This window comes from Amphiprion ocellaris, chromosome 21 (genome assembly GCF_022539595.1).
Source record: "Amphiprion ocellaris isolate individual 3 ecotype Okinawa chromosome 21, ASM2253959v1, whole genome shotgun sequence".
NCBI classification, from domain to species: domain Eukaryota; kingdom Metazoa; phylum Chordata; class Actinopteri; family Pomacentridae; genus Amphiprion; species Amphiprion ocellaris.
Window position 1 is genome coordinate 28,608,269 of NC_072786.1, and position 576,716 is coordinate 29,184,984.

At 38.4% G+C, this 576,716-nt stretch overlaps 3 protein-coding genes and 1 long non-coding RNA gene across 44 annotated transcripts in view; 3 read left to right on the top strand and 1 right to left on the bottom strand.

Annotated features, from left to right (window-relative positions):
* The first annotated feature begins 74,181 nt into the window (after window positions 1-74,181).
* Window positions 74,182-122,525, top strand: LOC111563448 (uncharacterized). The gene is made up of 5 exons (XR_008600164.1): window positions 74,182-74,322; window positions 76,849-76,955; window positions 77,081-77,140; window positions 121,559-121,732; window positions 122,139-122,525. It is a non-coding gene; the product is annotated as an uncharacterized LOC111563448 (long non-coding RNA).
* Window positions 122,526-149,523: 26,998 nt separating this feature from the next.
* On the top strand, window positions 149,524-463,884 carry celf2 (cugbp, Elav-like family member 2). Of its 38 annotated transcripts, none has more exons than XM_055006331.1 (16): window positions 149,524-149,768; window positions 215,289-215,324; window positions 332,984-333,180; window positions 358,334-358,416; window positions 392,204-392,252; window positions 400,863-400,997; window positions 410,372-410,451; window positions 425,957-426,205; window positions 429,171-429,234; window positions 435,531-435,665; window positions 438,161-438,202; window positions 439,903-440,028; window positions 447,577-447,774; window positions 450,531-450,674; window positions 455,916-456,088; window positions 458,155-463,884. In XM_055006331.1, the coding sequence occupies exons 1-15, from the start codon at window positions 149,716-149,718 to the stop codon at window positions 456,041-456,043; spliced, it is 1,719 nt and encodes a 572-aa protein (XP_054862306.1). In that variant the 5' UTR covers window positions 149,524-149,715; the 3' UTR covers window positions 456,044-456,088; window positions 458,155-463,884. The 38 variants fall into 38 exon arrangements, with proteins under 38 accessions (XP_054862306.1, XP_054862307.1, XP_054862272.1 ...); XM_055006297.1 differs by having other exon boundaries at window positions 149,574-149,768; window positions 447,595-447,774; XM_055006295.1 differs by having other exon boundaries at window positions 149,574-149,768; window positions 439,903-440,016.
* LOC129347845 (uncharacterized) lies at window positions 260,143-264,199 on the bottom strand. The gene is made up of 2 exons (XM_055006333.1): window positions 263,331-264,199; window positions 260,143-260,544 (listed from the first exon to the last, which is right to left on the bottom strand). The coding sequence occupies exons 1-2, from the start codon at window positions 264,169-264,171 to the stop codon at window positions 260,411-260,413; spliced, it is 975 nt and encodes a 324-aa protein (XP_054862308.1). The 5' UTR covers window positions 264,172-264,199; the 3' UTR covers window positions 260,143-260,410.
* Window positions 463,885-487,233: 23,349 nt separating the features above from the next.
* The window catches only part of usp6nl (USP6 N-terminal like), a 140,056-nt gene continuing 50,573 nt past the window's right edge, over window positions 487,234-576,716 (top strand). The window contains exons 1-2 of one of the 4 annotated variants that reach the window (XM_055006294.1): window positions 487,234-487,464; window positions 507,090-507,196. In XM_055006294.1, the coding sequence (XP_054862269.1) occupies window positions 507,193-507,196 (4 nt within the window). In that variant the 5' untranslated portion in view covers window positions 487,234-487,464; window positions 507,090-507,192. Of the gene's footprint in view, window positions 487,465-507,089; window positions 507,197-540,037; window positions 540,189-551,416; window positions 551,936-572,755; window positions 572,899-576,716 lie in introns of those variants that run through there. The other 3 variants (XM_055006293.1, XM_055006291.1, XM_055006292.1) reach the window with 3 other exon arrangements.

Sequence of the window (576,716 nt, forward strand, 5' to 3'; positions counted from 1 at the left end):
CACACCACCTTACACAGTAACCATGTAGTTTAACAAGCAATACAAGCATTTACGTCCTATTTAGAGTAAAATAGACAATAAAGCAGGAAATGTCTACTTGGCAATTGATACATTGCAGTGGTCTCTTTGAGTTTTCACTCAAATTGATTACTTACCTCTCATGTCCACTTTAAAAAGAACAAGCTGCCCAAATTCCACACCTGAGACTTCAAAAAGTTAGTCGATGGAGCAGTGGTTGTTTGTTTATTGTGCACTGAGGTACAAGATGTTTGATGCTGTGGCAGCCGAGCAACAGAAGCTGTTTTATGTGTGTAGTTTAGTTTGTGCAACACATAAAGTTTGTCGTATTTTTTGGTTGTGACATTTCAAATCTGCTCAGTCATAGGCAACAACAGCTACACAATGGATGTGAATGCAACTACCTTGTGCGTAACATGTATGAGCACTCTTGAACAGCTGATTAAACCTTAGAATAGCGATTCTTCAGTCAGATGTTTTGTAGGTTTAATCCAAAAAAAAGAAAAACATAAGCTGAGCAGCTATTTGAACAGTTGTATGATTACCTGAGTTCTGCAGCATTCCTAGTCTGGCAAATGTTACTACATATTTATTTTATACATAAATTAACATTCATATGCGTACAGAGGGAGAAAAAAATGCAAACACACCTGCAGGATTTCAACATAAACAAACATGCAGCCACGTATTAGTATTCTTCGGAGAACGTCCTCTGAAAGTGAGAAAAGCTGCGCCACAGCTCATATTAGTCTGGAAAACGACATCAGTTAAGATGATGCCATTTTAATGTGAACGTGACAATCAGAGCATTGCCACAAAATTGATATCTGGCTTGATATCCCACTGACTCAATTATATTCGTTGAACAAAATCCTATCATTTTCAAAATATTACATTTTCTAGGGTGTTTCGGATCTCATGCGGCAAAACATTTTTCATTCATTTAGACATTAAGAAACTCAGATGCCACAACATGGCAGCAAGATGAAGTGTTGTGTTAAATTATTACCCAGATTCAGCCTCACTCTTTCTCTCTTTTTGAACACGGATTTGTGATATATTGTATTATTGCGGCTGGATTGTTTTGGGGTTTTTTTGTGGCAGATTCAACCACATTGCCGGTTTTTACCCAGGGGCTAACTGTACTACTGTAAAAACACCCAAATAAATAAATAACAACTGCAAGAAAGTCAAATTCCGATGATCCTCAACAGCCCACGAGGTCAGTTTGAGCAACTTCAGGCGATGTTTTACTATTTTTAAAACTATGAACACTGTACTTGCATCAACATATGACAAGGCTGTCTGCACAATCTGGAAGACAACCAGGATGAGCAGCAGCCAGCATCAATTTTGGCATTGAGTGGTGTTAGGTCCCGACAGCTAGGGGATGAGGGAAGCAACACGTACGACAACAAAGAGGCAGGAAATCTGTTGGTGAGACGTCAACCGATAAGACGTTTATTTTTTTGTCCAGCAAGACAAATCCAACACAGCACTCCAAATGATCCAACACGGGTCCCTTAGACCCGTGCGAGACAACACCACACCACACTCTGGCAGCTGATCTGGCCCACTGGCCATGACACTCAGGCCGACTCATCTTTTAACCATCCCTGCCGATTGGTAACGAGCCACAGGTGCACCTGGCCACTCCCACTGAGCATACCTGGGGACAGGGAAAAGAGAGGAAAGAAAAAAAAAAACACAACCGACCTTATCTACTCAACACAGAATGTAACAGTGGCCAGAATCAAACTGAAGTTTTGGGCCCCAAAGTGCTTTATTCCATATGTAGCAATTAACAAAACTTGGAATTTTGAGATTTAAGGTTCAGTCAAAGTCAAAAGGGCAGAAAAAGCTCTGTATAAATTGTTTTGGTGCTCTATTTGTGTAGTTCAGAGAAGAAGTTGGATATAAATTTCTGTTTTCATAGAATGAAATCTCCAATTACCCTAATAGCTCAATGCTAAATAAGTGTTGCCTTCAAACCAACCATAATAGACACATTTGGACTCAAAAAACTTTTTCATAGTTCAAAAAACTGCTGTAGAAAGCTCTGCATTGGATTATATAAACACTAGGATTCACCTAAAGGTCTCTGATCATATCCGAGGATGATGGTTGTCACAAATAACTAATGGCTGACCCTCAAATACAGAAAAAAGCCTGTTTAAGGCTCTTTTTTAAGTTCTTTTTTGGGCATAAGTACTCTTTAAGTACAAGACCAACCCCCAGTTATGTAAATTGAGCAGTTATTGATCTAGAAGTGAGTGTATGCTGAGTGGTCAGACACATGGATGCAACACCAACAACTGTTATTTAATAGAAAACATGTAAAGTTGACAGCTATTCAAATACTTCAGCATCCCAAATGGTGGTGCAATTGCAGTGTGGGTAGTACGGTGGCCGAGAGGTGCAAACCAGATTTACATAATGGAAAACACTTTTACAACCTCCAAGACAAATTTACAAGCGACAAAACACTTTACAAGTCCAAATGTAACCGGAAAGGGAATGTCCCAACTCCGGGGTTGAAGCGGAAGTGACGACGAGGAGCGGCTAATGCAACGGACAGCGAGCGGGTGATGTTTTGCCCGTTTTGTGGGGAACATATGAACCGATTGACGCGGTTTTGTTTTTCGTGTGGTCGGTCTTTAGAGTGTTTAAATGGCGCAGATCAGACCGACAGAGTGCATTAGCCGCTCCTCGTCGTAGATGGATGTAGTCTCCAGATCTTAAAAGTGAAACCAAAGCAGAAATACATTCCTTCTAATAACCAGCAGGGGGCGCTTCTTCTGGTTGCAAATAGAAGTCAGACTGTATAGAAGTCTATAAGAACATTGTTTCAATTCTTGCTTGATTTGTGACCAAAGTATTCATTTCACAACTGACTTTGTGGTCTCAGTTGCTATAGTTCCAAGTCTCTTTCCAAACACGGTGTTTATTTGGTAAATTATGGTCCCATTTTTTGTAAAATAGACAAAAAAGTAGGGTATGTTTTATGGCAGAGGCTTCCAGAAATTTGATATCATGCGCATTGTCTTTGAATTCTCAGTCAGATCTATTTGTCACTCATTGTGTTCAGTTTTTAAAAAAAGAAAACAAGATTCTGAATTCCTAATTAGAGCTTTCGAAGCTGTAATCTATTAATCAGTGGCTGACTTGAGAACTGAGGAGAAAAAGTGTCTTTCAATTGAACTTTTTGTTGTGATTTCCTGCCTTTCTGGAGCTAAAACAACAACTCATAATTTCGATTATACGATTTACCGTTAAAATAAAAAAAACTGCGATACTTCGAAATCAAAATAGGCTGACAAGAAAACAAGAATGTCAATACATTTTCTCATGAAACGTTAATAAACTAAATTAAACTCAACAGTCAGGAGGCCTGCATTTTGCTGCAATCTCCATTTCCTCTCAGCATGAAAACAAAGTTCCCCTTATTCCACCCAGTCACATGACATATCATTAGAAAGGCCAGGATGTCCTCTGTTGATCACATCAGCATGTATTCAGGTAGCTCAAATGAGTCAAAAGATATTAGTTAAAAACACGTGCCAACAAAGAACATAAATGAATGGGCCAGGCCTCAGGAGGATACACAGTCTGTGGTATTTAACATCAGGGACTCCCCAAAATGTTTGGTCCAAAGGTGCCTCATGCTGAACAATAATGATTGCTACTGTGTTTTATATAGAACATGGAAATTGTGGGAGTTGGGAAAGTGAAGTAGCAGACTCAAAGAAACACACTGGAGATTCAGATGACTTAGATTGAGAGAAAAGTTTACTGATGTCAGGAGAAGTGATACCAACAGAGCAGCAGGTCATGCGAGCAATGCCAGCATCAGTTCTGAGGATTCTCTCTGATCTTTGGGTATATATTGTAGTTGGGAGAGAGCCAGATTTAGATTACAGAACAATATGGAGACAAATCGTCAGCTTAGTCATGTCATAATGGACAATATCTAATCTTGACCAGGGCAGAGAGTCCAAACATATCTTCCTCATATAGCATCTGCCTGTCAGGTCTGCAGGGGTAAAAGGGGAACCACAGGTGGTAATCTGCTCCAACCTGTAGGAAAATTTGGGAAGATGTCAGCTAACATCTGCAAGGAAATACCTTAGTACAGGGGGTCCTCGACTTACGTCTGAATTCCGTTCCTTTGGCACAATGTAACGCGATTTTCACCCTAAGTTGGAACTCACATACTGTACATAAGTCCCTATGTCACCCACCTATGCTAACTCAGTGGTAAAATCCTGATCTGGGGGATCCTGGGCAGCTCACCAGGTTGAGCTGGCACCCCATAAACCGGTGCTATAGTCCCCATGCAGCGGTCATGGGTTCAATTCCCACCCATGGCCCTTTGCTACAGGTCATTCTTCTTCCCACTTTACTGTCTTCCTCTCACTATGACTGTCAAATAAACCTGCAAAAATGTCAAAAAAAAATCATAATCTAGGACATGAAAACACTGCACAGTAAAAATAAAAAAATGAATTTAAAAGAGAACAATTCCTTACCTTTACCCATGTGGTTGTCTTGCACACTGGGGGAGAGACAGGCTTACACTAGTAGACTGATTCCATTTTCTAGAAAGTAGACATCCCAAGCCATTTCTCTTCAGCTTATGGCATATTGCATTTTTTGGCTGTTTATGGTGTGCTTAACTGATTTCATGAATATGCCGAGCTAAACTTTGCCTAAGTTGCCCTTGGCAACAGACATAAAAACATGGCCGACGGATCAATGCAACTTTAGCACCCAATGGTATTACAACATATATAATAATTTTTTTTCTGTGTAGTAGTCTAAAATTGTAAAATTATCATTTAAAAATGTGTATCCATGTAACAGCAGTAATAGGAAAAGATCTGAGGGAGCTCTGGTGGGAAATGGGTGCGGTCGTACAAGAATTGTTGAAAATTCATTGTGAGCGATTAGCATTCTGAGGCCCACGGTTGCGAAATTGCAACGATTATTTAAAGATTTTCAGTGATAGACGAATGTAAACAAAGCCGCCTTCCTTGTGTAGCGCCGCATGACAATGTATTCGTCCACTTCGATTGCCAACTAGTTCCCGTGCAAAATTTGTTTTAACATTGTAAACATCAGAATGATGGAACAAGACTTTCTTAATAAATTTGTGGGAGATGGTGACATAACCACGAAATCCCATAGGTTGAGGATGTCATAAACCGAGGACCTGCTGTAGAGGAAAGAGTGATGTTTCCGTTACAGAAATGCTGTATCTGCCACCTTACATTTGAAGCCAGTAACGCACACCGAGCTACAACTTGCAACCCCAAACTCACATCTTCAATACTGGCTGCCCTGAAGTTGGCGCAGGAACCCGCTTAAAAATAAAAATAAAAAAACTCAGTGATTCCCCCTTCAAAAATCTGTACTTCAAAGTACACACATGCATGTACACTGGCCTTCCCCGACGAGAGGAAATGCATTGGTCACCATTATTTCGTTCCCAAAAGGCTCAGCTTTCATCTTGACTCAGCATCCTCCTTTTATTTCTCTTTCTTTCTCTCTAATACACACATGCAAAATCAGCCACTGAAAGCTTTTCATCTTGTTCTTTCACACCTTCTTCTGTTCTCATTTTAGACTCACCCTGACCCACATACTTCTTTATTCCACTCCAAATTCCTCCACACTCACCTCTTTTCTTTTTTTTTGTCAGCTTCACTCCAACCTCTACCTCTTTTCTCTCTCGCTCTGTGTCTCTGTTATTTTACGGTTGTGCTTCCACCACTTTAGGTTTCTCTGGATTTTTGTTTTCTTTTGTTTGGTTTATTGACGTAGATGTTCCACACCTTTAAAGTTCCGCTATTTCAATTTTTTTTCTTCTCATTGTGAAAAAATGACCTCTAAAAGTCTGACACTGAAATGCTTCACAGCAGTGACAGCAGCAATATTAATAAACAAGACTGACCCAAATGGATTTATAGTCCTGAACTAAATCTTCTTCAAAACTAGCACTGACAAAACCATAAAAATTCTCCAGATAATAAAATTCAGCAGCTCTTACAGAAAACTCTTGAGCTTAAGTAACAAATGTGCATTTTTATTGGTCATAATGCACTCGGTATTCAAGTCATTTCATGGCTGCATTATTGTTAATTTTGAAGCTCTAGAGGAGGGGTGTCAAACTCATTTTAGTTCAGGGGCCATATTCAGCTCAGTTTTCAGCTCAAGTGGGCTGAAACAGTAAAATCACAACAGCATAAGTGATAAATAATGACAATTCCATTTTTTCCCTTTGTTTTTGCATTCTGAAAATATTCACATTTAAGGAATTATCTTTTTACAAAACATCATGCACCTGAAGTTTCGAAATAAAAATAAATTCAATTTCAACAACATTATGCCTCAATTTATCATTTACACATCACAACTTACAATGTATCTCCAAAATGTCACAAAACTTTTAGTCACAGGCATCTGTAACTAAATAGTACAGTATTTTACTTTATGACCGAAATGACAAAAGTCAGACAAAAAAAGACAAAAAAGTTACAAAGCGACAAAAAATGGACAACAATGAGACAAAAAATTACATAAATGATACAGATGAGACAAAAAATTCCAAAAAAGAAACAAAAAAACACAAAACGACAAAAACAACACACAAAATAATGAATAAAGCAAAACACAAAATGAAAAAAATTACAAAAAACACAAGTGAGATAAAATGGAAACACAAAAGAACAAAAAACATGAGACAAACAACAAAAAGACAAAAAACAAGACAAAATATTACAAAAAGACAAAAAATGAGACAATGACATGAAAAAACACAAAAAGTAGGCAAAAGTTTTACAAAAAATTGACAAATGACAAACGAGACAAAAAAATTACACAAATGACACGTGAGACAAAAATGACAAGAAACAAAACGACACAAAATAGACAAAAACACAGACGAAAGGAAACACAAAAAGGAAACACAAAATACAAAAAACATGAGACGAGCAACAAAAATCAGAAAAAACAAAAACAAGACAAAATATTACAATAATGAGACACAAAATGACAAAAGAACGATGAGCACTCTAGTATTTTATTTTAAGATCAAAACAACTTGTCATGGTCTTGAAATTATTTTAAAGTCATAGTTTTACAAATTTATAAATTGCAGTTAATGTCTTCAAGGACTTTTATATCCCAAGAAAGTACCAGAAAGTATATTTTAATGCATTATTTGAAGGGAAACACCAACAACGTAGTGTATACTACAAAAACTCAACTACACTCAACTACAAATATTAGCATTCTCACATCTATTGAATCATTGCTTCCACCCACAAGGTGCATTTAACCTACAACAATCATAAGAATTAAATAAAATAATAGATGCAAAACAAAAATATGAAGAACATACTGTATTAAACTTTAATTGGTACATGTAGGACAGGATGTGAGTGTGTGTGCATGAACTTTGCAAGTGTAAACTGACATAACACTTGAAATCTGTTTTTACTTGTACATGAAAGACTCTTGTCAACAAAAGAGCCAATTTTAAATGTAGGTTCAGTGTTAAAAAGCAAAAATTAGAAACCGACACAATGTTGAAATCAATGTTTTCACTCTGTTCGAGTCGTTTTTTTTTAAATTCTTGTAAAAAAAAAAAAAAAGTCCATTTTAAACATAGATTCAATGTTAAAAAGCAATGAAAGAGAAAACGTTCAAAGAGATGTGAGAGTAATATTTAAAGCGACATATATTAGCTTTTCAAGTCATTAACTCAGCCCACAGGCCTCCATAGCCACCTTATAATAATATTCCTCATAGAAAAGTTGAATTATGGATCAAGAATCATGCTTAGATAGCATAGACAGAAGACTGACGAAATCACATAATGACAAAGAGTGAATTTTGTTTTCTGACATTTTTTTTTGCCAATAAACCAACAGAAAGAGAACTGAACTGAGTAGCAGATTAAGAATAGGAAACAAAGTGCTTCATTTTTATCTATATTTTGCTTTCCAAGCGAACCGTTCTTCCCAGTGTGTCAGTGTGACCCTCGTCGTATATTTTCATAATGTGAATCGGAGACTCTAATTAGGGTAAGGTCAGCCTGGTAAAGTAGTAATCGCTCCCTATCAACCGCTCCGTCGTGAATGATGGAGAACAGCCTTAAATGCTATTTATGGCCGGAGCGGCTATTAGCCACGCCGGTTAGCAAATGAAACCTCCTCGTGGGTCCTTTAATTCTCCGAGGAGATGATTCCTGCTTACCGAGCCCAGAGGACTGTTGGTGGGGGTGGAGGGGGGGAAGGAGGAAAGATTATAACCCTGGCTAAATTGCGCCTGCACATCTGTAAGTGTGATACCATGCGCTTTTGTGTCCTCGCTGGCATTAATGCGAACCCGGAGCCTCGCGTTTTAATTGGTGGCTTCTCTTTCCGGCTCACAATGCCTGCCGTAAATCCATAATGGGGGGAAAAGACAATGGCACATGAGGTAATTTCCATCCAACCACACCCACCAGGCTCTAATTGCGCCGCAAGGCATGTAAAGGAAAATCAGCGGCTGTGGCGAGGCTGGACTGTCAAACCGCTGGAACACTGTGGCTCTGACAACTTTAATTGGTAGTTGTCGTGTATATCCCTGTCTTCATTAGCAGCCCTGAGACTACCTGCTTCTCCTCCCACACATGTGCTCACACGCAAGCACAGCTATTCGTGAAAAGGTCATTAGATCTGCTCGGTTTAATAGCAGATTGTCATCTGCAACCGCCGCTGTTCCACGGATACTTACATAAAAAAGCCACCTCGAGCTATTTTCATTCACTGAATTCAAATTTTCCTCTCTCACGCGTTATTGGTGAGCTACAGTTTTTGAAATAAGTAATTTTTTTTACTTGTTTGAGTGTTAACATATGAAATTCAGTTGCAATAAAAAGTATGTGAATCCTTTGGAATTACTTGGATTCCTGTGTAAATAAACCCTAACCTTAATCCTAAACCCCAACCCAAACCCTAACCCTAACTCTCACCCTAACCCTGGTCATAAAATGTGTTCTGATATTCATCTAAGTCACAACAACAGACAAACACAGTCTGTTTAAACTAATACCGCACAAAAAATGATATGTTTTCATGTTTTTATTGAACACAACATGTAAACATTGACAGTGCAGGGTGCTAAAAGAACGTGAACCTTTGGATTTAACAGCTGGTTAACCCTCCTTTAGCAGCAATAACCTCAACCAAATGTTTCCTGGAGTTGCAGATCAAACCTATACAATGGTCAGGAGGAATTTTGTACCATTCCTCTTTAGACAACTGTTTCAGTTCAGCCATGTTCTTGAGATGTCTGGTGCGAATCGCTCTCTTGAGGTCATGCCACAGCATCTCAATCGGGTTGAGGTCAGGACTTCAGAAGGAGTATTTTCTTCTGTTGAAGCCATTCTGTTGCTGATTTACTTCTATGCTTACATTTGGGTCATTGCCCTGTTGCATCACCCATCCTCTGTTGAGCTTCAGTTGGTGGACAGATGGTCTTAAGTTTTCCTGCAAAATATCTCGATAAACTTGGGAATTCATTTTTTCGGCAGTGACAACAATCCGTCCAGACCCTGAGGCAGCAAAGCAGCCCCAAACCATTATTCCACCTCCACCATATTTCACAGTTGGGATGAGGTTTTGATGTTGGTGTGCTGTGCCTTTTTTCTCCACTCATAGCATTGTGTGTTCCTTCCAAACAACTCCATCCATCCAACCATCCACAAGAAGCTGGAGTACCTGGAGAAAAGCCACGCATGCCCAGGGAGATCCCTGGAAGGTTGGGAACATGAACCAAGGATCTTCTAGCTGCAAGGCCAAAGTGCAAACCACCAAACTACTGTGCAGCCCTCCAAACAATTCAGTTTTGGTTTCATCTGTCCACAGAATATTTTCCCAGTAGTGCTGTGGAACATCCAGGTGCTCTTTTGCAAACTTCAAACGTGCAGCAATGTTTTTTTGGACAGCTGTGGCTTCCTCCCATGAACTCCATCCTTGTTTATTGTTTTACTTATTGTAGATTTGTCAACAAAGATGCTAGCATGTGCCAGAGATTCCTCTAAGTCTTCAGCAGACACTCCAGGATTCTGATTCACCTCATTCGGTATCATGCGCTGTGCTCTTGCAATCCTCTTTGCGATAAAACAACACAAAAAGGACACAAGATAACAAAAACAAGACAGCAAATGATACGAAACAATTACGAGAAACAAAATGATACAAATGAGACACAAAACTACACAAACTAACCAATACGAGACACAAAATGACGCAAAATGGAGACAAAACAACAAAAACAAGACAGTAAATGAAATAGGCAACACACAAAACAATACAAACAAGACACAAAATGGCACAAACAAGAAACAAAACAACAAAAATGAGACACGAAATGACAAACGAGACACAAAATTACACAAAATAACCGATAGAAGACACAAAATGACACAAAAAACACAACACAGCTAAAGCACAAATGAAACAAAGTGACACAAAACAACATAAGACAAAACGATGTAAACAACAAAACAACACAAACAAGACACAAAATTACAGAAAATAACAAATATGAGACTAATAAAGGACACAAAACAGCAAAAACAAGACAGTAAATTACACAAACAAGACACAAAACAACAAAACAAGACAGTAAATGACACAAACAAGACACAAAACAACAAAAACAAGACAGTAAATGACACAAATGAGACACAAAACAACAAACAACACACAAAACGATGTAAACAAGACACAAAACAACACAAACAAGTCACAAAATTACACAAAATAACTAATATGAGCTTAATAAAGGACACAAAACAACATAAACAAGACAGTAACTTACACAAACATGACACAAAACAAACAACACATAAAACAATGTAAACAAGACACAAAATAACATAAATGAGACACAATATTACACAAAATAACCAATATGAGACACAAAATGACACAAAATGGAGACAAAACAACAAAAACAAGACAGTTGACAGAAACGAGACACAAAGCGACACAAAACAATAAATATGAGACACAAAAGGAAACAACACACAAAATGATGTAAATAAGACGCAAAACAACACAAGTGAGACACAAAATGACACAAAATAACCAATATGAGACACAAAATGACACAAAACAACAAAAACAAGACCGTAAATGACAGAAATGAGACACAAAGTGACACAAAACAACAAATATGAGACACAAAAGGAAACAAACAACACCCAAAATGATGTAAACAAGACGCAAAACAACACAAGCGAGACACAAAATTACAAAATAACCAATATGAGACAAAAAATGACACAAAAAGGACACAAAACAAGAAAAACAAGAGAGTAAATGACAGAACCGAGACACGGATGAAACATCTTTCCAGGACAACCACGCCTAGGAAGAGTAGCAACAGTGCTGAACTCTCTCCATTTGTAGACAGTCTGTCTTACCATGGACATGAGAACATCCCGGCTTTTAGAGATACTTTTGTATACTTTTGAATCCAAATAATCCCAAAGGGTTCACGTGCTTTTTGTCGCAACTGTAAGACGAGATTGAAAGAATATTGCTCGACAGCCTTGAAGAAAAATCACGTTTCTTTGGATTTTTATTGAAATCTGACTATCTTCTTTTGAAAGTGTTTCCAAACTGGAGATTCGAGACGAGTTGTGCTTCCTTATCACGCAGCAAATCACTCATGCAAGCTACTTGCCAGCTAGAAGAACTGGCAGCCAATGAAACCACAGCGTAGCGTCAAATAAAAAGGTTTGCTTTCAGAAGTCGCAAAGAAATCATCAGTTTTTCAACCAGAGTGTGGAAAATGTGAATACTGTTCTCTGCACAATGAACTGCGTGACATTTAGTCTCATTATCGAATCAGAATCTAATTCTTTTTTTGCCTATAGCACATTTTGAAGTCAACCTGAAATTGATGCTCATGTTATAAGTCCATTAGCTTTACTTTTATGTAATATTTTGACCTGTTATAAACCCTACTGCTGCCAGTCAAAACAAAAATATTGAATATTATATAAATTACATCTGTCGTCTCACTTATTCTTTATCTTTCACCCTCTAAACTCCAAAACCTGGGTTTGAAAACTGAGTTATCTTTTTAAAAAATCACCAAATTTACATCATTTGCTAATTATTACATCATATACTTATTCTTTATTTATCTTATCTTATCTTATTTATCATCCAGAAGCTGTAAAAACACAAGGACTTGTCATGTGATGCGTCCTTCTGTTGGGAAACTAAACCAAATCTGAGCTTACAATAGCAATATTCCAACAAAATCACTGTAATCAACACACCCCAATGAAAAATGTGTCAAAAATAATCACAAAACAACAAAAAAATCCTGTCATCCTTGGTGACAACTAACTGTCACATCACAAAAATTCAGATTTTTGACAGATTTTTTTCCCCCCGGCGATCATTTATTGTAGAGTTGGTATGATTTCAGTCCACCAACGTATTCTTTGGTTCAATGCAGCCCTAATTTGGCTATTTCCTCTGTTTTAAACTTTTAGTATTTTGGCCTATTATAAATCCTTACTGATGTCAGTCAAAACAAAAAAAATTAAGTTCCAAATATAAGAATACAGATCCAGTGGAACTGCTGTTGACTGATTTATTCTTGAACCTCAAAACTTGATGGTAGGTTGGAAAGAGGTGCTGTCTTTTTTTAATTAAAAAAATAACCAAAATTACACCATTTATCAGCAAGAAACTTTAAAAAAAAACTGAGAAAAATCATCAAATTATCAATTTTTCGACAGTGGTTGAACTACTCATCTGTGACATGAAGTTTAATCAGAAAAATAAAACAAATTTAACCTTTTAAAGTGTGATATTTCCATTAAAATAATTTTATTCTGCATGTCACCTTTAAATCTTTACATAAATCTACAGTTTGGTCAAACCAAATTCTATTAGAAACAAAAAATTGAGTAACTCAAAATGAAAAAGTAAATTTTCTATCGCACGTAAAGTCACAGTTTCCCCCCAGTATTTATAGCACCAGTGGATACTTGGAAAAATGTTGAATATATCGATTCCAGCTTTTTTCTATTTTTATGCAAAATAAATAATCAAAGAAAACCAACTTTTGAGTTTTCTGTTTTTGTGATTTCTGTCATAACTGTAAGCAGTGACAATGTCAACATTCAGGTGAGCTACCTTTTACTATATTTAATATTTTTAATTAATTGACATCACTTTGTAGAAAACAGTTTTCACTTTGACATTAAAGTCTTTTTTGCAATTTTTTTGATCGAAAAGAGAAATTACTTTGTGATTAAATGTTAAAAAGCAAAAAAAGGGGAAAACCTCTAAGCTGGATAAATATTTTATTTAATCTTGCCCAAGCTGGCTACATCTGTGGTGAATTAGGCTTGTAAAGATGGTGAATATGTAACCCAGTGGTTATCTAGCCAGCTTGTTATTCAGTGTCAATAGGCACACTGTCACTTTAAGAGTCACAACAGTAAGCTCTGCTTTACGGCTGTAGAGCAGCGACCTCATAGCGGGAGAATTCGCAGGTAGCACTTGAATAATGCTGAGAGGGGAGAAGACATGGCCGAGCTGTAGCCAGTCTCCACTAGCCGTCTTTCACCACTTATATTTTTTCCTGCTAGGTGAGCACATATGATGCTATGTGACTGCGCTTGTGTTGTAAAAAGAGGTTGCTGGTGTATGTGTAAACATGAAGGTGCAAATGTGCATTTTTCGGTGTTAGATGCTAATCGCGAGCTAACCGCGAGCTAACCGCTAATTCATAGCTGAAAGCTAACAGCAAACAGGGTTGTAAATGAGTCACTGTAATGATTTCGTTGCTTATATATGTTCAATATTGTATACACTGTACAGACTAAATCAAATTGACCATAATTTCATGTTAAAGAGCTGTCAAAGGGTAAACTTCCACTACTGGATGAATCTAGCACAGGTGTTGAATTAGGTCAGCCATTTTAAAGAGGGTGGATATTTATACACTCATATTTCATTTTTAAAAAAAATTTTTTTTATTAATTGGCATTATTATATAAAAATCTGTTCTGACTTTGACATGAAAGAGTCCAACTTTCAACCTGGATAACTACTTCAACTTAAAAAAAAAAAATCTGCTTTGTATTTTTAATCCATTGGCATTATTATGTATAAATCTGTTTTCACTTTGACATGAACGAGTTTAATATTTGAAAATTTTTGCCAAAAAACCCCCCAAAACTATATTGACCACAATTTGATGTTAAAGAGCTGTTAAAGGGGTAAACTTTCATACTGGATGAAAATTTTATTTAATCAAGCACAGGTGTTAAAATAAATCAGTCATCTGAAAGAGGGTGAATATTGATGCAGTGCATTTTATTAATTAGCATTATTATATAGAAATCTGTTTTGATTTTGACATGAAAGAGTCTTTTTTTGTGAAGGTTTTTGAGAAAAACGCCAAATTAAATTAACCACAATTAATGTTAAGAAGCTATTAAGGGAGTAAATTTCCAAACTGGATTAATACTTTCACATTTTTTAAAATCTGTTTCATATTTTTGATCAGTTAGCATTGTTATGTAGAAATCTGTCTTCATTTTGACATTAACGAGTCCTTTTTTGTAAATTTTCACCAAAAAAAGCCTAATTATATTGAATATATTTTGATGTTAAAAGGGAGGGTGAATGCTTTATTTAATCATCTTATTGGTACCAAAAACAGAGATTTCTGAGGACTTATATCCTGCAGGTCTGTCCAGAACACACAAAGATAAAGGTGTGTCTGTCATCGAGTCCTGTAATCGGCGTCTTGGTTGAAGGCAGCCACTCTGGGTGGCCAGAGAGAAGCTATGCATTATTGAGGAAGGGCTTAGGGGGGGGTAAGAGTGGATTAGTCTGATATTAACCTCTAGAGGAAGAGAGAAAGGGAAGAGGATGACATGATGAGGATCACCCCTGGCCATTTAAACTGCTTTAATTAAATCCTGGATGGAGAGGCCACCACTCAGGCTCGGAGAACGACGAGGGGAAGAAGAAAAAGAAGGCGAAGAAAGGGATGAAAATGAGGAGAAGTGGAGCGAAAGAGGCTGATTGGAGAAATGGGAAATGGGCGAGGAGAGAAAAGGAGGAGTGTGGTGCACGCTCGCTTGCAAAACTCCCACTGTGATGAGGCAGACTAATGAGTTAGCCTTTTGCCATGCTGGTCACATGTGTGTGAGGCTGACAGCGACCGGGGCGAGCTGATAAATCAGCAGCAGAAATGAGATTTATAAAAACCTGATCTCCATCTCAACCTCCTGCCTCGCTCCCCGGCCACCCTGTCACCTTGCTATCTTCATCTGCAGGACTCGGAGGGGCCGGGGGGTGGAGGCCCAACCAGGAAATGTGGCTTTTCTGCAAAATGCCGCCGTTTTTCAGTGTGAAGCGCTTCATACGAGCTGATTACTAATTAAGCGAGCCGGAGGAAATGGCCGCTGACAGATTCGGATTTTTAATTGGACAACATTAAAGGTTTTCTGAATTATTTATCGTCACCGTCACCCTCAAATTGATTTTATTTATTAGCAGAATATCTCCACAAGCCATTGACGGTTCGCCTTTGAAGGTTAGAAAGAAAGAAAATACATGCTTAGAAACGTTTGTGGATACTCTAAATTTAATTCAATGTGACTTTTGATGCAGCACGTTGCGTTGTCGACGCACTCTAAGAAGTAGAAGAACCTCAGGGAACATTTTGGGGTTTTTCTCACCATTGAGTAACCTCCCAGGAAGGTTCTTTGAAGTAATGTTTTGTGGGTTTTTTATGATTATTATATTCTATTTGTTTATCCTGAAACATAAGAAAGATACTGGTGTCTCTAAAGTCTGGACACATGGGAAATCTCATTAACTATAATCATTTTTGCCTCCACAGATTAAATATGGCTTTGTCAAAAGAAGAAAGAGCTGAACTGGTACTTCTCAGTGGACATGAAGGATGGACATATCAAAAGATAGCAGATGGATTTAATGCCCGTCATCCAAGGAGGATTCCACTTGGCTTTTCCACGGTGGCGAAGGTGGTTAAAAGGTTTAAAGAAACTGGTGGTGTCATGGACAAATCCTGTTCTGGACGATCAAATGTAGTAATTTAGCGGCCAAAACTAAACAATTGGTCATGGCTAAAATTCATGCTAGCCCCCAAAAATCACTTCCCTAACCCTAACCTTATCTTTCGATATGTCCATCCTTCGTGTCCACTGAGAAGTACCAGTTCAACTCATTCTTCTTTCAACAAACCCGTATTTAATCTGTGGAGGCAAAAAATACATATAGTTGAGATTTTCTATGTGTCCAGACTTCAGGGACACCCTTTAAGATGTCCCTACATAAAATGGAGAGACTTTTTAAAGAAATCCAATTTAGGAAAATAAGGTGCTTGTCGTTTGTGTCAAGAATCATTTCCACATAAATCTGTTGGTAAAAAAGTCAGACAAGATCTCAATTGGTCCAATTATACAAAACCGAACTCTAAAACTTACATTTGCCACATAGGACTACCTCCAGATTCTCCAGATTTTTAAAAATCATTTTATATTGGACTACAATAAAGCATTATCGCACTGTTAGCTGTGTTATTCATCTGTCAGAAATATGAATCAAACTGATTATATCATGTGCATGTTTAATATAGTCACTTCATGCATAACTCGAGTGAAAAGTAAAAATACAAGGCTGCGCTATTTTTTGAAACATGGAACTTCATGGCACCTAAACACCACTTCCATGCTGCTTATACCCCTTTCTGTAGCCACTTTTTTAATGATACTGGAAGCAAGGGAAGTAAATTCTCAAAAGTCTGATGAATTGCAAAAACGGGACAATTTTCCAAATGTCGATAGCTATTTTGGGCCACAAATACACAACATTAGCCATAAAAGTGACTAAATATGCAGTTTGAGTAGACTTCAGTTTGTTTTGAATACATGAGCCCTGGCCAGGAGTCATTAACCACCACATATGTCTTTGTCATGGTGCCTGACAATGCTTCATTTTAACCAGTACAGAACTGCTCTTAACAGGTGGTTCACTCAGGTACTGTAGCTAATTGACAACACATTTTCTGGCATGCATGACCTTCATCTTCTGACTTATCGGTTAATATATTTTTAATCGGTAGAATTACCAAAAGCAATTAATCGATTTACTATGCATGGCATTGCAGCAGCTGCTCAGCGAATGTCCCAATATGCTTTCAGTCCAAGAGTTACTGCAGATTTGCCTCTGATTTTACCCAGAATTATTCATATCAGTATTATTATTTTCATAATTACTATTTGTGTTTTTTGATTTCTGTGGAAAATAACAGTCATCGAGGTGTTGTTGGTACACTAACTCTGCAGATAACCCATCCCTGGTCGGCAGGCGTTGGAAAATTAGAGCAGAGTGATTCAACATTGGCAAACTTCATTCTTTATTTTTGCAAATATCACAAGATATTTAGCTTTAAAGAGGCATTATACTATTTTGATGTCTCTAACGTCATGGTGTCTTCAAAAGTGAACAAAATAACACAAACATCTTTCCATGCAATCTAAAAATAACACTTTCTGTGGCCTGTGGCCTGAGCTACCTTCTTTCTGACACAATTCTAGCAGCAACTGAACAACAGTATAACGCATTTTTTTATACCGACAACTCAAAGAAAAGATGGTTTTACCTTAGCTGACATGTTTCGTCTGCAGTCTTCATCAGAGCGTCATCTGGCGTGTGCTGACGTGTCCTTTTTTATCAGGTGACCGGTCTGACAGATCTGTCAGAATCTGTCAGATAGGCCACACCCCCCACCGTCAGGTGGTCTCTGGAGGATGGAATCCCAGGTATTAGAGGGTGTAGCTCCTCGTCCTGGTTCATGGAGCAGCTCGCCTGCTTCCTGATCTTGATGGTCTCTTGATCCATCGTTTATGCTTGCTGGTCTCCGATGTTAAAATCCTCTCCCTGTCCCAGTCAATGATATGATTATTTCTTTTGCAGTGATCCGTGATGGCTGATTTTTTGTTTTCTTGTTCGGCTTTTTCTTTTTGTGTTCTTGTGAGGCGTCCAGTTGTTTCCTTTTCGCATTCTGTCTCTTGTTCTCTTCTTCTTGTGTTGAATGTTCTGCCTGTTTCTCCAATGTATGTTTTCTCGCAAGATTTGCACGGAATTTCATGTATGATATTGCATTTCTTGTCTGGTTCTATTTTGTCTTTGGGATGGACTAGTAGCTGCCGGAGTTTTGTATGTGGTGTTACTGCTGTGTTGATGTTGTGTTTTTTCATTATGCCTTGTATGGGTTCTGTTATCCCAGGCGCCTACACCCTCTCGCATACCTGGGACTCCATCCTCCAGAGAGCACCGGACGGCGGGGGGCGTGGCCTATCTGACAGATTCTGACAGATCTGTCAGACTGGTCACCTGATAAAAAAAGGACACGTCAGCACACGTCGGATGATGCTCTGATGAAGACTGCAGATGCTGTTGAAACATGTCAGCTAAGGTAAAACCATCTTTTCTTTGATTTGTCAGTATAAAAAAAAATAACGTTACGCTATGATTATAAACGACAAAATGAACATCATCCAACTAGCACCTGAACAATATCAGCCCCACAAAGGTAGACCTTGTTGCAGGGCTATTGCATTGAATTGCATTAAACTGTAAGATGGTGTTGTTATTTTGTTCATCCACCCTGTAGCTGCAGGCTGTGGTACGTATACTCGTCCAACAGCTAGTCTCTCAGAGCAATAACATTATTAATGGATGGGACTAAGCTGCTAGAACGTGTTGTTATCAAGGCAGAAAAACAACTGAGTTTCACATTGAAGTCGCGCCACGGAGTTCAAAAAACTTCGCCCAGGCGAGTTTGTTTACTGCTGTCATGGTTTCTGTGATGTCTCGTCACAAATCTCAGGCGACAGATTTCATTCTGTTTCACAATAGTGACTTTATTGTCCTTGTCTGATTAGAGTGACGCGTTTTGAAGCATCGAAGTCGACACACGTGCACAAAAACACAGCAGATAACACACAGCTCATATCAAACACTTCATCAGACTCATCTGGGGGCTTAAATGTAATTTTGCCTCTATGCGGTGTGTACACATCGTCTTAGCATTATCAGTCGGCAGTAAAGTGTAGCTCATTAGAAGTGGTATTACAGTATTCTAATAAGAGAAGCCACAGCGAGGCGTGAAGACATGGCGTTTGATTATCTCCACTCCGCCTCGTCAGCTCCACCCCTGCACGTCCTGATCTGTTCCCTCTGATCCGGCAACTTTAATAGGCCTTGGTGTAATGAGGAGCAAGCAGGCCTACAGCCAGGTAGAACAAAGCCCAGGAAATAGATGTGCATATCAAAGAAGCAGTACACAGATGCAGCTCTCAGTAGTTTACCAGCAAGATGACCAGTTCACTGAGGCAGCATATCATTCTGAGATATATAAGATAAAGTATACTGAAATTAGAGCAGAAAAATCTATCATGATACAAGGTTTAATTCAGTCAATATCAGTTATTATTCATCTATTATTAGCTACAACTCAAAGAGGAAGGTTTACTTGCACACTAAGTTCACATTCATACATAAGGAAAACACAATGATCTAGCCTTGATACACTAAAATAACAATAAAAGTTCAACAGAAAGCTTGCCCATGGGAGATGAAGGGAATCTTTGGATTTATCATTGTAATGTGAATTGCTGAGTCAAAACTGTAGTTTTAAATTAGATCTCACTAGGTAGTAATGCTGTATGGTCTTATGGTACGTGTCCACACGATCCAACAATTTCTTTCATCCCATTCATTGTCTATGTGAGATGCTGGTTGCATTGTGGCACGTTTTGGGCGATGTTGCAGCGTATCAGCTTGGAGCTGCTTTGCATAAAGTAGACTTGACTTCTTTTTTATGCAGATTTGGTGAAGGTAGAGGATGTCCGACGACTTTTGGTACAGTGTCTAAATTAGCCGTTGTTGAACTCAAACGAGGACAGCTTCAGCAGCTTATTTCTAGTCTCAAATGCCTTCAGAAATGCTTTTCGCTGAACTCTTTTTGTAATTAAAGAGAAAGTTTGTGACTGAGTCACCATGTTGGTCCAAGGCTTCTACTGGACTGAAGGTCTGAGGGGCTGTGATGTGACCTCCTAGTGGCCCACTAGTGCACGCCCACCAAACCAGTGAAATTCAGATACGGTGCATTTCCATGTGAGAAAAAAATGCTCCTGTGGATATGTACTATCAGTCTTCATATTTTTATTAGTTAGGCTATGTTTCTTACTGAATAATACCATAACATCTTAGCCATAATATTACATTAGTAACTTTACACTGTAAGGTGTCAGGCTAAATATGTATTATAGTCAGGTAAAATCTCATTTTACATGATTTTTGTTGGGTTTCAAACCCATATATGTAAATTGCTCAGGTAAAATCACTTGTTAACTGAAATATTTAAACTTGTCAGATTAATTCCTGACACTAATCACAATTTTCTTCAATGAAAGCACTTTATCACAACAGATGGTGTTTTAAAATGTGCTGAATTTAAAAAAAAAAAAAAGTGACATCAGTTATAAAAGTGGAAGTATGTTTGCTGTCCTGCTAGACTGTGGGCTGACTTGAATTTGAACTCTTGCTGGTTGTCATTAATTGCACAGAAGTCTCTGTCATGTTGCCCATTGCTCGCTAAATCACCGTAGTACTGTCAGCTTGCTAACGCAGAACCACCAGTATTCCAAGTGCTTCGTCGAGTCTCCCTAAATATTGTAAATGCCTCAACCAATAGTCCACAACAGTATTTATCAATCGATTGATTGTTAAAAAGATTGAAATACAGGAAACGTTCAAAATGCTAATGCTAGTGAATGCTGACTGCAGAAGTGGCTTGTTAGCATTCACTGATGTCCTACTAGACTGTAGCTCATCTAGAATACACGTGCAATGGCTGGAATCCATCAGTCGCCATGGAAATCTTTGTCATTGTGGCACCTGCTTGCCAAGATAAAACTTCCTGTAGTCCAAGTAGCCACAACCTCAGGTCTCTACGGCAACGCTCTCTAACCTTTTTTGCACCATGGACCGATTTTAAGCAAGACAATTTTCTGCAGACCGGTCATCGTGCTCAAAGCAAATAATAGCTGTTTTTAACTTATTTTTTTGCTTTAAATTCGAAAAAGTGCCCCAAACAAGTAACAATACTTTTCATTGCTAAATATGTATTTATTTCTTACTTCTGTCTCAGTCTCTCCCTCTTTTCAAGAAAGCTCTCCAGACACGCTTGTTTTTTTACTAATTTTTGGCAGGAATCAGAATGATAGCATCGTTTAACTGCGGGGCGAGTAAAACTGACAGAGTCAAGTGTGGGAAACAAATACAGGCGGAAGCGACGGGAAAACAATCTAGTAATTTTTCAAAATAAAACACTGTAGACTCCACAGAAACTAAAATTTAAAAAAATGAAAGTTTTTATTCTGGTGGTTGGGAACCGCTGCTCTACAGTAGTTAATACAAATAAACTACAGTTTTCAGTATCATCGCGTATCTTCATGTACAGTGCATTTGCTGACATAGACGTCCTTCGTCTTCTGCCTTAACAGCACTTCCTGAGGGATTAATAAAGTATCTATCTATCTGTCTGTCTGTCTGTCCGTCCGTCATCATTATTATTATTGATTGATTAACCGTTAATCATAAACATCCCTAGACTTGACCAACACTAAATATAAATAATAATTTAAAAAAAAGATTGATGCTGCAGTTAAAAGAGAGGTTAGTTAGTTGTACTACTTCATCTGTCACCCTAGAGATCATGGGTATCAAACACACTGCCCATGGATCAAAACCAGCCCACCAGAGGGTCCAATCCGGCCCACGGGATGACTTTGTAAAGTATAAAAATTACAGCGAAGACACTGAACATTGTGCAATAAAATGTCCGTCAGCAGCTTCAATACAAAAGAGTTTGGTTTGGTGGAATCCTGTCACAACTTGTAGATATTTTTTATGTCTAAATTTTATGTATTTACAAGACAGAAGGATAATTTAACGTTCTTCCTTAATAGTTCCCACTTTATTTGTATGGTGTGCTGTGTCAGGATTACTACACAGATGTGGAAATGAATGTCAGTTTTAAATAACTTCTAGATCTTGACAAGTTGTTTCGATCATAAAGTAAATATTGTTCAGTTCCAGATGCTTGTGACTAAATGTTTTGTGCCTTAGACACACTGTGGTCTGTAGGCTAAAATGTGTAAATGATAAACTGAGGCGAAATATTGCTGAAATTGCACCTATTTTTGTTGCCGCTGCATTTCCAGAACCTTCTTCCTACAGTCTTTACCGCTGTAATAACTCCAGGGGCAGGCAGTCATTAGTGGGCCCAGACAGTGGTATTCTCCACACACAGCTGGCCTCCATGTTTGCTGCTGTAATCTGTTGAAACGATTGATTTTCTTCACCTTAGTCTCCAACGCCACTTACAGTAGGCCAAGGCTGCAGGTGGAGATGAGCAGCGAATCCACAAACCAGCGCAGATCAAAGCTTCCTGGTCGCCTTTACTCCGAGAGTTTAACAGCGGGACGGAAAGGTTGGAGAGGTCGTATTAAAATCAGAATAAACCACAAGCAGTCTGTTTTCTTGTGCATATTTTCGCACTGTTTTCCACCTCATCTTGGTACGTTGGTGACTTGTGAACTTTGCTGTTCGGCGGCGGGTTGACAGTCGCAGTAGGGGGTTGCGTTGGTAACAGCCAGGTAGTGTGGTGCAATTCGAGCCTTTTCCTTTTCACATGATTAAATCCCTTTAACTATCCGGGGGAGGCAGGACAGGTATTCCATCTGAAGCCTGTAAATTACCGGGTGAGGTGTGCGTTTTCAAAGGGATGCACAATCGTGCATGCCTCCTGCGCGGTGGGCACCCTGATGAAATCTTGCGCAACCAGCGCCAAGCTCGGAAATACACCAACCAAAAGGGTTGGCTGTAATTTGGTCAGTTACTCAGCAGGGCTTTTAATTTCAGAGCGGATCATCATCTCCTGGCAGGTGTGAGCTCCAATGACTTAGAATATACAGAACCGTGTTGCTATTGATTGGTCATTTTCACAAACCTCTTGTATCTAATTCCAATTTCCAGTTCCTGTTTAAAGACAAGTTTATTAAACCTGGAACTTTGCTGTCTTTTTATTGCCAATTAACCTTTTTTTTTTATCATTTAATTTACATTTTTTGTCTAATTTAAAGTTTTTTTGGGCACCTCACAATTCAGTAACGACTACGATTCAGGGGCTACGATTCGATTATAAAATGATTATTGAAGCATCTTTAAGTTCTGTATATTGATGCACTAAAAACGACACAAAAAGCCCTTTTACTGCTAAGTTGTGCTGTTAAAACTGAAATATTTAAACAGTATTTGGCTCATGCGGCCACTGCTGCTTCTCATTCAACACATTTAATCAGGTATGAAACTCCCGTCCTGTGTAAAAACGCTCCTGTAGCCCCGTCATCAAGCCGAATGAAAGGCCATCTCAGGCTCCCATTGTGCCACAGCACTTTCCATTTGCTAATGATTAGTTTGTGCCCCAACACGAGGGCTGTTTGTACCCACTCTGCAGCAGAGAATCATGTTTTATCAAGAAGAGAGGGGTCACAAGAACAGCCGGAGAAGAGGCTCTGAGTGTCCTATTATCTATTCAACAGTTATGTGTGTTTCTATCGAAGTAGTGTGGCTCTCGCAGCGGTAACATCGCGCCTTCATGTCCGGCACACGGTAAAATGTGGCTGATGCACAATAGAGCAGATAGTCGGGATGAGATGGTTCTTAATTGCGTGAATCTACCAGAAAATATACCCAGTTCTTCACGTGTTTAGACCTCCATCACACCTGAAGCTAGAGATTAAAAAGACTGTTTACATGTTGAGAAACTTCCACTGTACAGGCGACCTCTGTGACAAAACACACATTTGACTCGGACAACAACACAGTCCAACACCAAAATGTGTAATAATATGTTGGTTGACAACACAATGTGTTATTTCTGCCATAAAGGCTGTAAAAGTGTGAAATGTTTTCATTTTTTGGTCATTTTTTTTTTCCTATTGGCCGACGTCTATGTCCAATGACTCACAAGTTTCGCTAGCAATAAGCAAATAAAGTACTTTCAACCAGGAGAGTGCAGTTTGAGTCCAATATGGAGCCAATTCTACCTTTCCATATTGTTGTAACACACTGTTCTGTTTTCAGGTGGTTTGTTTGAGTTTTTAGTTGCTTTTTTTAACCATTTAAATGATTTTGACGCTGTTGTTTGGTCATTGACATTTTTGGTAATTTTCAGGTGATAATTTTGTCTGTCATTTTTAGCCACTGTTTTCGGTCACTGTTTTGCTCTTTTTAGTCAATACGTCTGTTGCTGTTAACACTTACTTTCAGTCACTGTTTTTGTCGCTGTTTTCATTCACTGTTTTAGGTCATTTTTTACAACTGTTTCTTTTGGTCCTTTGCCCTCTCTGGTTTTGTTGCTGTTCCCAGAAGTTTTCAGTCACTATTTTTGTTGCTGATTCCTGTTTTTTTCTTAGTTTTTGTTTTTTTCAGTCACCATTTTGTCACTTTTTTTTAGTCCTTTTCAGTCATCATTTCTGTCGCTGTCCAGTTGTTTTTAATCACTGTTAAAGATTGCTTTTTCAAGTCAGTGTTTTTGTGTTCTTTTTGGTCACTGTCTGTTGCTGTATCCAGTTGTTTTCAGTGCGATTTTTTTAAAGTTATTTTCTGTCATTGTCTTTATTGCCCCTTACATCCTTTATTCTGTTGACCAACATACCTGTTACACATTTCAGTGTGAGCCTGAACTGTGGAAGATACAGTCATGGAAAAAAATTATTAGACCACCCTTGTGCAACAACAAAAATAGCTCATAAGAGTTTAATTTCAAAGCTGATATCAGACATTTTCCATGGTTTTCTTGATTAAAACCAAAATCCCTTCAGTTCTTCCATCAACAGCTATGGCATTGTTCTGCCAAAAACAGCTTTTAGGCATTCATTTTTTCTTTTCTGTCTGTTTTAGTCTCATGATCCACACAGGAGTTAGTACTGATTCATAACCATAGTTTCTGATGACTGCAGCCATGCGTCTTGGCTGCTCTCCACCAGCTTCTGACCTTGTTCTGCTGTCACAGCAGCCCATTCCTGTTCACTAATTCAAACAAAATTGCTTTATTTTTGGGTTTGTGGTTCTCCATTTTGTGTTTGATGATTTTCCACAGGTTTTCAATTGGATTTAGATCTGGTGATTGAGCAGCCAAGGCATGGTTCTAATGTTCTGATTCTCCATCCAGGCTTTAACTGACCTTGCTGTGTGGCAAGGGGCATTGTCTTGTTGGAAAATCCAGTCATTGGAGGCCGGAAACAGTTTTCCAGCTGATGGAAGAAGACTGTTTTCTAGAGTAGCCCCAAACATGACCTGGTTCATTGGTCCTGTTCCACCCAGACTGAAACTACCCCAGATGGTCACTGATCCACCCCCATGTTTTACTGTAGGGCAGACAGTCTGGTTTGTAGCTTCTCCAGACTTCCTCCTAACCAGTAAGTTGGCTGGATGGACATCAACTGAAAACTGGATTCATCCCTGAAGAGAACCTTAGTCCAATCATCAACAGTCCAATCCTTGTGATCCCAGCAAAGAGTGACCAGCTTTCCTCTTCCTTTCCTTGATGAAGGGCTTCTTCCTGCCCTGTGTGACTTCAGACCAGCTTCAACAAGTCGCTTTCCAACTGTCTTTGCTGAACAAGTCCTATTTCTCCAGTGTCCACTCATTTTTAAGGTCCCTGGAAGTCTGATGATGATTCCTGACAGGAACAGATGAGTGACGGTCATCTGGTGGGTAGAAAGACGTTTCCTGACCAGCTAGCAGTTTGGTAGAACCATGCTGGACTTGTTTTTTCTTGGTGTAATGAACGGCTGTCTTGGAGATCTTCAGTTTTTTGGCTACCTGTCTCTCACTCATGATGGCTGCCTTTGTGACTTCACATAATTCTTTAGTTTTAGACATTATGTGAGAGCTGACAAATTCTGAGTTGTGCTACGGCTTGAATGTCAGCAGGAAACCACTCTAGACCTTTGCATGTGCAGTGCTGCTGATGACATGAAATTGTCTCTTATATACCCTGGAAATACAATGAAGGTGAAGCACGTCAAATAGGACATAAAGTATTATGGAATCAGCTGCATTTTTTGTCGTGTTCATTGTATTTTTCATGTAATATACTTTTAGTGGTACCAGGAATTAAAATTAAAAGAAATTGAAGAAAACAAGAGTGGTCTAATCATTTTATCCATGACTATATTACATTTAGTTTTGCATTTTGAGACATGCTTTTTAAAGGGTGTTAGTGTATAGATTGTGACAAATAAGAGAAAAATGTAGATCTTGAGGCTACATTAGTTGGAGGCCACTGCTAAAGACACTGTATCTGCTCATTTACAACCTAGACATGGACTAAACACTTTGGAATGATGTGTGGCTGTTTCCTCATCATGGCTGTCTTCATTACAGCGTCAGTGGAAATGAATTCATTTCTAATGGAACCGACGTACAGTGGAAGTGATTTCAGAAGTGGCTAAATATCCCATCCCTCACGGTGTCACAACACAATAAAACTGTGTGTTTCTTTATGTTCACACGCCCTTCAGCTACATTAGTTTGGTCGTTTCACAGCAGCGCGTTTATCAGGCACTTACTTGGAGCCGGAGTGAGTATTTTTGATTTATAGATGCCGAGCCGATGTATTTGAAGCAGGTAATCACGTGCAATCAAATCCACCTTTCCTGTGGTTACCTGCAGTTATTGTTTAGAGGTTTGTACACAGAAAGCCACACACACTGAAACACTACAGAAAAAGAAGAAAATACCCGATGGTGGTTGGTGGTACTTTATGAAAAATCATACTAACTGCCACCCAAATCACTGGATCCATTTCCACCCTCCCAATGGCATAACCACTGGGTTCCCTTCTCCGCCACAACTGCTGCCCACTTATAGTTCAAGTCACTGAGAGAATAGCAGGCTGCTAAAGCTTCCAATCTGACTGCTCACCGCAGCGCTAACACATCAGCTGGGCTGCAGACATGACCACAGTCAGCTATTACCCAGACTGCCAACCTCTGCTGGTTTGGCAGCTGCACTCTGGGTAACTGGATTCGGTCCCTGAGGCCTGCTGAGGAGGAGGGGTGGATATATAGTACGTCTGTTCATGACACATCCCACTGTTTCTCCCAAGAGTTAGGAGCTTCCATAGTCTACAAGGTCACTCACAGTGTGAGACTTTCATGCTTTTTCAGCTCCTTCCCGCTCTTTTCAGTGACCAAAATAGCAGCCAAAACTAAATTGCCACTCAAAGTTTCTAATATTCATGGTTCCATCTACACCTGGATGAATCCCAGACAGATACAAGGGAACTAGAAAACTCCAAGTACAAAAACAAGAGGCAAACGTGGCAAAACATGCATAGAAGGATTGTGTCAGCTCCAGTAAAGCAAATTTATTCTAAAGATCGTCCATTCGTACTAAATATCATGGGGATATATGACATATCAGTGGGTTTGGGGTTGAATTGCATTTTATTTTTATTGGATTAATTTGGAGCACTTTATCACCTATTTTAGTAGTAATGGAATTCATAAAAATTATATTTAGATCTGCTATCATCGTTTCGTATTTGAAAAAGCAACAACTAAGCCGTAACTTTCAGTCTAATTAAAGGTCCCATATGGTGACAATCCATTTTTAGTGTGTTTTGCATGTTTTGTAAACTTAAAGATGTAAAATTAAAGCTGTAAAAATATGAAGATGCTCACTACTGCTCTTCCTCTAGCCTCCACCAACTGGAATTCATCCCATCTTTACAAGTTAGTAAGAATTTTATCTAATTTCTGTGTAATAAGTAGGAAATATATAGCTATTCAGCTAAAATATTGCATAATTCTGATCCCTTATAAGCCTGCTGCTTCCAGGGTGAGCTATTCAGAATTAGCAGCTGCCTGCCAGGTTTATTTACTGGCTTTAGCTCCTTCTGCTAACTCTAACATGTCTCCACTGTCAAGAAAGCTCTCCAGATGTTCTGCTGTTGGCTGCAAAAGTAAACACAAGAGTCTTCATGCACTGCCAACATCTATGGAAACGAAGATCTGCTGAATTTTTTTTTTCAGCGTAATAATAGGAAAATCCTTAGCTTTAGCATGTTATGCGGCTAATGTGGCTAATGTTACTGTTAGCGTTGATCATATGCCCACAGTTAAGAGTTCTGTGAAAACTGTATATTTGGGTGGGATTCAAAAATTTTAATTTCAGCCTGTTGTGCTTCAGTTCAACCGGTGTTGACATCTGTTAGCTTCTTTCTTGCTCTCTGTGCTCACTTAAACCGCATTTAACAGCTAAAATCCCAATAAAACTATTTTAGTTTACATATTTTTCCATTCCTGTTGTTGGACAACAAAACAAGGATGAAATAGTGGCTGAAATGCAACTTATTAGCACTGCAAGCTGCAGCTCTGCGCCGCTAAAATGCAAATTTTACAGATGCAACACAGTCTGACAAACTCAGCTAGCATACGAGTTAAAAACAGTGACCATGCAGAGAATTTAGTGATATTTCCATGTAAAATGATCACTCAGAGAGAAAATTAGAAGCAGCAGAATATCTTGCTGCTGTACTGTTAATCACTGAACATAGAAAGTCTTCTTCCTGAAGGGGGCGGGGATGGCAGAAACTCAGCTGCATTTGTAGCTGCAGACACTTCAACAGCCCATTTAAAACAGGACTAAAACCAGGAAATATACAATCACAGTGGAATTAATCATTTTTGAGGCATTTTAAGCAGAAATTTGAGCTGAATAATTGAAGGACACATTCTGGTAACGTGAGAGTTTGATTAATTTGCTGAAAAGTGGCACAATATGGGACCTTTAATGTCGAAAACCAGATCTCATCGTATCAAAGAGACAAAGTTTATTTATTATTGCTTTATTTAATCTGCTGTGGGATACATTGAAATGTTTAAAGTGACAGTCAGGGCTGGTGAAATGAGGAAGCCTATTATCTGAATAATACACCACTGAATAAGAGATTTGTTGACATATTATCGTGACTTGAGCTATTTTTGCCAAGCAGGAACCACATCTAAAAGCAGAACCTGCTTCCTATGCATTTCATAAAACTCCACTGCTTGTTAAATGGTGGCATTAATGCGCCCAGAAGAAGACTGCTAGCCAAAATAAACATGGACATCATGTTAAAATAAGGATAAAATCAGCTTTGGAGGTATTTCATAAAGAAGTGCTTTCTCTCTCGGCTCTGCATTACGATTCATTATGTTTGGCGGGAATAGAAGTGGGAAAAGAAAACTCCACTGGGTCATTTTTAAGAAGAGCATCTGTTTAAAGTCAGAGGCATCACGGCTCTCATTAATTCCACTCATCCACAATAAATTCTTGTTTTATTGATCGCATCTGTGTGTATTTAAACCGAGTTAACGCGTGGGAATTTACAGATAAAGAAAATACATTGCCAGTCTGCTCTGTTTAAGTATTGTTGTCATCGATATCACAATTTATGGTGGAATTTTCATTATAATTAGGATCTTTTTTAAATGCTTTATAGTAATTTATTTCACTAGATCAGTTTATTGTATGAATTCTATCTCGTTTATGAACTTTTGTCATCGACATTTTCACAGTTTCTCTGTTTGAGCATCTCTTTGCACAACTTTATAATGACTTTTCATTATAATTATGTTCTTTCTTAAATGCATTATAGTGATTTATTGCACTACATCAGTTTATTGTATGAATTCTGTCTCCTTTAGATACTTTTGTCATCAACATCTTCACTGTTTCTCTGCTTGAGCTTCACTTTGCACAACTTTCAGGTGCAATTTCATTGTAATCAAATGCTTTATTGTGAGTTAATGCAAAATATTGGGTTATTTAGCGAATTCAGTCTTCAGTGTGGGTGTTTCCTAACGCGTGCGTCATCATATGAAGCCAACTGCATGAGAGTTTCCCCGTTTTTAGTGTCTTTTTGTGCATCGATTGCACTCCTGAAAGCCCCCACCGACCGCAAACCTGATTCCCACCTTTGAAATAGAGAGAAGGACATGATTGAACTCCTCTCTTTTATTTTTTTCCCCCCTCATTTCTCTCTGATTGAATGTGTTTTATCTATTCATTGCAAGGTGGGTGGGAGGGGGAGGTGAGGAAGAAGGAAGGATGAGGAGGATGAGGAGGCGGTGCTGGGAAGGTTTTCTGCGCCACAAGTCGCGGTGATGAAAGGGGTCTTTCACTCCTTAAGTCTCCTCGTCTTTTCCTCCTTTCAGCTGTTTGAGGCATCTCATCAATTGGGCCTGAATGCTAGACGTGACACTATCTGGCTCCCCGCCGCTGCCGCCGCCACCTCCCCTCTTCTTGGTATCTCACCCACACATCCTTCCATCCATCCCTCCCTCCGTATCTGTCTTGACTCCGTCCTCTATCTACCTGCGACCACAGACATCCATCCACCCATTCAGCAGCTCACAATGGCGCTCCATGACCACTGACAGGAGGCCAGGAGGAAGCGAATCGAGCTCGAGTTCGACATCAAAGCTCCCATTCGACTTTAAACTCCTTGTAGTTGCTGTTTACTACACATAAGTGATAGAGCTGGGAGCTTAGCGACCACTTTATTATTAAATATATCCCTTCATTCAGATGCCGAGCTCCTCCTGACTGGAGAGCTGGGTTTAAGAAAACTGTAAAGGATGAAATGTTCTCTGTTGGAACTACATTGGAAAATGTGTTGGGTAAATACTTTCTGGAGCAGCTTGTGTGTTGACCAGCTTGTCACCAGGGTGGGATTATAAAGTGGAGGTAGCCATCGGTACAAGCAATCAATAACCTGACTACAGGAATCAAACCAACCTTACCGCTGTAGCTTTCAAACCGTGAAACACAATCCGACACGTTGTCCCAATTCTCAGCCACAACTTCACCCAAGCTTTGTTCCGATTCTTCACATCTCTTCCTCAAAACCACAACACATGTTTGCTGGCGTGACTGTCAGTTTGTCAGTGATGGAAACATACAAAAACTGGATGACACAGACCTTGTAGAATGAAAAACAAACAAGGTGTTTCATTGCTTTTGCTCTGACCAAACAGCACCTCTATGAGAACAAGTTTCCTTCACCTAACTGGTATTTTTAAACCAAAAAACATGAATGTACGTTAACTTTTCTGCTAACTTGCACACTGTCTGCAGGAAATGTTAAGACTCTGCAATCTGCAGGTACCCACAATACCATTTTCTGCTAAAGTTCAGGTCAACTTCCATTTGTTTCCACTTCATTCCAGCTTATTTAGCTTAAAATCTTAAAATCAATCTCTCTACATTGCTTTTACCTCTTAAAACTTATCTGTGTGTATCAAAGTTACATATTTAGAAGCTTTTTTCCATCAGCATCAGAAATAGTTGACTGCCTATTTCACTCATTATGAGTCTTCCAGCATGCAAAAAAACCCAACATATTGGATGTGTTAACAAGGTAAAAAACTTAAATTTTCATGCGAGTCTTTAAGAATCATCCAGTAAAAAGAGAAGTTCAATGAAAACACGATTCGATCAGAAGCCTCGTAACGCATTTGTGGCATGTGCAACTTTTCTACTTTCTTGTGCTACCCAGGACATTTCAAATTTTTTGTGATTTCCTGCGGATTCGCTGGGCAGAAACAGTCGGAGAAGCTCTGCAGGCCGCCGGGGGAACAAGGAAGAGAACTGGCGGAGGTGGGGATGGAAATTAGCCGGGAGTCAAGTTGATGGGGAGGGAAAAAGGTGTTTAAAAAAAGCTGTGCAGTTAAGAGAAAGAAAATGCTGGCTATCGGCGAGCAGGCAAAGATAGTGTTCGGAGATATGTTTAAAAGGGTGCGCGAGGAGATGTATAAGGGGAGGAGTGGAACGGGAGAGGGCGAGAGATAATGAGAGGGAGAAAGGGAGAGCGAGGGGGGAATGAGAAGATAGAGACGATTTCCTATTCCGTCAGACGCACTGTGGCTCATTCATTATATTCCCCAGGCAATTACCCAGGCCACCTGCTTTGTCTCTCCCCTCATTGTTTCCATCTCTTCTCTGTCTCTATCTTTCTCTTCCGTCTTTCACTCGATCTCTGTCTGTCATTCTCTCTATTGCTCCTTCACCATTCCTGTGTGATCCTTGCTGTTTTGCCAACTCGTTCCCCTCATTTCTCGGTTTTTCTCCACCCGGCATTGTCTCTATCCTCCCGCTTCCTTTCTTTTTCTTTTTGGAGTGTGTGTGCTTGTTTAATGTGAAAAAAAAGCTGACAGATTGCTGTGTGTGTGTGTGTGTGTGTGTGTGTGTGTGTGTGTGTGTGTGTGTGTGTGTGTGTGTGTGTGTGTGTGTGTGTGTGTGTGTGTGTGTGTGTGTGTGTGTGTGTGTGTGTGTGTGTGTGTGTGTGTGTGAGAGAGAGAGAGAGAGAGAGAGAGAGAGAGAGAGGGATGTTGGGCCAGTCCTAATGAGCTCAGCCTTGCATTTAGCAGGATGCCAGGTTCTGGGCTAGACGATGCTGATGCTGCTTTGCTCGTCTCCAAATGCTTGAATTCACTGGACGACTTTGCAGGTTAAACCTCAGACCTTTTCCTTTTTCTTCACAAAATCCCTCCGAAATGCTTCCCATTGTCTTTAAAGCTGTATCAATTCTATCTCCCCTATTGTTTTCTGCTTCGATGCTTACTCAGCTCCCTCTGTATGAGCTTCCAAAGCAGCAACAATTAGCAAAATGTGCAGAAATCATGCACACATAGTCACTGTATTTTATCAGCATCAGTTGGAGTAACTATTTTTTTCAGATTCTGCACTGATTCCATCACTTAACCCTCCTGTTATGTTGAGTCAAATTTACCTATTTGAAACTTTAAAAAATCTAAAAAAAAAAAAAAAAAAAAAAAAAAAAACCTCAAAAGTATTTTTTTGGAATGAAGCTTCTGCTTGGCTTAATAGGTCTAATCAACATATAAAATGAAAGTGGTTAATTTCACATATTTGCACCCTGGACAGAAGAGGTGTCTTGTGTTGATTTATCAATTCCATCCATCCATCCATCCATCCATCCATCCATCCATCCATCCATCCATCCATCCATCCATCCATCCATCCATCCATCTATCTATCTATCTATCTATCCATCCATCCATCCTTCCATCCATCTATCCATTGTCTGTACACTGCTTTATCCTCATTAGGATCGGGGGGGCTGGAGTCTATCCTAGCTGACTTGGGGAGAAGGCAGGGGACACCCTGGACAGGTCACCAGTCTGTCACAGGGCAGGGTATCAGTTCCATAAAAACAAAAAAATGAAAATGTAAAATAGAATTTAAAAATCAATATCATGTAAAATTATTGTATTTTACATTACCATTCAAAAGTTTGGGGTCACCCAGACAATTTCATGTTTTCCATGAAAACTCACACTTTTATCCATGTGCTAACATAAGTGCACAAGGGTTTTCTAATCATCAATGAGCCTTTCAATACCATTAGCTAACACAATGTAGCATTAGAACACAGGAGTGATGGTTGCTGGAAATGTTCCTCTGTACTCCTATGGAGATATTCTATTAAAAATCAGCCGTTTCCAGCTACAATAGTCATTTACCACATTAACAATGTCTACACTGGATTTATCATTCATTTAATGCTATCTTCATTGGGAAAAAACTGCTTTTCTTTCAAAAATAAGGACATTTTTCTAAGTGACTCCAAACTTTTGAACGGTGGTGTATATATGTAGATCTTTCCGATGTGCATTAAAAAAGGTTTTAACATGCTTTTTTAATGAAAAACAAGTGAATTATCCTCATGGAACCATGATCTGTGAGAGGTAGCAAACACCACTGCATGAAATATTGATTGAAATGATTAATAATGGAGTTACTAATGAGATATAAACAATGTTTATTGGAATTTTTAGAGTTTCTGACTTTTTTCAGGATAACTAAACATGACCCAAGAACATCATTGCTGTTCCTGAGAAACGAACCAAACAGGAAGGTTAAGTAATGTTCAACTAACTTGGTTTGGAAGGATGGATGTAATGCTCATTCATTCAATCATTAAAATGTCTCACTGTTGAAGGTTACCATCTATTTTTTGCTTCAGTATCTGCTTCCGGTTGCATGCTTAGGCAGCTCTGAACACTTCTTACTCTTCTAATGCAACTATTTCCTCCAGAAATTAGCAAATTGTACTTGAATACAGTTCAAAATTAATGCGAAAGTGCTTTTGAAGAACATTTCCATGACATTGATATTCTTGTTGGAACCTTAGTGTGATCAATAAATTGTGATGCTAATGGAGGAGAAGAGTGCATGACCTTTCTTTTTTTGAGGATTAACATTTCCGCAAAATATTCACAGATGAACTTTTTGATCTGACTTTTGGAAACTACAGCATGATGGCTATCCTTTTTTGCAATTTGTATTCCTGCAATTCAAAGCATTTAGTCAAGACCAGAAAACCAGCGGTCATCGCTGACTTGAAGTACAAGACAGTAAACACAGTCGTTCCCCTCAAGTAAGTCCATATCTAACCCTAACCAGTGTTTTATTGCAGTCCTTTGTTTTGTGAAAACACAACCACCTGCCTCCCAGCTTGCAGTACAAGAACACATCACCTTTTTGCAAAAACTTTGCCAATTGCTATTATTCAGGGAGTGATTTCTTTCAGAAGCTGTTCAGCAAAACAGTACAAACCAATCAGCTGCAGGATTAAAACCGCTGACAGGTGAAGTGAATAATGTGGTTTATGCTGTTTCAGTGGCACCTCTCAGTGGGTGGGATGTATTAGGCAGCCAGTGAACAGTCAGTACTTGAAGTTGAAATGTTGGCAGGAGGAAAAATGGGCAGTTTGAGGAACTGAGAGACGTTGACAAGGGCCAGATTGTGATGGTTTGATGACTGGGGCAGAGCATTTCCAAAATGGCAGAGCTTGGGGTGGTTTTCCTGGTATTCAGCGGTTAGCACTGACCAAAAATGGTCCAGGGAAGCATCGGCGACCAGGTCATGGGTGTCCAAAGCTCTTTGACGGGAGGAAGGTTGGTCTATGAGTAGCTACTGTCGCATTAATTGCAGAAAATCTTAATGCTGCCTGTAATAGAAAAATGTCAGAACACACAGCAACTTAATAAATATGGTACTTTGTACCTGCAGACTGATTAGTGTCCATGCTGACTCCTGTCCACTACTAAAAAGTCCAATAATGAGCATCAGAACTGAACCAGGAAGCAGTGGAAGAGAGCAGTGGATTGGTCTGAGGAATTTTCTTTAATATTTAGTGGACAGGCAGTTGAGTTTATGTTGTTTAGCTAGGAAGAGACTGCAACAAATGGGAAGAGAGTGAGCCGACCAGGGCAGTGTGATGCCATGGACAGTGTTCTGCTGAAAAAAAATCTGAAGTCGCATTGTTGTGGATGTTACACGAGCTCAAGGTGTTGACTCGACCTCCAAATTTGCCAGATCTCAATCCAGTCTGGAATTTACAGACAATACAACTTCCACCTCTCAACTTCCAGGACTTAAAGGATCTTCTGCAACACTTTGGCACCATAAAAGACCTAGAAAACCTTCAGAGGTCTGTGAGATCTAGATCTTGAGCTACTTTTGCAACACAACGGCAACCTCCTCAATACTAGGTATCTGGTTTTAATGTTGTAGCTAACTGACGTATGAATATAGTTTTTAGGAGGTTATTCTTAGTCCTGGTGTTACAAAGGAAAACCAAAAAGATTAATAGGCTGAAAGCAATCTGGATTGTCCAATTTTGCTGCACCTTTATGGCATTGGAATCGACTGGTCAAAGGTGTTTGGGTGGCACAAGGTGAACGTGCATGATACTAGGTCGCTGATTTTAATGTTGTGGCTGATCGATGTATTACTATAGCCTTTAGAAGGTTAATCTAGTCTTTGTATTGAGAAAAACTAGCACAGTAGGAACATGAGGAACAGTACAAGGTGTTGACTCGGCTTCTACATTTACCAAATCTTAAGTCAATCCGATAGCATCTCTGGGATTTGCTGAAAAAACAAGTTCCACCTCTCAAATTCTAAGATTTCAAGGATCTTCTACTAACTTCTTAATGTCTTATACAACCTTTAGAGTCTAGACCTAGACATTTCAGGGTTGCTTTGGCAGCACAAGAGAAAGATTAATCTAGTCTTAGTAGTAAAAAGAAAAACAAGCAAACAAAAGGTGGATGACAAGGTACACCAAGAACAGTAACAAGCTGAAAGCAACCTGGATTGTCCAATTTTTTCCCTCTTGCACCAGTATGGTATTAGAATCAGTGGGTCAAAGGCGTTTGGATGGCATGAGGTGAACCTACGTACTATTAGGCAGCGGGTTTTAATGTTGCAGCTAACTGGCGTAATAATCAGGTCTTTAGGAGATTAATCTAGTCTTTGTATTAAGAAAAACGAGGACATTAGGATCATGAAGAAGAGTTCAAGAAGTTGACTCAGCCTCTAAATTTGCCAGATCTCAATCAAATGTGGAATTTGCTACCAAAACAAGTTCCACCTCTAAAGCTCCAGGTCTTAAAGGATCTTCTGCTAACATCTTGATACCCACTTCCACCTTCAGAGACCGAAGGCTTCTACTCTCAGATGTACGTCGCTGTGGATAAAAGCGTCTGCTAAATGAAATTGTAGAATTGTAGACCAGAGCTGTTTTGGAGGCACGAGGGGAACCAACACCATATTGTGCGAATCTAGTTTTTAGGAGATTTGTCTAGCCTTAGCATCAAAAAGAAAAACTAGCAAACACAAGGTGGACAGTACAGTGGATTAACAGGCTGAAAGCAACATGGATTGTCCAATTTTCTTTCACATTTATGGTATTAAACTCAGTTGTAAAAAGCTGTCTTTTCTCATGAGAGAACTACCATCTTTTCCTCAGCAGGTCAATACTTGGTCCATTCAACGTTGTACAAAATTTAGGGAAACTGAAATATCAATTTGATCAATTAACCAGCAGCTCTCCTCCGATTGAGACATCTGCCGAGCTGCATTCCAGCTCATAAACCAGGGTTTTGTCCTGTTGCTGTGGTTTGGGCCGTGATGTAGGGGGCTGTCTCACTAAAGGTCAGATGCCAAGTCCCAGCTGCCTGAGGTCCAGCAGGGGTCCACGGCTGGAACGACTGGGTTTGGCAATGGGACAGCCCAAGTGTCATTAGGACACAGTGGGCTCTAGCATTAGACCTCATTACTGCTCTCTGATGGATCGGGCCAAATTACATCCTGGCAAAAAAGGCGCTTTTGCTGGCAAAGACAATCACAACTGGAGATCTTTTCCCTCCTCTTCCATTCTCCTCCTTTTCCTATGCCTCCCTCCACGAGGGCATTTTAAAGCCATTATACAGTAAATAATACGTGTTGACAAAGAAGCTTGAATAATTGCGGCCGCTTTACCCAGCAAATATCATTATAATGCATAATATCAACTTCTATTCTTGTGCTTTTTTCAACACCTCCACCAGCTGATTCCCCACCATCCCCCCTCTCTGCAGAGTACAGTATGACTGTCTTTTATCTCTTTTTTTTTTACAGTAGGAAGACACACTGCTGACATTAAACATGCTACATGGAGGAACTCTTCATGAATATTTCACTGTGAAATTAGGTGTGATGCCTCATTCCAGTTCTGGCTTATAAATAAATGCATTTAAGCCATTGAAAACAGCACGGACCATTTGGCTTCCTGCTATTATTTGCTCCAAATTCAGGAGTTGTGCAGGTTTGCGGTCCAATAAAATCTAAAAGAAAATAGCAAAATGTAGACAGCAGCTATACAACATAATCCCTGCTATTGATTCTCTCATTCATAATTTTCCAGCAAGCTCAATTTCTTAATACTCTATATGGAGACGCTTTACCTTTAAATGCTACAAATGATGTTTTCTCTCCCTTTCTTTCTCACTCACATTGTGATCCATCCTGAACACAGTTCATAAATACACATTTTAACACTTACAAGCACGCCTGCGGCAAGCTGCAAACACCCACGCACATCCCAGATTTCATAGATGGGCAGGAATAATTCATTCTTCACATGTCCAATTGGACTGTGATGCTGGATGTGAGTTGTGTTCACGCCAAGTGTGTGTGTTTGTGGCGTCAAGCTATGCTCCATAGCAGGAACATAATGGATCCTGCTTATTCCCCAGCACTGACCTTTGCCTCGCGTGTTATCCGAGAATCTGTGGCCCATTGTTTTGACCCCCAGCAAACAGCGGACTTAAAGGGATCAGGCCCTGCATCCGAGGCTTTGCAGGGCTGCAGGGGGTGCTGGTAGTGGTACTTCGAGCGAGGCGCACGGTGCAAGGGTTACACTGGCATCACTGTCAGCTGATAAAAGGCTGAAACTGGTGTTTTATGACTGAAAAATAACACCAGAACAAGTCCTTCATCTGTGAAATGATGAGCCGCGCCCAGTAGGAATTACGTTTTATTGCCAGTTGCAGGAGCTACTGTGGCCTTTCTGAGGAGAACCAGAAAGTGTTGAATTCAAGATGATGTAAAAAAAAAATCAGTACATAACCACAATATTTCCTTTTCATTCACTAAATGTTCAACAGACCATCGGTTGCCAATATGAGCTTGATCACATACATCATCATTGTTACGACCCAACTCTCTAGAGTCAGCGAGGATTAACAAAAAATGGTGTTACTGGTTTAGTAAAGCAGTTTGTTGTAAAATTAGCACAAACAAAATGGTGGTAATACAACAAAGAAACAGAGCTGGTGGATGTTGCTAAATTAAAGAACCAGCCAAGAAAAGCACTCAGAGAGAGCAAAGGCTGCTCAGCTGTATCATTTCCAACGGCTGAAATCTTGAAAAAATTTGTGGTGGTAATCACGGCACTATAGAATGTGACCATTTAATATAGATGAACCCACTAACAAAATGACCTTGCGCTGAGCACAGGCGTGTACGTTATGTGCGGATACCGAATCACGTGATCTAAATATGTAGTGGGCGGTAGGCATTGATGGGACTTGGAAACACCCCCACAATTTAATCAGTTGTTCCTTGGATCATTTCTGATGGATAAGTCCTGATAAGTCCTCAGTGGTGGATTCGTAGTAGAATCACAATCATGTGATCGTCAGCAGGCAGCTGATGTAGTGTTCACTTGTTGTCATGGTTACAGTGACGCCGTGTCGCTATCTTGCAATGATACAGAAATTTTTAAAAAAATCGTGAATCCAGACTATAAGCTGTGTCACTGCCAAAATCTAATCACTTGGTCCTTGTGTCATTTCTGACCTTCCCTGTAAATTTCGTCCAAATCCGTTAGTTTTTGAGTAATGTTGCGTACAGACAAATAGACGGACAGACAAACCAACGGCAATCGTCATATAACTCTGCCGAGGCTTTACCTCTTTGGTGGATTAATAAAAGCAAACAAATGCCAGCAGAGTTACTAAACTAGCTAAACAAAACAACTAAACTCTTTATCCAAACTCGACACGATAGCAAAATCCACAACTAAGAAAAGTACGAAACACATCATCATACTGCATATATTATCTGATTGCAATACCATTTACCAACTGTCTGCGCAAAATGACATCCTATACAGCTAAACTGCATCCTAATTTTTTCAGAGGATTATTTTTGCAGACAGTAATACTAGAGTTTAGCTGGTAAAGGCGCACCATGACAGAGACAAGTATTAGGGTCATAAAGCGTGATTGGCTAGACATCCCGAGTTTTGACAGGAGCATAATTTCATGTTGAAATAAACTTAATTTAGATAGATAGATAGATAGCTAGATAGATGATAGATAGATGTGTGACCTTTAGTGTCATTAGCCAGGTTGTTAAAGTAGGAACTTTCACCCAGATAACTGGGCTTTGAGCTGTAATGGATGAACGAAAAGCCACGAGTCTCAGACTTCCGCCCCTGGTCACCCAAGCGCTGCAGTTCCCCCAGTGATCCAAGGACCCCCAGCAACCCTATGCGCTGCAGTTCCCCAAGGTCCCCCAGCAACCCAAGGTTCCCTAGGTGCCAAAGGTACCGCAGCAACCCAAGGTCCCCCACCAACCCAAGGTCCTCCAGCAACACCAGGTTCCCAAATACTGGCTCCAACGACCCCAGTTACCCAAGAACTGGCTCCAGTGAACCTCAGGTGGTACACTATCCATTCACAAAGCCAGACTACCAGCCCAAGGTTAGCACCTTGGGCTGGTAGTCCTAAGGTGCCCCATTAGACCAGAAGTCCCAGTAGACCAGTCACCAGTTAGCAGCTTTCTCTCGAGATTTACTTTCAGTTGTCACTCACCTTCTGGAACTATGCGGTTAGGTCTGGGAAAATATTTTGCTTTCTTAGCATCTCTTGCATGTTAGAATGTCTACAATAACTGATAAATTAGTTGTGACATTAATCGACTAATCCAAATAAAACGTTTATTAATTGATGAAAAAACAATAGCTAGGTGCAGTAATAAAATGTGTCAATTCAATGCAGTCGGCAGTACTTTGAGTGGGCACTGTAATATTGTTTTTTTTAATATATATATAAATTGATTATTTTAAAAACTATTATTATTTCACTGTTTTATCTGGAATTTTATCTATCCGTTTTCTTTAAATAACATTTAAAATCCTACTGTTTGCTGTTTAAAATGTATTTTTTAACACAGATCTGCAGCATTTGAGCAATTCTTTGCCAGAAGCAGTAATTAGAGGATATACAGTTAAAACCATCATAAATAACAACTTTTAGGATTCTGTTTGGCAGGAAAAACTGCACCATATGGACATCTTCAGTCTAAATCCAAAATATGAGTATTTACATCCTTCATAAAACATTACCGCTCGAATGTTACCGCAGTAGGACATAATCTCAATAGCCTTCATAATAGCAGCATTACTTACTGTTAAATGTCATAGCTGGTGATTATATGGAGAGTGAGTGTGGTTGGAGAAGGAGAGCTGCTGTTGTAGTGCAGCCGGAGAAAAGGCTTCCCCTTGTTTGTCGTCGTTTTTAAGGAAAATTAAGTGGAAACAGCATTTTACCTGCCTTCCTGTGCCCTCTTTTGTACGCAAATCCCCCCACTGGCTGTAACAAAAGGACAGCTCCCCCATTGTATTCATGATGGACACTCTATTTTGAAGCTAATAAATTGTTTTCCCTCCTCCGGTTTTCCCAGTGGTGGTCGCTGCTGCCGCCACCAGCTTTTTTTTCTGCTTTTTTTCCCCATATTTACGCTTCACAGAACAAACTGGACTCGGTCCACAAACAGTCATGCATGCAAGTGGAACCAAACATGCTGGCTTTTGTCCATGAGGAGCGGTCTGTCATATGTGCGTCTTGAGGCTCAGTGGGCAAGTACTGTGCATTTCCTGGCTTTGCTTTAATGACCAGTCAGCAAACACACTCCAGCAGCCATACAGTGAAGGATTAGCAGCGCAACACACAAATACACTGATATGCAAACACAAACCATGAATGGATCGCGAACAGTGGTTGGGGTTGTGCAGCTGATTGCAGCTTGTAATAAGCATAATAATAGCTGGTGAGAAAGTGAAACAAAAAAAAAAAGCCCATTTGGAATCATTTTCAAAATGAAATTTCATACAACAGTCAACAACAGATTTGTTTTTTCATTTATGAATAGTAATTTATGAAGCAATTTAATGGCTATTCAACATTGTTATGACTGATGTTACAAAAATAATAGTCATTTACCACATTAACAATGTCTAGACTGGATTTCTGATTCATTTAATGCTATCTTTGTTGGGGAAAAAGTGATTTTCTTCCAGAAATAAGGGCATTTCTAAGTGACCCCCAGACGTTTGAACAGTAGTGTGTTTAGATATAATTAAGAGACAGAAAACTGCAGCAAAATATAAAATTTTTTGTAGCTAAATATGGAGTTAGAATTGTTGAAATTTCAGTTGATTTGGTGACCTTGTGTGTTTTAATCATAGAGTGTATATAAACATGGAGAAACACTGCGTACTTAACTCCCAGCTAATGCAAACATTATCAAAGAAATGCAAATGTCATTCATATTCAATTTAATTATGCATTACTTTAAACCATATTACAATTCAAATAGATCAGTGATATTAAAATTCACCTCCTGTACAGTTGCCATAAACGAGCAATTAGCTGTAGAGACCAAAACCATTATTTTTTTTTTTTTTTTTTTTTAACCAGGCTGTAAAGATGCTTATTTATGCTGTGAATGTGGGCATTTTAACATGGAGGTTTGTAGGGATTGGCTCATTTCTGGGGCGAGCCTGAAGTGGACATTTGAGAAACTTTAGTTTTGACACTTCTGCTTTGTTTTTCTCTTCCTTTTGGCATTAGAGTTCCATGGAAATTGACACTTCAAGCCTATTTACCCCTCAAGAAGCAGAATTGGTGTATTAATGGTTTGCGCTTTATCAGTTATATCATTTAATGTTTTTTCTGACTTAACAGATGAAGACATTTTCTGCAATTTTTCCTCCCCTTTTGCAACCTGCAAATTGCCATTTTCAGCAGCCTAAACACTAAAAATGGCAAGTTTTGCTGAGGATTTGCTTTGTTAGGTTCTTTTAGTGAATTAGTCATTTTAATAGCAGTGCTTGCAGGCAAATGTTCCACCTAAACAATATCCCTCAACACCATTTTCCACCATCACTGCATCCTGGGCTTAGCATCATCCAAGATGATTCTGATTGGTTTAAAGAAATACCAACAAGTCAGTGTTTATTTTCTCCATAGAAGAATGTTAATGAGGTGCAGTCAGACCATTCTCTACAGCTCATACAGCTTTGTGTCTATACGTCTGACTGTATGGGACTAGTTAATGTCAGTCTGACGTTTCTAACTAGTAATCTAACAATTCATCAAGGTTCTAAAAAATAGCACTTAGAAAGACAGACTTCTTATATAACAAGGACAATACTGACATAGAGAGGTAATAATAGAGTGTAGAGACATTTAAGGTCAATTAATATGTGCTTTAAAGATGTTTTACATATGACAACTTGAGAGGTATGTACACTACCGTTCAAAAGTTTGGGGTCACCCAGACCATTTCACATTTTCCATGAAAACTCCCACTTTTATCTGTGTGCTAACATAACTGCACAAGGGTTTTCTAATCATCATTGAGCCTTTCAACACCATTAGCTAACACAATGTAGCATTAGAACACAGGAGTGATGGTTGCTGGAAATGTTCCTCTGTACCCCTATGGAGATATTCCATTAAAAATCAGCCGTTTCCAGCTGCAATAGTCATTTACCACATTAACAATGTCTACACTGGATTTATCATTCATTTAATGTGATCTTCTTTGAAAAAAACAAACTTTTGAATGGTAGTATATGTTTTTTGGACATTTAACTGAAAGTAGCCTCTTGTAATCATTGCCATTCTTAGAAGCTACATTTTGTGCTTACTTCTAATCACACTCAGAGAGAAGCATTTCATGTCATGTCAAAATCTTGCTTGTTTTGAAAGCTGTAGAAGACTCATGCATCTCGCCTCAACATGCGCTTCATTTCCCCCAATCTCTTCAAAGTTGGCACAACCAGCAGAGACACAAAAGCCACATTTGTTGGAGTTATGCCAACTGGACATAAACCTCCTCTCGCTAAGGTGTTGTACAACGTTTCCAGAAACATTGGCTGCTCTCTGAAAGCCACCAATTAAGCTAAATGAACTCAACCCGGGATTGTCAGACACAGAGGCCCACATTATCTCCGATGCTACAAGAATGCGACGTCGACCCATTTATAGCCGACTCATTAGAAAGCAATTAATCAGCCATTGTTGTTTACAGACCCGGTTCAGTACTTCCAAACTGGTGTGTGGCACTACAGGGTGACATCACTGCTGAACTCGATCATCCAGGCTTCCCATTGGCTGGAAACTTGCTAAGATCTGGCTCTGGGGCTGCTGTAGATGTGGACCAGCACTGGCCCGGAGCTTCTTCGTTCATCAAGGCCACTGAATTGCTGCCAGTCATTTGGAAAACCAACGCCTCTTGTTCGCAATTCGGTTTCTTGGAAAAATCTGATATTTTATGTAACTGGACCGCGTTTTTTTATTTTTTAAAAAACGGAGCTTACATAAGGCACTCCTCTGCCGGGCAGCTGATAAAGGCAGGACGCTCGCCAAAAAGAAAGAAAAAAAAACTACCCGGCTCCCCCTCCGCACACACTTAGCACCCCAACACTCACCGGCTGCACCACACATCCACCATGGGAACCTGTTACCATGGTTACAGCTGGCAACCGCATCACTAGGGCCCTGGCAGCCCACTATCACCACCACCACCACAACCATTTCCCTCCTCCTTCGGTCTATCTTTATCGCCTCTTTCTTCCTTCTTCTACACTTCTGAAGCTCCTCCCCTCCTCACCCTCCCCGACTCCCTCCCCACCGCCAACTTCCCCCGGCTCCCTCTCTCTCTCTGAGGTGTTTTACTGTGGTGTAGATTTCAGGAGCTGTTTTCCCCTCAGTCTCATTGGACTCATTAGTGTCTTTTACTGAGGCTCCGTCTGTGCTGAGCGTGCAGTCGAGCGCACACACACTTCGGCATGTCCTTGTGTGGATGTGTTTTGTTGTTTTTTGAAATCGCAATTGTGTACCGGCGCGCAGGCAGGTGCACGACGGGGGGTTTTTTGTTTTGTTTTTTGTTCGCTGAGGCCTGAGCAGCCCATAATTATGGGAGCTTCAGGCTGATGCTGCCTATGTTTGATTACAGTGATCAAGGGCCAAGTTATGGAGACTAAAAGTGCCATCACCTCGCGTCACCGAGTGTTTGGAGAAGCAGAAGAGTTTTGTTTCAGGACTCCAGAACCAATGACAGAAATGTGTGTCATTTCGCTGCCCTCCGTTCACCCGCCTCCAGGTTCGGGGAGGGTTTATAAGTGTGTTTGTGCCTCTGCGAGCAGGAAAAACAGAACAAAGTAAAATATTCATGTCAGAAGTTCACATTAAGAGGAGCAAAGTAAACCAATGGGAGCTGAAATCCCCCTCTGTGTAAATTATGAGCATGTAAGAGCTGCCACTGCTAACTTTTTCTCTCTTTTTTTTTTGGCCATTATCGCAGCTCGTCTTCTCAAGCTGGGACCGAGAGTTTTGTGATTTCTACGAGGTACCGATAGGAGTCTGTTTAGCGAGCGTTAGACGTTGATTGGCGGTCATTTATAAATGATGGTGCATAATGTAGTACATCCCCTCCGACGGCAGCGACCGGCTCAATAAAACATGAGGCCTCCAGTCAAGGAGATGAAATATTAAAAGGATATAGGAGCTGCTTCTCCCTGAGGATTGGCTGGAGATGTGTATATATGTGTGCAAATACCTGCTTGATTGTGTGAGCATTCGTAAGACCCTCGTCCAGGCCTGAAGCGTTAAATGTCGGGACGGAGTAAGAAGTCAGGCTAAGCCGGTGTAAGTGAGGGGAAAACACTGGAACAGTTTGTCCTCTGTAAATACGACGATGCTAAACACCAGATTGAGATCTTCCTCTCGCTACTGTGGGCTCATTTTTCACTGCAACATAAAATCCTGCACTCTATGGAAACAACACAACCATGAAGAAGTAGAGAAAACTCAGAAATGTCGTCTGTGCAATTTATGAAAGGTATCATTCCACAAATCACAATGATGCGAAGAACAGAAGTTGAATGTCTTTGATTATTTGTTCTCCAAAAATAAAAAAAAAGTACTGGAAAAACAAAAAAAGTGTTTCTGTACTTGTCTCCTGTCTGCTCTGCCTGCAGTTCAGTCAAGTAGTTCTTTAATTTTAGTTTTCGTTTTTAACAAAATCTAACAGAAAACAGTTTATTTTTGTTAAATCTGTGAATGAGACATGAGGAACTACCTGATTTGAAATGTGGATTTGTTGTATTTTCCAGATAGAACTGCACATCATACGTGATTAGTTCAAGGACCGCCTCGAAACAAATCATTAAAAAAATAAAAAATCATTGAATGTTGAATTTCTTTGATGGATTGTTGATCAAAAATTTTAAAAATAAAAATAAAAATGGAATCAACATGTAGAAAATAAAGACAAAGGTCATCACCAGTACTGGAAAAAATACATACTACAAATATTTTATTACTTAGATGTTTGTTTTCAAACTTGTCTCACCTCCGCTCTGCGTAAACACTGCCTGCAGTTCAACCGAGTAGTCCTCAAATTTTACTTTTTTTAATGTAATAATTATGTTATTTTACTTATTTATTTATCCATTTTAAATTAAACACCTAGCTAAATATCATGATTTTAAACTTGGATTTGATTAATTTTGTAGTCAGAACTGCCTGTCTTACTTGATCGGAAAATTTAAAGTTCTGACATTTTTTTCTGTTTTATTTTCCAGTTTTTGGCTCTGTTTAATAAATGTCACTACTTTTTCTCATCTGTTTTAATACTTATCCCACCTCCACTGAGAGTAAACACTGCCTGCAGTTCAATCTAATAGTTTGTGATTTATTTATTTAATAGTTTTTTTAGCAGCATCTGGTCGAAACCCTTAATTTAAGGCAAATTTTTAAAAGGGATATGCAGAAAAACTTGATTTTAAACTTAGATTTGGTTAATTTTCCAGCGTGGACTGCGGAAAGTTCAAAATTTTTTCAGTTGTTCCCGTTTCCCACTCCGATAAATGGTGTCATTTTGGTGATTTTTTAAAGATAAAACGCTTTTCAAACCTGTGGCCGAGTTGTGCAGTTCAGAGCTTTAATAGAAAACAGCAGGGTTGCCATGTATGTGATAGTTTGAGACACTTTTTCATGCACATTTACCATCTCACCAAGCTTGTTTTCACAACTGTCCAGCCCCTTCTGCCTCGGCTGCATCTATTTTAGACCAAAATTTAAATTGGAACAGGAGGAAAGAAAAAGAAAAGGTGGAGGGAACGTCCTGCTGCCTGCTGGGCCGGTGAATGGAGAGGAGAGGCTGAAGAATGGCTTCTGTTCAGGGAGCTTTTCCACGTTCGCCCCTCTGCTTGTCAGAGCCGATACCTCTCTGGCTCTAATAGGGGCACAGGAGAGGACGGCCAGCATCTGCTGTCAAAACCAAATTATCTTCTGTCAACAAAAAGCAGGAGGGAGAAGCGGCTGCCTCGGCCAGCCCTGTGGTCACACATGCACATTTTACTGCATGGCCGTCACGGGTCACTTAAGGGGAGCCGCTCGTGGTTTTTAAAATTTATTTATGGCGATTTTTGCGGTCGGAGGCGCACAGCTGAACTTGCAGGAATTTGTGTTACTAATATGTTGTCGACTGGGGTTGTTTCGGTGATGGAGGGGTGGGTTTGGTCCGGAGCTGTCGAGCCGCAGAACTGTCTTGGTTTCCCAAGAGGAAAATTAAATCCTGGTGTTGGAGCATGAGAATCACCACGAGTCAGTCGACGGCAACTGGAATCAAATTAGCCGTGCAGCGGATACCACAGTCCACTGTGCTGCCGAGGGCTTAAGTGAAGGATTGCCAGCTGTAATAAACAACCCAGTGATATAAAATACAAGAGCTAAATGGAGCGGCTGTTTGGATATTATGGGATGGAGCACTGAGCAGACAGTCCCTGATGGGTTGACGGTGACCATTCAGAACCACATTTGTTTAGCTACAGGTGTGACCGAAAGAAAACTGAGATCTAAATTCAAGTTTTTATATGATTTGACTCATCAAGGCCCATAGAAATCAGACATGTGCTCAGAATATGAGCGAGAAGACACCAGCAGCGCTCATGCATCCTCAAACCATGATACTGCCTCCACCATGCTTGACAGTAGGTGCTGTACATGCTGGAGATGATGCTTCTCCTGGCCTTCTGTGTACCCTCACATTAGAAGGAGGAAGATAAAGCTGGAAACTGGACTCATCTGACCACAGAATCTTCTTCCAGTTCCTAGCTGTCCAGTTCTTGTGTGCTTGGGTCCAACAACGCCGGGATAACCTCTGTCTCTCATTGGTCAGGGGCTTCTTTACAGCCTTGTAGGACCTTCAGCCATGATCTACAAGTCGACTACATATAGTGCAGGTGGAACTCTGGACAACAGGTTGGTCTGACCACTGCTGCTGAAGCTCCTGTGATTTCATTTGGCGGTTTTTCCTGCTCATGGATGAATCAGGATACTGTCATTCCTTGCTGAAGAAACACTTGGACGCCCAGATCTTGGTTTGTCTTCCAAGCTGTTGGTTTATCTGTATTTCTGCAGAGTGTATCCAACTGCTGAAGGTCTTAATCTGCACTTCCTGGCTATCTTGTGGCAGCTGTACCCTTCCTGGCTAATAATCTGTATATCTTCCGGCGTGTTTCCTGGTTAGGTTCCTTGTTTTAGCCATTTTTGTCTCTGAAGAACTTTCAAATGTGCTGGTTTTACATAGACATGAAACACAGAAACAAAATTGTGTCTTTTATTAAAGAGCACAACCTTCATTAGTGGATCACTGATACCAAAATAACCCAATACTCAAAATTTCACATGTATTTTGATGGACCCAATTTTAAGTTGGTAATGGCTTTTTTAGGATTTGTTTAGTATTTTGGCTGTAACTGTACTAACAAAAATTGCACTTGAAGACCGAAGCGTGATTCTTAATGCAATATCTCACAAATGCATCCACCACTGTGTATTTTTAATGTGTTTCTATGCTTGTCTCATCTCCAGTGTAAACACTGCCTGCAGTTCAACCTAATGGTCCCTTAATTTTTTTGAATTTATAGAATCTGATAAAAACACTTGATTTATGGGAAACTGGAAAATGGAACATGTAAAATAACTTGATTTTCAAGTTGAATTTGGTTAATTTTCAAGACAGAACTGTACATCATGCATGATTACCTCAAGAACTGTCGGAAAATTGAAAATCCGACTATTTTATTTCTGTTTATACAGTTGTTGGCTCTGATAAATACATACATGCCTACATACTTCAAATATTTCACTGCTCAGATTTTTTATATACTTCCATACTTTTCTTTTATCTACTGTGTGTAAACACAGCTTGCGGTTCAACCAAGTAGTCCTTAAATTTTTACTTTTTTTAATAGAATCTGGTGAAAACTGTTTAATTTCAACCAATTTGTAAATGAGACATGTACAATAACCTAATTTTAAAATTGAAATTGGTTGATTTTCCAACCAGAACTGCACATCATACATGATTAGTTCAAGGACCGTCTTGAAACAAATCATTAAAAAAAAAAAAACACAAAAAAAACTGTTGAATTTTTTTGATGATTTATTTTCAAAAAATTGGGTAAAAGTAAAAGAAAAAAATAAGCTGGAATCAACATGTACAACATTTTTGCCAAAAAACTTCACTATTACTGTATTACTGGAAAAACAAAACATACTACAATATTTTACTACTTAGATTTTTGTTGTGTTGTGTGTAAACACTCAATCGAGCCATCACAGAATTTTTGTTATTACAATATCTGGTGGAAACACAAAATTTTTGGTAAATTTTGTCAATGAGAAATGTAGAATAACTTCATTTTAAACTTGGATTTGGTTCATTTTCCAACCAGAACTGCACGTCATGCATGATTAGTTTAAGGACTGTCCAGTTTTTCCAGTTTCTCCCTCTGACAAACGGTTTCATTTCGGTGATTTCTTGAAGATAAAACACCTTTCAAACCTGTCGTCGAGTTTCGCAGTTCAGGGGGTTAATAGAAAATACCAGCGTTGCCATGTATGTTATAGTTTCAGACACGCTCTCGTGCACGTTTACCATCTCGGTTTGTTTTCTCGACCATCCAGCCTCTCGTCCGTCTCCGTCTGTAAGTGCATGTGTCACTTCATTCCTCGGCTGCATCTATTTTTCATGGAGGTAAATTGCATGGCACCGTTGTGCGCTGAACTCTGGCTCTGTAATCCGCTGAGATGACCTCTAATAACGCTCAGCCCTCGAACACATCAGCAGCGCCAAACCCCCAGTCATCCCATCACCGCGGATGTCTTATCACTTTTACGCTTCCAAAGCTCATTGCTTCGAGATTCTGGTCCTTTAAGTCTCATTTGGTTTCTGGTTTCTTTCCATTTCGCTCTTTTCATCTTTGCTATCCATCTGCCTTCCCCACATTTCTTACAATTTCCACTTTTTCTAGAGCTTTTCCCCTTTTCTTCCCACTCTCCGCTCTGTTCTCCAATAATTTTGCTGAATTCCAGTGCAGTTGTGCGTCAGTGTTACAGGTGTTGCAGGTTGTTTGGCAGTGTGAACGGGAAGCTGCAGACTCTCGGGCAGAGTTCGCAGCCTCTTTGATCTGACGAATGCTTTGGCTGAAGACAATAAACAGATGCTTTGATAGCCTGCGGCTCCATCCAGCACCCCGATGCTCCTTTGCTCTGCAGAGGAGGCTTCGCTGTGGCCTCGGGCTCACCATCCCATGACTCTGTGAGTGTGTTTGACAGCAGAGGATTGTTATGCACTTGATCATTTTCACACTCCAGAGATGCTTATTTAGGTTTTTGAAGGCAAATTGCAAAATTTTATACTATTATTACTATATTATTACACATTTTACATTCTTAAAATAATCCAAGAATGTCTAAAAATTCTAATAAAATAAAACGTGCATGAAATTAAGTAATTTTGGTGAGATTCAACATAACTACTGAAGTGAGAAATAATTTTTTAGTGAAAGGAAAACTAAAATATCAGGATTTGTGTCAAACTACACACACTGTTATCCAATGTGTGACTGTTTTGTTCTGTTTTTTTTCTTCAAATCTGTGCAATTAATCCTGAATCCTTGTCCTTATTTCAATGGTCCTTGAAGGTATCATTTGTGAACTTATCTTTTAAAATCAGCAAAATTACGCCCTTTTCTCCGAGCCAGAAACTGTAAAAACAAAACTAACTGTTGGATGCTTTTTGAACATATTATGTATGACATCTGTGATGTTTCATCAAAATATGTTTATTTTACACATCAAACTCAAAATGTGCCAGTAAGAAACCATTTGCACCAGATTCAATAAAAAACAAAGATTCTGTGCTCTTCAATGCAACTGATAAACCATGATAAACAGTCACGTGACAAAAATTCTGTACATATTCAGGTGAACATTTAGAGAAATATAAAACATAGTTGGCCGATAAAATGCCTCCATTGTGGCTCAAAATGAAATACAGAGAATCAAGTTGTTGGAAGATAGAGTCAGCATTATGAAATAATTTGTAAAGTCATTTTTAAGATGTTTCAAGTGTAAAAATATAATTAGTAAAATGTCTGTATCATGTGGAACCACCGTCTTTTTTCCCCAGTATTGGTAACACCTTTTAACACTTGGACTGTGATTTGCGGCATCATATTCTGCACAGAAAACATGCTCGAGTTCTCTTTACTTCTGTTTCCATAGAAGGGCAGAACTTTATATTGCAGTAAATAACAAGAAAAGCACTCAGAGCGCAGTACTCCACCAAGGCTGCTCAGTCAATGTATCATTTCCAAGGGATGAAATCTTTAATAAAAAAATGACCTTGCACTGAGCACAGGCATGTGTTACGCATGTGTACGTTATGTACAGATACCGAATCATGTGACCTAAACATGTAGCGGGCGGTAGGAATTGATGGGACTCAGAAACACCCCCACAATTTAATCAGTTGTTCCTTGTATCATTTCTGATGGATAAGTTCTGATAAGTCCTCAGCGGTGGATTTGTAGTAGGATCACAATCATGTGATCATCAGCAGGCAGCTGATGTAGTGTTCACTTGTTGTCATAGTTACAGTGACACTGTGCTGCTATCTGGCAATGATACAGAAATCCTTAACAAATCCGTGAATCCAGACTATAAGCTGTGTCACTGCCAAAATCTAATCACTTGGTCCTTGTGTCATTTCTGACCTTCCCTGTAAATTTCGTCCAAATCCGTTAGTTTTTGAGTAATGTTGCGTACAGACAAATAGACGAACAGACAAACCAACGGTAATCGTCATATAACTCTGCCGAGGCTTTACCTCTTCGGTGGATTAATAAAGGCAAACAAATGCCAGCAGAGTTACTAAACTAGCTAAACAAAACAACTAAACTCTTTATCCAAACTCAATGACACAATAGCAAAATCCACAACTAAGAAAAGTACGTAACACATCATCATACTGCATATATTATCTGATTGCAATACCATTTACCAACTGTCTCCGCAAAATGACATCCTATACAGCTAAACTGCATCCTAATTTTTTCAGAGGATTCTTTTTGTAGACAGTAATACTAGAGTTTAGCTGGTAAAGGCGCACCATGACAGAGACAAGTATTAGGGTCATAAAGCTTAGACCAGCGAACAAGTTATAAATTAAGCTGGGATATAGAAGGACGGTGATCCTACACTCCAGTAGAACATCTGTCAGCTGTTATTGTGGCTTTTATTTATGTCATTTTTTGCTTGATAGCTGATGTAAATAAAGAACCGGGCATGGGTTTGACATTCAGACCAACAGACAAACCAACGGTGATGGTCACATAACTCTGCCGCGTTTCTTGGCGGCATAATAATCATTTAAAAAACACCCAGAAGCTGCACAGATTTCAGAGGGTTCTTATCGAAAAAACACTGAAAACATTACTGAAAGCACTCCTATAAATACTTAAAACTGCTACTAAAGTATAACAGATGCTAACAATAAATCCTTCTGCACAAAACATGCAAAACAAAAGACAAAAAAACCCACATTTTACTATACGCAAGCAACAACGAGGTGAACTATTATTAGAATACTTGATAATTGTAATAATTGGTTTTATTTTTTAGTTTAATTGCAAACAAACGATTGAAGCTGATGTGGAGCTTTAAAACTTTGACATTTTCTCCATTTGACATCAGCATGTCTTTCTGATTTTCAATAACAGTCATCATTTTGGATGTATGCCTCATTTTTTTGCGAAGTTTAATACCTTCAGATCAGTTGAAAAATTACATGCTCCTGCGTTTCTTGATATTATTTTTCCTCAAAGTCCCCCAGGCTCATAAAACCCTCTAACAGCCACGGAGATGATGCCAAACCACCTTGTCAGTCACCTGAACGGGGCCTTTAGTGAGACTATGTTTGAAAGAAATACGAGGACTTCATGTGATGTTTTGGTCCCGCTAAGCCGGTCATAGGGTACGTATGGACTGGTGTAGGTGTGGCACAAACACTGGACTCTCACTTTCTTTGATGAGGCAGTCTGCTCATGACTAATCGCAGGCAGAGACTGGAGGGATGAAAAGCCGATTGCATATGCTCGACAGTCTGTGTGTCAGTAACGCGCACACACTCGTACAGACAGCGACACATCGCAGAAAAACAAACAACAGAGAGTGTCATGATCCTGTCAACACTTATCATTCTGACGTCCTCAAACTTCCTGAAACGAGTTCTGTGCCATCCTCCACTTTGAATGCATGAAACAAGACAAAAACACCAGGCCCACTGTACATACACGTGTAAATATTACATGCAGATGAATGTCTAAGAGGGATTTTTTTTTTAAGTTTTTGGACCAAGAGTGCATCTTAGGGCGATTTAAGGGCGATATACAAAAGCTAACATGCAGTCTTTGTCATGAAAAACAAGCTTCCATTTTGGTTCACAAATTTCTGGCAATCAAAACAAGATCTGCTAGCTCACAAATATGTTTTGAGGAGCAATGGTGACCCCAGGAACATCATACCTACCATTAAGCATGGTGGTGGCAGTATCATGCTCAAGTGCTTTGTATGTGTATGAATTTTACATGCAGATAAGAAGGATTTTTGGAGTTCTTCAACCAAGAGGGTCTCACTGATATGATTTACAGACAATATACAGTTGTGAACAACATCAATATTCATGAAACAGGGACACAAAATGATGGAAATGACTCCTGACAACAGCTGATTTAACGTTACTCAAACTATCCAGGAGGCTAAAGGGACCATAAATCCCAATCTCCCCTGGTTCGAATCTTGCCGGGGGGGCTTTTTTTTGTTGCATCTCTCTCCCCTCATTTGCTGTCATCTCTGTGCTGTGCTCTAATAATAAAGCCATAAAGTGCCCAAACAACATATTTAAAGAAATTATCCTCAATGTACCCGTTGTTGCAGGACTGCTTCCCATTTCAACTTTAATTTACTCTGTCACTCACTTTTGTTTTTATTCTTTATTTATTGCATTGCATTCAAATATTATACACAGCATTGTGGATACATTCAGCTTAATACTTCCAAATCAGTGGCACAGTTAATTGTCTAAACTCATGCGTTCTGTTAAGATGCCGTCTCTTGGGGTGTTGCCACGTAACTCTAACTTTACAGTGCAGCTACTAAGTTACCTTTCTGTTCATCCTGCTCAGTTTTGGGACATTTTTTTTTGCTCTCTTTTACTCACTGTGGGCTCATTTTTCATTGTGTTATAAAGTCCTGCACCTCTATGAAAACAACACAACCATGATTAGGAATAGAGAGGAATGGGAATGGATTTATGTGCAGTATGATACAGTTATAGTGCCAAAAATCATATAAAAACATAAAGCAGCAGGTAAATTTCTTTGATTCATTTTACAAAATCTGACAAAACCAAGAATCATGTCCAGCATTTTGTGCACACAGATGTTATAAAACAAATAATGGTGCTTTTACACACTATAGATGTAGTACTACTTGCATTTTTCATTTATTTACATACTAGTATTTACTCTGCCCAGACTGCAGTTCAACTCAGTTCAGCTAAATAGTCCCTCAGTAGTATCAGACAATCAGAATTCTGAGGGCTTTTTTAGAGAATAAATGGTGCAAACATAGATTTTTTTTGTATGATAAAATAATTTGGATAAAAATGTATCCTTTGAAGCTTGAATTCGGCTAATTTTCCCAACTGAACTGCACTCATGATTAGCTCAAGGGCTGTTGGAAAGCTGGAAAACCGGCACCTTTTGTCAATTTTTACAGTTTCTTTCAAAATTATTGAATATATTATGAAAAAGTTAACAATAAGACATTTCAAAGATTAATAAATAAGCTAAAGAGGAGTAGAAACTTGGATTTTTTTCTGGAGTTGCAACCCTTTATTGTGTTTGCATTTATCATGCTGGAGTTTCCAGTTTAAATCTTCATTTTTGCACTTTTGTTTGCAATCCTTTGCTTCCATTTTGTATGCATCTTGGCTTATTTAAAGCTATACAGTCTATCAGAATGCAATGGACTTCGATAAAATTAGAATTTTGAGTTGTTTTTACAAAATAAATGGTGCAAACAGTGATTTTTTTTCGTCAATTTTTTAACAGAAACATGTAGAAAAAATTATTTGGACAAAAATGTGCAGTTTTCAAGCTTGGATTTGGTTAATTTTCCCAACTGAGCTGCACTCGTGATTAGTTCAAGGACCGTCAGAAAGCTAAAAAAAAAACTGGTGACTTTTGTCAGTTTTTACAGTTTCTGTAAAAATTATTCAAGATCATTTCAAAAAGTTACCCATAGGACATTTCGAAGCTTAATAAATGTGCAAAGAGGAGTGAAGACTTGCATTTATTCCAGAGTTGCAGCCCTTTTTTTGCTTTTGTTTTTATTACATTAGAGTTTACAGTTTAAATCTACAATTTTGTACTTTTATATGCATATGTTTTGCTTACGTTTTGTACCATCTTGCCTTATTTACAGCTATACATTTTGTCAAAATACAACAGACTGGAATTAAATTAGCATTTTGCTGTTTAAAGGGAAATTAATCAATTGGATTAATTGAATAATCAGTAAAATTGTCATTAGTGGCAGCTATGCTATTGACAAATGGCTTAGAAATTATATAATGTAATGGGATTTAATTGTAAATTACCACCAGTATAACAGCCTCTAATGATGGAACATTATTATTGTGCTGATAAAACCTAGAAAAACTAATTTTTTGCAGCCACACTGTTATTTTAACCATCTCCAGCTAATGCCACTGGATAAGAGTGTCAAATACATGAATATCACAAATATAAATGTAAAAAAAAAACAAAACAAAACAAAAAAAAAACTCCAATATAATATCATGAGAGACAGAAATGATGCAAATCAGCAGCGGGGAAGATAAATAAGAGAGGGAGGGAAGGGGGCAGTTAGCTCGCTGCTCTGTGCAACAGATAATCAGGATTGGGAACGGGGATCTTTAATGGCTGTCAATTAAAAACTAATTAGAGGGTGTAAGCTCAGCTAGATTGGCTATCAGTCCATTTATCATCACACAGCTGTCTCGAGCACACACATTATCATATAGACATTGTGTTGGCCTATATTTTTCTTTTTTTTTTCCAATTTGCTCTGTTTCTGCCCCTCCAGGCTTTGTGCAGGTGGACAGCAGCAGACAGTAAATACATACGCAGCTCATTCAGCACCAAACCAGCTGTAATAGACACATTCCCTCCTCCATCTCTTTCATTTACCCACACAGAATTGCCTCTGAATTGATGGCAAATAGTGGAATTTGACCCAAATGTATTTCTATGAATGGCGGCAAACAGATAGACAAATGAAAACACATGACCTCATGAAATTGCAGGAATTCAAATTCGGCGAACGACTCGCACCGTGACAACCAATTAGCCGCAAATGGATGTATGCATCTCGAGGGGCATCAATCTGACTTCAAAGCGGCGTGTTTGAGTCGGCCAGGTCTGGTGACTTTGCATCTCAGGCCTCGTGTAATGTACTCAGACTCTTGTTCGTAACGGGAACCTTTTATTTACTGGTGAATGTGCACACTGGAAATTTCACATCAGCTTAAAATTGCAAACTGTTTCGTATTTATGTGCCGTTTGTCCCTGCGTGCAGTGACAGTAACCGGCGGTGGCACGATGTATTTAAAGACGTACGAAGACGGGTCAGCTGTTGGACAAGTACAAACGCTTGTTGTTACTCAGCCGACTATTTAGACCAGCGGCCGCCTGCCTCAGTGCAGCGGATCTGATGAACTCTGACTGTGTCGAGTCCTGAAGTCATTCTGGACTTTGCCAGAACATCCCGATTATCTGTTCACCTCTGGTTACTCAGCAGCATCGAGCTAAAGGCGGCTAATGTTAGCAAACATGAGCAAATGTTTGGACAACAAGTAAAGGCTGATTCATGGTCTATTCATACTACAAAATACATGCATAACCTCTCCACTGGTAGCACTGGTGCAACCAAGTACATGATGTGGCTGCTTCCCTTTACTTTCCCCTGGTACGGCATGGTATTTATCAACCTTGCATGCTAATGACTAGTTGTCTTTTCCCTAGTTTTGCATTGATATAAAGATTAATAATAAGTTTAGACTAGATTTTTGTGTGTTATTACTGCTATAAATGATGCACAGGCTACAACATCAGCTTACTGAGAGACACTGCTATTTACCATCTGTCATCAAACGCCTCTCATGCAGGCAGCAGTCGATGCTGCTGTAGTTCACTCAGAAAGGTGTGTAACCTAAATTTACATTGAAAACTGTGAAATAATGTGTTCTAATACTAGTTGTACCCAAGCTGAAGTGATTTTATCAACATGGACTGTTTTCAATTTTTGCAGAGTGTATTTCAAATGTGTAATCCACAATCCATCATTTTCATGTGATTGTGGGAATCTAAAATCATGATTATGATTAGTTTTCATTCAATTTTACAGTCCTGAGAGTAGTACTTTTCTTTTTTGGCCTCACTGGATCAGTCAGTGTTTCCCAGTTTGCAGCTGCACTATTATCATCCGACCTCTCCATGTACCCCAACCTCCTCCTCTCACTCCTCATGTTGCTTTTTTTGTTTTTTGTTTTTTTAATAAAAAGGTACAGATCACTTCATGATTGAACTCTCAGCTAATTCAAAAATGACCAGACATCACAATCACTATGCCCTTAACAATACTGTCATATTTATTTCCGCTCCAAAGTTGGACATTTTAACATGAAGGTCAATGGGGATTTACTCAGCCTCAAGAAACTGCCGTTGCTGGCTTCATTTTTCAGCCCCAGAGGTAGCCACTTGAGAACTCCCCATCAAACAGGCTAACTGTTCCTAGCAGCTGTGACCAGATGTGTTCTTAAAAGCTCACTTGCCAGTTCAAATCATAATTCTGGAGGAAAACCTGTGATTATGCTCAGTGCCAGTGTTTGTGGATTCAGAATAATTTGTAAAGTTCATACTCCTGAAATATTTGTGCTAAGCATGGAAGCTTAAAGTATGAGTTGATAAACTATCCCCAAGAGATTATTTTCTTCTGACTATTTAACCGACACACCCTTAATTATCCAGTTTAAACAACTGAGGTATATAAAAATCCACCCTTGTACAGCTGAAAATCAGCTATAGAGACCAAAACTGCTTTTGTGTACCAACAATTGCTGTGAACATGTTTGTTTCTGCAGAAAAGTTGGATATTTTAACATGCATACACTTGCTCTTGGAGCCAGTTTCAGGTGGCCATTCAAGGAACTGTAGCTTTTGGTATCACAGAGGTTTCCACTTGGTCCTAAGGTGTGCCAAGCGGAGCAGCATAACCCACACCGGGAGACATAGCACTTGATTTCTGGAGATTTTAGGACTTCCCACTGGGTTTTGGCACCATCTTTGGAAAGCATTTACAAATCAAAGCACCTCCAGAGTCCACTGGCGACTACTTTAATTATAGTTTTATTATTGCTGAGTTTTAAAGGTGTGGATTACCAAGAATCTCCTCACACAGTCTCTGCATAACAAGTTTTGCTCTGTTTTCCTAGCACATGTGCAATCAATGCACTTACAAGGATTAAAGTAACAGTCTCAATTTTTGTCATCTGTTGAGGGCCTGCATGGACTCTCACTGACTTGAGCATAAGATGAAATTTACATTGCTAGGACCTTTGCGGACATGCAGATGCAGAAAGCATGAAGTGACCTTCAAAATATGGCAATCAACATCCATTTTCACAATCCCAAGTGGCAGCATTTGTCACCAGTTTAGATTTTGAAAACTTTAAAACCACAGACTGTGTAAAAAAGATGGACGTAGAATTCGTCTTTAAAACTGCATTCTTTCTAACAGCCAGCAGGGGGCGACTCCTCTGGTCGCAAAAAGAAGTCAGATTGTAAGGAAGTATATTAGAAAATGAATGTCTTTATGGTCTCATTTGCAAGTTTCAGCATTTTCTGAATACAGCATGTGAGTTCTTTGAGATGGTCATGGAGGGGAGTCATACTTTGAGTCGTATCGGGAACCCATGTGCAGTATCAGTCGCCAGTTACTGCCACAGGTCCCTCATTGTTCAGCTAACAATAGATCTAAAGCCATTCTATTTTGCAGAACCATTAGTCTTAAGGCCTTCAATTCAGAGGTCAACAAACCAAAGCCTCCATCTACTAGAGCTGTCAGATTTTCTAGATCAACGACCAATTTATTGATTTCATGAGCATTATTTACAGCACCATACCTCGGGGAAAAAAACAGTTGCGAGCCTAGTATTGGAAGAAATTTGATCTCGCTTTACCTGTGTATGACTAGCATGAGGGCGGAATGTCGGATTGGAGTAAATTTGGATGTCAGGGATCAGGTAAGCTAGATGACAGAGCTCACACCAACCTTTAGGTAGGTAGAGGTAGCTGCATCTACCACATACCCAGACCATGTTGATAGGACAGCTCTCACGGAAATCTGAAGGTGCATATACTGTGCCATTCAGATTAAGAGCAGTCAGAGTCAACATTAATAAGAATGGTCAATATGTCAACGTTATATTGTCGGACAACAAATATTCACTTGGCTTTCATGTGCATAAAGAGCTTTCCACACAGACTGTCGGAACTGTGATCTGACAACTGGTACAATTTCCTAAATGTAGGTCAGAGTTCCTCATGCATCATCGTTCTACACAGAGAGGTACTTGCAGTGTCAGTTTCCCGTATGTATGGCCCATGACTCCTCCAGCTATTGTCAGATTTGTGGCGTTAGAGAATGCATTGGGGTGTCTAGATTGTATTGTTGTCCAATTGTTGACCCAATTGAAAAGCTGAAGTGGCACTGTCATGTTACATCCATTATTATTTACAAACATTTCTCCTATGGATACACTTAAAGTGGTGTTTGTTTGAACAGGCCATGCTGTTAGAATGGGGCTAGTCGGAGTGGAATGGGGTCATTTAGAACACACATACCAACCCTGGTTTGTGTGTCATCTGGATAATTGGACTGCTGCCATCTACATGGTCTATCTCATGTCTCTTAAAGATGTAGTGACTACCTTGGAACCTTAATGCCAATAACCAAAATAATAATGCGGCAATCAGAGTGATAACTGCTGTCATACATGTGCACAACTCACACTGTTGCCATCTCCTTTGGTTTCTCTCCTGTTTCTAGCTTCTCTGTAGCTCCATTTTTTTTTATTGTTCTAGCCATTTATTTGCAGCCTGCAAGCCTTCCTTTTCCTGTTTGTAGTCACTCCCTTCACACTCTATTTTACACACTAGTTCTTTGCACTGTGCTTCATCCAATTTACCATCAAAGTTATATTTATTTTTCCACTTTGTTAGGTGTTCTATTGTTTTTGGATCCATTCGATGCATGCATCTGGCATCCCCTGTGAGCTTACTTTCAGAAGATCCCATGCTTTATTGTGTTTTTATCATGCGTATTTTACCGGTCTTTATTTTGTTTTATAGTTAGTTTTGTTTTTATTGTTCTTTTTCAGTTTGGTTCAATTATCTATCATAACTTTTCTTTAGTTATTTAGTTTTTTCAGCAAATTTTAGCTCTTTTGTTGTCTCATCTCCTCATCAATGTTTGCAGTACTGTACTGTCTTCCTATTAGAAGTGGTTTAAGTCCTTTTTCAGACTTCTAAGTTTTAAGTTCTACCAACCTAGAACTGAGGACTTCAGTTTCTTTGTGGTTATAGTCCTTCCCAGACTCTAAGTTTTAAACTCCCAGAACTAAGGGCTTCACTTCCCTGACTGTAAGTTTTAAGTTCCCAGAACTAAGGGCTTCACTTCTCTTGTGGTAGTTCTATCTTATAGTCCCAGACTATGTGGATCCCAGATCCCCTTCAGCAGCCAACCAGTTTGTATGGAATACACCAACTGATCCAGTCAGTGAAACTTTTGCTTCATTATCACCATTAGGTTCCCACAATCTGACAGTTTGTTGACACTGTAAAGGTTTCCCCTGTCAGTCGTTTCACTGAGACACTGCTGAATAACTACCACCCTCGTGATTCTTGCATAGAGACAACAAAATTAGGCTTACTTTTGGACTTGTGACAACTCCGCTTTAGTTCTTTAAGATCCCGTCACCCTCCTGTGGACAGCTAGGGCTGGCCTCTTTTGAGCATCTAAATTAAGAAGGAAGTCCCGGACTCCCCCGTGTCATTTCAACCCCAAAGCCTGTCCAGAAGAGAGATCTTGGTATCCGGCTCAAAGGACCAAAAATGTCAGGAAAATTCTTCAGTGGACACCTGACTTCTCCAATTTAATTCTCAGAGTTGTCTCTCAAGTCAAAGCAAAGTTTTACTTGTGCAAGGAATCAACATGAACAGAGCACAGTCTGTACAAGTCACTGGCGAAGGTGGAAATTATCACAGGTTTTATACAGACGCATAAACATGAGTTACACATCTTGGTATGTGTTGTCTCTAGGTTGCTACAGGCAGGCGGTTAGGACTGGTTTCTTATCCTGCAAACCCCTGTATGAGCAGCTTGTGTCCTTGTTCCTCTTTTAGCACACATCACACAGTATTACAATGAATAAGAACATTCAATCATCAAATACAATAATTTTCATAACATGTTCGTTTTGTGAATTATGGTCCCATTTAGGGGCAAATAGATGATAATAATAGCAGCAGAGTATGCTATAAGGTGGAACTACTTTGTGACTAAGAGGTCACTACCAGGTCCACTATTTGTTTGTTTTTCAAAAGACCAAGATTGCAAAGGCCAATTGTGAAACTGGAGGGTTTAAAATGGTAGTTCCAAGACTAATAGGTGAGGTTACAATGGCTGTTTCATATGCAGACTATGCTAAAATAAATAAATAAATAAATAAATAAATAAACCCATAATTTATCCATTATGTTTTAAGTTTGTAGTGGACAAGTATATTTCCAGCAGCCGTCCCTTGTAAACATTTTCTGAGTTTTCTGTTTACAGGGGGCAAATTGGAACCGTAAACATGTTTACATGGCTGACAAAGCAGCAATTTTGTACTTCAGATTTCCTATTTCTTGCCCTTTAATAGCTTTGAGGAGAAGATCCTTGATGCACTGCTTTGTATGAACGTTGTCCTTCATGGCACACCTCAATCAATAGCGGGTCGAGTAAGGTGTTTGACTTTTTTGCAGTACCAGCTACTTTGTGAACAAAAATTTGCTTTCACCTTCGAGTACAAATAGATGAGACACTTCTAACCCCGAAGGATGTTTGTGCACCTTTCAAACTTTGAGGATAAATTGAGGACATCCTTTAGATGTTCGATAACACTTTACCAAATACAAATCCAATACCAGATTTCCTAATTGAGTGCAAATGCCTTCAAATTACTTATTGAATGCAGCTAAGTTGTCTGTTAAGGGTTCAGTATTTTATTTTAGATATGTTGTGTTTGGTTACCCCCAGTGCAGGATCGTTCTGCCAACGTGGAGCCAAATCCAAAATGAAATAGAATATCTAAATCCAATTCTAGCCTTCGGTTTGGCTGACATGACACAGAGAAAAGCTTTGTTGGACTGATATTAGACACAGACATGCATCTCCTACACTGCAGAATAATGAATGCTGAACTCAGTACTTTGTGTGGTTTATATAATTCGACAAGATATTCAGTTCCACGTTAATACAGTTTTTTATGAACAAAATTACTGTGTTAACACAAAAGAACAATCGGGCAATTTCTAAAGAAATCAGAAACAAGTAAAACTCTCTCCTTTTATTAGGAATACAAAGTAAGAGGCACAATATTGGACTAAATGAGTTCCGGTCCACTGTCAGTGATGGGTCGGGACAAAATGGCTGCTTATTATCTCAATAAAGGAACAGAATGAGTAATCAGAGGCAATTAGCATGATTCCAAAAGTGAGAAAATTATAACTTTTAGCATCTGTGAGTCCGTGTTCTCTTTTAATGATGCATGTGTCAGACTGCCAGATTTTGTTTTATTTATTTGTGCTTTTGAAAAAAATAACAAATTACAACATAAAAGAGTGCACTCTTTGGAACTATTTTCAAAAGCTTTGTCCACAAGATTGTGACCTAATTCAATGAATGCTACGAAAAATGTACAAGTACTGAACTACATTTGATGGAGTTTTGGAAGTCTGAACAGATGAAGCTGATGCAACGTTGTTTTAAAGGAGGTCAACTAAGCTGTAAAATAGAGTCACTACTTCCCATTTCATAAGTGTACACCTCACAGAACGGATATAGGATGCTGTTGCAGTGATTTTATCATTTATTTCTGCGCTATTAGAAACTCCTGCACTTCAAGAAACATTACAGAAATGTGTGTGAGCAAAAGATCAAATGGTATCTAGACATACTTTCTGCAAATGAATGCAACTTTGTCCTGCCGTCAGCTTTGTATTCCAGCTGATTTCTGGTCTTGTGGCTTTTTGCAAATTGGACTTTTTCATGCCCTTTAACCTGACGTGACTCTGTCATGATGGTTATTTTACTGTCAGCCCTGCTAAAGCCTTCTTTCGCTACTCTGCTTCTTGTGTTCATCAGCGCCGGATGAGTCAGCTCCAGTCAAATGAGCTCAGTAAAAAGCCGCTGCAGGGTAAATCAATGTAGCTTTTCAGTCCACATCTAAAGGTTCCCTCTTTCCTTTTCCTTTAACTGAAGCCTCCATCTGCCATTACTGAGTATGTTGCATACTTTAAACTTTAAAAAAAATAAATCAGCCATCATCCTGCATGGGCCAGCTGCCCCTGACCTGCAGACCCAAAGATCATAGTTTAGTTTTGTTCAAGAACTCTTGTGATGACAGAATATTCGTACCGCAGTAGAAAAATACTCCACTTTTCCAACATAAGTGGTGCATTTTACTTTAGTAGGAGTAAAGAAGCATTACCGTGGTGGCGACGGTGCTATCCAGATTATTGCAGCTGTGCAGTATATTATTACTGATGCATTTGCGTTGAAGCTGTCAAAGTGCCCCCTTAAAGCAACCTAATGTAACAACTTGTTGCTTTTAACCGCCTTTGTAGTTTAATCCATAATAATAAACCGTACTTTCTATACTGATGACAGGCTCACTCTGAAATGTAAATATGGCTGTAAAACACATGTAGTGGACTAGAAAGTGCAGTATTTCCTTCTTAAATGGAGATAAGTGCATGTGTGGAGTAATACCTCAGAACTGTACCTAGGTATAGTACTTCAGGATTGTACTTGTATTTTATTCCACCAGTGACTACACATTTACAGAGTTAGCTGGTGTAAACGGTTGTGGACTGTTTGGAATCGGATGTGTTATTGTTGGTCAGTGCCGTAGACCTTTTCAGTGCAACACAACACATCCAGGCCACATTACTTTTATACAGTATCTAATATTCATGTTCAGTCAGTTGTTTATTTCTTTATCCTACACTTTTCTTTACCAGTTAAAGTAGAGTGTGCAACTAGGATGCGGCTCCGTCATCCATCATTTGTCTTCCACTTATCTAGATTTGGGTTGCAGTTGTAGCAGATTAAGCAGGGCTTGCTATACATCCTGTTCCTCAGCTACATTCATCCAGTTCTTCCATTATCCAAAGTGTTCTCAGGCCAAATATGCAGTTCCCCCAACACTTGTGAGTCTACCCAAGTGGATATACCAGTAAAACCTCCAAAGGAAAAATCAGACGTCAGAACCACTTAAAGTTGCTTCTTTAGATGTGCAGGAGAAGCAACTCCACTCCAAGCTCACCTCAGATGTCCGAGCTCCGTACCCAATCTCTAATGGTACGTGTCCACAGGGGTGTTTTTTCCTGCTTGGTCGACGTGCACTAGTGGGCCACTAGGCGGTCATATGACAGCCCTTCAGTCTGGTAGAAGAACCAACATGGCGGCTCGGTCGCAAAGTTTATCTTTTATCATGAAAACAGTACAGCGAAAAGTATTTCTGAAAGCACTTCAGGCGAGAAATGAGCTGCTGAATCTGTCCTCGTTTTAGTTCAGTGATGGCTAGTTTAGACATTTAACAAAAGTTTTGCGAGGCATCGAACCTCCGCTCCACACACCAAATTTGCATAAAGTAGAAGTCAAGTCTACTTTATGCAAATTAGCTCCAGGGCGATGCACCACTAAGTAACTCAAAAAGCAATATAACCAGCATGCAATGCAATGCACCTCATATAGACAGTGAATGAGATGTGAGAAATTGACAGATCCTGTGGACACGTACCATAAGGCCGAGTCCAACCAACCTTTGGTAATAACACATTGCAGGCTCTTGCATCCACAACTTTGTTCTTTTGGTCACCACACAGAGCTCATGACCATTGATGAGGGTTGGAGCGTAGGTGGACTGGGATATTAAGACCTTTGCTTTCTGGTTCAACTTCATCTTCATCACATTGGTCCAGTACCCACACTCATTGCACAAATCTGTCCATCTCACACTCCATTTCCATACTTAAACTCCTTCATCAAGTCAACTCAGCCCTGGACCAGAGGAAGTAATCCATCTCCTCAGTTTTGGAGGTGCGTACTCTCTCCCACCCATGTGTGTGCTGAAGTCAACGATCTAATGGAGCTAACAGAACCACATCATCTACAAAAAATTAGAGATTCGCAAACTGGACATTCTCGTCCTCACCCTGGCGACTGTCCATGAATGGCAGAAACACGATCGGAGAAAAGGGGCGACTTTGGCGGGATCCAACACCAACTAGAAACATGTTTGTGCCAAGAATATGGACACCATCTTCACTTTGGTTGCACAAGGAAGGTATGGCTTGTAGCAATGACCGTGGTACTGCTGTAGTTACACCCTACAAGGTTCCCTGAAGGAGTGTCAAAAAAACCATGTGACTGTTACATGATAACATAGATCACTGTTTGCATCCTGTTTCCAACCCACGACAATAGTAGCTTCATTACAGCTCGACCATGACCATTCCCGAACAATTTTTTGTGCCTAAAGTTACCCGTACTTGAACTGTAGCATGAACAGATTAGGCAACAATTGTTGTTGCAACTGTTATGATGATTCTACTGGGAACTGACAACAACATCATCCTGTTTGATCAAAAAATGGTCTTTGGCTTTTGTTGTTATATTTTTCCATCTATGGCTAAGGTGACAAACGCAACAAAGTGTGTTTAAGACAGTGTGAATAACCCGCACTTCAACAGTCGGAGGAACTCTGAAGCACTTTGCCCCCTCTAAATTGTTTATTTTTCAGTGATACCGCAATTTGTCACCAACCTTGTCAACATTTGTCACTATGGGTGTGCGTATTACTGCATGTGTGTGGCGTCTAGACAGGAGAGGCCTAATCTATTTTCCATGTTCCCATCCGGTCCTGTTGGAGCCTTTGAATGGCAGATAAACAGAGCGGGGCTAAGGCTGAGGCTTCATCAAGAGGATTAAGTCTGCGAGTCTTATCTCCAGAGGAGCCTCTCTGCCTCCTCTTTCTCTTCCCCCTTCCCCATCAGCATCGAGGACTCTCACCGCTCGCTACAGAGTTCACTCCCAGTTCACACACTTTACAGTACAAACCGCTGCCATAAGCTCAAAATCACACAACGTACATCGGGATTCGTGTGGCGTCCCGTGAGTCGGTGTCACGTAAGGATTTCACCGCACCGCAGATACAGAAGAAGTCCATTTACAAGTTTGTTTTTTGGGGGGATTTTTTCTCCAAGAGTGGATTAACCGAGGGAGAGAGATGGAATAAACGCAGGCAAACAGATTAATTATGAAAAAGATGGAAAATGGAGTAAATATGATGAAGTAAGACAAAAATCAAATACACGTATTAAAAATGTGCCGCGTCTGTTGAGGGTGTCCTGGTTATGCGGGGACACTGCCAGACAGAGAGCGTCACAAAATCACAACATTTGAATATGAAAGAAAAACGATATGAAAAGTACATTATCATCAAATTTTAAAACAACTGACACCCAAGAATATGCTGATTAAAAACAAGGACGAAAACTTACTCAGCCAGGCTTGTGTTTAACTCTATTTATTCAACAAGAAGGGTTTAAATAAAAGAAAATATTGTGTCTGTACTGTATATCAGCCTAAAAGCAGCATTTTGCATTTAATACAGCAAACAAACAGATGCATACACTGTGCTTTTACATAAACAGATGCTAATGGAGAGTTTGGGTTGAATACTGGATGTCGGTGTTATTGATGATTAAGCAGGTGGTAGTTTTGCCTCGGTGATGTCTGTAATCAGGAGCTCTGAACTCTGGAGTCGAATGCTTGAGAGGAAAGACACAGATAACTGTGATTTATACAAACAGTATCAACAACTGAGCTCTGCTACCAGCTCCTGTATGGTTCTTTATATGTTTCTCTATGAGAAAACCTTCAAGGTTCCTCATACGTTCCTTATTTTTCACCGTTGACAACATTGGTGACATCGTGAACATCAAAATAGTCACCTTTAGTCATCATGTTTGATAGTCAAACTGTGAAAGGTAACAACCAATTTCCACCAAACATAGAGAACAGTGGATTGCTTGGTCCAGATTGGGACTTTTGCACAGGTTAAAGTCAAATTTAGAAAAAAAAACAAGTATTGAGTCAAAGTACTGTACAACTAACAGAGCAAACCATAAAACAACAATAACTAAAGAATATAATAAGAAAGAAGAAGAGGAAGTGGGTTTTATCTAACAACGCGAAAGCAGTTCTCACATGGAAATTCTAACTCACAGATACTGCAAAGGCTCGATCACCTCTATTTTTGAGTCTAGATCTCAGAACATCTGTGAGCATCTGGCTTGTCAATCTCAGTGCTCTAACTGGGATATGATGATGGAAAAGTTTGACTAAATAACCTGTTTAAAACCCTGAAAAATCAAATATTGAAACCTATCTTGGAATGGACGTGTAGCCAGTGGAGGGAGGCCAGTCCTGGTGCCATTACATTTACTTTTTCATGTTAGAAGATGAACATAATTCAAATTTTCTAAACCATTGTACAAAGAATTATAATAGTCAAACAATAGTATTAAAGGAATGAACAGCTTTTTTTAGCTAGAGTTTGGGAGAAAGACAGGCCTCTAGCCTAACTGAAAGTCTTGACTGAAAAAAAAACGAATTATTTTTGGCTACTATTGAATTTGAAGGAGCTATTAAATATGACGCCAACCTTCACTGGATGGAATGAATGAATGGATGAAACATGTTGGCAGCCAGAAGGATCTACATGAAAATGTAGCACACTTTAGAAGCAGAGTGATCTAACCCAGTTTCTGTAGTTTTTTAGTTTTGTGTTTTCAAGGATGGTCTAACATTCCACTGTAACGCTATATTTGGGTTGTGGGTTAGAGCACTTTGCCACGAAAAATCTAGACCATAAAATATTGCAGAAATTATACAAAACTCAATTGGAACATTTTATGGGTTAGACCACTCTGCTTCTAACCTCTTCAAATGTTCTTTGCAGATGCTGCCACCTTGATATTCACCAACCCACTGTTCATTGAGTGTATTATATGTTTGTTTGCTGTTACAATGATCTTTTTTTAAATGCATCATTCATATCTAGTACATTTGGTCAATTATAGGTAGAATTTCTGTCCCTTTGGATGAAACATGGCACCCAAAACGATTGACACAATAATGTATGGATATAGCCCCCCAAAATGTATATATTGAGACAGTTTAATGTCATAAATATGCGATAACTAGTTGACTAATGGCTTTAAAAATCTTTGTAGACTGAACTGCAGATAGAAGTTTGTCTGACCAGATTTCCCCCCCCTAAAAAAACTTACTTTGGTGGTTAGTATTTGCAGAATTATAGGGTTCCCGTCCTCAGCGTTGCAGTTTTATTTTCAGTCAGATCTCTCTAATCAGCTTCACCTGCATACATGATGTGCTTAGTTGGATTCTGTCGGTGGCTCTGTGTGTGTGTGATGCTGCTGTATGTGTGTGTTCATTGTAGCCGTGAGGCAGCAGCTGACGATAATCTCTCGGAGGGGTCGATGTCGTGGTTGTCACGGCGATCTTCCCGGGGCTGATGTCGGCTGACGGCTGGTGTCACCATCACTTCCCGTCAGCGGCCCCTCTGATGGCTCTCGTTTCATTCTGAGCGAGAGCGAGCGTGTCGACATGTGTCGGAGTAGTCGCTGACTAACTCTGCCTGTGTGTGTATGTGCTTTGTTTTTTTTTTTTGCTTTTTTTTAGCCAAATGAAACAGTTTCTACAGCCATCAGTGGTATTATCCTCTATTTTTACCATGTTATTCCACTCTCAGGACATTATTTTCCTTCTTCCCTCCTTTTAAAGCGGTTTAGCTGCAGGGGAGCACATGCAGGATCGATAAACATTATCTCGCATGCTTTTAATTGTTCCTCAAGGCATGGAGCTGGAGCTGCACGCCGTCCACTCTGGTCAGCATCAGCAGCACCCAGAGCTGATGCTTTTTTATTTCTGTTCGGCATAAAAAACAGCAGCTTGTCCGGCCTCTGCAATGAATGAATGAATAATAAACAAATTCACAAGTGCAATTTATTTTCTATGATGAGTTTTCTGATTAAATTAGACAAGTTTGCTTCGCTCTCAGCAGGTTCATCTGCTCGCCTGCGTGCGTGGATGTTTCCCCCGCCTGCCGATTTGACTTGCCTGCAGATGGCAATGTGTTACATTTCTATAACAGCCTCTTCTTTGCTTCCCCGTGAAGCACAAGTGCTGCTGTTTTCTCCTCCTGCAGCTCAGGGCTGGTATGCAACTCTGCTGAAAGTCGTGGGGTTAGAAAAAACGAAAACGCACTTTGCATTTCAGTGACCCGACTTGTGCAACTTTGGTTTTTTAATCCCCTTTTGAATCAGCCGAGGCACAGAGTGAAAGTGGAATTGAAGGAATATCTGTAACATATTGTGATGGGGCCTTGTTAAAAGTGACATGCAGTAATGTGAGAGAGAGAGAGAAAAAAAAACTCAATAAACATCGCTGTCATCCTTCAGCGCCCGGCTTTCTTTCTCTCTCGCCTTAATTCATCCAAAGCTGAAAATTTGAGTCTAATTTCTGAGCTGTAAGCGTTATGCAGGTTGTCAGCGTCTACAACGATCTGTCATCTCTCAGCTGAAGCTCATGCAACACTGCATTTTCTCTGCAGAGAGCCGGAGAGTGGAAGGGGGGAAAAAAAAGAAGAAGCCAACAGACAAAGACGGAGGGAACATATGGAGTTGCATAGTTTTAGATTTTCTCCTGCAAATGCTTTTCTCAAACTGATTCATGTAGTTTTTATTACTCCTGACAGTAGTAAACAGCTGCTGTGTGTGTGTGTGTGTGTGTGTGTGTGTGTGTGTGTGTGTGTGTGTGTGTGTGTGTGTGTGTGTGTGTGTGTGTGTGTGTGTGTGTGTGTGTGTGTGTGTGTGTGTGTGTGTGTGTGTGTGTGTGTGTGTGTGTGTGTGTGTGGTGGTGGGGGGGTGGTCAGTGCTTTTCGTACCTGTGTGTTTGTGTGTTCAATCTGGATGCATTCCGCCACTCCGTTGTGAGGAGTGTGAGCCGACGCCACACACTCAGCAGCCATGTCCAATCGAAATAGATTGGAGCCATGGAGGCTGGGTAATTCTGGGTGTGCATGCAGTCCTGCTGTAATCTTCTCACCACGCCTCGCCTGGTCGCCTTCGCTCACTTTTTTTTTTTAAATACATAATGAGATCGATAGCTTTTGGTGGGCTCCTGCTTAGAAAACAGAATCAGAAAACGAAAGTCTTCAACTTTTATCTGGCGTCAGCAACTATTACTGCATTTCAACCAGTCTTTTGCAGCCATGTTCTCTTTCGTTCGCATCAGAATACGAAATCGTGTGACATCTTTGGCATTCTCAGAGGTGTTTACTCTCTCGTCTCGGGATGGTCGTCTCTCGTATTTCTTGTTTTCCTCACAGCTGAATTCTCAAGTGACCCTGCAATCGATTATTTCCAACGTTACAAAGGATATCTGAGTTCCTGTAATGCTTCAAAGCTGGCTACAGTAGCTAAAATAATCGATAAAATAGAAGTAACCTGTGTTCTTGTTCGCAATCACAATATTTTGAGCTGTCTGGGGCCAAAAAACAAAAAAATCTGTCACACGAGTTAAATGTTCACAACTTAATTGTCCATTATGTGCAAAAATGCCATAAACCACCTCAGTGAAGCGTAAAAACATTTTTAAAAATGTGGTCTTTTACATAATTTTTTTTCAAATGCAATACTCCAAGATTAGCAAATACATTATGGAAACGCAATCTTCTCAGTGCTGTAATCTCACCATACCTCGTCTGGTCGACTTCTCTCACTTCTTTTTTTTGTAATACATAATGAGAAAACAGATTCAGAAAACGAAAGCGTCTTTCAGCTTTTATCTGACGTCAGGAACTATTGCTGCATGTGAACCAGTTTTCTGCAGCCATGTTCTCTTTCGTACGCACTAGAATAGGAAACCGTGCGACATTTCTGGTGTTCTTGGAGATGTTTACTCTCTCTACATAAGCCGACTCAGGACGATCGTCTCTCGTATTTCTTGTTTTCCTCACCGCTGGATTCTCAAGCAACCCTGCAATTGATTACTTCCAGCATTACAAAGGATATCTGAGTTCCTGTAATGCTTCAAAGCTGGAATGAGGAGGTTTCCCAAAGGAGCGCTGGTTCCATTGTTTTTTTTAATAACTTGACAGTTTGTTCCAGTTATTGGGATTTTACTACTTGGCCTCTTTTAAGAAAGCTCACACCAAGGTGCAAGGTAGAACTGCAGCGAGTAATTGAATAATCAAAACCATAATTCCAGCTTCTTACATATGAATGTTTTCTAGTATCTTCTCTCCTCTGTGATAGTAAATTGAATGTCTGTTGGCTTGTAGATAAAACAATACATTTGAGAGTGCAATTTTGAGCTTTTGGAAACACTAGCTGTACACTAAAGGTTATGGCTATGTTTCTATATTGTCATTTTATGCAAATTTTAAATGATTGGTTCAGAAAGTTTCCAACATTTGCTTTTTTTCTTCTTAATTAAACATGGCTGCTACCATCTGACATGCAAGAATAATTACAGCTTCCCTGACTTAAAAACAATTCCTTAAGACTTATCTCTATTTTTCTTGCATAGATGGCCAAAGTTTTGAATGTTTCTTCTTTCTTTACTTTGAGATTTTTTTTAGCTAGTTAACTGGTTTTGTTTTCATCTTCTACTGTGTTTATTGCAGCTAATGTAGCTAACAGCGCTACCTTCTGATGACACTACACGGTCCAGTTTATTCCCTTCAAAGCAGTTAATGGAAACAAACTTCCATCCATTATCTGAACACCGCTTAATCCTCATTAGGGTCGCGGGGGCTGGAGTCTCTCCCAGCTGACTGAGGGTGAAGGAAGGGGACACCTGCACAGGTAACAGTCTATCACAGGTTCACCTGGACAGGTAACAGTCCATCACAGGGCTACACATAGAGACAAACAATCACACTCACACCTACGGACAATTTAGAGTTACCAGTTAACCTTAGCATGTTTTTGGACTGTGGGAGTGAGCTGGAGAACCTGGAGATAATTCACACATGCACAGGAAGAACATGGAGACTCCATGCAGAAAGATCCGTTGATCTTCTAGCTGCAAGGCAACGGTGCGAACCACAGAGCCACTGTGCAGCCCAGAAACAAACTTATTTATTACTCCACCAAGGAGGCAGAGCCTTGGCAGAATTATTTGACCATTGGTGTTGATTTGTCTGTTTGGCCGTCTGTTTGTCTGTACTAGGGCTGCCACAAACGACGCGTCGACGAATCGCCTGAGCACGATACGTCATCAAAAGCGGAAGTGAGCGCGCAATGCAACAGAAATCACCGTCCGAGTGGAGCGCGGAACACGCATGGACATCCGCGCTGTATCGTGCATATATAGTATATGCATATATTATATATGCACAATACAGCGTGGACATCCGCGTTTACGATACAGCGCGGACATCCGCGCCGCATCGTGCATATACTATATATGCACGATACGGCGCAGATGTCCATGCGTGTTCCCCGCTCCACTCGGACGGTGATTTCTGTTGCATTGCGCGCTCACTTCCGCTTTTGATGACGTATCGTGCTCAGGCGATTAGTCGACGCGTCGTTTGTGGCAGCCCTAGTCTGTACGCAACATTACGAAAAAATAGACCAACGGATTTGGATGAAATTTTCAGGGAAGCTCAGAAATGACTCAAGGACCAAGTGATTAGATTTTGGCAGTGATGCAGATTATAGTCTGGCTCCACGGATTTGTTAAAGATTTCTGTATCATTGTGAGATAGCAGCACTGTAACCATGACAACAAGTGAACACTACATCAGTTGCCTGCTGATGATCACATGATTGTGATCCTACTACAAATCCACTGCTGAGGATTTATCAGGACTTACCCGTCCGAAATTATACAAGGAACAACTGATTCTGAGTCCCATCAGTTCTGCCCGCTACATATTTAGGTGACGTGATTCGATATCCGTACATAACGTACACATGCATAACACACACCTGTGCTCAGCGCAAAGTCATTTTGTTTGAGGGTACATTTATATTAAATGGACACATTCTATGGTGCCGTGATTTCTGCCACAAATTTTTTCAAGATTTCAGCCGTCAGAGAGCACAGTACTCCGAGTGCTTTTCTTCTTCTTCTTATTATTATTATTGTTATTATTATTTGTTTTTTTTGTATATTTTTTGGAAAGTTTGCTTCAAATTTACTTAATACTCATGCATAAGTTCTGTGCATGCTGAAGGCAGTTGTAACCAAGGGAAAAGGGGTCACTGGAATAGTTTTTGTTGGCCATCGATCAGACAACCTGGTTTGTGTTTATTGGACAGCTAAGCTGTCAGTCCAAGCTTATAATCCAATGGAAGCACACCTTGGACCCGCCCTACACCTGTGCAGCTAAATGCATGCATGCACTCAGTCGTGCCAAACCCTGGAAGACCACACGGCCAAGCCAAAACCATCAGCAGACAGTTGCATTTATTTGAACAAACTGTGAAAGACCGGAACCTGGCTTCACATCCAGACCTGCTGCTCGGAGCGGCTTCCGTCTTCAAGCTACTGAATGGATGGTAAGGTTTTGTTTGTTGGACTGAAATCATCAGATTGTGAACTAGAAAACCCTGAAAAGCCTGGTAGTGTGCAGGCCCCAAGCCTGGCTGCGTTAAAGCTGCTGCTGTGATCGGAATATACTGTGCCCACAGGGTTTTTTTGAGGTTTTTGTAAACTTGAACTGTTGTAATGCTTGGAGTTGTACAGGGTGTCCCCAAATCTGGACACATAGGAAATCTCATTAACTGTCCTCCACAGTGTTTAAACACGGCTGTTATATTCAATATATATTTGAGCAATTATCAAATATATATATATATATATATATATATATATATATATATATATATATATATATATATATATATATATATATATATATATATAAATAATGTAAAAAAAATTTTTTTTGAAAGTATGTATTTTTGCCAATGTGAACAAGACTTCAGAGACACCCTGTGTAATTAAATTACTTTGCAAGGCTATTTCTAATTTTCAAATTTTTTATTCAATTTATTATTTTTGCTGTTTTCCTTGATTTCCGTCAAGTGTTTTTTTTTCATTTCGATACAGTTGGTGGAAAGAAATCTGTTTGTTTCAATAATTTTCCTCCAGCTCCACAGCCATATTTAACTTGCCCTGTTCTCTAATTAATGATTTATTTTGCTGTAGTATAGTTGTATGTATCTGTATATGTGAACTACCGTTCAAAAGTTTGGGGTCACTTTGAAATGTCCTTATTTTTGAAAGAAAAACATTTTTTTTCCAAAAAGGATAACATTAAATGAGTGATAAATCCAGTGTAGACATTGTTAATGTGGTAAATGACTATTCTGGCTGGAAACAGCTGATTTTTAATGGAATATCTCTGTAGAGGTACAGAGGAACATTTCCAGCAACCATCACTCCTGTGTTCTAATGCTACATTGTGTTAGCTAATGGTGTTGAAAGGCTCATTGATGATTAGAAAACCCTTGTGCAGTTATGTTAGCACACAGATAAAAGTGGGAGTTTTCTTGGGAAACATGAAATAGCCTGGGTGACCCTAAACTTTTGAACAGTAGTGTAGGGCAACTTGAACTCATTTTAGAGCAACCTTAGCTAATATGGAGCAACTTTGCCGAATGCAGAGCGACTTTAACTAATATAGAGCAACTTGAATTCATGTACACTACTGTTCAAACATTTGAGGTCACTTAAAAATGTCCTTGTATTTAAAAGAAAAGCACGATTAGTTAACACAATGTAGCATTAGAACACAGGAGTGATGGTTGCTGGAAATGTTCCTCTGTACCTCTATGGAGATATTCCATTAAAAATCAGCTGTTTCCAGCTACAATAGTCATTTACCACATTAACTATGTCTACACTGGATTTAATTTAAGGTTATCTTCATTGGAAAAAACTACTTTTCTTTCAAAAATGAGGACATTTTTAAGTGACCCCAAACTTTTGAATGGTAGTGTACAGACTACACATCTGGAACAAGGTTGCTGCTACCACATCCACGAGAACTGATTTGGCGAGCTTGCATTGATAGAAGAAGAAGTTTCTGAAATTAAAAACATCACATCATCAGTGTGTCAGCAGCAGGCTTCTGTTGGAGCTGCTGCAGGTTTGAATTACGTTTTATATTCAGGGACAGAAGATAAATCTGAGGGCTCCACACTCCACAAAACACAACATTCTGAAGCGCAAATCTGTTTTCAGTTTCTCTAATCTTTTATTTTGTTTTTTATTTTTTTTTTGCTGAGATATTGGATCATTTGAACGTTTATTGAAATGAAACCATGTGAGAAGTTTGGAGGAGAAAATCACTCTTTGGCAGAGCTGTTAACAACATGTGAAAAGTGACCCTGACGAAGTCTTTTGTCAGACATCAGAGGCCAGGAAAGTTTTATTTGGAAGAATGTGTTGCATTTGAGAAACGTCTTCTGTTACTCGTGTAAAATCTTCAAATAAATGCAGCTAAGTACAAAGCAAAGAGTCTCCCTGTGAAATGTAAATGAATGGACGTATAAAGTAGTAGGAAATGGGAATAATACTCAAAGTACAAGTACCTCAAAACTGCACATCTTGGTAACTTTGTTAACTTTCCAATCCTGGTGGAGATTGTGAGACGATTTGAAAGCTGGATGAAGAAAGACTCCACAATCATCTCATAATGTAAACACAGTCACTGAGGGGGATACAAATAGAGCTGAAGGCAGCCACATCACGCGTCCAGCGAATATTACACTATCAACAGGTGAATACAAATCCAAACCTACACCATAGGAACCACGCTGTTAAACACTCGCTGTAAGTATGAACTTTACGATGTCTGGCTGGTTTTATTCATCCTGCTGGATCCAGATATATAGATCTACGGCCTTCAAATATCCACCTTACGGCAGTTTCATGCCCGTTGTTGAGGCTTCGTCTATTTAGCTGCATCAGACTGAGATGTGCGCTGCTGATGGGATTTGATGTTTTTGTCTTCCTTGTTGACTGACAGGCCGAAGCTAACTGTCTCCCTTTCTTCCTCTCCATCTATTTACATCTAGGAGGGGAAGGACATTTTCAGGAATAGAAACAGAACTGCTGTTCAAGTAGGGAGGAGAGATGTGCACAGCTGATCTTTATTCATGGCTTCCTTTGATGACAGCAACAGGTAATAATCCTCTGAGGTCTGAAGTGGGGCTGTGTGGGCTGAAACGTACAGTAGAGCCGCTCAAACTTTGTCCGACTGGTGACGTCAGTATGAGATCTGTAACACGTGACCTCTTCTTTTTTTAGGCTTGGCAGCGAATACCATTGTGACGATCCATTATAGGATTTGAGCACTTCACTTACAAGGTAGGTGTCTGAAGTCCACCTGAACTCTACTGATTTACCTCCACATTAAGAAGAAATGCATTTAATATGTTAACCCCTGTGGGGTCAAAATTGACCCGTTTTAAAGTTTGAAAATGTGGGAAAACAAATACATTTTCACAGTGAAGTTTTACTGATATATATGGAATCACTTTAGATATTTTTGTGATTTTTTTTTTGGACGATTTTTGCTCATTTTCTGAAAATATTCGCAAGAATTTTCTTGCCAAATTTTTTATTTATTTGTTTTTTGTTTTTTTTTTAAACTTCTAAGGGAAACTTTTAGGGAATTATTGGAATTTTCTTCCTGAAGGTTTTGCAAAGTTTCAGAAATTTGGGGAATTTTTTTTGCTGAACTTTTGGATATTTTCAGACAAGGAAACAATATTTTTTGGTGCCGGTAAATGAGGACAACAGGAGGGTTAAAAAAAACTTGAAATGTTTGAAAAATTCCATGTAAAATGTACCAAGAATGCCCACATATGCTACCGTTCAAAAGTTTGGAATCACTGAGAAATGTCCTCATTTTTGAAAGAAAAGCAGTTGTTTTTTCAATGAAGATCACATTAAATGAATGATAAATCCAGTATAGACATTGTTAATGTGGTAAATGACTATTGTAGCTGGAAACAGCTGATTTTTAATGGAATATCTCCATAGGGGTACAGAGGAACATTTCCAGCAACCATCACTCCTGTGTTCTAATGCTACATTGTGTTAGCTAATGGTGTTGAAAGGCTCAATGATGATTAGAAAACCCTTGTGCAGTTATGTTAGTACATGGATAAAAGTGGGAGTTTTACTGGAAAACATGGAATTGCCTGAGTGACCCCAAACTTTTGAATGACAGTGCAAGTGGTTCTAAAATGACCCAGTGAGGTTGTTTTCTTGTACTATCTTTGTAATGAAAAAATTCTATCATTTAATTTCCCAGCTGTTCCTTAAAAAACCTGTTTTTGATATCATTCCATTTAGATTTTTAAGTTGTCATTTAGAAATTGTAATATGGGAGGGACAGAGAGCAGCAACAGCTTTAGGAAAAGAGTGGAAAAATGTCACCAAAATGGATGCTGACATTCTTCTATTGCTGCTCGATGTAATATTCTTCTTTTTCGATTACAAAATTGTTCAAAATCTGTTATAAAGTGAAAAATCAACCTATTTCAAACATGAAATTATTCTTTTGTGGGCAAAAATATCATCCAAACAATAATACAAATGATTATTCTTCACCAAAATGACCAAAAATGACATAAAAACACATTGATTCTTTTATGGGTCATTTTTGACCCACTTATGGAAGAGTGTAGAGTCCAATCACTCCTGCATCTCATGGTTTAATATATAGAAAACCTGAACTATTTGAAAATTCCACATAAAAAGTACCAAGAATGCCCACATACATTGAATACATAGCAGAATCTACATTGCCTTCAATGCATTTTTTCATTGTTAGAACAGGTTTATTTTAGATAAAGAAAATGTTCTGGTGGGAAAGGCGGCAATGCAGCAGGCCTGCAAACACACACAGACATGACCCACACTTCCATTTGTCTGTTTGCTCAGCTAACGCTGTCGGCATTTGAGCTGCAAGTCCTTTCTTTATGAGTCCTGAGTGATTTAGCCCTGAGAAGCAGAGTGCTCTCTTAGAGCAGTCAGAGCCACTCAGCACTCAGCGGCAGACAAGAGGATGGGACATTCAAGTGTTGCCTCTAAACCTCGTACATCCAAACGTTTCTCCGGTTTTCATTTTGATCCTTAAAACTAGAAGCTTTGCTGAGAAAATGCAGCAAACCTTGAACCTCAATAGGCTGCTGTATGTGTTGGTAACAAAAAGCCTTTTGGACTGAAAGTGCCCACAGTTGCGGGCCAATTTCATTCCAAAATAATCCAATCATTAAGTTTGTCCCTTTTAATCCTATAGCAATAATGATTGTAGACTATACAGCAGATGTAAATTAGAATGGCATATGTGGTTGGAAGTGAAGGAATATCAGTAGAAAGTTGTCGGTTTTGTTCTAGTTAAGAGTGAAAACGTGGATCTCCTTCATCTTGTGGCCAAACCTTCAGCCAACAGACTCGTGCATGTAGAGTTATCCTCCAAACAGATGGAAAAAACTGCACCAAGGACTTTTTTGAGGTAATAAATGAATGAGTGATTACATGTGGGTACTCAGAAGGGAGAATCATTGGGTTTCTCTCTATAATGTCATGGAAATTGCCCTGAGATGAGTCATGCGATGATTAGGAGCTCTATAAATAAAACTGCATTGAGCTGAACGTAGGCTGCACAGTTCAAACACTTGCATTCATTATTCCATGTAAATATGTTCATTTCACAGAATATTTGTTTCCAGGTTTCAAGTTTTACACGCAATTCTAGCTAGAGTGGCTAAAATAATCAATAAAATATAAGTAGCCTATGTTTGTGTTCGCAATCACAATAATTTGACCTGTCTATGGAAAAAAAAATAAATCATTCTCATCAGTAAATGTTCACAGCTTAATGGAAAAAGGCGTTCCTATCACCCATTATGTGCATTAACTCTTTCTAAAATGCCAAAAACCAACTCATATAAATATAAAAACTTTGCAAAATTTGGTAACTTTTGAAAATTTTGTCTTTTCCATTACATTTTTCGAATGCAATGCTTTAAAATGAGGACAAAATACATGATGGAAAGTTGAAAAAAAAGGTGTTTCCGCCGCCTATTATGTGCAAGAACGGTTTAGAAAATGAGAAAAACAAACTTAAACATAACAAAATTTGGAACATTTTATAAAATGTTGTCTTTTACACAACATTTTTGTAATGCAATACTCCAAAATGAGCAAAAAATACATTACTGAAAATTGGAAAAAAGGTATTTTCATCACTCATTATGTGCGTTAACGCTTTCGAAAATGACAAAAACTCAAACAAGTGTAAAAATGTAACAAAATTTGGAACATTTTTTAAAAATTTGTCTTTTCCATTAATTTTTTCAAATACAATACTCCAAAATGAGCAAAAAATGCATTCTGGAAACATAACTATTAATGTTGGTTGCTATGAAGATCTAGCTGTGCTTTTTATGTCAATGAATGACTTATCTGAGCTTTCTCAACTTGGTGTCGGGGTCATTGTTTTGTTTTCTCCAATTAGCTATAGAAAACAAAGTATGGGCAAGTAAGAATTCAGTTTTTTTCATATAGTCCAGCAATATGTAACTTTTAGCTTTCTATTATCACAGTCTGATCTATAATCAACAGTTGCAGAGATATAGCCTTACGATAAAAACTAAGAAGATCATGCTTGTCAGAAAGCGTATTGCACATCAAATGTAATGCCTGATTGTGCCACCAGATGGCGCCTGTTAATATTTAAAGAGATGGAAAACTGCAGTTTGTTTGCTGTGTTTGTAGTGAGCTGAGGAGATGGTCACTTGGACTGCAGGTAGTTCATGTTGGCAAGCAGACAGCATTGTGGGGGTTTAGCTAGCAAAGGGCACCATGACAAAGAATTCTGTGTGATTTAATGACTTCTGTATGTGATGACGGATTTTAGGACTTTGTTTGACAGTTTTGCCAGCAATATCAGTACTTGGCCAATAAAAGGCATGCTGACTTTATAGTTTCACATTATCAATTATACAGTTATTAACTGATATTGCTGTTTTCTGCTCGAAGCTCATACTTTGAATATGACCTGAGGTCTACTAGGACTGAGGTCCTGTTTGTCAGTGGCATTTGTTGTTGAGTTGCTTTTGTAGGTACTGTCTGTTGACGAAAGTAGCTACAGCATCATATGGGAAAATAACCACTCTACTTATTTTGTGTTCTTTTTATCAATTCAGAAACTTCTTTTGAACATTTTGAAACACTGATGCATACTTCAATGTTCTGTGAAACTCCACCATTCCAATGCAAATGGATTTAGCTGCTTTTCACACTGGCAAGCATTTGTTGGGTAGATCGGTGTCCTCTTCATGTGTGATAAGTCTGATTCATTATGATTTGAAGGTGGACCACAGTTTTTGGCAAGACATGGTCGTCACTCAGCCACTAAAAAAATATGAGACTTTTCTCTTTTTTTGTTGATGTCGTTCAGCTCGTCTAGTTGAATATTCTTTGATAGAAGTTCTACCTACAAGATTTCAGACTTGGAGCGTCGAGCGGCTGTATTCAGCACCAGTCAGCGTCTCTCCCGCTCTGCAGCAGGGCGACAGTATTTACCCATCAGCTAATGGCCTGCAGGTCAGGGGTGATGCACTCACGTCTCCATGGCACCCTTTCTCTTCGACCTCATCTCATGGTCATTCTGGTAACGTAAGATGACCCCCACTGGCATTAACTGAGCACACAAATATGCCGGTCTCGAAACTCACATGCATCCAGAATCATGTGCATGCAGGCGGCCACGTAGAGGCACAGGAACAGCACAGTCTATATGAAGCATTCATACACACACTTTCATATACTCCCACACACACTGCGGATGCGTCCTCTTCATATATGCATGATAGGGAGATAAAGTGAAAGGTCAGTTCCATTAGACGATCACTTTTAATGTCACAGTGCTTGGAAAGAGCAACTGAGATCTCCCCATCTCGGCATCAGATCACAGTGTAATCACACCACAGCAGTCCAAACCACAGCACAGGAACATTTACTTACTGGCATCAGGACAGACCGATATACTGGTGTGATGACTTTAAACTGTCTGTTTGATCCACAGACTCAGTTTTATGTGAATTTGGTGCAGTTTGTTTATCAGTTGTTTGCTTTGCTTACATTTAATCTGTCAAAATCAAGTGGAGAACTTGATATTAATCCACAAAATTGCCAAAAAGAAACTGCAGTTCCTCAAATGGCCACTTGCCATTGTTCCCTGTTAAAAGGGTGTTTTCCTTGCCACTGTCGCCTTTTGGCTTGCTCTGGGGGTTCAGGCATATGGGTTCTGTAAAGCGTCTTGACACAATTTGACTGTAATTGGCGCTATATAAATAAAATTGAATTGAATTGAAAAAATTGGGGCTGCCACCAAAAGTGAGTCAATTCCCATAGACTCCCATGTTAAAATATGCAACTTTACAGCAGAAATAATCACATTTTACAGCCTGATATAAAAACTATTTTGGTCTCTATAGCTGATTTCACCATTCATGACATACATACAGGAGGTGGATTTTTATTTAACTAACCCCTTTAAATTGTATTAATTAATTAGAAGTATGGGTGCTGACATTAATTTATGAGATATTTGCTCTGCTAACATTTAATCTACCAAAATCACGTGGAACACTTGAAATTAATTCACAAAAGTACCAAAAATAACAAAACTGCAGTTCCTTGAATGGCCACTTGAGTCTTTTCTCCTGATTAGCTTATTTACGGTGATTCGGTGTTATATAAACTGCATCAAACAGTTTTAGAGCGTACAGATTTTTACTGTCATGGCTTGACAGTTTTTCACAGTAAAATTTCCGAACATTTCTTCCGGTGTACCTGCAGCACCAGACGGCTGTCTCCAGTCTCCAGCTGCACATGTGGGATGAGTTATCCCCAAAAATGGAAACGGAATCGACCGAGACGTAACTGTAAATGATATCTCAGACTTTTCTTTTCTTCGGACCAGTCAGCTGGTTCACAGTTTATCAGCTGCAGTTAAATCAGTCGAGTCCTGAGCTCCATCACAGCTGTTGGAGTATTATTTTACTGTAAAAGTCTGTTTGCTAAAGAGAAAATATGTTTCTGCCATATCAAGTGTTGCATTGCAGAGTTTTTTCATAGTCTTACAGCAAGAAATTTGCAGTCATTGTGGACACGATGCCTTGAACAGCTATATTTACAGTTGCCAATCATTAAAATATTGACCACAATACAGCAACAGGTGGCCAAGGAAACAACAAAAACACATGCTGTTGCTCTAGGTGGATGAATTATCATCACACATGGACAGAATTTGCAGTTTTGTTGAAATCAAATAAACTGTGGGATGTTTTCCCTATAGGTGAACTTTTTACCTTCAAACACACCACAGCATCTATTCTCCTGGGTGGTATTATAGAGTCGATCATCCAAAGTACCAGAATTCAATCTGTAGCATCAGGTAATTAGTAACATTCACTGTGGAAAATGAATGAAATGAACTCAAAGTATATCTGTATGTGGTTTCTTTACCCTTTCAACCTCACGGACGCACTTTGTGTCCAAATTTGCGTCCTTCCATCTAGGCTGAATTGTTGTTGAAGTATTTACTGCAGCGAGCTTGTATGAAGTGGAACTGCACCACTTGACCTTTCTATTAATGATAGCAGAAGTGTCAGCGAGGAAAAAATTATTCTGACTTAACATCAAATTACTCATCAACTTGGCACTGCAGAGATATGTTAATGTGAAGGTACAGTAATATCCGTGGTGTGATTTTAGCTATTGGCCAGCAGAAGGCTACAGAATGTGAACACTTCACATATTTTTGAATAAAATTATGGCTTATTTTCCCTTTTCTTAGACATACAGTTTCCCACCATCATTGTTCTGATACTGCCAGATTCTAGACGATCTCCCCAATACAGTTACAGAAAGTTATGTCCACTGTTGGCGATCTCTGGTGAGATATTATGTAAAACAGAGGGGTGTTTTTTGCTTGCTGAATTGTTGTTGAAGTATTTACTGCAGCGAGCTTGTATGAAGTGGAACTAAAATGTTGACAATTCTGATTCTCTCATCATTTCAATGATAAAACTTGGAGATTGTTTAGTATTAACCTTAAATCAAACAAAAAAAACCCACAAAACAAAACAGATTAAAACCAAAAGCCACTACTGAAAATCTTCAATTTTGTCATGATTTTCTAGTATAAAAGCTAATATTTGCAAATATGAGAGTTAACCAGAACTTTTGAGCTCTTATCTTGGTCATTATAAGGGTCAGCCCTGATATTGTATATTTTCCATATTTTTATTTATTTTTTTTGGCCTGATTTAAGTCTAATATATTTTAAAAATCTGTAAATTTTGTCATTGAAATGATGAGAGAATCTGGATTGTGAAGACGATTGTGGAAAAATCAAGATAAAACATGTATGACACTCTTATCTTGGTCATTATAAACTTCATCCCTCATATTTGCTTATTTTCCATCTTTATACTGCAAACCTATGACAACATTCCTAAAATTTCAGTGGTGGTTTTTGGTTTTGGTGTGTTTTTTACCCCCTTTAAGGCTAATATATAAAAGATCTGCAAGTTTTATTACTAAGTTTTATTACTTTATTTATTAAAAAAATAACATTTAGCATGTATGGCTAACCCTTATAATGATGAGACAGGAGGGTTCATGCTTGTGTTGCATACGCTTAGTCTTTATACTACTATAGCATGACAGAATTCCTAACATTCAGTGATGGCATTTGGTTCTGTTATGCTTTTTTGCCTGATTTAGGCTAAAATATTTTTAAAATCTGCAAGTTTTAACACTGAAATTATGAGAGAATTTGGATTGTCAAGACTGTTGTGGAAAAAACAAAGTATTACAGGTATGGCTAAACCTAATAATGACCAAGATTAAAGGGTTAACTGTCATATTTGCATAGTTTTAGCCATTTTACTACAAAAGCATGACAGAAATAGCAAAATGAAGTCATGGCTTTTGGTTTTGTTGTGTTTTTTTTGCTTGGTTTAAGGCCAATAAATAAAAGATCTGCAGGGTTTATCACTGAAATGATAGAAGAATCTGGATTGTCAAGGCTCTTCTGGAACAAACAGGCTGTAGCATTTCCGGCTGACCTTTATAATGACCAAGATTAAAGAGTTAACTCTTATATTTACATATTTTTAGCCCAGAATTCCCAATTGTTAGTCATCACATCTGGCAAAAATTTGCTCTTCTGAACTGGTCCAATGGTCTAAGGGTTCCTCCAGTGATCCAGAAGTTCCAAAACACCGTCACTGTTTTGGATTGTTCTTTAGCGTTCATCAACATCCACAGATGCACAGATATTGCTTGAATGCTCCCCAGAATATCAACCACATTAGCGAAGGTATTCTGCCTTTCAAATCCATTGTGCTCGTGCTGTCGGAACGTCGTTCCACCCTTGTGCTCTATAAACCTGCTCCGTCACCACCGCTGTGTAGATGAAGCCTGTTTTAATACCACTTCCTGGCAGCCCGGCGCGTTGTTGTGGATGATTGGCTGGCCCCCCGAATGGCCCTGATTGGCTGATGTCAGGCTGAATTTTTCTGAGGCTAATCCCTCTCAAAACACACAAGGCAACACACACACACTCCAGACACGCCCACACACACAAACACACACACAAACACAGGTGTTTCCTCTGTATGCCCGCCACATTGTCTGAATGTTAATTACATGCAGAAGGCATCTGGGCCCGTCCATTGCTAATCCTCTTTTAATTATATGTGTCCTCACAATGACACAAGGTTTACAATGGTGATTACAGCCGTATTAGACGTAGTGGATAGGTAGCGGTGGTGGGGGGACGTCGAGGGAAATGGCAGTGATGATAAAGCAAATAAGAGAGCTTGTTTGTTCGTGCCCTGATGCAGTGATAGTGGTGCTGCTTTGTTTGTCGCTGTGTTTGCTTTCGTCGCGATATCTTTTATGGGTTGAAATCTATTTCACGAGAACATTTTTTAGCTTTTATGTGTTTACAGACTAGAGATTGGAACAGTTAGCATGTCAAAGTCACTCTGTACAATGGAGTAAGTGGTATCATTAGTGTCGTTATCTATTGGACAATGTAAGAAGCTGTAAACACAACATTTATCACCTTATATTGGTTTTTAATGGAGGATTTTTGTAAACATTTGACTATATACACATCTCTTAGACACAGAACTTTCTTTTTCCATTTTCACCAACTCCTGATCGCTCTCTAGCGCTAAAAAATTTCACTGTGTTAGTCGTTTGTTGCTAGGCAGGTTTGTTTCAACCTTCCAGTTGTGTTGAGGGTAAAAAAAAAAATGTTGAAAGTATTTCTTCGGAATGAAACTTCTTAAATAAATGTAATCAGCATATAAAATGAGGTTTCTTGTGTTTATCACAACTTCAGAAAAAAGGAAAAAAATTCAAATTGTAAAATAAAATTTAAAAAAAATCAATCTCATGTAAAACTATTGTCTTTTATATGTAGGTTTTCCAATGTCCATTAAAAAAAGTTTTAACACATTTTTTTATGAAAAGCGAGTGAATTATTCTCACTGAACCATCATCTGTGAGACTTAAAGAACACCCTTACACTGAATATTGACTGAAATGGTCGGCAATAAAGAGATAAAACAAGTCCATTGGGATTTTTTGGTTTCTGACATCATTGCTGCTCCTGAGAAACAAACCTAACAGGAGAGTTAAGCAGGTTTAACCTAAACTGTTAACTAAAAGCTGCTGCTTGTTGGTGGAAAACAGTCTAAGGTCCCCCTTAGATCATTGATTTCCCCCAAAAAACTAATTTCCATTCATCAAACGTATCTACTTAGAGGGTTTGTTCCATTAAAATCCCCTTTAATATAACATCAGAATACAGAGCAGGACTGAACTTTGTAATTACACTTAGAGCAATGGCGATATGAAGACAGATCAAAATTCAGTATTTTTGCTATTTTCTTCACTCACGTTCACACTAATAGCTGCATATCAAAACAAAAAAACAGAACTTTTCTGAGGATACAAGTTGTTTCTCTGTTTGCCAAAAAGTAATTTGGTTTTTAAATTAAAGCAGATATCATGTCTCAACACAGGGCCTGAAAAGTAAACACAAAATAATGAATTAGTTTTTTTTTTAGCAATAATTTTAAGAAACAATGTGGTGAAAAAAGTACATTTACCTGGTTTTCCACCGTTTGACTTCAATTCATTTTTTTCAAAAATGGCATTTTCTTCCGCTGCAATAGAACAGAATAGAATAGAATTGAATGAAAAAAATAAAATAAAATGAAATAAAAAATGAAGACTAAAATGGAAAAAATAAAATGAAATAAAATAAATGAAAAAATAAAATACAATAAAAACAAAATACAATAAAATAAAAATACTGTATCGATTGAAGGGCAAATTCTGTTGTTACAGTAGCAGCAAGTACGAGTAAAGTTACCATGAATACAAATAAATAAGCAGAAATGTCTGATAATATAAGGTAAAAAAACAAACAAAAACATAGAAAAAAGAAAAATATGGAAAAAATATAGAAAAAGTAAAGAAAATATGAAAAGTGCTGAGAATTATACAAAACAGAAAAAATATTGAAAAAAGAAAATATAGAAAAAGAAAAAAGAAAAATACTAAGAATTTAAAAAGAAAAAATATATAAAAAAAAGAAAAAAGCACAATATCAAAATATAGTAAATTTTTTTTTTAAATTACATAAAAAGTATACTTAAGTACAAAAACTGTTTCATAATATTCAATATGTTCTTCATTTGATATAAAAGTTTTAAAAAATTCAAATCTGTAATTATTATCATCTCACAGGATTGAAATTTGGAAAGCTGACACTGTTGTGGAAAAAAGGAGGTCTGACATGTGTAGCTGACTCTTCTAATGATCAAGAACTTAATTTAAAAGTAACGCCTTGTAGGATGCACAGGGTTTCATAATACAAAATGGTTTTTTTCTTTGATATAAAGACTAATATAGAAAATCTGCAACTATTATCATATTAAATGATTGAAGATTTGAATAGTTGAGACTATTCTGAAAAAAACAAGGTGCAACACATGCAGGTGGACCTCACAATGTCCAAGATAGGAGCTTTAAAGTTAAAAATAGTGACATTATTGTGAAAAAACAGCTTTTTCTCTTCATGTTTTGCTTTATAGTGACATATCTTTGTACATCCACCAGTAGCCGTGCATGAATCTCTGGCCTTCGGTTGGTAACGTGGATAACGTGGAACTCTCCATACCTCTGCTGTCCACCCACATCCTTTCACAAGTGCTGCTCATGCAGATAAAAAAAAAAAAACCAAACAGCGAAGGGATTCCTGCTATTTCCTGCCTCGCTGTGTGTCCTGTTAAATACAGTCTGTGTTGGAGAACATGGTGTTTTAGAACCATGAAGGAACGTCCCTGCTGGAGACACATCCAGGACCTGGATATTTGGACACAAACGCACTCTGTCCCCTCACCTCCTCTGGTCCACAGGGTCCTGAGGGGGCTCCTCTCGCTGTGGAGGAGGAACCCTGAATAAAACGCCCATTTGACCCTCGTCGCCATGAAGCCCGTCTTTGTTGGGCCTCACAGGACCCTCTTTATCCCTCCTCCGTCCTTCTTCGCTGTCGCTCTCAGATGAAATCTTGCCCTTTTGTTTTCCCCTCCGTTCTGTCGTGGCGAGGCCTTTTCATGTGATATTCATGAGCTTTTTTTTTTCTCCCGGAGACGTACAGTGGACAGCACATAGCGACAGTGACCTCAGAACCCCGGCCAAGTTGACCTCCGACCTCCGACCTCCTGGCGAGCTGCTTGTTAATCACATGGGCCACAAAATAAAAGATCTGGAGGCGGAGACGGGTTGCTGTCTGGAGAAACTGCTGTATGGAGGGTGGAGTTTGGTGCACTGTAAATAAAGTAATTGGGGAAAATACACAAAAAGAGCACTAAAATGAAACATTATTGTAAAATAACATGAAAAACTTGTACTGTTAACTGTTAAATCTTTTCTCTTAGACAAAGTTAAATCAACTTCAAATGTTTTTTTTTTTCAGATTTTTTTTTGTGTTTTAAAGACATATGGGTCAATATATAATTGCGGGACTTTTTGTAACATAGTTGGACACCTATAACCAAACACCACATGGCATTTTTACAGAAAGATTCTTCTAAAATATTGTATTTACAATTGAGGAAAATTGAAAGTTATTTCTAATGATATTGAAACCTGTTGACATGCGATAAATCCACACTTGACTCACACACTACTTTATATTAAATAAGTCAGAAAGCCTTAGAGTCTTGCCAGTCTTTTCTTAAGGAGGAAATGACATCATGTGGAGCAGGTCATGTGATCTGGAATTAACACACTTCCTTCAGAGGTGTTTTTGTAATGGGGAACTTAGTGGAAAGTGGTTTCTTGGACACAGATACAATTTATTTTCCATATAAAATTTGATATATTGCCAGAAAAGAAATATCTGTAGTCATTATCTCAACTTAATAAAAAAGAACACAATCAAAACAGTTTCTGAATCAACTCATTTTATTATTGTTTCGCTAATTAGATGTTTGTTATTAAATCTGGACGGTTACTTAGTTTACAGTGATATCCAGTCATTTTTTTTTATCAACAAATGATTGTTTCCATAATAAATACTTATGGAATCCATAAAGACATGATCATAATGAACATAAAAAACATTAGTTTGTTTTTACTTTTGACAAAAATGTATGCAAGTTATATACCATGGACTTCAAAAGTCACCAAAATATCAATACAATTACAAAAGCATGCATGTCCAAAGTAAAAAAAAGTTAACTTTTAAAACTGAAGTATTTAATTTGACACGCCAAACTTAAAGTCTGCCTTTTTTTGTCAAAATTTCATGCAAATTATTTCAGGCCTAACTTCAATAATGTCATTACAGAGCACAGGGCTGCCAAATACTCAGATTTTTCTGATTATTGGATTAAAACAGCAAAATTTCTGTTTAGTTTTAGTGAATTGTATTTTGCCAAACCGGAAATCATCTCATAATGCAGCACAGTGTGGCATTTCCACTAAAGTTTACGTATTTAAATGCAAATCTGTAGACATAAACTGGAAACTTCAACATGATAAATGCAAATAAAAAAGCAAAAAACATGGATTTTATGAAGATACAGCTGAATTCACAGGACAGCAGTTTCCTTGTGTGTTTGTCAGACAATGTTGTGGTGGTTAAAAATAATAATCATGAATTTTAGCAGCTCAGAGGAATTTGTTAAAATGTCCTTTTGCATATTTTCCCATTTATTTTGTGTCTGTGTTCACATTATGTGTTTTTGTGCACGTTGGCCACTGTTTGGGGTAATTTTTTGTCTCTTTATGGTTGCTTTGTGTTTTCATCGTTTTCTGGTCACTTTGTGTGTTTTTACAGTCGTTTTGGTTATTTCTGTCTTCATTTTGTCTATAATTGTATTTATTTAGCACATTTTTCTTTGTTTGCTGTATTTTTTGCATCTTTGTGTTGATTTTGTTTCTTTTTGTTTTGATGTTGTGTGTCTGTTCCCATTGTGTGTTTTTGTGTATGTTTGCCACTTTTTGTGGTAATTTTCCATCTCTTTATGGTTGTTTTGTGTGCCTTTGTGTTTATTTTTCATTGTTTTCTGTTCATTTTGCGTTTTTTGCACTGGTTTCGTTTATTTTTGTGTTCGCTTTGTCTCAAGTTTGAGCACATTTTTCATTTCTCTCTTTTTGTGGTCTTTTCTGCATCTTTTTATGTTTATTTAGTTTCTTTTTTCTTCATTTTGCTGAAGCAACACATTTTAAATGTTTTTCCCCTTTTCCCTTCTCAAATCTTTGTCTGACTTAGCCTTCAAATAGAACACAAGCCTATATTGCAGTGAAAAAAATAAAATATTAGCTCACTTGATAACACATAACTGAATTGCATTTATACAAGTAATCAAGCATTATGAACAGGTTTGATCTACTCAAATCATTTGAATGTTCTTAAATGAACATTGCTACAACTTAATCTTGAGAAAAGTCATCTTGAAGTTTTAAATCCGTCCAACAAAGGTGTCTGCTTTATTTAAACATAAAATATGAAAACATGAAATTGTTATATTTTCTTTCTTCAGTTTTGAATCCTACTTAAAGAAAGTGGCTTCTGAGTTTCAGCAGATATTTCCACTAAAGTTTACATGATAGCAACATGCTAAATACAAATAAAAAGGCAGGATTATTTTGTGAATGCTGCTCCAAATAAAACTGAAGTTTACCTTAAACGCCTTTTAGTATTAAAGTCATTAATTATGTGGACTAACAGGAGAGAAAAGGAGAAAAAAGTGATTTATGGATGGAAAGTCAGCGTTTTTGGCGGTTTCTGGACTGTTAAGATTTCTAAACATCCTGCAAACATGCATAAGCCTTGAAAATGGTTAGAAAGGACTAGAAACTTGCCGTCAGTATGTTCTGCTTTACAATCCCGGCATGCTTCAGTCTCCTGTGTTGATTTTGTGGCATCTCATTCAGGCGTTGAAGTTCTAGAACAGCGCTGAGAGCTGCTTCACAGAGCTGTGGGTCTCCGGAGGCCAAGTTCAACACCAGTTCAGCATTTTATTTCCTAAAAGTTCACATTAAAGCACAGATGAGATAAGGGCCTTTTCCAAAACGGTTCCTAATTTTTAAAATTCTTGCACAGAGCGGTTATCGTCTGGAACATCAGTTTTGTGTGTGTTTTCAGCCTTGGTGCGGGTCGTTGCATCAGCGTCTGTTCAACAATAAAATGTTTCTGAGACGTTTTTTTTTTTTTACTGAACGGCTTCGCCTGTAAATCTGCTGCTGAAGGAATTTCATTAGCGAAGGTTTCACTGGAGGTTGAGCGTCAAATGAGGTCTAAATGCTGCTTTTTGATGGGTTTTTGTTAGTAATGTTATTGTTTTGACCCTTTATGGGGCCACACTGGACCCTCCTGTTCTCACAGACAGCAATGAGGACACAGGGCTTGTGTAATTATCTAAAAATGTCAGAAACCAAAAAATGCCAATAAACATTGTTTATATCTCATTATTAACTCAATTACTAAAAAATTCTGTCAATATTTAGTGCAGTGGTGTTCATTACTTCTCACAGATCTGGGTTCAATGAGGATAATTCACCAGTTTTTCATAAAAATGCATGTTAAAACATTTATATATACTACCGGTTAAAAATTTTCACCCCAACACCCCAATTTTTCCAGTTTTTTTATTGGAAATTCTGCACATTAATGTCTCATTGTGCTCTGAAATGAAAGCATAGAACAAATCAACAAATGAAGTTTAAAAAAATCATTTTAGAAACCAAACTGTATTCTAACCTTTTGACTCATCAAAGCACCTCCTTTGGCAGATATAACAGCTGAACACACTCATTCTTCCCACAATGGAAATCAAACATTCTTCAGAAAGTTCTTCCAACTCTTGCAGAAGTTCCCATAAATGTGTGGTTCTTGTAGGTTGCTTTGCTTTCACTCTTCTGTTCAGTTCATCCAAACCAGCTCCATGGGGTTTAAGTCTGGAGACTGTGCTGCTACTCCATGTTTTCAAGCTCACCATCTGGTTCTTTTAGTAGGTAGTAAGGTAGTTCTGGCAGAGCTTGGACTGATGTTTTGGGTCATTATCTGCTGTAGGATGAACCTCTGACCAGCTAGGAACATACCAGAGGGTACTGCATGGAGCTGCAGAATGCTGTGGTAGTCGTTTAGCTTCAGGGTTCCTCTCACTCTGTACAAGAACCGACCCTGGATCCAGCAGAACATCCCCAGACCATCACACTTCCTCCTTCATGTTGGACAGTTGATGTTCCACACTGAGGAACCATCCTTTCTCCTACTGGACGGCTACAAACATCCTACTGATGAACCAACGATTTAAAATTTTCATTTATCAGTCCATAATGCCTTCTTCCAGTCTTCAGTAGTCCATTGGTGGTGTTTCATGGCCCATTCAAGCCTCTTGATCTTATTCTGCCATCTTAGCAACGGCTTTCTGCTGCAGCTCCACCTGTCAAACCTCCGTTAAACTGAGACGTCTTCCTACGACCACTATGAAGCTGATTGAAGCTGTTGTCCTGTGAGCTCCTATTACCAAGCTGTTGACTCTCAGAAACTTGTCTTCAGGTTCTGTTGTGACTTTGGGTCTTCTAGATCTCTTCCTGTCAGAGTTTCCTCCAGTTTCTGAGCCTTTGATGGTGAAGAAACATGGACTCACTGACACCTGGACTTTCTTCACAATGTCTCTGGAGGAAAGATCTACATTTTCAAGTGTTATGATGGTCTGTCTCTTCTGTTACTAATTACCTTTTCATCACCATTTTTATAGCAATACACTACTTTCTGCAGTACAGTACTGTTCCAGTAATGCTCTGGAGGGTTCCACGGTGTGTTCCAACACTACTATTATGCAGACAGAGGGGGTTGGAAGTAATCTAAAAAGTTTTATTTTACTTGTATGGAGGTGATAAATCAACACAAGACACCTCTGTTTAGGGCGCAAATATGTGAAATGAACCATTTTCATTTTATATGTTGTTTCCATTTAGAAACCAAGAAGTTTCACACTGAAAAAATACTTTTAACCTTTTTTTTTTTTTTTTTTTTTTTAAAATACATTTTTTCACTTTAAAATGGGTCAATTTGACCTGCAACATACCAGGAGGGTTAAAATACATGAGTTTAAGTTTGGGAAAAGTTTGTATTTTGGACAAATTGATTCCACCGGACAGCAGAAGTGAAATACACCCACGCAGTTCAGTTAATATGCACACCAGCAGTCACAACACTTTTTTTTTTTTTTTTTTGCAGTTTCTGAAAGAAAGCATGCAAATCTATAAAACGCCCAAACGGATCGGGGCCGGGGGCGGCGCTGCCTCACCCCTGACCCCGCCAGAGCTCCGGCTCAGAGAGTGGAAGCAGGAATGGAGGATGTTTACAGAGCTCTGTCTGCTGTCTCGCTCTGTCTGCCTCCACCTATCTGTTCTCATTCTTCAGTCCCACCGCTATCGGCCAAAACGCCAGCGATTTAAATTCTATCTGGGCTCCGAAACATCTGTCACCGCCTTATCTGTGGATAATGGAAAGATTTAGTGGCGTTTGGATATTTTTATGGAGTCGACTCCCCTCCGCTTTCGGCTCTGTCGCCACTTTTTGCTCGGCTCCTCCGGCTCACATAGATCATCTCTCAACACCCACGCAGCATGCATACCTCTCACACATGCATACATGCAGTCATACATGCATTAACTCGCAGACCATCCCCCCTCTGAAGCCTTCTCTTCCTCCGTCATGCAGGATTCTTTACTTTCCACAGGGAATCTGTTGGCTGCTTGGTTGGTTCCAGCAGCTTATTCTAAGATGATAAAACCCCCTTGCTTTACATTTATTTGACAACACGTGACTGTGAAAGTATGTTTTCAAACTCTATTAACAGGCTTTTTTCGTCAAATTTGACCATTTATTGCATGCAGATTAGTTCAAGATTGTAGCTGCAGAGCATTAAAGAGCAGAGCTGCTCATTAAGACTCTTTTTTTAACCACTGGGTTTTATTTTGAAAACCTGTATGTCATTGTTTAATGCATCACAGTAGAAAATGTAAAAAAAACTTTATGCATGCTAAAATACAAACCTGTAGGCTTAAACTAGCAACTCAAAAAAGTTACTGTCTGCAGAGTTAAACTGGCTACATGATAAAAACAAATTTTAAATAACAATTTTTTTTTTTATTGAAGTTCCTCTTGAACCCCTTAATATAGTGAGGAAGTTCAGTCTATGCATTAAACAAAGTGCAACATGGAAATGGTGGATGTTATACCATTGCTAGTTTTCCGCTTATTGTGCAGTTTTTGACAATTTCTATGAAAATATCACTGAATTCACTGCACATCTGTCAAATTTACCTTGTTAAATTATCAGATTATGCTGTAAAATCATAATTTCCACCAGCTTCCTCTCCAAACTCTAGTGGCTGCTGTCCATCCTCTGCTTCGTTGGCCGTTGTTCATAGAAGTTTCTCAGTTTTTGCATGTAAACTATTTGAAGATTCATTTCAAGACCGCACACTGTGTGAATTCTGAATAAAAGTTTGCATATTAATGTGCAAATCTGTAGGTTTAAACTGACAACATGATAAAAACTAATAAAAAAACAGGTTTATTATGGAAGTTCATCTGCAAAAGTAATCCACGTCTCTAAACGCCTTAGACAAGTGAAAAAATGAAGTGCAACATAAGCAACTATTTTTCTACTTATTATGCATTCGTTGACTGATTCTGTGAAAATATCGCTGAATTCACTGCACATTTGCAGACCTTAACTTCCATTTTTGGTGAAATTATCAGATGACATTATAAAATCAGGATTTGTAAATAAAAGTTTACATATTGATGTACACATTTCTACTTAAATGCCTTTTAATAGTGCAAAAATTAAGTATGCTGCTAAAGCAACTAATTTTCTACTTATTGTGTAGTTTTTGACAAATTTGGTTAAAAAAAAAAATATCGCTGAATTCACTGCACATCTGTCGTCTTTAACTTGTTTTTGGTGAAATTGTCAGGAGTTGGTGTGAAGTCAAGATTTTTAAATTGCAGTTTATATATTAAAGTACAAATTGGTAGAGTTAAACCGGCACCATAACAAAATACAATAAAAAAATTGGCCTCCTATGTAGGTGCAACTCCAAAAAAAGCTGAAATTTCTCTTAAACCCTTTAATGAAGCGATAAAGTTCAGTCCTTCCACCATCAGACTAGTGATATTAGACATCAGGGAGGGGGATACAATAGCACAGCATAACATCAAAATATCGCGACATCCACACAAATTATAATGGACAAATGTGCAATACCCTTGCAATGTGCAATAAGTAAATTTGCAAACAAGTATTTTATTGATTCTTGTTTTTTTTTTTTTAATCTATTTATGCTAATATTTGCACTGATAATGTGCTTTAGTGTGATTTATTTCAGGGTTTTTTGTTGTTATTTTTTTTTTTGACTTGAGAATTCCAGTGTACCTGCACTGTGATGCACCTGTGCAAATGGCAATAAATTCTATTCTATTCTATTCTATTCTATTCTATTCCATTCCATTCCATTCCATTCCATTCTATTTTAAACAAAGTGCAACATGGACATGGTGGATGTTATAAAACAACACATTTTCTGCTTTGTGTGCAGTTTTTTTTTTTGACAAATTCTGTGAAAATATCGCTGAATTCACTGCACATTTGCCATCTTTAACTTCCATTTTTGGTGAAATTATCAGATGACATTATAAAATCAGGATTTGTAAATAAAAATTTACACAATGTACAAATTTCTACTTAAACGCCTTAGAATAATGAAAAAAATGAAGTCTGCATTAAATAAAGTGCGACATGGAACTCATTTTCTACTTATTGTGCAGGTTTTGACTGACTCTGTGAAAATATCGCCAACTTCTGTGCACATTTGTCATATTTAATTCATTAATTTATCAAATGATGCTATAAAATCATGATTTCCACCAGCCTCCTCTGAACCCTTCCTCCCTCCTGGCCCTCGTGCTTCCTCCTCTTCCTCCTCTTCGCTCTCGCTGCCCTTCACTTGCTTAGTTGCCACCAGCTGGGCTTGGCAGGCTCCCAGGCCGCCCCGGGTTCTGCTCCAGCATGCTGTGTGCATGTGAGCGCAGAGATCTGTAAGTCAGTATACATTTATTTTCACTGAGGACTAATTAATTTCTCACTCAAATTTACTGTAATTATACAAGCCATTGGATAAAAATAATGACCTGAAACTGCTTCTGTTTAAGTTAATCACTAATGCGCTGTAATAATTTATCAAGGGTGTGTGTTTTCCAGAGCAGTGATTAATGTATGTGTTGTGTAACAATACAAATTAACAGAAGGACTGTGGAGCCACTCCAGGTAACCACCTGTTTAAAACATCTTTATAATGCCCATATGGTAAATCATATCCAACACACACTGTATGTCTTATATTCATACAGGATGCAAAGAATAGTGAAGTCTTTATTGGCTGCTGATACTATTTATCTCTTAAGTTTATTATCTTGAACAAAATGCATATAGACAAATGGATATTCAATTTAAAAACACAAACATAAGAGAGCTAATACCTTAAATGGACCCTAGGCCTGTTTCTAAAACTATTAGAAATTATACAGTCTTATACAGCTAAACTGCCTTCTCTATTGTTAGAAATCACACAACCTTTTCAGCCAACCAGATATATATGTGATTGGGATGGTACTTGTCACCCACGTGACCCAGAAAATGATGAAGAAGCTTTAAACTAGTTGTGAAAGGGTAATGTTTTAACCCAAAATCTAAACATCACAATGTAGTTTTAGCACCTAAAGCTAACCAAACAGTGATGGTAAATCAAAGGTAAACAAAAAGTGAAAACAAAAAAAAATTGTTTTAGGAATAATAGTCCCATACAGGATGTGAACACCCATTTTCTTTGTAAAAATCCAGTTGCCTCCTATGTTTTTACATGGACTCTGTGGCTCCTTTGAACTGGAAACTTTTTCTATTACAAAATATTAGTTGTATAGAAACCACATTTTTAGAAGACAGGGTTGGTTACCTATAGAAGCATGAACGCAGGACCTTAAGAGTTGTCCAGGATGTTGGCAGCAGATCATCTTGGGTTCTTTGGGTTGTGAGGTGGAGCCTCACAACCCAAAGAACCCAAAAGGATTTGTTCTGTTCATTGCATGGAGGCGTGATTGCATTGGAATTTGAGGAGTTTGAAGGTCGGGTCATTACCTTGGAGTCGTTGTTGTGTTCGTTAAGTTGTTACTGTGAGGTTTTACGCTGTGTTGGGGTACATCGTCCTGTTTGAGAGGCTGCTGATACTGGAGGGTGTGTTTGGTTTTTATGAAGTTTGTCTTCTCCATAAAAAGAAAAAAAAATCAAAATGTAAAACATTTTTTAAAAAAAATCAATGCCATGTAAAAGTACAGTATTTTATATGTGCGTCTTTCCAACGTACGTTAAAAAAAGTTTTAACATGCATTTTTATGAAAAATGAGTGAATTATCCTCATTGAACTGTGATCTGTGAGCGGTAAAGAACACCATCGCACTAAGTATTGATTGAAATGGTTTGTAATGGAGTTAATGAGATATAAACAATGTTTATTGGGATTTTTTGGTTCCTGACATTTTTTGATATTTAACCCTCACGTGGTCTTAACATCCTGAACACTCCCATTGTCCTAAAGGTCAGAAATGACCTGCCTCAGCTGCCCAGATAGCTCAACTGGTTGAATGGGTGACCCATGAACAGGGGCTATACTACCTAGTTCCTGCTCACCGCCCTTTCTTGCTGGTCTAATTTCCTGTCTGCCTCTCTACTAATGTGTCCAATGAAGCCAACAAAGGGCAAAAAAAAATGACCCGCCTCCACTGACCCTCTAAAATAAAGCACCTTAATTGAATTTTCAACCCAAAATCTATTTCACATGAAGAAAGAACCTGTTGTGCATCACACACTTTCTGTATGTCTGGGTTTTCTCTCTTCAGAGGCAGAAAGACTGTATTTAATTTAGTTTAGTTTAGCAAGAGATAGTACTTCTGTCCTAAGAAAGTGCCAGAAAATAGCTTTAAATGCATTTTTTGAAGGGAAACAACAGTGTACTGTACGCTGAAATTCTACTACAAAAACTCAACTACACTGGGTGTTTGTGGTTTTGTGACTGATTTTAACTGTCAGGTCAAAAATGACTCTGAGACAATCTTTGTACCCTGGTAATGTACAGCTTTGATGAAAATATAAACAAAGACAATTTTTCACTTTTTGTAATGTTGGGGTCACTTTAGGAGAGGTCATCGAATTTCAAGTTGACAAAAGGTCATTTAGCTGGTTTTCTCTGCTATTAAACATAGTGACCGGGTCACTTTTGACCAGAAGGCAACACAAAGGTTAAATATCATTGCTGTACCTGAGAAACAAACCTAACAAGAGGGTTTTTAAAAAGGCATGGATTGGATGTTATCAAGCCATCCATTATCTGTACACTGTTTAATCCTAATTGGGGTCACAGGGGGGCTGGAGTCTATCCCAGCTGACTTGGGGTGAAGGTAGGGGACACCCTGGACAGGTCTCCAGTCTATCACAGGATTACATATACAGACAAACAATCACATTCACAGTAATGGACAATTTAGAGTTACCAATTTATGTTTTTGGTCTGTGGGAGGAAGCCAAAGAAAACCCATGCATGCACAAGGGGAACAGTAAACCCATGCAGAAAGAGCCCAGGAAAGCGGTTAAGGTTAGGGTACGTGAACCGGGGGTCTTCTAGCTGCATTGTGAAAGTATTAACTACCAAGCCACTGTGCAGCCACATTGGAACATGTGTGGTGAAAGTCTGATCTACTAGCATGTTCTGTGTTTGTACACTATTAAAAAAAAGAAGAGTTGAGAAAACTTAAAATTTCAAGGCAACCTTTTGCAGTAAAATTTTTGAATTGTCTGAACGATTTGCTAGTTCATTGTCCTAAGTCATATTTCATTGTTGTACCAGTAATATTTACATGGTTCTGTGAATAGTCACTACTATTAATTCTTCATTTGGCCAATATAAACTTGTTTATTAGCTGAATAGTGTGATTCACAGAGCTACCAAAAGCTAATCTACCCCACAGTCAAATGGTTTTTTAAGGGTTTTTTTGTGGCCTTTTTCTGGTTTTCTTGAGAGACAGGAAAGTGGGAGAAGGACCTGCAGCAAAGGGCCATGAGCTGGATTCAAACCCATGACCGCTATGTATAGCCCGTTTATGGGTCGTCCGCTCAACCTGTCGAGCTACAGGGGGTCATAGCTGAGTTGTAGGCCAAGGGCAAGAAAGCATGAGGACTTGCCCCTGCTGTGTATTCTGGGAAACCCTGTGGTTTTTTCCAACTTTGTTGTACCAACAACAAATTACATTTTCAGCTTATTCACAAGTACAAATTTAGACATAATAAGGTGCACACGATTGGTATGATGTGTATTTTCATGTCAAGTGTAGCTATTTTAATTTTCATGTTCAAACAAATCAGAATATCCACTGTGCTGAATAGACTGTAGTTTTCATTTTTACAGTGTGGTAGCCCTCGCTTGTGTGGAGTTTATCGCCCTCCCACTTGGCTCTCCAGTCTTTTCTCGCCTCTCCACCATCCTGCCTGGAGAACCCTTAAACCCAGGTGAAGAGTACATTGTTTCCACCTGTCTCTCCTCCCACACACACTGACAGCACGCCGACCCGGCCGGCGGTTTGTTTACTCTGATAGAGCTCCGTCATTCGCCTCATTATTCTCACCTCCTCTCCTTCCCCTCCTCGCTCTCTCCATTGGACTCAACGCAGACGTGACAATGACGGTTGTGTAAGAGTTCATGTGCAAATTAATGCTCATTTCCAAAGCGAAAAGGTCCTTCAGCATGTGTGTGTGTGTGAGGAATCTATTTTTATGAAGCCATTGTTGCTTGTCAGATGACTGACACCAGCAGCTGGTTGTTATAGCGGACTGATATGTGGATTTGAAGGTCAGTCGTAATACTTTGTTTTTACATTCAAGTTACAGATACAAGATATTTACTGTCAATATTCAGTACAAATTACAAGACACTGTTTATGGTTACCTCAATAAATTGATAGATTTTTATTGTCGATTTCTCTATACATCTTTAAAACAATAACTTTTAAAGCACTATTTGGATGAAATAAAACCTTGAAACTGCAAGTACTTGAACATAAAAGTAGTATTTTGGGTTGGATAAATCTGAACAACCATAATTTGTGTAATAAGAATTATTATTTGGGGGGATTAAACCCTTAGAACTGTAAGTACTTGAACAGAAAAACAATATTTTGAGTTGGATAAATCTTAAAAACTAGAACTTGTGTGTTTTAAAGTGCTATTTGGATGTAATAAACCCTTGAAATATTAAGTACTTGAACAGAAAAGCAATATTTCGGGTGGAACACACCTTTAAAATAATCAAGCATAACATTATGACCAACTGCCTAATATTGTGTAAGTCCCCCTGATGGGGTCCAAGATGCTCTGAACCACTGGGTCTGGACCAGAGGACCTCTCAGGTGGTCCTGTGGGATCTGGACCAGGATGTTGGCAGTGGATCCTTTAGTTCCTTTGGGTTGTGCAGTGGTGTCTCTGGGAATCGAACTTGTTCCACTGCATCCTGGTGACGCTTGATCAGAATGGGGTACATTTTCCTACATGGGTAGGCCAATGACATTTGGGATTGCTATGTGCATGAGGGACTGTGCTTGTTCTGGGACAATGTTTCTTTGGGTGTCCAAGACGCCAAGAGCCAAGGTTTTCCAGCAGAACACCACATATGATCAATGTTATTCACTTCACCGGTCAGTGGCCATAATGTTGTGACTGATCAGTGTATATCCAGGACATACAAAAGACCAAGAAAAGTTCTACAATTTGATTTAGCAGACATTTTAATCCAAAGTGACGTATATCTGGGTGTCGTTACAACACAAGCAAGGATCTAGTCAGGAGAAAACAACCTGGATAAGAGCCATGAAAGAAGTTAAAGTGTGATCATGGGACCGTGGTGCCTACAGGCAGTGCAGACATAATAGGATTTTTTTTTCTTTTTTCTTTTTTTGCAGTCTTGTCCAAATTTAAAAAGAAATATAAATCCAGGCTTGTTTCCATTAGCCACTTTGGAGCAAATAAACTAGGCTGTATAGATGGCGCTAGAGGCTGCATTACACATAGCAACAAAAACCCCAACAAAAAACAGGTGTTTGCCAACCACTAAAAAACCTTAAAGAGAAAGAAACGATCAAAACCTCCTCCCTCTGTGAAACAAAATTCAGTTTTCAGGAATTGTTTTCAGTTGTGTGAGTTAGAATAAATCTTTACTTTCATGCTGGTTTCTCAAAAAAAAGGTGTTTCTATCTCCCAATACCAGGAGGTGTATTCGCTTATTTATTTTTTTCAACAAAGCCAAGAAACCACCTCAAGCTTTGCAAAAGTGATCTTTCTTTTTTTAAAATAAGGCAATATTTCAAAATGCTTGTAAAAAAAATGCATTATGAACACACAGCTAAAGTGGATAATTACATTACTAGTGTATAAGGGATTTGAATGTTCAAGAAAAAAACTTTGCAAAATCAGCAGTCAGTTTCATGGCCACTGAAATGCTTCATGTTTCTGTGGTAGTACGATACCAAAAACACCATTAAAATGGTGTTTTTGGTATCGTACTACCACAGAAACATAAGATTTTTGCACAATTCTGTCTTGCATATAAACATCTCTAATACTCCAGTAATGTAATTCTTGATATGCATTCATGAACTGTACAGATTTTGTTAAAAATCCATCTCTGATTGTTGGTTAAACTTACTAAAACTCATATGTCATTGAAGATTCAATATTTATATGTATTCTTTCCCATTAAAATAACATCTACTTGCCTTTAAATTGCCCTCACCACTTAATGCAGCTTGAGCACACCAGCTCACCTGCTCAAACGCTGGAAAACTACAACATGGTACACACTGGCAAGTTAGCCAAACTCATTTTGAGACACTGAAATTCCCTGGCAGCATCGGAATCTTTGGGCTTCTGAATCCTGATTTTGTTTATGCTGTAGTTTCATGGTAGAAATACTCAACCATGACTGCTTATTTTGCTCATGATGCGTATAAAATCATCGTATGGACATGTCAGCAAGGCAAAAAAAAACATCATTCCAATAGGCAACACCACAGTAGTTGGGATTTAAAATCTAAATATTCAAACAAATGAAGGGGGTTCCAGTGCAAGCAGTTCAAAAGCATGCCAGTTTGCAGTGATTTGATTGCAAGAGGAACAGGCAGCTGATTACAACACGTATAAAACACGCTATAAAACGCTGAGACCGATTGAGACTGTGTGTTTCGTTGAGTCCAACAGTCTAAGTTGCTTCCTGTCTCTGTGTGCTGTTGAGCAATAATGCGACGCTGGCTGTGGTTGGGTTTGATCTCTGGGTCTTGTGTAAACCCCAGCCCCTCGCTAAGCATCTGTTTCCTCCAGCCCGCGGGGTCAACGGACAGTCGCACAACTGCACACAAATACACACTGGCGTGCACACTTGTGTTTAAGAGACCTGAAGGGGGTCGTCTGTGATGTTTTAGAGATGTTGTCACAAGTGTTGTGAAACTTAAAGCAGCTTATTCTTGAATGTGTCTCAGAGATTACGTGTTCGTATGTTCGTATTCCTGACCACAGCGATGACTTGAACTTCTTTTCTAGTCCGTCCGACCCCCCTACGTGATTTATTTTCACCACATATTTATGAAGAATCTCTCTGTCTTTACCTCATAGAGTCCTTTTAAAACAGAGCTTTAAAACCGACCAGTATAGGACTGATTAACCGCAGACAGTAACACAAAACAGACTGGATGAGTTGCTTTTAAGATGGGAGGCTCGGGTTTCACTTTTTTTTTTTTTTTGGAAACGTTGACTATTTTCCCCGACATGGTTTGATACTTACAAGGTAAACAGAGCAGCAGGATGATGGAGCTACAACAATAAAGACACAAAAGGATAAAGAGGGGTGTTGACATAGATTGTAGATATCCGATTAGAAACAGAAAACTCCACATGTATTTCTGTGATTCTTGGAACCTCAGTACAAAGTTTCTAGGATTACTAATGACTATACTTCCCTTCTAACCATGGCTCTGTCTTCAAGTATTCATTTTTTGTTGCTTTTACTGCTAATGTGGAAATGGATCGGAATGCAACTTGAAGAAAAACTACATTTCCATGACCTTATTTCTTTGTCAAACTGCCTGTGGACTTATTTTTTATGTTTTCTTTACTGTCCAAGAAAATTCAAATTTTTGTTGATTCAAGGCTTTACTTGTGTAGCACTAATGTTAGCTTTGAAATCAATTCTTCTAACACCATAAATAACCAGCTCCCAACAAATGAAAAACAAAGTCACGTAACTTTAAAAAGTTAGACTTGCATGACCTTTGTTGGCCAGAACTGCCTGTGGACTGATTTCTGTGTTTTCTATGTTGTCCAAGAAAATCTCAACCTATACTGATTCAAGATTCTGCTTACTTCAGTAGTACTTCTAGGATTACTAGATGACCATTCTGACCATGGCTCCATCTTCAAATTGGACGTAAAATGTACAGTTCATTCATTGTTTTTTGCTTGTTCGCTTTTTTTGTTTGTTTTTTGTTGTTGTTTTCGATGCTTTTACTGCTAATGTGAAAATGTATAATAATGTAACTTGAAGAAAAATTACACTTCCATAGCCTTGTTTCTTTGCCAAAACTGCCTGTGGACTGATTTTTTATGTTTTCGACGCTATCCAAAAAAATCCAAGCTTTTATCGATTCAAGACTACTCGCTAGCTTCACAGCATGTAGCACCAACGTTCGCTTTGAAATCAATTCCTCTGACACCATATTTAAGTCACGTAACTTAAAAAAGTTAGACTAACATGACCTTTGTTGGCCAGAGCAGCCTGTGGACTGATTTCTGTTTTCTACATTTTCCATGAAAATCTCAACCTTTGTTGATTCAAGACTCTGCTTGCTAGTAATCCAAAAGACTTCATCAGTTGTTTTTGGTTTATACTGAAGTTCGTAGGATGACTATGACCTTAATATTTCCTTTTTGCTTATTTTTTATTATTATTGGTGATATGCGAATGAATTAGAATTTAAAAACATCGACTGTATGAAAAGGAGCGGGGACAACTTTTCTTAGACAATCGGAACTTTTATAGACGTAATCTGTGCTTGCTAGCTTCAGACTGTGCACCACCAAGGTTAGCTGTGGAACTGAGTTTTCTGACCCATCATATTTTTTATAAAAGCTTCAGTAGAAGGCAGATTTTTGGTTCTTCAATTATTGAAGCTCCTATCAAAACTTGCTAGCAATGCACAGGATGCTAAGTTGACCCTTTGTATAGAGTCCAATCAACAGGATGCTGACTGTAGTTCACCTCATGGTCACTGGTGTCATTAATAACAAGGGTTCTCTTGTTGCATAGAAAACTTTAAAGCTAAAATATAAATGGAGAACCAGTGCAGAGCTAGCTTCTAGATACTGAGCTAGTTTATTTGCCTGTGGTTTTTACCTTTTTTACTATGTGTGCTAATTGTGTTTTACCAATTTGGGCTCCATAATAGCTCACCTGGTTGAGCATCAGCCTTTGTACCAGGACTAGAGTGACTATCCCAGCAGTCTGGGTTGGATTCTAGCTCTCGGTGATTTGCTGCATGTTACTTCCTCCTCCTCTATCACTTTTACAAAAAATGTTATTTTTTTTAAAATGGTTGAAGCAGCTAAAAAAAAGACTAGCTAATCACACGTAGAATGGGGTTGCAGTTTGCATGGGAAAGGTGAAGGCAGGACAGGTTGCCAAGAGACAGACGCCGACGTCTACAGCCAATTTAGAACCACCAATTACCCTCTCATGCATACCTTTGGACTGTGGGAGGAAGTCGAAACACCCGAGGACGGGGAGAACATGCAGACTGTAAGGTGACACTATGAAGCCTATTTATGAATTTTAACGTGTTTTATATAGTTATAATATATAGTGTTTCAGTGGTCCATCAGTCTGCTGGTCAAACTCTTGGACGCACTGTGAAATATCCTGACATCCAACAAATGGATTAGCAAGAAATTTGAGAAAAAAATACTTTTTTTGCTTTTTTGTTTACGGAGTGTTGAGTTAATTACCAAAGTTGTGTTAAATATTGAATAGTTACTTTGTTAAATAGATTTTTTCATGTCTTTTTACAAAGTTGCAGAATAACAATCCAGAGTTTTGAAGGCAAAATTACTATTTATCCACCAATGAAGCACTAAGAAGTAACAAATTGGAAAATACATGCATATTCCATAACAATACCACTATGGTGATTTCACTTTTTTAATCCCTTGATGCCTGAATTTATTTACAATTATAGTTTTTTTAAAAATTATTAGTGTTTTTGCTTTCAAGCTGATGCTAAATTAAGTGGAGATTGTTAATTTGTCTATTACACAATGAACAGATATGTAATAATAATAACAGATATAATGATGTAGGTCCCATTCCAACTGGTCCTACGAGAAACCAGCGTTTGCAAAAGGTTCCGTGGTATGTATTGAAAATGCACAAAGTGGTATTGGGGGAATGCATACGCCATCTCGATTGCAGCCTGAATGCAAGCAGTATAATGCAAATTTGTGACAATCAACATTAAAAGGTTAAACTAATCTGATATCAAAATGTTCATTTACTGGATTTTTAGGTAAATCCATAAACCAGGCGGGTGACAGTTTGAGTCTGAGCACTGGAAAAGAGTTTCAGCAGGCCGACTGACTACCGCCAAAAGAGCAGGGAAGAAGGGACAACGGATGGAGAAAAAAAGGGATTAATGTCTTAAAAGACTGATGGAAATAGAGTTTAAGCTGTATGGGCTTCACTGATTCAGGACCAAACAAGCTCCTGCTGGCATCTGGCATATTTGCATTTGACTTGTTTCATCCCAAAGAAGTTCTGAAAAATGTGTTACAAAGTTTAGCATTTCATCACAAAGCTTTTTTGCCTTCTTTTCCAAGTAATTTTGCAATATGACAGTTATTTTTTGATAATGAACTGGAATACAAGCGAACATATGAAGATAATATGGATAGAAGATCAAAGAAGATGTACTCCTAGTATTTTCCTGAGGAAATAGAGTTTAAAGTGCATTTTTGAACTTGTTTACAGGCACAAAAAGTGGCCAAAGTAGGGATGTGAGTGCTAAAAAATTTCATTTGCAAAAGTTTTCTTAGATGAATGCAGGTGTTTTCTCTTAAGATAGACCAGTTTTATGGAGTTAAACCAAAGTTAGGTCTTGAAAAATTCCAATGCACCTGTACTATAATGTACCCATGCAGATGGCAATAAACCTCTATTCTATTCTATTCTATTCTATTCTATTCCATTCTATTCTATTCTATTCTATTCTATTCTATTCTGTAAAGTGGAGAATTAAATCAACATTAAGATGCAAATTCCAAAATTGCACTAACTTGGATAAACCCGTTAGCGGTTAATGTGATTGTTCTCTGGTGCCAATCTTCAAGCCAAAACAAAAATTTTTCCTGCTGCTAATGTTAAGGATCAAAAGTTGTCTTCATGTTTTATCCTACAAACCGTTTTGCTTTTAGAATTACCGCGTCATGTGGCTTTTCCTGCACAGTTGCTAAATTCTCCATGTCTGCGCTGGAAACCCTTAACCTGAACTGATTCTAATGTGACATTTTAATCAGATTCCACACAAGTATGCATGAATGTGCTCATCATCATCATTACTATTATAATGCCTCGTTTTAGTGATGAGTTTCTGTGTCTCGTAATTGCTGTTTTGCAGGGGCCGTTTCGCTCTGCCAAGAACAAAATTCAGGACAAAACACTGACTCATTTTTTAGCATGAAAAATGTAAAAAGATAAACATTGGCACGGCAAATCAGCTATTGGCAGGTTTTAGTCCAGTAGAAATAGTAGGGGGGGAGCCTTTTAAACAGCCCATATTAGCCGAATGGTGCTGGTTTTTGCTGGACGTGCTTCTGTAATATGTAGACTTTGAACAAGGCCTCCTGTTCGAGGAGGGCCGGGGGTCTTTAACAGACACTGGTATGGCCATAAGTCACTTCTGTCAGACACGAGGAAAATCAAAACCCTCTGTCACAGCGAGACAGTCGGCTCGGTAAAAGGCTTCTGCTGCAGCACACACACTCCGGCTTTGCTGTCACACACATATCAGTGACCTAGAACAAGTTCTTCCCTCCTTATTTTCTCTCATTCTCGGGTTGAGTGTGCCGACGCTCGGTCGTGCATGTGAACGCCTCGCTGTGTATCCGGCCTCGTGCACGTACGATCGCATGGCGTTCATCGTGGGAGATTTGTGCGAGAGTGTGTGTGTGTGTGTGTGTGTGTGTGTGTGTGTGTGTGTGTGTGTGTGTGTGTGTGTGAGCCGTGCAGCTTTCTTCAGATTGTGTGTCTCGTCTCCACCAGTTCAGCACTAATGAGGCAGGTGACAGTGTGGGTCTGAGCGATGGAACAGAGTGTCAGCAGGCCTACCGACTACCGCCTGGCTCTGCATGACAACGTGGTGGGAAGGACACTGGTGAACGGAACAAAGGAGGGAGGGAAGAAGGGAAAACGGATGGAGAAAGAAAAGGGATTAACGTCGCCTTTAAAGGCTGCCGGAAATAGAGTTAGAGCTGTATGGGCTTCTGGAGGCCAGTATCACTGGTTCTGGACCAAACATGCTCCTGCTGGCATCTGGCATATTTGCATTTGACTTGTTTCATGCCAAAGAAATTCCAAAAACTTCAGCATAGGCTTTTTTACCTTCTCTTCCAAGTATTTTCACCATGTGACAGTTTTTATCAAACAGATATCCAGAAAATGAATTGGAAGACACAGGAGCATATGGAGATAATATGGATAGGAGAACAAAGTAGACCTACTTTTTTGTATTTTCTTGAGGAAGCTTCTTCTTATTCGTTGTCTCAGAAAACTTCCAAGGAAACATATGTACTGAGCAGGTCATGAAAAGTTATTTTTGTTCTGAAGTGCACAAAAAAAGTGGACAAAGTAGGGAAGTGAGTGGAATACTTACTAGCTGAATAATTTGCAAAAGTTTTCTCAGGTGAATGCTCAGGATTCTCATGGTTTTTTAGTCATTCCAAAATGGTGATGATTGATTTTTAGAAATAATCTGATATGAAAACGGCTTCTCTAGTCAATCGATCAACTCCAGTGATGCTTCATGTTACCTATGCAGACATGTAGAATTCATTGATCTCTTATTCTTCTCTAAAACTCGTGAAAGTCTGTTGGTTTCTGTAGTCAGCTCATCTGTTATCTCAAGATATATAAACTCAGGATTCCTACAAACTTTACCTGGCTGCAGCTGGGGGAAGAAAAAACAGGAGCTCCAAATAACAGAATAGAGGAAGATAGATTGGCTGGAGTTTGATATGTTGGAATTGTACAGGAGGTGGATATTGATGAAGTCTTATCTGCAAAAAGACAGGTTTTAGTGCAGGGATGTTATTCTCACCGACACTGTACATGCACACAAACACACTACACACTTTATCCACAAGTCTCACTGTTCACATTCTCTGTTGGGTACCATCATTATCCTCATATCTATAAATATCAGACTTTTCTTTTTTTCCCAGCCTCCTTCCTCCCTTCGACTCCCTCCGTCTCTGTTTGCTCTTTTTCTGGGTCACCTGCTCGGCTCAGCCCCGACTGAGATATTCCAGCTGAGTTACATTCACAGTTTAATGGAGGAGGAAGGAGGAGGAGGAAGATGCACACAGAGAAGCACATATATATGTACTTTTGAGGCATTGTTCCAGCGGATCCAATCCCGTGCTGAATGGATTATCACACTCAGTAAAAGCTGACACAAATATTGCGCAGATACGTGCATGTACCTTTTCTCAAGGGGATGTATACTGAACTGACAGCTATACGAGCATGTTTTCAACTGAATTCTCCACACAGAATCAGTGCGTGGAGGTTTCTTGCCTCCTAAAGGGTCTTCAGATGAGTTTTGGTGCCAAATTTAAGCTGCAAATGCACAAAGCTTTGCCAGAGATTTTCCCATTACCCTTAAGAACCCAACACTTTATGTCCAAAATCACATCAGATTTTCTTGGTTAAATTTCCTTTGTGGTGTTTATTGCAAGTTTTGACAGCTTGAACTTTCCCTGTGCTATAAAATGCAAGAAAAATTACTTCCATTTTAATTCCATCTCTACATCCAACTGTGGTGTTTGAATCACCCCTGAACGCATCATTGCATAGATATGGATGACATGTCACAAAAAAGAACAGGCCTGGATCTTTTTAATGGTTTATATCACATATTTCTACATATTGTGGTAATCAGGTTAAGAAGATTTCTGCAAAGTGATATCTTAACTCACATCTCACCGATTTTCACACTCCAAAATAAACCACATGAAATTAAACAGCGGAATATTCACTTAAGACTGGTTTTCAGTCAGTGTTTTGCTGTCATTTTTAGTCGCTGTTTTTTTTTTTAAATTTTAGTTGCTGTTTTCTGTCATTTCGATTCACTAATTTCCATCATTTTCAGTCAATGTTTTGTTGTCATTTTTGGTTGTTGTTTTCTGTCATGTTATGTCATTTTCAGTTGCTGTTGTGTCATTTTGAGACACTGTATTTGTCTTTTCCGGCATTTTGACTCACTAATTTTCCATTTCTGATGATACTTAGTTTAATAATTGCTTCCCTGTCTGAATAAAAGCTGTCAAGTAAACTGGTTTTCAAATTATAGCAACTTTACGCATTGTGTCCAACATAGTTTTGGAATGAAATCCCACTATGTATGAAAATCAAACTCAAAATGATGGATTTGCTTTTCAAAGGACAAGCGCAGGTCACCTGGTTTGTCTCTTCAGTGAGAACGCTGTATGTGAACACTTCAGTTAAGATGACATGTAAAAACACAAGGATTTTATGTTATTACATATGTTTTACTTGATATATAGGGTATTTACATGTCAAAGGACTAAAGATTTGATAAAAAGAAGATACAGTATATAGCTGTTATAATGGCCAAGATAAAAGCTAAAAGGTAAAGTAATTAGTCTGGGTCCCAGAAATGCTCAAAATCATGGAAACCTTGAACATATACAGTTGACAACAGAGTTTCTGAGAAAATAGCGAGGACAGTCGAGTGTTTGCTGTCAATTCAAACACTTTTTTAGCTAAAAGTCGAGTTCCAACCTTTTTTCACATCTTTAATTCAGTTATTTCAGTGTTGGTTTTCTGCAAATGCTCTTGTTTACCTCCAAAATCAGAGACTTGTATGTTCATTTTCCATTCACAAGGTTTACCAGTCATTGATTTTGATCCAGTTTTTTCAACAATCCCCAAACTTAACCGAGCTGGTTGGACATGTCAGGAGTTTCTTCTTGCTTGCTGTTGTACGTATATTTAATTTAATGGTAACTCTACTGCTGTCAGATCTGCTCTCATTTGGAGCTGTGAAAAAGTCCGCTGTTTTGCTTTTGTTAATGCAAATTAAAAGTCTTCTCATGGTGGTTGGAAGGTTTTACTTTGATACTGCCAGACAGACGTGCTGACCAAGTCTGTACAGTTTCAGTGCTTTTAGTCTGTAAAGCAAAATTGAGCTCCAGTGACATGTAGGTGACGGGTACGTTCTGTACCTAAAGCCTTTAACCTGTGATCCAGAGCCTTTATTTCTTTTCTTTTACTGTTACAAAACCACAGTGCTGCTCAGATACATAACTGCAGATCAGAATGTAGGGTTCTTTTGGTCCTTGAAGAATTGTTGAACGATTTTTGGAGGGATGCATCGGTGGGACTGTCAAATAATTCCCAAGAAAACAATTTTGAGAGAAGATTTTACAGTTTTTCTTTCATTCTTTTAGTCATTTGTTAATTCTTGCAGAATTACTGGCAACCTTATGAAGATTTGGACCCCTAGGTGGGGCATTATAATCATAGGTAGCTTACTTCTTGTTCAGTTTAGCTTGCATTTACTTAAATGCAGTGAAAACATGGCTGGGTAGGTGTATTTTTTAGTCCTCTATTTACTGCAGATACAGTCTTGCAGCCCACAATACAACAATAAAAGAAGCAGCAGTCCATAAGAAGTTGTCTCTCTTCAAAGTTCTCTCTCCAGTCCATTTAGAAACAGTGTTGGGTTCACTGTTGTTGTACATAAGCGCTGTGTGTTCTTTATTTCATTTCAAAGTGGCAGGAAAAAAAAAACAGGACAATCCGGTGAACAGCTTTCACCTGGGAGCGTCCCCCGTCCCTCCAGAGGTGTGAAGTGAGAGGCTAGAAGGCCCTCTGATCACAAGATAAAGGCAGAACAACAGAATTAGCACTTCAAACAGCAAGAAAAAAAGTCAAATAATAGGAATACACACTTCATATCCGCCAGGGTCAGAGTAAACACAGACCGAAGAGTCGGTGCTATTTTAATGGGAGATTAGCCGGGGAGGTAGGGGGGGAGACAGGGGAGGACAAACATCCACAGCCACTTGTAGCAGTCGTTGTGTATACAGTATGTGTGCAGATGTGTGTGTTTACCCACTTGATTGCTTGTCTTTGCGATGCAGAAGGGGGCAAGCAGATAGTAACATGCATCTATTTTGTCTGCTTTTTTTGTTGGTTTTTTTTTTCCCGCTACTTCAAATGTAATAAGGGCTGAATGAGAGGTCACGGCTGCCCGGAGCCAACAGTGGCTCTTTTGTTGGAGCTGTTTTACAACCAGTTTTCTCCAGCCACATTCTGATGGCCAACCAAGGCCGGGTTGATGTTCTCAGAGAGCGAACAAAGGGTTCACCAGAGTCTGAGCGATGCTAAGTTTGTCATTTCAAACCTGAGAGTCTGGACCTTTTTTCTAGCTTTATATTTAACGGTGCACATGCTTGGAATATGTAGACAACAATCTACTGCAAATATATGAAACTGAATCCTCCAAGTAGACGCATAGCATAATGTGAGTAGTTTGATGATGTTTGCATCTAAAGAAAGTGTAGAATTTGACAGATCATCTCATTTCTTTTGTTTTTAGCCAAGCCAACCGTCTAGCTCTTGGTATTGGTAAGTTATACCATGACTTTGGATTGGACTCAACTCTCAGTAGACCGGTTTTCATGTCATTTTGAAGCAAACTTTGAGAAATGTTGCAGAAATGTTCAAAATAATATGCAAAATACATTAGTTTCCATGGACCCCTGAAGGGATATTCATCTGCAGCCTCAAATTTAATGGTGCACATGCATGAAATGTAGACACCAATGTACCCAGCAAATATGAAACCAAATCCTCCAAGTAGACTAGAATGTAGTAAAGAAAGTGTAGAGTTTGACAGATTTGAGATCTTCAACATTTCGATTCTTTTAGTTTTCAGCCAAACAAACTGTCTGGTTCTTTGGATTTAAGTTATACCATGACTTTGGTTGGGACTAAACTCTCAATAGGTCTGTTTTCATGTAATTCTGAAGCAAACTTTTGGAAATGTTGTTGAAATTTTTAAAAAGAATATGTAAATTAGGCTTGTTTCCTTGGACCCCTTAAGGGATATTCATCTGCAGCTTGTGCATGCATGAAATATGTACTAGGCATGTACGAAACCAATTCCTCCAAGTAGACTAGAATGCAGTATCATGTGAGTAGTTTGTTGCTGTTGGCATCTAAAGAAAGTGTAGAATTTGACAGATGTGAGATCTTCAATATCTCAATTCTTTTAGTTTTGAAGCAAACATTTAAAAATGTTGCAATAATTAAAAAAAGAAAATGTGAATTAGACTGGTTTCCATGGACCCCAAAGGCAACTATGTGTTGTAAGCAGCTGTCTTTGTGCATGAGGAAGTAGGTTATTGTTGAGGGCATCTACAGAAAGAGATCTTCAAAGTTTAAATGTCTTACAACATGTCAATTCTTTTAGTTTTCAGCCAAACAAACTGTCTTGTTCCTGGTATTTAAGTTACACCATGACTTTGGTTCAGACTAAACTCTCAGTAGACGGATTTTCATGTAATTTTGAAGCCAATATTGAGAAATGTTGCAGAAATTTAAAAAAAAAAAAAAGAATATGTAAATTAGACTTATTTCCATGGACTCCTTAAGGGATATTCATCTGCAGCCTCAAATTTAATGGTGCACATGCATGAAATATGTAGACACCAGTGTTCCTGGTATATATGAAACCAGATCCTCCAAGTAGACTAGAATGCAGTATAATGTGAGTAGTTTGTTGTTGTGGGAATCTAAAGAAAGTGTAGAATTTGACAGATTTGAGATCTTCAACATCTCAATTCTTTTTTGTTTAGTCAAACAAACTGTCTGGTTCAAGGGATGTTGATTGTATCATGGCTTTGGTTCAGATTAAACTCTCAGTAGACCTGTTAGCATGTGATTTTGAATCCAACTTCTCGAAATGTTGCAGAAATTTTAAAAAAGAATATGCAAATTAGATTTGTTTCCATGGACCCCTTAAGGGATATTCATCTGCAGCTTCAAATTTAATGGTGTAAAATGTAGGATAATGTGAGTAGTTTGATGCTGTTTGCATCTAAAGAAAGGGTAAAATTTGACAGATGTGAGATCTTCAACATCTCAGTTCTTTTGTTTTTAGTCAAACAAACTGTCTCGTTCGAGGAATAGTACCTGACTTTGGTTGGGACTTAAGTCTCAGCAGACCTGTTTTCATATCATTTTGAAGCAAATTTTGAGAAATGTTGCAGAAATTTGTGCACGTGTGAAGATTACTTAGACACCAATTTACTACACATGTATGAAACTGCGTCCACTATGGAGTATAATCGTAGCATTCATGAGTAGCTTGTTCTTGAGGGCAAAGGTGGTGGAGAAATTCCCCAATGTGAGTTCTTCAAAGCTGAGGTGAATTTTTCACCACACAAACTGTCTTGCTGGGATTGTCATTTATACCATGACTTTACTGACCTTATTATAGACCCACTTCATACTACTATCAAGCAATCTGAAAACAAATCTGAAACAAAAAGGTGCATTAGACTTGTTTCTGTTTTGAGTGTTTAAACTCAGCTGCATAGTGTCATCCGAAGGTGGCACTATAGGCTACATAACTTTAATAAACAGAGCAAAAGAAGCTACCAGTTGTTTGCCAACAGCTAAAAAATTTAAAGAAACAAAGGAACAAGCAAGACTTTGGTTTTCTATGAGAGACGGCATCTAAGAACACCATATGGACATGTTAACAAGGTTATAAATTAGATGTTCACCAGAGGGGGTCTTTAAATTGACTACTTCAAGGACATTATTGTTGACAGCTGGTTTGTCTTATGTCTCCTAGCATTTAAAAAAAAAAAAACACTATGTGGATACATTTATAATGTTAAAAACTGGATTTTCATTGGACACAGTCTTGTAGTACATAAGAGGTGCCCATTCCATGCAACAAACTGTGCAGTAAACAGGAAAAAAAGAGGCTGAGTTTGGGGATTTTTCTTCCACAGTCTGAAATGAGTGCTTAACAATGTCATACAAAGGGTTGCTCAAGCTCAGCCAAGTCATTGTCATGTGTTTTTCCATCTCCCCTTAAGGCTCGGCTGGGAACGTGCCCAATATTTGACATCCTCACAGTGCCATGCTACACCTGCTATCCAGCTTCTTTCATTGCACTTAATTATGCCATGTCATGGTGACAGCCAGTTGCCCTGCGGCTTCAGAAAAGGCTGATATACAGCGCAAAAGATTGAGAATTTGGCCACATAAAGCGCAGAGGGCTGAGATGTGACTTCCAGCAGTGGGCTCTTTTATAAGCGAGGAGGAGTTTTATGGTTTTCTTCCGTCACGGGCAGGAAGAGTTTGCACGGCGAGATCCAGGTCTGGACCGAACTCAGAGGGGAGAGATTTATGACCGGGCAGCGAGCCAAAACTCAGAATGAGGGGCCGCATCACACATTTCCAAGAAAAAATAGAAATAATTAATTAAAAAATCCACCAGAGAAACAAAGATGATCAAGGACAGCAAGGAAAAAAGGTGAAGGGAAGCAGAGAGATAAAGATATATGCTGATTTGGGATGGATTCGGTGGAGGGGGTGGATGTGTTTCAAAGTGAATGTTTGGCAGTTTAGATGGAACAGTTTCCCTTTCCAACAGAAGATGAAAACGGACAGGAGAGGATGAAAGGATGAAGCGGCAGGCAGCGGGGAGGAAGAGAGAGCTGCTCAGGTATCTTAGCCTGGGGACACGCAGGAAGACTTTAAAAAAATCACACAATTTAAAAAAAAAAAAAAAAAAGAATCGCAGCACACATCTACTGCATGCATCACAGCCTCACAATAGATCTTTGAAAAAAAACAGACTATCATCCTTCCACTCACATCAAATCTTTTATTCTCACTGAATCTCGCTCAGTTTGCTCTCAGATCCATCCAAGCTAAAACACTGTCTGTTGAAACTGCTAATAGAGATGTACCTTGCAATGCTTCCTAGTTCTATAATATTGTGTTTTCCTTATTTCCATGGACAGCCGGCCAAGCTAGACTGTCACAAATTTTCCTGCACAATTACAGTGAAATACTAGCAGCTGTGGTCGCTATCATTTTCTGTTTGGACAGTTAACTACTGTATAATCGATGTCAGAACTCTACAGCGGAGTACGAGGCTTGTTGTTTAATATTGTAACTGGACTTTCCAATAATGTACTGTTGTGAAAAGCATTGGACATTTTCAGCTTTTATTGCATTTCAATATTGAGTCATGGTCAGTTTAATTTGCACTTTTTTGACAAGAAATTACCCAAACAAGACTCGTTCATTTCCAAGTGAAAACGGGTTTCTGTCAGTTGATCCAACAGAAGTTTAAAACTGTAAACATATTCCTAAAATTAGATGCAATTATTGACAGTTTGCAGAAGAACAATTACTGGCTTTGTAATTGTGTATCAATTTTCAGGTGTAATTACAGACGATTACATGTTTTTATCAATGTATGATATGTATCAAAATACAATTATCATGGGGTGAAATTTCACTATTCTGATGTGCAAGGCTAAATGCTGCAATTGTGGCCAAAGGTACATCCTCTAAATACTGACACTGAGGGGTGAATCCTTTTGCAATCACTTGTTTTATATATATTTTTTTAATTTAACTGCTAACCAACTTTTCTAACTTCCTGCCAAAAGCCAAACTCTATTGACTGTGATTCAATCTTAAAAAACAATATAAGGGATAAACTTGGATGAATAAGTATTTTCCCAAAAATTACAGCCATTAACACAGTAATAACTACAGGAAATTTAAAAGCCACTTAGAGGTTGAGAAGCTGAAGCTTGAACATGCTGGTGTCCTCAACCCGGAGCTTTCCCAACATACATCACTGGACAAAATAGTACCTTCCACTTGACTGGTTTTAGAGCACCCTTGGAAAGCTTTACCCAAACCACAAACAATTAAAGCCCATCCACTGGCTAAACAATTAACACAACACTTAGAACCTGGTGGCAAACTAACAGCCTATTTGAATAATTCCCCTCACCATCAACCCTAATGCCATTTTGGCACGATTCTATGTTTTAAAGTAACTAAAAAACATTTCTATTCCCCATCTTCAGTCAGCTGTGAGAACAATTCACTCCGCCAAACAACGGCAAATTGGAACACAAATATTTGGTCAAATTACACCACTTTAACTCCTAATAGAGGCAACAAAGGTACATAAGTAGATGTAGATGAGGCATCATGGTTGGGTTCGGTACGTGTCTGTCCATTGTTCTAAAAAAAAAAACAATTCCAGTTCAGCTGACATGAACTGTGAGTTTTGCATGACCACCAGAAAGGGGAAAAAAAATTGAAGCCCTCGAGTTCAGCTGAGTTTTGCATGACTTCCCGTCATTCAGCCAGAATAAAGTTTGTTTTGATATTCCCCCACGGTTCCCTGATTCTTCAAAGATGTCGGATGATGAGTGAAGAAAAGTGTCCAGTAAATGAGATACCTGTCAGTCCATGTGACTTCATATTTTCAAGGTTGGGTTCTTTTGTGAGAAGCCAGCGTGAGCCCCTAAATGAAAGCAAAGCCAACAACGGATCCTCTTTTTCCTTTTGGCTTAGACAAAGGGTAACAAACTACAGGTGTGAACCGAAGCTAACAAATGCTTTCTGACAACCATCATTCAAAACATTTTCTTCTTTCTTTCTCAGAGACCGACGGTTACACAAGAACAGTAAGGGGAAAGGTGGGAGAAATAAGAGATAAATTCAGATTTGGGATGGATTTCATGGAGGGGTTGGATTAATTTCAACGTGGATGTTTTTTGGCAAATCACATGGAACAGGGTTTTGATTTCCAAGGGAGGATAAATGTGACAGGACAGCAAGCCTCCTATCGCTACTTCCCTTCCGAAAATCATAACAGTTATAACAGAAAGGCATAAATCTGTCTAATAACCTCCTTTATATGTCACCACAGCTGCATCCAGTGTTTAAAAGTCAACAAGACCTCATACCTAAATGACGAAATATATTATTATTGCGTTTCCAAATAATGATGTGCTGTGCTTGAAAAAGCAAGAAAGGTGATCTTGAGAAGGGATTGTTCTGTCATCAGCTGCTTCCTGGATCAGACATGAGCTGCCAAAGCTTGAAATTTGAGCCAACATGGACAAAAAAAGTCCCTGAAGCGCTCAAAATAGTGGAAACTCTGAACATCCACGGTTCCTCAGAGCCACATTTATTTCAGCTGAAGATAACGAGGACGGTCAGTGCTGTCAAAACCAACCATTCATTCCCATCCATCCCACAACCTCCCACCGAAGTGATTTTAGCTGACTTTTCAGAAAAAACACAATTGTTCCACGTTCCACTCGAGTATTTATCATGCACGTCTTCTGAAATTAATACCGATGTGTCTGCAAAAAGCATTTTAGCACATGGATGTTTGAGGCAGCATCCAGATGGGAATTAAGGTCAGCAGAATGACAAAAACTGTGGTGGTAATTTTTAAGGATGTAGTCTCCATAAAGACTAGGACGTAGTAGGAACAACACCTTTACGTTGTGGCGTCTGCAAGTTACTCGAGACTTAAGAATCAGCTATCCTCGGGGAACACTAAGTAGGTTACGCTGATGTGTCCATTTTTTGTACCACTTTTCTGACATCAACAAAATTTGCAGTAACCTTGAGAGTGCATAGGTTTGTTTCTGCAGTGCAAAAGTTCACAGTGACGGTGTTTTAGGGTTGACCAAAGGTAGCTGACACTTAAGTCTTGAGTATGCCAACATGCAGACGCCACAACGTAAAGGTGTTGTTCCTATTACATTCTAGAGCTGATGGAGAATTTACCTGATCATGGACCAAAAGTATGTAATTTTGGGTGCCATTTTGCACGTTCTCATGCAAGAAAATTTGCTCATTCCTGCACATAGTAAACATGTCTTTGGCTTTGATTACCTGTTCATCGATTTATTTAATAGTTTCGGTACCTATTTGACTTTTGTGGGGTTCGGTTAAGGTTGTTTATCATTACATACAATGCAGTTTGGCACAGTTTCATGTAAATAATTTGCACATTCCTGCAGATTGTTAATATTTTTTCTTTTTTTAATGGATGAACTTAAGGTAATTTGAAAATTTAGGACAGTTTCTCAACATTTCAGACAAGCTTCAAGTAACTGGACAAGTTTTGAGTCATTTTCAATACTTTGAAGTAATTGTGAAGAACTTTTGAGTCACATTTGAAAACCTTTGAGACTAATGTTTAGTAATTTTAGACAAACAGTAATTTTCAAAACATTTTTAGTTATTTTTGACCAATTTTCAGTCGTTTTTTTAAATGATTGATTTCTTTTCAATATGTTGAGTATTTTTGGCCAAATTTTGATTAATTCAAACAGATTTGTATTAATTTTTGATCAACATTGAATCATTCACGACAGGTTTCTCAACATTTCAGACAAGTTTCAAGTAACTTTGGACAAGTTTTGAGTCATTTTCAATACTTTGAAGTAATTCTGAAGGAATTTTGAGTCACTCTTGGAAACCTTTGAGACTCATTTTTAGTCATTTTGGGCGAACTGATTAATATTTGATATGTTTTGAGTTGTTTCAATCAATTTTTCTCTCATTTTTTAAACATTTTGGGGCTTTTTCAATGTGTTGTGAGTAATTTTGAGTTATTTTACATGCCTCTTCAGGCATTTTGACAAGTAGCTAGTAAGTACTTTGATTCCTCCAGTCCTGTCAAATGGTTTGAGACGTGAAGAGAACAATTTAGTTTTAAAGTTGTATATGTATTTATTCTTGGCGCTTCACTTCATCACTACAAGAGATGTGTTTCTCCATATTTACTACAACCCATTTTACATAAAGTGTAAATTAAAAACAAAATGCAAATATGTCAATATCATGTAAACCCTTTTGTTTATTTCAAATGAGACAAGGCCAGTGGAGAAAATGCTGAAATTATTGAAATGTCACAACATTTTGGATAAGTTTCAACTCAGATTTTTAGTCATTTTTGATGAAAATGGCTTCCATTACCTATATATTACCTTGAATTTCCTATTCTTTCTTCTTATTTGACTTGCAGCACTTGCTTTGCATCCTTATTTTGTTTTTTTACTTGTCAGTGTTGTCAGATTCAAATTCCTTGTGTGTGAACTTGGCAATGTAAAGGGTTCTGACTCTGATTTTAGGCCTAAACCTTATCAAATCTTAATCTTTAAAAGAATTTATTTGAAATCGTATATTGCAATCTTCACCGTCTTAACCGTACTTGTGCAGCACCATATAATGGGTTTATTTCTTAACAAGTGTTTGCAATGTTTCTGCAATGTTTCTGCAAAGTTACGAGCCTCAGATCAGAAGCGGTAGTTATTCCAGAGGGCAAACACAAATGGTGTTTTTTGTCTTAGGGTTTTGCAGGATGGTCAAAGCAGAAGTGGAGTGTGTGATGTGAGTGTGTGGAGGTTGAGGGTGGGTGGGTGGGTTATTGCATCTTGTTACAGGAGTCTGCCACAGTGCGTCAAGTAGCCGTCGGGCCGGCCATCAGCGTTAAGAGCCTCTTTAGCTGCTGCTCACTTTCTCCAAGCGCCACCTTCCAATCACCCCGATGCTGCCCTCGTCAGCTTTCTGATTTCTGCCTAATCAGGATTGTGTTTGCCTAATCAGAGGAGTTTATTTTTTTCATTCTGCAAACTCTTTGGATTGTGCTGCTGCTGCCACCTCTTTCTTGGTTTCTGCAGTTACATTTACTTACAGGTTTCCATTTTTGATTTTCAGTTGTTTTTAAATCTTTTTGGACAAGTATTGAATGACTTTAGACAAGTTTTAGCAACATTTTGGACAAGTTTGAGTCATTTTTGATAAATCTCCAGTCAGTTTGGGTCATTTTTGATAGCTGTTAGGAGATTTTGGCCAACTTTAAAGGTATTTTGGGTGGATTTTAAGACATGCTAGGGAATTCTGAGTCATTCTGGAAAAGTTTTGGGTCATTTTCACAGGTTTCCACACATTTTCAATTTGTTTTAAATCATTTTGGACAAGTATTAAATGATCTCAAACAGATTTTAACAACATTTTGAACAAGTTGTAGTAATTTTTGATAAATTTCGAGTCAGTCTGAGTCATTTTGAACAGACATTGATGGATTTTGGCCATCTTTCGAGGTATTTTGGACAAATATTGAATTATTTTACACAAATTTTCACAACATTTTGGACAAGTTTTGAGTCATTTTGGACAGGTTTGGATCAATTTTTAATTTGTTTTGAGTGATTTCAAACAAATTTTAACAGCATTTTGGACAAATTTGGGTCATTTTTGATTAACGTGTCAATTTGAGTTGTTTTGGAAAGACATTGATGGTTTTTAGCCATCTTTCAAGGTATTTTTGATGGGTTTTAAGACATATTGGGCAATTCTGAGTCATTTTTTGACAGGTTTTGAGTCATTGTGACAGGTTTCCACCCATTTTCAATTAATTTAAAATTGTTTTGGACATGTTTTGAAGGATTTTGCACAAATTTTCACATTTTGGACTCAAAGCTCAGTTAAAATCATAGCTTCCCTTTAGTCTTGACCCAGTTGTTGATCCGTTTTTTGGGGGGATATTTTAGCTCGCAGCGGTTTGGATAGGGTGCATATTGGGAACACGATAAATGAGTGTCACATTTCGATATGTTTGTGCAGAAATGTTTGAAGACGACAGGCAGGCGGAGTTGGGACGGCTTCAAACGCACCCTGGATTCATCTCCGATGCTGGCCGGGTTTCAGCGCCTTTCAGCGAGCTTCCGTCGGCACATCCACGCCATGTCAGCCGCGCCGAAAATCCTGGAGTCCGTGATAAAGGCGAAATGAAAAGAGGTAATATGAAGGAAAAAAATCAACATAATCATGTGCATAATCACAACGTTGGCACTATGTTCTCAGCTTGAGCTCATAACAGTGATATGAGATTGGAGTTTATTGCATTAATCATGTAAACGTTGCTCTTGTGATTAAAGCAGAACTGCTGTTTATTGCTTGTAATTGTATTCGGATCGGGCTACGCTCCCAGGAATACCACACGCAGCATTAATATTTGATGAACTGACTCCGGATCAGGCGTGGGGAGCCGGTTCCCCCTTTTATGTTGATCTGGGCCTGCGGTATTGGAGCTGACCTCAGAGCAGCCCTCGTTTCTCTTCACGAGAGCGCATTTGAATATCCACGTCAAAACTGTTAGCTTGCAATCTTCTTTTCATTTTCCCCTCCCCTCTGTTTTTATCAGCAAATCCAATATGGGCCGTGAAAGCATGTGCATGCATAAAGAACAGCAGCCGTGTGATTGCTCAAGCGAGCGTGGGGAAGGAAGAGGACATAAAGTGCTGAGAAAGAACAACGGAGGATGAGACTGTTCACTTCTAAAAGCTCTTAAAAGCTGCACTTTTATCATGTGATACCGGCGGCTTTAGAAACCAGAGTGAGGGATAGAAGGAAGTCCGTCTTCGAAGGAGACAGACGTACTCTTTACCTTCGTCTCATGACCTTACTTACCGGAGCAGAGGCCCAAACACAAAGCAGCAGCTTTGTAGTTTTTAACCCTTTTTCCCTCCTCGTGTCGCTGTCTGACTTTACTCTTCATATTCATGCAACATCATTTTTGAGAAATTCTGAGTCATTTTCAATCCATTTTGAGTCATTTTGGACAGATTTGTATACAGTTTTGATCAACTTTCTGTCATTTCCGCCTGGTTTTCTCAACATTTCAGAGAGTTTCAATTTGCTTTGGACAAGTTTTAAGTCATTTTATATGAAGTAATTTCTGAAACAAAGTCATTTTGAAGAAGTTTGGTGTCATTTTTGAAAACCCTTGAGATATTTTCAACCCATTTTCAGTCATTTTGGGTAGGTTTTGAGGCATTTCAGACCCCTCCTCAGGTACTTTGGTCAAGTTTTGATGCTAAAGGGTTTTAGTCATTTTTGATCATACTGGGTCGTTTAGGTTATTTTTTGAGTTATTTTCAACCAATTTCTAGTCTTGTTGGACCAGTTTGGACCCGTTTTCAATTTGTTTTGAGTAATTTTGGTGATGGACAAATTTCATGACATTTTGGACAAGTTTTGATGTATTTTGACAGTGTTTTAGTCACTTTTTTAATCAATACTGCATTGTTTGACACATTATTTTCAACCAAATTCAAGTAATTTTGAAAAGGTTTATAGTCATTGTCAATCAATTTTGAGTAATTTCCTATACATTTTAAGTTATTTTCCATCAATTTTGTCACTTTTTGACAGGTTTTGAGGCATTTTCAATAATTTTGAGTTATTTTTCAGTCCGTTTTCAGTCATTTTTGACATGTTTTGAAGCATTTTCATTCTGTTTGGAGTAATTTTGGACACATTTTGAGTCATTTAGACCCTTTTTCAGGAATTTTGGTAAAATTTGCATGTGGACACAGGCATCGGTTTGGAGTAATTTTGGACATATTGTGAGTCCACTTCAGGCATTTTGTTCACATTTCATGACATTCTGGACATGTTTTGATCAATTTTTACTCATTTTTTAATCTGTATTGGGTCATTTATGATAAGTTTTGAGTTATTTTCAACCTATTTTAAGTAATTTTGAACAGGTTTGGACCAATTTTAAAATTATTTTGGGAAATTTTGGACAAATTTTCACAACAAATTCGAATCATTTTTGATAAGTCTTGAGCCATTTTGGACAGACATTGGGGGATTTTAGCCATTTTTCCAAGGTATTTTGGATGGGTTTAAGACATTCAGCTATTCTGAGTCATTTTGGACAAGTTTTGAGTCATTTTGACACATTTTCACCCATTTTCATTTCATTTAAAATCATTTTGGACAAATATTGAATTATTTTATACAAATTTTCACAACATTTTGGACAAGTTTTAGTCATTTTTGATAAATCGCAAGTCGTTTTGAGTCATTTTGGACAGACATTGATGGATTTTGGCCATCTTTCAAGGTATTTTGGATGGGTTTTAAGACACATCAGGGAAGTCATTTTGGACAGGTTTGGATCAATTTTCAATGTGTTTTGAGTGATTTCTGACAGACAAGTTTGAGTTATTTTGGAAAAGTTTCAAAATATTCTGGATAAGTTTCGAGTCAAGTTGGAAAAGTTTTTGTCATTTTGGACAAATTTGAAATAATTTTGTTTCCAACTAAGGATTCTGTTCTGCCCAAACATGAAGTGTAAACTATGATTTTGTCATCAGATTTATGCTCTTTCTTTTTCTTCACTCTATGGTACAATCTGAAGAAAATGGCAGTTGAGTTGCAGCAGAAAACAACTAAAAAACATGGATGACGTGATATCAGAGGCACAGTGCTAAAGGAATAATATTCACACTTTTGCTGAAAAAGTAAAAATTTCAAGTTGATAGAATTCACAAAAGTAAACTGCCATCCTCAAAGCAGAAACGTAAACATTCAAAGCATTATTTTACTTCACCCGCAGCTCAAATACACTTGTCTTTACTGTGTACTCTGTTGTAAAATGCTATCGAGGGAGTTCAGAAGCTTCTGATAGATCCTCTAAATGTGTGCAGTATAAAAACTTCAAAAGGTTCGGATGGATCGCTGCAGCTCAGAGCTTCTCCAACATATCCAGGGGTCTCCCTTCACTGCTTTCATGTGACGTCAGAGCTAGTCGACGCTGGAGGGGGGGGAGCTTTGTTGAAAAGATCGAATGCTCGGCAGACACATGTAGAGGCTCAAGGAAAACTTCCTCCAGATGATCTGGCCGTGCAGGCATCCAGGAAAATCTGACAGACCGCACCGAATAAATAAAACAACAGAGCCGGACAGGAACACAACAGAGTCTCACTGAGGCGTTAATATGTCACCTCGTTGTCAAGAAGTCACAGTGTTGAGGGATAAAAAATGCTGCTTATGCAATCTGTCATCGGAGGGAGTATCGAAGGTTTGGTGATGCAATTATGCAGCCCTCGTGAGCGCTGACTTGGTGTTTTTTTTCTCCCCCTCTGTGGAGCTCTGACCTGGAGCTTTCTGACAGCTCTGGACTCCCTCCATCTCCTCCCCCTGACGAACACCAGCCTGGAGCTCTGGAAGTCACATGACGCTCCGGCACAGTCAGACCACTGACACACGGAGCAGAAATTAGCATTTCTTCTCCCACATTTTTATCAGTGTGGCTCACATGACACGACTGTGACGCAGTGTGGTCACTTCTGCACCTATTTAGCACCAATAAACCCAATATATGAGTACAGTTTCAATATGGTGCATCGTACAAATAAACTGTAAACCTTAGCTGAAAAACAAATCTGGAATTTATCTCCTGGTGAACTAAATAGGTCACAATACACTCATTGTGCTCTACTTTCTTTGCTTTTTATAGCCTAAATGAATTATAAATCAACATAAAAAGCTACTGTTTCCAGCATATTAAATCATTTAAGCTGGGTTGTTTTATACTGATATGCATGCACCTGCCGATTTTGAATAGATGTTGAGAGATTTTGGTCAACTTTCAAGGTATTTTATTGGGTTTTAAGATGTATCGGGCAATTCTTAGTCATTTTGGACAAATTTTGAGACCATTGCAATAATTTTGAGTTATTTTCAACCCATTTTCAGTAATTTTTGACAGGTTTTGAGGCCTTTTCAATTTGTTTTCAGTAATTTTCTCAGTCATTTTATACCCATTTTCAGACATTTTGGACAAATTTCATGTCAATTTGGACTAGTTTTGACAAATTGTGAAAATTTTTTAGTCATTTTTGATGAATATTAGTTCATTTTCTATATGTATTGAGTTATTTTCAACCAATTTCTAGTAATTTTGGGTCCAGGTTTGGGTCCATTTTCAATTTGTTTTGAGTTGTTTCAGACAAATTTTAATAACATTTTGAGCAAGTTTTGAGTTATTTTGACAGGTTTTCACCCATTTTCAATTTGTTTTAAATCATTTTAGACCAATATTGAATGGTTTTACACAAATTTTCTCAACAATTTGGAGACGTTTTGATCATTTTTGATAAATCTCAAGTCAGAGTCGTTTTGGACAGACATCGATGAATTTTGGCCAACTTTCATGTTATTTTGGATAGATTTTAAGACATGTTAGGCCATTCTGAGTCATTTTGACAAATTTCCACCCATTTTCAATTATTTTTCAATCAATTTGGACAAATTTTTAATGATTTTAGACTAATTTTCACAACATTTTTTCATCAATATGAAAAGCTATATGAAATCATTTTCGCCAGCTTGTTTGGTAATGATCTCCATGCACCTGCTGATATTTCTATAATTTCTGAAAATAATACAGAACTATATTAAGTCAGACAAGTTATATTGCTATTTCTGCATGATATGCATGCTGGCTGTTGAGTTTACATAGTTTATATTCTACTTTTTGGCCGTCGGCTTGAACAAAAATGCATCCACAGTTACGAATTTTACACCAAGTAAATCTTCAGTAAACATAAAATAAGTGGGAGTTTCTATTAGTTTGGGCCATATCAAAGCTTTTTTCACATGAAATCTGTTCTTTCTACCATCAAAAATATCAAATTCATCCTGTAATATTGTAGATGCCGAGCTTTTCTCTTCCTGATAGTAACACAAGCAATTGTCTAACCAATGAGAATATAGTTGGATGAAAATATTTCAACCAAATGACCTGATTTTGTGTTTGATTAATGTTTGATATGTGCAAAACTGAAAACATATAGCATAAACATATTAGTGAATTATGTTCATTCATGCTTTTTTGTATGATATATGGAGGAAACAATATTCCTCTCATGCTTTTTCTTAATCGTAAAGATTTAATTTTCTGATCTACAACCACAAAAGCAAGCTGTTATTTTAAACAGTGAAAGAATCTCTTTTTTCTGTCATTAAAATAATCATAATGTCATATTTATGCAGTATATAATAATGCATCTTAGCTAAATGTGAAAAAAATATCCCCATAAATATTGCTGTAATTAATTTTGAATGACATTTTCTAACTGTTATATAGCGTCACTGAGCAGTCATTAACTATATTGTAGATCAGCGATAGGGTCGTTCATTGTCGACAAACTGAGCTGTTATTTCAACAATTTTTCTTATAATAATGAATGGAATTCTCATTGTTATGACACATTTACAAGAAGCAACACAGCAAGATGTGAAACACATCTTAATCAATGCTACACTTGAGGTTTTATTGTTATTTTCTCATGTATATCTATGTTATGAAGTGCTATTGAGAGTTCATTAAGTGTACTGTATTCAGTCAAGTACAGTTTATTAAAAACATGCTCTTAACACGTTATTAAATCTTATATAGGGGAGGAATTTCCCCCCATTCGATCTAAGGGGCACCATGACAGAGTATTATGTTTGCTTTAATGACCACCTTCTAAAGTCGTCGTAAGGAAACGTTTCAAATGAATTTCTTTCCAATACCAAGAATCAGGCTCCAGACATCCCTAATTCAGTATATTTTAGAGCAGTAATTATCATCAAATAATCAGTTTGAGTAATTTTGATGAAAGAAAAGTCAAAATTCTCAGGTTAGGGCTTCTTAAATGTGAATAATTTTGTGGCTTCTTCCCTCTCTATGACAGTAAATTGACATTTGCTTTGGGTTTTTGACATTTTTCGCCATTTTGTGACATTTTATAGACAGTTAACATAATAATTTAGGCATTTTAATCAGTCTGTACTGCTTTAACAGCAGATAATTGTGATCTTTTCTACTGTTCCAGAAGGTTGTCGTCAACGCCGCTCGATAACAACTGCAGAAAACTGATTATTAGTCTTTCTGTCGATGCTGTGAGTTTATTCAACCCCTCATGCGTTCACAGTTTGAACTGTAGGAAATGGAGGAGGAGGAGGAGGAGGAGGAGGAGGAGGAGGAGGAGGAGTGGTGGAGCTTTGGAATGGGCTCAGAAGATTCCTCAACAATGAGAAACAGATGATGGTGTTCTTTCAATTAGAATGTCAGCGTGGACGTTTCTGTGTGTGTGTGTGTGTGTGTGTGTGTGTGTGTGTGTGTGTGTGTGTGTGTGTGTGTGTGTGTGTGTGTGTGTGTGTGTGTGTGTGTGTGTGTGTGTGTGTGTGTGTGTGTGTGTGTGTGTGTGTGTGTGTGTGTGTGTGTGTGTGTTTTCTCTTCAAACTTTATTGCTAACACATTTGGATGACCGAAGCGGTCTGCTGGCAGCGATGACACAACACTCGGAGGTTTTTCAGATTTGTTCTGCAGAGCCGTTTCCTTCCATACTTCCTCCTCCTGCCTTTGCTCGGCCCTGCAGCGGGTTCCACAGAGGTGAGCTTGTGTGGGACGGCGATGCAGGGAAAGAGCGATTTTCACTGGCCGGTAAAAACCAGCTCACGGTTGTCAAGAGTAGTGCTGAATGTTATGAAACAATATCTTGGCAGGCTGTTTTTCTCTCCCGCCCACTGCTCCGAAGCAAGAAGTCATACTCCATAAAGCGCACATCCAGAGATGATGACATCCCTGGCTCTTATTAACGCCGTTAGCTAATTTAGGAGTTTGTTTTTAGCTCCAGTCTACAACCTCCTACTCCACTACGAGCTTGCTGAAGGCTTATTTTTGTCAGGTCCGGATGATGTTTGCTTTTCTCTTTTTTTCCCGTTAGATCACTGAAAAAAATGACTAAACTGAGAGCAACTACATGTCGAATGTTTACCTTATTCTTCATTTTGGAAAATGATTTTTGATAAAGCTGCAGGGAGAAAAACAGCAGTATAATTCCAACTGTTTTGACTTTACAGTGTCTATAGTATGTGAAGTATTGAATCATTTTTGGTTTAAAACTTGGCTTTTTTGATGAGAATTTACCCCCCAAAAGACTCTTTCATGCCAAAGTGAAAGCAGATTTCTGCAATGTGATGTCAGTTAAGGAAATATATATGATTGTGACTGCATAAATATTCACACACTTGAAGAAATCTATTTTAATTTTGACATGAAAGAGTTTTTTTTTTTTTTTAAATAGTCGGTTAACCCTGGTTTAGTTTGAAGTCTGGGGTTTGCATTTTTAGTCTGGATCAGCAGAAATTGAGACTTATTGACATATTTACCTTAAAAAATGCTTTTAATTAAAAAAATAGAAATATAAATGATAATTAGTTTATGATTCAATACAGATTTACACTTTTTTAGAGTTTTAAATGTAACATGTTTTTTTAACTCTTATTTTACCCCATTTTCCCCATTTCTTTAGATTTCAGATAATATCTAATAAAATCACAGGAAAAAAAGTCTTAAGATGTGTTAAATAATGTCCATGTTAAGTCTTTTAGCAAATACTCATCAGTTCTTCAAGACTGTCACTTTAAAATTGCTAATTTTTATTATACTTAAATTTCTAAATAAATAAATCTAATAAACATTATTTTCCAAATATTAAAAACGAAGGAATGAAAAATGGTTTTATTATTATCAGTAGTAGTAGTATTTTAACAGTTGTTTTACATATTTTCCTCATTTTTGTGAATGATTTTTTAAAGTATTAGTTAATATGTTGCAGAAAAATATAATAATGTCCACAGCAAAAATCGGTATTTTCATGTTGTTCTACAATGTGTGGCCATAAAATGCTGCAGCTTTACTGCATTTAAATCAACAAAAACTATTATTTTAAATAGGCTGAAAAATGGTTTTGTACTATATCTGTTATTATTACTATTTTTAGTAGTAGTAGAATACTATTATTATTGTTGTTGTCGTTTTACACATTTCCTCCTTTTGTGAAATAACACATAATATCCTAGACAACAAAAAAGTATTAATTCATATGCTGTATCAAAATTCTGCCCACATCAAAAATCTGTGTTTTCACATTATTCTTTTACGATGTGTGGCTGTAAAATGGTACAACTTCACTGTATTTAAATCAGCAAAAAAAGATTTCTGTTACAAATATTTGCCATTTTTTTAATCATTAATACAGTTATGAAACATAACAATATTTTAACATTTTCTATCAGATTTTTTATATTTTTTACAGATTTTTTGCAGTGCGTGGCTGAACAGCAGGGTTTAGTCGGATGATGAGAAATAACTCTGTTGTTCTTTGGTAAAATCGTACTTTTGACATCAGTTTCCACATTTGACTTTAAGTAAACCTTAGTGAGGTTTATTTAAGAAGGAATTCCTGCTTTTAATGTAGGTTTTCCTCCCGTTTTCTTCGTGACACCCGCTATAAATACGGTCGTGCCACTATGCAGCAGGATGATGGACGATCCTTTGACTTGTCGGCGTGCATCGTGAACTAGAAACATCGTAATACACTCGTGCACACACACATCCCTCGCTGACCCTCCACCTCCTCCCACGTAGCGAGGCGGACATGTTTCATCAAGCCACAGAACAAGGTGTCGCTGCTGCCCTCGGCCGGCCCCGCGGCAGCCTGGGAAATGGAGTGTGCCGGCTCGCAGTGACCCCTGCACCGGCAGCGAAGCAATAAAAGATACAGACATGCACATAAACATTTTTGTGGTGGCAGGCTAGTGCAGAAGGAGATATTTCTATTTCTATCTAAAAGTATCCTGGGAGGGAGACAGGTGCAGGTGAGCCTCACACTGCATTCAGACACTCCGAGTTATTATTGGCAGCCGGGCCCCAGAGGCAAAAGGTCCACAGATGGGGTTTTTAGATTGGTTCCTCCTCGCGTCAAATGTGCTGGGCTTTAATTGGCTGTTGCGCCGCCTGACCTCTGACCTTTTAGCACAAATGGCCACAGCACCTGAGACCAGCAGAGAGAGAGATTTCCCATCAGGTGTGTTTTCGTCAACGGATTCCCCCCGACTGATTTATTTTGCCGGATCAATGTGGAGGCCGCTCGGGGGGAAAACAGTCCTGCAGCCACCGACAGACTGGGATTTTTGCAGCAATATTTATTGTTGTCTTGCCTTCATAAGTGCTGTATAGCAGGACAAGAGCAGGTTTTTACTAAATAGACGGAGCAGAGATGAGCCTTTTATTAACGAGATGCTGAGGTCCGTCTTCAATAAGGCAAACGTACAATTCTTTATGATCTATTGAACCGATATTGATTTTTATGTGTCTATATAAATACGTGTGTGTGTGTTTGCAGCAATACATAGGTTACAATACACAAAAAACACATTTTTACAGAATTTTTCCTATTTATTTTCTTTGTTAAATACATGAAAATATCAATAGATTTAAAATAAAAACATAAAAATGTCTAATATAAATATTTACAACATCCTACTGTAAATACGTCTGTTATTTAATACTAGTTTTCAAGCAGTACAAATCACCATTATTTACAGGAATCTATTTTTTGAGAAAAATATTTGTATTAAGAATAAAATTTTTCACCATTATTTTTCTGATTTTTTTAAATACCTGCAAATATCAATAAATATTACAAATAAATACATAAAATTGTTTAATATAAAATAAAAATACTTAACATGTTACTGTAAATACCCCTTAAATTTAAAACTAGTTTATATATATATATATATATATATATATATATATATATATATATATATATATATATATATATATATATATATATATATATATATATATACATACAGTATCTCACAAAAGTGAGTCCACCCCTTGCATTTCTCCAAATATTTAATGATATCTATTCATGGGACAACACTTGACGAAATGAAACATTCATACAATGTAAAGTAGTCACCGTACAGCTTGGATAACAGTGTACATTTTATCTTCCCATCAAAATAACTAAAACACAGCCATTAATGTCTAAACTGCTGGCAACAAAAGTGAGTACACCCTGAACTGAAAATGTCCAAATTGGGCCCAAGTGCACATTTTCCATCCCCAGTTTCATGTGACTTGTTAGCGTTAAAAGGTCTCAGGTGTGAAAGGTGAGCAGGTGTGTTTAATTTGGTAATATCACTCGCACACATCTCACATTGGTCACTGGAAGTTCAACATGGCACCTCATGGCAAAGAACTCTCTGAGGATCTGAGAAAAAGGATTGTTGCTCTACATAACGATGGCCTAGGCTATAAGAAGATTGCCATCACCCTGAAATTGAGCTGCAGCACGGTGGCCAAGAGCATCCAGCGGTTTAAGAGGACCAGTTCTACTCAGAACAGGCCTCGCCATGGTCGACCAAAGAAGTTGAGTGCACGTGCTCAGCGTCGAATCCACAGGTTGTCTTTAGGAAATAGGCGTAGGAGTGCTGCCAGCATTGCTGCAGAGGTTGGAGGGGTGGGGGGTCAGCCTGTCAGTGCTCAGACCATACGCCACACACTGCATCAAATTGGCCTCTATGGCTGTCGTCCCAGAAGAAAGCCTCTTCTAAAGATGATGCACAAGGAAGCCCGCAAACAGTTTGCTGAAGACAAGCAGACTAAGGATATGGATTACTGGAACCATGTCCTGTGGTCTGATGAGACCAAGATAAACTTATTTGGTTCAGATGGTGTCAAGCGTGTGTGGCGGCAGCCAGGTGAGGAGTACAAAGACAAGTGTGTCTTGCCTACAGTCAAGCATGGTGGTGGGAGTGTCATGGTCTGGGGCTGTATGAGTGCTGCCGGCACTGGAAAATTACAGTTTATTGAGGGAAGCATGAATGCCAAAATGTACTGTGACATACTGAAGCAGAGCATGATCCCCTCCCTTAAGAAGCTGGGCCGCAGGGCATTGTTCCAACATGATAATGACCCCAAACACACCTCCAAGATGACCACTGCCTTGCTAGAGAAGCTGAGAGTAAAGGTGATGGACTGGCCAAGCATGTCTCCAGACCTAAACCCAATTGAGCATCTGTGGGGCATCCTTAAACGGAAGGTGGAGGAGCGTAAGGTCTCTAACATCCACCAGCTCCGTGATGTCATCATGGAGGAGTGGGAGATGATTCCAGTGGCAACCTGTGAAGCTCTGGTGAACTCCATGCCCAGGAGGGTGAAGGCAGTGCTGGAAAATAATGGTGGCCACACAAAATATTGACACTTGGGCCCAATTTGGACATTTTCAGTTAGGGGTGTACTCACTTTTGTTGCCAGCAGTTTAGACATTAATGGCTGTCTTTTAGTTATTTTGATGGGAAGATAAAATGTACACTGTTATCCAAGCTGTACGGTGACTACTTTACATTGTATGAAAGTTTCATTTCGTCAGTGTTGTCCCATGAATAGATATCATTAAATATTTGGAGAAATGCAAGGGGTGGACTCACTTTTGTGAGATACTGTACATACATATATATATACATATATAAAAAAATTCCTATAAATTGTAATATTCTTGTTTTTACACATGTAAATATTCTTTATTTAATATTAAAAAGTCAAAAAATACACACAGTTTCATTTAAATTAAGGCTAGAAAATGCATTTTAAATTTGGAAAATTATTGTGTTTTAATGGCAGGTTTTGAGTTTTTTTGTTTTTAGATTAAAAACATTTAATGTCACTGCATGTACAACAAAATTGTATGCAAACTATTGATGTGCATCAAGTCTCAGGTCTATGAGTACAACAAATGTTTTTTTGTTGAATTTGCAAAACATTTTTCATCACAGCTGCCAAAATACTACAATTGCTTACGTTGTTTTTTCTTTTACAAGATAGTGATAAAAAAAATAATAAAGTCAATAATCTCTGCTAGGTATACTGTACGTTGGAAGTCTTTGTGCAATACAGTTTAGTACTATATGGTGTGATAATCCAGCTAAGGTTTTATTTTCTTTTAGCCACAGTAGCTGCATGGCTCTCTGAAGATTTTCATTCAAGTCAAAAGTCCAATTTTTCAAGACTTGTGATCAAATAAAACCTGCAAAAGTTTTGTATTATATATTTATTCTATTTGGTTTGTTAGTGCTAATTAGCAGACGTTATGCTATAACTCTGTTGTTTAAGAGTCTACTGTGTTAAAACCTCTCTGTGACTCTTTGTACGTGGAAACTGAATAGTTTAAATAAGTCAGCCAAGGACACAAAGTAAGAAAAAAGAAGGACATTAAAAAAAAAAAAAGGCATCTTTGCACACAAGCTTCAGCGTCGAGCCAGCGGTTCTGGCAGATGAACACGAAGTCTGCGTGAATTGGTGCTTTTATCAATAAAAGTGAATTGAATTGAAGAGTAAATCAAAAGCTTTTGTAGTGACCACACATTCATGTCGATGAGCTAAGTGTGCAGACTGTTTCTTTCCTTCAGGCGAATCATTAAAGCACGACTTCGAGATGCCCTTGAGCTCATGTAATATAGACAAACGTTTGGAATAAATACATAAATGTGTACGACGGAATAACATAAATACCTCAGTACTTACTGTTTGCTTGATGAAAATGTAGACATGAACAGAAATAATGAAATATTAGTTCATCCACTGGGCTTCTTGAGCTCATCAGGAAGAAATTTGTCGTGTTTTTTCGCAGATTTTGGCCAGAAAATGGTGACATTTAAAACCCAGAACGTTGGCTCAGTGCTCCTGGCAGCTCCGTTCTAAAAATACTTAAAAATATTGGTATCTGCCTTGGAAAAAAACACCCATGTCAAAGCCTGGTTTAGGCTCCTGTGTGACTGGTAGCATTATTTTATTCATGATATGAGTGAATCAGTGTGGCGCATAATGCTTTTTAAGCTATTCACACAGAGAAAAGAGATGGAGAGGAAATTGGGTGAACGGCATGAAACAGTGGCACTGGGATGGAGAGGGGTTAGAAGGAGTGGGAGTGAGAGACAATGGGATACAGAGGAGGAAATGAGAGAGAAAGAAAGCGAAGAGAGAGGATAAATATACAGGATTTATATGCAGGAAGCAACGAGGCCACCTTTCTCCGGTAGAGAAGCAAAGATGGAGCTAGAGCGAGGGCCCACTCTGTCCACAACCCGCCGGAAACGTGACAAAACACGACGTTAAACATGACGTTAATGAGAATAATGCAGACAAAAACAAACAAAAAAAAACAAACAAAAAAAAACACGACGTTAAACGCGACATTAAACGTGACGTTAAACATGACGTTAATGAGAATAATGCAGACAAAAAAAAAAACACGACATTAAACGTGACGTTAAACGCGACGTTAAACACAATGTTAAACGGAAAACGAGAGACGAAGCCACGATGTTTGATCAATGATAGTTGATAGCTGCTGGATGAAGTGACAGACTAATGCAGGGGTGTCAAACATGCGGCCCACGGGCCAAAACCGGCCAACCACAAGGTCCAGTCCGGCCCATGGGACGACTTTGTAAAGTGTAATTGTAAATTTGTTAAACTATGAATTTTAAATGATTTCTAGACTATGACAAGTTGTTTTGATCATAAAGTAAAATACTGGATTGTTCATTGTTCTTTTGTCATTTTGTGCTTCATTTTTGTCATATTTTGTCCTGTTTTTTGTCTTGACTTTTGTCGTTTGTCTCATGTTTTTGTCATTTTGTGTTTCCTTTTTGTCTCGCTTCTGTTTTTTGTCATATTTTTATGATTTTGTGTTTTGCTTTATTCATAGTTTTTTGTCTAGTTTTTGTCGTTTTGTGTCTTTTTTCTCACTTGTGTCATTTGTCCATTTTTTGTCGCTTTGTGTTTCATTTTTGTAATATTTTGTCTTGTTTTTGTTATTTTTTCCCTTTTTTGTCTGACTTCTGTCATTTGTTATTTTGTGTTTCTATTTGTCTTATTTGTAATTTTTGTCTAATTTTTGTCACTTTGTTTCCATCCTTGGTAATTTTTTTGTCAAATTTTTTGCCTAATTTTTTTTGTTTGTCCATTTTTTTGCTGCTTTGTAAGTTTTTCCTATTTTTTTGTCTTTTTTGTTTTGCTTTGCATTGTTTCTCATTTTTTGTCATTTTGTCTCTTGCTTGTGTCATTTTGTTTCATTTTTGTCATATTTTGTCTTGTTTGTTGTCTTGTTGTTTGTCTCATGTTTTTGTTGTTTTGTTTCTTGTTTTTGTCATTTTGTTTCCATTTTGTCTCGCTTGTGTTTTTTGTCTCATTTTTATGACTTTGTTTCATTTTATGCATTATTTTTTGTCTCATTTTTGTTGTTTTGTGTCTTTTTTTGTCTCACTTGTATCGTTGGTCCATTTTTTGTTGCTTTGTGTGTTGTTTTTGTAACATTTTGTCTTGTTTTTGTTGTTTTTTTTGTGTGACTTTTGTTGTTTTGTTGGTCTTATTTTCCCTAAGAAATTTCAGATTGTTAATGACGTTTTGTAAAAAGATAGGTAATTAAATGTGAACATTTTCAGAACATACCTTTTTTGCACTAAAACAAAGGAAAAAATGGGAGTTCTGGTTATTTATCGGTTATTATGCTGTAATTTTACTGGTCTGGTCCACTGGAGATCAAATTGGGCTGAATGTGGCCGTTGAACTCAAATGAGTTTGACACCTCTGGACTAATGGGTAATAAATCACTTCCCACATGTCTATTTCCATCAGTTAACCTGCTGAAGTCTCAGATTTCAATCAACCTGATTCTTGTGATTAATTTTTTTTTCTCCAAACTAAATAAAAGGGACAAAAAATAGCCAAGAAGGAACATTTCAGTCCAAATAATGAGCAATTATAAGCAGGAATTCAAAGATTAAAGAGGTCCCGCATTAGCAATGAAGATAGCTGTTTTATGTAGTTAACAAACACCAAATCCAGCATGAAGCAGAGACTTAAAAAATGAGGTAAAATATGCTGCAAAACAACAAAATTAGATCCTAAGAAAGATCAAAAAACTTCAAATGTTGCTTGATGTTCTGCTCGGATTTAAAGGTCCCATATTGAGCCACTTTCAGCAAATTAAAGTCTCAAATGTCCCCAGAGATGTTTTTTTTTTTCTCTAGCTTTTCAGTCTAAAATACTGCAATGATGACTGATTTTACCACATTATGCATATGTATTGTATCTGTTTATAGTCCTTTTCTCATAGCCTTAAATGCATTTGAGTCGCTGTTGTCCCGCCCCCTTCAGTAACAAGACGCTCTCTGCATCTGTGATTGACGGCACAGTTGACGTCGATGCCACTGAGTCTTTGAAGCCAGGATTTTGTATTGTTCCTGTCTCTCTGAGTATCATTTTACCTGGAAATATCACAAGAAAACACATTCTAAACGTCGTTTTTAACTCGGGTGGTGATTTTGTCTGACATCGGTTGTAGTTACAAAATCGGTAGTTTAGCTGCAGAGATGTAAATTGAAAATGGCTCTAAAGTGGCATTTCAGTCACCATTTCATACTTATTCTGTCGTCCGACTGTAGAAGCAGGAAAATCTGTGAATGACAACAGTTTTATTGGGAGTTCGGCTGTATTAAAAATGCAGTATATGTGAGCACAGAGAGCAGGAGAGAAGCTAACAGATGCTAACAGCAGCTGAGTTTAGGTTGAACTGAAGCACAACGGTCCTTGTTTATTTGATTAAATTAAAGTTTCCACAGAGCTCTCATCTGTGGCCACATGATCAAAGCTAATGGTAGTGTTAGCCATATTAGCGGCACAACATGCTAATGCAGAATTTTCCTCTTGTTGTGTGGAAATTGTCATAAAAAATAAAAGTAATTCACTGGATATTAAGTTCCTGAGATGCTGGGAGTGCATGAAGACTCTTGTGTTCATTCTTGCAGCCAACAGAAGAATATTTGGTGAGGCTGACTTAAGGATTAGCTATTTTACAGTTAGCTGAAGCAGCTCTTGAAAGTCAATAAACCTGTTGAGGTACGAGGCAGCTGCTCGTTCTGAATAGATTTAGTCACTGAAGGGGCAGAAATGTGCAAGTATGTAGCTTGACATCTATTGCTTTCTCAGTTTTTAGACGGAATCTGGATGTAAATTCTTTCTCGTTCATCAAGCTGAGAGGCTGTCTTGTGCAGACAGGGATAGAAGAATGTTGTCTTCATATTTTCACAGCTTTTATTTTACATCTCTATGTTTATAAAACACACAAAGGGCAATAAAAATGGATTTTCACCATATGAGAGCAGGTTTATTCAGGTAATGTATCCTCCCTTTCTGGTAAGCCTTAGCCTAAGCTAACAGGGGAGGGGAGAATCCACAGGCTTTATGGGAAATGTGGTTTTAATTTTGATGAATATTAGAGCTAACAACGCCCTCAGAGAGATGGAGGTCACTCATTTTAACCATGATGATCTCGGATCGATGCTAAGTGCAGAATGATGAATTGATGATTATAAAGAGTCTATAGCAGCTATGCTAACATGCTAATTTGATGTTGCACTATATTGACATTTGCTGAATGGGGAATTAATTGAAGCGAATTGAGAAAATATCAGAAAATATGCTATACATTAGTGTGATTATGAATGATATTTACAATATTAAGAAATGCTGTAGCTGCCATTGTTAAGTTTATATACTTTTTGTACTTCTGATATGTTGGTTTTTCTGTACAGTTTCATGGATATTTGCCCACACAGACCACCAGTGTGTGGAAAAATACATCTGTAGAAATCAGATTAAACCGGTTCTCTGGTAAAACTCAACGTGACCTTTAGGAGAGCTCCAATTTTTTGTGGTATTTTAAGGTGACGTGACCCCGTCCACAAACTGGCCTTCACACCTCTGTTATTAGCTGCTGTTGTTTTCCCTTCGCCGGACCTCCACCTCTTCCATTCCCATATTCTCATCTCGGTTCGTTCAGTTTGTCCTCGGCATTCCTTCACCCCAAACTCACCCACTCACCCTTTTGGCTCCCCGCCCTCCCCCCTCCACAGCCTGCCCGCTGCCCCTCTCAGGTGATGATTACCTATCGATCACCGGTTCACACAATCGTTTGGTCAATGCTCTAATTGCGTTTTCTCTCTGTGTGAGCTACACAGAGAGGGGATCGATCATCAGCTAATGAGAGATGCTGGGCGGGGAGGAGGGAGGACGGGGAGGCAAAAAGCCGGTGGTTTTAAAAAGAGGCTACTGTATATGAGCTCTAACCCTCCTCCGCCACCTCCTCCTTCTCTATTAAACGGTCTTGTTGCTATCATTCCTGCATCTTGGCTTCATTATAGCCCACGCAGTATTGATCTTAAGTCAGACCTGTCAATATCCACACACACCAGCACACACATAAGGATTTATGTAGACGGTCCAAAACAATGCTGCTTTGTTGTGGAAAAAAAGTTGATGAGACCTGGAAGTGACCTTAAGTTTAAAGTCTGAGTAAAATTTAACAATTTAACTGATTTAGTAGATGTATCTGCACGAGTAGAGACTCACTGTAAATAATGCATTTATACTGGCAGTGGTAGGAACTCTGTCATTTAGCATCTAAACATTTATCATCTAAATTGACAGACAACCACGCCTAGCTATATTATTATTTACAGTTCTGATAAAAAAATAAAAATAAAAAATCCACCCCCCCCCTTGGAGGTTTACCCCTTTGATTGCTTTTCAACAGTGAATCATGGCCAATTTAATTACACTTTTTTGACAGTTTACTGATAACTTAATCAATTGAACCAAAATTGAGCTTTCAGGCAAACAGAACACATGCTTTTTTCAGCAGACATCACAGATCGTCACAAATGTACCATCCCCACTGTGAGGCATGGTGGTGGCATCATCATAAAGTAAAGCACGGTGGTGGGAACATCATTATCTGAAGCATGGTGATGGCAGCATCATGACGTTAAGCATGACAGTGGCAACATCATGATATGAAGCATAGTGGTGGCAGTATCATAATATGAAGCATGGTGGAGGCAATATCATAATATGAAGCATGGTGGAGGCATCATGATGTTAAGCATGACAGTGGCAACATCATGATATGAAGCATAGTGGTGGCAGTATCATAATATGAAGCATGGTGGAGGCAATATCATAATATGAAGCATGGTGGAGGCATCATGATGTTAAGCATGACAGTGGCAACATCATATGAAGCATGGTGGTGACATCATGATATGAAGCATGGTGGAGGCAGTATCATAATATGAAGCTTGGTTGAGGCAGTATCATGATACAAAGCATGGTGGTGGCAGTGTCATAATAGAAAGCATTGTAGTGGCAGCATCATAAAGTGAAGCATGGTGGTGGCAGCATCATGATGTAAAGCATGGAGGTGGCAGCATCATAAAGTGAAGCATGGTGGTGGCAGCATCATGATGTGAAGATGCTTCTTGGCAGCAGACCGAGGAAGGCCTGGGAGATCTTTTTTTTTCTGTCAAGACAATGACCTGAAGCACACAGTTAAAGTTATCCATAAAGGGTTTAAAAACAGCAAGTTAAATGTTCTGGAGTGGCCGAGTCAGAGCCCAGACCTTAAAACTGACTCATTTTGAAAGAAAAAATTTATTGAAATTGTCTCTTTTTTTGTAAATTCACCTTGGCGTACCAAGTGAAAGTCCTCTTTGTAACCTATTGTGCCACTACATGTTATTTTCACAGTGGATTTGAAGACTTGTGATTGTCTAAAATCTCCAGTCAAGGCCTAAAGATATTCTAAAGCCTGAAAATGGAGCCAAGAGGTGGTAGAGAGGTTTCTTTTACTCAGACCCCTTTAACGATAACATGCTAAAAGGTTATTATTGAATTATTTCCCAATGATGCCATAGAAAGTACAGCCTGCGCCAGTTTTAGACTCCTTTTTACCTCATTAATATGTCTGTATGGTGTTTTTTACTTGCTAGAAGACAAAATGTTTAAAATGCAGTGTACTTTCATGGTTTCATGCTTAACCAGCAACTTGTAATTGTGTATCATAGAGTAGTTTTACAGTGTTTGAGCAGATTTGTAGGTGAGCTGGTGTGCTCAAGCTGCAGGAACGACTACGTAGATATATGTATTTTTGAGAAAACAGCAGTGTAGCGTTACATCTGAACCATTTTTAAGGCAGGGGGGAAATATTTTCATGGAAAAACTTCTGAATATGTAACACAGAAACAAGGTTTTAGGGGTTAAACTGAGGACCAGAGAGGAACTTTAAGTTCAGCCAAAGCTGAAATGAGGCTGCAGCTGACTTGAGTTAGCCAGTTGGGTGTGGATATCTTCATCCTGACAGCTGTTTGTAGGTTTATTGCTGCTGTCGTATCCCGGCAACCAACCAGCCAACATGCGATGTAGCAGAAAGATTAGAACAAGAGACATAAAGAGGGAATTTTGCACCAACATTTCAAATGAGAAAGTACTTTGTAAAGCACCGTGTGCAAAGAGCTTGCAAAAAACCCCAATCTGAATGAATTACATTAGCGTACAGTAAACTAAAACACTTCTTCTGCCTCGTCCTGTCGTTTCCCGGCTCCGTCTTTCACTTTCTCTTCCTCTCTGGCTTTCAGCGAGCGAGTGGGCTGAGTATCGATTTTTAGTGTTGAACTTGTGTGGCTCTCTCTCCTTCTCCCTTTCACCCCCACAGACACAAACTGACGGAGAAGTTGATTAGGAGCAGCTCTAAATATATCCTCCACCTCCTCCTATACCACCTCCTCCTCCTCTTCTGCTTTTTTCTCTCCCTCACCCACTTGCTCTCCTACAACCGGCTCGATTCTCCACGTTTTTCTCTCGACCGATTCGCTTCTTCTTTCTCTTCCATTTCCTTTCCACTCGCTCTCAGCACTTTAAAACTACTAAAAAATAAAATAAAATAAAAATAGACACTGAGAGACGCGGCTGGTGTTGCCAGGTCGGCCTGATAATTTCACCCAATTCAGCAACGATTGGTTAAAATTTCCAGAGTGGCGTCCATTTTCCGAATCTTTGGAGGGGAAAAAAGCATGAATTTTTCTCTGCAGTGTGCCGGTGGAGATGCTCGTCAGTAGTAGGAAATATCACACAAGTTTTGACCATATTTTTATCTGCATGACTCACCACTTCACCTGCATAAACACTGAACAGTGTACACAATAAAATATGCGGACACAGAATACATATCTAGGACTCCTCATGAGAAGATTTAGAACTGTAGCCACCTGTTTTAGAGGTTGAGCATCTTAAAGAACCAAATAAGGTCCAATTTCCTTCTAGTGTAACACTTTGGAGTAACATAGCATTAAACCATTTATAGTTTTAATGTCCCCTGTATTAAAAATGACAAAATCTGCTGCATGGTAATCTCACCTGAAGATATATGATCTTAAAGACTACACCACTTTTTCCTTGTATTGACATACAGCATCAGAAGAATTTGTGATATGCAAACATTTTCTCTTCACCCTATAAGTTGGTCTATAACTTATAGGGTGCTTACTATGAAGTCCTGAAGTCCCTCAAAACTGCATTATATGTACCTGATAACTGGTGTTGCAGACCCCCTTACTGGGTATTTTTAATGGAATTCTAATTGAGTCTATGACACCACTTATCAGGTACTTATAGTGCAGTCTTGAGGGACCTTAGAACTCTACAATAACTACCTGATAATAGATGAGGTTGACCGACTTATTGGGTGCTTATAATGCGGTCTTGAGGGATCTTTGAACTGCGTTATAAGTACCTGATGGCTGGTGTGGTAGACCCACTTACTGGGTACTTATAATGCAGTCCTGAGGTCCCTCAGGACTACATTATAAGTACCTGATACATGGTGTTACAGGCTCAATTATCAGGTACTTATAATGCAGTCTTGAGATCCCTCCCTAGGCAGTTTTGAACCATATAGACCTTCAGTAATGTGTTTCATCTTTCATTAACAGAGTCATGCGATTTGCAGTCATTAAGAACTGAGGACTTGCATGAAGGTGGAACATCTTCAAAAACCAAAAAACGAGTCCACTTGCCTTTTACTGAAGCACTGAAGATTACTATTACCTGAATGACTGAGAATCTACAAAGACATAACCCACAAAATAACCAATTTGGGAGGCAGTAGCACAACTATAAATGTAAGTCTGACATATTGTCACCTTTAACGCTGCTAATCTGATAGCAAGTGGTTGTTTGTTTACCTGATGAGTGTAAGTTTAGCACTAGCTTTACCGTCCACCAACTTCAACTTTCTTCACCAAGTAGTCTTTAACTTTTCCATTTGCTCCAGAGCTGCTAGCTAAAAAAAAATCCAAACAATGAGCTGACTACAGCAACTGTAGCTTTAAAAACAAACACAGACAATGTTTGTTTAGACATAATGGAAACCAGAAGTAATGAATAACACATACAGTACGTGGAAAGGGCATGAAATAACAAAAATAACAAAAAAAAAATTCCCTGTGTGTGTTGTGTAAGTGCAGCAGTGTTCCTGGTGTAAATGGAGATTAGTGGCAACGGCGTTAGAGATACATATTAAGGGTCCAGATGGGAGAGGGAACCGCTCTGTTTGTTCTGCATCTATGTCGGCCGTCCTGGAGGTAAACACAGCACACGGAAGGCCCTCTGTAATTTAGCGCACTGATTGCAGCGTGGGACAAACAAACAAACAAGCTCGCCGGGCCGTTCTCCTGGGCGTGAGCGCGCCACTTTGCGTCCCCGATTTAAATCTCATTTGCTTTTTTTTTTTTTTTTTTTTTTGTACTGAAACGCTGCTGTGGCTGATGTGGAGCCTGAGCCAGCCAACCACTCATTGTTTGAAAGGGGGGAGATTCTCATAAACGGAGCGTTTTTCAGACAATGAGCACGTGGGCGTATGGCTTTAGGCATGTTTGACAGGATCAAATGACTTACGCAGAAAAGAAAATTCTGTCGTTTATGAAATAATCCCCCCATACTTATTTCATCCACATCCTCTCCTCTGCTTGTTTTCTTTTCTTCTTCTTTTCCTCTCATCTCCACTTCCCGCCTCCCCTCTTTTTTTTTTTTTTAAATGGATTGAGGTAAAATGGAGATCTGTATTCAGTGGGTGGTTTTAAGATACACAGACTTTGTTTAGAATTGAAATGCACATCACATATGCATGATGACATAAACCTCAAGGCTCGTCCTCAGATCTGCCTGATTTTGTCGAATAAAGAAGCTCGGGGCGCGAGGAATACAAGGTGTTTATCGTGCTGATATTGTTTTGGCTCCATCGGTTTTGTAATATTGAATACAGCCGCGCTAATGCATGTACCTGGACGTGTAAATATGTGCCGGAAAGGAGTCTGAATGTTTTAAATCCTTTGCTGAATAACAGGATTGATAGGTTCAAACAGGCGGTGACGGTGCAGTCAATCCTGGAGTCACACTTTACTCATTCACCACGCTACATCTTTATTTTTTTCCCATGGTAAACAGATCGTCCTAACGTTAAAGAAAAAAAAAACAACTCCATAGGACTTTTGTGCAGCATATTATAGTTCGGCTTCATTGTGACAGTGTCCTCTACTGGTGGTTGCAGTCACTGAATGATGGGAGCAAAGAAAGAGGCGAAGGTGACGCCAAATCTGCATAGGGAGGAGGTCAGGGTGGATGGGTGGGTCGACAAAACGTTAACACAAGAAGAAGCTGTTCATTAAAAAACTTATTTTAAACAACACTTTTAATCACATTTATTCTATAACCTGAACTGCATATTTATTTTATAACCTTGATGATGAATTTTCTCAATGTTAACCCTCTGACTCCCAAGTAGTTTCTGGGTGTTTTCCGGTACTTTCACATTTTTACTCACTGTGGCCTCATTTTGACTGTAATACCTACAGAATCAGCACAAGCATGGCCAGAGAAAGAGAGAACTCAATACTGTCTTTTGTGTAGTGTAACAAACCAATAATGCATTTAATCATAAAAAAAAACTATATTGAATTGCTTCGATTACTTATTTTACAAAAATTGAAAAAAGTTGGAATTAGTAGTTCCCCAACTGCCAACAAATGTTACTGATGCTTGTGAAAATGGACACACTATGTACTATAGATGTTTAAATATTTGCATTTTTTGTTTGTTTCCATGTTTTTCTTCTCCCTGCTCTGTGAAAACACAGCCTGCAGTTCAGCCGACAAGTTGCCGAACCTGTTGGATGAAACTATGTCACTAATAACAGCCCAGGTTTATTTATTTTTAGTTTTTTAAGCATTTTTTAAGAGCAAATGGTTTACTTTTCACAAATTTTCAAATGAGGCACTATAGACACTGCACTGTTAGCTGAAAAACACCAGATTTTTACAGTATATAGCTGCATTTGGGAAACATGGTTGAATACTGTTAGACTCGGAATATATTGTTAGTAAAAACTAGAATTGGTATTGGCTAGAATCTGGACCTGATCCTTTGTATTTGCTATTTTGTGTGTTGTAAATTTGACTAATATTAATTGAATAACTGATAATGTGATATTATGGAGTCAGCATACTTTTTATTGATCACTGACATTGCTGGCGAAACTACAGAAACGTGATGAAGTGCCGAAAATCCAGTCATTATGGCTCACAGAAGTCTTTGTCATGGTGCCCCTTTACTTGCTAAACTCCTACAATGATCTCTGATCGTGGAACATGGAACTGCCCACTTCCTCTGCTTCCTACAGTATTAAACAGTAAAATGCTCCACCTGGTGGCACAACCAGGTACTACAGCTGATCTACAATACTCAAATTGTGTGATCTAGTAAAAAACGTATCAGGTATCAGCAGATACGGAATATTAAACGATCCGGAAAGAAAAATTTGATCTGTACTTCCCTATTTTTATAAGTGATTACTCAGTTTCATTTATTTATTTATTAGAAAATAAACATCAATGTATCTATTACACCTTTTAAATATGAAGACTATTTGTTGGTGTTGTTGTTTCTCTGTTACAATGAACTGAACATCTTTGGGTTGTGGACAAAAGACATTTTTCAACATTTTCTCACATGTTATAGACCAAAGGAATAATCAATTAATTGAGAAAAAATTAAAAATCATCACATTAGTCGACCATAAGAACACCTGTTTGGTGCAGCTTCATTGTCAACAGGTTTAAATACAAATTCATTGCACTACTTGCAGGAATAAACTACAATATATTTGATTTAAGGTGATATTAAAGGGAATTAATGTGTACTTTTATTGTTTCTTTTTCTATAAAGATGATCAGTAAAACCTCTCAGTGAGTGGTGTTGCCTGTCTATTCTCCAGGTGTTTGCGTGCTTTGCTAACTCGTACATCAACACCTACTCGGAAGCGTCAGGCCTGCCAGCGTGATTATCATGCAGGAATTAGAACTAAACTCTGTTTGATCTCGCTGGCGTGTGCGAGCATTAGTTTCTATATGAGCACGAGAGACCGAAATAGAGACAGTGGAAGAGGGAGAGAGTTGCTGTCAACTCTCTCCATCCTCCTCCTCCTCCTCCTCCTCTGTGAAGCAGATGTCCAATTGAGTCTATTTAAAGCCGGTGCGGTATGGCTGCTGATGCTGAGAGCGTCGGGCTGTAGCATCGCATTACCGTTACGTCTTTACCTCCAGAGCGCTCGACTCGAAGCTCAAATTCTCCGTTTGATTCCACCCAAAGCGGGTTTTCAGTTCTGGAAATTACCTCGAAACTCGACGCATCCCCCTGCAAACCTCGATTTTTTGGGGAAAGTTTTCAAAAACTGGTGATGATGGATGTTCTCTGATTGGAGAAGGCTTCAAAACATGATGATGAAGCCAACACTGGGCTCTAATGTTCTTTTTTCTGAACTATCTAAACTTAAACTGCAGCAGTTTCCTGTCAAACTGACCATTATCTGACTAGCACGGTAACCCTGCAAAAAATAACAAAGCGCCAGAGCTGAAACTACAATGGCTTTGGCAGAGACTCTCAGTCCCACTCTGCTGTGTTGTCCCAGACAATTATCTGAAACAGACACAGTTCTGACACTGTCTTCTTTCTTTTTTTTTATTACCATCGAGGGCTCATCTGTTTTTATCCCGATGAGCAAATAGATAGCAGCTCATAACAGGTGGGACTTGGCTGTTGCTGATGACGCGTCTGCTGCCATGTCGAGGGGAGGGGAGAAGAAAACGATAGAAAAAGAAAAAAGAAAAAGCAGTTATCAACAGGATGTGGTGGTGTCAGACGGGAAGTTAGCGCTGATGGGGGGGGGGTTTGCGGGGAGCGAGATGCTCTGCAGGGTTGTGTTGATGCCGATGAATCTCTGGTGGCGACACATTTCAACGTGCATGAATTAGCCGTGAAGCCTTTGACATGTCGGCCTGGCTTCTTTAATGAGAACAATGATGGTTTCATAATTTATTTCAAGAGGCATCCAACTCTGACGTCTTGCAGTTCTGTTTCTGGAGGGAGATGGAAGTTCACTCGTCCGACACTCAAAAAGCAAAAGTTTAGGCTCAACAACAAAAACAAACCAACAGGTTGCATCAATTATTTTGAGTTATGGAATTATGTTCAGCCAACAAACAGTTTTGAGTTTGGAGAATTAGCTTTTCCTCTACAGTCACAGGTATTTATAATTACAGAATGGTGCTAACAGGAACCCCAAAATTACTTTTCAGTCTTTTTGCATTACAGAAAGATACGTTCTTTATTGTCATTATACAAACACACAATGAAATTTAAGTGCACCATGCTAGTAAAATATGAAGTAGAAATATATGAAAGAGCACACATTTCGCACACACATACGCTCACACAGGCACTTCTTGACAACTTCTCTTGGAATTATGTTCAACCAACAAACTATTTTAAATTAGAAGAACGTAATGAAGTTGTATTCAGCCAATGAACTATTTTGATTTAAGATAAATTAGCTTTTCTTTTTTAATTACTAATTTCAGAATGATTAGTAGTATAAATATAGATTTTTAAGGACTTGGAATCGTAAAATCAAGGTGGAGTAGTTATCCAGCTAATTTAATTAATTTCCAACTATTTAAAATTTGTTTTCACTTAGTTAACAAAGAAATTTGAGATTAAATTTCATTCTGTATTGTGGTGGTGGAACTACTAACAGTTTCACATCAACACAACACATAAAAACAAAGTTTGCAACTGATAAAGTTTTATCGAAACCAATTTAGATTAAAGCAACCATACATTTAGTTGCATGGTGCTAACAGGACCCCAGAATTATGAGTCAAAGTGCATGAATCTTTTTTTAGTTAAGACAACTTCTAATGGGATTATATTCAGTCAAAAAATTATTTTGAGTTTGGAGAATTAGTATTTGTAATTACTAATTATAGAATAATTAGTAGCATAAATTCATATTTTAAGGACTTGCAATCCTGAAGTTAAATTGGAGACGTTATCCAGTTAATTTAATGAATTTACTACAATCTAAAGTTTACACACAATATTAAGTTGGTGCAATTCCGTCAACACAACTCATCAAAACAACGTTTCTTCAAAAGTTATTCTAAATTGATCATTTTTAATCTTCCAACCATGCATTTAATTACATGGTGCTAACAGTACACATGCTTTTTTTTGTCTTTTTGAGTTACGACAACTTGCAATGAAATTATGTTCAGCCTGTTAACTATACTGAGTTAGCGGAATTAGCTTTTTCTCTGCAATCAGCGGTGTTTTTTAAATGACCAATTGTGTAAATAAAAAAAAAAAGCGTAAAAACAAGCTGTTATGGACTTTTAAAACTAAACTCAAAATGGAGAAAAAATACTTTACGAAGCCAGTTTTAATGAATTTACTAGAACTTGATCCAACAAACATACCGAGTTAGCGGATTTGGCTTGTCATCTGCAATCAAAGGTAGGTTCAGTTACCATTTACTATGTAATTGGTAGCATAGAAATTAAGAATTTGTCATCCTGATGTGAAAGTGGAGAAGTTATCAAGCCAATTTAATTAATTTGATACAACTTAAATTGTGTTTTAAATAAATTACCACAGAAATTCGAGTTTAAATTACATCCAATATTAAGTTGGTAGAATTAAAACAACTTCTGGTGAAATTATGTTCAGCAAAACTATATTGAGTTAACAATTAGATGTTCCTATATATTAAAAGCTGGTTTTATTCACTAATTATGCGGTATTGGTAGCATAAATGCACATTTTTAAGGAGAAAAATGACATTTTAAAGCCAATTTAATTAACTACAACTTAAAGTATGTTTTAAATGAATTACTGCCAAAATTTCTGTTTAAATTCCACACAATATTAAGTTGGTGGAAGTAAAACAACTTCAGAATAAATTATGTTCAACAAAACTATATTGAGTTAAGAGAATTAGATTTTCCTATATATTAAAAGCTGATTTTATTGGCAAATTATGCATTATTGGTAGTAAAATCATGTTTATAAGGAGAAAAATTACATCATCAAGCCAATTTAATCAATCTTCTAAAACTTTAATTTTGTTTTAAATTGATTCATGGAGAAATTAGAGTTTAAATGACACAAACTTAAAAGGTTTAAGGAATGCATTTAATTAAATGATGCCAACAGGTTCCTCTAAAAGCGCAATCCAACAGGTCCCAGAAAGCAGAATCTTCTAGTACAATGAAGTAAAACTGCATTTAAGCATGTTCTTCCCGGTGACATCAGATCCATCCTTTAAGGAGGTTTGAGCGTAAAAATGAAACCAAACAAGACGCTGCAGGTTTCAGATTTGTTTTCCAGTTTGCCAAACCACACAAACGATGCGTAAACTGTTTGCCTATGGTGTGTTTTCTTGTTTTTAAGAAAAAGAAAGGTGAATGAGTTTCCAGAGTGGCTGTTTTTTTTTTTTTTTTTTTTTTTTTAACCCTCCTTAACTGTACATCTGTGCATTTCCAGCAGCAGCAGCTTGTCTGTTGAAGAAGAGGGACCGGAGGAAGCTCGGAGACGCGTCTGCAGAGCGCGCAGGCTTTGTACTGGAGGGGGCGGAGAGAGAGGGAGAGAGAGAGGGGTGAGAGAGAGGGGTGAGAGAGGGAGAGAGAGCTGTGACAGCGCTCATCACCCACTGAACAACCAGGACGGGTTGCATCCGAGCAATCGCTGTCATTCGCAGACGGAGTTTACAGCCTTTGCGCCGCTTTTTCTTTCGATCTTTTTCTCGCCGCACCCCCTCCCTCTCCCGGTGCTGCCCAGCCAGTCGACCATGGTTTCTATAATTTCAGACCTGGACCCTCTGAAAAGCTGGAACGTGTTAAGGTAAGCGCCCCGGTTAGTTTCTCCACAGTCTCGGCCATTGTCGTGTATCCGGAGGAGGTGGAGGAACGGGAGGCAGAAGTGCGCTGGTGTCCTTCCTCTCTTCTATCTCTATCTGTGTGTTTTTTCCCTGTTCTCTGGGAAAATAAGGGTGGGACGCGGTGCAGACAGGAGGTCGCCGCCGTGAGTGTGAGAGAGATATCCACGACGGTGTTGTTTGGTGGCGCTGCAGTGCGTAATTACGCACGGGTTTTTTTGCGCCGTTTTTTAATTTTTTTTTGTTTATCGTTATTATTATTTGTTCTGTAATCTGCTGTGTACTTTTCCGATCTGCTCTCCTGCTCTGCTGCTCTGCTCTGTCATGAGTCATGCGAGCTGCTGCTTCCTCTGCTGCTGCTGTTGTGGTGTCCGCGTACATCTCATTAACCCTCCTGCGCTTCATCGCCACCATCATCTCCAAACTTCGTCCATTTCAGCCCAGGGAAGAAGTACGAAACAAACACTCATTTATCTCCTCCCAGCCCTCCCACTCCTCCTCCTCCCTCCCTCTCCCCAGTAGTGATTTGGTCCCCTCAAAAATGTTGCTGGCAGCAAAGCAGAAAAAGAAAGTACACCCCTCCAGGAATTTATCTTGAAATATTTACTGATGGCTGATTGCCTGCTGCAGCAGCGCTCGTAGAAGAACATTAAATTTTATCTCCAGAACATGTTTTAGGCAACACAGGCGCTTATTTCTTGGCACTGTGGCTCCTGACACTAAATTTCCTTCCCGTGAGGTCAAAGGTGAAACTGCTCCAGCTCCGCACTCTTTTTTTTTTTTTTTTTTTGGTCAAACAGCTATTGGACTCATCCGGGCTCCATCTCGGACCTGCAGAAATCACTCCGAATACATTCACTGTCATTAAGCATCTCATCAGAAGAAAAAAAAAGCCCTATGAATTTAAAAGCCTGGGATTTAAAAGGCCTTGTCCCTGAATATTTCAGCCATTTGATAAATAAGTCATTATTCCCTCGACAGATTTCGGGGCGGCAGCGGCAGGGACTATCGCAAATTCTATTTCAGAAAAACGGAGACAGAAACCCTCAAGACCCGCAAATTATTTTTCTTTTAATGCCGCCTCTGCACCCCCCCCCTTTTATCATTTCTTACCCCTCCACCTCCCCCCTCTGCTACTCGCTGCCCTCCATCCCGACCGTCATTATCCGCCAAATCCAAAATAGAAAGCGAGTGGAGCAATGTAGAGCAGGCGTATTTCACTGAACTGCTGATGGATGAGGAAGAAGAGGAGGAGGATGAGGATGAAGGGGGGGGGGGGGCTAAATGATGTCATATCCAAGTGATGACCATCCAGACTGAAATATAGGCCACGCAGCTGACCTGACACGCGCTCATAAATAGCTGCGGCGGAGGCTTCCTCTGCGGACACGCTCTCGGTCTATTTCCTTAACGGGGACACATCTCTTGGCAGAAAAAAAAGTCACTTTTAGGCTAATTTTAGCACCGATTACGACTCCATGATTGGCGTTTTGGAGCTGGAGACGGCCATGTTTGCTCGGCAGGTGAAAGGTCAAAGGTCACCGACGGGGCTTGAGAGCCAGATTATGCAAGAAGAAGAAAAAAAACAGCTGCAAGCGATGCTGCTTCTTCTTCTTCTTTTGATTAAACCTGAGAGATTAGAGACCCTCTCTGGTGCATCTTAATAAACACACAGTCACTCTTTGCTAAACTTGCTCCCTCATTCCCTCACAAACACACTCCTCAATCGTCTATGTTAATGAAGCACCTCGGTGGCGGCGGCATTGTTTTCCCCCTAATGAGACTCACCTCCGTCACGCTCAGATACACTCACATCATAAACACGGCAGTAACAAGCCACCTTCGGCGAGCGGCAACATCTGATTTAGTTGTTTGTGAAATTTCAAAAGCACTTTTTGTCCGAATCTGGTTGAATTCAAGAACCTTCCCGAACTACGGAAGTGATATAAGCAGCCGGCGTGTTGCGCACATTAGCACAGTTAGCTGATTAACGCGAGCAGCTCCGTGGAATTTTAAGTGACAAGTGTGTGCATGTGATCCTCAGCAGGGCGTGTCAGCTCTTGTGCATTTTTTTCCTTATATTTGATCTTTTTTTCCTTTTTTTACACACTCTGTCACTACGTATGAGCTCATGTTCCGGGGACGGATGCTGGAAATCTGCCTCTCACAGAGCATCACATCACATTTCTCAAGTGCAGTTCAGTTATTCCATAATGAGAAACAGCATGCATATTAATTCCATCTGATTGCATCCGGCTCCCACACACTCACTCACTCACACTCACACACACACACACACACACACACACACACACACACACACACGCATGGCAAAGACGAGGTGTATTCAATTAAAGGAAGGGACAGAGGACAGGTTTTTTTATTCTATTACCCTCTGAACTAATTGCATCCGGAGATCAATTTTCAGAGCGAAATCAGCCCCAAACAAATTCTTAATTCGCCGTCGTTCCTCCGCTTCATCCCATCACCTGCATGATTTCGCTTCATCCCGCAGCGACGGAGAGGGAAGAGCGAGAGCAGCAACTTGACCTCTGACCTCTGCAGTGTTGATTTTAATTAATCCACTTAAAGTCCCGCTCCTTCTTGCACCATGTGTCGCTTCCTGTGCTGCCGGACGGCGCAAATCCATCGGCCTAATTAGCAGAACCGACTGTTTGACTCTTTAGATCCCCTCTGATAGCGCCGCGTCGGAGTGTGCCCGGATTATACTGGTTTAAAGGTGGGAAAGTGCACACTGAAGCTGCAATTTTCAGCATTTTCTGCCTTTTCAAATGTCGCTGGAGCCGTTATGTGGAATCTGTTAATTTGCTATTGTTGAGTTCTGAATGAGAATTACACGTGAAATTCGCTCAAACCTCCGTCGTACAGAGTTTGACACCTGCGGAACGATGACGCCGGTCGACTCACGTCAAGCTATTTTCATGACTATCAGGTCAGAGGAAACACCTCTGAGCTGTAAGTAGAAGCACAAGTCACAGTTCAGGTAAACAATACGAGCTGTAATTCCACCTGAGCCGTGGTTTTCTCCTCCTGCAGAATAAAGTGGCGAAGTCACCTTTTGGCTTTTTAAAACTGCTCAAATTAGAGCTGCCGTCTAGTGACGCACCTCAACCAGAGTTTTTCTTTTAAACCATCACATCACTTGATCGAAGCCGCCTCTGACAAGTCCAAGTGAAAGCGGCGGTTGGCAGGAGGGAGGGTCGCTGTGCGGCGGGGGCGGGCTCGCTGCTCACTCCTCGCTTCCCACAGCCGTCAATCAAAAGCTTTTTGAGGCGGTGGAGAAACAATACGGCATTGAGCGGACGGGGCGGGCGGACGGAGGGAAGGGAGGGAGGGCTGAGTTCCTCTCGTTGGAGTCGGCGAGGAGATAATTATATAGTTGAGGCGAGAGTGCGTCACTAAACACAAAAGAGGCAGAAGTGGGGAGGATGACAGACGGGAGGAACGAGGAGGAAAGACTCCTTCAGGTGTGAGTTTATCACGAGGAAGACGGCGTTTTATTAGAAGTTGGAGCATCACCTCTGATATGAAGTCGCTCTTTAATCACACGGTTATCATTGTGGGGTTTGCGCTGGTGTGAAAGTGCATTTCTGAGGTGCTTGTTAGCAACTTCTCAGAGGTAAATATTGTGGATTTTACTCCTCCTGTGTTTATTTGACATCTGCATTGACTTGTTTCTTTGCAAAACATATGATTTTATAAACTGTGTCACATTTTTAGACATAAACCGTCCGAACCCCAAGAGCCACATTTGAAAGACGTCTTTTTTTTTAATGTCCAAATGATACCATTTATCACAGTTAGAAACAGTAAAAACAGAAAAATTCATCAGATTTTCATTGTTTAGACACTCTTTGAACTAATCACACATGACGTACAGTTTAGTCGAAGAAATTGTCCAAATCTGAGCTAAAAATCCTCAAAATCCTGTTAATTCTACAGGCCCCTTGTAAAGATTTGCTTAAATAATTCATTCAAACTAGATTCTGTGAAAAACTTTACTTTTTTTTACACAAGAAACTATGAAAAACTGAATAATTCATCATATTTTCACATTTCAGACAAGGTGTGATGTACCTTTCTGTTCTGAAAATTGTCAAAATATGAGCATAAAACTGCATGTTTTCCATCCAGACAATACTTGGAGTTCAGCAGGTTAAACTACCTGCAACTAACAAATCAGGATGAAAATATAAAAACAGCCAAAAAAAAAACATTGAAATCTAAGAGGCTATATGTCTGTTATCTTCCATTTCAGGGGAGATGTTTGATTTTTTTCTGCCTTCTCCAGGAGTAAAAACATCTGGAGGGAAATTAAAAAAAGAAGAGGTTTAAATGGACACAGTTTAGATGAGAAACGTTCCAGAGCTGCTCAGACCTGGACGCTGTTCTGCTTTTACAAGAAGTGTGTTGGAGTCGCAGTGCTGAATCATTCCCAGCCTTTGCAACGCCGTGTGTGTGTGTGTGTGTGTGTGTGTGTGTCCTTGTGTGTGTGTGGACTCGCTGTTCCCGTCCCGTCCTCTGCATTTGTTGCCCGATTCAGCGTTTCTCTTGTTTGATTTCATCCAGAAGTGAGATTACCTAGCTACCGCCGGCTTACACATCATACACACAGATCACACACACACACACACAGACACACACATGCATAGACACACACTCCGAGGACGTTGTGTGTCTCTTTAATGTTGTTTTTGACTGAAACAAGTCTGGTTTCGTGTCACGACGAACGCAGGAGCTGCTTTTTTTCTCCAACAACGATCCCGATTTAAAGCACAACACCTTTACGGAGTGTGTGTTCTACTCATGTTGTGAGGACATGAGACCTTAAATTTTCCATTTATGGTTTAGCGTAGATTAAAATTAGGGTTAAAATTCGGATACGTCGCCAAGAAATGAGCGTAAATCAACACAATGTCCTCTGAAGTGATGGAAACTGACAGAAAGTGTGTTTTCAGTGGCATTAAATCAAATGTCCAACCAGAGACGTTGCATTTTTTTCTCTTTTTCTGTCTTTTTTTTGGCTTTCACTGCCTCATCTTTTTTGTTTCTTATTTTCTTATTGTTTTGTTTTCTTTTCTGTAGTGTTGGTTTTATTATCACCCCAGTTTTCTTTTTTCCCTGTTTCTTCTTCTTTAGTATTTCTGTCTTTTTATGGCTGTTTTCCCCTTTTATCGCCCTGAACTTTCAGTTTTACCAAATCATCACGTCCCCTATAAAGAATGTTTGAGTTATTCAGTAAAATGCAGTTTAGGTCTAAAAGTGTGCAAAAATGAAGTTAGGTCATTGTGGTATTCGTTTTGAGAAATTTTAATCAAACGTTTCTCTATTAAACAGCTGAAATCGAAGATGTTTTTGTCACATTTTTACTCACTGTATGTAAAATACAGTTTTTTTTCTGTAGGTTCTATTCATATTTTACAGTTTTTGTAGTTGTTTTGTGTCAGTTTGTAAAATTAACCCATGTTTTTATCGTTTTGCCTCATTTTGGTCATTTTACGTAATGTTGTAGTAGTTTTGCATCACAGTTTTGTTATTTTTGTTCTTTGTTTTGTTCGTTTTGCATCATTTTGGTCATTTTACACTTGGAATTTGTTTCGATACTTGTCTCTCTTCTGTTCTCTACAAAGTTGGTGTTTTTTACACCACTTTTCACAATTGCACTTTCCTCCAGAGATGTTTCACTATGCTGAATGTATCTCCAACAACTTGCTGCTCTGTTCACCTTTTCAAGCCGTGCTGCATTTATTTTGTTGCTCAGTTATGTTTGGTTTTGCTCTCAATCTCTGCAGTGTGTTTCTATACTTGTCTTGCTTTTGCTCTGTGCACACAGCCTGCAGTTCAACTGAATATTCTCAGATTTTTTATGAAATGATTGTTTGTTGCAGCAGAGTCAATCTTGGTTTATTGGTTCACTGAGGATCACAGAATTTTTTGTTTTTAACAGAATGTGGTACAAATGCTTCATTTTTGGTGGATTTTTAAACGCGACATGAAGACAAATGTTTAAATTTGAGCTTAGATTTGGTTCGTTTTAGTAGCAGAGCTGCATGTTACATGTGATTAGTTCAGGGACTGTTGGAAAGCTGAAAATCCAACAATTTTGTGTACTCTGTGTACACTGCCTGCAGTTCAGCAGAATATTCACAGAATTTTTGTCACGTGGCTGTTAGTTGCAGCTCAGTCACTCATGGCTTCTTGGCTGCAGGGATGATGGCAATTTTTTTTATTTTTTACAGAATGTGGTGAAAATGCTTTATTTTGGGTGAATTTTTAAATGAGACGTGAAGAAAAATACATTTTGAATATTAAATCATTAAGAAAAGAAAAAATCTGTCCTTATGTCCATATATAATGATATAAATCATGGAAAAGAAGACATGAAATTTGTTTTTCTTTTATCATTAGTCTTAAAAATGTAAAAAAAAATTGTCCACAGGTGTTATCAACACTGGAAATAACCGTCACTCTACATACTATAGATATTGAACTATTTACATTTTCACATTTCACATTTTTTTGGTCTTTTTTTTAATGAGACGTGAAGAAGAATATTTACATTTTAAGCTACATGAGTGTTTCAAGGACCGTTGGAAAGCTGAAAATCTATCGATTCTCTGTGTTTACAGTTTCTAGCTCTGATACATGTTGTCATTTTGATTATTTGTCAAAGATAGCGTACATCTCCAGCCCACCACTGGGTTTTAGGGTTCAGAGGTCAATTTAGCTTGTGTTTTAAAAAAAAGTATTTTCTATCTCAACTTTAGCTGCTCCCTGCAACCTATACATTCATCGTCTGTACACACACACACACACACACACACACGCACACACACTCTTAACACCAGTGGCCCAAAGTGACAAATCTGTTTAATAATGCACCACCTGGAGCACGGCACTCTATCTGGCGCTCTCTTTCACCAGCGACACACACAAACACACACTAATCATTCCCTCCGGCTGTATTTTACTGCTGTACTTTGTTATAGTCTTATTCTCAAAGGTGCTGCTGCCGTGTGCACGGCGGCCGTGGCCACATAAAGCAGCTTTAAACCCGTCTCAGTGTTTCCACCGGCGACACACAACCGTCTTCACGTCGTCAGATTCTTTTTAAAATCCCTCCTTTTTTTACTTTGCAGGTTTGTCTTCCAGTCTTTGGATTCCTCCTCTTTTTTTTTTTTTGTTTTTTTTAAGTGATCGTCTACAAGCATGTAACCAAGAGGGAAAAAGGGAGAAAAAAATAGATCTTGTCTGCATAAATAAACAGCTTTTTCCTTGCAAACTGAAAAGCAAGAGCAGTGGAAGAGGAGGGATGAGAGGTGAGAGTCAGCGGAGGAAAGGAAAACATTGGCACTCTGCCTGGTGGAAATGAGGAGGGGGGAAAAAAAAGAGGAAATAATCTCTTTGTGTGTGACTGATGGATGCTTGAAATGAAGCCAGAAAAATGCAGACAATGCAGGACCAGGGGCTAAAATGAAAAACTGACCAATCGTGGTGAGGGTTTGCTTTTGTAAGAGTCAGGTTGTATCTGTGCAGCTCCAGAGGCCATCTGTAGGGAAATCATACTTCTTCTTGTGTATGGTTGTGATTTACAGCGTTATTTAGACAAAGAATAGCTTTAAAACTTGATGTGTTGATGGTTGAGATGTAGTTTGGTTGATTATACTGCAGGATGTTGTTTCACACTCTTAAACAACCTTTTTTTACTGAAGTCTAGCATAAAAAATTGTTAAAATTTTAGAATTTTTGTCAGGTGACTGTTGGTCACAGCTGTGTCAGGCATAGTTTTGCAGAGAAGCGCCGAATTTTTCATTTTTGACAGAATCTGTTTCAAGCCAATGGTTTAATTTTGGCAAATTTTTAAATGAGACATGTAGAACGAACTGATTTTGATGCAATATTGCGATTTTAGGCTTAAATTAGGTTAATATTCATAGATGAGTAGTTGAAGACAAGTTGGAAAGAGGGTCAAGAGGCCAATTTAGAAGGAAATCATGATTTTTCTTATGCATGGTTATGATTTAGTGTTATTTAGAAAAACAACAACATTAAAAATGTTGATTTTTTGATGGCTTAGATGCAGTTTGGTTGATTATACTGCAGGATGTTGTTTCACACTCTAAAAACGACCCTTTGTCTGACTGAAGTCTGGCATGATTTTTTTATTTTTTATTTAAATGGTCAAATTTAAAACAAGTAATGAATTTTTGTCAGGTGACTGTTGGTCACAGCTGAGTCAGTTTTGTCATTTTAATTTTGTCAAGAAGCACAGAATTTATCATTATTCACAGAATCTGTTGCAAGCAAATGGTTTATTTTTTTGCAAATTTTTTAAACAAGACATTCAGAATGAAATGATTTTGGATGCAATGTCCTGCTTTCAGACTTCGGTTAATATTCATAGATAAGTAGTTGAAGGAAAGTTGGAAAGACGAAATCCAATAATTCTTCGGTTTTTTTCATGTCTTTTCAGTTTCTGGCCCTTGCAGGTTTTTAAAAGATAACATGCTTTCTGAACTTGCTGCTGCGTTTTAGTGATCAGAAGGTCGAGAGGCCAATTTTTTTTTCTAAAGGAAATAATTATTTTTGTTGTGCATGGTTATTTTCTACAGTGTTATTTGAAATTATGTCACTAAAAAAGTTGATGATGATGACTAAGCTGCAGTTTGGTTGATTATGCTGCATTGTAATGTTCTCAAAGGCTGAAATTTATTGTCCCAAGCTCTAAAAAATACCTTTTTCTGAATGAGGCTTGGCATGAAAAAGGGTCAAAAGTAAACATCTCCATTTCAGCCAAAAAGTCATTGAATTTTTGTTAAGTAGCTCTTGGTCACAGCTGAATCATTTGAGTCTTTTTAGTTTCACAGAGGAGCACAGAATTTGTTTTTCACAGAATCTAATTCAAGCAAATTTTTTTTTTTTTTTTTTTGGCAAATTTTTAAATGAGGCATGTGGATTAAAATAAGCATCATGATATTTAACTTACATTCTGTTCACTTTCTGGGCAGATCTTTATGTTACAAATGAGTAGTTCAAGGAAGGTTGGAGAGCTGAAAATCCAACAATTCTTGGTGTTTTTACAGTTTCTAGATCTGATAAATGGTGTAATTTTGGTGATTTTTAAAAAGGTAGCATGCATTTTACACCTCAAGGGTTCAGAGGGTCAAGAGGCCAATTTGTTTTCTGAAGGAAATCATTAGTTTTCTTGTGCGTCTTCTACATAGTTACTCGGAAATAAATCACAAACTATTGACACCGATGGCTGAGATGCAGTTTGCTTGATTATACTGCAGTATAATGTTCTCAAAGGCAAATTGTATTGTTCCACACTATTAAAACTGTGTTTTTCTGAATGAGGTTTGGCATGAAAAAAACCTGTCAAATTAAAACATTTCCAGTTCTGCCACAAAGTCACAGAATTTGTGTTGCATCACTGTTGATTAAAGCTGAGTCAGTCATGGCTTTTTAGTTTCACAGAGGAGCACAGAATTAATTGTTTTTCACAGACTCTGGTTCAAGAATAAGGTTTATTTTTTTTTTGCACATTTTTAAATGAGGCATGAAGAATAAAGTGATTTTGGGCTTAGATTTGGTTCATTTTCTTCGCAGAGCGGCACGTTTCACATGAGTAGTTGAAGAACTGTTGGAAAGCTAAGAATCCATATTCTTTGTGTTTTTTCAGCTTCTGGTTCTGATAAATGGTGTCATTTTTTGCAGATTTTTTTAAAGATCGTATATGTTTGCAATCTCGTTATACATTGTATAATGACAATAAAGAATATTTTATTCTTCTATTCTATTCTATGTTTCAAACCCATCGCTGTTTTTTCAGGCTTAGATGGTTAAGAGGCAGTTTTTTTTTTTTTTTTTAAATGAAAATCATTGTTCTTCTGGTACATGATTAAAAAAAACTCATCTAAGAAGTTGGTGTTAATGGCTAATATGGAGTTTGGTTAATTATGCTACAGTGTAATGTTCTCAAAGGCAAATTGTATTGTCCCACACTCTAAAAACTGCATTTTTCTGAAAATGTGTTGCTCCAAACCACTTATTTCTGGATGAAATTTGACATGAAAAACGATCAAACGTGAAAAATGTCCAATTCAACCAAAAAGTCAATGAATTTGTACCACATGAGTGTTGATCACAGCTGAGTCAGTCATGGCTTTTCGGTTTTGTAGAGGAACACAGAATTTTTTTATTTTTGACACAATCTGATTTAAACAAACTGTTTATTTTGGGGAGATTTTTAAATGAGACATGTAGAACAAAGAGATTTTGAGCTTAGATTTGGTTAATTTTCTTTGCAGAGCAGCATGTTTCACATGAGTGGTTCAAGAATCCAGTATTGTTTGTGTGTTTTTACAGCTTCTGTTTCTGATAAATAATCTATTTTTTACACTACAGCATTATATTATCAAGGATGAAAAAAGGTCAAGCTTGAAACATTTCCAATTTAACTGAAAAGTCACAGAATTTTTGTCACGAGTGTTGGTCACAGCTGAGTCAGTCATGGCTTTTTGTTTTGCAGAGGAACACAATTTTTTGTTTTTCACAGAATCTATTTCAAATGATTTGTTTATTTTTGGGAGATTTTTTAAATGAGACGTAGAATAAAATGAATTTGAGGCTAGATTTACCTAACTACCTTTTTCACTTTAGAGAGTTATGAGACCAATTCCTGTTGCGCACGGTGACGTTCTACGTTGTTGTTTTGAAGATAAACCACTAAAAAAGTCGATGCTGACGGCTGAGATGCAGTTTCTTGATTATACTGCAGCATAACGTCCTCAAAGGCTAAAATTCATTGTTCCACACTCTGAAAGATGTCTCTTCTGAATGAGGTTCGGCATGAAAAAGGTTGAATTTAAAACATGCTGAATGGCGGCAGGGGGAAAAAAATGACTGTCAGCAGCTTCATTCCAGAAAATAGCCGAACGAGGCTTCAGAAACCTGCATCGGTCACAGTGCAGAGCAGAGAGAAATGCAGCGGGGATGAGAGGGGAGCTAATGAATTATGGGTGGCCTGTGAATAGAGGGAGAGAGGTCTGCGCTCCGTCGCTCTCCTCCTCCTCCCGGGTTATGGAAGTGTCATGCTGCGAGTGTTGCCATGCAGATGGTGACCCTGGAGTGTTGCAAAAGGAAAGAGGAGGAGGAAGAAAAAGCAGGAATCAAAAACAGAGAGACAGAGAGGACTGTTTTGTTTCTTATTAAGCCGTCTGAACGGAACAGGGAGCAATGCTGATTGACTGCAGAGGTTTAATCGCTGTTTGCTGCCAGTTTTTGTGTTTCTAAACGCCGATCCTCAGGTCGATCACAAACCGGTGCAGAAATGAGAACTTCTACAAGTCTCCAATGCAGTGAGTTCCAATAAATAGATCACATAGCGAATAGCGCTGCAGGGTGGAGTCCATATAGCGGGAATATTGGATGATGCAACGAGCCGAGCTGATTCGCTCCAGACTCTGAGTCGTCCTGTTGAAAGAGAGGAAAACCCCCTTTTTACCAACCACTGCTCAACAATCAAACTTGTATTTGTATCTTTAATGCCATGTAATGTCACAAAAGGAACCAAAATTCAGGAATTTCCTCATCAAGAATCAAGAATCTTTACTGTCATTGTGTTTCCACGCAGCGAAATTACGATTAGTGACTCCCAGCCATAGATAAAGAATAGAAAAAGGCACACTATATACAAATAAAATTTAAAAAATACTGAAAAGATATAAATATGCCAACAGAGTTAGTGCACATGAGCAGTAGGATGGGTTTAAAGTGCATTCCAGTGCAAGATTCAGTTCTTTATTGTACATAGTGTGTCTGTTGTGTGTCATCACAGCGTCGTAAAGATTCGATTCAGTACTTTCACTTTGCATTTAAACTGACCATTTAATATTAATTTGGATTTATTTGACCTTTATTTAACCAGGTAAAGATGTTTGACAACCAGTTCCCATTTACAAACATGACCTGGCCAAGAGGCCTCATGTAGGAACTAGAAAAGCAGTCAGAGAGCGCAGTCCTCCTCCAAGGCTGCTCATTCCCCCATATAGCATTGTCAGAAATGCAGCATTTTTTTATTTATTTTTTTAACAAAAGCAGCATTTGTTTATTAGTTATTGATGATCAGAAATTACGGCAACATAGAATGTGGCCATTTAATATATATGTACCCACAAACACAATGACCTTGCGATTCGTATGGATACCAAATCGCGTGATCTAAATATGTAGTGGGCGGCAGGAATTGATGGAACTCAGAAACACCCCCACAATTTAATCAGTTGTTCCTTGGATCATTTCTGATGGGTAAGTCCTGATAAGTCCTCAGCGGTGGATTTGTAGTAGGATCACAATCATGTGATCGTCAGCAGGCAGCTGATGTAGTGTTCTCTGGTTGTCATGGTTACAGTGATGCCGTGCCGCTATCTGGCAATGATACAGAAATCTTTAACAAATCAGTGGATCCAGACTATAAGCTGCATCGCTGCCAAAATCTAATCACTTGGTTCTTGTGTCATTTCTGACCTTCCCTGAAAATTCATTCAAATCCGTTAGTCTGTTTTTGAGTAATGTTGCTAACAGACAGACAAACATACGCCGATCGTCACATAACTCCACTGTGTTCTTTGGCGGAGTAATAAATGTATCAAATACATAAAACATATAGACAAAATATACGTAGAACAGAAATACACACAAAAAAACATGAGTGTAAATATGAATAGATGATTTATAGGTAAATTAATGTTACTTTTGAACCCTGAGTTTAAAAGGCATCTTAAAAAATTGCACCATTTATCAGAGCCAGGAACCATAAAACCCCCCAAAAATCAGCAGTTTTTCACCTTTCAGATGATTCTTGAACTGCTCACCTGTAATGTCCAGTTCCATTGTAAAAAAATAACCAAATCTGGACTTTAAATCACAATATTTAAATTAAATCAGTTTATTCTGCATGTCTCATGTTAACATTCAGCAAAAATAAATCATTTGCACAAATTAAATTTCATAAAGAGGAGTCAGCCAGTTGTCAAATGTGATATTGAGCATCTTCTATATTATTGGTATCATTTTTTTTCCTTCACGATAAAAAAAAAAAAAAAAAAAAAAAAATGCATGTAAAAACACTCTTACGCAGCTGGCTGTTGTTATTGTTATTATTACTGATCAAATTCCTATCTTATATTTGCATCCGTAACACAAACATTCTAACTAAAGTTTTGTCTTTGCAGCTAAAAGAGTTGGTTTGGTGCTTTCATTTTGCATTTAGATCAAGTGCATTAGTTTAATACTGAGTTTGATGGAAGGATTCCCACTTTTTAACCTTTTTGAACCCCGAAACTAGCAGTTGTTTTGAAAAAATAGACCATTTATCAGAGCCTCAAAGTGTAAAAACACGTAAAATCATCAGTTTTTTACCACTCAGATGGTTCCAGATGGTACTTCTCTGCTGTGACATGTGGTTCCATTGGGAAATGTACTAAATCTGACCATAAAATTGTGTTATTTGATCAAAATGTCTTTATTCTGCATGCCTCATATTAATAATCACCAACTGAGAAACCATCATTCACTCCAATGGGACCAAAGTTACCAAAATTAAGAGACTTCTCGGTTGAACTGCAGGCTGTGTATACACAAAGCAGAGAGGAGACCAGTGTGGAAGCAAATTAGAGTGACTGAGAGGAAATAAAGCAGATTTGATCAGTAAAATAAATAAAAATGGTGAACAGAGGAGTAAATTGTTGGAAGATACATTCAGCATGGTGAAACATCTTTCTACAGCTGATGTGCAGAGTAGTAGTAGTTTGTAGAGGTTGTAAAATTGTATATATATGTAAATGTAGAGTCACAGTTTTTCTCTACTTCCTGTCTGGGTTGTTCTGCTTCCTTAGAGGTGCAGGACTTTATATTGCAGCAAAAAATTAACCCAGAGTGAGTAAAAATGCTACAGGAGCAAAGAAATGCTTGGAGCTTATTGGGTTAAAGGGTCAAAGTTTTGTGTTGGAATTGTTGTTTTCCAAAACTTTGACACCAGTATTTTTATTTCTACTTCAAATATACTAGTACAGCAGTTCCAAAAATCAGTTGTCCGTCAAATTGACTGCTAATAACCATCCTCAGTCGACCTCATGGGTTCACAAAGTCCCTATGATGTCATCGTTTCAAGGCTCCACATAAACATGGATGTCGGCTTGTAGCCTCAAATATGACATCATTCAACGTGTCTAAATGCACATTACTGCAATTATGGTGCAAATAAATCCACAGCTGTCCACATCTGCCCAGTGGTATGATAAGACACTAGATTCTACATGAAAGACGTGGACCACAGCAGCAGTTTTAGATGTTTTGGGGAGTCCACTTGACTCATAGCATTTAGCAGCCGAGTGGCTACCAGCCAGCTACCAACCTCCAGTCATGTTCATGTGTGGCTCTTAGCTTCACGCTAACACCCTCCATTAGCTCCTCTTCATGTGCCAAGCTTCTCGGTATCATCGATTCCACCGCGGTTTGTTTTCGTCAGTCAGGAGCAGATTAGTTTGTGTTGCTGCTGATTGTCTTCTAGAGCTTCTTCTGCATGTCTAACTCGACAACTTCATTCTTAAAACGGTTGACTTCTTATCAAAAGTGTCGATGAAACCACTGAAAAATGAAGTAAAGTTCCCAATCGATTCCTTGAGTCTTGTGACCTTAAACTAATGTTCATTTCAATAAACTCCTGCAACAATGGAGGACAAATGTATGTAGAAATGTATAGATTTCAGTCTAGTTCTGTTCTTCTTTTGCACAACATGACCAAAAAGTCTAGTTTTACTTCTCTGTGTGCTTCAACTGGGGGAGATTTTAGTCTTTCAAAACTGACTGTTGGGATTTCAAGGAACTCAGAAGATAAGTTTAGCCCAATATGGAAGTGAAAAAATGACAGCTTATGATGACATCGGGGCACATTTCTGTTTTAGTTCACTCATTTTACTCAAGGTTGGGTAAAAATACATCTTTTAAGATGTTCTTTCCATGTTGTCCGCCAACTCCTTTTCTCACCTAAGAGTTTTACTTTGTTTTCTGCGTTGTTTTCTGTCACTCTTTGTCACTTTTGTCATTTTGTTTCTTGTTTTTTTTTGTTTTGTTTCCTTTTTGTCTTGCTTGTGTTTTTTGTCTTATTTTTGTCATTTTGTGTTTTGCTTTGTTCATTGTTTTGAGCATCATTTTTGTTTTTTTTTGTTTTTTTTGTCTCGCTTGTGTTGTTACTCTGTTTTTTTGCCGTTTTCTTGCTTTTGTCCTTTTTGTCTTATTTGTGTCATTTATGTAAATTTTTTGCCTCGTTTTTGTGATTTCTGTAATTTTTTGTCTTGTTTTTGTCGTTTGTCCATTCTTTTGTCACTTTGTAACCCAACACCAACACCACCTCTCTATATAATATGCCAGAAAGAAGTTAGAACAAACGCAGCAAGCCAAAAACAGTTCTGCTCCATACAGTCTTATTTTTGCAGTATGTGAGCCAGCTGGGCGTTCTGACCCACAATCCTTTGCACAGCAGAAGATGTGTCACATGGTGTCTTGTTTGAGCTGCCAACAATGAACTGAGGGGTGATTTCACAATGCAAACTGTGATGGATGTATGAGCAAGACGGTGAAAACTTACACAACACGGTGACCAAGCGGAATGTCCAAACTGCTTGAACACTGCATAGAACTGGGGATAACACACACTTTGGATGTATTAAAGGTGTTAAAAACAATCCAATGTATGCTCTATGTAGGTCTGGGTGTCAAACTCATTTTAGCCAGACCAATAAAATCACAGCATAACAACCTATAAATAACCACAACTCCAAATTCTTCCTTTGTTTTAGTGCAAAAAAGTTCATATTTAAAGAATTATATTTTTACAAAACATTATGAACAACCTGAAATTTCTTAAGAAAAATAAATTCAACAGCATTATGCCTCAATTTATCATTTACACATTACAACTTCCAGATCACAGTTTACCTACAGAGGAACAAAACATTTAGTCACAGGTATCTGCAACTGAACAATCTAGTATTTTATTTTGTGATCAAAACAACAAAAGTCAGACAAAAGAAGAACAACAACATCAAGACAAAATATTACAAAAATGAGGCACAAAATGACAAAAACGAGAAACAAAATGACAAAAAATAAGAAACGACACACAAAACAGACAAAAAATTTGACAAAAAAGTTACAAGGTGACAAAGATGGACAAACGACAAAGACGAGACAAAAATTACACAAATGACACAAACGAGACAAAAACTGACAAAAGCAAACAAAACAACAAAAAATGGACAAATAACACAAGCGAGACAAAGAGGAAACAAAACGACAGAAACGAGACAAACCACAAGTCAGATGAAAAACAAGACAAAATATTAGAAAAAAGAGGCACAAAATGACAAAAGAACAATGAACAATCTAGTATTTTACTTTCTGAACAACATCTGAGTGTGCTTTCAAAACAACTTGTCATGGTCTAGAAATTATTTTATAGTTTTACAAAGTTACATTTTGCAGTGAATGTCTTCTCTGTAATTTTTACGCTTTACAAAGTCGTCTGGTGGGCCGGATTGGACCCTCTGGGGGGCCGGTTTTGGCCTGTGGGCCGCATGTTGGACACCCCTGCATTAGACTTTAGTATTGCATATATCGTACAGCAGGACTTAACTAATAATCAACTGCAAATCAAAACTGCAATTTGAAACAATAAAACTAGCGAATGCCACATGCTGCAGTTTAGAACGTACATTTCCAGTCCAAAACAACCAGATTTTAAACTATCATGCTGATGCTTTTACTTATTCCTGCCATCCTTGTTGCAGTTTTAAGTCTATTCCATGTTGAATATCGAACTGCAGCGGGACTTTAAAAGTTAAATCGCAAATCAAACTGCAAAATGTGTCAGAAAACTTGCAATTATATGTCCTTGTCAAATTCCTCAGCCCTGTCTGGACCCAGACCTGCAGCATGAACGACCTACATTCATCCTCTGGACACTCACCCAACCTTTAGCCATAATCACTACGTGCCTCACCTCAACTGCAACTCTCCGAAATCTCATTTTAGGCCCGAAATAGACGGATTTACCTCACGCAAACCTGATTTTTGCCTCCGAACGGATGCAAAAATGTAACTGCGTGCACATATTCATGTCCCCTGATGTGATTAATGCGACTTCAGACACTCTTAGCAGGAGATGAAAACCCTGCCCTTGTAGCTTTTCTTTCTTTCTTTTTTACATTTTTCTTCCCCCTTACTTCTTCTCTTCTCGGACCACGTCGCCACAGAGCATCTTCAGATCTTTTGTGCGCTCCTGTTTGACATAATCCTGGTGTCTGTTGCCGTGGTTACACTGTCTTAATGTGCCATTGATGTGACGGTACGTGTTAAAAGCAGCACTGACTCCCGGCGAAAGAAACTTTAAATGCGCCGCTCCTCCGTCTCTGCTCTCGCTGCGTCTTCTCTTCCTCAAATCTGTGACAGTCGTGTTTTCTTTGTGTGCGAAACAGAGAGCACAAGAGCACTTGTCTGTGCCACTTTGTTACTGAGAGGATTTAACTGATAGCGACTTATTTTTGGATTACAACTGATACGAGCTGATATCTTGTATTTTGCACACACACAAAAAAAAATGCTTGTTTTCCTCACAACAGAGGAGCTTCCTTTAAAATCTGCGCCACAACGTTTAGCATCAGGAGCTAATTCGATATTAGCTAAATCAACGCTGTAATGGTCAGATTTATGGCTGTAATCCCGGTTGTGTTTATGTGTCGTATCTCAGGCGATGAGCTCCGCTGCTGCGACTTTATGACAACATTTCATCTCATCCTCCTCAACGCCGCGCCTTCCGAAGATGACGGTAATTTGGATGAGATGTTTTGAGGCCTTTGGGTTCTCTCCTCCCCGTCCCCAGTGCACGGCAACATTAAAGCGAGACTGGAGCGTGAACGTATGGCCGGCTATTAAATGGCAATCACACACAGAAGAGCTCTTTTATAGACGAACACATTTCTGCTTAATAGCTCTCGGAGCAGAGTCGTCCAAATATGACATTTCAAATGAAAGCCCTCTGAACGGCAGCCGGCGTCTATTAAAATCTTCGCCCGAATCTTTCAATTTGTCACTTTTTACGTGACGTGGGTCCGAATTTGCCATGTGAAATTCTCGTCTTAGTTATGGGATCATGAGCTCAGGGTCATTCCAGAACCGGAGGACATTTTACATCCCAGCCATCAAATTTCAAATAATCCATGTACAAAATACTAAAACATGCAGTTGTTGTGTAAATGTACTTGTCCTGAAAGTATCTAAAAGGAAAGAAAGAATCTGAAAAAATTAGGAGAAAAGAATGTTTGAAAATATATTTTTAAATCCGAAATAAGTCATTTTTCTCTTGTCACACCCCCCTGATGACCAAACTGAATCTCTAATGAAACAGTTGAAATGAAATTTAAATCTCCCTTTTTTGGTGTTATTTTATCATTGATGTCTCTTGTAATTGTGGGAACACAGTTTTTTTAATCAACATACGATTTGAAATAATTATTATGGATGAAACGTGAGTCTCACAACATGCACGCAATCCTGTTGATGTTTTTGTCATTTTGTGTCTTATTTTTGTCAATTCCTGTCTCATATCTGTCACTTTGTGTCTTATTTTTGCCGTTTTGTGTCTCGTTTTCTCATGTTGTGTCAAATTTTTTTGTTTTATGTCTTGTTTTAGCCATTTTGTGTGTTGTTTTTGACGTTTTTTGTCTTGTTTTTGTCAATTCCTGTCTCATTTTTGTCATTCTGTGTCTTGTTTTTGTCATTTTGCGTCTTGTTTTTGTCGTTTTGTCTCGTTTTTGTTGTTTTGTGTCTTGTTATTCTCATATTGTCTCATTTTTGTCATTTTGCATCTCATTTTTGTCGTTTTGCATCTTGTTTTAGTTGTTTTGTGTCTCGTTATTCTCTTTTTGTGTCTCATTTTTGTCGTCAACATCACCAAACAGTTTTCCAAAAGAATCGGTAGAGCAAAGTTATGTCCACTCTTCTATTTTTCTAACCCTAACCCTTGATTGAATTTCTCACTCTACCTCATATTATCAGGATCAGACTAATTCTTTGGACTGTTTTCCATCAGTCAGTTTGTCCTCTTGGTCAGCAGTAACAGCAGCTAAATATCTAGCTTCTACTGCTGAGAAAAAGATCACATTAGCATGGATTAGCAACCCTGTTACTGTGATTAGAGTAGGGAATATGGAATAAAAATGCTACCACTGATGTGTAAGCTGAGCCAATCAAGCCTTTGATAGTTTATGACCTATTATTGATGAATATGGAGCAGGAAGTTGTAAAAGATTAGATTTATTTTTCAAAAATTTTGAAGCCCAAATGTCCTCCAATTCTGGAATGACCCCTGAAGCGTTAGCGGTGGTTTAACATGGTGTTTAGGGGTCACTCTCGCCAGGTTCAGCCCAGCGGCGGTGCAACAATCCGGGGCGAATCTTGTCCTGCTCCGTGTCCTGAGATTACTGGAAGCTCTCGCCCCCTAATGGTGGCTCCAGGGTGGAGTTAATGTCCGTGCATTTGTCCTCCGGGAGCCGCCGCCGCCGCCCTGCCCCATTAATTTCAAGTGCTACTCATATCCTCGGCCCCCTTTTGCTTCTTTTCCATCTCCCGGCACCCCCTCCCCGACTTCCATCATCACCTCGGAGCGCCCAGCCCAATCTCGGCGCTCTCCCGGCTCATTTTGAGCTGTAATTGGACAGGAGTCCCGGGGGATGTTCGTCAGCACGCCCCAGTGCCTTGCGTCCCATCTCCAGAGCAGAAACGCACCCGGCCGTGGTCGATAAGCAGCGCTGCCCCCATCAGTCCGACGTTCATGGCTCGAACTTTTCAGCAGGGAGAACGAGCGATCCTCCGTTTGAAACAAGAGTCCGCTAAGAGTCCAAAATACTCCCATAGAACAGCATCAACACCAACCTGACACTGCCAAAACAACACATTTCTGTCTCTAAAGTGATCATTTTGGTCAAAAATATCATGCAGCTCTGAATTTTGTGATATAACCATACATTTTTCTCATTCCTGTTGTTATTATTTCCAGCTTTTAAATATTTATTTTAGCAACAAACCTGAAACAATCTGAAACGTCCTTGTTGCTCCAGCATTTATTCCTCACTTGTATTTGGAGATATAGGAAACCAAAGTTTAATAGTGACCCAGTAAGATCATTTTTTAAATTTCTGTTTCCATTCAGAAAACCTCTGAAGTCTCCGTATCTTAAAACAATTAAGTCTAAGGGTTCTTTAGTGGAGCTGAGAAAATGAAGCCATTTTCTTGTGAAGGCATTTTTTTTGTTGTTTTTTACACGACTGGGATTCAATTAGAGATAAAAACAGCTGGATGAAGGACTGTTTGTAGTGCTGTTATTCAATGGTACATGAGGATATAAGAGGGAAACTCATCAGCTTTAGCTTAATTAGAATATATGCATGTTGTTAATTGAGAAACGGCCAAATCATACCAGAAAAAGCGAAAGCGAGGAACCGGTGATGCTGAAAGAGGATAAACACCACTCATTACAACCTGACAATCTAAAAAGACGTATATTAAATATTAAAGCTTTAAATTATAACTTTATAGGAAAGTTGCACCACAGAATCAGTGTAGTTCTCATTTTTACAATCTGATTAAATTTTCAGCTTTTGTCTTAGATGTTAAAAATAATTCAAGGAACCTATTTCACTGTTTAATTAAATGCACAGCTGCAAGATAAAAGACACTCATTTAAATTAACCTTTTAAGTTGCAAACGTCACTTTGTTGGGCTGTTGGGTGGACATCTTTTCATTAAAAGTTGTCAGAACTCAAAAGGATCAATGCAAACAGTTTATTTTTTTCTTTACCAAACTCTTGGTTTAGACTGCAATTGTGTGACATGAGCTTGACTTTGTGCGTAATTTATAGTCAAATTTACGTGTTAGTTGGTTTTAATAACAAATTTTGGTTGAGTTGACTCTTTGTTTTCATTCACTTTGAGTTCAAGATTTCAGGTCCCTTCTTTTCTCATAACACGCCTGAATAATTTCAGATCGGTGTATTAAAACATATTTGATTGTAGTGGAAAAGTTCATTCCAAGAACTCAGTGTAGTTTGTTCGTTGAACATAATTTCATTAGAAGTTGTCGCAACTCAAAAGGCTAATGCAAACTGTTTATTTTTTGCAGTTTAGGCTAAACTATATGTTTTAGAGGACAGTTATGTGGCAATTTTGGCATTTTTAAAGTCATTAGCTCATTTTCAGATGCCAGTTTCACTTAAATCCAATGAAAACTAACTGTTTCCTGTTTCTTGTCTAAGGATATTTGCTTCATCTATGAAGGGTCACAGTGTTTTTGGATCATCTGTGATAGATTCAGGACGTCTTAATAGTGTTTTTCTGCCAGATAAGATCCCAAGCTGTGTAATTAAAAATGCATTGGATTGTAGATATAGTTTGTTAGCTCAGCGTAATTTCATTAGAAGTTGTCAAAACTCCAAAAGATTCTTGCAATCTGTTTATTTTTTGCAGCTGAGCAAAAATTTTATGTTTTAGAGTGCAGTTGTGTGGTAATTTGGGCATTTTTTTAGTCGTTAGGTCTTTTTCAGATGCCCATTTTACGTAAATCCAACATTTTTACCATGAAAACTGACTAATTACTGTCCAGGAATATTTGCTTGGTCTATGAAGGGTCACAGTGTTTTGGCTCATCTGTCATAGACTGAGGACATCTTAATGAGGTTTTTCTGCCAGAAAAGATCCGAAGCTATATGATTAAAAATGCATTTGACTGTAGGAGAAAAGCTCATCCCAATAACTCAATATAGTTTGTAACTTCAACGTAATTTCGTTAGAGGACGTTGCAATTCGAAAAGAATAATGCAAACTGTTTATTGTTTGCAGTTGAGCCTAAACGTTATGTTTTAGAGTGAAGTTGTGCAATGATTTTGCCATTTTTTTAAAAGTCATTTACATCTTTTTCAGATGCCCATTTTACTTAAATCCAACATTTTAACTATGAAAACTGACTGTTATTTGCTTCATCTATGAAAGCTCACAGTGTTTTGGTTCATCTTTGATAGATTGGTGACTTATTAATGATGTTTTTCTGCCTGGCATCCTGTATTTGCCAGAAAAGATCCCAAGCTGTGTGATTAAAAATGCATTTGATTGTCAATATAGTTTGTTAGTTCAACATAATTTCATTAGAAGACGTCGCAACTCAAAAAGACTAAGGCAAGCTGTTTATTTTTTGCAGTTAAGCCTAAACTTTGTTTTAGAGTGCAGTTGTGCAGTGATTTTGGCATTTTTTTTTTTAAGTCATTAGGTGTTTTTCAGATGCCCATTTTACTTAAATCCAACATTTCTACCATATATACTGACTCTTTCCTTATTATCTAAGGGTATTTGCTTCATCTATGAAGAGCCATGGTGTTTTGGCTCATCTGTGATAGATTGGTGATGTCTTAATGGTGTTTTTCTGCCCGGCATCCTCCGTTTGCCAGAAGAAATCCCAAGCTGTGTTATTAAAAATGCATTTGATTGTAGATATAGTTGGTTAGTTCAACATGATTTCATTGGAAGTTGTCAGAACTCCAGAAGTTTCATGCAAACTGCTTATTTTTAGCAGTTGAACCTAAATATTATGTTTAATGGGCATGTATGTTCAATTCATATTGATCTTTTAAGCCACTCAACTGCTTATTTAGCTTGAAGCCAACAATTTTACAATGACAAACTAACTGTTTCGTTATTGTCTGATGCTTCGTCTATGAGAGGTCACAGTGTTTTGGCTCATCTGTGATTGAGGATGTCTTAATGGTGTTTTGTTCTGTTTGGCATCTAGTGTTTGCCAGAAAAAGTCCCAGGCTGTATGATTAAAAATGCATTTGATTGTAGAAGAAAAGCTAATTCCCCCAACTCAACATAGTTTGTCGGGTCAACACACCATTAGAAGACATCATAACTCAAACTGCTTTTGGAGTTGAGCCTAAACTTTATGTTTTAGAGTGCAGTTGTGCAGAGATTTTGGCATTTTTTAAAGTCACCTGGGTCTTTTTCAGATGCCCATTTCACTTAAATCCAACATTTTAACTCTGGAAATTGACTGTTTCCTTATCTCTCTAACATTATTTACTTCATCTATGAGGGGTCACAGTGTTTTGGCTCATCAGTGATAGACTAAGGACGTCTTAATGGTGTTTTTCTGCCAGAAAAGATCCCAAACTGTATAATTAAAAATGCATTTGATTGTCAGTATAGCTTGTTGGTTCAAGATAATTTCATTAGAAGTTGTCATAACGTAAAGATTGGTGCAGAGTGCAGCTATAAGTGATGTCCTGCACAGTTTTGCATTTTCTCTGCCTACATTCAGCATGACCATCACCCCACACTACAAAAACACACAGTTGTCTATCTGTCGTCATTGTGTTTGGATGCCTAACTGTGCCAGCTTTACCCCCCCGAGCAGCATTTGTGCTGGTAATCTGTCATATGAGCCCGACTCATCAGACGTACAGGAACATTTGGAGCCGCAAACACAGAGCCTCGGATAAAACCCCTAAAAGCTTCCCGCTCCTCTCTTATTGCCCACAGCTCAATCCCAACCATCTCAAATCTCACTCCTTATCTCCTCGCCTTTATTGCCGGAGCTTGACGGGCACTTGACAGCTGAGAAAAATGCCCCAAATCGGGCCCGACCTGCCGGTGCATACCTGCAGCTCCCTCTAGAGGTCGGCGCTGCTTTCTGAATTTCCAAAGATAAAGTTATTCTTCTTTGTCTGTGGACATCTGTTCACACACTACAGCTCTCAGACGGTCTCAAAAACATCTAATCATCCTCACGGCTGACTCGATTTTAAGCTGTACGATTAAAAATGCATTTGATTGTAGATATAGTTTGTTGGTTCAACATTCATTAGAAGTTGTCGTAACTCAAACAGGTTGATGCAAGGTGTTTATTAGTGTAGTTTAGCCTAAATATTCTGTTTAAGAGTGCAGTCGTGTGGCCTTATTGATTTTATTAAGTCACTTAACTGCTTATTTCGCTTGAATCCAGCATTAACTGTGAAAACCGACTGTTTCCTGTTTCCTGTCTACGGATATTTGCTTCGTCTATGAGGGGTCACAATGTTTTGGCTCATCTGTGAAAGATTTAAGACGTCTTAACCGTTTGATGCATGACAGGGGTCAAAAGGGACCCATATTCAGTGGAAAATGGGTGTCTCTTGAACCATGTTGTGCATCAAAGGGTTAATTGTGTTTTTCTGCCAGAAAAGATCCCAAGCTGTATGATCTAAAATGCATTTGATTGTCAGCATATTTTGTTGGTTCAACATAATTTCATTAGAAGATGTCATAACTCAAAATCGGTTGATAGAAAGTGTTTAGTTTTTGCAGTTGAGCCTACACTTTAGGTTTTAGAGTGCAGTTATGTGGTAATGTTAGCATTCTTTAAGTCATTAGGTCATGTCTTATTGCTCACAGCTCAATCCCAACTATCTCAAATGTCACTCCTTATCTCCTCGCCTTTATTGCCGGAGCTTGACAGGAACTTGACAGCTGAGAAAAATGCCCCAAATGGTGCGTACCTGCAGCTCCCCCCTGAGGTCGGTGCCTCTTTCTGAAATTACACCAATAAAGTTATTCTTCTTTGTGTCCGGCCATCTGTTTGCGGCGTACAGCTCTCAGACGGTCTCAAAAACATCCAGTTTTATATAATCATCCTCACCGCTGACCCGTCCTCTCGGCAGCTCGGCAACAATTACAGCTGAATACCTGATGTGTGTGTGTGTGTGTGTGTGTGTGTGTGTGTGTGTGTGTGTGTGTGTGTGTGTGTGTGTGTGTGTGTGTGTGTGTGTGTGTGTGTGTGTGTGTGTGTGTTTGCTTGTTGCCAAGTAGAAAAAGAGAAGAAGAAGAAGAAGTGTGTCGGGAGCTGTATTGGCATTCGCACGCCGGCGGATGAAAGCGGCGGCCCCCGTTAATAATTGAAAGAGTACTTAACGACAGGAGCGCTGCCCTCGCTAGACAGCTTTTAATAACCAGGAAGGTTTCATATTTCCAGTTCTCCTTCTTTTTCATCTCAGCCTCGTCCCCGCCGCCGCCTCCTGCCCGCTCCTCTTTTCTTCTTTAGAAGATTTCTCAGCTCTATTCAGGAGCAAAGGAACGCCGCTGAAGAAGCATCTGTCTGCCTTCAAAAAAAAAAAAAAACAGCAGAAGAAAAGGTGTATGTGTCTACGTGTGGGTGTTTACGCTTCTAAAGCGGGGAACATTGTGCAGGAATGGATAGCATACCAAGCCTATTGACAGGGAAGTCTATTTATTACATCTTGCACATCCGTCCCTCCGTCCCCGCTGTCTAGTTGAGAGATATGTATTTGTTTATGGAGGCGCTCCGTCTCTACTCTTAATGCGCTCACCGCTCACCCTCATTAATTCGCTTGATGGTCTTTGATTTGCCGGGCATCACTAAGTCGCATTAAGAAATGTATTTTCCCAGCTCTTACTTAACGACGCTTCCAGAACCAACGCAATTAAATGCACATTTAAATGCTCAAGGTTTCCCTCTAAATTCATGAGAGGAGACGGGCGTTTGATTAGCCGCCCTGCAGAAAATTCAGCAGCCAGGGAAGAGGTGATGCTGAGGGTTTTTTTTTTTTTGTTTTTTTTAAATAAAAAATTTTGATGAATGGCACCTTCTTTAGTGGGTCTTTCTTTTTGGATAGCATAGCAATCATCCTGTTAGAGGAAGCTAATAAAGCATATTCTATGTAGAAAACGCGGCTGATTGATCTCCAACAGGTGGCGCTGAACGTGGCTCTTCACTTCTGCTTAACTTTAGCTCTTAAAAAGGCATGTTTTCACATTTACTCCCTCTAAAGTCAAGCATGCTTACGAAAAAAAAGTTGATGGTTTCTCTACACAAACCTTATAGGAACCATTTCTTCTCCAGAAACTTGTTCACCTACATTGAGAACAACAGTTTATCACCATCGTGTTGTCATTTAATGTCCATTATTTCAAAATTTTCACCAATGAAGTCCCAATCTAATAGCAGGATGGTGCTACTAGCTAGTCTGGATGACCACTTAAGTAGGACTTTGCCTTTTTTCTGGCAGAAACTAGATGTTAGGTAGAAAAGCAGCATTAAGATGTCGCCAGTCTGTCACCAATGGGCCAAAACACTGTTAGAAAGTGAGCTAACGTTGAGTTTTTTATAGTCAGAGTGTTGGATTTGAGCTAAACAGGCAGGTGGAAATGGTTTGAGCAACTTAATAAAAGGCTAAATTGTTATAGCCACATGACTGCAACTCTAGAAAATAAAGTTTGGGCTCAACAACACAGTAAAACAGTTGAGATATGCCAAATTCTCATGAAATTATGTTCAAGTATTACATTTTTGCTAAATCAGTAAATTACATTTTGAAAATAAGTGGTTGGAACAGGTCCCCTGAAAGTCTTTTTATGTCAAAAATTCCATAGCAAGAATGACAAATGCACTGATTCTCTGGAGCATCTTTCTTATACAGTTATAATTTACAATTTTAATATTTACTATATGTCAACCATTACAACTTTTATAATTGTGTGGTTGCAAAAAACAGATGATTTTGGCTGTTTTTTTTATCCTCCTTCAGCATCATCTGGTTTATCTTTTTCAGACACTGTTCCTCAACATGCATATATTCTAATTAACATAACAGTTCCATGTCAGCCCAACCCATCAAATGAATGTTTGACAGCTTAAAATGTTTATCTAAATCAGTAAATTAGTTTTCTTTTATCATGCAACCGTGCATTTAACAGGGAATCAGCCTGTTGAATTAGTTTTCAGGAGCCTCCTGCTTGCTTGTAGTCAGCTGCAGGGATTATTTACCGCCTGTGGTCCGTGCACGGACAAGTCGTAAAGCATGTTGACGGAGAATCTGCTGGAACAAGCCGTACCTGTAGCAGCTTACAGAACCTAAACGTCACAGCTCCATATACCACAGAGGTGCTGTGGAGTCCATGTGTTCACACGCTCGCTGCAAACTAGCACCTGCTGTCCACCTGTTTGGCATAAATCTGGACTTTATGGGGAAATCCAGAGACTCCGGAGCAAAATTAAACATTAGTTCTACCTACATAAACACTGGCACTGGTTAGGTAAAGTATTTTTATGCACCGTGAAGTTGGATTAACTCGAATCCACCACGGGAGGCTATAAACAGCTGTCTTTTTACAACCATGTACTGCCATTCAGACATATTGGCACTTGTGACATAACTGCACTATAAAAAAAGCTGCTCCCCTGCATGTACACAAACAATCTGCAGCTCGACGCATATGAAGACACGTTTTTATCCTGTGCTCACTCATCTCATTTGCGTGTATCCATACCTCCTGAGCTCTGCAGCTGAATGGGCCTGATTGAATAGTTGATCACATATTACTCTAATTACTCTGTGTGGTCATTGTGCGCCGGATTCATTTCTTTCTGCCTTGTTATTGTATTCTCTCAGGCCAGAGGCTGCCGTCGTGCCCCAGATGGTTTCACTATAGCTGCCGATCTAACCGCGAGCTGCTCCCTTTGTCTCCGGATCAGACCTTCCATACTGCACTCTGATCACTGATATGACGGATGCACAGGGGGAAACAAGGGATGAAGAGGGAAAAAATATTGTAAAAACAGGGGAAGAAAGAAAGAGGCAGAGAAAGATAGGACCATTACCGTCAAGGGTGATCATCACCATATCCGAGTTTTCCATGAAAAAGGCAACAAGTGGAGCCTAATGGGAAATATGCAGATGTATGCAAATGTGTGTTGGATGGGTCGCCCAGAGGCCCACTGGGAGATTAAAGCTCTTCGGGATGGAGAGGGCTGTAGAGGAGACTAACACTATGAGGCTCAGTGCAGCAGTATTAAACAGAGAAAACCAGCCGTGGACCAATTTTGAGGCCTTGTTGTCATCGCTGTTGATTCACAGTGGACGGGTTTGATTTGATGGCATCTTTTTCAAGCATGTCTGTCGTTGTTTTCTGACTGTTTTGGGTGTTTCTCCGGGATTCTTGGATGTGGATTTGATGGATGAGATCCCAGGGCCGCGATTTCACACCCTTTCGCAGGTTGATCGGCTCAAAACGACTCAGAGCCGGTTAGGACTTTTACCCCTCGAGCCTCTCTCCACCCGTTCACGCTCCATTTCTACGTTTGATCCGCGGCAGTCTCTCAACCTGCAGCTGCTGGGATGGAAGTGTTGCCGAGAGAGTTACAGATGCCAGGCCGACTGAACAATGGAGCAAATGAGTGGGGGCATTTACAGAAGCAACCCTGGATGTCGTGGAAATACAGAAGCGAGTTCATTTGTATAGACAGCGCTGTGAAGTAGCTGCGAGGTGGATCGGTTCTGAGGCTCAGATGGACATGAAACACCAGAGGTTGAATCGTGAATAGAGAACATATCTGGTTCTTCAATAAAATGTCAAATGCGAGAGCCTTTTCTTTTGTGCAAAAGAAGACAACTACAAAGAAGCATTTTTGCAAGAAATATTCACTGAACTTGAAATTCTTCCATGTTGCATCCAGAAGCAAAAGGTGCACATTTCTAGGAAGTAGATCTGGAGTCTTTCTATAGAACTTTGCAGCAATGTGGTCAGTTAAAAACTAGACAATGCTGGAGAAAGTGTTTGAATATATTCAAGCTTCAGCATTTCTGGTTTCACTAACGAAATCCTGGGTAACACTCAATCGAGAAAATCCATCCGAAGTTTCCTACAGCAATCATCAAATCAATTCTTTTTTTTTTTTTAATACAAGCGCCAGTTCGCAACTTCAGTCATCTTAAGGTGCTGCACATCATTTCATTATAGAAGGACACCAGAAAAATTCAATGATTATCTTTAAGCAAGCAGTTTTGGCAACAGTATGAAGAAAAAGCCCAATTTTAACAGGAAGAAACCTTCATCAGAACCAGGCTCAGGGAGGGCAGACATCTGCCTCCACTGGTTAAATTGAGGGTAAAGACAAAAGGATAGCAGAGAGAAACGTCTCAGCTTTTAGGAACTGGAAACAGAGCCAATGTGGCAAAGTGGCTAACCAAGATGAGAAGTCATACAAAGCTAATGCTAGCTAGCCCACACTCACTTCTGGTAAGATCAGAAAAAATTTAGGCGGACATGAAGAAGCTCTTCATCTCCAAACTCTCAATCCAACTCATTGCCAATAGTGCTGTGAAATACTGATATGACCAGACAGTTCAAGAAATTGAAATCTTGTTGACACAACATGCTAACTAGACTGCTTAAACTTGAGTGTTGGGCGCTAATCGGGTAAAATGAAGTCCTTAAACTGAAAATGGAAGAAGTTTCAATACTTTGAATGTTGAGATCATCATATATTCTTTGATTTTTTTGAACATTTTCTGACTCGTTGCATATGATAACCCATAATGACTAGTACTTCATTGTTAATTTATGGCTAATCTGTGTCTTAAGGTTTTAAAATCCACTTCAATATGGGAAACAACAACAATAACTTCCAGGCTAGCGACCTACCGCACTGAATGTTAGCAGTTCTGAGGCTTTGGATTGTGCATTAAGGCAGCCCAGCTAGTTTTTCTGGATGAATTTGCCATTTTAATCACTTTTTTTTTTACTTCCCTGCATGCAAATGCTCCACTAAAATTTCACTCGTCATTATTTAGAGGAAACACCATAGCATTAATTTAGCTTCATCTACAACAACTATGATTGGTTCAAAGAAATACTAATGATCAGAGCATTGGGGTGCAGCAGACCATTCTGTGCTACTAAACGAGACTAATCTATGGTTGAGATATTGGGTAAAAATAAAGGTTAAAATATAAACTGTGTGGTTACCATCACCCAAAATATCCCCATATAAACCAATTCCTCTACATACTAGACTTCTACATTTCTGACCATCTGTGACATTCCCAGCATGCGTCCGACTCCCATTTCTGGAAACAATGTTATGACTAAAGTACTGTATGTTCCAGCTCCATGCGTGGCCCCTCTGTCTTAAAGCAGACCTGTGATGGCAGGTGTTAAGTCTCAAATGTTCACATCCGTCCAGTTGTATTTGGCAGCATCATAAATCTACAGTTTACTGTTAAACATACCATCCTTGCTGTAAGAGCACCTATAAATCAATACTTTGACATTTGCAGCCTCACCCTCTCCAACCTTGCGAAAGACTCTCACATGCTTGGGTTGTACTTTTTTGCTTCTTCTTTTTTTTCTATATATATATATATATATATATATAAAACTGTAAAATGTTTTGGTCCTCAGAGCTTAATCAAGTTATTTCTAAGACAAGGAGAAAGACCATGAAGTGCTCAGGTTATCACGGGTCAATTGCAGCCTCTCTTGGAGTCTTTCTCTTGAACCCTATTAGAGCGGAGCAGCAACGACGTTCCCTTTAATCCTCGCTTCATGTTGGTTGTTGGCTCGGCGGTATTAGCTGAATACATTCATACAGCGAGAAAGCCGTGCGGGCCTGTATGCATTTGGGCTTCCTGCTGTTTAAATCTCTAACAGACACAAAGAGGCAGACGGCACAGCTGGACTTAAGCGCCCACGTAAATTCCCTTTATGCCTCGCCACAGATTACCTTCTTTCTCGGCTCTGTTCAGTTTTCCTGTCGCCTTCTTTCTGGGACTTTATTGGAGATGTACCGTCTCAGAGAATGACTTTGTCGGACATTGTTCCCGACATTGGAAACAACCTTGACTCACCAGTCTTTAACTTTCTTTTCTTCTTGCCTCTGTCTGTCACACTCAACCCTGCTTTTTCTTTTCTCCCGTCGCCGTATCAAGTGAAACAAGATGTGATCGGCCTTAATGTGATTCTCATGTAACAACGCTCCGCTTCGACTTACATAACCAGCGTGAGTCATCTCAAACATCGCCGGGCCTCGTTTTTCCCTGCTTTCGGGGCATGCTGTCGTAAAGCAGGAGTGTTTTGGAGCGTCTTCACCCTGTATCCATGGTGAAACAAACCAAACAGCAGTGATGCAGGTTCAGGTTCAGGTTCAGGCACGGAGCCAGACGCTGATTAAGACTATTGCTTCATAACTAGGCACCGCTGTTTTCTAGGAAAACTCAGAGATGACATATACCAATAACGAAATCTGTACAAGAGCTAATGGTGCATTGGGGGGTGGGGTGTTGTCGAGCCGGACGAGAGGTGCTTCACGTCCAGTGTGTGTTTCTTGTGTGTGTGTGTGTGTGTGTGTGTGTGTGTGTGTGTGTGTGTGTGTGTGTGTGTGTGTGTGTGTGTGTGTGTGTGTGTGTGTGTAATAAAGGCCGACATCCTCCTGGGCTTCACACCACTCTGTCTGGACGTGCTCTCGCAGCGCTGCCTTCTTTAATGGTATTCCTCTGCACATCTCCTCCCCGTCACATCCATCCATCCTTTTATCCCTGCATTTGTACCCCCTGTTCTTCATCCTCTCTGCTCTGCTTGCTTTGAACACATGGACTGTTGTTGGCTGTAATCAGTCTGTGAAGCTCCTGGGCGGAGTGTAATTCTGCAACCATTGAAATAAACTTATTTGCTATGTTCTGTTTTACCTGCATTAGTGGAATCAAACTTCCTCAATACTCCATAAAAGCAGCAGTTTTTACATTTGCTTGAGGCGGAAAAGGTTTTTTTTTTTGTTGTCAATATAGACGTCAAGGGAACCACATTTGTCAAATAAATGACGACATTTACAGCCAAGAGCTTTGGGTGAACCACAGAAATGTCACTTCTTTTAGTGGTTTGCTATGACAGGACACAACAGGGCAGAAGATCTGGATCGGATTTCACTTCTGTGTATTGGTTGCCGTTCTTTGGCCTCAAATACAAATGGGTGCTTAAAATTAGCTCTTTTTTGTTGTTTTTGGAACACTAAATCCCAGTTGTTAAAGTAAATGCACTGAGCTGGAGTGCAGTTTGGTAGAAATTGAACTTTATTTGAGTTTGCTACTCATTAATAGTGCTGTAGTTCATTAAAGATTCTACAAAATGTGCAATCATCATCTTATGAGATGTGCTTTTCCTATTACTTAAACTTCTCTGTTGGTTAAAAGCAGTGAATATGTGTCCCCCCTGCAGCTACAACATGAAAATTCTGCTCAGAAAGTGATGCATGCTCTTTATACTTTAGGTTTTTACGTATGTTCCACTTAAGATACTTAATGCTGAAGTTGCTGCACAAAAACTGTCAGAACAGCATCATAACCTTTCCATTTTGAGGTCGATGTTACCTGCTGAAGTCTCCTCTGAAAAGTGTTACATGACTAGAAGAACAAAAGAAGAGCTACCTTTATGAGAAGTTTGTCATTTAAACACCAAAACGATGCAGCTTTTTCCGCAGTTTTCTGCACGTCTCGTCTTTACAAGATTCAAGTCTTTGTATTTGTCACTTACTCATACAGCAGAAGTGCAAAGTGGCTCTTCTCAAGGCTAAGCGATAACAATAAGGAGTTTTGAAAAGAACAACTCTGTTAAAACAATTAAAATTAGATAATAGGGAGGGAGATATTTTAATACTAAGGCGCAGTGTACATTTTGCAAGAGTTCCAGTTGTTGGAGCAGACTCCCTCTGTGCCATCTGGGCATCATCTGCTGATGGGCAGACATGTTGTCTGTGCTGTTTTTATTGGTGTTGTTGGTCCTCTTTGTCTACTTTCACTGAAAAGCCCAACCAGGGATGGGAGTTGAAAATTAGCTTAATGCTATACACCCAATATGCAATACATCAGATGCTTTCTATGTTAATTGCATGGTCCCTTATCAAATAAATAAAATAAAGACATTTTTCCTGCATTGATGAATCCTAGATATCTGTAGAGACAAACCTGCTCATGCCAAACCAGCCATGCTAAACGTGGAAGTGTTCCAAAACTCTGGAGGTGCACAACCAGTCAAAACGACACCAAAGTGTCCAGTTTACTAGCAATAATCACCTCTCTGTTGGTGTGCACCATGGCATGCTACCCTTTATTCAAGTATAGGACCTGAATTCTTTGGTGAATGTGCAATATTAGGCCACGATTTGATGTTTCAGCATTTACTTTTTTGCCTTTTTTTTTTTTTTTGCCTTTTTTTGAAAACATGACATGCATCGAATCATAAACTGTCACAAAACAACAAGAAACCTTTAGAAATTCACCTCCTTTAATCCTCATTTTCTCTCAAAGTTTCCAAACTTACCTCACCCATTTGACATCTTGACTGAAGCAATGCTGCGTCAAAGATGCCACAGCTTCGTCTTTTCTTCTTTATCCTGGGGTAACGCTCCTTTATCACTGAATCTACAATTCTTTTGTCTACATGTCATTTGTTTGGCACTTTTCCCTCCTCTCTGCGCCGCCGTTATCTAACTGCACTGCATGGCATCTCCTGCAACGTGAAACCAAGCGACCCCACTAGAGACGCTCTCATGAGGTCTGGAGTGGGACTCGTCCACCAAGTGGGGCTAATTATGCAAATCCCTGCCTCATCCTGGTTGGCCGGGGTCAGAGCTGTGATATTAATGATTAAGGAGCGATGGAGTGACAGCAGAAGTGGAGGGATTTTAGGGGAAAGTCGCTTATTTCCACAGACAGAAGCATTTTCACCGATCAGCCACAACATTACAATCACTGCCAGGTAGAAGCAAATGAACCAGACTCTGAAGAGACACAAGATGATTTAACCTACAGTTTCTGGTTTGTAAAACTATTATTCTGTTTGTGAAAAGGCAAAAAATGTGTGTGTGTATATATATACGTATGTATGTATGTATGTATGTATGTATGTATGTATGTATGTATGTATGTATATATATATATATATATATATATATATATATATATATATATATATATATATATATATATATATAGGAGATCTCACTGTCTTTTTTCATCTGTACCACACTGAACCAGGTCCAGATCAAAAACCAGTGAGTTCAGCTGGGTCAAATCTGGAATAGACTGTCATGCAAAGGTTAAAGACTCTATAAAACCTGATTTTTGATGAAATCATTATTTTTTTGTTAGATTGTAAAAACATGGAGATTTTACTGGGGTTTTTTGCCTTTGGACTGCTGCAGACCAGGTTCAGATCAAAAACCAGTGAGCTTAGGTCTGGTCAAATCTGGAATAAATTGTCATGCAAAGGCTATACCATCGCTTTTGATATGAAAAACCATTATTTTCTGGGTTAAAATGTAAAAAATATGTACGTTTTACTGTCATTGTTTGCATCTTGACCATTTTAGACCAGGTCTAGATCAAAAACCAATGAAATTATGTGGCTCAAATCTGGAATAGATTGTTGTACAAAGGCTGAAGACTCTTTAAAACATAATTTTTGACATGGAAAACCATTATATTTTGTGTAAGACTGTAAGAAAATGTAGATTTTAGTGTGTTTGTTTGCATCTGGATGACTTTAGACCAAGTCTAGATCAAAAACCAGTGAGCTTAGGTGGGTTAAAGCTGGAATAGATTGTCATGCTAAGGCTAAAGACTCTATAAAATATAAGTTTTGATATGGAAAACCATTATTTTTTGTGTTAGAATGTAAAAAAAAAAAAAAAAACAGATTTTAGTGTGTTCGTTTGCATGTGGACCGCTTTGGACCAGGCGGTTTTAATACTGTGGCTCATCGGTGTATGAAAGCATCAGTGTGTGGGTTCACTTTTCCCCTTCATTCACCTCGTCTTCTTGCCTTTGTGGGGATGTGTTCAGCGGGGGGAAGGAATCGAGCCCTTTATCTCGCAGCAGTCAACACTTCCCGTTTCCACAGCGACACACCGCTGCAGCATCTGGGTTGTATCCGTAGCGACCCGGAGCCCTGACAGGCCCTAATGTGGAGTCGCAGGATGGATTCTGTTCTCGTTTTGTTTGTGTGATCTTTTTACCGCGATGCTCAGGAGGAACAAATACCTCCGCAGAGATACAAAACAAAAAAAATTCCATCAAAGAGGACGCATTTATTGAACTCCCAGATGGGGATTCGATTTAAGAATAAAGACAAAAATAAAAATAAGATTAAAAGAACTATTTTCGGTTGTACTTATTAATTCAGAAGCAGTTAAAAGACAAAACTGGGGGTAGAAAGTTACATGCAAATGCAAACACTGTATTAAAAGTGACAGAATAAGAGTGATTAAGCTCTGAACCGAAAGCAGTTTCTGGGCGTTTTTTGCTCCTGTCACATTTTTGAATTGACTTGACTCGGCTGAACTGCAGGCAGTGTTTACACAGAGTAGATAGGAGACAAGTATGGAAACAAATTAAAAGTCCAAGTCGTGAAGTATCTATAGTATATAGAGTCAACATTTTTATTTCCAGTATCCGTAACACCTGTTGTAAATGGTTTTTAACATGTTGATGCCTGTTTTTTTTTTTCAATTTTTGTCAAAAAAGTAGTCAAAAAAAAAAAATCTAATTTTGTTGTTTTTCAAGCAATTTCTAACTGCTTCTGTCCCATTTGTAGTCACTGTGGGCTCATTTTTTACTGCAATATAAGTGCTGCACCTCTGTGGAAACAGAATAACCATGATCAGAAATAGAAAAAACTCAAAAATGTCTCCGGTGCAACATGAGGACGTTATTATAGCTAAATCATGAAAAAGAAACAAACCAAATTGCGATTTTTTTGGTTATTTATCTTACAAAACCTGGAAAATACTGGACTCCACAGGCACATAATTTTTTCAAATGCCCAAAACAAATAGGTGCTTTACATGCTATACATGTTTTACTATTTCCATTTTTTCACCATGCAGAATGTATCTTTCAACAACTTGCTTCTATGTAAACACATTCAACCCAGTAATCGCTGAATTATTGTTAAATGACTGTTAGTCGTAGCTGAGTAACTCATAGCTTTTTGGTTGCAGCAAAAAGCACAGAATTCTTTGTTTTTAACTGAATCTGATTACTGGAAACAGCTTATTTTTGACCATTTTTTAATGAGACGTAGAATAATTAGATTTTGATGAAGTATCACAATTTTAAGCTTAGATTTGGGTCATTTTAGCAACAAAATGACACGACTGTTAGGAATTTCAACCATTCTTTCTGTTTTTACAGTTTCTAACTCTAATACATGGTGTCATTGACTTTTAGCGACTTTTTGAAAAACATACCTTTAAAACCCACTGGCTGGTTTTGGGGTTCAGATGGAGGCACTCAGAGTACAAACTACCAGCTAAGAAGTGTTATGTTATATTGCTAGTACAGCGAAAAAGTAATTTGAGTGGCAGCTGAAGGCAATAATTTGCCATAGCCACAAAGATAACTTTGGCCCCTGTGGTTAGAAAAGTGCCAGTTTCCCCCCGAAACCTGCTCATTCCTGTCATTCAGAGGCGAGTCTGTGGAGAGCGAGCCACGAGTGCGGTTGAACATGTGTTAGCAGATGTGTGTTTTTAACAGTCCTGCGGCTCAGATACTCGAGGCTGCCTGCATCTCGTTAAGTGCGGCAGAGTGAGCTAGCATCGTTAGCTCGCAGCTGCAGAAACCGGAGCTCCTCCACGAAACCATCCGAGACCAGAAAACTCTGCCAAAAACTAAAGCTCTCTTCGTTCCCTCCTTCTACTCTGTGTTAACATATTTTAAACCACTTAAGACCAGGTCCAGATCAAAAACCAATGAGCTTAGGTGGGACATATCTTGAAAGATTGTCATACAAAGGGTAAAGACTCCTTAAAACCAAATTTTTGATTTGCAAAACCATTGTTTTCTGGGTTAAAATGTCAAAAAAAAAGCAGGTTTTAGTGCTTTTGTTGCATATGGACCACTTTAGACCAGGTCCAGATCAAAAACCAGTGAGCTTAGGTGGGTTTGAGTCTTGACTAGATTGTGTTACACAGGCTAAAGACTCCCTGAAATGTAATTTTTAATATGGAAAACCATTCTTTTTTGTCATAGAATGTAAAAACATGGAGATTTGTGGTTGAACATGTGTTAGCAGATGTGTGTTTTTAACAGTTCTGTAGCTCGGAAACTCGAGGCTGCCTGCATCTCGTTAAAAGCGGCAGAGTGAGTTAGCATCGCTAGCTAGCAGCTGCAGAAACCAGAGCTCCTCCACAAAACCGTCCGAGACCAGAAAACTCTGCCAAAAACTAAAGCGGGCCAAATCCTCCTCTCTTCTTTTCCTCCTTCTACTCTGTCAGTTTTTTTTTCTTTTTCTTTTCTTTCCTCTTCCCCATTCCCCAAGCATGAGCAATTCACAGTTAATTCAATTTTCCCTCGGCCGGGCTCACATGGGACAGCATTGGAATTCCGGTTTGTCATGATAAAATGATTACACGGCATTGTGTTTCTCCGGGCGCCTCCCAGCGCATTTATTAGAATCTGTCAGTGTCGATGTAGATCGGCCAGCCAAAGTGCCCGTCCCCGCCGCCCCACTTCCCCCGCTTCCCTCCCAGAAAACTGGTTATTCCTTATGAAATACGTCGCTCCTGGCAGACGCATAATCTGATTACATCCGCTAGATTAAAAATATATTGAATTTTTTTCCCCCTGCTCTCCTCTTCTCTCCTCTCCTCACGTTTTTAACCCCTCATCTTACCTCCTCCTCTTCTTCTTCTGGCCTTTTCTTTTTTCCTTTTGCCATCGCCGGTCCTCCACAAAGGACTAATTTCTTTTTCCATTTACTTTGTTATAGGCTTTGACTGATGTCAGCTACCAGCCGTGGCCTTTTTTAAAATGAGATGTGGGACAGTTTTATCATCCACCTCCCACATGATGATACGATGACTGATAGATTTCATCATTAATATTAAAAAACACGAGTTTGGCTCCAACAGCTCTTTGAGAAGGCGATGGTTTAGGTTATTTTGCATGTCATACAGTGTAAAAACAATGTTTTCTGAGATTTTAGCCACAAAACCAGTAATGCATTAAAAAAGATCGATTAAATAGAGTTATTCCATAGCGGAGCTGCACTGAAATGAGATTTTTAGGTGCTAATATAAGTAATATGAGCTTAAAAATGTTGTAATGACATAATAGCCAGTAGTTATTTTTGGTACTTTTGCAAGATATGTACCCCGTGGAACATTTTATAGTTGGAAAACCACCAAAACTGTCGGCAGGTTTCAAAGGGCATGTTGTCATTTTAAAAAATCATCAAAATTAGGCCTTTCATCAGAGCCAGAAACTGTGAAAACACAAAGAACAGTCAAGTTTTCCACTTCCAGTTGGTCCTTGAACTAATTTAGCTTCTTTTATGATCTCATTGTTTTTATGATCTCTGGGGTCTTTTTTTTGGTGAGCCTTGGTTTTATGTTCTCTGGCTGTTTGTTTTTCGCTTGTTTTGATTGGTGTTGTAGTCTTTTTTCAATTAGACTTGTTCATTTTAAGCACTTATTTTAAAGTTTATCATCACTATTATCGTATTTATTCACCTGTGATGTGTGGTTGTGTTGGTAAAATTAACCACAGAATACGTTTTAAATCATAATTCTTTTATTGAAATTACTTGAATCTATGCATAACATTTAAAAATTTACCCAGATTCTGCAAAAAATTCAAATTCTGCAGAAGCCATGAGAGACTTGACTTTGATCAACAGTAATGCTAGAAAAATCATAGCAAATTACAAATTTTGGAGGCAAAATAAAGCATACTCGAGTGGTGATATAAATGTGGCTCAAAAATGGTAACGGAGGAGCAAGTTGTTGAAAGATACGTTCAGCATGATGAAACATCTTTGTAGATACAGTGTGGAAAACATCTAGTTTGTAGAGGTTGGAAAAATGTAAATAGTCAAAGATCTGCAGTATTAGAGCCACTATTTTCCCAGTATTGGAAACCCATGCAAGCACTTGGAGGAATGTTGTGATTCTAGGCTTTTTCATGTTTGTTTTGTCCTTTTTGTGACTTTTTTTTTTTTTTTTACTGCACAGGAGACATTTTTGAATTATATCTACTTCTAGCCATGAATGTTCTGTTTCCGTAGAAGTGCAGAACTTAAATTGCAGTGAAAAATGAACATGCAATTCTACAAAACCTGTAGACTCATTAAAACTCTTTAGAAGACGTCTTTTAATACCCTTTTATATGCAAGTGTCTTTAAATCGTAGTTTTGATTCAACTTACTGCAAAAATAACCATTTTACATTAACAGTCTCTGTTAGTCAACATTTACAACAGGCGTGGAAACACAAGACACTGAAAAATAAAACTAACAGACCCTGCTTGATTAGAACAGAATGAATAATGCCCAGATTTGCAGATATTCAGACATTTTAAGGACAAATCTTCATGATGAAATGCAAACAGTGAGTACAAAGTGGAAAAAAAAACATGTTTAAACAACCAAAAAGGTCAAAATGCTTCAATTTACATGTGCAGATTTTCTAATAAATTTGAGTACTGAGTAATATTGAGGAAAATTGTGTAAAAGGAGCAAAAAAATGTCCATTAATTTAGATTTAAATACCGTCAGAGTTGTAGTTTCCTACTAGTTATTGCCCAAAACATATGCTTGATCTACTGTTATTACCAATAGTACTCCAGAACACCTGGTGAAAAAGCACATTATATTCTGTTTTCTCTCTCTTTAGCTTTTGGTGAAGATACTTTGGAATCATCCGGCCTTTATAGATGAATCCGCTTTTCTTATTGCACCAAAAGTTTGCTTGAGCAGTTCTTTATGTTCCCTTTAACACACAATACAAAACTTCTGCTTCTAATTCTATCAAGGCAAAGAAGATTGGAGTGCAGTACAGTACTTCTCGACACCCTAACAATCGTATATATGTGCAGGTTAGTGAGGTAAAGAAATTACACGAGCCCCTTCTGCTCTCGCTGTCAGTCGCTCACCTTAATTTGTGCACACAAAGTACGAAAAAATATGATTAAAACTCTCCATCGGCTTCGTGTTTTTTTTCTGCAGCCACTCCTGCCACCCTCATCACCTTCCCTTTTTTGCTACCCCTCTTCCCCCATCCTCTCCCTCCTGTCTGGATAATATTACAGCTTATTATTTTTCATATTTCCATCGCTGCCTTTGCCCATACCGGCCTGTCAGTCAAGCTGTCATGTGTGATTTGGAGCTGCCACTCAGGCGGCGGGTTTCGGGCGTGGGGGTCCGATGGCTTGTTTACTGAGATGTGACTGGAGGTGTCACGCCGAATGAGCCCACCTCACCCCTCCTCACCCCTCCTGGAGGCAGTGCCAAGTGGGATGTGGGTAATGACCATCTCGGGGTGCCGCTCTGGATGTTTTTGTGGGAGTGGTGTTTGAAATTTTTTGGAGATTTTTTCGTGCATGTATGTGCGGATCCATTCTCTCAGCCAACCAATTACTGTCCTGAGGAGCCGGCAGCTGTCGCCACCGTCATCTTCCTCCTTCTTCCTCTTCCTTCATCCTCCTCTCGGTTTGACAGGTGGGAGTCAGGAGGGAGTCTCAGCCCCGGGTCCTGCTCCCTTGGGGAGTCATTACACCACTGTGGGACTCCTGCACCGACCAGCAACACAACTTGTCTCCTCCTATCTATCACGATGCCACTACATCCTTCAATTAAGCCCGTGGCTCTCGCTTTGGGCATCTGATGCACACTCATCTAATGTTCCTTCTATATTTGTCATTACCCGCTCCCCAGATGGGACTCGGTCCATTGGGTTTCGTGTATAATAGAGAAGTGACACGTTATCCGAGTTGTTGTTGTTGTGGAATTCATCAGAAAGCTTTTTTTTTTTAACGGTGTAGTTTCTTGAAGACGTGTTTTGGTTGGTACCATCCCTTCGCTAGAGCTCCGCTATCTCCCCCTCACCACTCTCCTCTTCCTTTATCTGAGACTGTAATACAAACCAGATTGGCCTTATCTCGGAGTTTTGTTCCTCGCCACACACATGCTCTCCAGCCTCCCTCTTCCTCTTCTTCTTCTTCTTCTTTTACACACAAAATACAGACCATGCTGCAGCTTACACATGCTATCGCTCTCAATCTGAGAGTGGATGTGCCAGCTATTTCACTTAGCCATGCGGGGTAAGAATGTTAGCGGCTGAGGAGGGGTGGGGAGGGAAAAAAAGGAGAATTTGGAAGAGGCGCGGAATATTTCCCTTCAACCGTGAATGCTGCGTACAGATAAGGCCGCCTCACTCCGAGTGTGTAACTGTTTGTACATACGTGCCCACACGCGTGTCTCAGTCTCGTCGAGATTTCCCTCCGACACACTCGTTAATCACAGAATTCATTAGTCACCGAGTCTCTAATTGTTTACTTTCCCCCGCGGCAGTACTACACAAGGTTGCCAGCCCTCCCTGTTACAATTTTGGAAGAACATAATGGTAAATTAATTTTCCAGGTAGCTCTGATTCGATTAGTCATTTCTGAGTACACTCTATTAGCCGGGAAATTGTGCATTTGGAAGTCAGGATGGAGGGGTTTTTTTTGATCGCGTTGCTTACCTGAAAAAAAAAAAAAATGACAAAAGTTGCGCCGACAGACACAGAAAGAGATGAAGTAATGAGCCAGAGGGATGAGTTGGAAGATGAGTTGGAAGAGAAATGGTTGGCTCGGCTTTGAGTGGCTCTAATGTAGACTGAAGCACCGGAGACACGGCGGGAAGATAAATTGATCCATTAATAAAACCATAATCTACTAATAAAATCAAATTGATTCAGTAATTGGTGGCTACATCGCGAGTGGTTTGACTAATGCAAGACAAATAAACCAAACAATAGATGTTTAGTGAAATCACACTTACTTTGACCTTTTATTTCATGCTAATCTTTCCAGTTTCAGGTTTTATGTCTTGTGTGAAGCCTTTTGTGTGCTATAAAATCACTTCTATGAGGTTTTAAAAGCTGCAATCACCACTAACTGCCTTTTGTTATGGAATTACTTTATTGTAAACATCAGGTGTGTACTAAATTGTACTCAAACATCTAGGAACACCAAAGCAAATGTTTGAAACAGATGTTTTTTTTTTATGTATTCTTTTTATTAACAGATTAGTGATACAAAAAAGAAAACAATCATATCTCCCACCCCATACTCAATCCCCACCCCCAAAACAAAAACCAAAAAACCCAACATAGTCACCATACACACACACACACAAACAGACGGTTTTGACTAAAAAATGTAAAATACTGATGATACTCATGCCTGCTGCAGCTCTAAACCTTCCTTAAAATACAAGAAAATATAAAGAATTGCCAAAATTGCAACTAAAAAAAGCAAAATCTGAGTCAGATTAAAATTTTACCACTGTTTCCTTTGCAATAGTCCTTGTGCAGTGCTACACTGCTCCTGACACATTTTCTTGAAGTGCTATTCAGTCATTTGCATTTTCAGTTTCACCATGCACCTGAAACTTCTGCAGAGAGAAAAACATAAAAACTTGTGTTAAACTCATCTAATCTTAAAGTCAAGGATCATGTTTGGTCATGAAAGTTGGGTTTACGGCTACAACCGAGACACAAAACAGCAGTTTTGTATTTGTTTGACCTTACCAGAGTTGCGTAATGTGAATTTATTCCCTGAGGTCAGACTGTCATAGTTAAGTTTGAATGCAATGTAGTGCGGTTCGTGAGGGAAAACATTTTGCACAAATTACCTGAACTGTGGCTAGTGGCCTGAAGCGCAACCGCTCAGGATGCATTAAAAATGCTATTTTTTGGCCACAAAAGCACAATTGTTGTTCTCCACCTGCCATATTCACCAGATTCAGCCTCCTTTGACTTCTTCCTTAACCCCAAAATTGAATATAAGTTGAAAGGTTGCAGAGTTGACACAGTGGAGAAGATCCAGCGTGCATTGCAGTTGGCGAATGGGGTTTTTACAGGAGCACTGGGAGCAGAGTGTTCCTGCACAAGAAGACTGTGGCAAAATTGAATGCGCTGATAACAACCATAGGGAGAAAAATATTTTAAAAGATTGTATTCAACTTTACAAAAGCAACTTTGTGCGAAAAAAAAGTGCATCTTGGAAGAGCATTTCTTATTTCATTAACAAAAGTATCACACAGATTTTGACCAAACTGTCAAAAGTGAAGACTGTTTAAGGAGGTTGTTCCTCATGTTGGGATTTCATTGGCAACCCAGATTCTTCCCCTCGTCTGCACCACAGAAAACCTCACCAGGAACTGCTGTCTCTGGACTTCTTGATCACACTTTCTTCTGAAATATCTAATCTGTCATCTAACAAATTAAAGTACAAACTTAGTACAATTTCAGCTCAGTTCAGCCTTTGACTCACAGTTCAGCGCATGAATTTGAAACAAATCTTCAAGCTCTGTTCTGATTCTTAGCATAGCAATGGGAAAAAATGACACTTAGATGTCCAGGTTGTTATAAGTCTACTGTGTTTTAGTGTGAAGTCAATGTTGAAATACACCAGTTCAGTGTAGTTTTCATTAAGGCTTTTGGGTATTTTTGGATCCAAGGAAGTGTTTAATACTCCACCACTGCTGCTGGTCGCTCTGGGTGAACCACAGGTGGCGTTCATTCACGTTCTGCCTGGTTAAAACGAGGCACGCGCTCCAGTTTTGTGCTCCAGATTGTGAACTAGTTTCTGAAAACCGGTCAACTAATTGGCTTCTTCTTCTTCTGACTCGACCCGGGTGGAGAAAGCGCGGCCGTCTTCTTCTGCATATCGGGATGTTTCACAAGCATGTATGTTGATGCCGTGTTGTTACGTGTCACAGCCTGAGCTGCATGTGGATGAGCTAACACGGGAGTAATTTGCGCTGCGAGGCTCACGTGCACTCGCCGGCACGTCCACTTTCACAATACTGAAATACAGATGCAATAGAGCGTATCAGAAGTGAACTTACTGAAACTATGCATTATAGATCAACACTCTCCCTCTTTTTCTTTCTTTCTTTCACGCACACACGCATACATGTGCGCATATACATTCGTCTTCTTCCTCATTTCAATGAATCTCCGTGCACGCTCACACGCCACATCACAAATGATGGGATTTAAACATCAACAGTATGAAATATTCATGTGTCAGTGCCAGCCGCTCGAGCAGAACTAACACCGAGGGGGATTTGCCTTCAGATCTGAGGATACTACTGCATTCATCCCCCCCTCTTTCTCTTTCTCTAACTCCCCCCTCTTTCCTCACCCCCCTCTCTACTCCCATCTCTCCCTGTTGTGTTGCAGCATTCCGAGCCATTGTCACGGTGTTGTGTACACGAGTATTGTTCTAGTTTTCTGTGATATCGCCTTATCATTTTTCATGACTGTGACTCGGACGGTGGGTTGGGGAGGGAGAGACGAGGAGTGACGTGTCCTCACCCTTTTTTTGTTTTTTTTCTTCCTTGCTCTCAGTCAGAGGTGTCAAACTCATTTTAGTTCAGGGGCCACATTCAGGACCAGTAAAATCAGAGCATAATCACCTGTAAATAACTACAACTCCAAAAATTTCCTTTGTTTTACTGCAAAAAAAGTAAGTTCTGAAAATGTTCACATTTAATGAATTATCTTTTTACAAAACATTACGAACAACCTGAAAGTTCTGAAGAAAAGCAAATTCAATTTCAGCAACATTCAGCCTCAGTTTATCATTTCCACATTACAGCTTCCAGATCACAGTGTCTACAAAGGAACACATTTAGTCACAGCTATCTGGAACTGAATGATAAAGTATTTTACTTTAAGATCAAAACGAAAAAATCTGACAAAAAACAACATCAAGACAAAATATTACAAAAGTGAGACACAAAATGACAAAAACGAGACAAAAAATGACAAAAAATGAGACAAACGACACGAAAAAACAAAATAGAAAAAATTACACAAAAAAGTTACAAAGCAACAAAAAAATGGACAAATTACAAAATCAAGACAAAAAACACAAATGACAAAAATGAGACACAAAACACAAATGAGACAAAAAGGAAACACAAAACAACAAAAACATGAGACAAATGACAAGTCAGACAAAAAAAAAGACAACAACAAAATCAAGACAAAATACTACAAAAATGAGACACAAAAAGACAAAAGAACAATAAGCAATAGAGTATTTTACTTTATGATCAAAACAACCTGTCATGGTCGAGAAATGATTTACAATTTATAGTTTTACAAATTTGCAATTTTCAATTAATGTCTTCTCTGTAATTTTCGCCCCACGGGCCAGAATGGACCCTATGGTGTACCTGTTTTGGCCCGCGGGCCGCATGTTGGACACTCATGTTCTTAGCTCAACATGTAGGGGGAGGGGGGCTGGCTGGGAATCAGAAACAGGAGGGAACACGGAGAGTTCGGTGGATTTCAGAGAGCTGCACTTTGTCAGTTAAGACACGATGTGAGATTTAAAGAAGTGTACCTTACACCAGTACAACTCCAAGCATCACCACAACCCCTCCTACTTAGAATAATAAGAATAAATTTCATTTTAATGCACATATTCAAAGCTAAGACAAAAGGTACCTAGGCAAAATAAAACAAAAATCAAGGCTTGTGTTCTTTACGTATAGTCGTTTGCAAATTAATTTCCTGCTTTAATTGACTTTATTCCACTAAAACGGTGCACTCAGTATCAGTACTGCTTTTCACGCTGCATATTTATAAAGTATAAAGGACAATTAAAAAGCATGCATTAGCTCCAGTATAACTCCTACAATGCAGCATTTTGGGCCATTGTAAGGCTTGGAGACCTCATAATGATGCATTTGAATCAATTTTATAGCTATTTTTAGGGCATAGACTATCAGTAAAGATGCATGCAACATTTCAAACTGATATACCCAAACTTAATAATCAGAAATAGCCATTAAAGACAACACGTAATGTCTTGTTTATTTTCCAACAATGATGCTGTAGTGTAAACCAATAAAGTATGAGTCAAATTCCTACTCTGGTCTTTGATTTAACCCCGAAAATGAACATTTGAGAATCAATGTTACATATTTTGATTGTTTGTCAGTGAAAACAACCCCTTAGATTTAAGGCTACACCATTGATTCATCTAGAGGGTGCAGATCTGTGAAGTCCAGGTTGACAAGACTAGTTCCTTAGGTGTATTACGCATGAAATACTAGAAATTTGACGTGTTTACAGTTGGAATGCTCAGCGATAGCATTGACTGCTTATTTAACTCATGATATGTTTTGTAGCATGTGTCAAACGTGATCTGGATATGCTAGCCTCCAAAATTTAATCTCTGAGTACCACAGTAACATATTTAGATGTTAAAATAATCCCTTGGATGTAACTTTACACCATTGTTTCATCTAGAATGTGCAGATCTATGAAGTCCAAGTTGATAAGAATAGTTTCTTTAGGTTTGTTATGTGTGAAATCCCAAACATCTAAATCCATGCTCAAGGCTGACTGCTGTCTTCTAGCATATAAAACACACCATATTGAGCATAGTACCAAGGTAAAAACCTGACTTAGAAAGACCTGCAGAGGCATTTGGAGTTGCATTCAGTGGGAAAAGGATACTTCATTTGATAGGCTGAACAAATGCTGTGGTAATTTCATTTTCTGATGGTTTATTGGTCAAAAATGGTGTTCAAACCCAGTAGTCCAGGTTGACATCGCCATTAAAGATTCACCGTTTTGTGGGAGGTTACGGTGGAAAATTGTGATGGACAAGAGACCATCAGTCTTGGACTTTATGTCAAATACTAAAATTACCACAAAGACTCAAAATCACTGTAAAAAGATGCAAAATCACCACAAAATGAAGCAAATAACCCACAAAAACATGCAGAAATCCCGAAGAATAGAAGCTAAATCACTACAGAAAAGGCTAAATCATTGCTATGATTGAAATTCACAACAGACACAAAATCACCACAAAACAATGGGAAATCATTACAAAAAGTAGAAGAAAAAAATCACCATTAAAAACAATTACAACCGGCACAGATGAAACTACTAGAAGTCTATGAGAAAACTACTGTACAACTCACTTGATTTGTTACCTCAGTAAACATGTTTCTAATGAGTTTATGATCTCTATTGACAGTTTTACATATCTCTCAATACAGAAAGAGGTTTATTATGTAAATTTTGGCCCCATTTAGAGTAAAATAGACAATAAAAAAAAAAAGTATGTTTGAGTATGGAGCTAGCTTGTAATTGACGTAGTGTCCTCAAGTTTTGAGTCAGTTCACCCCATTCGCTTGATATGTCTGGTTTCAAAAGACCAAACTGGTGAATTCCAAACTGGAAGCTTCCAGAAGTGTCAAAAAGTCTCCAGCACACTGTCTAAAGTGTAGAAATACCTCGATTTGTAAAGTTTAGCAATGCCTTTTTGCCATCTTTCCAAGTTAAATAGTGTCCTTTTGGAACATTTTTATTGGAAAACATGTTATCAGGAGCAGCTTTTTTTGAGTGTACATAACTTGCAGAGATGATCAAATCTGGCAACGTCTTGCACAGTGATTTCAATAAGATTATAACAGTCCAGCAGCAAGGTTCAAAAAGTTTGACAGAAAGTTGGGGAGCCGAAGATGTGGGATGTATAAAAAGTTTGCAGGAGTCTTCGGCTGCTCGGTGAAAGCCAAGTGTGATGGAGTGCACAGAGAGGGGGGTCTAGGGAGTCAGATATGGGTCCAGTGGTCATCGTTCCTCCTGAGATTCATCCCTTTTCCCATTTAAAAGATGTGATTACACCGCAACAATGTGCGCACACACTTTTTCTTACACACCGGCACTGGTGATCCAGTTTAGGAGGTTAGAAGGGAGGGATAAGGAGATAGAGGGGAGTGGAGGGGAGGGAGGCAGCCATGGAAGAGATGCAATGAAGGGAAGTAGAGGGGAGGAGAGGGGAGGGGAGGAGAGGAGAGGGGAGGGGAGGAGAGGAGAGGGGAGGGGAGGGAGAGGAGAGGAGAGGGGAGGGGAGGGGAGGAGAGGGGAGGGGAGGAGAGGAGAGGAGAGGGGAGGAGAGGAGAGGAGAGGAGAGGAGAGGGGAGGAGAGGGGAGGGGAGGGGAGGGGAGGAGAGGGGAGGGGAGGGGAGGGGAGGGGAGGAGAGGAGAGGAGAGGGGGGGGAGGAGAGGAGAGGGGAGGGGAGGAGAGGAGAGGGGAGGGGAGGAGAGGGGAGGAGAGGGGAGGAGAGGAGAGGAGAGGAGAGGGGAGGGGAGGAGAGGGGAGGAGAGGAGAGGGGAGGGGAGGGGAGGAGAGGAGAGGAGAGGGGAGGGGAGGGGAGGAGAGGAGAGGGGAGGGGAGGGGAGGAGAGGAGAGGGGAGGGGAGGGAGGCAGCCATGGAAGAGATGCAATGAAGGGAAGTAGAGGAGAGGAGAGGGGGAGGAGAGGGGAGGAGAGGGGAGGGGAGGGGAGGGAGGCAGCCATGGAAGAGATGCAATGAAGGGAAGGAGAGGAGAGGAGAGGGGAGGAGAGGGAAGGAGAGGAGAGGAGAGGGGAGGGGAGGAGAGGGGAGGAGAGGAGAGGAGAGGAGAGGAGAGGGGAGGGGGGGAGGAGAGGAGAGGAGAGGGGAGGGGAGGGGAGGAGAGGAGAGGAGAGGAGAGGGGAGGGGAGGAGAGGGGAGGGGAGGAGAGGAGAGGGGAGGGGGGGGAGGAGAGGAGAGGAGAGGGGAGGGGAGGGGAGGAGAGGAGAGTGGAGGAGAGGAGAGGAGAGGGGAGGAGAGGAGAGGGGAGGAGAGTGGAGGAGACGGGAGGGGATGAGAGGAGAGGAGAGGGGAGGGGAGGGGAGGGGAGGGGAGGAGAGGAGAGGGGAGGGGAGGGGAGGAGAGGAGAGGGGAGGGGAGGAGAGTGGAGGAGACGGGAGGGGAGGAGAGGAGAGGAGAGGGGAGGGGAGGGGAGGAGAGGGGAGGGGAGGAGAGGAGAGGGGGGGGAGGAGAGCGCTCTCCCCCTCGTCCTCCCTCTCTCTCTCGTTTGTCATTCTGTCTGCACCGTATGCAGATGAGGAGCTAATATGATATCTCTGCTGAGCTGATGGATGTTTAAAATGATATGGCAACCCTGAGCAGCCTCGCCGCATGCTGCCTGCCAGGGATGGAGTGTGTGCTTGGGAGTGTGGCAGTTAGTGTGTGTCACTCAGCTGAAAACCACAATCTGTCGCGACGATGATGTACACTCTTAAACTTAAAGGCAACTTCTCGTCCAAATACGTTTATTAGCAATGATTGGCAATGCATTCCTGGCTTTTTTTCACCAAAGTGTTGCTATTCAATGCATTTTTGCAAGTTCAATAGTGTCTTTTTGGTGCTTTTTGAAATGTTTATTCCTCTTTTAGACAGCTGCCTCATGAAATAGATGTGCAAATAGTTCCTTTGTCTTAAAACTTAAAGCTTCATAATGGTTCAATGAGCTGGTGCCGTCGAGCAATTTCAAGGTAACAAAGTGCAGCTAATTCTGGAGTCAAGATTTTTCTATTCTATTTTTAAATACATTTCTGCACTATTAAGAGCTGTAACTTGTGTGTAGAAATGTTTTGGACAAGACAGCAAAACGCACGTGGATGCCTTGTGTCAAAGTCTGCTTTGTGGAGATCAATATTCAATCAAACCGCATAATACGTAAAAGATCGATGGTTGAGACATTTTTAGAAAGAAACAAACTTTGATAGCAACAAATGGTAGTTCTGAATGCGCAGCAGTGAGTGCGTCAGAGTTTGTGTGTCTGTGTGTGGCTTTTTTTTTTTTTTTTCATATTGTCATGGTGGTAATGAGAAGTGGATCTGGCAGCGAAGAGTGAAGGGGGAGCAGGACCAATTGGATTCTCCACAGACTTCATTAGTTAAAACAAAGCCAGTTGTCCATTTGGGCTCTTTCACAGCCTAATTGATATTGATTTACTGATTTGCTCAAGGGTGATTTAAAAGCATGTTTGGTGTTATTGTCAATGCTGCTTTTCCTCCTCCTCCTCTCCGTCTGTCTCTCTGAAGGCTTTAGCGCTTCATCCCTCTGGTTAAAAAAAAAAAAAAAACCTTGTACGAAAAGAAAAGTTGGCTCCTCTCTTCGAATCCTCCTTAACAGCCGTCTCCACCCACTTTCTCGTTTCATCGCCGTCACATTATTTTATGACATAATTGAGAAAAATTCAGGGAAACGATTCTTTTTCTACCTAATTTCCTCCAGCAGGCTTATCGGTGCAACAAATTACCGTGGGGTGGTGGTGATGGTGGGGTATCTTTATTCGTCGTGGACCGTTACGGCTAAGATAGCGTTGATAGATCGTCACCGTCCTCGTAACTGGATAATGATAGTTATCATAAACGGTTAGCGGTTGGCTAAGTGAAGCATTGAGATCAATGGCAATGGTGTTGGTGTTAGAGTGAAGGAGGCCTTTTATCATATTGATGGATGGCAGGCCTGTCTTTAATGTGACATGTTATGATCATATCAATTTGTCCTCAGTTCTCATCGACATCACTTTATTGCCTCTCCGTCTCTCACAGTCCATCACCCAGCACTGTAAATTCAGACCTGAAAATGGCAGTGTGCCACAGCGCTCCATAAACCCACCATTTCTCTTCCTTTTACTGCTTTCCGTCCTCCTCTCTTCCAGCTTTCTCTTTCTTCTTCTTCCTCTGCCTGACTCTTTTCATCTCGCTTTAATCCACCCAATTTCCACTCTATTTTGATACCTCTCCTTCTCTATTTACCATCTTCCTCCCCTCTCGCTCCTTGACAGGCATCAGCAGACAGCCTGAACGAAAGAGTGAAGGAATCAGACTGGGATTAAAATGTAATATCAGACTATTAAAGAGATTAGTGTTTGACATTTCACCGTCTGAGCTACCCCACCAAATCTGATGAACTGGCATTCATGATATTGATTTATTCCCCGGCTTCTTTTATCGGTTCCACGTTCACACGGACAGCAATAGATCCGATATGGTGGCCTTTTATGAGGCAACTTGTCACCAGGGGCCTCAGCGCTAAGTAAGAGCCGACCGACTGCCGGGAAATGATTGTTTCGGTAAGTGAAGTTTATTCATCGAAATCCAGAGTTTTTTGAAAGAGCAGCGGCAAAAAAGGGCGGCCAAGTCGTGACTGATTCGCGCTTCTTAGGTGGACAAAGACGAGGTCTCACTAATGAGAGCTTCGGCGTCGCCACAAAAGAGGCGTAATTATTTCCAATTGTGAGGAACAATCATTTTGGCTCAATTACAGCACACATCCATCAAGGCTAACAAGGTAGCTGGTTGTGACTGAGGTTCCCCATTAGTGTCTCTGTCAACATCTTTACGACGGGACACTTAAAATCATTTGTAGCTCACATATTCCTACATATCTTTCCATTCATACATGCTTGCATCCAATCTGTCAAGCTCCTCAATCATTTAAACCTCCACATAACCACTCAAACCTCTAATTAGCTGGAAAATACACCTCTACAGGCATTTTCAAGAGGATGATTCCGGATTTTGGAGTCTACAATACACTAAAAATGGATGATAATGCAAAACAATTGTCTGTTTGGTGCTTAAAATCTTGTAAAAGGACACTTCAGTGCAGCATTAGAGTGCAACCAGTTCTCTAACTAGCAAACCAAGGGTTAAACTGACTCTGTAAAGGCTTTAAAACAATGGATAATTATTTCAATCAGCTCATCAGCTAACAGCTAATGGGGAACCTCAGTTTTGCATCCACTCTGGCGTGATCCTCCATCATTTCTACGGTCGACCATTGATGTAACCACTCAGACCTCTAATCAGCTGGAAGATACACCTCTGCAAGTATTTTCAAGAGCATGATTCTGGATTTTGGAATCTATAATACAATAAAAATGGATGGCAATGCAAAAAATAAATGTTAGGTACTTAAAGTCTTGTAAAAGGACACTTCAGTAAAGCATTAGAGTGCAACCAGTTCTCTAACTAGCAAACCAAGGGTTAAACTGACTCTATAAAGGCTTTAAAACAATGGATAATTGTTTCAAGCAGCTCATCTGCTCTGTGTTTGTAAGTGGCTCTGGCATAAGCCCGATAAAATGCCACATTATGAGTCTTGATGGGGAGAATGATGGATATGGCAGCCGCACATCGGCCTCATCCATTATACAGAATCAAGCTGCCTCAGAGGGTTTTATTGCATAACTCTGCAGCATAATCATGTCACAGCTCAGGTTAATCCTCAAGAAATTGCCATACCCAATAGGTTTAAGAAAACAAAAACTACTTGCTTTAGGTGAAGGGAAATGTGTTGTCATAGTGAGAGGAATGCATTGTTTTTACAGAAGACAGGACAGAAACTGCTGTCCCACTCTGAGCTCATTCTGAAGTGATTTGCAGCGCATTAAAAGCATTGTTATCAGTGCAGGTTCATGTTTACTCTAATAAACTTGCTTGTAATTCAGTCTTTTATTGTCATTGTCAATAAAACAATGACATTTCGTAATACCTTGAAAATACCTTGAAAGACTCGTCTAAACACAAAACTGCATTCTGTGACTTGACTTTAAACTCACTGCCTTGATTTAACACATGCAGCAAACCTTTTACAAGGTGCAGTTTAGAAGTTTTGGGACTGTTCGGGTTGCACATTGGTGTCATGGTGACATACATGCAACATGTGCAAGTAATAATCGCTAAGTCAGGAAACCATCCAACACTGCATCATCAGCAGTGCTATGTGGGCTTTTCTGACCACTGGTTTGTGCACATTTGTAATCCCATCATGGGCCTCAAACTGGAGCAGAGAGCAAATGTGAAATTTTGCATTTTGTCAAACAGAAGATGTAAAGGATCATAACATATCAAACAGCAGTTTCCACAGTGGAACAAACTGAAGACTAAGAAAGCCCATCAGGTCAGCAGCACATTAAGACTATTCTATTGTTTTCTTGACATTCCCATTGTGCACTGTGAATTCATCCATCAGAGTCGGACTGTCAAGGTAGAGTTCTATTGTAATCGCCCAAGTAGAGATGCAAATTTTAGATGGTTCTCTAAACCAATAGTCTGAAATGTATTCAGTCAAAAATCGAAAAATTAACTGCTGTTGGCACTGCACTCAAAGCTGATTGAACTATTTTTAACTGCAGCATTCAAAAGCAGCTTGTTTACATTATCTACCTTGACTGTAGAAACCACTGTCCTAGTAGACTCCAGCTCGTTTTAAGTACATGAGCTGTGGCTGGAAACCATTAACCACCCCAGAAGTCTTTGTCATGGTGCCCATTGCTAGCTAAACCCCCACAATGCTCCCTGTTTACCATCACTGACCTGCATGTAGTCTGAGCAACCGCTTCCTTGGGCTGCTACAGCATTAAATGCAACAAACTGCAATATGCCATCCCTCTAAACAGTAAGAGGCTCCACCTGGTGGCACAACCATGTACTACAGCTACTTCTGAAACAACCTTAAACTGTGGCACCATGGCATGTGGGTGCTCAAATTCTGTTTCTTGGTCGCAACAACACAAACCTACCTCCTGTACTCACCAAATTTGACCTCTTATTGTTCCCCAAAATGAAATTCAGGGTCAGTGCTTTGTGTGCAGATGTTGCTTGACGTGGTTACATGATGTGACTTCCATAGAGGGGACCTGGTCTGCAAATTAGCTGTTAGCTATTGACCTATGAACATGGCATCGGTTATTGTAACAATGCTTCTTGTTCTGTCCCTATTAAATAAACGTATAAATAAAAATAGAGAGGTCCAAGCATGACAGCAGTGTTGGGAGCCTAATTTTTGTAGGTGCAGATTTTTCATGATTGCACCTCATCAAATATGTGTGATATATTTTTATGAAAATGATCAGACTGGACTGTTGTATCACTGCATCTCATTTTGCACCAATTACAATACTGCACTGTTTTTAGATATGTAAATATAATCTACTGCCATTTGTAAATATCTATCTACTTGCAAGTCAACCAGGTAGTATTTTTACATTATCCATTATACTGCAGTGCTTGTTTCTTAGCATCTTGCTTCCTAGTGCCTTTGCGTTTATTGTGTTTTTCTACTGTCTTGCTAACTCTGCTCTGAGAGAAACAGCTTTTCAATCACGTCTATGTCCTGTCCATATGGCAGAACTGACAATAAACTTGACTTTAGCGTGACGTTGATATTCGATATTGGTGGTGTATTTGTCACAAGCTATCTTTACAGTCACCAACTTCATCAACCTGAAGTGTATCCCGAGTTCCTCCCTGTTGTACTTGCGGCAGATGCAAAGGCCTTAAAATGTTAGACATTAACGGAACAAAAAACAGCAGATTCATTGACAATCAGCTGAATTTTCTTCACTTAGCCCCACTTCTCACGTCTAATGTCCACCTGTATCCCATCTCCTGCAACCTCCATCCTCCTTCCACGTTCACTTCACACCATCTCATCATCCGGTCCACCCGGTAATGGCCTCGCTCTGGGCTCCACACACACCGTATCCGTCGCTCCAATCAAAACCTTAACGCATCTCAATTTAACCACTGTTGTAACACACATGCACTCCTTTCTTTTTTCTGGCTTTTGCTGCGAGACACACACACACACACACACACACACACACACACACACACACACACACACACATAAGTTTGATTCTGTCGGGTCGGGGGGGTGGCATCAGTAATGCGTGACGCGTGCCTCTATAACGCCGGCCTCATTTGCATGTGTGAGGAGGTCTGTGCTAATGGAGCTGATCTCTTGTGCTGTTATTAAATGGGGAGAGAGAGGGAAGGGGTGGGAGGTGTGCTGGGGGAGGTTATTATTAAAGAGGAGGAGGGAGAGACAAAAAAGAGGGGAGGTCTTCGCTCCTCTCCCAGAAGCATGATGGATGATTCGGGACTCTCTCCCTCGTCCTCCCCATCGTACGATTCGTCTTGCAGAAACACCTCCATGTGCAGCTAATGTGCGTGTGTGTGTGTGTGTGTGTGTGTGTGTGTGTGTGTGTGTGTGTGTGTGTGTGTGTGTGTGTGTGTGTGTGTGTGTGTGTGTGTGTGTGTGTGTGTGTGTGAGTAAAGTGCATGGCTTTTGAATATCACGAGGTAAATGAGGCCTAACACACTACTGCCACTTCTCCCTTTGTTCACCCTTTACCACTCAGGTCGTTTCTCTCGCTGCATTTAAATGTCCTCAATATGTCACACATGCATGGATGAGCGCATGCATCGCCGCTAACACACTCCACCGTCCGCACACACACAAGCAGAGTAAATCAAGTCTGTTGCGGCGCTCGTCTCAGAGCCTTTTTAATAGCACACACATGCGTGGTTTTTACTGCTGTGTATTACAGTGTAATGGCCTTTTCGTAGAGTTGTTCCATTTTAACTGCTGATTGTCTAGATTGTAAAATAATATTTGTTACCGCATTAATCTTGTACAGTTTCCGCGCTGAAATCAACAGTCCTGATGTTTCATCGCTCATTATCATATACCAGCGCTGCATTCGCACTGGGAATATTAGTGCATTAGAATAGTAAGTTTGTTTGTTTGCGTGAATCCAGCAGCTGTTGTTTCTAGTCTCCAGGGATCTAAGTCAAGATAATACATGTGTGCTCACATATGTGTATACTCCTACTTCTCACCACTCTTGAAGATGTCAAGGAGTTATACAGTATGTAGTATAGATTGTTTTCTTTCGAGGATCTCAAACAGAAACTTGATTTCCATCCACACATAACTACTTTTCTTGTGACAAGGTCAGAGCTCAACCTCATTGCTTTCTCTTTCCTGAGTGTCGAGCATCAGTGCTTGGTGAGTAAAAGGTGTTCATAGCAAGGATAGAAATGTTAAACTGTTTTCTGAACAGATTGTCGGCGGCATTAGCAATTGAAAACAGATGAATTGTTAAAACAATTAAAATACTGTGGACATTATTCTGTGTGCTTATAGGGCTCTTTTCAAACAGGGATGTATAAAGTTTTGCTATTAGGTGAGCTCAGATTGGAAACCATTAACCGCCACAGAAGTCTTTGTTATGGTGCACCTTTGCTAGCTAAACCCTTACAATGCTCTCCACTAACTAAAAAAGAACTTTCCGTTGTGTTAGTTACCGATTTTTCAGGTTTTTACGCTATTAAACACAAAAAAATTGCAGTACTCAGTCTCAATAAATAGTAAGAGGCTCCACCTGGTGGCGCAACCAGGTACTACAGCCAATCTACAGTAGATTTTCCGAAGTCCTTCATAAATTATGTATGGCAATTCATTGATTAAACACCAACATTCCTAGTCGATAGCATCAAATATCTGTAACTGCTGGCATGATGTATTGATCAGATGTTTCTTGATATAATACCTTTAGGCTCTAAGTTCTTTATTGAATATAGTTGTATTTAGCAGTGTAACGCATTATTTGAATTATATCAAAACATTTTCAGACTACCCTAAAACTGATGAAACCTTTCGAAAGATACCTAACTACATTCTCAGTCTGTTCAGTTTCGACAGGTGACTGTAAAAGGTTCTTATTTCTTCATTAGCTGTGTTTCCGTAACATATTTTATGCCCACTTTAAAGAATCGCAATGGCAGCATTTGAAAAAACGTCCCTAATTTTGCAAAAAAAGTTTTTAGACTTGCTTGTGGTGGCAGTTAAGATGTAAACAACTGTTTTCAAATAGGTTTTGATGTAGCCTACATTGGCTGATTTGCTGTTTTTTTGTTGTCTTTGTATTCAGACAGCCTAAAACATGGCTGATACCAAATGTCATGGCAGAATAATTACCACTTTTCTAATAGAAAACAACTCCTTGAGTCTTAGCTTTTGCTCGCACAGATGTTCAAAGTAATGTAGCCTTTACCGCCACCTTCTGATGACACTATGATGCCTGGTGTGTTTGCTTCAAAGTAAAAACAAGTCTATTTTGCATTTTCTTGTTATTTTTCACCACATTGCAAAAGTTTGCTTCACATTCGCTTGGCCCTTGTATGAAGACGCTGCTGTTGTTAGAATGGAGCCTGTGGTCATCTTGAATTCACATCAGTTCCAGTTTCTGCCACCGACAGATTGCACATAGTAAAATATTGTAGTGAAATACCCACGGAGACTTCCCGAGCCACTCCTGCTGCTCAACCAGCTTCCACATTGTCCGTCCACATGCTCGAAACGTTGAAAGAATTCATAGTTTTGCCAAAATATGTCCGAACGCGCTGCTTCTTGAGATATTTCAGGAGCCAAAACTGTGATTTGCTTGGAACGCACTGAGGCTACAGATGGACAGCAGAGATGTGGATTAGGAAGCAAGAGGAGATGTTTCTGCGGATATTTGTAATTTGTACTTTATTTCTGCTGCGAATCATCGAGATCCGTTTGAACTTGGCGAGGAAAGAACAAACTTCTTTGCGGCGACCTTTCGGAGCTAACAGATTCGGGCGGAGTGTCCCTTTACGAGGTGAAAAAACTCCACACATGAATACGTCTGAGTCAGTGCTTTTATTAACTGTTGACTCACTCCGTCTTGCGTCGTTCCCAATACGCCGTGGAAGCAGCATCAGCTAGAGGATGATTAATGAAATGGCAGCTCGTCGGTGTCGCTCAGGTCTCCATTGCGTCCAATCCTCATCTCCCCCCGCGGCACTTTGGCACCGCCGTCTACTAGACTCATCCTCCAATGGGAGAGTTTAGATCCATCTGGAGGTGGGCCAGCTCCTCGCAACTGACATCATCCCAAGACCTGGCACAGTTTGTCAGAATGACACTGGCTGTCTCGCGCACACAAATACTCCAACACCTGTGATGGAGATAAGATAAGGAGGAAGTGGGAAGCCTCGGGAAGGTGTGAAAGTCGAGTGTGCGAATGTATTTATCGCCGTTTAAAGATGTGTGCTCAGGCGTGCTGATTGGCTGGGGATTGTGGGTGCAGTCTGTGAAGCGGCTTGTGTAAATGTGAAATGCAGGATGGCAGGTGAGAAGGAGGAGAGAGGCGTTAAAAACGGGAAGTGTTAGAGTGACACAGATGGGCTGCTGAGAGGATGATGATGATGATGGTGATGCTGGAGAGAAGAAAAAAAACAAGAGAAAGTCCTGGAGGTGTTTTTTTATTTAACTGATTTAGCCCCAAAACGATTATCCAAACAGCATTTGAGAGGAAAACTTGGTCAAGCAGAAATGCAGTTTCTTAAATGTATGGATTTAAAGCTTTTTTCAGATTTTTCTTCCTTAAATTGAATATCTTTTTGGCTTTAGACTGTTTGAAGATGTCACCTTGAACTACTAAAACAGCATTTTTAAGGAGTGAATGAAGCAAAAATAATCAATGGATGAAACCTCTGAACACCAAAACCTACTGCTAGGATTGAAAGAAATGTTATTTTTAAAAACAATCCCCAAAGTTACGCTGTTTAACAAAACCAGAAAAGGTTAAAAGTCCTTGAACTACTACTACTACCTTGCTGTTGTAAAACCAAATCTAAGTCCAAAATCGTAATATTCTTTTTAAATCACTTGATTATGCATGTTTAATTTTTTTTAAATTTCCCAAAATAAACAGTTTGAGCTATTTAGATTCTGTGAAAAACAAAAAAAAATCAAGGATTATTCAGCTGAACTGCAGGCTGTGTACACCCAGAGCAGATAGAAGACAAGTATATAATAAAAAGCTAATTTATATGGTAAAATATCTATAATATGTAGATTTTTTTTTCAATATTCATAACACTTGTGAACAAGTTTTTTAGCAAAATGATCAAAGATATTAAGCTGTTTTTCCCCACATAGCATTTCAACGATGTTATTTCTGCACAAAAGACATTTCTTGAGTTCTCTCTACTTGCAACCACAGTTGTTCTGTTTTCATAGAGGTGCAGGATTTTATATTGTGGTGAAAAATGAGCTGACAGTGAGGAAAAAATGCCTAGAAATTCCTTTTTTTTCCTTCTTTTTTGAATATTGAAAAAGAATCTTTAATTACATCCTTGAATTGAACACATACTAGATTTTTTAGCTTCAATACGTATTAAAACAACAAACAAGAAGTTGCTTTATGTTCACTTACGTAATGTGGCTTCACTTGGGTTTTTAGCGAAAATCAGAAACCTGCTATGAATAATCAGGAATTAAAGAATTTAAGAACTACTTTCTTGGCCATGTAGGTGTAACTTGGTGTTGCTGTGTAAGTCTTACAAACAAAATTGCAATCTCCAAGTGTAGAAGCAGAAATGTCACTGAAGAATGACTCCAAATTTTGGTAGATAAACCTTTTAAATCCAACTAAAACTGATGCTACATAGCAGCGTATTATAATTCAGTTGTATTTCCAGTGTGTACATCACATTGTCGACATGTTACATGCTAATAACTGTGTGAACTCATTCTTTGATTTCCGTCTGTAACCTGGTTTCTTGTGTAGCTGCTAACAGCTCAACAGCATCAAGCTTTAACATGTTGTGAAGCACATCCGTGTCACTTCCGATATCTTTTTGTCTTTGGGTTGTGTGTTCATAAATAAAAGACAGACGAAGAGGGTAAATCACTTTTAAAGGCTGCGACGTGGGAGCGCCGGCTGACAGCTGGCTCCTATGTCTCCCTTCAAGTGGCGCTGATGCAGAGCGTTGCTACATGTGTGTGCCCGTGTCGGATCTTCTGTTAATCACAGCGTCTCCAAATGTGCCGCCGGCACTTTCCGGGTCCCGCCACCTGCTCGGTCTTTGCATCGGCTCTGGCACCGGCGCCCGAGGAGCCCCTCGCGTTTCAGCTTCGTTTTACGTCTCTGCCAGGCCTTCAGCGGCGCTGCGGCCTGCAGGAGTTTTGAGCGTGGATTCACGAGCCGCCGCCAAAAAGCTGTCTGTCATTAAGCATAAGTCTGGCCTGTTTCCACCTGGACGCTGTCTGCCCATCTGTTTCCATCCCAGTGATCAATTCCGACCCAAGTCTTGTCGGTTCAAGTTATGCAGACCAACAAGGGCCGATTGATACAGCGGAAATCAGGCCTAAAAGCTTTTTCTTTTCTTTTTTTTTTTTGCTCTCTACAAAATCATCACATGCCCAGTGAAGGAGCACATTTATTTTTTTTCAAGTAGCTCGGTTGCGGGGGAAGCTAATAAGATTCAGCTCTGAGTCAGTCGGGATAATGGAAGGTGTTGAAAAGGTAAAAGGGCTAAAATGTGTGCAAAAAATAAAGCTTCCGCAGCAATTTTCAGTTTCAATAAGTTTATCAGGCAGTCGTCTGACATTTCTTTAATAGCCCTCTGAGCCCCGAAGCACATTTTTACTCACTGCAGGCTCATTTTTAACTGCAGTATAAATCCAGCACCTCTATGGAAGCAGAACAACCAGGACGAGAAGCAGAAATAAGTTAAAAGTATCTTCTGCGCAGAAAGACACTGTTATAATAAACATGTCTGATGTCATGTTGACATGAAAGAATAATTACAACTTTCCCAATTTCAAAGTATTCCTGAAGGCTTTTCCCCATATTTCTTTCATAAATTGACAAAGTCTTGTGTGTTTAGTCTTTTTTCGTGGTTGGAAAATACCTGGTTTTGTTTTGAACTCTTTTTTTGCTGCCATGCTTAACGTAGCTTATACCACCACCTTCTTTTCTTGTAACAACTTGCTCCTCTGTCTACCATTTTTGAGCCATGCCGGATTTATCTTATTGATGAAGTATGTTTTATTTTGCTTTCAATCACTGTAGTTTGTTTTCCACTCAGTGTACACTGCCTGCAGTTTAGCCGAATAGTCGCTCAATATTTTAAATAACTCTAGGTGCTGAATTATTAAATCTATTTAGATTTTTTTTACACAATCCGGTGCAGACTGTTTGTTTTCTTTTTGGGTAAATTTGATGAACTATTACCACTTTGAGATTAGATTTGGCGAAAAAAAATGGAAATCTAACAATTCCTTCTCATGTTAGATGTTTTATTTCGCTTTCACTCATTTTTTCGCCTCCAATCTGTTCTGAAGAAACACTGCCTGCAGTTCAACCAAGCATTCCCAGAATTTTTGTCTTGTGACTGTTGGTCACAGCAGAGTTAGTGGTGACTGTTTGGTTGCATCAAGAGGAGAGAATTTGTAGTTTTTTACAGAATCTGGCACTTTATTTTTGGCAATGCTTTCAGTTTGTACAGCTTCTGGTAATTTTTTTTTAAAAAACATAACATGTCTTTAACACCCAGCAGTGGGTTGAGATGAGCTAAGCTACACTAACTACGCTACGATAAGATAAGATAGCCTTTTGTTATTTCACAGTGGGGACATTTGCAACAATGAAGCGATGGGAGGATAGGGTAGAAACACAGGGACATCAGTAAAGCATTAATAAATAAACAAGGAACATGCAAAAACACACAATAATCCTATAGCGATATTGCACAGGGGACTGAGTCATCTAGATGTAAGAAATATGAATAATGCACAGGTTTAAATGCACTGATGTTGAGTGAAATATGTCCGTTTTTCGATGTGTTACTGCTGGAAGCAATACTGGTTGTAAAGTCTGTGTAACAGTTCAGCGAAAATACTTCATGGGAGATTTTAAGATGTGGTTTTCTCTTGTGTATCCCCTAAAAAATAGAAAAAAAAACACAGAAATGTCAAGCAAAATTGCAAAATCTTCCATCTCTATGGAATTTGTGACTGTATGATAACATCACCTGTTTTTTTTATTATTATTATTTTTAGACCAGTCATAACTGATGCTGGGAGGATTTGTTGTTGAATGACTGTCTCAGAAATTCCCAGCAGAGGTCACACAGTTTGACTGACAGATCGACCCTGGGAACAGCGGTGCAAAAACAAACCACGCTAATGAGCGCTAATAGCATCAAATAAATAAGATTAGCTTTCAAAAACAAACCTTGAATACAGTGAAAAATAAAAACGGCATTTCAACCGATCCTTAACACAATTCAGTGCAGGTTTCACTTCATCCTCACCTCTGAACTACATTTGTTTCAAAAAAAAAAAGGCCTAAAAATGACCCTTTTTTTAAAGCTATCGACAAACACCATGAATGGTTAGCGTTAGCGCCCCTCTAGTACAAACAAGAGTCCTAAATTTAAAATATGTATGACCCATTGGCTCCAGATTGATGAGATTGTAGCCTGTTTTGGTTTTTGATTCTGAGCTAGATAAGAGGAGCTCTTAATGTCGCCGCACTCCAACCCAAGTTACTGTAATCAAGTTGCACTAGAGTCCATCTAAATGATCGACTTCTCTGTAACATTTAAGCTGTAAAAGCACGCTTTACCATTCTGCGGTAATGCATGAGTTAATAAGTAATAAGAACCAGCAAGCGTAAACCCTTCTCCGCGCAGATGTGTACGTTGATTTGAAAACCCGGACAGTTTTTATGTGCAGCAGTTTGTGTCTTGTTCGAATGCACGGAGCCGAAAGTGCAAAGCAAGTGTGTGTCTGATGTTCCATTTACCCTTTTTCATAATTCATGGCATTGGTAAAATGGACTGAGGCGGAGGTGGCTGTCCTGCGTGTGTGTGTGTGTGTGTGTGTGTGTGTGTGTGTGTGTGTGTGTGTGTGTGTGTGTGTGTGTGCGTGTTGCAGGATAACAGGATGAGCGTTCGGCGGTTTTGTGAAAGATGAAACAGACAAGAGTGCGTCTTTGAAATGCAAAGACCGGCAATAGCGGTGATTGACCACTGTGTCGAGGAGGAGCTCGGGAGTTTTTTCTCCGAATTTCATCATAACGTACACTTGCTCTCACTCCGGGCTCACCTCTCAAACACACACACACACACTGGTTATTAATGATAGCATTGTTAATTCGTTATTATTTTATTTACCTCCGCGACATGAAAACCCCAGCTAATTCGTGCGGCTCCCAGCTCCGGAGGGTTTTTTGTCTGTTTAGTGGATTGCTGGCTGGTGCTCACAGTGTGTAGTGGTGGGGCCTGGGGACCAATTTATTTACATGCAGTGGAAGAGGAACAGAGAATTGGTGGAAGGGATAAAACAAAAAAGGGAAGGTGAGAGAAAGAGGAAACAGCAGGGAATTATGGAGAAAACCCAGTGGAACAAGCAAGTTTCTCTACTGTTCCCAAGGACAGACAAGATCAATTTACTATTTTGATGGCTCAGTGTGTGTGTGTGAGTGCTTTGTTTGGCAGTATCTTATGTGATTTCCAGATTTCTACCTTCATCAGAGCCCAACTGTTTTCCTTCCAGTGTTGAGAAGGAGCTCAGCTAAAGTTGAAACCGTGCTGTTGTATATTCAGTGTTTTGGAATATATGCAGCTGATGCAATTGGTAGTTGGGGGACATTTGCAAATAAAAAAAAACTGCGCAGGATGGTAAATGTTCTGTTTGCAGTGACTTCATTTTGAAGTTACAGCTGGAAAAAAAACATCTATGTTTCTCATTGAGAAGAGATAACTTTCTGGAAACATGTTTGTGCTCTGAGATTTGCAAGATACAGCATCCAGGGTTGATAAAAAATATATAACGTCATGTATTAGATACGAGTTTTGATGGTTAGACCAACACAAAGTGGCCACTTCAGGGCTAAAAAAAAAAATGAGGCTGCAGCTCCTCAAATGTCCACTTGAGGCTGCCTTCTACAGTGAGTCAATCCCCATAAACCTCCATGTTAAGATGTCCAACTTTATGACAGAAGAAAACATGTTTACAGCCTTGTAAAACAAATACTTTTGGTCTCTATAGGTAATTTCCCAATTCATGACAACGGCACTGGTGGTGAATGTTCACAGAACTCTCCTGTTTAAATTGTATTAAGGTTTAAAGTGCATAATGCATAATTAAGGCTAAGCCTCTTTGCAAATTTTTTGGATTAGTTGGGAACACGACCAAGATGGCTGACATACGAAGCCACCATACTTTTTACTTTTTTTAAACTAATAATCATTTATTAAAATGATTAAATTATTTCATTTATTTAAGTATAAATTATTAATAATTTATAGTTCTTTATGAAACTTCTGGGTGACAATCTATGGTAAACACTGGAGAATGGTCTGACTACACCTTATTATCATTCTTCAATAAATAATCTGTAAAAAAATCTGACTTGTTTGTGTTTATTTAAACCAATCACAGTCATATTTGCAGTCGGTAAGCCTAGGATACAGTGATGGTATCCCTGCAAAATAGTGGTCAATTAATCGAAATAATTAAGGGCCTGAATTATCCAAATCTTTGTCAAAACTTGTCATTTTCAATGCATGAGTTGCTGATTGCAAGTTTTTTGTTCATGCTCCCCCATAGTAAAAGAATATTAAAAACGCTTGTACCTGAAGTCTGTTTAGTCAGAGTAATCTATGAATATAGTAACTAGAAAAAGTCTCCATGGAAGGAATGAAGTTGGGAAGATGAGGTTGTCATGTGTTGGCTAGTGGTTTATTATATAGTCTCGCCTCATCTTCACTGTGATTATGTGTAGATAATGCTGCAAAAATAATACGTTTGATCTCAAAAAGTAAAAAAACAAGCAGAATATTCGGTATCTGTGCTTTGATAATGTATGGTCTTGTACATTTTGACATATTGCATTGGAAAAAGTTAGTGGAAACAGCGAAATAAAATACAAAAAAACACTTTTTTGTGCTTCATTGGATGTAGAAACACCTTTTCAAATAAGCTTAGTTTCTTTCTTTGCCTTTATGAAACTTTGTAAAACATGTCAGATACCACCTAACATGGAAGAATATTTACAACTTTCACAGTTTATCAAAGTATTTTTCATAAATGACAAAGTTTTGCATGTTTTGTCTTTTTTAGTGGCTGGAAAACACTTGGTTTTGTTTTCAACTTCAGTTTTTTTGCTGCGATGCACAATGTAGCTGATAGCACCACCTTCTTTTCTGTAATTGTGACATTTTGAAAGTTTTCTCTAAGTTAGCTTTGAAATTATACCTGTTTAATAGTAGATTTCTTACCAAAGTAACAGCAGAATGTCATCTGTGTAAAATGAGAGAATTGGGGGAGACGCTTACCTTTTATAACATCTTTGCTTTTTTAAATAAATAATTTTTATATTTTTTCTTACTTTCACAGCTTTTGTGAAGGTTTTTTGTTTTTTTTTTTTTGATAAGTACATGGAAACACGGCTACTAACTGATGTTTAATACTAGATTTCTTACCAAACTGCCAGCAGAGTATTGTCAGCATAAAACCAGAGAATACAGATTACAGTGAATGCAAATAAGATACTTTGCTACATTTTCGAAATAAATCTTTTTTTACAGTGTTTTTCTTACATTCTCAGCTTTTGTGAAGTTTTCTTGATAAATATATGGAAACTAACTGATGGTTAATACTAGATTTCTTCGCAAACTAACAGTGTCGTCAGCATAAAAGCAGAGAATATGGATCACAGTGAATGCGAAAAAGACACTTCCCTTTGTCTTCAAGTAAATTATTTTTGCTATATTTTTCTTACATTCACAGCTTTTGTGAAGTTGTCTTGATAAATATATGGAAACATGGCTACTAACTGATGGTTAATACTAGATTTCTTACCAAACTGACAGCAGAATGCCATCAGCATAAAAGCAGAAAATATGGGTCACAGTTAATGCAAATAAGACACCTACCTCTGTCTTCAAATAAATAATTTTTACAGTGTTTTTCTTCCACTCCCAGCTTTTCTAAAGTCTCTGTTTCTTCTTGTCTTGCAGGCAGGACGCCAGTGACCTCTCTGGACCAATACAAAGGTACCGTAATCCATCTTTTTTTCTGTATACTGTCATTTTGCCCTCGTTATGCCTTCACCCTACATATCGGCCTCATCTGCAGTGAAGTATGTGGTCTCCAGGCTTCGGGCTCCGTTCACACTGGAGTGTTGGTCGGAGGGGATGAAGAGGGGTCTTTAGAAGGACGGAAGGACGAGGTCGAGGCTAGAAAGATGGTGAAATAAAAGGAGAGCGTTGGAAGGGAAATTGGAAAGCAGAGATGTGACGCGCCTCAGATGTATGGCCGAGGAGGGTCATTAAATTAAACCCTTCGGCAACGGGGCGACAGATCAAGCGAGGATGGGGGGGTGGAGGTTTAAATAAGGGCCAATCTTAAAATAGCAGTACCTATTTCTCATCTGAGGCGTAGTTAACAGGAAAAGAATGAGCAGCCTGGCCTGGAAACCATCAGTCGCCCCATTTCTTGGAGAGAGATAAAACGATTAGCGACAACTTTTCAGATCCATAAAGGCTTGCGATGGCACCCGTAATGCTTTACGAGTCGAGCCTTGCCGTTGCAACGTCGATAAATATTGCATTTACTCTGACCTGCAATGTTAATGAGGGGTTACCTAACAGAAGCCCTAATAATAGAATGTCTCATAAACATTTATAGGATCCATAATGCATCGGCAGGCGTAGCTGGAAGTCCGGTCATTCCTGCTGCTTTCATTCCGGCAGACAAACAGTAAAGCGGGATAAACGCCGTGTAGATGAAATTGTGACTCTGGTCTCTTTAAAGCAGTTATTTCCTTCCACAGTACGGCGGAAAACAAAAAAGACAGAAGGTGATGGAATGTTCTCTGTGATGGATTACCTATTTTTAAGTCTCTGTGAGCTGATTTTCATTCTGTAGTGAAATGAACTGAATCTAATGGCTCCCTGGAAAGCAGGAAATCCATTTAAAAACTTGTGGTATATTTGAAAAATATTCAGCGGTAATGCAAAGAATATGCGATTTTAATGGGCTGAATCGTGTCCAGCCACTGATGTGGTCCTTGAAGTAACTTGGCGGCTCTGTGAATTCAATATATGTGGCTTTTATGCCTTATTTATGCACATTTTTGTGATTGGTTTTAAACAAGGATTGTGTAAAAAGAGAAGCTGAGATGTCATGGATGTCATTAGAATCGGATAATATTGATTTTTAATGATAATTACCTGATGTAAGCGCAGCAGGTACACCAGCTCAGAGTTAAAACAAGAAGAAGAAGAAGCAAAAAAAGAGAAAAACAGTGGAGGAGAAAGAGAGAGGCGACGACTGTGAATAATTAGGCAAAATAGTTTGCTTTTGTTTTTCCCTGTGATTGGAGAAAATAGGCGAGGCTGCGACTGTCGCATGAGCTCGCACACAAACACAAAACGCCGTGTGCGCTAATCCGCCACACAGCTGCGTCATTCCGGAACGTGTGTTTACTTCCTCCCCGCCTGCAATGGCATCACCGCCACCGCCCCACAATCCCCTGCAAACACAACACACACAATCACACTCACAACAAAAAGCCAGAGAGAGAGAGAACTGGGCGTATAATTTGATCCTGTGTGCTCTCCTCCTCTAATGAAGCTCTCTGGTGGTTTGACTGACACCCGGCTCGTTATTTAAGTGTCTGTTTTGGGCCGCGAGGAAGATGAGGAGCGAGGAGGAGGAGGATGAAGGGGGAGGAAGAGGGAGGCAAAGTGGAGATGGAGGATGAGGTAGGAATTGTGACGATGGGGATAGTTAAAGGGGAGCAACTATGAATGAAAACAGGCTGGAAAAATGGAAGGAAAGCAGGAAAAAACTGACAGTTATGAGAGTAGTTTTTAGAACAATTCAGTGTTATTCTTACAGATTTTACCTGTTTTGCTAAATTACAGATAATATCTACTAAAGTCACAGGTTAAAGTGTTCATTTACACGTTGACGGTGAAAAAATGAAGATCAAAACGGGCCAGAATTGTAAATAAGGTTCACATCAACATCTGTATTTTTACTATTTGTAAGTAATTATTTTCAATCAACAATGTATCAATAACTCAGCAATAAATAAAATGTAAAAAGAAAGAAAATTTATGGATATTTGCTGTTATTTGAATAAAAATTGATTATTAAAAACTGAAAAATGGTAAATAATTTATAGCTCTTATTTTACAGATTGTCTCTGTTTTGTTTAATTGCAGTTAATACCTAATAAAATCACAGAAAAAATTAAACTATATTTTTACTGAAAAATATAATTTTACAATTTTTTATCTTTGTTCAAAAGTAAAGGGATTGAAAAATTTTCAATATTTTTTGCAAATATTTTAACGACTTTCCCTGTTTTAAGTTGCAGATTATTTCTAGGAAAATCACAGAAAAAATACTTTACATGTTTCTTGTTTGAAAACAAAAGCTAAACACTGTAAATAGTGTCAACAAAAAAAAATTCTACAAATGCTAATTTATTCTTGGTGAAAATGACACTGTTTTTCTGCAGATATTTTACATTGTTTGAAGGAAAATATAGCATTTTTTTGTAGACTTTACCTTCTCTATCAAATAATAAAACAGTAAAATCACTGAAAAAGTATTAATATACATGTAATTCCCCTCCAAAACTGAAAGAAACTATAAATAGATCTATATTTTTACAAATAGTAATTTTACAGTGTTACAGGGCATTTGTCATTATTTTCACCATTTTGGGGCATTGCAGTATTCCACCATTTTCTTAAGTTCTCTGGAGCTTTTTTCTGATACCAGAATCTTACTACTTTTTTACAGAATCTGTTTTTTTTATATAGTGCAGGGAGCAAATAAAAGAGGTGCAGAGAAGGAGTTTCATAAAAAGTGGACAACAGCAATCAGGAGACAAGAAGACAGCTGGGGAGGACACCAGGAAACGGGTGATGTGTGTGTGTGTGTGTGTGTGTGTGTGTGTGTGTGTGTGTGTGTGTGTGTGTGTGTGTGTGTGTGTGTATAATTGCAGGTCTTTGTCCTGATAATGTTCTTTGAAGGCGCACAGCTGATAATTAGCAGAGCACGGCTCGGCGGAGGCCTTTCAGCATCGGTCATTATGAGCTGCAAACCTACTATTGGCTCTGACGTGACCTCCCGAGATGCACACACACGCGTGTTCACGTGCATGCACGCGTGTTCACGTGCACGCGCGGCCAGACACACAAATTGCAGCAAACAAGCGTTGATTAGCGCATGAATGGCGTAAACTCACGAGTGGAACAGATACAAGAGTTCTCCGAAGGCCTGGAGTTCCTCTTTGGCATGAGGGCTGCAGGTGTGTGTGAGACGCACAAATGCACTCGGTGTTTACAGAGCCAGACCCGCACAGACAGCAGAGACTGCAATTACAGGGATTCACACAATGTGGCGTCCCGCTACGCTGCGTCCGTTATTGCCTCCCCGGTTGCCACATGACAACGGCGGTCCCTTCGCTACGGTGGCTGCCGGATGCGCCGCTCTTGGCCCCGCCTCCGCCGCTTATTCCCACATATGAATATTTATGAGCGAGGCTCAGAAGGAGAAGAAGAAGAAGTAGAAGAAGCGTTCGCCTCTCAGACAGACAATTGTCGGCGTTAAAGGCTCCTTCCTGAGCTCTAATTTATCCCCCAGCGAGGAAACGTCCGACAGGAGCTGCAGCGTTCCAGAAACAGTCCAGGTCGTTCCTTCATGTGGGCGTTTGATGCAGAAAATGTAAAGACTCCATGCATTTTGCAAACCAGGATAAGTGCCACAGATCTTCATGCAAGAACCCAATGACGTACCATGATAGCACACCATTTCTGGTACTTTTTTCTATGATTTTTGTGCGTTTTTCACATCATTTTACAACATAATAACACCCAAGATGGTAAAAGTTAGAATAAAGTAGGGTCCAGCTTACAGACTGTACAAAAGCTGCTAGCAAAACAACTATTTCAATAATCACCAACTATTTTGCTCTCGTTGTTTATGTTTCTTTGGGTTCTTTTGATGCCAGACTTGTAAAAGCCAGGATAAATCTACAACTCTTCATGCAAGAACCCAATGATTTCACAAGATAGCATCTATTTCTCGATGTCATTTCTATGCATTTTCACACTTTTTGCATGTTATTTTACCGTGTTAAAATAACACCTAAGATGGTAAAAGTTAGAGTAAAGGAGGGTAAAAGTTTCTTCATGTGTTCTTTTGATGCCAGAAATGTAAAGACTGCATGCATTTTGCAAACCAACGATGTGAGATGACAACATGCCATTTCTGACACATTGAGTTTGTTATTTCTGGACTATTTTACATTATTTGCATGTCATTTTACAGTGTTAAAATAATACCCAAGATGTTAAAAATTAGATTGAAGTAGGCTCCAGCCTTGCAGATTGTATGAAAGCTGCTAGCAAAGCAACTATTTAAGTAACTGTCAACTATTTTGATAATTATTTAATCAGTTTGAGTAGCTTTTTATTTTTAAAAATGTTGAAAATCTTCTAATTGCACTTCTTTAATCTGAATCTTTTCTGGCTTCTGTTGCTGTAAACTGAATGTCTTTGGGAAACTGGACCTTTGAGGATCAAGTTGATGAACATTTTTGACCATTTTCTGACATTTTATTGACCAAACTAGAAATAGAATAATGGAGAAAATAACCTCATGTACATTTTTTATGTGCATCAGTTGTCTGAAAATTGAACACGGACGTTTCTTTATGACTTTAGCAGAATATGTGACAAAACAGCATCTGCTCGAGGTCGTCTTACTACTTTTTTTTTTTTTTTTTTTTTTTTTTGTCTGTCAGCCTGACAGTTGTGTTATTATGTGACCAAAGTGTGGACGTTTAAAGGGTGATTAGAACTGCTTTGCAGAGTCACAACCACATGGAAACAGGTGAAACCTCAACTATCTGCATGGCTGAAAAAGAAGCCCCTGATCTGGATATTATTGTAAAATTCCCATCCATGTGGACAAGTAGGGACGTCCTCCACCTTTTAGTAGCTCAGTGGTCCATTATCATTGATTTTGATCAAACGATAGACAGAAAATAACCCCAGTAATGAAGTCGAACTTTTGCAGTTGCATGAATAAGTGCATGTAAAATCTTCTCTCAAGCTAACCAAGTACTTTTGGTAACTAAAAGCTAACCAAACATGGAGTTGAAACACTAGTAAACAGTGAATAAAAAACACAAAATGAAAACCAAAATCAAAATGAGACTTAAGTCAATCGGTAAAACTACAATTATGATCTAAAGCGGGACTCAGACTCAGGTCTCCTGGCTGAAAGACCTCCAAATGTGGACTTTTGTTCCTCTTTGTAAATGCAAAAGTCGGATCTTTTTGCTCCTTTTGCACTGTGCCACCTTAACAGAGCTTTACATCTTGGGTTGCATGTTTTAAATGCTGCAGCCTCTAATTCTGTTGCCTTCATTTGACTGATTTAGTCTCACTTTATGCACAAAAACAAACACTTTTAACTGTAAAATGAGATGAAAATCTACCCCGTTCGACATATTTTCTTTCGTATTTCCTGAAGAAATCGAGTGTCAATCCCACTGATAATCACATAATCACTTTTGATATTATTAGACATCAATTCAAAAGAAAAAAGAACATTATCTCAATAAATTGACAATTTCCAGATGGTTTTATTAAGACTGTCCTACTGAGGCTCCTGTATAGTAATGATCTGCGATGAAAACAGCTGTTCAAAATGCAAAAGGGGGGAAATATAAGTAACATCAGTTTTTTTTTTTTGTCTAGAAAATTTTTTTTTGTGCATAATCTTGCTTTGGTTCAGTTTTGTCACCTGATCTCAGAGTCAAACCCTCAGCAGGCAAAAGTGGGATTAAAATTCTCATCGGGTTTTTAATTGTGGGAGGCTCTGCTGGTGTCACGCCGACTGTTCATCCATTTTTCATCCAAACACATGAATTATGAAGAAGTGCTAATGACAGGGAGGGACAGAGTGGAGGGAGACGGAGGAGATGGAGGGGAGACGGAGGGGAGAGGAGTGGGGGAGTCGGTGTGCAGAGCTGGATGGACTTTTAGGCTTCTTTTCTTCCTTCACTTCCTCACAATCCGTCTGGAAGGGTTCAATTTGTGGACAACACACACACACACACACACACACACACACACACACACACACACACACACACACTGGGTGGCAGGTGAACATACAGTGGCCCAGGAGGAGCTTTACTTCTGTATGTGTGATTCAGACCACTGACCTGGAACACATTGGCTACTGAGAGAATAAGAACCACACACACACACACACACACACACACACACACACACACACACACACACACACACACACACACACACACACACACCAGCACACACCAACACACACACACACCAGCACACACCAACACACACACACACACTCAGCCGTTATCACCTCTGGTTTGTTTTTCCATTACAGCGATAATAAGAAGAATAATAGTTTTCATAAATACTTATTGCTCAGCCGATCTCAGCTTATTTGATTTTAATTTATTTTTGTCCTTAATAATCACTTACCTGTTTGTTTTTTTTAGTTTGTCATCACTGATAATAATCATTTGTTTTGTTGTTTATTTTACCATTTATTTTAGTATAGATTTATACGTTTGCGACAACTCTACATATCGTATACATTTTTAAAGTTATTATAATTATTTTTGTGTTTACTATTAAAAATAATCACAATATTTTATTTGTTTTATTTTGTTATTTATGTACAAATTATTTTTTTATTGTTTTTTTTGCAAATCATAATTTTTAATTCATTTTTTAAGGTCATTGGTTGCTACTGCATATACCATGTACATATTTTAAAATATTGTTTTATTATTTATGTATAACATATATTTTATATTTAAAAAAACTGAATACTTTTTTAAAAAAGTCTTGTTTTTTTAATTTACTTAGTATTACTGGTTACCTGCACTGTATATACTATTTTTTTGGCAAATTATTGTTGTTATCATCAACATTATTAAATATAATCGTTGCATTTTAGTAATTATTTGCAGTATTTATTTTTGTATGAGTCATACAACATAAAATATATTTTTCAGTTAATTTAGTTAAATTTTATATTAGTTCAATTTGTTTACATTCCATACATATTTTCTTAATTTTATGATATTATATTACTAAATTTAGTAATAACTGTATTTTATGTATCGTTTTTTCATTATATTATTTATGCACAATGTATCATACATATTTTTTTCTTTATTTAAAAAATTTTATACAAGTAATAGTATTTGCATTTATTTAAGATTAATATTTACTACTTAAAAATATGTTATTAAATGTAACAACAGATGTAATTTTTTTCTTTTAATTATACTTACATATAATACCAATTCCTTTTAATTTTAATATTTTTTATAAAAATAATAACAATATTAAATATAATACCAGTATTTAATTTATTTTTATTATTTCACCATTTGTGTTTATTTCTATTATTTTATTTATTTGGTATTTTATAATAGGAACAGTCATAGTGATGCTTTTATTTAGTCCCTTGTACTCCATTATCTATTTTTGTCATTTTTACACCGTTATTATCATCATGACGCTTATTATTTTAATTATTTATTCATGCATATGCACATTCTAATTTATTTATTTGCTATATCTTCCAACAACATCACTATAGGGGGCGACGCTTTTGCCCCCGAGTCGTTTCCATGGTTATCAGCTGCACACTCTGACCCCGGTGTTGTGTTGTTGTAGCCTGTAAATCAATCTGCAAACAGACACACACACACACACACACACACACACACACACAGACACACACACTGGGAGCCCCAGGGCTTTCTGGGATAGCGGAGTGTTTTTTCTTCCAGCTGATGCTTCTCTGCTGCTCCAGTCTTGGTGGGTGTGTCTCCTTTGCATTCCAGCGATTCCCCTAAAACAACAGCGGCAGCAACATATATTTAGAAATCCTGATTGCATGCATGTGCACCCCGGCAGAAACCGTTGCAGTAATTAATCATTATCGCATTAATTTCGAGGCGTTTGTATGATTACCATACCACTCCCTTTAAAAAGGAGTGCGCTGGTTGTTATTGTTCGTTAAATCACTTCTCCGAGTGAAATAATCATTCTCTAACAAGATTGCGATGCTTTTTTCCCCTGCATTTCTACATTTGTTTCGTGCACGCCTCACCGTATGTGTGTGAGTGTGAGTGCGATGTCGGTTGGGTTTTATTCTTAATTTTTTTATTTATTTATTTATTTATTTATTTTTTACATTCTGAGAGGCTCCAGATGGCTGAGAGACAGGTGAGCCAATTAGCAAGTCTCGCTACACAGCGGCATCATCACACCGGCGGAGCACGACAACCCGACACACACTTTTACACACCGATATTCCACATGTTGTGTTAACGCCGCCGCCGCCTGCGACGCTCCTGATGCGTCTCCCGGCCCATCAATACGCCGTCACGAGCTCGCTGGTGTCGGATACGAAATTGATTTCTTACAATATGTAACCACGTCACCGGGTGGATGATGACAAATGATGCTCTAATTTTAGCTGATTACCACCAACATACAGCATCAGCGTGCCTATACGTGGCCCATTATATGCTTTATACGACCCAGAAAACAGGCATAATGGGCTGATTTGAATTGATTTGCTCGTGTGTTCTTTCTTTTTTTTTTTTGTTGTTGCAAGGAGCCAAAAATATTTCTCCCAGGCAAGCCTCGGCTGATGTTCATTATAATTCTAATGAAAATCTTCACAAGAGGAGAGAGCGGCAGGAAGACGGCAACAACAACAACAACCTTTATCTCCCTTTCCCTCTGTATCCCTCTTCTTTTTTTAATTCCTCCTCTCATGTCATCTCTTCTGCTCCGTTTGGAAGAGCTGAATATTAGAGAATGCAGTTTTTTTGTTTTTTTTGCCGTTAATTAGCCGTCAGCCGCTGTGGAAAAACAGTCACATCTGACCCCGCTGCTGCTGCAATACCTGCACACGTATGCATCCATACGACACACACACACACACTCGTACGGTGATTATTGTTCAGGTGGCTGCCGTGTACGCCACGGTGCGTATTTTTCTTTTTGTTAAGGGATAATTGAGCGGCCATGACGGCTGTTTTCCCACCTAATGGAAGGGGACAAATTAATCTCCCTGTGCTAATGTCTGCAAATGGAACAGGACCACTCGTGCCACCTCTGTGCTCAACCGCCCTGCTGGGTACGAGTGCGAATGAGCGAATGTTCAGGTTCAGGGGGGATATGAAGCTCTGTCAGCTCCGGTGATGGATGTGGTGCGATTCCACTTCCTTTGGGCATCAGAAAAGAACTTTGAAACTCCTTAGAGATCCAGATGATGGTTTTGGAGTTGTTTAATGAGCCAGCAGTGAGGAAAGAAGCATTGTTTTTGGTGGTTTACACTGGAAAAAATGCCCCTCCCAAAACAAGAAAAAAAAACTTATTTCAAGGAACTTTTACCTTGAAATAAGTGAAAAAATCTGCATATAGAACAAGTGAAAAATGGCTTGGTAAGATTTCTTGAAATAAGATATGATATTTAGAATATTGAGATCTTAAAATTAGCTGGTAAAACTTATTTTAAGCTCTATTTTACCAGGATTGTCAAGCTTAGGTGTCTTAAAATAAGCCAGATATGCTGAAAAAAAAAAGAAGCAGTTTTTCACTCAAATAGATTTTTGCTTTCATGTAACCTCCTAATTTGAGATGTATTGACCCTCGTGTCGTCCTGCGGGTCAAATTAACCCGTTTTAAAGTTTGAAAATGTGGGAAAAAAACAATATTTTCACAGTGAAACTTCTGATGTCCACATTTTCAACATTTTTGGGAAATCTTTGAACATTTTCTGGTGGAAAAAAAATTTTAAAAATGTTTCTTAAGAACATTCACATAAAAATCAACCAAAATCCAGCGAATTTCACTGGATTTTGGTTGATTTTTTTGTGAATGTTCTTAAAGAAAATATTAGAAGTTTTACGTATATATATGGAATCACTTTAGATATTTTTTAGGAATTTTTTGGAAGATTTTTACTCATTTTTTGAAAATATTTACAAGAATTTTCTTGCCAAATTTGGGAGATTTTTTTAAAAATAAAACTTTAAAGGGAAACTTTTAAGGAATTATTGGAAATTTCTTCCTGAAGTTTTTGCAAATTTTTAGAAATTTGGGGAATTTTTTTGCTGATTTTTTTGGATTTTTTTTCAGACAAGGAAACATTTTTTTTTTTTTGATGCCCGTGAAAGAGGATGACATGAGGGTTAAACTTATTTTGAGTTTTCTTGTAAAATTCAACTCAGAACAAGATAATTTCAAGATTGTTTGACTTAACAAGATGCATTGTCTTAAAACAAGTCCCTCCATCTGCTGATATGTCACTTGTTAAGTGAATTTATATTAAATCGAGTCGGATGAGACATTTTAACTAAAAATGAGACAAATAGACTTGGTAAGATTTTGAGTTTTTGCAGTGTAGTACCTAGTATGAACAACTTGAGGTGGGGAAAGTGATGCAGGAATAGGACGAATTCTCAGATTTTTTTGTTGATACGGTTATCGGTTGCAGCTCAGTCACACATGACAACTTGGTTGCAACAAGGAACATGGAATTTTTTGTTTTTAGCAGAATTTGTTTCAAAGAAACTTTATTTTTGGTGAATTTTTTCATGACGTGTAGAATAAAGTGATTTTGATGGAACGTCTTGATTTTGAGTTTGTATTTGGTTAAGTTGTCACACAGTCATTGTATTAACGTCCAAAGAAGTCAGATTTTTTTCATGCGATTATTGGTTGCAGCTCAGTCAAACATTTCATCTCAGTTGCAACAAGGAACACTGAATTTTTTGTTTTTCACAGAATCTGGTTCAAACAAAGGTGAATTTTTGATCAAGACATGTAAAGTGATTTTGATGAATCACTATAATTTAATGTTTATATTTGTTTTTATTTTTTTTAAAGAATCTGATACAAATAAACAGTTTAAAATAAAATGTCAACTTGACATACTATAGATATTTCACTACTTAGACTTTTAATTAGTTTCCATGCTCCTCCTATCTGCTCTGTGAAAACACTGCCTGCAGTTCATCCCAATTCCACCAAAAATTCCCTGAAGTATTTTCGTGCAATTATTGGTCGCAGCTCAGTCAAACATTTCATCTCAGTTGTGACGAGAAACAAATAATTTTGTTTTGTTTTTTCAAGAATTTGGTTTGAAGAGATAGTTTGTTTTTGGTTAATTTTTAATCAAGATGTGTAGAATAAAGTGATTTTGATGAAACGACTTGATTTTTAGTTCATATTTGGTAAAGTTTTCACACATTTACTGAATTAACATCCAGAGAATTCTCAGATTTTTTTCGTGTGATTGTCAGTTGCAGCTCAGTCAGACATTTCATGTCAGTTGTGACAAGGAACACAGATTTTTTTTTGTTTTTTACAGAATCTGGTTCGATCTAACCGTTTATTTTTGGTGATTTTTTTAACTGTGACATGTAGACTAAAGTGATTTTGATGAAATATGACTTTAAGCTTAGATTTGTTTCGCTTTCAGGTGTTGGGAAGTTAAAAATCCAACCGTTACGACTGTTTATGCAGCTTCTAGCTCTGACAAACATGCATTTTGACTTTTCAGTCGAGCTAAAGTCAACCAAAAATCAGCCCTTGATTGCAGGAAACGCAGGAAAAACACGCTCAGCTGCTTCTCCTCGAACACCTGCGTGGCATCAATCAGCACCTCCATGTTTGTACATATTATAATGCTTCGGGCGGGAGGTCTGGGTGAATGTCACCCTGCTTTTCCCCGTCTTAATAGCCCCTGATCCTGCACTCCTAAGCCTCCTCGGGCGGATGACCTCCAGGGAAGATTGTGTAGCCGCCGCCGGAGTACAGAGGAGTTGATTACGCTGCAGAGTCGGGGCTTTGTTCTAAGCATATGCCCGTCCTTGGCTTTGGAGAGAGTGAAACAGAAGGAGGGTAGGAAGAGATAGAAGAGTCTTATCTCTCCCTCGGGGTCTCGCATCCTTTCATTCACAGATTGTCTCGGTGACCCCGCGGACCCCCCCAAAACCCCGAACGGAACCCCTCCGCCATCCCCGCGTTGTTTACCGTCCCATAACGACATTGTCAGCTGCAACAATACGCGTTGCTTATCGCGAGGTGTCCGCCGTCACAATGGATGAATGGCGGCGTGATGGAGGGAGGCGTCCCGTTGTCGTCTCGCCGAAACTCCCCGCTACTTGGCGTGCCGGCATGAGATAAGATTAATTCTTCATATCGGCCGGGGCTGATTGCGGAATCTTGTATCTAATGCAATTTTTATTTCTTTTTCTTTCTTCCTCCTCCTTCTCTCCTTCTTTTCTTTCAAACTTGCAGAGTCAAGCATTTTTTTTCTCTCTCTCTTTGGGGAGAAAAATCTAAATAATTTATCTGTGTTTTGCTGCATTTCCCCCCCCGAACCTCCTCCTCCTCCTCCTGCTGTACTTAGAGGAGGAAGAAATGGGATGGAGACAGACATGACTGTTTTCTTTTTTCCTCTTTTGAATGGATTGAACGTGAGCTGCATGCCGAGGAGGATAAAAAGCAAAGGATGGTGGGAAGGGGAAGAGGCGTGGAGGGTTCTCGGGCCTGCAGACTTTTGGTAATCCCTCTTTTATTAATGTGAAGCCGAGCTCCGCGGAAGCCTCAGACATAGCACTGACCGACTGTCTTTAGGCCTCGCTGGCTTCCTGCTACATGCAAATCTGTCTCCAAGCTCCGCCCACTTCCTGTTACGTCCGCCAGGTTAGATTTGAAATCGCTTCGCCGTCCAGCCTCCCGAGTCTCGAGGTTTATGTTTTCGGTTTTGCAAAAAGGAAAAAAAAAAGCGTCCTCGCCGTTCCGCCACGTTACCATGGCAACCCCCCCCCTCCCACCTCCTCCTCTTTTACATCACTCAGTGCCCCCCATGTAGCCAATGGCCATTGACCTTTTGCTGTCAGAGCGTGTTAGGGAGCGAGAGACACACACAGAGAGAGAGAGAGAGAGAGAGGCAGCTCGGCACAAACACAAATAGGTCATTAAATTGTAAACACAATTTATAAAAAATAAAAAATAAATAAACAAAAGAGCCGTTTGAGCTGTGGCCTCCAGTTTTGTTTCCAGCCGCCAATGACAACAAGATGCTCGTCCTCACAAGGCGTGATGTCACGGCTCGACAGGAAGTTGGAGGGAGATCTGGAGCGACACTAATGCGTTTTGTGTCATTTTGCAGTCATTTGGTGTCTGTTTGTGATTATTACGGCTCCGTTTGTACTCGTTCTGTGTCTCTTTATACTGGATTTGTGCCTCTTTTTTGTAATTTTTTTTGTCATCTGATTTTTCATTTTTTATCATCTTATGTTCAGTTGTGTGTCTTTTGGGGCATTTTCGTGGTTATTTTGCACAACTTTGTGGACATTTTATGCATTTGTGTAGTCATTTTGTGGGTTTTTTTGTAGTGACTTTGCACAAGTTTGCTGTCATCCTATTGTCATTTTTTAGCACTTTATGTTCATCTGTGTGTCTTTTGGGGTATTTTTGTGGTTATTTTGTATGTTTGTGTGACATTCAGTCCTTTTGTGGCGCAAGTTTGTAGTCATTCCATGTCTCTTTATAGTGTATTTACACACCCTTTTGGTCATTTTATCACATTTTTTAGTTGTTTTGCATCTTAAGTTCATGAATGTGTCTTTTGGGGCTTTTCTGTTTTCATTTTGGGTGATTTTTCAGCCTTTCTGTGCTCATTTTGTGTCAATCTTTGGTCATTTTGTGTCACTTTTTGGCCGTTTCCAGTTATAAAAATGCAGCAGTGAGGCTTTAAATGTGGTGTACGGTGAGCTGGAAGCTTCTGGAGGGTCCCAGACAGATCCGGGCCTTCAGAGAGAGGTCCTCGTTAGAAGAGGTGAATTTAAAGAAGCACCAATTAAAAGGCGGCTGGATGGGATCGAGTTAAGCCTGACAGTTTGTCCTGGAGAGTCGCTTCTTCTGGCGTTGTTAGGAGTTTTTTAAAACAAATTTCGACCAGATTGGCTTTCTTTTCTTTCACCTTGTAAATATTCCACGACCTCACGGCTGTTATTGTCCTCTGACTGAATCAATAAAACATTTAGTCAGGAATACAGGAGCTGACCAGGAGACATATTTCACAACTCGGATCAAATTTTGTGCAGCAGAACGTCAAGAAGAAAGATCCTGTGCAGGATGCATTCAGATGAATCACACAACTACCTGATGTGTGATTACATAGACTGTCTTCTTTTAATCATCAAAGGAATTTTGACGACACAGAATGATCCCAAAGAGACAAAATGACCACAAAAAAGTCAGAAAGAGACTAAAAAAATCACAAGAGAGACAAAATGACCACAAATTCACACAACCTGATCACAGAAAGGCCAGAAAAAGACAAAAAAATCACCACAAATTCACCAGGAATGATCCCTAAGAGACAAAATGACCACAAAAAAGCCAGAAAGAGACTAAAAAAATCATTTTTAGTTGTGATTTTGATCAATCTGACTAATTTAGAGGTAAAGTTTTGACCCTACAAAGTGATGAGTTTAAACTTTATTGTGAAATTGGGGATGTTTATTTCAAAATTTTATTTTTCTATTGACTCTCTGGGGGCGGGGGTGGGGGGGTGTCATAAAGGGGCAAAAAAGCAAGAAAATGTTCACATTTAAGGGGCAAAAATCTGTTTTTTTCCCTTAAAAAGTGCATTAACTCGAAGAATCAGTCAGTTGTTGAAATGTCAGTTGAAGAATTCAGTCAGTTGTTAAAATTATGTTATATGACAAAATCACCACAAATAACACAAAATTGATGCAAAATGATCATAAACGCGCAAAATGTCCACAAACTTGTGCAAAATGACCTGACCTGGCTTTTTTCTTCTCATTTTGTCTGTTGTCATTTTGTGTCTTTCTCCAACCATTCTGTGCTCAGTTTGTGTGTATTTTTGATTGTTTTTCCCTTAAAAAATGACTCAATCAGCAATCATGCACAAAATGTCAAAAAAAAAAAAAAAAAAAACATAAAAAATGACCTGACCTTGCTTTTTTGTGGTGATTTTGTGTCTTTTTCCGGCGATTCTGTGCTCAGTTTGTGTGTATTTTTGATAATTTTTTTCCCTTAAAAATGACTCAACTTGAATAATCAGTTGTTAAAATAGTTGTAATCATTGCAGCTGTCATGTTGTATGGCATGTAATGTGCTAAACAGACTTATTAAGTCATAAAAATCAGGTTAGATGAGCGTTAGCCAGGTTTTATTTTCAAGTTCCTGCACAGTTGATACAGTAACTGGAGACACAAAATGATTACAAACATGCACAAAATTTCCACAAACTTGTGCATGATGACTAGAAAAAGAAATAAAAAATGACCTGACCTGGCCTTTTGTGGTCATTGTCGCTGTTTGTGGTCATTTTGCATCTTTTTTTTGGCCATTTGTGTCTATTTTTGGTTGTTTTTCCCTTTAAAAAATGACTCAACTCAAATAATCAGTTGTTAAAATCATATTATATGACACTTAATGAGATAAACAGACTTATTAAGTCATAAAAATCAGGTTAGATGAGCATTAGTGAGGTTTTATTTTCAAGTAACTGCACAGGTGATACTGTAACTGGCCTAAAAATAACTTCTTCATTCCTGTTTTTTGTTGTTTTTTTTACATTTCTTCTCCCCTTCATGCTTAAATGCTACCTCGAGCATCTATTCTGGTAACTGAACGCCTGCAGAAATCTGAGCTATTAGCCGAGTAAACAGCACATCATCAGTCATGTCGTTGTCGCTGCGTTCCTACGTTGTAATTTGCTCCTTTTTGAGTCCTGTATCATTACGCTCTTTACATCCGGCTTCCAGCGTAATGAACAGTCAGCAGCAGATGATCAGTGGCTGCAGCATCTGTTTGATTTTGGGGGGGGGGAATGCAATGAGATGATTATGTGAGAGTTTCCTACGCTCTCTTTTTTTTTTTTTTTTTGCTGTGTGTTAATATTTCGTGGCCGAGCTGGAGAGGCGATTTTTCGAACGGTAAACAACGAAGGGGGTAATTAGAAGTTAGCCAAAGTGTCTGCTGCATTTAATGCCGACGGCCGGATAATTTAGGATTTCGATTGTTGTTGTTTTTTCCGGTGAAATGCAGGTGTTTTGTGAAGACAGACGACGCTGCCCTGTATGCCAAACATTCTAATGAAGCTCACGTACGATCCATAATTTTAAGTATCCCCCACCTGCCAGCCAGCCACACACACACACACACACACACACACGCACACACACACACACACACACACACACACACACACACACACACACACACACACACACAGACACACGCACACACACACACACAATACGCACTAATGAAGCTGTTCTCCTCGCCGCTCTTTTTCCGTTCCTGGCTCAGTGAAACATGCATAAATCATAATAAACAGAGAGATGAATTTTTAATCAGCTGCCTCCCCGCCTGTGTCTTCCTATGGGGAGGAGAGGGGGGCCGCCGTGTGCCAGGTATACGGAGGCCGATCTGGCAGCGCCTCCTTCGGGACGGCCGCTCACCGCGACACGCCTGTCTGGGCTGCCTCATGCTGGCCGTGATCTGCTGGACCGGGTCGACCCTTCTCTCCGGAGACGAGTCTGGCCCGGCCGGTGGCTGCAGGAGGCCGGACGGGATGAAACTGCAGCTGTGACGTAGCTGTGAATGAAACCTGCAGCTGGTGTTCATCAGGACGTAATCAGATGAGACTGTGAGCATGAATTAGCAGAAATCTTTACATTTCTGCACTAAAACTGACTTGATGTAATATTTTTCACTGTATGTTTGACTGTATTACTACATTTTTGTCATATTTTGTTGTTCAAATAATAGAATACAAGATTCTGAGCAGAAAATTAGCAGGTCTTTACATTTTCATGACATATTTTGCTCTATTTCTATATTTTAAAAAAAATTGTCTTGAAAAGTTGCATACAGGATAAAATGTGATATTTTTCTTGATTTTTGCACATTTTTCATTTTTCTAATGTGTGTTTCAGGGCACTGAGGCCCTAAATGGACAGTTTTTTTCCCCAGACAGTATTAATTTCTGCTGTGATGTAGCTGTAAATAAAACAAATTGGTCAAACACGCTAGAACTCGCAGCTGTTGTTAATCAAAACGCAATCAGTTGAGATTTTGAGCATGAAATAGCAGAAATCTTGTTTCTGCACTAAAAATTATTTTAATGTAACATTTTTCACTGTATGTTTTGCTGTATTACCACAATTTTGTCATATGTCCTGAGCATAAATTAGTAGAAATCTCAATTTTTTTGCACTAACAGTAGATTTTAATTAGATATTTCACTCTATTGCTATATTTTTAAAAAAAAAAATATTTTGCTCTTGAAAAATTGCAGTACAGGATAAATGTGATATTTTTCTTGATTTTTGAATTTTTTTCATTTTTCTAATGTGTGTTTCAGTTCTCTGAGGCCATAAATGGACAGTTTTTTTCCCCAGAAAATATTAATTTCTGCTGTGGCGTAGCTGTAAATAAAACAAATTGGTCAAATGCGCTAAAACCTGCAGCTGGTCTTAATCAGAACGCTATTAGTTGTGATTCTGAGCACAAATATGCATAAATGTTTCAGTTTCTGCACAAAAAAAACTATTTTTCTTTATGTATTTTTCTTTATTAGTATTTTTAAAAATATTTTGTTGTCTGAATAATGCAGAAAATTAATCAACTTTATATTTTTCTTGATTTTTGCAGATTTAAAAAAAAAATCCTGGTATGCAAATCAGGCAGACCCTCGAAATCCAAAGCTGGTGTTATTTAGAAAACAATCACTTGTGATTGTGAGGATAAATTAGCATGAATCTTTCAGTTTTAGCACTACAAACATCAAATTGAATGTTTTTATTGTATTTTTCTCTTTATTAATGCATTTTTAAAATATCTTGGTGTTTGCATAATGCAGATGATGGAATTTTATATTTGTCTTGATTTTTACACATTTTTTGGAATTTTCCTAGCGTGCAAACACGCTAAAACCTGGAGCTGGTGTTAATCAGAACAGAGCTGAGCATAAATCTCTTAGTTTCTGCACGAAAAAATCTTTTTAATTATTGTTTTTCGTAATATATATTGCATTATTACTATGTTTTAAAAATATTTTGAGGATTAAATAATGCAGAAAAGGAATTAATTTGATATTTTTCTTGATTTTCTTGATTTTTTTTCATTATCCTAGCATGAGTTTCACGGTTACAGATGTGATGTAGCTAATCGGTCAAACATGTTCAAACCTGGAGCTGGTTTCTGAGCATAAAGGAGCAGAAATCTTGACGTTTCTGCACTAAAAATACTTTAAATTAGTGTTTTTCATGATATATTTTGCTTTACTACTGTATTTTGTCATTGGCATAATGTAGAAAGGGAGTTGTTTTTATATTTTTCTTGATTTTTGCACATTTATTCATGTTCCTAGTGTCTGTTTCAGTCGCCTAAATGGGCTGTTTTTGCAGATAGCATTTATTTCAGCTTTGTTTTTCTTCCTTTTCCCCATGAGAGGCTCCTCTCTGGAGAGTAAACAGCTTCGGCCCAGCCTTGTGCCCTACATTTCTGTAAAGCTGAGGTGTTGTAAGAATGGGACGGCTAAATTGCTAAAGATGCTGCTTCTGACCGGTGTCGTCATTTTTTGGTGAATTAACTCCGTGAGTTCTGGATATTTACTGAAGGGTGAATCTTTTTTCTGAGGAGAAAAGGGGTCCAAACATTTGCTTGGGGTCAGGATGGGACGCCCAAGTTACGGCATGCAGCTGCAGATAAAAGGTCAACGCATGAATGAATAAGCACGAATCAGATGGACTTTTTGCACGACCCTCGCTGAGATGTGGGACTGTGTATGCTCCGTCTGAATAAACCGTGAAAATTCAGCAGACGATTGACTCGATGTTGAACTTGGCCCTTTTCCACCGGTTCAATACCGCTTTTACTATGATGTCCACGATTTATTTACCTCGTAAAAACTTCATGAAAAGCCGCGTTAGGGTTGGTTTATTTTCCACCCGTGAACCGTCCTGGCGCTGCGGCCAGAAAAGCCCAGTGAAATGATGTGCAGTAAATGTGAACGTGGCGTGACTCGGTGCCGGACCGGTCCCTGCCCAGCGGCCATGCAGCCGGTCCAGGAGCTTGGACCGGCGCTAGCTTGTTCCAGAGCTGTAGTATTAGACTCAAATAGGCCCACAACATAACAACATGAGCCGAGCTGTCACAGGGGATTACTTCAGCGAGGCGAGCCAGCGGGGTCTCCACTGCTCTGCTGCCGTGGTGGGGAGGAGGAAGGCTTCTCCGTTAGAGGGAAAAACGGGGGGGACAACTACGACGGCGAAGGAAAATAAAGATTTAGCAGCAGTAGCAGCCTGATAAGGTGATGTTGGAGCTGGTGGGGAGAGTCTGCGTCGACCGATGCCCCCCTCCATCCACCAGATTTACCGGCAGATCCGTGCACGGCCAGCATTTTTGCAGCACCAAACAAAGTGAGGAGGTTTGGACGTCTACCTCAGATTCCTCCCAGTCAGGCGTGACATCCGCTGCTTCTTCTTTCTTTCTGTTTTTTTTTCCCATCCAACCCTCCTCTTCCTGCTGCGTTCTCAGCATCACAGTTTAAAGCTGAAATATTTGGAAACTCTAGCCGCTAACAGCCTCCCTCCGCTTTTCGAATGAAACATCCGCCCGTTCGGTGTCGCCTCACCTTTGACTTTATTCGCCATTTTCGCTTATTTTTATTTATATAGAGTGTTTATCATACGGTTTGTTGTGTTTGCCTTTCAGGCTGATTTACATTTTCCGTATTATTCCGCCCACAGACGCATGAATATGTATGATTTATATTCTCTTTTTCTTTCCCCCCTCCTTGATGTCAAGAGTTGTAGCGTTTTCTCGGAGTCGATTCTTAAGCTTCCGCCTAATAAAATTCCGACCGCGTTTCTCAACCTTGACCTCAACTTTTAGCGGCAGCAAACACAACTATTATATCTGCTGAAACTGTAAAGATGCTCATTTTTTTTGTCTCCAATTTATGATTTATTTAAAAAAAGAACTCGTATGACAGTTTTAAGACTGTTTGGCATTTGTTGGTGTTGAGTTTGAGTGTTAGACGTCTTAATTTTGAAGTCAGGATGCATTTTTCAGCAGTTTTTCACTTTAATATTGTTAAGGAAAAAGACCATTTTAAACAGTCTATTTATGACATTGGATGTTAAATATGAAAAGACATGGAAAAACGTCCGCTCAACCGAAGCAAGATTTGACATTCTCCAAGCCAACTAAGGACCCCGAATCTGTCTTTTATTTATTTCATTTCAATTATTCAAATCTGTGCAGCTTCTTGCATGTTTTATGCGTAAATTTCAGATTTTTTTTCCCCCATCTTCCCGCTCTGTGGGGAAAATGAGTCGAAATGGGAAGCAGCAGTTTGGAGGCATCCCTGCTTTGAAAATACAACAACCAACCCTTTCCTCCTCCATCCCTACTGTATTCCATCTTTTCAAAGCAACATGCTTCATTTTGAAAGTTCTCGTCACTTACACTTTGTCTGAACTCCCCTCCTGTTGCATAAAAAGATTGAGACGAGCTTCTGCCGCGCACCTGATCATGGAAAAACAGTCATGCTGAGGTTGGCTTGTTTTCGCAACGAGTCAACATATTTCATTGATGTTCACAGGTAGTAATTTATTGCACCATAATTTACTGACTGAATCGCTGAAATGCTTCGTTGGGTGACAAATGGAACTGCTTTTGAGGCGTGCACTTCATTTGCATTTTTCCCCATGAAAAATGTGACTTTGAACGGTTTTTCTGCATCAGGCGGCTTCGGATTCTCTGCAGGTTTGGTCCGTTTGGCGGTTTGAGGTGGAAGGATGGAGCGTCCGGTACAGCAGAGTGTAGTCAGAAAGATTCAACCTCCAGAGCAGCAAATTTGAACTCAAAATTCTGACTTCTAGCTTCAATCCTGTGTGAATACTACAGGACCTGGAGAGCTTTTTAGACTGTATGTAGCTCGCAGCAGCAGGACAACTGGATAATGATGCATGCAGACGAGGAAAGTATGGAGTCTTAAGTGGATGAAAAGTCCACTTAGAGATGTTCAAGATGATAAAAATGGTGCTTTATCTGCTGAAAACCAGACTGACGCCTTGTTTCCACATGTCTCTATGTATTTTAACCAGAAATCCATTTATTCCTATGGGAACTCTGGGCTAGAATTTGCATCGAGTATTTTGAAAGATTTGACCTTTTAAGGTGGTTTTCAGAGAGAACAAAGTTGAAAAAACGTATATTTGCTTGCAACCCACAAAATTACACTCCTATACAGCTAAACGGCATTCTCATTTTGAAGGAAACTAATTTTCTGCTTGAATATGTTTGTTACAAATGCATGTCTAATCATCGTATCTTATTTTACTGCTTCACTGTCATTCTATCAGCTGACCAATCACACATTAGAAGAAGTGGGATTTGTCGCCTTTGTTCTACCCAGAAAATGGATGAGAACCTTCAAAAATGTAATAAAGGGGTCAAATTTGATCCCAAACTGTGACATTTTGGTGCTGAACCTTAACCAAGCTTCTAACGTGTTAAAGTGTCTAAGAAAACGAGATACTTTCCTGAACCAAACCACATACTTTTGGTGTCTACACATTCAAAATGTTGTCAATGAATGTACCAAGTTTCTGCTGATGTCTCAAAAGGATCATACCAGATATTAAAGGTCACCCATGTTATTCCTTCTTGCCCAATGCATTTGGGCAAGAAGGAACTGTCTTGACCTTCTAGTTGGCTCTGTAGGCCGTTATCATCCCGTTTAATGGCAGTTTAGTTGCCTTGTTTCAACTACGAAGAGAAAGGAAGGTCCATATTTCAGGTGTTGAAGTGAATCAGCGAAAGTCAGCAGATTTTTAACCAGGAAACTTGAGTTTAAGTCGCATTTCCAATCATTCTTATAGTATTATATTCTGAATTAAGTATTGTTTTTGACTTTTAGTTAATATTCATAGTCTCTCTTATGCAAAACAAAAAATAGAATATGTCCCCTTTGCGCCCTACAAGTGTAAGCTGATCCGTTCTGACCTCACAGTGTTTGGAATAGCATCCCCATCTTCCAGGAATCAAGAGAAAGAAAGCTGCCTTTTTCTACATTTACATGTTACAAAGCTTCATTTTGTGTGTTTCCAGGGTTATTTTTCTGTTTCTCAAAGATCAGAATGGATGATAACGTACCTACTGCGTCTTTTAGAGAAAGTTCCTACTAGCTTATGTGTTTGAAATTAACATAACGACTGTACACATCTGAATTAGGTGAGAAGATGATTCCTTCACACGTGAAATCAAAGCTGGTTTGACACATTAGCATCAGTTTAGTCTCTCTGCCAGTGGAAACAGCTTTATTCCAGTGTCTTCGCTGTGGCTTGGCGACTGTATTTAAACTTGGATTACAAACTGGAGGAAGCAGAAAGAAAAGTGCCATAAAACAAAGCATCCTGCAGGGTTTCTTTAGGATGCTTTGGAGGATAAACTCAGAGACCTACAGTCAGGTAATCTGGGCTGCTGCAGTATTGATTCATTTTAAATCAGTCTCTTGCGAGTCTCCTGACTTTATGATGGTGCAACACTCGGAGTACTTCTCCAAAGTTCACCGTCAGTACTTGGCTTCAGATCCAGAGAACTGAAGTACAGAGTGAGAAATCTGTCACTGTCCAGCCACTTAATGACTGCTGGATGTGTGGAAGCAGAGAAGGAAGTGAGTTGGCAGAGTTTAGGTGAACGATGAAGTGATCGGTATAGTTTCCTCTCAAACATCGATGCTAATTTTAAACAATTTTCTTAACTAACATGTTTGTCGTGTTAAAAGGGGGGAAATCCTGAACTTAAGATGAAGAAAAGTTATCAAATTGTCATCAAAATTTTGTTAATTCAACTACTGCAGAAATTTAAGTTTAAATTACACATAATGTTAAGTTGATTCGATTAACAGCATCAATGTGATGCTTTTAATTGACAAATTTAAAAAGCTAATGTAGGTGGCTGAGAGGTTGACCTCAAGGTGAAGAAAAAAAATTATTATGGACTCAGTTTTATCAAGTTACCTCAACCTGAATTTACTTTTAAATCAACTAATGTGGTAACTTGAGTTCAAATAACACACAGTATTGAGGTGACGCAACTTTATTATGTCAACAGAACCCATCGAAGTGATGTTTGCAACTTAAATAGGTTATCAGAACCAATAAATCAGATTTTTTAAAAATCTGGAAACTATGCCTCATGTCTTTGCCATTGCTGCATATGTTTCACTCTAAACACTAATTTCAGAGACCTGTTACCACAACTCAATTTAACGCATGGCTGCAAGATAAAAATTCAAATTCATAAACCTTTTAAGTTGCAAATATTGTTTTGATGAGTTGTCTCGACATAATAACGTTGCATCAACTTAATATTCTGAATAATTTAAACTCAAATTTCTGCGTTAATTGATTTTAACCAAAAATCAAGTTGTACTTAATTAAATTAGTTCTAACTCAATTCTTCTCCACCTTTAGTTCAGGAAATGTGTTTTATACCAACCATTAAGTAATTTGAAATACCATTGATTGAAAGAGTGATTCCCCTACATTCCCTGAACTCAGTATAGTTTGTTGGTTCAACGTAATTTCATTAGAAGTTTTCAGAACTCAAAAACACTGTTGCATTAACATTTTTTGTTGAGCCTGAACATTGTTTTAAAGGTGTAGCTAAAGCCCCACAATGCTCACCAACACCAAACTGCCCATAGTCCAGACTTTACTGTCATTCAAGCTATACATGAGTCCATATTCAAACGAAAATACATTGCCTTGGCTTATTGTAGCATAAATAAGACTATAAACCCTCCTAAGATTAAATAGGGTCAAAAACTAACTACAGCAGTAAAAATAAATACGTATTTTTTAAAAAGTTTGAAAGAATGATGTTTTGGCAGTGCTAAACACTGACGAAACAGTAAGATGTTCCACCTGTTCATGCAGGTACTACAACTACTCTACGATAAATCTACAATGCATGTACATATATCATCTTTTGCCTTATTAGTAATTAATCAATTTACAATAATTGCCCCTACTCTAATAGTGAGATTTTGTGAGTTCTTATGCCTTTGCTCCACCCGTCCCTCTGCGTTTCTCTGGCTGTGCTGGCAGCTAAACCAAGCGTCCCCTCCCACTCAGCCCCACACAGTGTGCCTATCTAATGGTGTGGAGGATATTAGGCCTCTATTAAAGATATGACCGTTGGTTTAGAGCCGCTGCCTCTCGCTCCCATTTCCCCCAAATGGGTCAGGGCAATGGGCGTTAAAGCAGCCTCTTTACCTCCCCCCTACTTCCTCCCTCCAGCTTCTATTTTTTTTCTTTTTCTTGAATCTGCTAAACCAGCCGGCGAAGCCTTGGCGAAGCCTTGGCGAAGCCTCCGCTCTCCGCTACAACGGTTTAATCTGCCGAGCACCTTTTCAATCAAAGTGTGTCAGGCGGGGCGGCTCCCCGACACGACTCCAATACAATGCATGGACACACATGTCCAGGAAGTGAGGGCGCGATGGCGGCGGAACACGCCCACGTGCATGCCCGGGGCTGCAGATCAATACTCGCAATCATACAGGTGACAATGGGCGGCGGGTTTATCGGCCCCTGATTCACACCCCTGCCATCATCACCTCCTCAAAAAAATAAAAAATCACACAATCAAGGCGGAGTGGGGGTGTAGGGGGAGGGAACGGAGCAGGGGAGCTCGCAGGTACATGAAATGTGTGAATATGTGCGTGAAATGAATTGAAATGGGTGTGAAAGTGCATCTATTTGCAGGCGGATGCACACGCACACATATGCACGCTTCCTTTGTGTTCTCGAGTGTATTTCCACTTGTTATATTCGTGAGTGTGTGTGGCTGTGGTGAGGTTTTTTTGGGGGGGTTGTGCACATACAGTACATATCTGTGTGTGAGAGTGTGTGTGTGTGTGAGAGTGTGTGTGTGTGTGTGTGTGTGTCGGTTGTTATCAGAATGACACCATCCCTACTCTCTCTCCTGCAGCCCCAGAGGATCAGTGGAGCTGCACCAGTTTCAAATGAAAATAAATGAGAGGCAGTGACCGCTACTGCCTGGGTCCCACTTTAATGAGGAAAAGGAGCAGAGAGGGAGGGAGGGAGGGGAGGAATTGGAAAGTGAGGGAGAGATTGGTCCGAGTTGGCGACGATGACCAGAATGGAGAAGAGAGGGAGGACGAAGGGGAGGTTGGGGGGGTGTTGTGATGAATGGAAGGGCCTCTCTGTCACCGATGCGATGGCCAATTACAGTTGGAGCACGCTCTGATGCACCGCAGGTGGAGCAGACGCTGTTCTGAGTGGCCGGAGAATATCCCTCCATCCTCCATTTGCATTGAGAGGAGAAATCGCTGCACGGTGTCGCAGCTTTAGGCGGGGTTAAGGTGCGATTCAATAGCACATTTGTATGCCTCTTTTTTTTTTTGCAGCACTATGTGTGCTAAAGGGCTGTGTCTCCAAGGATTATATGCCCCATTAAGGATTTTTGTTCTCTTACTTCTCAGCCTTATTAAACTCTCTATAAAGAGTAATGAAACATTGCTTTTGCGGCCGGCCCCCACCTCCTACACACATTTAAAAGCCATTTGAATTCAAAGAGGGGAGGGTTTCAGGGCGCTAAGCTAACACAGCGGCACCGCCAGCTGACTTGCTAACATTATGGAGAGTGACAAGTAGAGCTAAATGCACTTTTTTTTGCAACAGATAACTTCTAATCTTTGGTGCAATTACATCAAATAGGACTGGGTTGTACGTGCTTTCCAACAACAACACCCAAATACAGTCAGAAGTCTTAAATTCTCCAGATATCCCGTGCTATGTCTTTCTGTTTACATACACTACCATTCAAAAGTTTAGGGTCATCCAGACAATTCCATGTTTTCCAGTAAAACTCCCACTTTTATCCATGTGCTAACATAACTGCAGGGTTTTCTAATCATCAATGAGCCTTTCAACACCATTAGCTAACACAATGTAGCATTAGAACACAGGAGTGATGGTTGCTGGAAATGTTCCTCTGTACTCCTATGGAGATATTCCATTAAAAATCAGCTGTTTCCAGCTACAATAGTCATTTACCACATTAACAATGTCTACACTGGATTTATCATTCATTTAATGTTATCATCATTGAAACAAACTGGTTTTCTTTCAAAAATAAGAACATTTCTAAGTGACCCTAAACATTTGAGCGGTAGTGTAACTATATTACGCATGTTATTTTTCTAAAAAATAAAAATAAAAATGCCACAATTCCACGATTTATCAGAGCCAGAAATTAAAAAAAGAAAAAAAAATTCAAATTTTCAGCTTTTTTCATGTTTGACATCAGTTCCCGTCAAGAAATTTCACCAATCTAATCTTAAAATGATGATAGTTCAGTAAATGTACCCCCAAAATAAAACAAAAACAAAGTTTGCATTAGATTGTGCAAAAAAAAAAAAATCCTAAATGGAATGAATAATTCTGCATTCCTGTGGCTTCTGTGCAACTGCAAGGCCATATCAACTTTTTAAAATATTGAATGACTATTTGGCTGAGCTGCAGGCAGCGTACACAGAGTAGAGACTAGAAGGGAAACAAATTACAAAAGCAAAAAATAAAACAGTTCATCGATAAAATAAATGCAGCATGGCTCAAAAACAGTATAAAGACCAGCAAGTTATTGCAAAGTCATCGGAAGATACATTCAGCATGGGGAAACATTCCTCTCCAGTTGATGTGCAGAGTAGTGTGAAAAATGGCAAGTATGTAGAGATTGTAAAAATAAATAAAAGAGCAGTAAATTATCTGTTGAATTTGGAGCTACCATTTTTAAAATACTGGTAACACCTGTGGTACTTCAGTATTGTACGTGTTGATTGCAGGTTTTTCCAATTTAGCGGGGAAAAAAACAATCAAAGAAGTTGAGTCTTTTCTAAGATGAACGGTTTTATAACATTGCCATACTGTACAAAATACAAATTTCAGTTATTTCTATTTCCAGCCAAAAACGTGGCAAATAAAATGCTCAGAAACTGCTTTGGGGTTCGAGGGTTAAGACTTTCTGTATACATTATTTTCAGCATTTGTCCTATTTATACCTCAGAATTATTCATGTGCAGTGTGTAGAAATGTGTAAAACAAGTTTGAACAGTTTGGCACACAGAATGGAAACAGCATTGAAAAGATGCTAAATACTCCCCAGTTAACCTAGTCTTACTTCATATCGGCTTTTTGTTGTACATTTTTTGCATGTGTGTGTCTCCAGATGGCCCTAAAATTTCTGTGTCCGTCCATTTTTCTGCTGATAACAAAGAAATGCATCACCTCCCAGCAGTATCCTGCACGGAGCAGAAGGAAGCGCGACTTCGAAGGCTCTTGAATTAAGCTAAAGGCTTTGTTAGATTCCAGACACCCCCTTTAAAAGTTATGTTATAATGAAAATTTTATCACATAGAGCTTTAGGTTAAAGCTGCAAATTTACCCGTACTTCAAAGGTTTCCACAGTCTGCTATAGGGTGGTTTGAAAAAAGAAAAAAAAAAAATGGCGAGGCTGGACTTGATTAAATCCTTAAAAATAGCTCGGGATTAAGCCCAGAGTTGGGTGATACGAGGTCTTTCCCTCGATGGCGGCGATGTGTTTCTACTTGAGTGCAGCTGAGCTCTGTCCAGTTGGGTCTAGCAGAGACTATTAAAACTAGCAGACAGCAGCAGCAGTGTAGCCGCGAGGCCTCTTCAGGGGCTCAGGACATCGAGTGTGTTGGTGTGTGAGTCGGCAGACGGAGTCAGAACCACACATATGTCATGTACAGCCCGCCGGTGCTGACATTAGTGTGAGGGTCAGCGAGCAGGTCAGCAGGTATTTGCTCGACAGCGCCGGGTTTGATCACAACGTCCTGCGATGCACAAAGTGTGTGAAGGTGTGTGTCGGTCTACATGTGTCCGAGTGTCGGCTGGATATGATGGTTGTTGTAACTCTTTGAACTGGTCTGAACTGAGTCAAATGAAAACATCAAAACACAGTAACTGAATCAGAACTTCAACATTTAACTCTTTGTGTTGGTTATTTTAGCTCAGATGTGGCTAATTCATGAGTTTTGCGTTCCCACAAAAGTTAGTATTCGGATTCCCACCACTTAATTAAATGCATGGTTGCAACATAAGAAATCGAACATCATGCGTTAGATTGACACAATAATGTTGCATCAACTTGATATTGTGTGTAATTTAAACTTAAATTGCTGCATTAGTTGATTCAAAGCTAACTACTTAAGAAAATTAGATTGATAAATTAATCCAATCCCATACCTCCTTAGCATTCATGTTAAATTTGACAACTTGTGTTCATATTAATAACAATTAAGTATTTAACTCTTTGAATTTCCTTTTAAATATCGTTGAAATAGTACTGCAACAACTTTATTTTGATGAATAATCAACTTAAAATTTGTGTTTATTCTGCCAATCATTAAATAAATAGTAAATAATAACACTTTCAATCATAGCTAATTCTGCTAACTGAATGTAGTTTGTAGGTTGAACATAATTTCATTACAAGTCATCATAACCCAAAAAGATTTATGCAAATTGTTGCATTATGTGCCAGCAAAACCAATGGAACCCAAAACCGTAGACTGTATGCACAAAAATGGACGCAACTACCATGATGTCATCCATTAAGTTTGGCATTTGGCTGTTGCCATGTTGGTTTTAAAAAAAATTGGACATAGCAAGCAAGTAGTGGATCCTAGTGGATAAACCAAGGACTCTATGCCATACCTTACTTTATCATGTATTTCTTCTAAATTGGACCATGTTTTACAAAATTAACGCCATGTTCTATTCAAAAAGTCTTTAAACTAGCAATTGAGACAATAAACTCATCAAGATAATGTTTACTCAGGCAATAGATCAAGAGACTAATCAGGTCATTTCTTCATAGACTGTTGTGCAATCTGACTTTTATTTGCAACTAGAGTAGTCGCCCCCTACTGGTTGCTAGAAAGAATGCAGGTTTAAGAGTTGTAGGTGTATTTTGACTCAACAGCTGATGTTTAAAATGTGCTATACAAACAACGGCAACCTGACTTGCCTTCATTATTGCCCATGGACTTAATTTCTGGGTGTTCTACTTTTGTTTATTCTGTCAAAGCAGTTCGTAAACGTTGCTTTTACATCTACGTTTCATATACACTCTATTTGTCACCAAAACTTTTATAATGCATTATTAAAATCCAAACACAGTCAGAAGTTCTAAATTCTCCAGATAACCCATGCTATGTCTGTATGTATATATCTTACACCTTTATAATTCATCAGTAAAAGAGCTGTAATTAAAGCAGACATGTGCTTGGTGCTTTGATTTAGTTATGCTTTCCAACAATTTTACCCAAACATAGTGGGAAATTCTAAATTCTCCAGATATCCTATGTTCTGTTCTGTATATATATATATATTTATTTATATATATATATATATATATATATATATATATATATATATATATATATATATACATATTTTACACCTTTATAATTCATCGATTAAAGAGCTGTAATTGAACTAGTTAGCTGCCAGGTGCTTTATGTGTTAATGATTTCCAACAAAGGCACCCAAACACAGTGGAAAATGATAAATTCTTCAGATATCCCATGTTATGTCTCTATGAATGTATATATTACATTGTATAATTCATCAGTAGAAGAGCTGTAGTTGAAGTAGACGGCTGCTAGGTGCTTTGATTCATATGTTTAATCTAATGAAAGCACCCAAATACAGTGGGAAGTTGTAAATTCTCCAGATATCCTGTGCTACATCTGTATTTATATATATTTTTGAAAAATTGCAGCTTTTAAGTAACATCCACAGGAGCCTCTTGTGTTTTTATGCGTTCAATATTAATAAACATATAACCTATTTTAATGTAAACAGAACCACGGATGCGTCAGAAAGCCATACCGGATTGAGCTTAGCTTTAGCATATATCCATTTTGCACCGTGTAGCTTCAGATTTTGCCTCATTATTGTCTAATTTAGACTTTTTCCTCCATTTTTAAAGGAACTCAGCTGTTTGCTAGCTTTACATCCACGGCTACACTGCTAGATAGACTGTTACCTTTGTGGCCCAAATCCCAAAAAGACAGTCAAACAGAGAGAAAAATCCTCAGAAGTAGCTTATTCTTGGTTGAGGATGTGGTATTAAGTCTCATCTATATTTTTTTATATCCCTGAACCACTGACACTCTCCACCGTACTTCACGTACCACTACTTGCTGTGAAGGCAAAAAAAAAAAAAAAAAAAAAAATCATAAAATCTGTCTTTTTTCCACCAAAAGTGCCCTTGTACAAGCCTGACTATACGATATCTTCTGACTGAATGCGATTCATTGAAAGTAGCCATTTAGTAGAAAGGAAGAAAAGCGGCGAGCTGACACATCCGTCCGGCCGCGGCGTGTTTGAGTTTATGCATTGTGTCAGATCATGTGCAAAACAGGTCAGCGAGCATTTAGAGGCTCGCAGCCCCACAGGTGGAGCTGATGGGATCCACGTTAAACTGGAACACGATGTCGTCACCAGAGTCCAGCAAGGACCAATAACAAACTGACCGAGAGAGGAGAGCAAACGGAGCGAGAGGGGAGGTGAGAGCATGAAAATGAAGGTAGAGAAGGCACCTGGAGGATATATGGGACTAAAATGTAAAGATTGAAGAGGATCTGTTCACTCCATCTTTAGTTCTACTGAGGTTTCAGTCGCAGAGTGGCTTGGCTGCACCGGGACACCTTTTATTTTGAAAGTCTGTGAACACGCATGTATGACGATTGAAGACCCGCCGATCGAAACGTGTTTTTCTGGCGTCTTCGAGCGCCATCAGCCAGGCTGTCTGGTTTCGGGCCCCTCACATGTCCACTTAGGCTCAAACGCAGCTGCTTGCTTTTCTGAATTATTCATGAGGCCCCTTCATTAAATATTCACGTGTGAAAAGCCGGCGCCATCAACTACCCACAATCCTCTCCTCTGGGTGAGATGCAAGCAGGAAGCAGAAGCCAGGCGGGCCGGGATGATGGTTCATCGTATCCGATAGACAACGGCCCCTTTTGTTTCGTTCTTTTATCTCACTCCGCCTCCTCCCGTCTTCTTTCTAAAGTGATCGATTCGTATTGTTCGGGCAGCTGAGTTCCCCTCCAAAGCCCAAGGTGAGGGAGATGAAGGAAAGATAGAAATAAATAACCAGACGGAGGGAAGAGGCTGGAAAAGTGGGAGATCGAGCGAGGGCGAAGGCAGACCTCGCCATGAGCGGGATCTCAGAGAACACGGAGGCCTCGGGGTGAGGGGATGGGAGAGGTGATGGGTGAGGGTGGAAAAAAGAGAAAGACCAGCAGCAGCAGCAGCATGAAATGTTCTCTGCATCTGACCACTGGCCCTGAGTATAATACGCAGCTCAAAGATGCTTTTAAGGTGTCAGCGTTCTTTCGGAGTCGTGGAAAGTTACATAAGCCAACAGCACCGATCTTTTTCTTCTTACCGTCCTCGCTGTGAGGCGGCTTGTTTCACCGGTTTGTCTCTGTTTGGGTGAATAAGGAAGTGCTGCGGCGGTCAGAAGCAGCAACATGCAGCCTGACTGTGTGGATTCTGAGTCACCCAGGTCATGCACTGTAAAAAATGAAAGCTTCTGAACTGCAATGTTTCAAACAATTTACGTCTATTTGCTTTCACAGTTTCTTGTTAAATTATGGATAATATCTCATAAAATCATAGAAATACAGCGGTCATTTTAATGTGACCCTGAAAAGAAAACTGTAACGAATGTCCAGATATCTAAAATCTGTATTTTAACACATTTATTTGTGCTTTTACAACATTTGACTGTGAAATTGAACTTTTTTTTCACTGTATATAATAAAACAACCCAAAAAAAAACATTATTTTGCAGATATTTGCATTAAACTACACATAATGCCTTGTGAAATCACTCGAAAAGATATTCATTTACATGTTGCTCTGAGAAAATACATAGGCAAAAGCTGTCAATAATGTCAACAAAAATATATATACAATGTTTTAAGTGTTAATTTGTTCTTTTAATATGTTTTTAATATGTATTTTGACATATTTCCTCTGTATTTAAATCAGCACAAAAAGTCATCATTTTAGAGATATTTGCTGTTACTTGAAAAACAAATTCTGCATGCTGAGGGTATAAAAATGGTAAATTAATTAGTTTCACTTTGCATTTTTCCAGATTTTTTTCTATTTTTCTAAATTACAGATAGTATCTGGTAAAATGCCATAAAAACAAAATGATGTCCGCATGAAAACTCAGTATTTTTACAAATACTAGTTCTTTCTTTCACAATGTTTAACTGTAAAATTACAGATATTTTTACTGTATTTAAACCAGAAATTTTTGTAAAATTTTATAGATACTGGCAATTATTTGAAAGACAAATTCTGTTTATTCAGGACTGAAAAAAAGGGAAATAATTTTGAATTGTTATTTTGCTGATATATTTCTGTTTTGGTAAATTACAAATAAAATAAAAACACAGTAACCCTAGAAAAAAACATTGGCCAAAACTGTAAATAATGTCCACATCCAATTTTAAAAAAAAATAAAAAATAAATTACACATGGTATTTTGTGCTTATACAGTGTTTTTTCTTTTCTTTTTTTAAACTGTTTATCAATCAGCCAAAAAAATTAACAGATATTTACAGATTATTTGACTAAATATATCAATATATGTATATAAAGGATTAAGAAAACAGTATTTTTTATTATTTCACAAATTTAACTTATATGTTACACATAAAAAATGGGCAAAAACTATGAGTAATACTCACTTTTAAAATCTGTATAATTTTAAAAATGGTAATTTTGCTCTTTTCATGTTTGAGCATGAAATTACAGTTTTTTTTACTATATTAAAATTTGCAAAAAAAATCATTATTTTACAGATATTTGCCTTTTTTAAAAGGCAAAGTATTTATCTTTAGGACAGAAAAAAAATATTATTTTGTAGCTGTTTTTCTACATATTTGTTTCGCTATAATTAATTTGTATTAAAATCACATAAAAAATCTTTAATAGATTAGATATAGACTGATGAACTATAATAATAATAATAATAATAATAATAATAATAATAATAATAATAATAATAATAATAATAATAATAATAATAATAATAATAACTTTAGCATTTACTTTCAATTGTAAATTGAATTTATTTTGTATTGTTGGTCAAAATAGGCAAATTGTAGATTCTGACTGACTTTTGTCCGACATTTAAAAGTCTAGATGACTTACAGATGCACCGACAAGTGAAGAAAATCCTCAGTTACAGTCCTGTCAGCTGATATAAGCAGCATCACAGATAAATCTCTTCCTCCTTTCTTGTAGGTCGAGAAGTTCTTGTAGCATCTCGAGCTAAGTGGATCATAAATCAGACAGCAATCTTCGTTCTTCCGTTTCCATCGGTGTCATGAGCATTTCTGTTAAGCACATGTGACAAGATCATCCCAAGGTCTGCAGACAAAACGCGTCCCTTCATTATCCACGTATGCGAGGCTCCACTGTCGTACAATCGGGCTCGTGCTTCACGTTCCATCATTGTTCAGGGTCACGCTCCTCGTCATTAAGTACACAGCATGTCTTTATACATCATCAGTTAACCCTCCTGTTGTCCTCATTTACAGGCACCAAAAAATATTGTTTTCTTGTCTGAAAAAAAAAATCCAAAAAATCTGCAAAAAAATTCCACAAATTTCTGAAAATTTGCAAAACCTTCAGGAAGAAAATTCCAATAATTCCTTAAAAGTTTCCTTTAAAAGTTTTACTAAAAAAAAAAAAAATCCCCCAAATTTGGCAAGAAAATTCTTGTAAATATTTTCAAAAAATGAGTAAAAATCTTCCAAAAAATCCTAAAAATATATAAAATGATTACATATATATCAGTAAAATGTCCAATATTTTCTTGAAGAACATCCACATAAAAATCAACTAAAATCCAGCGAAATTCGTTGGATTTTAGTTGATTTTTATGTGAATGTTCTTAAGAAACATTTTTAACTTTTCTTTTTTTCCACCAAAAAATGTTCAAAAATTTCCTGAAAATGTGGACATCAGAAGTTTCACTGTGAAAATGTTTTATTTTTTTCCACACTTTTAAACTTTAAAACGGATCAATTTTGACCTGCAGGACGACATGAGGGTTAAAGCCCTGATTTCTTCCACTATTTCTCCTGGAAGGTGCAGAATGGAATCAGAAACTCATGGCAGCACACGCTAGCAAACATACGCGTCATATTAAACGCAATATTAAACATCTACAACACAAATTGCATATTAAAACAATGTCCTTTTTTTGTTTTTTTCCCCCTCGTCAGCTGTCGGTTTCACATGGCTACATTGAAAATTGAGAATGTTCATGTTTTATTAATAGACGGAGGCTTTTTGTTCGGCGAACAGGAGGCAGAGGTTTGTTTACAATCGGATGCTAAATGAGGAGATTTGATTGGGTGATTCTTTGTACACGGGAACACAAGTTCCAGTCGACTCGCTGCAAACCTCATTTCACTGCAGCAGCTACACACCTGCACATAGACGGGTGTTTGGAAGGTTTATCAGCAAATAGAGAGGAACATTTTACCTCCTTTCATCACATCCGGTATCATGTAAAAATAGTGCATGCTGTCAGTATTAGCACGGTCGTCATATTGTTGAATTAGAGCACATTTATTGAGGAAATGGGGTGAAATAAGTTGGTTGTTTTAAAAGGCTTGAATTACAATTTTTAGACATATTTTGAAAAATAGAGATTTTTGAACATTTTTTGTTTAAATTTACTGTTATTTCAAAGATTTTCCAGTTTTGTTAAAGATAATACTTAGAAAAATTTTGCATGTTTATCTGGTCAAAACTGCCAATAAAGTCCACATTAAGTATCTGTATTTTAATTAAGTGTATTGGGATTAAAAAATGCTTCAGAATTTTTAAATCTGTCATTTTACAGCTTTTTCCAGTTTTGTTAAATTACAAATAATATTTAGTGAAACCACACAAAAAAGCGCACATAATATACATGTTAAACTGGCCAAAACTGTCGTCAATGTTCAAATCCAAAGTCTGTATTTTTCTAAATTGTAATTTGTTTTGCAATGTTTGAATCTAAAAGTACATATTTTATATTTATTTCAATATATTTTACAGATATTTGCTGATCTTCTTAAGAAAAAATAAGTATATTATGGATTAAAACGTGGTTCATAATTCTTTAATCTGTTATTTTACAGCTTTTGCCAGTTTTGTTAAATTACAAATAACTAGTAAAATTACAGGGGGAAATGTATTGTTTATACATTAAATGTGAAATTAAGTTATTTTTCAGTGCTGCAAATATCGTTTCATTAAACACAGATTTGCTGTTATTTCTATCATTTACTACAGCACTAGCACTATTACAAGGTAGCCCAGCATTAATTTATGCTCTGCTTTATTGTCTATTTTGCTCTAAATGAGGCTGTAATTTACAAAATGAACATCATGCTGTATTCAAAAAGTCTTCAAACTAACAATAGGGACCATAAATCCATTAGAGAACTGTTTACAGAGCAAACAAATCAAGAGAGAATTCAGCTCAATCAATCGATCAGACTTCTTTGTCCCACCAGCGGAGTTGTCTCATGCTGGATATTAGACAGAATGCAGGTTTAAACATCAGAGAACATTTGACTACAAACTGGTGGCATCAATTTCTAACATTTACGGATATTCAAAGATCTGTCAGATCATGTTGCACATTGAAAAGTGACGTCAAACTGAACTCAACAATCATATTGTTACAGCTGTAAATAACCATCTAACTACTTGCGGTGATTTATGTCCAGCCTCAAGAACACACTGTTTTCAATGGGACTAGAAAGTAGCTTCAATGAAAGCTGCTGACAATGAGACTCAAATTAACGCAGACCCTGTTTCTTGACAGGAAAATGAACACCAGTTTGCTTTTAGTGCCTCAAACTAAACCTTATCTCACCTTTATTGCATCCAGGTGAGGGCAGAAAAACTTTCTCAAAAGCTGTAACTTGAGGTAAATGTTCTGAGTTTTTGAGCGACTGGATGTTGAACCTGCAGGAAGCGAGCGAAACTTATGCTGTTTGGAGAAAGGATAAAACGAGGTCCAGAATCAGCTGCGTCGTCGCCTTGTGAGCGGCTTTCATCAGCTCGTGTTGGATTTGAGCATCAGTTCAGGCACCGACTTGAAAGACCGCAACGGCTGATTATGACGCGCCACTCAGTTATATAATGTCCCATACGAACCCTTGTTCTGAGAAGGGGTCAAGAGCAGTGAAACATGCAGCGCCGTCCCCACTCCTGGGATGCCGTGAGCCCCGAGGCGCTGATGTAGGATCAGTCTTTCCCATCCAGACTCTGACCTCAGTCCTTGCAAGCAAACATGCTAGCTGACCCCCAGAGCAGGGCCGTGGGCCAAGTCCCACCCACGCCATACACTTACCCCGCTGTATGTGTGCATGCCGAGCATTTTTTTTCCCCATTGACCCAGATACTCATATTCTTCCCCCAGAGAGCCGCTTCTCTCAGTCTAAGAGAGGCTCATTATTTTACCGGAGTGCCTTCCCTGTTTTTATTCCTCCTGAGGTGGAAGAAGCAGGAAGGAAGTGGGGCAACCTGGTAGCGTTGCTGCACAGGGGGTGCGTTCAGGCCCGCTCCGGTTCCACGGGGAGGCATACTGGATCCACACAATTAACGCGGCGTAAAATAGAGTCAGCAAATTTGCAGCAAATTACGGTCCAGGTTCATTATTACAAAGCTATCCCCACACGTAAGTGCAGCCCTCTCTGAATCTGGCCGACTCATTTGATTGTAAATCACCTAACCGGCCGATGCTTTCATTAAGTCGCCACAGTGAAGCTTTCTAATAGTTTATTTAATTTAATTTTATTCATGTAGCAGCACTGTAAAAAAAAAAACATATTTAAGCTGGAGTTGAATTAAAGTGTCTTTCTTCTTTGATGAAGGTGGATTTGAGGATTCTATCATCTCTAAATTACATTTTGTCGCTTTAAATTGGTATTCTCATTCCAACAAAACTGGAAAAATAATGAGGTTTACTGCTCCTTTAGCATTGTGCATTTGACGTTTCTTGTTCTGCTGCAGCTCAACCAAAGAAGGAAAATGGTATGTCTACTGACAGGATCAAGTTTCACGTTTTGTTAAAGCTCATACGTAAATTCGACAAACTGGAAACGTCAAGTGGATTTTCCTTAAAGTTAAGCTACAGCAATGATAATTTGAGCAGAATCAAATGATTTAAATGCATCTTACTTAAACCTGTGGTATTAATATCATGTTGCTATCTTAATTTGGATTGACCAAACTCAGTTGCATTAACAATTGAAGCACTTCCTCTCGAGTTACCTCACATAGTAAGAAAACTTACGAACTTTTAGAGAAACCCAAGAAGTCCAAAGTTCCCATTGGATTCCTTTGGGCAAGCAACAGTGGAAAAAAAAAAAAAAGAAAAACTAAACTAAAACTTTACCAGATAGAAATCTCAGTTTACATGCACCAAACTATGATTATGTAACACAAATAATCAGTTAGCTCTGATGTCCAGGTCATAATAATGCCAGCTAAGGTTCCTGAGGTGAAGTATCTTCAAGAACCCACAATAGAAGTGTGTTTGCTATTGAAGATCCTAGGATGGTATTTACAAATGTAGCAGCATCTAAATAGATTTGTGGAGATATTAAAACCAATTTTGGCTACAGACTATGATTAATTTTGGTGAATATGACTGAAAAAGGACATTTATTGGTACGATTATCTAGCTAGAAAAAGACTCTGCTTTACCAGAAAGTAAACTACTTTAATGTGCACCAAACCATGATTGTCCAGTACAAACAACTGGTTATCTGGAATTAGGATGAAACAACATTACACAATATCTAGGAATCGGTTAATTTTAGGAAGTCTTCAAGAGTTAGTGTTACCAGCAAAATTTGTGGATTCTCAGTTATCCAGGTCTTGGTAACTTCAGCATAAAGCAATTGGACTTGGATATTTAACATCATGCATGTTACTAGCAATTGCTATAGCAAGTTTAAAGTGATTTTTGGACATACTTGGCTGCAGAGCATGATTAAATATGATGGAAAAGAACATTTAATAGTAAAACTATCCTCACAGATTGTCCTTATTGTGATTATTTATGTAGAAGGATTAAAAAATGTGTCTTTAAATCTAAATTACTTGAGACATATTTTGAACCTTTTTTGATGGGTATTGGTTAGAGACATCTATGGGTAAATGGATAAAGATCAGCTTCAACACCATGGTCCACATCATATGTCATCTTAAGGCACCTCATATAGTAAGAAGACCTTGCAAAACTGTCGAGAAACCCAACAAAACCGAAGTTTCCTTGGGTTGTTCTTTGATGAAATAACTTTGAGAACCAAATTGAGAAGTCTGGTTGCATTTTATTGAAGCTAGAATGTTAATAAAAGAGGTAATTAAATCAATTTGAGTTACAGACCATGATTAAATATGAGAATAAAGAGCATTTGATGGTAAAACTATGCTCACTATTTTGGTGGTTTGTGTAGAATGATTAAATAATGAGTCTTGATATCTAAACATAAACGATCTGAGCCACATTTAACGGTGAATACTGGTTGAAGAGCTGCACCGGTTAAAGGCTCCTCCATGTGAGGAGATCTAACAGTTAAAGGTCAGCTGTGGTGTCTTAATGCATCTCATAAAATAAAAAGACCCAACAAAATGGTTGAGAAACCCAACAAACCCAAAGTTCCCTTGGGTTCTTCATTGGTGAAATACCTTCAAGATCCTTCAAGAGAGGTCTGGTTGCTTTTTATAGAAGCTGGAATGTTAATAGAAGAGGTAATGCCATCTTTAAAGTGATATTTGAAGATGATAAAATGAATTATGGACCAAATATGATGAAGATCAGACATTTAATGGTAAAAACTATCCTCACAGATTGTTGTCGTGGTTCTTTATGTAGAAGGATGTTTCTTTAAATCTAATGATCTGAGCCACATTTAACGGTGAATATCAGTTGAAGAGCTGCACCGGTTAAAGGCTCCTCCATGTGAGGAGATCTAACAGTTTTAAGATCAGCTGCAGCGCGGTGCGCCACGCCTCCACGACCCGACACCTGGTTCTCCAACAGTCCGTCAGTTGCGCTGTTGCAGAGCGGATTTTCAGACAGGACCGGCGGAAGAAAAAGCAAGAGGAGGAGGAGGAGGAAGCGAGAGAGAGAGAGAGCGAATGGGGGAGAGGGAGAAGAGAATGTGACAACTGCTGGATGCGGACAGAGTGTGTGCGGCGGCTACACTGCCTTCAGGGAGGCCTCGGATCTTGCACCTGTCCCTCTCCGTCTCCGCGGCCAGCAGGCGCAGTTTTGGGCGACGCTCCTTTATTTATCAGGCGGAGGCGCACAGCGGCGGAGGCACACACACACACACACACACACACACACACACACACACACACACACACACACACACACACACACACACACACACACACACACACACACACACACACTCAGCTCTGGACGCAGGCAACATGACTTCATCCTACAATCTGGATTTTCTGCCCGATATGATGGTGGAGAGCCGCCTGCTCGTTCCCGGAGACAGAATGTGAGTTGTTCCTCTGTTTTTTTCTCTCTCTCGTTTCCAGTGTCCTGAAAAGCAGCTGTCCGATGTGGAGGCTGCTGCTGCTCCGATATGTGACTGGAATCGGGGTCAGAATTAGCTGCTGTGACTGTGGCTCTGTGTGATTGTGTTAGTTCTGCCTTGTTGTTATTAATATCCGTCGATAAATTGCGCGGGGAGATCGCAGGAGCGCCGGCGGCTGTTATCAGCCGTAGACAGGATGGTGATGAATGAACGCCATTACGGGGAATTAACGAATAAAACCTCCGTCTTTATGGAGCTCTGTTATCTGCTGCACCGTCGGCGGATCGCCTCAGCCCGCCAGGTTCGGCTCTTTCTCGGCTCCGGCTCCTGCAAAGCTCGGAGCCGCCCAGTTCCACCGGCGCGTTTCGGGACCGTGCAGCCGGTTGTGGGAGCGCACCACGCTGGGGCTCAGGAAGAGTCGATCTGTGTGTTCTGGCTGCTGTTTCACGAGCAGAATTAGATAAAAATAGAGAAAATGTCATAATTTGAAGACGGAATCAGTCACATGAGGCTGATCCAACTCCTCCTGAGGCGTTTTTCCCCCCGCTTTTCTTTATTTTTGCGCATGTTCTTGTCCTCACTTTGGACACTTGGATGAGGAGAAATGGCAGGAAATGTGACCAAAGGGAAAAAGGGAGGGAACGCGTAGGAATGCACGGATCACTGCTATCCCGTGTGCTCCAATTGGATTTGCTGTAATTCAGTTTAAACTCCGGAATTTCTCGAGCAGGGACAAAGGGAGGTTTTCATTCCCGACATCTCGGTCATGTGTTTTCTCTCCACACGCAGCGCATCATGTCCCACTTATGTCCCCTCAGCTCACAGCGCCTATTTGTTGATGGATCTTTTTTTCTCTCTCTCTCCCAGCATAGAGAGAGAAAAGAAAAAAAAAACTGAGCCGTTCGTTTTTCCGTGTGAAGGTCTTTTTATTTTCTTCTCCTTTCAGTCAGATGCTGCACTTAACTTCTGGTGACTCATGGTGTTGAAACGAGAGGAAGTGTGAAAGTGTTTGGGGCTGTGTTTGTGGTAAAAACTCCTAAAATCGTGCAGTCAGTCACAGATTAGCACTAAAATTCTATGAAAAACACACAAATGAGAAGCTACATGGTTGCATGCATCAATGAGAACATCAGTGGAGTGTTTTATTTCATCAGAATATTGAGAAATGTGTGTTTTTTGTGAGTACAAATGCAAAACGTATCCAAATTATGTGAGTAGAGCTGAAGGATTTGAGGAAAATGACTAATTGCAGTGTGCAAAATTCACTGTATTACAGATTTAAAACATGTAAATTAACATAAAAACATGAGATACCGTCAAAAAAGTGCAACTGTTCCATGGAAGGATGCACGGATTTCAAAAAAAAAAAGAAACATTGGCAAAATAATCAAAATCCTGGATCAGATATCCTAAATTGCATCCTTTTTTGCTAATTACATTGTTTTTGCTCATTGTTTGGTCAACACTACAACTGACCATTGTAAAACGTCCATATTTTTACCATTTATGTGCTCTAATCTCACTATTTAGCACCTCAAGCTGATCGGAATCCACTTGTTGTGGACTTATATCGTGAACAATCTGAGAAAACAGTGTAATTTCTACTAATATTTCAATTGTTCATAATAATGTAAGCCAAAAAAAAAATGACAGTCTTGGATGAATTTTGGTAAAGTAACGTGTTGCTCAAACAGAATCCAACATGGCAGATGGAGAAAAGTGTCTGACGGAGATACAAATCACCACTTTCGCTCTTTTATTAATCATAAAATCAGATGAAAGTAGAATGCAAACATTTGTGAGAATAGCCTTGAGTTGCAGTGACACAGTTTGTATCCAGGCAGATTAACTGTGTGAAGATGTAAATTGAAATTTGTGGGGAAAATGGGAATTTAAATTGGGATTTTTACTTAAAATATCATCATATGATCCTTTGACCTGATCGTTCACCCCTATAGTTCACTATTACATAATCACAGGGATATCACAATGACATCTCATATAGTAAAGTCACTATATGTTGACTACTGAGTCGCACAGATGCAAAATGACTCATTACAATAAGACTTTAGAGATATTATAACCACATACATTTAAAAGAAAAAGTCATACAGTACCACACCACATATCCCATACCAACCATGTGTCTCTAACTTAACTAGCTTCATTTAATTTTAGAAAGAAACGCAATTTCATTTGCAAATTAATGTATTATCTCACCTAAAGATGCAAATATGATGTAATAGGAAAATCTTCTAGTTTAGAAAAGCATGTATGGAGGTACATGAAGGTTTTTACCCAAGAGACAAGGTCTGTATACCATGTAGGACCATTATTTTCAGATGTAAATTTGTTTTTTCTCACAGTTTGGTAGATTTAGGCACCAAAAGTTGGTGGTTCGATCGAACAAAATATGTTTTGGATGGCACTTCAACATTAATAACTAAATGTTCGAACCTTGGTTGAGTTTAGACTCCAAAACTACTTGATTAGGTGTAAGAAAGTAGCACAGTTTGGGTTAAAGTGTAACTTTTTCATTACATTTTTGAAGTTTTCATCAAATCAATGATTGGTTTACAGAAAAGAAGCAACAATAAAGGTGTAAAATGGATTCATTTGATTGGAGATGCATCTTTAATAGGACAGAAACCACAATTTCCATCAAAATGTGATTGAGAATCAGAGTTTAATTGGGTAGAAATGAGCAGTTGTCCAATTTAGTACCACAGCATTGCTATATTAACTATTACAGGCAGGTTAAAAACCAGCAAAGGAGCCACAAATATGAGCGATTATGTGAGAACCTTCAACAGAAATGGTCTTTTTTGCTGTTTTACTACCAATTTGAGGTGATTTCATGCATTCTGGCTTTAAAAAATGAGAAAACACATGATTTTAGATGACAAATGGTCACGTAAGAAAACAAAGACTTTGTAGTTCAGTTCAGTTTGGTTTATTGGCATGAAGATCAGTTTTATTAGGTGAAAAGTGAAGACAATTATTAAAATATATGTTTATGCTATAGCAGGAATGCTTTCAATGATGCAAAAGGAGATGAAAACGGCCAGAAGCTGCCTCCTGATCCTCTCCACAGCAGTGATATGAAGCCAGGTCCGGCTCTTTCCCCTCCATTGACTCTCTAGTAGTCTATTAGGCAGATGCTGGAGTGACGAGGCCGCTCTCATTAATCAGTGTCATCGACGTGGACGAGGACGCCGCCACACCTCCAGCCGCCTCCACTTCCTCCTTCGGCGTCGCCAGTTGCTTGGATTTTTCTGAATAATGCGAGTCAGACGGGCCTATCGGTGGCGTCTCTGAGGAGGCGGACAGGTTGGAGCACATAGCGCTTATGGAGATGACACTCGGCGAACACGCCTCTCAAGCTCGGCCGCTTAGCTTCGTGATCTGAACATTTTCTCATCATCGTGTTTAAGAGCGCCGTTCTCCCTCTCAGAGTGTAAAAGAAATCTGCATTTGCCTCTCGAAGCGGCCTCCACGTCACGCTGCTGCCTCTGACAGCATCGGACTTGACAAATAGTAGCAAAGATCATGTGAGAACTAAGTGGAACTAACAGTCTGATCTCTCAGAAACACAAGAGGGGGAAAAAAGGGGGTGAAGTGAGAGGAAACGTCAGGAAAAAGGGAGCAGGACCTCCGGCCTTCGCTTTCCACTCTACTCTGCAGCCGGAGCTGAGGGTTCGACTCTGGGAAATATGTGACCCTCCTCACCTCGCTGTGTCAGAGCCCCACACTGTAAAGAAAAGAAAGAAATCCTGGAAGAAACCGGTGAAAATCAGGCAGAAAAAAAATACAATAAAAATAGTGAAATACTGTAACATTTAAAGACCATAAAACCATGAAAATAGCCTTTTCTGTGATTTTACTAGATATAATCTGTAATTTAATAAAACGGAAAATATACATAATTTTTTTTCTCAAATAACGGTAATGATCTCTAAAATAATGAGTTTTTTTGCTGATTTTAATACAGTAAAAAAATGTAATTTTATGAGAAAACATTGTTTAAAAAATAATTACAGACCTTTAAAATGGACATTATTGACGGTTTTGGCCTGTTTTTTTTTTTTTTTTTTTTTTTTTTTTTAAGTTAACGTATATTATCAAACTTTTTTCTGTAATTTTTGCTAGTTATTTTTTTAATTCAACAAAACAGAAAAAATCTCAAAAATGACCTTAAATTGTTTTACAAACCACAGTTTTTTATTCTTCACCATTTTTCCCTTCAAAATTTTCTTTCAAATAATGGCAAAGATCTGTAAAATAATTTGATTTTTTACTGATTTGAATTCAGTAAAAATAGTTTAATTTCACAAGCAAACACTGTATAAGAACAAATTACGATTTGTTAAAATACAAATGTTTAAAATGAATGTTATTGACAGTTTTGGTACATTTTTTTACAGTTAACATATAAAATCTAACTTTTTTCTTTAATTTAACAATTCTGTAATTCAACAAAACTGGAAAAAAATGTCTAAAATAACAATCGTTTTTGTTTAAGTTTTTTTTCCCCAATTTTTAGTCGTTCATATTTGTAATTTTCTTTTCAAACAATGGTACATATTGGCAAAATAATAATGTATTTTTTGTCATTTTATGAGCAAACATAAAAGAACAAACTATAAAAATATTTTTTGTTTGTTTTTTAGATTCAGCATATAAAAATAAACACTTTTAATTCAACAGAATAGGAAAAATCTCTAAAATAACAGTAAACTGTTTTAAAAAACATTATAGTTAAACACTTTTTAAAAAATCTTGTCCTTAATATTTTTTATTTTTCTTAAAAATGATGGCAAATATCAATTAAAAAAAAAAAAAAAAAAATATATATATATATATATATATAAAATGTTATTTAATATGTAAAACATCTGTAAAATAACAGCAAATAAAATATATTTGTTTAAAAAATATATATTTTTTCATTAATGCAATGCATTTTTTTCAAGTATTGTTTTTTTTTTTTTTTTTATTAGTTTATTTAATAGGGACAGTGCATATTAATGAACACATGCAACAATAGCAGTGTAAATATGCCAGATTATAGCAGAAATGCTAATTTCCATCTGTAGTCCCCAGGCAGGTGACAGAAAAAGAGAAACACATCACAATACAAACAGAAGGAGAGTTACACTAAAAATGTTCACAGGCCTGGTTTTCCTTAAGCCACTGTTTTAGGTGAAGCTTAAATGTGGCAAGTGTTGGAGTTTCTCTAATAGATGATGGAAGACTATTCCAGTACTTGGTGCCTTTTACAGAGAGCACAGTCTTTGCAAATTTTGTGCGTCTGTATGGCACATGACAGTCTCCTCGTGCCGTGGCCCTGGTAGCCATCCCACTCACGGTTTTCCTTTTGATGAACTCCTGTAGTGGAGGAGGTGCGAGGCCATTCAAAACTTTGTATACAAAACAAGCATTTTTAAAATTAACAAAATTGTCAAAACTAAGAAAGTTATACTTGTCTAAGACAGTACAATGATGAACTGAAAATGGTTTCATGTCTAGAATTTTTATGGCTTTTTTAAAAAGAGATTCAATCGATTTAAGTGTTGTGCCATCAGCAAGTGACCATGTGGTCATACAGTACTCTATATGAGAAAAAATCATTGAGTGTAAAAACATCTGTGCAGCATATAGAGTCATGAAGGGTCTTACCTGTCTAAAATTTGCAACATTAAAATTAACAGTTTTAGTGAGGCGCTTAATGTGTTTCTTAAATGTCAATGTCGGGTCCAGAGTCAAACCCAGGTATTTGAACTCTTTGACAAGAGTCAGCTCGACTCCATCCAGGAAGACATAGGACCGCTGTAGATTTTTTGGTGTTATACTGAACACCATACAGACCGTTTTCTTAATATTAGGTTGGAGACATGATTCCGTGACCCACCTTTGAACGTGAGTCAGGGCAGTTGTTAAAACTTCAGAAACTTCAGTATGGGTGTTGCCATGGGTGAAAATCACCGCATCGTCTGCGTACAGCTGGACATTGACATTGGAGCACACACTTGGTAAATCATTAATAAATAAACTAAATAAAATTGGACCTAGAACGCTACCTTGGGGGACTCCTGTTTGACAATGAAGGTATGATGATTTGCAACCCGAAATGGAGACGCACTGCTGTCTATTACTAAGGTAGGATTCAAACCAAAGCATGGCCTCATCAGAGAAATTAAAATCAAGTAATTTCTTTAAAAGAATTTCATGGTTCACTGTGTCAAAAGCCTTCTTGAGGTCTAAAAAAACAGCACCCACATAATTATGATCATTTAGAAGGCCCTTGACTTTTTCGATAAAAAGGCAGTTTGCAGATTCTGTTGAATGGTGATTACGAAACCCAAACTGCATTGGGTGCAGATACGTATTAGAATTTAAATGTTTATTCAATTGTTTTGCCACCCATTTCTCAGCGATTTTTGAGATAACAGGAAGCAAACTAATCGGTCTATAATTTTCCATCTCGGTTTTATTTCCTGATTTAAAAATTGGAGTAACCACAGCGGACTTCCAAGCTGAAGGAACAACTCTTTGCCTAAAAGATAAGTTTATCAAATGTTTTAAAGGTACAATCAAAACATCTTTATATAATTTTAAAAAGTGCGTGTCTAACCCGTAACTATCTTGTGCCTTTGAATTATTTAGAGAGTTAATAATGTTAAGCACATCTGCATCAGATATTTCTTCAATTTTAAATGCTGTAGAACACTGATTACTTTGATACTTAATATTTTCATTTGGTGCAAACTGTTGAGTTATTTCATGAACAGAATTTATGAAGTAGGCATTCATTTCATTAGCAACAACAAGAGAATTTTGGACAAGATTGTCATTTATTTTAATCTCGAGATTATTAGTGATATTTTTAGGCTTCTTGCCAGTTAATTTATTAATATTTTTCCAGATCATTTTATTATTTCCTTTTGCCTCTTTTATAATGTTTATGAAAAAGTTTGCTTTAGCCTTACGGATTTTGCTTACTACTTTATTTCTAATTGAAGTAAACAGCTGTCTATCTGTTGTTAAACCAGATTTTAGTGCTTTTTTGAGTAGCATGTCTCTTTCTTTCATTAATTTTATGCATTCTGTATCAATCCAAGGGAGGGCCTTGCTTATTTTATTTGATTTTTTCACTTTCTTCCTAAACTGTGCAGTAATTTTATTAAGTTTTGAATGAAACAGGTCGTGCCCTTTTTCTACATCTTGATGAATGAGAATTTCAGTCCAGTCTGACTCTTTAAGAGCTACTTCAAGATTTTCAATTTGGGTTTTTGGTATAAATTCAAAGTTTTCCTTTATTGCCTGCTCATTGTGGCACCTCATTTTTGACAGCTTTCGGGAAAATAAAATTATATTATGATCAGACATTCCCGTGATTAAATTAAAAGTCTTTGCGATTCTATCAGGGTAATTTGTAAATAATAGGTCTATTCTGGTTGAAGATTTTGAAGTTATTCTTGTAGGTTTATCAACCATTTGTTTGAAGTTGGAATGATCCATGATTTGTTTCAGATTATTTCTATCTTTTTTATCATCCCAATTAATGTTAAAATCACCCATGATTATCACTTCTTTATTTAAATCACAATGTCCCAGAATGGATTTTACCCTTTCATAGAATTCTGCAGTTGGACTAGGCTTGGGCTTACGATAGATACAAATAATTGTACATGACATTTCAAGGGAGAGAGAAATTTTTACACCAATACATTCAAGTAAAGGATCACTTTGGAGCTCAATTTGATCACATTTGAGGCTATCTCTGATATACAGTAGGACCCCTCCTCCCTTTCCCTTTCCTCCCCTGTCTTTTCTGAAAGTTTTGTATCCAGGAATGTTTATTACGGCCTCTGGGGACGAGCGCGTGAGCCATGTTTCTGAAAGTCCTAAGAAGTCAATATTGGAGTTTCCCAATAGGTGCTCAAGTTGCTCCCGCTTGTTTTTCAAGATATAAATGTTCAAATGCCCTCCGAGTAATCCACTGGGTTTACAATTTGGATCCCACACCCGTTTTGCGTGATTGAGGGTTGGAAGAAGTTTTGTTCTCCGATGTTTTTTAAGCACAGGATTCCTCCGCCTAATACTCTCACCAGCAGAATGCACATGTGGGTATGCATGTTGGGAAGCAGCAGATAGTGTGGGTGAGCGCTCACCGGTAACACGCTGGCGAGGAGACTCTCCGTGAACCCCGGTGCAGCTGCCAGCAGAAGCTGGCCGCGTCGGCTTCACCCGGCCAACAAACGGCTCCGACGCTGATGTAAAATCCGAGGTTGGGGCCAGCGGTGTGCTGCCGTTGTGTCCAGACGGTAATCCGTACAGGTTTAGGCGCGTCCCCAATCCCTGCTGCGGTGGTGGTGGTCGTCGTCGATCTCCATGTCTCGGAACCAACCCGGAAGATCCAGGCGCAGCTGTCAGCGGGCCAAGAGGCGACCCCCCGATCATCACACCGAGATCACCCGGAGTGCGCGTCGACACCAGAGGACGAGACATGACGCACATAGGTGAGCAGCCCTGGCTAATAGAGTTGATACTTGTCCCGGCGAGTTGACCGTCATTCATTGACGATACAGATTGTATGGTGCTCTGAACCAGTGGGGGAAGTGGTGGTGGTGGTGGTCCGGGATTGATTTCAACGTCACCGGCTAGTAACAGCACCAGAACCAACTCTAAATGTCCAGTTAATTCTTTCTGCGATTTCAGCTTTTCGTGAGTCACTGGGCCGGCAGTGGCTTTTCCGTTGTTGAGCAACTTGGAGTAGATTGCGTATTGTCTCTGAAGGGCGGGCACGGGAGAACAGTCATTGTTCTTTTGAAAATACTGATGTCTTGTCGATAGTACAAGAATTGCAGAAACATACAACATCAAAAACCAGCCAAAAGAATGTTCTTTGGACAACTTTGGAGGGCACACAGCACCTGCCAGCCTGTGCACACACCCCGCCGCCATCTTCGGCTGCACCCAGTCAGCCACGATTCCTGCAGAGTGGGCGGACATGACACAGGATTTCTGGAGAATTTGGGACTTCCAGCTGTAAAACAAATATCTGTAAAACAAGAATATTTTTTGCTCATTTAAATACAGTAAAGTACTGTAACTTTAGGGTAAAATGGTGTACAAGAATGAATTACCGTTGATAAAAATGTAAACCACGTTACTGACAATTTTGTCCTGTTTTTTTCACAGTTAACTCATAAATTAATAGTTTTTAAAAACTAGATGTTATCCTCAATTTAACAAAAACAGGCTAAAACCTGTGAAATAACACGACTTGTTCCAGACATTACAGTACATGTGGTACGAGGCTGCGAGGTTCCTCAGGGTGCATCCCACTCCTCGTCTGCACAAGCCTTTAGAAATCATTTCTGCACAGCAACGAGCTCTCGTCTGGGCGGACGGGAACACGAGGCTGCTAACTGTAACAAGTACACAGTGTTTGGAAGAACAAGGACACAGACTCGCAATAATGCTTGGAAATAGCACGTTCTCGCCAAGTGTGTACACAACCCGCCACTTAGACGGACACGCTAAAGTGGACAGCTCGCCATAGATCCTCTTTACGACCGCCGCCACCCACTCATCCCTTTCCTGACCTCCTCCCAAGTCTGAAAGGACACAAATCATGAACCCAACAGCTGAAAAGGGTCCTGTGACAAACAACATAAGGTTCTCGTGAGAAATGCAAGCATCTGTGTGTGGAGGGGGCGGCGTGGAGAAGAGACGCTTCGGAAATCCACCGCTGACGCTTTAAACGTCGCCATTGTTGTGCCCACCTTCGTACACAATGCGAAGAAACTGCTAGAAATCTGGAGTTCCCTGCAGCACTTCAGTGAAGAAAAAGATCACGTTGCACGTTGAGAGTTTTCTCACCACTGTGGCTGTGTAGCTAAAACAACGTTGCACTCACCAGTCCCACTTTCAAGGAGGAGAATGGCAAACATGCTAATGCTTGCAGGACTTTATTTCTCCACATTATTGTTTTCTCGTGCTTTTTTTAGTCCAAGCAACAGTGTAGATTTACATCTAAGACAGGAATGGATCATTTCTTGATGGAAAAGACAAAAAAAAAAGTCTAAATATGCAACTTTGATACACAGATATGAGTTTTTAAGGGTTTAATCTCAAACAAACAGGGATTTTAAATGATATAATGATTTAAGATCAATGCTAAAGGTGCATCATGTAGGTTAAACTTCAATGGAATTCAAATTCTTCGCCTGATACTTGATAAAGTTCATTCATTTTGAGTTAGCAATCCAGCTAATCTGCAAGCGCAGTAATTAGCAATAAGCTCAACAGTGTTGCTAAACTTGTAAACATCAGTTATTTGCTTGCAGGGTTTTATTTCTCCAGATTTTTTTTTCATACACACTTTAGTCAAACCCCATTTTAAGATATTAATGAATAGTTTCTTAATTGAAAAAAACGTGTAAATATGTAACTTTGATACATGAGATGAGTTTTTTGGCGATAAATCACCGATAAGACAGGGATTTTAAGTGATATGATTTAAAATCAATGCTAAAGGTGCAACTTGGAGTTTAAACTTCAGCAGAATTAGAATCTTTCCTCTGATACATGTTAAAGTAGATTTTGAGTTAGCTAATCTTCAAGTGCAGTTATTAGCAATTAGCTTAGGAATGTTGCTAAACTTGTTAAACTAAGTTGTTTGCTTGCAGGGCTTTATTTCTTCAGAGTTTTTGTTTTCTCATGCACACTTCACTCTAATCCCATTTTAAGACAATAGATAATGTTTTTAATGGAAATAAACCTTAAATATGTAGAGATGAGTTTTTAGGGGGTAAATCAACATGCAGACAGGGATTTTAAATGATATCATGATTTTAAAATCAGTGCTAAAGATGCATTCCAGAAGTTAAACTTCATTGAAATTAGAATTTTTCCACCTGATGCATGATACAGTTTATTTATTTTGAGTTAGCAATTCAGCTAATCTGTTGCTAAGCTTGCTAACTTAAATGGCTTGCAGCTCTCCAGTCCCAATTCCAAGAAGAAGGATTGCAAAGATCCTAATTCTTGCAGGCCTTTATTTTGCCAGATTTTTGTTTTCTCATGCACACTTTAGTCCAAGCTTGTGGATTTCCTCCTTGCAAAACAACCACATGGATTTCCTGCAGAATGAACACCACAAAAAGCTGAAAATCTGGTCATTTTATGAGAAACTAGACTTTGTGCAAGTTCATCATTGGCCTGATTTCAATCTCTGCAGGTTGAGCTTCTCAAACTTCTGAATTGCATTTTAAAAGCGTAAAATCTACCAATGTATGGGCAAATTGGGGTTTGTACATGAGATCAGGCTTTATTTCTCCGCATCTTTTTCCCCTCTGATAGCAAACAGATTCTGCAAGATCCTGTTCTCAAATCTATACAGATTAAAAGCTTCTCGCACAGTCGATTCCATATTGATGAAGTGCAGATTAAACGTGTAGTCAAACCAAAATCTACCGTCATATAGGAGGCAGATCACACCTTCTGGCAAATCGTGGTCCGTGCTCATGATCCAGACTAATCTTAGAAGTGAAGTGGAAGGAGCCGGGTGGAAAGTGACATGAGGAGGAGGTGGAGGTGAAAGGTGTGAAAGAGGAGGAGGAGTGATGGTTTGACAGCATGTAGCTCCCCGGACGGACATCTGAACGGATTTGAATTGAGATTATGAGAAAATGAAAGTGGGGAAAAAGATGGAAGAATGACGTCGTTTCTGGCTGTTTTTTTTCCTCTTTTTTCATCCGTAATGTCGTTATTTAGGCGCGAAGCGTGTACAGTACGGCATGATGGAGTCGTCTTCACGCCTCGACGGCCGTGCCGTTGTTTTATGTCGCCCCTTTTTTTATTTATTTTTTTCCCCCTTCTGGATGCGAGTGTGTGTGTGTGTGTGTGTGTGTGTGTGTGTGTGTGTGTGTGTGGTGTGTGTGTGTGTGTGTGTGTGTGTGTGTGTGTGTGTGTGTGGTGTCATAATGATGAATGTGTTTCCTCTGCTGGGGCTCAGGAGCAGTTGTCGGAGGCTGACACCGCTGTGTGTAGGTGGTGATGTATCACGACCGATGGCTCAGGTCTCCGGCTGGATGGGTGTGTGTGTGTGTGTGTGTCTGTGTGTGTGTCTGTGTGTCTGTGTGTGTGTGCATGTGCATGCATGGTGTGTGTGTGTGTGTGTGTGTGTGTGTGTGTGTGTGTGTGTGTGTGTGTGCGTGGACGCTATGCGATGGGGTCAACAAGCATGTTTAGATACTATAATTGAAGAGTGTGTGTGGGCCTGGACTTCATTTTTTGGTGCCAAATTCACAGTATCGGGGCTTTTTTTTTTTTTTTTAACCTTGCTTGCAGTTTTTTGGTTAGCTAGAAAACACATCATGAGCTACATAAAGAATCAGTTCCACCTTAAATCATGTTTAGATGCTATAATTGAAGAGCGTGTGCGGACCTGGACTAAATTTTTTTGGCTTCGAGTGTCCACAGTTGCACCAAATTCACCAAATCAAGTTTTTTTTTTTTTTTTTTACTGTGTTAGCATGTATTTTGTTAGCTAGAAGACACATCATGAGGTAAATAAATGGTCAGTTCCACCTTAAATCATGTTTAGAGATTGTAATTGAAGAGTGTGTGTAGGTGTAAACTTCTTTTTTTTGCCTTTTAGTGTCAATCATTGGACCAAATCCATTTTACTTGAAGGCTGAATCAGGTTTTCTTTACCTTTTTAGCGTGTTTTTTTTGTTAGCTAGAAGACAAATCATGAGGTAAATCAAGTGTCAATTCCACCTTAAATCACGTTTGGATGCTATAATTGAAGAGACGAAAAGCATTCAATGATATTTTGAGTTCACAATACTCTCATTTTTAACTGTGAATGTGTATCGAGCCCAGATTTCAGTTATCAGCTCCGGATCAACCTTGAAAAAATCCTAAAATATAAATAATTAGCTTTACTGACTAGTGTTTGTGGTGCAAAATTTGCAATATTTAATCATTTAGTTGACTAAACACAAACATATATCTGCATTAAACTAAGGAACAGTTACTTATTGAGTGTTTTAGTGGCTTAAACTCACTGATAAAATGTGTTTTTTCTGTGCTTTTGGTTAAAATGACATGTTGAACTTTATGTTTCCCAGCAGTAAACTCCCAATTAAGTCAGAATATGACAAAAAAAAAAAAAAAAAAACCCTAAAATTTTCAACTAGTCGTCCCATTAGAACCTCAGCTGGTATATGCAGCACCATTTAGCTTCGGACAACTTTTAGCTTCATCAGAATGTCCGCACAGTTTGCGTGTGAAGGATTTTTGCATGGTTTGGACGGATATCCATCCATGCATCTTCTTTAAACCACGTTTGTTTATGAGCGGCAGTGATTGTCTCATCACTCTTCTCCCTCTTCCCCTCAGGATGCTTCTCTTTGCACCATTTTTTTATTTGTATTTTTTACAGATGAATTTGATTTGACTCTGAGGTGAGCTCCTGCCTTCCACCGCCGTCTCATTCAAAGCCAAGAACGCTTTTACGCCAATCGACTATTTTTCGATTGTGAGTGTTTTCTGCTCTCCGAGAGCATTTCATCGCTCGGCCTTGAAAAAAAAAATGAACGAATGAAGCACGTTTTCACCGCTGCACACACACATTCTTCCACCCACAGAAAACACACGGAATACACACAACCACGTGACGAGGCAACACACGGATGTAAACGTTGTTCACATCGTGTCCCTGGGCTGAGAAATAACTGAATCCTGAGAGACTGTGGAAACACAATGATCTCTTTCGGGTTTTTTTAAATTTTATTTCATGCACCGTTCTCTCTCCTTCCCTTTTCTTTCAGCCGTCGCACTGTGTTGCTCTGCCTTGCCAGAGGGAAAGCTTACCTCATGCATGTCTCAGTAGATTTTTCTACCCCTTCTTTCCCCTCTCCACCATCCCTTTCTTTATCCCTCTTTGGTCCTGTATCTTCCTCTTCCTCTCTGCACTCTCTCCCTCCTTTCTCCATTCAGGCGTGCTAAATGCTTTACCTCTGTCAACTCTCAAGTCTGAGAGGAGCTCATTATTGTGGAGAAGGAGAGGAATTTGGGATTAGGAGGCAACGTTCGTGGACTGAGGCTCTTGTTCGGCTAAAAGAGCCATCAGAATTACAGCAAGAGAGAGACTTACCTGCATTAGTTGGCACTATTACTCAATAATCACGGCGGCACAGGGTTTTAGTGGGATTTTTATTTTGAATTATTGCTTCCCTTTTTGCTGCAAAATCAGGATTTGTCGCCATTATTTTAGAGAAGGTCCTGAGTCGTCATTAAAGATCTTATTTTTCTTTCTTTCCTCAAAGTTGTTCTTTAATAACGTTTGATTATGTGGTCGTAACTTTAACCCACTGAACATGAAAACCAACCAGCTGGTTTGAAAGGTGTGTTGTCTTTTAAAAACCACCACAAGCAGTGCACCAGTCATTACAGCCAGAAACTGTGAAAACAGAAAGAATTGGTTGATTTTCAGCTGTCTGATGGTTCTTGAACCAATCATTTGTGGTTCCATTGCAACAAATAGCAAAATCTAAGCTTAAAACTGTGTTTTTTCTAGAAATATGCATTTATTGTACATGCCTTGTACATTGACAAAAATAACCTCTTTGCTCAACGTAGATTCTATTAAAAAAAAAAAAAAAATTCTACACTTCTTGATGAAACTGAGAAGCCATAATTGACTCAGCTATGACTAACAGTCACAAGGCAAAAATTCAGGAACTTTTCAGTTGAATTGCTAGCAGTGTTTACACAAAGGCCTGTAGTAATCATTAAAGATCTCATTTTTCTCTCTTTCTGTGAAAACCAACCAGCTGATTTGAAATATGTGTTATCTTTTAAAAAAATCACCATAATTGCACCATTTATTACAGCCAGAAAGCTATGAAAACAGAAAGAATTGGTTGATTTTCAACTCCCTGATGGTTCTCGAAGCACTCATTTGTGGTTCCATTGGAATAATTGGCAAAATCAAAGCTTAAAATTGTATTTTTTCTCAAAATCCATTTTTTCTACAAGTCTCATTTAAAAAAAATAGATTCTATAAAACTACAAAATTCTGCATTCATTGGTGTAACCAGACAACAGTGAGTGACTCAGCTTTGACTAACAGTCATGCGGCAAAAATTCACAGTTCTGACCTGTATTTTAAGGCTACTACGTAAATATATACCTTTTTCTGTGGTATTATGTATAATTTAACAAAACAGCGGAAAAATCTGCAAAATAACAGTCAGTTTTTAAAGAAATTATAGTAAAATGGTGAAAAAAGGGGAGACAGTAACAGAAAATGTGTTCTACTGATATTATCATCTTTTTGTGCACAACCAAGTGCAACACCACGACTGCATTTATAATAATAATAATAATAATTTGAGAATTTGAGAAAACTTCTACAATTCACTACATTCAGACTTTTAAAAGCAGCTGTGCAGCCAGAAAGAGGCAACAAATGCACGACTTTGTGCGCGTTTTAGTAACAGTAAGGTGATTTTCTGCACGTGGGCATTTTCTACTCCACTTTTTTTCATATCATATCATAAACTCCTGGCGAAAGACACTACATTTTTGCAGGAACTATCAATAAATGACTGAGATTCAACTCCGGCTGAGCACTCCTGGCTTCCAAACATTGTTTCGTCCTGCAGAAAGCACACGCTGGCCTTGCAGCATGCGTTGCGTCGGGCTGGTTAGCTTGCAGGAGTGCAGCTGCAGGACCACGTGAGGCGAGTCGGTCCGATGACATTAGACGGCTCTGACACTTCAAGGGTCTTATCACATGGCATTCAAAGGTCACAGAAAGGTCGGTGCCACCTGCCATCAGCGTACAGAACATCTCCCGCTGCACAAATCAGATTCTGCTTTTCAGTCCGGACACTTTTTTAAAGAGCGAGTCGTCCCCGTCATCCCCCTCGTCTCACTCCTCGATGCTAATTGATCATTTCTGCGGCATCTTTCACTCCACAAACAAAACGGCAGGTCTTTTTTCTTGGGCTTGAGGGTTGATTAAGTTCAGCTAGGTGGCTCTTTTTGCTGTGTTTGCTCCAGCGCTGATGTTTGTTGATCTTTGTGTACCGTTTCCCCGGGAAGACAAACCAGACGCTGGAGGAGTAAATGAAGTGGCTTTTCTCCTGAGAGTCTGGGCGGCTGAGGTGGAATCGTCGCTATCAATGAGAAAGAGGCAAAGCTGTAATTTTCCATGAGAGATGACACATTATTATTTTAACATACAGGATCTGTGGATGCTGGCAGGAGCAGTGGAGTAACTTCAGCGTCTGAAATGAAAAGTCGCTTCCTTCCTCACTCGGTTATCGGTGTGATAGTGTGAACAGAGCATCTTATCTCTACCCAGAATCCAGAAAAGCATCCTTTTATGCAACTAAACTGCATTATAAATTGTGTTTTGGAGTCATTTTCTTTTAAAATCAGCGTAATTTGGCTAAAAAAAAAAAAAAAAAGAATCCTCGCAAAATCAGAGTTAGGAGGTAAAATATAAAAACAAATCCATAACAAAGTGAAAATATGACAGCAGGGTGCCAGAAAAAAACAATACAACGGTAATGGTGAAAAACTGTTGGAAATAACTGTAAATATCTGTAAAATTATTATGTTTCCTACTGATTTAAAACAGTCACACTACGTAAGATTTTTTTATTGTGGACGTTATTTACAGTTTAGACCTGATTTTATTTTACAGTCATGTACATTAATATTATTTTTCTGGGATTTACTAGATAATTATTATGTATAACTTTTAATACTGTGAAAAATCTGTAGAATAACATTTCATGAAATTGTTTACCATTTTTCAACATTTGGTATATTTAATACTATTTTTTAAATAATTAAATAATAGAAAAAAAATTCAACGTTTTTCTGTCCTTAATATGCAGATTTTTTTCAAATAACAGATATTTGTAAAATAGCAACATTTTTGTGTTTAATTATAGTAAAAAGAGAACAAATTATTATTTGTAAAAATACGAAATTTTGATGTAGACATTTACAGTTTTAATTTTATAGTCAACATAAACAGTAAATTAAACTTTTCTTCTGTGATTTAACCAATTTTCTGTAATTTAACAAAATCTGTAAAATAATAGATTTTAAAAAATAAACAATTATTTAGCATTTTTCAGTTTCAGTGTATACATTTTTTTTCTCAGATAACTGCAAATATCTGTAAAATACCAACACTGCGCTGTTTTCCTGATACAGCAAAACATACATAAAAGTAAAAAAAAAAAAAAAAGATATTATTTATAATTTAGCCAAAAAAAAAAATCATATCTGTGAAATAATAGTAGATTGTTAAAAAAAAATTACAGTAAAAACACTTTAAAAAACATCTAACATGATTGGTTGGCTGAAAAGGAGCGTCTCATTGAGAATGCAGCTTGGTTGCATAGAATGTGATTTTGTGGAAGCTGAGTTGCTTATTTTTAACAGTTTTTAATCAACTATATTGCAAAAAAAAAAAAAAAAAAAAAAAAAGCCTGCAGCCTCTACTAACACTGAGCGTCTCACCTGCACAAGAGCTTTTTGTTTGATTTGGATTCATTCTGGCTTTAAGGTCAAACCGTGCAGATTCTATTTCTTCTCAAACCAAACCAAAATTCTGGCACAAATACCGACGACTCGTCTTTTTGCTGGTGAGACATTGGAGAACGAGCCCTAAGAGTGACTGTCAGGACAGTCTATTAGCCCGCTGAGCCCCTCTGGCCTGACCTTCTAATTGAATCTAACTGGGAATCAAACCTCCAGCCATGCATGAGGGATTAATCGGAGTTTTTTCCGCCCAAACCTCTCGGGGTGCCGCCCTGCCTGGCCGGCTGCAGACTGCACTTCCTCCCATAAATCCATCTGTCTGGCCTCTTCTTCTCACCCTCTTCATTTCCATGTCTGTTTTATATGGACGCTGCCAAGCGCACACGTGAGCGCACGAACCCGCCAAAACCACACCGAGCTGTCAGGTGTAACCTTGACTCGCGCTCAGAGAGGAGGGCGAGGGGCACAAACAGGATGTCAGAGAGCTGCTGCCTCTTTCTCCCCCGTCGAGTCCCACTCTGCACAATCTCTCTGTTACTGCTGGCTTTTTCTCTCTGCTCTCACCAAAACTGTCCCCAGGAGTTTCAAAGGAGGCACTTTGGTCAGATAGGGTCAGAACAGAAACAAGCTCCTGGTAGAAGCATCCTACATGTTTGTAGGCCATTTCAATTACATCATCTAAAATAATGTGCCGTCAAAGTGTGCCTTTTCTGTGGGAGATTCTTTTTAAAAAAAGTGCCATTCCAGGTGTTGCTTCTCCTGTTTAAGTGGTGGGTGATGGTTTTTAACAGCTAAAAGCAGTGGATGGATGTGCGGTTCAGTGTGCAGTAAACCTCCACCAGTTCACTACAAGTTAAGGCGTCCATCTTTGGAGAGTGTTGCAGGTGACAGTCAAAGATCTTAATAGTTTCCATTTGCCCCAGTAATTGTCAAGCAAAATAGAGTTCTGGCCTTACTTCGGTCAAATAATGTCAGAATGGACACCAACAACATGCTTCTGGTAGATCTCTGGTAGTCTGGACGTTTTCTGTGGGAGATTCTTTTTAAAAAGTGCTGTTCCAGGTGTTGCTTCTCCTGTTTAAGTGGTGGCTGATGTTATTGAACAGCTAAAAGCAGTGGATGGATGTGCAGTCCACCAGTTCACCACAAGTTAAGGCTTCCATCTTTGGAGAGTGTTGCAGGTGTTTCATACTTTAGGATGTAAAATCTTTAGGCGTAATGTTCAAGGGTGCGTATACTTGAGGCCAAAAACAGCTTTCAGATTTGGGAAAGTTTTGCAGGTGTAGATCTAAATTCTGGTTTGAAAACAGGTTCTACACAAATGAATCTGGTAGATCCTACATACTTTTGTTAATTCCTTTATTTCTAAGTATGTCAGTGATTAATTTACATTTTGATGCCAGAAAAGTGAGAGGTAAATCTTTCTTTGTACCAAAAAATAGTAAGAAGACAGTCAAAGACCGCAATAGTTTCCTTTTTTCCCACCAGTAGTTTTAAAGCAAAATATAGTTTTGGACTCAAATAATGTCAGAATGGACACCAGAAACATGCTCCTGGTAGGTCTTAGAAGTCATTTTGATGATATCAGCTGTAGTCTGGACGTTTTCTGTAGGAGATTCTTTTTTAAAAAGTGCTGTTTCAGGTGTTTAAGTGGTGGGTGATGTTTTTTAACAGCTAAAAGCAGTGGATGGATGTGCGGTTCAGTGTGCAGTAAATCTCCACCAGTTCACCACAAGTTAAGGTTTCCATCTTTGGAGAGTGTTGCAGGTGTTTCATACTTTATGGTGAAATTTTTGCCCACAATCTTTAGGCACAATATCCAGCCTAGTACATATACTCAAGCCCAAAAATGTCTTTCAGATTTGGGAAAGTTTTGCAGGTCAAATTGTACCTTTATGCCCATCTTTAGGTGAGTGTCGCCCTATAAATATGTCTAAACTGTGCACTAACATCGGTGCGTCATTCATCTCCAATGTAGCAATGACGTGGCAAATTTAAGATGATTTTGGAAAAAGCTGTTTTCGGCTGCATGCGAAAGTTCAACAGTTCGATGACGTGGAACTGAACATTTAATAAGTAGAGCTTTGCAATGCTTCTACAAGGCTGGCATTAGTTTACTAGCACCATATTGCAGTCTGCAGCCTTCTTCATGTTCACCACGTTTTCTGTTGTTATGCAGACTTGACGTCTTTCAGTGAGACCCCAGACAGCTCCTCTCATCCCTGCTGAATGCTCTCATTTGTGTCATCATCCTGAAAGAATGCATTTTGCAACTTTTCAGTTGCAAGTGCTTGTTAATAAAGTAAGACGTTATCCGCTGGGGCTGCATAATGCTCCACTTGTTTCAGCTTGCATTGTTCGCACAGCTCTGGGGGCGAAACTTGAGAAAAACATGGCATAAAGCCTGTCAAGCAACCAGATTGTGCTTTTCAAACCCTTGTTAGCAATTCTGGTAATTGGTATCATGTCTTTTTAGGGTGAAAAGGAGCTTTGGAACCTGTTCTTATATGGTGCAACACTGGCAAAAACATCTAAGACAATCTTTTTTTGCTTGGGATTGCATTCATATCTGGCTTTGCAGTTGTGTTACGGAGTGTTGTGGTGCTGATTTAAATGGTTAAAACTAAATTGTTGCCTCGAGCGGTGGTGGCAAATTGCAAGACAGAGTCAACATCTTCCTTTCAGTGGCCAAAATATTACCACACTTTGCAACCAGAGCTTCCTTTTTAGTGTTTTTCTTTTTCCCAGTTTCTTACTCATTTTGCTGTGTACATGTGGCGCCTGCATGTCAACAAGCTCGGTTTCTGTTCTGCAGATGGACATCTCTTGTAGTTTAGCCATGGAAACTAAGATTGGCATGAGTTTTCTTTTTGTATCAAGCAGCAAAAAAGTTTTATTTGCAATAAGATACCTCTAAGAAAGGAACACATGCTCGATCTACTCAGTTTAAAGACATTATTCCACCCATTTTTCTCTAATAAACTCCCCTCTGCTGCACTGTGAAGGTGAAAACAGTCGAGTTAGACCAAAAGTCTGCCTTTAGGATGGGAGGAAACATGCTAAAATCGGCATCTTTGGCTCTTATGGCTTGTTAGTTTTGGGGTCCGTGACACGAAAACATTTGCAAAAAGCAATACGGAGCAAAACAAAAGGGGCCTTCAGTGGGCGCCGAGCCTCCAGTAAACTCAGCAGCAGTGATAGATGTGTGTGTTCCAGATAGCAAAAAGTGATCGATGGCGGCATTGTTGGGAGGGGCGTTCGGAGTCGCCGTTATTGTGTTTCCCAAAGCTGAGGGGAGACGGGGTGGCTTGACGGGTTTATTGAGAAGCGTGATCTAGTGCACCGCCCCGGGACTCTTAGATGTAGTTAGCGAGGGCAGGAAAAGAAGGAGGGATGGGGGGGTAAGGGAAAGGAAGTAAATGGATGGAAGTGGAGGAAGTGTGCATGGGGAGGACGGTGCAGAGGTGGGAATAAATGTGTAGGTTATCTGTTGATGTTTATCTGCTGTGTCCTGAGGGCTTGTGCAGTCATAACAGTGATCTAATCTGCACCTCTGGAGAACACACACACACACACACACACACACACACACACACACACACACACGGCCACCAATCATCCATTTAAACCGTCATCTATCTGCCCTTCATCCAATCCATCCATTCAGCCCCACATTTCCACTTTTTAATTTATCTCCTCCTTTAGAGCGCAGAATTCCTTCCATCCCTCAGTTCTGGTTCCCACATCCCACCGCAATCCAATTGGCCTCATCTCCCTCCACCACCACCACCTCCAACCACCCTCCTCTACCCATTTACCTTCCGCTGCCTTAGGGTTCAATGGATTTTTTTAAAGGCAGAAACCAATGCTGAGCGTTTCAGATGGAAGCTGCTGACTGCTGATACTTTGTGCTGATACTCAATATCTTTCAAATTGGCCAATTTCATGGTAAAAAACTTATTTATAATGTAGAAAAGATTGCAGAGCCTGGTGGGTGATAAGTTTGGGGGGTTGTGGTGTCAGTGTGGCCCCTTTTGGACACCACCACTAGGGGGCACCAAAGTTGTTTGTCTTTAATATTTATTGGAACCTGAGTTGCTTCTTCTGACCTCGGTTGGTTAAATGTCATTTGAAGTGTATTTTATGCTGCGGCATCAATGTTGGATGTAATGCAACATCCAACCAGAGAGGGCAGCGATGCACAACTTTCAGCTGGAATAAATCCAGTATTTGTCGGGGCTTCTATGTGAAAACACAACTGTCGGTTGCTGCCAGCATTCTCCAAATCCTACAAACTCAAACGAACAAAAAAAAAAACAAAATAAAAAATTGCAAATGTCACAGTTATTAGAAGCGCAAATTATCAAAAAAGAACATCTTTTTTGTAAAGTTATCTCAACATTTGGCAAGGTGTACTGAATTTAATTTCTTTGTCCTTTCTGATTTTGAAAGTCAGATGTGACAGAATTAGATTTTTTTGGGCAAAATTCATGTTCTTAACCTTCTAAACTCCAAATACTATGGGCATGCTAGCTTTAAAAGTTTCCAAACTTGCACGATTTCTCAGACAGAAACTGTGAATACAGAACTAATTGTCAGACGTTCAACTTTCCGATCGTCCTTGAACTAGTCGTGTTTGAAAAAGCGGTTCTGTCTGGTAAATGTACCAAATCTAAGCTTATATTTGGTGAAATTTGATCAATAACACTTCAGCCAGTTGGAGAGGCTGAGAGCAATAAGCCTTTTTGATGCAACGTGGCTCAAAAATGGTGAACAGACTAGCAAGTTCTTTAAAGATACATCCAGCATGGTGAAACATCTTTTGTTTTTTGGGCAGACTAGGGGAAAGACAATGAGTTCTAAAGCTTGTAATAGTGTAAATAGTTAAATATCGGTGGTATGTAGAGGCACCTTTTTTATATTCCAGTGTTGGTAACATCTGTGGGTGTTTGATCAAGTTTTTTTTTTCATTTTTGTAAAGTGAATAATTAACCTTTCTTTTTTATTAATGTAATTTATAGCAACACCAGTATTTTATGCTGCACAGAAGAGATTTCTGAGCTTCCCTCGACTTCTTCATGGTTGTTCTGTTTCCATGGAGGTGCAGGACTTGAGATTGTAGTGAAAAATAAGCCCACAGTGAATTAAAATGCGACAGTTGCTTAGTTTTGTTCTTGAATGTTTGTTTTTGCACCATAATTCGATTCCTGCAGGTGAAAAAAATCAAAATTACACAACATATTAAACCTGTGATTATTACCAACAAATTACAGGTTACGTGGAATTGGAATTAAGAATTTCATAGCTTTTTAAAGGATAAAAGCAAATGCACAGAAAATTATATATGTTGTGATTTCCTCCAACAACTTGCTCCTCTCTGCACCGCCGCATTAATTTTATCACTCAAATATGTTCTATTTTCCTTTCAAAGTCCTCTATTTGCTTCTCCTGCTTTGCTTGGTATATACACTGCCTGCAGTTCAGTCGAATAATCTCATAATTTTCATCTTGTGATTGTTGGTTGCAGTTGAGTAGCGCAGGATTTTTACATTTATTCAGGATCTGGCTCTTGCAAATGCTTAATTTTTGGCGAGTTTTTAACTTAGACGTGTTGAGTAAAGCGATTTTGATGAAATGTCATGACTTTAAGTTTAGATTTGGCCAATTTTACCAACGGAAGTGCACAACTCGTGATTTCTGATGAAACACTTGTATTAACTTGCTGTTGTTGGAGTTAATCACAGTATTTGTCCACTGAGTTAGAAGCTCTGCATGTTCACTGGTATGTTGGTGTCATATGGACGTCTTTACTGCAGCAACCCTATATGTGTCTCATGTCATGTGATCGGTGGGGGTAAAGTGGGAGGGTATGGAATGAGACCATCCCTGCTGCCGTGGCAACATGTGGGGCAGAAAGAGCATGCAGTGATGCAGCTTATTTTAAACCTTCTTTGCATCCCCGTGTTTAGATGAAGGTTTTGAGTAAACAGGCGGCCATGATGGATCAGTTGAGCGTGCAGAAACCGATACCATCTCCTCTGTTTACCTCCCCCCCCCCCCCAATGTGCACGGCTAAACTGCTGGAATTCAGCAAGTTCCTCTTTTGTGACGCTTCACTGTATGAGTCTGCGCCACAGTGCAGTTTGACGGCGGTCGCAGCGTTGCGTGGCGCTAACGGAACGCTAAAAACCGTCTTCAGAACACCGCCGCTTAGGCGAGGGCAACCACTGTTTGCTCACTGAGAAGCCGAAACATGAGGTGTCTTTTGAGCCATTGATTCCTGTTGGTTTGAGCCTTTTTCAGCGAGGATGGGGAGGAAAAAAAAAGAGCCATTCCTGCAGATGAAACACAAACATCTGGTGCACTTTAGCTTCACTCTGATGGATGTTGTAATACTCGTGTGCGCCCATGAGCCGGGCTGCTCAGCCATGCGTGCTCGTACGTCCGGCGGCGTCTTGCTGTATTCAGTAATAATCTGCCACAGGAACTTCTGGATCCCTGCAGGAGGGAGGGAGGCCGACGTGGCTTCATCCGTCCGATCAAACGGGGCTCGATGGCCTCGGCGGTGGGGTAACGCCGCCGGAAAGACATTAACGCAAGCAGGGAAAGAAACCTTAGCGACGGTTTCCACTGTTTGGCTCATTTCCCTCAACACAGATCTATTTTACAGCGTCCCAGACCATTTCCCACTCATGATGCTCGCCTCGTGTGATCTCTCTGCATGTGTAAGCCTAATTTGTATAATTGACAACAGTAATCTGATGTGCAGTTCAAAGGTAGGGCCGACAGCATCGAGATGTCGCCCGGTGATACATGAATTAGCACCTTTGGCTAGTTTACTGAGACGTCTTCAAATCTATCATGCAGTCGGATAAATATGGATGATTACAGGCTTAGGATGTTTGTATTTGGCTGAAAAAGTAAGAAAAAGTTAGGACTTATGAGTCCCTTCAGAAGCCCGCCGGATAAAATGAAATATAAAGTCATGTAGCTAAAACGAGGCTGCTTTATTCGTCCCTTGACAGTTTGAAGGTATATTTCGGAAGTGCAGTTTTCACTCAGCTGCAGAAAGCAAAAAAAAAATCCAATATTTCATTTTCACAAACAAAAGTCGTCTGTGCCAATGATTTAAACCCAACTCATCCTCCAACTTGCTCTCAGTTGTCATCGCCGCCACCTGATAAGAGCTCCGAAGCTATTTTTCAACTTAAACCCACAGACATCATTTTTGTTTTCACGTATTATTGCAGTGTTTTGATGGAGTGATCTGTCAGCAGGATTCGCTGATACTGAAGCAGCAACGGTTGTGGTCTTTAAGCTAAACGCCGCCAAGGTGGAGGGTTTGAATCCCCTCCTGAGCTGAAAATATCCAAACCTGCTGCTCTTCTCGACACGGCAGAGGCGATAATAACATGTAATATAGCCGATATTGTGATCATTCGCGTTATTTACACTCTGCAACACATTGGAAGTTGGTATTGATGCTTTAGAAATGAAGTCAATGGTGCAACAGCAAACATTCCTGCTGCTGGAGTCCAGTATCATCTAATGGCTCCATGTGTTTCCTGTTGGATTTTTATGACAGAATCTGACTTTTATGGGAATTTTTGATGGAAAATGATGATTTTAAGCTCTTATTTGGTCAAATCTACCAGCAAAACTGTACAAATCTCTCTGTTTTTACATTTTCTTTGCTTACTTTATTCACAAAAATTGCAAAAACATTCTTATCATCTGGATTTGGTTCTTGCAAATGGACTATTTCAGTCAAATTTTCAAAAAAGACAAATTAAAATGAGTGTGATGAAAAATGGTGAGATAGTGATAAATTTAGCTAATTCTAGTTTCATCGATTGCAAAAACGTGTACTCAACATGTGCACTTTCTGTTTTTGCATTTTTACAACCTCTAAAAAATTCTGCTTATAAATTCTACAAAGATGTTTCGCCAAGCAGAATGTATCTTCCAACAACTTGCTCCTCTGTTCACTGTTTTTGAGCCATGCTGCATTGATTTTATTGTTCAAATATGTTATATTTTTCTGCCAGTCTCTCTAATTTCCTCCATACTTGTTTACTTTACTCGGCATATACACTGCCTGCAGTTTAACCGAACTAAACCGAAATGTGAGTTTTATTTTTATTTTTTGCAGGATTTGGCTTTTGCTAATGGTTAATTTTTGGTGATTTTATAGATTAGACACATAGAATAAAGTGGTTTTGATGAAATATCACAACTTTAAGCTTCGATTTGGTTTGTTTTACCAATGGAAGTGCACAAATTTGTCAGTTTTAACAGTTTCTGGTGCTGAAAATTGGTGTAATTTTTAGTGAACTTTTAAATTAGGCATGCAGAATGAAGTGATTTTGATGAAATATCATGACTTTAGGCTTGGATTTGGCTAATTTTACCAGTGGAAGTGCATAAATATGTCTGTTGTAACAGTTTCCGGTGCTGAAAATTGGTGTGATTTTGGTATATTTTTAAGCAAAGCCATGCCTTTCAAACCTTCCTGTACAATTTAGGATTCCGACAGTTAAATATCTAATTTCGATATGCTATATTTGCAATATTTGATTGCAATATTGTTGGAAATCTAACTGGCATCAAGATAAGGTTCTACCAGCATTGTGTTTTTATTTGTTTCTTAGTTTCCTCATTTCTTGGATTAGTTCATGCTTCCCTGCAAGGTTTCCAGGATTCCCTGTTGTGTTGCAGCAGGAACGTCGCTCTAATTTTGTTCACGTGGAAATATCTCAACCATCCAGTGCAATTATGCACACTTCCATGTGCAATATACTCTTAAATGATAACGATCCAGTGACGGTGAACAGATCAGGAAAAACAGTCCAAGGAGGCTGGAAACTGTGTTTATCAAGTAACCATTACAGACAGATTAGACATGAATCACCATCTGGGGGATTTATAAACCATAAATCCAAGGCTATTTGAAAAATGGCCAAGCTTTTGTATGTATACAGTGTGTGTGTGTGTGTGTGTGTGTGTGTGTGTGTGTGTGTGTGTGTGTGTGTTAGTACTCGGCCTCTGGGCACATTGTGATGCCGTTTTGGACGGCTGCCCTCATTCTGATGTCCCTATTGACTTCCTGGCCTACATGGCCGAGTACAGGCCTGTTTTCCACTGCAGGTCGATACAGACGCAGTGCTGAGGGGACAGCCTGAGGCGCACACACTTACACAAATACACAACACACAAACGCACACACAGATGCTTGCACTTAAACACTTACAAGCGTGGAAACACAACGGTATCCCCCCCACGGGTTGAGCGTGTTCCTGGAAAGATGGACTGAGTGGACGGGGGATTAATCTGTCCGGGAGGGTGGCACTGGTTCTGCTGCTGCTGCTGAGAGTTGTGATGGGAAATCCAGATTAGTGTGTTTTAATCCAGACGTGTGATACGGTCAGTTATTAGGGGTCAACCGCTGCCGGTTTTTGCAGCTTTTTGGGTTAAAGCAAGTTAATCAGCAGCGATAATGAACGCAAAGAAACTAAATTACTCAGCGTTTTACTGTACGACTTTTAGCAGAAGTGCCTGCAAAGCAACATGTTAAAGAAAGTTTTTACAGATAAATATTCTCACCCTGTAGGGTCTGAGAAGGTGGAGCACGACGGGGGTAGATGCTTGTATGCACAGCATTGACAGTTCAAATCCTAGACTGTATTTAAAGATGGAAGACGTCACACATCCACACATCCTAGTTTCCGTGGTTTTGAAGCTCACTGACTCCTTCTAATTCCAGGATAATCCAAAAATTTGTAAAGAGGTGGAGCATAAGTGGTGCTGCTGCTGTTTTTTGCACACTTCTGGATTGAAACGAGTTAATCGGCAGCTACAATTAATGCTAAAGCTAAATATTTCAGCGTTTTACCGTAAAACTTTTAGCGGAAGTGCCTGCACAGCAACATGTAGAAGAAATTTTTTGCAGCTGACAAATATTGTCTGTCTTTAGGGTCTTTGGAGCAGGATAGGTGTAGATGCTTGTATTCACAGCATTTACATTTCAAATTCTAGACTGTATTTAAAGATGGAAGACATCACCCATCCACGTATCCTAGTTTCCGTGGTTTTGAAGCTCACCGACTCCTTCTCAATCCAGAATAATCAAAAAAATTACAGAGATGCAGCGCAAGTGGCTGCTGCTGTTTTTTTTTTTTTTTTTTTTTGCACATTTCTTAGTTTAAAGCTAGCGATAATTTAATGCTAAAACTAAATTATTCAACATTTTACTTGAAAAGTTTCAGTAAAATCGCCTGGAAATCAACACATTAAGAAAAATTTCACTGAAAACTCTTTGCAGATGACAATGTTCTCTACCTGAAGGATTTGGGAAGGTGCTGCAAGGTTATATAGACAGTAATGTTAATTGTTGCTTGATAAACACAGTTTCCAACCAACTTGGACTGTTTTTCTACATGGATTAAGTTTCACTATACCTCAATAATGTCCTCGAATAATCAACTATTGATTCATTTGTTCAAATTGTTCAAAATCTGCATCTCGACTCTAAACTGATGAAGCAGAGGCCTGGATTTTTACTTTTAGTTTAGGTCTTGGACACAATCATACAGATGTTTTTCGACATAAATACAGTTTTAAAATCAAATTCTGTCCACAAGACCATTGTTTTTCAGCAAAATATCTCTGTGCAATACATCAAATACCAGTTAAGTGTGTCATTTTTTTAAATTTAAAACTGCAAAAGCTGTGATTAAGTGGTGATGAGCCAGGCAGAGGCTAATGCTAACCAAATGTAAATGTTATTGTTGCTCATGATGCTAATTCATTTAGCATTTTTAGCTTTACAATTCTCAATTTAAATGACCTAAAATGCTGTTTGCATGTAGAAAAGTGATCCCAATGTGAAGGAAAATGTAAACTCTCCCTATCATGTGGATTTTCTTTCATGCCTCCTTCACTCTCTAACACCAGTGCTTCTGCAGCTCTTCATTATAAACCTCTCGTGGCCACAGTGACCCTGTTGACACCACCGTGACATTATCAGAGCTTATTTCTTCAGATTAAGGAGCTCCTCCAGGGACGCTGAAGACAAATACACAACTGTTTTGTCAAGCAGCGCCTCCTTACGATGCATAAACTAAAGTCTTGGGTGCAAAAAATGGTTGGAGAGGCTCTTCAGGAGGCACACGGCGTAATGGAGGGTGATTATATGCTCCTCCAAAGGCAGACTTTTGGGTGAAGTATCCCTTTACCTGTAGGATTATCGCCCATTTTCTCACCTGCTCTGCAAGAATAGAATCCAGACTGATGGAGATTAAAGCTTTTCCTTCCCCTCCCTCCTCTCCTCACCCTAACAGGCAGAGTGGTTATTACTACTTAAAGTACTGCAGTTGCTGACAGTGAAGTTGGTGGTTTTATGTGTGTGTGTGTGTGTGTGTGTGTGTGTGCGTGCGTGCGTGCGTGCGTGCGTGCGTGCGTGCGTGCGTGCGTGCGTGCGTGCGTGCGTGCGTGCGTGCGTGCTGTAAAACACTGGTCTGATGGCTCCCGTGGGTATTTCCGAAGCTGCAGTCGCTTCTCTAAAGTTCAGGCAATTACATTTTCCGACCGGGTGCCATTTGCCAAACAGTCTCCGGCTGTGGATTCGTTGTTTGCTTATATGGGCGCCGTGTTTGTTTATTACACACGTGTCTTCGCTGCTTAAAGCCGTACGCTCATGCCGCCTAATGCATAAAGATGATCGAGTCAGACGGAGCCGCAGAAGGTGGAACTTGACCTCTCAGTTTTATTAATTGGTCCTAAATTCAATTAAACATGCAGATTTACAGTGAAGAAGGTTAAATGGACAGTTTGCTCTTTTAAATATTTTGTGTAGCTGGAAAAATGTAATCGGTGTCGACTGATTTTTACCTTTTTTGCTATTTCTACTTTATTACTAATAAAGAAGACCCATATTTGGAACCAATATTTGTAACATTTGCAGTAAGAATCGCTATAACGACATTTAGAATGACGTAAAGTCCAACACAAAGCTTCATTGTGATATATTCTTCATTGTAGTGTAGATTTAAGTTTTGCATATATTTAATTAAGAGAACTAATTGCTCAAGACGACAAACAGTTAACTACAGATGAAGAGGCGCCAAAGTAGCACATTTTTCATTTCATTTATTAAAGCAGTTATACAGAAAAATAGCAACACAAATAATCCAAAAAATGCTGAATAGTAGATCCAGTCGTCGGCGGACCAGTAATCAGTTTACCCTCTAGTCCTGCATCTATTACACATTAACCAACAAATAAAATCATTTCATGACCACTTAAATGTATTTTTAAAAATTATTTGTATGTTTATTGGTGATTTTTTAAATAAAATGACTGTTGTATGAACCCTTTGAACCCCAAAAACGCACCAGTGTTTAAAAGGCATTTTATCTTTTTAAAAAATGCAAAAATTACACCATTTTTGACAATCAGAAACTGTAAAAACAGAATAAATTCATGGATATTCACTTTCTGATGATCCATGAACTGATCTTGTGTGATGTGCGGCCATAGCAGGAAAATTAAGCAAATTTAAGCTTAAAATTCTGATGTTTGATGATATTTTATTTCATTCTGCACATTTAATTTTAAATAAATAAATAAATGAATTAAGCATGTATGGTAACTAGATTCTGTAAAAAAAAAAAAAAAAAAAAACTTCTGCATTCCTCAACACAACCAGGAAGTAATTGGTGACTCAGCTGTGACCAAGAGTCCTGTGGTAAAAATTCAAGAAGTGTTCGGCTGAACTGCAGGCAGTGTACACACGAAACAGCAGACGAGTGGAGATAATGCAAATAGTAAGATATCTATAAGATGTAGAGCTGCTGTCTTACATTTTAGTGTTGAGTGGGCATTTGGAAAAATGTAGAACATGTTGCCTCTCAGTTTTTTAAATTTTTGCACAGATTTAATAAAGAAAATATTGTTTGTTTTATAATTTTTCAATGATTTGTGGCAATGCTACTGGGCCATACAATACAACAGCTAAATTTGAGTTCCCTCCACTTCTAGTCATGGTTCTTCAGTTTCCATAGAGGTGCAGGACTTTATATTATACTGAAAAATGACAATATAGTGAGTAAAAATGTGACAGAACACCCAGAAACTGCTTGCGTTTTACCTCCATTACAAGCTGCAAATCCTCATATCTGGAAAGATTTGAGGAGCTGCAACAAACAATTATTGTTCTGTCTTTAAATCATCCGAATTACTGCGTGTTTATCATCTCCATCATGCAATCAATCAGTTATTTTATTGACAGTGGCAGCAGGTTGCTCCAGGGCTGCAGAGCGCCGATGGCCAGGCTGAGCAGATCGCTGCGGATCTCAAACAGAGTAAATTCGGCTCTGAAGTCCGATTTTAAATGCAGTAATACAGCACTGGGTCAGCATACTGTGGGCAGTCGGAGTGATGTGTTTGGCATGCTGCAGTAGATGTGTACATGACCGGAATGTGTCTGAGCAGCAGCTTTGTGTCGGCCCGGTGTAGAATTACAGACTAGGATTGCACCAATACGCGCCGTTAAAGGCCAGCGCAGATAATTTTGGACCGAACCTGCCAATAGATGATATTTTACTTTTACGTCCTCACCAAAGATATCTGAGAAAATGAGGAGTAAACAGGCAGGCTGCAGCCGTAGAACTCCTCTCTGATACTCGGGAGGCTTGTGACACAGCAGATTTTACTTTCTACCTGCTGCTTGCATGGAATGCATGATTCAAGTCTTATATAAGGACAGTCTCGATTTTCCTACATCTGAGTGTCAAACTCATTTTAGTTCAGGGCCCACATTCAGCCCAATTTGATCTCCAGTAGGCCGGACCAGTAAAACCAGAGCATAATAACCTATAAATAACCACAACTCCAGATTTGTCCTTTTTTTTAGTGCAAAAATGATCACATTTAAGGAATGATCTTTTTACAAAACAATTTGAACAACCTGAAAATTCATTAGAAAAATAAATTCAATTTCAACAACATCATGCCTCAGTTTATCATTTCCACATTACAACTTCCAGATCACAGTGTCTACAAAGGAACACAACATTTAGTCATCTGGAACTGAATGATATAGTATTTTACTTTATAATCAAAATGACAGAAGTCAGACAAAATAAGACAAAAAACAACAAAAACAACACAAAATATTACAAAAATGAGACACAAAATGACAAAAAATGAGACAAACGACACGAAACAGAAGAAAAAAGAAAAAAAATCAACAAAAAAGTTGCAAATCGAACAAACAACAAAAGTTAGACAAAAAATGACAAAAGCAAGAAACAAAATGACAAAAATAGACAAACAACACAATTGAGACAAAAAACACAAAACAACAAAAACGGTACACAAAACAATAAATAAAGCAAAGCACAACATAATGATAAATATTAGACAAAAAATACAAGTGAGACAAAGGAAATACAAAACGATAAAAACAAGAAACAAAATTACAAAAACATGAGGCAAATGACAAAAATCTGACAAAAAACTACAAAAACAAGACAAAATATTTCAAAAATGAGACACAAAATGACAAAAGAACAATGAACAATCTAGTATTTTACTTTATGATCAAAACAACTTGTCATGGTCTAGAAATTATTTTAAATTTATAGTTTTACAAATGTACAATCTGCAGTTAATATCTTCGCCGTAATTTTTACACTTTACAAAGTCTTCCTGAGGGCCAGATTGGACCCTCTGGAGGGCCGGTTTTGGTCCTCGGACCGTTGACACCCCTGGTCTAAGTGGCGAAACATGCTCAGATTTTAGGAGCTCAACCAGTTTTCTGTTTCCTCCTGCAGCTGATAAGATCTCATTAAAGCTGCATTAAGCAGTAAAAATGGTGTGACTTATTGTACGTAAGGTGAAAAGTGTTGCTTGTGGCTACAAACCATCAGAGAACTGACCTGAATATGTGCAGTTCATCTCAGATCTGTCAAAGATTTTTAACACCTTTTAAGTTTTACTCTTTGATGTTTGGGTTTTCTTTCATCAACTTCCTTGTTAAGGCTGCTGTAAGTGGAAAAAACAACTGATAAATTACATTACATGCCCTACAGAAAGAGCAAACAACCAGATTTTAGCAACAAACTGGTGAACATAGTGGAGCGTTTAGGGACTAAATAGTCGATAGTCGAATATTTCCCTCGGGGTGGAGGAGACCAAAACAGAGATAAAAGAGGTGAATATTGGACTTGGATTGGTATAAAACTCCAACGTAACCCTCTGTATTCCAACATTTTTACTCACTGTGGGCTCATTTTTCACTGCAATATGAAGCTCCGTGTCTTCTGTGCAGAGCAAAAAAGTTACAATATATAGCTTTATTTAAAAAAAAGAAAAACGAAAAATCTAATTTATTGGATATTTTATTTTAAAATCATTTTTTAAAATGGAATAAACTTGTACAACTGTTTTCCAAACTAATACAGAGAAAAAAAGCTGTGACTTTACATACTAAATATATTTTACTATGCACACTCTCCTTTGTCGTCTATCTGCTCAATGTAAACACCGACTGCAGTTCAGACGAGCCGTCTCTGAATTTTTGTTGCACAGCAGTTAATCACACCTAATTCAGTAGTATCTTTTTTGTTGCACCAGAGAGTCAAGATTTGTTTTTATTTTGACAGAATTGTTTTTTCTAAAGCATTTCATTTTAGCAAATTTTAAAATGAGAATAAACTGATTTTTGACGAAATACCATGATTTTAAGCTGATGTTTGGTTGAATTTGGGAGGTAACAGATGAGCGTTTCAGTCCAGAACCATTGTAAAGTTAAAAATCTGATGAATATTTTTTGTGTTTGCAGTTTTTGGCTCTGATAAATGGTGTAACTTTGGTGATAAGCTGTAAATTGGCAGCCGTCTCGAACCTTTATATTGTGATAATTTGCCATTGTTGTCTTTGCTGCTTGCAGACGTGGCAAAAAAGTAAATGGCGGTTTCTTCCATTTTAATCAAAGAATATTTAGCATATTCAGACTTTCGTTTGAGAAAAAAAGACATTTAAACAATGAGACGGAAAAAAAAAGGTCCTTGACTTATATCACAGTTCCGTTCCTATAGCGCGGCGTTACGCAATTTTCGGCATAAGTCAGAACTCACATACATAAGTACCATTTTATTATATCTAATTTCACTTCCATGGAGATGGCTTAACTTTTCTTCGAAGCGCTGCCATCAGAAGAGTCTGACTTACATTTGGGAGCCATAATGAAGGGCAAAAAGTTTTTTTTAAAAACAGCACAAATGAACGAAAGCGAATGTAGCACAATCCAGTGTGGTGTACCACTGGCGAAATTTGTTTTAACATTGCAAACGCCATACCTCAGAATGATGGAACAAGACTTCCTTAATACATTTATGGGAGATGGTGACCTAACCACGAAACGCCGTAGGTCGAGGACGCCGTAAGCCGAGGACCTGCTGTATTTTCTGTTCTTTGAGCGAGCGTTTGGGCTAACGTAAGGTAATCACATCCAGGACCTTTATAGTAGACATGAAAGATGGAAGTGATTTTATTTTGCGTCCTTTTTTAAGACACTTTCAGTCACATATTGTGCTTTTTTGAACAGAAGCAACAGACGTTTTGCTAGTTAGTCGAGTCGAACTGGATCTGCAGGGGCTGTTAGGTTCAGGGATTGGTGTGTGTGTGCGTGCGTGTGCGTGCGTGCGTGCTTGTGTGTGTGTGTGTGTGTGTGTGTGTGTGTGTGTGTGTGTGTGTGTGTGTGTGTGTGTGTGTGTGTGTGTGTGTGTGTGTGTGTGTGTGCGTGTCAGTGAGCAGAATAGGCTGCCAGATCTGCCATGGCTGCCATAGGTCTGACAGGATGACAGCTGTCACCAAGGAAATAGAGAGGAGGAGGAGGAGACGCTGCCTCCAGGGAACACACACTCTCAGACAATCCCTGCTAGTTGTGTAGATGTATATATATGCGTGTGTGTGTGTGTGTGTGTGTGTGTGTGTGTGTGTGAGAGAGAGTATAATTGGTTTGTGTTTCCAGTAATGTACACACTTATCTCCACATCAGCAATTACAGTATTGAATAGGAACAATGGTGTGTTTGTGTGGATGGAGCTGGGTCTGCTTCATTACTTTATATTGTAAAATCGATGTTGCCTGTTGCGGTGCTGCCGGTGTGTGTTTTCGGTAATGGTGACCCCAGGGAGGGGGTCCAACACGAGGAGGAGGAGCCCCTCTAAGTGACCTGGAAAGCAGACCCATCCATCAAGTCTTTCTCCTCTCAATCCTCCTCTTTTTTCAGCCTTTCTACGGGGCGATCGCTGCTCTTAAAGCTGCAGCGGACCCTCAGTGTGTTTGTTTCTGGGATGCAGCGTGACGTTATGTGTGTTTAACTGAAGCTTAGCGGCCTTATAAAGATGGAGAGGAGTGATTGAGTTGGAGTGAAGCAGGCTAAAGAGAGATAGACTGGGACTAGAGGCATGTCTCATCTTCTTATTGGTTCCTTTCAGCCCGAGCAAAGTTTTTCCGGTGCAAAATTTACAGCTTTGATCAAAATCAAAGCCGCAATTAATTAATGAATACCTAATATAACACCAGTGCTTTCCTTTTTTTTAAAAAATTCTTTCAGTTTAAAGGTCCAAATGTTGCACTTTTATAACATAAGCTTCATTTTTTTCGAGAAAACCCTAAACCCAAGTCAAAAAGCACAAACTTTACTATTTTCTCAAGCTGAGAATTTGAAATTTTGCTAAATTCATTGCAAAAAATATATATATAAAGGGGCCGATATGTCGTCTGCTATCCACCTGAGTGACCGTTTTCTGAATGAGAAGGTGCGTTTGGATGATTTTACAGCAGAAATTAGTTTAGAGACATCAGCGAAGCTTTGGAAAAACAGGCGATTCAAGTAATTTGACCCTGTTCTCAATATGTTCAAAGCTTTTTCTGCACTTTCTGGTCACCTAAATCTGAAAAGGAGTGACAGTAAAGCAATAAAATGAAGCTACTGTTCTGGGCGCATGCAGTCAGTGAAGGTGGAGGGTCTTCTCTCACACCCTTTACCAATTCACAAAGGTGTGCAGGGTTCAATACTTGATCCAGCACTTTTTAACATGGACACCAACAACATAACCCATGCTGTAACCAATTCGTACATCCTCCTGTACGCCGATGACACCATTGTCTATACTTCTAGTTGCTCCCTCCACACTGCCCTGCCTATAACATTCAACACACTTTTTCCAATCTTCTTCTGACATTAAACATAAGCAAAATTAAATGTACGATCTTCAACAGAAACCTCCCACAAATCTGGGAATTTGGCCTGATTGTTCCCTCTCATTTGAAACATATCAGTACTCTCCTCTCCAAAGTTAAATCCAGAATCAGTTTCTCGATTGTAACAAATCTTCATTCACGCCCTCCGCCAAATTCCTTCTTGTTAAAATGACCGTCCTTCCATTGTGTGATTATGGTGATGTGTTATAGGAGATCCGCTTCAGAATTTTCTACCATAAATTAGACACCATCTACCATGGAACTCCTGCAGTTTGTACTCACTGGTGAACTAGCCCTCTCTTCACTACCGAAGACAATTACACTGGTTTCTGTACATCTACAAAACCCTCATTGGTAAAACACCACCATATCTGCATCCATTACTCACCGTTCCTAGCCCCACCAGTACTCTTCATTCTATCCCTTGCTGTACATGTAATCTGTTTTTGTTGTTCATCCTGTTTGTGTGCCGCCTCTCGGCCAGGTCGTTATTGAAAATGAGAATCAGTTCTCAACTACCTTATCTTGTTAAACAAAGAAAAGAACAAATATTAATAAGTAAAAATTACAAGCCACAGGCGTCGTACACCCAAATTTGTGGCCGATATAAGTTGCATTCTGGGTAACGTAGGCACCAGGATGCAAAGAATGAATGGTATCAGCTGTGTCTTTTACACTGGATGTGTATCTGAACAGGTTTATCCCTAAACAAACAGCCGGAGAGTCGGAGCGTAGAAATGATTTCAGAGACAAATCCTGGAGCTTCTGTGTTAGACGGTGAATAATGGAGCGACTCCCAGGACGGTGTGATTTTTTCACCGGGACACGAGGACATTTTCTCCCTCGCAGCTGGAAGTCATGCATTCAAATAAAACTCATTCGGGCTGGGATACCCGGAGCAAAGAATTCTTTGAGCTTCAGGTATTCAGCCGCTAATTTAATATCAGAGCAAAAAAGAAAGTGTCACATCATGCGTTGCATTAATTCAGATCTCAAAGCTCGGATTCGCAGCTCAGGGAGGCAATTGGCTGTGACTGTAGATATTGAATTTACTGTCCAAAAGCAGCGGAACAGAGTAAATACGTGTCGAGGGTGAACTCGGGTTGTGAAGTGAATTCTCATTCTGACCTCTGAGTGTGTGTTTACATGCAGCTGCAGAGAGAAAAAGATTGCAGATCGGGAACTTTGGTTTTTTCCGCCCGGTGACGAATGTTAGTTTGTTTTGAGAGATAATACGTTTCTGCAACCTCCAGCCTCCCTCGAATGGGATGAAATGGCGAGAAACGAGGAAGCGTAAATCATAGTTAGGTGTCGCCGTGCGGGCTGCGCCGAGGCTCATTTTCTGTCTGAGCTACTAAATTCATCACAAAAATATATATAAAGGGGCCAATGTGTCCTCTGATATCCACCTGAGTGACTGTTTTCTGACAGGAAGATTTTACAGCTGGAATTAGTTCAGAAACATCAGCGAAGCTCTGGAAAAACAGGCGATTTGAGCTACGATATCGAGCTCCAGAATTATGGTGCAACATTTACTCTGATTAAAATCAAGACTACAGTTAATTAGCACCCACATTAGTGAATACCTGATATAATACCAGCGCTTCCTTTTTTTTAATTCTTTCAGTTTAAAGGCCCAAATATTGCACGTTAACAATAACATAAAGCTTCATTTTTTTCAAGAAAACCCTAAACTCAAGTCAAAAAGGAGCAGATTTTACAACTTTCTTGAGCTGAAAGTTTGAATTTTGCTAAATTTGTTGCAAATAAATACATATAAATGTCCTCTGATATCCAGTTGAGTGACTGTTTTCTGACTGAGTGATTTTACAGCAGAAATTAGTTCCAAAATCTCTTGGAAAACAGGAGATTGGAACTGCTTTGCTACAATATCGAGCTTCAGAATTCAGAATCAGGATCACGTTTCGTGCATCCTGCAGAGTGGGGGCGTGCACGACGCTCGGCGGTGACGGAAGGGTTAAAAAGAGATGATTAATCAGGGTGGGCTTGGCGGTGGGTGCGCTACATGCATCTGTATGTGTGAGCCGGGGTGAATGGAGGTCTGGCATCCAAGCAGCAAGGTAATGAGTGGAGCCACGGTGTGTGTGGACCTCTAGCCTCTGCAGTGGAGAGGAGGGGGCATGAGTGGAATACAGAGAGATGCTGTTTCTCCAACTGATGCCTCTGTTGCTTATGGATGAAACAGCACCGGCATCCCAGCAATTCACTGTGGGAAGCCGGGATTTGTTTCTCTCATCAGCATAAAGGATGGAGCTGCAATCTTGATACGTATCATCGCAAATTATGCATTTATTTAACCCCTGAAGGAGAATTTAGCGGATTTGTATCATTTAAAACCCCCAAAATGTGAAGGAAGATGCTAAAATTTCACACTTACTGATGCAAGCACAAAGCTTTGACAGGCTCTTTTTACTTGAGATGAATAGAAATTTACTAATAATTATCACCAGAATTTGCAGATCCTCCCTCTCTTGTTGCAGTTTGCTGTGATCAATACATCGTCTGTGCAATTAGCCTTTTGCTAATCCAGCTAGCTGTAGGTTTGCATCCTAATAAAGCCTCTGATTGTTGATCATCCGTCATCAGTGCAGCTGTACAGTAACTACGAATACAGATTTGCCTTTATTTGCCAATGTTGTGCACATTTTTTGGTGTTTCATTTTGTTATGAGGGTCTGCAATAATATATTTACATGTTTCCATGTTCAAAAATATATTATTTTTGCCGTATTTCACATTGCTGCAGCACCTTTTCTCGGCATCTGTCTACTTGGTCATCAGTTGTTTAAAAAAAGAATGCTGTTGTTATGTCATATTTTATTATATACTCTAGCATCTTTCTGGTAAAGTTCTTCTTCTGACAAATGTTGTCTGCAAAGTCATGAGACAATTTAGTTTTGAATATTAGCCAAAGAAAGCTGCTTTTTTATTATCTCCTGCAGTTTGTCATGTTTTCTGGACTGAAATAAATTACAGGGTTTTTTTTTTTTGTTTGTTTTTTTAAGAATCAGTTTTATTGTCTATATTGAAATTGAAAATAACTACTCTTCTCCTGATATATAATAATGCTAATAATGATAATAATAATAAACTTTATTTCTATAGCACTTTCTAAACTAGGGTTAGAAAGTGCTTTACAGTACAATATCATACATTATAAGACAACAAAGACGTAAACAGCATCATCCATGTATCAATAACAGACTGAAGTGTACAGAAATATAAATAAGCAGCATTTTTCATGCATTTTTGAACTATTTTCTGTTATTTTGCAGATTTTCCGTGCTTCATGTCATAAATTGCAAATTATAGCAAGTAAAGTCACAGGAAAAAAAAAATTTATTTTGCACGTTAAATGTAAATTATGTCCACATCAAAAATCTGTATTTTAATAAATGGCCATTTCTTCTTACTTGACTGTAAATCTGCTTTAAAAAAATAGAATTTCTTTTCTGATATTTTCTATTATTTTATTCCGTCGTCACTTGATGTCAGATTTGAACCATTTTGACCAGATATATATTTTATGTCGCTATATAATGACGCCTACATCATTTCTGTACAACCTTGCTAATCAAGTAAAATATACGTTTCACCTTGTTGCTAGGTAACAGCATTTGTTGTGATTGCAGCAATTTACTCACACTGGTCTCTAGGTCATTTTATTCATCTGTATGGCAAATCAGTGTCGACCACTTAAAGATCTGATGACTGTTTTTTGTTTTTACAGTTTTGGGCTCTGATAAATGCTGTAATTTTGCTGATTTCTTATTTAAAGCTGTAAATTGACAGCCATCTTGTAACCCTACATAGCGATAATTTTTCTTTGTTGTGTTTGCAGCTTGCAGAAGTCGCAAAAATAAAATGAAAAACTCAATAATTGCAGGATTCTTCAATTTAAAAAAGTATATTTAACATATTCAGACTTTGCTTTGAAAAATAAAGAAATATAAACAATAAGGCAGAACAACAAAGGTTTATTTTCTGTTCTTTGAGTGGGTATGTGGGTAATCACATCCAGATTATTTATGATTTGCTTGTTCAGACATGAGATTTGAGTGTTGATATTGAAGTCACATTCGGGTCTATGAGGCTTCAGTAGAGCTTGTGTTAAGTGACCAGACTTTAGTTTGAGGTGATTCTGTTGCTCCACATGTAAAGATCAGCAGGTTAAGTCTGTGAATCCTCTGTGTGGCTCGTATACTGTATCTACAGGATAATAACAGACAGAGTGGCGGATTTATGGATTTCAGGGAAGATGTGTAACATCTGTGGACCAGATGTGGAGGAAAGAAAAGCAAAGAAAGCTCCTCCAACAGAGCAGACTGCCAGATGAAAAGATGACAGTATCTACCTGCTCGTCGTGACTCAGGACTTTTTTTAGGAGGCGACGGTCACAACGGCGAAGGTCACCCAGGAAGTTTGAGTTCACGCGAGCGCCCGAGGGATCCATGCAAGGAGAGAACGCAGCGCTATTAGCTCCCCCTGCCTGCTCTGATCTGTTCTCACTTGACATTAGCGGGAGAAAATGACAAGCTTTTAGCGGCGGCTGCTCCTCATATAAGAGGGTTACCTCTGTCATTTAAAGCCGAGAGCTGGTGGGAGCTGACAGGAGCCCCGGTGCTCAAGAATAACCCGGTTTGGAAGATGGAGGGCGGGAAGACGAGGTGCTGGTGTTACCGAGCGGATATTCTGCAGATGTCTGCCATTTTATAGAGAGAACAGAAGTACTTTCTTGTCTTTTCTGGGTGCACACAAATGAGCATCTCAGTTTTCTTTAACCTCCTGAACTCTCAAAGCGGTCTCTAGGTGTTTTTTTAGCTCCATTTTTATTCACTCTTGGTTCCATTTTAACCAAAATATTAAAATCCTGCACCTCTATAGAAACAGAACAACCATGAGTGGAAGGAAAGGGAAGTTAAAAAGGTCTTATGTGCAGTATGATGCAGTTATAATGCAGAAAATCTTTCTTTTTAAAGTGGAATTCCTTTAAAAACTTTATTTACAAAAATTGGAAAAACCTGGAATCAACATATGCAACATTTTCCAGGTGCCAACAGGTGTTACCACTACTGGAAAGAAGTGGTAGCTCCACATACTGTAGACACTTAGTTATTTGTGCTTTTATAGGCTCTTTAAACTTATTCACACGACTCTGCACATCAACTCTAGAGAGAGGTTTCACCATGCTGAATGTATCTTCTAGCAAATTTCTCACAACTTGCTCCTCTGTATACCATCATAGAGCCATGCTACATTCATTTTTTTCCACATTTTATTTTGTTCTGAGTCTCTATCATTTGTTTGCATGCTTTGTTCTGGGTATACACTGCCTGCAGTTCAGCTGAAAAGTTGCTGAATTTTTTATTAAAAGGCTGTTGGTCGTAGCTGAGTCACTAATAGTTTAGTGGTTGTGCCAAAAAGTACAGAATTTTTAGTTTTTTACAGATTTTAGTTAATGCAAATCATTTATTTTTAGCAAATATTTGAGACATGTAGACTAAAGCGATTTCAATGAAATATCATGATTTTAAGCTTTTCCTCAAAGAACCGCAGTGAGTTCAAGGACCCTCCAAAATGTGAAAATCTGAATGATTTTGTATGTTTTTACAGCTTCTTTCCCTGGTAAACGGTGTAATATTGGTGGTATTTTTAAAAGATAACTCGGGTTCAGAGGGTTAAATACTCCAACAGACTCTCTACTTTGTCAAAGCTCATTGATTTCACTTCATGTAATGCTGCGCCATCGTGCACTGTCACCCACAAATACCAGCCGAAGGTAACCGCTGGAAACCATTTAAACATCACTAACCAGAAATCCTCTAAGGCTGATGTCAACAAATGCCTCGGAACGTTTTATTTTTCCCAATTTGCAAAGGTTTAAAGAAAACTAATTACAAGTCCAGGTTTCTGAGGACGAGCTTTCACCGGCGTCCCATTAAGAAACATGTGAGGTTTCGCTTTTAAATTTTTTGATTAATCGCATTCTTTACCTGCCTCAGCCCAAAGCTCAAATTCTACCCCTGAAATTGACCCTCTCGGTGGATCATCCTCATTGTTCATCTCCTTTTTTTTGTTCCCATCTGAGCGAATGTGGTGGAACATGGCGCTTCAATCAACGGCGGCCCTAATTAGGCCTCGGCCTCACCTCGCCCCGGCGTAATGATGCCAGGGCCACATAAAAAGCTTCCTTTCGGTTGTTTTCCCTCCACTTCAAAAAGCCTCCCGTCTCCCCGCAGACTTCGCCCCGCCGCGATCAGCAGCAGGTCTTTAGGTTTGTTTGTCCTCTGTTTTGTTTAGTCATTAAAGTTGTCACACTCCGTTTGGATCAAAGCGGCTTCAGGAGCGGCGCAAATTAGCATCCCAAATATTAGTGGTGACACTTCGTTAATGGGAAGCTAACGGAAGGGTTGTGTTGGCGTCCTGGATGTGGTTTTTCGGTCAGCGGAGGGGTTGCCGTGCGGCCGTAATTAGACGTTTTTTTGCAGGTTGTGAGGCGGCGTGGGCGCGGCATGATTGACAGTGAGCGGGTACAGCGGTGGGCACGGTGGTCGGTCCGGATTGGCAGGCGGCTCAGTGTAAGTGCTTCCCTGACTGGCAGACATTATAGCCTCTTGTGGTTCCTCTCTGGGCTGCTTTCACACAACAGCAGCCAGTTAGTGTGAGTCAGTGATCCCTCTGAAGAGGGCGGTTTCCTCAACAACAAAAAAAAAATCTTTACCCAGATGTTCTGACGGATGGACGGACGGTTGTGTTTTTTTTACAAACCATCCCTCAGTGCAGCAAAGACAAACACTAATGAGAAAAGTTGGTGTTTTTAATGAGAAGGCCGCGACTTTGTCTCACCTCGGCTGGCAAACAACCACGACAACTTCCTGAACTGGTCCTATAATGTGTTTGAGTGCCGCGTTTTGCCGGGCTTGGGGTGCTTGTTAGTATTATTCTCTACTTCCTACATGAGCACAAACACAGAAATGCTCCAATACAGGAAAAAATATTGGTGGTTTCATACATTGTAGACACTATTTGAGCTTTTTTTAGCATCTATAAACCAAACTACTCTGCACAACAGTAGTAGAAAGATATTTCACCGTGCTGAATGGATCTTCTGACAACCTGCTACTCTGTTTTTGAGTGTTTATTGCTCATTTGCATTTCATTTCGCTCTGAGTCTCTCCAATTAGTTTCCATGCTTTTTTCTCCTTTGCTCTGGGTATACACAGCCTGCAGTTCAGTCGAAAATGAATTTTAATGACAAGACTGTTGGTCGTAGTTGAGTCAGTAATAGTTTAACAGTTGCAACAAGGAGCACAGAATTTTTTTCTTTTTTTACAAAATCAGGTGAGTGCATATAGTTAATATTTGGAGAATTTTTGATTCTGTCTCTATTATTTGTTTCCATACTTTTTGCACTTTTTTAGCCTTTAGATTTTATGCTTAAATTTGACAAATTTTCCCTAAAGCAGCAGCATATTTGTTTCCATATTTTGAGAATATGTATTCCAACAACTACTTCTGTTTTTAAACATGCTAAATTCATTTTATTATGCGTGTATATTTTATTTTGTCTCTCTAATTGGTTTCTGTACTTCTTTCTCCTTTGCTCTGGGTATACACAGTTCAATCGAAAAGTCCCTGAATTTTTATGACAAGACTGTTTTTCATTGCCGAGTCGCTAACAGTTTACCAGTTGCAGCAAGGAGCACGGAATTACTTGTTTTTTACAGATTGTGGTCACTGCAAAAATTGAGTTTTTGAAGAATTTTTTAAAGGAAATTTGTAGAATTACAGAGTTCTAAGGAAACATCAGCAACCGCGACAACTCAATGAACTCTACTCCTCTTAATGCCACGTTTTGCCAGGCTCGGGGCGCTTGTTAGCATTATTGTCAAATTCCTACATGAGCACACACACACCCGCAGGCGCACACAAACACACACAGATGCTCGCAGCCAAATCAAATCTCAGCTGGCCGCACTGATGTTGAAGGCTTTTAATGCAGCCGTCGTTGGCTAGACTTCACACACACACACACACACACACACACACACACACACACACACACACAGGCATGATTTTGCAACATACACCCAAATGCAAAGAGGAGTTGTTTTGTGTGAAGCGAAGGCGGGAAGGAGCAGTGACACCGCAGTTAGCATTAGCCTCCTTTTTTTTTTTTTTTGTTGCCATTTCCGCCCCATGGCTGTCAGCCTGCGCTTAGCTTAGCGTCTTCATCTGCAGAGGATTAGCATGCAGCACTAGCCGGCACTATGAGCTGAGTCTCCCTCTCTGATTAGGCGTGATGCATTTGAAGCCTCCACGGGGGAAGAGAGAGGACGGAACGCACTCTGCCGCTCGGCACATCGGCTCATTGTATTTAGCGGCGTGTGTTCGGGATGTTAAGCAGATGTTTAGTGAATGCAGCTTAGTGCAGAGTGGGCTCATTTTAACAGCCTACACAAGTCTACGGCAGCAGAAAGGAAGCATTCACACAGCAGAGGCCACTTCTGGCTGTTGTTGTTGTGTATTGTATTGCCGACTAACTTTCCATACAGACACCTGAATTATATTACAGGCGGTCAAATGGATCTATTATAGGAAACCCATCTTCGCTGAGAAGAATGCCTTCGTCTCTTGGCTCAGAAGTATGCAGACACCTGAATTTAACACCTTTATGTGATTACCGAGTGCCTCGTTCCAACAGTTTTGGGCATGAATCTGCTGAACTGTGCTGTAAATGTGCCACAAAACACAAGCAAGTCTACAGAACTCCATAAAACTGCAGACTTGGATAGTAATTCTGTAGATTTTCTGCACCATGAGTCATGTTGCTTAATGCTAATATCAGAAATACTGACTCATGCAGGTTCAAAGGGTTGGTTCTATAGGTAAGTGAGGAAATAGAACGGTCACAGTTTACATAATCTAGTCGAAATATGTATTTTTAAACACAAAAGATCTAAACGTCACTAAAGTCAAACAAGAAACACAGGGTTGTTGGATTAACATTTAGAGTGTTTTGATTGATTCATGCATTGGGTAGCGTGCAAGAAAACATTCCACCTTAAAACTTGCTAGTTGACTCAAGTCCATATATTGACTGGTAAAGACAAAAAGGCAGGATTCTTTGCAACAACTAAAACTGCTGTAACAATAATAATGATGCAATAAAATGCCTTTAAACTTATCTCAAGCTTTTATTTCAGCCTCTTTACCTCCTTCATACTAGAATCCATCAATTTTGGGGTCTAACATTGGGTTGCAATGCTCTTATTTATTTTTTTAAAATGGCATAATTGGGTTAATTTCCATATCATAGTCATTTTACAGATAAGATACTGGAACAATATGGAGATAATCATTTAGAATTGAGTATTAAATGCTCTTTTTTTAATAAAAGTGTGTTGCAACATGAAGAACTAATTATAAAGTCTATTTAACATTTGACTGTGTGCTCAATTGTAGTTGTCTAATGTATGTAGTGGTTTCTTTATAGAAACAGTGGTTACATAGCTAAATAAACTTTAACCAGTAGCACTATATCCCTTCATAAACCCACTGATGTTTAATTTCCAGTTCAACCCAAAGGACCTAGATGGGTTCAAGGCTCTGCGCTGATGCTGTTTGACACCAAACAGTGTAAGACATTTGCTGAAGCAGTGCTTCTAGAAGTTTGGTTGTGGCACCAGGACTCGACTCAAGTGGACAGCAATCAAAAGCAAGAACTTTCGGGCGCCCGTATAGCTCAACAGGTTAAGCAGGCGACCCGTGTACGGGGGGGTGGTTCCCGACACAGTGGTCCAGGTTTGATTCCCGCTTGCCGCACTTTGCTGCATGTCTTCCCCCCACTCTTCTCCCTCCTTTCCTGTCTGTCTCCACTGCACCTATCAATAAAGCCGAAAAAGACAAAAAATAACTTAAAAAAAGCAAGAACTTTCGTATTCTGGTACCTTTCTCATTGGGTCATTTTCCATTGCAGGAACTTGCAGGGCAGTTCTAGGATGGTCTGAAGCTTTGTGCATGTTCCAACGGCAAGAAACAATGCTGTGGAACATCTTTGAGTGTCTATTTCGGTGGAGAAAATAGTGTCGATTGAAGGGTTTGTACTTTTGTTCGACCAACAAAAACTGCTATGGGGGTTTTAAAGGTGATTGGTTAAAGTCAGAGAAGACAAACGCAGATTTGTCTCTGTATCCCCAAATGTAGAATTGGACTACTCCCAGTTTTCTAAGCTTTAACTACTATTTGTCATTGTTCTGTTGTAATTCGAGTTAATGTCATGGTTGAAGATATTGGACACTGGAAGGACTGATTTAGGTGCAGTTCCTTTCAACTTTTATGCATTGTTCCTGAAGTTCTAGCAGCATACCATCTGTTTAGCTCTCATTCGACTAGACCCGATCCAAGAAGTAGTACTATCCATCCATTGACTTTAAATGCTTAAGTGGAATTCAACAAAATGCTTTTTTCCTGTCGTGTTTTGATTTTTCTTCGTGTTTCTTGGGGTTATTTAAGCTGTGTGAAACACAGATCAACAACAAGAACGTCCTTGTTATCTTCCCTGGAGTAAAATTCTATCACATGGGGTCCCAGTCTCGGAGATCCTTCACCTCTCACATGAATCCCGTACTGTTCCTGGTTTGATTCGAGCATAAAGCCCCGTCCTTCGCGGGAAATCAACACCCATGGGACGCAGCTGATCACGCTTGTTGTGAGTATTCTGTTATGGAAATGGGCGTTTAGTCTGTCTTGGGCCTCCGGGGAGCATCGGAGGTATCGTGGAAGTCTGTTCAGACCTTTTTGAGTGCAGTGCAACAAGTCCCCTGGGTGCTCATTATGGGAAATTGTGCTGTATGAAATGGGCCAAAACTCCCTGCGCACACATATGCACATCGAAGGCAGATGTAGGCAGGAGTTCGCTCCGTCTCGAACGGTTCAATCACATAATTGACGACGGCGGCGAGTCATCGGGTCAAGTTGCGAGACTTTATCCATATTTTAGCATCTGGAGTACAAACTTGAGCTTTTGCATCCCTCACAGAGATGAACAAAGATCAAACAATAGTGTGTTTGGCTGAAACAGAATCAGAACTTTCCATGCCAGATCTAATTTTATGCACTTGTCATTTCTGCTTTTTTTTATTGATAGATATAACTGCAGAAATCCATGTTATTATGATGCCTATTTAATTCTACATCATAGCAATCCATAGCTGCTGCCTAAACTCCTTCAGCAGTCTTAACTTTCCATTAGTCTTCTCTGTATTTCCATCACAGATAGATTTGTATTTTGGAGGCTTTGTAAAACACTGTTGTTTACTCCGCTGTTAACCTGTCAGGCTCTTTGTACAATGACGCAGAAAATTGAAGTCTGATGTGCCAATTGGCAGCATGTGGTTTGAATCAGGGGCTCCGTGAGTCATCAGTTTCTCAGGGGGAGATTTAAGACGAAGGCAGATACTTAACTTGAGGAAATGTAGTGATACCAGGAGGATAAGCATTATCAGAGAAGTGTAATGTAGTGCTCATAGTTTAAAAACTGCTCATCATGTTCAGCCGTTGTACCTAAAAACCCACTAATGGGTTTGAAAGATGTAATTTGTTTGTAAAAATGGCCAATATTACAGCATTTATCAGAAGCAGAAACTGTAATAGCTAGAAAAAAATGTGGATTTTCATCTTTCTGCCAGTTTTTGAACCGAATTTATCAAATTCAAGCTCAAAACTGTAATATTTTGTCAAAGTGGATTTATTCTATGGGTGTCATTTAAAAAAAAAAAAAAAAAAAACATTTACTGTCACCAAATTCTGCAATACACAAAAAATGATGCAGTCCTCGGTGAACCCAAGTAGCCGTCTTCAACCGACGGTCACATGACACAAATTTAGGGACAATTTGATTGAACTGCAGGCAGTGTTTAAACAGAACAGAGAAATAAATTAGAGAAACTGAGAGCAAAATAAAACATACTTGTGCAATAAAATAAATGTAGCCTGGCTCAAAAAAGACTATATTTCTGATTAGTTTAATGTTATCTTCATTGAAAGAAACTCCCTTTCTTTCAAAATAATAATTTCTAAGTGACCCCAAACAAAGTTCTTTTTGGTGAAAAATCAACACATTCATAGCTATAAATAGTGAATATTTTGCACATTTAAGAACTCTGTCCAATCTAATTTTTCTGCAGTATTTGTGCAGTATTGTTATTTTTCTACATATGGACATAATTGTGCGATATTTTTACTTTTCTATCAGAATTTTTAATCATGAAAGAACTAGTTCTTATGTACACTACCGTTCAACAGTTGGGGTCATCCAGACAATTTCATATTTTCCATGAAAACTGCCACTTTTCTCCATGTGCTAACATAACTGCACAAGGGTTTTCTAATCATCAATGAGCCTTTCAAAACCATTAGCTAACACAATGTAGCATTAGAACACAGGAGTGATGGTTGCTGGAAATGTTCCTCTGTACCTCTATGGAGATATTCCATTAAAAATCAGCTGTTTCCAGCTAGAATAGTCATTTACCACATCAACAATGTCTAAACTGGATTTATCATTCATTTAATGTGATCTTCATTGGAAAAAAATGCTTTTCTTTCAAAAATAAGGACATTCCTGAGTGACCCTAGACTTTGAATGGTGGTGTATTTCTATACATTGCAGCTAAACTGCACTTCGTGACAGTTCTTGACTATATGTACTGAGCAAAGTTTCATCTGACATCGATATGAGTAATAATTCATCCACCTGTAATATCTGCTGCACTTGAAATGTAAATGGTGGGAAAAAAAACAACAGTTTGTGACAAATGATGTGATTTGATTCGAACGATGCAAATCTCCGGAGACTGAAGTCTAGAACAGAGGCACAGATGGAGGGTGGGATGAACAGGAGGGAGGAAGGAGGAAGGTGAGAGAAATGAGGAGTGGGTGGCAGACGTCTCCTCCGTCACCCTCGGGTGGCGTTTTACCATCTTTTTTTATATTTTTTTGTGCGTGGATGAGTAATGGCCTCCGACGTCTCTCTTGTCTCCATCCGTTTCATCATTACATGCCATCAATCTCAGCACCGCTCAATCTCCCCGTCAGCTTCCCCTTGTCTCTCTCCTCTTTCTCCCCTTTCTCTTCTTCTTCTCTCCTCGACTCGCTCCGTCGTGGCGTCCTCGGGGGTGTTTCAGCTCCTCTTCCTCGGCACCAAAGCGACGCTCTGCTTCTCACCTGAGCCCCAGTTTAATTTCACCGCGAGAGAGGGAAAAAAGAACTCGTGCAGACACACTCGATCATTCTCTCTCTCCGACTCACTCAAAGGAGCTGTCAAGAGTAATGGTGTTTAGTGCAATTTACTGTACCGCCATTGTAGCCTCTGCTTTCTCAATAGGAATCATTACGGAGATTACATAATGGGGGTAATTTTTCTTCTGCCATATACAGCAGCGGTGGCGGCGGCGGTGATGGCAAAGTGTTTTGGAGGCAGGAGGAGCCTGTAGCTGAGAACTAAATGGATCCGGTGTAGCCTGACTAAATCAGTGGCCGTTAGCCTCCCTCCCCTCCGCTTCAAATCCATGCCCATTACTCTTAACAAACCAGAATGGATCCAGCGTATCGATCTGTTGGCGAGGGGAATGCTCTCTTTGTTCAAACGCACACGCTGGAAATCGAGGGAAAAAAAGGCTGCGCACGTGTCGGCATGTTGGTGCAGGAAGTGGGAAAACTGGGCAACCAAGGTTAATGCACAACGGCGCATGTTTCCCTTCTTTAACCCTCGGAAGACAAAGGTGTGTTTATTTGGAAGATTTTAGTCAGGGTAGCGCTTGTTATGGGCTAAAATATAAAATCCTGCACCTCTATGGAAACAAACAACCATGACTAGGAGGAAAGGGAACTCAGAAATGTGTTTTCAGCAGCAAAACAAAAGTCAAGTCGTAGTCTGGTGTTGAATCTTTGTAAAATAAGTCTGAAATCAGGTGAAAGAGGGTCAAATCAAGTGTTTTTCAAACATTTACAGGTTGAATTTCATTAACATGAATCCAAATCAGATCTTCTTGGATCAAATTCAAGTCAAATCAGTCAGGACAAGTCAAAACTGAATCTCTAGTCTTGTCAAAACTAATATTAAGTTAAGCCTCGGAACATTAAGCAGGTTTTTTGGCCATTTTTACTCACCGTAGAGCTTGTTTGGCACAGCAGTATAAAGTCCTGCACCTCTATAGAAACAACATAACCAGGTCTAGAAGGGAAGAGAACTCACAAATGTTATTTTCTGCAGGAAAACACAGGACAAGTCTTTGTAAAATGAGTCGATTCAGTCCCAGAACAGTTAAAATCCAGTTTTAAAAAAGTCATTTTTCAAACATCTGCAAAGTTGAATTTCATTTAAATCATTTTAAATCAAATTCAAGTCAAGTCACAAGTTCTTGAGTCTCAAGTCTATCATGACAAGTCTACAACAAATCTCCAGACTTGTCAAAACAAGTCTTAAGTCAGCCCTCTGAATACCAAGCAATTTCAAGGCATTTTTACTCACTGTAGGCTCATTTTGCACAGCAATGTAAAGTCCTGCAGCTCTATGGAGACATATATTTAGTTTAATCTATATTATAATGAACTTTCATAATTTAAAGTTTAGATTATGTAATTCTCCGGACAAAACTCGAGGTCAAGTTAGTTCAGAACCGTTGGAAAGCTGAAAAATCTGAGGATTCTTTCTGTTTTTACAGTTTCTAGCTTTGTTATATCCTGTAATTTTTGCCTTTTTTTTGGGAAGAAAGTGTGCTTTCAGAAGCCATAAGGGGTACAATGAAAGTTTGATTTCATGTTGTGTGTTTTTAGTTTCACCAACAACACCGGTATGTATTTCCTCTGAATGAAAGTCACTGCCTCTTCAAGGATAAATTCCCATTTTTACTTTTGATCCATGACATTCAAGGAACTTTTTTCCTATGATCTCTTCATTGATTTTTGGTTAAACTAGTTTTTTTTTCCTGGGCAAAACCACTGAAACTTTTTTAACAATGGGAGGAACCACAGACTAACTGTACTGACAGTTAAAGACGGAAACAAAGCTGAGAGTCAAAACAAGAAGCGTCTCGTTGCTGCTCTGGCTGAAGGGATTCTGAGGATAATGATGGCAAACGAATCAGAATTTCTCCCTTGGTGATTACTGGAAGCTGGAAAAGCAAATACTGCTTAAAGCCACTAAAATATTTCTGCAGAACAACATTAATGGCTGAAAAGACGCGACCAGATGCTGCTCTGCAATCTGAAAATTCATTCATTCATACTGGCTGAACTAAACCGTCGTTTGTAACCAAAACGCTGGATCTGGTGGTTTAGCGGAGCCGGTTTTTACAATCTCAATTGGAATTCATTGCAACTGCTGTGAATCCAATTTAACCACAGCTGCTTTCCTGCATGAATGAAGAAGCAAAAAGCTTCTTGGAACCTCATGAGGTGAGAATTCGAACCCCAAGAGACGGATTTTGCTTCCATTAACTGCTAAAGGTTCTTTTTTTAACCAGCTTTTTGAATCCCTGAACCACAAAACCTGCCAGCGGGTTTTGAAAGGTGTTGTTTATTTACAGAAACGCCAAAATTACAGAATTTATCAGAACCAGAAACTGTAAAAATACAGAGAATTTGTGAATGGTTTACAAACTTTGTCATCTGCTACATGCCATTCGGTCAGGAAGCTTAAAATTGATTTATTCTACATGTTTTACTTTAAAATATATGAAAAATAAAGCATTTGCATTAGCCAGATTCTGTTTAAAACAAAAAAATTCTTGTCTTGCTGCGCAACTGGGAAGCCATTACTGGAATATTTGCAACCAAGAGTCATGCTGCAAAAATCCGTGGGCTTTTCGAATTAACCGAGCTGCACGGCAACTTTCTTTACTCGGACCACACGGGAAAATGCATTGAAACAAATTAAAAACACATATTTAAATGTAAGTAGTAAAATACATATTATATGTAGACCTGTTTTTTTCCCCCAGTATCGCTAACACCTGTCAGCACAATAACTGTTAAAATAACAAATGAAAAGTATTAATTTACATCTTTAAAAAAATAGGATAAATATCATCCTTATGAAAAATCTGTATTTTTTTAAAAATGGTAAAATTACTCTAATTTGATTGTATTTAAATCAGTAAAAAGATCTTTACATTACAAATATTTGCTGTTTTCTGAAAAATGTGTATATTAAGGACTGGAAAAATAGAGTTTTATATATATATATATATATATATATATATATATATATATATATATATATATATATATATATATATATATATATATATATATATATATATATATTAGATTTCAGAGTTTATCTGTTGAACTTCATGTTTGTCCAAATAAATCAATAAATAAAACAAAATAAAATTCTATTGATGCTGCTGTTTTCAGCTGGCAATACTTTAATTTTCTTCTCAAATGTACTAATCACATTGCTGCAATTAAATTTAAGAAAAGTCAAGTTGAAGTTTCCAGTTGGGAGAAATGTTATACATGTTGAGCTTTTTTTTTTTTTTTTTATTCATTTAAAAAAAAAAAAAAAAATCAAAGAAATTCGCCTTTTTAATGTTTTTGGCATTCTAACTGTGTGATATTGCACAAGAGGCAATTGTAGGTTCTTTCTAATTCTAGTCATGGTTGTTCTGTTTCCACAGAGGTGCAGAAATTTATATTGCAGTGAACAAACGTGCCCTACAGTGAGTAAAAACGTCCAAAAGAAAAAAGGGATTCAACTTGAGAAGATCTGATTTGGACTCATTTAATTGAAACTCAACCTGCAAACACTTGAAAAATTACTCAATTTAGTTAAAAAAATAAATAAATAAATAAATTTTAAAAAAAGTTTAAAAATGAGGAAAATGTGTGTAAAAACGGCCAGAAACTCCTTTGATTACACAAAATTTAAGATTCAAACCTACTGCTCCAGAACAACTACTAAAAAATAAAACATCATCCTGTAGTTTTAGCAGCAGAAAGTTAAGTGACTCTAACCTGAAGAGAATTAAATTTGCGAGTCTTTTCATGGTTGGTTAAAAAAAAAAAAAAAAAAGTCTTTCAACCTGCTCCTGGCGCGAGCGAGAATTCAATTTTCGAAATTTAAAAGGGGGCAACAAGAAGAAGAAGTAATTCAAGGATTATAACAAATTAATGTAACCGTGGAGTCATAATACGGCTGGTGGAATGAGTAATAAATAATGTGTAGCGCTGCCAGGTCCCGTTATGATGGAGTAATTGACTCTCCTCTGCGCTGCTCCGAGGTCATTACCTCCCCAGTGATGATTCATGTGTTCTCTAATTGCACTGACATCACGCATGTTGGATACACACCGGATCTCTTTAGGGCACACGCAACTCTCTGCAGCTGCCAATATTGTATTTACATTAAACGCAGCTAATTCGATGGACCCCGGGAAGAAGTTTGGCTCCGACGTGGCTGCACAGGTGTCTAACCTTGACTTCCTCCACCCAGCGTGGCTATTCATAGGCCATTAATTAGAGCAGGATGCCGCTAATTAACACACACAGCCTGCAACGCACTCTTCTTCTTCTGCACTCCACTCTCTTAACGTTTGAGTTTCATTTAATGCGCTCTGTTTGATTTGCCCTACTAAAGTAATGAGTTTGGAAAGCAGACAAAAATTCTGAAGTGTGTTTTGGAGGAGCCTCGGGATAATTTGAAGTCCTGGGGCTGCGAGGAGTGGAAGAAGAAGAGGAGGAAGAAGAAGTGCGCTCGCATGCTTCACACCCACACTTGTGCATTATGTGGTGATTTTCACGGCGAAGCGAGAGGTTTTCAGTTTTTTAATTTTCATTTTACACGTTTTAAATGTTCTTCAGAGGAGCCGAGCAAAACGAAATCAGAGAAAATAACAGGTGTTTTCTTCTTCTTTTTTTTTTTGTTGCTCCCATTAGTGTTTCATTCACAGAGAGAAAAAGGACGAGTTGTGTTTCGACTCATAATGAACAATTGTTAGTTATTCAGAGTGACTCGCTGGATCTCCGGAGAGGACTTCAGTCAGTCGAGAGCAATTCAAGTCAATTATCGTGTTTTTGTCAGGAAAGTCTCCCAACTCACAAGTCAGTCAAAAAAAAAAAGTCATTTTTCATGCATGTACAACCTGTGCATGTTTTAAAAATGTATTTTCTGCAGGAAAACAAGAGAAAAGTCTGAGTCAAGTGTTGAATTTTAGTAAAAAACAAGCCTCAAAGTCCAAATCAAGTCATTATTCATACATTTGCAGGTTGAGTTTCACTCAAATGAGTCCAAATTAAAGCTCAAGTCTTCTAGTTTCTCTGCTTTTTTTCACATTCTTCCTCACTGTAAGTTCGTTTTTCACTGCGATATGAACTCTTGCACCTCTATGGAAACAGAACAACCAAGACTAGAAGTACAGGAATCTCAAAATAGCATTTTTTGGCAATATTACACAGTTATAATGCCATAAATATTACAAAAAGAAGAAGAAAGTGTTGTAAAACAGCAGTTTCTTTTTTATCATTATTATTTCAAAAGCTTAAATCAACATGTGGAATATTTTCTAAGTGTCAACAGGTGTTGCTCTGTATATTATAAATATTCTACCTTTTACATCTTTAAAACCTCTAAAAACTTTGTTTTTCACATTACTCTGATTATTAACGCTAGAAACACGTTTCATCATGCTGAATGTATCTTCCAACAATCTGAGCACCATTTTAAAGCCATGCTGCATTTATTTTATTGCTCAATTATGTTTTATTTTCCTTTTCGCCTCTCTAATTTATTGCTATCTGTCTAGCAGCTTCTCTGTGTAAACACAGCCTGCAGTTCAACAGAAAAGTCACTGAATTTTTGTCATGTGATTGTTGGTCACAGTTAAATCATTGTTGGCTTCTTAGTTGCGTTCAGGAGCACAAATGTTTTATTTTTTACAGAATCTGGTTATTATATCTTGTTTATTTCTGGTGAATTTGTTAAATGAGCCATGCAGAATCAATTTTGATGAAAAATAGTGATTTTAATCTTGGGTGTGTTTATTTTTTTTTTTTTTTTTTACTAATGGAATCACATGTCACACATGATTAGTTCAAGGGCTGTCAGAAAGATAAAAATCTGCAGATTTTTTTTCATCTTTTGCAGTTTTTTGACATAGTAAGTGGTGTAATTTTGGCAATTTTTAAGGGAAAAAATGCCTTTTAAACTTGCTGGTGAGTTTTGGGGTTCAGAGGGTTAAATCTGACGTACATTGCAATCATTTTTGTCATATTAAGTCCATATAAAGTCATAAATTCATTCAGTTTCTGGTCCAGTATCAAGTCTTCATCTGTTCAATGTCCCAGATAATAATATAAATCATGACTCCACAGCTATTTAATCTTATTGTTTGGAGATTTTAGCATTTCTTTGAGACTTAAACTGTCAAATTTCAAGTGATCCCGTCTCAGGTTCACGTCAGGTTTCAAGTCTTTAAAGTAAATTCGTCCTTTCTGCCCAGATCCAGCCTTAATTTGATCAGTCCGTGTGACAGATCCCCAAATTTCGCCCTCAGCAGACGGGGATTAAAAGTGGAACCTGTAAACAATGCGCGGTGGCATTACAGTAATTAGACGAGATTAACGGGCAAAAACAGCTTCGGCGGAGCTGTTTAACAGGTAAAAGCAGCTTATTCCGAGCAGGTAAAGAGATAAAAGACAGCTTCTTCAGAATTAAGAGATAAAGAAGAGTGCAGTAGATTAAGGCCTGAGCAGCAGCATTTCATCCTGTGCCGCCAAAACCTCTCTCTCTCTCTCTTTTTTTTTTTTGTTCCGTCTGTCTAAACAACAACAGCTGCGACTGGAGTTCACAAATAGCACTGCAGCATTTTTCACATCTTTCCCCTCGTGCTAGAAAAATTTAAAAAATAAAAGATTGCCAGTTGCATTACGAGCACTTAGAAGCATCCCGGCTCCACAACATCCCATCGGAGGAAATAAGGGAAAAAAAACAAAAAACCTGCTGGGCTCCATCAAACACACATCAAGCGAAAAGTTAAGTGAGAACAAATGATATATTTGGTGAGTCTGGATCTGAGCCAGAGGATGGCTGAAGGGAAATAGGATGCAGATGAGCTTTCTTCTTCTTCTTCCTCCACGTCATCTTCATCTTCATCGTTCCTCTTCAGCATTCAGACCTCATCCTGAATCAACACCGTGGTGCCTGCAGGAGGAAGGAGGCAGACAAACAAGGATGAAGTGAAGAAGTGGATGATGGGTGAGGGAGGAAGACGGGGAGAGAGATGCTTCATTAAACATTTAGAGGGATGGAGAGCAGACAGGCCTCTACTTCTTCTTCTTTTTCTTCTTTTCTCCCTTTTACAGTTCGGGAGATTAAAACACGCCAGCGCTCGGTGTTTTTTTCCTCCCAGATATCGCTGCACAACGCTAACACAAACACCCGCTGTAGTGCCAAGTCCAAGGTTAGCCAGATGAACCGTCCGCCTCGCTGTATGAACTGGAGTGTATTTACCCTTGCGCACACCTCCTGTGCATTGTCCCATTTAGCAGCGCTTCCCGCTCATGCATCCTAATGGCCCCGGAGAGCCTCTGCTGTCTGTTATTAGCTGGCAAGCGCAGATCAATGGCAGCCGTAGCAGCAATGTTAGCCTGTTAGCACGTCCTCCCCCCATTGGGAGCCACTGAGCCGTAGCTAACGGCGCTACAAGTATAAAGAAGTCAGTCTAGCAGACGCCTGCAGACAGAAGTGGATAAAAAATGAGGAAGTTGCACCAAGACGGCCTTTGATGTGTCAGATTAGGTCCAGTCAGTGGGTGTAAAAAACTTCTTATGGAAGCTGTCGTCTCCAGAAAGGGATTTTCAATGACAGGTAATAAGAATAAAAGCGAACTTTGTGGCTTTATACACACACAAAATTGACACATTCAAAGCTGTGAATTAGGAATATTTTGTACATTTAAGAACTTAGTTTTGCTACGTTCATTAGAATCTGTGCAATATCTTTATCTTTTTCTACGTGTGGACAAATCTGTGCACTATTGTTACTTCTCTATCAGTATTTCTACTCAGGAAAGAAATATGTTCAAAAGTTTGGCGTCACCCAGACACTTTCATGTTTTCCAGTAAAACTCCCACTTTTATCCATGTGCTAACATAACTGCACAAAGGTTTTCTAATCATCAATTAGCCTTTCAACACCATTAGCTAACACATTGTATATATTGTATATATTATTGTTATTATAACTATTATCTTTACTGTACATATGGTTAGTGCTTCTCTGAAAGATTTTTGCTGCTGTAACACTGGAAATTTCCCCTGACCTGGGGAGTAATAAAGGACTGTCTTATCTTAATGTAGCATTAGAACACAGGAGTGATGGTTGCTGGAAATGTTCCTCTGTACCTCTATGGAGATATTCCATTAAAAATCAGCTGTTTCCACCTACAATAGTCATTTACCACATTAACAATGTCTACACTGGATTTATCATTCATTTAATGTTATCTTCATTGAAAAAAATGCTTTTCATTCAAAAATAAAGACATTTCTAAGTGACCCTAAACTTTTGAACGGTAGTGTATCTACACACAAAGTTCTTTTTGGTGCAAAATCAACGCATTCAAAGCTGCAAATTAGAAATATTTTGCACATTTCAAAACTCTGTGCAATATAATTTTTTTTAATATTTACTAGAATCTATGAAATATTTTAATTTTTCTACTTACGAACAAATCTGTGCAATATTATGACTTCTTCTGTCAGTTCTTTCTACTTATAAAAGAATCTCTTGTTATTTTATTAATCTTGTTTCCACCCAGAGAAATTTGGACAACCTGACCTAGTACTTATGTATACTTTTGGTTTATGGCTTAAGGCTTATCGTATTGTAATGTAAGTATTTGGTGTTACTCAAGTGTCTCTCATGGTCACCAATGGAACAAATACTATCTAAAGAACTATTTTCACAGGACTGTTATTACCTAGGAACCCTCCCACATCTGTACTTTGTGCAAAGCATTCTCATAGAAAAAGCAAAATCTGAGTTTTATTCATATTTATTGATATTATCTGCAGATATGATATTAACCTTCTAAACTAGAAGAAGTTTCAGAGCATTTTTTTTGCATTTCTTTTTGCATTTTTACTCACTGTGGGCTCCTTTTTTGACTCCAATATATAAGTCCTGCAATCAAAAATGTATTTTGTGCAGTGGCAAAATTATAATGTCACTAATCATCCAAAAATTAATTTAAAAAAGTTGAATTTCTTATTTTTTTAAAATTTCTTATTTTGCAAAAAATAGAAAATAAAAATGGAATAAACCAAGTTCCCACAGGTGTTACCAATACTGTGGGGGAAAAGTGGAGACTATATACTATAAATATTTTACTACTTGCATTTTAAATTTGTTTTTGTGCTTGCTTCCTGTCTGCTCTGTGTGAACACATCCTGCAGTTCAGCCAAAATTCTCAGAACTTTTGTCACACAACCATTGGCTGCAGCTGATTCCCTGATGGCTTCATGTTTTTGCAGAAGAGAACTTTTAGTTTTTTTCAGAATCTGGTTGGAGGAAATTGTTGGTTTTTGTCGATTTTTTTAAAATGAGACGTAGAATTTTAATGAAATGTCTCAAATTTAAGTTTAAATTTTCCAACAGAATTGTCAATTTCTTGAAAAATAACATACTTTCCAAGCCTATCAGTGTGTTTTGGGGTTCAGAGAGTTGATAATTTGCCACATCATAGCTGTTGAACCTGATAAAATATAGCAAAATGTTCCTCGACACATGCTGCTATGCATTTTATCTATCAAATTAACCTTTGAGATTTAATTCTGATTGATTTAAATGCTTTATAGTGTCATGAACCTCCTGATTTTGCACCAAACTGCTCCAAAAATGCTCCAAACTTTCACTTGTAATTGCCCATGCAGCAGCAAAAAAGTGCAAAAGCAAGTGCAGAGAAAAAAAAAAAAACCCTTGTAGATTTGTATAGGACGAATGTTATCACAGGACTTTTGTGTTGTTGCAGTGGAATTTCAACTTTAAAATATACAGATACAATATAAAAGTATAAAATATGGTCACATGACCTCTGTGATTATCACAAATGACTAAAGGTCACCAGGTAACAGTGATTTTGTGCAAACAGGACTTAATTCTGCAGTTTCATAGAGTTTTATGTGCATTTAAACCTTGGCCATTAGCATCTCAAGAGCCGGATATTATTCCTAGGAGCTGGTGGAGAACAAAACAGAGCTAAAAGGCAACTGAAACAGTGTGTTGGAAGTGATTAAAAGCTTCTTTTGTCTGGATAAATGTTGTCAGCTTGGTTTTTCTGCCCCAAAGTAGCCAAAAACTGCATTTAGCGCCACTTTCCAGGCTGGATATTGAGCTGTCACTGACTCATGCGTCTGATATTATGGCTATTGTACCAGTTCTCTGACAGCTATTGTACGATTGATCCATCCGGCGCTGGTTGCGTGAGTGAACTGAAAGGGGCATTTTGTTTGAATTCTTAACAAATATGCTTTGAAAGTCTTTTTATTACTGTGATTAGTAGCCTTTATCATGTGGAAATGGTGTTATTAGCATTATTATTCACAGAGCGTCTGCTGACAGCCTTTTTCTCAAACACTGAATACAGTTCTGAGAAAAAATCTAATAATAAAACGCTGACTTGAAACCAGAAAAAAACCTGATTCAAAGAAATGTCAGATAGATATGGTGGAAAAAGGTCTTAGATTGGCCCTTGAGAAGCCAGTGAAGCTGAAAAAGCTGAACACACACACGCACGCACGCACGCACGCACGCACACACACACACACACGTGAATAATTAGACTTCCTGCTCTCCGTCTGTGTATGTCAGCATGTCAGCATATGGCTTCGTCCTCTGAGAGACTGTTCACCAGACTGATCAAGGCTTCGTTTTGCCCTTGAGGTCGTGACCCGGACAGAGGGCAGAAAAAAGACCAAATACGCTGTAAAAAAAAAAAAATCACATTTGGCCTCAACAGTTTGCATGAATCTTGTAGAATTCAGACAATTTCTAAGGCAATTAAGTTCAACCAACAAACAACTTTGAGTTCAGGGAATTAGCTTTTCAGTCTTTAAGTTGATTAATCCTAAAAAATGCTAGTGTTTTTTACTGTTATTTAAAAGGAATTTCAACATATGATATTTAGATCCTTAAGGCAAAAAAAAAAAAAACAAAGCAAATACTAATTGCCCCACAAAAAAATGAATAATAATAGTTTTAAGGAAAGTCAAGTTGAAGTCTCCACTTTTTTCCAGTTTCCTTTACTCAAATGTTAGGCTACTGTTGGCTTGCAGCAGATCTTGTATTTATTTTTTGCACTTTCACGAAATTCGAACACCAGTTTATTGGTAAAAAGTGTAAAAGTAAAGTAAAACACTATCACCAAATCAGAAAGATACACTACTTGACTTTTGCAGCTCAAAAGCACAACTTATAAGCCAATTTTATTTATTTACTGCAACCAGAATTTAGTATTAAATCAACTAGCATTGAAATGTGAGTTTAAATTACTCACATTATTAAGTTGATGCAACACGAACCATCAGGGTAACGTGTAAATCTGTAATTACACATTTAATTAAGTGGCGCTAACAGGTTCCTTGAGCTACTTTTTAGAGTGTAGAAGGAGGAAACATAAGGAAAAAGAGGAGGACAGCTGTCAGCCTGAACTCTCCTCCTGTTGACCGGCCCGACGCTGCTGCTGCCGCTGCTTCGCTCCTTGCCGCACGTGCACGCCCAGCCGTGCACGTGACGACACACGCAACATATTGAGCCATCTGTTCCGGCGCTAATTGGTATGCATGACAATGTTTTTCCAGCCCATAAAACCTAATGAAAATGAACACCCCACCCATCCTAATATCCCTTAATGCCCGCCCTCCCGCTGCCCCGCCCCCTCCCCCCTGCTACAACATTACAGGGGTAATTACACTGTAGTGGGCATTAGCGGGTCCTCGTCGCCGAGCTTTTCTTTTTTCTGTCTGGAAGGCAGTGTCCAGAGATTGTGAGAGAGTCGTCCCCGCCGCTCTCGGTGGAAATCTGCCCACTGTGTGAGATCCGTAAACTTGGTTAAACTCTTTGAATCACGAAGCCGCAATGTGCAAGTCAATTTCTCCTCAATACCGACGGCACGCTGGAAGAATAAAACCAGCCAAGAGACACTGGAGAAAGATGGGATATGGAAAGCAAAATAACTGAGGTGAAACATGGTTAAGTCATGACGAGCTAACAAATCAACCGAAGACTCTTTGACCTGCAGAAACCTGAAATGTGACCTGAAATGTTGGACATGTACAGTTTCTGAAACGTGCTGTAACTGACTTGACCTTGACCTGATTTTGACCAAATTACAGACTTGACTTGAACTTTCTGTAACTGACTTGGGTCTGATTAGAAAATTATTTTCTCAAGATTTGAACTTGGACTCGTCCCCATTGACTTAAACCTGACTTGAAACGTAATTTGTACTTTTCGACAATGTTGACGACTTGGCTTTAGACTTGTTTGGAGAATTCGTAAAACTTATCTCTACTGATTGAAGACTCAACTTGAACCCTAAAGACTCGAAAACAAAGTTTGGACCTTTATTTGATTCATTTTCTTCTTAACCGAGGTTGAACTCGGACTGTCACATGCTGTTGTCAAACCAAAGACTTGATTTGAACTTGAACTTCGTCTGACCAGACTTAAGCCTACCTTTTTCAACAATGTTGAGGACTTGGTTTGAAACTTTATTGGGGAACTCGTAAAACTTGGACTTTTTCAACTGACTTAAGACACAGCTTGGACCCTAAAGACTGAAAAACAAGATCTAGATCTTAATTTGATTCATCTTCTTGTTGACACCAACATTTGACTTGCCATCTGACTTGAGAACTGATGTTGACACGACTTGAAAAGTGACTTGACACTTAATTCAGCAAGACATGAGACTTAAACCAAATGAGTAGAAACTTGAACTGAGATTTTCTTGGACCAGATTTGAACCTTAACTTGTACTTTTTTTTGACAGTATTGAAGACTTGGCTTGAAACTTTGTTGGAGAACTCGTAAAACTTGAACTTATTTCAACGGATTTAGGACACAGCTTGGACCCTAAAGACTCCAAAACAAGGTCTGGGTCTTAATTTGATTCCTTTTCTTCTGAGCTGAGGTTTAACTTGAGCTGTCAGATGTGTTTTTTTGTTTGTTTGTTTGTTTGTTTTTTTTTTGTTTTTTTATTTGTCAAACCAGAGACTTGACTTAAATTCAAACTTCACTGGACATGATTTGAGCGCTAACATACTTTTTTGACAGTATCAAAGACTTGGCTTTAGACTCTATTGGAGAACTCGTAGAACTTTGACTTATCTCAACTGACTGAAGACACAACTTCGATCCTTAAGACTCGAAAACAAGGTGTGGATCTTTATTTGATTTGTTTTCTTGTTCACTGACCTTTAACTTGAAGTCGTGAAGGACGTTAAAAAAGGGAAAAAGTGGCATGAAAAGACAGAAAACCAACAATAGGAGGACTAACAAAGGAAGAGTGAGCAGCTGAACCTGCGTCAGTCGGTTCATTTTGTTAGTTCGTGTGCATCGGATTGAAAAATGCGCCATCCACGTGAACAAACCACCCTGGATGTACTTTGTGTTTAACGGCAGCCTCGGGTCAAACACACAAACAGACTCAGTTGCAACCAGCGTAAAATGATCTACGAGGGAAATTACAGTACAAACGAGAGCTTACAGATGTGTCCTCGCAGGGAAAACATCAGCCTCCCCTAGCAGACAATAAATAGGCTTCCTCCGGCTGTCTGTCTCCGCCATGTTCGACTTCACCTGCTCGCTTTAGCTCCCAGCATCCTTTGCACCGCTGCAACAGCTATGTGTGTGAACAGCAGTGATGGTGGTTGATTAAAGTGTCAGAGGCAGACAATCTCTGCAGCATGCGTCTGTTTTCTAGCTTTTTCCAGCACTAAACATGAATATTCCTCCAAAATGCTGATGAGGTAATATGCAGGCTGTTGTAACCTTTGTGCTGCGAGAGGTTTTCTCACAATGGGACACAATTGTGTCAAAGACGGTGCAACAAATGCACTCGTGTTGTTAAATCTGTGGCGTTGTGTCGCTGGCAACTTCCCCCTTTTTTTTAGGCGTTACTTTACAAAAAATCACCAAAAATGCACAGTTGGTGTTACATTCTGTTTACAAAAAAATCTTCAATTCTCAGCGCAACTAACAAGCCGTGAATAACTTAGCCACGAGCAACAGTCATGTGACAAAAAAACACAGTGCTGAGATCTGATTAACGGTTAGGCTGATAGTCGGTCAGCATCAATATGTGAAAACACCTTTCTCTACCTGTCATTGTCATTATTTCACCAAAATACAATATTAAAATGACCTGTTAAAATAATTTTTAAAAAATCTGCCCTTCTCATCCCAAATGAGAAGCTACGAATGACTCAGCTATAACCAAAAATCATGTGACAATAATTCAGGAAAGAAAATAAAGCATACCTGAAAAAAAATGCAGCATAACTCAAAAATGGTATACAATGAAAAAATTAGAAAAAATGCCCAAAACACACTATTAATCAGAAGCAGAAACTGAAAAAAAAACTAGTCAAGATATTTTTCTTTCCAATCATAATAATAACTGCTACTCATGTATGAAGTGCAGTTCTGTTGAGAAAATGAACCAAATCCAAAATCATATTTTGTCAAAATCACTTTATTCCATGTGTCTTATTCAAAAAAATTGCCAAAAATATACCTTTTGCACCAATACAATTCTGTAAAAAAAATTGAAGCCCTTGATGAGTCCGCTCCGATCAAAAGTCTCTTCACAAAAATTCAAGAACTTCTCGCCTGAACTGCAGGAAGTGTTCACACTGAGCAAAGAGAAGACAGTTATGGAAATGATTTAGAGATAATAGTAGTCAAATAAAAAATACCTAAAGAGTAAAACAAATGCATGTTGCGTGATACATTCTGCAAGGTGAAACAAATTTGTAGCAGTGTGTGAAAAAATGCAAAGCTTGTGCGTGCAATTTTCATGGGGATGAAAACACAAAAAGTACGACTAAACAGTTAAATCACAATATGATGAAGCGCAATATCTAAATTGCAGGAGCTGCAACTTCTAAAATTAAAATGTGTAAATAAATGAAGCAGAGGTGGAAATGTATTTGTTTAGTCCAGAAAAGAGATGCAAAAACTACCATTTCCTACTAAAATCATGGCTCATATTGAAATATCTGTTTAAATAATCGACAATACGCTTAATTGAAGAGCAGGAACACGTACATTTTCAGCAACATTCATCTGTTTTCTGGCTTTTTCTGGCACCACATATATGAAAATCCCTCCAAAATGCTGATGGAGGTAATACGCCGGCTTTTGTAACCTTTGTGCTGCGAGAGGTTTGCTCACAATGGGACGCAATTGTGCCGAAGCCGGTCCGACAAATGCACTCGTGTTGTGTTGTTAAATCAGCGGTGTTTTGTCGCTGGCAGCTGCCCCCTTTTTCCTCTCTCCTGTCTTTGTTGGCCTTATTACACAATTTTCAGTGTTTCTGCTCAGCTGTCCCCTTTGGAGATGTCACGACCGCTGAGCGTGGACAGGCCGTGGCCGAGGCGCCGCTCAGAGGATTTGCCGTTAGATGAAACCGGCCCAAATCTGGATCAGTTAATTTGGTGCCGGACCAATCTGATATGATTCCCGCTCTTTTCTTCTGCTCGCTGGGTCGGCGTTCGTTGGCCCGATTCATGAGAGAAGCATTAGTCAAATGGGCCATCATCCCCGTCGGCGAGTCAGATGATGACTTTTGGCAGAACGCAGCCGAAAGCGGCGTCGATGCCAGACAATCAGAGCCGCTGCCATTTCGCCACACGGACGACTCGCGCCGCCGAAACAAGCTGTTTCTCATTAAACCCGCAAACATGGCGACGGGAGGCGACACGTCAGGCAAAAAAAAATACGGGGTGAAAGTACGTTTGCGGCGGTTCCCGACACCCAGCGCTCTCAGCCAACCTCACCCCACGGCCTAGCTGTTCCCATAGCAACAAGGTAACGACGGGAGGCGGGAGGTTGGGGGCGAAGAAGAAGAAGAAAGGAAGTGTGCTAAAGATTAGGGTGGAATTCTGCTGCCGCTGCTGCCTGGATTTGACCAATCTGGTGTTGAGGCTTTAAGATGCTCTAATTCCCTTCGCCTCTATCACGTGCACACAGAGAGGGAGAGAGAGGAGGAAAAAGTCCAGGTCATGCTGATGTGAGCTTAGAAAGCATAATTCTGAGGGAGATAATTCGAGGAAGTGCACTGTCAAAGTGGAAATGGGACAAACTAAAAGCAGGTTTTTCCCCCCAAAACCCCAAAATAGAACCAAATGCGAGATTTGTTGGCCTGATTCAAACGGGAGGCAGTTTTAGGGAACCTGGTGCTTTGTTTCTCATGTCTTGTTTCAGAATTTGCAAAAAAATAAAGCATTTGCATTAATAAAATTCTGTAAAAATCAAAAAAAAATTCTGCACCACTCAATGCAGCTGTGAAGCCTTTGGTGCTTCAGCTACAGTCAAGAGTCTTTTGACCAAAATTGAATGATTTCTCGGATGATCAAAGTAGAAATGGGACAAACTTAAAGCACTAAATGTAAGATTTGTTGGCCTGATTCAAAAAGGAAGCAGCTGTAGGAAGCCTTTAAGAAAAAAATTGCAAAAAAATAAACTGTTTGCACTAAAAAGATTCTGGAAAAAAGAAAAAATTCTGCACGTCTCAATGCAACTGTGAAGCCTTTGGTGCTTCGGCTACAATCAGGAGTCTCTTGACAAAGAAATCATTTAATTTTCGGACGAACTGCACTTTAAAAGTAGAAAAGGGACAAACAAAAATCAGGTTTTCACCCAACAATTTAAGTGCATTAAGGCTGCAAGACAATGTTTCCCCTCACTCCAGTTTTAAAATCTGTTTGCCTGATTCAAACCCAGTCTAAAGATACATGTTTAATTCTGATTCATTCATGTTGTATTTGCTGCACTTAACTAAAAAGCTGCTGTTCTGTCTGTTGTCAAAAATCTGATTACCGCAGTGATTTTTGCATGAAATTACCAAATTGTTTTCTTGTTTTTTGTCTCTGAACCCCAAAGTCTGCTGGTGGAGTTTGGAAATCATGTTGTCTTTTAGAAAATGACCAAATTACACCATTTATCATGTAATTTTTGTCTTTCCAATCACCATGATAACCACTAATCATGTGTGATCTTCAGTTCATGTGCCAAATTAGCCAAATTAAAGCGTGAAATTATATTTTGTCAAAATCACTTTATTCTACATGTCTTATTTAAAAATTTGCAAAAAATAAAGCATTTAAACTAATCAGATTCTGTAAAAAGCTAAAAATTCTGCACCTCTCAGTGCAACCGTGAAGCCTTTGGTGCTTCAACTACAATCAAGAGTCTCTTGACAAAAAATTTATTGACTTCTCAGTAGAAATGGGACAAAGTAAAAGCAAAGTAAAAGCAGGTTTTTCACCCCTAAAATAGAACCACATTGAGGCCACAAGACAATGTTTCCCCCTGTGTGGGAATATTTTTATTTTTATCTCCAGCAGAGGTTATGTGAAACGCCTCCATCCATCTGTTTGTGAGCTTGAAAGTCTTGGTGACCAGATGTGCATGAAATTCACTTTGCTCATCGCCTCTCCCCTGAGGATGGATGTTATTGACTCTAATGACCTCCACTTCTCCTGCAGCGTCGCCGTCACCCCGTTGTAAACACGCAATATTTGGATTCCAGCTCTCAAAAGATACCGACCTATCGATTTTTTAGTGACTAGATCGAACTTGTGAATCTGTTGAAATGATGATGGCGGGAAAACCTTTGGTACGGTGCAGTTTAGCTCCAACAAAAGTAGTTCTTCTTTTCCGCAGTTCAGTGTAACTCTGAGTGGATCCTCCTCCACATGTCACCATGTTGGTCCTCAAAGCTCCTCAGAAAACATAAGTTGGATGTCGGCGCTCCAACTAACACAGTCTGCTTTTTTACTGCAAGCTAAATAACATGCAGATGAGATGCGAACAGGGAAATAAGGCTTGTAACCTGCTGTTTTCTCCACGAATTGTCTGGCATTTTGAAAAGAAGTTAAGAAAAAAACCATCGGCCTGAATAGAGCCGCAATTCAAATACCAATTTCCAAGCGGCGGGTTTCTCGTTGGGGTTTGTTAGTGTACGTTTCTTGTAGGGCTGGACCCAAATGTCTGAATATTCGGTCGTGACGGTGGTATCCAAATATTTATTTTGAGATCCGAGTATTCCCCCCCATGGAATATTCGACTCATTCCTCCATCCGTCCGTCCGTCCACCCCCCCCCCATCGGAGTAATGAGGAATACTCGGATATTCATCATTAATTCATCATTACTTGGGGCCAAATATCCAGAGCCCAGAAACAGCCCTAGTTTTTTCGACATGCATTTTCTGATGTTCACACTTTCCACTACAAGATGCTCCAGTGATGAGATTATGTTTACAGTGGAAGCAAGCGGAGGGAAAACGGGAAGAAAAAAAAAAAAAACAAGATGACGGAGATGCTGATTATCTCTCAAAGGAATTAATCAGACAAAGAGTGATGAAACTGCAGATAATGTTTTGGGATTCGTTATCATTTCATTGCATCTCCGTGTGCTTCTTGAGAAACTTTTAAGGCCAGTTTTTATCTCGACCTTTGGCCGAGTCGCTCATGGGATTGACATCAATTAGCGGATGTTTTAGCGGTTTTAAATAAATCCTTTGAGAATGTTTTTTCCGTTTCAGCTCGTGAAAGCGAAAGTCATTGTCGATCTGCATTTTCATGCACTGCTGAGCGAGAAGACAGAAAATATGGAATATATGATTTGTTTTCCTAATTCAAAAGGCTAATGATAGATGTTTAACTCTGGTGAAGACATGATTTACATACTGCCGAATAGTTCTTCTTCAGCTGCAGGGTTTTGAGTTTTAGATTTTTGGATTTTATCTGTTAAAAATTACCAAATTACACCATTTATCATCTGATTTTTGTCTTTTCAATCAAAATAATAAACACTAATCATGTGTAATGGCAGTTCAGTCAGCAAAATAAACTAAATCAAAGCTTCAAGTCGCGATATTTTGCCAAAATCACTTAATTCTACATGTCTTGTTCAAAAAATTGCCAAAAATAAACCATTTGCGCTAATTGGATTCTACACGTATTTGCACTAATCATTCATGAATAATGGAAAAAAAAATCTACTTTTCACCTTTATTCTTATGATTTGTCTTTTTAACTTAATTATATCTCAAGACACATTGCTGAGTCCTTTTTAGGTGTCAATATAATGCAAAAATAGTAGTAAAGTACGTAATATGCAGAGCCACCATTTTTTCCCAGCAGTAGTAATGTAGGGAATGCAGATTTTTATATATATTTTTTAAAAAACAAACTTTTTTCTCTTTTGTTATGATTTTTGATATGCAATGTTTTTTATATCTTACAAAAGATGTTAGAGTTCTTCATACTTCTCACAATAGTTATGCTGTTTGTAGATGTAAAAATAAATAAATCATTGTTTAATGGCATAAAAGGATATTTTTGGAGTTTTCTAGAGCATTTTTAGAGGTGCAGGACTTTATACTGCGTGAAAAATGAGCCAACAGTGATTAAAAATGCAAAAGGAGCAACAAACTGAGCCTTTAAAGCCACAAGTTTTGGGTCATTTTAGCTTAAATGAGGTGATAATAATGAACAATATGTAATACAGAGGAACAGGATAATCTGAAAAAAACAGAATGATAGTTTCTTATTACTAATGAAAGCTGAAATAACTGGATTTACAAAAGGCCTCCGTCTACACCGAGGCTTGACATTGTCGTTTATCTTCCGTATAATTCCCATATCCCGACAGTTTTACTCACCACACATGAACTTCCACCTGCAGCATCTAACGAGGCGCCGCTGGCTCCTAGAAACGCCATTAGCTCCTCTGCTGTTTTTTATGGACGCAGGAAAATTTGCGACATGAGAAACGAGCAAAGCGAAACCCGTTTCCCTCGCATTCACGTGTGTTTGCTTGACAGTGTGTGTGTACATACATGTGTGTGTGTACTTACGTGTGTGTGTGTGTACATACATGTGTGTGTGTACTTACGTGTGTGTGTGTGTGTGTACATACATGTGTGTGTGTGTCTCCTCATTAGCGGGCGGCGGTGTGTGGTAGCTCGTTAGCGCAGAGCTAGCTGAGCGTCGGGGCACCGGTGCAGCTTCATTAGCTACCGTGACATTTATCTGATCGTTTCCCCGCGTCGCATGTGCCGCCGCGTCTCCATGGCAACCGCAAAATGCACACACAGACACACACTTGTGCAGGCGATCACATAGATCCAGTTCTTTCAGCCGGTGCAGTTATTCGGAGACGCTAGCTCCATCAAAAGCCGCCCTTCCTGCAGAGAAATATTGATAATGAACATCTGAAACGTGCTGTTTGCAGTGTGTACCGGTGGCTGTTATCCCAGAGCTGCAGCCAAGGTGGGAGGAATAGCGCTCATTGTAAAGTTCAAGTGAATCACAGGCAATATCACACTCCCGCGTTTGGCTCGTACGGAGGCCCCCGGGAGCCAGTTCGGCTCGCTGTAAGTCAGTTACGGGAAAAAAGCGTTCCAAATAAATCAGTCGCTACTGAATGCCATTCATTTAGTTTGAGTCACTAATCCGCCTCGCACCGCCGATGACAAAATCAGTTACAGGCTGCGAGTCTGGGGAGGAAAAAAAGAAAAAGAAGCATGCCTCTTATGGTGTGTTGTGGCAAAGTTGTTAATCTTCTTTTACACTTTGATGCAGCAGCAGAAAACATTCGGGCCTGACAGATGAAATGTTGTATTTCTCTGCGTGTGTTTAAACTGCTGCAATGTGGAACTGTGACTTTATAAACCTCATGTTTCTGCAAATATAATTTCTCACTTTAATGCAGAAAGTTATGTGATGCCCGGTGTGTCCAATAGGAAGTAAATGCAACTCTGCAGAGCCAACTTTGTCCTTCACTTTAATGGATATTTGAAAAGGCCATCACTGTCGCAGTTAGGGTGTTAATGGAACCCTTTTTGCTAAATACCAAGCAGTGCAAGCTTTAGACCATGGATTACATGTCTAAAATGTGTCAGCAGTACAATTAAAGTGTTCCAGACTGATTTTCCAAACTGAGACAGCTTTTTTTTGAGACCTGAACTTGTAAAATTGTGCAGTATTTCACAGAAAAGAACCAAAAGTTCTGTCTCAACCCCAGTACTTAGACTCATGTGATGCTTGCTCCTAACGCTGTACACCTTCGATCTAGAAATCAGTGTTCCATAAATGTAGTTCTATGCACACTTTTAGATATTGCATTCGAAAAAGATAATTGAAACAGCAAAATTTAGGGGGAAAAAGGTGGTTTTTGACTTTTTTTGAAGAGTTAATGCGCATTACAGAGATGCAAACATCTTTTTTGAATACGTTCGGACGTATTAAACATTTATCTCACGTGACTGATTGGCTGTTTCTGCTTCATATGACATAATGATTACCACATTTTGAAGACTTCTCTACAACTTTTGTCTCCAAAGTTTCTCCTTTGAGTATTTTTTTAAGTGGTAGGCAACAGTGGTTCTGCTAGCCAAACTGCATGCTTTGTCTTTTTACATTAAGATGTGTTTTTCCTCAAAAAATTCTAAAACATTACACAATTTATGGGATTTGTCAAACTAAAAATAGTCAGATTTCTGTCTTTTCCAGTCATAATAATAATCATTAATTGTGTAGTTCCGTCGGGACAATTAACCAAATCCAAAGCAAAAATTCTGATTCTGATTCTTCTCGGATGAACTGCAGGCTATGTTTACCCTATACATGCAGTAGGTTTATATAAAGACTATGTGGTGCAACGGTAGCACGTCTGAAGCGAGATCAGAAGTTTGGTTGTTCAACTCACGTCAGGATCAGTATGTTTTGTGTTGTGTTGATGTGAAAAAAGTTGGGAAAAAAGACCTTCATGGTGAAAGTTCCTTCTTCTCAGCTTTTGCTGGTTCATTTGACTGACGCTGCACTTTAAATTTTGACCGTTGCATCTGTAATTGGTAATGTTTTGCCAACTGTCTGTTCACTTTGGGCATCTCAAGCTTGTTTATAGTCAACACTGACGTAACTGTGCAAAGGATTGTGGGTCGGGATTGCCAGAGAAGCATACTGGCTTCCAGACTGCACAGTGAGATCGGATGTATTTTGGCATTTGACATATTTTACATTCAAGACACCAAATGTTTTTCTGGCGTATTATGTAGTTTAGTCATATGGATATTGGAGCAGCTTCCTTTACTCTGTTTATTATAGTTAATGTAGCCTTTAGCGCCACCTTCTGACGACACTATGCAGCCTGGTTTATTTGCTCAATCGTATGGAGACAGAATGTAGCTGCACTTATGGGTTGTACTATAAATCACCATGAACCAGTTTCAAGCAAGACAATTTTCTGCCAACACAACAAATAATAATCTTTGTTATTATTAATATTATTATTATTATTATTATTATTATTATTAGGAAGAAGAAGAAGAAAAGTGTGGCAGATCAAGAGGTGGCATACATTTTTCTTGGTTTTCCGTTCAGTTTTTCCTTGGATTTGTACTTTCTCAATTATAAGTAGCTCAAAGACATTCTAGTTATGTTCATTCATAATGATTTGTTTGCTGAGAATACCTCTTTCTAAAAGAAAAATCTAAACTACTTAACAATTAAGTGTTGAACATGCTTAATCTTTACATGTGGGTATACTTTGGCCGGGGGGAAGCCTTCGAATCAGTGTTCCAACAATGTATTTTTATACACATTGTTAGATATTGCATTAGAAAAAGATCACTGAAATGGCAAAAAGTTTGACTTTCTTGAAAACGAGTAAATGCCCATTACGGAAATGCAAACATTTTTTTCCAAATATGTAGTAATCATTTCTCATCAGCTGTTTCTGCTTCTTGTCTCCACATATGAAATAAAAATCACAGCAATTTCTTGAAGACTTCTCTGCATTTTGATCTCCAAAGTGTCTTTTTTTGAGTCTTTTTATGTTCTTTAAGCGGTTGGAAAACATGCATTTGCAATCCAAATTAGAAATGCAAATAGTTAATCTGGCCGATTACGCCGGTACCGGTCCGCGGCCCGGTGGTTGAGCACCGCTGCCGTAAATCACAGCTCTGTAAAGCCTTATATAAGCCGATAGTCGTGTTTTCCGTGCGGCCACCTGCGCTTCGGCATTTTGTGTTCAGTGCGAAAGTCGTGTAAGAATCTGTCAGGTTGCGTTCAGGTGTGACTGTCCAGGTTTGCTAACATGTCGGTAGATGTGTGTGTTGGTTGTGTCTGAGGTGTGTGTGTGTGTGTGTGTGTGTGTGTGTGTGTGTGTGTGTGTGTGTGTGTGTGTGTGTGTGTGTGTGTGTGTGTGTGTGTGTGTGTGTGTGTGTGTGTGTGTGTGTGTGTGTGTGTGTGTGTGTGTGTGTGTGTGTGTGTGTGTGTGTTGAGCTGACCTTGGTGGCTGCGCTCCCTCAGGGGGGGAACTGATGTTTCTCACTCTGCTTGTCAACAAGATTAGTTCCCCTGTGGGACCGTTACACACCCTGCAAACATGCTGCCAACGAGAAGAAGTGTGTGACAGCTCGGCCCTTCCACGAACTCACCGCCGCCGCTGTTGTGTGTTCGTTTGTGTGTGTGTGTGTGTGTTTGTGTGCGATTGAGAGGGTTAAGGGAGTCAGAGAGGATGTGTGTTTTAGAGCAGAAACAGACGGGAAACACAGCAGGGGGATCAGTGCAGCCGGCCTGAACTGCAGCCCGTGTGCGCGGCCGCATGTGTTTATGCATGTGTGCGCTTGGTTTGGAGCTGTACTTACTGCCTCCCCCTCTTTTCCTCCCACCTTTACCTGCCTCCTCCCCCCTCCCGTCTGTTCGTTCTGCTGCTTGTTGGACTCCCGCTGAGAACAAGGCCGACGGAGGGGATAGCGGCGGTTAATGTAGTCCAGGTAGTTCATCGCTGTCACCGTTTACTCTTCACCTGTGGAGGCCGACATTTGGGTTTTTTCTTCTATTCAACCTTTAAAACCCAAACAAGATATATTTTGATTTTTATTGCAGCCCAGAACAGGAGGACCAGTTCCTTTGTATGAACCTAAATCTGCACTTACTCATTTTTCATACAAACTGAAGACCTCATAGCTAGTTTTTTGCATGTTGCTCATGGTGCCAACTATATGGAGCTTTTAGTCCATTTGAATCACAGGCGTTTTTATTCACTGTGGGCTTGCTTTTCACTGCAATATAACGTTCTGTCAGAAACTGTCCTGACCTACAATCTTGAGTTTTATTTGTACTTCTAACTACATTGCATCAGAATATATATATGCAATTTTGGGGCACTTTCTGCTTTTTCTGTAACATTTTTTTACTCACTGTAGGCTCATTGTTCACCACAATGTAAAGTCCTGACTGTCAAAAACTGTCCTGAAGTACAGTTTTGTGATATTTAAAGTCTTTTGAGTGTTACTTGTACTTCTAACTACAATGCATAGGAAGTGATATGCAATTTGTAGATGTTTTCTGCTTTTCTTGCCTCATTTTTACTCACTGTGGGCTCATTTTTCACTGCAATGAAAAGTCATGTACCTCTATGGAAACAGCACAACCATAACTAAGAGTAGAGAGAACTGTAAATTCATCGTTTTTGTTCTGGCTTAAATAACTCTGTGGTCACTTATGGAGCAGAAACTGTTTAAAAAAAAAAAAAAAAAAAAAAAATACCACCTAAAGATATATTCTCATGAGACTTCATGTGATTTAGAAATAACCCCCAAATGTCTGTATTTTATGCAGTGGATTCACACAGGAGAAGTAAAATCTGTTTTTCCACTTGATTTCTGTTAACATTATTTGCAGATATGGTATTGACCTCCTGAACTCTAAGCAGTTTCTTTGAAAACATCACAACCATGGCTAGATGTATATTTAGAGCTCAAAGATTTCTTTTGTGAGATAGTACAAAGTCAGAAAAGGAAAAAAAAAAATCAAAGGCTGAAGTGCCTACAGGTGGTACCACTACTCAAAAAAACTGTCTGTCTCATTTCTTTAATCCTACGAAAAACTCCAATTAACCGACTACATACTACCAGCACATTTCCTAATAGCTAAAAGACAAAGTTAGCAGCTTGTAAACATGGTGGAGCATCGAACCAATCATAAGAGTCTACGTGTTGGAAGGTTTGTTTCCTTTACCCATAAAGATAACTCGGTCAGACTCGGTTATCTCAAAATCTTTTTTTTTTTTTTTTTTTTTAACAACATCTTGTAAATGAAAACCCTGGTTTCTGCAGAATCTCACTCCTCCTTAGCCAGATTTCCTGACAAGAACAGACACATTTCCATGTTTCTAAACAGCTGTTTCACACATGGTGAAGCTGAAACTGACACAAAGGAGTCTAACAAGTGAGGTGCAGATCCGTTTGTACTGTAAGAAAATGCTGTTTTCTCACTGTGCTTTCTGTCAAAGACTGAGCTGAATGGATGATTCGCTGAGCAAAAGTTCCAGCATGATAAAACAACACAATCTTGTGTATACATTTTGGTTCATGCACAACGTACATCATAAAAATAATGCAGCTTTCAAGGATGCTAAGCTAACATGCTACATCGTGGCACACGTGGATTGATTCTAATCTTCTCACCTAATTTGTCGTAAAACTTATTTTTGCCCAAATGTTGAACACTTCCTTCAGCAGAAGGGCGTTTTTAGGAGCTGTGATTGTAAAATGAAGATGATGCATGAATAAATAAATAACCGTCATAAGGTTTTATGGTCGATATCGTGCAGCTGCGACTTGGTTGAACGATCCCTCTGTCTAATATGAGCGTGAGGTGAGGGAATAACAGCCCTCAGCAGCTGCTTCAAACACCCATCCACACTCTCTTTTTTCTTCTTCTTCTTTTTTTTTTGTAGTCTGGCCACGCACATCCACATTGTGAGTGTAGATCAGCCCTCAGTCACGGCCCTGTGCTCCAGGGAGACCGGAGTGATGGAAGCAATAGTTAAGCCATTAAGGCAAACAATTGGCTCAAATTGAGAGGGAGAGCGAGAAAAAAGGAGAGGAAGAAGAAGAGAGAGGGGGAAGAGGGGAGGGTGAGATGGGGAGGCTATGGCAGGAGTGGATCCACTCAACGACTTAATCCGAGCCCCAGGACACACTCCTGCTGAGCTCCACACACTTGGACAAACATCTACACACTCACACTAAAGCTCCGTCTGCCTCCAATAACACCTTGTCAGTCTTGGCCACGGAGGCGATGGGGGGGAAAGAGGCGCTCATTCCTTTATGGTTAGAGAGTCACCTACTTCCAAGCACCTCGGGGAAGAAAGACGGAGCATGCAATCTGCACAAGACAGCTCTGTGAGCATTCGTACGCCTTATGGCTGCTGCTGTGAAGCTATTCATTGTCTTAGCGAGGCAGAGTGGACGGAGCACAGGGTGGACAGTGTCCCGGACGAGGGGAGGCGCTCCTCTGACACCGGCTATTGTATCGTCTCCCCCGTCGACTCGCTCAATCCCAGCAAGCCTCACATAAACAGGCAACAATGAGGGATTGTCTCCAGCTCTTCCCCGTCTTGCTGCGCCTTTGCTCGGCTCGTGTCGTGTCAGAGGGCGAAGGCAATGATGTGCTGCAGTCTGAACCCGGCGACCGCCCGTCCGTCGTCTTCGCCGCTCATGTGTCCAAACATCAGGCCGTGATAGTGGGCAGGAACCGTCCCTCCTGCCCTGAATCCCTACTTTCCCACCCTTGGGGCTCTCGGGGGCTATTTATCGGACAGCTTAGCGAGGAGCGGTTATTTGCCCGGAGGACTGTTAGCACCGGTTTGGCTCGTTGACTTCCCTCTCCGGCGCTGGCGTTTTTATTTGACATGTCCTTTAAGTCCTTTAAAGAATTGGGCGTTTCTGCTGAGCGCCTCAGCTCTTTCTGCAAAAGATGGATGGCCCGCGTTCAAAGGTTTGGATGTTTTTTCCCTCCCCCTTCCCAGCCTCCCTCCATATCTCTCCTTCCCCCTTCACTCTTTCTCTCTTTGCCGAGCTTTATGGGGTGGTATTAGTGTTGTCAGCTAACCAAGCTCGGGATTTGGCTTTGTTTTGTTTTTGCCTCTTAAGATAATGCTATTTCTCTCTCCTGCCAAGAATAACAAAAGGGAAAGTAGAGCAATAAAACAGCACAGCCATTGACTTTGGTTTCATTAAATTGGTTTTCAGCCATCTTAAATAGACCACAGGCCTTGATGGCAGTGATGTGTGTGAATGTGTGTGTTTGCAGCCGTGTGATTCTCCTCAAAACATAGTCACGCTTTGCCTCCGTCAGGCCTCGCCGTTGAAAGCCTTTATTCGTCAAAAAAAAAAAAAAGAAAAGCTCGAGTTAGAATTCCAAACGCGTGGCCCGACGAGTGTGTTTTCTGAAGATAAGTGCCGTTGCTCTGCAGTGAAAAAAGGGGTGAAAGCACTTCACCTCTGTTTCATATGTATTCCAGATGTGGAAATATAACCAGACCGTTCGGCGTGTAAGCATCTGTGTCCTGTTAAAGGGCCCTGAGGTTCACTGTACAGCCTAATCCTTCGCACAAAACCTCACATTAACCCACCGCACGCTGCTTATCAGGCATCCACTCATACGTTCCTGAAGTATCTCTGCTCTTCTCATGTCAACAAGTACAAGGAAACGGCGTAGATGTGCTTCATATGTGGCCTTTTGTCGTGCTGTGAAATAAGACGAATGCAATCTCACCTCAGCTCTTCACTCTGGATGTACTGACATCCTGGATAGATCCATCACTACATCAGAAAAAATCAGCCTTTATCATGAGAGTGAAATGTCAGTTAGCTGATGTGTCAGGTCAGGATATACTGTATATATGTGTATAAAAATTGCCTGCTTCAGGGATATCGGTGTGTAAAAGCTGAACTGAAAGCTGTCTGCTGGAAGGAGCTGCCAAGGCACCCGAGAGAATTTTATTAGTGTGGCTCTCGCTGAGTTTCAGTGTCCCTGTGATGGTCTAATGGATGTTTTAGAGGCTTTTCCGCTCTGTTATGTATGAGAATCTGGGGGCGACTTTTTATTTGAACCTATATTAATTTTCTTCAAGATACCGGTCCTGGCGTCCTAATTTAAAAATATTCCTCCTTTCCCCACATATGTATTATCACTTGCCACTGTTCTGCTGGTTTTTGAAATGTTCACTTGAACTAAAGGAGTGGTGCAAATGTAAGATCTTTAAACCACTTCAACCCTGTGGAGGCTCGGCCATTTTCTCCAATTACTGCTGCCTTAGATATCACACAATGCGAAAAATACCGCAAGGCACAAGCAAGTAATGGACATAATGTCTTCAGCATGACCTGGGCTCTTTAAATATGTATGTTGCAATGACAGTAATAGTCCCACTGAGGTTTAAACACATTAGATTGACTGACAAATGAATTGCTGCACAGCAAGAAGGGAATATTTTATTCTCTTAGTATATCCATTGAGCAGAGTTTACAGATGCACAGTGGTCATATGTGTAGAAATTCAACACTAAATCTTGACTCATGACCCTAAACGCTGAATCCAGAGTTTGAAGAATTGCAGCTTCTACTTTATGGTACAAAAGTGCAGTGCAACACTGATCTGCAAGGAAAATGGGTGAAGGTTCAGGGCAAGCTTATTCAAGTCTGAATGGGTTTACAGTCTCGAAAAAGTTCTGAAGTGCATATACCACCGGATAGGGAATACATGGACAATGTTTTTAACACAATTTGTTTCATTTAATACGTGTTGACTTGGTGTTCTTGGCTCTAAACGTTCTACCTTTTGCCTTTTCTACAGTAACGGCACAGCCGGAAAGATGAACGGGGCGCTGGAGCATTCGGACCAGCCAGACCCGGACGCCATCAAGATGTTTGTGGGTCAAATCCCACGCTCCTGGTCGGAGAAGGAGCTGAAGGAGCTGTTCGAGCCGTACGGCGCCGTCTACCAGATCAACATCCTCCGAGACCGCAGCCAGAACCCTCCACAGAGCAAAGGTATGACCATATGACATGTACTTTTATATACCTGCAGGTGGTGATGCATACGTCCAGGAAGTTGGAGAAGGAATTGACCCTTTTTTTTCATCATTTATCCTAATTCTTGAGACACAAATACACCAACATACATGCATGCAAACATGCAGATATGCTAGCATAAGTCGATATATCTGTGCACACAGATAACACAGACTCTATACTGTATCCTGACTTCTACCCAAACAGAGGCAGAGTGAAGTCAGCAGCAGTGGAGGCCCGTCCCACCTATTTAATGGCAGAACAAATGATATATGCGCAAAATTACGCAAGCAAACACATATTTCCTGCACCATTTGAAGACAAAGCCTCTCCCTGCCAGACTTACACAGTCAATTGTGCGAAACGGCATGATTTGCAGCTATTTTCTCCCATTCCCTTTCTCTTTCCCCTTTGATGAATTCGTCAAGTGTGAGAGCAAACAATAGAGACAGCAGCAACGAACAGGCAGACAATAGCGTTGCCATATTAACAGGCATCAACCGGAGTGGGGGCTGATGACACTCCTGATGAGACATGGAGAGTGGGAGGAAAGTAAAGAGAGGACGCCAGGAAAGGGAGATGTGGCGCTTCCATCCAACTGTAAAGCAAATTTCGAGAGAAGTTTCAAAGTGTCACTTGAAACGAAAATGAATCGAGGGGGATGAAGCGAATAAAGCCGGTAAACACTCAGGAACTGAATCAAGGAGTTGTAATTTTTTGGGCAAGTTGATCTTCAACATGCGTGCCTCAAAATACCTGATGACACTTTAGTGTTGCAGCAAATCCTTTGAAGTGAAGCCCTTTATTAGGTACAAAATGCATTTAAATACTGTTACTTTAGCATGTCAGATGCATTTCAAGGAAACATAATTTGTGCAAGACAGTCTTCTTCTGAACTGAAGTCTTGGGAAGAGACCTGGTCTTGGTTTGGTGATTAATGCTCATTGATTTTGACACCAGAGGCAGGGCCCATGTGCTGGATCATATGTAAGATTAGGCTTCGGCTACTAAAACACCAAATTATGGTTGGAAAAATATTGCAGTTTTGGTTAAATATTTTCAAAGTCTATGCTTTCTGTCTTGTGATTCAAATCAGTGCTGGCATTTTCAATTTAACTAAGGCCACTTTCTTTCCCTAAGCATTTCCAAATGTTCCCACAAAAAGCCTAAATAAAGAATAACTGGTTCTCCTGATCAATATGAGCCTCAGGAGTTTCTGCATGGCAACTGCAGTGGAAACCTTTATGTGAATTGCAGAAGAAACCCAATAGCAAATATCGGTCCCAGTTATCCTGACAGGTTAATCTGGCCATGTGTACCAAAGTCTTCAGATTCGTTTATTGTGAATGTTTTCTTGTTTTTTATTATGCATATGAAATTGTAATTTGGGTGAAATTTAGAATTGTAAAGAGCATGCTAGTTAATGCCAGTCAGTAGTGTTGCAGTCCGAAATTAATACCAAGACAAGAGTGTAACAAAACCTAAATGTGACCAAAAACAATGTATTCTGAGATCAAGACCAAGACTAAGACTGGAGTGTACTGACACAAAAACAAGCTCAAAACCAGGGTTTACCAAGACCAGGGTGTTGACCAAGACCAAAGTATACAGAGACCAAGACCAGAGTGTACTAAGATCACGACAAGACCAAGAGCAGAATTTACCAAAACCAAAACGAGACCAAGACTTTTAGGGGTGGAGACCAGGTCAAGTCCAAGATCAAGACAAGACCAAAACAAGACTATACCAAGACCAAGATCACAGTGTACTGACATAAAGACAAAACCAAGACAAGAGTTTACCAAGACCAGTGTTGACCAAGACCAAAGTATATAGCAGTCAAGACCAAGACCAGAATTTACCAAGACGAGACTAAGACCAGACTCTACTAAACCTACACCTCGACCAGATTTTACAAGGACCAGAGCGTTGACCAAGATGAAGGTATACAGAAACCAAGAGAAGACTTTAAAGGGTTTAGACCAGTCCAGACTGGTACCAGACCAGTGTAAGATCCACACTGCAAGAGGGAATATATTGTGTTGTTCATATTTGCTGAATTTCTTTGGATCAGAGTTTGCGGCACATAGCATAGGCTGCACATGAAAGACAAACATGGCGACCATGCCGCCATCCATTGGTTTGTTGACTGCAGCTTAGAAGCCCCAAGTTTTGAGTCACCATCTTCATCTTGTGGAACCAAAGAAGTGAAGAGTAGATCTGACTCAGAGCCTCCCTCTACTGGCTGTTACAAAGAATGCAAGTTTACATACAGTACACCTTAAGATGACTACTTTTACATGTAGTCTATGACACAGACATAGAATGCTAATACTAGCTAGTTAGCATTGCAAATACTTAGTTGAGGGTTTTTTTGGCATTTGATGCATTGCATTGCAACTTCACTGTGCTTTCTTTTGGATACTGTTTTGCGGATGAATTCTTTGTTATTTAAGTAGCAACGTTTCATAACAGACATCCAGGCAGCCACATCAAACTCAAGTTTAAAATGACGAATTATTTGAGTAATTCAGTTGCATCTGAAGCAGTCTTGAAATAAAATCCTGATTTGTCTTTATTTGAGACTGAAACGAGGGCAAGTAAAACTATGGTTGATTTTATGGCGAGACCTTCAAAAAGCGGCCTCAAGGCCAAGATCAACCTCGAGTACTACAACATTACTATTTAGTTTTTTATGAATGTATTGTTAGGAGGCAAATGCAACATAGTGCAATGGGTAGCATACGTTAGAAACATGTACCTCTACTGCTTCTGCTGGAAGCTTTATTTCCACAGAATTTGCTTTGTTGTTTTGTATGATTCTGGTTTTGCTAAAAATCTTCCTCGGATGAGTGTAAAGCCTGTTTTTAGTCAGGGAAGCAGGTGAGGTCAGAACAAAACTCTGAATTATGGCATCCTATTGAGTTCATGTTTTGAAACCAAATTAAATTTTCACTGGCAAAAAAGATATGCCGTCCTTCACCCTCGTGCACCTACACACTCCACCTCAGTCTGCTTCTGTTTTTAGTCTTTCTCTCTCTGCTTTTTTATTTTTTCCTCTCTTCCCTGGCTTCCTCTCATTCTGCCTGAGTCATATGAGCTTATGAAAGCCTGGAGACAGCGTTCTGCCAAGACCCAAATCAACTCATTTTTGCACACCAACACACTTGTCATGCGCTTTGTGTTTGTGCGCTCTTAGCCTTGAGATGACTCCTTCCCCTCCCCGCCAGTTTCTTCTTTTTCTGTCTGCTGTTTCTGAGTGAAGGGTTTGGGCGATAGTTCCCCCCTTTTTTTCTGTCCTTCATCTCCATCAAATCTCCTGCTTCCATCTCCACTACCCTTGAAATGAGTTGTTTTTGTGCTTGATGAGTCAAGAGTATCACTAAAAAAAACCCCAAAAAAACACAGCTACCTGTCATGCTTTTTTTTACTCAAATGACAATTTCTCTATATATGCCTCATTTTTTTTTTTCTTTTTCTGTGCTGTGAGGTGGAGTGTAATAAGAGGAAATGTAGCATTTGATTGGGCTCTTACTGGCCTTGTTATTCACAGGCTTTGAGCACTGTTGTTGTTTTCTCATAGCTAAGTAAGCCGGCTGGCCTCATCTGCACCCGTTCAGCCGAGGGGAGCCGCGATGGCCCCTTCGCCGGCTTCACTGTTGAGATTTTACCAGTGTCAGGGAAACTGTGGCCTCTTTCTTTACTCAGTGTGTTTATTTTAAATTAGCAACGGTGTTGTCTGAAAAGGATCTCGGCCCATTTGGGGCAAATGAACCCACTCCAGTGCCCCACTGGTGACCCAGAGGCACTTTTTCTCCCTCCTTTTCTTTGTGAAGTAGCACTTTGGATTTAAATGAGTTTGTTAGTCCCAGAGAGTTGCAGGAAGAAAAAAAGTTTGCAGCTAGTTTTCTGTTCTTCCTTCTTTTCCGTTTTGTTTGTGCCCTCATTAGCCGACACTTCGGCAACTGCTAGCCCCAAAAAACAGAACATCAGCAGCTAAAAGATGAAAACAGCAAGACATGGTAAATATTAAATGGCAGCAGAAATTTGGAAATACGAGATAACTTCCAAATGAAATGCTCGCCTCATAAATTTATGGAGGATATATGAGCCTGAAACAGAAAAACAAGACTGGACAAGACCAAGCCTGGTTGTTCTGTAGATTTCTATTACATAGCCTCATCAAGACAGACGGATTTCTCTGTTTTTCTATAAATAATTGTACATATGAAGGAAAAATAAACTTCATCAAGCAAGCATATTGGTTTATATGCTGATAGTTAACTCTAGTTTCTCATGTTGCAAGTTGTAACAGGAATGGTTTTGATTCGAGGTCTTAAAGATGTAAAGTCCTACTGAAATGGCGTTTACATGTTTGAAATTGAGAATCCTGTAGTTCAAAGCAGGATTTGGGGTTAGCAAGGTAAATGTGGGTTTATTCCTTGGTTTTCAGGGTTACAGTGGTGGTTTACTTCTTCTTTGGATACGTTGCCATTCTAGTTTACTCCTGTCTTTGAGAACACAGATCAGTGCCTATGTAGCACCACCTCCTGACCAATCTATTCTCTTGGAAAATGGTTGTACCATACTTAGAAGATCCCAAGGAACTTTTTGCACAGATACTGAGGTAAGACAAGAGTTTTTAGAGACTGGTTATACTCTTTCTTTTCCCTGACAAATATAGATATAAGAGACAAAAGGTGCAATGTGGCACAAACAGTGGAGGATCCAACAGCTTCAGCCACGACATTGATTAGAGAGGAGAAGACTGCTACTGGATGAGGACATAAAGACGGCAGAAAAATGGAGTTTGTTGGCCTCCAAGTTTAACCAATCAGTATATATCTCCTCAAAGGCCTGAAGTTTTTCAGGGACGTTCAGAAGTGCCTATCCTGGAGTAGGTTTTCTCCTCCGAAAACAGCCCTGAAAGAGGTTCTCCAGGGCAGTTCTTGTAATTGGAACATGCACAAAGGTCCAGGCCACCCAAAACTGTGCTTCAAATTCTTACAGTGGCAAATGGTGTAGAGATTCTCAGTTGTGGGAACTCCACTCTTCCTTTTTGCTGTTTGCTGCATAGCAGTTTTACTGTCAAGTCAAATTAACACCAGTTATACAGCACATTTACAGTAATAGCCATTGTGCTACAGTGCTTTCCAGTAGAAAAATAAGACTGATGTTAAAATACTGCCCGAGTGTTATTTATTATATGATTTTACCTGAGTACTTTAAAGATTAATAGTTAAAGCCCCATAGAAAATTACCTAATAAACAACTGGATCCAACTGTAGTAAATAACAAACTAAAAAACAAGAAAAGCACTCAGAGAATGTCGTAATCTGGCAAGGCTGCTCAGTCATATCATTTCCAACAGCTGAAATCTTGAAAAAATTTGTGGCCGAAATCACAGCAGCATAGAATGTGTCCATTTAATACAGATTTACCCACAAACAAAATGACCTTCTGCTGAGCTCAGACGTGTGTTCTGCATGTGTACGTTATGTACAGATATCGAATCATGTGACCTAAATGTGTAGCGATGGGGCGGGAATTGATGGGATTCAGAAACATCCCCAAAATTGAATCAATTGTTCCTCGTATCATTTCTGACGGATAAGTCCCGATTAGTCCGCAACGGTCGATTTGTAGTGGGATCGCAATCATCTGATCGTCAGCTGATGTAGCATTCACTTGTAGCCATAGTTACAGTGCCGCTATCTCGCAGTGCTACAGAAATCTTTAACAAATCTGTGACTGTAAGCCACAACACTGCCAAAATCTAATCAGGTGGTTCTTGTGTCATTTCTGACCTTCCCTGAAAATTTCATTCAAATTCATCAGTTCGTTTTTGAGTAATGTTGCTAACAGACAGACAGACGGACAGACAAACATACGCCGATCGTCACATTACTCCACATTGCTTGGCAGACTAACAAGTCAAAGGATTCTCTGGATCGCTTTGTTGCATCGTTTTGTGTTGATCCTATAGATCTTTTTGTAGCTATATATAAAAAATAAACAACAACAAGACTGATCAAAGCACTAAAGACTTGTTCAACTCATACAATTAGCAGTAAGAGTTTATTTTTTTAAATTCCTCTTGTTGGTTTAAGCTTATACTTTGTTGTTCTTGTGGGAAATATGCCACTCTGGATACGTCCAGGTTTGGTAATATGGTGCCAACGCTGCCTTTTTTATATGAATAAATGAAACTCTGGGTTTGACTTCTCTGGGTTTGACTTCATGAGTTAGTTTCCAGCTTTGTGTGACGGCTTTGTGTCACTGGGCTTATTGAAGCACATTAACGATAAGATATCCAAGGCCGAGGTTGTATATTGTTGGAGAAAGAAAGTGAAATCTTTAGTTGTCGACATGTGTCCAGTTGTTTCTGCTTTTTATTCACATCTCTAGGTGCCTCACATTAAGGAAGCTGTCATTGTTGTGACTTCTGCTGTCTGACTTAAAAATAATCCAGCAACTTAATTCTACTTACTTTCATTTCCTTTTCCCAACATTTCCAGTTTGTTGTGAAACATCCCTTTAAAATGGCAATCAAACTTGGGCAGACGTCGGACGGGAATGAATAAATTAATGATTAATTACAGCACGTTGCAGATAAAACCCGAGTCTTAATGCTTGCTCGGAGCTCTGGCTGAAATGTAGTTTTACACATCAAACCGGCGAGTGGATATCTGTGGATCAGTGTAATCCTGCTGTCTCATTATTGTCACCATCTCGCACCACATGACGGTGGTGAGTGCCGTTTAAGAGGCTGCTTCAGCCTGACAAAAATAAAATTCCTCGGGCAAACACGAGTCATTTTCAGAATATTTTTGGCTGGAAAAAGAAAAAAACGTTTCGAATGTCACACCAGCTTCCAGAAACACATATTGCAAATACTTGAAATGATCTCGTTAAATCTGTTTAGTGCAGTGCAGAGGCCAAAACTTAATCAATCGCAGTGGATAATTTGAGAGTCAGTTCCCAGATTTTTGTGTTTGGTCCCAGAGCATTGAATCGTGTCACTTTTGTGCGTCATGCAGAATCCATTTTGTAGTTTGACCCAGGTGTGTGCATTGGGGCTGTGTGTGTGTTTATGCTGACTAGGATGGTCTGGGGAATATCGCGGTGCTACTGTTGGTTTAATGTGTTTGGAGTTAATAACCAGATGAGTGGATGAGCAGAGGAAGGAGGGGAGTGAGTGAGAAATGGAGCAATTTGGCATTTTGTGCTGAAAGAGAGAGATAGAGATGGAGGGAGAGATAAAGAGAGAACGAGACAAAGAGAGCCAGAGGGGTAAACAGAAAATGGTCCTTTTGCTAAAACGCAACCCTAAGCGCCATGACGGGTTCGTTGCAGTGTATATGTGTGTGTTTTGGCGGGGGGATGTGCTGTGTCATTTATCTTAATGATGCAGCGTAGCCCACATGAGCTGCAGACGCACACATACTCTCAAATCCACACAAACGTGCACAAAATCGGAAGTTTAATGTCTTCATTAAGTGGCGGAACACTGAGCACAAGACTGGAAATAATTCAAAATATTACAAAAAAGAAAAATAGGCCACCAGGGATCTGAATCATGTTGAACCTGAGCTGAATGGAAAAGTGTCGTTATTACAGCGGTGAAGATAAAATATAGTTTTTTAATGAGATTTGATGAAGTGGCGTTGCCTGTCTGACCTGCAAAGGTAAACCCACGGATGAATGATTATTTGTTTTTTGATTAAATTCTGAAACACCAAGAGACACAATTTCTACTACAACCTAAACATACTTTTCCAGGGGTCAAGGCTGCAGCGAGAGAAAGTGCAGATTTACTCATCTGTAGTTCACTGACATTAATGATGTTGACTATTTTCTGGCTAATATGCTCCGTGCATGAATAAATTAGCAATATTTACACTTGCCAAACAATATTTACTGCTCTGTTATTGTTAGATCTTTGACAAATGACTAGAACAAAGTTGTCAGAATCTTCCAGGCATCAAGGGAAAGCTTGATATTTCTGGTAGATATTGTTCTTACCATAATCTCAGGAAGAGTTAAATGAGAAATTTAAGGCCAATTTCTTGTATGCATGCTAAATACCTAGCATAAGAAGAGGCTAGCATGCTTAAGTTAGCATAAAAGACAACACCAGCTATTTCAGCAAGCGCCCTAGAACAGCATATGTTTGCGTTCAGTTGATGAAGCAGCTGCATGACCAAGAACCTCCTCCCTATGCTGACTTTATAGCTCTATTATAACTTCACCTAATTTTCTTTATTGCATTCCTCTTAGCAGACCTTTTACACTGCGGACGTTTTGAGTTGTTACAACAGGAGAAGCACAAGTTGAGTTAATACCGTTCATCATGGCTCCTTTAGTGTCCCCATAAAGCGTGATAATGAATCCACATGTACAATAGCAGAACATCCCCGAAGTGGAATGCAGCCATTGTAAATGCTCCGGTGAATTTTCTGCTGTGAAATGTCAGAATGGCAGCTGTGAAAAAGATCTGTTCTGATAGATGCAATAAAGGACGCGAGGTGACGTTATAATAGAGCAGTGAAATCAGCATTGGGAGGAGGTTGGGCTGGATGGATGGGTCAAAAACCAACAGACTTTAGCACAGAAGACCTCTGTTTGTTATGAAGGTGCCAATCATAGCACAAACCAGTAATTATTCTCTAAATCTAACTTAGTAGTTGACAAAACTGAGGCAAACCTTCACCTGTCACCTGTTTCGGATGTTACTGGCCTATTAAACGGTTGTTGTCATCACCAAAGTTCAGTGAAAGTTTAAGTGGACAAACTTTCACCAAGGAGGCTTGTATTCAGGTCCCATTTTGGACCATATTAGTAATTTTATTTTTTGACTTGACTCTTATTTTGAGCTCTGCTTTCATTTGTTGTTTAACACTCAGTATCTGTTACATTTCCATTGGTTTTTGGTGAAATTTAGGGACCAAAGTTCTGAGTATTACGATTCTAGGGCTTTGCGATTCCACTTAACGTGAGATCTTACATACACTTTTTGCACATCTGCAAGAGAGCACCGACATTTTCTGTTAGTCAATGATCAGAATAAGTAATAACACACCGTCTAGCCCTTTAGAAGATATAGAAGATCCCTACTGGCCCATATACTGTATGTACTGGAAGAAAGTGCAATGATAGCGGCCATTTAATGAACTGATAACATCCAAATTAGGTGAACCTGGCATGTCATTTCACTAGCAATTTGTCATATTTGTCACTATCTATCTATCTATATATATATATATATATATATATATATATATATATATATATATATATTTTTTATATATATATATATATATATATATATATATATATATATATATATATATATATATATATATATATATATATATATATATAGGTTCAGGATTACATCTGAATTCTACTGGATGATGTTGTATTACCACTGCTGTAACTGTTCGGTTTTCTCTCCAACTTTTCTTTAAAGTTTGAACAATACATCGATTGGAGCCACAAAAAAAATAAATAAATAAATAAAAAATACTGAAATTACTCTTTTGTCTGTTTCCCTTCACATGGAAACAATGATTTTGTCATTTTTTTTCTTAGCAAACGATCTTATTTCATTTTCATCAGCCCTCGCCAAAACCAATACTCACGACATGTTCCCATATCTGCTTTCTGTCGCCTGTCGCTGATTGCTGCAGCACAAAAGCGATTCGACCTACAGCCAAAACACTGCAGCTGAAAAGACGAAGACAAAAGGGCCACCTGTAGAAATATCAAACCTTCAAATCAGACAGAAGAGGCGACGCGCCGCCACCCGCACGGCTTGACTGACAGCTGATCTCTGGGGAGAAGTGGCAGCCACAAGACAGCCACGAGTGTTTAGCACCACAGATAGACACAAAAGGATGTTGCAGATTTCCTCTTTAAGTGCATCAATGTATGTTCCTCACCTTGCAACACTGTGTGCCTTCATAAGAACCACCGTGAAAGTACAAACACCGAGAGGGGAGTTTTTTTTCCTTCAAAAATGTTCGATGTGCACACCTGAAATAGAGCGTTTTTTTTTTTTTTTTTTATCTCCTCTAACGTGAAATGTCATCCTGATGGCTACATCCCTGCTAATGTATAAATCCCTGTACCAAAATACAAATCCAGAGGATCTCCTAGAGGCAAAATATAAATAAAATTGTACCCAAAACATCTAACTTGCTGAAGATCTGCTTATCGATATACACTATAGTATACTACCGTACGCTGAATCCTTCACATATAGGCTAAATTTGTTTTTACATATTCAGTCTGGACACCTGAAATACATTATTTTATCTCTTCTAACTTGAGATGTCAACAGTAAAACCATATATCTAATAAAGACATAATTGCAAGTCTAAGGTAGAAGCTAGCTATGTTGCTGTGTATAGAGAAGCTTCTAGTCTCCACTCAGTTACTGCAGTTTAGAAATACAGATGTTTGACCTAATTTCTTTGAAAGTAGTTAAACAATGCATAGTTTTGGCATTTGTATCAACCTGAAAGTTATTTTGTCTTAATAAGCGTTCAATCTGGACACTTGAAATGGGTCATTTTATTTCTTCTTACTTGAAATGTCATCTTTATAACTGAAAAAACTAAAGGTCACAATTATTTGTCCAGATTATTCATTGACTTTGAAAGCTAGCTAGGCAGCTGTGCACAGAGAAACCTCTAGTCTCCACCTGCAGTGCAGCAATTTATAGAGGTGGGTGACCAAAAATTTTGGGGGAGAAAAGTGAAATAAGGTGTTCTAAATTCAGATTTACCTCGGTTACATTAGCTTGATGGTCATAAACAACACATTGAGAGTGCAAAAAACAACCTAAGAGAGCATTTTTCTTGATAAATGGATCATTTTATCTCCTCTTACTTGAAATGCCATCTTTATAGCTGAAAAAACTAAAACTCCACAAATCCAATGAGGATTTTTGACATAATTTCAAGCCTGCAGATAAACTCATGCAGGCAGATTATAGCATCTGATTTTTGATCACTGCTCAGATCGAAATCTGGCTGCCCGGGTTTTTCCGATTGTCCAGGGACCCGCATCGGTCCAGTGGCAGGCATCCGCTTTGCAAGCCAACTGTATCCTCTCACTCAGCTATGGCAACGCCGAGCTAACACTCCGCCGTCCAAGACAATTATCTGCTCTAATCGATTCAGTTGAGACGGGGCCGACCTGAGACGGGGGACTGATTTATTTCATTCTTTCCTAAAGCAGAGCGGCCAATTATATCGCTTTAACTAGACGTTAGCTTTTTTAGCCGGCTACCCAGGCCCAATTAGAGAGCAGCTGCAGGTGGATTTTAATGGGAGAATCTGTGTGTGTGGATTCTCAGCTCATCTCTGCTTTCTTTTTTCCTCCTCTCTGTGTTTATACTTTTGCATGCCTCAGCGGCTGAAAGAGTTGCTTGGTTATAAGCAAAGTTGCAGAAAGCTGGAATTTTCTTTCTTTTTTCTCCTCCAAGCACTTCGGCCAGAAAATGACTTTGATTTCCAGAAAGTGCTGTTGTTGTTTTGTGGTTTTTTGCAGCGAGAGAGGGGTGATGGTGGCGACACTGGTGCTTTTCCACCAAAGTAACCAGTGGATTGTATAGATTTGCGAAGTGCTGTGAGCTGGACCGATTCCTACGTTAACAGGATTAGAACATCAGCCAAATGCCTGTCAGAGACGCAGCATTGTTTGAAGCCATCCACTCATCCTTTCTCCTTGTTTTTTTTTCTTTCTCCATCTGACAATCTGTTCTTTTATTGTGCTGTCAAACTCAGAATGTCATTTCTTCCTCCACCCCCCCTCACCACCATCCCCACTGTCACTCAGGAGCTCTTTGACACACATAAATTATACACATTAAGGGTTGCGTTTTTTACAGCTGCACAGAGGCAGTGGCAGGGAAGAAATGGAGCGAGGTGGAGTCTGTATCAAATGCCACCCAGAGGCCTGTGTGAGCAGTAATTGCAGCAGAGTGTAGTTAATGCGGGTCAGCGGTTGAGTGGAACCCCCGGGGTCAGGAGGAATGTAGAGGGGAAGGAAGAAAAAGGGGAACCGGAGTGAAGAGCGAGTCACTGCGAGCACCCCGCCTCGGGTGGAAGGACTCGGGGTGAAGCTTGGCGATACCCCCCCACCTGTCTGGCTTTTTTCCCCTTTTAATAAACCATACTTCCATTCCGCCGGACTGCAGGGCTTCCTCTCACTCCCCCTTCTTCCACCTGCTTTCTTTTATTTTTCCTCACTCCTTCCACAGTCTCCAGATTTCCCGGCCCACAATAAAGCGAGTCAACCTGGAGGTTTTTGGACTAACGAGATAAACGTTAGTGGTCATGAGATGATTAACGAGATTGGAAGGCAGATTTGAACACTTTTAGCAAACGAAGAAAGAGAAAAATATTATGTTAATTTGTTCAGATTGTGAATACTGGATAATTGTAGCTCCGCAGAGCTCCAAAATATTATTCAAATAAATCAATCGGATAAGGAAAAGTAGTCTTTGGGTCATGAATTGGAGATTGTAGAGGGACATTGAATGCACACACATATAACATCTAAACCTGCTGCCATCAGTAACATTAAACTAGTTTATTCGTATGCATTTAAATCTGGAGAACAAAAACTGAAAGGTGGTAAAGAGACAGTAGATTCACGGCTGCACGATTATGGAAAAAACTGACATTGTGATTGTGATATTTTTGCCATATGTGGAAAAAATTAATCATTCTACAGTGATTTGGTTGATTTTGTAATTGAGTCCATGTGCATAGAAAATCACAAAATAGTCGTAAAAATGCAGAAAAAAAGGCAGCTCTGGACTTCTGCACTTTTCTTGTATGGTGTAACATTGGAAATGTGTTTGTTTTGGATGGCATTCAGATCTGGCTTTGCGCTTGTCAAGAAGACAATTGCTGTACTGATTTAAACAGGCAAAACAAATTTTACCTTGTAGTCCCAAAAATTCCATCATCCTTTCTCTAGCTGAAATATTTCCATATAGCTGACTAGGGCTGCGTGATTATGGCCAAAATTACAATTATTTTTGATCAATGTTGAGACCGTTTATCAGGATTATTTATTGACTCTGTCATGCTACATTCCTGTTAATGCAAAAATCTGCATTAAAATAACACTGAAACAAATTTCCCCCTGAATCCATAGCATCTCTAAGAGGCGAAATGTAAATAAAATTGTACCCACAATGTCTTACTTGCTGAATATCTGCCTAACAATAGACACTATGGTTTCGTAATGTTTCCTAAATGCATCACGACTGTTGCGGTAGAAACTAACTGAGCAGCTGTGCACAGAGAAGCCTTTAGAGTTGGCAGAGGTGTGCAGCCAAAAAAATTTTTTGCAAAGAGTGAAATAAGGTGTGTTTAATTACAGATTTATTTCACTTGAGTTTGCAAGCGCTAGTAGATGCTAGCTATACGACTGTGCACAGAGAAGCCTCTAGTGTCCACTCAGGTTTTGCAATGCAAAAACAAAAACATTTTTGAAAAGTGAACTAAAGTGTTCTAAATTCAGATTTTGCTCAGTTACATTAGCTTGACCCTCATAAAAAACACGTTGTGTAAAAAAAAAAAAAAAATAACCTAAAGGGGCGTTTTTCTCAATAAATGTTCAACCTGGACACCTGAAATGGATAATTTTATCTGCTCTTACTTGAAATGGCATATTTATAGCTAGAAAAAAAACAACTAGAAACGCATAAATCCAATGACGATTTTTGACATATTTTCAAGCCTGCAAGTAAACATACACAGGCAGGTAACAGCATTGGAGTTTCGACCACTGCTCAGATCAATGTCAAAGGTCAACATTATTTATCCTGATTATTCATTGACTTTGGAAGCTAGCTAGGTGGCTGTGCACAGAGAAGCTTCTAGTCTCCACTTAGTTACTGCAAAGCAGGAGTTTGCACAGTTGTGTAACCAAAAGATATTTGGAAAGATTGAAAAAAGGTGTTGTAATTTCAGATTTACCTCATTTGAAAGAGGGCTAGCTAAGTGGCTGTGCAGAGGGAAGCCTCTAGTCTCCACTCAGTTACAGTAACGGAGCAGTAGCAGCTCAGACAGGTATCACCACAAGACTACTCTGAAAAGAGTGAAATGAGAAGTTCTAGTGTAAGATTTATCTGAAATCAAGTGATTTTATCTACATGTGCTGTTTTCTACGAGTATTTTAGACGTCAACATTGTCGTGGATTGTGGTCATTTAATTGCAAGAATCCAAATATTCCATTAATTCTGCAGCCTTACAGCTGATTTATTGTTAGTTTTTGCAACCAAATGTTTGTTCATTGCAGTGTTTTTCTCCTGTGCTCTGCTCATTTTGCTGCACACATGTGGATCCTGAATGTCAACAAGCTCCATGTCTTGAAAATAGAGTTTTTAAAGAAGACACTCAGTGTATCCAAGAACCCTTAAATCGGAGTAAATTATGTTCCATCAGACAGACTTCTCTTGTAGATTAGAAACGAAAAATGAAAACCACGCCAGTTTTCCTTTTGCATCAAGCAGTCAGTGCAAAAGTAAAAACAAAAACACTGTGTTTGAGTTATTATTGATGCTGAAACGATGTATGCAGTGTGTGCAGTCCGAACCACGGCGCTGTCAGGTTTCTTAAACTCCGCAGCAACTCTTCTGAAAGCTCGCACCAGAAATTTAGCTTCTTGCAACATTTCAACTCCCACAGATCGCTGACAGCCCGATGTTTCACGGAGATCATTTTCAATTTCAGGAGCCTTTACTTTTTGTAAGATTTCTGTTTGTTTTCAATGATGCAACTCCGACTATTCACTGCAGACGTAGTGATGGCGAGATGGGCTGGATTGACTGATGAAGTTGTACATCTTCCACCTCACTTTCAGCACACCATCATATATGCTTGTCAGAATGGGACTTTAGTGTTTGAGTGCATGAATGGAGCTACTTTCTCTTGAGTATTTTTCATCTAACATGGGACGCTGCACTAAAACCAGGGCTAATGAAAGTCTTTTAAGTAGATTAGTAGGTGCTCAGGCTAAGATGACCCGCCCAGCCTGCTGTGTGGCAGGGGACGCTGGGATGTTCTCTTTTTAAATTAAGAATTGCAAGAAGAAGAAAAAAACATCGACATAAGGAATTAAATGTGCAGAGAGTAAAAATAAACTGCGGGGCAAGTTGCCGCCTCCGAGGCTGCTGCTGTAATTTTTGCATGTGGAAATTCATGAGCTCCTCTGCAGCTTCCTGCCGGGTCGACCTGTTGTCGGAGGGGGTAGACGTGTTGACAGAGTTGTGGGGCGGAGGGTCTTCGCTCAGTCAAAGGCCCCCTTCAGCATCCATGAAGCATTTATGAACAGGCATCTCCCTGCTCTGCTCTCTATTCCGCTCACAGCCGCTGTTTCTCTTCCATCCTTTTTAAAATTTTCTTACAAACCCCTCTCTGCCCCGTATCCTCACCGTCTGCTCACACTGGCTTCTAATAGATTCCTTCACCTTCTTTCTTTGTTTTCTTTTGAGTGTCCCTCTTCAACAACACCAGCCTCACTCTGAGCCCCTTTCGGCCTTCGGGTAAATGTTGTGAGCAGAGATTCGCGCAAATCGTCGGAGGAAGAAAAAAAAATGCTTATTCATGCAAGGTGCTCACATGTTTTGCACTGTCTTCGGCTTCCCGTGTGCGCTGACTCTCAACCAGGTGAATGCGGTGCGTGTGAGGTCTACTCGGCTTGCTCTTTGATCGCGGTTTTGACAGCCCACCACCTGGGACGGGGGCCGGCCACATGCCGAGCGGCTCCCAGGCCTCGGCTACACCGCGGGAATCTCAACACCCTCTCCCCCGTGCATTAGATGCCGTCAGAATCGCTAATGCTAACACCCAAAAGGCTAGCCCTCCCATGTACGGATATGCAGAAAGAATCACAATTCAGAGAAGAAGAAGAAAAAACACACACCCTCATACAGTGTTATTGGAATTGCTAATCACACACAAGGGGCCAAATCTTGAGCACAGGTGCAACTGGAATTATAATGGCGCTGTAATGTACAATGCTGAGGCCGTGCCATAAAAGCTCCCTGGAGAAAATGTTCATGCTGCACCAAGCGTGTTGGAAATATACAGTTAAAAGGTTCATGATGCTGCACAATGTACAGTTTCAGCATCGATATTGTGACGTGCAACAAATGCAAGAGATTTTCGTTTTAACCGCTTTGGATTCCAAACAGTTTCCAGAAGTATATTTGCTCTTTTTGCATTTTGACTTATTGTAGGTTCATTTTATTGGAATATAAAGTCTACACCGCCATGGAAATAGAAAAAAACATGACTAGAAATGAACTTAGACACAGTTATAATAGCTTAAACCATAGGGAAAAAAGCAAAACTTGAACTTCTTGGATTATATACTTTACAAAATTGCAAACATGTTCAACATTTTCCATAGATGTTCCCAATTCTGGGAAAAAGTGGTGACTCTACATACTGTACATAACTTATTACATGCATTTTTAATTTCCTCAAACACTGCCTGCAGTTCAGCCAAAAAAGGATTTTTGTCACTTGACTGTTGGTTGCAGCTAAATCAGAAATAAATCCACAGTTGCTACAAAAGTTCCACATTTTTTTTTGTTTTTTACCAAATCCAGCTAGAGCAAATGGTATATTTTTGACGTTTTTTTAATTGAGACATTTACAATGAAGTGCTTTGGATTAATCTGATTAATTAAATCATGATTTTAAGCTTAGATGTGGTTAATTTTCCAACAGACGTAGACATCACACATGGTTAGTTCAAAGACTGTCAGAAAGGTGAAAATCCAATCATTCCATTTGTTTTTGCAGTTTGTGGGTCTGAAAAATGGTCTTTTTTGGAAAAAATCTTTAAATAAAACACACACTTTTTAAACCCGCTGTCACATTTTGGAGTGGGTTAAATCAAACACATCATTCTACAGTTTCTTTTGCTGTTTTTCCGTCACCTTTCTAATGAACAGTATTTACTCTGATTTCAAGCTTCTTGGATGCACTGAGATATTATTTTAAAGCTTCATTTAAAGGACACAGAGTTTGCTGACATACAGGCTCCACATGTGCACAGAACAATGAGCAAGGAACGGGAGAAAAAAAGATTTGGTTGCCAAAATGCCAATTTGTTTGGAAATATTTAGGCTGCAGAAACCATCTGAGCATCTGAATGAAATTAAAAATCTATTATTGGATGCTTTTTCAGTGTCAGACCATATAAGTGTAGCCCAGTGAAAAATATTAATAAATATTTATTCATGCAAAAATAGATAAATAAATAGTTAAAAAATGTATTAAAAAGTGATTAAATACATATTTTTGGTTTGTTAAAATTGTGTGTATAAAAGTTCATAAGAATGTTTAAAATGGTTAAATGTATTTTATTTCATTTATTCTGGAAAAGGAAATGCTAGATCTTTCTAGAGAAACGTATGTGTTCACGAATGCACTTTACTTCAGGTTAATTGGTTCGCGTGAAGGGAATGCAGTGAGGGCGTGTGCGTGCATGAGGCGTGCGTGCATGAGGCGTGTGTGGAGGAGAGGAGAGGAGAGGAGTCTGCAGGAGTGGATCGTCTTAGCGGAGTTTTCCAGAAGTTTTGCGCTGAAGTGTAGTAACGTGAGTCTACAGGTTATTAGTAATGTAATCTGCAAAAAGCAGAACTTTTATACAAAGTTTGGAGGTATGGAACTGTCCTGACTGCTCTTTGGACAACTGAGTAGCGATGAACAGACACGGACGGTGCGCTGCGGTTAGCTAGCACAGCTTGTTGGAGTGGCTTCGTCTGGACTGTTTTTGGGATTTTTTTGGGTCTGAAAACAAGAAGCAGTTCCCAGAAAGCGCTCAGAGTTCCTGTGGAGACCTGCTGGACGTCACACCTTCACCTGCTTCTCTGCTCCCATCTGATGCTCTCTGGACCACACACTCACGACATCTGGGTTTTTGTTGTTTTCGCTCGATGGAGGAGAAGTGAGTAGTGATTTAGACGAACTAAAGTCAAACAGGCCTGCAACGCTTTATTTTATTTCGGTTATTTATTTTGCCGGCTTAGTATAGAATGTTGTGTTTATTGTTTAAAAGGTTAAAGTGTGAGGTGAATTGCAGACATTTGAAAAGAAAATTGAAAGGAAATATTTAGTTTTATTATTTTTTATTAACGTAAGGAATTATTTGTGTACTTTAATACTGTTTATGTGTGTTATTGCTGTTTATAAAGAAATGCTACAAGGTTTAAAGGTCCTTAAAAATAATGATAAGCAATACAAAATAGTTAAAGTTGTTTCCAGTGTTTCCAGTTACTTCACCTACCTAAAATTAATATTACATTGAATTAACCTGAGTTACTCTATAAAAGTAAATATAGTTAGAGAACTCAGAGCCCCTTTCTACCTATTTAACTGGTAGACGGGCTGCATAAGAAAGATTGCAAATGGCTTCTTTTAAAGTTTCTTTATTATTTTAAATGCAAATGCAGTCATTGTAGGATGATTAATTCTTTCTAGACACAATTATTCAAGTCATATTGTGAAAGTTCCTGCATTTTTTGCCATATTTCATCAGTTATTGTAGCAATAATAACATGTACTTGAACTAAATATGCTCCAAACCTTAAATTCAGCTAATATTCACCACATTTATTTGAGGTATCCGCTAACATACACAAGCACTGGAAAATAATAAGATTTGGTTGCCAAAATGTCAATTTGTTTGGAAATATTTAGGCAGCAGAAAGCATCTGACCATCTGAATGGAATTAAAAATCTATTTTTGAATGCTTTTTCCAGTGTCAGACCAGAAAAGAAAGGTTCCTAATGGCTTCTTTCAGCTTTTTGAAGGGTTTTATTTTATTTTATTTTTTTAAATTTTGCAGTCATTCTGGGGTGATTAATTCTTTCCAGACACAGTTATTCAAGTCATATCATAAAAGTTCCTGCATATTTTGCCATTTCATCAATTATTGAAGCAATTATAGCATGTACTTGAACTAAATATGCATCAAACCTTTAATTCAGTTAATATTCATCACATTTATTTGAGGTTTTCACTAACATACATGTTTAAAGAGTTGGAGCAGCAGAGAAAAGAAGAAATGAGCAAGAAAAACAGTGGAAAAAACAAGATTTGGTTGCCAGAATGCTGATTTGTTTGGAAATATTTAGGCAGCAGAAACTATCTGAGCATCTGAACGGAATTAAAAATCTATTTTTAGATGCTTTTTTCCAGTGTCAGACCTTAAAAGAAAGGTTGTAAATGGCTTGTTTCAGCTTTTAAAGGGTATTCTAGGGTGATTAATTATTTTCAGACACAGATATTCAAGCATTATAGTGAAAATCCCTACACTTTTTTCCATATTGGATCAGATGTTGTAGCAATAATAACCTGTAACCAGACAAAATATGCACCAAAACTAAAATTTGGTTAATTTTACAGCATTTATTTGAGGTTTACTGGCATAATTGTTTGGAGACTAATATTCAGTTTGTTTCCGGACTGATTCTAATGGAAAATATTTGGTTTATTTTGCTTCATGCTGTGGAGGTTTCAGTCATTTCAGAGTCACTGAAGAGGTTTTTGTCTGCAGCTTCCCACCTGCGCAGGTGTTTCCACTTATTCAGCCTAATTAGAGCCTTTCTCAGGACCATGTGGGTGTTTGCAGACTGAGCTGCTTTAAGTGATCTCCAGCTTTTTGTTTCACCTGATGGCTGATGGAACAATTTATACTTTTATGGCTTTTACTTATTCCAAGAGGATCCCAGTGGCATGTAATCAGAGCTTTGATCATCAGGAGAAAACCTCAGACAAAGCAAGGATTTGTAATATTTGGAGGGTTTTCTTTGGTTTTTTTCCATTTTCTTTGTCAGATTATCTGCAGTTTTTAGGGTTTTCATGTCTTTCTTCACCATGAGTGCTTTTACGTTATAACTCATAAGGACACTTCACTGCTAATATCTCTTTGAGTTTACTCTCTTTTGTAATTTTTTTCTCATTTGTGTAACTTTTTTTACCTTCTTCTTCACTATAAATCCAATTTTTATCACGATAATGGGATGATGCATGAGTTTGGTGACCTACATGGAACAATTTACACTTTTATGGCTTTTTATTGCTTTGATCAGCAAAAGCAAACCTCAAAGACACAAAAGCTTGCAGTTTTGGAGAAATTTTCCATATTCTTTGGTTTTTGCCATTTTCTGTGTTAGATTATCTGTATTCTGAACTCATAAGCACACTTCATAACCAATATTTCCATCAAAACAATGGGATGATATGTGGAATCAATACTGTAGAGAGGAGTGTTTTGTGCCGGATCAGTTTGACGATCTACATGGAATAATTTGCCTTTTTATGGCTTTTACTTACTTGAAGAGGATCATCGTTGCATGTTATCATGGTTTAATCAGCAAAAGCAAAAACCTATGATATGTAATTTTTGGAGGGTTTTCCCATTTCCTTTGTTTTGTTTTTTTTCCATTTTCTTTGTCAGATTATCTGCAGTTTTTAGGGTTTTCATGTCTTTCTTCACCATGAGTGCTTTCACTTTTAACTCATAAACACACTTCACTGCTAATATATCTTCGGTTTTACTCTTGTTTGTAGGTTTTCATCATATTCTTCTGACTTTCTTAAAACTTCTTTCATTTTAAGTCCAGTTTTAATCATGATAATGGGATGATAAGTGGAAACCGGCACTTTAGCGAGGAGTTTTGTATGCTGCATCAGTTGGGTGACCTACATGGAATAATAATAAAGATTTTTGCCCCTCAATCGTATGTCAGTCATGACTAATTTCCCCTCTTATCCCGGCGCCTGTAACCAGTTAGAAGCTGGTGTGAAACTCTTGGTGGTAAATTGATGCTGATAGTTGGAGCGGAGGGTTTAGGGGTGTTTAAGCGAAGTGACACCCTGAGTTGTCTTTGACGCTGTGGGTCATGGAATAAAAAAAAAAAAGCACTAAGCTGAGAGTTATCCCTGTTAATGCACAGCCACTGCACTGTCTGAATCACAACACCAATCACGTTGCCGGCGCTAGGCTAAGGGCCAACTCTTTCAGCAGCCCTGGCACCCAGAGGACACCGCAGGAATTCAGATCCATTACGCTCCCAGCCTCATCAAAGGGACTGTGGGATTCGGATGCTAAACCTGCTCCAGATGCTCACTGTTGGATTTCACTAAGATGCACTGCAGGGCAAAGTGTCATCGGGGCTGACGTGGTGCGATACGGGCAACGAAAAATCATAAAAACAAAACCCAAAAAACACCAACAACCGGTCGGCTCTCGCTAGTCGGTTTTAAACACAACTGGGAGGACAACAAAGCGGATGTAAACAACGGAGCGCTCGACTCATCCGTGGACAAATAAATACTGTGAGAAATTAGCAGATAAGCAAAGCTGGGAGGCAGCAAACATGAATCTGCAGAAACTGGAGGGAGAATGCTGATGCCATCATGGAGACTCACCTGTGGCTCGCATATGCTGACGTATATTTAGCTTTTTAACAAATTCTGCAGCTGATGTTAGATGCAAGACGCTCTCCAATATAAGCTGCACCACAAACTCTTATCTCTAAACCCCTAAAACCCCAAACCAAGGCTGGAACGACATGTTTTCTTTATTAAAAAAAAAAAAAAAAAAAAAGTCACTTAATTTACACCATTTATCAGAGCCAGAAACTGTAAAAACAGAAAGAATTGTAGGAAATTTTAAAGTTTTTCAAAGATAAATCAATGTATCGATGAACACTCTGTCAGATAGATTCTATTGCAAATTAGTCATGAAAATTGAGTTTTTGAAATGTGATTTTTCTGTAGGAAAATGACTTGAAGTTCTTTTTCTGAACTCTAAGGTGACCGCAACTTTTAAACGCATGCTTTTTTAAAAACTTCACCAAAATCAAACCATTTATTTGAGCCAGAGGCTCTGAAAACACAGAGAATCATTGGATTTTGAGCTTTCCAGCAGTCCCTGAACTACTCGTCTATGACTAACTTGAGCTAATTCTGTGCGTTTTGTTAGGAAACTGAGTGAAATTTCACCTTAAAATTATGGTATTTCACCAAAATCACTTTATTCTACATGTCTCCATTAAAAATATGTGTGCAGACAGATTAAAAACTTAAATAATAAAATATCTACAGTATGTGTTTGTCCATTTTATATTTTTCATAAATGAGACACCAGTCGCATGTATCACTCTGCATATTTTTGTTACTGCTATTACTGATAAATACAATCCTATTCTCCAAAATCATGCCATTTGGTAGAGCCGAACGCTTAAAAATTTGAAGTGAGATTTCCAACAATATTTGAATTTATCATGTGTTACTGTCAGTTTCAACTGGAAAATTAACCAAATCTGAGCACAAAATTGTAAAATTTTACAAAAAGCACTAAAAAAATTACCAAAAATAAATATTGTACTTTGCCAAGATTCTGTAAAAAAAATAAAAATTCTGCTTTTCTTGGAGAAAACAGGAAGCATTGGATGACTCAGTTGTGACCAACAGTCGCTGAACAAAAATTCTTTGTCTTTTGAGCTGAATTGCAGGCAGATTTTACACAAAGCCAACGGGAGACAAGTATGGAAACAAATTAAAAATGTAAATTAAACATCCAAAGTATTTAAAATTACTGTTTTGTATAATATTTGAAACATTGGTGGGTGCTTGGAAAATGTTGTACATGTTCCGTCCAGTTTGTTTTGAAGTTTTAGTAAAATAAATAACCAAATAAATCCAGCTTTCTCTTTTTTTTTAATCATTTATGGCATTTAACTTTATTCAACAGCACAAAAGACATCTTTTTTTAGTTCTTTATACTTCTAGTCATGGTTGTTCTGTTTCTCTAGAGGGACAGTGCTTTATATTGCAGTGAAAAATTAACCACAGTGAGTAAAAATGTGACAAGAAAAGCAGAAAACACCCCTAAACTGCAAATACATTCCTATGCATTGTAGTTAAAAGTACAAATAATTCTCAGAGGAGTTTAAATAAAACAAAACTGTTTCTGACAGTCCAGACTTTTTACTGCATTCAAAAAATGAGCCAACAGTGAATAAAAGTGAGACAAAGGGACACAATAAGACACAAAACAACACAAAGGAGAAACAAAGCTTAATAAAACATGAAAAAAGAGACAAATGTGACACATAAGACCCCAAATTAGATAAATTCTGTCTCCTTTGTGGTTTTTCTGTTTCTTTAGAGGTGGAGGACTTTATACTGCAGTGAAAAATGAGCAGAAAAACAAGCAGTAACTGCTTTGAGTTCAGAAGGCTAAATGCATTTTTTGAGGCATTTCCATGAAGTCCGAGTATAATTTGGTCCACTTTGGAATACAGACTCAATATTTGGGCCTCCAGAGTCCTGATAAAATGTCTTGTTTGTAAATTCCTCCATATAGCCGGCAGATAATCGCGTCATGAGGACATAAACACAGACGGGAATCCTGAGCCAGAAAGACTTTTCCAAGCTCCGTGTTTGATATAAATCAGCAAACATCTGGAGTCCTTCGCACTGACTCGGCAGGTTTCCTGACTTGGACTGCAGCGTTTGAGCCGCGCTCCGCAGGGATTACAGCCGGATTAATGAGGAGGCAAAAATCCCTCTCTCCCCTCACTTCCTCCTGACTTTGTGTGCTGTGTTTGTTTGTGGGTGAAAACTCATTAAGCTGTGATGTGCAGGTCTGAAGATGCTGGATGTCAAGGTTAAATAGCATCTATATTTGGATTGATGTGAAGATTTAGTAGCCTGATCATTGAGTTGAATAGCAAATTGGCTTTTGCTTCATTACTGATTTATTAGAAGGTTTGAATCAGGCATAAAATACAAAGGCAGTGATGTTGTTGGGGTTTTTCTAGGCTTTCTTAAAGTTGTCTAGTTTTTATAAAAATAATTGGATGATATGTGGAAACTGTCTCGTTAGCGAAGAGTTTTTTTTGATCAGTTCGGTGACCTACGTAGAACAATTTACACTTTTATGGCTTTCATTTATTGAAAGAGCATCATAACTGCATGTAATCAACATTTAATCAGCAAAAGCAAACCTTTGATTTGTAACTTTTGGAGGGTTTTTCCATCTTCTTTGTCAGATTATCTGCAGTTTTTATTGTTTTCATGTCTTTCTTCCGCACAAGTTCTTTTACTTTTAGCTCATAAGGACACTTCACTGCTAATATCTCTTCAATTTTACTCTCTTTTGTAGCTGCAGTTCAGCTGAAAAGTTCCTGAATTTTTGTCACATGATTGTTGGTTGCAGCTGAGTCACTAATGATTTATGTTAATGTCAAAATGCTCAGATTTTTTTTTTTTTTTTTTTTTTTGAGAATCTAATTTATGTAAACAGTTTATTTATGGCAAATATTTAATGCATGTTTATCTGCTCTGGCAAATACTTCCTGCAGTTCAGCCAAAAAGTCCCTGAATTTTTGTCACATGACTGTTGATCGCAATTAAATCACAAATAGTTTCACGATTGCATCAAGAAATGCAGAATTTTTTGTTTTCGACAGAACCTGCTTAATGTGAATAATTTATTTGTGTCAAGATGTTTAAATGAGATTTGTAGAGTGATTTTTCACAGCATCATTGAACGACAGTCATTTAAAAACTGTTCAAACTGCATTTACATGTTACCTGAATGTTTTTGCTAGAATTTGTCAGGTTAGTGTTGATATTATTCGACCTACACGTCACTGAACGACCATAAATAACTTGGGAACGAGCGTCTGAATGAGGCGACGTAAATAAACAAACGGCTTCCTTAGAATAAGAGATAAAGTAACTGTTCAGATTACTGGAGGACTAATGAAGAGACAACAACCGCTTCTTCCCACATCTTCCTCCTTTTTTCCCTCTTCACGTCTTTTTATGTTGCTTGCACGTGTGTGTGTGTGCGCACGTTGACAGCGTGCACGAGCTTCCTCGAGGCTCTAGTCATCAGCATTGAAACAAATCCAAATGCGTTCTCCGCCTCCCCTCCGCTCGGATGTTTCTGTCCTTAACATTCACTCAGCGTCTGCAAGTGTCGACAGGTGATGCCAAGCAGATGAATAGAGAAAATGCTCTTTGTTGCTCCTTGTGCTCATCCCTCCCTCTCTTTTTCTCTCTCCCCAGGCTGCTGTTTTGTCACATTTTACACAAGGAAAGCTGCCCTTGAAGCCCAGAATGCACTGCATAACATAAAGACCTTAACAGGGGTGAGTGTGTGTCCTCGATTCTCCTCTGCCTACTTTCTGCTCTAATCACACACTTACAGCAGCAGCAGCCCGAGGCGGCTCCGCCCAAACCTGTGCACGACGGCGTGCACGTGTCGGTTTGTGTGTTGCGTTGCTGCGTTTCGCAAGTGTCCGATAGCACGAGCAGGTGAGAGTTACCATGTGAGAGAAAAGTGCAAACTGTGGAGCTGAGATGTGTTGAAGGTTTTTTTCTTTGCAAGCAGGTGCGGTTTTGTTTACATTCAGTGGAATAGAATCAAGTAGAATTGAATAGAATTCCTTTTATTGCCATCACACTGTGGACAATGAAATTTAGCAGCAATCCGGTAAAAGATCAGACATTTATTTAAAGTTTCAAGTACAGTACAGATTTCCCGTTTTTCTTTTCTTAAATGACAGATAATTACTATTAAAACAAGAAAAGCACTCAGAGTGCAGTACTCCGCTAAGGCTGCCTGTTCCCCCATATGGCACCGTCAGAAATGCAGCATTTTTTTTCTGTGCAGCATTTCTTTATTAGTTATTGATGATCAGAAACCACGGCAACATAGAATGTGGCCATTTAATATAGTAATTATTCAGTTATGCAGCGTTTAATGATTTAACAATGACTAAAATCAAGAACACTATGTTTTACTGTATTTATATCAGCAAAAAATGTTGGTATTTTAGAAACATTTGCTGTCATTTGAAAGAAAAAATATGTATACTAGAGGTTGAACAATGAAAAAAAAAGTTATTTTTACAGATTTCCTCTGTTTCAGTAAATTACAGATGATATCTAGCAAAATTATTCAGTTATGCAGTATTTAAATCAGACAAAATAATTACAAGCGATAACACTGTGTCTTACTGTTGTTATACCAGCAAAAAATTTTGGCATTTTGCAAATGTTTGCTGTCATTTAAAAAAAAAAAAAAAGTGGCTATCCAGACATACGAGGTGCAGTTGGAATATAGATAGTTTATATTTTATGTTCTGTGAATGTAAGAGTGCTGAGGGTCACACAGAGTTCAGTTCGCTTCTGGTTCTGGGACAGAATCTGTTTGTGACTTAGTTTCTTACAATGAGGTTGTGTGTGCATCCTAAAAGCCTGAATGTGTCTAGAAAGTGAAAAGAAACCTGCAGCACCAAGTTTGGTGTGTGGAACTGCCTGAAAAAGAACTTACCTGTAGCCAAATAAAGGATTGGTGAGGTATGTTGAGCGTAAAGTCGGAGTTTTTAATATCACAAATTGGCTCTCTGGTAATTTGGCTGGATCACCATGGTAACTGATGCTCCACGGCTGGGTTCCAGTCAGAGTTTGGGCTTTAAATCAGCTGTAAGAAGCCCCCATTTGATGTTTGTTCTGTGCTGATGTTGCTGTTTTAGTCAGTAGAACGTATGATTTACGCCTCAACAGCAGCTCTGTTACAGTACCGATGCCAGCGGGATATTAAAATACAATCCTAGTTGATTCAAGTTTGTTTTCAACACATGAAACTTCCTGGAGGTCATTAAGTGTCACATAAGTATTTGTCATGGGGCCCCTTTAACTCGCGAAACCCCTACAGTTCTCTCTGCTTCCCAACTAAAAAGTGCTCGTCGTCCGAGTAACGCCTCCTCTGGTGTCAACAGGTACTACAGCTGATCTACTGTACTTCAAGTGTGTATTATGTTGGAAAACAGTACTGGTTCTACTCGGATTGGATTGTTCCCAAAAAAAAAAAAAAAACAAAAAAAACAACTTGATCAGGATACTCCTAGCAACAACAAAAAAAGCAGCGATTGGTTAATTTTATGTAGAAGAAGAGTGATATGAGGTGTCAAATGTCTCCTTTTATGGGAGAATTTCATGAAGAAAACCTGGTTTAAAATGGTGATTGATAACCACCGATCCTCTCTTAGGTTCTGTTGAGGCAGCTAACACCAAAAGGAAGCCCCACTATGTTGAACCTGTTAAATAGATAGTTAGATAGATGGTTAAATTGTTTAAAAAAAAAAAAAAAAAAGAGTGTTAAAAAGACGAACTACAAGTATTTAACAGAAATAATAATAAGCCAATGGTAGGGCTGTTTGAAGGAGGATTATTGGGTTTATTGCTCAGTTGAAAGACATACATCCAAATGCTTGTTTTACCAGCTAACACATGGAATAATAGATACCAAGAGCTCTCAGGTGATGAGATGTTTCCAGTCAAAAGCAAAATCTTCTTAAAACTTTACAACTACTAGAAGAGAACAGAATGTCTTCATTGCCACTGTACATGTACAACAAAATTGAAGGTGCAATCCTACCATAGGTGGTGTTAAAAAAAGTTAAGAGACTGGAGAACTCGAACAAAATGTAAAAGAAATAGAATTAAAAGTGCCTAAAGTGCCCTGAAATCCTCACTAAAGTAGCATAACAGGGCTGTAAATTTATCAACTTTTAGTGCAATGACATGTAATGATAATATTCTCTTGTACAAATTATTAATAACAATTGGACAGAGTGGGATGATTGTAACTGGACAGACTGGCCCAAAAAGTTCTCCTCTTTTTCAAATAAGCAATGTCAAAAAACAAGAAAGTCACCTCTGTATTTTTGACTGTGTTATTTTCATTTGTAGATTTTGTTTAGGTTTTCACAGCAACAAAAAGAGTAACAAAAACGCAAGTCTACAACCACAGCTTATCTGTAGTTGTGTGTTATTGAGACAATATCTGCCACACTTTGCTTGTCTTTATTGTACTATTTCCAAATTTATCAACACCTGGACATAATCTCCACAGACATGTAGGAACTTTGCCTTAAACAGATGTACTTTGTCAATGTATTGTATTTTGTTATTGTTTAACAGTGAATTTTGAAGATCTAAGTAACAGATATGTTTGACAAAACTCTTTCTTCCCGCCATATACTTGAATTCCCGCCCATCCCTCCTTGTTTGTAGCCTTGCATGTCCGTCATTGTGCAGAAACGACCACCAAAACATGCCTCCGCTAGCGGTCGAACACATGTTTAGCTGCTCCATGCATCTACTCCTGCTTTTTCTGGACACCGGTGCACACGCCTGATGATAAGGAAGTATGTTGATGCTCCATTTTCCAATATTGTTCCCTCGTAAGGCCCCGGGAGAGCAATAGAGGAAGTGGGCTGGATTTCTCTCGCACTTTTAGCCCTGGGTGGATATTTAGAGGCCCCCAGATCCCTCCCGCTCAGGTTATTGGCTGCTTCCCCGCCTCTCTCCTTGGCTGCGCCGGCTAACTGGAATCTCATCAGTTGAGCGGCTGCACTCTCCCGCTTCAGTCGCTTGGATCAACGGATAGCCCTCCTGGGCAGGTACGGGGTGGATGCTGCGAATCCCATCAGAGCCGTACGCCGGATTTATGCTCCGGCTCCCGACTTGGAGTCAGGCTTGTTGTTTTGCACAGAGTCACCGTGTTAATTGCTCGTGGAAGTATGTTAAATTTGCTCTGTTTTCGCTCGGCGCTGCGAGAGTTAGTCACTTATCCCTTGTTGGAGGTGTAAAACAGCCCTGGGGAGGACACATACTGCAGCAGTTTCAGGATTATAGGAACATGAAATCGCCTTCTTCTACACCATAACACCCTCCCTTCTTCTTTTTTTTCTGTCTGGTCATCTCTCCTACCTCCTTCCTCTCTCCTGCAGCATCTCTGCTTGTTATGTTTGGAGCTTTTTGATGTCAGGTAGCAGTAAATCTGGGTGTTAGAAGTGGAGGAGGCATGATATAGTCTGAGCTTCTTCCACCTTTAACAGAAAAACAGAACGAGCAAACAGGCAGAAAGGCTGTTTTCTGCATTCATTAACATTTATATCAACTAACAGGACGCTATGATGAAACTAGCAGTCGTGTTTTTCATAGTTATGGCCGCCTAACAGGAGTATTAGTGTAAATTCTTGCATTATTAAAGCACTAAGGCTCCTTACAATCACATTTAGTCTGATGGATGTGGAGTTATATTTACATCCTCGCAGCTGGTTTTGATTTAAAAGCTATTTTGCAAGCTAATACTCTTTTTTTCCCCCCATTATTTCTGAGAGGGACAACATGAAAAATGCTGTGTCACCTTTGTGCTCATGCATCTGTTCAAGATACAAACAAAACAGGGACCCGCTCATGAAAACACGGCTCGGTAGCAGCACCTTTAACCCTGTAGAACCCAACAGACGCACTTTGCATCCAAATTCACATCGCTTTCTGCTCGGATGAGTCGCTCTTGAAGTATTTATTGCAGAGAGATGTAACCCACATCAAATAAAACTGCATTCCTCGACCTATCCGGCAAAGGTCTCTTGCCTGGTTTACTGCCTTTGGAAGCAGAATACTGTATGTGATGTAGTAAAATAATGATGTATTAAGTCATACATTGTCCCACCGCCATGGTTGTGTTATTTCTAGATTCCAGACAGTCTCCACTACACAGTTATGCAAATACTATTTATATTGCCAGCATTTTATGGTGAGATACATGTAGAAACATAACATTTTCTTTCATATATAAAGGCTAATCTATAAAATCTGCAAGTGTTACCATAAAAAATGATGGAAAATCTGGATAGATGAGACTGTTTTGAAAAAAACAAGGTATTGCATGTGTGGCTAGTTCTTATAAAGACCAAGGTAAGAGAATTAAAAATAAAGGTAGTAAAATTACCCCAAGAATATCTTAGGATTCATCAGGTTTAGCTGTTTTTACTTTCATATCTCTGATTGATTCTAAGCATCAGCTGCAAATCCAAATAAAGATGAAACTATTTTTCCCATGCAAAGGATTTTAAACTAGTTTCTACTCCTGAAAGTTGCCTTTCAGGGTTTATATGACCTCAATAATCTCCAAAATTCCCAGATTAGGGAAGTGCTTTTGTAGCTGGACAGTCAAATCCCAGGACAAAACAACCCTATGGTGCACTCACCATTTCCTGTAAAGGTTGTTGTTGCTTACTGCTGTTAAACAACCGTTGCAATTGGGAAAAATGAAATTAAAAGACTTTAGTATAGAAAAAACTGGCTTTTCACTCCTAAACAATGCATTTAATTCTGTACATGTCCAAAATCACTTGTTAGGGCAGTGTCTTTGCAGCTAAAAGACAAAAACCCAGGACAAAACATTCCCACAAAGTATTTGCTAAATGCTAGAAAAGGTTCTTCTTGTTGCTTATTGCTGTTTTACAACCATTGAAATAGCTGGGGAAATAATTAAAAGATAGGTTTTCTCTTCTAAAAATGTCTTTTTATGCTTTATATGTCCAAAAATCACTGGTTAGGGCAGACAAAACAACCCCACGATGCACTCACCACTTTCTGCAAAGGTTGTTGTTGCTGCTTACTGCTGTTATACAACCACTGGAATTGGGCTTGAACTTAAAAGACTTTAGAATAGGAAACCACAGATCCCAGCTGTGACATTGGTAAGGCTGCTTGTAAATCCCTTGAGGTTTTAGTCTTCAGTAAACTAATATTGACCCAAAAAACCCCCCCAAAAAAACGGCTTCTAAGAGCAAGAAAATTAAAACTGTCCATTCAAAAGCAGATGACACCGATGAAAAGCACAATATGGACATAATGAAACCAGCATCATATTCATCATGTCAGAGCCGGACAGCCTGATATCCGATTTTGTCCGGTATGGATTTAAATTTAATATACAGGCAATGAATACTCTCAAACGCGCACTTGCAAATCAATAGCGGCATAATGACACATCATCGAGTGGTTAAACCGCCTCAGCTTGAAATACAAAAAAAAAAAAAAGATGAGGCGAAGGCTCCGGTGAGGGACAGGAGGGGAAAAAAAAGCAGATGATGGCGAATTAATTGCTGAACGTCAAGACAAAAGGCGAGCAGACACATGGAGGGAGGGAGGTTAGCGAAGGTGATGGGCAGATGGACGGGAAAAAAGGTGGAGTAGAGCACTCCAGCACGCTCGAGGGCAAAGCAATAAACGGGCCGCAGTTAAAAACCAATACCTGCTTATTAACTTCCCCACTCTGCTGGCTTGTAAAAGCCGGCGGAACAATGTTTGTATTGGCACTCTTCCCTCCTCGCTGGCTTCCATCTCGCCTTCCAAACCCAAGGCCCTAACAGGGGGAGATGCAATCAGAGTGGAAAGCTGGACGGGGGCTAAATTGGAGGGGGGAGAAAGGACATCGGTGTTGGCAGCCATGTTGGTTTAGGGCAGAAACGCTTGAATGGCTGCCTTTTTTTTTAGGAGGGCAGTAAGTGAAGGGGTCGGTGGTTTTTATGGGAGCAAAGCCAGGTGGAACAATACGAAACCCTCCATCACTCCTCAGCTGTCATGTAAAGCAAACGTATACATGCAAGTGTGACTTTTTGTGTATCTCAGCTTCACACCTGCCTGTTAGCGGTGAAGTCATGTTTCTATGGGTCAGAACAAGAGCTGCAGGTTGTATCACCGAAGCTGCTTGTTTTCACATCACACAGATTTTTTCTTCATCAAAGCTGACAGTTTTTCCATTTTATTGTATTTTTGGGGTTGGTTGGTTCTCCGCAATCATAACTTATTGAGTTTCCAGCAAATAAGATAATCTTGATGAGGCAGTTCCAGTTTGTAAGTTTGATTTTTTTAGCCTCTTTTTGTGCAGCTTTTTGCAGAGAATCATGCTGACACTGTTTATACTGATGAAACTACCCAGATGTAACCTATTAATTTGGGAGCCTCTCTTTCTAGTGTTTCTGCTAAATACGGCTGTCAGGATCATGAAATTGTACTTGACACTACAAACCCTCATGATCAACGATTAAATTGTCTGTTTCTGTTCATTTTATGTCACTAGTAGTTTTAGATTTGTGGTCCTGGCACCTTTTTCTGCCACCTTTTTGCTGCGTATCCAACAAATCGCCCCCTCCAACTTACTGAGCTTCTCTCTTTCTTTTTTCCCCCCTCATTCTGCTTTTGGAAACTCGTTTTTGGAAGCACTAGTAAGCCTGCACTCCCAGAGCCAAGTGCTCTTTTGGGACGATGTGGTTACAATAAGGTCTTTAAGATAAGATGGAGCTCGGTCATTAAGGGCTTTGTATGTGAGGGGAAGGATTTCAAATTTTATTTTGGATTTTACAGGGAGCCCAAGAGCAGAAGCTAATATTGGAGAAATATGAGTCCTGTCAGAACTCTGGCTGCAGCACTTTGGATCAGCGGGAGGTTTTTTCAGAGAGTTATTGGAACATCCTGATAATAAGGAGTTGCAATAATTCAGCGTAGAAAAAACAAAATGCGTGGATTAGATTTTCAGCAGCACTGAGAGACAAGATGGTATTAATTTTGACAGTTTTGTGCAGGTGAAGGAAGACAGTCCTGCAGAAGTGGTTTATATATGCTTATAAATAAGTCAGATTTTTTACAGTAGTCGTGGAGGCCGGAAGTTTGAATTTGTTTAATAAAATAACATCATATTTATCTGGATTTAGAAGGGTCAAATTACAAGTAATCCAGGTCTTTATGTCCTTAAATGCTAGAATTTTGAGTAACTGATTATCTGGCTTCATAGGTAAATATAGTCAAGTGTCATCTGCATAGCGGTGAAAGTTTATGCAGTTTCGTAACCCTTTGGTGCGTAGACCACATCAGGAGATACCCATTTTCCGTTGGATTTGGGTCACTTTTGACCCAGGTTATGCATCAAAGGGTTAATAATGTTACATGTGCAAGAAAAGTGTCGGTCCTAGCACAGAACCCTGTGGAACCCCATGGCTAACTCTGTTTGCAGAGTATCCTTGACATGAATGAAGTGAAATCCATCTGATAAATGTGATTTAAGGAGCAGTTTCTTCAATTCCAGCGACGTATTCTAGTCTTTATGATCAAATGTCAAACACAGCATTAAAATCTAACTTGCCCAATATAGTAGTTTCTGTTTGGGCAGCTGTGGCTAAAATGGTAGAATGAGGTGTCAACTAATCACAACATTGATGGTTCCATTCCCCCATCCTCATGCTAAAATAGTCTCATACTAAAGTGTCTTTGGGCAAAATGCTGAACTACAAGTTTCTCCCGAACCTAGCTAAGGGTATAAAGTGCTATTTAATTGCGAAATTTTGACAATTTCTTTTTTTTTTTTTTTGGCTTAATATCAAAATGTGCTCACATCGGTGCTAAATCGTTAATGTAGAAGTCAATAGATGGTCATTGAAATGCAAAAATATGACATAAATCACCTCCATAATCTGCTGATGCAATTAAACTGTAGCAGACAAACAAATGGTTAAAAAAAAAAATGTAAATAGTGACTGTAATGTGGATTTTCTGCTAATTCCATCCAGTTGTTTTTATACACGTGAATGGAAACTAACAATGCTAACAATTCTGCAAAAATGATCGTGTGCAGCCCGGACATTTGCTAAAAGACCCAGTGCTAAGCTAGGCTAAGCTAGCTGGAGTTGGAGGTTGTTCCCTGTTTAGCATACAGAGCGATATCTGTCTTTTCTTTACTCTTGAAACAAGGGAAGAATAATTCTCAAGGTGATAAAATATTTTGTTAAAATAAAGAATTCAGACATTCTACAACTTTTGGCATCAACATTAGGGCTACTACTACAAAAAAAGCTCATATTTTCACTCAGCTCACAATTCATTGTAAGGTGATTTTTATGCTAGCCTAGTTTCAGGAGATACATGCCCACCTTCTTACCACCTGCGTTCACTACACTTACTGGACTCAGTTTTTATTAGCGCTCTAGTAATAAAATTCAACCTAAAAATCTATCATCTAGATGCAATCCTCATGCTTCATCTCTAACCACATTGTGTGCACGTGGCCACAAGAATTCCTGTTTTTACCGTTTCATATGATGTAGATCCGTAGTGGATGTTGCAGTTCACACGAGGGCACTGGAATAAAACGTCAAATTCAGTGCAGAACTGTGCTGCAGGTCTGTGTTGGGACTGCTTTGTTCACCTTTGAATCCCAACATTCCTGCTTCCTGTGGTCCACCTCAGTAATAGCGGTGTCGCTAGGCAGCAGAGGCATAAATCAGCAGGTGGATTAATCTTTTTTTTTTTTTTTTTTTTTTTTAAAGAATTATAAAAAAACAAAAATAATGAGTTATCCATATGGCGTACACACATGGAGTCTTTTCAGCCAAGACAGATAGGCAAAGACTGCCTCGGAAAGAACAACAGCTTTCACTGAACTTGTTTCTAATGACACGCTAATGAAGCTCTGGGGGGGAGGAGACAAAGTGTGTTGCGTCTGCTTGTGTTGCCTGGAGAGCCTTGTGTTCATCTCTCATACTCTAATAGCACTAGCGAGGTCTAAATAGCCCCCCCCCCATGCACACACACACACACACACACACACACACACACACACACACACACACACACACACAACCCCTACCGTAACTCATCTATCGTGGAAAAACATGCCCCGTACCCCTGGAGCGATTTAAAGCCATAAGACCCATCCCCTGCTGCACCGGCTGATCCACACCCCTGCACGATGCTCCGACGCACACATTACTACTTTCATGTGCACACAAGCATATGCCCCGGCACAGTCTGGGTTTATTGCATTACTGTTTTCTTTTTTTTTTTTGTGCTTTCTTTTTTTAATTTCCCCCTCCTGATCCACTCCCACCCTCCATGCTGAGACGCCGGCGAGTTAAAGCCTGTGAGGCTAGCCTGTCAGACAAGGTTGTTTTAGATTTTCCACTAAATTGAACTCTTTCATTAGCGGCTGACAGATGTCTAAATGCCTGGTGTCGTCCCCCCCACCCACCAACCCACCCAGAGGGCCCCGGGGCCTCTGTCCCCCCTCATCTGAAGCCTTGTGGTTGGAGGAAGGAGGGCGGCGAGATGGAAAGGTGCTAATCTAGGACGTGTCCTCTGGAGTGCCCTCCAGCTTGGAGAAGTTCTGTCTTTTTTTTTTATTCTCTACCACTTGCCCTCTATCTTCCTCCTTTGTCCTGTTGAATCTCTCCCTCCATCTTTCTCCCTTTCCATCTCTTTGTGAAAAAGGATGAAAAGGCCTTTGATTCACAGTTTCTCTCAAGGATATTTCATTCTGACTGTAAGAAGACGAAGGAGGAGGGGGTGAGGAAGGAGAGGGAGGTTGATTAGGGCGTTGGGTGAGGAGGGGGAGGCATCAGACGCGAAGCCCCGTCCTCCATGTGGGCGGATCAGAGCGTTTGTCGAGCGCCAAGCTTGATAAGAAGTGTGGGGCTCATTAAAAGCTACCATCGCGCCGAGACCACACACACACACACACACACACACACACACACACACTCAGGTCCCTTTACCTTTTTCTGCTGCCGAGATAATTAGTGACGCTCCACCGCCAGAATACATTCGGCGAGAGGTTTGTGTGCTGCAGCAAAAAAAAAAAAAAAAGCCCCAAAAGGTAACATCAAAAGGGGCCCCCTCATCAAAGCGAGTGTGATCTCGAGCAAGGTTAAGTTTTAAAAGCGGCAATTTATAATCCAAAGACGCGTCGTTTAGTCGGTCATTTATTATTTCGATTTGGTGGACACAGTGGAGACGCAGATGGAAGACTGTAATGTGCATTATCATTTTCAGCGATGTGAGAAATCATAATCTTTCATGCAGAAGCCCTCGAGGTCTCAAGACTGTGACTGTTTTTGGGCCTTTGAAGGGAACTCGGCTTTAAAATGAAGGAAAGAGTGTCACCGCGTGTTTACTGTGGCTCATTAGGACTTATATTCTGACAGTATTCATGTTCCTGTTGACATATTCACAGTAAGTTAAATCAACACTCTTCATTTCAACACTTTTTAGTAATAAAGCCGTAACTATGACCTTTTTTCCCAGAATAGATTATTAATTAATGCTTTACAGAACAAAATCATCCCAGAAGACGAAAAATGCATTAATAAGCGTTTCATAACCACCTTTCATGGCTTGTGCTTGTTGGCTTGGTGCCACTTTTTAATAAGACATACGTTATAAAAGGTTGCTAAGTTGAACTAACGGCTTTGTTAATGATATTTATTATTATCCTAGTCAAGAATAAATCAGTTTTGTTTTTTTTTTACGGTAGTGCTAGAAGCCAGAGGTTTGGAGTTGCTCATTAAAATAACATCAACTTTATCTGAATTTAGAAGGCTCAAATTACAAGTAATCCAGGTCTTTATGTGCCTAAATGCTGAAAATTTGATTAACTGATTATCTGGCATCGTAGGTAAATATAGTCGGATGTCATCTGCATAGTGGTGAACGTTTACCAAGGTGAACTAATGGCTCTTTAATGGTGTTTGTTTGTTCCTAGTCAAAAATAAGTCTGATTTTTTACAGTAATGCTGGAGGCCTGAGGTTAAGATTTGTTTAATAAAATAACATGAACTTTATCTGAATTTAGAAGGAACTAATTACAGGTAATCCATGGCTTTATGTGCTTAAATGCTGGAAGTTTGAGTAACTCGATTATCTAACTTCATAGGTAAATGTAGTCAGGTATCATCTACATAGCGGTGAAAATTCACTTAGTTGAACTAAAGGCTTTATTAATGATGTTTATTAGCATCCTAGTCAAAAATAAGTCACATTTTTGACTGTAGTGCTGGAGGCCAGAGGTTTGAAGTTGTTTAATAAAATAACATCACCTTTATCTGAATTCAGTAGGGAACTAATTACGGGTAATCCAGGTCTTTATGTGCTTAAATACTGGAAGTTTGAGTAACTTGATTATCTAACTTCATAGGTAAATATAGTCGGGTGTCATCTACATAGCGGTGAAAGTTCACGTAGTTGAACTAAAGACTTTGTTAAAGATGTTTATTAGTTTACGAACTCAGCTGTCTTTAGAAATGTCTTCTGACAGATCTTTATAATACAAATACATAGTTTTGGAAGATATTCTTTATTTATTTTTAAAATTGAATAATAGTCCATTTAAATTGACTTTGTTGACAAGAAATTGCAAGATGTGAAAATGAAAGCAGATTTTTACAAAGTAATGTCAATTAATTCAAAATATAAAATGTATATAAACTTTCATTTAGTTGCATCTACAGAGTGAGTGTGGCTGACTGTAATATCCCATGTGGACTTTATAGTGTTCTTTAACTAAAACTCAATTTTATTTTTTGTAATTATCACAAAAAAATGCATTATCTGTCAGAATTTTTTTTCTTTTTTCCAATTCGTTCAACCTTAAATGAAATTGGAGGAACACAAGTGATTAACTGAGCCAATGGCTTGTAAAGAAGATTCCAGTTTTACCAAACCTTTAGTAAAAAAAAAAAGGAAATTAAGTTACTGCCTAATTTTTAACATTCACTGGGTTTTTCAAAAGACTTTTTTGTTCAGTTTTGGTTAATTGAACAGAACTTTCTATTTAATGAAGAGTTATAACTTTTTCTTTATTCCCAAATAAGTTCAACTGTCAAACAGCAAAAATATCTGTTAAACAATTATATTTTAGCGATTGTAAATACTGTATAACAGTGTGATTTTTAAGTCACACACTGTATAAAAATGGAATACTATTTTTAAAAAACAGATTTTTGATGTGGACATTATTTAAAGTTTTGGGTTTTTTTATCAACATGTAATTAAATACTTTTTTCAGTGATTTTACTAGGTAATATCTGGAATTAAACCAAAACATTAAGAAAATCTGTAAAATAATATGAACGAGTCACTTTCTGATAGGCAGGATGAACAAAAACAAATTTTTCATTAAAACCGGAACATATATTTGGTCTGTATTTTCATGTTTGCATGATGTCTGTACATGACATGCTACATGACACACCGATAGTGTCACTAAACGTCAAAATTTACCCCAAACTCACTGTTTTGAGCTTTAAATCAACTGTAAACTGACTAACAGAGTTATATGTTGTAGGGGTCATGTCATTTATCACCAATTCCTGTTTTTCTTTTTTAAAAAATCCCATCATACAAAAATAGTATTCAGCAGATACCGATGCTCTCATCTGACTCTGCACCAAACGGCATTGATCAATCCCCTAATAACCTCTGAGTGCAATCAAAGCAGATCAATCACAGCGCTTTGTATTTGAAGGCTGCGTTTATCAGCTGTTACCTGTGTGTTTGAGATGTGTTTTGATAGAGGGGAGGGATGCATCGTGTCCACGGTCCGTCAGTCGATGTGCACTGTTTGTTCAGGTGCAAGCCCATTACACATATCGCTGCTTTATCACAATAGCCCTCAACTCAGCACTTAAGAAGCCGAAGACGAGCCGAGTGCAAGGGGAAAAAAGCTAATTTTCTCCACTTTTTTTTGAAACCTGACCGCCGTAACCGCCCCGAGGACCTGGGAAGTAGGTGGTGCCAAGGCGCCAAAACTCCTAAACAGTGGAAATACTGCAGCGTAGGATATTCAGTTTATCATGTAGCAGGCCGTGTGTCATCAAACATTCATGTGTTACAGCCTGGAGGATATTATGCAACAAGATGAAAGGTTAGACCTCGGACAAGTGGTTCACAAAAAATTAAAAAAGGGGGCTGATCGGAGACAGGTGACCGGCTATTAGAGCATGTCCTCATCTGGGAATCCTGCTCAGATCATTTAGGTCCAGAAAAACAACGTTCATCACACCCACAGACACACACACACACACACACACACACACACACACACACACACACACACACACACACACACACACACACACATACATATATATACAGGGTGTCCCAAAAAAATTGACATCATTTTAAAAGCAATTATCTTGAAAACTACTAAGTCTAGCTCAATGAAATTGAACAGTTTAGGTGTTGAACATCTTAAGTTTAGTATGGAACTGATTTCATAAGTGTTCACTATGTGCACCACGTGTGACACAGCAAACGTCACGCTGCAAAGTGTGGGGTGACTGTGTGCCAGCATATTCCAAGACACAATATGACTTCTCTTTGGGAGTGAACAGCATGGCACAACCTGAAAACAGAACAGAAATAAAACATTACATATAAAATCTTGATCTGTTTCTATACATTCTGTAAAAATTTAGGGTTATTTCAGCAAGAATTGCCAAAATTACTGGCCTATGAAATGATGGCAAATGTTTTGGGACACCCTGTATGTATGTATGTATGTATGTATGTGTACATATATATATATATATATATATATATATATATATATATATATATATATATATATATATATATACAACACACCCACACTAGTGTTCCCACAGCAGTGTCATTACAGAGGCTCATTATCAAAATCAATTCAATTAAAGGCTGTAATTGCTGTAGTGAAACCTAAATGCTTTCGCAAACAGAGCTGAAGGAAAGGCAAACCTCATCGATGCGCCGACCCTCCGAGTGTGTGTGTGTGTGTGTGTGTGGGTGTGTGTGTGTGTGTCTGTGTGTGTACGCTCTTATTTAACGGAAGAAATATTAATCGCTTGTTTCAAATTAACTTCCCTAACCCCTCTTTTCTCTCCAAGTTGGTGGCAGCGTTTAAGCATATTGATTCGTCGGTGGGGGGAGACAACAGAGGAGGGGTGAGGCTGGCTGTAAATGCCGGCTAACTATGTTAAACACTTAGAGTAGTTAGTGTGGAGACGCCACGCGGCATAGCTAATGCCAAATCCCTCAATCATTCTGCTCACACACACACACACACACACACACACACACACACACACACACGCGCCGGGTTAATTGTTTACCGAGCTAAATGAAGTGGGGATAATGTAGGCTAACTGTGCGCTAAGCGCCCGCTAATACGAGGGATATTGTAAAGGACAATTTGATTTATAGTCATTTGTTTGCTGAAAGGCGGCTTTAAAGTGACTTTGTGTGCGTGTGAAGGTGTTTTTCAGGTGTGTGACTTGTAAAGTGTCGAGCGTGTTTACATTGGAGCTGAAGTTTGTTTTGCATTTGTATATTTTTTCATGTATGTTTAACACCATACATGAAACGAATCCAGGCATCTGAATCAGGTTTTAGCGCGTATTTGAAAGTGCAAGAGAAAATCATTGATGACAGCAAAGCTTCCAGTTTTTCTCTTAAAGGTCTTGACTGTTTAACATTTGTTTTTTATTGTGTTTTGTATGAGTTTGAAGTGAATAGTTGAGTGAATCTTTCAATTTCTCAGCTCAAAACACTGCACAGATGGTTCATTTCACTATGACTGTCTAAAGCCTGGTTTAAGTCCTGCTCAAAACGGGTTCTTGCAGTGTCTGTAGCTTTAAATCCTTCAGGAAGAAGACTCTCTGTTTCAGTCTTTACAACTCAGTCATAATTTTATCCTGTTTTTATGTAGAAACTGGCTAACCAATCGTCATTGAGCATAAAATTAGCATAATCGTACATCCATGTTCTCTTCTGAGGTGAGCTTTTCAGGATTAGCAGCTTTTTTAGCAGGTGTATTTACTTTCTAGAGCTGCTCCTGCTAACTCTTAAGATGTCTCCACTGCAAGAAAAGCTCCCAAGTGTTCTTATATTGGCTGCAAGAGTGAACACAACAGTCTTCATGCACTCCCAGCATCGTAGGAACTAAATATTCCAGTGGACTACTCTTAATTTTGGTGGCAAAGTAACCACAACTGCAGGTTAGTGGTAGCACACTGCATGGCTAAATTGGCTAATGTTACAATTAGCTTAGGTGTTCACAGATCAAAGATTTGTGGAAATTGTAACACCGAGGGATACTCAAAGATGGTGGAAACTTTAATTTCAAACCAGTACACAAGGACTGGGTGGGTTACTGTGTTTCCATGTCATCTTCTGTCCTTCAGTGCAAATTAAACACATCTGTTAGCTTCTCTCCTGCTCCCTGTGCTCACACAAAGAGCATTTTAATGCAGCTAAATTCTCAATAAAGCTGTTTTCATTCACATGCCGTTTCTGTTGTCAGACAACTGAACAAGCATTAAATAGAGGCTGAAACGCCATTTCCAAGCTTCTGATCTGCACCTTTTCACTGCTAATTTCATAACCAGAATGTCATCTGACAAACTTGTCAATCATATCAGTTAAAACAATGGCCGTGTTGACAATTTGGTGATATTTTCATGTAAAATGATCACTCGGAGAGAAAGCTAGAAGCAGTAGAAAGTTCTGGTCTCGCATTTGGTTTCAACATATGCAGAGAGAGTTTTCTTCCTGAAGGGGGTGTGAATAAAAGCAACTCATCTACATTTAAAGCTACAGACATTAAAACAACCAGTATGAAATAAGTCTGAAACCAAGAGTTGTATAGTCATGGTGAAATGAACCATCTTTGCAGTATTTTGAGCTAAAATGCACATTCTGGGTGCAATATGGTGTACCTTTAAGCTACCACCAGGAAACAGTGAAGCTTGTATCTGAATAGCAACTAATATATTCTGCAATCTTTTAGGTCAGTGGTGTCAACACCAACTAACTCGACTGTAAAAGCTACTGAAACACAGTAAAATCAAGACACGGCAACCAGATTTGGTTTGACACCAATGTCTGAATTCCTGTGAAGCTTTGAAGATCCCTTTGATCACTTCAAATGACAGCCTGTACTCTTTAATTCAAGTAGAAACATCTGCATCAGATTTAATTAATCTCATTTCAAACGTGTCAGAAACAGAAAACCTTCATTTTCCATCATGGGGGTAAAGAAATGTGTCCTTGGTGTGGCTCATGGTAAAGGAACATACTGTTTAGCACAAATAAAAGCATCCAGTACACATTAAAACAATAGTTGGCACAAACCAAAGGTAAACTCTGTAATTATGGCTGCACATTGTGTGTCAATACTATACGAACTGTAGGAAATTGAAGGGTGCAAGTTTTTGTGTTTTTTATTACATAGATTATTATTATTTCAGGGGATTTTTTTGTGCTTTTATTTCATGCAGACAGTGTGGAAAAGCAGAAATATGCATCTACATTAGGTTACTACCTTTTTATATGAATTTTTGGCTTAAAATTTTCAACGTAAAAGACCTATTCTTCAGTATGTTCCCTTTTGAAAATTGTAGGAACCGTCCTTTTCATTTTAATGACATATTTTTGAGCCATTGCTGTAAGATATAATCATACAAAATGCAATCACAAAGTTCAGAGACTGCGCAGTGATCCTCTGCTCCCAGTGCTCCTGCAGCATATTTAACCCGACCTGGAAGTCCACAAGTCAAGCAACATGTGCGATGAATCCCGTAAAACAAGTCAGAAATGGCAACTTGAGTTTCATTTTGGGAAAGAGAAAGAAGTCGAGAGCAAACTGTAGCTAGCTGGGTGGTTCGAGAGCGAAGATTGTGTTGTTGTGGCCAGAAAACTCATTAATTTTCACCACCTATGGATTTCTGAATTGACTCTGAGGGGCTAGTTCGTTGTGCACAATTAGTAAATGTTAAATAAACCAAAAAACATGCTCCTAGTGCACTAATGACCAGATTAGTGTCAGAAAATGTGGGTGAATCTTCCTTGAAAACTGTTGTTTCTTCTCCTGATGGTAGCCACAGACCCTCCTCTTATCACCAGTAATGATCCTCCATATGAAGGTTGGACTCTGGAAATCGCGAATGTGCATCTACAAATGGTCTCAGAAATGGACAGAACTTAGATCTCACTAGTTTTATTAGTCCTTCAGTATTTTTTTGTTGTTTTGTTTCTGTCTGAAGTCTGTTTTTCATGCCACTTGTAAAAGTGGACAAAAAACAGACTTCAGTTTTAGAGCTGGTGTAAAAGCTGAATTTACAGTCATGAAAATCTGAACATTGTTGCCCATGATTCGTTGCTTCAAATTAAGTTGTGTCTTGAACGTCTTTTAACACAAAAACACAAAAAAAAAAACTCACCACAAATCCAAAATTGCATCTTGACATCCAAGCATTAAGCAGATATGTGAATTCTAAGGTGCTAGGTGAGGCGTGTTTCTTGCCTTATCGGTGATGAACACTGTCTGGAGGTCATACGTTACGCCTCTGTGGGTGTGTGTGCACGCTTTCAGGAGTGTATATCTGTGTGTGTGTGTGCAATCGTATGATCTCGGTCACCGATATTGAGTCCCAACTGTGAGGGCCATCTGTCTGACTTTGACCCAGCAGCTCACCGTCACACCTTCAGAGAGGAGGGCGGAGAAGGAGTGTGTGGTCGCCTTCTGTTTGTGTGTTTGTGTAGAGTGCGGCGTTGGGTTTTTTTGGCGTGCACGGTGCGGTCACGTGAACTCGGCCGCTGCTTTGAAGGTGCCAACTGCCGGCAAAGGTCGCACACACACTTACAGCGACACACGCAACCCGGCACACACTCCCAGCCTCAAGTTAGCCCCTCTGGCTCCAGGACAAGCCCACCTCCGACCTTTTTTTAAAGCGCCGGGGCATTCCTGGAAGACGTTGGCAGGGCCGAGGGGACGGCGGCAACCCAGGAGCGGCAGTTAACATTTAGGAAGTGTCGGGTTGCCGGCGGTCGACCCACCGACTGTTTAACAAGCAGCCTCGGGATCGACGGCGACCGGCTGAATGCTGGCCAGGCTGCTGGGAGTGTCTTTGCACGACGAGGGTTTAAAGATAAAAAAGCTGGGGGGAGGCCGGGTGACATTTCGTCAGCTAGTCGGACAGATAGACACCTTAGCCGAGCCAGGAAGCAGGAGGTGATTAAAGAGGCTGTCCTATAACTGGAAGGTCGTAAAAGCCATCCTGCTGCAGTCTGATCCCTCAGCTGTAATGTGGACCTGATGGCTTCACTCTGCTCACATAAATTTCCTCCACCAACCGGATAATCCTGCATAGCAAAACTTTGAACTGTCAGTCTTATGGATGAAATAAATCTCAATTATGCTGCATGTTGTAATCAATTAGTTCATCTCAGCTGCAGCTCCTGAAATCCTTTCTTTCCTCCTCTTTGACAGTAAACTAAATATCTCTGGGTGAAGGAAAACAATTGGTCATCTTAGGCTTTGGGAAAAACTGATCGAAATTTTTAATCATTTTCTGGCCCTTTATGAACCAAACAAGTAATTGATTTTGACTGACATTTTAGTGCATAAATATCCAGATTTTTGATGCTTTGGTGCATTAATGTTCAGGTTTTCCAATGTAATAGTTGGTTAATATCCAGTAGTGACTTTAAGTTTTAGCAGCGTAACATCCAGGTGTTTTTCTATTGTCTGTTTCTTTTTTTTTTTCACCATTTACTGTTATTATTGTTGTTTTTGTTGTTGTTATTTTTCTTCCAATTTGTGAATATTGCAATTTTTCACTTTTTAACATTAAAAAAAAATTCTGGTGCCCTTGTTGCTAGATATTAACAAAGTATAGATAGTAAAACGACAGATAAAAAGTAGTTAAAAGAAGAAACTGTAAACAATTTCCACATGAAAAATCTCTTTAGTTTTTTAATCATTTTTGACCATAAAATTACCTTTTGTACTCTATTTAAATCACCATAAAGTATTATTTTACAGATATTTAATCTGTTATTTGAAGAAGAAAGAAAAGTAAATTCAGAATTGAAAATTTTTAAAATTTTTAACTTTTTATTTTACCAATTTTCCTTAAAAGGGGGCCAAAGCTGTAAATAATGGACACATTAAAAATCTGTAATTTGAATACTTTATCTGCAAACAATATTAGAATTCTCTAGATGATTTGGCTATTTTCACCATTTTTTTTCCCCAATTTTTGAATATTGCAGTTGCTCACAAATCATGATTAGTGTTTTAAGTATTTCTGGTTGTAAAGTGACTTTACAACCAAAATGTAATTTTTTTTTTCCTGTTTTTTTTTTCAGTTCTGAATGTTTTTTTTTAACTTTTCAATTTTCAATTTTTACTAATCTCCCAATTTTTTAACTACAGACATTTTTTTAACTAATAAGAATTTTCTTTTTGAAAGAAGGCCAAAACTGTAAATAATGGACACTTTAAAAATCAGCCAACAATGTCAGAATTTCCCAGATATTTGGGCTATTTTCACCATTTTTCTTTAATTTAAATTTTTTTTTTTGTTTGTTTTTTAGACAGATTTTAATATTGCAATTTTCCCTGTTTTTAACTTTTTTTTTTTTTTCCTGGTACCCTTGCTAGATTTTTTGTTATTTTTACTGAATTTATTTATGTATTTATTTTTACAGCATGGTAAGTCTTTAGCTCTTCATCATACATGCATGAATGCATGCAATACTTACGTTACTGTTTTAGCCAACAAGCTCCTGTCAAACCTTTGTCCACAACCTGTTGAACTACGCTCAATAAAAGTGGAATATTTTTCTTTTCCCGTCTTTAGAATAAGTCAGCAACTGTTTGCCGTCTTCATGAGGGAATATCATATCCGGTTGTTGTGTTCTTCGTCTTGTTGTGCAGTTTTTCTTCACCCAGGTGGCCAGAATAAATCAGTTAAAGTACAGTAGCTGGTGCAGAAAACAGAACCCCTCCTCTGTTCTTGGAGCTTTCATGTGAAACACTCCACAGATTAGTCACCTTGTGTTTTAACCCCCTCATGTGGCGGCATTGTTCCTGAGCTGAAAGCCACAGAGGGCTGTGGATGGTTGATCCTCCGCAGTGAGTTTGGATGGTAGATGGAATCAGTCGGAGCTAATTAGCATGAATTCCATAGCAGCTCCACTCAGGCTGCTGGTTAATGTGCTCTCTGCAAGCTGCTGCAGCGTTTCCATCACTCTGGAGCATCGTTTATGACCGGAGTTTGTGTAGGTCAATGGAGAAACAATCAGCTCAAGTTTATTTGCCCTGTTAACATGTTTATATGGTGGTTTTTATGTGCTGGAAGACACATAAGCAGAAAAATAAGCAGTCATCGCTTATGGCTGAGCATTTCTAAAACACAATTCTGTCAGCCAGGTGTTTGATGGTTTGGTGGGAAATATCCAGGTTTTTGATGTTTTAGTGTGTTAATGTCCAGGTTTTTGGTATTCTGCTGTGGAAATATTCAGGTTTTGATATTTTAATATTCAAGTTTTTGATGCTTGTGTACATTAATATACAAATGTTGGCATTTTGGTGCACAGTTTAGTGCATTAATATCCATGTTTTTGATGTTTTAATTAGTTAATGTCCAGATTTTTGATGGTATGGTGTATTAATATCCAAGTGGGAGTTTCTGTATCATTATTCTTCTTCAGAATCTGCTTGTGATTCTTGTATTTATGGCTGAATTACTCCAATATTACAACTTGACATTTTGTAGTGTAGAGTTGTTGAAGAAGCAGTTGTATAGAGTTACATCTAAGCCATTGTACGGCAAGAAGGGATTGTTTTCATTGAAATAAAACATCTAAATATGTCAGTTTTGGGTCTTAAATTGTATACAGCACTTTGGTCAACTCAGACTGACAGGTTTGATTTGATTGAGTTTGAGGACAGTCACGTGTAAAACTCGGTATATTGCAGTTGTTTCACTTTTTCAGAGCAATACTTTGATTTCTCAGCGGCTCATTTTGTTTTCAGATTGGAGGTAAATATTGTTAAAATTAAATGCAGCTCTTACAAACCGATGCTTGTTCACTTTATCTCAGTGTAGTTGTCTACTAGAAACATGGTTTTCTGTTCATCTTCCAGCACAATGCAGCAGAAACAAGTTCTTCTGTTGGAGAACTGCAAATTTCCAACAGGAAAAGAGGAATCATGATGTTTGGGGCCACGAATATCCAGATTTCTGGCATTTTAGTGTGTTAACCTCCATATGTTTGATGTTTTAGGGCATTAATATTCAGTTTTTGGTGTTTTTATAGGTTACTGTTCAGGCTTTTGATACTTTGGTGCATTTATATCCTTTTTTTTTTTTTTTTTTTTAACATTTTGGTCCATTGATATCCAGGTTTTCCACAGTTTGGTGTGTTGATATCCAGGTTTTCCACAGTTTGGTGTGTTGATATCCAGGTTTTCCATATTTTGGTGTGTTAATATCCAGGTTTTCCATATTTTGGTGTGTTGATATCCAGGTTTTCCATATTTTGGTGTGTTGATATCCAGGTGTTTGATATTTTGATGTCTCAATATCCAGGTTTTTGACATTTTGGTGCATTTCTATCCAGTTTTTTTTATGTTTTAGTGCAATGCTATCCAAGTTTCTGACATTTTAGTACATTAATATCCAGATTTTCTACAACTTGGTGTCTTAATATTCAGGCTTGTGATGTTTTGATGTCTTAATATCCAGATTCTCAACATTATGGTTCATTAATATCCAGGTCTTCCACATCTTGATGTGTTAATATCCAGGTTTTCCACATTTTGGTGTGATAATATTCAGAATATTCATGTTTTGGTGTGTTAATATCCAGATCTTTGAAGTTTTGGTGCATTGATATCAAGGGTTTTTAATATTTTGCCACATTAATATTGAGGTTTTTGATGTTTTAGTGTCTTAATATCAAGAGTTTTGATAATTTGCCACATGAACATTGAGTTTTTTTGATGTTTTAGTGGACTAATCTGTGCAGCCTGGTCTCCTTCAGCATTTTACCATGCTGTTATTAAACAGATTGGACATCTCTCTTCTCAGTTGTAATGTTCCCAGTTGTATGATCATCTGGGAAAAATGCAGTTTGCAAACAGTGGCTTTTTGTTGGAAGTCCTGGTTAATAAAGTGGCCGGTCAGATTTATGTGGAGCTCCGTTGTCCGGCCGAACCACGAGTCTGCTGCAGCTGCATAATGTCCACTTGTTTCAGCTTCTGCCTTGTGTTTTTCAGACATTTTCTGGGATGGAGCTTGAGAAAAATCTTCCAAACCACTTCTCAAGTGACCGGATCGAGATTTTTCTGATTTTTTTAAAAGCCTGTTTGGTGACTGTTTTAATTGGTGTCAACTTTATCAAAGTGAAAACTTATCACATCAGCGGTTCTCTCTGCTGTTTGGAAACTTCCTCATATGGCGCAACATCCAAAGTAGTTTTTAGCTTTGGATGTGTTCAGTTGTGGCTTTTTACTCGTCATTCAGAGCTTTGTGGTGCTGACAGAGTACCTGTTTTTGGTTAATTTTATCTTTTCTGTAGCCAAAAAATCCCGAGACAAGTAATATTGTGGAATTTTTATGCAAACAAATGTTCATTTTTAGAGTTTCTCTCCTTTTTCTTGCTTTTTTGTGGTGCACATGTGGAAGCTGCATGTGAACAAACACGGTGTCATTTTAAATAAAGTTCTAAAATAAAACACAGCATGTCCAAGAACAGGCTTCTCTTGCAGATAAGTCATGGAAAATGAGAAGAATGCAACTTTTTGATATATTTCAATCAGCAAAAAAGGTGTAAAATGATGCGTTTGTGTTATTTTGTCTCACTTCACATTATACTCTGATGTGCGGAAACGGAGTATTGTGCAGTTTCAACTACTTTAAAGCTATTTAAGGGTGAAACATGGGGAAAGCATGTGTTTGGGGGTAAATCTGGTTCATAAAGTTCAATAATTTAAGAGCTACCAACTACAGGTGATCATGCAGATTTAAAGTTTAGTTCATCTAAATGAGGTTTCTGAAGGGGTTTTGAAGATTTGGTTGCGAAAACTGTACTCAATTTCAATTAAATCAAACCACATGCAATCATAAATCTCCACAGAACCTGGTTCAATGTACACTTTAAAAAAGTAATACAAGGAATCTGGTATCCAAAACTTAAATGCACGTTTGCAAGATAAAAGTTCCAAGTTTTTGATGTTGTGGTGAGTTAATATCCAGGTTTTGGATGTTTTTGTGCAATAACATGCAGATTTTTCATGTTTTGCTCTGTTGATATCCAGGTTTGCATTCTTTTGATGCAATAAAATCCAAGTTTTTGATGTTTAAGTGTGCTAATGTCCTCCAGCTGACTGCTGCGTACATGTGTTGATATCAACACATGTACGCAGCAGTCAGCTGGAGGGCAGCGCGCATTGATACGACGGGACAGGAAGTAGTGCCGAGTGATTACGTGGTGTGACTTTTTTGTGGAAATGGGTTTTTTTATGCAAATAAATCACTCTTTTGAACACATGCTGTTTTTAGAAGAAATACGTTTTATTTAAGTGACCCTGGAAACCTGCCGGACTACTTTCGCCGCGACCAGAACCAGACCAGAACTCGGCTCACGGGACACTGTCGGGGGTAAGACAGTGAGAGTGTACGTTACTAATGATAGGGATGCCATAGAGATTCATGTCAAAAATCCCGAACTATCCCTTTAATATCCAGATTTTTACCACTTCGGTACATTGATATCCAGGTTTCTGGCATTTTGGTGGACTAATGTCCAGGTTTATGATGTTTTGATGCCATAAAATCCAGATTGTTCATGTTTTTGCAACGTTGATATCCAGGTTTTCAATGTTATGGTGAAATAAATTCCAGATTTTTGATGTTTAAGTGCGTTGAAATCAAGGTTTGTGGTGATTTAAGGCATTAATATCCAATTTTTTACCACTTTGGTGCATTAAAATCCATGTTTTTGTTGTTTTAGTTCATTGTTATCCTGGTTTGTGGTGATTTAAGGCATTAATATCCAGATTTTTTAAAATTCAAGGAACCTGGTTTTTAACACTTAACTAAATGCATGTTCACTCTGGTGCAAGACATCAAATAACATTTATGTTTAATATTGTACATGGTTCCTTTTTGAATGAACCGATTAATAATGATAATTATTCTTCTAACTCAATATCATTAGTTATTATTATGATAATTATTACTTATTAGTTGTAACTCAAAAAAACGATGCAAACTGTTGTGTTAAGTTGTTTTGTTGAGTGTAAACATTCTATTTTTAGAGTGTAGCTGCTGTTCAAGAACATCCAACCCAAAGATATTAAAGAACATACATCACAATAATAATAATAATAATAATAATAATAATAATAATAATAATAATAATAATAATAATAATAATAATAATAATAATAATAATAATAATACGTTGGTTTGCAGTGATTGCAGAGCAGCTTGAAGGAAGTTTATTATTCTCGGCGATGTAGTTCTTAACCAGTAACGCCACGAAGACTCTGCAACTCAATCACGCCGACTTTCACATTAACATGTAAATTAAATGTCAGTCGATTTTCAAGAAGCTTCATCATGTGTTTTACATCACGGCGTGACTCAGTCAATCAAAAACTCCAGTTTTCGACTCGAGTGCTGTGAAAATGATTAAAAACAAACGGGGACACTTTAACCGAAGAGCTCGGCGGATGCATTAGGAGCCGATAATAAGCCCCTTAAAGCGCCGCAAACTTTAGCTTTAAACGTCAGGAAATCAACTTTGTGTCATTAAGTGTACAGCTGCCCCGTAAAGATTCAGCTCCTGCTTTTCTCCTGTTTTCTAAATGGTGTGATTAATTATTATGCAGTGGCTCAGAGTGGCTCATGAAAACCACTTCAATTAAAGATGTAGCCGACAAAACACACTCAGCTTGGAAAGGAGGTTTTTTTGGGACAGGAAGAGGAATTAACTGTCCGTGGAATGCTAGCAGGTAAACCGGAAACAGTAAATTCAGGGTTTTGCACTCAAGTTTTTCATGTGTTGGTGTGTGAATATTCAGGTTTTTAATGTTTTGGTTCGTTAGCATCCAGGTTTTTGAAAATTTAGTGCATAAATATTGAGGTTTTTGACGTTTTGGTGTTTTAATATCTAAATTTTTGGTGTTAAAGTGAGTTGACATCCAGGTTTTTGGCATTTTGGTGCATTAATATTCCGGTTTTTGATGCTTTAGTGCTATAAAATCTAGGTTTTTGCTGTTTTAGTGTGTTAATATCCAGGTTTTTGATGTTTTTGTGCAATGAAATACAGATTTTTGATGTTTTGGTGCGTTTATATCCAGGTTGTGGTGATTTAAGGCATTAATATCCAGGTTTTGGTGAGTCAACAACCATATTATTGATGTTTTGGTGTTTTAATATCTAGGTTTTTGTTGTTTTTGTGCATTATTATCTAGGTTTTCAATGTTTTGGTGTGTTAACATTCAAGTTCTTGACGTTTTGGTGCGTGAACATTCAGGTTTTTGCTGCTTGGTGTGTTAATATTCAGGTTGTTAATGTTTTAGCGGGTTCTTCGGGTTTTTTGATGTTTTTTATTGCATTAATATTCAGGAATTTGGTGAATTAATATTCACATTTTTGATGTTTTTGTGCATTAGTATCTGGGTTTTTGATGCTGTGATGCATTAATATCCAGGTTTTGGTGTTTTAGTATCCAAATGTTTGATGTTTTGATGCATGTATATCCTGCTTTTTGATGTTTTGTTGTGTTAACATCCTGATGTTTGACGTTTCAGTACAATAATATCCAGGTTTTTGACATTTTACTTCCTGATTTGTAAATCATGTTTTGATTAATTATTATGCAGTGGCTTATAAAACTTCTTTAGCTAGAGATTTAGACATCAAACAGCCTTTTTTTTGGGAGAAATTAACTTTTCGATGGGAGGTCAGCAGGTAAAGGGGAAGCAGGCTTTTAGACTCGTCTGATGAAAGAGCTGAATGCCAGCGCAGCATCACGCCGGCCACACACACGGCTCTACGTCCACAACTTTTGTGCTGCATTTTATTTTTTATTTTTTTACGAGTGTTGAGCGCGGTGAGGACTTGGTAGTTTTGCCGGTGCGCCTGCTGAGTGCATAATGAATGGCAGACTGTGGCTGTGGGCCTGCCAGGCGAGAAGAAACAGCACTGTGGAATTATGGGACAGCGGAGGAGAGTCGCGCTTTTGTGGGTCTCGGCGGGAGCTCGCCAAGATCAAACACGTCGACAGCTCCGCCGCCCGCCGGGCATTCTGGGTAGACAGACCTGAGGAGGAGACGCCTGGAAGCCAGACGTGGGGGTTTTTGTTGTACCTGAGCGCTTGTGTTCATGTGTGGGAGGATGTGTGTGTGTGTGTGTGTGTGTGTGTGTGTGTGTGTGTGTGTGTGTGTGTGTGTGTGTGTGTGTGTGTGTGTGTGTGTGTGTGTGTGTGTGTGTGTGTGTGTGTGTGTGTGTGTGTGTGACGCTGTCAGGTCCGTGTTTTTGTTTTTTCCTTCAGAGGACACACTTTGAAAGGGATTAAGGAAAAACGACTTGATGTGACTTCCAGGTTGGCTTTGACACGACTTTCCCCCGTTTGATGTGTCTTCAGACTTGCACCTCGTCCCCGTCCTGCATCTGTCCTCGTGTCAGTGATATGAAGAGCCTCCAGCCTGAAGGGTTAGCCATCATTCCCTCCGTCCAGCCTCGTCTCACTCCTCCTTTATTCTGCTTCTGATCCTTTTCGTCTTCTTCCTTTTATTTCTCTCACTTGACGGAGGATCCTCAGTTCTTTCATCACATCACTCTAACAGTGATCACTTTCTTTTCTCTCTGGGATTTCTGGCTTTCTTGCTTTGTTGTCATTGGGTACAGTCTTTCTTTCTTTCTTTCTTTGAATTTTACCTATTTTGTACTCTTGGCTTCCTTCAACTTTTATACTTTTTTCTTTCTTTCTTTCTTTCTTTGTATTTTTTGAATAAAAATAACTAACATTCATTCTTTCTGTTTTCTTTCCTAGAATTTTGCTTTGAAATTTTGTACTCTTTGCTTTCTTTGACTTTTTTAGTCTTGCCTTCTTTTCTCCTTTCTTACTTTTTCTCTCTTGTTTTTTCCTTTGTTCTTTCTTTTTATCTATCTGTCAGTTTCTTTTTTCTCTTTTTCTTTGTCTCTTTTTACTTTCTTTCTTTGAATTTTACTTATTTACTTATTTTTACTTGTTTCTTTTTGTCATCTTTCTGTCATTCATTCTTTCTTTCTTTGTATTTCTTTATTTTAATTTGAAATTGATTTATTTTTTACTTTTATTTATGGATGGTTACATATTTTATGATTTCTTTTTGTTGTGCTTTTCTTCCATTCTTTCTGTCTTTCATTTCTTTATGTCGTTTTGTCTTTCTTTGACTTTTTTGTTCTTTCCATCTTTCTCTGCTTCTTTTATGCTTTCTTTCTTTGACTTTTATTCTTTCCATCTTTCTCTGCTTCTTTTATGCTTTCTTTCTTTGAATTCAGCTTACCATTTTTAGTTCTTTCTTTCTTTCTAGTTAAAAACTACAAAGAAAGAAAGAACTTTGAATTTTACTTTTTTTACTTCTTTTTTACTGTTTCTTTTAGTCTGTTTCTTTTCTTTGTTGACTTTCTTGACCTTTTGTTTAGTTTTTCTTTCATTCTTTCTATCTCATTTCTTTCTTTTTCTCTTTCTCTCTTTGACTTTTACCATTTTTTCTGTCTAATTCTTTCTTTTATGCTTTCTTTTCTCTGTCTTTTTTCTTTGAATATAACTTACCATTTTAATCTTTCTTTCTGTTTAAAACATTAAAGTATCCAACAATTTCAGAATTTTACTTTTCTTTTTCTTTCTTTCTTTCTTTCTCTCTTGTAAAAGCAGCTAATTTTACATTAAAAATTAATTTCAGTTAAATATAGTCTTTTGTTTCTTCATTCATTCCTTCATTCTGTCTTGGTCTATTTTTTCCGTCGTCCTCCTCTGACGCCCCCATCAGGCTGATTTAGGAACCAGTCAGTGGACTCTGGAGTCTGAGTGTGTAGAAGTGTGTAGAAGTGTGTGTGTGTGTGTGTGTGTGTGTGTGTGTGTGTGTGTGTGTGTGTGTGTGTGTGTGTGTGTGTGTGTGGGACAGGTCTGGGAGACGGCAAAAAAAAATAAAAAATCAGAGTGAGGATGATACGGAAGAGAGCAAGAGGGAGAGAGATGGGATAAAGGTGTGTGATAGAATTGGAAGATCAAAGCCTTCTGTCACAGCGTGACTGAGCCCAACGGCATTATGGGTAAGACAGGGCACACACACTCACACCCACCCACCACACACACACACACACACACACACACACACACACACACACTCACACACACGCTCACACTCACACACACACTCACACACACTAACACGTACACTATCACACACACACTCACTAACACACACACACAGACTCGTGCACACTCTCCGGCTGGTATTTGACTCTGAGTGTGATTGATACCGGGCTAGATTTGGAGAATCACCGTCGTTCGTCTCTGCGCAGATCAAACAGCCACATAATCTCCCATAAAGCAGAGAGAGATGGAGGGAATAAAAAAGGGACAGAGGAGGAGAGAGGGGCGACAAAAAGCCTCCTCGTCTGTCAAGTGTTTTCTTGTTTTTCCCATAAAGGACCGTAAGAACACATCCGTCACTCGGCTCCATGAGGACAGACGCGGGACGAGTCTAAACGCTGGAATTAGAGCCTTTTCCCACCTGCAATCTGCATCAGCATGAGGCAGAATAAAACTGTAACCTGCAGGAGTCGGGATGCATCAGGATCATGTGCGGTTCACGCTGAGATCAAATCGGGTAAAAACTGCACAGTTTGATGAAGGAAAGGTCCTCACCTCTTCATGCTATCAGCCTCAGCAGAACACGGATAAGCAGCATCCAGTGACCTGCCATGAACCGGGTTTGCAGGAGTTTCTTCTGCGAATCAAACGGATGCTTATCCAGGAAAAAGAACGTCCGTAGACGTGTTAAACGGTGACGGACGGCTTCGATTTCCATCTAGAATATAAAAATCATTCATGCTTAGGTTCGATTTGAGATGAATTCTGAGAAATCGGAGAAATAAAAAGAGGAAAATGTGTCTGAGTCTTTGATTTGTGGGAATAAAGTGGAGAATGAAATGTGTTTCTAATGCAGCAGCGTATTTCTGGTCATTTAGGACGAAGCTTTTATCTCAATAATTTGCATTTCTTGGAGTGAGTGAGGGATTTCATAGCAAACACGGTCATCTTCCATGTGTTTATGTTGCTCCATTGGTAGTTAATTACAAGCTTTTTCAGAAATGTTAAGCTGAGACAGGTTGTTCTTGCTTCTCCTTCTTTCCTTGTTTTCATTGTGTTCTTTTTCATCCAGTCCTTTACCTTACTTTCTCACTTTCCATCCCCCACTGCCACCTTCTGGACCAAAGGGCTTAAGGACAAACGGATTTCTATCTTGTGTGGAAAAAGCCAAAACAGTTGCAATCCTCCACCTCATCTGTAAAAGCAAACGTTGCCTTAAAGAGGTGTAAATAATTGTGCATCAACCTTCTGAACTAGAAGCTGTTTCTGTCACATTTTGACTCACTGTGGGTTCATTTTTCACTACAATATAAAGTCCAGCACCTCTGGAGAAACAGAACAACCATGACTAGATGTGAAAAGAACTCTAGTAGGTCTTTTATGCAACCGTGTAATAGTCAAAATAAAAGTTGAATTTTACGAAAAGTTTAAAAGCTCGGTATCGTGATGTATAACATTTCCCCAAAGTGTCCACCAGTGTTAATGTAGATATTTTACAACTTACATTCTTGGTTCCTGTGTGTTTTGTTCAAACACAGCCTGCAGTTCAACCCAGTTTAGCAGAAAAGTTGCAGAATTTTTAGTACAAAACTGCTGGTGGCAGTTGAGTCACTAATGGCTTCATGGTTGCATTGAGGAGTGCAGAATTTTTAGTTTTTTACAGAATCTGGTTAGAGCAAGCTGTTTACTTTTGGCAGTTTATTATTTTTTTTTTTTACACTGCTCACATTTCATTGGTTTCCATTAGGGCTGCAACAACGAATCGATAATAATCGATTATTAAAAGCGTTGCCAACGAATTTCATTATCGATTCGTTGTGTCATGCGATTCGTGCGTCACTCGCCATGTCACGGAGCGTCTACTTCACCTGCAGAGCTTTGTCAATGCTGGCTGACAGAAATAAAGTTTGTTTTTTTTAAATAACTCCACCTCTAGAGCGAGTTGAACAGAGCGAGGTGGCGGCAAAGCGAAAGTAAATTCAGAGTAATTTCAACCAAACATGACCGACACGGAGAAAATAGTCAGACCGAAATCCTCAAAAGTGTGGCAGCATTTCACGCTTCACAAAACAACAAACAAGCGTAACATGCAAGCTTTACAAAAGTGATATGATGTACAGGAGCACCACGATGATGATGCAGCACCTGAAACGGAAACACGTTGGAGTCGCCGATGAGGATGAAGGAGCTCAACAGCAGGTAAGTCACTACAATATCCTATGTTTGTTCCGTTTTACAGTGAGGAAACGTAACGTTAGTCTCTCTGGTAGCTCTCCTGATGCTAGTGTTTGTTAGCTGATTAATGACAGTGATAGGGCACGTGTGTGTGTGTGTGTGTGTGTGTGTGTGTGTGTGTGTGTGTGTGTGTGTGTGTGTGTGTGTGTGTGTGTGTGTGTGTGTGTGTGTGTGTGTGTGTGTGTGTGTGTGTGTGTGTGTGTGTGAGATACTTTTTATTTCACTTTAATCAGCTTAAGCAGGTTTTGAATATGCTTTATAAATACACGTAACTTGCCCACAGTGGTGATAATAATGTAACGATTAAGCCTCAAGTTTTAATTTTCTCACAAAGTCTGAGTGAAGACACTGGTCTGTGTTGGAGTGAAGCAGGATGAACTGCATTTAGACCAAACAGGGGTTAAAGTAACTTATTACATCTACTTAATGAAGTATTTTTTTATGGTGCTTGTTCTATCTATCTGTCTGTCTGTCTGTCTGTCTGTCTGTCTGTCTGTCTGTCTGTCTGTCTGTCTGTCTGTCTGTCTGTCTGTCTGTCTGTCTGTCTGTCTGTCTGTCTGTCTGTCTGTCTGTCTGTCTGTCTGTCTGTCTGTGTGTGTGTGTCTGTGTGTGTGTGTGCGTGCGTACTTTGTGTTTTGCTCTTTGGACTACTTACTTGCCTTAATCTAATACTGCAAATAAAACAAGATAATTACTGAGTTGTTATAAATTGTGCTATAATACATACTCAAACTATACTATCTTTCTCATTTCACCAACAGCAAACAACGACAGGCTTCATGATGAGCAAGACATCATGTCCACCACAGCAAGCAGCTGTTCTGACTCCTCAACATGATGCTCACTGACATGAGGCTTCTGTCGACGGTTGAAGACGAAGTCTTCGCTACAATGATCTTATTTGCTCTGTCAGTCCAAATCTTTCTGAATAAAGCGGTGGAAATTAAAAATGTTGTTTTTTTTTTTTTATCCAATTCATCAATTAATCAAAAAAATAATCGGCCAATTAATCGATTATTAAAATAATCGTTAGTTGCAGCCCTAGTTTCCATACTACGAATTGTAAACACAGCCTGCAGTTCAACCCACTTCAGATGAAAAGTCCCTGAATTTTTTGGCAAATTTTTAAATGAGATCTGTCAAAAAGTGTTTTTGATGAAATATCATGATTTTAAGCTTCGATTTAATTAAACTTTTCCATGCAACACTACGTCACAGATGAGTAGCTGAAAGTCCCTTAATTGTTGTTGCGTTACTGTTAGCTGCAGCTGATTCACTAGTGGCTTTATGTTTACTGAAGAGTACAGAGTTTTTACTTTTTTACAGAATCTGGCTAAACAAAGCGGTTTATTTTTGCCAGATTTTTACATGGGGCATGTAGAATGAAGTGGTTTTGATGCAATATTATGTTTGTCAGCTTAGATTTTATTAAGTTTTCCCATCACAGATGATTAGATGACTGTTAGCTTCATGACTGCATCAAGGAGTGCATTTTCTTTTTGTTTCTTGAAGAATCTGACTGGAGTAAATGGTTTATTTTTGTTTTGATTGTTAAATGAGATGCCGGGGGAAAAAAGTTCTTCTGTACTGCTCACGTATCATTTGTTGTAAACACTGCCTGCAGTTCAACCCAGTTCAGATGAAATTCTCTGAATTTTTTGCCAGATTTTTAAATGAGATCTGTCAAAAAGTGTTTCTGATGAAATAATTTTAAGCTTTGATTCAATTAAACTTTTCCATGCAACAGTACATCACCGTTGATTATCTGTAAAGTCCCTTAATTTTTGTTGCATTACTGTTCGCTGCAGCTGAACATAATGGCGTTATGGTTGCACTGAAGAGTGCAGAATTTTTTATTTTTTACAGAATCTGGTTAGAGCAAACTGTTTATTTTTGGCAAATTTTCAAATAAGATATGTTGTTTAAAAAAAAAAAAGTGATTTTTTTTCTTTTTACTGCTCAGATTTCATTGGTTTCCATACTATGAATTATAACCACAGCCTGCAGTTCAACCCAGTTCAGATGAAAAGTCTCTGAGTTATTTGGCACATTTTTAAATGACATCTGTTGGAAAAGGTGATTTTGATGAATATCATGGTTTTAAGCTTTGATTTGGTTCGGTTTTTCTATGCAACCACAGGGCACAGATGATTAGCTGAAAAGTTCTCAATTTTTGTCACATGACTTTAGGTTGCAGCTGAGTCTGCAATGGACTCGTGGTTGGATCGAGTCGTGCAGAATTTTTAGTCAATCTGCTTAAAGGAAATGGTTGATTTTTTGCAATTTTTAAAATGAGATATGTTGAAAAAGGTGATTTTTGTGCTGCATTTTTTCCTGTGCTATAAATTGTAAACTCAGCCTGCAGTTCAACCCAGTTCAGATGAAAAATTCCTGAATTTTCATCATGTGACTTTAGGTTGCAGCGAAGTCATTAATGGCTTCAAGGAACGCAAAAGTTTTAGCTTTTTGTGGAATCTCATCTGAGCAAACTGTATATTTTGGCGATTTTTTTTAAATTAGATCTGTGGGAAAGAGTAATTTTGCTGAAAAATCATGATTTTAAAGCTTAATTTGGTTATTTTTCCTGATGGAACCACAAGTCAGAGATGAGTTGCTCAAATATTGTCCAAAAGATGAAAATCTGACATTTTTCTCAGTTTTTACAGTTTCTGCCTCTGACAAAAGCTGTGATTTTCTCTATTTTTTAAAAAAAACACCTCATGCATTCTTAACCAGAAGGCGTGTTTTGAGGGTTCACGGGGTTAAATCACATTCGGGTTAATTCGAGGCAGATGCAACGACAACGAGAAACTATTGTGTTTTTCAAAACATGTCAGGCGATATTTAATGTTTTCTCTCTCTCTGTCTCCTCAGATGCACCACCCGATTCAGATGAAACCTGCAGACAGTGAGAAATCTAATGGTGAGCCCCTCCACACAAACACATCACACACACATGCATCACCGGCCGTTTTGAATTTGCTCGGTAATAGCTATCTCAGCTGAGTGTTTGCTCGCTGCTTGACTGGCAGACGGAGGAGAAGGAGGCCGACACTGCTGTTGCTGCTGGTGGTGGGTCTGGAGATGCTGATGTATATAAATATATTTCCGTACAACGTGTGATGAATTATTGAGGTTCTTCTGAAGGAGGTCAGCAAGAGTTGAATCGTTTTGGCCTCGTGGTGAACCGGCTTCTCTCCCCTGTGGCTGCTTTGCTCGTGCAAACGCGCCGCCTCTCCTCGGCTTTAATGCATCTATTTTACACCCCGACACTGTCGCACACATCCTGGGATCACCCCCCGTTTCCAAACTACATATTGCAGATCCACCCCTGAATTGATTCCCCCACACCGAGGGAAGCAGCCGGACAGCGGAGGAAATACCCGGGTTTTTTTTAAAGGATCCGTTTCTGTCATTGTCAACAAATCGGGTGTAAAGACGACAGCAGCGATGCGTTTGTGTGTGTTTATGAATTCTTCATTGCTTTCCCGCCGTCTCTGACGCATTCCGTCCCACGAGCTTTACTTTAGTGAAGATGTAGAGCTTTAAAGACGCATCACAAGCTTCTAGTTTCATTGCCTGGAAAAGCTATTTCTGTGTTTATTTCTACCTCCAGTGTTTTGTTTTTTTTTGTTCAGCAAACACGACTCTAAAGTGTTGGATTTTGATTTAATTTCACGACCTTTTGATGACTTCCAACCACATTTAGCTCACTATAAACTATAGAAGTCAGTTGTAGTTGAGTGTGAAGGGAGTTATTTGTCATTTCTTGCCTTTTATTGGACAAGAAGTCAACAGAAAACATTCAGTAGGAGAAGGTTTATGACTTCTGACTGCATATGAAAATGGATGAACCTTCTGTATAGATTGGTTTCCTGAACGGCTCATCTGTCCTGACTCTCCCTAAGTTCAATTAGATCCCAAAGCAGGCAAAGAGTTGAAGCCAAGTGAACCAAAGACCCTCCTATAGCCATGTTTCCATGTAACCGTTTAGCACATTTTAAGTGAACTTGTCAAAAGTTGCAAAAAACATAAAAAATGCAAATTGCATTTGTTTCTACTAACGGCTTTGGAGCAAGAGGACTAGGTTGTGTGTTGTTGTCAGAAGAAAAAACAGAAGAAGAAGAAGTTGAGAGAAAACCAGCTGTTTGCAACAGGAAGAACAAAGTTTTTGCTGTAAAAATTGAGAAAATAATCCAAAATGTAGAGCTTTAAAGACGCATCACAAGCTTCTAGTTTTGTTGACTGGAAAAGCTATTTCTGTACTTACTTCTGGCTCTAGTGTTTGTTTTATCAAGCATAACTCTAAAGTGTTGGATTTGGATTTAAAGGCATGACCTTTCGATCACTTCCAGCCACATTTAGCTCACTTGTGTTGTGAAATCGCAAGTGGACAAACCTTTTATACCTCTGGTTCTTGACCTACAAACTAAAGAAGTCAGTTGTAGTTCTGTGTGACGGGAGTTATTTGTCAGTTTTAGCCTTTATTGCACAAGAAGCAGACAGCAAACATTCAGTAGGAGAAGGTTTAAGACCACTGAATGTATATAAAGATGGATGAACCCTTTGTAAATCTAAAAAGCCACAGACTCTCCTACAGCCATGTTTCTATGTAATTGTGAAGCAAATTTAATGGGAACTTTTCAGAAGTTGGAAACAAAACCAGCTGTTTGCAACAGGAAGAAGAAAGAACAAACAAATCTTTTTGCTATAAAAATTTAAAAAAAATCAAAATGGAGCAAAAAGTCTTCAGGAATCACCCAGGGAAGTTGTAAATAAATGTTGCACAAAAGGCGACGTGGATTTGTCTTAATTCAATTTGTTTCTTTGCTGCATAGTTTCACCAGAAGGTGGCGCTGTAGGTTAAGTTAGCTGTAATAAACAGAGTAGAAGAAACTGGAAACAAAACCAATTGTTTTTTAGTGACTTAAACATCTTTCCTGACTCCTAACTTCAACTGGATCCTAAAAGAGGTGAAAAAAACAGCCATGTTTCCATATAATTACAAGACAAAATTTTGAAAATATTGCAAAACGTGTAAAAATGAAGACGCATATTAGGCTTGTTTCTTTTAGATGTTTTGGAGTGAATAAACCAGCTGCTGTAGTTTATTCTCAGGTTCTTTTATTTCGTTCTGTCCTTAAAGACACATTTTGCTACTCTGTTGTTCCACTTGGTTTTTAATTGGGTTAATTTTAATGCAACAATAACAATTGGGTGCAGTTTGTCAGGTTCATTACATTTAGTGATATTTAGTCGGGGTAGATTTGCAGATAAAACATTAAGCCTGTAGTTTAGTTTTAACACTGTATATGAAGGTGGTTCAGGGTCTGTTTTTGCTCAATTGCTCGGCTTTAGTGGTCAACGAAGTGCTAAGAAACACATTTCCACCTTCAGAATTTAACTTTCTATAGGTTTTACATGCTCTTGAGGTCTGATCAGATCTTTAATCTGAACCTAAACTTCAAACCCGACTGCATGAATACCTTCTTTTCCAACCTTTTTGCCCTTTAACTCCCTTGTTTTCCTGGTAAATCCAGATGTTTTCACTTGTTTTGCCACCGAGCCTCCTGCTGCTACTGAAATTAGTGTAATTTCATTTTTGTAGTTCATAAAACGCAAGAATTAAATTTGGAGAAAAGATCCAGCCGCCATCTATTTTCCTGGTAACAGATTTCTGGATGGATAATCAGGAGACCTCAATTTGGATAAAATATTTCCCAATAAAGTTGCTCAGCGAGGCAGAGCTCAAGAAATCTCACCAGTCGATACGGGGGGATATTTTTTGGCAAATGAAAGTATAATTATTTGCATGGATAAGTGGGAAAATGTGAGATTTTGCAAATTTGAATGAACTGACCCTTCAAACCGAGTAACTGAGCAGAATATAAAAACGGATGAAATTAAATCAGGACCAGATGAACTGACTGTTTAATCCCACAGTTGCAGGATTTTATGAAGTTTGAAACGTTTTTTTGTTTTTTTTTCTGGCTCGTGCAGGATTTCCATGTACGTTAACCCTCTGAAGCCCAAACTGTCACGTTTTAACTCACTGTTGGCTCATTTTTCACTGCAAACTAAAGTCAGAACCACCATAGATAGAAGTACAGAGAACTCAGAAATGTCATTTGTACAGTATGACACAGATATATTGACATCAATCACAGCAATTAAGACTCTAAAATTGAATTTCTTTTATTCTTTATTCTACAGAAAAGCAAAAAAAAACTGAACTCAATATATACTACATATGTGCAGGAAGGCTTTTTCCATTACTGGGAAGAAAATAGTGGCTCCACATACTATAGATACTTAACTATTTACATTTTTTCTCTCTACTCTGCACATTAACTTTACAAAGATGTTTCACCATCCTGAATGTATCTTCCAACTAATGCTCAAAAATGTCTTCTGTACATAATAACAGTTGCAAAGTCACAAATCTCTAAAAGCAAAGGTTACATCTATTTATTTTTGCAAAAATGAAACAGCATTTTTAATTAATTTCCATACTTGTTGGCTGCCTTTTCTGTGTAAACAAATCCTGCTATTCAAAAGAAAGTCCCTGAATTATTGTAATGTGACTGCTGGTCACTAATAACCTCACAGTTAAAAAGATTAGTGCAGAATTTTTTAGTTTTTTGCAGAATCTGATTGAAGGAAATAGTTTATTTTTCAAATAAAATCTGTAGACATGAAATGATTTTGATGAGATAATCTGATTTTAAGCTTGGATTTGGACAGAGTTATCTGAAAAATCCAGCGATTCTGTCTATTTTTACACTTTCTAGCTCTGATAAATGGTGGAATTTGGTGATTCATTTTATTATTATTTTCTTAAGGCAAGTTGATTTGTACAGCACAATTCATACACAAGACAATTCAAGGTGTTTTACAATGGCAAAGAAATACGTTCAGAAAATGATTTAAAGGTAGACATACACTACCATTCTAAAGTTTGGGGTCACTCAAAAATGTCCTTATTATTGAAAGAAAATGATTTTTTTCCAATGAAGATAACATTATATGAATGATAAATCCAGTGTATACGTTGTTAATGTGGTAAATGACTATTCTAGCTGGAAACAGCTGATGTTTAATGGAAAACTCCACAGAGGAACATTTCCAGCAACCATCACTCCTGTGTTCTAATGCTACATTGTGTTAGCTAATGGTGTTGAAAGGCTCATTGATGATTAGAAAACCCTTGTGCAGTTGTGTTAGCACATGGAGAAAAGTGGGAGTTTTCATGGAAAACATGGAATTGTCTGGATAACCCCAAACTTTTGAACGGTAGTGGATGTTAAAATCATACAATTAAATAAAATAAAATAAAGAACTTTATCTTAAAGCCTAAAAGTAGACATTAAGATCATAAAAGTGCATTAAAAGATAAGAAAACAGATTGAGCATGTAATAGAAATCTGTGTTAAACAATAAGGTTAAAAGAGCCGACAGTTTGAGCAGTCCTCAGGTGTTCAGGAAGTTTGTTCCACAGGTGAGGAGCATAATAGCTGAATGCAGCTTCACTCTTCTTGGTTTTGGTTCTGGGAACACACAATAAACCTCTCCCTGATGACCTGAGGGCTCTGGATGCTTCATGTGGAGCCAGTAATTCCAGGATGTATTTTAGTCCACGACCATTCAGTGCTTTGTGGACCAGGAGTAAGATGTTGAACTCTATCCTTTGACTAACAGGAAGCCAGTGCAGTGATTTGTTTGTTTTGTTTATTTTTCAAATGGGACAGTTTGTATTAATGAACATGTACATGTAAATACGAGAGATTATAGCAAATTCTAGTTTTCAGCTCGAGTCCCATTAGAAGGTTAAAAAACAAAAAATACAAACAGCATAATACCATGACTGAACAAAGTTTTACAACAGGTTTTATGGTTGTTTTACAGGCCATTGCCCAACTCGTCACAACGTGGTGCACAATCATCGCGTCAAAATACAGTTTAGCTGATTAGTTTAGAGATAAATTATTTATTTATGTTTTTATTTGGTAGGGACAGTGCACATTAATGAACACCTATTTATACAGCAAAGGACATAAATATGCCGCATTATAGCAACAATGCTAATTTACATCCGCAGTCCCAAGGTAATATTCCAAGATATTCCAAATAAATCTAAAGTTGGACAGGTTAAATTTCATCCTAATCCTAAATTCTGAATCTAAAATTATTCGTAAGTTTTTAAATTCTTGTACAATCTTAGTTGTTTGGCCTTGTGCAGAGACATTAGGATCACATTTGTCTCTACATAAACACTCGCACTGGACCCGAATATTCAAATTTTCAGTCGTTATGGTGGTATACAAATATTAATTTTGTTATCCCAATACTCGGACCCCAGTGACTGCAGTGGCCTCAGCACCGACCCTTGAGGTACTCCAAGGGTCGGTGTAATGATTGTCCATTCTGTACTCTAACACACTGTGTCCTTGAAGAGATCCAATTCAAGACATTCACTGAAAAATTAAAGGAAGATAACCGATTTGAGGACCGGTGTAATGTGGTCCAAATTCCTGGTGTTAGTTTGGAAGAAAAAAGTGACATGCTTTTGAAAGCTGTCTGCAGGTTTTAGGGTTCAGAGGGTTAAAGGCAGCAGCTTTGTCGTCGAGGCTTCCTCTCGGCTGATGGAGTGGCATCATAAAGCCGCCTGCTATGTCACTGTCCACTGCAGGCGAGCTACAATAAAACGACAGCATCCAGGAGGGCAGGGGAGCCATCCTTTCTAAAAGCCATCATCCGCTCCAGTGAAATATGGCGAAATACGACGTTATGAAACATAACTGTCAGGGTGAGGACGGTGGAACTTAATAAAAAAGCCCAGAATGGTGAAATATAGAGCGGAGCCAGCGCCACGTATCCATCCACTTAACGGTAATGACCTTTAATAAACCCGCCGTATCGATGACGTACGGCCGCTCGGAGCTTTATTAGTTCGGGGGGAAGAAGACTCGGAGAGGTGTACAGTACGACGCTGAGATAATGTTATTTTAAAAATCTCTTCTAAAACCCAGCGTGGGGCCGGTTCTGCTCCAATTTATCCCGGATCATCCCGGAGCCGGAGTCTTATCACCCGCCCGCCTGCTTCCCTCGGAAAAACACAAACAGTCAATTGTAACAATATCTGCTCTCCTTTCTCTTCTATCCACGCCGAGTAAATTAATTACATCGCTGTTAGACTTGTGGTAATCTTCCTCTGGAGTGATGCGCACACACACACACACTGTGTACAAAGGAGTTAAAGCTTTTTGAAACGGCACTTATCTTGGCGGCGTATCCCGACGGTTTGCCTTTTAAACACACAAACAATTCAAACAGCAAAATAAACAAGCGCACTATTGATTTCCCAGAGTGCAACAGACCGCTTATCTCTTTCGCCTCGCGGTTAGAGCTGACAGTTTCCTCATTAAAAATGAATTGGATTAGCATTGCATTGAACACGCGTATTGTTTCCACGTGGGTTTAACTTAACCTCGATCCGGAGCAGTGTTTTGGGTTTTTTTTGGTCCTACCTGCAGAACGGTAGCTTCGCTTGGTTCCTGGAGATTGCACCGGCGAAAGGAGGGATTGTGTCAGCAGAGGGGAAGGAGAGGAATCCATGGGGGAGGAAGAGGGAGGAAGAGGAGTCCCAGCGAGCAGTCAGTGTTGAAGTGATAATGACACATTGATCAGAGCCTCGCAGATGGCATGATGAAACACATGAACTCTGTCTGTCGTTTCTCATTCTTCCCCTCCTTTCTCAGACTGTTTCGCTTTGATTGCCGTGTTTTGTTCTGTCTTGTTCCATTTTTCTCCGTTTCTAATCTTTTTGTTTTATTCTTTTTCTTTCTTGCAGTGTTTTTTTTTATTTTTTACTCATACCTACTTTTCAGTTTTCTGCCGTCGCGCTTGGTGTTGGAATGATTGGATTCTCGGTTTTTCTCTACAGCTAAACTGCGTTCTGTCGCCTCCATCAAAATTCAAACTACATTTAGACCTCATGGTCTCATGTCAGGGGGTAAATATCAAGCTAGAGATAACATTCTCAGCTGTTCCTTAACCCTTTGGTACATGACGAGTCTAAAGATACCCATATTCCATTGAATATGGGTCACTTTTGATCCATGTTGTGCATCAAAGTGTTGAAAAAACAACAGGAAACTTGTAATAGATGCACTACTGTTCAAAAGTTTGGAGTCACTTAGAAATGTCCTAATTATTGAAAGATGAGTTTGTTTTTCCAATGAAGATAACATTAAATGAATGATAAATCCAGTGTAGACATTGTTAATGTAGTAAATGACTATTGTAGCTGGAAACAGCTGATTTTTAATGGAATATCTCCATAGGGGTACAGAGGAACATTTCCAGCAACCATCACTCCTGTGTTCTAATGCTACATTGTGTTAGCTAATGGTGTTGAAAGGCTCATTGATGTTTAGAAAACCCTTGCATTAAGAAAATGCATAGGTAGGTGTTCAGGAACCTACCATGTGGCTCCTCCAGCTCCAGAAGATGGTAAAAACCTGCATCCTCTACATGTCGGTAAATGTGTTGTAGATCAGCTGTAGTACCTGGTTCTTCCACCAGGTGGAGACTCTTATTGTTTAACGCTGTATAGATCAGAGGAGGCGTCACTCAGACTACAGGAAGTTCATATTAGGTGTTTGGTTTAGCTGGTAAAGGGGCACCATGACAAAGACTTATGTGAACCTTAATAACCTCCAGCTGGAGCTCATGTGTTTCAAACTAGGAACAAATCAGAGTTCCTACGTCTCAGTGTTATATGATGAAAAAACTTTATTTTTACAGCATACGTCAAAAACAAAGTTACAAAGTTTTATAATAAAAGAAATGTCAAGTTAGACAAATAATGCAAATATATAAGATCCTAAGCATGCAGAATAACAAAATATAATAGATAAATGAAGTTTGCTTGATTTATTTTTTATTTTTTTGCTTGATTATTTTAATTTTTATAAAACACATTCAAGAAAACAGTCATTGTATTAATATGTCCTCCATTTTACAGTATTGTGATCGGTATTTCGAAAGTTCCCTAAGAAGTCTAAATATTGGGGTCAAGACCCTACAGTGTCACTTATGGTGTGATTTTACCTGAATAATTTACATTTTAGTGACTAAACCCTACAAAAGTTACAGGAAATCCCACTTTACCTGGCTATGAAACATGTTAACGTTAAGACCTTACAGTGTTATAAATTATGGAGAATAACCAAACTGATATAATAATAAAGTTAAGACTCAATGATATCATAAATTATGGAGCTTAACGTAGCTAATGGACCAAATCATGCAATATCAGCTCAGCAAAAACATCCACTGGGCTGAATTTGTGTTATAAATGAATCAGTTATTACAATTTCAATTCCGTCCATGTCTTTGCTGATACTGATCAGTTAAAAGTGCCTGGATCATCCCAGATTCCAATTTTGACTCCAGATCTCAACATCTTTAGCAAATATTACCGTAATATACCTCTCCATGTTAACGCTGTTTTCTCTGCTTCTTCTCACAGCGGTGGAAGATAGGAAGCTGTTCATCGGCATGGTGTCGAAGAAGTGCAACGAGAATGACATCCGGGTCATGTTCTCTGCGTTTGGACAGATCGAGGAGTGCCGGATCCTCCGAGGGCCTGACGGGCTCAGCAGAGGTACGGCTCAGTCCGACTCACTTCCATCCAGATTCTGTGAATAAAGCTGCCTGGCCGGCCTCCAGCGGCTGCACTTCACTGCTTCCTGCTCCACTTAAACTCCTCGTATTTACCTCGTTTGACAGGAATCGGCTGGTTGAAGACTGATTCTGTCTCTCACGACAGCTTCTCACATTAAAGTAACCGATAATAAACAGGACGGCGTGTTATTTTTAAAATATATTCTCTCTAAAAACCAAATTCCCGCCACTTTAATGTGTGCAGTTATTGTGTTACTTACTCACTTCAAAGTATTTTTGCTGCATAATCAGCAGCTCGTTTCCCGACCGTTTTCCTCTGGCTGGAAGTTTTTTTCCGGAGCTGTCAATGCTGCAAGTAAACACCTTAAACTGACGTGATTATTGTCGTCTGGCAGCCGGAAACGTAGAAACTTTCAGGGTCGTAAACTCCGTAAAGTGATATTTTTTGGGTGAGAATGCAGAGATAGTAAAGCTTTAATTTCCCTTCGCTGTAAAACCAGATTCTCCTTTTACCTGAGATAAACTTTGACGCTCTGGCAGTAAATGTTTACACGTGTAAACATGCTTTTTTCTAAATGAAAGCTGACCTTGAACCGCTGAGCTCGGTGGAGGTGGTCGGAGTCAGACTGAGCTCTTCTGAACTGAGGATAATAGCGAAGCAGTTCAAAGAGACGGAATGATTCATCCGCCGTCGGAAAAGTGGAAGAACGTTCTGTGATCGTTGTGGAAATTGTGCAAAAGACGCCAAAGAAATTCTGTTCAAGCGTCAATGTGAAGAATTCTCGATGCTTATGTGGAAAAACATGAGTCTAACAGTGGTGTTAATGCTCCCAAAGAACATTTATTAAATCTCGCGGTGACGTTTATTGACTTTCTGCAGTGACTCTGTTGTGCAGGATCCTAGATGATCTACTGGAGGTGTTTAGGCTCCTAAATATGGATGTACGCTTTGATATTACATTTAAAGGTGAATTTTTGGATGCACATTTTACTGCATTTACATTATCAAAGGTGCATCTAGATGAGTGCACATTTGTTGTTTGAATTCAGCTCTTCGTTCCTGTTTTCTCCAGATTCATATATTAGACGAACTGTTGAGTTTTGCTTTTTTTGTGTGTGTGTTTAACTTTATTTTGTAGACACCACGCATGGACGTTATGTTATGCATCGTAGTTTCTTCTTTTAAGTGCCGACTTTGTATGTTTCTTTGTCTGATTATCGGAGTTTTACGGTAATTTATCTCCCATTTGAGCATTTTAAGCAGAAATCTAGCCTGAAATCTTGGTTTAAACTCACATTTGGCTCAGACAATTTGATAAATTAAAGGTTTAGAGATCCATATTCAGTCTGAAACCTCCCAAACTGCCAACGAACTCGATGATGTTGCCCCAGGAAAGATAAAATCAGACTTTATTAATTCTACAGCAGGTACATGTGCAGCAAAGGTGATTTTAGTGCAAAAATGGAAAGACATAAGTCGAAAAAAAAAAAAATATGCAGAAGTAGTGTTGATATTGTGTAATTTAGATTTTAAGATTAGATAGATAAGATAAATTTCCAAATTTAGTTGATTTCTCAACTCAAATTTCCTAAAAATCAAGCTTAAAATCAATCAAATAAAATAATTTGCAGCTTAAAATCAACACTGCCTTTTGGATGAGAAACAAAAAGGCAAAAGATGTTGAAACCAAACAAACAACACAAATATCATTGTGTTTGCTCGTGAATTCCAGCATTTTATTCTGTTTTTGTTGTCTCAGATGGTGTCTTCAACCAGCTGCTTCTTGTTCAGTGTTTCCTCTAAATTCCTGAAAGCCACATTAAGTCGTAAATGCAGGTGAACTGGAGCGACGTGTCGAGGCCACTGTGAATACATACTTCCCCTTTTCGATCTATATATCTCTTTTCCCCCTTTCTTCTCTTTTTTTTCTCCCCTTCTTGCTTCCTCTCTCGGCCTCAGACCTCCTCCTCTGACCTCCATCACCTCCATCCATCTCCTCCACCTTCACGCTGCTGCAGCTGCTGCTTTGTTGCATTTACAGAATGAAACCAGTCAGTAATGTTTGGGTTTTTTTACAAAGCAGAATTCAGATTTCAAAGCCACGACACAGCGGGCGTTTCACTTTTCCTTTGTTTACTTGAAAAGGAACAAACTTGAGGGATTCATTAGCACTTTTTTTGAGTTTTAGTTGAACTTTTCAAAGGAGGCGAATGTAGAAAATGCAAAAATCTCCTTTAATAGAACCAAAACAAACCAACAAAACTATTCTTATTTTACAAAAGGAGGCAGATTCTCACAAAAATGTTGCCTTAAGATGGAGCTTTGATGGAATAAAGTCAAAAATTTACATTTTATTTAACCCTCTGAACCCCAAGAAGTTGTTTATTTATTGCTCCTGTCACATTTTCACTCACTATAGGCTCATTTTTCACTGCAATAAAATATATAATATATATAATAAGTCCTGCACCCCTTTGAAAACAAAACAATCATGACTAGAAGTGGAAAGAACTCAGAAATGTCTTCTCTCCAGTTTGACACAGTTATAATATGATAAATCATTAGAAAAGAAGAAGAAAAACAGGAAAAGTTGAATTTATTGGATTATTTTACAAAAAATGAAAAAAATCGAATCGGCATGTACAACTTTTTTTTCAAGGGCCCACAGATTTTACCAATGCTGCAAAAATTCTACATCCTTCAGATATTTTACTGTTTTCCTTTTAAATTAGTTTCTCTTCTCGTCTCTTTTCTGCCTGCAGTTCAATCCAGTTTAAACGAAAATTTCCAGAATTTTTGTCATTTGACTGTTTGGTCACAGCTGAGTCATTAATGATTTCCTGGTTGCACCAAGGCCACAGGATTTTTTATTTATTACAAAGTATTGTTGTTGCAGATGGTTTACTTTTGGTGATTTAAAATAAAAAAAATTAAGACATGACTTTAATGCATTGTCATAGATTTAACCTTAGATTAGGTTAAGCTTTCCTACACAACAGTACGTTTGAGTTGATTAGCTAATAAACATCCTGATTTTTTGTCACATGACCGTCGATTGCAGCCTAGTCATGAATGACTTCCTGGTTGCACCAAGGGCCACAGATTTTTTTTTTTTTAAATTATTTATTTTTTGTTTGTTTTGTTTTTTGTTTACAGAATCTTGTTATTGCAGACAGTTTACTTTTGGTGATTTTTTTTTTTTTTTTTTTTAATGAAGACTAGATTTTAATGCAATATTAGTTTTAACCTCGGATTTGGTTAAGCTTTCCCACACAACAGTACGTTATGGTTAAGTAGCCAAAAATTCCCTGAATTTTTGTCACATGACCGTTGGTTGTAGCTGAGTCACTTATAACTTCACATTTGCATAGATGACTGCAGAATTTTTAGTTTTTTACAAAATCTGTTTAGAGCAAACTGTTTATTTTTGGCAGGTTTTTAAATGTGAAATGTAGAATGAAGTGATTTTGATAAAATGTTACAATTTCCAGCTTTGATTAGGTCAAGTTTTTCAAATGAGGATTTCAAGGACTATCCAGAAAATTGGAAAACTTACTATTTTTCCTGTTTTTACACTTTTCATCACACTTTGATAAATGGTGTGTTTCTTTGCAATCATTTTTTTAAAAAATAACGCCTTTCCAACCCACTGGTGAATTTCGGGTTTCAGAGAGTTAAATAAAAACATTTCTGTAGTTGTGAGTAAAGAAGAAAATGCATCACCAACACATTTCACCAAAATAGTATTGAGGCTTAAAACCCTCAAAAGCAGAATTTCAAGCAGCAGATTGTGAGATTACTGAAATCTCACAAGTAATAGCTGCCATTTTCCTTTTCCTTTTATTGATCAATGAGGAAAGTAGGAATTGATTTGGCTGCTCTTACACTTGGCTGAAGTCATGGAGCTTTAAAGTCGAATAATCTAACCACAAAAAAGGAAATTTAATCAACACTTCGAATGCAGCGGCTTTAAAACTGTAAGTTTCCTCCAAAACCAGGCGGAAGCAAAGATTCTTGGCTTGTTTTCTTCATGTAATTGATGCTCAAAAATACCAGAAAACAGCCTGTTAATCAGACTCCAGAGAAACTAGAGTCCAGGATTGAAGAAAGCTGCTCTGAAGTTGCTTTTTGGTCGATGTATGAACAAATCTGGTGAGTTTTACCGTCCATAAACCAACCAGACGCAATATTATCTGTGATTTAATAAAACAGGGAAAACTTGTGAAATTAAAGTTTTAAAAACGTGTACTATTTTTCAAAACTTAATGTGCATATTTCAAATAACACCAAATATGTGTTACATAAAATTTTTCTGCTGACAGGTTTTTTAAAAAAGTGTAATTTTATGGTCATAAGTTGTAAATGATACAAACTGTTGAATTAAATGAATAAAACGTGTAAATCTACAGACTTTTTAAAAAACTGACATTACTTTAATTTATTTAGTTTTATTTATTTTTGCAATGTATAAATTTCTACTATTTGTTGTCTATAATATATATAGTTTTAATTAAAAGAGGGAGAAAAACAACAGTTTAACAGAATATTTTGCTGATTTAAATTAAGTAAAATTACTGTTTATAAAGTTACAGATTTTTAATGTTGACATTATCTTCAGTTTTGGCCTTTTTTAAATATACCTTTTAAGTTTAATTTAATTTTTAATGCTTTTTTCCAGGTAATTTTAATATTGTCTGTAATTTAACAAAAAACGAAATAAAATAATAATAGTGTAATTTCATGATCAAATGTTGTTAAAAAATTACTTTTTCCAAAAAGTTTTTGTTGTTAACATTAGTGTTTTGGCCTTTTCTTGCAGTTTCTTGCAGTTTTTTTCCTGTGGTTTTGGTAGTTATTATTTGTCCTTTAATAAAACAGAAAATCTGTATAACAACAACAACAACAACAATAATAATAGTGATAATAATAGTAATAGTTATAATATGAGTTAAAATATTTCTTTCTGTAATCTATTTTTTGTCAAATACTACGAAATATCTGTGAAATAATATTTTTTCTGTGATTTTACTGTAATCTGTAATTTAACAAAACTGAGAAAATCTGTAAAAAAAAATCTAATAAGATAAAAAATTTAAAAACTGCTAAAATATTTTTGTAATCTATATTTTCAAATAATAGCCTAGCATATCTGTAAAATAATAATAAATATTTCATATTAAATACAATAAAATAGTGTAAGTTTATTTATTGCTAACATATAAATTCATTTTTCCCCGTAATTTTATTAGTTATCTATCTATATAATTAACAATTTATCATCATATTTTGCTATAAAAAAAATAGCGTAATTTTATGGCCAAATGCTATTTTAATTTTTTTTTGATGTGAACAACATTTAGCTTTTTGGCAAAATGTAATGTGTAATACATAAATTATTTTTTTTCTTTGATTATGCTGGATATTATCTGCAGTTCAACAAAAGAGAGAAAGTCTGGAAAATACTATTAATGTCTAATAAAAAGAACGTGTTCAAATAATGGAAAATATCTGTAAAATAATTGTGAATATTTAATATTAAAATACAGTAAAATAAAATAGTGTAATTTTATTTGCTGCCAACTTGTAAATTCATATTTTTCCCTGTAATTGTATTAGTACTACCTGTCTATTAAAAAAAACTGTATAATAATATATTTTGCTATAAAAAATAGTGTACCTGTACAGTCTAACCATCTTCCATCCTCCTTCCCTACCTCCCCTCTTTTCCTCCCCCTCTTTGTGGTTTCTATGTGCTGAGGAGATGGAGGGGCTTTTATTTTGCAAATCTCTGTCCTCCTCTCCCTCTTCCTGTCGCTGTCATCAGGCTCTATGTGAATGTCGGTCGGTCACGCTGGGTTTAGTTTATTTTTTTGTCTGAATTTTTTTTTTTTTTTTAATGTTTCTCAACTCCCATGATCCTTTGCTGCTCCTCCACCTCCCTCCCCTCCCTCCCTCAGCTTTCCCAGAATCCTCCCTCGCATCAATTTGTCCTCTTTTCCTCAGACATCTCCTATCCTTCCCTCCTCTTCCAGCTCCTCTCTTTTGTCCTCATGAATATTTCAGACTCTGATGCTCGAGTCGTCCTCATCAGAACCGCTTAGCTCTGGTCCGGTTCTGGTTCTGGAATCAACACGTCCGACCGGCCTGCAGATAAACAGGCCTTTAAAGATCTTCTGAGCAAGTCTCCAGGGGCTTGCCGGTCCCACCTAGCTTCCTATTAAACCTCGGTATCAATCAGAGAGGCGCTGGTCTATTAATAAAATATGGATCGCTCCACCAGTGGATGGGCCGGGCCTGGGGAGCTACCCTACTTTCATTAAAAGGACTGTTTGGTTCTCTGCTGACGACAGAATGCGGCCCGTGAGGTATTTTTAGTGCCCCAGCTCTGAAAAATAAGAACCTCTGCTTTTTTTCCCCTTCATTAGCAGCTTTAATGAATAATTTTTTTGAGGAATTCTTTATTTAGAAGCTGCAGAAACAGACTAAAGATAGATTTTTTAAAATATAAATAGAGTCCGGACCCATCAGAGCCGATTTGGGGCAACGCTCCCGGAAAACAAGAGGTTAAATGACAGATTGTGGCCCGTCTAAAATAGACAGTTGGAAAAAAATGACCCCCTTTTTTCCATTTTTTTTCTCCTTTTTGAATGTCCTATCTGCTGCAAAGGACACTGAGGAAATGTTTAGTGGGTCAGAGCTGCAGAATCTTTTACACGTTTACATAAAAGAGGAGTAAATTCTTTATTTAAGCCAGAAAAAAACATGAAATTGTGCGAAAAAAGGAGGTTAAATATGTTTAGAATTCAATTAAAAGGAGCATAAAATTCAACCCTGAACCCTGAACGTTGGTTCAACAGTTTAAATGATTCTAAACAGTCATTTCTTCATTTGTAAAGTTTATTCTAGATCAAAAACAAGAGCTGTTTATTTGTATTTTTTTTTATTGTTTGTAGTCACAACTTCTAAATGCAGCCAAAAAACCAACACTTGCTGGGAGGTTTTTATCCAAAAATTCCATCCTCATACATCTAAACTGCAGAAAGTTCAAATATTAACAGAATATGCGTCACGTTTTAACCCTTAAAGTTTTTCTTTTAAATAATGGCAGGAATCTGTAAAATAGTAGGTATTTTTTGCTGACTTACAAATAGCGAAAAATTGTGTAATTTTCTTATTAAACTACAAATTACCATCTATAAAAATACAGATATTTCATATGAACATGATTGAACAGTTTTGGTTTGTTTTAAAGGTTAATATGTAAATGAATGCATTTTTTTTTTATTATTTTCTCAATATTTAAAGATTTTTTAACCATTTTTCATTTCTGAAAGTATATGTTTTTTTTCCCATTTAAATATCTACAAATATCTTCAAAATAACAGGAAAGTTTAGCTGATTTAAAAGAGTTGATTTTTATTTTAAAATGAAAAGTAGTTTAACAGTCAAACATTGTAAAAGAATAATTTAGTACTTGTGAAAAACACATTTTCTATGTACTTGATTTATTCATCAGTTTTTTTTCTGTGATTTTACTGGAAATCTGAAAATCAGTAAAATTTACAGAATTATTTACCATTTTCTGATCGTTTTTATACATTTTTTTTAAAATAACAGCAAATATTTGTAAAATTTCTGTTTATTTGCTGATTTATTAACTGTAAAAATATTTTTGATCAAATAACGTAAAAGAAAAAAATTACTAAATTTCAAATTTCTGACAAACAAGCTAAAATTGTTTGTAAAAAGTAATACTAATAAAATGTAAAAATCCAGATTTGGTGTGGACCTTCTCCACAGTTTCTGCTATTTTTTTTTTTTTTTAATTTAGTGTATTTTCCTGTGATTTTACTCATTGCTATAGGGAATTTAACAAAACAGGGACAATCTTTAAAATAGCTGTTAAATAAATTTTTTTCTCAAATAACAACAAATATCTCTAAAATAACATTGTTTTATTCATTTAAATACAGTTAAAAATACATAAAGAAAAGACAAAAAGGTAATTTTTTGGTCAAATTTGTGTGAAATAAAAAAATGATTTGTAATATCAATTAAAATGTACGTTCTCTGTGATTTCACACATAGCTGTGTGTAGTTTAACAAAACTACAAAAATTGTTAAATAACTGCTAAACAAAATAAATTTCAAATAACAAATATCTGTAATATAACAACATATTTTGTTGATTTAAAAACAGTAAAAAAAGAAAAAATAGTGTTAATATTTTATGAATTTTGTTTTTTGTTTTTTTAAAAAAAACTTAAGCCTTTCAGGTTTTTTTTTTTAAACATAAAAAAATACAGATTTAATGTGGACATTCTGTACCGTTTCAGCAAATTCTTTAGGGTTATCATGTAAATTAATAGATTTTTCCCGTGACTTTATTCATTATTATGTGCAGTTTGACAAAACAGGGGAAAAAAGTGATTCATTAAATAGAAATTACAATTAAAAACAAGTTTTATAGTGTATATAAGTTTACTATCTCTGGTGATGGATGTCCTCTCTGCTGGAAAAGCCTCGTTGTGTGAAATGTGTGTCGCGGTTGTAAAGAAAACAACAAAAAGCTGTGCGATCCGTCCCTCTGGTCTGGTTCTATCAGCTTGGAGGTAGAAGGACGACGGCCACATCTGTCCTCTCTGTTCTCTTCTTCCCTCTCTGCCCTTCTCCTCCCATCAGAGTCCGTCTGATGACCCAGGCGTTTGGCTTTTATTTTGCTTCTGTCATCTGCAGCCGCACCTGAACGCTGTTTGTGTGTTTGTGTTTGTGTGATGGGTTCAGGCCCGGCTGCACTAACCTGGTGGGTCTGTTAGCATATTATTAGCCTGGGCTGTTGCTGAAGCTCTTCTCACATCATCTCCTCTAATCGCTCCCCAAACACAACCTGCCAAAAAAAAAAAAAAAAAAAAAAAAGACCAAAACTCCCTGATTGGCTAAAAACCAGTCGCTTCTTCTTTTCTCTGTGGACTGAATTCCTTTCAGAAATTCAAACTGATCTGAACTGTCGTGCAAATTTAGCTTCTTCACTTAGTTGAAGGGAAAAGAAAGGAGGCGTCAGCAGCCAATCAGGAGCTGCGATGGTGGGATGTGGGTGTCGTTGCTTGTTGTTGTTGTTTCCACAGCGACTGAGAAACACTGTTGTCCTGCCTGTGAGCTGTTCTCTGTACCAGTATCTGTTTTTGGAGTTTTTCTTTTACTACGACGACGTGTCCAACCCTTTTGTCTTGTTTCTGTTCTTTCTCGTCTCCCCCTCCTCCTCTTCCTCCTCCTCTTCCTCCTCCTCCCCTCCACTTTCCCTCCATCCCTTCCTTCTTTCCTTCCTTCCTCCCCCCTTCCTTCCCTCCCTACAGGCTGTGCGTTTGTCACATTTTCCACCAGAGCTATGGCACAGAATGCAATCAAAGCCATGCACCAGTCTCAGACTATGGAGGTACGGTACCCTCAACGCTTTTCTACTCTCTCTGCCCTTTTTATGCAGAACACAACATCTATTTCACTTTCTAAATGTGCTGGTAATTAAATGTGTGACTCACTTTTTCATAAAAGCCAAAACTTAGTAAGTTAAACTGAGTTTACATGAAAAAAGTTCAAATCAGGCCAGAAAAAAAATTTAAAAATGGTGAAAATAGCAGCAACAATGTGTAATATAATCATATTTTTAGCAGATTTTAGTAAAAATTTTAAAAAAGTGTAATTTTACAATCATAGATTATACACTTTTTTGTAAAAATACAGATTTTTGATGTTGATATGTACATTTTTGTTAAAATATGTAAAAAACAAAAGTGTAGTATTATTTTTTTTAAATAACTTATTTGTAAAGTAGGTTAAACTGAGTTTGCATTTTTTTTAAAGTGAGGCTGCAAAGCTGACAGACATTAAAAGACTTTTAAAAACAAAACTAAATTTATTTTCTGCAATTTTATGAGTTATTCTACTCCTTAATATGCAGAGTTTTTCTTTGAAATAATAGCAAATATCTGTATAAATAATGCTATTTTTTGCTTTTATTTACTCTGAAAAAAAATGTTTTACGGTCAAATAATGTATTTTTTTTTAATTAATTAAAAAATCAGTTTTAATTAAAATAATTTGATTTACCATTTAAAAAACACTTTACTCACAGTTTTAGCCTGTTTTTGTAATTAACATGTAAATTGATAGTTATGGTGATTTTATTACTCATATGTATTTTAACAAAACAGGGAAAATCTGTAAAATATTTGTTAAAGAAGAGTAATTTCAGTATCACTAAAATAACTATCCTTTGTTGAAAAAGAAAAAAGAGAAAGAAAAGAAAGTAAAAAGTGTTCATTTTTGATCAAATTTGTAAAAAAAATAAATGAATCAGTTTGTACGTTTGTTTCTGTACAGTACACTGTTTTCAATGTGTGTCTATATATATATATATATATATATATATATATATATATATATATATATATATATATATATATATATATATATATATATATTACAATTTACAGAAAATTACGACCTGTTTTTTTTACAGTGTAATATTTCCAACACTGGTCCAGACAGGTTTCAGTTCTCTATGTGGTTCTTTAAAAGATTCTTCTGTTTTGTTGGACTTATTTGGTTTGGTGGCAGATAACAGCTTCAAATTAGAGCGGCAACTAATAATTACTTTCATTTTTGATGAATCATTGACTCTATAAAATTCAAAAAACTGTGAAAAATGTCCATCAGTTTCCCAAATCTCAAGTTAGCTTCATGTAATGTGTAGTTCTGTCTGAAAAATGACCCAAAAATACAAATGTGTTCTGAAGGAAGGAACCCAGAAATGCTGGAAATTCTCACATTGCATAAAACTTAGTCATGTTATCACCATAGAACCAGGTGGGTTTATGAAGAACTGTGTTGAAAGTGGTTCCTTAAAGATTCCGTTTTTGCTAAAGAACACTTTTTGCTGAGCCTAAACAACCATTATATGATGTTTCTTTAAATAATGTGTTGCTAAAACGTTCTCTGTGGAACTGAAATGGTTCCTCTTTAAAACACATTTGTCTTGTTCCGTCTGTCGAACAGCAATGTGATAAATTTCCCCCTGAAATATCACAAAGAGAATAAAACCACTTCATTAAACTGCAGAATCCTCCCAGGTTACAGGAGATTATAAGAACACCTGATTGATTTTTTTTGTGTGCTGGATAAAAAAGAAAAAAACTAAAACTAAAAGAGGCTGAAGTAAACTTTGAGCCTGCAGCCTGAACATCCGGGTAAATGCTTTTCTGTTGGCCGTGGGAACAAACAGGCTTCAGACGTGAGTCATCTCCAACAACATGTCGGCTCTCTGGAAGTAATCGCACAGATTAACGAGGAAAGTAAGAGGGAAGCAGTTCCAGAGCGGCAATTTTCATTTTTACAGTAAACCCCAGAATTATGTCAGACAACTTTAGAATCTGAACAACTTTGAATGCCAGGAAGTACTGGAAAACACTGCAGTTGTACGTATAGACGAGACAGAAGGTGTCGTAGTGGGAAAGATAAGAGAGTTTAGTTGCTTTAGGCTCAGTTGTAGTTATTTTCACTCCCAGTTTAGGAAGAATTCCCAACCTATAGCCTCTAAAGATGTTTCACCATGCTGAATGTATCTCCAACTCCTCCTCCTCTGTTCACTGTTTCTGAGCCATGCTGCATTTATTTTATTCATCCAGTAGGTTTTATTGTCCTCTCAGTCGAAAATTGTCTGAAATGATACTGAAACTTGTCTGAAGTAATATAAAATTTTTCGAGAATGACTCAAAATGTATCCAAAGTAACTTGAAAAAACTTCAAAATTACCATTTTTTCAGTCATTGTGGACAATTTTAGGTTGTTTTGGACACATTGTCGATAATTCAAATAATTTTTTGGGACAGTTTTGAGTCTCTGAAAGATGTTTCCTCATGCTGAACGTATCTCCAATGACTTGCTCCTCTGTTCACTGTTTTAGACTGTTGCTTGCAGTCACTTAGGGCTTCTCAGTTGCATTCAGGAGCACTACATTTTTAGTATTTTACAGAATCTGGTCAGACGGTAAATTTCTTTGGTGACTTTTTAAGTGAAACATGAAGTGATTTTGATAAAATATTGCAATTTTAAGCCAAGATTTGGTTAAATTCTCCGAGAAATATGATGAGTTCAAGGATCGGTGGATAATTTGAAAATCCAACAGTTCTTTCTGTTTCTAGTTTCTAGCTCTAACAGATCTTGAGTAAATTTCGCAATTTTAAGATTAGATTTGGTTCATTTTTGTCCATTTTCCCAACGGAACCACACATGATGAGTTCAAGGACTGTCGGAAAGTTCATAATCCGCAGAGTCTCTGTTTTTACAGTTTCATACTTTGATAAGTGGTTTGTGTTTGCAACATGCCCGACTACTGATACCTTATATTCCTTTTTTTCGGCTAGAAACTTTGGCAAAGCCCCCAAACTATGTCAAAAATAAAGCAACAGCACCTTTGACACAGCAGCAGCAACTGACAGGTGGCGTTACAGGACCTCATCGGCTGCTTGGCGTAGTTGTAAATTAGCAGAAAAGTCACAGAATTTTTGTTATTTGACTGTTGATCACAACTTAGTCATTCAAGGCTTTTCAGATACAGAGAACAATGTAGAATTTTTAATTTTTGTTTTTTACAGAATCTGGCTAGAACAAAAGGACAATATGTAGTAAACGAATGAAAGCATGTTAGATAGGGTGATTTTGATGAAATACTGCCATTTTTCAGGTTAGATTTTGTTCATTTTCCCAACATGATTCCCTCTTTTGGCCAGAAACTTTGGCAAAGCCCCCAAAACTAAGACAGAAATAAAGCAGCAGCACCTTTGACACAGCAGTAACAACTGGCAGGTGGCGTTACAGGACCTCATCGGCTGCTCGGCGACCCCAGCAGCGTTATAATAGGAACCCAAACCGCGGCTCCTTTGTGCGTCCTCCGGTTCTGGGTCGTCCTCGTCGGCGCTGTCGGTCGGGTGACGGGGCGGTATGACAGGAACCGTGATTGGGAGAGAATTACATGTTATAAGACGAGAGCACAGAGCACGAGGACAAAAAGGTGGTAATAACAGGCTGTGTTGAAGGAGAACGGGAACGCTCGCACCCATAGAACCCTCATTAGAGCTGATCATGATAATCACGGCGCTATTGAGGTGAAACCGGCGCTCCTCCTCCCTCCACATGTTCCCGCTTTTTTTTGTTGTTGTTTGTTCTTTTGCTAGTTCTTGTCCGTCTGGCAGAAGGAGTGACAGTAAGCTCGAATTATCCTCGCTCTGGGGCTGGTAAACTCTGCCAGTGTCCCCTCGCTTTTATCACGAAAAGAAAGAAAGAAAGAAAAAAAAGCCCTAAACCATAACACAATGATATTTGCAGTGGACAATGGCAAAATACCTTCATTTCCATTTGAAAACAAGCTGTCTAGCCCCAGGCGGAGCTAAATTGCCGCATCCGTTTGTTAATGTTCCTCAGTTTTGCAATTTAAAAGTAATTACTTCGGGTCCGAATGAGCGAACGAGGTCTGGTAAATAGAGTTTGGTTATTGTCTTGGCTCTGCCGTCTTCAGATTGTGTGATTTGTGCGTTTTCGTCGTCGGCCGTCACGTACGAAGACGGCGTGTCACGACGGCGGCCCACCGGTGCTCGGCTCGCTGATGGCCTCCGTCACTGTCATATCCATTCTTATTACGCCGTGACATTCACGTGCACACCCCTGGACGAGCTCGTGCACACGCGCCCGCCTGAATGTCAGGGCCGTAATGAAAGTGGATGCGAGCGAGGCGGGTAATTCAGTGGGTCGCTTGTGTTGATTTGTGCTTTACATCATTCGCTCCTTTCGTAAAGACGCAACACGTGCAGCGACGCTGATTTATTTTTCCTGTTTTTCTGCATGACACTAAAGGGTGCACATTATCCAACAACACAACGTAAATGCAGCAGCGTTCAAGCGCATTTAGACGAGAGCTTAAGTAGAGTGTGAGAGAAAACACAGCAGCGTCTGTTTAAATAGTCAACAAACACATCTGTCCACGTTAGTGAGGGAAAGGAGGCTCAAAAATATGAGATTAGATTAATTAGATTTTAGCAGAAGGAGTCGTAGTTAAAGCCTCCATCGCATATACACTGTAAAAAATAATAAAATGCTGTGACAAAGCAATGAAAATTTGGCAGAAAGGGTGGCAGAATCATCTTAAAACATGATGTAACGTAAAAAATTTTTAATCAAATACAGTAAAAATAATTACCTTTTAGAGCCACATTTTTGTAAAAAGTAATACTGTAATATTTTTATTGTGATTTTGCTCAATTGTATCATTAACAGCGCATCTGTATAATAACAGTTATTTACCGTTAGTCAATCCTTAATATGCATAATTTGTCTTTCAAATAATGCCAAATATCTGTCAAATAACAATATTTTTGACTGAAAAAAGTTTAATGGTCAAATGTTGTTAAAGAATGAATTCATATTTGTAAAAAAAAATTACAGATTTTGGATGGACACTAATTTTTTGTATTATTTACATGTACAGGTAAAAATAAAATGAAAAGTTAAAAAATATCTATAATTTTTCAGTCTTTAATACACTTTTTTCTTTAAAAATGGCAAATATCTGCTAAAAATATTATTTTGACTGAAAAAAATTTAAGTTGATGGTCAGATGTTGTGAAAAAATGAATTCATATTTAAAGAAAAAAATGTTTTTCATTTTACTTATCTGTAATTTTACCAAAACAGGGACAATTAAGTTTTTTTTGTTTTTTGTTTTTAAAAGGTAGTTAAAAAATATTTTTGCATTTTTCAAATTATGATTAAGATTTTTAATCTGGACATTTTTAACACTTTAACCGTATGTTGTGGTTTTTGTTTCAGTGAGTTTGTTTGATATTATCACTTATTTAGGGAAAAAAAATCCATTAAATACCAAAAAGTGTTCATAAAAAACTGTCCACATGTTCATTGTTTACAGTGTATTTGCCATAAACTGAGTTCATTTACAGCTTTTTACTTTACTGTATATTTACCATAGCAGTATAAAATGAAATGAATGCTGCTCTATTCTGTCTGGAGGCTTCAGTTTGTGGTGCTGTTGAATTCTATTGTTGTAATTTGTTATTATAATGACAAATATTATGTTGTTCTGCCCTCATTAAGAAGAAAAACAACTCAATTCAACAAACTCAACCACAAACAATCCAGTATAAAGTTGAACTGGCAGCAGTTTAATAAGCTTCTCAAGCTTTCTGAGACTTAAACAGGGTTAAACTGGGATTTGTGAGGTTAAAGTCAGACTGCAGACGGTAGAAAAAAAGGCTTTTTATTCGGTAAATGAAAACACGTTTCATTCAGCGGATGTGGATTTTCTGGAGCAACAATGGCTCCGATTTGCAAAAGAACTCTGAAAAAATAAACTTCACGCCTTTTTGCTTGCACTGAATTGGTGAAATTTCAGAGTCAGAGGTCGCAGATGAAGTCTAAAATCCCAAACAAAAATACAAATATTCCCTTTTTAAGCGTTTAATTATTTAGTTTCTTGTTACTAACGTGTGTGAAGCAACACTGGGAAGGATTTCTGCAGGAAAACAGGTTTTCCACGGTCCAAATAGACGAAGCTGCAGCTGCAGGAATTCATTATAAGGTTGTTTTTTTCCCGTCTTTTAGAAGCTGCTGTAATTATTTAACCACTGTGATAAAATACCAACAGAATTATCAGTGTTTAAGGCCCATTGTGTCGTCTTTGTAAAGGAAACAGCAGGTGGTCTAATAATTATTTTCCAGCGCTGTGTGTTTGTCACATATCAGATCATCTGGTTCTCCGCTTCTTTCTGATGTTGTCCTCAAGCAAATAACACCAAGAATGAATCAAAATTATTCAAAAATATTTATAGTTTGCAATAATCTAATTACAGTTTTTTTCTGATGGATATTCTGCTTTGATTGGTGATTTAATTAGTTAAAGTGATGCTTCAGTTTAATCGTCTAAACTGTGTCATGTAGCATCAAATGTGTGATGACACACGAGGACAGAATTCATTTCTAAAATCACTGAAACAACATTTAAACATGTACGCCTAAAACTGCTCATTTCTATGGTAAAAATCAGAGTATTGATTTGAAATTGATCATTCAAATATCGTCAGATAGTAGCAGGAAATTAAACATTCAACAGGAGCTTTTACTCAAAGTACCAACGAACTGAGACAAAAAATATATAATAATGTGTAAAAGAAAGAAAAAAAGACCAAACAGAAAGTAAAATTAGTCCAGAAAATAAATGTAAATAACACTGGAATAGTGTCTCATTCCAAAACGTTAAAAACAGTGACAATGACTGAAAATATCGGAAAAATATTTCTATTTTTGCTGTTTTAAATGCAGTAAAAGTCATGGAATTTTATGGTTTAATGTTGTAGAAGAGCAAATTACCATTTGTAAAAATGCAGTTATTTAATGTGAACAATATTTCATGGGGTTAACATGTAAATTAACACTTTTTTCAGATGATTGCTTATTATTTACATTATTTTACAGTTCATGTGACAATAGTATTCTTTTTATGAGCTTTTGCTAGTTATTACTTTCAGTTCAACAGTTCAAACAGATAAAACAATTATGTACCATTTTTTCAGTCTATAATGTGCAGAAATTTTCTTTCAAATATAAGCAAATGTCTGTAAAGTAATGCTTATCCTTTGCTGATTTCAATATTGTCAACTGAGTTCATCAACTGTGGAATTTCACTATTGTTAAAAAAAATAAATAAAAAGAAAGAAAGAAAATTGCTATTTGAAAAAGTAATTTTCTGTAATTTGACTTTTTATTTTCTGTAATATTACAAACATGTTAATAATAATAATAATAATAATAATAATAATAATAATAATAATAATAATAATAATAATAATAATAATAATGATGATGATAATAAAAAATAATTTACCTTTTTCATTCCCTTCTATACCTATTTTTTCTTTCAAATAATGGCAAGTCTTTTTTTTTTAAAAGTGGTTATTTCTGCTAAATTAAATGCATTAAAAACTGTAATTTTACAGTTGTAAAATGTAATAAAGGAGATAAATGTATTTATAGGATGTATATTCTAATAAACAGCTATATGGTCCGTTTTTTTTGAAGGTTTGCATGTAAATTTTTTAAAAAATCTTTCAAATTTTCTCTAGTTTTATTAATCATTATCTGTAATTCATCAAAAGAGGAAAAATCTGTAAAATGCCAGTAAAATTACAGTTAGGATTTTTTGTTTGTTTTTTTACAGTGTAGAAATAATAAAAACAGATGTTGAGGTTGCTGAAGGTCATCTGGGTTACTGATCCAGATACATGATGTGTAGAATCCGTTTGTGAAACTGTTCTTGCTTGTTTTTCGTGCATGAAAAGACATTTTTTTGGAACAATAAGTCGAAACAAACATGCAGAACAAACTCACACACGCCGTGTGAACTCCCATGAGCTATCCGAGCCTCCCGCCTCCCCATTAGCGGCAGAAGATAACACGGGTTGACATTTAAAGGCTCTGTGAGCGGCAAATAAATGAGACAGAGAAGGTTCAGATCACATAAACTCTCCTGAAAGCTGAGAGATTGATTTTCAAGGTAAACGGACCGCAGCTTATAAGTTCAGTCGGCGTGTGAGTGTTTTTTTGGGTGGAAGATGGGAAGCGATGTGTGATGCTCTCTTCAAGGTTGTCTCGGAGAGTTTGGCTTCGGGGAGTCGGGTTTATTAGCCCGGTGAACTCCTGGTTAATCACAAGTCTGGAACTTCTGTTGCAGACAAAAGTTTGGGCTTTTATTTTGGCAGGCGGACACTGAAATGAGGTCAAATCACAGCCTGGAGCAGGTCTGAGGTGCTTTTATCCACATCCTGTAATTACATAATGGTAAACCAGGTTGCTGTAATTATGCCAGGTGCTTGTTGCCATGACTACAGGCTGCGTGATGTCATGTCAGCCTGACCCATCTATCAATCAGAAATTGGTGTGACATCAGGACAAAAAGTGGTGAATGAGTGGGTTGACCATCTGGGCTTATAGGTAACATTAGTTTTTAAGGTTAGAAATCCCTAAAGGTGCCGTCACGTCAATATTTACATTGTTTTCTTGGCATCAATCTCTGGATCAGTAATTGAATAGCCATAACTTGAGACAAAAAAATAGCCAGAGTCCTGAAATTTTGCAGGTTCAGTGATTTGTACATGTGGTCTTCAGTGGTGCAACCGAAACCACAAGTCAACAATCTTAAGACACAAAAATCTGAATTATGAGATCGACATCAAAAATCATGATAGTAACTGAAAAATTTTGGCCAAAAGTGAATTTAAATGACCATGTAGACACAAAACGACCACTTACGGACACAGAATGACAATAAAATCAGACAAAAGGATCACAGAGAGGCCTTACGTAAGCACAGTGAGACGAAAAATAACCACAAAGAGACACAAAACTACCAATTAAAGTCAGAAACGACCCAAGAAATTCAGAATGTCCCCAAAGAGGCTGAAAACACCCACAATAAGATGCAAAACTACCAAAAAAAAAAAGCAGGAATGATATCAGACTAAAAACAATCACAATAGAGAAAACAATTGCAAAAAGACTTAAAATGACCATAAATACTCAAAATGATCAAAAACATGACTATAACAACCACAAAGAGACAAAAAACAACCACAATGAGACATAGAAACAACTACATAGAGACCTAAAATGATCGTAAAGAAACACAAAATGATCACAAAGAAGATTACAACAACCACAAAGAGACGAAAAAGACCGCAATGAGATGAAAAACAACCAGAAAGACACACAAAACAACCCAGAAAAGGAAAAAACAACCAAAGAAATTCAGAATGTCCACAAAGAGATGAAAACAACCACAAAACGACTTAAAATGGCCATAAAGACCCACAAAAGTATTAAAAAGAGGCCTAAAATGACCACAATGAGACACAAAACAACTAAAAACAGACTTAAAATTATCATAATGGCATACGGAATTATTAAAAGGGGCCTAAAACAACCACAAATAGACAAAAACAACCACAAAGAGACACAAAACAACTACAAAGAGACACAAAACAACCACAGAGACAAAAACGACAAAGAAACAAAAAACAACCACAAAGAGACACAAAACAACCACAAAGAGACAAAAACAACCACAAAGAGACACAAAACAACCACAAATAGACACAAAACAACCACAAAGAGACAAAAACAACCACAAAGAGACAAAAACCACCGAGACAACAACAACCACAAAGAGACAAAAACAACCACAGAGACAACAACCACAAAGAGACAACAACAACAACCACAAAGAGACACAAAACAACCACAAAGTGACAAAAACAATCACAGACAAAAACAACCACAAAGAGACACAAAACAACCACAGAGACAACAACGACAAAGAAACAAAAAACAACCACAAAGAGACATAAAACAACCACAAAGAGACAAAAACAACCACAAAGAGACAAAAACAACCACAAACGACCACAAAAGATATGTATCTAAAAGTAGCTTGTTTTTTTTCCTTGTGGAGGAGATTTGTCCGTTGAATCGACAAAAACAACATTTTAGAAACTGTGTTTTTCTCTGCAAAAAAGTCTCCCGGTGAGAGAAGCTTCCTGTGAGGCTTTTATTTTGTTAAGACGTGAAAATCTGTCTCCAGGACTGAAATCGATGCTTCACCGCTGGAGTTAATTATTGTTAAAAATATATGAATCAAGAGACCATTCAAGACGCCGGACCAGCGTTATTAATAAATTCTCCGTGTTCTTAAACAATCTACGGGGAACTCGTGGAATGTTCCGCTGCCCGCTGAGAGGTGAAGCTGTTACGTCGCCCCCTGCTGCTCACATTCAAAAGTGGCCAATTTGGAACAAATCGGATGGTTTGCAGATTTATTTTTACACAACATGAGGTGTAATTACACCCAGCAGCAAGGTTTTTACTGACTCCCATCAGCAGCAAATACCTAAACACATCAGCAGCCTCAAATAGTCTGGAAAAATTCACAAAAAGAGGAAGTGAGAGCTTCATTCCCTCCTTGGACTTTAGCGGCTGTAATTAGAATACAGGGGTTCATTGTTGCAGAAATCATGAATCTGAGTTTTGCAGAGTTGGACTGAATGAAGGTTCAAGTATAGGAGATATTTTCAAATGTTCAGGTGCAGTTTAATGTTACATCAAAGTCTCAATTCTGTTATTTCACCTTCTTAAAAAACGATATTTCCTGGTTTCTTTTGTCTTCTATGACAGTAAACTCATTAATTAGTTGCCAACTATAACAATAATCTGCTACTTATCAGTTTAAGTCATTTTTTAAGAAAAAAAAGTCTAAATTCTCAGATTTTAGCTTCTTAAATGTGAATATTTTCTGTTTTTGTTCCTCTTCAGTGACCGTAAACTGATTGTCTTTGGGTTGTGGACAGAAAAAGACAGTTCAGGATGTCATCTTCGGGCTTTGAGAAGCACTGATCAACACTTTTTTTTTTTTATCATTATCTGACAATTTACAGACCAAACAATTAATCAGTTATTCAATAATTATCAACTATTGCATTAATTGTCAGCTATTTTGATAATCAGTTATTGGATTTGAGTAATACTGTGGTGGTAAAAAGTCAAAATTCTGTCAATGCAGATTGCTATTTATCCAATTGGACATGAAGCTGCACATTTGTATTAATTTATTATCTATCAATTTAATGAAAGTATTAATTGGTTAATATAAAATGACCACTCAATGAATGTTTAATAAAATATAGATGAACTGCAGCCGTACTCATATATAGGATACGTAGAAATGCACAAAATATAATTCCATCATTGAACTAACTTTCCATGCATTCATTTCCAGCGTATTGCATGCTGGGAAATATGCAAATTTGACATGAAACTATACATTTGTATTGATTTAATGCATTTTGATTTAATTATACCATTAACAAGTTCATAAAAAATAACAAATGCATGAATTTCTCTGAAAAATTAAGTGGAGCTGCAGCTGTAGTCATGTAAAAATATATATAAATGTACAAAATATGGTTCCATCGTTAATGCAGTCATACTAAACCAATGCATGCTGGGAAATATGCAAATCAACCAGCAGAATATTGAATTTGACACAAAACTGTGCATTTGTATTGATTTAATGACATTATAATCGGTTCATAGAAAATATTTACATGCACAGAATGAGATTTCATCATTAAATCTACTTTTTTGCAGTCATTTCAAACCAATGCATGTTGGGAAATATGCAAATTAAAGAAAACATTTTAAAAAAACTATTTTTTAATCTAAATTAAGTTGATTTGCAGCCGTAGTCATGTAAAATATATCTAAATGTATGAAATGAGGCTCCATCATGAAACTTTCTTTACTGCAGAGCCATTTCAAACAGGTTGCATGCTGGGAAATATGCAAATCAACAAGCAGAATATTGAATTTGACACAAAACTGTACATTTGTACTGATTTAATGACATTATAATCAGTTCATAGAAAATATTTACATGCACAGAATGAGATTTCATCATTAAATCTACTTTTTTGCAGTCATTTCAAACCAATGCATGCTGGGAAATATGCAAATTAAAGAAAACATTTTTTTTTTTTAAACTTTTTTTAATGAAAATTAAGTTGATTTGCAGCCGTAGTCATGTAAAATATATCTGAATGTATAAAATGAGGCTCAATCATGAAACTTTATTTACTGCAGAGTCATTTCAAACAGGTTGCATGCTGGGAAATATGCAAATCAACCAGCAAATTTTTGAGTTTGACACAAAACTACATTTGTATTGATTTAATGATATTGTAGATGCACAAAATGAGGTTCCATATTAAACCTACTTTTTTTTTGCAGTTTTATCAAACATTGCATGCTGGGAAATATGCAAATCAAGCAGCAGATGTTTGAATTTGACCTAAAACTGTACATTTGTGTGGGTTTACTGCTTAAATCCTTGTTGATTCTTCACGGTTCTCGTCCCTGATGAACGGTGAAGGACTCTGGGTTCATTGAAACACCTGCACCGACACATTTCCTCTCTGACAGAAATCTAAAGCTCCTCTGCAGAGCATCCGAGTCGCTGCCTCCAACTAAACGTTCAATCAAACGCTCCCTCATCCTCCCGTGGCAGGCTGCCTTTGTTTTCCGACGGATTTGCCCCCAGTCAGGCTTTGATTGTGCGATAGATCACCAAGTCGCTGTAACTTTTATCGCCGCCTTCTCCTTCGTGTCGTGTTTGTTCATCGGATGTCCGACGTTCGCCTTGTTCGTCTCCAATTTGGACAATTAGATCCAGCGCCGGCTGGCTGATTGTCCACATCTGTAGAATCTTTGCTGCTGCCTCCGCTCGCACATTAACACCCTCTGCAGCAAGCCTGTGCTCGTACGGGATGATGAAATAGTTGGAGAAGTCAGGAAATCTGCTTCTGCTCAAACCATTCTGGACTCAGAGATAACTGAGCCCTTGTGGGGGGAAGAGGAAGGAGAAGAAGAAAGCCCTGCTGGCTTTAGAGTCGACTTTCCTGTGCCACTCTGTGTCACACGTGTGAATGTTAAGGGCTTTTTTTAATTAAGAAGAGATCCCCTCTTCACTAAAGTTAGTTAATACAGGAATACATGCAGACTGATGTGAGCGGAGGCACTTCTGTGACTCCTTCTGGGTTTATTTATGTCTGAGTGGAACAAAAACCTGTTGAATCTGGCAAAAATATGTTGAAACAAGATGCTAAAGAGCAGTGGAATACTGGAAGCTGTGAAAATACCTGCAAAATAACGACAGTTTAGCTTATTTAAATGCAAGAAAGTGGTCTAATTTAATGTCAAACAAAATAACACCAGGATTCTGATTTAAAAAGATGTTAAAAAACAATGGGATACTGTAACTAAGCTGTGAAAATACCTGCAAAATAATGACATTTTAGCTGATTTAAATACAGGAAATTTAATGTAAAACAACAAATTACTGTAAAAATAACACCAAAAATAAAGATTTTGATGGGAACTTTATGTACACTCTGGACCTGTTTTTTTTTTTGTTTGTTTGTTTGTTTTTTGTTTTTTTTTTACAGTCAACATGTGAATTAATTAAATTAATACAATATTTTCTGTGATTTTAATAGACCAACAAACACAAATAACAGGAAATACCTGCAAAATAATGACATTTTCGTTTATTTAAATGCAAGAAAGCAGTCTAATTCAATGTAAAACAACAAAATGACACCAAAAATATGTCTTAAAAAGAGGTTTAAAACAGTGGAATACTGGAACTACCAAAAGCTGTGAAAATACCATCAGATGCCTGCAAATAATGACATTTTAGCTGATTTAAATACAGGAAAGTGGTCTAATTTAATGTAAAGTAATAAATTACTGTAAAAAATAAAACCAAAAATATTCTTCATTTAAACTTTGGACCGGTTTTTGGTTTGTTTGTTTTTTTGTTTTTTTTACAGTCAGCATGTAAAATTAATTAAATTAATACTTTATTTTCCAGGATTTTATTAGACCACCAAAACACAGAAAACCAATTTTTCTTTCAAATACCAGCAAATACCTACAAAATAATGACACTTTAGCTGATTTACATACAGGAAATTTAATGTAAAAAACCAATTACTGTTTAAAAAAAAAAATAAAATAAATACCAAAAATACAGACTTTAATGTGGACTTCATGGACAGTTTAGACCAATTTTGATTTTTTTTTTTTTTTTTTTTTTTTTTTTTTTGACCACCAAAACACGGAAAACCAATTTTTCTTTCAAATAACAGCAAATATCTGGAAAATAATGACATTTTAGCTGATTAAAATACTGGAAGTTTAATGTAAAAAAAAAAAAAAAAAAAATTACAGTGAAAAAAACAAAAATACAGGCTTTGATATGGACTTTATGTACAGTTTGGACCTGGTTTTATGTACTTTATTTGTTGTTTACAATCAAAGTGCAAAATGAATACTTTAATTGCAGTGATTTTACTGTCTGTTCTTGTTTCTGTCCAATCTTCCTCCTTTTTCCCTCTGCTCTGCTCTTCTGTTTTCTCTCTTTTTTGTCTCTTCCTCCAATCCTTGGGCGTCTCTTTTACAAATTTTCATCTTTTTTCTCTTCATCTTATTTCTTTTTCTTTCTTTTTCTTCTAATCTCCATCCTTCCATCTCCTGTTTCTTGTCTTGTTTTGTCTCTTTTTCATTCCTTTTCTTTCTTCTACTTTCTCTAATTTCTTTTCCTTCACGTCTCATTTTTTGTCCTCTTCCTTCTTTTTCTTCTCATCTCCATCTTTTAATCTGTCATTTCATCTCTTATTATTGTTTCATCTCCGCTTTTTCATTTTTTGCTTCTTTCTTTCTTTTTCATATTCTCATTTCTTTTTTCTTCTTCAACTCCTCCTCTCTTCTTGAACTTTCCCTTTTTCCTTCCTTTATAAATTCTTCTTGCTTTTTCTTCTCCTCTCCATCCTTCTATGTCTTGTTCTTCGTGTTTTCACTTCTTTTTCATTTCTGCTCCTCTTCTGTCTTCTACTTTCTCTTCTTTGTCTCATTTTTCTGTCCTCCTGTCGTCTCTTCATCGTCTCTTCATCTTTCTATCTCTTGTTTCTTGTCTTCTTTTATCTCTTTTTCATTCCTTTTCTTTCTTCTACTTTCTCTTCTTATTTTGTTCTTATTTCTTTTCCCTTCATGTCTCATTTTTCTGTCTTCTTGTCATCTCTTCTTGCTTTGTCTTCTCCTCTCCATACTTCTGTCTCCTGTTTCTTGTCTTGTTTTGTCTCTTTTTCGCGTCTCATTTTTCCGTCCTCTTGTCGTCTCTGCTCCTCCATTTTCCCTCCTGTTTCGTCTCTTCTTCTTCTTCATTCTCTCTCCTCCTCTGTCCTCTTTATCTCTCCATCCTCCTCCTCCAGGGCTGCTCGTCTCCCATCGTGGTGAAGTTCGCCGACACGCAGAAGGACAAGGAGCAGCGGCGTCTGCAGCAGCAGCTGGCGCAGCAGATGCAGCAGCTGAACAGCGCCACCACCTGGGGGAGTCTGACGGGGCTGGGCGGCCTCACCCCTCAGTATCTGGCTGTAAGGAGCGCCGCCGCCTCGCCCTCCATCACCTCCTCCACCTCCTCCATCACCCCTTACTGCAGCCCCGTGGCCAACGCCGCCGCAGTCAGTGCCCCAACCGAGAACATGCAAAACAAAAAAATATCCCCAAAAACATCCTTCCTCCCTTCTGTCCTCCTTTTTTAGTTTTTCATTTTTTATTCTGTAATTCCTCCCCATCATGCTCCTCCCTCCCCTCCATCCTCACCTCCTGGGAGAGCAGCACAACTGAGAAAATGAGGTCTCTGAATTGGATTTAAGGCTCCCCGATGACGATGTTTTATGTCCCGACGTCTCCGAACATTTCACAGCAGATCAAACAGCGACGCTTCTAACTGTGTTTTATTGCGATCCAGAAAAATCTCCATCTTTCTAATGAAATCCTCAACGCATTTAGGAGGCTTTGTTTGTCCTAATATTGAATTCCAGATCTTGCGAAGCTTCGAAAACCAGAAAACATCGACGAGATTAGAAATTAGCTGCAAAAGAATGACATAGTCCATGTGCTGAAGGACAAAATGAAGCAGCAGATCTGCTTTAAAATAATCAGAGTGAATCCTGAATCTGCAGAGTCTGACATTATTACCTGCATTTAATGTATTTTTCCAATATCCATCACAGAAAACATAATTATGGTTGTCTTTATGCATAAAAAGTAAGATTCACAGTTGGTTCTGCAGCATAAATGTGATAATGTGATTAAAACTTAGAGAAATTCTGCAGTTTTAGTGCAACCCAAGAATGTAGCATCTTAAATTTGGACAGAAAAAATATAATTTTACATCGTAATTACTAGTTCTCCACAAAGTATTAAAGCAAAACCGTTTCATTTTTAAGATATGTAACGGTTTTACTGTAATTCTGATAAATTCTCGGTGCTTTTTGTGGAATTAAACCAAAAAAAAAATAAAAAAATGTGCAGAACCAATGGGATAGAAATTAATTCCCAAAAAATTATAGTTTTTGTTGCTGAAGGACAAAAATGAAGCGGAAAATATGCTGTAAAATAATCAGAATCGCTCCTAAATTATGTTTTTTCATCGATGCATCTGCAAAGTCTGAAATTCTTCACTGCATTTATTGAATTTTTTTTTTTTAAATATCCATCACATAAGACATGAATATGATTGTATTTATGCATAAATAGGAAGATTCAGTGTCAGTTATGCAGCATAAATCTGATAATGTGATTAAAACTTGCAGTTTTCGTGCAAAACAAGAATTCAGCACCTTAAATTTTGAAATTAAAAGTATAATTCTATACTGTAATTACTAGTTATCCACGAAGTACTAAAGCAAAACTCTTTAATTTTTAAGATACATAATGGTTTTACTGTAATTCTGATAAATTCTGGGCCTTTTTTCTGGAATTAAGCCCAAAAAAAAGCAAAAAAAAAAAACAAAAACGTGTATGAAGCTCCTGGGATAGAAATAAATTGCCAAAAAAAAAAAATGTTTTTTGTAGTTTATGTGCTAATTCTGATCAAATCTTTGTGGCTTTTGTGGAATAAAACCAAAAAATATGTGTGAAACCCCCAGGATAGAAATTAATTGCTGAAAAGGTATGTTTTTTGTTGTTAAAGGCCAAAAATGAAACAGCAAATATTCTTTAAAATAATCATAATGGCTTCTAAATTATGTTTTTTTATTGATGCATCTTCAAAAACTGAAATCATTAACTGCATTTAATGTGTTTTTCTAATATCCATCACATAAGACATGATTATTGTTATATTTATGCAGAAAAGAAAGATTAAGTGTCAGTTTTGCAGAATAAATCTGATAACGTGATTAAAACTTGGAGAAATTCTGCAGTTTTGGTGCAAAACAAGAATGTAGCACCTTAATTTTGGCCTAAAGTATTAAATGAACATATTTTGAACCATAATTACTTCTTCTCCACCAAATATTAAAGAAAACCGATTCAGTTTCTTTTCTACATAATGGTTTTACTGTAATTTTGATAAATTCTGATTGGTTTTTGTGGATTAAACCAAAAAAAGAGCCAATGGGATAGACATTAATTGCCAAAAAAAAATAGATTTTGGTGCAAATTTTCACTATTAAAAGATATTTTGCACATTAATTAGTCGTCCTCCGAAAAGTATCGAGCAAAATTTCTCAGAAACAGGCTTGTTTTACTCTGTTCAAACTGTATATTCTGTAATTCTGATAAATTCTCGGTGCTTTTTGTGGAATTAAACCAAAAAAGAACCTGTGCGGAGCCCCTGGGAATCCACTGATCCCCAATTTGGGACTGGACTCGGCTGCACAGCATCCGAGACTCTCCCCGCTTGATTTGTTTGATTGGAAAGTTACCGAGTTTCTTGGTTTTCGCTCGAAGGTTCAGACACCTCATTCTCTCCACCCCTTGTCTTCTCCTTTTCCTGAAACTTTTTGCCGCTAACCCTTATCTCATTTTGCTCCTCAGTTGTTGTTTTTTTTTTCCCTAATTAACAACTTCCTGTAAAACCACACATCTCAAAAGTCTGCTTTTGTCGATGCAATTTGCACCTTTACTGGATGTTGATTTATTTACAGAGGGGGGGAAATGGTGTTCCAGTGGTTTCAGTCCTCCGTTTTATGAAAAGATTAAGCTCTATTCTGGAGGAGAAGAAACGGAAATCACACAATGGAAACAAGATGTTAATTTGCTGTTAATTTGAGTCTTTGAAGGATGAGTTCTTGACAGCATCAGTATTCCACTTTTGTTTTGGAATCTAATTAGTCGGCTAGATTAGAGCTTTCATGCTCAACTTGTCTGGGAGACTCGTGGTGGAATACAAAAAAAAACAGTGTTTGCTTAGAGGAGAGATCAAACTGTATTAGCAGCTCATTTACTCATCGAGCACCGATGCAAAAACCGCACGGCTAAACCGCTCATTACCAGTTTAGCTCGCCAGCGTAGCATGCTAAAGACGTGTATGCTCTCTGGCTGTGCACTCGTCCTCACTCTCCCTTTCTTTTTCCTTCCTCCTCCTTCTTCTGTCTCCGCCTCGTCTCTTCTCTCTTCTTTCTTCCTCCTTTTTAGTTGCTTCAGCAGGCGACCTCCTCCGGTAACCTGGGAGCCTTCAGCGGGATCCAGCAGATGGCCGGTGAGTCAAAACTCCGTCGATAGACTCCCCTGAAACTCCCATCTACCGCGGCAGCCGACTCTTTCTCTGTTGCGCCTCTCTGTTGTTTTTTTTTCTTTTTGTTTCTTTTTTTTCTTTTTTCTCACAGACTTCTAAAAGAGCACCAAAGAGCATAACAGATGAACTCGCGTGGTGGAGTAAAGAGAGATCTTTGCCCTGAAGATTTATTAACGGTTGCTAAGATTTGTCTTGATCTTTTAATGAGGCCAGACAAGAGTTGTGCCCTGGGTGTGTAACAGTAGCACCGAGGCTTTGTCAGGGATGGATGAATCACGGAAAATAAAGGAGGAGAGAAAAAGGGAGTGCAGAGAAATGGTGGAGAAAAAGTGGGCTCCGTTGGGTGGATTGTTGTCGTGCTGCCTGGCGCCATCTACTGCTCTCTGGCTGTGGAGGGTTTTCTCATCTGTCGTCTGAGCTTCTGCTTTTCTTTTTCAAAGAGTATCTGCAGGTTCAAAGCAAATTTAAACCTCTTCTGCATGTTTAACCCTCTGAGCTCCGGACAGTTTCTGGACGTTTTAAAGCTGGAAATGCAACAACCATGACTAGAAGTAGAGGGAACTTTAAAATGTCTTCAGTGCAGAATAATTAACTCTGAAAGCAAAAATATAATAAAAGTTACATTTCTGTGATTATTAATTTTGCAAAAAATTTTAAAAACTTCCAATCAACACATACAGCATTTTTCCAAGTGTACACAAGTGTTACCAATACTGGAAATAAAAATTGTGGCTCTACATATTATAGATAATTTACTACTTGTCTCCTGTCTGCTCTGTGTAAACAGAGACTGCAGTTCAACCCAAAAGATTCTGAATTTTTGTCACATGACTTTTTGTCACAGCTGAGCCACTAATGGCTTCATAGTTAGATCAAAAACCCCAGAATTTTTTTGTTTTTTACAGAATCAGGTTAATGCAAAGGCTATATTTATGGCTATTTTTAAAAAAAATGAGACATGCAGAATAAAGTGATTTTGACAAAATATGAAGATTTAAAGCTCAGATAAAGCTGAAAATGGTTTATTATTGGTATTTTTAGCTAATTTATGTAGAATAAAGTGATTTTGATTCAATTAGTGTTTGTAATTTCTTAAATTCCCCCAACAGTGTCACAGAGTAGTTCAAAGAGCGTGGGAAAGTTCCAAATCTGTCAGTTCTAGAGTTTCTCGCTGTGGTAAATGGTGTCATTTTAAAGATAACTACATTAAAATGTTTTAAAAATCATGATTTGAATACATTACATAACTGAACAATACATCACAAATGAAACAAAACTTAAAAATTATCACAGATGATTAGTTCAGAACCGTGGGAAATTTCCCAATCTGACAATCTTTCCATCTTTTTTCTGTTTCTGACTGTGGCAAATGTTGTTTTTTTTTTGTTTTTGGTTTTTTTTTTTTTTTTTGGGACATAACAGCTTTAAAATGTTTAAATATTTTAAATATCATGATCTGAATCCATTTCCTAACCAAACAATACATCATAAGCGAGTTAAAAAATCTTACAATTCTTTTATTTTTTACAGTTTCCAGCTCTGATAAATAGTCTAATTTTATGATTTAAAATAAAAAGATAATATTCCTTTCAAAGCTCCTGGTGTGTTTTGGAGTTCAGAGGGTTAAAGCCTAAAAGGCTTAGCAGCCAATTTTAAAAAGAAGACGATAAAGTTTTGAAAGTCTAAATGGACTGAATAAGAAGGACACAAGGAAATGAAGTGGCGCTGGACGGTAATTCTCCTAAGTGGAGCTGCTGCAATAAAAAATGCATATTGTATTAACCCAGTTCTGTATTAATCTGAGCCTTGAGCGTGCCAAGAAGCTCTCCTATTAAATGTTGAACAAGATAAAATCTCTGTCTTTAAGAAATATAATTTTTGGGGGGCTTTAAATTTGGGTTATTTGAGACTTTCGGGGACCCGTGGATACTCTCTCTTCTCTCTTTCCATTAAACTTCTCTCTCTTCCTTTTTTATTTTAAGCCTCTTTTTTTTCCACAGATGCTCTTCCACCTCCCACCTTCTTCCATCTCACCTCTACAGCTCTCTTCTTCTTCTCTCTTCTGGTTTCTTATCAAGGTGTCAGCTTTTAATTGCACCTAGTTTTTCAAAAGCGTCGAGCCCCATCTTGTGTCCTTCCATCGCAGTTTCCTCCCCTCTCCTGGCTGCGTTTTTCTAAAATTTCTCAAACACACTTCTTCTTTTTTCCCCTCTCCTTACAAACATAACACTCGCGCCGACAAATAGGCTCTGGGATTTGGAAGCGAGGGCGTCTGAATCTGGAAATCTGTTGGTCCTCCATCTGCGGCGAGTGTTAGTGATTGGCAGGAGATGTGAGACAGCTGAATGACATCTGGTCCCGGTCTTTAACACGACGAGCCGCCGAGCTGAGAGGCTTCAATTACGCCAATGAGCGTTCAATTAGCCGCAGCCGGCGCCAGCCTGGTGCGGCCCGGCGATGCCATACCGGCTGCACACGCATGCATCCTCGCACACATATGCACTCCGCCATCTGCACCGCCCGGATACTCCCAAACCCAACGTATTTGTCTCTTTTTTGGGCTACGTCTCTGCTTTATTCCACTCTAACCCAGTTATTTTTATCTCCTGCCGACTCCCCTTTTCTTTTTTTTCCATATAACTGTCTTGAAAATGAACGTTCAATGAGGGAGATAGCCTCTGACAAATGCAAGTAAGAATTGGTCTAGAGCTGCTTTGAGAGGGGAAATAAACGAGGTTGCACAGAGAGACAAAAATAGAAGATGGAACGCTGTGGGATTGCATACGGATTGAGGAAGAGAAAATGAGTTAAAGGTTGGGGGGAAGATAGAAGATATGTGAAACAGGAAGGTAAAAGGAAGGGAAGGAGTAATAAAAGACAGAAAGGAAAGAAAAAGAAGGAACGGGAGGTAGAATGAAGATAGAAAAGGTGAGAAAGAGGAAAGTGGCAACAGAAAAGGAGTAAATATAGTCCCTTTCAGACATGCACTCCTTTAATCTGACAGCATCGCAACATGTCGGCTTTATTTCTTTAGGTCAAACTGAGTAACATTTCACTTTTAACAAGCCTGCATTTGCTGGACTTGGAGTTGTGTGAAGAGATTTATTGATGCTTTTTTCCATATTTCAGCCCCAAAATATCACAAAGAGCAATAGACATGGTTTAAAAATCAGAAAATGCCTTTCTTGTTGACTTGGTTCAATAGTTTCATATCTGTTACAAACTGAAATATTCAATAATTTTCAATAACAGGTCGGATTAATGAGATTTAACAATAATAAACAAGAAAAGCACTCAGGGTGCAGTATTCCGTCAAGGCTGCTCAGTCATTGTATGATTTCCAGTGGATGAAATCTTGAATAAAAAAATGACATTGGGTTGAGCACAGGCGTGAGTTCTGCATGTGTACGTTATGTACGGATACCGAATGGCGTGACTTAAATATGTAGCGGGTGGTAGGAATTGATGGGACTCAGAAACATGGGTAAAAACTGTTTCTCAGCCTGCATTTTAAGGACTGGCGGAGTAGTAAATATAGTGGGCTGTTGCTTATTTGGACAGTTTCATAAAGTTGCTATTAGCTTAGATTTAGTCTTCTATTAATGTATTCCAGTCACACGTAGGTAACAAATATTGTGTCTTTTTTTGTTGTTGCTTTACCAGAAATGTTACATATCCCATGTCTGAAAAGGGCTTTAGAAGAAAAAAAAGTGCAGGAAATTAGAGGGGGAAGTATAGCAAAGATCTTTGCCTCCCATCCTATCAACCACCGTCCAGAAAGAAGAAGGAGGTCTGCAGAACACAGAATGTTCTTTAGGTTGTAGTAATAAAGAGCTTCTCTCTGTGCAACCTGCTCCGTCGTGTCAGGAATGAATCTGCCTGACCCAGCAGCACCGAAACCACCCACAAAAATAATAACTGTGTGAATTAGTGCGGGGGGGGGGGTTCAGTGTGATAGAAAGAGTGACGGCTGTTTTATTCCCACCTTGCGTAGAAATAGAAATCCATTTCGGCTTTTGATGTATCGCAGAAAATTGGAGAAAATAGCTTTGAAAAACAAGATTGGTTTTGGCTCCGGTGCGCTCGTGAGTGACTTTAAAACAAAACAAAACAAAAAAAAAAAAAAAAAAAAAAGTCGTCACACGAATGTACACGCTGGTTTACCACGAGCACACACGTTGTTTCTGCACACTTTTCCAAGCGAATCCAGCCACGCGTTGTTTCAGGTTTTTGGGTCTGTCTGGGTTGAAGGATCTCTTGGTTTTTTGTTGGTTTTTTTTTTGGATGTCATTCACCTCAAACAAGATGGATTCTCGCTCATGGTGTCTTGTTTGTGTGCGTCTTTTTTGTGTGAGTGTGTGTGTGTGTGTGTGTGTACCCCCATGGTGCTGTATATACACAAAGACTGTATATACGACGCATACACCTCACATTGACACCCTTTTATTAACTCCTAACCAGCTCATGAGTCAGATGAAAAGGCCCCTCCTGTTGGTAAGAACCCATTTCTGCACTGATGACTTATTCTGTTTACTTTAGGAGGTTTTTTGTTTTTTTTTTTTTTATTACACACACACAATCTCAACACACACACGTCTTGACGGCGGCGAGGTGAAATGTGGAGTTTTGTACTCGCAGATGGTGTTTTATAGCCTTTGCTTCACCATCATTTAGGTGTTGGCATGTAGTCGTTAATTATGCTTAAGTACGGGCCCATATGCTAATGCCAGGAAGAGGGTTAACAATGAGGAGAGTTCAGCCTGCAGGAGTCCTGAAATACACCGAATGTTAGGACGGAGCTTTAATATTTGACTTAAAGTAGAAGATCTTAAGCGTTTGACATCGAAACTGGAGCCTGACTGATATGAAAAGACTGATTTATTTGGCATTTTTGGTTGGATATCTCCTAAAAAAGGAAATTAACTGTACAAAGTCCTGCTCATATCATCTGTAGCAGTTCAATTTAAGGTAATTATTATTAAAAATGTTTAATATTAACCTTCTGAACCGTAAAAGCTGCCGTTGGGTTTGAGAGTTTTTAATATTTTCTTTAAAAGTAGCCAAAATTACCCCATTTATCTGTAAAACAGGAAGAATTATTGGATAAAAAAATCCCTAAATCTAAGTTAAAAGTTGTGATATTTCATTAAAATCCCTTTATTCTATTTGCCCAGGTTCAAAACATCACCCAAAATATACAAGACCGTACCATATTTATCAATAAATAAAGTGTGGCATGGCTCAAAAACAGCATACAGAGCAGGAAGGTGTTGGGATACATTCTGCATGGTGAAACATCTTGTGCTGGAAAACACCTAATTTGCAGAAATTGTGAAAATAAAAGTTGTAAAATATTTGTAAATATGTAGAGCCAACATTTTTTTTTGTAGTTTTGCTATTAAATGTGGACACCTGGAAAATTGTTTAATATGTTGATTCCAGGTTTTTGCGATTTTTGTAACATAAATAATCAAAAAATTCAACTTTTGTTTTATCTTTTATTAGGATTTGTGACGTTTTCACTGAACAAAACACGTATTTTTTTTAGGTCTTTTTTAGTTCTTGGTATTGGTTGTGAGATGTTTCTATAGAGATGTAGGACTTTTTATTGCAGTAAAAATGTGGCAGGAGCAAAGAAACGGCCAGAAACTGCTTGTAGTTCAGAGGGTTAAATGTAAATGTCAAACACCAATATCATTATCTGAAGTATTTTAAAGAGATAATGCTCAGTGATCAACAAAACAAACAACTGTCATATCAGTCAGACTCCTAGAATAAGTAATTACTGTAGATATGGAGCTCTTCATTAGACTTTTATTTACACAAGCACAAGTTATCGGAGCAAAAACGAGCTCCAGTTGAATGTAAAATGGTATAATTGGCTAGAGGATGGTTAGCTCGCTTGTGCAATTTCTAGGGTTTTCTCCACTGAGCTTTCCTCTGCTGTTGTTTAAACAGAAAAAAAAGGATCTCCAAACCACTGAGATGATTTCTACCTCGAAGAAACCTAAACGCCGCGGCAGCTGCTTTCGCTGATTTGGACACATCTGGGACTTATTAGCGAAATCAGCCGCTGTAGTGTTCACACGCTGCACATCCTTCTCTTTTTTTTTTTTTTTTTTTTTTTTGCAAAGACGTTTTCTGAAAGTAGACGGGAGTATTTCCAGGCATACATGTGCGAAGGACTTCCACGCCTACCCCCCCGGACCCGGCCATGCCTCCCCAGGTTTGACACCACCCTCTCTGGCTCCTCTCTCCAGGTATGAGTGCTCTGCAGTTGCAGAACCTGGCCACTTTAGCGGCAGCGGCGGCGGCAGCCCAAAACTCGGCCAGCCCCTCCACCGCAAACCCCCTGTCCTCCAACGCCGCCTCCCTGGGAGCGTTGGCCAGCCCAGGTAACACCGCAGGTTGGGGGTCCGACGCCGGGGGCGTGGGGGGGCCCCGCCTCCGCTATCCACCGCTCCCATCACCAGTGTTGTCGCCCCCCATGATCCCCGGCAGCCATCCACACGTCCCCATCACTCAGACATCCCCATGGTGTGTTTGTGTGTGTGTGTTTCTTTTTTTTTGTCGTTGACGCGCCGCCTCCTTGTCTTTGAACGCCTCACCACCACCTAAAACCATCCACTGTTTACATGTGCGCGTGTGCATGTAGGTCATTCCAAAACTGGAGGACATTTGAGCTTCAAAATGTTTGAAAAATTAACCTTCTCTTTTACAGTTTTCTGCTCCTTATTCATCAATAATAGGTAATAAACTATCAAAGGCTAGATTGGCTCAGCTTCCACATCAATAGTAGCATTTTTATTCCATGTTTTATTTGTTTTTTGCTAACCCTGCTCTAATCACAGTAACAGGGTTGCTAATCCATGCTAATGTGATCTTTTTCTCAGCAGTAGAAGCTAGATATTTAGCTGCTGTTACTGCTGACCAAGAGGACAAACTGACTGATGGAAAACAGTCCAAAGAATTAGTCTGATCCTGATAATATGAGCTGGAGCGAGACATTCAATCAAGGCTGACGATGTTACGAAAATATGAAAAATAGAAGAGAGGACATAGCTTTGCTCTACACATTCTTTAGGAAAACTGATGATGGTGACAACAAAAACAAGACAAAATGAGACAAGCGAGACACAAAAGACATAACGAGACACAAAATGAGAAAAACAAGGCAAAAAAACGGCAAAAACAAGGCACCAAACACCAAAAATGAGACACGAAATGAGAAAAACAAGAAAAAACAACAGAAATGAGGCACAAAATGAGAAAAGCAAGACACAAAACAACAAAAATGAGACACAAAATGCCAAAAGCGAGACATAAAATGAGAAAAACAAGACAAAATGACAAAAATGAGGCAAAATGAGAAAAATGAGACATGTAACGCCAAAAATAGGACATAAAATGACAAAAACAAGACACAAAATGACAAAACAATACACAAAAGGACAACTATGAAACACAAGAATTCAAAATCAAGATACAAAACTAGAAAAACGAGACAACGGTTCAGGCATATGGGTTCTGTAAAGCGTCCTGAGACGGTCTGAATTGTAACTGTGTCTATTTAAATAAAATTGAATTGAAAAACAAAACAAAAAAGACAAAAACAAGAGATGAAACAACAAAAACAAGATGCAAAAGGACAAAAATGAGACACAAAATGAGAAAAATGAGACAGAAATTGACAAAAACAGGACTCAAAATGAGACAGAAATTGACAAAAACAAGACATGAAATGACAAAAATGAGACAAAATCCGAAAAATGAGACGCAGAACGAGACACGAAACGACAAAAACTAGACACAAAATGACAAAAGCAAGACACGAAGCGACAAAAACAAGACACTAAATGAGAAAAACAAGATGCAAAATGACAAAAATGAGACATAATATGAGGAGAAAAAGACAGAAATTAACAAAAACAAGCTATAAAATGACAAAAACAAGACACTAAATGAGAAAAACAATTTTTTTTCCCCCCACAATTACAAGAGACATCAACAAAATAAATATCAAAAAAGGACATTTAAAATTAAAGTTTCATTTTAAATTTGGTCATCAGAGAAAAATGGCATTTTGAGGGGAACTCCGGACTTATTTGGTATTTTAAAACATATTTTTTTTAATATTTGGTCTCAGGACAAGTAAATTTGCACAATGACTGCATGCTTTAGTAGGCCTATGTGGGATAATCTGAAACTTGATGGGTAAAATGTCCTCCAACTCTGGAATGACCCATGTATTTTCTTCGTGCTTCTGTGTTTCTGTTTTCCGGTAGAAATGTCGTTTCTCCATACGGACTTTTTGTTGTTTGTTTTTTTTTGTGTTGTGCCGTGGATTCACCGGGCTCAGGGTTAAATATCACCACCTACCTCTCCTTTTTTTCCTCGTGTTTCCTTCTCCTCGTCTTCTGACAAGCCTCCCTGTTTCTGCTCCATCATCCTCCCCTCTTTTATGTCGGCTCGGCCTCGCTCCAGCAGCTCTTTTTCTTTTTTTTTCTTCTCCCAACAGAGCATGAATATGAAGCCCCACCTCATCCTCTCCCTCCCAGAATGCCCGTCCTCCTCTCTGCTCACCGCTCATTCCCCTCCATCCTTTTTTCTTTTTTGATTCCAGCCTGTGTCTCCCTCTCTTCATGACTGAATGTCGGTCCAACCTTGAATAGTGCGCTCTCAGGTTGAGCTCCTCGGTGTGAATGAGTGGCGCTCCACTGCATGTGAAGCTGAAAACGTCACTCCAGTTTGATAAATATAGTCAGTTCTGCATGGAGACAGGCTAGCAGTTTTTTTTTTCTTCTTCTTCTTTTGTTTTGTTTTTGCACCATGCGCTGACATAATGCCTCCCTTTTCTACCTACCTACGCACCATTTCTTAATATATTCAGCGGCAATCCTGCTTTGTTGGCATCGCTTTGATGAGATCAAGGGTAAATGAAGAGCTTCTATCTTTGTATTTCTGTTTTCTTTTGGTTCTTTTCTTGTCGTTGTTGTTGGTTGGAAACCGAATAAAGCTTTGTGCACCATACTTTCCCGCCATCTCACCAGAAAAACCACTGCTGACATGCACACATTTCACATCAGGTGTATGTGCGCGTGAGTTTCGTGTCCACTGTGTTTGAATTCACTCGTCGCTTGTGGGTTTTTATGTATTTATTTTGGGTGATCATTTCAAAGTTTCACAATTTGCAAATTTCCGAAAAATTGCTCCGAGTCTCTTCTGCTTTCTGTGCATATGTGTCTGCTTTTTACACCTTGAATGCAGCAATCCTCCAGTTTTACTTGCTTTTTTTGGTGAAATATCTCCTGTTTAAAACAAACCACTCTGTTTTCATCTCCATGTGATTTTTTTTTAATACAGAGCAGTTATTATATGTGGAATCGAGGTGTCTCAGCTTGTTAATTAAAGGTTAATTAAAGGTGCTACTTGTAATATTTTAAAGCATCAAAGCCAGATTCATAAAAGAATAATGCGGCTGTGGAGAGAATAAGTTCTCTTGAGATGATCATTCCCTTGAACTCTGGTGCTTCTTCTTCTGTTTTCTCCTTTCAAACTCACTCAACTTAAAGGAGAATAACAACAAGTGGTTTCTCCTTTGGCCTCCCAGCATTCATCTTTCCTTTTTTTTTTTTTTTTTTTTTTTAAGAAAAAGTGTCTTCCATTTCCTGTTTTTGAAAGAAACATATTTTCTCACTGAAAGGTTCGACTGTGACACAGCAGGAAGTGCTTTCAGTTAGTTTTCTATGTAGATAAAAACATGCACCATTGACTTTCTGCTAAAGCAGTTAAAAAAATGGAAAAATCGTGTAAATAAATATCTAGAATGTTCGAAACTTGTAATATGAACTCTCTATTTACATTTATACTGTTAATTAGTTTTAAAAAGATCTTTAAACATTGAACATAAGCCTCGATTTCACTAATTTTTCAGGCAAAGCTGAAAGTCACACATGAAGCATTTAATGAGTGGCAGATAGACATGAAACCTCAATTTTAATTTTTTTTTTTAATAGTTTATGAGTCTGGTAAATAGTGTTATTTTTGCAATTTTTTTAAATGTAACATGTATTTTTTAGAAGTGTCAACAGGTATTGGGGTTTAGAGGATTAACACACCAACTAAAGGCCCAAATTTAAAAAATAAACATTGAACATCATCCTACATTTCATTCATTTTCCAGGGAAAACTGAAAGTCACACATGATATGTTTAATGAGTGGCAGATCGACACAAATCCCCTATTTTTTTCAGTTTTTGTAGTTTCTGACTGATAAATGGTGTCAATTTGGTGATTTTTAAAAAAAAAATATATCACATCTTTTTAAAAGTGTCAACAGGTATTGGGGTTTAGAGGATTAGTGAACCAACTGAAGGCTAAAAAAATTCTGAAAGTAACCAACTTTATAGAGCCAGTTAGTTTTCCATGTATATTACACTGAACTGATGCTAACATGCTACATGTAGCACCTCCTGTAGTAATCCTATTGAAGCCAAGCTGCCTCCACCTCTACATGACGGACCTCGTTGCTGGACGTCCGTATAACATCTGTGCTTCCTCTTTGTCTCCCTCTTCATCCCTCCCTCCTCACCCTCATCCTATCCTCCCCCCTCTTCGTCTTCCCCCCAGCAGCAGGCACCACGGCCAGCTCTAACGCCGGCGCTATGAACTCTCTGACCTCTCTGGGCACCCTGCAGGGCCTGGCAGGCGCCACCGTGGGCCTGAACAACATTAATGCACTAGCAGGTAGCGTCAACAGTGAGTATTCACCCTGCCATCAGCCACTCCATCCCCACAACCCCCAACTCATCCACACCCAGCGGCAGCTTCACCTCCTGTGAGTCCACGCAGAGGGACGCAGCGACTCCCGCAGACCTGGAGATCGTTAGGGTTCGACTGGTGTGGCTTTCTGATTAATCCCCCTGTTGGGTTTTAATATTAACACCCTGAACCCCAAACAGTTTCTGGGTGTTTTCTTAAATTCAACATTGCATCAAATTTAATTATCCTGCTATTAAAGAGACCAACTTACAAAACTGAGTAAGGGCTGGTTGACCCTCTGAACTCCTTCAAGTAGCTTCAGGGAGCTTTTTTTTCACATTTTTCCCCACTGTGGGCTCATTTTCCACTGCAGCATAAAGTCCTGGACCTCTACGGAAACAGCAAAACCAGGACTACATGCGAAGTTAAAATGCTGTAATTCAAAACAGAAGACAAAAAACCCTGGAAACACTGCCTGCAGTTCAGCCGAAAAGTAACTGAATTTTAGTCACGCAAAAAATTATTTTGTAAAAATTGTAAAAACCTGGAATCAAGACGTACAAAAAGTGCACATAAAATACTGCAAATAAAAACTGTGGCTCTACATACTATAGATATTTTACTACTTTCTTTAAAAATTGCTGAATTTTTGTCATGTGCCTGTTAATGACATATTTCTTCCGGTTGCTCCATGAAGCACAGAATTTTTATAAAAATTACAAAAATTGAAGCATTTTGTACAGTGTTTCTCCAAATGTACACAAATATTACCGATATTGGAGGGACAAAACATGCTAATACTGCAAACTATAGTATTTTCTCTATTTCTTTTCCAATTTGCTTCCACATTCGTCGCCTATCTATTCGGTGTAAAACACTGCCTGCAGTTCAGCTAAAAATTGCTGAATTTTTGTCATCCAACTATTAGTCACAGCTGAGCCACAAATGACTTCAAGGTTGCTTCAAGAAACGCACATTTTTTTAAATTTTCATATAGAGCACTTTGGTGTAAACAGTAAAACCATGGCTAGTTGTAGAGGGAACTCTTTTTAAAAAATGCCCAATAAAGTTGTATTTCCTGAGACACTATTTCCCCAAGTGTACACAAATATTTTCAATATTGAGGGAAAAAACATACTAACACTACAAACTATACATATGTCACGACTTTCTTTTCCAATTTGCCTCCATACTTCTAAAAAATAGAGGCTCTACAGGCAATTTTAATATTGACGTTTTTACCAGCTCTGTCTTTTTCACACTACTCGAGGAAGATGTTTCACCATGCGACATGTATCTTCCAATAACTGGCTCCTCTGTATACTGTTTTAGAGCCATGCTGTGTTTATTTCATGGCTCAAATCTGAATTACTGACTCTCAGTCTCATTAATTTGTCTCCATATTCGTCCACTATCTGCTCTGTGTAAACACCGCCTGCAGTTCAACATAAAAGTCTCAGAATTTTAATCACGTGACTGTTGGTCACAGCTGGGTCATTCATGGCTTCACAGTTAAAAAAAGGAGCACAGAATTATTTGCTTTTTTTACAGAATCTTGTTAATGCAAACGGTTTATTTTTGACAGATTTTTAAGGAGGCATTTGGATGATTTCGAAGCTCAGGTGTGTTTTCGGATGGAGCTGCACGTCCCAAATGAGTAGTTCAAGAACTGTAGAATATTGAAAATCCCACATTTCTCTCTGATAAATGCTGCAATTTTGATCCTTTAAAAGAAAAAAAAGATAAACTACACTCCAAACCTGATGTTTGTGTTGGGATTCAGAGGGTTAAAACTGTCAGAAATTATCATATTAAACTCTTTTAATTTGACAAATTGAATTTGAATTTATTTTAGCTGATTAACATTTGCAAAATGAAAATAAATCTTAACTTAATATGAAAGATAAAGGGTGATTCTATCAAAAATCCACACATTAGTCCAGCTCTAATGTTAATATCTGTTCCTGTGTATTTATTGATTAACAGCATGCACTGACTGTATGATAAAACAGTAAAATATAGTAGAAAACACACAAATAAACATCCAGGATGGTCAGTATTTGTAGATGTACGACCAACTGCAGCAGAGTTTAGCTCGTCCTGTCGTCTCTCTGCATCTCAGTTTGACTTGATGATGATTTGCGCGCTCAGTCGCAGCTCCTTCATTCCTTCATTCATTCATTTGTCCATCCATCTCTCCATCCGCTTCCTGGTTGTGTCCTGGGTTGTGCTTGCTGTAGGAGAGCTGGTGTCAGTTCGTGTCGTTTCACACTGTGTTGTTTTGTCATGTCGCTGTTGTGTCTCCTGTCATTTCTACCAGGAGTTTTGTGAAGCGAAAACTCAAAATCAGACAGTTTCATTGTCATTTTCTATTGTGTACATATGACAGTTTCTACTATTGTAATGCAAATCTGCCTGTGTTTGTGCACTTTAAATACAAAACTTGTCTATTTCATGACAGAAACACACATTTTTGGCAATTTTCCCTCCTGGAAATGCAGCATTTGATGCAAGAATTACCAAACAAGGCTGTTTTTGCCAAATTATTTTAAAAAAGGACAATTCTAAAGCTTGGAAAATGAAAAAAAAAAAGAATTTCATGACAAATAACTACAAAAAATAACATATGATGACAAAAAGATAAATATACATGAGTTATGGAGGCTTTATTCAAAGCGTAGCAGAGAAGAAAATAAAAGATATAGGCATTAGGCAAGGCTAAAAATACAAAATTATATATATTTTTAAATATAAAATTTAAAAACAAATGAGACAATTAAAACAGGAACAGATGCATGTAAAAAAAATCTATAGTAATTTAAAAATATATAATCATTATTAATGAAAATTAAAATAATTGGAATAATTAGTTTTTATTAGTTATTGTATAATTTTATTCATAATGATTAATTATTAAGTTTGTATAATCCAGTTTTATTCCCTGTTCACCTGCAATCTCGAATAACCTGCAGAAAAATCTAAAACTGGATTCGTGAACATCGTTACTGAAAGTAACAAATGATGCATTCAAGGACTGTCAAAGTTTTTTAATAAATCCCTTTCAAATCTACTGGTGGTTTTGGGAGGAGGTTTATTAATTCAACTTCATTTTGTAATTAATTATCATAGGTCTAGTTTTTTTTTTTTAGATTGTTTTATTTGCTAGAACTTTATATTTAGATTTCATATTAATGACTTAGTAACCGTGCTGCTGTCTTGTTAAGCTAGCTCTTCATAAGTAATGTAAGTTTCAGTTACCAAGATAAATTCCTCATGTGTGCAAGCTCACTTGGCAATAAAGCTTTTTCTGATTCTGATAAATAAAATAACACAATAAATAATAATAATAATAATAATAATAATAATAATAATAATAATAATAATTATTATTATTATTATTATTATTATTATTATTATTATTATTATTATTATTATTATTATTATTATTATTATTATACACATTAATAATAATTCTAGATAGTTTATTCTTAGTGGTTTATTATTTAAGAATTGTTTTTAAACATACCTCACAATAAAGCTGGTTCTGATTTTGCTCAGTAAAATTACATAAATAATAGTAATGATGAAAAAAAATTATATTAATATTTGTATTAATAATAATTCTGTATAATTTTTTTAAAAAATTTAATAAATGTTTTTAAACAAACTTGACAATAAAGCTTTTTCTGATTCTGATCAACAAATGATATTTTAAATAAATATTATTAGTATTATAATTTTTATCAATAATTTATCAATATTTTTAAAATACATTTTAATTCATTAATAATTGTTTTTTAATACACTTGTTGATAAAGTTTTTTTCTGATTCTTATAAATAAAATTATATCATACATTATAAAAATAAAAGCTAATTATTATATATTTTATTAATAATTATATAATGTTTTTAGTTATTAATTGCCAGTTAATTCTTAATTTTAAAATATAATCAGAATTATATTAATACTAATAAATATTAGATTTTTATTAACTAGTTATTTTAAAAACTAGTTAGTTAGAAGGTTAACACAGTGTAATACATTTCTGGTATTTTTTGCTACTGTTGGTTAATTTTTTCTCTGACCTCTATGGAAACAGCTCAACCGTGTCTCAAAGCAGAGCGAACTGGAACTGTTTTTGTAAAGTTTTAACCCCCTGACTTATCAACATTCCTTCAAATCGTGCTTCGATCCAGAGCGGACACTCGCGTTTCCTCCCACATGTGAATTTCACCGACTTCTCGGCCCGTGAGGTCCGCTGACTGCCTCCGACCTCCGGGGAGACGAGGCTGGGATCTTAATCAGAGCTGTTATGACAGCGGAGATCCTGTACCACCGGCCTCTTCCACCACATTATTCTCCTCTGACCTTTACCGCTCCTCGGCTGCAGTAGCTGTATCCGCCCTGCAAATCATATAGGAAGACGTGTCCGCACACATGCACGCTTTCAAGCCCAAACCGTTCGCTTTGCATCCCATTTCGTCCCCGGTAGCCCTTCCCTCCTCGCCCACCAACAGCCCCCCCGATTTAAACACATCTCGGCCTTAATTGAATTGCAAAGGTCACCGGTGCAATTATTCCTGAATAAATGAGTGACCTATAATCTGGAGCGCCGCGGTGATAATTTATTTCACTGTGTCTGACGGCGAGGCGACAGGACGCCGAGCCAATGTCAGACCCCCTCAGACAAGTTGCCCTCCGCCGTGATATTAAGCCGTTACAAGCAGCTAATGAGTGTTAGCGCTGCGTTCCTTCACTTTTTAAGCTCCGCCAGCCTGTCTTCACCCCTAAACAGAGACGTCACCGGCTGGAAAAGCACCGCGCAGTCACAAATCACCGCTTGTTTCACCGAGATCGTCTGAATCTGTGGCAAAATCTCAGAAACGCGTTTTCTGAACCCTACAACACATACAGGGGGTCCTCAACTTAGGTTGGAGTTCCATTTCTACAGATCAACCAAAGTCAGAAGCATCAGAAGAGTCTGACTTACGCTGGGAGCCATAACGAAGGACAAAAGTTAGTGAATGTAGCACAATCCAAGGTGGCGTACAACTGGAGAATATAATCAAAGCCATCTTATAGCACCGTTTGATGATGTATTTGTCCGCTCCGCTCGCCGACTAGTTCCACGAACAGTGCCGACGAAACGCCGTAGGTCGAGGACGTCGTAAACCGAGGACCCCCCCGTATTTTTATCTGTGTAAACACTGCCTGCAGTTCAAACTAAAAGTCCCTGAATTTTAATCACGTGACTGTCGGTCACAGCTGAGTCATTCATGGATTCACAGTTGCAAAACGGAGCACAGAATTATTCGTTTTTTACAGAATCTTGTTAATGTAAACATTTTATTTTTGACTGATTTTTCAAGGAGGCATGTTGGATAAAATTACTACGATTTTGAAGCTTAGATTTGTTTTCGGATGGAGCTACACGGATTTGGATGAAATTTTCATGGAAGGTCAGAAATGACACAAGGGCCAAGTGATCAGACTTTGGCAGTGATGCAGCTTATAGTCTGGATCCACGGATTTGTTAAAGATTTCTGTATCATTGCCAGATAGCAGCACGGCGTCACTGTAACCATGACAATAAGTGAACGCTACGTCAGCTGCCTGCTGATGATCACATGATTGTGATGCTACTACAAATCCACCGCTGAGGACTTATCAGAACTTATCCATCAGAAATGATCCAAGGAACAACTGATTAAATCGTGGGTGTTTCTGAGTCCCATCAATTCCTACAGCCCACTATATATTTAGGTGAGGCAATTCGGTATCTGTACATAACTTACACATGCAGAACACATGCCTGTGCTCAGCGCAAGGTCATTTTTTATTAATGATGTCCTCTGTCAGAAATTATACGACTGAGCAGCCTTGGCGGAGTACTGCACTCTGAGTACTTTTCGTGTTCTTAGTAATTTCTTTAAAATTAGCCAAAATCACACCACTTATCTACAAGAAACTGTAGAAACAGGAGGAATTGTGGGGAAAAAAATGACCAAATCTAAGCTTAAAATAATAATATCATCAAAATGACCTGAAATACACCAGGATCCGGAAAAAAAAGAAAAATTCTACCCTCTTTAGCACAACCAAGAAGCCACGTAACCAACAGTCACATGCCACAAATTTAGAGATGTTACGATAAATTGCAGCCAGCTTGAACATAAAGCAGATTGGAAATGGCAACATTGACTAAGAGGAAAATAAAACACGCTTAAAAAAGACGCAAATGTGGCATGGCTCAACAACAGTGAACAGAGCATCAAGTTGTTGGAAGATACGTTCAGCATGGTGAAACGTCTTTCTGCAGCTGATGAGCAGAGTTGAGAGAAAAATGCTTAGTTTCTAGAGGCTGCAAAAATGTAAACAGTTAAACATCTATATTATAGGAGGCCTACTCTTTCCAGTATTAGTAACACCTGTTGGTATTTATTAGAATAACGTTGTTTTCTGGCATTATAACTGTGTCATACTGCACAGAAGATATTTCTGACTTCTCTCGACTTCTAGTCATGGTTGTTCTGTTTCCATAGAGGTGCAGGACTTTAGATTGCAGTTAAAAATGAGCCCACATGAAGAAAAATGTGACAGAACCACAAAAAACGCCCAGAATCTGCCAGAGGTTCAGAAGGTTAAACAGGTAAATCCATCAGGAACAGTAACTAGGACTAACTTTAAAAAACAAAAACATACCTGCGTCCATAGCTCAATAGATAAATCAATGGATAAATCACCAATATACATTCATAGTGAAAGCTAAAGCAAGCTAACGCAAGCTACAGCAAGAAAGTTTATTTGTAAAACCCATTATACGCACAATTCAATGCAAAAAGACAAAAAAAACCATAAATGTACTGAAATATAGTAAACGGAACATCAGTTTTTCAGATTACATCAGCAGAACCAGTGATATCGTCAAACTTATTGTCTTTATTTTGACACTTTTCTCCAGAAAATTTGAGTTTTTTCACTAAAAATGAAAATATATAGAGCGTCTTTTCATTGGTCTTTCCTTGGTGTGCTGTTTGTTGATTTAAAATCAAAATTATACAAAAACGTGGTTATATTTTAAACTTTCTTGAGAAAATTGCTCCAACAGGACTTTTTAATTTAATAAACAGGTGCCTAGAGTCAAGTTGTGCACATTTCTGTTTCCCAGACTGTGTTGTCACATTATCGTTGTGTTGTTTTCCATGTTGTCTGTGTGTCTTGTCCTCTCTGAGTGTGTTTTTGTGTGTTTGTGTGCATGCGGCGCTGCGAGCTTCTCACCTGGAGATACCTGTGCAGCTCTGGCTGTCATCAGCAACTTCTCATCCTCTGATTTACTGTTTAAACTAAAACTCTGTGTGTCTTGTGATGTGTTTGCTGTCGTCCTCTTGGAATCGGTATCGGTGTGTCCTCTGTGTGTCGTGTGGTCGTCGTCGTCGTCCCGTGTGATTGTGTCATTTTTGTATGTGTGGTTTAAAAACACAACCTTGGGAGCGCTAATGAGTAAGTGCACTCTTCTTTCTTTATTGTTGGGTTTTATGTAAAGTTGCTCAAATGCTCTCAGGTATGGCGGCTCTAAACGGAGGCCTGGGCGGCGCAGGGCTTACCAACGGGACGGCGGGCACCATGGACGCGCTGACGCAGGCTTACTCAGGGATCCAGCAGTACGCCGCCGCAGCGCTGCCCACCCTCTACAGCCAGTCCCTGCTGCAGCAGCAAGGGGCCGCCGGCAGCCAGAAAGAGGGTCAGTAGCCTGGGGCTGCATGTCTGCACATCAGTGCTGCTCAGTGGGAATTCACAGTGTTTACATGGTAACTCTGTACCAAGCATGTGTTCAGTAGATCCTCCAGGAGCTGCTCTGTAGGACAGAAAACTGGCAGCATGAGGCGTTTAGAGTGAACACTGGAACCACTGGTGTTGCACGGTGCTTTCACACAATCAGATAACAGGCTTTTTAAAGCACCACAAGAAATGTGCACATATAGGGTGTAGAAAATCTAGTAGTAAAATAGTTGTAATCTATGAAAACAGTGATGTAGCTTAATTAAGTAAGGTTAACTTATTTGGTATATGGATTTTAAAGACTTTTCTGTAGATGTACAGGATTAAAGCAGCACAAAAACTACATATAAGGTGCATTTGTCCGTCAACATTATGTACAGATTTAGTATACGTATTATAATTCATGTTTGTAGCTTACTCTGCTAAGCGCTGTGAGATGACGTGTGTTGTGAATCTGCACTATAGAAATAGAATTGAAATTGAATTGAATATTTAAAAAAAGCTGTAAAATTGTCTGATAAAATGCTGATAGATTAGGTTAGAAAATGTTTTTAGTCACTTTCATAAGAATCTGCATCAGAAAAAGCCTTATTGACAATTATATTTAAAAACAAGTTAAATAATTAAAAATTATTTTGAAAAGTTATTAAAGAAGTTATTAATAAAAAATCATTATACGTATAATAATTAGTTTATTGTTATTTATAATACTTTACAATACTTTAATTTAGAATTTTGTTCATCAGAATCACAAGAAGCTTTATTGTCAAGTATATTTAAAAACAATTATGGATTAATTTAAAAATTTTAAAAATAACAATGTAATTATTAATACATTTTTTATTAAGAAAAAATGTTTTGAACGCTTTTTAACTGAAAAGTAAAATCCCTTTTTTTACAGCTTTAATCAGAGACCAATGTTCTTTTATTTAATCTGCACCAAAGTCACTTTTAAGCCAGATTTAAAATCAGCCAAACATTTGAAAAAGTAAAATAGAAGAAATTAGGGATCCAGGTTTTTTGCTGTGATCTGATCCGAGTCATTTAATATTCATCATCTGCCAGTTCTAATCCCAATCTGAAACCATTTTCCAAGATAATACTCTCTTTAAGCACACTATAGTCATTACTAGTAATTAAGATAAGATAAGATAAAGTTCTTTATTTCTCCCCACGCCAGGGGAAATTTACATTGCTACAGCAGCTTATGTAACAGTAGACATAGTGATAAGAATAAAATAATAATAGAACAATAGTAATAATATTTACAATATATACAAGGGTGAGAGATGAGGATAAAGTGGCTTAACTGTTCCTCAATGTTACGTAGGATGTACCGAGGCTCCACAAGCCCTAAGAGACGGTAAAAACCTGAATTCTCTACATTCTGTAAATGTATTATAGATTAGCTGTAATACCTGGTTGTTCCACCAGGTGAAGCCTCTTACTGTTTTATATTGTAGAGACCAGAGGAGGTGTCACGCTGATTACATGCAGTTCATGTTGGCAAGCAGAGAGCATTGTGGGAGTTTAGCTAGCAAAGGGGCACCATGACAAAGACTTCTGTGACGTTTAATGACCTCTGGACAAAGCTCACGAATTTCCACCTGGGCAGTATTTTTATACCTGTATTTGTGGCCCAGATCATGTGACTAAAACAGCAGAATCCATGCAGGAAAAAGCTGATTAATGCATTATTGATTTATACGACTGCTGATTATTGATTTAGAAAACTACGCAAGGTTTGTTTCTTTAGCATCCTGCCACAAATTGTGTTTTTACTTCTTGAAACCAAAGAATTTGGCTCATGATAGTGTCTATACCAGTGCATTAAAACATGAATTAACCGGCCCAAGTTTGACATCAAATTGGGACATCCCTCGAAGAAATGCAGTTAATTTCTGTCTTATTTTGACAGACTTTGACAAGATTTTCATAGATGATTGTACCTTTTATTTTTATCACATTGTGAAAGACGAAATGTAAAATCGGTCGAGCTGCACATCAGTGTTGTTTCAAAGTGCCACCTACGTACAGAACCTGGCAGCCGGAGTTAAATCTACTGAAAAAGCTTTAGACGACGGCACTGAATACAAACCAGATGATGAAATGTCTCGTTAAAAAAAAAAAAAAAAAAAAAAAAAAACAAACAGAGCCACATACTGTTTGTTTGTGCTCGTCTCATCTGCGCTTCCAGCAAAGATAAAATTTGTAAAGTAGCTGTCTTGTCTTTGGTAGTCCATCCCGGAGTTCAAAACCCTCCAGAGGAGACAAAGATGAGCCAAATACTGAGTCTCAATTAGCCGCACATTAGACCAGAGATCAGGATTATCAGGACGTGATAGATGGTAGTGAGGATGGGGGACAACCTGCTACCCTTTTAAAAGACACGAAAGAATGACTAAATGAAAAGCGAGAGGACGGGGGAACTACTTTTGTTTGTGGCGAGCCGAAATATAATTATTAAATGGAAACCAAAAGCTTTCATCTTTGTTGAATGTTGAATACAATCGCAGAATGTTGTTTAAAAGCAATAACAAACCCAAGGTCATGCGATATTGTGCTAAGCGGTGTGCTTGAGCTCCGTTCCTATGACGACAGAAGCGGTCGCTGCGGCGCAGCGCTGCCTCTCCTGCAGTTTCTGATTCAGTGCAAACAAAACTCCACAAAAAACCCTCCATTGTGACCTTATTTCCGCTCTGCATTTCGTCCCGCCAGGTCCCGAAGGTGCCAACCTGTTCATCTACCACCTGCCCCAGGAGTTCGGAGACCAGGACATACTGCAGATGTTCATGCCTTTCGGAAACGTGGTCTCTGCCAAAGTCTTCATTGACAAACAGACAAACCTTAGCAAGTGCTTCGGTACGGCAGCAGCTCGGGTTTCGCCGTTTGAAGTTTTCCAGAAAAGAAGGAAAACAAACACACAATGTGGCAGTTATTTTGTCTTGACAAGCTGGAGTTCAGGGGCTGAAACCCTGCAAGGATTCAGGTCTGGCTGACTTGAAAGCCTCATTCATGTCATGAAAGAATTGTTGTATTAATCAAACAGCTTTTTAGCTCAACCTTAACAAGATGAATGAACAAATTATTACCTGAAAACACCATTAACCCTCTGAACCCTAACAAATTTCTGGCATTTTTGAATTTCTCCAGCGCATTTTTTAGTCACTGAAAGCTCATACTTTGCTGCACCTCTATGGAAAACTTCACGTCCATGGCTAGAAGTACAGAAATGTCTTTGATTTCTTACTTATTTTACAAATTGAAAAGTTCTGTAGTCAACATTTACTACATTTTTCCAGTTGAGCACACAGATGTTACCAATATTGAGGGGGAATGACAACTCCACATACTAATTTTACATCTTTTGCCTCCTGTTTGTGTAAACACTGCCTGCAGTTCAGTCAAAACATAATTTTTTTGTTATTTGACTATTAGCTGCAGCTGAGTCAATAATGACTTGCACCAAAGATGCCAGAATCTGCTTTGATCAAATGGTTTGTTTTTAAATAAGATATGTTGACATAAGAGATTTTTGATACCAGATTTTTAAATTAGTTGAAACCAGAAATACTGCAAATGGTATATTTTTGGCAGTTTCTTTAGCTAATACATGTAGAATGAAGTGATTTTAATAAGATTTTCAAGCACATTAAAGTTATTAAAATCAATCCAATGTGGATGTTTGACAACTGAAAAATACGTAGGTAGTACTGTGGCTCCAATGGCTCCAAAAGATGGTAAAAACCTGAATTCCCTACATGTCAGTAAATGTATTGTAGATCAGCAGTAGTACCTGGTTGTTCCACCAGGTAGAGCCTCTTACTGTTTAGTACTTTAGAGACCAGTTGAGGCATCACTCAGATTACAGGAAGTTAGTGTTGGCAAGCAGAGAACATTGTGGGGGTTTAGCTGGTAAAGGGGCACCATGACAAAGACTTCAGTGGTGGTTAATGACTGCCAGACAGAGCTCATGAATAGAGCAGAGTTTTTATATCTCACTGGCAGATGTACCAGAGCGTCATCTGTGGCCCATTAATCATGTTTTAGATGATTTTAAGCTTAGATTTGCTTGTGTTTCCCCGACTGAGCAGTATTTAACAGATGAGTAGTTCAAGGACAGTTGGGAACTTATAAGTTTGTGCAATTCTTTCAAAAAGATAACAAACTAGCTGTCTGGTTTTGGGTTTCAGAGGGTTAAAAATGCTTCTCACGTGTCACAAATAGATAGCTCTGCAAACGTGAAGTTGTGAAGTCCATGTTTTATGACATGAATGTGGCAAACTGACAATAAATAGCGATGAATTCAACTCAAGTCCAAAATTGACTCGGACAATTATCAATTAAATATGTCCAGACTGGTAACAAGTTCTTGTGACAATTATGTTTAACTTAAATTAGGTCTCAGTTGAGGCGACTTTTTGTTGGGAAAGCGGTTCAAACATTTACAGGAAGCCTCGTAATTGGCCCTTTCACATTTCTGTTTAAATTTAGGTGTCGGATCCAACAACTTGACGTAAAATCAGAGTGTTTCAAAGCAACAATAAATGGTAGTTATTGGATGAACTCCAAGTAAATAGTAAATGGAACAACTGAGAGTTGTCATGTTAGCCTATATGGTGAATTTTGCAATAAGGATGACAATGTTGGGGAAAAACTGCTACTGGATGAGGACACTGACAGCGGAAAAATCGGGTTCGCTGTCCTATCCGAGTTTAACCAATCAGTACTGAATGCTTTTTACCTACCCTGGACTAAGTACTGTTTTGTTTCTTAAAAATGGCTCTGAATTAGGTTCTAGAGGGAAGGCTCCTGCAGTGCAAAAACAGCTTCTAGGTTTGTAAAAGGAGCATGTAATTGGGAAGTTTCTGATAAATAACTCCTATTTAGCGCTAATTATTAAAAAGATTGACATCGAAAGTGCACAGTTACATACAAAGTAGACGGTTGACAAATGTAGAGAGTTCAGAGTCCAGTATTAAATGACTATTTACTAGGGTTTGAATGGGTCTGTTAGTAATATTCCTGCAGTTCTCTCAGGGAAATTACTCTGGAGATCAATGAGTCCTCCTTATGAACCAAATACAACTAACTGCCCTCAAATTATTGTCTCCACTGTCTCTGTAATTAGTACAAAATTACACAGTTCTTTCCAGGAAACTTTTTTGGAAATTAGTCAGGAATTACTACACCAATAAAATTAAATGTTTTATGCTCATGATGCAAACACAGCAAGTGACTTCGTCCCACCTGGTTTTAATAGTTTTCCTCACTTTCGTGTTAAAAAAAAAAAAAAAAAGAGTCAAGAAGGCTTCAAATCCAGAGTGGAGTGCTTGTGCAATGCAGCTTTGCATTTGCATAGTAGTTGTCCACATGGATAACAAAACCTAAATATTATGCACATCCAATCTGCATGTAGGGAAATAAATCAAGCATGGATCCAGGCTGGAGAAGCTCTCAAACTTGTCTGGTAGTTGTCAAAAAATGGATTGTGAAGCGAAGTGTGCACAAAAATGACAGCAGAAAAATGCAGCACAATGTAACTTACATTAAAACCCTTATTTTGAGCAACAGTGGAATTTATCAATTAAGAATTCATGTTCCTGCCCTTTATCTTGCAGTTTACACCCCTCCTTCCCCATCCGTTTTACTGCCATCTACCCACTTTATTCTTTCATTACTTTGTTGATGCAACAAACCAGCCCCCCTTTGGGAGTCATTAAAATTTAATCTTTTCTTATTGCATACCAGGGGTGTATTTTAATCTAGGTGTAAATGTAATCCAAATAAATCAGATCTGGAGACACGGAAACAAAGCGAAGGCGCCTTGTGTAGTACGTTAACATCAGTTTATTTTGGCAACGCCTTCATTTACAGACGGTATAGCAGCTGTAAATGAAAAAGAGATGGAGTTGAAGCTTGTTGGACAATCTGAGGAAGCTGCTATGGGTCTGAAATTCTTACATTATGAGGAAAGTTGTCTTTATAATGAGATGTGCAAACAGAGAATACAACTAGCAGTAATGATCTTCTCTAATATTGTCACAATATACAATCAGTTCCTTCGTTTTCACGTTGTTTATCCACATCTGGTTTATTAGCATGTTTCCAGCCTCGGAGAAATACAAATAACATGTTTATGACCTATTTTTTTCTGAGAAAGTGGAGTTTATAATGTGGAAATAGTGACCAGACAATCTGTCTTGATAGCTATATTAGCTACAGCATTAGCTTGTTTTACAATCCTCCTTCTGACTTTGTTCGCTAGTTTTTATTTCTAGTTACATATCTTCTAGTTCTTGAAGAAACTTCGCCAAACGTATCAAAAAACTTCTCTCAGGGTGTAAGTTCATCAAATTTGTGACCAGAGCACTCAATATATTATTCGCAATTCAAATGTACAGCATGAAAACTTTAAATTTCCTTATTTATTGACAGACTGCAGCTACTGTAGACGACTTAATCTACAGAGCAGTCTGTTAGAATATTGGATTTTCATGTTGGTCTTGTTTGGATGTTTTCCACTACAGGAACTTGCAAGATGTTTAAGTGTTGTCTGAACCTTTGTACGCATTCTGACCTCAAGAACCGTCCCTATAGAACTTGTTTCGCAGTCATTTTTGGGGCCGGAAAGGTGAAAAACATAAAACTGCTAGGTGGAGCTCAATGCCAACTAGTTAAACCTGGAGAGGACAACAAACACTTTTTTTCCTGCCCTCTTGATGTCCTTGTTGAGGAGCAGTCATCTTACTAATGTCGCCATCATCAACACAGCATTAGTGATACAGGCTAACACAACAAACCTTGATTGTTCTATTTCCTTCATGGTCATAGAACTAAGGTTACATCCAGTAATTACTGTATGTTGTTGTTTTGGTGCACTCTGGGTTAATGTCGTAGTTGAGGATGCCGGGTCCTACACCACAATGGTAACAGGAAGGCTAAAAAGGGCTGTTGATGTAAACGTTTATACCGTCGTCAGAGAAAGCAGTTCCATGTTAGTCTGAATCAATGAGCAGCATACAGGTTCACTGACACGATGTCATCTGACTGAAAAGAACTACAAAATTCCACATCATTGAAATGTTTGTGTGTGATTCCAGGGCAGATTTCCCCACTGGTATCTGGGGATATGTCTCTACCCATTTTAGGTACCATGACAGACACCGATGTTGCAGTTACAATTAGAAAATGTAGATTAGTTGTAGTACCTGGTTTCACCATCAGACGGAGCCTCTTACTATTTAATTAGAGGGAAAGTTGCAGCTTGTTTGCTGCATTCACTACTGTAGTGACCCAAAGAGGTAATTGCTTGGACTACATGCAGTGATCTGTTGGCAAGGAGAGAGTATTGTTGGGGTTTAGCTAGCAAGGGGCACCATGACAAAGACCGATGATGCAGTTCATGGCGTCCAGCTGGAGCTGATATATGGAAAATGTATTGTAGATTAGTTGTAGTACCTAGTTATGCCATCAGGCGGAACCTCTTACTGTTTAGCAAGATGGAAAATTGCAGTTCATTTGCTGTGTTTAGTATTGTAGCGACCTAAAGAGGCAGTTACTTGGACTACATGTAGGCAAGAGAGCATTTTGAAGGTTTAGCTAGCAAGGGGCACCATGACCGAGACCAACGTTGCAGGTAATGGCTTCCAGCTGCAGCTACATATAGAAAAGATATTATAGATTATTTGTAGTACATGGTTTTGCCACCAGGTGGAGCCCCATACTCTTTAGCTAGACGGAAAATTCCATTTCATTTGCCGTGTTTAATCCAGTAGCAACCAGAGCATGGGCGGTTCTGAGTTGGGTTTGAGCTAGTAAGGGTCACCATGACAGAGACTTCTGTTGCAGTTACTGACCTCCAGCTGGGGAAAACATATTTAAGAAAACTGTTGTAGTTTACTAGGACAGTACTCTTGGAATTCAGTGGCAATTTTGGCAAATTTCAAGTGTCTGTGGGTAAAACTACCTACGTATGGTGTAAACACATTCCAGTTGTAGCTGTTGCCAGATTAGCATGCTGTGTTGTCACATCCTTCTCAATCGTTCTTCTAACTTTTCCTTCCCAACTCTCCGCCCTCTTCTGGTTTCCCCTCCCGCCAGGCTTCGTCAGCTACGACAATCCAGTGTCGGCACAGGCAGCCATCCAGGCCATGAACGGCTTCCAGATCGGCATGAAGCGGCTGAAAGTGCAGCTGAAGCGCTCCAAGAACGACAGCAAACCGTACTGATCTTAGCACTAGGGTCTATCTGCTCCCCATGTTAGCACTGCTAGGGTAAGTCCCCCCCACTGAAAACAATGAAAATGAACAAAAAAAAAAACGACAAACAGCAAACCGAGCCACGACCTCTCTACACAGGGACTCGGGGATGGGGGGGAGGCGGGGGAGGGACGTGGGAGGGAGGGGGAGACGACCTACAACCACCCTGAGGGAGACACACGCCTTGTTTTTGTTTTGTTTTTTTTGTTTTTTTTCTTGCTTTTTTGGAGATTTTTATGTTAGCTTTCGAGTATTATTATTATTTATTATTTTTTGACACACATGAACGCTTCCATTACCACCATTACTTTGTGCAATTCTTTTTTATATATATATATATATATATATATATATATATATATATATATATATATATATATATATATATATATATATATATATATATATATAAAATGGAAGGAAGTAGCTATCTTGGGTAGCTTTTTTTTTCTATTTTAAGTTGTTTATTTAATAATTTTTTTCTTTCTCAGTGATTATTTATACATTTTTCAAGGACTAGTTACAGTTACAGAACTGAGGTAAAGACAAAAGGAGCCATGATGATTTTTTTTTTAATTTTTAATTTTTATTTTTTCCTCTCTCTCTCTCTTGAGGCCTGGCGAAGGGTTTCATTTATTTTTTAAATTTTTAATCTTTTCATTTTTTCGACGCCGATATGCACATTGGACCTTTGACCTCCGCGGTGTTGGTTGCAGGCCGCCGCTGCTTCTCCAAAAAAAAAAAAAAAACCCTCTACGCCTGCTGGCAACCCGGGAGCAAAGGCTGCAAAAAAAAAAAACAAACATTAGTGGCCTCTTTTACAGTTTATTAGTCAGCCTGCCGATATACAGTTACACCACAAGAAGAAGAAGAAAAACCACACGCACACACACATACTCCAGCTTATTATTTAAAATACAAAAATGCAGTTTTTTATTTCTCAGAAGAAGAAAATTTAATTAGTAACTACTCTTTTCTGGGTCAGATCACATTGGTCTTTGTTGCAAAAGGGAGATTACAGCATGTAGGACATTTAAAAGAAAAAAACAACATTCAGAATTTGATGAAGGCTATAATAATTATACTTAATAATAAAGAAAAAAGAGTTTATGGGTTTTAAGGGGGTTAAACTGAAAATACTTGATGTTTGTTGAAAGATTAAAAAAAAAAAGTACAGAAAGCCACAGGCCTGTAAATTTTATTTGTAAAAAAGCAGTTCTATTTTTATACAACATTTTTACTGCCTCAGATGAAAAAAAAAAGGATTTTATTTATTGTTATTAAGTTATTGGACTCCTATAAAGTATTACAGCATCATTAAAAGTTTAGACCCTTGTGGAGAAGTGAAGAATTGGGTTCTCCGGTGTTTTTTTTTTTGTTTTTTTTTTCCCCGGTGCAGAAAAACCACGATCACGACATTTTCGCCTCCATTTTGAACCCCCTTTGTCCATTTCTCTGTGCACTCCATCCGTCTGTCCATCTATCATCCGTCCGTCCATCCATCCATCTGTCCGTCCATCCATCCATCCATCCATCCATCCATCCATCCATCCATCTCTCCCTCTTCTCCATTCGTAGTGGGACTACTTCTTCACCTGTTTTTTCCTCGTGTTCATTTTTTACTTTTATTTTTTCAGATTTTTTTCCGTGTTTTCCGTTTGTTCGTTGCCCCCCTTCCTCTCTACCTCCAAAAAAACATTATTTTCGAATTGATAAGACTCCCATTCTCTCCTCTGATAAAGAAAAAAGATATTTTCTCCCAAATGACGACATCCATCCGGGATCTGATGGATAAAGCTTTGGGTGCTCTGTGTGTGTTTTTATTTTGTGTGTGTGAATGAATGTATAACATCGTTTATATTATGGAAAGAAAAAAAAGGAAAAAATCAGCGAGTGGTGTTTTTGCTGTTCTGCCGGGTTTGCACTGTCGTTTGTTTGTTGTTGTTGCTGTTTGTTGTTGTTGTTGTTTCTCCTGATTTTTTTTACACAAAAAAAACAACAAAATGCTGTAAGTGGTGTGGTGCTCTGGCTCTCTGTGTGTAACTCTCTCCTCTCCCCTGTTTTTTCTTTCCCCCTTTTAGAACAACCCATCCTCCATGCCTGTTAGCTCATCGTTTGCCTAGCATGTCTCCGTGGCGTCCAAAACAAACAAAAAAAAACAACTTTTACGAAAGCAAACACACACGAAAAAACATTTATCCCCACCCAAAAAAAAAAAAAAAATCAAAGTGTCATCGTCGTCCTCCTTCCCCGTCATTGTTTTTCTGATGTCTTTTCCGAGCTCACCTGATCATAACCTGGTTCTCCTCCTCCTCCTCCTCGCTGCCGCCTACTGAACTTTTGAAAACTTTTTAGCTTTTTTTGGACTTTGATTTTTATGATTATTATTTTTGTTGTCTTTCTTGTTTTTTTTTTTTTTGTTCTTTTGCATGTGACCTCATTTGGATCTGGGAGGGTTTCAGGGGAGAAGAAGAAGATTTTAAAAAGGGGAGGTTCAGAAAAAAAAACAAATCTGTGAAAAAGATACAAAGCTGCATTCATTATGAACACAAAAAAAGACTGAGATTTTTATGGAATAACAAAAATGTTCTGTTTTTTTCAGTTTTTGGAGAAAAAACAACAGCTTGTGGTAAAGTGATTTCCATTCAGTATGTTTTCTTGCATATTTTTCTTTTTTTCTTTATATGTCAGTTGTTTGTTTTTTGTTTTTGTTTTTGTTCTTCTTCATTTAAAGTAAACTTGAAAGTTCACTACAGGAATTGGCGCGCCATCTTGCTTCTGGTGCCGAAAACGACAACAACATGGAGAAAGAAAAAAAGAAAAACCAACAAAAAAAGAACAAAAAAACAAAAAGCAGGGCCAGAAGCAGTCCGCGCCAGTTTCTCTGAGAAATAAGACTACTTCCAAACAGTTTTGAATAAAAACTGTCTGATCAATATTAGACTCTCTCAGAGCTCTCTAATGGTTTTTACATTTTTCAGGCAGTGTAAAGTTTTTTGATAAGGCCATTTTAAGTGGCTCTGTTTCTCATTCAAAGTCTATATATAGAACCACTTTTTTCTAGAGTAGTTTAAAGGTAAAAATAAAAAAAGACATTTGCCCTGTTTGGGGGGGAGAAATGCTACCTACTTGTGTCACCTTTTGCTGAACTGACTCACAGATAGACAATCCGTGGTTTAAATGCACATGATGAAATGACCTATATTTTCTACTGTTTAAATGTATAGAGGAAAAAAAAAACTAAGATTACCTGTAACCCGCGTTAACGTCGGTGCTTCTCGTGAGTTTAGTTGTGGTTTCATCACAAGTCTAACGGTCTTAAATGTCTCATGTTTTTCAAGAGAAGACTAAAAAATCAGTTTACTTGAACAATAGACAAAGCCTTTCATATTACTATAATAGTTTTTCTCTCTTTTTTTCAAATTTTCCTTCTTTTTTTTAAGGAGTCCCTATTTGCTAAATTTCTTGTTGGTTAATTAGCTATATAAAATTCTTAAAAATATATATAAATATAAATATATCTATATATATATAATGTCAGCTTGTGAAGCATCAATGTCATTATTATTTTATTTCTCTCGTGGGAAACAATATTTAGATGTGTTTTGTTGTTCGGCAAAAATGTCTTATAAAGAAAAAAAGACAAAATCAGTGGAGTTTAGTGCCAAATTCTGAAGGTACTTGCTGCCTAGCGCGTCAGTGTATTTCTTGTGAAATTATTTGATAACATGGGTATTTTATTATAAGTGTTTTGTATGGATCCCTCATATTTAAAGTATAGATTTAAAAAAGAGTTTGTTAACTTGCTATTCTGTGGTCTTGTTGCCTGAAAATGTCATGTTTGCTTTTTTTCTTTGTAAAGATGTAAGGACAAAAAAATCGACAAAAAAAGTGCCCATGTGTCATATATATATCTACACGAACACACACGCAAAACACACACATATATGCATCACGCCAACACACACTCTCGTGCAGACCTCACAGTTTACTTTGTTATTGTGCATGAGAGCCCCTGAGCGCGAACGCCTCTTCAGCGAACCGCTAGCGCCCGCCAGCGTGCACGCTAACACTTTAACAAAAAACACACAAAGAGTCGCGCACTGATATTTTTAGCCATTGTACAGCCATTTCTCTCATCAAAGCCTTACCACAAATCTTTGCACTCCTGTTCTCTCTCTATTAGCATCCGTCAGGCTTGTATTGTTTTTATTTCTCATCCCGCCGAAGACGAAGAAGACGAGCCTTATTTCTCTCCACATTTCTGAGTCCGTTTTTTGTCTCAGATGGCGAGGATCGTTTTGTGTTATTGCACCTCAAGACGAGTGCTTTCATGATGTAAGCACAGGGCAAGACTCGCTCGTTCACAAACCAGCCTAGATCTTTTGAGGAAAAAGCACACCGCCGCCACCGCCGCCGTTAGAGAAGGGGAAAAAAAAAAGGCGGGAAAGTCAGACGCAAGTTCCCGCTGTTTTTTTTTTTTTTTTTTTACCTCCTTCCTCCATGTGTAAGTCTCGTGGTGCGCAATGGGCCAAAATCATGTTTTTTAGATGCCAAAGTGTGTTCAAGACATTCTCATAGTCGAGCCGTTTACATGGCACAGTTGTCGGTGTCGAGTCTATTCAAACTGCCCCTGTTCCCTCTCCCTGAAGTTTACGGTCTGCAAAAAATAGAAAAAAAAATTATAAAAAAATAAATAAAGGCAGCATTATTTTCTACAGAAGCTCACCAGTCGCCTTAACCAGGGAGCGTCGTAAACCAGTATTATACAAGAGTACAAGATGTTGTCGAGTCCAAGTGATGTGTGCCAAGTCTGTCGTCGAAGAAAAAAAAAGTCTGGCTCTTCCTTCTTCCCGCCAAACCAAGCCGAGAAAAGAGAAATGTGTGGTTGTTGTCTTCCAGGCTAACGGGGGTTATTAGAAACAGGGCCGTCTTATTGGAATAGCGACGGGGGAAATAAAGCGGAGAGGAAAGGGTCACATCGGCGGGAAGCAAAACAACAAGCTGGAGCCCGAGACCAAGGCGATGCAGCTTTCATTATCCTCTCTCTCGGAAAAAAAAGACCAAACTTTATCTGATCTCATGGAAGGGAGGCGAGCAGACTTTTTTTTTCTTTGTATTTTTTATTTTTTTCCCTCCTAAATGCAGTACACACATGCCACAAAAACAGCCATAAACTACCTGTACGGAAGCTTTTTTTTTTCTGTAGGTTCAAAGAAACTGTTCGATCGCACATTTTCATTTTTAATTTCGCAAAATGGCGACACCTTCTGCGCTTAACTGAGGGAATTAGAAGCAGAGTGGTCTGACCCACAACTGAGTTTTATGTCATTTCTGTAATGTTTTATGATCCAGATTGTACTGGCAAAATGGTCACAACCCAAATACAGTGTTATAGTGCTGCTTCAAATGTTAGACCATTCTTGAAAAACGCAAAAACTACAGAAAGTGAGTTAGACCACTCTGCTTCCGAACCCTTCAACTATCCCGAAAATTTTTTGTCATGGTTGTGAAAAATTGCCAAAACCTCCACCCCGACAGTTTGCACAGTTCGGTGTTGTTGTTTTTTTTTTTTTGTTTTGTTTAGTTTAATTTTGTTTTTCTGCAGGTTCGAAGAAAGTATTCGATTGCACATTTTAATTTTTAATTTCCCAAAATGCCGACATGTTCTGCGCTTAACTGAGGGGCTTAGAAGCAGAATAGTCTAACCCACCACCAAAACAAAATCCGAACTCGAGTTTTATGTAATTTCTGTTATATTTTATGGTCTAGATTTTCGTAGCAAAGTGGTCACAACCCAAATACAGCATTACGATGGTGCTTCGAATGTTAGACCATTGTTGAAAAACACAAAAACTACAGAAAGAGGGTTAGACCACTCTGCTTCCAGACCCTTTGACTGTCCTGAAAACTTTTTGTGGTCATGAAAAATAGCCAAAAGCTCCATCCCGACGTTTTGCACAGTCTGATGTCATTTTTTGTTTTTCTGCAGGTTCGAAGAAACTATTCAATTGCACATTTTCATGTTTAATTTCACAAAATGCCGACACGTTTCGCGCTTAACTAAGGGCTTAGAAGCAGAATGGTCTAACCCACCACCAAAAACAAAATTTGAACCCGAGTTTTGTACAATTCCTGTAATAGTTTATGGTCTAGATTTTTTTTTTTTTTTTAATTTTTATCGGCTTTATTGGATAGGTGCAGTGAGAGAGAGACAGGAAACGGGAGAAGAGTCAGGGGAAGACATGCAGCAAAGGGCCACGAGCGGGAATCGAACCCAGGCCGGCTGCGGCGGAGACCAGCCCCTGTACATGGGTCACCTGCTCAACGCGTTGAGCTATACGGGCGCCCCGATGGTCTAGATTTTAACGGCAAAGTGGTCACAACCCAAATATAGCCTTACGATGGCGCTTCGAATGTTTGACCGTTCCTGAAAAACGCAAAAACTACAGGAAGTGGGATAGACCACTCTGTTTCCAGACCCTTTGACTGTCCTGGAAACTTTTCGTACTTGAGAAAAATTGCCAAAATCTCCACCTCAACATTTTGCACAGTCCAGCGTCGCTTTATTTTTGTTTTATTTTCGATGTTGAAGCACAAATCGGGCCGGGTTTTTCCGTGGAAGCGGCTCGCCTCAGGGGCTGTCATCGCCGATGCTCGTTGTAATCTTTCTATCTACGTCACTGTTTCACTTCTCTGTTCTCCTTCTTTCTTAATTATCTTAAGTGCTATTTATCAAACAAATGGAATCTTGAAAGGAAAAAAAACAAAAAAAAACAAACTTGTTGTTTCTTTGCATTATGGCTTATGTCAAAAGTTTTTTGAGGAAAAATGTTTTGTGTGTTCTCTCTTTCCGTGGCGTAAAAAAGAAGCTTGTTGTCTGTAGAAATTATCCGATTTCTATGATTTTTTTTTTTGCTGTTGTTTTTTTTCTTTGTTTCTTTTAATTCTCAAAAAAAGGTTTTCAAAGTAGTTTCAAAGTTATTGTCTTGAGAGAAGCCAAAGTCAATGCATTTCAGTGGATCCTGTAAGCGTGATGTATGTTTGTTTGACAACACTTCGAAAATCTGTCACTGGATGGGATTTAAAAAGTACAAAAAATGCAGGCTTTCCTATTTCTACAACTGATTGTACTTATGCATTTTGTACCAGTGGAACTTTTTATACTGGAGATTAAAGGATACATCAAAAAAAAGAAAAAAAAATCTTAGAAAAAAACGCTGTCTGGCCTGGTGGTGTGGCCTGACCCTGACTGGTCCCCGAGTATGATTTCTAGCTGGCATCAAGGAAGTTGGCTTTTGATAATAAGATTTTCTAGAAGATCTTTGGCTTTATTTCTTTCACTTCTTTTTCCTCACTTGAGTGTTGTTCTTTCTTTCTATCTTCTTTTTTCGTTCTTTCTTTTTTATTTTCCCAAAAAACAAGAGGTTTAGGTGAGTGTCAGATCTTTTCTTTTTCATTTTTTAATTTTTGTTTTGCTTTATAAATATAGTTCTAGCAAGTTTGTCTATACAACAGCGGTAAGTTTCATTTGACTTCTGTATTGTGCCGTCTACACGATAAGACAATTATAGAAAAAGAAGGAATAGAAATATTTAGTCACCTTCAGTGGATTAATGTATTAGTTTAATAAAGAGATCAACTAATTAGAACTTTTTTGCTTTTAGCTGTTTAGATTTTTCCGGTTTCTCTGTCCTTCTCTGTGAACTAACTGTGTAGCTGAAGCAGTCAGAATTATTTTTGTAAACGTATGTTCTTGTGTGATGCAGTTTTTTGCTTCTGTCTCCTATATTAAACCATTTTTCCTAATACTTGTCTCTCTCTGTGTGTTGTTATGTTCCAGTGGCTGTCTGATGTTGTACTGTTTCATGACCTCTCCCTACCATATTCTCGCTATTCTCTCCTATTTGTAGTCTTATATCTCTCTATCATTCTCTACCTCATGTTTGTGTTTTTTTTTTTTTTTTTAACCACATAGTACAGTTGACTCCATCTCCAATGACAAGTCACTGCTGTTTCTCACTAAACATAGTAAATATACATCGAGGTGTTTGTATGTATATTACTGTGTAGCCCAAGTCGCCGCGAGACAGTCGAGTGAAAGCAAGACAGGATCCTGTACAAAAAATCTCAATTTAACCAGAAACAGTAAGAAGCACATTAGCCAAATGCACCTTTTTTGTCAAATTAAAGGTATAGTTTGACATTTTGGGAATATTTACGCTAGCTAGCTTCTTTCTAGTTTCTGTGCACAGTCACTGAATGTCCCGAGAGCTTTTTTTTCATATTTGTTTCATATTTGGTTGCTGTCGGCATGAATTTAAAGATAATTGTGGATAAAACTTCACCAAACAAATCCACAAGCATTTATAATGCTAATAGATCCTGGAGCTAATAGCTTTTGTAGTTTCATGTTAGTCACAACTCGTAAAAACTTTACCAATTTTTGGGAAAATCGCTTGCTTGACGTCATTCTTGACCTTTTCAGAAATTACATAACAGGAAAAGAAAGCACCATTTCTGAATAAGCTGTGACGTAGTGCAAATATCATTCTTTAACATTTGATTAGCTTTTTCTTTCTCAGAATAGTATGGCTAGTACTAGCTAACATTAAAAATATTACAACTTTCTGGACTGAATTTGATTCCCGAACCCTTTTCTCATGTAGACGGACCAATTTTTTTCTGTTTTTTTTTTTCTTCGAGGTGTTTGTTTTTGTTTTTTTTTTTTTTTTAGCAGTTAGCTAACAGCTAGCCTTGTTTTGGATTGCTTCTAATCTATTTGTTGGCACTAACGTAGCCCATAGCGCCACCTTTTCACAACACTACACAGCTGAGTTTTTTGGCTCCGAAGACAAACTCACATTTTCTTTTTGTGTTTTTTTTATGACATTTTAAAAACTTTGCTTCAAGTTTACTTGACAATTATATGGTTAGCGATCAATGGAGACTCAAAAGTGTAAAATTTTGTCATTTTACACGTTGGTTCTAGTACATTATAGCAGTTAATTAATGAGATTTAAAGCAGTTTAGGGTGGATTTAGTCACATTTCGCTACAGCTAGGCTAGTTGTTACCACTTATTTCCAGTCTTTATGCTATGCTAAGCTAAAGTGTGATCAGATAGAGCGTTTTTGATTTCCCAAAATGCTGAGTTATACTTCCAAATGCATTTACAATGCATGTTTAATGCAGCTGTGGACTGCTACATTGTGTATTTTCTTGTGTTTATTCCAAAATAAACTCAAAATTTGCTCCCTAAGATGTTTATTGGCCACCGTGGATACTTCCTCATTGGGGATTGGCTAATGTCGTCCTTCCTACTTCCTGTGCTGTCCGCTGTCCTGGGCGAGACGTGTCCACTGTATGTCCAACTCTGTGTCCAATCCACTCCCGTACTGTCTCACCGTCACAACTGCATCCCCCGTAGAGAGAGGAAAGAGAAGTCAAAGGTCAAAGTTTCCACCTTCCATTCACAGCTGTCGACGAGGGTTTTGCATGAGTTTGAGTAAAAACTGGCTGCTTTTAAAAAAAAAATTCCTTCAGTGTTGGTCTAATAAATGAAGACGCCGATCCTTTAACTTCAAAGCGCCTCGATAAACCAAACCTGCAACCTGCGAAGCTCTAAATTCTTTATCTCGATAACTTTCACTCTGCAAATATTCACATCGCTGTACATTACGTGCTCTCTGGCGCTTTACAGCGTCTTATTCTTTCATCAGCGCAGCAGTCTGCCAAGTCTGTTATTAAATATTGATTGCAAGGTTCAAGCAAAGGCGTACAATAAACTGCCCTCAGCCTGTGGATCCTACCCATGGATAGATAATATTACACCTCTATTATTGTCAACATGTGGCCTGTAATTCAAGAAAATGTCTGCAGCTCTGGATTGTTGGTTTTATTTTGTGGTTTTCTCCAGTTTTTGCTCAATATTTCAATTTATAGAATTTAAAAAGTGTGAAAGCAGACAGATGTGGGGGATTGTTTGAAGCTGCCTACGGAGCAAAAATATGAGCGATGGTTTTAGACACTTTCGGTAGCCTTGAAAGAGTTGCTGTGGGAAAAGGTGAAGATGAACGCAACGTCAGCTGTCAACCGAGATGCTCCGAAATTCAAGGTAAGATCGACGTCGTCAGACACAATATTCTAAATCAACAGAGATCTGACGGCAGCGGACGTTTGAAGGCCGACTTCTCCACCAAGTTTCTTTCAATCTGACTATTTTTAAGTCTAAAATTCTCAAGGATTCAGCACATTTTCATTCTTCTCAGACTTGAAAGCACCAACTCAAGCGTGCAACAACAGAAAAACAATGCAACTCCAACTCCATTGACATATACCCCTTAACTAAAGGCATGGTTGCAAGATATTAGTGAAAAAAATCAATTAAAATGTACTATTTAAGATCCGAAAACAATTTTATTGGCTTGGGTTGATATAACAATGTTTTTAATTGGATCAACTTACTATTGTGTGTAGTTTAAACTCAAATTTCTGCCTTAGTTGGTTTAAAACTAAATTCCAGTTGAGATAACATAATTAAATTGGCTTCATATTTTTATTTAACCTTGACTTAAGAATATTAACAAGTCTGGAAATTTTAAAAAAAGTTCAGACTGCTCATAAAGAATACCTTTGATTGTACATAAGAAGCTAAATCAATGTAGTTTAGTAAATTGAAGATAATTTTATTAGTTGCCGTAACTCAAAAGATTGATGCAAGCGCTTTTTAAAAAAAATGATTTTGTTGAGGAAAAATGTTTTGGGTCTTTTTTGGAATGTATGATGAAAGAGAATTTAATGATAAAATCGTTTCAATCATAATGTTCATTGTTGTCAAATGTATAACCAGCTTTTTTGCATAACTGTGCTATAATTATGTCAACATGAAAAGCTGTACTTAAAGTACAGTTTCAAATGAATGGAATTTATCTTTCTGCTTTGGTGGAAGCAGTTTATTTTGGGGGATTATTTTAACAAACTAATTTATTTACAACAAAAGTGCAACAATTTGGTTTATTACTCTGTTAGCATTGTGTCTAACATCAGAACACCCAAGTTTCTTTAAATCTTTCTGCTGCAACTCAACTGCCATTTTCTTAGAGTAAGATAACAGCAAGCAAAGGAAGAACAGTAAGTTTAATGATGAAGTCACATTTTACATTTGGGCAAACTAAATACATTCGTTGTAAGCAAAACAACATGATTTAAACTTAATGATAATAATAATAATAATAATAATAATAATAATAATAATAATAATAATAATAGTAATAATAATAATAATAATAATAATAATAATAATAATAATAATACATATTTATAGGCGCCTTTCAGAACACTCAAGGTCACCGTACAGAGGAAACACAAATAAAAACACATTCAAATATACAGTATAAAATCTAAGAATTTTTTAAAAAAATTTAAAAGAAGAAAATTTAGCAATTTTAAAACAACAGAAGGAGAAGGAGGAATGGAAGTCAAAGTGAGTAGGCTTATTTGAACAGGTGGGTTTTGAGATTGGATTTGAAAATGTCCAGTGTGTTGATGTTTCTGATGTCAGGTGGGAGGGAGTTCCAGAGGCGGGGGGCAGAGCGGCTGAAGGCTCTGGAGCCCATGGTGGTCATGCGGGCAGGAGGGATGGTGAGGCTGAGGGAAGAAGATGATCTGAGAGTCTGGCTGGATGTGTTTATATGGAGGAGTTCAGTGAGGTATGGAGAGGTGAGGTTATGGAGGACCTTGAAGGTTAGGAGAATGGCTTTGTAGATGATGCAGTGAGTGATTGGAAGCCAATGAAGCTGTTGGAGAACTGGGGTGATGTGATTGAGAGAGGGTGTCCTGGTGATAATCCTGGCTGCTGTATTTTGGACTAGTTGGACTTTATGGAGGGACTTGAGGGGGAGACCAGAGAGAACGGAGTTGCAATAGTCTAGGCGGGAGGTGATCAGAGTGGACCAGGATGGCGGTGTTGACAGGGGTGAGGGAGGGACAGAGGCGGTTAATGTTACGGAGATGGAAGTATGCAGACCGAGTGATGTTATTGATGTGAGTTTGAAATGACAGAGTGCCGTCGAGGACGACACCCAGACTCTTGACCTGCGGGGAGGGGGCAAAAGAGGAGTTGTCGATGGTGATGGTGAAACTGTTGGTTTTAGTGAGAACTGATTTGGAGCCAATGAGGAGAACCTCAGTTTTGTCGCTGTTCAATTTGAGAAGTTGGAAGAGAACCAGGATTTGATTTCCTGGAGGCAGACACAGAGGGAGGTGGGAGGGAGGGTGGAAGTGGGTTTGGTGGAGAGGTAGAGCTGGGTGTCGTCCGCATAGCAATAAAACTGTATGCTATATTTCCGGAATATGTGGCCAAGGGGGAGAAGATAAATTATGAAAAGGATGAGACCAAGAACAGAGCCTTGGGGAACACCGGAGGAGAGGGGAGATGGATGGGATGTGAAAGTTTTTAACTGAATGAACTGAGTGCGGCCAGAGAGATATGATGTGAACCAGTCCAGGGGTGTGCCAGATAAACCAATGGATGCCAGTCTGTGGAGGAGGATGGAATGGGAGATGGTGTCAAAAGCTGCACTCAGGTCGAGAAGGATGAGGATGGATAGAAGTGCGGAGTCTGCTGCCATCAGGAGGTCGTAGGTTATTTTAAGTAGAGCTGTTTCTGTGCTGTGGTGGGGACGAAACCAGACTGGAATTGCTCAAAGAGGTTGTTATTGGAGAGGTGAGAGTGGATTTGCGATGCAACTGTTTTCTCCAGGATTTTTGAGAGGAATGGCAGGTTGGAAATGGGACGAAGGTTATTGAAGTTGTTGGGGTCTGAACTGTTGAGTCATTAACCACACTTGTTTCAGCAACAACTTTGTTTACTGCCATCCATTACACACCACAGAATACAGCACTCGTAAAAACACCTTGGGCGCGCGACCATCTGTGTGATCCCGCGGTACTTCCAGGACCTCTCGCACATGCGCCGTAGGGAAAACATAACTTAACAATCTCCCCTTTTTTTTTTCTTTTTAAAAGTGAATAACTGTAACAGGCAGAATTGTAAACATATGTAACATAACATAGAATAAACTATACAAAGAATGTATAGCTGAAGGGAACTTAACATAATAAGCAAAGCATTGCAAAGTCAGCTAGAATTTAAGTTTGCAAACACCTTCACTGAGAGCTCTTAGAAGGCCGAGAGCAGATGCCCCCTTTTTGGTTAGACAGTTTGCAAGTTGCTCTTTGGTGGCTGACCAGATGATCTGCTGAATGGTCCCAGAGTGTATCAGTTCCTTCATACCACTGATCTCAAGACGCAGTCTTTTCTCGGTGACTGACTTTGTGGATTTTACTGCATCCAGTAGTGAATGATTGTCAGTTACACACACAATGGGTACATTTTTGCATGAACAGCTCCCAGTTGTGATTTCAGAATATAGTGATGCAAGAAAAACTGCACTGTCTATCCCATCTGCAAGTGCTAGAGTCTCTCCTGCTAATGTGCTCCGCACAACTCTTCTGATGCGTTTGGACTGCCAGGAGATGGGTGAAAATTTCCCATTTTCACCCATGAGCATGATAAAATGTCCACCCTGTGTGCCACCATCCGAAAGGTTTCCCATGGAAGAATCACTGAACACCACAAGTTTGAGGGAGCTGTTTTCTCCCAGATATTGAAACCGCAACATGACATCCTCTGATTTTAGTTTTCTAATGAGCTTGTTTGCAGAATGCAGTGTCTGAATAGTAGCATGTTTGGTGCTAGAGGCTAAGATAGAAATATCACACATCATGTCTGGTCGACTCTGCCTTGCTACCCACAAAATTTGTCCAATCTTGGACTTTAACATGTCTGCTTCATTGTCTGTTAAGGGCGCGTCACGCTGTGTCGCTCTTACAGGATCAATGGGAATGCCTTGCAGATTGTTAATGTATGTGCTTTGTTTTACCTGAATTTCATCCTGCATAGAATGTACTTCCATTCCTATGTACCTGAAGTTACTGTGCTCTTCTCTACCAACCTGAAAAGCAGTTTTTAACTGAGGGATGATCATAGCAGAAAATGCATCTGTACCTCCCCAGATAAAGTCATCTACATGAGATGCAAGGATCCCCATCACCTTGCCACACTGATCTAACCAGAAAAATACAGCTGGATCTACTTTTGACACAGTGGCTCCTAACTGTTGCATGGTGTCTCTGACTCTGTTGTACCAGTACAAAGAAGCATCTGTTAGACCATAAACACATTTCTTTAACTTCCACACAGTCCCTTTGCTCTGTGTCTCCTGAGGAGGGCGAATGTAAATGTCTCTAGTCAGTGTTTTACCTTGTAGAAAGGCGGCTTTAATATCAATCGTGTTCAGCTGCCACTTGTTTTGACATATGACTGCCATGATCATTTTCAGAGACTCTGTAGCACACGTTGGTGAGTCCTTTGGAAGGTCTTGAGTATTAAGCTCTTCAAAACCTCTTGCTACAAGTCTAGCCTTTGGCACAACTCCATCTGCGGTTTCTTTTAGTGTGCACACCCACCTGGTTGAGAGACATTTCTGACCTTCATCTTCGACTTCATCAAACACATTGTTCTTTTTCCAGCTGACAAGCTCTGCATGTTTGGCGGGCAGAAAGATGTCTTCATTAACCACTAACACATCCTCATTGTTAGTGCTGACGTTCTCTCGTTCTGCAGGAACCACCTCAACGCTGTCCATTGCACCAAGGTTGACCGAGCCTGTTGTGCCAGCTATTTCCTCAGGCTGGCTGAACTGTATATTGTACCAGTCTTTGTTTTTTCCAGTAGCCTTTCCTGCTCGGCCAAGAATTGTCCCAGTATGGTGTCGTCCACTTTGAATGTCTTTGTACTTTACCGCTTGGCCAGTTTTCATCTTTTGGCCACCATGTGTTGATGGGGCTTGTGGCATTTGAGACTGATCAAGACTGCTCCCTGTAGTTGACTCTGATGTATCAGGGGGTTCATTATCATCAGCATCATTAGTTCCATTGTTTGTCTCTGACATCTCCTCATTGTCACTTTCAGCTTCACTGAAATCTGCTGCTGGTGTAACTGTGTGATTCTCAACAGTGTCAATTTCTTGTTTCTCTTGTTCTGTTTTTACAATGTCATCTTTGGTTTGAGGATCGTCCACTTTTCTGAGTCTTGTCTGATGTACTCGCACATATACTCCTCCATGTCTTACAAATACAACAGCTCCATCTTGGCCTATTACCACCCCTGGCCCTTTCCACTCATTACAGTCCACCCTCTTATAGTAGACTTTGTCTCCGGTGTCATATCTGTCGTCAACTGGCTGCAGTTGTTTGCGTAAAGCTCTTCGGATTCTCTCAGAGCATTCAGCCTCTGTGAATGCCTTTCTCATATCATGTAGGGTTGCGATGTGTTGAGCTACCCAAGAGCTTACAGTAGTTTCCAGTGCTGGGGGTTTATCAGTGAGCACTGAGGGCAGGTTTGGGTTCTGGCCAAACACTAGTTGATAGGGGCTATAACCATGTACGTTGTGCATGGAGTTCTTTGCCATGAGTGCCCAATCAAGTGCCATCTTCCAGTCGCAGTTATTGTCTTTCTTAACTTTCAGCAACATTTGAGTTAGAGTTTGATTGTGCCTTTCCAAAAGGCCATTACTCCATGGACTGTAAGCTGCAGTAGTTTTAATCTCAATATTAAACTTCTCAGCCATGTCTTTTACTTCCTCGTTGTTGAATTCACCTCCATTGTCACTAAACAGCCTGCGCGGAGGGCCATGAACACTGATCCAACAGTGTATGAACTGCTTCACAATCTCTTGAGGTTTCTTTGTTGTGATGATACTCCCTGCACTGAAACGAGTGAAGTGGTCAATAGCATGTAAATACCACACATTTGGTTGAAGCTCATGTAGGTCAACAGCCACGGTCTCATTGTAGGTTGAAGCCATAGGAAGACCTACAACTGGCTTGTGCTTTGGCTTACTGTACCTGCTGCATGTTTCACAGTGTTTGACAATGTTCCTGAGAATAGCACTGCTTTCTTTGTCCTTAGTACCTGAGCAGGCCAGTAGCTTTTGCAGTCTCTCAACTGAAGCATGTCCAAACTGTCTGTGTAGTTTCAGTAGTATTTTCTCCTTTTCTTTGGTGCTCATGTTTTCTTTTACAATGAGTATCTCATCTTCAACTTGGGTTTCAGTTTCACTTGTCTCTTCTTTGTCTTGACACTTGTCTCTTAAGTTCACGCAGTAGTGTCCTGAAGATGTTAGCTCAAGCTTAACCGGTTGTTTAAACATTGTTGCTTTGTCATGTGCTATATCTAACACAGCGTTGGCCCTTTTTAACGAAGCTTTACTTAAAAGCATTGGTATGTTTGCTGGGACAACTTCAGTTTCTATTTTGCATCTGGTCTGCCCTATCTTTGCTGGTAGGGTCACTCTTCTTGTGGAATGAACTACTTTGCCATCACCAAATCTGAATGGCCTTGCACTTACTTCATCCACAATTTTGTGTAACTCACTTTGTGGCAGTCCACTTGTATACTCCTCAAGCCATTTTTCCCCACACACTGTTCTTGTGCAGGCTGTGTCAATCACTGCTGACCCTAGAGCTTCCACCATGAAGATTTCTGCATGAGACAAAGTTTCATCAGAGAGCAAAGTGATATTACATTGCTCATATTCACTTTTTTGCTCTTCATCCTTTGTCAGTTTGACATTTTCTCTTTTGTTTGGACAGTCCTTTGCCCAGTGAAATGTGCTCTGACAAACTGCACATCGTGATCTTCTACCACGTTTATCAAGGGGATTTGTGCCATGTGCCACTGTTTGCACTTGTGGGCTGTTAGATTTTCCTTCTCTTCTCCCTGTATATCTCGTGTAATAGGCGCAGTCATTGTCTGTACTCATCTGCAGCGCGTTACTGCCCTCTCGTGGTGAAGTGGCGTCACCGAAGATTCTTTTCAAAGCTGATTTCATATTAGCAAAGGAAACCGTGGGGCATGCAGTCAGCGCTAGCTGTTTGTCTTTTATGTCGAGAACGGCCGTATCCAGTAGTTTGAAGGCTTGGACAGCATCTGGGAGCTCCATTTTAAACGAGCGTAGCTTGTTGTACCGCCTTTCAAATTCGACAATGTAATCCACCATTGACACGCCGCTCTCTCTAGTGACCCTGTCAAAGTCTGTGTATGCTTCATATTGCCGATCCTTCTCTTCTTTTAAAAACACAGAGTCTAGCTTTGTCAAGAGTGTGGCCATACCAGTGTCTGCATTCAAGTCATCAGCGGAGATTTCCAGCGCACTTTCCTTCGCTCTGCCGGCCAGTGACAAGGTAACCGCTAGCGCTTGCTTCTTTTTATCCAGATCAGTGACTCGTTTCCAGATTTCAATCTCATTTTTCCAAGTTTCGTACGACGTCTTCTCGTCAAAAGACGGGGGGATCTTGTAGTTACCAGCAGCAGCCATCCTCTGCTACCAATGTTGAGTCATTAACCACACTTGTTTCAGCAACAACTTTGTTTACTGCCATCCATTACACACCACAGAATACAGCACTCGTAAAAACACCTTGGGCGCGCGACCATCTGTGTGATCCCGCGGTACTTCCAGGACCTCTCGCACATGCGCCGTAGGGAAAACATAACTTAACATGAACCAGGTTTTTTGAGGATTGGAGTTAGTGCAGCAGATTTCAGAGGTGATGGGACAGAACCAGAGGTGAGGGAGGAGTGGATGATGGCAGTGATCAGAGGTGACAGGGAGGGGAGACAGGCTTTGATCAGGGGTGTTGGGAGAGGGTCGAGTTGACAGGTGGATGTTTTAGATTTTCTGATTAGTTCACATATTTCAGCAGAAGAGAGAAGGTGGAAACTTGAGAGTGGCTGAGAGAAGGGAGCTAAGGGATCGGAGGGGGATGAACTGCAGGAGGTGTGAGAGGTCAGTTGCTGGTGGATATTATCAATTTTTGCAGTGAAAAAATTCATGAGTGAATTACAGTAGTTGACGGAGTAGAAGTGAGGGGGGAGGATGTCTGGTGGGCGCAAGGAGTTATTAATGAGTGAAAACAGAGTCCGGGTGTTCCCATCTCCTGCACTGATGAGACCTGCATAATATTGTGATTTGGCTGTGTTAATTGAGTCCTTATAATGAAGAATGTGGTGATGGTACATTTCTTTGTGGATGGTTAGACCAGTTTTATTGCAGAGTCGCTCCAGTTGTCGACCTTTGGCTTTGAGGAGGCGGAGTTGGGGTGTAAACCAGGGAGCAGAGTGAGTGAAGGATACAGTCTGAGTTTTTATGGGGGCAAGTGAGTCCAACAGAGTATGGAGACTGTTATTGTAGTGGGAAACCAGTTCATCTGTAGTGGAGGTGAAGCTGATAGTGGGGAGTGCTTTGATGTCCATGGTGAGAGATGTTGGGTTAATGTCCTTGATGTTACAAAATGACATTGTACGTGATGGTTTGGTTGTGGAGATGATCAGATTTAGAGTGAATGATATAAACAGATGGTCAGAGATGGGGAGATGTGTTGAAGAGCAGTTAGAAGGGGATACACCAGAGGAGCAGACCAGGTCAAAGATATGACCCTTGGAATGGGTGGGGAAATGTATATGTTGTTGAAAACTGAAACTGTCCAGGCAGGATGAGAAATCCATAGTGAGAAAATGATTCATATTGTCCATGTGAATGTTGAAATCACCAAGCAGAATGACATTGGAGGAGAGGGTGCAGAGGTGGGCGAGAAGGGAGGAGAATTCATCAATGAAGTCCTTGTTGTGTTTGGGTGGACGGTAAACAGTGGCTATTAGGGTCGGTTTTGGTCCAATCACCTGTAATATCACTGATTCAAATGATGAGTATGTCGGGGCTGTGAGAGGCAAGACTGTCCACTTCTCGCGATGAATTATCGCGAGACCTCCTCCCCGACCGGTGAGACGAGGCTGACAGAGGTAAACAAACCCAGGTGGCGTAGACTCGTTCAACTGGGAAAAGTCGTTGGGTTGCTGCCATGTCTCTGTTAAGCACAGAAGATCCAGTTTACGGTCGAGGAGGAGGTCCCGAAGAAGAAGAGCTTTGCCGGTGAGGGAGCGGATGTTAAATAGTCCGACGTTGACATCGCTGCGGTCGGAGGTTGTGCCAACGTTAGCCGACATGGCAAGACTGGCCAACGCACCGCGGTCCGCTCTCCTGCCAGAGCTTCTCCGAGGACGACGACGTGTGGACCAGATGGAGTTGATGGCCGACGAGTTGTTGACATGGAAGCTCCGGCGAGACCCACGGTGGATGTATTTCTGACGCGGGAGGCCAGCGATGCCTGGGGAGAGGTGCAGCACCGGCGGTGGAGCAGGTAGATGGAACCACAGCTGGAGGAGCTCAGCAGCCGTGTACTGGAGAAAGGCTGCCGATGGACTGAGTAAGATGGACAGTACAGTCCCAGCGAAGATAAACCATACAACCAGCCTGTTTATCCACATGATGGATGGGCGGAGGTGGTAGCCGTCAGGTAGCAGCAACCAGGTGAGGAGTGGGAGACCGCCGATACGCCACAGGTAAAGAGATCAAACGCTCACTGCGAACGATCTGAACGTCTGTCTGTTAGTCAGGTTATTAACAATACGACGTCGGCATAGCTAAAAGTTTAAGAAAAGTTTAAAAAAGTACCAGCGAACAGCAGCACCAAGTCGCGCCAGCGTTCACTCAACCGAATGTCCAAAAAAACTAAAGCTTTTCTAACACATTTGGAAACTTGTCCAAAATATCTTGAAACACATCCAAAATGAGTCAAAACTTGAACAAAATGCTTCAAAAAATGTCCAAAATGAATCAAAAAGTGTCCAAAATGACTCAATAATTGAACAAAATGATTCAAATATTGTCCAAAAGGACTCAAAACTTGAACAAATGACTCAAAAACAGAACAAAATGATTCAAAACTTGAACGAAATGACTCAAAAATTTTCCAAAATTACTCAATAATTGAACAAAATGACCCAGTCATTGACCAGAATGTCTCAAAAGTTACACATGTATGTAAACCTGTCAAAACTTCTTCAAAATGATTTATTGTCCAAAATTGATTTCAAGTTGTTCCAAATGATTCAAAGTTCATCTCAGAGAGTTGGTAAATGTCACAACAAGATCCCAGTTTCATAATTTATGTTCAAGCCAAGCAAATTCTCAGGTTGGAAGAATTGGAAACTTCATAGGCTTTTCTTAAAATGAAGTTGTAGCAATGTTCATTTGAGAGGAATCATTTTTTTCAGTAGATCTAAGTTAAACCAGTGGCATTTATAATACTTCTTAACTTACTTTCCATAAACTTATTATGTTGTGTGTTACCAGTTGAGGTAAGTCATTTAAGTTGGTCCAACAGTTCTCTTTTTTCAGAGTAAACAGATGCCTCTCAAATGTTCTTTTGCGACTTTTCTTACTTTGTTGTTGAAGTAGAACCCTTAAAAAGCCCCATCATAAAGCCTCTCGGCTGCACTGAATGAATAACACATGAATAAATCCCTCACTCAATACCAGACTATTTATAGTGAGTACACGGCAGCGATACCGGATCAATACGTCAAACACAAAGACATTGTTTGCAAATGAAACCAGAGGAGTCGAACACAGTGAAATTTCGGAGTGGCGCTGATGTTTTTCGGAGCACTCTGAGTAATTCAGGTCATATTTTTTAGCGTTGCAGTTCGAACACAGGTAAAATAAAGCAAATTAATGCATAATGCAGCTCATCAGCGAGCTGTTGGTAACCACCAAATCACACAGCTAGTTTATTATTCAAGCCTTCACAAGACATAGAGATGCCACGGGGGCCGAGAACCAACACTTTCGCTTCAGTTGCTGATCCCAGTGGAACTATGAAGGTTTCCTTCCTGGGAAGAAGTGAGACGGGATGTTTGACGCTCACCACAAACATCGAGAAGCTGAGGGAGAGCCAGAATTTGGTCAGATCGTGGAGAGAAGTGAGGATAAGAGGAAGAAAACACTTTGATTGGAGGTAATGGAGATTAACTACTAGCAGAGACACCAGACAGTAGTGATGGCGAGATGAAGCTTCATGAAGCATTGAGGTTTTCCATCTAATTGGTTCACTCATGGTTTGAAGCTTCATGGTGCTTCATTTGCTCTACTGCGCCATCAACTGGACAAATAAAAGTAAAACAGGCAGAGTGCCTATAATGACACTAGCTTTGCTATGTGAAGCTTCGAATTGTGCTTAAATGATAATGCCAATAAACAAGTAATATACTTAATATAGTGTCTGCTTTTCCTGATAGCAGGGACAGAGGGGGAAATGGAAACAAATTGGGGAGAGATTTGAGATTTGTAGCTTGATTGCTTGATTGATGTCAGGTTCTGGCTTTCTGTAAAGTGCTTAGATACTTTTAATTGTAATAAGGACTATATAAATAAAATGTATTGTACTTTTGCTACTTGTTGTTTTGTGACTGTGCGTTTGGTACCAGTGACAACCTGTAAAACAAAAGTAGGGACAACATTTGATTTGTTTTTATTCAAAAATACCAATTTTTCCATATTGCTGGGATTCAGGCAGCTTCTTTTTTTTGGACAATATTTCTCTAGCTGCTTGGAACACAACAGACACTTCACCTTTTAAAATACCAGAAAAAAATTAGAACAAGCGGTGTGTGGTGTTGTCACAGTTATACATATTACACTTCACTTATGTACTTTATTAGGAGAAATCAGGTCAAAATGTTCCCAGATAGGAGAGAATCTTCTCTTTCTGGCTGGTTCTATTTAAAAAAAGTCTCAAACCGATTGAATGCAAAGATACAGCAGGTAAAAATCCAACAAATGTGAACGGGGAATCCATTGTGTTTTGCTGCCCCTTGTATTTTGAATTGCACGTTCAAACCTGCGGACTACTTCCTGAACCAGTCACGCGGTACGACCGGCTTGCGAGGCTTCGAACGTCATCATTTTGGCTCCTCCCCTAAATGAAGCAAGCCTCGATACGCGGTTCGTGGACACGCCCCCTCCATTACTCGACACACTCTTCGAAGCCTCGGCACATCTCGTAGCGTCACTACCAGACAGGAAGCCAGATCAGTTCTGATGGAGCTACCTGAGAGAGGAGTCAGAGGTTGAACAAGGTTTGTGGTACATGTTGGAGTTCCACCAACTGGTTTTGCAGGAAAAGGAGAAATTTCTCTTCATCACAACAACATCTGAGCCAACTGAGGACACCGAGGTAAAGCCCAGGATGGGTATTATTCCATTTTTGAAATGCACTTCTCGCACAAGGACGCCACTCATTCGCAAGCAGGAAAATATATTTCAGTGTGCTCTAACATACAACATAAAACCACAGGCCCAGTGTCATTTAGATGTCCCTTGTGCTGTCGAAACAGCTCTGATCTGCTAGCCCATGGGCACATGTTTGACACTTGGAAACTGAAATCTGTTTAGGGATGTTCCAAGCAAGTTTTTTGAAGCCTCAATCTAATCTGCATCACTCATATTTGATATCTGCTGATATACACTATATCACCAAAAGTATTCGCTCACCCATCCAGATAATCAGAATCAGGTGTTCCAATCACTTCCATGGTCACAGGTGTATAAAATCAAGCACCTAGGCATGCAGACTGCTTTTACAAACATTTGTGAAAGAATGGGTCGCTCTCAGGAGCTCAGTGAATTCCAGCATGGAACTGTGATAGGATGCCACCTGTGCAACAAATCCAGTTGTGACATTTCCTGGCTCCTAAATATTCCACAGTCAACTGTCAGCTGTATTATAAGAAAGTGGAAGTGTGTGGGAACGACAGCAACTCAGCCACCAAGTGGTAGGCCACGTAAACTGATGGAGTGGGGTCAGCGGATGCTGAGGAGCATAGTGCCAAGAGGTGGCCAACTTTCTGCAGAGTCAATCGCTACAGACCTTCAAACTTCATGTGGCCTTCAGATTAGCTCCAGAACAGTGCTTCAGCAGAGAGCTTCATGGAATGGGTTTCCATGGCCGAGCAGCTGCATCCAAGCCATACATCACCAAGTGCAATGCAAAGCGTGGGATGCAGTGGTGTAAAGCAGCCACCACTGGACTCTACAGCAGTGGAGACGCCTTCTCTGGAGTGACCAATCACGCTTCTCCATCTGGCAATCTGATGAACCAGTCTGGGTTTGGCGGTTGCCAGGAGAACCATACTTGTCTGACTGCATTGTGCCAAGTGTAAAGTTTGGTGGAGGGGGGATTATGGTGTGGGCTTGTTTTTCAGGAGCTGAGCTTGGACCCTTAGTTCCAGTGAAAGGAACTCTGAATGCTTCAGCATACCAAGACATTTTGGACAATTCCATGCTCCCAACTTTGTGGGAACAGTTTGGAGCTGGTCCTTCCTCTTCCAACATGACTGTGCACCAGTGCACAAAGCAAGGTCCATAAAGACATGGATGACAGAGTCTGGTGTGGATGAACTTGACTGGCCTGCACAGAGTCCTGACCTCAACCCCATAGAACACCTTTGGGATGAATTAGAGTGGAGACTGAGAGCCAGGCCTTCTGGTCCAACATCAGTGTGTGACCTCACAAATGTGCTTCTGGTAGAATGGTCAAAAATTCCCATAAACACACTCCTAAACCTTGTGGACAGCCTTCCCAGAAGAGTTGAAGCTGTTCTAGCTGCAAAGGGTGGACCGACGTCATATTGAACCCTATGGATTAGGAGTGGGACGTCACTTAGGTTCATATGCAAGTCAAGGCAGGTGAGCGAATACTTTTGGCAATATAGTGTATATTCCCAATCTGAGACCATTTTCCAACATATTGCACACTCAAAGTGTGCAATATGTTGGCAGTTCTGCATTAATAGAAAAAAGTGCATTCCTGTATCCAAGCTGTTCCTTCATGTTATGTCGGTGTTCAGTTCAGTTCACCTTGCTGTAAGGCTCCGGTAGGACACTATCTGAAATGTGTTCAAGGGTAGAGTGTCCCTACCTTGGTTCTACAAGCTCCAAAAGATGATACGAACCTGTTTTCTCTACATGATCTTCAGAAAATGTGTTGTAGATTAGCTATAGCTATAGTACCTGGTTGTTCCACCAGGTGGAGCCTTTTACTGTTTAATATTGTAGAGACCAGAGGAGGCATCACTGGAAGTTAATGCATTGGCTAGCACAGAGTATTGTGGGGGTTTAGCTAGTAAAGGGGCACCATGACAAAGACTTCTGTGATGCTTAATGACCTCCAATCAGAGCTCATGAATTTAAGATATGTCAGGATCCACTTGGGCAACTTTATGAAATCTCTTTGGATGATGTTCATTTTGTCGTTAACTATCATAGGATAACGTTATTTTTTACACCGACAAATCAAAGTGACATGTTTCAACTGCAACTGCAGTCTTCTTCAGAGCGTCATCTGATGTGTACTGACGTGTCCTTTTTTATCAACAAACATAAACGATGGATCAAGGAGGCCATCGAGATCAGGAAGCTCCATGAACCGGGACAAGGGGGCCTACACCCTCTAATACCTGGGACTCCATCCTCCAGAGACCACCGGACGGCGGGGGGCGTGGCCTATCTGACAGATTCTGACAGATCTGTCAGGCCGGTCACCTGATAAAAAAGGACACGTCAGCACACGTCGGATGATGCTCTGAAGAAGACTGCAGTTGCAGTTGAAACATGTCAGCTAAGGTAAAACCATCTTTTCTTTGATTTCTCTGTGAAAAAAATAATGTTATCCTATTTTTAAAATCTCATATAGATATACAGCAGAGCTACCTTTGTGACCCAAAGTAGCAATGTCAACACAAATGTCCTCAGTGTTCAGTTATTCTAACCAAACAATCCACTATAAATGTATAAGGCTGCTGATAAATGAGTCAATACTACTGTGTTGAAATATGCTTTAACTGACCTCAGACTTTGACATTAAACTAGAACATCTACAAAAGAAATACAATTCGTTTCTGTCTTATTTTGAGAAAACTTGACCATACTTTCATAGCCGAAGAATCAATATAATTACTTGTGGCAAAAAGCAATAATGTCAACACAAATATTCTCTGTGCTAAGTTTTTTTAATCAAACAATCCATTATTAATTTATATAGTTACCGATTATTGATTTAGAACAGGTTTGCTTCCCCAGCATAGCGCCACCAATTCTGCTCTCACTGTATTAAACCTACATGACAGCTGACATAAACAGTGAATTTAGCTTTAACTGGCCCCAGTCTTTGACATCAAACTAGGACATCCATAGAAGAAATACAATTAGTTTTTGTCTTATTTTGAGAAAACTTGACCATACATTCACAGCAAAAAAAAATCTATATTAATTAGTTAACAACCGCCAAAAGATTGTGAATTCCTGTATTCTCTACATGCATGATGGAAAAATGTGTTGTAGATTAGCTGTCTCCACCTGGTGAACAACCATTTTGTTTAAAAAAAATAAACAAAATGATTCAAAATTGAACAAAATGACTCGAAATTTTGACAAAATTACTCAAAACTTGAACAAAATGACTCAAAAATTTAACACAATGACCCAAACATCCAACAAAATTACCCAAACATTGAACAAAATGACTCAAAGCTTAAACAGTGACTCAAAATTTCAACAAAATGACCCAGAAATAGTCCAAAATGACTGGAAATTTCAACAAAATGACTCAAAAATTTGACAAAATGACTCAAATATTGTCCAAAATAAACCGGACACTCAGACTGTTTGCAATTCGTATTGGCCAACAGAGAGCACTATGGGCATTTAGCTAGTAAAGGGACACCATGACAAAGACTTCTGTGGTGCTTAATGACCTCTGAAACAGAGCTTGTGTTTAAATGCACTAAATTAGCTTTCCTACATCCCAGTGGTATATGCAGCAGAGTTGAGTTTGACTAAAGCAGCCAGAAAACAAATACAATCTGGTTTTCTTCTTTCTTTGGACAACTGTCCAAGGTTTCTGTACCATGGTACTGCCTCAAAATGTGTCCCTTTTTTTATTATACCTGTTTGAAAGCAGATGGAAACAAAGGATTTGGCTTAAGTGCAACTAAAAATAGACCTGAACTCAAGGTTTTCACCCAAAAGATTACCTGTCAGTAGTTTTAATGTTGTGGCTGATCAGCGAAGAAGTAAATATGGGAGTTATACTAGTTTATAACTCATAGCTGTGGTAAACATGAAGAAGATGAAGCAGAAAAAATCTTAAAATCTAAAGCAAATGATTGCATAATCTGCACAATTAAAAGGAAATACTACAATATTATGAGAAGTGTTGATGAATATAGCACTAGAAATTTAACAGCACAACCAAAACACTAAAAAAAAGCTAAAAACATGCAAAAAACACATTTTAACAATATAAAAAGCAAATATTTGCATCATACAACATTTTACATCTTATTTGCACCATTTCAGGGAAAAAGCACGAAAAAATAGTCTCAGTTTCTCAGTTAAATTGATGTTATTAGATTGTTTCAAGTCACATTTTAGTTAAAAACAATCCAGATTAAAGAGCTCCTTTATTAAGAGCACATTTACTGTAAGTCTGTGGAGCCGATTCCATTATCATTTACATCGATTTCTACTTCCACCATGTTTTGTTTTATTATGTTTTTTCAAACTTCCCTTTGAATCCACGTTGAAAATGAGAGCTGGAATTCCAAATAAAGGCTCTCTTTGGTTTGCAGGTAATTAAATTATAGTGTTGATCAAAGGAAGGCTTGTGAAAGGAGGTTTTTCTCTTCTTCTTTTTTCATATTTCCTCCCCTATTTCTTATGCGTTCCTTTGAAGAACTGAAGTGACTCATTCCCCTTTGTTAGACAAAATATTCACCGAATTGCGACGCTTATGCAACGCTTAAGCTGGTTGGCAGCACATGCGAGGAGCAGAGTCGTATAGAAACCTCAGTTACTCAGAGGCGATGCTCGTAGAGTCACATGATGTGATGCTGCCATCTTGTGTCGCCTCTGGAAACTAAACCATGATGCTGGAACTTTAAAATCAGAGCTAAATGCAGGATAATACCTGATTATGCGCTTTAAATATTGAGCTTTCTGACAAGATTAGCACATTAAATGCAGCCTTCTTTAATCCTGTCACTCCTCAGTGATGTTTGGCGTCTTAGATCTCAAACTGTGTGTGTTTGATGCTTGTTTCAATGCATTTGTAGACTTTTAAAGTGTGATTTTACTCCTGAAAACTCAGATAGTTCAGATACTAGTAATCAGCATGTACCAGAAGTTTGTAAAGTTGGAAAAAATTAGCAATAATGTCTTTCTAAATTGACAGCTATCACAGTCCTATGAGTTTTTTTGTTTATTCTCTTTGAGCAACTTGATTAATTTCATGTTTTTTATGAATAGAAAGTTAGAAAACAGCTGCAGGGATGCACATTTCCAATGTATGATCAAAATTACACAGTTTTGCTGAGAAGTTTTGCTATAAAATCATAGTTTACAGATATTTTTACAATTTTTATAATTTTCAGCATCATAGTACTCCATGTTTTTTTTTCTTAAATTTCTGCCATCCTTGCCAAACTTTTTTTAAGGGATTTTTTTTCCTCTTTATTTATTTTTTTGCTTTTTTTTTTTTTAAAGCGTTCCTCAATTGGTGTGAAAGCAAACTTTCTTCCTTATCTGCTTTTCTAAAGAGTTTTCTGCAAATCTGCTCTGAACTCTATTAAATATCCTCCTAACATCTCATTTTACTGAAGTTTATCTCCTGGTAAACATGATTAAAGTTAGTCTGTAAGCGCTAAAACAGATGCAGTTGCTTGAGTTTCTTAAAGAATCTAACTGTTTTACAATGACTTGGACTGAGAAATTCTACATGCATTTATTTTTTATTTTTTAAAAACGAAGGACTGGCATAGTGTAAATACCAAAAAACAATTATTAAATAGAGCTCCCACAATTGATCAATTGTCAGCTTTTTAATTAACCACCCCCAATGATTCCTGCATTTTTTAGGAGACAAAGCCAAAATTCTCTGATTCCTGCTCATTAAATGTGAATATTTTCTGTTTTCTTTCCTCCGCTGTGACACTAAACTGAAGCTCTTTGGGTTAAATGAGACATTTGTCAACTTTAGTAAACATTCATCGACATTTTTCAACATTTTCAGAGCAAACAACTGAAGGCTTAATCCAGTAAATAACCAGCATCTGCTTCTAAGTGTGTCAAGTTGACCAATAACTGGAGGTAAATATTAAACCAACCTTCATGTGGTCATTTACTGGAACACCAGAGCAGATTTAGAGACTTTAACAACCCCACCCAGCCAGATACCCCATATTTACCCTCTTTACTCACCAATTAACTGCCCCACCCTGAAAGACCCCCCTTATTATCCCACCTTGTCATCGTGTCTAGATGGTGTGAAATAACCACCTACCTCCATCTGATCTACATCGGAGCCGTTTTAAGGGTTATTTAGACAGAGAAAAAACTTGTAAATGTGTAACTGACACCCAGAGATGAGTTTTAAGGATTGAAGTAAAGCACTGCTTCAAATCAAAGTCATTTATTTGCTTTTATCTGCACTTCTGTAAATTCGATCAACTCACACTTTGTCTCTTTAAAATCTCAATTTATTTTTTGCTAAAGTTAAAAACCATATTTTTGCTACCAGATTTTCTACATTTTTAAATACAATTTGTACTTTTTTCTTTCTTTCTTTTGTAAAAACATTTTCATTCATCCAAAAAGGCAGAATGTTTAATTCCAAGTTCATTTAATTCCTGAGGTGCTTCAGACAGTCTGTAGACTTCAGGATTTACTTTAACCCTGGTGTCGTCCTGCAGGTCAAATTGACCCGTTTTAAATTTTGAAAATGTGGAAAAAATATATTTTCACAGTGAAATTTCTGATGTCCATATTTTCAACAATTTTGGGATATTTTTGAACATTTTTTGGTGGAAAAAAAGAAATGTTAAAAATGTTTCTTAAGAACATTCACAAAAAAAACCAACCAAAATCCAGCAAATTTTGCTGGATTTTGGTTCATTTTTTGTGAATGTTCTTAAAAAATATATTAGAAGTTCTACTGATATATATGGAATCACTTTAGATATTTTTAGGATTTTTTTGGAAGATTTTAGCTAATTTTTTGAAAATGTTTACAAGAATTTTCTCGCCAATTTTGGGAGATTTTTTTAAATAAAACTTTTAAGGGAATCTTTTAAGGCATTATTGGAATTTTCTTCCTGAAGGTTTTGCAAATTTTCAGAAATTTGTGGATTTTTTTTTTGCCGAATTTTTGGATTTTTTCCAGACAAGGAAGCAATGTTTTATGGTGCCCGTAAATGAGGACCACAGGAGGGTTAATGAAGGTGTTAAACAGGTAAAATCATCATCATTTTCCAGAAAAACGTCGTCCGTCAATGGTCTTTTTTCTTGTAACAACAAAAGTAAAGACTGGAGGTACGACGACGTCTCGCTGTGTTCAGGGTTCTAGCGGAGCTTCTTCTGGTGTCAGAAGACAAGCAGCAGTTCTCAGACTCATTCTGGGTTTGTTTTCATGCTTTGTGTAGAATTCACTTCCGTGATGCCAACAACCGACTCCTCAAATCCTCTTAAGTTAAACACAAAACCAGCAGGAGGTCCTGATGGGAACATCATAGTATGGAAGCAGACGCAGTCATGGATGGAAAGACAGGAAATCTGTAAGATAAAAACAGCAAGACTGTCAACAACATGGCTAAAAAAATATGTAAAATAAAATAGATAAATGAATAAATAATCATGGGAGAACTATTTTTTTAGCTGATTTAAATACAGTAAAATAGTAAAAATAGTAAATTGTGTAATTTAATAGTTGCACAAATACAGATGTTTATTATTATTATTTACAGCTTTGTCCTGTTTATTCATCTTATATTCAGAATGCAAATTACTAATTGGAAAATTTGAATAATATAATTGAATAAAATAATATAAAACATCTATGATTAAAAAAATATAGATGTGTAATTTTATGGTAAAATGAATTAATTAAAGAATTATTTACTATTTGAAAAAATACAGATTTGTAACATTATTTACAGTTTTGGGCTGTTTTGTTGGTTGTTATTTTACAGTCAACGTGTACATTTTTGTGATTTTACTAGAAATGATCTGTAATTAAATGTATGGTCAGTAACAGTTACAATTTAAAAAATACATTTTTTAAACAATTTTTCCAATGCTTAATATACATGACTTTTCTTTCAAATAATGCCTTACATTTGTAAAATAACATTTTGCTTCATTAAATATAAATTAAAAAATAAGAATTTTGTGAAATTTTTATCATCAAACCATTTATGAAAATGCTGATTTTTTTTGATAGTTTTCAGACTTTTTTTTAAAAATTAACATTTAGTGTCATTGCCTGCATTATTTTTGCACCACATTCACACTCATTTTATGTAATTTCTTTTTGTGCTCAAGAATTTCCTCTAGGATGAGGCAAAAACACACCATTATTGATATATTCTATTTTTAATAAAAAATTATAAAATAAAATAAAAAATATTTAATTAGTTCTTATTTATTGATATATAATTATATTTTCCAGAATAAAAAAAATTGAGGTCCGTAATAACTAAAAAAGAAAGAACAAAATAAATATCACGAAATCTGTCCAAAAACAGTCACATCTATTAAAAAAAAAAAAAAAAAGTTCAATGCTAAATTTTAGATTTATTATTTAATTTCAGCTGTAGAAAACATCCAGGTAAATAAATAATAATTATTAATATAATTCGCAATATTAACTTTCTTAATAGTTTATTTAAAATCAGTTTTATTTTTGCAATATTTAAATTTCATGTGAAATATTCACTTTGCCATTAGCTGTATAATGTCATATTTCATGTATTCTCATTATCGTGTGCTATTATTTTAGTGTCATTAGTTGCATTACTTCTTACTTTTCTATGCTTTGGTCTCATTTAAAGTAACTTATTTCTATTTTTTCCACTGCATTTATTCTAATTTTATGTCATTTTTCAGTGTTTCCTTCAGGATTAATAAAGTTTTATCTCATGTTAAATAATGATGTTTGTTTAAAGTTGCAGAAACACACGGAGAGGCGGATTAAAGTGATTTATTGTTGTTTATTTGTTGATAAAACATGTTTGTTGTTGTCATGGTGACTCCAGGTGAGTCGTGCAGGTGATTTATTTTCTAGTTTCTGCAGCGGAGACGTTAAATCGGAGCCACTCTTCGCAGCAGCAGCAGCAGCAGCAGCAGCCGGTGATCAGCTGAGGCCGGCGGGCGGCGCATTGCTACCTGGCTGGATCCGATCCTGCAGCTCCAGAGTTGGAGAAGTGCTCCGGACTTCCTGGTCGGGACTATGGACGCTCGGTGCGCCGCTCCGGCCGCGGATCGTACCGCAGCGACGTGATCCACGAGGAGCCCCGTCGACTGGAGAACGAAGGTGAGTCTCCGTTGCTACCGTTTCCACTTGTCCGGTTCTCCGTGAAAATCCAGCATCCAGTCAGGGGGGGAACCGCGTCGTTACTGCGGGGCTTGAATGACGGCAGCCCCGGTAACGGCGGCGGCGGTTCAAAGTGGGAACCGGAGGCGGCGCCGCGGCTCTCCGGTACTTTCCGGGGCTCCGGTGTTTGTTTATTCCCGTTATTTCGGGTGTTTGGATTAAGGGACGGTGTGTTTTATTCCTGCAAACTTTGTGCTTATTTGTATTCACCGAGGCCTACCGACCCCCCCTACCCCCCCAACGCTGTCAAGCTACCGGAAGGCGAGGTGCACGCATCCGGTGGCATCCTACAAAATAAAAGTCCTCATTAGAAACAGTAGTGTCAAAGAGTGAAGCTAGTTTATTTATTCAGAGGAGTAGGTATTGATTTAAAAAATGTTATACAGGAGAATAAATGTTTTTAATAGAGGCCTTTATTTTTGGCATTGTGTAAATCCAATAAAATTTATGAATGTAAGTGAACAATATATAGAAATCGTAAAAATTAATATGAAATATAATGTATAAATAGTAACATATAGAATATAAAATATTATGTATAATAATGACATATATAGAATATAAAATATAATAGAATGTAATGTACAAATAGTAATATATAATATAAAATATGAATAGTAATATATCACATAAAATACAATCAAACTTGATATATAAATGTTAAAAATGGTAAATAAAAAAATTAGCTAAAAATGATTTAGAATGAAAAAAATATATTGTTAATAATATTAAAGTAATATTGAACATAACAATGAAATAAAATCAAATCTATATTAACTAAACCGTGCTGTCACTGATTATGAATGTACAGTTTTACATTTCCCCCCAAATCACAACAGGCTTTTCCCTGAAAATATAGTTTATATTAACAATTTATAATTGGTCAGTGGCAGAGAGAAAAAATGTGAAAGAGCTATAAAAGTAAAACATTTGTAAGATAAAACAGACAAATAAGGAATGAAAAATATTGCACGCAAAATAAAGAATAAAGATAAAACAGCATTTTCCCATGGAGGATCCAGGAAATCTTTGGATTTGTCGGATTTTCAGGTCTGTTTTTGTCATGTTTACTTCAGTATTTCTCCATGATTGATTGCACTGCAGGATTTTAGCTAACATATTCAAAGTAATCAGTTTAATTTCCATAAACAATGATACTGTGTGGTGTTAGCAGTAATATTTACATTAGCCAGGTTTGGTTTTAGCCTTAATATTTAAATTAGTCAGTTTAATCTCCATAATTAATCATCCTGCAGGTTCTTAGCTGTAATATTTTAAATACTTCAGATTAAACTTTGTCGTTGCACAAGTAGTGAGACACTGAAATACAGTTTAGTTTCCAAACAGAAGTAAAAGCAGCAGTAAAAGTGCAGCACAGTGTAGAATGACTCAGTGTAAGAAATATAAACAGAGCATGATAAATGGAAAATCAGGATGTTTAATGTAAACGGTATGAACATTTTGCTGCATGAACCGAGTCACTATTTACACACAGTCATCTGTAGGTAATAGAAGAGCAGGATAAAAACAATATAAAGATAGATGAGAGTAAATATAAAGACAGGACAAACGATTGAATAAACAGTGTATGGACATAAAATACAAGATAGAAACAGCGTCTACGGTGTGAACAATGTTATGATCAGTCGGGTTAATGTCAGTAAATATTAAGTCTGTCGGGTTTTAACTTTACTATTGATTATAATCAGGTAAAGTTGTATTTTAGATCATTTTTTGTTGAGTTTCAACCCTTAATGTTTAAATCAGTCAGGTACATTTACACCATAAACGACTATGAATGTTTTTTTCTGAAATATTTAAACTTGTTTGGTTAATTTATCATTATTTTTTCTACTTTAAACAATAAATTAATGTGCTTTTATTACTTTTTTCCTCCTCCTCTGTATTTTTGGTACACTCGTCAGTGTTTTGAAAACATTTATTGTTTTCACACACACAAATACAATCAAAGAATGAGTAAAATGAAGCTTTTTTAATCCCACATAAGAAAAATACTGCAAAAAATGTAGGAACATCAGTAGAAAAACCAAATGAAAAATTAAACAAGAAACATACAGAAGATGATTCCATATGTAGAAATGTAGACAATTAGACAATATTTCAGAGGATTATTGCATATTTCAAAAGCTACTGATATTGCACACGTACTTGTATATGGAATAGCAAGTTTTAAAAAAATAAGATAATTCCCAAATGCCTCTTTAAAATGTAATTTTTATTTCGACATTTTTTCAGTGGATAAATGTTTCAATTCCGTGTTTTATTTTGAATGTGAAAACGCTCTAGTTCCGGTTTCGGTTTTGGTAGTTGCTGCGAGCTTCACTCGACCGAACCCCCCCCCCCCCCCCCCCCCGACTGCCTCCCGCAACGGAGTCACTGCAGCCACAGAACCAATCACGGCCTCCCATTGGCTGGAGCGGAGCAAATCCAGGCCTCTGATTGGCTGCCGCGGCCCGTCAGTCACGCAGATGAGCTCCGAGTTGCTGCTGCTGCTTTTTCCTAGTTTAAATCAATCAGTTGTTTACGTTGGAAAACCGGAAAACCTGCGGAAATGAAGACCGGCTCGTCGGTGCGGCTGTTTTTTGCGGTTGTTTCTGACAAAGTTGCGCAACGTGGGAGATTTTTGCGCCTCGAGAATAACAGAAGATGGAGTTACCTTTGCGGCAGGGCGCGTTAAGTTAGCGCGAAATGACGCGAAACTGTCGAAAAGCGAGGTTGGTTTCAAAATAAAAGCACGAAACGTCGATTGTTAATTCAGAGACGCAAGAATGTAGTGAAAGCTGTGAAAACACACAAGGAAACTGAATTGAAAGTGTAAAATATACAAAAAGAAGCTGAAATAAAAACATGTCATTATCTTTTGCATAATATACTATTGTGGGTCCCACATAGCAATAATAATCAGATTAAACAAAATGAATAAAAATAAGTAGAACAAACATTGACACATTCCCACTAAATTATTTTTGCGATGTCTGTCAAAAATAATCACACATTAATTCAAAAGTAATTTTTGAATACAATTTGCTTGCTAGTTTTCATGTTTACATTCAGCTGCAGAGACTTTAATGGTAAATAAATGCTAGATGTTTTTGTGATTTGCAGTATTATTAATTCCGAAGTATCCAATATTGGTTTTATAATTTCATATTTCAGTGTGAAAAGTAGAAAAGAAATGAGAAGGCGTTACAAATTTGCATTAAAAAGCTGACACTTCATTAGAGTGTTAAAGCTTAAAAACTGTGTATCTTTTGACTGTTTCTGCTCTTGATTACTACAGAAAATGCACTGAAATTCATTGTGTTTATCCTTTTTTCTAAGTTTTAATTGTTAAACACCAAAACTCCAAGTTAAATCCGTCATAGAAAGCTATGAAATGAACTTGTGAAGCTGATTTTAACACATTTTACTTTGAAAATAACCGTGGAGAGCCATATCTATGAATGCTGCTTCCTTGACAGTGTTGTGCCTTTTCAATCCTTCTATCCCGCTTCAGGATAATGCGGCTTAAGGCTGGCAGGAGCTTTACAGTTTGAAAACACGAGCTGCTTGTAGTGGAACTGTGACTCTAACGTGATTTTTTTTTTCAAGCTGAAGCATTAAAATCTGTTTCCTACCAGCAGGATCGCAGGTTTTACGTGAAGTTGTGGGTAAATAAACCCTTAAATATCAAGTAAACAAGCATGACCTGAGTCAGAAATGATGAGAAACAGCCTGCCCTGCCCTCATATTCCTGTTCAAACCACGGTTTCCTCTGCAGAGCTGCACCTCCAGCATGTCAGGATGTGTCAGGGTCAGACTATTCGCTTTATCAGCTCTTATTTTGGAGCCATTGTGTCACTGCTGAGCTGCATTTCTGGGATCGGCCCTTTTCCAGCTCTGATGCAGAACAGAGATAGAAGGCAGAAAGTCGAGGCAACATTCCTGCTTCTTGTAACGCCAAACAACAGACAACAAATACGTGCAGAAGTGACTTTTATTGTGAAGAAATAGATGGAAAAAGTACAATTAATTCTGCATTTTGTCTTGAGAAACGCTTATGGTCTGGTACATGTCGGACTTTCTGCAGATTTGAAGTTGCACGTCCAAAATCAAAGCATTTCAGAGTAAAACTTCCTTTTTTTCTTTGGTTTTCTTCTGTTTTAAGTCATTTAAGTGCAGTTTTACTGTAGGACGTCCACTACTGTTGTCCTTATTGTAGAATTTGTGGTGGAAACTGAAAATTTTAACGCTGAGAATGAGTTTTTGGCCTGGAATTCTGCTCCATTTGAAGATTCGAGGTTCTGAACCAACTGTGTTCGAGATTCTGATCAGTCTGACAAAAAAAAAAGTTCTTCTGCTTGTCTTTCTTTGCTGCATTTTCGAACAAAAACAAAACTATTCAACAAGGTTGCACTTTAGTTCACTCGGACATGTTAGAGTTGTGTTCTATTGGAAAAAATTGCTTATCTGCAATATTTTTAATGAAAAAATGCATGACTTCTAACTAGAATAAGTCAGTTTGGAAAGAGCCTGATTGGAGCTGCCTTCTATTAGAATGAATGTGCATCAAAAATGAAGTAGAAACTAAAAAATGATTTTTTTTTCTGTATGAATGCTTTGGAAACTTCTCACCAAATGATTTGAATAATGATTTTTTGAAAGAATTCTAACATGAACTGAGTGATTTTGTCTTGGAGTGCAGCTTTATTTCAGATCAAACTGATTTTCTTAAGGCTCAAAAAGGCCGATTGAATTCTTTCTCATGCGGTGTACCGCTATCAGAGTCATCAAAAATAGTTTTTTTGCTTCCAATCTGTTGTTTTTCTCGTCATATTGAGGTTTTTTGGTGCTGATTTAAACGCTTAAATTGGTTGTGTTGCCTTATGTGGTGGCAACAATAGCAACAAACTGTGGACAGAACCTGTTTTTGGTCGACATCTTCCTTTCTGGAGTCGATGTGTTTCCAGGGTAACTGATGTTGGGTTCCTTTTTTGCAACCAAATCTTAATTTATAGTGTTTTTCTCATGTTATTCGCTGAGTTTGCTGCAAACATGTGGAACCTGATCGTCCGCAAACTCTTGTGTGTTTCAAGTAAAGTTAGAAACAAACCTTAAGGTATCCAAGAACCCTTAAAGTAGCACAAATGATGTATCAGACAGACTTGTCTTGTAGATTATTGATGGAAAGTGTGAGATTTCTTACTGTATCCAGCAAAAAAAGTAACGTTTCAGTTAATTTGCCTTATTTAACATTGGATTTCTTGTGGCGTAACTGTTACACATTCATGTATTCGTTTGTTCTCAAAATACTAACTTCTGTCCACATAAACAAGCAAAAACACAACTCAAACTCTGTTAAGAACCATAAAGTCAGAACCAGAAGTCCGAAAAAACTAAAAAAAAACAAAAAAACAAAACAGTTTCTGGTTCCTCTAAGCTACAAACAATCAACCGTTTTCCATTGCAGGAACTTGCAAGAACTCATGTTAGGGTAGTCTTCACCTTTGTTAGAGTTCTGACTGAATAAATCACACCTGTAGAACTTTTTTCTAGAAAAAAAGTACCTCTGCTTTGACATTGGTACTTATGAGCAGCCTTGACAATGACATTTAAACTTGTTTTCTGTCCTGGAAAGGCATTAAGTTTGAAAAAAATGTCATTAAGAATGGATTTTAGTTTTACAAGAACATAAATTTGTGGCAACTGGGTTGGTGGATCTGCTTGGTTAGACTTGAAGAAGACGAAGAATTTGCAAAGGGACGTTTTTTTCTGCCTTTTCAGAGTCTTTTTTGGCTTCTTCTATGTAAAATTCACCATTAAAGAGCTGGAATTGTGTCTTATAACTACTGTTTATTGCTTTTTTGGTGCAATCAGAGTCAAAGTTGTGGTCGAAACTGCTTCACTGGACAACACATTGGTCGAAAAGGTTGATTACACGGTAGTTCCTGCTGCATCTTAACTGAGTTCCTGCAGCAGAAAACCAACTAATGATGCTTCAGGAGAGAAGGGGATCATGTGTGGGCTGATTTTGGTGCCTCTGTTCCGTAATATATTGGAAGATTAACTAGAAAAAGCTGCATAAAATCACCTCATGTAGACCAAGATAATGGTTTTATCATAAGCTTTGAAAGTTTCAATGCCTTAAACTACACTTTTATGTGGACAGAAGCCTTAAACACAGAAAAAAACAAAATTTTAAGGAATGTCTGTGCACTTCTAGGCTGTAGAGATGTAATTGATCACAATAAACACTAAATTCAACAGATTATTCCTTTAACTCGACACGTCTGACCCTGAATCTTGATCTTCCTCCTTCATTAAACTTTCAGAGATCAGAAGTCGGCTGGTCTCCTGCTCAGCTGGTCGAGTTTCAGTCAGTCAGAGGTTCGTTCCTGCAACGTTTTTAGATTAAACCTCTGATTGACCTCCATGACACTATTGTCAACACTTGACCTTTAAACACAAAACCTCCTGCTGATTTTAGATGTAGTCGCTGCTCTGTGGCATTTTAAAAACCTATTGAAAGTGTTCTCCGTAGTTTTTCATTAATAGAGCATAGAAAACATGCTTTTAAGACACGTTCAAATGATTATTTTGCTTCAAATTGTGCATATTTTCTTCTACCGACGCTCTAAAACCCAGATACTCCGTTTACTACAGTGTTAAACTGAGAAGAGCAGCGAATTTTCATGTTTAACAAGCTGGAACCATTAAAAGCTCCGGTTTGATTAACAAATCCACTAATTGTTTCAGCACTAATTGCACTGGAATCAATTCAGGTTCAGGATTTTACACCGTTGACCTGTAAATAAAAGAAAAACGTGTTAATCCAGGAAGAAAAAGAAGAATGCATCTCATGTAGAGCTTCAGTTTAATTCGAAGTGAAAGTGACATTTGTGTAAAAAAAAAAAATGAAAAAACATAATAAAGGTTGGAAAGAGTTCCTAGATGTTTAAATATGTTTCTTTTAGCAGTAATCGATTCTGTTGGACCAGTTTAACGTCTTTTAGTAGAGCTAACATGATTTATCAGAGTTGATTCAACTTATTTTAAAGGCTTGGGTCCGACTTAATTTGATTTTTAACATAACTGAATTAGGCTGAGTGTAACAACATTTAACTGAATGTTGTACTTAAAATAACTCTTTTAATCAACTTAATTGAATTTTGTTAATTTTTTTTATTTATTTTTTGCATTTATTAGGGTTGATTCAAATCATTTTAAAGGTTTCTGTTCAACTTAATTTAATTAAGTTGAGACAACTAATTTGACAGCATTGAAATGTTCATAAATAAATGAAGCTGATTCAATCCAAGTAAAATAAATTGGTCCAAAAGAATTAATTAATTAATGCTGAATGAAAGGCATATAATTTAATTAATATGTGCAACCAAATTTAGATGCACTGAAAAAAAATGAATTAGCTTAATTCAATTATAGAAAACATTTCCTAGTTTCTAACTAATTAACGTTGATTCAACTTATTTCCATTGTTTTGGTCCAACTTAATTTATTTGACTTGCGCTAACTAATTTTACAGTATTAAAAATTACACAAGTAAATTAAGTTGGTCCAAAAGAAAATTAATGCTGAAAATACATTCTAGAAAATATTTCTTAGTTTCTAATTAAGGTTGATTCAGCTTATTTCTAATGTTTTGGTCCAACTTAATTTAATTGTGTTGATCCAAGTAATTTTTCAGCGTTAAAATTTACACAAGTAAATGAAGTTGAATTAACACAAGTAAATTGAGTTGGTCCAAAAGAATTACCTAATACCAATTGAAAGACATGTATCCACATAATTAAAAGTTAACTGCAACTCAACTAGTTAAATTAACTCAACTAAATTATGGAAATTATTTCTTATTTTCTAATTTATTAAAGTTGATTCAACTTATTTTGAACATTTTATTCCAACTTAATAAATTAAGTTAAGCCAAGTAATTTTACACCTTTAAAAAATTAGACTAATAAAAAAAAGTACATTAAACCCAAGTAAATTAAGTTAGTCCAAAAGAGTTAATTAATGCTGAACAAGACTTACTCACATAATATATGAGTTGCGGCAAATAATTTTACAGCATTAAAATTTACAGAAGTAAATTAAGTTGAATTAACACTATTAAAAAATAACAATTCATAGTTAATACCATAAATACAAGTTTCTCACAGTGGAGATAAATGAAGTTTTCTAGCCAATTTAATGAATTTGCTACAAGTTGAATTTTGTTTTAGAAGAATTAATGCAGAAATTTGACTTTAGATGACCAATTAGCAACATTATTATGTCAATGAAACCCATCAAAACAACTTAAATAGCTGATCTCAATCTGCAAATTAGATTGTTCATTTTGCAGAAGTGCATTTTCTTACTTTTTAGAGTGCATTCTATAAAGCAAATCAGACTTTAGTAAATGGAACATGCATCTATTGAGTCTTTTCTCCGTTAATACATTCATCTAACCATCGAGTCCATATGGACTAAAGATAATAAGAATCCTTAGTGATCTAGAATCATCCTGCTGCTGTTGGATCAGTGACAGTTCAGGAAACAGAAAAGCTCTGCAGCCATCAGGGTCGACTTCCTCAAATTAGTTCATTCTGTTCCTTTTCTATCTGCAGGGACTCGACAGAAACAATCTGTCACTCTGAGTGTTTTCCTGTCGAAATGCCGCTTTGTTTGCCGTCAGGTGGCTTCCCAAACTCAGTCCGACTGAACGTCTGTAGCATAGCAACGCCGCTAACCTCTCGTACAGGAAGTCTCTGTTGTGTTTGCAGTTTTATACCCGACCCTGACTGTGTTTGTGCCTCGGTGTGGACGTCATCCACAAACAGGTAGCAGCAGCCCTGAAAAGACAGGAAAGAGTCGATACGACTCAAGGATTTAAAGTTATTTAGCTGCACTTTGTCTTGTTTCTGTCTCTTTTTGACTCAGTTTCATGATTTGACTATTAAAATGAACAAACAAGATAGTAATGGGAATAAAAAACACATGGTTAAAGGTTATCGTTCTGTTTAGACATAAATAAGGCTTCAACAAAGCCAATAATTACAATTTCTCATAATATTAATACTCAAAAATCAAAATATATTCAACTCACTATCACAAAAAAATAGAATTGTGATATATTGGACTGAACTGGCATTGTGAGTTTTTGTGTTTTTGTTTATATATACTGCGATACCAAAAATACAGTAATTCTTACTTTTTTACCTGAAAAGTGCCTCTGAAAAGTGGAATCATGAATTTTCTTCATGTATCAAGCAGATCCTGCATCGTGATGGTTTTATTTATTTATTCTATTTGTCCACGTTGCAGCGTTGATGCTGAAATTATCATTTGCATCCTAACACAAAACAGTGAAAGCTTTTGTAACTTATATAAATAATTGATGATCAGGATTGTTGCCAAACTAAGTTTGTGTTGAGAAATGATGTGCATAATCAATTTTTTGTTCCAGTACTGGCAAGAAATCATATTGTAAGCATTGTCTTTTTTTTCTAGGGATTTCCACAAGCATTTTTTATTTGTCCCTGATCTGATCTAAGTCATTTAATATTTAGTTTTAGTTTTCTCTCACCTGGACTACCAGCATTTTCGTGTTGGACAGCAGAGAGCATTGTTTGGGGGTTTAGCTAACGATGGAAACCATGACAAAGACTTCTGTGAGGCTTAATGACAAGCCGAGATTGACTGTTACAGTGTTCCAATATCCTGATTTCATGCATTATCAATTATCCTACTATTAATTGATAGCAAGATTAATCAAAATTTGGAATCCTAGCACCCTAGGTGACAGCAGACGTAAACAGAAGACTAGATTTAGCTTTGTACCAACACCAATCAACTCTAGACTACCTTATTTTTTACTGTGTTTTGGTTAATAAATTAGAATTAAATCCTTTTCCAGGTAAATAAGTAGTCTGACATCTCTCGGATGATGCTTGTTGCTATTTTTTTACTGAGAGTCAGGGAAGGCGATCGATAAATACCAGGAGCTCAGGATAAAGACCGGCAACAGCTAGCTTGAATTTGTACTGACAGGACAAAGCCTGCTAAACAATTACAGTACACTTAATTAATTAACATGTTCTGTCTCACTTGTTTAAACCAAACTGGTATGTAAATTGTATGAACTTTTGACCAGAGCTAGGCTAGCTGCTTTTTCCCTGCTTTATGCTAAGCTAGACTAACCAGATGTTTGGCTTATATTCTCCATGACATGTGAGGTGTCGATCTTTTTCTCTAAGTCTCAGCAAGAAGATGAATTTTTAAAAATGGCAAAGAATTCCATGTATAAAATGAGAGTTTGGGAAGAAGATCGATAGATATGATGCTACGGCTAGTCAAGATTAGCTTAGCATGAAGACTGGCAACAGCTAGCTTGGTTCTATTCTGACGAGATGAGGTCTGGTGAACAATGTCAGTAAAGTTAATTAACATTTTCTATCTCATTTGTTTGAACCAAAACTGATATGCAGATTGTATTACCTTCTCAGCAGAGCGAGGCTAGCGGCTTTCCCTGCTTTATGCTAAGCTAGGCTAACTGGCTGTTGGGTTTGTATTCATCGTGACATGTGAGGTGTTGATCTTCTTCTCTAACTCTCAACAAGAAGATAAATTCCCCAAATGGTGAAGAATTCCATGTCTAAACCAGTGAGCTGAAATTAATTACAAAATACAGCTCAGCAGAATTTGCCTGACGTGACAAGGCGGGCAGCTCACCCACATACCAGATGTCGTCCACACACATAACAGAGGGTTTCTACATTCCCTCACCGCCGTCCAGGCCTTGGCAGCGATGTGCTGCTGCCCGTCTTTATTGGCTGCTGATCCCTGCTGGCTCGGTCCGCCATTCAGTCTTTTAAAGCCCGGCTTCAGAGCAGCAGCACACAAACACAGCACCAGATGCTGAGCCGCCCTCTGCCCTGTCTGTGTTTGTGTTTCTGAGAGAGAGAAAAATAACTGCATCAGCTAACCTGATGTCCAACAAACACACCGGTATCTGCCGTTTACGAAGGCTGATACAGATCATTTGGGCCCAGATCTGCCGCCAGCTGCCGGTTTCCTGTTGTCAGATGTCAGTCTGGACGGTTTTCATGTCAGTAGGTAGTTATTAATTCACTTCAGAGAGCTCCAACCAGTCTGAGGTTACATGGTTAGTCTTTAACACATCATAACAGCAGATCCACATCCCTCACAGCTGCCGGCCTGCTGAGTTTACAACACAGAACAAAAGAGCTGGTGTTTCTCAAGTAGCTTTGTGGTTTGGCAGGGTTTAAATGGAGTTGGGATGGATTTTTGACTGTTTTGGTGCCAATTTTGAATCACTTTTACTGCACTGAAGATCCTAACATTAGTAGTTTAACGTACAGTAGATCATTAATGCAGTATTGTCTGTGGAAAAGGTTCTTCATACCAACTTTATTAATTTAATATGGACGGTGTTGTGCTTATTGATCATTATGCTGCCCATGAGTGGTGCTGAAAACCATGCAATGTGTTTCTAGAGACATTTATTGTTATGATTACTCAAAGTTTCTTCACATTCTAAATGCAGTGCAAGGAATATATCGGTGGAGTGATAATAAAATATGTTATCTATGGCATTCACAAGGTTGTAAAAAACCTGTCCAATCATTGCATTCAGACTACATTACATCAGTGCAGCTTTAACTACCTACCTGTACAAACTCTGCAGTCATTGTGTGTAACCGTAGTCTTTTGTAAGTCTAGGTGGACGCATCTGGTGAGCCGAATAACCTTATTTTACATTTTCAGCTAAACCTCCAGCATCTTGTACAGCTAAACGTGTCAAACATTTATGTTATTTTGTGTATTTGTGCGTCTTTCATGCTCTTTGTGGTTTCTATCCTCTTTCAGTTTCATTACTTGGTGACTCTGTGTTAAAGTATTTTGACGTTGTTTGACACTTGATGTTATCTTAAGTGGTTAAGTGGCTTCATCGTGTTTTAAATCTATTACAAAGTGAATGTTGACATAGGATTTTTAAAATAAGTTTGCAGGGAGACCCAAAGAGTCTTTTTTTGTTGCTCAGCTTTAATTGATTTCATGAGCGTGTGCTTTTGCTTCATGCAACTTGACCTTGTAACCTCCTGCAAATATACAAAATGATTAATAATTTAAACCTAGTCTTACCTGTGTACCTATGAATATATGCATAATTAGGGCTACAACTAATGGTTAGTTTCATTGCCACTGTTAATCTAGTCACATTACATGTAGTATGAAATCAGTATTTGAAGGCTTTACAATACAAAAAAACAGCAAATCACAACAAGAAGTTTGTCTGATTGATGTTATTTTTTTACTGATTGCCAGAAAATTATGAAGAAAACAACCAAAAATGTCTGTTTTAAGTCAACAGACTCAAATAGTTTGTCTTCAAATTGGCTCTTTTTTCCCCAAAACTCTCCAATAAGCAGCATTTTTAAAAATATTTATTTGTTTATTTATTTACATTTGAGAGGCCTAAAACACAGAATGTTTGACATCTGTGTGTGATGATGAATCCTTGAAAAGGTTATTCAGTGTTCAAAATAGCAGTCAGTTTCTGCATCACTTATGATAATGGTGGACAAAGTGGTGGAAACCAGGTGCGCCATAAGCAGTAGTTCCTTAAATGTGTGTTAGGTGTATTATTAACATTTTGCTGTATCCTTCAGTTTTATAATCAGTATGTAAATATGTAGTCAAACCATCTGACACTGTAGCTATCTCAGACCTCGACCCAACCAGACCTTATAACATCAGAACTGGACCCAGTCCCTCTGAACAGACTCCTGGTCTTCATTATCGGTGTGTTTGATTAGCTGCCTGCAGTGCTGCTCTGTTAGCTTCCGTGTTAGCAAATGTCTGGTGAACATATGGTGGATCTAATCCCAGGTCACAGCCTGAAGCTTAGACTGGCTGTCTGAAACCCTCGGAGATCTGCCACTCGAACGTGTCTTCTTCCAGCTCCTGAAATGGTTAAAGGAGGAGTTTTGGACTTATACCGTACATGACAAGCTGTTATATACTACTGTTCAAAAGTTTAGGGTCACCCAGACAATTCCATGTTTTCCATGAAAACTCCCACTTTTATCCATGTGCTAACATAACTGCACAAGGGTTTTCTAATCATCAATGAGCCTTTCAACACCATTAGCTAACACAATGTAGCATTAGAACACAGGAGTGATGGTTGCTGGAAATGTTCCTCTGTACCCCTATGGAGATATTCCATAAAAATTTCCAGCTAGAATAGTCATTTACCGCATTGACAAAGTCTAGACTGTGTGTCTGATTAATTTAATGTTATCTTCATTGAAAAAACTACTTTTCTTTCAAAAATAAGGCCATTTCTAAGTGACCCCAAACTTTTAAATGGTAATTTATGTACTAATGTAGATGCAGTTGCAGCTCAAAAGAAGATAATTTGAAAAACTATTGGAAACGCAAAAAAAAAAAACATTCAAAATCCACCAACCTCTGCAAACTGAGCTTTATGTACTCAGTTGCTCAAAATATTAGATTCATATGACATCCGCATAATGAAATCATTGACAGAACTCACTGTTCTCTGAACCACTCAGAGCTGCTGAAGGCAAATTTAATTGTATTGATATAGCGCTAAATCAATTCAGCAGAAGTTAACTCGGGGAGATTCAAACAGTCAGGCCAAGACTTTATAATATTATATTATCGAGAGAAAACCAATAATTCCCTTTGAGCGAGCGTTCGGTGACAGTAGGAAGAAGAAAAAGTGCCTTTTAACAGGATGAAACCTCCAGTGGTTGAAACGGAAAAGATGAGCAACAAACAAGAGGATGATAAACTGGTTGGTGCAGGTTGGTGAAGCCAGAAACCACAGAAAGGTAGAGATAGAAAACACAAACTGCAGGAGAGATGAAGTTCATCACATGCAATAGTGACATATAAAGTAAAAGAGAGAAGAGTTTGAGCCTACAGCAGCATAACTAAGGGAGAGTTCAGGGTCATCGGAGTCAACCCCAAACTATAGTCTTTATCTAAAGTTGTAAGTCTAAACTTCAGAGTAGTGACGTTGAGGGGGTGTCTGCTCAGGATGACAGTTTTTTCTAGACTAATAACCAATATTTGCATCCAATATGCAGTAATTGTTATATATTAAGAGCATGTAATGGCAGGAAACCTGTCATTCATAATTAAGTTACTTCATTAATAAGGATTACTGTCAATCGATATGTAGACCAAAAACAGAAATGATTACGTCAAAGTGTCACATGACACTACAGAGTTCTCCTCTGTTTCTTAATACATCGATTGAGATCAATAACAGTTTCTCTCCTGCTTTTCTTCTCTGTTGTCTTAATCTTACACTGTTCTGTCACTTCTATTTCCCAGTAAGGCCCAAATCTTAAAGTTTTATGTGTTATTATCCAGGTTAATCTGTGGGTGCCTCCTAGCTTAGCTCCTAGCTGCTAGCCCTTAGTGTAGCCTGATTTGTGGAGATGGTTGTGCTTCCTGTTCAGAGAGATGTGTCCGTCAATTACAACTGATTATTCAGGTTATTATGTGACTTTAGAAAGATGTTGCTATGCTCCATATAGCATTAGCTGCTGGCTAAGAGGCACAGCTGACCTCCTAGTGTTAGCCTAGCGCTGTCAGCAAAGTAGGTTCCAGCTGCAGTGATGCCAACAAGTGAATCATTCTGGTGTTTTTAGTGTAACGGGGAAGCTGCTGCTCTGCTCTGTAAATGTGCTCATCTGCCTCTCTGTGTAAACAATGGCTTTCAGTGATTGGCGGTTCCTTGTGATATGTAACAGCCAATCAGACAGAGCTGTGGGCGGGACACCACAGAGCGACTCGAGATCGAGAGGAGGCTGCATCAGGGCCAAAGTAGCGCATTTATTTATTTATTTTTATCTGTAGCCAGTTCATAAAAGAGAAAATGCCATGTGACAATCAAAAAGTTTCCATAAAACTATGAAATATGGACTGAGACGGGACTTTAGAACAGCCTGCTGAGCCGACTGTACGGTGCACGAGGTTCCTGTTAGCTCATATGTGTTGAAATGATCTTCTGATGGCGGCCGTTTCTATCACGCTGATAACATCTTAAACTGGTGACTCAGTCTGTAAACGTTTGTGTTCTGGCCCAGCGGCTGCTAAGTTCACTTCCATTTGTTTCCTCTGCGACATGAGGGATTAATTTATCAGCCCCCAGTGTGTGATGTGCATCAGAACCCAGCATGCTTTGTTTTCTAGTCGAGTCTGACACACCAGCAGCTCCCAGGCCTGACGTGTTAGTTTGCCTTGACTGCTGCTTCTGTCTTTATCTGATGTGAGCGCTAAATGATGTGGTGCAACAACTTTAAAGGAGTCATAGAAACCAGCTACTTAATGCTCTCCACTCCAGAGGGTTTCTGTTTTAGTTGTTTTGCTCCAGTTCAGCCGAAAAGTTCCCAATTTTTTGTCATGTGACTGTTGGTCACAGCAAGGAGCCCAGAATTTTTGAGTTTTAGCAGTGTCAAACAGCAAATGGTTTGTTTTTGGGTTATTTTTTTTCAAATTAGACATGTAGAATAAATGGATTTTGATGAAAAATAACAAATTGTAAACTTTGATTTGGTTAATTTGACAGTATGGCAGGAGAAGGTCCCAGTTTTTTGCTGTTTTGACATCCCATAATGATGACATGGACTGATTCGTAGGAGCACAAAACAATGTAGCTCACTTGACTTGACAGTCTGAAACTTAAAGTTATTAAGTTTATAGTTTCCAGTTTTGTACGGTTTACTAAGTTGTTAAATTTGACCCAAAACTAATATCTGTAAAACATTTTGGCTGAATTTTGAGCCTTTCATATGTTTTCAGACCCCAAATGTTTGTATTTTCACATTTCAAAAAACCTTGGAAGTAGTTTTAAGAGTTCAATATCTCCAGAAATATACCTCTTACAACCATGAAATTTGGTGAGGGAGTCAAAAACAAAAGGGAAACAGAGTAGCGTTTTAGTCCTATGTACCCTATTATCTATGTCTGCATCATGGCTCCACATGGAGAAGAGCTGAAAGAGCAACTAAAAAATCTGTTTTTGAAGCTTCACAAAGATGGAAAAACATCCAAGATGATCAACTAAAAATGAGTGAAACATAGTTGCAGTAGTCATCAGGAGGTATAGAAGGAGCCGTAGTACCACTAATCATGGCTGCAGTGGTCGCCATGAAAGAGAAGCCATTTTAAGGGTACAATATCTCCAGAAATACACCTCCCATAGCCATGAAATTTGATAAAGACATGGACAAAACGGTTTCCAGCACATTATAACAATTGAATTGCTCTAACAGAATCTTAATATTTAATTATTGGCTCTTGAAAATGGAAAAAAGTGCAAAAGTTTCAAATGAAGATGGTGTTGAGGCCTCAGACTGTTCATATAAGTGTATGTTTAGATGGATGTATCAATATTTCCTACAAAAAATAGTCTTTGGTCGACATTTCACCAACTTTTGTGACTCCTAACATCAGTAGAATTTAATATTTGACAGTACGGCAGGACAAGGTCCCATTTTTTTGCTGTTTTGACATGCCAAAATGAAGATGTGGACTTACTTGTAGGAGCATAAAAAATGGTACATATATAGGTCTAAATATCATCATAATGTGTGCAAAGTTTCATGGTAGAACAGCTCGTTACACATGAATAGTTTAAGGACAGTTTAAAGTTTGAAAACCCAGCAATTTTTCCAGTTTTTCCAGTTTCTGATTCTGATAAATGGTGTAATTTTGGTGATTTTTTTAAAAATAAAAGTTAACGAGCCTTTCCAACCACTGGTGGGTGTTGGGTTTCGGAAGGTTCATGATCTCCGTAGTCGTCTATGGCACCTAAACAATCAGTAGGTTCAATCCACAGAGCAAGAACAAGAGCTCTGGTAATTACTTAATTACTTATATATCCTTATTTTTGAATAGGACATGTAGAATGAAGTTATTATGATGGAATATCCTAGTTTTTTGGTTTTATTCTCCAGACAGAACAGTATATCACACATGATACATTCATGGATCATTGGAAAGTTAAACATATGATGGTTTTGTTCTGTTTTTACACCTCCTAATTTGATTTAAGAGCCACAGAGGGTAGAAGAGGAAAAATATTTTTGGGACACATTGGTAATTTTTTTGGTCTTTTCAGGGAATTTGTCGACAAAACATGCAATTACACCAAATTTATCGTTTAAGATTAACTTTTTTGTGCTAAAATGCATTGAAAACACTGAAAAATCTCCACAAGGTTTGGGTTAATCTGATATTCTATGGGTGACAATTGCATTTTTTATTTATTTTTTAAAATTTTTTGTTAACTTTCAGACTGCATGACTCTTCAGAGGTTAATTATTATGCCACAATTAACATAAAATATGCCCAAAATGCGACATACATCACATAAATCCAATTTTCCTTTGAGAGTTTCAGTGTTCAAAGATTAATTTGCTCCTTTACATTCTCAACATCATATTTTGACACATTTCTTTTGCCTTTCAAACCCACTGGAAGATATTTTTTCATCAAAATTGTACATTTTGGTGGGTGTTTTGTGTAACAAGTCATAGTTTGGACTGTTTGACATTTGAACATGTCCTCATAATTGTAGCTCTTTTTCAGTCTTTTCTGACAGTTTATAGCCTAAATAATTAATCCGCTCAGATAAAACATGGCAGATAGATGAATAGATACAGGGGATTACAGACCTACTTTGTGACAGACTTGATTTTCTCGCTATTAAAATGTTTCTTTTGGGCTCTTTAAACTCTGCATCCACAGTCGAAACGCTGCTGCACTTTAACTCCGCTAAACAGTTTTGAAACCCGATAGTAAATTTAACGATAATGACGGAGATAATGACGCCCAGGAGCCACTATCGGCTCCAGCTTTAGCATGAATAAGTCTCCGCACACTTTGCTGCTCTGCTGATTATTTGTCACTCCCTCTGCTGTCGAAGCTTTCTGCTGACTGGTGCTGCTTTTAGCCCCGGAGGATATTGGATCCTCCACATCTGCAGGACTCGTGGTGACACAGGGGGGAGGAACTTAATTTCTACATCACCTGCATCATTTCCCCCCTCCAGCTTCCTGCTGTTCCTCCACCTCCTGCAAGCATCTGCAGAGTGATCAAATTGCCCATTATTACCGCATGCTACCATCAGATTACTGTTATTTTGTCCAGGGACGGAGCTGATTTGGATGCATGGATGCTCATGCACACTCACACAAAGGCCGAGCTGTTAATTCAGCCCCTCAGTGAAAATGTTAATGATAAGGTTCAAGTCCTTAATCAAGCGTGAGTCTGCAGATGTGACGTCTGAGACAGCAAGTGTTTGTTTCATTGACGTCCGAAAGCTTCTAATGGGACCTAATTTCCTTACTGATTAGAGTCCGCTTTAAAGCTGTTGTTTTGTCTGTCAAAGCCAAAAAATATGGCTTGATATTCAGAAATTAAACGTCTGAAATTGGAGAGTTTTGCCGTAAAGATTGTAAAAATTCCATTGGACAAATTTGCGATGTTGGGCAATAAAAATGAAACTCACTTGACTTGACTGTCTAAAACTTGAAGTTATTCAGTTTCTAGTTTCCAATTATGTACAGAGTTTATTAATCTGTTATTTGGGACCCAAAAGTAACATCTGTAAAACATTTTGATTGAATTTTGAGTCTTTGATATCTTTTCAGACCTGGAAATTTTTGCATTTTCACCCTTCAAAAAACCTTGGAAAGTAGTTTTAAGGGTTCAACTTCTCCAGAAATAAAACTCTCACAGCCATAAAATTTGATAAAGAAGCTGACAAAATTGTTTCCAGCAAGTCAAAAACAAAAGTGAAACTGATTTGTGATTTCCAGTCAGTCTCGCTACATTAACTGCATGCGTTTTGGAGCTATAGGTCGTATCTGTCTATGTCTATATCATGGCTCTGCATGGAAAATAATTGAACAAACGAAGGTAAGAATCGCTTTGTGAAGCTTCACAAAGATGGAAAAAGATCCATGATCAACTAAAAATCTGTGAAACACAGTTGCAGTAGTAATCAGGAGGTATAGAATGAGCCATACTACCACTAATCAGGGCTGCAAAGAGAAGTCATTTTAAGGGTTCAGTTTCTCCCACAGCCATGAAATTTGGTGCGGACACAGAAAGAGTAGTTTCTAGCGCATTATAATGATTGAATTGCTCCAACAGACTCTAAATATTAAATTATTAGCTCTCGAAAGTGGAAATAAGTGCAAAATTTTCAAACAGACATGGTATTGAGGCCCCAGAAAGTTCCTGCACGTGTATGTATAGATGGATGTATCAATATTTTCTCCTAAAAGTACAGGCTTTGGTCGACATTTCACCAACTTTTGTGACTCCTAACACCAGTAGAATTTAGTATTTGACAGTATAGCAGGACAAAGTCCCAGTTTTTGCTGTTTTGACATGCCAAAATGATGACATGGACTTATTTGTAGGAGCGTAAAAACTAATGTGCACAGAGATCTATATATTGTTCTAATGTTTTACTTTGGTTTCCTCTTCAGGTCATGAGTGCCTCTCGGAAAAACCCAGCGGAGAATAACCTCACCTGTCCAAAGCCCCGCCCTACCTGGGCCTCACCCTGCCCCCCACCCCTGGACTCCCACCATGAGTAAGTCCCTGATTTTTTTGTTTGTTTGTTTTTTATCTCAAACTGGCTGCTCTCTTTCAGTTCAACTCCTGAAAATGCTGAATTTTGTGTGATTGCTTCTAAAAACTGGACTTGGTTTTGTTGGTCTTGCGGTTGATTGGCTTGAGTCGGATGCGTCTTCATAGTTTTGTTTTTATCTCTTCTTATTTGTGGACATTTCACTGATGGTGGTTGTACATGAGCATCAAAACAGATTTAGTTGACTACAGGTTTGTACGGCTGTTTAAACCTTCAGCTAACAGGCTCTTTAGCGTATTATTGCACAGAAACCTTTCATTTTGCACCATGTTTGAGGTCTATTCGCTTCCTTTGCACCTCCTCCCTTTGATGCTAGAAACTTATGGCACAGAGGAGCCACTGCTGCAGCCCTCATCCCTCATCAATCACGCCGCAAAGCATGATGGGAGGGCTAATATAGCGGGACGTGCACTCCATCAGCTCCATCTATTGTATATGTCTATGTATAGGTCTCACATGTGGGCTCTGTGTGAGTCATCAGACTGCAACATGTTCTCTTCATACATGTGTGGGGCATTACACGCAATATCATGGTATATTATTAGAATATATGCAAAATCAGTGTTAAATCACCAGTTTTTTCATTTAATAATCAATATTTTGTGCTTATGTAACATAAAATATATAGTTTTTTTGAACATGTTGCTTGAAATTAATTATTTAGACAAAGAATATAATAATAAATAAATAAATATATATATATAATAAATAAAATCGATTAATTTTGAAATTACAGCTATGGCTCAGCTAACTCCAAAATTATATGAGTTAGTCCATCGTAAATCAACACATTTTTTGAACAATTTCTGCTCAGCCACCTCAAATATTTGATAAAACATTGAGCAATAGCAATATTTTTGTTGTTGTTGTGGTACAGCCTATCATAGCAGCTCAATCGGTTATGGAAGTTCAATGAAAATATCTGCTTCTGTTAATTTTTCTGAGCAAAATGTTCACGTATTTAAAAGTTGTGACCTCTGTTTTAATCAGATTACGTTCAGTTTAGAAAAGGGACGCACCAAAACAGCATTTTCTCTATTACACTGTTTTTCTTCTGAAATTAAAACATGCCCTGTGCTGTAACTGGCTGAATGTACACTAAGCTAATGCTAATGCAAAGAACAAGACTTGAAAAGTTCAGTATCAAGAATCAATATGTTCATCAGTACAATCTGGTAATATCACCATAAAGACTTTTAGCTAAACATGGTCTGTTTTTCAAATGTAGAAGATGTGTAAATACCATCACTTTAATGTAAACAAGAGCATAACTACAAGCTAATAATGCTAGCAGCATACTGTATATCCACAGATAGTGCTGCATGATTATATGCTAAATGCTAATCATGATTTATTTGATGCAATATTGACATTATTCACTGATTTTCAAGCCAAAGATATTTCTCACATTTTAAAAAATTGTTCATGTTGTGCTACATTCTTGCGAACTTACAGATGTTGGCATCAAAACAAAACTTCACCTGAATGCAGTGCTTCTCCCTGAGGCAAAAATAATTATACAGTTCCACCCAAAATTTCTCATTTGCTGATATATAGATGGTACATTTTACAGAAGTTCCCTAAATGCCTCATGTGCAGGCTAACGTTGATGCTAGCTAGTTAGCTGTGCACAGAGAAGCTTCTAGTCTCCACTCAGCTGTTTAGACAGATGCGAGACAAAAAATATTTTTAAAACTGTGAAATAAGATGTTCTAATACAATATGTATTGAAGTTAAACCCAAATGACTTTATGTATGTGGTATTTTTCTACTAGTAGTGTTTTTGTGGGACTTTCAGTGAGCAGAAGTCGCATTTTTAACATTAATATCACAGTTAATTACATGTGTAACGCCAGATTTGTGTTTCATTTTTGGTTAATTGTACAGCTTAGCGTTTATACTTTCTAATTTAGATTTAGTGTTATATTTTAGAAAAGATATATTCATATCAGTGAATAATAGTGCAATATGAGCGTTACTTTTGGTTCTAAAGCTACCTGTTGCTGATGATAATTCCTAACTTGAATACGACAACAAACAAGTAAACTCAGTTAATTTTTTTTTCAGTTTTGAGAGTGAAATCAGGTCAAGAACAGCAATAATATGTTAGAATTTGCATCGATTTATGGCCAATGGCGAACCAAACATGGGTTAAACCTAATTTAAAGTTAGCATTGTCATAATACATTTATATCAGTATATAATGGTACACTGTGGACACCAGGTTTGCTGCTTAAACTACCTGTTGATTTTGGTTTTACCTGGATTGGCACCATCACAGTATGTTGTAATTTGATTATGACGCCAAACAGCTGGATTTAGTTAATTTTACTCAGTTACAAGAGTCAAATCTGATCAAAAACAGCAATTATTTGTTAAATTTCCCTTTAATTTATGCATACCTGTGAACCAAACATGGGTTAAACCTAATATAAAGTTAACATAATATTTTAGAATAGTTAATAGTTAATAATAGTTAAATGTGGACACCAGTTTTGCTACTTAAACTACTTGTTGATTTTTGTTTTACCTGGATTAGCATTATCACAAGAGTTTATGACTTGAATATGATGACAAACAGCTGGATTTAGTTAATTTTACAGGAGTTACCGGAGCCAAATCTGGTCAAAAACAACATTTACGTGTTGAATTTTGCATTGATTTGTGAACCAAACGTGTGAAAACCTGCAGGCCACAGCTGGACGCTCTCAGACGCTCTTGCTCTCGTTTAACTCACTTTACAGCTCAGGATTGAGTTACCGGGGAAACCCAGCACATGTGAGGTGTTTACTGGAAGGCGATTGGATTAAGCACATGCTGCTGAAGAGGGGAGAGCTGAGAGCTTTAACCCGATTACTGCCTTTTCCTTCGCACACCAATGCCGGCGGGTTTTGTTTGCAGCGGGGAGGCTGCCGGGTTGATCTGATGGATCGAGAGCGGTGACAATAACAGAAGGCGTGATTGACGAGATGGGTTGTGTAACGGCAGGAGAAGCTCTCAGGCGTCTGGAGCTTTATGCGGTTGTTGTTTTGAATGTGTGACACAAAGATTCTGGTGCTTTCATACAACAAATCAGTGCATTTTAGTGTTAAAAATGCCAGAAAAAGTAATGTTGGCATGCAAGAAGAACAGGGAAATATGTGATTATATGAATAAATGATGAAACATTGCTATTAGGTAGCAGAAATACTAGTCAGATTAATTAATTATTTATATTCTAATAATATTCTGTGCTGTTTAACTGTTACTTTTAAGATGTTAGATAGCTAATGGTGTCGAGCACAATCTGACTGTATTTAAATGTAGAAAATGAAAGTAATGCTGTATGTACACTGCAACAAAATGTGGAGAAAATCTGGCAGATGTCAAAAAAGTGGAACACTGTCATGTTCAAAATATATAAAAACAATGAAATTAACTGCAAATTGGGAAAAAAAAGTGCGATTTTACAGTCACGCTGTGTAAAAGAAGAAATTACCATTACCGAAAAGCAGATGTTTGATGTAAATATTAGTTACTGTTTTGGCCATTTTTAAAAATCATTTTACTATTTTTTTTTTTAGTATGATTTACATTTTTTTAAAAAAGCGCTGTGATTTTACCAGATACTACCTGTAATTTAACAGTGAAAATCTGTGAAAATATATTTTTTTTAAAAAAAATGTATCATCTTTTAGTTCATATTTTTGCTGCTTTAAATACAGTACAAAAAATAGACTTTTTAAAATAAAGATTTTAGAACAAATTACCATTTATAAAAAAATGCTGATTTTTAATGTCAATGTTAGCAGCAGTTTTGGCCTTTATTTTATAATTAACTTGTAAATATTTTTTTCAATGATTTTGCGAATCATTATTTGTAATTGTACAAAATAGGAAAAATCTGTAAAATAACAATAAATTGTTAAAAACAACAGAAATATCTTTATTAGTCTTTTTTTACAGTGTAGGCTGTGTCTGATTAAACTATATTTTAATAACTTATTTAGAAATATGCATAGCCACATTCAACAGCATTTAAAATATGTTTTGATTACTAAATAACTAACATCAAAATATTTGTTTTTTTTTCCAGTGTTTCAACATCTAAGCTGAAATTTTGCTCAGTTTTGACTCTGTTTTCTTAGTGTTAGTCTAGTCAGCCAGTCTAATTTTGAATTTCCATTTCACTGACAGCAAAATTAGTCATTCGGAACATCCCTGGAAGAAAACTGTTTGTAAAGCACTCAGCAAAAACTCACAACAAAAGACCCCTATAAGTCAAATAGAATCAGATATCATCAGCGTAACGTCAATTTGAAACGAAAAGCAGCTAGCATTGCTTAAAGCTTCAACATCTCATTAAATTATGTCTGTACCAGCCGTAATTTGAAATAAACAAGCTCAGTGGGGCAAAATGGACTGAAAAGCACCAGATGAAGCAACTAGTTGTGGATCTCATTGTCTTTTTAATGCGACCTCAATGTGCTCTGTTAGTAGCGGTGCTCTGGGAGAAAAGCTTTCATGTGCTCCATTATTTATCTCAACCTTTGATAGACTCAGACTCTCGCCTGGAGACGCTCAACGATGTTGATATCCTCAGCTAATTACCTTAATTACACCCCCCACCCCCCTCCCCCCCGCGGTCTGGGGCAGGGCGGGGTCACTTTCCCCTAACGAGGATCCTAACGAGGATGGATGAGTCACTGTGGATGGTGTGAGTTTGGTAGAAAAAAAGAGGAAAAAGGAGGACAGACAGAGACAGATAGCTGGTTCATCTTCACTCTGCTCTCATTTAATGTAGTTTCACTGCCAGTACTGAATCTCAAAGTGAGGTTCAGGAACCCTTGGGGGTCCTGGAAGGAGTTTTAAGGTGCAGAGGAGTAATAATATTAGTAGTAGGAGGTTTAGATTAGTGTAAAAGTCCAACTGAACAAAGGACATAGAATAGAATAGAATAGAATAGAATAGAATACTTCATTGATCACCAAGGGGCAATTCAGTAGCAAGCAGAAAGAATATAGTGACCACAAAAATAAATAAATAAGCAGAAATATTTGGTAAATCAAAGAGAAAAATGCACCATAAAGCGCCAAATGCACAAATATACTACAGTAAAGATATACAGTGAAATTACGACATTAGATGTCCTTTTAACGTTAAAAGTTCTAATTTCTTCCCCCTTTTTTCCCCATTTTCCCCATTGTTCCCAAATTTCCCCATTTACCCCCCCATTTTTTTGTTTTTTCATTTTTTTTTCTATTTTTCCAATTTTTGTCCCATTTTCCCCCATTTCTTCATTTTTTCCCCATTGTTCCCATTTTCCATGTCTTTTTCCATTTTTTCCAATTTTTTTTCTATTTGTTTTCATTTTTTGTATGATTTGTGACTTTTTTTTAAAAAACATTTTTGAGGTCTTTCTCCTTCTTCGTGTTTGTATTGTTTCCCTAGAGGTTCAGAACTTTATATTGGAATGAAAAGTGACCCCACAGTGAGTAAAAATGTGACGAGAGCAACAATGATTCGATAGCATTGGTGTGTTTTATGCAGCGACAGTTAAAACCCAGCTTCCCCTCCATGGTATTGACCTGCTCTTAGCCTGAATAAGTCTGAATTGCTGCTCTTTCACTGCTTTTACTGATTTATTTATTTTATTGATGGATTTTTCTAAAGCCCTAATTTGCACTCGCTCCTGGCGCAGCGGCTTTTTATTCAATTTAGCTTCGAACTTGGTGAAATTAGCAGCTTTTTACGTTCATTAATTTAGTGGATCAACACAGCAAGAAAATCTCAGTTTGAATCAAGTCAGAGGAGGAAAAGAAGGATGAAAATAAGCCTTAAAAAGACGAAATTATGAGCAGAAATCACCAGTCATGGGCTATAATTCTATTTATATGTGCATGATATGTATATTTTTACACATTTCAGGTTTATTAGATGTCTGTGTCTGGTCAAAAACATGCTCAACCAATAAGACAACTACAGAAGAAGCTGTCTTAAAAATAGCAGCGAGCCATTATATCTGTAATAACACACTGCAGGTCCGTCTGCAGCAGAAATCGCTGCTGTCGCAAATAAAGCGAGAGATAACAGTGAAGAAGAACAGCGTGAAGACAAACGAGGAAGAGACACAGAACCTCTGTAAAGGTTTTCATTGTTTCATATAAACAGAACAGTGAGCTAAAGGAGGAGAAGCAGGAAGTCAGAGTCAGCAGCTGCAGTTTCATCCGTGGAAGTAAATGGAGGGAAAGAATGAAACTAATCTGGTTTAAATGCTCCTATTTATACTTTTACTTTAGACTCAGGCGCAGTTTGATTCACAGCAGTTGGATTATTTTGGTACAGAAAAAGGTTGAAATTTGGTGCACTAAAGGTTGTGATTTTATTACTAATTAATAATGAAAGTCATCATTATGCACAGAAATGGACCATCTGCATGTTAAACTATATTGTATTGTATTTTAGTTTCATTATTAGAGGAGCATTTATGTGTAAACAGCACTGAACTGCAATAGTTTGTCCAAATTTAACTATTTTGTCACCATGAAATAGTAAAATATGTAGATATGGATCATTTCTAGTCCCACAAAACAGATTTTTATGTAATTTAACAGATTTTGGAAGCAAGTTTCATCACTATGATGCAACCAAATTTGTTCAGAAAATTAAAATTTCTCAAAAATATGTAAAAAAAAATGGTGGGATTCTTTCATGTTCAGAAACTCTAAAAATGGTAAAAATAACAGAGAGTACCTGTAGAGTAATTATATTTTTAGCTGTTTTAAATACACTAAACAATGTAATTTTACAATCATATGTTGTAAAAGAGCAAATGCATTTAAAAAAAATTGAACATTATTGTCGTAGCTGTTTCTTTTGTTTGTTTTTTTTTAAATTAATTTATGTATTTTTATGTGATTTTACTAGATATTAGCTGTAGTTAAATTTATTTCAAATAAGAGCAAATATCTGCAAAATAATGTTTTTTTTCCCAATTTAAATCAATTTTTTAAAAAGAAATTTTGTGGTCAAATTTTTCTAAAAGAAAAAACTACTATTTTTTAAAAAACAGATTTTAGACATGGACATTAGTTACAATTTTGGCTTATCTTTAAAAAACCATTAACGTAAATTTCTACATTTTTTTTTTAAAACAAGGCAAATTCTGTATTTTTTGCTTATTTAAATACAATAAAACGGTGTAAGTTTGTGGTTGAAAGATGTAACGGAACAAATTACTATTTGTAAAAACACAAAGTTTTGATGTTGAGAATTTTTTTTTTTTTTTTTAACAATTTTATCCTCTTTTTATACAACTTACCCTTAAATTAATACTTTTTTGTGTGATTTTATTGGCTATTCTCTGTAATTTCACAAAACAAATTAATGCTAAAACAACGCAAAACTGTAGCTCCTAAAAAAAGACTCAGAAGTGAAGCAAGTTCTGATTTCTGACACTTGAAGGCAGCATGAGTTTGCAGGTCTGGACTCCAATCTGTTCACCTGTCCTTCACCTGCACACGCACACACACACACACACACACACACACACACACACACACACACACACACACACACACACACACACACACACACACACACACACACACACACACACACACACACACACACACACACACACACACACACACACACACACACACACACACACACACACACACACACACACACAGGGAGACTGATGATGTCATCCTGCTGGGTGGTGCAGGAGGATAATTATCTTCTTCTCAAAGCCTCATCTGGCCTCCATCTGCTGGACTCACCACAGAAATAAGAGACATCCCATAATATCTATTAACAGCCGGAACGTTTACACACCTGAAAGCTGCTCAGCAGATGATCAGACTTTCTACTTTTAGTCACCTCAGGTATCATTTATAAGCTAAAGACGACTGTTTTACTGAACAGTTATTTAACCAAAAATGTTTTGTTTTTAGAACAATTTGCTGTTTTTTTCCACAGATTTTCTCTGTTTTGTTAAATTGTGGATAGTATCTAGTAAAATCACAGACAAAAAATATTAATCACATGCAAAAGCATAATGTCCACAGCAAGAATCTGTAGTTTCATAAATGCTAATTTGTTCTTTTGCAGTGTGTGACTGTAGAATTACAGTTTTTCTGTATTTAATCAAAACTAGAAGTTACCAGAGTTTATTTGTAGCTTCACAGATCTTGTACATCCTTCAACACAAAATAAATAAATTTAAAAAATATGTTTCCAACAGTTATCACACATTTTTCCTGTTTTGTAACAACAACTAGTAAAATTAGAGACAAAAAATAATGATAAAAAAAACTGGGCATAATGTACAAATCAACAATCTGCATTTTTACAAATATTAATTTGTTATTTTACAATATCCGAGTGTGAAATTACAGTTTTACAGTATTTAAATGAAATAAAATGTCATTATTTTGCCTATAATTGCTGCTGTTTTCTCTCTTTTTTCTACAAAACACACGTGTTCAGGAAATCAACATTTCTCAAAAATATGTTGTGATTCCGTTACATTCAAAAACTGTACAAAGATGTAGAAAAATGCTGAAAATAATAAAAAAATGTCTGTAAGACAATAATATTTATCTGATACAAATACACTAACACGGTGTAATATAATGATATTATGGTCACTTATTGTAAAAGAGCAATATATATAAGTGTGTGTGTGTGTGTGTGTGTGTGTGTGTGTGTGTGTATATATATGTGTGTGTGTTGCTGTTAATGAAAGTTGTGTTGCTGTTAATGAACGTTGTGTTGCTGTTAATGAAAGTTGTGTTGCTGTTAATGTGCGATCCTCTGTGAATGTTGTGTTGCTGTTAATGAACGTTGTGTTGCTGTTAATGAAAGTTGTGTTGCTGTTAATGAATGTTGTGTTGCTGTTAATGAAAGTTGTGTTGCTGTTAATGAAAGTTGTGTTGCTGTTAATGAAAGTTGTGTTGGTGTTAATGAACGTTGTGTTGCTGTTAATGAAAGTTGTGTTGCTGTTAATGAAAGTTGTGTTGCTGTTAATGTGCGATCCTCTGTGAATGTTGTGTTGCTGTTAATAAACGTTGTGTTGCTGTTAATGAAATTTGTGTTGCTGTTAATGAATGTTGTGTTGCTGTTAATGAATGTTGTGTTGCTGTTAATGAAAGTTGTGTTGCTGTTAATGAAAGTTGTGTTGCTGTTAATGAAAGTTGTGTTGGTGTTAATGTGCGATCCTCTGAATGTTGTGTTGCTGTTAATGAACATTGTGGTGCTGTTAATGAATGTTGCGTTGCTGTTAATGAACACTGTGTTGCTGTTAATGAACGTTGTGTTGCTGTTAATGAACGTTGCGTTGCTGTTTATGAACGTTGCGTTGCTGTTAATGAACGTTGCGTTGCTGTTAATGAAGGTTGCGTTGCTGTTAATGAACGTTGCGTTGCTGTTAATGAAAGTTGCGTTGCTGTTAATGAAATTTGCATTGCTGTTAATGAACGTTGCGTTGCTGTTAATGAATGTTGCGTTGCTGTTAATGAATGTTGTGTTGCTGTTAATGAAAGTTGTGTTGCTGTTAATGAAAGTTGTGTTGCTGTTAATGAAAGTTGTGTTGGTGTTAATGAACGTTGTGTTGCTGTTAATGAAAGTTGTGTTGCTGTTAATGAAAGTTGTGTTGCTGTTAATGTGCGATCCTCTGTGAATGTTGTGTTGCTGTTAATGAACGTTGTGTTGCTGTTAATGAATGTTGTGTTGCTGTTAATGAATGTTGTGTTGCTGTTAATGAAAGTTGTGTTGCTGTTAATGAAAGTTGTGTTGCTGTTAATGAAAGTTGTGTTGGTGTTAATGTGCGATCCTCTGAATGTTGTGTTGCTGTTAATGAACATTGTGGTGCTGTTAATGAATGTTGCGTTGCTGTTAATGAACACTGTGTTGCTGTTAATGAACGTTGTGTTGCTGTTAATGAACGTTGCGTTGCTGTTTATGAACGTTGCGTTGCTGTTAATGAACGTTGCGTTGCTGTTAATGAACGTTGCGTTGCTGTTAATGAACGTTGCGTTGCTGTTAATGAAAGTTGCGTTGCTGTTAATGAATGTTGCGTTGCTGTTAATGAACGTTGCGTTGCTGTTAATGAACGTTGCGTTGCTGTTTATGAGCGTTGCATTGCTGTTAACGTTGCGTTGCTGTTAATGAACGTTGCGTTGCTGTTAATGAATGTTGCGTTGCTGTTAATGAACGTTGCGTTGCTGTTAATGAACGTTGCGTTGCTGTTTATGAGCGTTGCGTTGCTGTTAATGAACGTTGCGTTGCTGTTAATGAAAGTTGCATTGCTGTTAATGAAAGTTGCATTGCTGTTAATGAAAGTTGCGTCGCTGTTAATGAACGTTGCGTCGCTGTTAATGAACGTTGCGTCGCTGTTAATGAAAGTTGCGTCGCTGTTAATGAAATTTGCGTCGCTGTTGATGAACGTTGCGTCGCTGTTGATGAACGTTGCGTCGCTGTTAATGAACGCTGCCTGTAAGCCGCTGCTGTGATGTTCATTCACGTTGTCAGAAACGGCGCTAGCAGCAGATCTTGTCATCCTCCGTCCGAGAGGCTCCAAATATCTGCTAGCAGAGTGAAAATAGCTCTGCTCTGATGGAGGCCCGTCGGTTCTGGTACCACCCAGTGGGAGAGGGGGAAGATGTTTCTGTCCAACACAAATAAAACACAATAATCTCAGCTCACGGCGGCTTTTACAAAGGAGTTTTTAGCTCAGGCTGCTGGTGTTTATGCCACAGACATGAATAGGAGCAGAATGTTGTGATTAACAGCAGTAATAATCACAGTTTGGGCTGTTTTCAACGTAAACTTCTGCAGTTTTTTTGCAGATCTTGCTGTGTTTTTCCAGATGTTAGACAATGGTGCAAGAGATCCACACAAAACCCATTTTCGCCAAATCATCTGCTAGTTCTGGGACGATGGTTTGGAGTCTGTAAAACAAATGTTCTTGTCTGCAAGCGAGACAATGAAGCGCATATTTGAACAATTTCTGCCATTGAAGTTCTTTCTAGTTGATTTTAAACTTAATTCAAGCACCACAGTGCAGGAAAACAGTTTATCTCCCACAATAACCACTATTTAAAAGCACATTATTCATCTTATTTCCACTGATGTTTCATGTTTCAGTCCTCTGGTTCCCAAAACTGCCAAAATTACACCATTTATTAGAGGCAGAAAGTGTCAAAACAGAAAGAATTGTCTGTTTTCAACTTTCCGACAGTCATTCATCTGCTCATTTGTGATGCAGCATTGCATTAACTGAATTAAACTGAGCTTAAAATCCTGATATTTAATCAAAATTACTTTATTGTTAATTATTTCCCCTTAAAAAACTCACCATAAATAATCCTCATGCACCAGATTTTGTGAATTTAAAAAAACGAAAATGGTTCTCCTCAGCTAAACTAAAAATATATTTAATCAAAATCTCATTACACTACATGTCTCACTTAAAAATATACCAAATACAAACCATCTGCACTAACAAAAATCTGTTAAAACAAAAAAATTCTGCTTTCCTTAACGCAACCATGAAGCTGTGAATGACTCAGCTGCGACCAACGGTTACGTGAGGAAAATTCTTCGACAATTCAGATGAACTGCAGGAAGTGTTCAGAAGTACAGAAACAAATTAAACTTGAAATTTTTGTTAAATAATAATGATTTATAGCATTAACACTGTGCCCAGAAGACATTTATACCTACTTCTGTTCATGGTTGTTCTGTTTCCATAGAGGTGCAGGACTTTAAGTTGTGCTTCAAAACACATTAAAATTCCACAAACTCATGTTATTACTAAATTTTTCACCCATTTTCACACTTAAATCAGTCACAAAGTCCCTGTCGTCTCATATCCTCAGTCTACTACATATTATAATGCATATAAAAACACAGCAATATCATCATTTTGTTCTATTTTTCCTCCTATTACTTTTAAACGGTGGAAGATGTAGATACTGTCGGCTACCATGAAAGAAAAACAAGATGCAACACATCAGACTGGTCTTTATAATAGAGGTAGGTTAAAGTAGAGGTGGTGCTCCTGCTGAGTTTATCTTCATTTATGATTGGAGAAATGTGCTTCTGACGGTGGATTCTGCTTTTTATTGTCCATATTTCAGGTTAGAATCCACTTAGGTACCTGAGAATCAAAACAAAGTTCGTACAGTAATGAAACTGTCATTGGCTTTAGCATAATGAAGCAGTTTTTGTCGTTTTTCTGGGTTGCGTCTTGGATATTTCAACACTGTTTTTACTTCTGACGGCACTCAAAGTTTGTTCTGAAGCTTTAAAGCGATGATGATGATGATGACACGTCTGCTGTTGCTTCACTCCAGATATCCTTGGATGCTCTGACTCAGGGGTAATTAACGCTCGCACAGATCAGTATTTGTCTGTTAGGAAAGCACCTGAGGTCGTTTTATTGTCACTTCGCAGGTTGGGCAGGTTTACTGGCCTGCAGGGCTTCCTTCTTTCCTTCTTTCCTTCTTTCCTTCCTTCCTTCCTTCCTTCCTTCTTTCATTCCACTGCTGTCAATCTGAACCTGAGCGGAGATTAGGGATTAAGATTAGTGCAGATTTTATAAGCGATGACATGTTGTTTTCATGAAAGCTGCAGAACGCTGACATTAACCCAGGTTAACTCTGCGTTTCCGCTGCAGTTTTGTGATGTTTGCTCCCTTGTGATGCTCACTTTCCTCTCGCCAGTTTGTTCTGAGGTTTAATCCAAAGCAGCAGCTGGCAGAAGAGGAAGGCTACAAAGCACAAAGCATCACATAAGGATTGATTAGCTCTCGTCAGAAAGCTGCTTCCTGTTCTTCTTCTTGACCCAGCTTCAGATGACAGCAGCTCGGTTACATCTGACGTTGAAGGACTTCTTATTTTTAGCTCGTTTCAGAGGACGTTTACCATTTTCTAGTGTTTCAGACCTCAGTTTTCTTAAGTCTCCTCTCTGGTCCTCAGTTTAACCCCTAAAACCTGAACCTGTGGATCAAAGTTACGTATTTAGAAGGTTTTCAAGCATGAAAATAATCCCTTCTTGACTTAAAGTGGCTCAAACGTAAACCTACACTGTTGTTGCTTCTATTATGTGCAGATCTATGAAGTGTAATTCAGCCGTGCACGCTTACAACTGGAAACCAACACTGGAAAAACAGAATAAAATAGAAATACTTTATTAATCCCAGAGGAGAAATGTGATTGTTACAGCAGAAAAAGTACAATTCCCACCACCATAAATACAGATAAATAAGCAAAAATGTGCAGGAAATGAAAACATACAATGAGAAAAATCTAAAATATGTACAAATGTTTGTGTTTTACGTGTAGCGCACGACCCTGAGAAATCTGTGCTTTTGTCATTTTAAACTTCACTTACATGGATTGGCTGCATATTTTGCTCATTACATGTCTTGTAGCATATATATATATATATATATATATATATATATATATATATATATATATATATATATATATATATATATATATATATATATATATATATATATATATATATATAAAAATTGTTTTTTTTTTTAAAACACTGTATGAAAATGAAAATCAAGTTTTTCATTGCCACACTGTAAAAAATGCATGCGTAATATAGGACTGGACCCGAATATCCAAATATTCGGTCATCGTGGTGATACCCCAATACTTTTCTTGAGATCTGAATATTCGGAATATTCTCATGCGGAACTCCCAACCCTGACTTCACGCTTCACTTTGCCCGTTAGTAAACAGAAGAGAAAAGCCAAAGACGGAGACATCCATGCTAATGCTAATGCTAATGCGATGTTAATACTGTCGGACTCCGAAGCATTTTTGAGAGTTCAATATTCGGATTTTCGTCATAAATTGTTCCAGAATATCCGGAGCCCAGAAATTGCTCTTCGGACCAGCCCTAGAGTAATAGTTTTTAAATGTAATATTAAGAGCAATTTGCTGCTTTTATCACAGATTTTTTCTATTATGTTAAAATATGCAAGGTTTGTAGTAAAATCATAGACAAAGAATATTAATTTACATGTAAAAATATACAAAAACATAATGTCCACTACAAGAATGTATATCTTCACAAATAGTAATTGTTTTTTTGTTGTTTTTGAAGTTAACAATTAACATTTGAAAGAGTTTTTAACTGTAATTTTTAAAAATACTATTGCTGGTTTTCACAAATTTTTCTCGTTTTGCTGAATTATAGATAGTAGCTAATAAAATATCAGAAAATAATATATAATATATTAATTTACATGTTAGCCGTAAAAATCAAGGAATTTGTTCTTTTATCATTTGTTACAATGAAATTACTCTGTTTTATTGTGTTTAAATCAGTATAAAATATCATTATTTTCAGGGTATATTCAGTTATTTTCGTTCATTTTTTGCACTTTTTGAACATTATTATAGTATTACAGTATTTTTAACACCAACGCTGTCAGATTTTCACAGTTTATTTGCAGGACTTTTATAGTGTTTTAACAGATATTTAAAGGTCCTTATCTTCTATAACAGTAGCTTATTTGTAAAAGCTGCCTATCATTACTGAATAGAAGTCATTGTTAGATATCTTTTCACAACACAAATCTGCTCAGAAATGTTGACTTTTAATGCACTCCAGCTGGTTCTGCAAGGTTTTTTTTTTTTTTACAGTGCACATTTTAAAAGAAACTTATTTTGCATAGCAGGTTATGATTTAGCCAATGGAAGCAGCATCACTTTTTTCCACTTTCCTCCTGCATTTAGTCAGTTTTCCACCAACCTTGTGTTTTATTTTCAACCTCCCCGATGTGTGTTCTTTGTTGACTGTTGGTTGTGTGTTAAATGTGTGATGTGATGCCAGTTGTTTGCAGGAATGCTGCTCTTCCACTGTCCCTCCCCCCCTCCTTTGCTGCAGTTTCTGTCCTTTCCTGCTGTGCTGAAAGATGCTCGGATGTCGTGTGTTGTTGTATTTGTGTGCGTGTCTTTGCACTGTTGTGTGTTGGAGGGGGAGGAGGCTGGGGTTGGTGGAGGGTTACAGGAAGGAAGCCTTGCTGGAATATGATTACATCTCGCAGTAAACAGGGCAGTGGGAGGAAATGGATCCACTGACCGTCCTCGGGGCATCGGCGTGAACATGCTGCTGAGATTTAATAAGTAATATAACGTTACTGCGACACACAGGAGAGAAACCACATACCTGAACCTGACCTGGACTTTACTGGAACATGTGTCCGGTTAAGATAGTACTTTATTTGAAAAATGTGACCCTCTGGAGTCTGATGTTTGTGATATAGTTGGATTTATGGCATCAGAAACTACTTCCTCCACAGTCTTATGAGGGTATTATCTGTAACTTCCAGATCTTACCAATAACTTCCTCATCTCTCTAAACATTTCCTAAAATGTCTTGTAAAACCTGTGCTATTGGTGATGCTTTTGAGGAACGCAACCTAATGCAATGGTAGTAATGTCTTAAAATTGGCTGAAAATATGCACAATTATCTCAGTTTTTAAAGGATATTGAGTTCCTTCTATTGGTTGCCCTCTTTATATGTGGCTTTTTGGGTGCGAAACTCGGGAAAAACACAATTTAGCATAAACGTTTACAGGAATTATTCCACAATTGACCCATGAAGTAGCAGCTTTAAGTTTTTTACAAACATGACATTAAAAAATGTGTCTAGAAATGGTCAGTTTGGTATTTTAGTAAGTACTGATATTGCTAAATGTGTGATGAAATGAAAAAACAAATGGTGCTAATCATGAACAAAGGTTTAGATACACTTGTACAGAACATATGCTGTTTATCAGGGCAGTCTTCAGTTTCCAGTGACTCCTATATCTATGAATTTTCTATGATGAGATCATTGAAACATGTGCGCTTTTGTCACCAAAAAGCAATCTTGCATTTTGGTTCTTTCATAGATTTATTGTAGGTCTTCTGGAAATATGACAAAATCCATTGGGTAAAAAATCTATATACGGCAGTGTTCATTTTCACCTTAACAAGGGGCTTTTGGTAGCCATTTGGAGGTTTCTGGTTGCATCTTTGACCACTTTTGACAGAATTGGTGCAGTTCAACTAAATTTGTTGGCTTTCTGACATAAACTTGTCTCTTCATCACAGTCTACAGGTTCTTGATGGAGTTTAAGTCAGAACATTTTATGGAGACCAGTCTAAAACCTTCATTCTAACCAGTTTTAACCATTTTTTACCACTTTTTGGGGTTATTGTCTTGTTGAAACACCCGTGTCCAAGATCAACTTTCTGACTAATCAAGAATGTGGAGGTAATCCTCCTCCTTCATTATTCCATTTAACCAAAACAGCCCCATAGCATAATACTACCACCACCGTGCTTGACTATAGGTTTGATGTTCTTGGAATTAAAGGCTAAAGGCCTCCCCTACTCTTGGTCATTGTGGCCAAATAGCTTAGTTTTTGTTTTATCTGACCACAGAACTTTCTTCCAGACAGCCTTTTCTTTGTCCATGTGAGGCCTTAAGGCAAACCCTTGAAGTACCTAGAAAACGGAATCAAAATGAGAACCTGTAGTTTAGAAGGGTTAGTAAAATATGTAGACTCCCATACTTCTACTGTTCTTCTTAGCTAATATTTCATTGGTTTAAATTGTTCTTTCAGCATGAATTTTGCCCGAGCAAGGAAGTAAAAAAGTCCACGTCAGACTCATACCGTCGTGCAAAGTTTGCATTAACAGGGTTCCGGTTGTGGATGTCGAATTCATTGGATAGATTTCTCTTGATAAGTAGAACATCGCAGAGCAGTTTTATACCTTTTTTCACTGGCGCTGCTGCTGGAAAAAGGTGTAACCCCCTTTTTAAGCCATCTCAGAGTTGCAAAGTTAGCACTTCCACCGGGTTGTTTCACCGCTGCTGGGCAAATTTTCCATACTGTCGCACCTTTATCAGGTTTTCCAGCAATTCTGTGCACCCCAAGGTGAGCCCTGGGATTCATACATGGATGGTATTGCCCATATTTGCACTTTATTCACTATATTCATGACAAAATAGCCGCAAACAACATTCTGCAGGACTTTCTAAACCTCACTGGACTGATAGCTATAGATAAAGGAAGCAATACAGCAGAGGAAGATATCATTATCAAGTCATAAAATAAAGAGAATTTACTTTCATTTGAGACTTATAGGCTGCAGACCTCAGCACAGCTTCATTGAAATTCTGCCGTAGTTGTATCTTCACTTTTCAGCCTCTTTCACTGATTTAAACTGGTGACTTATTACAGCCAGAAAAACTAACTTTTTCCATACGAAACAGATTTATGAAGAACTGAAGCTGCTTTGTGCTGACTCGCAAACATCTGAAGAAGACAGAGTCGCTTTTGGGATGAATTATGTCTATTTTAAGCATAATTGCAGCAGGAAACTTTAATACCAGCCCACACAAATGTCCCTTTCAGTCTCTTTGGCACTTCTCCTTCACAGAAACAGAAATTATGTTCCCTCGCCATAAGGTTTCCGTGGCCTCGCTGTAGTTGGTTGCCATGGTGAGGCGAGCGGTGCTGCTGTTTTCACAAAGTTTGGTTCATCTATGCTTAATGTGTGGACATCACAGGTCTCTGGACAGACGGGAGCTTGTGCAAAGAAGAAACCTCTGCATTGTTTGTTTGAACTCGTGGCTTTTAATATAAGTTTCTGCTCTTTGGAGACGTGGTGGGAATTCAACCAGATTTCACTTCGCTCTTTAAAAAATACACAAAACAACAAAAATACACAAAACAATCACAAATACCAAAAAATGACCATAACATTACACAGACCAACCACAGAAATTGACAGAAAACACCCACAAAGACATAAAACAACAAAAATCTGACACAAAACAACCACATAGAGCAAAAAAAGGCTGAAATGAGACGACAAAAACTCACCAAGATGTAAAACACCAAAACAGTGAGTGTAAATCATCCCCAAAAATGCAAATAACAATCAAAACCTGCCACAGTAATATGTAAAATGACCAAAATGTTTTGCAAAACAACCACAAAAAACATAAAATGAACAAAATATTGCACAAAACAATCTCAAAAATACATAAAATGACCAAAAATGTGACACAAAGCAACCACAAACAGCAAAATAGTATAATACTATAAAACAATATATATATATATATGTATATATATATATATATATATATATATATATATATATATATATATATATATATATATATATATATATATATATTTTTTTTTTTTTTTTTTTTTTTTTTTTTTTAACCTTTGCTGTTCTTTATTTGCAGGACTTTTAGAATGTTTTAACAGCGACTTAAGGATTCTAATCTTCTATAACAGTAGGTTATTTGTAAACGTTACCCATCATTACTGAATGGAAGTCATTGTCAGATGTCTTTCACAACACAAATCTGCTCAGAAATGTCGACTTTCAATGCTTTCCAGTAGGTTGTACTGTCCTTAACTGTTAAAATGCCTCAGATAAGGTGTGCATTCTTCATTGGAAATCCAAAACCTGTTATCTCACTAATGCTTTACATACCGTGACACACATAGACTGTAATTAGACAAAATATTTGGGTCGTAGGCCGAGCCAAGCTGACAGAAGTACCTGTAACGGGAGGAATATTTACACCATCGTGTCCATGCAAACAACAGTCATGTGCTTTAAACAGATAGAAAAGGAACACACGACCCTGAGAAATCTAATTATATAAAGATAAACATGATGTCACTGGAGTTTGTTGAAATCGAGTGTCAGAATATTTTATCAGGCCCTGAGAAACCGCATTTTAAACCTGCCAGTCCTGTTCCAGTAAACCGGCGATTGGAGAGAAACCACATCGCTGACTAACATCTCTCCGCCCGTCACCCGGTGATAAACGACGCTCAGCCTATCGACCGATGTCAGGCGGGATACACCTGATCGACTGTGTGATGTATGAACGCACATGTGTTTGTGTGTGAGACAGCGGGAGGGCGAGAGCGTGGCATTGTGGGTAATATCTGTAGACTCCCACGCTGGTGACGCAAGCGGCAGGTCGTAGATCTTCGGCTGTCGGCATCAAACCTCCGCTCACTCTGCTGCTTTCCTTGCTGCTTGTTCATGTGTGTGTTGTTGTTTACATCAACAACACACATGTCATCGCTTATAGAAGTGACTGAACCTTCCATCTCTGTTTTAAACATGATGTTTGGGTCATGCAGGCCTGGGAGAGGTGAAGCTCTGAGGGAAACCCGGCTCTGAATGTGGAGTTACACTGATTTATTGGTTTTCTGGCCTACTAGCTTCTGGTTCAGGCTGTGTTTGCAGTGCTTCGTTGGAGCATTTTGCCATTCAGAACTGAGAAATACCTCAAACCCAGACTCACGTTTTACATCGATTGCACCAAACTGTCTCATTTAAGTGCAACCAGAATTTTTCATCGTGTCTTTTGGCAGCAAATAATACATTTTTAAGCTACCCTTTTTGCCAGTTCCCATTATGTAAATGGTTTTAAACAAATGCGTTGATCAGTGTTGAGGAATTTGAAGGTTGTAAAAAAGTAGCTCTTTCTTGGCTATATTATATTCAGTGGTAAATTTTATTAAAATTTCTGACTGTTAAGTGCTGCTGCCTGACTCTAAAATGCTAAACCTGTTGCAGTTCAGCACGAGTTCTTTCAAATATATTGCTTTTGTTAAAAACATTTTCATTCAGAACGTTTTTGCCCTGACAGCAGAAGCTCTGTTTCCAGTCACTCTTTGCAATAAATACAATAAATAATCTTGTCCAATATTCCCAAACGGCTTATTGCATTAGTAGACTGTACTTGTCGGCTGTGCACAAAGAAGCTTCTAGTCTCCACTCAGTTGGTGCAGATGTGTGGCCAAAAATTGGTTTGCTAAGAGTGAAATAATGATTAGAATTTTGTTTGTGTGGCACCTTTTAAAAAATTATGTATTAGACAAATATTGAAGACAATTTCCAACATGAAATATAGCAAGATAAAATAGCTTAGTCAAATAAATGCTCTGTATACAGCAACTTTAAGACAACACCTGCTGCCTTTCATTAAAAAAAGATTATGATTATCACAAAGAAAGCAACCTAACAAGTGTAAATATATGGGTTAGGGCCCTACAGTGTTATATATAGTATGATTTTGCCTGAATAGTTTACATACAAGGGATTAAAACCCCCCAAAAATGGTGTAAAATACTACCTTACCTGACTATAATACAAAATAAGACTGAGGCCCTACAGTATTAATAATTATGGCAAACAGCCTAACTTATGTAGTGTTATAGCTAGGACCCTATGGTGTTATTAATTACATACCTTAACCTAACTAATGTAAATATTATGGCTAAACCCTACAGCATTATTGATTATACAGATTTATCTGACCTATATAGAGCTTAAGTATTGACTCCACAAAAATAAACATGAAAACCCACCAAATCCAACTATTCCCTGGACTCCTTTGAGCGAGTTTTGTTTTTATTTATTCTTTTATTTTATGTGGATTGTATTGTGGATTTTGTTGTTTTATGTTATCATAAAAGGTTATATAAATGAGTTTAGTAAGTGAGGCATTTAAATGCAAGATTTATCTAAATTAAAATCAAATTATTATATCTACCAAGGGAGACGTATTAAATATCATGCAAGCCAGTGCAATCAATGAAATATTTAGCCACGTTTGATAGATTTTTGGTCGCACTCTGGAGTCCTGGAAATACTTCCTGCATTCTAACTGTGCTTACTTACATAATGTAAATGTTGTGTTCAGGGACACAAATTTTCAATAATTTTCTTAACCGTTAGTCAGCCGCGTTATCAATTAATAATCCTGAGTTATAATCATTAGTTCGACAGACACACAATGGACATTATCCTTTATGTATATTATACCAGCTGTAAAAGCGGCCTATAGGATCTTTATATGCAGTTTCTAGCTGGAAGCTGTTAATCGTCACAGAGGTCTTTGTCATGGTGCCCCTTGCTGGCTAAACCCTAACAATGCTACAGTATTAAACACAAACGTGTCGTCTTCCATCTCTTTAAACAGTAAGAGACTCAACCAGGTGCTACAGCTAATCTGCTATAGATTTTTTTGACTTTCACGTTTGCCTTTCCAGTTGATATGCTTTAAAATTGATCATTATTAACGGCAATTAATCGATTAGCGATCACTCCTTGACATCCCTAGATCTGTTTGACCAGCCATCCACACCAAGAGACGGTTTTCTACAATGAAGGTCTGCTGTTGCTTCGTCTCTCCAAATCTGTATTTATGGCACGTATTGCATATCTTTACGTCCAGAAGGATCCATCCCCTCATCTAGAGTTTTCTCACATTTTTCCATCTCCCAGTCAAGGGTCTGAGGATAAAGACGGATGTATGGTGTAAAATTGTTAAAAAGGCCTCTGAGACAAATCTGCGGATTTAGGATATTCAAATAAAATTGACTTAACTTGACCTCAAGCGAGATAAATGAGATTGTATGTTCTCCTTCACACGCTTAATTGGAAGTCAAAGTTTTACGGATGTTTTAAGACAAACGTTGACTTTGGATCGCACTCACTTCCACCGGGGAGGCGCACCATCCTGATGTATAGGTTGAAGGGATACACTCTAAAAAAAAAAAATATAGTGTCTCAACGTAATTCAATTAAGGTAACAATTTGCATTGATCTTTTTAAGAAATTCCAGCTAAAACCTTTCAGTAAATCCAACAAGATTTTTAATATTAGAAATTCAGTTATTTATGGACAACCAACAGGCTTTACTTCATCCTGCAAATGGTTAATTAAGTTGAACCAACTTAATGTAAATAAAATGCCTAATGCTAAATTAAGGTGAACCAACTTAATTTTAATAAAATGTTTAATGTTAAATTAAGGTGAACCAGCTTAATTTTAATAAATTGTTTAATGTTAAATTAAGGTGAACCAACTTAATTTTAATGAAATGGTTTATATTAAATTAAGGTGAATCAACTTAATTTTAATAAAAGGACAATGTTAATTTAAGGTGAACCAACTTAAATTTAATAAAACATCTCCCTGAGGAGTATTACACATATTTTCAATACATAGTTATTACAGTTCCACATTTCCAAAAAAGAACACATCAGACATATATTTGTGTATAAATCAACATGTACACAAATGCAAATGGGTGTATCCGAGCAATAAGCAACTGACAACAACACAGGTGCTGTATGTTACACCAAGGAGAACACAACTACAACTGAGCAACGTTTGTGGAATTAGAATACAGCATAATGTTTAGTACAGCAGTTTACCTTTTAGAGACATCACCTTGGGACTAGCCCTCAGAGCATCCAGCTCAAGGAATATCTTTTGAAATACCTCAAAAGTGCTTTTTAATTCCTTTGGGTAGCTCAAGTTGAGTGCATACATGAGTCCCATGAGCAAGGCACATGCTCTCGGGACAGTCAGGCCATCCAGGACTTCTGCTCCCTCAATCACCACCGTTGCACTGGCTGGTTGAAATGGCCCTCTGCTCACAATGATTCTCATTGCTTCATCACCATCCTGGCATAAGTAGGTCAGAATCGGTGTCAGTGTTTTTTGTCATAAGTAAAAGTAAGAATAATTGCAGTGTATCTGAACTTAAAGGTTAATTTCAGATTCAACCTGGTCTTTTTGGGCCGGCTATTTACTAGCAAAACAAACAATTTTGATGGCATACTTTTGAAACAAACAAACACTACTGCAAAGCCCTGTTCAAACTTACTTTTGCTTTCAGGCAAAAACTAAACTAACTGACTGTATCACAGATCATCATGATTTTGGTACCTATCATTCAGCCGCACTGTCCACCATCCCTAAATACAGTCCAGGTTAAATCCTGAAGTTATCGGTGGAAGTGTTAGATTTACTTACCAACTGTTCTTTGAAGAGATCCTCCTCCTGTTCTCTCAAGTACACGATTAGGCTACGGATTGCAGCTTCTCTCCTCAGTTCCACAGACTGCTCCTGTAAATAGAAAATGAAAATTTTTTTAAACTCAAACGATCTTTAAAAAGAAATACGGTCATGTGCAAACCAAACACTATAATACTTATTAATTATTGTTTACTTCTTTTGTGTTGGAAGTGTTGAATGATTAACTATGATGAAAGTTTTAAAGACAAATCAATTATGTATTAATTTCTGATATATCTATTTAAATATTTAACTAACTCATCAACACCTCCTAAAAAATACAGTAATTTTTTTTGTATTTTAAATGAACTACGTTACATTTATTTATACCTCTAGCAGCATGTTCTTTATGTGCTGAATCTTCACTTTTGCAGTTCCACCTCTTGAGGACACCAATGCCATTATTTTCGGTGTATACTGGTCCAGCTTCGCCATGAATGTTGTCTCAAGGCCAACCGTGGTGATCCTTCTGAACTCTTCATTTATCTGCGTGAAACACAAATAAAGGGCACATTTTGTTAATGTAGAAAATTGCCTCACATAGAGCATACTGCAAACCATTTTATGAAAAAATATTAACCTGAGTTGCATTGAAAAGAGCGGGCCATCGGTCTCTGAAGTCACTGATTGGTGGTGCTTGATTGACAACTTCCTGCCTGCGAATGGAGAATGTCTTTACCATTTTCTCGCTGATGACCTGGCAGTTGTTCCTCTTCTTTACTTCATCAAGGAGCTCCAATCTTACATATTCCAAAGTTCCTTCTGTTTCTCCTTGTGGGTGGGGAGGTAAATAGTTTACCTCTGCCCTTTTTGGCTTTTTGATATTCTTTGCAGGTGCTTTTTCATGTGTTCGCTTCTTTTTGGACGAGTTCACATCAAGCTCAGGGCATCCAAGTCCTCTCAATTTAGATCTATAGCTAGCCATTTTATATTTTAGTCTTTGTTGCCATGCGTAGCAGCCATTATATGACCCTGGTTCTTTAAGGCATGGATGCTTCTGAATAAGTGCCTCAGCAACATCGGCCAACTGCGCACTTGTTGGGTAGGCAACATACTGAAAGATGCTTTCAGCCAGCTTCTCGAGGACGTCTGGAAGGATTGTGACAAAGTTGAGCTGAATGCCATCCTTCTTGAAATCTTCATTTCCTGAGGCCAGCACAAGCTCTGTGTTATAGGCAAAATTAGGTACTGGAAAGTGAGTGGGCCACCGCTGTGTACGCTGATTAACATGTTCAGGTGAAGAAAGAATCAGTGTGTCCTGCGATCCAGAAGAGCAGCCGCTGCAGACAGGATGAGCAGAGGTCTCTGAATTAGAGAGTGATGTTACCGATGCATTTTCAAAGGAACTGTCCCCATCAGTAAAGGTCAGAGTAACTGTAGGAGGTTCAGCAATGTGAACCACTTTAATGGTATCCTTGTCCTTGATGTCACTTGTTGAAGTAAGAGAAAAATATTCCTCTCCAAACTCAGCATCCTTATAATGCAAGGTAAAGTTCCCATTAAGCCCAAATTTCTCTCTCACAATAGACTCAAGTTCATCCACAGTATCAGGGATTCCTTCAGGTAAGTCCAGTTTGTGTATTTCATGGTCCTGAAGAACGACCCGAAGTTTGGCTTGAGGAGACATCAGGGTGTCTATAACAGAAGAAATTACATTAGTCTGGGTTATAGAATACATGCAGACACAGCACATAATCATTCAGTATGGGAGAAGAATGTGACCACTAAAAATTACTCCAGATAAATGGATTGGACTTATCATCACAATCAACACCTAGTATGCTGAGAGGTACTGGTTGATTCAGTCTTTACATTACACTGTGACATTTCTTCATCATCAAACTTCACACCAAGTCTTAAGTTTGTGTCCATAAGTGTACTTCTACCGCAAAAAATCCTATATGTCTGCTTATACTATGACTAAATGTTGAAGACATGTATTTCTATGGCAAATGGCAAGAGTACAAAGAAAGTTTTGTTCACTTTAATATTTCCCCTTGAAGAATAATGTAATAAAAGTAAAACTACAAAGATGAACATCTTATTGTCCATCTCAGTATTATGGACCTCATATTTACAACTACTACTCAGATGACGTATTTACATCTCCATGTTGGCAGTCATCAAGAGCCTAGCATCCTCTCCTCTGAGAGAATCAGTGCGGTCAGAGTTTAAAAGTCATACCATGGTTCTGGCAAATTGAGACAATAGTACTGCCAAATGTTTGATTATAGATTGAACATTATCACACTTTGAAAAACATTATTTAAAAAAACAATAACTTTGTTTTCATAATGAGACAGTAACCCCATATACAGAGAGGATTATTCAATTTTTGAGGTCTTATCTATAAACTTAAACAAATGACAAGGTATACTGACCCCTTTGCCATCTAAGGTACATAAATATAGCACTTTTGGGTCACCATGCGCTTCCCTGCAACACTGTATGCTGCCATGGGGAAGATATCAAACAACTCACTAGGCTCAATGACTTTAACACTTCTTGTGTTTTCAAGCTCATAGCTTCTAAGATGCTCAATATACCATGAATTTAAACACTTCACAATGAAACCAACCTTCCCATTTACGACGACAAGCTGTATCAATTCTACAAAATCTGGCAGACCACCTGTTGAACCATGTGCCAAGATCATGCCAGTGGAGTAACTGGTGCCACAGTAGCACACTGTATTTGCCATATGGACAAATGATTCACCAGGGAATTTTGATTCTACTGCTTTCTTAATGTCTTCCCTCAGTACAGTCAAATCCACTGTTGACAGTTTTGCTACTTGTAGAGGTTGAAAACTTTTACTGCCATGTAGATGGTATGCAATCATTAACTGATGCTTCACTGCAAGAGACAACAGAATGTTTCGGAAGCTATGCGTATGCCTGACCACACGCTTAAAAAAGCTGTGCTTAGCTTCAAAGCGCATGGTCCACAAAGACACAAGTGGACCAAAAGCCTTTATCAGTTGTGGGTAGTGTTCGAGAAAATGATGCTTCGGAATCAGTCTTTCCTGGGGGAAAATCTCCAGAAATCTCTGCCGATGCTCAGAAATCTTACTCTCAAGGAAACAAATAGTGAGGTCTGTATGAACAGGAGAAAGGACAAGTTCAGCTATGTCCTTAAGGTTCATAAGAATCAGCCATACTGGTTCGTTCTCAGGGATTCTTTCTCCAATTATCAGGGGAAGAAGGCGAAGCAAAGCCCAGTTTTCATGGGCATTCCCACCAACTGTTTTTCTTGCAGCAAAAGTCAGTGGCACTGGTTGTGGTGCATCCGTTCTATCAGCCCATCTGTATGGGAACTCTTTGATTAATTTATTTAATTCATCCAGTGTGAAATATTTCCCTTTGATTAAGGCATTTAGGCAGAGTGCTAACTCTAAAGGCACAATACCTTCAAAGAGATCATGTAGCAAGTCAGGTGGGTAGCCAGATAAAACATTAAAATATTGTAGTCTGTCAGTCAGTGGGCACTGTCTCTTTACTCCATAACAATGAGATGCAATTGTATCTCTCTGTGCCGTCTCAACGTGCACCCTGTGCTCTTGTGTTGTCCGAGGACAAAATGCTCCTGTTTTGACTTCACTCACCTGGAATTGGGATCTTTCTCCAAGACAGAACCTGCAGACGTGTGTACTTGAGAAGCTCTCTACAAACCCTCCGATAGAGTGGGCACCAAGGTTATCTGCAACGACACAATACACAGTACCTTTGACCCGTAGGCCTAGTGAAGGAATGTAAAGTCCTTCTTCTTCTAGGCTGGCAAGGTCCTTTAACAGTGGTTCTAACACAGCACTATAGCCAAACATTTTAACATCATCAGCCTTGCAGAGAATGGCAAGGTAGATTGATGTCAGCGAGGATCTGAGCAATGGTGGCACATTAGCAAATACCCAATACACAGCAGTAATTTTGTGTTTTTTTCTTGATGTGCCAAGTGGATTACACACTTTAAAATCATCCACATACAGTATGAGAGAAATGGCTAGATTGTTTTCCGACAGCAATGTATTGTTTTTAAAATGTATGCCATCGTGAAATGATTTGTAGTGAGTGTCAGACCTGCTGCCTGCTTCTGAGCTATGTCTGAGCAAATCCTGGATCTCTTTTTTCTTTAAAACCTCATGTAAGGACTTCAAAATAGGTACATATTGGAAACTTTTCTTTTCCTTAGCACTGAGAAGATACTCTATAGGTTCCACCATGGAAAAATGCTCCTTGAAATACGCTCTTCTTTTGTAGGACGTGGAAAGAGGAGCATTATGTCCTAGAGCTAATGTAATTGGGTTAGACTTGCATAGGTCTGTCGCCATTTCTGAGATTATCAAATCATCAACCTCACAATTATGCTTCTTTAAGCATGACTGTAAAATATCTTTCAAAAGAGGACCTGAAGCTGATGAAGAAATGAAGTGTAGTTCTTCCAATAACTCATCAATACACCTTTGTGGTACATTGAACATGCTTTCCATTTTCAGTAGCAGGTGGGCAAATTTTTTTTCAATTAAGTTAGGCAATTCTCTCACTTCTTCATTTTCAGGATCTTCACTCACTGTACCCACCATATCCTCCAGAGTAGGATCGTCCCCTGTATTTGAAGGATTAACATACCTCTGCAAGAGCTCAGGCTTGAAGTCATCCAAAGAATGAGGAGTGTGTTTCCGGCTCCTATGAGAGGCAAATGTTCCATAAATGTTTGTTGTGAAAGAGCAATTTTCAAATACACAAGACACGGTTTCCTGCTTTTTTAAATGACGGCCAATGTGTTCAAAGTATTCTCTTTCTGTGGAGATGGTGTTTAAAGAGCAACATGAACATTTAAAAGCCAGAACTTCAGTGTGTGTCCCAGTATCACGGGTTAAATGGCATCTAGACAGATGAGTTCTTAGACTGCCCCATGTTTTAAACGAGCAATAACACTCCCAATAGAGGCAAGGTAGAAATTCTCCACCATTACCATGTCTAAGTCTATAATGCTTCAAAAGATCAGTTCTTCTTGACACTTCAAATTTGCAAATTTTACAAGTCCAATTCATATTTAAAACTAAGCAAGGCTCTGTTTAAACTGCTTGAAATTTTTACAATTGTTGGGATTCACAGCTACAGTGCTTAAAGCCAGTGCAGCATCACCTATAGAAAAACTTTTTGCTTATATGTTTCTAAATTGAAAACGAAAATAATAAAGATTTGCTGGCAACCAACTGCACAAAAATTAGCCTTTATCTTGGGTTACAGAAGATTTTAAACATGTTTGGACTGTATCGTTGTTGCCTTAATATGTTGAAAGTTTTTTTCTTTGAAAAGTTAATGAGAAAAAAATGTGTAAATGTTTTAAACAGAAGTTGTTGCGACACATTCAGAAAATGCCAAGTGTCTCATCAGCAAAAAGGCAGAAAAACACCCAGGCCTACTGCAGCCTTACTAAAGGAAACCTTTTCTATGGCGTTTCTTCAAGTAATGTCTGGTGTGTTAATGAGGTGCACATGAACACAGACCAATGTGTAAAGACTAGAAACAGAAGTTTATCTCATAAAGTAATTCGATACAAGTTTAGTTGTCTATCGCCATCCATGTACCTGTAGCTAGCCAAACCTTCATCAATGTAGTGTAAACTTTAAATTTGGACAAAACAAAATGCTAATCTCTCTTACGTTTGCAGTTATATAACTATCGTTTAATGCTAATTTAAAACGTTCGGCTGCCACAGTAAACAACAACATGAACCTTGTAGCAGAATATGTCTGTGTCTGACCGTCGCTTGATAGAAATAAAAGTCGAGTAGCCGCGCTGGCCAGAGAGCGGCAAAAGGAAATGGTGCAGCGGAAGTCACTGCACTGTTTCTAACTGAGGCTGTATGTCAAGCAGCTAAACGTACAACATTTTACAATCATTAACTAGCTTAATTCAATTTTTCTGTGTTAAAACGATTTCTTGCGCTATTTGTTGATACAGCTAGTAGCGGTTAAGAACAAAACAAAACAAACAGTTACTTACCAAGTGATACGCCACAGAAACTCTTCTTCTGATTTTTAAATTTTCTAACAGTCGCAGTCTGGCCCCTTCCGGTACGTCTTTGCAGAATAACACCGGAAGCAGAGCAGCTCCTGAAAGCTCCTGAACATTTGGCTCTAGCTCTGTTAATATGTAACTTTATGAAGTTTAAATAACATTTCAGTGTGACCCTGTAGCTCACCAATATGAGTTCACTTCAGTAGAAAATGCTGCAGAGAAATATTTGGCTCTGACGTTTCGGCGATGCCTAAATGCTCACACTGCCACGCGATAGGACATCCTCCCCGTTTTTCAAAATAATAGCGCATATTACTATAAACATGAACGCTGTTTTTATTTTGACGCAGGATGTTTAATATGGTCTGACACAAACCACAACTCAAACGTCTTCCAAAGAAACCTGACAATAAGCTCACCTCTTAAAGCTTTATGAAAGAGAAACATGCAGCAGCTCTTCTTAAAGCATGATTTGAAAATCTTACATAAACTCAGACCTATACATTTATGAAAACTTTTGTTTGTTCTGTCGTACTTATTTTACGTTTATTTATTCAAATGTATATTTTTCAGTTATTTGTCATCTCCCAGTTGCCAGCTATAATTGGGGCAAAGAGCCACTAACTGACTGGAAAACTCAGTATGTCGCATAATCTCAGTTCCTGATTCATCTAAGACAATGAAGGAGGAGGAGTTGAGTTGGGTGTGGCCAGGCATTTTTTTTTTGTTGAAAATGTACAAATATTTAAGTGAACCATTTTCTATGTTTTCAGCTGGACCAACTACTTAAAATAAGCTATCAACATGTTACAATAAGTCCATGTCACAAACGTATTATTTTAGGTTGAAAAAGCTCTTGATTTTAAGCTCAACTCAAAATCCTATATTTTCTGCTGGATCAACTTGTTAAATTAAGTTATCAACTTGTTATAATAAGTCCATGTAACAAATATATTATTTTATGTTGAAAAAGCTCTTGATTTTATGCTCAACTAACTAACCCCATGAATCATTTCTTAGAGTGTAGGATTGCAGTTTTGGGCATTAAAATACAACAAATGTCCCTGAACACACTTGAACTGGACACGGTTCAGTTGCTTTAAAGCACCGGGTTACTGAGATACCTCAAATAAAATCAATTTAACCTCCCAAATCTCTTTCTAGGCTTCACAATCTGTACCGCAAACCACAGTTTCTATCCTTACACCCTGGATTCGGATAAAGAAAAGTTCAGAGAATAAGTCAAAAAGAGGTGTCATAGGAACATGTTATTCTATACAGAGCTGCTTCTTGATCCTACAGAACAGGAAGAAGGACAATATTAGGTTTATAAAAAGGACTGAAACATGATGGAATGGAACTCCATTCGGCTCGGCAGTCTCTACAGAATGCCACTTATGAATCATGTGTGTTGTTTACAAACCTCGGTTTGCATTTTATGGGGCAGCACTAAGCCGAACAAACCGCATGCAAAAATGCAGCAAATTAAACTAAACCATTGTGGTCCAGAGCGGATGAAACACACAACAGTCGGCCAAACTGTCAGTGAAATATGTTCCAGGCGGCAAAGCTCAGATCCGCTATGATGCACTTAGTTTGATTACATGCAATTATTGTATATATTTACACAATGCTGGCTATGGGAGGAGATTTTATATTTAATATGTTAATATTAAGGTTTGTGGTTGAAAAGACCAGTTTGGATTTAATTTCATTGCATGCTTTAATAAATGTATGTATCATCAATGCAGATCAACTGGTTTGTGGCCAGCTGGTTGTCATTAACTCTTTGAACCTCAAAACCTGCCATTGGTTTTCAACGGCATGTCAAACCACATGCCAAAATTCCCTGAATTTTTGCCACATGACTGTTGGTGCCAACTGAGTCTCTGGCAGCTTCACAGTTTCGTCAAGGACTGCAGAATTTTTTTTTGTTTTTTAGACATTCTTTTTGAGGCAAATGGTTTATTTTTGGTGAATTTTTAAATGCAACATTCAGAATAAAAATTTTGATGCAACATCGAATTTTTAAGCTTAGATTTACTTGATTTTCTGGACTAAACCACACATTTAAAGACTGCGACAAAGCTACTGTTCACCAGAAAAGTCTCTGAATTTCTGTCACATCACAGTCAGTTGCAACTGAGTCACTTTTGGCTTCTTGATTGCACTGACTGCAGAATTTTTGGTTTTTTAAAGATTCTTGTTGGTGCAAATTGTTTATTTTTGGTGAATTTTTGAAAAACAAACGATATAACACCATTTATTAATTAGAGCTAGAAACTATTAAAACTGACAGTAATTGTATGCGTGGTTCTGTCAGGAAAATGAACCAAATCTACACTTAAAATCATGATAATTTATTCAGTTCACTTTATTCTACATGTGGCATTTAAAATTGTGCCAAAATGAACAGTATCAAAAAAATTCTTTTCCCTTTGTTGCAACCAAAAAACTTTGACTGACTTGGCTCCAACCAACAACAACATGACAAAAATTCTGCAGGTATTCAGCTGAACTGCAGGCCGTGTACAAGACAATCATAGAAACAAATTAGAGAGATTAAGAGGAAAATCAAACATGCTTGAGGAATAAAATAAATGCATCATGGCTCAGAAACAGTAAACAGCGGAGCAACTAGTTGGAAGATATATTCTGCATGGTGAAACATCTTTCTAGAGTTATTTCATCAAAATCACTTCAATCTACATGTTTGTTTAAAAAAGTTGCCAAAAAAAAAAAATTTGCTCGACCCAGATTCTGACAAAAACAAAAAATTATGTGCCTCTTGGTGCAGTGGAGAAGCCATTATTGATTGAGCTGCAATCAACAGTCACACAGCAAAAATTCTGCTACTTTTCGGCCCAAATGGCTCAAAAACAGTAAACGGAGGAGCAAGTTGTTGAAAGATACATCCAGCAAGGTGAAACATCTTTCTAGAGCTGATGTACAGAGTTGTAGAAATAAAAGACTAGTCTGTAGTAGTTGTAAGAATGTAAATAGTAAGATATGTATATCAGCATTTTTTTTCCATTATTTGTAACAGTTGTGGGCGACTGGAAAAAAGTTTTGCGTTTTGATTCCAGGTTTTTGTTCAGTTATTGTAAAATGAGCAATCTGAGAAATTTAGCTTTTTCATGATTTATAGCATTTTAACTGTGTCATTCTGCACAAAAGACATTTATAGTTCTCTTGTTCTGTTTCATTAGAGGTGCAGGACTTTATGTTGCAGTGAAAAATGAACCAACAATCAGCAAAAGCGTGACAGCAGCCAAAAACAAAAAAGTTCAGAGGGTTAAGATGCCAAATATAGCAATAAATAAGAATTAAATCATGATATTGAGCAGCCTAAACCTCAAAATTTACGAAGTTTTTGCCTCACAAAGAGACTCGACTTCTTCAAGTATGAGGTCAGTTTTATTCCCAAATGTGCTTTAGGTTTTAATTGGAATAATTTGGTATAAACTTTTAATGAAGGTCAGAGTCAGTGACGTGAGTAAAGCCGGGCAGGTGCAGATGGAAAGTTTGATGGAACAGTTTGAAAGCAGCCGTGAAGGACGACGGTGCCGATTGGTCAGAAAAATGTGCACGCTCCGAGCAGGAAATGACACGGGCAGGGCAAACAGGAAGCGTGAGGCAGAGCGCCGGTGTTGTTCCAGCGTGTTTTCTTTCCCGTCCGTTCCCATTCCCTCGCTCACCGTGGCCCGACGCCAGGTCCAGAGGGGAAGGAGGGAGGAAGGGGAGCAAGGCATTCTGGGGGTTTCCCCTCCAACCCCTCGACCCTCCATCCTCCGTCCACAGACTTTAAACTGCTGTGAACTGGACTCCAGCCTTCAGAGACTCTGAAGTGGTTCATTGTCTCACACAGTTCATGCTCTGTTTTTCTGGGACTTTTTGACTCATTATGTGACGCTCCGGCCAGAGGCTGCATTTGTTGGGTGGACAGAAACATGTCTCCGGTGGGATGATGCTGCTAGATGTCTTTTGGAGGTGTAAGTAGGCGGTTATATGCTACTGCATCAGCCACAGTGTGCAAAAATATCACAAGTGTGAGTCTGTCAACTTGTTTTGAAGCCTATAGTGGGTATTAAAGTATCTGAAGCTGCTTTATCAGACTTTAAGTCCCTGACAGAAGACTAGTTATCTGCTCTAATCATTATATTTAATGTGGCAGTGGAGGAGAAATGCTTAATAATGAACCTGCAGTTCCCCTGGAGTGCTTTAGTCCTCTAAACTCCGAGCAGTTTATGGTTATTTTGTACTCCTCTCACATTTTCACTCACTGTGGGCTCAGTTTTTACTCCAGTATAAAGTCCTGCACCTCTATGGAAACAGGAAAACTATGGCTAGAAGCAGAGAAAAAATTGAACTTCTGTGATTATTTTGTTTAGAAAAGCTACAAAAAAAATGGAATCAAGTGCTCATAGGTGTTAGGAAAACTGTGAAAATGGTGGCAGTGCATACTGTAGATATTTTATTATCTGCATTTTACAACCTCTGCAAACGTCTTTCTCTCTACTCTGCACATCAACTCTAGGAAGATGTTTCACCATGCAGAATGTATCTTCCAAAAGCTTGCTAATAACTTACTCCTCTGTTGACTATTTGCAAGTAGTGCTGCATTTGTTTTCCTACTTAAATGTTTCATTTTCTTATCAGTCTCTCTAATCTGTTTCCATGCTTGTCTCCTCTCTGCTCTGTAGTTCAGCTGAAAAGTCCCTGAGTTTTTGTCACATCTCTGTTGGTCACAGTTGAGTCAGTCATAGCTTCTTGGTTGCACTGAAAAGTTTTTTTGTTTGTTTTTTACAGATTCTTTATCTTGCAATGAGTTTAATTTTGGTCGGTTTTTAAATGGACATGAAGAATAAAGTGATTTTGATGCATTATTGCAAATTTAAGTTCCCTTTGCTTTGCTTTTCTAGACTAAAACACACATTCAAGGACTGCAGTTCAGCAGAAAAGTTCTTGAATTTTTGTCACATTGTTGGTTGCAACTGAGTCACTCATGGCTTCATGTTTGTGCTGAGGACTGAAGGTTTTTTTTTCTTGTTTACAGATTCTTGTTGGTGCAAATGGTTTATTTTTGGTGATTTTTAAAAATGCAATGTGTAGAAAAAATGATTTTGATGCAATATCACAAATTCGAGCTTAGTTTGCTTTGATTTTTCAGACTGAACCACACATTCAAGAACTTTCAGCAGAAAAGTCCCAGAATTTTTGATAAAGTTCTTTTGGTCACAGCGGAGTTGCTATTGGCTTTTTGGTTGTGCCAAGAAAAGCAAATTTTTTTAGATTTTTACAGATTCTTGTTGTTGCAAATAGTTTATTTTTGGTGGATTTTTAAATCCAACATGTACAATAAAGTGTTTTTGATGAAATACCATAATTTAAACTTAGATTTGCTCTGAAAAATGAGCCCACAGTGAGTACAAATGTGACAGGAGCAACAAATGTCGGGGTTACAGAGCCCACTTTTCTTTAAAGGTTTATTCAAAGTTAATTTAAATCTACTGCTTTGGCTGCTGAGTTTCCTGCCCAGCACCACATGTTGAGCAAACGTAGCATTTAGCTTGTTAGCCAAACACCGTTCGCTAAGTTTCAGTTTGAGCTAATTCAGCTTGAACTGTGATGAGGTGTTCGTATTGTTGGCGTCTCATCTGTATTCAGCAGCAGAACTCTTGAAGCACTGAAGCGCAGCAGGCAGCATTAATCAATGTGCCGAGCAATCAGCGCCCGGCTTAATTCAATCACCGCTCCAACAGAACGCTGCCATTCGGACAACAGGGGCGAGAGTGTTCACGCTGCCATTACGTCCACGTGATTTGTTGGTGCCTGAAACACTCGGAGAGGCAGATGTGGAGCGTTATGGAGACGAATTGGTTTTCTTACAGATCAGATGTGAGGCGAGAAACATGGCAGCATTATTGTTTCTGAGGAAGAGGCAAAAAAAAAGATGCACCAAGCTGAGAAACTTCTCCCTCGACACCGAAGATGTCATTCATTCATTCGTTCATTCATGTTGTGCTGAGTGAAGACAGTTGGAGAAATGGTGACAGAGTCTATTTTTGTCCCTTTTGGTGTCTTTTTCTGGTGATATCATATTCTAGTTGTGATAATTTATTCTGTTTTTATCACTGCATCGTGGGATTTCTGGGACATATTTTGCTGCGTTTTGATTTACTGTGTTAGAAACAGTTAACAGAAAGGGCAGAATTTGACAAACAGACCTCGTGTTGCAAAAAAGTTTCGATGCTCGCTTCAGGTAGAAGAGTACATGTGCACAGAGAGACTTTTCTACACTTTTCTGATAGTGAATATTTAACTTTTCTACTTTTTTCATCTCTGCACAGCATGAAAAATGGCTATCAGCTGATGTGACAGAATAACTACAACCTTCCAGATATTTTTTCAAATTTTCTCTTGTAGATTGACAAAGTTGTGTTTGTTGTGTGTTCTTTGAGGTTTTGTTTGCGGCTTCTACACTTTCTCTTACAGCTAACTTAGCAGCCAGCGCCACCTTCTGATGACAGTATTGACTCTAAAGCAGTTATTGGAAACACGCCTATTTTCATCTTGCAATTTTAAAAAAAATGTTAAAAATTAGCTTGAAAATAATGTGCAAAAATTGAATTATCCTTCAGCTACCGGTGTCCTAAACATTGCAAATCTCACTCTTGCTAAAGCACAATTGATCTAAATTTCCACCATTAAGCTCTGCAAAACCAAATTATAAATGTAGATTTACCAGATTCTGGTTCTATTAGAGGCAGAAAGAAACTTAAACAGAATTTTAAAAGGACTAGAAGGAGAGAGAATTCAGAAATGTATGTTGTGCAGAATGACACAGTTAAAAAGCCATCAAAAAAAGATCAAAAGTTGTGATTATTTAGTTTAAAGAAACTGAAAATTGGCATGTACAACATTTTCCCAAGTGTCCACAGATGTTAAATAAAGGTGCTTCTACCTACTATCGATATTTAACTATTTACATTTTGAATTTGTTTCCATGCTCCTCTCCTGTCTATTTTTTAATGAACACTGCCTGCAGTTCAGCCGGAAAGTTCTTTAAATTTTTGCCACCTGACTGTTGGACACATCTGAGTCATAAATGGCTTCACGGTTACGTTGCGGATCGCAGAATTTTTCTATTTTTACAGAATTTATTTTTGGGAAATTCTGCACATGTAAAGTAGTTTTGATCAAATCACAATTTTGAAGCTTAGATTTGGTGTAGGTCGCTGATAGAACACTTGTTTCGATGAAGAATTTTTCAAAAGTTTCTTATTTTCCATGGTTCTAGTTCTGATAAATGGTGGAATTTTGGCCTTTTTTTTTTTTTTTTTTTTTTTTTTTTAAGAAATATTCAAACCTGACGATGGGTTTTGGGGTTCAGATGGTTACATTTGATAAAAAATGACCAATATTAGTTTCTGTATTGACCTAAAACTGCCTCTTCCAGACCGCCGCGGCGTTCCAAAGTTGTTGCTGTTGTCTTTTTTCAACCTTTCCTCTCCGACGTCCTGAGATTGACGGTCCAATCCCGGCGTCGTCTCAGTGAAGAAGCTCTTATCTGCGCTGTAGATTACAGAGGCGATGCATCAGCGCCACCCTTCCATCATCCCTCCCTTCTTCATCAAGTGGGTGTTAAGGCAAAGCTCACGGAGGCCTATTGATTCGGTCCCGGTACGACCGGTTTAAAGGAGGCGGTGTCGATATCCTCAAACACGGCAGCTCGATCCATATCTCTGCAGGTGCTTCTACCTTTTCTGCCTCACATGTGCGGCTCCTGTTTGAAATGCAGGAAGTGAAGCGGCTGGAAATTTTCTCAAATATTACATATTGATTCCGGCTCTTTCTTGTAAAAGGCTTGAAAAGTGATATAAGGTTGGAGGTAATTCCAAATCCGGCCGTGCAGAGCTGCAACATCGGACACGCAGCTGGACTTTAACAGAGTTGCTCAGCCTCACAGAAAGAATAATATCCTTCATGTGTAATGGGAATTTAGGTGCTGCATTCCACTGCAGAGCCTGTTCCTAAAGCTGCTGCTGTCTTATTGAATGTTCTCTGTATATTGCAGAGACTTGTAAAAGTTTGGACAAGCTTTAAATAAGTTTCTCTTTATCCACTGTGACGGCTACAACAGGAGAAACAAGTAATTATCAGAGCTCTTGTTCTTCCATTAAGGGGGTGTTGACAACTACAGAGAACAGACGCTATTAACCTTCTGAACCACAAAACCCACTGACGGGCTAGAAATGTGTGTTATGTTTTAAAAATCTGCAAAATTACACCATTTCTTGGAGCAAAAAACTACGAAAATAGAAAATAATTACACATTTTGAACTTGCTAACGCTCCATGAACTACTCGTGTGCGACGTGTTGTTCCATCGGGAAAATTAACCGAATTTAACCTCAAAATGACAATATTTCATCAAAGTCGCATTATTCTACATGTCTTACTTAGAAATTTTCCATTAGAAATTCTCCAAAAAATAAACAGTTTGTAGTGACTTTATCCGATTAAAAAAAAAAAAATATGAAAAAATAAGCCTTGATTGGCTCAGCTGCAACCAACAGTCATGGCACAAAAATTCAGGAACTTTTTGGATGAACTGCAGGCCGTGCTGTCAGCAAAATGTTGGAAGATACATTCTGCATGGTGAAACATCTGTGCAGAGCTGTGTTAAAAAAATGCCTAGTTTGTAAATTTTGTGCAAAAGTAAGTACTAAACTATCTGTAGTATTTACAGCTCCCATCTATTTCCAGTATTGTTTCCACTTGTGAGCACTTTGTCAGTTATTTTTAGTTTTCATTGAACAAATAATCAAAGAAATGCAACTTTTGTTTATTTTTTTCAAGATTTATGGCATTATAGCTTTGTAATACTGCAAAGAAAAAAAAGCATTTTTGAGTTAATTTCCCTTCTAGACATAGAAGTTATTAGTAATTAGATTAGAAATTTGGTATTTTGAATGAGAAAATAATACTTTTTGAGTACTTTAAATCATAGAAATCATCTATGAAATTCAATTTATCATGATTATGAAAATAACAACTGAGATTCAGAAACATGACAAATGTGACAAAAACAGTTTCAAATTGTTTAAATAGATTAGAAATAGGGTGTTTTAATTCAGTAAATAACACATTTTTAGTATAGTTTAATATATATATATATAGTAAATCATATACATCATATATAAATTTCAATGTATCGTGATTGTAGTGACCAAAAAAACAAAAAAAAGGTTAAAATTCTTTCATGAGATTAAAAATTGGGTGTTTTGATAAAGAAATAACACTTGATATAAAATAAATCATATAAATCACCAATGAAATTCAATTTATCATGATTATGCTCACCAAAATAACAGCTGAGATTTAGAAACATGACAGATATGACAAAAACAGTTTAAAATAGTTTAATTAGATTAGAAATTGGGTGTGTTGATGGAGAAAATAACACTTTTTAAGTTCTTTAAATCATTGAAATCATCTATGAAATTCAATTTATCGAGATTATGCTCAATCAAACTAACTGAGATTTAGAAACATGACAAATGTGACAAAAACAGTTCAATAAAAGACTCGAGTGGACTGTTAATTGGTTTTAGGCAGCCACAAATGCTTGTGGCAACGATGCCACACACTGCCCTGTTGCAGTTCAACCACCTGCAGTAAAGTTAGCTGCAGGCTGTGCATAACTTTACACAGAAAACAACAAACTATGGCTGCTTCAGTGTCTGAAAACTGAGCTCTGAGGCTAGTTCTCTTCGAGTGGGTGCCGCCGCTGAAAGGTTGGTCACTCCTGTGTTGGTAAAAGACCAAACTTCACCTCGTGTAGCGGGTCACAGCCTTAGCAACGGTGGGTCTGAGGCATAGCAACAGCAGCTGCACTGTCGGTCCAGCCACGCAGTAATTGGACTTTCTGAGGATCGACGAACGCTAACAAATGCACTTCCTCACAAGGACGTGGCGTGTTCATGGCATCGCTGCATGTGTGTCATTAGAGCAGAGCGACGGGAAACGAGGCCGTTTGTGAGGCAGGAAGAGAGTGTTTTATAGTGAGTCCATTAGGGTAAAAAATGAAGCTGGAAGCTGATTCTCTGCAGGCTGATCTGTCCTTGGGTGGTGCAGTGTGTGTGTGTGTGTGTGTGTGTGTGTGTGTGTGTGTGTGTGTGTGTGTGTGTGTGTGTGTGTGTGTGTGTGTGTGTGTGTGTGTGTGTGTGTGTGTGTGTGTGTGTGTGACGCTAATGTCGTGGTGTGTTCATGTACCTTGAAGGTTTGTGGCGTGTCGCGACTCAAGGTCACTGTTGGGTCTCATAGATGTAAGAGATCATTACTCACTGCTGGGGCTGCTGGGATTCATTTATTTTCAATGGATAAAATTGTTGCATTTGCCAAATTATTTGTTTGTTTATGTTTTTATTTTTTTCAAATAAAAATAGATTTTTTTCAAAAATGTGTATTTATGTTTGTAACTAAGGATTATTCTATGGATGTCCCAATTAAGTTATTTTTTTATGTATATATTTTTTATGGATAATTTTTTTGTTTATGTTTTTAGTAATTACATAATAAAAATAACGTATTTTTATTTTTGCAACGAAGGATTATTTGAGGGATGTACGGATCAGCTTTTTTTATTTTATTTTTTTTTTTAGTTTAGACATTTTTGGGGGGGTTCAATCTAAGAATTTTGCTTTATATTGTTATGTTTCAGAAATCATTTTGTTTTAAAAATCCCATATTTTTATTAGAATAATAGTATTTTTTTTTTTAACCAAAACTGAAACTAACAATTATTTCTAAGGATATCTCCATAAGATTTCATTTCGAGACAAAACATTATATTTTAACTTTTAACTTGAGGCATTTTACCAATCATTGATTTGTTAATTAATTTATTTTTAAAATTATTTAGCAACATAGTTTATTGTATTATTATTATTTGTTTTGACTGAGTAGGAAGTCATTCAGACTACAGGAAGTTCTGTGTTGGCATTGTTGGGGTCTAGCTAGCAACGGGCACCATGACAGAGACTTCTGTGACTCCTAATGACCTAATGTTGCTTCAGTAGTGTATTTTATGCAAAGAGTCCCATAGCTTCTGTTCTTCTTTTCTCATGTGTGGCAGCAGATACAAAAACGAAGGATCGCGTATAGATCGGTGCCTATTTAAAAAATGCTGTGATTGACCCAAATCTCAAACTGTGAAATCTGCTCAGGACATAATTATTTCCATTGTTAATTATTCTGTTGATTAATTTCTCGAGTGTTTACAAAAGCAGCAAGAAGTCTGTGCTACGCTGTCCAATCTCCAGTTGCAGTTGCCAGTTGCAAGCAAGCTGAAGCTGCTTTCAGCAATCACGCCTGCAACTTCTCCAAGAATTGCCCATTTTTGTTATTAGTTGTTATTGTTGTAGTGTGGGTTGAACCTGCTGAATTTTAAGATGCCATGAACAATTACATTCAGCAGAGAAAAATAACCACCTTAACCCTAAAAAAAACACCAGTGAGGTTGAAAGACATGTTATTTTTTAAAAATTTGCAAAATTATACCATTTATCAGAGTCTGAATCCACAAAAATGGGAATAATTGTTGGATTTTCAACTTTTTAACAGTCCTTTATTAAATCATGTGTGGTGTGCAGCTCAAATTACAGGAAAATTAAGCAAGTATAATCTTAAATCACACTTTTAAAAAGCAGCAAAACAAACAAACAAACAAAAAAAGACGTTCTCAAATATATTTTCTCAACAACCCAAAGATATTCAGTTTACTGCAAGATGGGAGGGGAAAAACTGAAAATATTGACATTTAAGAAGCTGGAATCAGCAGATTTTTACCTTTTTCTTCAGAAATTACTCAAAATGAATGTAATACTTGACATCTAATTGATTTATTGTTGGAGCTCTACTTTTTTACTTGAATTCATCTTTCTTATCTCTTCCTTTATTTACTTCTTTGTGTTCATTGTGCCCCGTTAGACATTTTACTTTCATTTTTCTTTTAAACAAAAACCTACGAATGCTAAACGTTTGCTCCAGGATATTATTCTGACTCAATGAGTTCAGTTTTTTGTGCAAACATCTGCAGAAATAACTAAAAAAAAACAGCAATCAATTGTTTCTAACTTCTGGGGTGGAAAAGGTACAGAATTAGCATTTAAATCACAGAGCTCTAAATGTCACAATTACTCTCACATTCGTGCTGATTAGAGTCATTTTGGTCTTATTAACTTCCCATTTACAGTCGGTGAAGCGCGGATCGGTTTTATGTTGAATACATACGTTGTCTATCAAAGCAGCATCGTGTTTGAACTCAGCGACACCAGCTGGAGCTCAGCTTAAGTGAAATGTCAACATCAACAAAGCCTGGTGGAGACAAATAAATGACATCATGCGGATAAATGGACTTACTATAGGGAGATGATGCAGTTAGAGGGAGGAAAAGGGAGGAGGTCCAATATGTGGACTGATTAGAGAAGCAGTAGTGGACAGAAGCTGGAAGGAGAGCTCATAACAGAGATGGAGCGTTACCAAACATTTTCATCATATGCTGGATTTAATCTAATATCACAAAAGAATGGAAGTCCGAGGGCAGCTCATCGGCCATTTTCTCTGTTATTGAGCAGTAAGAGTCCAGATTTCTGGAAACAAGTCATTAGAGATGTGCCAGTGATGAAAAAATAATTAATTCTATGTCATGTTATTTAAAAAAAAAAAAAAAAAAACACTGGAAAAGAAAGATTGTTGGTATCTTATTGGAATACATGGAAGACACTACAGGAAAATGACTTTGTTTAAGACTGGTACAAAAGTGAACAAAAAGAGGACTAGACTGCTAATTTCTGACAGCAGAATGTGGTTTGGTTTGTAGGAAGCAACAGAACCACAAACATTTAAATATCTGCTTGATCTCGGTTTAATAATTTGCAGACAACTTGGGGCTTTATGTGGAATATATTCGGGTCATAATGTTGCACAAAATCATTAAAAAAAATGGCTAAAAACAAGTTGATTCGTATTGTAAATGGATCATCTCACTACACTGGCAGATTGTTGACCTTCTTTAAGAGACTTTCGTGTTACCCTAACAGACTTTAAAACATGTTTAAGTTCTGAAAGAATCACGTTTTATCCCAAACTATGATACTTTCAGAAACCAATCCTTCAGTCCGTCCTCCATTTCTACACATTCATGCCGACTTTACAGCTCTTTCTTTCGCACTATACCATAATTTTACCTTTTGGTGAGAAAATTCATTTCTCTCAAAACAGAAATAAATAAGAATCTCGTTTAGTTGTAAAGGAACTTAATTTTGAGCAGACATGGCGGCATGTTTTGAAATGTACGAGGCTCTAGGATGGATCCCTGAGGAACTCCACAGAAAGATATAAGTGTGGAAACTTTCCAAACTGACTTAGAACTGTAAAGTTTCTTCATCAGAATAATTTGGTGGATGGTCGAAGAGCTTCAGAATCAGCCACCTGAGGTAGATGAGGACGTCTATGTGCAAAAATCTAACTGGTCAGTTGCGTGGAGATGAGAAAAATGTTAATGATTGAACTTTTTTGTCTTTTTCTGTCCCTTTTATTGAAATAACTGAGAGTAGCATTACAGCCAGGTTTCTGTAGTGTGATTTTATGCACATTTTTAGGCACTGATTTCGAAAAACTGTATGGAAAGTAGAAAATTTGATAATCGTAAGTTGATTTTTCTTTTAAAATTATTATTCATGGCTGCACAGTGGCGTAGTGGTTAGCACTTTCGCCTTGCAGCAAGAAGGTCCCTGGTTCGCGTCCCGGCTTTCCCGGGATCTTTCTGCATGGAGTTTGCATGTTCTCCCTTTGCATGCGTGGGTTTTCTCCGGGTACTCCGGCTTCCTCCCACAGTCCAAAAATATGCTGAGGTTAATTGATTACTCTAAATTACCCGTAGGTGTGAATGTGTGAGTGCTTGTTTGTCTTTGTATGTAGCCCTGCGACAGACTGGCGACCTGTCTAGGGTGTCCCCTGCCTTCGCCCGAGTCAGCTGGGATAGGCTCCAGCACCCCCCACGACCCTAGTGAGGATTAAGCGGTGTATAGATAATGGATGGATGGATGAATTATTATTCATTGCTCCAACGTTAAATAGGGAGGGGAGGGAACACGAAATACAGACTTAAGGGTGTATCAGAAATGTATTTTTTAAAGACAATTTATTGAGTTAGCTTAACTTGAATTTAGTTTTAAATCAATTAAAGCAGAAATTTTCATTTTTTCTTGAGGTGTTTTTACGAGTTAACATGCCTAATGTGAGACGGAAACATGTTTTTAAGTAAGTTTTGACGTAATGAACATGCAACCGACTTGACTGATTTCTGTTATTTCATTGTCTTCGTCTCCAGATATTGACACTTCCCCAACTTATCCAGTTGAACACATTTCCTTAACATTTCTTTCCATTTGTATCATATATGCACAACGTTTTGTTTCATTTACATCTTTGTAGTCTTTTTAGCCATTGGCAGCCGACTGGTTTTACTTCTGGGTTCTTTGACTCCTACACTGCCATCCTTCGACAACGCCATTTGTAGTTAATGGAAATATTAGTTTATTGATTTTTTTGTAACGTGTTTGAAAGTTAACTTCTAGAAACATGGTTGATGAATGCCCCAAAAAGAGAACTTATCCTCAGATTTTAAGGAAATCGTCTCTCCTTTCTCTTAATGACACAACAGCTGCTTTGTGACACAGAGTTTCCCTAGAAAGTACTTTTCAAGTACAACTCTTCCCGACAGTGAACCCATGTAGACTTTTACCGTTAATGGCAGCTACATGGAAAAAGATGGGATAGTTTGTTCTGTCCAGAAGTTGTGAGACGTTACTGCAATCCCCAGTTCCAAGAGTAAATTATTTCGGACTTTACAAAGCGAGGTAAATGGCAGGAACATCTTCACACAACATTGCCTGAATCGTATTGTCAACTTGGTGGACATATAACAGAACAAAGGCAGTTTGAAGATGTGGGAGGGCATCACCGATGCTGCAAATCATCTCTTTTTCTTTGCGTTTGTTCCCCTTTTTTACATTCAGCTCACAGCTTGGCGGTAAATGTGTACGAGATAACGGCGGGAAGGGAGGGAGGGCGAGAGAGAGAGCGAATGACATAATGAGGAGAGAGGGAGGGAGATGCTGGGTGAGTGGAGGCGCTCATTAATTTGAATTTAAAGGATGTGAGGAGAGGAGCGGCGACGGAGGCGGCGGGGGAGGCGGATCAGAGTTGGTCGTCTATTGATGCACAGCAGCCGGCAGGTGGGGGGAAAAGAAACAAGAAAAAGAGAAACCTTACCGCTGCCCTTTCTCTGCAACAGCGGGAGAGTGTTTGACAGCGAGATGAACACGTCCAGTTTGCAGAGAGTCTCCAAGCGTCTACTTTCAGCAGCTGCCAGCAGTTGAGGCGGCTTCACCGGATTCGACTGTTTTATGAGTATCTGAGGAGTGGAGTTTGTCCGCATGTCTTGACGCCCCGGAGAGGATTTTTGTGTTTCACCCAGGATATGGATTGAGGAGATGAGTGCCAAGGTGGAGCCCAGGAGGGATGAGGTTGTTGTCGGGGGCGGCGAAATGGGCTGCCGCTGCCCCGTGGCACCTCCGACTGCCGCCGCCTCGCCGTGAGCATGCAGGTCCTTCAGATCGTCAAAGAGCTGGTGTCGCCGTCCAGACGCAGGGCAGCGGCCATATTCGGAGGTGGGTTTGTCGTAGCTTTTTATGAAAAGTGAGACTAAGATTTCTGCAAAATCAAACCTGGAGGTGTTGAACCAGCATTAGTGGCTTTTAATACAACCAGTTGAAAGTCTGATGTTTGCCTGAAACCTGCCTCACCGTGCTGTCAGGTGCAGTTAATCCACCCAAAACAACTTTATTAGTGTTGGTGTTTCATAGATTTTCAGGCTTTTCCACTCTGGTGTTGCTTTTGTGAATATTTATTAGTCAGATCTGCAGCTTTAGGGAAGTTTCGTCCCTAGAAACAATCACCTCATACAGGATTTATTTGTAAAAATAGGCAGAAAAGGCATTTATGATGTTGGAGCAGGTTGTAGAACTTGTGCAATAAATGGAAAAGAGTGTGTATGTTTTTCTAGTTTCCACCCTGCTGTCTGGTGCAGTTAATCCACCTGCAACAACTTTATTAGTGTTGGTGTTTCACAGATGTTCAGGCTTTTTGTTGCTTTTGTGAGGATTTATTAGTCAGATCTGTAGCTTGTGTGAAGTTTTGTCTTTGAAACATGCATCTCAGACAGGATTGAATTGTAGAAATGGGCAGTTTATAGCGTTGGAACCAGTTGGAGAACTTGTGCAATGAATGGAAAAGAGTGTGCATGGTTTTCCAGTTTTCACCGTGTTGTCAGGTGCACTTAATCCACCCAAAACAACTTTATCGGTGTTAGTGTTTCATAAATATTGAGGCTTTTCCACCCTGGTGTTGCTTTCATGAGTCAAATCTGCAGCTTTGGAGACGGGTTGTCCATAAAAACATGCTTGTCAAACAGGATTGATTTCTAAAATTTGACAGAAAAGCTCTCTTAAAGGTGTTTATAGCATTGAAACTGGTTGTAGAACTTGTGCAGTTAATGGAAAAGAGTGAGTAAAGATTGCATCTCTTCCAAACCAACAACATACCAGCTGCAGAATGGTTTAGAGACAGGTGATTTTTAAGATATTCGTCAAAGATTCCACCTTAAAAAAAAAGCACTTTGAAGAACCGAGAACCCCTCAGGTGACCAAAAAACAGCAAATCTTAGAGGTGCTGAAGCTGCGTTCAGCGTCAAAGCAAAGACATGACTGGACGTAAACCGACATACGCTTGCTGAAGGTGGTAAAAAATGCGGAAACATGAAGTTATTTTATAGTTTTTTATAGTGTAGGTGTACAATGACCTGAAGTGTGGTTCAGGTTCAGCGCAAAAAACAAGACAAGCTGCAAAATTGCTTTCAAAGTCCAGTTTGAGTACGTTTTTTGAAAAAAAAAATTTTTTAAACAATTTTCAACAGTATTGTTTCAGAACAATTCAGTGTTATTTTACAGATGTTCACTGTTTTGTTAAATTATTGATAATAGCAGGTAAAAATCACAGAAAAATGTTAATTTACATGTAAATGACTGTGAAAAATCTCCACATCAAAAATCAATATTTTTTATAAATTAATGTTTAACCATAAAATAATGCATTTTTTACTGAATTTAAATCAGCACAAATCATTATTTTACAGTCACTTGAAAGAAAATAAATCAATAATAATAAATAACATTTTGTCTGTTCTTTTGCAATTTCCCCTGTTTTGATAAATTACAAAGAATTAACAAGAAAAATTACACACAAAAAATACTAATTTTGATTTCATCTCCAAAATAAGAGAATCAAAAATCTGTATTTTTACAAATAGTAATTATTTGACAGTATTTGACCATAAAATTGCACTATTTTTTACTTTATTTAAATTATCAAAAAAGCAGAATTATTTTCATGGTATGTGCAGCTATTTGACAGAAAAATCATGCAATTTAAGGTTTGAAAAATGGTATATTTATATCTCATTTTATATTATAGAACTACAGAAAACAATATTATTTGACTGCAAAGAAACAGGCTAAAATTTTACATAATTCTTAATCAAAAATCTCTAAAAAATAATGCATTTTTTCATAGTAGGGGTTTGTAAAATTACATGGCTTTACTGTATTTAAGCAGATAAAAATGTAATCATTTTATGAATATTTTCACTATTTTTAACAGTTTTTGAATAATACTGTTTTCCAATATTTTTGACAGATTTTATTTTTATAATTTTGAAAATCTAATCTTATTCTTGAGCTGTTTTCTCTCGCTGTCAATTTCAAATCATTTTTTCTATTAATTTTGCTTTATTGACATCAGGTCTACATTACTGCCAAAGCACTGAACAGGGTCTAATTCAAAAATGAGATGAGAAACTTTAAAAAGAATTTTAATTATAGGCGGATCCAGAGGACAATGAAGGACAATAAACAAGAAAAATACAAGAGAATGTCATTAAATATGTCTTTTTCCTGCATATGTCGATATATATAATAAGATATGTCAGGATAATTGTCATATTTGGTGATGTTTTGATTAAACCTCCTTCGGTTTGTGATTTATTCTGCAGCTCGATGCTTGATCCTTCTAATAGAATCTGTTGCTTTTCATTATTGTCTCTGACGTGTTTCTCTCTAATGTCGTTATATTTTTCACATTTTAAGAAGAAGTCGTGCTCATTCTGAATTGAAACAGCCTTCAGCCACAGAATAAATTCTGTCTGAGGTTCAGTAATGGTTAATATCATGAACGTCGCTGCTGAAATCTGTACAAAACCGACGCGTTCAAGGTAACTCTGATGAATTATTCTTTTTTTTTTTTTTTTTTAGCACAACGCTGTCAGTCTGTGAGAACCAACTGTTTAGTTATTAAAAACATGTAAGAACTCGTGTTGTCTTTGCAGATCTCCAGCTTCTGTCCGACCTCATTTGAAGGCTGTTTAAAGCATCTCTGCTGCGGTTTGGCTTAAAAATTGCATTTTCTCATGTGTGCATTTGGTTTTGTTTAACATTTTTAGAAAATCCGACAAGATTCATGAGAATCCAACCATTTCTGGAAACTTCAGAATCAGCTGTGGAACCAAACCACAACAAAAATGACTTTAAAATCAAATTTAGCATGTAAAAAATCTCATATTTCAGTATTTTCCTACACTTTCGTGTCCAGACCAGCTCTGGAGTGATGAAAATGAGTGTCACAGTTGTAAAAATGCATGAGCTGAGCCTTTAATTTCTTCTCTGGGCAGCTAATATGGTCGACAACATTTAGATAAAGTATGAAACAGAAATTAGAGCTGTCTGATCAGTTTACAGCAGATGACAGTGAGCTAATCGTCTCTGTTGCTGTTTCTGCCGCTAACTTATTTCTCACGCTGCAGCTGTTGCTTCCTATTAACTCTGAACGGAGCTTCACAGGTTAATTATTTACAGAGTCCCCTGAAAAAAAGCCCAGAATTGAACTGAGTTGATTCAAAAGACACTGTATGCTTCATATACACTCTAAAAAACTATATATTATACATAACAACCAAAAAATAAATTAACTGTTTTCTTCAGTCTTCTTCAGTTTAAATGACTTCTGATTAAATTATACTCAACCAGCAAATTACCGTGAGTTACAGGAAGTCTGTAAGTGGATTACTCATAAAAAATTAAGTTGTTTCAAGTAGAATTTCATTTTTTTTTTAATGGAATTTTTGTGTTACTATAATTATGAAGTTTTCAAGCTGAAAATTAAAAAAGTTTAGTCACTCCACTCTGAAGTCTGTAAGAAAAATTATGTTAAGCCAATTTTCCAAGTTTCCACAACTTCTAATGAAATTATATCCAACCAACAAACTATATTGAATTAGAGGAATAAAATTTTACACTACAATCAAAGGTGTAATTATAATTTTAAGTTTAATTGCTACTCACTTAATAGCTGGTAGCATAATGACAAGCTTTAATTGATTATTCATAAAAATGACGATGTTTCAAGTTGTATTTCCACGTTATTTAAAATACATTCTTAAGTGTTATGTATGGAAAGTTATGTCGGCCAAGTTCATTAAGTTACCTCAACTTAAATTTAAATTTAAAACAACTAACACAGAAATATGAGTTAAATAAAACAACTTACAAAAAAAAAATAATTGCCGTTATAATTTAGTTGCCCAACTCTAATTTGTACACTCGGTATGCACTCCAGAAAACTAATTCATATAATAATATACATCAGTCTTTTTGTGTTTCCCATATAAAATTATGTTCAACAAACTATATTGATTTAAGTAAATTTGCTTTTTTAAAAAAAATCTTTAATCGTCACTTACCTTAGTTATTAAGTTGATTATTCACAAACATTAAGTTGTCCCAACTAGTATTGTCTATATTATAGGAATTCTTAGGTGTTATGTACTTAATTACTTCAGTCATGATATAATTAATATGAATGCAACTTTATAAATTGACATATTTACAGAATTACATTGCTCCAGTATTCAGTAAATACCAGGTTGGACATTAAAAGCTAACTTCTAGGTGAAGAAAAATGTTGTTATCGAGCTGATTTCATTAAGTTTCCTCAACTTGAATTCATTTTTAAATCAACTGACGCAGAAATCTGAGTTTGTTCAGTCATTCCAGCCCGAATTTATATACTTGATATACACTCTAAAAATAATGTTTGGGCTCAAGAAAACTAATTAAAACAACAGCTTACGTTAATATTTTTGAGTCTGGACGACTCTTAATGACGTTGTGCTATTATAGTGATTTAAGGTGAATATTCAGAAAAGATAAGTTCTTCTAACTATTGTTTCTGTGCTATTTAAAATAGATTTTTAAGCTTTAATCACCATAATTATGAACACATCTGAAAAATTAAGTTACTCTAAATTTGAATTCAGTCTTTTCAATTCAACTAATACAGAAATCTGAGTTTGAATTACACAGAATATTAAGTTGATGCAGCATTATTTTGTCAAACCAGCTCATCAAAATCATGTTTGCAGCTGAAATAGTTGATTTAAATCAGTAAATTAGATTTTTTTTTAATTATTATTATCTTGCAGCCATGCATTTAATGAAGTGATAAAACTAAGTCATTTAAATTACTTTTTAGAGTGTGATCCAGATAATTCATCACATCTCTGGTTTCTCACTCTCACAGTTGTTTGGTCACTCAGTCAATATTTGATTAGTTTGAACCTTTTTCTGACTCAGAGCCGAGGTGTTTATTATCAGAGTTGGTGAAACTTCCTCCCTGCAGCTGTTTGGGTAATAGCTCTGCTTCTCAGGGACCAAACTGTTGTTCTGAGCGTCAAGCTGCTGCATTTCTCTGGTGAACCGTGAATAATGAAGCAAGCTGCTCGGAGTAATGGAGACTCCACGACCTCCGACCTCCCATCCTGCATCCTGATTGGCCCAGACTCAGTGTGATGTTTGAGCTTTACTACTGCTGAACGGGAGACACTTTAAATATAGTTTATATCCTCTATTAACTTGTTTGCTTCTTGTTTCAATGAAAAAAAGCAGCTTCTGTATATTTATTTTTTGCTTATTTAACGACATTTACTGACGTAGGCGTCTTCTACACTCTAAAAACTAATGTTTGGCCGCAATAAAACTAAATATTTTAACTTTTAATGATATTATATCCAACCAACAAACTATATTAACTAGCTTTTCAATTAAATCAAAAGTATTTTTATTGATTTGATGACTGTCAACTTAAAATGCAAGAGTTTAGGTTGTTCACTCATAAAAAATTAAGTTGTTTCCAGTAACATTCATACATTATTTGAGAGGATTTTTATGAATTATTTGGTGTAATCATGAAATTTTAAAATGTATGTTGCTGCAGTGTTGAGTTGCCATGAGAGAGGATTTGAAATTCTGACCTCAAAGTGAAAAAAATTAAGTTGTCAAGCCAATTTCATTCATTTATCTACCCTTGGATTTAGTTTTAAATCAGCTAAGGCAGAAACTTGACTTTAAATTACACAGAATATTAAGTTGAAGCAACATAATAATGTCAAACCATCCCATCACAATATTATTTGCAACTTAAAACATTTGTGTCAGGCATTAAATTCGATATTTTTATCTTGCAGGCATTCAGTGATGTGATTTTACCTAAATAATTTATATATTAGACAGTAAAACAGAACCAAAAGTAAATGAAATACTACTTCACCTGATTCTAATACATATTAAGGCTGAGACCCTTCAGTGTTATTAATTATGGAGAATAATCTGACTAATTTACAGTATAAAAGTTTTAGTTTTCTTACACTATCTGTTAGAAAAACACTCAAAAAACAGTTTTCTCCACTTTATTCAGCCCGTTTCTGAGTTTTCTTTGAACTTATCAGGCTGTGAAATTGGTTTTCATATTCTGCATTTCACTTTTCTCAGCTTTCTTTCAACACCAGGAAACCTTTTCTTCTGGATTCGTACCACAAACGAGATTCCGCTAAACTAATCCATCATATCTGGTGCCAGAAACATCAAATCTTCCTGCTTTTAAAGCCATGAAGGACTCTTGTTTTTGAAGGTTTCCATCCAGGTAGAAAATGCTTTTTGTCCGCTGCCAGCTGGCTTCAATAACAGCCTTAATTTATCAGCTAACCTCCTGGAGGACTAATTAAACCAGGCGAGTAAAGCGGCGCCGCACGGCCTCCGCTGGGAAATCAATATTTTGGGGTAAAAACCAAACGCTTTTTTGTCCTGGTAGATGATAGATGGAGGCAGATGTTGCGTTCAGGTGTGCATGTGTTTGGTCGAACTGAGCTTTAAGAGGAAAGTTGTGGTACAACAACAACATTTTGAGCTCATTGTGGAGTGTTTTTTGATAGGGACTGTGAAGGTAGGTTGTTTTTTCCATAGACTTTTTATCGAACCCGTTCAAACGCCTTTCATCTGATCGCTCAGGGGACATTCACAGGTTCCCAGGTGAAGACTTTAATGATACACTTTATTTTTTTCACTTTTATCGCCGTCCATCAGCCCCCTGCAGAGAAACTCACCTTGGCCTGGATCAATGGAGGAACATTTAACGACGGCCTCCAGGTTTCAGATCACATAAATTCACGTTTTGGCTGCAGACACTCGATGCCGTCGAGCTCTAACATGACGACGACATGAGATAAAAGCAGCTCTGCAGGTTTCTGACGGTGGCTCTTTATCCTTATCAGCGGAGATGATAAAAGTGAAATTCCTTTATTACACAGAACAGTGGGGTTGCCCTCAACCAAAGAATTTAATGATCTAAATATACATTTTGGGGGGTTTCAGGCAATAATTTTAATTCCAGAACTGAAAAAGAATGTTATCAATTGGATAAGGTTGCTAACCATGTGGTATAGTACCAAGAAATTCCAAACCACAGCTAATGATGAGCCTTTATACTAAAAATATTGTAAGTACAAGCACAAAGTGAGCCACAGCAACAGTAGAAATAGCAGTAGTGAGTCTAAATGTGTCAGAAAAACCACTTAAGACACTGAACATTTTGTTAATAAGCTCAATAATATAGTCTGAGGTTTATCTCATCTTGAGTAGAACCACAACTTAATGCTACCATTGGTCTAAACTGACCAAACATTGGTAATTTATTACCTCTATGTCGCCTTCTGGATCGGTTCTAGCATCCAGTTTGACTACCACTGTAGCATGGAGGTATAAGGCAATCTGTAGGTACCTATTGCTCAGGTAGTTCCACTCATATCTTAGTGGTTTCACGTATTTATAGGTCTTTGGTCTTTCAAGGGGTCCATATTTGGTCTCTTTCACGGCCTCTTAACAGAAAATTCCTGATTCCGTTCCCTCGTTCCACTAAAAATCCTCTGTTTTCATGTCATACAGGTACCTTAGAGCTGACCAGGGAACAACCTGAGAGAGGAAGCAAAGCGAAGGGCAGGAAATTGTTAGAAAACACGTATCGCATTTGTCTTTTGTAAAAGACAAACCTGTCAGCGTATTGATTTACGGCAGCCAGCGGGAGCCTCAAGGCCTCGACCTGGACGCTCATTTAAAGCCGTTTGTACGGTTCACACTTGGCTAGAATTACTTGGGGATCTCATTATGTTGCTCATGTGTTTGTGTTTTGTGTGATTCATTCATACTGGCCAAACAGTGTGCGTGTTTCAGACCGATTTAGGGATTATCTCCAGATTCAACTGAAACCTACAGAGAATCGAGCTGGGAAGCCTCCAGGATTTAAACCCAAAACACAGTCAGAACTGTGATTAATAAATTCAGCTGCAGCTTCAGCAGCCACAATGAAATATGAAATAACAGGAATGAAACAACCATGAAAACAATCCAACCACAAACCACTGAGATGCCTAGTCATTAATGATTTCAGGATTGTCTGTTTGAGGGTCTAATGAAGTCGTTAGTGTGTTTTGTATTGGGTTGCATGTTGAAATAAGAAATTAACTTGCACGTACACATCAGATCAAAATGCAATTTCAGACTCAGATTTTCCTTCTTCGCTGGCTCAGTCAGTCTGTTCGTGCCCGAAGCTTCAAACAATCCATTTAACTGTTGCAGTATTCCAAAGATGAAGCGATCAATTGGTGATTATTTCTGAAAACAAAATGAGAAAAGACAGACAGAGGCAGAAACAGAAGCCAGTGAAGAAGATAAAGTACTAAACTCACTCACAGTAGAGTGAGTATTAAGGCTGCAAAATTAAACCAAAATTAATTGTGGTGTTTGGTTTCCCACAGTTAAATGAACACCATCGACATTTAAATTAGAAAACAAAACATTTAAATAAAGTCATTCTGTTTAAACTTTGCTAATCTGACCTTAAAAATAAGTTTTATTTCGTTATTTTTTGGTCTCACAGCTGTTTGAGCTGCTGTGCTGCAGTAACTGAGTGGAGACTAGAAGCTTCTCTGTGCACAGCCAACTAGCTAGCATCTACCTGCATGTGAGGCGTTTAGGGAACATTGGTAAATTGTAGTCTTGATTGATAAGAAGGTGTTCAGTAAGTGAAGAGTTTAGGCTGAGTTCAGTTTATATTAGTGGTATCTAGGGATGCAACGATACAGTTAAGTCATGGTTCGGTACGATTTTCGGTTCGATTCAATACATTTAATGAAACCCTGAAAAAAAAATACGTGTTATTCCTCTTTCGATATATATTTTTTTAATTTTGCTAACAAGCAAAAATAACAATGCCATAATAAAAACATGCATTTTAGTGCATAACATTATATAATATGTACGAGAGGGGATAGCATATCGTGGATCAACAGTTTTCATAAGGTACGAAAAGCCATCATTTTCAACCACAGAATAAGGCTGCAAAGCTTTGGCAACAAATGTTCCAACAGCACGTGTGATTTTCTTATGTTTATCGGAGGTGAAAGTGTACTTCTTTTGAAAGGCGTCCGCTATGCTGCTCTGAGACTTGGGTCGCGTTACCTTGTCCTCTGCCCCGCTCGCAGATGACTTGTCTGGGTGATGGCGGCGGAGATGAGTGGTCATGTTGGTCGTGTTGCCCGTGATGTACGGTATAGTTGTAAGGCAATACTTGCACACAGTTTTTGTTTTAGTCACCATTTTCGTCCCCTGATCATTATAATCAACAGCAAACCCAAAATGCTGCCATACAGCGGATCTGTACGACGTAGAAGCCGCCTCCTCAAACTTTTGTCTTTCCCCGCTAGCCATGATCCTCGTGTCTGTCACCTCTCCCTCAAACAACAGCAGCGTGGTTGCCCCCGCCCTCCAGGCAGCTTGGGGGATGAGGGGAGGCGGGCTGCTTGCGGGGAGGAGCTTTCTGGGAGCTTTTCAAGGCAGAGGGCTCAGCCTTGGTTGCGCCCATAGCATTTTAGCGAGAGCACACTAGAAAAAGTTCAGAAAATACATTTTGGGAGCGCTGTTTTCATTTGAATCGAACGTTTTTGCGTATTGAATCGAAGAGGGCGTATCGAACGGTTCAATAAAAAATCGAGTATCGTTGCATCCCTAGTGGTATCAAACAACTTCGAGGAAAAGATCGGTGTCAAAATGTATATATTTTAAGATTTAAATATTTCACAAGTTTGAAGTTTTATTGTTCCCGCCAGCTTGTACATTAATGCCAACCAAAGGTACACAACAACAGCGACTATTTAACAGCATGTAAGGTTAATTACTACTATACTGGGACCAACTGAGAATGCTAATAGCAACAGTTCTACCAGTGGAAACCTTAGTCTGAAACCCTGGAATAGAACAAGAAAAACACAACTACCTGTGATCCTATGACCTCAGTATGGATTCATGTCAAACTGCTGCAGATTTTCAACATCAATAGTGATCTTTCAGGCTCGATAGACACCAGCTAGCTTTTAACTTGGATAACTTAAAATAATTGACTATAGCCAATGGGGATGTCACAATTTGATGACAGGGATCGGGATTGGGGCCAATCAAGGCAGGGCTTTTTTTTTTTTTTTTGACTGATTGGTAGCAGCACAAAACTAAACCTAATTAATTGTTTATGTTGGAAAGAGAGAACAGAATTTGTGGCAGGATGCTTGGGGTGCAATTTTGAATATCTTTCTTAACCAATATCAATCAATAACTGATCAATGGATGACACAATCTAAGCACATTGGACATTAGTCCTGTGCTGGTGTTGCTGTTTTAGTCAACATTCACCTGATTTTGGGAAGCTCTGTTACATAAACTACTGGGATATGGCCAGAGGTCATTAAGCAGCACAGAAGTCTTTGTCATGGTGCCCCTTTACTAATTAAACCCCAATAATGATCACTGCTTGATAACGTGAACTGCCTGTAGTGCGAGTGGTCGCCTACCTCTAGTTGCAACGGTGTTAAAGAGTAAGAAGGGCTACCTGGTGGTGCAGCCAGGTACTAGAGCTTCTATTGGAGCTTGTTTAGGAGTTTCCCTCTGATTCCAGTATTTATGCTAAGCTAACCAGCTGCTGACTTAAACACCCAGTTGTCAACCAGTCAGTGTGTCCACCGCTGAAAGCATCTACATCAAGCGTCCCGTTATTTCCTCACCAGAACTTTTTTTGCCTTCTGTTCTCTGTTGTCACTGTCATACCAGAGCTATGTCTAATTTGATTCCAGTTTCTCGAAAACACATTATCTCTGGTTGGAGGTCATTAAGCAGCACAGAAGTTTTTGTCATGGTGCCCATTGCTAGCTAAACCACCACAATCCACTCTGCCTGTTTACATGAACTGTCTGTAGTCCGGATGATGCCTCCCCTGGGGACAAATAAAGTTAATCTGAATGCTTGGGTCTCTAGAGTATTAAAGAATAAGAAGAAACCAGGTACTACAGCTGATCTACAATACATTTTCTGACATAGAGTATACAGGTTTTAGGTGTATTTTGGAGCTTGTAGAGCCTCAGTACATCCTACTCTCTAACAGTATGTTGCAGACAGTCTCCTAATGGAGCTATACAACTAGGTTCATGACCACCATTGTAACATTCTCATCACAGCACTGAAACTGCTCTCCTCAAGGTCACCAATGATCTCCTCCTCTCCTCAGACTCTGGACAAGTCACCATCCTCATTCTTCTCGACCTCTCTGCAGCATTTGACACAATCAATCACTCCATCCTCCTGTCCCACCTTCAATCCTCCATTAACATCACCGGCACCGCCCTCACCTGGTTCACATCATATCTCACTAATTGACAACAATTCATCAAGGTCAACAACTGCACATCCCCCACCGCCCCCCTGTCCCATGGTGTCCCTCAAGGATCAGTCCTTGGCCCCCTCCTCTTTATCCTGTACCTCCTCCCCCTCGGCAACATCATCCGCCGCCACAACCTACACTTCCATTGCTACGCCGACGATATCCAGCTCTACATCTCCACCAACGCCACCACCACCCTCCCCTCTCTCTCCAGCTGCCTGGCCGACATTAAATCCTGGATGAGGAAAAATTTTCTCCTGCTAAACTGCGACAAGACTGATCTCATCTTTATTGGACCTAAATCACTCACACCATTTCCCCACTCCCCCATTACCATTGATAACACCACCCTATCTCCTTCTGCTCACATCCGCAACCTCGGTGTGATATTTGACAGCAACCTCACTTTTGAACCCCACATTAATCAGATCACCAAAACTGCCTATTTCCATCTCCGCAACATCGCCCGTCTCCGCCCCTTCCTCTCCTTCTCAGCCGCTGAAACCCTCATTCATGCCTTCGTCACTTCCCGTCTTGACTACTGCAATAGCATTCTCTTCGGCTCCACCTCCAAAGTTCTCAATAAACTTCAACTCATTCAAAACTCTGCTGCCCGACTCCTCACCCGAACCTGCTCTCACGACCATATCACCCCCGTCCTGCGGAACCTCCATTGGCTCCCCATTTCACACCGCATCCAGTACAAGCTGCTTCTCCTCACCTTCAAGTCCATCCATAATCTTGCCCCCTCTTACCTTACCGATTTGCTCCTCCCCTACACCCCCCCCAGGAATCTCCGTTCCTCCCACACAAACCTCCTTTCCATCCTGCACAGGACCAGCCGGTGACATTGGGGGGACAGAGCCTTCGCCATTGCCGCCCCCACACTCTGGAACTCACTCCCCCATGCCCTCCGTGACTGCACCAACCTCACCACATTTAAATCCCTTTTAAAGACTCACCTTTTTAGATCTGCTTTCCTTAAGTGATTCTGTATTTTATCTTGAACTTGTTTTACTATCTACTGATTTTAATTAACTGTTTTGTTTTATCTTATTGTATTTTATGTACAGCGTCTTTGAGCTTTTGGAAAAGCACTTTATAAATAAAATTTATTATTATTATTATTATTATTATTATTATTATTATTATTATTATTATTATTAACATTAAGGAACAGACTGTATGCAGAAATTCAATTTTAATAACTTTAATGCACTTCAAGTGTGTATTATCTCGGAAAATGGTTTTGGATTGAGACTCATCTCAGCAGATTCTAAATATTAAATGAGCCAGGGCAAAAAACTTGATTGGAACATCCCAAATAACCGATAAAATCTCGAACCTGCTCAGAAAATTGACTCTGGCCTTGGGTTTATGGGTGTTGAGTGGGCCCAGAGAGTCTGCCAAACACCTAATGGGACTCTTTGTCGTGTCATGTAATGGCAGCATCTGGATCAAACCGGTGAAATGTGCCGGCTTTTTCCTCTACGCACACATTATCCCTCCACTTATACCACAACATGAAAGGATCTGCAGATAACAGTGGCCCTGTACGACCACAGCTTTCCTCTGCAGCGCCTGTAGTGGAGCAGAGCAGTTTGGATTGATATCAAATCTAAAGAAGCCTCCGCCGAACTGCAGTCTTCCCCTGGTCAGCAGCTTCAGTATCTCACTGCATTATTCAGCAACCCTGATACTCCCTTCTCTCTTTTTCTTTATCTCTTTCTTTGCTTCTCTCTATACTCCACTGTGGCATCTTCACTCTCAGCTAGAGGGGGAAAAAAAGGTTCGTACTCACATATTCAAACACTGCACCAGTAGCTTCAAACAAGGACACTTCTAGCCGCTTTGCATACCGGCTTGTGAACGTCTGTGGGCATTATGTGGGTGTGCAGACTTGTAAATGTGTGTTTATACTCGTGTGTGTGTGGAGGGAAAAACCGCATGCTGGTTCGTTAAAGAGGGACCAGCAGACAGTCCAGACCCAGCGGGCGTTGGGCTAGGGCCGCCTGCTGATGTCCACACTGTAGCAGTCCGGCTAATTGCCTGTCTCTCCTCCCTAAAGGGCAAAGCTGTGGTTCGCTTCGTCCAGCCACCGTCCTTTCACGGCAGAACAGAGCTCAGATTATTCTTAAAATGCTGCTTTTTTTTCCTGCAGTGGCTTTATTTCAAGACTTGTTCTGTTGTTTTTCACCGCTTGAGTCAGATTTAGTCGACTGCATTGATCCCCGCTCGCTGCTTCACACCTCGTCTTATTAAATTATGCATCAAATGGCTCTGTAGCCCATCAAACAGTGCTGAGTGCTGAGTCTAGATGGATGTTTTAAATGTGTGCTGATGCGGTTAACGTGTAAAGCTGCAAAAGGAATGATTTTTTTGTTTTGTTTTTTGTGGAGAAGTGTTGATTGTAAAGATCACACCTGCGAGCTGCAACAAAATAAGGTTAAAAAGGTTCAACTAGGGATGCAAATTTCCAACAAGTGGTATAGTTTTCTGGACTATTTGGTTGTAGGAACGCTTCCCGAGTGGACTAAAGCTCATCGAGCATACATAAGCTGTGGTTGGACACCATTAACCACCGCAGAAATCTTTGTCATGGTGGCCTGTTGCCAGCTAAAACCCCCAAGCTGATATGATGACGATGTTTCAATTCATTTTAGGGACAGAATTAATGCAATAATAATGACAAAATTTGACAAAAATTGTTGTTTCTGAGTTCAAGTTTGGACAGACGTGCATTTAAACTAAAACTTGACTAGTTGGCAAAGGTATAAAATACAACCGGAAGTCAAGAATTTTGATTTATATAACTTAGATTTGGTATATTCTGTGAATTATACATATTAATGAATGCCTTGGCACCCTCTTCACACTAACAAGACAGTAAAATAATTACAGTTGTACATTTTTTTTTTCCTATTTTTTGCTTCAAGATTTGATTTTGAATCAAACTTTGGTATAAAAACTTAAAAACAATTGTGAAACCCTCCTTGAAGATCATTGTAAGGTAATAATAGCATTCATCAAAGCTCATAAATACCACATTACCACAACATAGGTTGAAATTTAGTTTGCTAATAATGAAATTTATGGAGATAAATACAGAATATGTGAGATTCATGACCAAATCTTGGACCTTGTGTGTTTATTATGTATTTAATCCTTGTTGAATTTCCTTTAAAACATGCGCAAGATGTTTTAGCTGCAGGAAAAATGCAAAGCAAATCACAGAGATGAGAAATAAGTGAGATGACTTTAACCCCACTGTTATGTTGTGGGTCAAAATGACCCATTTTAAAGTATAAAAATACCAAAAAAAATTGTGTAAAAGCATTTTTTTCGGTATGAAACTTCTTCTGCTTGGCTCAATAAGTGAAAATTCATTTCACATATTTGCACCCTGAACAGAACAGGTGTCTTGTGTTAATTTAGCAACTCCATAAAAAGAAAAAATATAAAATAAAATTTTTAAAAAAGTCATACAAAGCTATTGTATTTTATATGTAGGTCTTTCCAATGTGCATTTAAAAAATGTGTTAACGTGCGTTTTTTAATGAAAAATGAATGAATCATCCTCATTGAAGCACTGATCTGTGAGAGGGAAAGAACACCATTGCATAAATATTGATTGAAATGATTAGTAATGGAAATTTTTTGGTTTCTGCCATTTTTGGATAATTAAACATGCCCAGGAACACCGCTGCTGTTCCTGAGAGACGAACCTAACAGGAGGGTTCAGAAACACATTTTTTTTTTTTTTGAAAAGTTATCACAGCTTCATTCCACAAATATCCGCCTTTAAAATCTGCTTGTGGTTTTTGTTCTGTTCTACGTTTCATGATCTCTGGCTGTGCAGTAAAATCTCATAATGCCAACGGTTGTTTTTCGATGCCACCTGCCTTGACTTGTCCCGTCTTGTTATTGACAAACTGGTGACAGTCGCAGTGTTTTCATGGTTTCTGTGGGAAATAGAACAGCCTCGGAGGTGTTTGATCAGACTTGTTCCCAGGACCGAATTTAACGCAAACTGCATTTTTACGAGTGTCTGTTGCACCAGTTTAGAGCTCCAAAGCATTTCAGTACTGATTTCAAATTAAAAAACATGTCTTCCCTGTGTGCAGAAGATGTTTTTACAGTCCTAAAATTTGTCTTTTCTTTGTAGAATTAAAAAAAACAGGTCAGCTTTCACTTTCCTGTCAGTGATGAGGAAACCGCAGAGCTTTGATGTCCACAGTTGTGCTCATAATTCAAAGTTGTGTGAACCACAGAAGCAGCTTTTCTGCCATCTGCAGATGCTGACTGTTAGGGGATGGCAGCTAATTAAGGGGTGGGACGCAGCCTTTAAATCCGCCTGTTTAGACAGCGTTTAAATATTGCCGAGCTGAAAGGGCGATAATATCTCACCTTAATGCAGCGCCGGAGTTAATTCAGCTTTAATGGGGGAGTAATGGCAGTGAAAGTGAGTGTGTGTTCTGTTTGCACGCCAGAGACGAGAGGAAATGACTTCAGGTTCAAGCCTTAACCACTGAGGAACTAGTCTCTGATGAGGAACAGCGACTTTATTGACTTTCTGTGAAGCCTAAACATTCATGCAGCCTAAAGTGCTTGGAATTGGGAGCAAATGATTGAAAATGAGTTAAAAGAAGAAGCAGTGATGTGATTATTTCCCTCCTGGGACGGTTGATGCGTCTTTATTTAGCGATGCCTCTGATCTGTACCCACTTTTAGCCTCTTTGAACAGCACGATTGCGTCTAATTATCTTCCCCGGCTGCAGTTTCGCCCACCGATAGACACTTTGATATTGATTAATATTTGCCCCGAGGGATCATTGTATGAGAGCTGCAGCGCTCTGATGTTTCTGAATGCAAACAAAGTGTCAGATTCGATGAAAACATGTCACCAAAAGTTCTCCGATGTTTCGGCCGGTGGCCAAATGCATACAAATCGAAAGATGCCCCAATTAGCCGTTAATTAAAGGTCCATATTGAGCCACTGATCAGCGAATTAACCAAAGTCTTGAGTGGTTTCAGAGTTTATTTTCAGCTCAAAATACTACAAAGATAATTTATTTCACTGACTGTAGCTCCAGGTTTTGTTCTAAACAAGCTTTTCAGTGTCTGTAGCTATAAATACAGCTGAGATGCTGCTGGCCACGCCCCCTTCTAGAAGGAAACTCTCTCTGCATCTGAAACCAGGACTTTCAGTCACTTCTAACTTTCTCTCTGAGGATCATTTCACATGGAAATATCGCTAAATATTTATAACTTAGCTGTTGTTTCTCACTGTGTTTAGTCATTTCGTTAGACATTATAAAATCAGTATTTTAGCAAAAGAAAAAATAGTTCTAAAGTGAATGCTGGTTAATGTAGTTTTAATGGGCTGCGTTTCAGTCACTGTTTTCTACTTTTTCTGTTTGAAAATTAACAAAACTGGAAACATGATATAAGTGCAGAAAATTGTCAAACATCATCATAAAAGAACTAACTCTTGTTTGTAAAAATACAGATTTTGTTTTACTTTTTTTTAACAGATTTTACTCTTTTTGGTTACAGTTATGTAAATTAATACTACTTTCTGTGATTGTACTATGAACAACTTTCATTTTTACAGTGTAGTGAGCTCATTCCTTTGTTTTCTTTTCTGGTCACGTACAAACACTTTAATGTTTGCATCTCAGAGACAGAGCTGCAGACAGAACACAGACTGGGGAGAAAAACGCTGAATAAATGCCAAAAAAGCACATTTTGAGAAGCATATTGTCAGAATATGTTGTCTTTACTTTTGAAACCCTGCAGTTTAGCCAAATTACTGTCACATCCTTCCACGCTATGTGACAAATACGACACTGGTGCTGATTTTTTTTTTTTTTAAAAGAGATTTCAGTTTTCCTCAGGAAAAATCGACCATAATGATGCTGTTGCTTTGCGTATTTCTTTCATTTCTTGTGTAGATAAGGATAAGGACAAACTTTATTGATTCCACAGTGGGGAAAGTTCACCGTTACAGCAGCTCCAAACAAAAAGTATAAAGGCAGTGCAGGAATAGATAAGAAAAAGAAACACAGTGCAAAAACTGCAGAAAAAAAAAACATTGTATACAGATGTTGTGGAAATGGCTTCTAAAGTTGAAGCTTCCGTTCATGCGGTTTCCATGGCAGTGTTTGATGGATGCTGTTGCTAGGAGACGCTGTCCGCTGCACTGAGCATGCTCAGTTAGCATCGATCGGATGGTGTCCCTTTATAACAGCTGACATTCTGAAGGATCCGGCTGTTTGTAGAGGTTAGTCAGTCGACAGTGGAAGTGTTCTCAGCCACATGTCCAGCGCTGAGTTTGCTCCACATTATAGGAAAGCGTAGGTGGAGCTAGCATTAGCAAAAACTCCTTTATTAAGCTTGATTTCTACTTTAATTTTAAATGTTTGCTGTAGTAAGATGAGCACCTCCCCAGTAACCAGACATCATGGCGACACATGCTCCATCTAGATCACCATAATGTATTTTAATGCACAGTTTGAAGTTTTGCATAAGAAAAGATTAATGGAAGCAAACAAACTTTTCCACTTTTTTGCAGAAATTTTGCATAAAAATCATTTTTGTGCTTGCTGGAGGTGGTTGCTGATTATTTTTTTTTGTACAAGGAGGAATTCAACAGAACTTTCTTTTTTGCAGACATTTTGTAGAAAAACCTTTTTGACTTGTCCGGGACATTTTTTTTTTGTTTTTTTTTTTTTGTTTTTTTGTGTTTCCATTAATAAAGACATTTAAAAAAATTTTGCACTTGTTTACAGAAAAGTTGTAGAAAAGGTTTTTTATACTCGCTTCAGGAGTTTTCTTTTACTTTTTGTACAAGGAGAAATTCAAAGAACTTCTTACGTTTACCCAGAAACGTTGTGGAAAATAGTTTTTTTACTTGTCTGAAGATTTTTTTTTCTTTTTGTACAAGGAGAACTTCAAAAAACTTTACTTTTTGCCGAAATGTTGTAGGAAAAGTTTTTATACTCACTTCAGATGGTTTTCGACTTTCATACAAGGAGAAATTCAAGAACTTAACTCAGAAAACTCTTTTTATACTTGCTTGAAGAGATTTTTTTTTTATTTACTTTGATACAAGAGAAACTCAAAAAAATTTCTTTTATGCAGAAGTTTTGCAGAAAGATCATTTTCATGGTTGCTTGAGGTGGTTTCTGACTCTTTTTACAAGGAGAATTTCAAAGAATTTCTGCACTTTTTTGCAGACATCTTGCAGAAAAAAACTTTTTATATTTGCTTCAAGAGTTTTGTGACTTCTTATGCAAAGAGAAATTTTGCAAGATTTGTTACTTTCTCCAAGGTAAATTCAAAAGAATTTCTGCATTTTTTTGGCAGAAATGTTGTAGAAAAAAGTTTTTAGAATCACTTACGATGGTTTTTGACTTTTCATCCCACAAGAAATTCAAAAAAACTTCTGCACTTTTTGCAGAAATTTTGCAGGAAAAAGTTTTTATACTCGCCCGGGATGTTTTTTTTTATTACTTTTTCTACAGTGGGCTTTAAACAGGGTTTAAAACATTAAAGCTTCTCCCTCTGTCTCTTCAGAAGTGATAACAGCTCTTCACCCACAAACAGATATTTCCTGTAGCGATGCAGCTCACAGATAAAACCCAGATGACAAGACAACTTTATTCTTTCTTTTTCCTTTCGCCTGTTGCTATTTTCGATCCTCCCGAACCGCCGCCCTCCTTCTCATCTCCGATACGCCACATCACAAGACCCGTCACGGTACATCGAGTCCGTCTCATAATGAAGTTTTAATGGAAACTGTTTATCATCAGAATGTCATCATGTGCTTCTCTGTGTTTCCCAACATCCACTCATAAACTCTGAACTCTAAAAAAACATCGTGTTTGAGCTCAACAACAACAAAAAGAACAGTTTGCGTTGATCTTTTTGAGTTACAACAACTTCTAATACAATTAAGTTCAACCAACAAGCTAATTCGAGTTCAGGGAAGTAGCTGTTTCTCTTTAATCAGCTGTGATTTGTAGTGTAAACACAAGCTTTAAAGATTATTACGCATAAAATTAACTTGTTCCAACAAGTAACTAAATGACTTTAATTTGAAACACACAATTAAATTAAGTTGATCCAAATTAAGTTGATAATTAATATTGGTGTCACTGGTTAAAGTTGGATGTACTTCAATTAAATGAACAGTTGCTGCAAATGAATTTTAAAGAAAAATCTACTTGAAGTTTCCATATTTTTCAAAAGAAGTATTTTCTTTACACAACCGTAAAATCCAAAAAAAAATCAGACCTTTTCTTAGAACCTTTTCTAGAATCCTACTCAAGGAAAATGAAGAAAATGGTAGAAAAATGAGTTGAAGCTGAAAAATTAAACATCAGACTCAAAACACTGAAAGAGAAAACCAGATTTTTGTATTTCACTGAATTAAAACATCAGTTTGAAGGAGGACAGTGTTTAATTTTTGTCATTTTCTGTCTGGTTTTGTCATGATGTGTCTGGTTTTGGGGGTTTTGTGCCTGATTTGTGTTGTTTCATGCCCGTTTTTTATAGTTTCACGTCTGTTTTTTATTGTTTCATGTCTGGTTTTTGTCATTTGGTGTCTGGTTTTTGTTTTTTGTCTCTGGTTTAATCATTTTGTGCCAGATTTGTGTTGTTTTGTGTCTGTTTTTGTTGTTTTGTGCCTGATTTGTGGTGTTTTGTGTCTGTTTTTTGTCATTTCGTGCTTATTTTTTGTTGTTTCATGTCTGTTTTTTGTTGCTTTGTGTCTGATTTGTTGTGTTTTCTGTCTGTGTTTTGTCGCTTTGTGTTTGATTTGTATTGTTTTTGGATCTGGTTTTTGGCGTGTTTACTCTGTTTATTGGCAGTTTGTGTATTTATGTCTGTTTTTTTGTTGTTTTGTGCTTGTTTTTTTCATACATAATAGACATTACCAAACTAGAAAGCAAGATGAGATTAATTAACAAATACAGCTTTTACAGTGCACATAAATAATCAGACAGCTTCCGCATAAGTCGAATAAAAAGTCGTCTCTTCCTGGTGATGAGCAGTTTTAAAAGTCTGTTTCTTGATCATAAACGGCTCATCTGGCATTTTGTATTTGGTGATATTTTGGAAAAAGCATTTGCAAACAGCGATCCTCTGTGCTCCCTGAATGGAGCCGGTTGTTGTGTTGTTGTTGTGTTTGGGTGGGGAATGTTGTGAGTGGGAATGACTCCGTCTGTCTGGCTAACAAACGGTGGCTTTGTGACAGCAGCGTCTCTGATCTCACTTCTCTTTGCCATATTTCCTCTCTTTGTGGAGCTGCTGGTAGCGACAGCGATGGGATGAGCTAGTTCAGGTTGTTTCATGGTGGAGCTGCTTTATCTGTGACCGATGCGGACTAAAGCCCGCTTTGACGATCCTCTGGATGGCTTGAAAAGAGGTAAAAAATACTTCCAGTTGATGATCAAGGTCAAGCACCGAAACGCTGAGAATAAATTTCCAGACTTTTTAAAACTTTAGACACAGATGTGCAAAAAGTTCCTTGGTCTTTATCTGAAATGACCGTTGAAGAGTTGGTTTGTTGGTGTTCATGTCTTTACTTACCCTAAACTGATGCTGTCCTGATTCTGATCAGTGTTTTTTTTTTTTTTTTTTAGTCTGAACTGGTTTATATAATTTATTTCTGTGCAACACTGTCCTGTTGACTTAATGCAATGGAACTTGTAAGGAAACTGTATAGTAATGATGCAAATATTTGTCCAAAACTCCCTAAAAAAATCAATTTTTGTCTTTGAAATCTCTGCTAATGAGCTTTGTTAGTGGTTTGTCTGTATCTGTAGCTTCTAATGTGCATAAAATGAGGGTGAACATGGACGTAGCCTCTACTACACAAGTTATTAAAAGGATTTCTGGATCATGTTTGTGATAATTGCCTGACTTTTTATGAAACACCACCAACAAGCCTAAATTACCTGTAAAACTAATTACTGTCACTTTTAGCCATAAACTGATATTATAACTAATAAACGCTAACACTTTATTTTGCTAATTAGCATTTAACATGCTAACTAGCATATTAAAGTAAGCTTTTTATGACCCGTACAGTTGCTGTATTTAGTGTGCACATGCTAATATACTAATATTGATCCTTAAAGCCTCTAACTAGCGTGTAGAAGTGATAAACTTTTATTGTTTTAACATTTTAACACCTGTACAGTTGCTGTGTTTAGTGTGCAAATTCTAACCTGCTAACATTAACCCTTAGAGCTAACACACACACACTGGCTTTGTTTTTTTATTTTCTTATTACTCATGCTAACATGCTGATATTAACCCTCAGAGCCTATGGCTAGCCTGTTGAAAGACTAAAGTTTTATCATTTTAACATTTTAATACTGCACAGTTGCTACTGCTCAGTGTACACATGCTAACGTGCTAATTCAACCCTACAGCCTCCAACTAATATGTTGAATTGCTATTATTGTTTTAACTTTTTTTAAGACTCGCACAGTTGCATTGCTAAATGTGCACATGCTAACATGCTAATGTTAACACTTAACTGCCATGCTTAAGTTCTAAACTTTCATAATTTTAACATTTTCACACTCGCACAGCTGTTATGCTCAAGTGTAGACATGCTAACATGCTAGTGAGCCTGTGCCATATGGTCACTAATTTATTTGATCTATTTTCATTCTTTCTCTTGGTTGAATAAGTGACAAAGATCTATCATACCATAGAAATCTGGAGTTCACAAGATAAAGTGGCAACTGTTTGGTATATCTCTGCTGCCAACATGTTATGATGAGATACATGTAAAAAAAAGTTTTTAAAAATCACAGTTTCAATTAAATCTCCAAGTATTGTCAGATCAAACACAATTTGTATAGCAGAGACTGTTCTGTAAAAAACTAGGTACAGCATGTATGAATAGTCCTTATAATGACCGAGATAAGAGCTTTAAAGTAAAGGTAGTCATATTATGCAGCAAATAGCCTGTATGGGGCTCATAGGGTTAACATGCAGCACTAAGAAGTGACTGTAAATGTTGTGTTTCTCAGACGAGTGTGACTCAGAACACAAACGCTAAATGATGTCACTGGTTTAGCTGCACACAAGTGACGATGCAGAGACTCAACAACATTCTGCTTCCAAATATAACGTCCTGGTAATAACGGGTTGTGATGGACTGGGAGATGTTTCCTCATCAGCTCTTATACTGAAGGTGCTACAAGCTAACATAACATCTGCATTTCCTTATTTTTGTACACAGTTGAGGTTTCTGATTGTGTTTTCACACTTTTGCTAGCAGCAGTTTGATCTGACTTGGTTTCAGTGTAAAATTTAGGTAAGGAATCTGCATTTATCCAGTTTAGATGCAGGATTTAATGAGCAGGAAAACGTGGAAGTTAATTATTTGTTTGTGAACTACACTCAGGATCAGTTTTTTGCTGGACTCTGGAGGTTGTGTCACGTTTATGTATCTGAGTTCAGGTTTGGAAATACAGACTTTGGGAAGCAGATGATTGTTTTGAAGGTGCAGTAATGATACATAATGGTGTGGTGTAAAGCGTTGCCTCATCCGTTGTTTGTTTGGAGCTTTATTTGGTGTCTGTGTGTGAAGAGTTGCAGCATTGTGAGAACATCTGAGTCACTTCTTATTTAAAGGTGCGACAAGTTTCAGTTTTACCTCAGTCAGTGTTGATTCTGGGAAATAACAGTCATAAATGCAACATATGTCATAATAAACCTGCTTTCTTTCATGCTGTACAACACAGATTTTAGTTTTCAATAGTTAACTTCAGTTCAGGCAGCATTGAAAGCATGTTATTTTTTTAAAAATATTGCTAATATTACATCATTTATCAGAGCCATAAACTGTAAAAACGGAAAAATTTATGAGATTTTCAAGATTTTGATGGTCCCTGAACTACTCCTCTGTGGCATGCAATGATTTTTTATTTATTCTACATGTGTCATTTAAAAATCTGGCAAAAATAAAGCATTAGCTCTAAACAGATTCTGTTAAAATCAAAAAATTCTGAGCTCCTTAATGCAACAAAATAGACTTTAGTGACTCAGCTGCCGCCAACAGTCACGTGACAAAAAATCTGAGATTTTTCAACTGAACTGCAGGCAGTGTTTATGCAAAGCAGAGAGGAAAAAGTGTGCAATCAAAAATAAACACTGTGTTAAACTGCATTCAAGACATCATTGGGTTCTCTCTCCTTGTAGTTCTGGTTCTGTTGTTTCCATAGAGGCGCAGGAATTTGTAGTGCAGTAAAAAATTAACCCACAGTGAATAAAAACTCCCAGAAACTGCTTGAGATTCAGAGTTGATTAACTGCTCAACTGTTAGGTCTGTAAATTGTCAGAAAGTAGTAAAATATGTCCATTTCAAGTTGTAAAAGAAGACAGTGATGGCCTGTTCTGTTGAAACTAAAAGTCCAAAGCCAACAAAGATCTTCAGTTAAAAAGCATGAAAGACTAAAATATCAAATGTTAATAGAGAATGAAGAAAATAGAACAGAATAAAATGTCCTCTATGAGTTCCACAAGGGCAAATCTGCAACATCACAACAGCAAAATGACTGCAAGAAAAGCACGAAAACACAACCATGAATCCAAGAGGCGAGGTATACACACCATAAATACAATATAAATAAGAAAAATATACACTACTGTCACATTGCAAGATTGATTTTGTTGAAAGCAGGAATCATTTATGATTATTTTTTACAGTAAAGTGCTTTTAGTGTGTTCAGGTTTTACAACAACTTAGAAAAATGTGTGCAAAAGTCCAGTCTTTTAACAAAATCTGATCAGAGTTAATGCTTTATTTTTGCCAGATTTTTAAATGACACATGTAGAAAAAATAAAAAATAATTACACACCACAGATGAGTAGTTCAAGGACTGTTAAAAAGTTGAAAATCTGATCATTATTTCTGTTTTTACAGTTCCTGGCTCTGATAAATGGTGTAATGTTAGAAATATTTTTGAAGATAATATGCTTTCAAACCTGTTGTTGGGTTCTAAGTATGCAAATCTGTGCAAAAATGTCTGAAAAGTGCACAAATGTGTGTCATTCAAACCTCAAAAACTGTGTTCACAAACAGCAACATCTTTTTAAATGTCACACTGCCTCAAACTTGCAGAACTGAAAACCTCCACAGTTAAAATGTCAGCAGCAAAACTTCCACCTCCACTTTACCGGAAACAAATCCAGCTTTAAATGAGCAAAAGTACCTGATTATCA

Bases quoted from the DNA above. Each gene is read 5' to 3' on its own strand.
- celf2 (XM_055006331.1), top strand. From the start codon at position 149,716: ATGGTTTCTATAATTTCAGACCTGGACCCTCTGAAAAGCTGGAACGTG. The intron at 358,417-392,203 runs GTGAGTGTGTGT...CTGTCTCCTCAG, and splicing joins ACATAAAGACCTTAACAGGG to ATGCACCACCCGATTCAGAT. The intron at 392,253-400,862 runs GTGAGCCCCTCC...TTCTTCTCACAG, and splicing joins AGACAGTGAGAAATCTAATG to CGGTGGAAGATAGGAAGCTG.
- LOC129347845 (XM_055006333.1), bottom strand. From the start codon at position 264,171: ATGTCCGCCCACTCTGCAGGAATCGTGGCTGACTGGGTGCAGCCGAAG. The intron at 260,545-263,330 runs GTGAGCGCTCAC...CCTCCACTACAG, and splicing joins TCCTCGCCAGCGTGTTACCG to GAGTTCATCAAAAGGAAAAC.